This window comes from Xyrauchen texanus, chromosome 33, assembly GCF_025860055.1.
Source record: "Xyrauchen texanus isolate HMW12.3.18 chromosome 33, RBS_HiC_50CHRs, whole genome shotgun sequence".
Taxonomy (NCBI): Eukaryota; Metazoa; Chordata; class Actinopteri; order Cypriniformes; family Catostomidae; genus Xyrauchen; species Xyrauchen texanus.
Genome location: NC_068308.1, coordinates 29,729,592 through 30,261,837, shown reverse-complemented (window position 1 = coordinate 30,261,837; position 532,246 = coordinate 29,729,592). Strand labels below are relative to the sequence as shown.

The following is a 532,246-nucleotide window of genomic DNA, read 5'->3' as shown; positions in this document are numbered from 1 at the left end:
TACATTTATTGAAAATAAAAAGCTTTTATATTTATTTGAATTGAAATCTTTATATATCATTCAAAACTATTATATATATATATATATATATATATAGGCTACTATTGATTACAAAATGAATCAAGGCTATAAAGATGAATATTTTCCCTAAGTTTATTTTCTTAGTTAGTAAAAAAGTGTTTTTTGGCAATGTAATAAACTACTTTGTAAATATATATGGGATAAAAGGAAACCTAGAATTAGTCTTAAAATTCTTAAGTTGTCAAAAAGGCTTGGAGGACTAGAATTCCTAAATTTAAGAATTTATTATAAAGCTGCCCAAATTCAACCTATATTTATTTGGATGATAGAAAATCTAAAGTGAAATGGAGGAAGCTGGAAATTTATCAAATGGGGGAACCTATTAGTATATCCCTGTTCCTTCCCAAACAAAGCAGCACATTTAAATCATACAATAGCTAATATTTGTATTAATAGTACTTAAAGAATTTGGTTAGAAAAAAATAGTAAAATTGAGAAAGATATAGTTAATTTACAAGAAGATCCTGATTTCATGCCAAATAGATTAGATAATATATTTAAGTTTTGGGCAGATAGAGGTCTGAAAAGATATCACCAACTGTTCACTGATAAAGGAATGATACCTTTTCAAACCTAGCAATATTATGAGCTTCCAAATTCATTTTTTATTATTATTTACAGGTAAGAAGATATTTATTAACAGAAGTTAAACTAAAAGAAATAAAAAAGGAAATGCATCCATTAAAACTATATAATTGATACATACAACTAATCCAATAAAAATGTTCAAAATAACATTGTGTTTTTGTATTATTATTATTTATCTTTCTTGATGTACAATTGGTACATTGTCTTTATTATAAAACAAGCAATAACTGAAAGCATAAAAAAGGCTACTATTGATTAAATTAAAAGTGCACTTGGAATACTGTTTGCAAAAAATTGGTATGCAATAATAAGACATATTTGTTATTTTTAAAAAGATGTATTGTGTGTACTGCTTGTTGCTTATATTATTATAACTTCAAGTAAAATACTGTATGTTCATCTCGAGTCCATGAAAGATACAAGGGGTTTGGGGGCTGTAATGGGTTAAAAGGGAATGGAGGAGGCGACAATATAAATAATAATTTCATGATTAACTTAAAGCAAAAGTCATACAACACAAATACATACAGGGCAGCTGCCTGTAGCTCTCTTTCTCTCCCGAACTGCCACCTTTATCCCTCTCCTCAGCTTGATTAGCCTGAGTAGGGGCCGGGTGTGCGTCATCGCGGCCCGGCCCCGCCCTCCTCCTTGCCACAGTTGCATTCACCCCTTTCCATAGCAATCTTGAGCTTTTAATATTTAAAAACTTTTTTTTGCAGGTATCATATTAATCCATTTTACAGGCTTATAGATTGAAAATATAAACATACTATATTAGGCAAATATATTTGTTGCTATGGCTAAAGAGGGTAAATTAAAAGCAATTCAATTTGAAATAAAATGCAACACTCTATCTGCTGAAAAACTACATTTAGATTCTCAAATAAATAATTTTTAATGAAGAGTCGATTTTGTGAATTTTAAGATTTTACTTGTAAAGTGTGCTTTATTTATTTATTTATTTATTTATTTTTTATTTTTTTTTTTTTAAATATATTTCCAAAGTAAAGTGTGCTTTAAGAGAAAGAGGGGAGTGACTTGATGGCATCAGAGATGTCATTTTACTCACAGTTGATTGGTTCCGCATCTAGGGTTGCCACCCATCCTGTAAAATAGGGGATCATCCCGTATTGATTCAATACAGGATGTGATTTGTCCCGTAATTAAACTGGTCAGATGGCGTCTTGGTGAAATCGTTCCACATCAGCAATTTAACATTAATATAAGTTGGAAAAGTTGCCTATGGTGGGTAAGGGACCTTTTGAAAGCCCACACATTGTGCTAAAACATGCTAATACTGTGGAGAGTGTGGTAAGGGACCGTCTGAAAAGTCAACAAATAGTGGTAAAACTGTGGATTTTTCCCTATATAAATATTCAATAAGATCACACAATGTATGAATACAATCTTAAAGACAAGTACAGGTGAAAAAATAAAACAAATACAATAAATACAAATTATAAAAATAATTTAAGAATATGTATAAACCATCCAAAATATATTCATAAATAAGATAAAGAAGACAAATAATTTAAAACATAAAAATATATTTTTTACATATAAATTATGTATTTTGTTTTATAAATCATGGGTAAGGAAAGTTCTAATTTTAGCATATAAGAAAGGATATACCATTTTTTTTAATAACGCTTAATAACTCAACGCATTTATTGGTAATATTTTTTTTTTCATATTATATTGCCCATTTAAGTGTCCCTTATTTTAAAACTTCGACTGTTAACGATCTGCAATCGGACTACTACTAAGGAGCAGGTTAGCCGTGTAACGTAAGTTACTATAGCGATGAACACCGCTAAAAGCTGACCAACTTTCATGATACCTAAAACCTTGGGTTGAGTCAAACTAAACTAAAACTTACCTGGCTAGTCACCCAAAACGGCTTTGTTGTACAGGCCTCTGGTAGGTCTCTAAATATAGCATCCAAGAACACCATTCCACCAATGTGCATTCACCACTGAAACAGTGTTCACATGTAAAGTAACGCAATACAAAACTGCTATCGGACACTGAAAGACCCCATGAAATCAGAATGAAAGTTTTTGCTGCTTTCAGTCCATATATATTAGCTTTAAGGTCATCTATAAGCTAGTGTACTTCTAAGCTGTAGAGTCAGTTCAACCATCTGCAGCTCTCACATAGTAGGGTAATTGCTTTCGAAGGGAGTGGGGCATAGGGATGGTTACTTCTGAATGGGACGCATCAACACGGGAGCTAGACTTGAGGAAATTTGCTGGGTTTATTTAATTTTTTTGTGCAGCCAGAGGTTTTTTGGAATGTAAAGCTCGAGTAAGTGTTCATTATGCTTGGTATATTGTGATTAAAAACAAAGATAAAGTATATTTTACTCGCTTGTTTCTTATTCATCTGCATTGGACTACTTCTCCAGCCTCGTCGTAAGCGAATACCATGATGTGCTGTGTGCGTTTGTGAGCTGGTTATGGACTAATGTTGTCAGTTAGATCATCGTTCGGCTCTCAAATCTTTGGAAAAGCTGACCGTATTGAGATCGCTTCTCAAGTTTCCCTGATAGCAGCTCTGGCATGAGCAGCTTGGTGGAAAGGGATATGCGTGTTTGTGGCTATAAACTAAAGCCTATTGGCTATTTTTAAACATGGGATGAGTCGTTCCACATGTCCCACCCCCACTTCCTGTTTCAATAGGAAATTTAAAAAAAAAAAATAATAATTTAACTGCACTCGTCAAGGCACTTCACATGTCAATCTCTATTAATTCACAACATACAGATGGAACATGCATCCACAGAACACTGTGGTTAAAGTATCTCACCTTGTATCAGATTTTAAAGTTCTGCATCCACATGATAGTCAGCTGCTGTGAAGCACACCCATTAACAGCCTTCTCCAAATGGGGAAATTAGCCACAGAAAGGCTGTAATTGCACCGTGCACTCATAAATTATGCAGCGTTCAGTCAGAGAAGCCTAATATTTTCTTATGCCTTTCTATTAGTAAATTTTTTGTTTCACCCTACGAAAACCTGTGACATTTTCTGTTTAGTTGCTATTTAGAGTGAGGCATTTGAAAATCTTTTTAGAAAGAAAAGCTGCTGGGGCGGGTGGGGGGAGAAAACCGGCTCACTCTCAGGTTATACAAACAGCATTCTTGCAGACTTTCAAATGCACACAGCACCTTGTTCCACACGTAACCACACGTAAGCAGCACACATCCAATTCATATCACTCAGTTTTAGTCACGCTGATCATTACTAAATCTTTCTTAGGTTCAATGTTCTCTCTCTCTCTCTCACACACACACACATTCACGAACTGAGAAACAGGCCTTCATTTTTGTCAGTTGCAAAGTACATAAATTATTTCCATTGGCTTAGCAGAAAAAGCAAATGTTAGCGTAAGCAGATCACACCCATATTTTTCATTATTTGCCTCTGATTTTTCATAGGCTACGCCTTTGTAAATGCACTGACAGGTGGCCAGGTCTAGATTACAGTAGAACTAGTGAATCCTTCAATGCTAAATGAATACATTTAAAATGATTAAAAAAAATAATTTGAGGCTCCGACTGAAACGTTTTATTTTGCATTTAGTAGTCATTTCAAAAGTGAGTGGGTCACTGGCAGTTGAGAGATAAAAATGAACAACTAACCGCCGTTGACCTAAATTTCTTCTTTGTCAAAAAAAGGCAAAGACCAAGGCAAAGGGCATTTTGACTTCTCATTTGGGTTTCTGTTTTCGCTTTCATTTTGTTCAATGGGTCTTAAAGATGCTTTTTTGACTCTTCCACTACAACCTCTTTGCATTGAAATTGTTCTGATATGTCTTTCGGAGATCATGCTAAAATATACAGTGCACATTTCTCAAATACATTCACAGTTTCAACTGAAGTTCACTCCCAGTCGGTCAAGATTTCTCAAGTCTTGTCTGAAAGCATTTACGTCAATGATAGGATTACACACTTCTGACACAAACTTGTGCGTTAATGCAAGTGTTACCGTAGAGATATTTGCTATATGGTCTAGTAATCATAAATAACTTAGGGTTAAGATTCATTAGTTGCTTAAAGAAATAGTGTTCAATACAAGCGAATCTTAATCGACAAGATTCCTGTCACAAAAAATTATTTCGGCCTGTACCTGCTTTACTTAAAAGAAGAAGCAAAAATCTAGGTAATAGTGAAGTGCTTACAATGGAGGGGAACAGAGCCAATTTGGAGGCTTTAAAGGCAGAAATAAGAAGCACATTTTATAAAAGCACTTGAAGTTGTAGAGTTGTTTAAATTGTCGTTTTTATGGCAGCAAAGTTGTAAAACTGGATATAACTTATACAAAAAAGATTAGTAAGTGATTTTATCACAGTACAATAGTTTACCCGCATATGGTTTACATCTTGTGGTTATACTTCAACGTTTACGGATTGGCTCCATTTGCTTCCATTGTAAGCGCCTCAATGTAACCCAGAGTTTTGCTTATATTAAAGGAGGAACGAGTCTAAATCATTTTTGTGGTAATCAACATTATGACACAGTTAAGACATGCAGATATGATTCTCGAAGCATTTTTGAAATTAGCATTTATTTTGAACAAGGTCCTTTCCAAATTACAAGTCTTTATTTGTCATTTCACAAAATATTTACAACAGAAAATCTTCCCTCCATTTTACCCCCAGTCTTTTAGTTAGTTTCGTAAAGCTCATTGGTCAAAGTTTCTTTTACATAACTTGATCTAAAAACAAAAAAATCCATTCCCTGTTTCAAAAGTCATTTTATAACTGCTAGCAGTTTTATTATTTTTCTACGAGTGCTCATAAACTCTTTTCCACATGCACTCAGGAACAAACAGGAACCCAAAGGCTCTGTTGCTTAGAGCCGGAAGTGGCATGTAACACAAGGAAGAACAATTACAGCATTAACAGCAAATGCAGAGGCATCAAGTGCATGGTGACCCTCTGAAAACAGGCCATTCTGTCTTCGAATGACACGTTAACGCTAAAGCCACTGTTGAGTCAGATATAATGAGAGGCCATGGATAAGCAAAAGAATGCAAAACCAATACATCCTGCGTTAAACATACAGGATGTAAAGGGGAGCATTTCTGTGGCTTTGAAGGGCGTGAGAGAGAGACAGCACCATCTGGATGGGGACGAGACTTAATGTTGTGGTTGGGGATGCATTCACGAACTGGTCAAGGCCTGTTACTTTGGAAGCCTATGAAGCACCAGAGGACCATGAACATGATCAGTAGGGAAGTTCAAGCAAAACAAACAATAGCAACAATGACAATGCTGTGCTGTTTGATTTTCCTACCATGTCTGTTAAAACCTTAAACATCTCAGCTAACATGTGTTTGTGCCATTTGTGATGAATTAAAATACCACAGACTCCAATTTAAACAAAAGAACACTGAAATATGGAAGGTTGGGGAAACTATACAGAGATTTCGCCCATGTTGCACATGGGTGTTCTAATTAATGATAACCATGTGATGTTAATAAAACTTTGTGGGCTACAATTCTCTCAAAAGTAAATTGCCCTAAGTGACTATATGTTTCATTAAGAGCTGAGTTAATCGTTTTACTGCTGACTTTCATTGTTTCACCGAATGAGTCAAGAGTAATTGCGAAAATCTGACTTTTTGCAAAGAAAGTGCAACATTTCTGATGATTCAACAAATGACAGCATCCTCCATTTTTCTGAATCTTGCAAATAGTGAGTGTTATTTTTAAGAAGAGCAACTTGCATTCATGGTACATAATCACAACACTGATTAGTGCCTAAATAATGTGCAAAGCTATGCTTGACTGTGATATTAACTTTTACTGCTTTCAGACTTCAGCAGTTCATTCTAAACGATTGATAAGATCTGTGTACAAAATGCCCCTCATGCAACTCTAAAGGAATGGATCACCCAAAAATGAAAATTCTGTCATTATTTACTCAATCTAATGTTGCTTAAAACACATGTACAGAGTGAACTTCTGTAGACCTATTTTACTATGAGAGTCACTATTCACTTTTATTGTATAGCTAAAAGCCATGTGAAGATTTTTCAAATGTTCTCTTTGTGTTCCACTGAAGAAAGAAAGCCATAAGTGTTTGGAGTGATACGAGTAGGAAAATTATGGCTTTTCACTTTTGTGTGAACGATTCCTTTAAGATATCTCTCAGCGGAAAAATAAGCCCCATCTTGGTGACTGGCAGCAGCCACTGGAGCAGAGGTTAACTGGTGACATAATGCTTGGTGGAAGACTGGCCGTACAGGCTGTAGAAGTCAGAGTGCCTGTGCGACTGCGAGGCATCGATCCAGTCGCGCATGGACAGGCTCTGGAGAGGCTGGGACATGGCAGGGGTGGAGGGCAAAGGGGCATGCGAGTACTCCTGCGAGCTCACTGGCCAGGGGAAGGAACTGGAGCGAGGGTAGGGTGGATGTCCACGGTGGTTGGACACGGAGGGCACCCCTGAGCAGTAACAGTTATCAACGGTGCACATCAGGATCTTCCGTGCTCCGTACTGGGACAGCTGAGAGGCACTGCTGTTTGGGTAATGGGAGTGAGGGAACACAGAGGTGGAGTGTGGTAAGGGTTGAGAGCCAGATGCTGAGCTGCTGCTTCCTACGTGCTGGGCAGAGCTGCATGGCCCCAGAGCTTGCTGGGAGGACTGGCCCTCAACCGGGGCAGAGCCCTGAGTGAGACTCAGGCAAGGTTGCTTAGCAGCCACAGGGCCTGATGAAGAGTCCATGAAGCTAGCCCCTGCTCGGCTGCTTCCGCTACCTTCAGGGAACGCCACAGAATGCCTGCGCTTCTCGCACAGGTATGCTGGGATACTCTGGAAAAAGTTTGCAGGAGCACTGAATGGAGCTGAAACGAGAAGGCATAAGAAAAGAACAAAAAGGGGAAAGCAAAAGAGTGTAAGAATGGTGAGATTAGGATAAAAAAAATTATTGTAGCAATGGTTTATTATTCAAAGATAAGGATGCAATTTCTGGGCCACTAGACTAGTAGTACCAAACAAATTTGCAATCGGTTTGTTTGAGCAGCCCAACATAACATAACATAACATGACTCAACCAACAGCATGAGTTCAACCGAACAATGGAAAATGGGGGAGTGTTTGAAAACTTGTTTGAAAAATCATTATTTTTGCAAATCTTTTTAGTGCTGCTAATGGTGCAGAAGTTACACACCTACCCATTCAAATATTGAAAGTTCAAAAAAGTGACAACAGAACAAGTTGTTTATAAAATTAATATTTGAATCCATGTTATTATTTCATAAATACCTTCTAGAATCTTGCAGAGGTTTTTCTCTCTTTTAGAGATTTCCGACAGGAAGAGTTTGGAGTTGAGGCTGCCCACTTTGTACGGTGACAATGTGCTACCCACATAAGACTGAGACCTATAATCCAAAACATTAACCACATATGCTGATGTTTACATGTGGGCAACAACAGGCCTGCAATGAGGACTAATGAAACAATGATATTGAATCAAATATGAAAACTCTGCGGTGGAGCACACTGCTGAACTCACCTGTCCATTAGTATTTTCACAGACTTTGTATTCTAAAAAGAAAGAAGCAAAGCCATGTATTAGTTACAATTCATTTCTAAATGGGAATACATTCCTAATTTCTAGCCTCATTCAGGCCAAAAACTGGCCATTTAGAAAGGAGGAACCATTCTGACCAACATTTTAAGCAACTAAACACAGTTTTTTTACATGCCATTTAGGGGTGGGTCAATCTGAAATAGATGATACTACATTAAAAGACTCAGTGGCAATACAGTGGCCGTCAAACATGTTATAGGTCTATGACAAATAATGCAAATTATTTTTGCGATTAAAATGCGAAATCTTTTAAAAATCTAGTTAAAAACACAAATGTCAAGTTTGTAGAAATGTTATCGGTGTCCATATTAAATTCTTTAAAAAACATTTATAGAATTATTTACAAAACAAAACACAAAAAAAGGATTTAATGATTTTACAAATGTCATTTGGTGTGACCATTAAGTAAAAGGTATTAATGGGGAAACAAATTAATACATGAAAGTCATACATGAAACATAATCATTCATCTTTTTAATATTTATTTATCAAGAACATTTTTTTTTTTTTTTTTGTCAGAGTTACTCCATATTACCTGAAATAGTTGTGCAATTTAATAAAAATGTCTCATTCTCTCGCTTTTTTTTTTAAGGTCATAAGGGTCTAGGGATGTTTTTGTCTCATGACTAGTGGTTGACCGTAATAGGTTTTTACATTTTTTATGACGATATCCAGAAAGCAGGGTGGCTGACAGGTCAATACATCACAATTTTTTTTAGTACATAAAATTCACACAAAATTTTAACTTTGTAAAAAATTATAAGAAAAAAATCTTTGAAATGGTAGATAGCAGTTTCTTGTAGTTCCTGTTCAGTCACCCAATTTTAGTAATATATTTGCACAATCACAAAGAATTGGTTAATGGAAGAAGGAAATAACAACACAGTGCACAGAGTAGTTCAGCAACCACGGTTGGCATGTGCACATTAGCCATACAATTTTTTCACAAAAGACCAAATCAAACTAGTTGTACATACACTTACAGCACACTTAATTAGGAACACCTGTGTGCCTTCTTATTTATGCAATATCTAATCAGCCAATCGTGTGGCAGCAGTGCAATGCATAAAATCATGCAGATCTGGGTCAGGTGCTTCACAATTTCGACCGTGGCATGATTGCTGGTGCCAGACGGGCTGGTTTGAGTATTTCTGTAACTGCTGATCTCCTGGGATTTTTACGCACAACAGCCTCTAGAGTTTACTCAGAATGGGGCCAAAAGCAAAAAATCCAGTGAGTGGCAGTTCTGTGGAAGGAAACGCCTTGTTGATGAGAGAGGTCAAAGGAGAAAGGCCAGACTGGTTCGAGCTGACAGAAAGACTATGGTAACTCCAGAGATAACCGCTCTGTACAACTGTAGAGAGCAGAATAGCATCTTAGAATGCATAACACATCGAACCTTGAGACAGATGAGCTACTACAGCATAAGACCATGTCAGGCAATTTATTAGGACCATAGTGTTCCTAAACAAATGCTTGGTGAGTGGTACAGTGCATATGACATTTATTTATAGCGCACGTGAAGCTCTTTTAATTTGAAGTTGATCTCACACGCACATTCAGATCCAGCGAGCAGCAATCTCTCTTTATAATCAGAATTTCAATGTCCATCCAAAAGTAATAAATCCTGATTATTTCACAGAGAAAACCAAGCAGAATCTAAAGTTTAACAAATAAACATTTAAAGCCACGAACCTGGCAAACTTTGACAAATCATGTGATTAGTTCTTCCACACAAGCACTCATAATAATCAACCCTGTAACTTTTAAACCCATTTTAGATATTTGATTTCCTGGCAGACTGATAAAAACCTGTGCACGCCAACTCCTGGAAGTTGTATTGCTGTTGGGCAATCTAATTGGAAAGTTTTTTGAAGAGCCTTTCAGTTATGTATGCAATATGCATCAAACAGTCAGTGAATGGACTGTGGTCAGTCCGAGGGCATGCCATCTAAGGCTGAGACTACCTCATTTCCAACAAATGCTACACAAAAACCAACAGAAACTGCTTGTGTGTAACATGGCAAGGATTTGATTGAGATTTTCAGTGGTAATGAGGAATAATGATGTTTATTAGAATGCCCAAAATGATAAAAATGACACAGCTTAACTGTCACACAATATGTTGAGTATTAGATAGAAACAGCCAACAGTTAAATGTCTCCAAAACACAATCACATAGCTTAGCTCGGGAATGAGTAACTGAATCTGATTCTACATCCGTAAATCTACACAATGAAACCCAACCTGAAAAAAAAAAAAGAAGATATTTCCTGGATTCCATAGAGGTGCAATGTGTGCCCAACATGACAAATGGATGCATATTCTACATGGGACCAAAAATAATCATTCTTTGGCATCTTTGTACACTATTACACTGTTATAGCTGGAAATAGATCCGAGTTCAACATAAGAGCCTGGCAGAAAAACACTCTTCAGCATCCTTGCCATGAAAGGAAGCAAAGGCACTTTAAAACGCTGCTAAATGTCACCATTTATAACAAACACAGACAATGTAGAAGTGAAAAAAGCAATAAAAATTCACCTTCATAAAACCGATGTCCTCTGCCTTATCAAAAATCATCTGGATGGAGCTGAGCAGCTTCTTGGCCTCTTGCTGTTTCTGATGAAGCTGGAGGGCCTGTGCTGAGTTATCCTGGCAGAACTTAGAATGGGCCTTATCCAGAACCTCCAGGGTCCTCCCCAGATCTTCCTCTAAGAGCTGCTGCATCTTCTGATACTGCAGCTGCACCTCCTCCTTCAGGTGTTGCACTTTGTCCTGAGGTTTGACACATCAGCACAAATTCATATATTATTGTTCAAGTCTTAACAGCACCTTAACTGCATCCGATTCTATTCAGAAGGTTGGGAAGAACCACTAAGGAAGCTGGATTTTTTTATGCCATGAAAACGAGGAACAACCTTTATCTCAAACCTGTACAGATGTATAATGTGGTCATTAATCACATTAATAGGACGAGTGGTCTAGATTAAAAAGTGTTTCAAAGTGTTTACTTTGAAAGCTTGCACAGAGAATGCAGTTCTTCTGCTATAAAATGATGTGTTTTAGCTGCCAATGTATAAAAAGGACACACTTACTTCCAAGAGACATTTGTCAGATTCCAGTTTGTAGAGTTGCTCCTCTATGTCTTGTACCCGGTCCTCAATCCGGTCCTGCTGTTTAATCAGCATTTGCTGAAAGATAAAAAGTTATGGTTATGGTTAGTTTAATACTGTTTTTCAATAGAAGAACTGGTTGAAAAAATGTGCATCAAAATGTCCAGCGCTTTTATGGCTGGGCAATATAGCTAAAATAATATTTAATATTTTTTTGGCCTTTTGACAATACATGTAATATATCGTTTATTGATATTCAACACTTTATTTCAGTATGTATGTATATTCATATGCTATGAAATGGATTAAGAGAGTATTTTTTTTTAATCAGTGGATCAACATTTAAATCAAATAGCCTGTACAATAGCCAAGTACATTTAAAAAGTGAAATGTAGGAAGGATAAAAAAGGAATGCTTTCCACACTGTTTTTCACAACATGCATAAAAGGACAGATCATATAGAATCATTTTAATTTAAATGCACCATTATAATAAAACTAGAGCAATATACAGGATCATTTGCCTACATTTACTAAAACATTTTAAAATAAGAAAAATGCCACATTTTGATTATTGACATGAACATTGAGTGATGATGCAAATTAATCATTGAATTAGTGCTTTGAATCGGTTAACTAAAAGGGACAGCCTTTTTATTGCTGAGCACTAAGTTCACATATAGATACAAATGACGATGTAGACTATTTACATTTATGCATTTGGCAGACGCTTTTATCCAAAGCGACTTACAGTGCACTTATTACAGGGACAATCCCCCCGGAACAACCTGGAGTTAAGTGCCTTGCTCAAGGACACAATGGTGGTGGCTGTGGGGTTCGAACCAACGACCTTCTGATTAACAGCCCTGTGCTTTAGCCACTAGTTCCAAAATATTCCTTTTTTTTCATCTTCATTATCAGACAGGTAATATTCATTTATTGTCTCTAAAATTTGAGTTGTTAAAATTTGTTTAGCAACTCCACTGAATGAGAGTTGTGAGCATTTACATACCCCCAATAACCAAACCCCACAGCCACTGACGTGCGGTCTGGGTAGGAAAACTAGGCACTGCCTACCCGGCCAAAATTCAAAAATAAAATGTTTATTAAATAATAAACTTGTATTTGTATTTTTACTTTTTATTCTTGTGATTTATATATGCAATATGTGTGTTATTCCAGTTGTTTAGACGTTATGATGACAAATGTAGCAGTTACGCATAATCAACTAAAAACAAATGGTAGAATAAGCAGTGCTTTTACAGTCCATTCATTGCAGACGACAAGCGGAAAACCCATGTTGCGCATGCGCACTTCGATCCTGTATTCTTTAACATGTACGGCAAAAAGCACAAATCTGCTGTGCCTTTTGACGTAAATATGTTATGCCCGTAATCATCTCCGTTACGTATCAGACATGGACCAATTAAAATCGAGATATTCCTGGGCATTTGCGTAGCTAACGTCATTACACCACAGCTAGCGTACATGCCTAATCCCCGCCAAATTCAAAATCAAAATGACAGCACCGGCCGTAATCACGGAATTAAGAAATTTTTCCAGGCTCGATTTTACACAATCGATATATTCCTTTTGTTAATTTTCAACCCTACAAAACTTTCAATTAGAAATTAAAGCAATTGTTTCTTGTCAAGAGTTTAATAACTGAAAAATACCTGGTTAAGTCATCTGAAAAGTGAAGTTACACCCTACCAAGTTGAGGGCAATGATTGGGGAAGTATTCCCTGGTGATCAAATGTATAAAACAAGACAAATGGCATCCTGAGTTTGAATTTGTTGGTCCTCATCTGATTTGAATCCAATGTAAATAAAAATTTTAAATTACAAATTACTTTTGTTTTCTTTTTTTTTATCCTATAACCTGGAACTGTTAGCTAATTCATTAATAGCTTTGCATTTGAGACAAACGTATCATTTAAAAGCTTGGATTTTGGACTTGCTGCTATTTAAGGTTTGGCGGTTTTAACATGAACCAGAAAAGTGCCTATATTACAGATGTATGCTGATTTGAATGACAAATAAATTACAATTTGCATAAATTGTATGGTGTTCATTTATATGAGTGTTTACATAATCCTGATGACTCACAGAGATGGTTTAATGTATTAAACCAAAATAAGGCTATAAAATGCATGTCGAACATTAAACAATAAAACACAAAATACAAACCCTAATCTCTGTATACATGGTGTAATATTTATGCTAGCAGCCAGACTGGGAGTACAGTGGTGGTTTCTGTGTGCTATGTATGTGTGCTTCTGAGCATCTCGTTTACAGACGCTTGTTACAGTGCTCATCTGTGACAGTTCCACTGTACAACTTGAAATGTGAACACAACAATCATGATGGGAATAGGTAATATTATAGAGATTGAATAGTCATGAGTCATAACGTTACAAAAGTCTCAACTCTTGAAATACAACAAGCATATTAATTTCACTCACAAACTAGCATTTTTAGCAGTGATTCTCAAATCACTCTGTGAGAATTATTTCAATGTAAATGTACCATGTTAGGATGTGTTTGGACTTGTTTTAATTCACAATGCTGTGCTATAAGTAACAATGTGCTATTTCCCACATTCTGTTTATGTTTCACGAATACGCGAAACAAATGCCCTCAAGTAACATACAGTACATGCAAGTTTTTGCCGCGTTTTCGTTTGTTGCCTCATGAAACAAACCAAATATGGGAAATGGCGAGTCGTTTTTACAGCAGATGACTAAAAAAAGGCCCCAAACAACTTAACAAGGTGCAGAGATGTTGAAATATTCTTCACAGAGTGACATGAGCTTGTCTTTCACTCACATAGAGATGTTGTGTTGTGCACATACACAATGTCTTTCCCTGCCTGAAGGAAAGAAGCTGCCGGCAGTCAGAGATTCTCAGCCACAAGCAAATAAACCCTAACAAATTATCGGCAAATATGTCAGCGCAATAATAATATTTAGATTTTTTCGGGTATCGGCCAATAATATACTGACGGCCGATATATTGCACATCCCTATTGGTGAAGCATAGTAACAGCAAGTGAAGATTGTGCATCGGCACTCTACTGCTTTTTCTGCAATGCCAGGATATTTTTAAATATACAATCATATGAAATTGCATTTCCAAAAAATACAAGTACTGTAAATGCAACGCATTTATTTTTCAATTAGTGCAATTCAGTATGTGCGTTTGTTTTTTTAGTTTTTTTTTCTAAATGTATGTGTCATTAAAATACTTCTATTTTCCTGGAACTAAAATATAATTTCCTGTCTTATTTTATTGCTAGAAAACAATGAAATAAGAAATTAACTGAATATTCTGATTAACTAGCTTATTCCAATTTCTTTTTAAAAGCTTTCCCAACATAAAGAATATGAGAACAATGCTTCTGACACAAAAAAGATAAGTGTCTGCTGTTGTGATGGCACAAAAGCAACTTTGCTAACTTCCTGTTCTTTCCCATTCTTTTCAATGAATGCAATTGTCAAGGCCCCAACAGAGAATGATTGGTGGCTGGAGAGGAATTTAAATTATTTTCCTTTTATATTCAAATGGGAAACAAAGCAAAAACACAATCAACAAACGTCTTGCGACGCCTGACAGAAGTTCATGAGTATCTAAGGAACAAACCAAATTAGTTTTAATTAAACAAACGCTTCATGAAAAAGGCAGCCACTAAAGAGAAGGTGGGGGTGCTGTCATGGCAACATAGCTCTTTTTTCATATCTGTATATTCAGATGGGAATATGAAGGAGGATCAAGGAGGAGGAGAATGAAAGACAGCAATAGAGGAGAGAAATGAGAAGGAACCAAGACTCATTTCACAGTGTCTTTCCCCATTTTGTCTTTGTCTAAGGAAGAGAGAAATCGCGTTGACCCTGCTAGTGTGTATTTTGGAGCAAAGCTCCATAATGAATGCAGGCTAGCTCACAGATAAAACTGCTTCCTGTTAAAAGAGGACAAACCTCAGCAAAACCAAGCCACTTATGCTCAAAAGCTTACAGGCTAAAAACAAGGGTTATGCATGCCAAAGTTGACTGAGGCCATGTCTAATTCAGTAGCATGACGTCAAATTTTAATAACCTCACTTGCTGGATAAAAGATTACACAAAACAGGTTTTCTTAGTATAAGCATTTTGAATCTTCCATTTTAGCTGCTCATACTAGTGAGTAGAGCTGGGTGGTATGCAGTATATTGAAAATATATCTAGAATTACAGTATGAAATGAAGCAACAATGTGAATATCACAATAATGTTAATGCGTTTTAATGCATAAGAGAATGTCATCAAATTTGTTTCAAAAGTCCTCCTTGTTTTGCGATTATGATAACGGTAAGACTAGGGTTGGGTATTGATGCAGATTTCCAGATTCAAGTTGGATTCACAAGCTCCTGATTCAATGCAACACTGATTTCGATTAGATTCCGATTTATTTAGGTATATTTCAGTTACAATTTCCATTTTGCATACATATGAAAGAAATTCTCAGTTAGCGGTCAAATAAATAGGGTACCTTCTAACTTGGTACATTATAAAAATATTGATTTTATAAATATTATGATTATTTGTTTTTTTCTCCCCTTTTTCTCCACAATTCGGAATGCCCAATTCCCAATGCGCTCAAAGTCCTCGTGGTGGCATAGTGACAAATCTCAGTTCCCTCCGCGTCTGAGGCCGCCAACCCACACATCTTATTACGTGGCTTGTTGAGCGCATTACCCCGGAGACATAGAGTGTGTGGAGGCTTCACGCTATCCAACAAGGAATCCATGCACAACTCACCATGCGCCCCACTGAGCGCGAACCATATTATAGCGACTTCGAGGAGGTTACCCCATTTGACTCTATCGTTTCTTGCAACCCGGTCAATTTGGTTGCTTAGGTCTCCCTGGCTGGAGTCACTCAGCACACCCTGGGATTCGAACTCGTGAACTCCAGGGGTGGTAGTCAGTGTCTTTAATCACTGAGCTTGTTTGATCTCATTTTTATCATATTTTATTTTTTTTCAATTATTATTCCATCAATAAATATGATTTCTTGAAATAACAAATAATAATTGCATATATCTTTTGTTACATGTTCAGTGTTTATATGCATCATTTGTACTATTTGCAAGTATTTACACTGACTTGAAGAACAATTGTTAAACTGGTACTGTCTCTTTATGAATAGCATCAGTTCAGTGAGCATCTCTCAGAAGTGTTTTGGTTGAGCGCAAATAAACGAGAATGGACAATTAACCGATTAACCGGCATTAACAATTTGTTCGACTAATACTATCGGTTAGAAATTAACTGAGAGGTTAAATAAAGAAATAACAGAGGTAATTTGATGGAATAATCACGTAGGACATGTTATGTACACATGAGGGTGCTGTTAACAAGTAAACAACTGTCTTACACTCAGTCTGATAGACAAGGAAATACGGAACTTGAGGCGCACTGTGGGACCATTTCATCCGGACATGTTCTGATGCAAATAGGAGTTTAGTAGTAGCACAAGTACAATGCGGTATCATTTAAAAAACAAACAATCTGCAAGCCTCGACATCTAAGAGCATATGTTTACAGCCCTAGTTGCACGGGAGACAGAAGTGTGATGCGCAGAGGGACGTCAGTGCTTTCGGAATGGGTTTCAGTCATCGCGCTTGCTGTCAACCAGCTGCGTAGCATACTCACCCCTGCCCATGTAAATATATGTAGATTTTCCTAAACAAAAACTATTAGCATTGCCCGGCAGCATAATTTGTGGGTAGACAGTTTTAATTCTTCAATTATACTGTTAAAGTTATTACCTTGTAGGTTAGTTTGATGTGCAAGCGATGCATTCAAAATTTGTTATGAAATATAAGAAGTAAATATAAGGTAAATATAATAACTATTGCTAAATATGCACATCTGTCATGTGAGCCTGTTTTGTTTCAGCCAGTATAGAGCTTTGTCATGCATGTTTGGTCACTTTGAGTTTGATTCATGGCTTATCGGTTAACCAGTTAATAACCGGTTAAAACTCACGGTTAATCAGTTATAAGAATTTGCCAAAATTTGCATCCCTACACTATACTATGAATGAAAAAAAAATGTTTACCAGCCAGCGCAAAGCACGTAATTCAGCGTAAATGAAGTTGATTTAATTGCTTCGTAGTTTGTTGTGCATAGAGTAAAAGATCGATTTTGAGATTTAAGAATCCGTATTGAGATTGTTTAAATGAAGATAAGAAAAATCGCCTACTTAAGACAAATATATTTTAATAGTGCCCATCATTTAAACCTAAATAGCCCAAATAATTTTAGAGTTGGTAAGATCGATTATTTTCTATTAATCAGTTTAAACTTTTCATTTCAATGAATTGACTGACACCTCTGATTCAATAATTCACATGCATCATCAATCAGAAACATTCATGGAACTTTTTTTTTATATATTAAAATGTTTTTAAAAATATATGTAGGTTAACATTGCCGTGTATTATATTGGTTCATACATATGAAATTATTAAATATACATTTTTCTTATAGTAATTTAGTAAGAAAAACACCCTTTTGAATATTAAGATATATATTTTTAGCTATATAGCCCGGCCCTTTAAGAGAGTTATGCTGTGGTATCATTTTGATTCATGTCAGCTACACAGAGTAAAAAAAAAACAAAGGGAGTCAATGTCAGTCTTCAGAATGCAGCAGTAGGACAAACACAAAACCCAGAGAGGGATGCGCTGCAAACTAATGATCTTCAATCACAACATCTGACAGATGCTTATAACAGCTGACTGTACCCTCTGTGCCAAATGAACTACATCAATCACTCTCGATGATAGGTGCGGCAAAACCTTTCCCTTTCAACAGATTTTGTTTGTTGAGTGTATGACAAATTGGATCCAAAATCACAAGGTACAGAGTTAACGGACAACATGTGAATTAAGTCTCTGCGCTTTTATTTTGTGTGTGCATCAACCGATTTTCTTGTGGTACAAGCAAACATCATTTTGATTATATTTGGCAGTGAATAATTTTTTTGTGAAGTCTCTTACAATACAGGCCTCACAAACCTTTCTACATTACAAAAAAACGACACATTTACATCATTTAAAAGCTATTTAGAGCTGTATTTAATCTATACTATAAAATATACTATATACACACACTCTATATATCAAATTGTATGAATTTAACCTATCGTTTTGCCTTAAAGACAATAACAGATAGCTCTCCCAAAAAGAACTATTATGTTAAACCTTGTGTTGTTTCAAACTATATGACTCTCTTCTATGGAACACAAAAGAAAAAAACAGAATGTTAGCCTCAGTCAACATTTAATTTCATTGCATCTTTTTCCATACAATGAAAGTGAATGGTGACTGAAGGCCTTTGCACACCAAACGCAAACATTTCTTGTCACAATTAACAATTTGGAATAGAAATAACTGATTCCTATAAAGCCGTTCACACCTGGAGCTTACATTCACGTGCCGACAAAGTGAAGTTTTCACTTTTTACGCTCAGCGATGTGTAGTGAGGATGTGCATTTCATTTTTATCAAATGCCTTCAAAACCGAAAAAAATAATCATATAGGTTCTCTTAACATGTAAATTATATTGCTGCATCACTGCATCGAAGCTCTGATGGGTTTTGTGTTTAGATGTTGTCAAGTTTAATTCGTCATTAACATTCAGGGTTTTGAGCAAGTAGATATACATGGAGATATCCAATTGATAACATTTGTTTGTCCATATGTGTGTGTATTACACAGCGATTTTAAACCTCAGACTGTGTATACATGATAATACTGTCAATTAGTTTGTCCAGCAACTGATTTGCAATAGTTTGTGAAAGTGTCTGGAATGTTTTCTTCCTCACTGAGGACTCGCTCACTTGTCTTTCGTATTGCTATGCAATGGTAGTTCTTCTGCTCATCCGTGATGGGCGAAGGTCAGACCAGCTGAAAGGTGCTTTGCTCCACCTACCATCGATTAGCGACACCTATTAGTGATGGGAAGATCAGATCATTTTACTGACTTGAATCTATGAGTCTCGTTCAGCAAAAGGAATTAATCTTTATTCAAGTCATTTCATTCATTTGAGTGGAATTAAATTAAAATGTTACAATTTCAATAGCCAACCCCCAACCCCCCCCCATTCTTTTGTTACGTGACAGCCATGTGTGCATAGCGTATACGTCTGTCACGTGAATAAAGAACGAACGACTCGGACCAAAACAGTTGAAAGGTGAACTAATAATTTTGTTGTTTCCTGTACAGCGCCTATGTGGTTTTCATGTAACAAATGAACGGAGGTTGTGCAACGAATCACTCTCTGAGACTACTCGTTCTTCTGAGTCATATAAAAGATTCGTTCAAAATTAACTAATCGTTCATGAACAACCAATCACTAACAAGTCGCTTTTAATTTAAAAAGGCCATTCATTGGAGATTCATTTCGCATTAGTGCATTGCCTCTGGTGTGCAAAGGCCTTGAGGCTGATATTCTGCATAACATCTTTTGATCTTGTTTCGAACAACATGAGGGTAATTAGATGACAGAATTTAATTTTTTTGGTGAACTATCCCTTTAATTTTAGTAATTACCTAAAATAAACTGGAAATCTACCAACGTGCAACACAACAGGCAACAATCAAACGTTTGCAGTTCATGAAAACACAGGCTCTAAAACCATTTACTCCTTTACAGATTAAACTGGTGTTTATCTACAACAATCATCAGGAACAGAAGAAAGGTCAAGATGCAGAAAACCGCACGGAGAAAGAAAATGCCTTTGAAGCTCTAGGATCTAAGACCACGGCCTAATTGTATTGACTGATGAGCTTGGGCTGCCGTCAGAAGCCTGGAGGGTGGAACCTAATACCTCATGGCAGCGGTGCTGGCTTGCCATCCAGTACATCTCTTAAGGGGGAATGGGGGTAGGGTGCTCAAAATCACTGTCATTTCAAACCAGCGTCCCTTCCACCAAGGTCAGTGTGAACAAGGCAATAGCAACCTTGCCCTGAGCTACAGCACCAGACAGAACCATTTTGCCTTGTAGCAGATGAACGTGGAAGGCTGAATAGTCCAATGTTTATCAAAGACAGTAAACTTAACTGCACCAAGTGAGAATGTAGATAAACACATAAGATTCAAATGAGGAAGCCTGAAATATGGAAATCCCAAAACTTCCCAAATAGGTAAGGTTTCGCTTTCAAATTGCAACACCACAGACAGGTTTATTTTAGTTTGAGGGGTCATTGCTAGCATATCTGCTCACAGAAATGGCATCAGTGATGTCAGAGAAAACTTATGCTGTATGATTTTATTTAATCAACATAAAAGGAAATGATGCTGCCAAAATCAACATGAATCAAATCAGTGGCACAAAAGGCTGCTCTATCCTTTAATACATGCTGTAAGGGGAAAATGTGCATTATAAGTAGCACATGGCCATGTACAGTTCAACCTTAATGGCATATTTTTGTTTGTTTGCTGATCTTTTAGATATTGGTAGTAAGTATCTGATAATAGCAGAGCAGTTAAAAGACCCACTCTGGCAGTGATACAGTGTGTTGCTCAGTTTTAGGTTTATGAATTTAATTTTCGAAAACATATAAGCATAAAGCATGATTTTTCTAAAGTATTGTGCCTTGGCAATTATCAATTTAGGTCATTTTGTTGCAGCGAGCCTAGGAAAATCCAGGGCTTGTTAGGGGTAAATTAAATCCAAATCTGTCCTTTTCCCTCATCTGTGCTACAGAAAATAAAACTCATCATTAAATTCTCCAGTCGCAGTCCTCCCCCTCCCAAAAATGCCACGCAAGGATGCACCTGTTCTGGGAAGATAAGCCCAGAGGAGAGCTTCAGTATTGTTTGCCGCTCTACCCAATTGTTTATCATTCAAATGGAAGTAAAAAGGGGGAAGGGAACAGTATAGTTAGCAAGTACATTGACGAAACTCGCCTTCCCGAAGACAAATGAGTCCAAAAGTGAAGCACAGGCTGGAAGTAAAAAATCAGACTTATAAAGAACACAGAACATTGTAGTTTGTGGGTGGAAACTGCGTGATAGAAGGAAAACAGATTTGTATCTGCTGAGATTGGACATCTCAGTGTGGCTGCTTACCCTGATATCGTTACGTCGGACTTCTATATCGCACACAGCGTGACCATGGTTGGTAGCACATCTGGAGAAGCAGCAGTACTGGCACACGGCCACATGCTCAGTTTCACAATGATACAGTCTGTACTCATCATGCTGTGGACAACTCCAGGCCCGAACGTCCTCGGCGTCCACCAATAAGTGTCCAGCATTGGAAGAAGGTTGTTGGAGATGGGTCTGAACGTGAGAATGGCAGCAGGGTGCATTACACCTAAGGCAAACCTTCTGAGCTTGAAGTGGAGGACCACGGCGACACAGGATGCAGTGCAAGACTGCTGGTGTCTTCTCAACGTTCAACGCGTTGAACTTTTCCACAATGTTGGACAGTTTGTGGTTCTTCTCCAGAGTTGGTTTTTGAGTGTAGGCATGGTTGCACTCTGGACAGCGAACTATCCCTGTATCTTTCGACCAGGCCTCATTTATACACATTCGGCAAAAGTTGTGTTTGCAAGGGAGCTGAACTGGCTCCGAGAAGACATTCAAACAAATAGGGCATACAAGCTCTTCCTCAAGACAGTTTTTCCAATTCTCTGCCATCTTTGAGGGTTTTGAGTTCACAACTTGCCTAAATCTTTAAAGTCAAGACACAAACCGGCCTTAAACCCCTCTCGAGGTGTTCTTCTTAGAAGTTCTTTTAAGTCAAGACTGTTCCTCTGTCAATCTCTGTGAAACTGTGGTGGGTGAAGTGTCAACCAAAAGGGCCTTCTTTTATCAGAAGTTCTAAGAAACCTTATTGTTGCGCCAATGAGAGCCAAGAGAGTATACTTTCATACAGCACACACTTTTTTGCTCAAGGCAACATCATTACACCACCCACTTCTTCATGTTCGTGGCAACTGTAGGCGTCTGGAGAAAGTTGTGTTCCTGTCAAAGCACGAAAGTGGACTTTTCTGTCGTGTGACTTTAGATACAACCCTCTAGTTTATATTCAGTATGTGTAGCGATGAACCCTGTGCCCAATATTTATCTATGACGACTATGAATATGCCAGACTACTGACACATCTGCTCGACCTGCCTGACAGCTCCTGGTTTACTAGATAACGACACGCTGATAGGCCCTTTTTCGAGAACAGCCTCGAGCAATAAACTGGCAAAACCTTGTGAAAGTAAATTATTATTCTCACCAGAAGATTTTTGTTATTTTATTTTTAATGTATGACAATGTTATAGTTATTCAGTGCGAGCGTCTTTTGAAATAGCACCACAATGACACGGATTTTATTCCCAAAGAGGATTATAATCGTTCTGAACGTACCACGTCTGTGAGCATTCAATATAGCTCATACGTGCATTACGCTTAAAATATGCGTGTTTTACATTTACGTTGGCAAAAACAGTAGCTATATATTTTAATTTTATACAAAATAACGATATAAACCTGAATATTCTTAAACATATGTGTAGACTACGGGCACACTACACTTCCCCCTCATGATAACAAAGGAACATACAGAAAACATACACTGGTATGTAACCAGTCAATATACTCCCAACTCTGGAGAGAACACTGGACTGCCAAGCGCCTTCACTTTGATCTCTTCAAAGCGTTCCAAAAAGGCGTTAGCGAAGGAAACAATGTAGCGCAGAATGAAACGGTCTGCTTTTCAGAATGTATCCTTAAACGCTACATTTAGAACACTTCGTCTCATTTCCCTATCGCGCGGGACCTGTCTCCATGTCCGAAAAAAAGGCGATGAAAAAAAAATGCCTTTAATGTCCTATTTCCGACACAGGTCCAAAAATATACCAACTGCCATTCATATTTTAAAGTGGAAACGGATCCGTTCTCGCTACTGATTTCTGTCATCTGCCATCTTGCGTGGCCTCTTTAAAAATGAAAAAGAAAACGTATCTGCTTGGCCCCGATTGAGCCTCGGTCGGTCGCGCTTTAGTGCTTAAAAGAAATCAAAAGTAGATTAAAGCCGTGCGTTTCTTCGCTGTTTCTGAATCCTATAGCAGGCGATTCCTGAGAACGTGTATCCATGGGTCGATCCACAACACGTACCGATCTCACCATGGTATTATTTATGTATTTTTCCCCCTCTGCTCTCTTCAAGGATTTGATGAGGGTTGGAATGCAGGAACAGAAATGAGAGTTTCAATACACAAGCAGAGCCTCACACTCGCTCCTCCCCTCCCAATGACCCCTCCGCCAATCATGTAACTTGTCACTGCATTGACATGCAAAAAGGAGGGGCTTGAGAGATAAGGGAGGGGCTTTGCTTAAAAGGGCACCGACAGCTTGAAATGCCAAGTTCTTCAGATCATAGTGAAATAGATACAGTGTGGACCACTGAAAGACTAATATTGAGACAGCATGTGATCATCGGTCTTTATTATTAACATGTATAATGTTATATGCAGTCATAATAACCGACATTACAAAATAATAATAATTATTAACATGTATAATGTTATATGCAGTCATATTAACCGACATTACAAAATAATAATAATAATAACAGAGCTGAACAAGCGGTTTTTAATACCACACATAAAAAAGTGCATTTTGCCAAAATTTTTTTTTAGAAATATCACCTGTCTCCGTGACAGCCCAGTGTTCTGTAAACCCTGCATAGAGTTAGGGGAGTGGCTTTCTGCCTGTCAATCATCTTGCACTACACATCGGAGTGGTGAACATGTCTTTTAAGGGCGGGGTTTTAAAGAGAGGGCGAGTGGTTAAAGAAAAGAGGGCTGTCTAATAAACTGGATAAATATGGGAAGGTTGGCAAAACAGCTGAAACCCTTAGAGCATCTTTAATTTTTCACTTTGTAATTTTTTCAAGTATGTCGTCTTAGACTTACACTGACATCTAGGGTCATGGATGCATAATTTAAACAATGGTTTTCAGTTATCAATGCTATGGTAGAAATTCACTATTCACATACAGCCACAATTAATTTTATTTAGGAGTGAACGTGTCCAATAATAGGGTGGTTACTGAGATTTGGCTGGTAGTGTGATCATAATATGGCAGCTGTAGTAAAATTCCATCAACAGGATTGTAACTTATGTAACGTATATCATTCCGCTCTTCATCATGAATCGTGTTGATGGAATTTTGCTTTAGGTGTGGGTCTCCTTTGTTTTCTATTGTATTATAAATATTATTATTATTGGATTCTGCACCCTAATACCTGGTATAGGCCTACTGGATGTGCGTGCCTATGGCAGCCCCCATAAGGGACCCTCACAATGTAGAATATAAAACTACTGATATGACTGGCGTCTTCATCTCATGTGAGTTCTCATGAATTTATATATATGTTTCAAAATTACTTTTAATTTCCTTTGGAGTGAAAACTTCTTTACTACGGAAAAACTAATGAGTGCACCTTTAAGGGCATCTTCTGGTTATAATAATAGCTAAAAGATCCACCAAGATTATTCTTGAGAGAGAATAATACATAATAACCACAGAAAATATCTATTTAAAAAAACAAAAAAACATAGCCAGTTCTAAATTAGTTCATGAAATAGATTTCAGAATCAGTTGGGTTGCCCTTTTAAGAAGAGCTTCGTCATCACCAAAAACATGATGATCAGTTCAGGGAACGTGTGAGGGGGATTACGGGGGATTTCTTACTTTACTCAATCTCTAATGACACGAAGTTGTTAAATTCGCTGACATAATCCAGTCCTTCCCACATAGAAAACTACTCAAATATCCGAAAGTTACGTACACAGAATGGAAAAACTAACTAAAAAGACACTCCAAATCTCTCATGAGTGGTTTCAAGTGGACGTTCACTTTCACCTCTTAAAATATGATCAAAAATCACAACGATTTGCATTTAATTGCTCTACATAACAAGAAAAGGAGCAGAAAGCTTGCCAAGATCCTTTAACAAATGTTGATGCAAGAAAAAAATGATGTGTCCTTAAAGCATCTAATATACAAAAAAGATGTGAAACCTGAACCTGCCTAGTCATATGACGCCTCATATTGATGGCTTTGTATTTAGATACCTGGTGTATACATATCTATATGTGTTACATACACCCAGATACTTTTCATCAGATACACCATACTAGTGTGTTAACATTAGCAGTTAAATTAGTTATACAAATTAACAATTTAGGTAAAAACATATGGAATTACTTTGTATTGTTACACATAATATTTGCTATAAAATGTAATTAATGCATGTATAACTGTGGACTGCAATGTAAAGTGTTGATAATTTATGTACATAATGTTAAATAGGTTCTATATATTCTTCTTTAACCTGAATTTAGCTGACTACACGGACACAATCATGATCTGTTCTAGAGTTTGTGGATTTAAAATGAGCCAATACTGAAACATTAACTACAATTTTGTATATTCTACAGTAATTATTTTACTAGTTGCAAACTCAAGGACAAGTAAATCATCTTAAACATTACTTTCTTGAAACAATGACATTTATTTAATAGCAAAAATATTTTGAACAATGGGCAAAAGCACTAAAAGAACTTAAACCCCAAGACCAAGTTTAGTCTTTGGCACACATGAAACAACATATATGGGAAAGTTTAACACTTCCAAAGCTAATTTAAAGATTTCTCAGAATAAATAACCATAAAATATAGAGAAATGAGAAAGAGAGCATGTGCCCATAATGCATCATCCAGTAGGTGGACTTTCTACTGCCTAAAATACAAAATATTAAAATGTGTCTTGCTGTTGCAGTATTATATGCCATGATTAATCACAGTAAAACTGAAAATGTAATATAAATGTATGGATGTGTGTGTTGAGAATGGGATAAAATGTAGAATATAAATTTAGCAATAAAAATATTTATTTGGAAAACTCTTGTATAAAACTATTTCAATAACTTTGAGAGGTCATTTTGTGTTGAAATGTAGAACTGGCAAAGGAATTAGTCACCTTCTTAAATCTCATCAGTCAAATGGACAACTTTGCCTCTTAAACACAAAAACTAAGAGTCATTAAATATTTGGTACAGAAATATGTTATTTTTACATGTTACACAGTCTGTATTTTTGGTCATGTGAAGCGGTAGCCTAATATGCATATTTTCTGACCAAAAATAATTAATATTCGTAGCAATGAGTGGTGGAACACATTTCATAAACAAAAGTAATTAAACAGATATTGCTGGCCACAAAACAACTTTTCAATTTAGCCAATTAAAAAAAACTATTGTAAGTCTTGATAATATAAAAGAAAACTCCACAAATACCCATGCACTACCATATCATGTATCCCTGGAATGCAACTGAACACTTACTGTAAACATGCCCTTTCTGAGAACACAGTGCGTTGCCCATTTCCCAAAGAGTAAAAACCAAACAAAAGGACAGAAAGGCAAGAGGCCTTTCATGTTGGGACATTTGATTAGTGTTGGCTTGACTTAGATAATCCACCAATCTAACTATACATTGAATCATCAGACCAGGAAGTTTTAGGGCAGTACTGGTCAATATGGTCCCAAAACACTTGATTGTTTAACTCTCCATTCATTTTTGGTCCCAAGTACATACTATATATAAATCCTCAACAGCTAGCAAAAATAGCAAAGTAAGGCAGGTTTCAATAAGATGTGGGACCATCAATTCTCTCTTAAGTGTGTCTTGCAGTATGTGGTGTCACCATTCTCTATTGTGGTTCAGTCTGTTGGCAGAATGCCTGGTTTTGAGGAATTTCCAGGCCTCATTCCTCCTCCCTCTTTCCCTGCCCACATAAAGAGTATTAGATAGCCTTGACATCAATGGGGTGGCCATCTTGGGCACCCTGCCTCAGGGCCTTGATGAATTGTAGTCTGCGCCCATGCAGACTGAAGCGAGACCAAGCCATCAGCTGCAGAAGGGCGCAGGTGATTGGCACAAACACCAGCAGGTAAAAGCAACCCTGACGCAGTGGCATGGGGACCGCAGGGGCTGATATTGGTTCAGTGGCCACTGAGTTCTTGTCGAAGATGTCATATCCTGGAAAATGAGAGCGGAAATAATGAGATTGGACCTTTCCCTTCAGTTAGCGTCAGATTATCCACAATTCATCGATATACTGTATACTGACTGGCTCTAATAAAGCTATTGACATGTCTAAACATGGAATATCCAAAGCAACTTCATTTGCAAGTCGCTTTGGATAAAAGCATCTGCTAAATCAGGGCTTTTCGGACTCTTGGTTAAACCCTGGAGTTAAATGATTAAATGTATATTAAAAAATCATTATTATTTATTCGAAGTACACAAACCTGTGTAGACACAAAGCAGCCAGGTTCCAATGAGAGGGGCAAAAGTCTGACCAGGCTTGGTTACCAAGGCAACCATGCCAAAGAGCAGAGCAGAAGCTGCTTGTTGTCGTCGGTTTAACACAAAGTCCTCATCCACCAGGTCAGTTATTACCAGGTTCAAAAGTTTACAAGTGCCCTCGGTGAACACGCGATTACTATGGAGAAAGGGGTTGGGACAGCACAATGGAATTAAGAACAATGAAAGGACGACACTGTTGAAAGATAATTTAAATCCATACTGAAAGCCTAAATCTTTATTTTAAAAAAAGACCCACATTAGGCTTTCAGTATGGATTTAAATGTGAGCGGTTTAAGTCCCTTGAGGTTCTTTGAGGTTCCCTTATCATTTTAGTAAACTTTTTTGCACAATAAAACAATCTATTTATAAAACAATCATTTTCCATGCTCATTCTGAGCCTCTGTCAGAAAAACAGGTTTTGGTGCTGCTTCTCCTTTAAGAATTGACAGTACACGCCCACTGTAATGATTGGCTCTCTGCTCTTGATTGATCTGCTCTCACTCCTAGCCATCTCACTGGTCACCACTACTGGGCAGGCTACTAATGTGATTAAAGGTAAAATTGTGTGATGTGTTGTTATGGTGGCAGTCAGATTCAAATGTCTACCACGATGTGACATCACAATGTAGAGGAAGTACAAAAGTCGTTTTGGTGGCTTGGTTTCAACAAATGCTCTTTTTGCAGTGAGGAAGACATTTGAAGTTCTGAAACTTACAGTAGGTTTCTATAGTACAATCACCTCTTGTATGTCAAAATATCAAGGAAAATTTGACATGATATGTTTCATGTCATGATCCTTTTAAGGCAAGTCATTTCATGAGGCTGCCATCTTGGCAATGCCATTGAATAGGGAAAGAATAAAATCTCCAAAAGTGTTAAAAATGTTTACGCTGCAATAACACATTTCTAATCAGCAATGCGTCTGACAAAAGCTTTGCTGCTTTAGCTCAAATCAAACCAAATTATTATTATTTTTTTCACTTTTTAGGGGCCGTTCAGACCTAACGCAGAAAACAAAACCTAGACAGTGCAACGAATAGAACACAATGCAGGTGTCTCTAGACATGTTTTTTAAAAGCTGAACATGGCACTCCTGCACGAGGCGCTGATACACCAAGCATTTACACCAAAACATTCAACATGCAAACCTTTTGGCTGGTCAAACGAATGCAAATTCTAGAGTAAATAAAACATATGTTCTCTCTATATAAAAGCAGATTGGCTCTTTTAATTGAAAGGTTGGACTTTCATTCATACAGCTGCCAAAATAAGATTTTGTTCAGATTTTTCTTCAAGTAGTTTATATGTATAATCAGATTCCTCCTCATACAGTCTTTTCACCCTACCGCTTTGCATTTTTCTTCCACTCAATTTCACAGTAACTATACTTAAGGGACACATGTGCTATGATTTCACAGCATATGTCCTTGGTTTTTTAGCATGAATGTAAGTCTTTAGTGGCAGGTCTTGACTCAACATGGCTTTGCCAGCAAACAAAAGCACACCTGCCCTTTTCAAACAAAGATTAATAACCAAAATGTTTACAACATATCCAGTACAAAGCAGAACACCTGTAGTCTGAAAGCAGAAGGGCTTGTATGTTGTTCATTTCTCACCTAGCAATAAAGATGCAGAGCAAGTACACCTGGTCAGCCCCGGCTAGTAGCAAGGCTATGCTAAGGCCAAGCTTCAGGAGGAAGAGCCAGCGTATAACCTGGTAGACACCCAGTCTTTGGCACAGTGTCAGGAAGTAGAGATTGTTCAGATGAGGGGCGATGTAAGAGAAGCCTGTTTGACAGAAAAAAACTGTTCCATTAGAAGAAAAAAAAAAAGAATACTGTCAACACATATATGGGAAACCTTCATTAGTTCCAATGTCTTATGAAACGTCAATTAAAACCTCCAGGTTTTCACAAGCAGGACTAAATAGCCAGCATTGTTGATCCACTGTGGTCATGTGAATGATTTCTTTATCTCTTTCTTTCAGTAGGAGTCTCTTACCCAGCAGGAAGGAACCGGTTGAGGCAGAGATACGGTCTGACAGGAGGTGCTCCAAAAACAGGGGAAAGAAATTGCTGTTAAAATGGCAGTGGAATACCTGCAAATGGTGGAGTAGAGGACAACATTTATAATCTGTTCTCTGATCAGATGGTTACAGACTTTAACTTTGTGTAAATTTGCCTTCTTATTTGATCACATTTACCTGTATAAGGTTCATTGAGACAAACCACATAAAGTTCTTGTGGCGTGACAGCTGCTTAAGATATTCCCCAAGAGTCACAGGCTTTTCAGGTGACGTAAAAGGAGCCTGATCAACACTCAGTCTAAAAGAAATCATACAATTATAAATTAACATTATAAAATGGATAGTTCTGGCTGTAAATTATAATCAGATAAGACACATTTGAAGCCGCTGTACAAGGGTAACTGCACAGTCTATACTCTGATGGATCTGTATGTTTGAAATATATATATATATATATGAGCAAACACGGCTCACAATCCAGATGCACTCTAAACTTTCCAAACAGCTTCAGGTGATGTAGATTGCAAAGTATGAGGGAATTATACAAAAATACCCAAAAAGTAAATACTGAAGCACTCTTGTTCGTGAGGTTACCCCATGTGACTTTACCCTCCCTAGCAACCGGGCCAATTTGTTTGCTTAGGAGACCTGACTGGAGTCACTCAGCACACCCTGGATTCAAAGTCGTGACTCCAGGGGTGGTAGTCAGTGTCAATACTCACTGAGGTCCCCCACTGTGCATTTCTTACCGTGAAGAAAATTGGCAACATGCAGCTTCATTAATAAGAGAGAGTTTTTTTTTTTGTGAGTTAAAGATGGATTAAAGTAAACAAAAAAGAAGGGGTAGTCTTTGTCCTCTGCAATACACTGCAACAAAATATGTTTTTGATTTGTTTTTGTTTTGGCTTGTTTTTCAATATATACATCCAGAACTCCTTTAAAACAACATACATTTACTTTAGCAGCTATACTGCAGAAGAAAATATAGTTATCTGAGAATGTTGAATTTAATATTAAAAATACAAATATTTAAAAATATAAAAAAATCCTATTTTGTATCTAAAATACATTTTTAGACAATTTTAAATGGAACACAAGACAAAAACACTTGATAACAACAGGATTTTTTGCAGTGAATTTTGTACTGAATTAAACATAATAAAAAGTATTTTTTCCCTTTTATTCAGTGAACGTCATTAGAGGTATTTTTAAAAGATGATTTTGTTGTTGCAATAAATCACCCGAATAGTCGAATAATTGTTCTAATAATCATTAGATTATCGATAGTCGATTATCAAAATAATTGTTAGTTGCAACCCTAATATATATTTATATACACAGTGCATTCAGAAAGTATTCAGACCCCTTCGTTTTTTTCACATCAATCTCCACTCAATACCCCGTAATGAAAAAGCAAAAACAAGACACTTGATAACTTTGCAAATATATATATACTGAAAAATAACTGAAAAATAACATTGACATAAGTATTCAGACCCTTTGCAATGACACCAGAAATTTAGCTCAGGTGCATCCCATTTCTCAGAATCATCTTTGAGATGTTTCTACACTTTGACTGGAGTCCACCTGTGGCAAATTCAACTGATTGGACATGATTTGGAAAGGCACACACCTGTCTATATAATGTCTCACAGCTGCATATCAGAGCAAAAACCAAGCCATGAGGAAAGGGAACTGCCTGCAGAGCTCAGAGACAGGATTGTGTTGATGCACAGATCTGGGGAAGGCTACAAAAAAAAAATGTCACCTGCATTGAAGGTTCACAAGAGCACAGTGGCCTCCATAATTCTTAAATGGAAGATGTTTGGAACAACCAGGACTCCTAGGGCTGGCCGTCCGGCCAAATTTAACAATTGGGGGAGAAAGGCCATGTTAAGAGAGGTGACAAAGAACCAAGTGGTCACTCTGGTTAAGCTACAGAGATCATGTGTGGAGATGGGAGAAGGACAGACAGATGCAGATGGACAACTATCACTGCAACGCTCCACTGATCTGGGCTTTATGGCAGAGTGGCCAGATGGAAACCTCTCTTCAGTGCAAACACATAAAAAAGCACCTAAAGAACTCTGACTGTGAGAAACAAGATTCTTTGGTCTATTGAAAAGAAGATTGAACTGTTTGGCCTCAATTCCAAGAGACATGTCTGGAGGAAACAAGGCACTGCTCATCACCTGCGCAATACCATCCCAACAGTGAAGTATGGTGATGGTAGTATCATGCTGTGGGGGTATTTTTCAGCAGCAGGGACTGGGGGACTGGTCAGGGTTGAAGGAAAGCAGCAAAATACAGAGATATCCTTAATGAAAATCTGGTCCAGAGTGCTCAGGACCTCAAACTGACCTTCCAACTGGACAATGACCCTAAGCACACAGCCAAGACAATGCAAGAGTGGCTTAGGGACAACTCTGTGAATGTCCTTGAGTGACCCAGCTAGATCCGGACTTGAACCCAATTGAACATCTCTGGAGAGACCTGAAAATGGCTGTCCACCAACAGACCCATCCAACCTGACAGAGCTTGAGAGGATCTGCAGAGAAGAATGGCAGAATATCCCCAAACCCAGGTGTTCAAAGCTTGTCGCATCATACCCAAAAAGACTTGAGGCTGTAATCGCTGCCAAAGGTGCTTCAACTAAGTACTGAGTTAAGGGTCTGAATACTAAATATAATGTCAATGTGATATTTCAGTTTTTCTTTTTAATAAATTTACAAAGTTATCAAAAATCAGTTTTTTGCTTTGTCATTATGGGGTATGGAGTGTAGATTGATGTGAAAAAAAGAAAGAATTGAAAGCATTTTATAATAAAGCTGCAACATAAAATGTGAAAAAAATGAAGGGGTCTGAATACTTTCTGAATGCACTTTAGGCAGGACAATTTAAGTGTTAATTTCTGCGATTAATAGTTGACTATTTCATGCATTGAAAAAAAATAAAACACAATTAAAGCAGTATGCTTCCTGTGGCTAAAATTGCCATATATACATTTCTAGGAGGCAAGCGTTCCACTTGCACATCCTACAACAGAATCTGATTGTGTAAAGCAGTGCACGCTTATTCAATATGCGCAACATATGGTTTGGACATAATAAACAAGGGAGCGTATTTACTGTACAGAGAATGGAAACTTCACCTGCAAGTGGTGAGCCAGGGGTGGGAGAGCTGCCTAATCTCTTCGGACCACCCGAAAACACTCAATCACTGCCATCTGAGCCTGTGCCAAAAGCGAAACTGCGTGAAAGAGACCCAGCGTGTGCGTGATATAGACTAAACGGCAGTAAATAAAAGATTAAGACATTAACCTTCAGCATTCAATATTTTTATATCCGAATGTAGTGTTTAATAATGCATTGGCAATGTACACTTAAGATTTTCTTGCCATAAAAGCTTAATATGAATTGAATGTACCCATTTGATCCTATTATTAAAAAAAGCCCACTGTAAAATGGAAAAAAAATATTGCCCAGCTTTTAATTACAGTGTCCACGATTTTATGCCAAATATACATATACTTGTATCAAAGATTTATACCTGTAAAAATGTGTCTTTAACTAAAAAACTTATTTAAATAATGAAAATAAATTATGAAAATAATATATCTTATAACGTATCTTATACATATATCATAAAAAGTATTTTTAGGTTCGATTTTTATCATTTTTAAGATACATACTGTATATATTATATCTTATATATATCTTAAAATGCATTTCTGTAGGTTATATTTGTATTCATTTTAATGTGTGACGGTTTAGGTAATATTAATGTTTAATTATATTTTGTTTAAAATGAGATGTTTTGTAAAATGACAGACTTGTCACCATTCACCAATTCATTGTATGGAAAAAAAGATGCAATTAAAGTGCCGGGTGACCAAGACTAGCATTCTGCCTAACCTCTCATTTTGTGTTCCATTGAAGCAAGCGAGTCATCCGGTATTGGAAAGATATGAGATTGGAATTTACCTTTTTTGGGTAAACTATTCCTTTAAGGAGCTGTGCTGGTAACACAAATATTGCATGTTCAAATAATGCAAATAAAAACTTGAGCAATGCAGTTAACCCTAGGTTGCTCAATGGGATGAAATGAGTGTATTATAAATTGCTTCTGGTGAAAAAAAAAAAAAAAACCTGCTAAATGACAAGTACTGGTAACTTTTAGCACTGATAACAAATGTGCAATGTTTTGCTTTAAACACATTGTTAAAACTCTTACTCGGTCAGTGCTTGGTCCTCATTCTTGTGTGGTTGAACTTCATTCTGAAACCGGTGGCGCAGAAGGCGTGAAACCACGGCAAATCCCAGCATTGAAAAAGCTGCTAGAGTCACACAGAAGAGCCTGAAGTAGTAAAAGTCTTCCTTGTTCCAGAAGGAGTAGGAGAGGAAAACAGACAGTGCACCCAGCGCACTGAACAGGGAACTGTGGAAATTGAGGCGTGTGCGATCGTGTGCTGACACGGCCAGGTCGGCCAGAAGGGCATTGTGGTTGAGGTCCACCACCGTGAGGAAGCCATCGTAAAGGCACAGGCAGAGGAGAAACTGCAGCCCAGGCCAGGTCCAGGCCACCCAGAAGGCCAGGAAAGAGATGGCAAAGAGAGGCCCGCTCTTCGAGAGTGCCTGCAGCCGTTTCACAACCACCTCAGGGGACGTGATCTGAGACCCAGACCTGAGCAGTCACAGAGAGAGAATCTTTAAAGTAATGGTTCACACAGAAATGAACATTTTGTCATCATTTACTCATGCTAATGTCGTTCCAAATCCATATGGCATACTTTTTTTCTGTGAAACATGAGAAGACAAGTTTCTCAGATTGCACTTGGTATAGCCGCTGTCAAGTTCCAAACATAACAAAAAGCACCATAAACATACACTATACAACTAGTACACTACATACCAAGTTATTTGAAACCATACGATAGCTTTGTGTGAGGAAGACCAAAATGTAATTTGTCTTCTCACTGAAATACCTCAAATCTCATTAACACTTCCGCATGCCATGTCACTTGACACTTCGCAGAGGATTAGAAATAAAACAGTCCAAAAAATGTTTAACAGATAATGGGCTCTGGCACAAGGCACACATTTGTATCTTAAAAAGAAATTGAGTGCAAGTCTTGAATGGCCCATCCAGCATTGAGTGTAGGTGTCTTGGTCAGTTTTTGGAGCTCAACAATTCCTGTTCCTATTCAATTTCAATGTATTAAAAAAAGCAGCATGAACATTCTGCCTAACTTCTCCATTTTGTTCCACGTAAGAAAGAAAATCATACCTGTTCGGAACAACATGAGTGTGAGTAAATTATGATATCAGGATGCACTGTACATTTCCAAATAGGGATGTCCTGATACCATTTTGTTTTCACAAGTAACAAGTATGAGTACTGATACTTTAGTACAATACCCGTTTTCAATTTTTTCTGAATTCCATTTCAACAGTTTATTTAAATTTTAACACCAAAAAGGTTTAAATAAACAAATTAATTAAAGTTTTAATCAAATGAAAGTATATGAATTCATTTTCAACATGATAATGTATTATTTTATCAAATTAAGTGATTTTATACAGAACCTCAAAAGCACAATATTAAATACAACATCCAAGTTATTTTTGTCAAATAAAGTCGTGCATAACAGAGCATCAAATATATGAGATGTTGTTTAAATATAATAAAATGACTATTGATTTATTATTATTATTATTAGTAGTAGTAGTAGTAGTATTACAGTGAATATTACATAACTATACACTGGTGATCTATTTCTGTTGTATTTATTTCCCTTTAAATTGAGCTTTTATTTTGCGGAGCTTTTAATTTGAAGTGTTTGTGTCGTTATGACCAAGGAGCCCTGACGTTATGATGGTAACTTCCCACTCCGGAAAAGCTGATCACTGCATGACTCAGTGATTAATAAACCACAAAAGGCTGTTTTTGAATTAAAGGTGCACATAGCAAATCCTGAGAAACACTGTTGATATATGAACACAACTGCCAAAACAAACACAACCCTCCCTTCAGGGCTCCTTTGGAAGCTCCACCCCCCACCAGCTCCAAACGCTCACCACTCTCCTGCTACTAAATCTAACATCACAACAACAGCATATATGGGTTTGAATGAAACATAGCTAAATTTATGTTACCCACCTATCGTGAAGAAAAAGAGTAACTTCTGCATCTGTCTTCAAGCAATTTACCTCTCGGAGGTCTCTCCACTGCTGAAAAGCCTCGCCAATGTTGATGTGGCTCCTAGCCCTCGACTTATCATAATCCTTCTTTTTTAGTTTATATTCATAAGACCTTTTTCTCTTGGTCTGTTTCTCAGCCATTTGTCCTCCTTGGAGTTTAGAAAGTTCACATCAGCCAGATTTGCCGTCACTCTTCTAACCCACCCCCCATCCTGTGCACATGCAAGAACCACCCCCTGTTAGTGATTGCCTGGAGTAGTGTTGTGTCCGATCCACTTAGTTTTTGTCCCAATAAATGTTTCAGCCCACCCACAGAACGGACAGCTAGCCTGAATGTGAGGAGATATTTGCAGAATTTGATAAAAGGTTTATTGGATTTGAATTACTGAGTGCACCTTAAAATAATAGTCTGCGTGTGCCTCACACTTAAAAGTTAATTAGCTCTCTGCCTGCTGTCATCTGCTACAGAGTGTGCGATACTCATGATGGTGTTTTCCATGCATGAGCCAAGGATCTCAAAAAAGGTATGAGCACTTTGTGTCTTTATGTCTGCATAATACCACTTCCATACATTCACAAGCACACACATTTGAAGCGCTGCACATGCAAACTATATATGTATCTCATTAAATCATGGCTTTTGCTGTTAATCACACTAAATTCATAACGTGATTTTAATTTATGCAATGAATGTTTACATGATGACATTCGTCTGTCAGATGGTATCGGTTTTTGGTATTGGAGCATTTTTACAAGCAAGACTACATGAGCATGGCATCAGACCCTATTACTATACCAGTATCAGTACATCCCTATCTCCACTTCATTTGATGTTATCTTTAAACAAAAACTTTAAAAGTTAATAATCTTACCGAGGAGAGCTCAGGAATGAGCGGTCACTCAACCAGCCAAACAGAGGGTCATTCAGGCTGTTCCATATCAGAAAAACAGTCTGTGAAGTGAGAAACATGGAAAAAGCTCAAACATGATTGGTTAAGAACTTAAGAAATGGAAAATGGCAGATTCTTTTATAATACAGTATCTAATTTTAAATGAACTTCGTATTATTTAGTGTGTCATACAGTACATATACACTGGTGGCCAAAAGTTTGGAATAATGTACAGATTTTTCTCTTATGTAACGAAATTGGTACTTTTATTCACCAAAGTGGCCACAATGTACAGTATAGTCAAGACATTAATAAAGTGAAAAATTAAACTACTTTACAGAGTACTCATCAAAAAATCCTCCATGTGCAGCAAGATTTTGCAGATCCTTGGCATTCTAGCTGTCAGTTTGTCCAGATACTCTGGTGACATTTCACCTCACACTTCCTGTAGCACTTACCATAGATGTGGCTGTCTTGTTGGGCACTTTTCACACACCTTACAGTCTAGCTGATCCACAAAAGCTCAATGGGTTAAATCCATAACATCTTTTCCAATTATCTGTTGTCCAATATTTGTGTTTCTTTGCCCACTCTAACCTTTTCTTTTTCTGTTTCAAAAGTGGCTTTTTCTTTGCCATTCTTCCCATAAGGCCTGCACCCCTGAGTCTTCTCTTTACTGTTGTAAATGAAACTGGTGTTGAGAAGGTAGAATTCAATGAAGCTGTCAGCTGAGGACATGTGAGACATCAATTTCTCAAATTAGAGACTCTGATGTACTTTTCCTCTTGTTTAGTTGTACATCTGGCCTTCCACATCTCTTTCTGTCCTTGTTAGAGCCAGTTGTCCTTTGTCTTTGAAGACTGTAGTGTACAACTTTTGTATGAAATCTTCAGTTTTTTGGCAATTTCAAGCATTGATTAGCCTTCATTCCTCAAAACAATTATTGACTGACGATTTTCTAGAGAAAGCAGTTTCTTTGTTTTTTTTGACATTTTTGACCTAATATTGACCTTAAGACATGCCAGTTTATTGCATACTGTGGCAACTCAAAAAACACAAAGACAACATTAAGCTTCATATAATGAACCAAATAGCTTTCAGTTGTGTTTGATATAATGGCAAGTGATTTTCTAGTGGCAAATTAGCAATTTATCATGATTACTCAAGGATAAGGAGTTTGAGTGATGGCTGCTGGAAATGGGGCCTGTCTAGATTTGATCAATTATTGAAATAATTTTTTTCAAATAGTGATGGTGCTGTTTTTTACATCAGGAATGTTCTGACTCAACTTTATGATCAGTTGAATGCCACTTTGGTGAATTAAAGTACCAATTTCCTTCCAAAACAGTAAAATCTGTACATTATTCCAAACTTTTTGCAGCCAGTGTGTGTGTGTGTGTACGTACACACACACACACACACACACACACACACAAGTTTGGGGAGTAACGAAATACAAGTAACAGGAATACGCATTTAAAATACAAAATATAAGTAACTGTATTCCACTAAAGTTACATTTATATCATTGGTCATTAGAATAGTTACATTCAAAAATTATTTTGATTACTGAAGAGATTACTTTGCAATTTATTGTCATTTGTTTAATTGAATATTTAGTCCTTTCAGATGGAAAACATTTAGACATACTGTATAAATGATGTGATCCAAAGTGCATTTGAACAGCGGTGAAACACTTTCTTATGATGTGTTAAATTCATACCAGCAGACAGAGAAGTAAGTTTAAAGGAAGTTTGGAGTACAAGAAATAGAAATAAACCTTGTGTAAATTGTCAGCTTTACGCTAAGCTAAAATGCTATTTTACATGCACATGTTACCAGCACGATCATATTTTTTATCAAGAAAATTCACGTTGGGTCATAAGTTCTTTTTTCTAGTAAGACTTTTGATATTAGGACAAAAATCGTATTCTTGATAATAATGTTTGTATTGATTTCCTGTAAAACAAGATCAATTAGATTGATCTTGTTTTAGAAACAACACTGCATATGATATTTGTGTTTATCAGAGAATTTATTTTTAACATGTGTGTTTTGTCTTACTGTACTGGCAGAGTTTTTAATAGTCAAAACAAGTGAAAAAATCTACCAGTGCTGAAGAAGTAATCCAAAGTATTTAGAATACGTTACTGAACTTGAGTAATCTAACAGAATACATTACAAATTAAATTTTACAGCATATATTCTGTAATCTGTAGTGGAATACATTTCAAAAGTAACCCTCCCAACTCTGTGTGTGTGTGTGTGTGTGTGTGTATATATATATATATATATATATATATATAAACATTACTGAATATAGCCTAATAGCAGTCAAAAGACACACTTGACTCAATATATTTCTCATGATCTTCAAACACCTGGATCTAACGGCTTAAACTTAAATGTCCAACAGTTAAGTTGCTTAAATGTTAAATTAATTTCTTGTTGGACCAGAGAGTAAAGGAAAAGTAGCTAACAAGCAGCCAGCATACTGTATATGGGTACTGATTTGATTAACGTTTTGGTCACTCCCATATTTCTATGTGAAAAACAGTACTAGTGTACTAGTGTCCAGCACTTAAAATTAAAATAATGACCAGCTTGTAATTTAAATGATGAATAATGACACTATTATTCTTGAATGTGGAAAACAGTAATATACAGGAGAATAAGGTGTGTCCAAACTTTTGTCTGGTACTTAAAGCAGAAGTATGTCATTTCTTCACCACTAGGGCCATCGAACAGAATTGTAAAAATAAACTTTGTTTTCAGAACAGCTGTCCAAATACGCCCCGTTAGACAAATAAAGAGATAGTCCCGCCATTGGTTAAGCCATTGGTTAAGTAACGTTGTTGGGGTGGGTCTAAGCGGGTCACTCAGAACAAACAGAGCAACTTTCATAAGCAACAGAAACAGTGTTTACCGGTTTTAAGTAAATTAACATATGAATGGCTTACAAATAGCTGTCTCTGCATATTAGGCTGGGATAGGAGAAAGTATTTTAACACCGAAAAATGTACATACTTCAGCTTTAAACTGAAAAAATGTCCTGCTTGTAATTTAAATTATGAATGTACCCACCTCTCCCACCCAGAACGACAACTTGTCGATCTTGTAAACAGACACAAAGGTCTCCACATAATAGAGTAAGAAGACATTGTGGAGAATGGAGATGAAGAGAGACAGGGAGCCGTAGAGTACGGCTGTAGAAACGCCCTGGCAGCGGCCCCATATCCTCCTTCCCATCCTTTGCTACTTCTCTCGCTTTCTTTCTGCCCACGCAGTGCGCTTTACCTCCTCCAGGCCAAGCAGGGTGGGGGTCATCGTTTTATCCACCCCTGCACATAGACACCAAAACAAAACAACTAAGCACTTGTAAAACTGAGTAACATTTTCAGTAAAAGTTTAGGCTGGATTATCTCTGTCGGCTGTTTTTAGTCTAGATATTGACATAAACTTAGAAGGGTAATTTGAAAATAGCCATGCCAATGAGAAAACTGAGCATTTGTACTGCAAGTGGCTTTGGCTTCCATTTGATGACCCAGCACTTTGCTTGATATTAATCTGGAAAAACAGGCTCTAGCCAGACATAATGCAAAAAAGAAAACTTCACTCAAAGCTATTTTTAACAAATAATAATGTGGAGAAAAGCTGGGGGAAAAAACAACATAGGAACATGCATAATCACAGCTTTTACAATGTTAGTCAAGCAAATCGTGGTTATTTGGCTTGAAATTATTCAATATATTTAATTTGTTTCAAAAACATGTCTCAGTCTGTCCCCAAGTCAAAAGATAAATTGAGAGTTATTTTGAACACAACAAACACCACTGTAAAGATTCTGGCCTCCGGTTTGTTTCCATGGAGAGTGTATGGGAACCAGGCAGCCTATTTTCCCTTTTCCATATTCGAAATAACAAAAACAGCCTGACCTTCTTTCCCCACTGTGGACAGTGCCAAGCAAGGGTGACATGAAAAGTCATGTGAGCAGTTCTTCAGAGGTTTCAGGTCACATTGTTATGCCTGTAAACCCTAAACCACTTCTAGCAGGAATAACACAATAAATTCCTTTGAGATTTGCAATTATGCATGAAAGTTATATTTTAATGACCTTGATGCTCTCGGGGGTCCGACGAGAGATGTAACCCGAGCAAAATCAGTGTTGGCTGAAGCCATGCATCTGCTATAAAATACTGAAGTTAACAAATAGTAGGGTGGAGCAGAATTTATTGTGCCAGAGTTTATGTGAATTTTCATGTGCACAGTAAATCCTTTATTTCTAACAGCTTTTCAGTTCCAGCATTTGACATCCTTGATACCTTTGAAAACATCACCAAAATCATCTTCCAGTTTCAAAACTAAAGCCTGGTGCATGATACTGGCTGCTGGTAGTATACTTTCAGCACATAATATACAAGCTCCCACAAGTTGAGCATGACTTGTTTGAAACCACTCAATACTGAAACACTGTAATTCTTATCTTATTAAAAATAACCTTCCCCCCAGCTCTTTAAGAGAACAATCGAGTACAGTTCTGAGCGGTTAAATGGCTTTAAACGCGAGTGAACTTTTTACTCACGGTGTGATTTTCATCTGATCTAAGCAGTGAAGCAAACAACTTCACTGGATCACATTGTACACATACAGTGATTCTCATCTAGAGAGGACAGATGGCTGCTTCCCAGATGATACGATTCAGCAATCTTTGATGCAACAAGAGATCCAGTGCAAAAGAGCAAAAGAACAACTTTTCTTGGCAGTGCCGAGTTGGTGACAGGTTGCTTACCTGTATCTATCCAGAGCAACAAGATGCATGGGAACTATTCACACATACAGACTCAAGTGTCTTTTATTGCACTGAACCATTAAACATCAAACATTGACACCCTTACTACACAGATGCTTCAACGCCTACATGTAAACCAGGAGGACACAGAGAGCTATTCACAGAATCTTCTTTGTCTCAGAATACATTTATTCAGTCAATACAGAGATGTTAAAGAAATGTTTCATGTTAGATACCTGTATCTAAGTTTTAATCAACAGACAGCATTTGTGGCATAAAGTTGATTACCACAAAATCATTTTGACTCAATGGAGGTCAATGGGGCCAGTCCATAAATGTTAAAAACACATTTCAAAACTACAGCCAAAAAACAAACATTATACGTGGTGTTACTATGATTTTAGTGTAATGAAGCTGTGTACCGGATTACAGGGTGTATCGGTGTTACATCATCATGACAACGAAGTTATAATATTGTGCATAACTTTACAAAGATAAGGTTAAAAAGCAATTGTATCACACTAAAATTATGTTAAAACATAATGTTTACATCTTGTGGCTATACTTTTGAAACTGTGTGTATTTTACGGTTTATGGACTAGCCCCAATCACTTACATTGTAAGTGTATTACTGTAACTGCAATGTTTGCTTGTTTTAAAATAAACAAGGGCGGTGTAGAAATTTATGTGGTAACAAACATTATGCCACAAATGCTGTCGATTGAGCTAAAAGGGATAGTTCACCCAAAAATGTATAATTTACTCACCCTAATACCATTCCAGATGTGTATGAATTTCTTTCTTCTGCAGAACACAAACAAAAGTTTTTAGAAGAAAATTTCAGCTCTGTAGGTCCATTAAACGCAAGTGAATGGTGACCAAAATGCTGAAGCTCCAAAAGCACATAAATGCAGCATAAAAGTTATCCTTAACTCCTCTGAAGCAACCCAATCGATTTTGTGTGAGAACAGACCAAAGTGTAAAAAAATGTTCACTGTACATCTTGCCATTGCTGTCTCTAGGCATGATCATGATTCAAGCTTGATTACATTTCCAAGTGCTTGAATCATGATCGCCAAAGAGACTGCAGATGTTAAGATTTATAGTGAAACTTGAGTTAAATTTTGATCTGTTCACACCCAAAAATCGATTGGATCGCTTCAGAAGTCATGGATTAAACCACTGGATTCTTATGGACTACTTTTATGCTACCTTAATGTGCTTTTTAGAGCTTCAAAGTTTTGGACCTCATTCAATTGTTTTGCATGGACCTACAGAGCTGAAACATTCTTCTAAAAATCTTCGTTTGTGTTGTGCATAAGAAAGTAAGTCATGCACATATTGGATGGCATTAAAGTAAATGGTGATAGAATTTTCATTTTTGGGTAAACTATCCCTTTAACTCGTATTGAACCCGAAATGTTCCTTTAATTTCAGCTGCCAAGATGGAGTGATCATTAAGGTATATTTACCCCTATACTTCTAACAATGATGAGAGCCTATGATCTGTAGTCACGGCAACACTATCTGATATCAGACCTCTGACACCTGTAACTGAATATTAAATACATCTGATGCATCCTGCTAACTCCGAATCAAAACACCGAGTCATTAAAAGCCATTAACGCTTTGATATTACACGTAATCTTTTTAAAACTCCGTGTCGGATTTTTTCGGCCAAAATTTATACATTTTTACATTTTCACTGCCGCGCCAATTCTGATAATGATCCAATGTTTCTGTATTATTGTCAGTGCAAGCCGGTTACATTAGCAGGTTTCCTCCTAGTAATTCACCGTACATAGTACTTGAATTTGACCTGAGAATCAGATTGTAGTTGAATGAAAATGTCCAATACCTGATCAAACTGAGTTTGAACAGCGATCTGACACTTTAAACCTTAAACGACCATATAAGCTACTAATCCTGGTCCTAGTTAGACTCGCTAGCAGGCTATCCGCTTTCATAATCAAGCAACGCGACGTGGACCAAGTCACAGCCCAGAGACCGACACATTTAACCAGCTGATATTAAAGCAAAAAACTCAATACAATCAGACGATCGTATGTTTAAAGATCTTTAGGATGTGAAACACCTACCATGAAGAGCTGATGGCCAGTCTACAGACACCTGATGATAAAGACAGACGCTGTAAATGTTTCTAGGTTTCACTGTTGTACCGAGACATGTCATGTGTTGGAAGAGGAAGCCCTTGACGTCATGAATCTTCCCTCTTCCTCCTCCGCCCCTCCCCCTCACTCTATCATCACTAATACACGTACACACACACACGCTTAAAAATGTGCACGAGGATGTCTTATGGCATGCTATACGTGGTCATAGTAGTGATTTGGGAGGCATATTATTACGATAAGTGGTGGCTGATATAGTATTTTAACATATATTATATAAATGGGGAAAACGCATGTAGCACTACTTCAAAGCTTGCCGGTTGATAGTTGGTAAGTTTTCTGCATCATGGACATATAAGCTGATGCTTGACAAAAGCTAGACTAATTCAATCAATTTACCTAAGAAGCGCCTTTTTATTGCTTTGTTCTTATTGGCATTAATTGGTTATTTAAGAAGAATATCCAACTGTATGTTTTAAAATAGGCTACCATCAATAGAAAAGCCATATGTGCCTTAACAAGACTATTATTATCTATATTTCTAAAATAAATCTGGATTTTTTTGTAATTAATTCTTAAAGGTGCACGCAGTAAATTCTGTTTTTTGTGTCATTTTGGTCTTACACTGACACCTAGCGGTTTGGATGCAGCAGCTATTAAAATAAATATTTTTTAAGTTTCAGTTGCCATTATAGAAATGTACTATTCACAGTCAGCTATGATTACTTTAATTAATTAATGAAAGTGTCAAATAACAGGATGGTTTTTGAGATTAAGTGAGTAGTATTCGGCTGGTCATGTGATTCTAACATGGCAGCCCCCATGTGCGGACCCTCTCCATGTAGAATAAAACCACTTTTATAAAGTTACTGATATGACTTAATTTTAATGTGAGTGCTCAGATTTCCTACTTATTCATGTCTTAAGGCGTTTAACTTTTTTAATGAAGAAAAAATTACTAAGTGCACCTTTAAAATATATCATCAACAAAAAAAATTATATAAAAATGGAAGTTATTTTTTTTGGGACCCATGCTTAATAAGACGATGCCTTGTTGTAATTGTAATTAAGGAGGCTCAGGGGTGCACAACACAACCAAATTAGCAAAGCAAATAAAAGCTGGAAGTGCAAAGTAATTAAGCCACTATGCAACGAAATTAACAGAAAATTAATATTTTAATTCACCCTGTACTATAGGCTAAGTATTTATATTGAATATTAACAGAAAAAGAATTATGAAACACACACACAAAATCATGAAACAACAAAATGGATAAGATAACTTACAAAAATACCAAAACATTGTTTTATTGTACAGAAATTTAAATTAATTAATTGCTTAAATACAACATACTGCATATAACACATGTGACAACTTGCCCCAACCTAACAGGAATGAAAGATTATATAACTCAGAACACAGTTCAACCTTTTGGTTGACATCTATCTTTCTAATAAAGTAGAACCTGGTCTTCATGTATCCTATTGGTGCTACTACTGTTAATCTGTTTAGCTATTACAACATTTTTGGAGGATAGAATAAAATAAATCCTTATTTATATTGAACCCAACATACATAACCATTGCTAATAAACCAAGCATTTATCCATTTTGACTTTTGACTCAAACATTCATAGCTAAAATACAGTTGATGTGACAACTTTCCATGTGAATATCGCCCGGTCTTCCATTCATTTAGCATTTTTGAGTATTAACCTCCAGGTGGCACCCAACACAAATAAAGCGACCTTGTCCGTGCAAAAAACGATTGCCAATTTAACTCCCTCGTCCTGCAGCTATATGTACTTGTCATGAATACGCAGGTGGATTGAAGACTTCAATTATCTATAAAGCTGTAAACGTGTCCATAAAGGAAATGTATAAAGCTAACAGCCAGTTAATAGGCTAACTCCGCTAAATGATTCCAACATGCCTTTGACATCGATGTAAACAGTGAATTATTTAAGAGACTAACTTATCTCGCTCTACATGGTTTTTGTTGCTTTGAGTTAGACTATGTCAAGATGCTCAACATCTCCATGCATCTCACGACATAAAGCGAAGGGGGCGTGTGCGCCTTATGAATATCAAATATAGAGGCGTTGCTTAGCTTCACCTGAGACCCTTCTGAAGGAATCGCATGTGCTTGCAGCGCAGTGCACAGTCGGATCTCTCGAGCAGAAACATCGGTACCAACACATCAGGAAATCCAGTGTAGCTGGTGATTCCTTTTTTCTGGAACAGTCAGGTAAGATTAGTGGAGAGTCTATGATATGTTTTAAACATTTTGCATGTGCTTTTTAATTACATATGCTATTGTTTCTCTTTGCGCATCATCTCTTGTAATGTAAGAGGAGCCAGCTGCTCTCAGCACGCAGGTGAAGGTGACTGGAATGAGTGCCAGAAGTGTCCTTTAAAAATACCGCAGTGGTTTGCAATCTGATGGTAGAGATCATACTGAGAGAAACGGAAAGGCTTTACTGATTATTATTATTATTATTGCATTCTGATCGTATAAGTAGTGCTGTGTATACTTAGCGAGGTATTTGTATTTGTGGCCAAAAATGTAGTTTATGAGGGATAATAGGCTAAATGTAAACTGGATAGCTTTTAAAGATGCCAGTAGTTGATGACATCTATCTATCTATCTATCTATCTATCTATCTATCTATCTATCTATCTATCTATCTATCTATCTATCTATCTATCTATCTATCTATCTATCTATCTATATGCAATGCGCTCTACAGAACTACACTTTTCACTTATATTAAGAAGCTTTTCTGTTTTTTAGTAATTGTTTTAAATGAGGCAAAGGCATAAAGTGGCATGACCCATAGGAAAGGAAAATCACAAATGAGATCTTTGGTATATCAGTTGTTTGTCCTAGACGATTATTGAGTTTCAGAAGAGACATCTCAGGGACACATTTGCCAAGATACCAAAGTCTGCAATCAAAAGTCAAATATTTCAATATTAGCTCAAACGCATTTCTCATAAATTCTTCCAAGACCAAATAATCTGGGCTATGCTACTCACATTACTCTTAGAGCTCAATATTCTTACCGTAGGTCTCATTTGTGTCCATATTCTTTATCTTAAGGGACTAATAGGAGAAACATCTGAGACAAAGTTGATGTAGGCCTATTAATAAAGCATTATTGAAATCTCTTAATATGTCTCCTGAGCAATGTAAGAGCAATTCCATAAGCAATAAAATGTTCCTTTAGGGAGAGCTGCTTGAAATCGGGGTGCATGCTGACATCCAAGATTTGTATGAACTTTATGATTTTTAACTCCAGGTCCAGTGATGAAGGTATAATCATTAGAAGTATTTAATGGTCACAAAGTTGTCAGTTGATGTATTTTTGCACAAAACCATAGGCAGGTGCTTGACATTTATTTACCAACCAAGTCACTAAACATCTTTTGAAACTGAAATAACAATGCCATTGTCTTTTGATTCAATTAACCCAAGTAAAGCAGATAATGTGCTTCTTAATGGTATCAAAGGAACATTAACTTTGTCTCTTAATCTTGTCTGTAATGCAATCTTCCACTGATTGTGGAGGATGATTTAATGAGAGGTTATGATTATGGCAATGTTCCAAGCTATTTCTGTTTGTTTTGCCAGTAAATTAGTTAAGTATAAGAAAAGCTCTCCTGGGAGCAAATGACTAACCATATAAGAAAATAGCTCAGGCATAATAGTCAATTAACATGAAACAAGACCATTCTATGAAGCCAAGAAGCATTGTCAGCACCTAGAAATTACCTTATAAGACATGAAATAGAATATAGAATGCACAACAAAGGTGATGTACGTGATTTAAGCCATTCTTGAACTTTCACGAGGCTGAGCAGTTGAATTAGACACGCCCCCTCTTTCCAAAACACCGCCCTCCAAAGATAGCATTGAGACAAAAAAATCTGAATATTAAACCTAAAATGAACCAAGATGGTATAGCTGCAGGACGGAGATCTCCAAAAGAGGGTGGAGGTACTCCAGAAGGGGCGAGGTTACTCCAAAAGTGGGTTACACCAACTCCGAAAGGGGGCGTCAATTCCACACATGGTTAGGGAAAGGGTTAGGTTAGGGGCTCCCTTATATCTTTGCTGGCAGTTTGGAGCTTCAACCCTTTTTGGATCTCTGCCTGGAGCTATATTCTTCTCGCTTTAACTACTACACTATGAGAACATGCTAAATGATTGACAGGCAGAAAGCACATCAAAATCTTCTGATTGGCTGATCAAAAAATGTGTCCATGGCCCATGGTCACTTTTTTGTTTGCTGTTTACGAAGTGTAGTGCTGTCAGAGACTGATGAGAATTTCTTTTTTTTCATGTTTAATAAATTAAAAAAAATAGCTTTCAGCACCTTCAAATACTGACAGTAAAAAATTTAATTTTGTGTATATAATTTTATTCTCAGTTTGCCATTAATGTTTCTGAACCACAGATCTGTCATGGCATCAAAATATGTGCTATGCAGGAAATTCATATGTTATAAATCATATATAATCATTATGCATGGTCTACCCGTAGTGCGGTGCAGTGGTAGTAGAATATGAGCTAGCAGTCCTAAGGTTCCAACCCAGAAAAGGGGGATTTATATAGAAAACTATTTGGATCCCTTATATAAAACTACATGTTCCCAAGAATTTCAGATCAGTGCAGGTTGCATTCATTCTTCCCATTACATCAAATCGAAAGCATTATTGCCTTTCTGCATATATCAGTCTAAATGAGAAACCTAGTTCACAGCCTTGTAGGGGAATACGTTGTAATGATTTCTGTGTGATGAAGTGCATGCCTGAAATTTTTTGATTTACAAGATTATAAGTATAGTTCTAAATTAAAAGAAATTGAAGGAATTTTTTGGAGGCAATAATCAGTATTTTTAAAGTGATACTTGAAATACTCATTACTCACAACTCTATTTTAGTGCAGCTGAACTAGATAAGTGCAGATGGAGAATTAATGAGATATGCCATAAAATCCCACATTCGGGGGATTGGAGGTATTTCTTTGCCATCTGTGGCAATGTCAATCTGGATTTATTGCATTTATTATGGTTTTCCTGACAGATAGCTGTATCTAAACTTTATTCTTTTCTTTATTCTTTCAGAATATATATATTTTTACATCTCTCTACATACATATAAACATGAATATTTCAGAAAAGGTGAAGAGCCATAAATATGACACTAATGTTATATGTGCACAACCGTGTAATGAACATGTATGCTCATGACACAAAATTCTGACCACTTTATTAGGAACACCTGTACACCTACTTATGTATGCGATTATACACTCACCTAAAGGATTATTAGGAACACCTGTTCAGTTTCTCATTAATGCAATTATCTAATCAACCAATCACATGGCAGTTGCTTCAATGCATTTAGGGGTGTGGTCCTGGTCAAGACAATCTCCTGAACTCCAAACTGAATGTCAGAATGGGAAAGAAAGGTGATTTAAGCAATTTTGAGCGTGGCATGGTTGTTGGTGCCAGACGGGCCGGTCTGAGTATTTCACAATCTGCTCAGTTACTGGGATTTTCACGCACAACCATTTCTAGGGTTTACAAAGAATGGTGTGAAAAGGGAAAAACATCCAGTATGCGGCAGTCCTGTGGGCGAAAATGCCTTGTTGATGCTAGAGGTCAGAGGAGAATGGGCCGACTGATTCAAGCTGATAGAAGAGCAACTTTGCCTGAAATAACCACTCGTTACAACCGAGGTATAAAGCAAAGCATTTGTGAAGCCACAACACGCACAACCTTGAGGCGGATGGGCTACAACAGCAGAAGACCCCACCGGGTACCACTCATCTCCACTACAAATAGGAAAAAGAGGCTACAATTTGCAAGAGCTCACCAAAATTGGACAGTTGAAGACTGGAAAAATGTTGTCTGGTCTGATGAGTCTAGATTTCTGTTGAGACATTCAGATGGTAGAGTCAGAATTTGGCGTAAACAGAATGAGAACATGGATCCATCATGCCTTGTTACCACTGTGCAGGCTGGCGGCGGTGGTGTAATGGTGTGGGGGATGTTTTCTTGGCACACTTTAGGCCCTTAGTGCCAATTGGGCATCGTTTAAATGCCACGGCCTACCTGAGCATTGTTTCTGACCATGTCCATCCCTTTATGGCCACCATGTACCCATCCTCTGATGGCTACTTCCAGCAGGATAATGCACCATGTCACAAAGCTCAAATTATTTCAAATTGTTTTCTTGAACATGACAATGAGTTCACTGTACTAAAATGGCCCCCACAGTCACCAGATCTCCCAATAGAGCATCTTTGGGATGTGGTGGAACGGGAGCTTCGTGCCCTGGATGTGCATCCCACAAATCTCCATCAACTGCAAGATGCTATCCTATCAATATGGGCCAACATTTCTAAAGAATGCTTTCAGCACCTTGTTGAATCAATGCCACATAGAATTAAGGCAGTTCTGAAGGCGAAAGGGGGTCAAACACAGTATTAGTATGGTGTTCCTAATAATCCTTTAGGTGAGTGTATGTGACAGCATGGCAATGCATACAATCATGCATACAATCTCAGATGTAGTTTGTTCAACCAAAATCACAATAGTAACCAGAAAAATGATTTGGGGCATAAAGCCTGTACACACATGCAGTGGCTTCTGGCGACAAAGGGACCTCATCTCATTCATTGTCAATGAGAGCTGGCGACTTCCAGGGACACGAGCGTAAGCGACCTCTGGCAACTAACTTTATTCAAATGAAAAGCGACCTTCTGGAGAGACAACCAAGAGTTGAGTGCAGGCAAGACAGATGAGTTTCTGTGAGCGATTTCACTGCTCTATATGATTCTTCTGTATTCACATACATATTAATGGATATAATAAACAATTATGCGTGGAAAAGAAATTGTCGGCAGTCTGTGTGAGTTTTATTCGTACATTGATAGTTTGTTTGTCTTACTAATTATATGATGCAATGAGCACTGCTGCAGTTCGTATAAAAACATTCTCCACAGTAGAATGTGCATTTTTAGGGACAAGGAAACTGATTTCTTGTCAAATTAGTATGAAATGAAATAGTAGTTTTACTAGCAAAATGCATCATCTGTGATGACATGGTCAGATGTGCAGTCCACCAGTAGAAATGGCCACTGGCAACTTCATAGTGCAGAGACTAGCGACATCAAGTGATAAAGTCGCTGCATGTTTGTACAGGGCTTCACACAGGACCTTTATGTATAAACAACAACGAAACACACAGGGGACTCTTATTTTGAAATGACGAAATAATGAAAAAATTATCGCCATAGATTTTTTTGCAGATAACCAATAGTTCCAAAAAGCAACTATCTGCACTGAATAATCGGCAAAACCAATATATCGGTCTACCTCTAGTAGTTCATAAGAAACGTTATTTGTCCCTTGAGGGCAAATATGATGCAACAGATTATAGTTTTTAGATGTAGCAACACAGCAAAGTGAATTCAAAGATCCTAAACTTATGTAGTTCTCACACATACGTATCACATACTGTGGTAGTTTTTTCTTTTTTCAGTACACTAAGCAGGCATACATATTTACGTTTGTGATGGTCAAGGTGACGTGTTGTTGGTCCATTCCACCCCAAGCATGGTACTCAATGAAGAGATGTGTTAGCAGTGATATGTTTATGTCATTTTCTGGAGTAGATGAAAGAAATGTAAGATATACTAACCCCACTAACCTAACTGTACAACAGATCAGTTTAAAACATTGCCTTGGATTGCAGAGATACTCTTCAAGCAATCTGATTCAAAAACTGAAATACTGTTCTTATCTGGTAACCTTAAGATTATTAAAAAACCTCTACTCACTTGCAAATGAATTTTCTCTTGCAATGCATTATTAAGGATTATTTGTTTTCAGCATCAGGCTCTGTTTTGCCAAATACATTTACTTTTACATTTATGCATTTGCCAGATAAGTTTAGCGAGGTATTCATTTAATCCATATTTGTGTTTACTGGGAATCAAACCCATTACATAACTTGCCATTTCTAGTGCAATGCTGTACCAGTTAAGTTATGGAAACATTTCTTTTTTAGCAGTTGAATGTGTTTGCCTGAAGCAGGCAGTTTCAAATCATTAATATACAGTATATTTTGATATCTAAATATAGTTTGATCACAGCATTTGATGCAGAAGACATGCATTGCCTTTGGACAGTCACTGCTGAGATTTTTTTTTAGTGCTACATATGCGTGTAATGTGTTTCTCATCAACCCATCTGCTCTTGATATGCTTCTTTGGAAGAAAAGACTTACTCATTTCTTCTTGCAAATGCAGTGGGAAACCTTTGACAGTGCAAGGATGAGTTAGCAGCAGCCCATGACTGCACTGCTGAAGGGAGAGCCTGCTGTAGTGAATCAGCATCAATTACACAACAGCATTATAATCAGCACAGTGGTCCTGGAAGAACTTGCCTGGATCCAAGGAGAACCTCAGTGTTTACCACATTCTGTTGATAATGGGGCACACGAAACAGCCTGACGTCATGCTCGTGGTGCTTGGATGTCTAATACCCTTCATTTGGAGTTTCCCGTTTGGCCCTGTCCTTGATCTGGATGTCACCCCCAGGACAACCGTACACGTCAATGGTAAGACTTTCATTATGTAACTCGATATCACATTGTCGTGTTACGTGGAGTGTACTTAGTATGTTTAAGTGTAAATTAGTTTTAATGTAAAAATAATTTCTTTTCTTTTTTTGTCTCAGTTTATTATGCCCAGACAGTTGTAAGACATTTGTAGGTTAATTTTCTAAACATTGCTTTGTTTGTTTGAGACCAGCCTAACATAGCAACATTGGCTCAACCAATGGTATGGGTTTTGTCCAACCAATAGATGATGGTTGGAGTGATCTTGAAATGTGTTTGAAAAAGGTCATTATTTTAGCAAAACCACACATTCTTTTTTTTTTTTTTAACCTTTATTTAACCAGGTTTGTCTCATTGAGATATAAAATCTCTTTTTCAAGAGAGACCTGGCCAAGATAGCAGAACAAATTCACACAATCACAAAACAAACACAAAAGAGGCAAAGACAACTCAAGTGCATTTCAATTAAATAAAAGTGCCATTAATTAAAACATTTGCACGTGTGGACACATAACACATTGTTCAAGCGTTTATCTATTTATTTACTGCCAATATCCAATAAAGGTAGAAGAGTGTAATTGTTAGGTGTTAGGAGTGTTTTGCGTTTGCATTCTAAATATCTTTGAAGCATGTTTCACTTTTTTGCCTTCAGTGTTGATGGCTTTGCAATTTCTCTGGATATTATTAGTGGCCTCTCTCACTTCCAGTTGGCCCAGTTCATGTGGTTCACACAGCAAATGGTGTGAGAGTAAAAAGTGAGGTCAGGTCACAGTCACTCCTGTGAGGGTAGCCGCGGCCCGCGGATGCTTGTGAAGGTAGTGAAAAACAAATCCAAGTGGTCATTACTTCCAGTTAGCAGTATCCTTGAAAGAAAATTTGGCTCATCAGTAGGGTACAATGGAGCTAAAGGCGCAATTTAAAGAAAATGTGTTTTTTTTTTGTGATCGCATCAATATTGAAAAAAAGTACTTTTTTTTTTATTGAGTATCGATGAAGCATCATAAATAAAATAACAAAGAGCTAATGCAACAAATCAGGACAAATCTAGAACAGGATTAATTACTTTCACACTGAAATTTCATTAGACACAACTAGAGCTACACATAACACATAAGATGCACATTAGTTACACATAAGTATTTTCTCAGCCTACATAATTTCAGCAGTACATCTTGCTACTTGCTATAGTTTACTTCCATGTTGTTTCTTAATCAAATAGCAATGTCATATGTAAATCAAGTCAATCACTGAAACAACAGGGCCTCTTTAATAGAAATAGCATGTACAGTATAATATATATGTGTACACGTGTATAGAATATTGATAATTCACCATAGTTTATTGTACACATATAATAATTTTAAAATCAATTGCAGCCTTGACAGGATGCCAATGAAGAGCAGCCAATACAGGGGTAATGTGCTACCTTTTTTTAGTCCCAGGTAAAAATCGAGCTGTGGCATTTGAACCATCTGTTAATGAGATAAAGCAGACTGAGCAGACCAGTATACAGAGAGTTACAATAATCCCGTGGATCACAGTTTCAAGGTCTTTACCTGAGAGACCTTTTTTTCCGTCCCCTTTTTTCTCCCCAATTTGGAATGCCCAATTCCCAATGCGCTCTGGGTCCTCGTGGTGGCATAGTGACTCACCTCAATCCGGGTGGCAGAGGACGAATCTCAGTTGCCTCTACATCTTAGAATGTCAATCCGCGCACATGGCTTGTTGAGCGCGAGACATAGCTTGTGTGGAGGCTTCACACAATTCTCCTCGGCATCCACGCACAACTTGCCACGTGCCCTACCAAGAGGATCAAATTATAGTGATCACGAGGAGGTTACCCCATATGACTCTACTCTCCCTAGCAACTGGGAAATTTTGGTTGCTTAGGAGACCTGGCTGGAGTCACTCATCATGCCCTGGATTTGATGCAATAGACCTCAATTGAACGAAACTTCCCTTAGTAACGGCACTAATCTGTTTGTCAAACAGTAATGATTTGTCAAATATGACCCCAAGATTTTTTTACATGCATATAGATATTGGAGCAGAGCAGACCTAACTGGGCTTTAATGACAGATGAAGTCCTGGCAGATCCTAAAATCAATCCTTCAGTTTTGCTTTCATTTAATTGCAAAAAATCTTTTGCCATCCAGCCTTTAATTTCCTCAAAACACATAAGAAGTGAATCAACAGTGCATCTGCTATCAGGCCTAACTGGTAAATAAAATTGTGAGTCACTGCGTAACAGTGATAGGAGACATTATATTATTCAAAATGGGGTGCAGGGGAAGCATATAGAGAGTGAACAATAATGTCCCAGAATAGAACCCTTGGGCACACCACAAGATAAGGGGGCTGTTGTAGAGGAAAAATTGCCTATATTTACAAAGAAAGTCCTCTCTCAGATAGGAGGCAAACCACTGCAGAACCAGACCCTGAAAACCCACCATACACAAAGTATTTTGTGATCAATCATTTCAAATGCTGTATTCAGATCCAATAAAATCAAAACAGCACTTGATCCTGAGTCAAGTGAGAGCAAAATGTTATTAGTTAACTCCAGAAGAGCAGATTCAGTACTATGTAAGGTTCTAAAACCAGACTGGTACTTATCAAAGATATTAAAAGAATTCAAGTATGAGTATAACTGTGAATAAACAACTTTCTCCAAAAGCTTTTAGATGAATGGCAACTTGGAGATAGGCCTGTAATTGGTATATACAGTGGGATCGAGGTGCATTTTTTTAAGCAGAGGCTGGACAATTGCATGTTTATAACTAGCTGAGACTACCCCATTTGCTAGAGATCTGTTAATAATCGCAGTCACATCAGAGCTCATTGTTTCAAAGACATCTTTGAAAAGACGAGCAGGCAGTATATCCATTTTACAACTTGAATTCTTTATCTTAGAAACTAAATCAACTAGGTGGGCTGAAGAGAATGGTTGAAGCAAGTTAGAGAGCCGAGTGGCTGGAATACCAGCAGAGGCCTTCATTTCTTGGACTTTCTAAATTTAAGAAACTTCTGACAGGTTTCAGTGGACACATCAGGACAGGCAACAGAAGCAGGGTGTAACACATAGTCAGAATTATTTGCATTCTCTGAGATTAATTTAGGAGAGGAAATTTGATTTGGCCATTTTCATGTATTTGTGGCAAGTCCTTGAAATGTCAAATGAAACCTGGAGTTTGTCTTTCTTCCACTTCCACTCAGCCTTTCTGCACTCTGAGAGTGCGGGTGTAGTCATTTAACCAAGGCTGGATGGAACCTTTGCCCTTAAGTTTCCTGGCCTTAACAGGTGCATCGAAATCTAATGCAGAAGAACATGATTTATTAAAAACTTCAACCAGCTCTTCAGTATCCAGACAAGTGAATAAAGATTCTGAGAAATGGGCCTGGTAATAGTCTGTAAATTATCTAGTAGTAGAGGAATGAATGCCCCAAGAGTAATTTGAGGACTTGAGTGGGTGGAGGACCTGAACTGACAGAATCAAATACAACAGAAGAGTAGTCAGAAATATCAACATCAGAAATCTTTAGATTGGTTACAGAAAAACCATAAGACAAAAGCACATCAAGTGTATGACCCAAGTTATGAGTTAGACCAGAGACAGATTTTAAATTTTTTTAAAAATCCTACACCAGAGGTTTGGATGGTCAACAAATGTGGATGTTAAAATAACTGAGAATCAGCAGTCTATCAATATGAGATACTATGTCAGAGAGAAAATAAGAACATTGACGGATGAAGTCCTTGTTATATTCTGGAGGTCTGTACACCGAACCACATAGCACAAGACCCCTGATGTTGATCTTTAATAATTGTACCTCAAAACTCGAGAACATGTCAGTTGGCAGAATTTTACATCTAAGATTTCTTTTCAATATTGGCAACGCCACCTCCATGTCCTTGGAGAACTGAAGAATTTGCAGTCCAGGAGAGAAGGTTCTCCGAGAGCAATGAAGTCACCTGGGCTGAGCCAAGTCTCCGTCAAAAATAAAAAGTCAAAAGAATGCAACATAAAAAATAATTTTAGAACAAAGGATTTAATCGATAGCGACCTAGGGTCTCTAATGACCATATACACCTTTGGTACTTAAGCCATATGTAAAGCAGTTCAATGGAAAGGAGGAGGCGAGAACCGGCCTGGCGATATAAACAATATTTTAATGATTAACTTAAACAAAAGACAAACAAACACACATGACAGACATGTCTGTAAACGATCTCTCTCTTGTCGCACCACCGTCCGCAATCGGCCCTTATCGGTCTCGGAGGCTTAATTAGCCTGATAAGGGACCGGGTGTGTATAATCACGACCCGGCCCCGCCCTCCACCCTGTCACATTCCTCCCTCGTTCTCTCAGGCAGGGGAGCCCCCGGCATGACGTACACCCCCCCCCCTTTCCCTGGGGGAGGGTGTGCCCTAAGCCCTGTCTGCCAGCAGGTCATCCCCGTCTACCTGGATGAGGGAGGGGACAAGCGGAGGGAAACAGAAATATAAAAAATGGGGGGGTGGGGGGGGGGGTACTTCCTGTAACAGTGTAGTACCCCCAAAAAAACACTGTAAAATTTAAAAGAGAGGGAAAAGGCCAACGCGGATCGGTGGTGAGAGAGAGATGGAAAAAAAACACTTACTCGCCAGTTCTCCGATACGCCGCAGCTTGTTTCTCGGCCACTCCTCCACCCTCTAACGGACGACAGCCATGCCTCTCCGGGCGGATCGGAGGCAGTCCTCCCCCAATGGACCCATGTAATGGTGTATAATGAGGTCCCGGGTCACTAAGGACTCTAGGTATGTGTTTAAGGGTTAAGGTAACAATAGCAGGTTAACACTTTTGTCTTGTTTTATGCTTTTATAGTAGGTGAACAGTAGTAGCTGTTATTGATGAATTATTTCTTCAGTTAAATTATTTCTTCAGAAAGCCCCAGACTTCTTTACAGTCTAATGTTCTCTTGGAGTGTATTTTCCCTCAGGCTGCACTGATGAAGATAAATGTCTATAGGGAGATTATGTCTTTGTATTCAGAAGGGAATCTGCTTAATTTCAGGCAAGTGCCCTCAATGCTTGTGTAAATGTTAAATTATTTGGTAATGTAGCATAACATCATTTATATTCTAAATTTACAAATTTACAAAGTGAACATAGTGACATTTCAAAAATGATTTGTTAAGTTTTGATACATATCACTTCGCCCATGTACAGTTTAAACAAAATGTTTGACCTTGGATTTTACCAAAACCTTGAATAAACGTGTGTAATTTCTGCACGACTAGTGTCACCAAGTGAAATTCTAAAATGAAGATTGTTTTCAAATGGGTATTCAGAACGCTCAAATGCCGAACAAGCAATGCCACCCCAAATTCACAGAATCAGTTAAGGCCATGTCCACATTAATACGTTTTCGTTTGAAAACAAATCTTTTTCTCTATGTTTTGGCCTCCTGCCCACACTGAGACAGCGTGTTTGAGAGCAAAAACAGAGCTTTTCGAAAACGTTCTCCCTGATCAGGATGCTCAAAGCAACAGAGCAATGTTTTATCACAGTCTTTATACTTTTTGGGAAATCAGCATAGAAATAGCTCAGTTATAGCTCTCACATTAAACTATAGGAGAATGTACTTTAACAGTAAAATGACACACTTCAGCTTTGAGATGTTGATGCTGCATAGACAGATACATTTGTGCAGTAGATCTCGTTCATGTAATTTCTTCTCCATCCTTTTATTTTCTCCATGCCCTGGTTAAGTCCTTGACCTATATTTGGACTCTCTTGGGAAAAGAGAGAGAGATATAGAAGATATATTCTCTCATATAGAAGGAGAGAGAGAAAAAGAGAGAGCATACAGATGTGCATGCAGGAGAATTCATGCTCTGTTAAATCTCTTTAAACATCACATTTTGCCTCACAATCTGGCTATTTGGATAAAATGTTATACCCAAAAGATCTCAAGTTATTTTAATGGAGGGTGTAACAAAAGGTGCTAATTTGTCGTGGTTTGCTTTGTGAGTGAGTAAATGGAGTGCTTTGGTACCTTCAGGTCAAATGGTTCATGGTTGTCTGATTTTTGTGTGCTTAGCAGCAGACTTGAAGTAATGCTGCAGTTAAATATGTATACATGTGTAATTCGTCTGGGGGAGTAAAAGGGGAAAAGTGCATCTGGAGTCTTTAGAGAGAAGATTTTTCTCTCTTTTTTGATGTTGTTATGTGTCTTTCTGGGAATGTCTAATTGTGTTGAAGAAGTAATATGATGCAAGATGGAATATCAAAAATGTTATAATTTTATTGCTGTTGTTGGGTTACAAATCTCTAATGTGCTTTCACATAATCTTATTTATGTGATGAAGAAGCTCAAGGTAACAGTTCTCTGCTGTTGTAGTGAGATAGCTTTGCTTGTTTGTAACAGCATCAGAAAATCATTGAAATCTGTAATGAATATTTTTTTCCTGGTTCCCTCAGAAAAAAAACAATCTTAAACCAGCCTAAAGTGGTTTGCTGCTCAGCTTGTTTAGGCCATCTGAAAAGTGTGTTTTGTTTTTTTTGCAGGGTAAGGTTATCCTAGAAATTGTCCTCTTTTGGTGCTCTATAACATTATAATCTCTATAACATTATTATTTTTTTTATATCCTTTAAAAATGTAAAAACCATCTATCACAAAGAGTTGAAAAGGTCATGAAAGATATTTGGTCAAAATGTATAGAAACCCTGGCTTTTCTGCTGAACAACAGATAGAAAACCTCACAGACTGAGAGCATTGTAATGTGCATCGTGTACAAAGTCAGAATGCTTCTGAGGCCAGGTAAACAAAAGCTGCAGAAAATAGCTAGATCTATATTTGCTGTTTGGACAGCTAGGAAAACAATGAGAAGCCACTTAAAATGCACATCTAACGTTTCTAAATTCTGTGTTGTTTGTTTTAGACACACTTTTAGAGTGCTAGCTCTCCTCTTTGACTTGTAAAGGGTAGGCTTCTTAATCCTTAACCAAAGAAACCAATCTTCTAATGGTTGGGGGTTTATCAACATGGGGGTGGTTGTTGTCTTGGTGACAGGATTTGAGCAGTGGCATCTACTTCCTTCTTTTTAGGACTAAAACATAAATAAATACATATGTAACGGTTGCTTAAATTGCTTTCTGTTAACAAATTATATCTTACAAAATGTGAAAATGATCGTATGATGAAGTGTTTGAGATTGATTCTATTGATCACTTTGTTTTGGTAGGGAGCTACTTGATTTTAGATTTTCCCACACATGCTTACTCAACCTTGAGGCCATTTTAAAAACTGGTTGGCACAAATGGCATATTTCCCTGATGAGTATTCAAAACTTTTGATTCTTTTCCATTTTGTGTATTGTAACATATTGAAGTACAGTATGGATGGTGGTTCACATAGGAGAGCGTTGATCATTGACCATCTTCATTATGCTATTTGGGCAAGTCTCTGACACCCTTGACACTTTTAGGGCAGAAAAAGAATCAGTACAAATATAGATGCAAGCAGCAATTATGAGGCCAAGCACACCAAAGGCAAACATTTAGATTGCATTTAGAATTCTGGTGATGATTTTAAGCAGATTGGTGAAAAAAGACATTTGTTTTATTACATTATAGTGTTATACAAATGCTTATATCTTTTGACAAATATGTGGCACTGTCATCAAATTGATATGGTATTGTAAGGGGCTTGGTCACAATGCCATATATAAAGATTCATGTCAATACACCAAGGCGTTCATTATATCAAACACAACTGGATGCTAAATCCAAATGGTTCATTGGTTTTGAAATTAAGCTTGACATTGTGTTTGTTTTTGAGTTGCCACAGTATACAATAGACTTGCATGTCTTTAGGTCAATATTAGGTCAAAAATGGCAAAAAAGAAACAGCTTTCTCTAGAAACCCATCAGTCAATCATTGTTTTGAGGAGTGAAGGCTATACAATGCTTGAAATTGCCAAAGGTTGTACACTACAGTCTTCAAAGACAAAGGACAACTGGCACTAACAAGGACAGAAAGCGATGTGGAAGGCCAGATGTACAACTAAACAAGAGGAAAAGTACATCAGAGACTCTAGTTTGAGAAATAGATGTCTCACATGTCCTCAGCTGACAGCTTCATTGAATTCTACCTTCTCAACACCAGTTTCATGTACAACAGTAAAGAGAAGACTCTGGGGTGCAGGCCTTATGGGAAGAATTGCAAAGAAAAAGCCACTTTTGAAACAGAAATCAAAAAGAAATGTTAGATTGGGCAAAGAAACACAGATATTGGACAACAGATAATTGGAAAAGAGTGTTATGGATCTTAACCCCATTGAGCATTTGTGGGATCAGCTAGACTGTAAGGTGCGTGAGAAGTGCCTGACAAGACAGCCACATCTATGGCAAGTGCAACAGGAAGCGTGGGGTGAAATATCACCAGAGTATCTGGACAAACTGACAGCTAGAATGCCAAGGATCTGCAAAGCTGACATTGCTGCATGTGGAGGATTTTTTTGATGAGAACACTTTGAAGTAGTTTAAGAAGTTCTGAAATGTAAAAGAAATTGTAATAGTAATATTTCACATTATTAATGTCCTGACTATACATTGTGATCAGTTGAATGCCACTTCTTTCCATAAGAGCAAAATCTGTACATTGTTCCAAACTTTTTGCCGCCAGTGCATGTCTCTTGATGATACATGCAAAAACTCATACAAATCGGACTAACGGTCTAGGAGTTCAAAAAAGGAGGTTATCAATGAAATTCTAAATTGCAGGAAGTATTGCCTGACATTTTAAGTATCAAATTCAGTGTCAACGTACACTGCATGAGCCAAGGATGCTAACAACACAAGTCTCATGACAATAGGCCAAATTAATCTAAAATTATAAGCATTTTTTTGTATCTTTTGAACACTAGGTGGCACTTTCCCCAAATTTTTTGAGTACCTCCAATACATGCCCCCAATGACTCATAACAAATTTCGTAATGATACACCAATGCGTTTGTAATATACAGCAATTCAAGACAAAATTCAAAATGAGTGATGCCCAATATGGCCGACATATGAAAAGTGGGTGTTATTCGAAGTAGTATGCCCCAAGGAATCTAAAAATAACAGTTTCATGATTTAAGGGCAAACTATTTAAAAGTCATAAGCAAAAATAGCAATTTTTCATATTTTCTGACCACTAGGTGGCACTGTGCCAAAACTGTGCCGGTATCCTCAGGTCAAGCTTGTGATGACTTTCACCAAGTTTTATGTCAATACAATAAAGCGTCAAAAGCCTCACATCCATTTTGGCTTGCTTGCCGTCTAATTCGTTGATACATTTTACTAAAACGTTTGGTGTATCATCATGAATTCCTAACAATTGTATTTTTTGAGTGTCTCTAGGTGATATGTGCAAAATGTTGTGCAAATCAGACATACAGCCTAGGAGTTAGAAATAGTAAAAAATGGCAGGTGGAAATTGAAACCATGGTATGCATTCAACTCGGCATGAGCAAATGAATATATATATTTTTTTGTATTCTTAGCCTTATGGCCCAAAGCTTATGAGCTCAAACAAAAGTGCAAATTTGAACTGTTTGTAGTGCTAGAGGGTATGAGTTAGAGATCCTAAATTCAGTTCAGTTATAGTTTAGAGTGTCCTCTATCAAGGTTCCAAATTTCATAACTTTCCTATGTACGGTTCTATTGGCTTCCATAGACTTCAACAGTGGATGAAGAAGAAGGAAAAGAAGACTAACAATTACACCTTCGGTGCTTGGCCCCAAAATACTGTATAATTTCAGCACCTTTGGTGTTTGTACCCCTTAATGATGCATTCCAGAGCTTTGTAGACATACATTTTTTAAATCCAAAGACTAGATATAGGCATTGCACTAACTGAAAAGCCACATGGGTCATTTTTAATAATGGTACAGTATATTTTTTAGGACTCTAAAAAATAAACATTTTGACATCATTGTTTTTATGTGAGTAAATAAAGGAACATTTCTAGTTATACAATTATTTGTACTTTAGACCTGTTATGTATACCCTGTCTTGTTTTCACCTGCCCTTGTTAATTTGTCATTTGCTTCTGTTAATCACCTTGTCATCTAGTTTGTGTTCTGGTTGTTCATTGGCCCCTTTGTCCCACATTCTTGTATTTAAACCCTGTCTGTTTGTTCAGTCTCTGTCAGTCGTTGTTTGGTATGGTTGTATGTTGTTATGTTGTCAGCCTGGTATGTCTCCCCTGCCCGTGTTTTTCTAGTTTTGTGTTTGTTTCCCCATTGAGGGTTTTTCCTTTCTGTTGGTTTTTTTAAATAAAGTTTAACTGCATTTGGATCCGCACCTCCTCGTCTGCCTGATTCATAACAAGACCTTTGTTTTATTATGCTTCTGGTGTAATAGGTGCAAATTTTCTCCAATTGTTCGACTCACATCATTGGCATATAATCCAACAAGTGGTGCTGAAGTCAACCTATTTAGGTAATATATCTACCCTTCTCTGTGTTAAAATAAAATAATGATGCCAACACTTTTCTAAGGTTATTTCTTTGGCCTGTAGTTTTGCTCCAAAATCATATCGGAAATTTCCCATTTTGATCTCCTTCTACAAAATAATGGATAATTCAGTAAATATTGATCATCTATGTTTATCTTTCTCCAATAAAAATTGGGTTGATTTGACATGGAACAATATATTACAATAGAATGTATAATAATGTAAAGTGTATAATAATGCCTCTAATAGTGTTGGTTGATGATATACATTTGATGCATTATCAATGTAGTACAATGTGGAGAGATTGGTAGTGAATGGAATAAAAATGGATTGTAATTCTATCGAGTTTGACCGTGATTGTGTAATGTTGATCACGTCTGCAGCTCACTGCTCTCTCTCAGTGTCAGTATTTATTTAGTAAGCTTGTGCCCCCTAGCAAACAGGACTCTGATTGGACACATAACCACCCAGTCTGCACGCCCGATTTTGTTTGGACCAGGGTTGGAGTGAGTCAACAGTCAAGTCACACGCACACACTCCTAAACACAGTTATATTTTCATAGTCACATATGTATACTCTCAAATCAGAAGATTGAACTCTTATTGCAAGTTCACACAGATACACACACATATCCTTCACACACAATTTGCATAATACTTCATTTGCACGAAGGCCACGGTTGGTTGTGTGGTTGAAACTTGGTTCCAGTCTTAATTCTAGAGAAAGTAAACAAACACATATCTCTCACACAACACACACTCTGTCACACAACATGAGGCCTTGGGCGCTGTGTTGACTCTGCTCATGGATTTGTTAGTCCAATGTGAGGCTGTTTTTATTTATGGGTACTGGAAAGCAGTTGGTACACTTAGTCCTGTAAGAAATGACTGCTCTTCACATAAACAGCCCAAATTTCTGCTTGTTTGACATTCTGCCTTCCCTTAAGTCCTATGATTATTTATGCAAATCAATGTGAAATGCTGTTTGCAATCACTTTAACCTTCATAATCTGACGTAATGATATATCTGAGGTAAACATGATAGAGTATTCAATAGGAAATGATGTACAGTGGGATTTTATCCATCTGTAATTGATCTGATCGTAAACAGTGGGCGTTGCATACCAGAATTGAACCAGGTGGTTGAGGGAAAGGGGTTGAAAAATAAGAGTCCTCGTTGACATAGACTGAAAAGGAGTCATTTTGGAGGCAAAGCAAGTTATTACATTTTTATTAAAGATTGCAAAAACAAACATTCTTCAATTTGAAATTAAAAGGTGCACAAAATGAATTGTGTATAATAAGACCAGGAACATACGATAAGAAAGTAAACTTTTATTGCATGTTGACTTGAACAACAATCGGTGGGATGGCTGTGTGTGTTGCTGTGTGTGTATACATGGTCCAAGGACACACTATGTGTGCCTTGGGCTCAAAGGCTTTTGTGTGATCTGTCAGTTTAACGTCATCACTGCACTCATCATGTTGTGTGTGTGTGTGTGTGTTATATCACAGTCGTTATCTTTTTTTTTCGATCTACCCAATGAGACACAACGATTAACTACAAACACAGGATGTCGTCACTTAGCCTGAGGCCTTGAATCGTGTTTGCATAACGTAATATATTCTTTCCTGTTATGAGTAATATTTAGATTAACCTCTGGCCCTCCCATGCACACAGCAACCCTTAGGTCTGTGCCGAGCTTTTCTTTGATTGACAGTTGAGATCATGATATTGACATTTGGGTTTAGACCACTGATATATACATTATTTAGAACTGAATCACTGATGCCCAATCCGGAAGCCACCGGAAGTTTCGAACGCCCATCTTGGTGTGTCCAAACTGTCATAGAGTCTCAATGTCTGACAGCTGATAAAGCCGCCGTTTCACCATCTCCGATCTCCAGATACAACAGTTACTTTTTCGCCCTCTTATTTTATTTATTTTTATTTTTTCTCTCAAATTCCCATTCACTCTAAGTCCTCATGGTGGCATAGTGACTCGCCTCAATCCAGGTGGCGGAGGACGTATCTCAGTTTCCTCCGTGTCTAAGACCGTCAATCCGCACATCTTATCATGTGGCTTGTTTAGCGTGTTACCGTGGAGACGTAGCGTGTGTGGAAGCCCACACTATTCTCCACAGCATCCACGCACAACTCATCACGCGCCCCACAGAGAGTGAGAACCACACATTATAGCGACCACGAGGAGGTTACCCCATGTGACTCTACCCTCCCTAGGGCCAATTTGGTTGCTTAGAAGACCTGGCTGGAGTCACTCAGCACGCCCTGGATTCGAACTTGCGACTCCAGGGGTAGTAGTCTGCGTCAATACTCGCTGAGCTACCCAGGCCCCCCGCATTTTGCCCTTATGTGACAATCAAAATTGATGTTTAATTAGCTTGTTCTGGATTATAATTGTTACGAGGGAGACGATATAATTGATTGTGATGTCAGAGCATTCACCTGTCCCGTTGTGCAGTTTATCAGTGCAGCACAACTATCATACCATCCTTTCCCTTGGAGGGTTCTTAAAATAGTCAGACTTTTAAGTCACATTCTCTCTCTGACATTTTTTTTGCACTTATTTACATTTTTTGCCCACTTACACTGTGATTTTCTTTGCTCACTTTTCCAAGTTCTCCACTTGTGCTTCCAAATTTTGCAGGTAGAGTTTCATGCAAAACAGGGCAGGGTTTTAAGTTCCCATTGGTCCACTATTTCTACTCTAATAAAGCCAATCAATCAAAGTGGGGAGTTGACATCACTACAGTGCAACTCTTGCTGTGTCTCGTTCGGAAGGATGCATCCTCCGGATATAGCATTTGTCGGCCGCATTCGTCATCGAGGCTGTCTCGTATTTTTTTTTATAGTTTTTTTTATTGGGAATGCAAAATAGGTTAACAATTGTATACATGTAAGTGCATATACTTAAAAGCAATTGACAATAGATAAAAATAAGAAAAAGGAAGACAAAAATTAAAAAAATTAAACGAGATAGCCTCGATGACGTATGCGGGCACAGCCTTCTAAACGAGACACAGCGTCTGGCTTACTGCTCAAACGTGAACAGGTGAAGATCGTTAAGACGGCGGAGAAAATGTCACTGTGGTTAATTTGAAAGTAAAAGCCCCGATTACAGCACTTAGCTGAAAAAGAATAGTTAAAACCAGCCTAAACCAGTCACCCAGGCTGATCAGTTGCTGGTTTTAGATGGGTTTTGAAGGGTGTTTGTTGTTCATGCCAAAATGTGTTGAGTGGGGATTCGGTGGGGGGGTTTAGGGCGTTCGTTGTTCATGCCCAAAAGGGTTTTCAAGCAGGGGGATCACTGAACTAGTTCGCGCAACCTTAAAACCCAGGGCCCCCTGGTAGTCAAGTGCCCCTGGGCACTGGCCCCATTGGCCCAGACGGTAATCCATCCCCGTTTCACCGTACTTTGCATCTCCCTCGTGATCCGTCACCATTCATTGTGTCTCCCTCTCGATGCTTCACCTTTCATTGCATCTCCCTCGCTATCCGTCAGCTTTCTTTGTGTCTCCCTCTCGACTTGTCACCTTTCTCTGCGTCTCCCTCTCTGTTTTGTATGGTTAACAGCTATTAGTGTACAGTCAAACTTATTTGACATGACATGGCATTTAGTCTCTATAGGCTAAATCTATTTCAAACTCGTCTCAGTCATCATCATATCCACCTCCCAAAAAGTACCAGAAAGTACCATTATATTACTGTGGTTTCTTGGGCATGTTACCATTCTTTGAAGTGCCATGTAAATGCACTCAAATAGAATATGGTATCAAGTATGTTATATATCACAGTGCCATGGTATTAGCGACCGATGCCATCACTGTTGGTGTACTGCTACAGTACTTTTTGTAATGATTGTTGCGTCCAGCTTTTTCTAGTTGTCATTTCATGATTTACTGTTACTTTAAGTAACCACTGTAATTCCAACTTCTGTATTTTATATGTAGCCTGTGCAGAGTTTTTTGATTTTTAAAGAAAATAGGGTGCTTCCCTATGCAAAAATCACTGCTAAGCTGTTGTTAGTGTGTTCCAGTGGTTGCTAGGGCATTACTATATGGCTGCTAGGGTATGTTGGGTGGTTGATTGATCATTGCTAGGTGGCTGCCTGGGTTTTGATAGGTGGTTAGTAAGCAGTGCTGGGTGTAATCCATCCATCCATCCATCCATCGTCAACCGCTTATCCTGTGTACAGGGTCGCGGGGGGCTGGAGCCTATCCCAGCTAACATTGGGCAAAAGGTGGGGGACACCCTGGACAGGTCACCAGTCCATCGCAGGGGGTGTAATCCAGATACAAAATAATTAGTTACTCTAATCTAACTGATCACAACTACATACTAGCTAAAAAGGATGTTTATCGATAAAATATTATACAATTATACAAGATATATGATATTAGGTTAAATGAGCTTACTAGTGTTATCTACCTCCCTGATGAAGAAGACGAGTGGAAAAAAAAGGTGCATCCAGAGGGGGGGATGTTTTGCCTGGTAGGAGAAGGGCATTTGAAGGGTACCATGGTTGATTTGTGGCCTAATACTGCCAAGTCTCATCAGTAAAGACCGCCCATCTCTCAGTATGGGGGAGGACATCGCAGCGTGTATGTAGTGTGTTGTTGATGGGAAATACAAAACTGCAACTATTTTAATCTGTTTTAGTCTGCATTTATGCTTGTCCTTCATTTAAGGGAGCAGAACACCCACATAATTTAATGCTGTATGAATATTTCAGAGAGGATGGCAAAGTCACTCTATCACTGCAAGTATTAATAGGAAGTATTCAAACATGGAAAGCTTAGGAAAAACAGTATTACTATAAGACCACTATGGCTCTGTATACTTCTGGTATTAAAGCTATAGTGAGTAATTTTTAGAATGCGAAATGTTTGCTTTTTTTAATAAAACTTAATATGCAGAGACAAATATTAGCAAGTCATTTGTTGGTTAATTTCCCAAAAATGTATAAACACTGTGGCCCTGTGGTGCATTCAAAACATTGTTTCTTTAAGCATCCCCACCAGCCAGACTAAGCAACTTTGGCTCAACCAATGGTGTGAGTTTGGGGCAGGACTGTCTGTTTACCCAACCATTAGCAGACAGAGGGAGTGTTCAGAAAAAACCTGTTTGAAATCACTAATTATTTTTACAATTCCATGTCATGATTATAGTAGCGCAGAAAGTACACACTTCTGCTTTAATTATTCTCTCACATGCTTCTTTTCTTATTTCAGTCTTCACACTCTGGCCATTTATTCTATTTCATGGTCATGTTTTATTTTAAAATACATACACACACTGAATCAAACACTTAGTCATTTAATTTGCACAGGTTATGATTAATCTCTTTATTTATTCAACTGAGTTAAAAGATTTTCTATATCAGAAAAAAGAATGGAACTATCTGGTATGAGTATGTATTTATATTGTTGACACAATTTGCCCATATTTGTCCCTGTTTTTCTAACTGGGTCTCTCTCTCTCTCTCTCTCTCTCTCTCTCTCTCTCTCTCTCTCTGTTTGTTGGCAGGCCTATTGGGCTGTAATCGTTTCCAGGGGACGGCAGTGAACTCCAGCACTCTGTTGTTGGAAGATGGTCCAGGGTTACTGTATGTAGGGGCCAGAGAAGCAATTTACGCACTGGACACATCTAATATCTCTGCCACCAATAACACTCTTTCTGTGAGTTTTAAACTTGCCTAAAATAAATTTAAATGCATATCATTCCTCTGTTGCAGCTTGGCTGATAATATTTGTACTACCTGATGTTTATATCTGTATAACAGCTGGAATGGGCAGCATCTGCTGAACAGAAGAGACAGTGCCTGAGCAAAGGGAAGAACAATCAGGTATTGCCATTCTTGCTGTATCCTCACCTAAATCTTTGGAACCATTAAAGGGATAGTTCACCCAAATGTTAATTTCTCTCACCTTTTACTCACCCTCATGCCATCCCAAATGTGTACGACTTCCTTTCTTCTGCAGAAAATAAACAACGATTTTTAGATGAATATTTCAGCTCTGTTGGTTATCACAATGCAAATGAATGGGTGCCAAAAAATGTAAGCTCCTAAAAGCACATAAAGGAAGCATGAAAGTAATACGTATGACTGGTTAAATCTGTCTTCAGAAGAAACAGATCAATATTTAAGAATGTTTTACCATAAATTCTCCTCCCTGCCAGTAGGTGGCGATATGAACAAAAAAAAAATGCAAATCACCAAAAACAATGAATTTGAAAGTGAAAGTGAAAGTGGAGATTTATGTCTATCTGTTTCTCACACACACATATCAAATCACTTTTGAAGATATGGATTTAACCATTGGAGTTATATGGATTACTTTTATGCTGCCTTTTATGTGACTTTGCAGCTTAAAAAATTTGACACCACAAAAATATCTTTGTTTGTGTTCTGCAGAGGAAAGAAAGTCATACACATCTGGGATGGCAAGAATGAGTAAATGATGAGATCATTTTCATTTTTGGGTGAACTATCTCTTTAATAAATGCCAGCAGTAAATGAATATCTACTAAAACCTCTGGGATATTTAGAGCAGGTTATTTAGTGTGGTGAGCAACAAAGTATTTAAAGTCAACATGAAACTAAATTGAATCTATTTAGTTTATTCACCCTATTGGCTTCATACATGTTCTTGGCCTTATTGTGCATGAATCATCTGTGCATTTTGATCCAAATAAATAAGGTTTGTCTTTGTAATCTTTTATCTAAATTGTTTGTTTGTTTTAAACACAAATCCCTTATACTATTTTGACCCCTCCTGTCCAATCACATGGCTTAATTATTTTATTTAACAACCAATTTTCATGATCTAATAAATTCCCAGTGGAGAAAATGAAGTCCCACCCTACATTTCAATATCCTGTTTCAATCTGAAAAGTTTTTCCATCACATTTTTGGAAGTTAAATGAGATGCAATCAGTGTTTCAGTGGTTGAAAATGACATGAAGTCAGGATAGTGCTTTGCTTTCTTGGTCTGTATGCACACATGCATTTTAATTTGTAATAAAATTACAGTATAGTCTCTAATTTCGGTTTCAAAATCCTTTCTTTTTTTTTTCCACAGACGGAATGTTACAATCACGTGCGGTTCTTGGACAGATATAACGACACTCACCTGTACACGTGTGGGACTCATGCCTTCAGACCACGCTGTGCTTACATAGTGAGGCATTAACTTATCTCATTCTCTCTCCATCATAATGCAAAAGAATTGTGATCATGAGGGTTTATTCATAGTTGTGATCATGGCTTATTATCATAAAAGCATGGTGCTTAATATCTCTTTGTCTTTGTCAGGATGTGGCACGCTTCACCTTTGTGCGTTATGAGGAGGGAAAAGAGAAATGTCCCTATGATCCTACAAAGGGCTTTACTGGATTTATAATTGGTAACTAACACAAGGGTTAACAGATTGATATGCAATCTCTTTTGTCAACTAACCAGCTAGGCATCCTGAATTTTATGTATAAAATATTTAATTGTAGGTGTTTTTTTTCTGTGTGTGTTTTTGTATACTTTCTCCTATCATAGTTAAATATGCAGAGACAATGATATGTAAGCCATTGGATGGTTGATTTAACAAGTGTTAATAATTTAGCACTGTGGTGTTATTAAAACATTGCTCAGTTTGTTTGAGTATCCCAACTAGCCTGACATAGCAACATTAGCTCAATCAATGCAGTGAGTTTGGGGTGGGATTATATGTTTGGCCAACAAATGGCAAATGGGGGAGTGTTCGGGAAACCTGTTTGAAAGCAATCATTATTTCATTTGGTGATGCTAATGGCACAGAAGAGGCACACTTCGGCTTTAAATGAATACATAGTTATTTTACAACTTGCATTGCTTACAACTTACAATTTGTCTTTACAGATAATGAGATGTACTCTGCTTCCCAGTATGAGTTTCATAGTACCCCTGATATTCGACGCAACTTTCCCTTCCCCAACTTAAAGACGGACGATTCTCCAGCAAGATGGCTGCTTGGTTAGTACAGCTATCTTTTTCAAAATAACAGGCAAAAATGTGACTGGTGCTTGCCCTGATGCTAGGGTGTTGTTTTTGGTTCCAGAGCATTTATTAAGGAAATGCTACGGTGTTTTGAGTTGTTTTTATAGTGTTGCAATGCAACTTCCAGGGTGTTCTAAATGGTTGCTGCTAGGTGGCCAAAAGAGCCCACCCCTAAATCTCTATGATATTATGATATGATATTATTTGTCTTCAATAAAAAGAAATAAATATGATTAGAAGGAACAGAACATCCCAAAAGCCACAATTGTTTAATCAATAAATACTTTACTTTTAACATACTCAAAGACACAATAATATCTGTGAGGCTCATAATTGGTCCATTGTGGTGTGGGCAGCACTAATGCTGATGTTCTCTCCTGCAGAGGCAGATTTTGTCGGCTCAGCATTTCTGAGAGAGAGCATCAACAGCTCTATAGGGGATGATGACAAGCTCTACTTCTTCTTCACGGAGAGGAACATAGAACCGACTGCTTACTCCAGCCAGACCAAAGTGGCCAGGGTGGCCCGCGTGTGTAAGGTAGGAACCCGGTGACAGGAGTTTATGATGTGGAAGCTTTAACAAATCACTCACATGAGCTAACATAATTTCACTTATAATATAATTAACAAGCTGAATCTCAGGATTTCCCCCCAATATATTTTGCATAAAGAAATTAAAGCCCATTTTAGGATCATTATGATGCTCTGTGATTATATTAATGACTATTAAACACATTTCCCAAATTATACACCGATCAGCCACAACAATAAAACCACCTGCCTAATATTGTGTAAATCCCCCTTGTGCCACCAAAAATAGCCTTCGGAGATGATATTCTTCTCACCACAATTGTACAGAGTGGTTATCTGAGTTACCGTAGACTTTGTCTGTTCGAACCAGTCTTGATATTCTCTGCTGACTTCTCTCATCAACAAGGCATTTCCGTCCACAGAACTGCAGCTCACTGGATGTTTTTTGTTTCTGGCACCATTCTGAGTAAATTCTAGAGACTTTTGTGTGTGAAAATCCCAGGAGATTATCAGTTACATAAATACTCAAACCAGCCTGTCTGGCACCAACAATCATGCCACGCTCCAAATCACTGAGATCACATTATTTTCCCCATTCTGATGGTTGATGTGAACATTAATTTAAGCTCCTGACCCTTATATGCATGAATGTAAGCACTGCACTGATGCCACAAGATTGGCTGAATAGATAATCACATTGTTGGTGCCAGATGGGCTGGTTTGAGTATTTCTAACTGCTGAACTCCTGGAATTTGTTTTTAATTTTTTTAAATGAGCATAAAAAAAATCTAATCTAATACTGTATCTCGCTTTTCCTTTACTTTGCTGTAGTAACACTTCTATTATAGCTTTTGTTCAGTAGTAGTTGACTTTTGAATCTTAGTATTGTGTTAATATTTTTTGGCTCTTGTACGATAAATTGCTTGTGATTGTTTTGGATAAAATTGTCTGCTAAAAGATTAAAAGTAAATTCATAAATTAAAGACAATGCAACAAATAATACCATGATGTATTAATATATGTCAATTTAAATGATATATATTTTTCTTTGGATTACGCTAATAAGAATAGTGAGGAGCGCTAGATTGTCAAGAGAATAATCTTGGCCTATACCTTAGTCTTAATATAATATAACTCGAAATCGAATTCAGTTTCTTTTTGCAAAATACACACACACACACACACACACACACACACACACACACACACTACCAGTCAAAAGTTTGGGGTCACTTGACTGAAATGTTTCTCATGATCTTAAAATCTCAAGTCAAATGCTTAAATGTTTGAAATTAGTTTTGTAGACAAAAATTTTATTGTGCCAACATATTAATTTATTTCATTATAAAACTAAAATTTAAGAAGAAAAAAAGTTTTGGAAATTGATGATTTGGATCAAATAATAAAGAAAAGCAGTGTGTGCCCAACATAGATGGAAACTCCTTCAATACTGTTTAAAAAGCATCTCAGGGTGATACCTCAAGAAGTTCCTTGAGAAAATATCGAGTTCATGTCTGCAAATTCTAGGCAAAGTGTTACTACTTTGAAGATGCTAAAATATAACACAGTTTTGATTTATTTGGGATTTTTCTAGTCACAACATAATTCCCATATTTCCATTTCTATTATTCCATAGTTGTGATGACTTTACTATTATTCTAAAATGTGCAGAAGAAAAAAAAAAATTATAATAAAAAGAATGAGTAAGTGACCCTAAACTTTTGAACAGAAGTGTATATTTTTTCTTTTGATTTTATGGTGAAATGTGTCCTGGACATGTTCTTGACCGGTTTTGTGAGATTTATCCAATAGCAGTCTATCAAAACTGACTGAAAATAATATAATTCAAATTAGTTCAAATTATTCAGAGCTCTGTGAACTTGTGACTTCCAGCCTGCCCTCATTGCACCATGTCCCTGGAGATTCTGTGGTTTGGCACTGTTGCAAAAACAGAAAAAGCAGATAAAATCCAACTTCCCAAACTCTCTCTCTCTTTCTTTTTCCCACACATACTCTCCCACCTGCATTATTTCATTAAGCGTCGTCATTGTGCCCAGATAACGTTTTTTCCTCACGGTTATATCTTCATTACTGCATGCTTGCATTCACTCTTCAGCTGAGATTTCTCAGCTCTGGGAAGCAGGTCAGGTCCCCTACTGGTTGACTTACTGAGTTACGAGAGAGACAGAGTAGTCCAAAGTAGGCCACACTACACACACATCCATACACCCAAGCACACACATGCATGTTGCATTCACATAAAGCTCTTGTGCACATACAGTACACAAGCCTAATAGAAGCATAAAAAATACCATAATTTTATTGCTGTTTAGGTGGTGCTTATATGGTTGCACCATTACTACTTTTAGTAATGAGATATTTTACTACAGAATGCACAGTTGTGCAAATGAGTATACATAGTATGAGTATAATCTGATACTTGGATCATACTGTACAACAGCATGGCTGATATTTTTGTCATGGAGAAACTGTACTTCTCTTCCCCTTCCTACTTTCATGCTCAGTGTTGTTCTTTATTCACCTTGAATGAATGTGAACTGACACCACATTTAGCCTGAAGGTCCACAGGTTCCTTGTAGAACCTGATGGAATCTGTTGCTGAGCAGAACACTGTTAGCACATTTAGGACAGATCTCAGTACCTACAACTGTGTCATTTCAAGCTGAATATTTAATTCAGGGGAGTTTAACATACAAACACTCTGTGCTTTTGAATATGAACTACTCTCAAGGGTATATGTGAATTGTGCATAATTTCTTTGGGTGAGTTGAGGCAGACTGTGTGTTGAAATCTCTGGCGGGTTGAACTAAGGGGCCGTTCAGACTGAAGGCGTACTTGAGCTAAAAAGGCTAGACATTGCGAAAGTTTGGTGTAATCGGATTACAATGTAATTAGTTACTGTAATAGAATTGTAATAGTAATACACTCTAATATATTTATTGTAATAAAAAAGTTGTTACGCATTACAATTTAAAGTCTTGTAATCAGATTACAGTTATTTGTAATTATCAGTACATTATTTGGTTTACACATTACAAAAAATAATGATGTATGCAGAATACATTTAAAATACAAATGATGTTCATATGTACATCTGTTAGTTTGTGTTTCTGTGATAGCTGAAGGGACAGCAATAATTAACAAGGAGAAAATGTAGACATTATTTTGAATTCGTTGAGCAGAAAACAAAACTTTTCTGTGAAAATTGTTTTAGAAAATACATTTTGAGTGAAGTTATTTGTAATGTGATTACTTTTTCATGGAATAATCAGTAATCTGATCACAATTTTAAAGTAATTAGTAATTTTAGTAAAGTTGACGTTCTTTTTTACTTGACTGTCTAAAAAATGTGGCGCTCCTGCGGGAGATGCTGAAAAACCTGAAAAACATCAAAAATGCTTGTTTTGCACATGTTTACAAAGGAAAACAGCTCAAATGGCAGTGTAAATGGCTCCTAAGACAGAAAAATGCATTCAGGCCTCAGAGAGGCGATTTATTTCAATAATAGTCAACATTAATATTAAATGAGTAAAATGTTGATGGGCTTTCGAGCTGAAAGGGGGTGTGTCCTTTCTGTCCTTGGGGATTTGGTGGAGGTCAGAGAGCAAAGAGAGAGTGGAAAATACTGACTGAAATCACCAGTTTTAATCTGATTGGCTGTCTTTACGCAACTTCCGTTAGTTCACCTTCTCAAAGTGTGAACATTCCCAATCCATGCGCATTATCATGCATGTGCCTTCTGTTGACAGTACTAAAAGAATATCACAAAGCATTTGTCAAACATATTTGGATTTACTTGCAGTCAAAAGAGTATACTTTGAAAGGCCGAGCGCTCGACCGTGTGCGAGACAACCCGGAAAGCAGAAAAACAAAGTACACATGAGCCTTAAATCCCCAATGATGAGACTCCCACAATAGGAAAATAATAATTGACTTGACCTGCATCACACTGACTTAAAATTTGCATGCGTAATGCATATCTACATAATTATAATCAGACATTTTAAACTATTATGTCACATCCCATTATAATGATATAACTTTCATTATTTGTTGAGATTTTTACAGCTGCCTTAGTGTGATTCATGCTCTTTAGAATAAAGCTTTCAAAGAACTCCAGACTAGTCGTAATACATTATGTTTCCTTGTTCTTGTGACTTTATTGATTTAGAAAAGTAGTCATGCATTTGTATGTAATTTGCAGTGCATGTCATTACATTTTGTCCATCTCTTTCTCATTTACAGGGGGACATTGGGGGTCAAAGGACTCTACAGCGGAAGTGGACGTCCTTTCTCAAGGCCAGGTTGGTGTGTTCCATTCCTGATTATGAGCTTTACTTCAACGTCCTGCGCAGCGTTTATGTTGTCGAGGCGGCCAACATACACGACAGCCTCTTTTATGGCGTGTTTGCAGTTGAGTGGTAAGGAATTTCACTGAAGTAACACATTTGCTGGTAATACCTTATAGTAAGGTTGCATTTATTACCATTCGTTAAAGGAATATTCTGGGTTCACAATTGACAGCATTTGTGGCATTATGTTGATTACCAATACAAATCATTTTGACTTGTCTCTCCTTTTCTCTAAAAAAGCAAAAATCAGGGGCCTGGGTAGCTCAGTGAGTACTGACGCTGACTACCAACCCTGGAGTCACGAGTTCAAATCCAGGGTGTGCTGAGTGACTCCAGCCAGGTCTCCTAAGCAAATAAGTTGTGTGTGGATCGCGGAAAGTAGCACGAGCCTCCACATGTGGAGTCTCCGCAGTGTCATGCAAAACGAACCACGTGATAAGATGTTTCCTCAGACAGCCAGAGTAAGTACAGCGAGTTAATCCACTCTGGAGCTACATGAGAAACACCAAATGGCTTACTCACTCCAATGTTTTTATTAAGGACAGTGCTTGATTGGGACACGTAAATACTTTGCGGCCATCCGTAGTATTTATTCTCAGTTTGGCCGGAAACATCAGTGCAAAAGCGATCTTCCGTTGATGCAAGAGTTTCTTACATTCTTTGAATCAATCGCATTTCTCTCTTGTCGAATTCGCAAAGTCCGGGAACAAGAAAATATTGTGATTCTTCCAAGAAATCTTACCTCGCCTCGTGCAACACAAGATCGGGCTTTATCGGATGATCTCAGAAATTTGGCCAGAATTGATCGGGGCCTGTACCCCTCAGCAGATCTGCAAGCAGGGACTCTGTGAGCTTGCTCGATTTCCAGCTTATGGCCTGTTCTGACTCTGTCGAGCAGACTCGGGAAGAGCTTGTCAAGGAATTTCATCATATCTCTGCCTTCTTAATGCTCAGGAATTCCAACAATCCATATTATTATGTTATTTCGTTGGCTCCTGTTTTTTCTAAATGTTTTCCACGTCTATTTTGGTTGCGAGTGGATTAGCAGATAATTCCCTTTCCGATGACTCTAGAGATCCATTTCTCAACATCTGCCACTCTTGTAACCAAATCAGAGAATTTTGTTTTCATCACCGTAATCAATCGACGTTTTGCAGCGAGATCCTCCAAGTCAGCAACAACCTTGATCAGCATCACCCACATGGTGGACAGTTGACACAGCATGTAAGTGTTTTTAATGTCTCCAGAGCCCGAGGAGTTTGACTTCTTTGCCATATTTACGTCAAAGAACAAATATGTACCTGGGTGTATCGAATCTCACCGGATTATAACATGAAAATAATTGTTATTTTTTATTGTTTACACATCTTCTCCTTGCACCCTCTGAAACTGAGTATTTTAACGTTTACGGACTGGCCCCATTCACTTAATTTCGAAGTGCTTACTGTAACCCAGATTTTTCCATTATTTAAAAAAAACAAAGGAGGGATGAGTTGAAATTTATTTTCATGGTTATCAACTTTATGCCACAAATGCTGTCGATTGACCTTAACTTGTATTAAACCCAGAATATTCCTATATATAATGTATACATATAATGTAATACTACATTAGTCAACATGAAGTATCAATGAGCAATATTTTTACGGTGCTTGTTAAACTTGGTTAATGTTAATTTCAACATATAATATTTTTTTTTTTATTAAAAGTTGTGTATGTTAACAATAGGACCATTATGTAGTATTAGATAGGGAAATCTATAAATTGTAAAAGGAATACATTAAGTGTCACTAACTTCTGAGGCCCTAACATAGTTTCAGGAATGTAGAGAATCTTTCTCATTAATGTATCCAGTTGTATCAGGGTCATTGTTGGCCAGGTATCAGAGGGTATGACAGAGGTGTTCTGTGCAACTGTCTCATTAAATGTGATGTGAACAGAAGTAACATTAATCTGCTAGCATGTGACTGTGTGTTATCTTCGTTCTCAGAGCTTGTTTGACTAAATTCTTTTTTTGGAGAGCATGAGAGAGACAATCACTAATTATTTCCAATGTGTTTACCTTCCTTTAACATTGACACTCACAACAGAACACAGGGAACATTTGACAGAATAGTTGGAGAACAAATTCTCCCGTCAGACCAATGTCCAGGTAGTAAAGAGGAAAGGGAACTCAGTAGCAACCCCTTAATCACCAAAAAGGGAGTATTAACATCAGTATTTCATTTTTAGGCTTTCCAGTGTTGTCCTTCAGGTAACAAAAATAGCATCCTTAAACTTATAAGATTCAGGGTCTGTATGCTTTACAAGCTCAGAGAAATTTTTGTTGAGATTTCTCTATTAGGATACAGGTTCGGGACTTTCATCTAAGACAACTGGTTTTGCTATAAGGCCCAGGTTTACAGTACCAAAGTTGTTTCTCATACAATGTCCTTAAATCAAACATTGAAATCTATTGACATTACTATGAACTACTTCAGCACATCAGTATGCTAAATGATTCACATGTCATTGGCTGAATAGAAAAATGTATAGTTTTTAAATGCATAAACAACTGGCTTAATTGTGGAACAATGCAAATGTAGATTTATTAATTGTTTTATATTTTAATTTTAATTATTTGTTAATTTTGGGCTAAATATTGTATTAGAACTAGGCATATGAAGTGACAGATAAATTGGTGCCAAAATACTGTTTAACTGGAATAACTGCCTTTGATGTCAACAAGAGAAAATATGGAAAAGCATTTTTTCTTCCCTTTTAAAATGTGATCTGCCTATTTATTTTGCTGCCCTAACTAGTTACGATTAAAGGGTTAGATGCATTTTATTATATGCATTTTGCGTTGTGTTTTTCCCTACTGCAATCCTATCAGAACAAACCCATCCCTTGAGAACTACTGATCTAAGATAATCAAGTTTATCAAGAGTTATTCTTGAAGATTTCACTTCAAATGTTATAATTAATCTGTTCTCAATATCTATTTGTCTGTAATGGCATTTAACCTTTAAATTTTGATTATACTGCTTTAAAGTTTAAGTTGATGACACTTTTTAGTAAATAATTCACAAAATTTGACCAATAGCATGTAGTTTTGATCTTTCAACAATGTTTACAATTCCAGTTACAGTTGTACAAGTCAGTCCACTGTCGGACATGTTTGGAAAGCTTTTGGGAGGCTATTTCCAGTCATGACAGTGCATCTCCGATCTGATTGAATGGGGAAAGAATCTCCAAAACAGTTGTTCAAGATTATGATCAAACAACATATATAAAAATGAGCAGTAAAATCTGGTATCATACATTAGGCTTCTTTACCTCAGATACTTTACCTTATGCTAAAAAGCAAAATTTTCCCAGCTTTTATAGCTAATGCGCATGCGTGTTTTCAAGTTTATTGGCAGGCGATGTCTCTATTTAAAATTGGATTGGCTCTTTTACCTGTAAAGTGGGACTTCCTTTCTACATATGCTCACCGTTGACTGCTGTTGGGCATTCCAATTTCTCCCATTCATTTTAATAGAAGTGGCACGTCTCTGCTAAATAGTCTCTGACTCAGGATAGCAACATCACTGTGTTTATTTAAAGGACAATTTTTAAAGGAATGTTCCAGGTTAAAATTTCAATTTTTAAAAACAAACAAAAATTCTGTTTACATCTGATTACTGTGATAAAAATAATTGCATGACTAGCCTTCTCCATGCAAAGTTATGGTATATTAATATATTTTAACCATTTTTCAACTCATCTCATGACCATGCAAAGTCAATAAACCTATGATACATTCTAAGCTCCAAGAAAATACTTTTTCCATCCACAGGAACTACATTGAAAATGAATAACTAAAAATTCCGTAATGTATTTTTGAACGGAAGACTGAAAGATTTAGGCATGACATTTCTGCTTGCAGCCTTGCGGAATGTCTTGCCCAATAGACTTCTATTGTAAATGCATTAATGTAAATGTGATTTTGTTTACTTTTACAAATTGAGTCAATTTCTGTGGTAATTGACAGCATGTCACAGATGCCATTGATACAATTGTACTGAATCCCTCTCTTTCTCACTGTCAGGAGAAATGTTAAAATGTCTGCAGTGTGTCAGTACTCCCTCAGAGATGTCCAGACAGCTTTTGATGGGCCTTACATGGAGCTACAGGACTCTAAATGGAGGGAATACACTGGAAAAGTTCCGGATCCAAGGCCTGGCTCGGTAAGGTCATTAAGATGCCTCTGCTCCAAATCAAAGTTGTATTAAATAGCTCTTTGTTGTTGTTGTAGCTGCATATTCAGCCAACCTGGGGACCTGTAGATACCATATAATCCAGGAATCTTAATAGTTTTCCATCAGGGCCCTGGCTTGGAGTTTGGGACTTATATTGCAGTCTTGCATCTGTTCTATTTTCACTCTTCTGATGAATGTTATATAACAGTCTCCTTGTTTCTTTTCAGTGTATAACCGATCAGCATCGTGCTCTGCTTATAAATTCCTCCCGGGATCTCCCTGACAACATACTGAATTTTGCTCGAAGACACCCTCTAATGGCAAGGCAGATCCAGCCGGTTGGAGGACGGCCACTCTTGCTCCAGAGAAGTGCAGACTACACCAAGATTGCTGTACTACAAGTTGTGGGGTTGGATGGACTCGTCTATGACATGCTCTTCATTGGAACAGGTACTTTAGAGTTACTACACCTCAAGTTCATGTACAAGTAGCAAGTGGCTGCATCAATGTAGATCACTTTCTTACAATGCTTGTTTTCAGATGAGGGCTGGTTACACAGGGCTGTAAAGATCAGAGACCATGTGCACATCATTGAGGAACTTCAGCTGTTTGAGGATAAACAACCAATCAATAACATGGCAATATCACAAAAACAGGTAACCCGTTAAAAGCAGTCATCATTTACTTGCCTACGTGTTGTTCCAAAGCGGCATGCCTTTCTTTCTTCCTTGGAACATGAATGGAGATGACTTGAAGAGGACTTTTATGGTGCATTTTTGTCATTTTTTACATTTGTTATCATTTTACACAAAATAGTGCCAGTGTGAACATTCTTCAAAATGTCTTATTTTGTGTTCCTTGGAAGAAAGGAAGGTTTGGAATGATATTATGGTGAGTAAATGATGAAAGAATTTGACTAAATCTTTAAGATTTGCTCTTTCAACAGAACAGTATCTATGTGAGTGCCCCCTCTGGACTGGCTCAAGTACCTTTGTCATCCTGCGAGCGCTACACCTCCTGTTATGACTGTGTGTTTGCACAAGATCCACTTTGTGGCTGGGATGGAAGAGTGTGTGCTGAGATATCATCCTACTCTAACAGGTAAAAGAAGACATAGGGTGTTTATTTTCACAGAAACTTTCATACATGTACTGTGTTTTACACGGGACCAAAATGAAATGAAGATTTCACCCAAAAATTTTATTTCTCTCACCATTTACTTTTATGTCGTCTCAAACTCGTATGACTTTCTTTCTTCCGTGGAACACAAACAAGGATATTTTAACGGAGATATGATGTCTGTTTGTCCATAAAATGCAAGTGAATGGTGACCAAAATGGCTTCAAAATGGACAAAGGTATCATAAAAGTAATCCATAAAACTCCAGATTTAATCCATGTCTTCTGAAGCGATCCAGTCGGTTTTGGGTAAGAACAGACCAAAATGTAACTTTCTTTTCTCTATAAATCTTGACATCAGCAGTCTCACTGGTGATCATGATTTCATGCTCGATTACACTTCTAGAGCTCTCCGCATGCATCAAGCACGAGGAAGTGTAATCGAGCTTGAAATCAGGATTTTGCCTAGAGCATACAATGGCAAGATGTACAGTGAAAAAGAAGTTACATTTAGTTCTGTTCTCACCCAAAACCTAATGGATCACATGCCTTTTTCCCTTTTGTAACTTGAAAATTTGGTCACCATTCGCTTGCATTGTATGGACAAACAGACATCATATCATCATCAAAATATACTTTTTATGAAACTGTATTTTGCATTTATTTTAATTAGAAATATATATATATTTTTTAAATTAATTTTGTTTGAAAACAGTCCAGGTCATTCTCTTATGAAACTAGATCAAAATATAATTTTGTTTTGTATATGATTTTGTTCTTCTTTTTTTTTTTTGGTCTTGTTTTGTATTTGGAGAAATATTCACCACATATGTGTCACTGCATGCAGTTTTAAAGAGAAAAAAAATCTTAAGACATCCTAAATTTTCCTCTGATGTACATTTTTCCTCTGATGTACAAGGAAAACGTTATTTGTTGTACATCACTTACATCGGCAAGGGTCATACTATGGGTTTTACAATTACTTTTAAACAATGTTGTTTCAGTTCCTAATAAAATTCCTGACCAATTTTTACATGCCATTGGAACTTTGCAAGTGTTACTTTTGGACCCTGTGTGTTATACATTTACAATATGTTTTGCATGCTTAGTCTAAGCAAGTCAATAAATATAACTGTGATATGTGCTTCTTTTAGGTCCAGTCTTGTCCAGGACATACAGATGGGTAGCAGAGGCTGTACAAACATTACAAGTGATGGTGTGTTTCATGTGAATTGTTTGTGAGCAACCTCATCAGGAGATAGTTCACCCAAAAATGGAAATTCTGTCATAATTTATTCACTCTTACGCTGCTCCAAACCCATACGAGTTTATATATTCTGTAGAACACAAAAGGAGATGTTAGGCAGAATGTTAGCCTCAGTCACCATTCACTTTCATTGCATCTATTTTTCCATATAATTACGGAAGCTAAAATTCTGCCTAACATCTCCTTTTGTGTTCAAAAAAAATGAAAGACATATATATGGGATTGGAACTACATTAGGTTGAGTAAATGATGACAGAATTAAAAATTTTGGTGAAATATCCCTTTAAGAGTAGAATAATAATATATCTAATATCTTGCCAGGTTTTGTCACGCACCGCACACGTGCGGTGATGGCTGGAGATGATGTGCTTTTGCAGTGTGAGATTCGCTCCAACCTGGCCTCCCCTCATTGGACACTGAACGGTCAGCAGCTTCAGGGATATGGTGTGGAGTTCGGCTACCGCACTGGCAATGACGGTCTCCTAATCATTGGGGCTCAGAACCAGCAGAGCGGACACTACCGCTGTTACGCAGTGGAAAACGGTGTTTGGGTTCCTGTCCGCAGCTATATTGTGAGAGTGCAACCCGTACCGCCTCCAGCAACGCATCTGTTAGCAAGCCCAACGGCTCTACCTGAGAGTTTCTTCACCACTGAAACTGTACAAACTCCAAACCCTTCCAGAGGTCCTGTTGAGCAGCTCCTGTCCCCTCCACCTGCCCCGTTACCCTCTGGAACAGAGTTCCAGACCTATAAACACATGGAGGCCATGTATATCTCTCTGGTAGCTGTTCTTGGTGGGCTTTGTCTAGTTCTATCAGTGGTCTTGCTTTATGTGAGCTTCTGTGCACGGAGCACTCCTAACACCAGGAAGTACTCTCAACAGGGTATTTCAGTAACAACGGCAACTGGACGAAAAAGGAGCTCGCACTTTGAGCTTAAAACAATCTCAAGCCATTGCAATGGCCGAACAGAGGGGCGGAGCAGAGGCGCGTCAAGGGTTGGCGAGTTTCTACAGATTGTTTCAGGAGACACCCAGTCCACACCCAGTAAGGAGCCTCCACCTGCACCGCCACTGCCAATGCCTCCGCCCCTCCCATCATCAGAATATGCCAACGGACTGTCGGCTACGTTACCCAGTGTGCTGAGAAAGATGAACGGGAACAGCTACGTGCTCCTGCAGCAGACAGACTCAGAGATGACGTCGCCACTTTACCACTCATTTACAGAGGAGCTCAATAAGATCCTGGAGAAAAGGAAGCATACACAGCTGGACATGGAACCAGATGAGAGCTCAGTGTAGCTCCAGGTTACATGATTACTATATCACCCCCTTGTGGTGGGAAGCTTAACTTTTGTATAAGAAACACCCTTCCACCACAATGATGGTTTGTTGATTTGTGATGTTTTTTGTAGGATCTGTATATACAACATAAGCTTCCTTGGGTTGATGCCTCATGATCTTTTTCCTGTGAATTGTTCAAACGTGTGAGTTTCTCGAACAAATTGTTTTCTGGCCTACTGAGAAATTGAGGTTCAGACTCCTGGCAGACTTCAAGTAGCTAAGGACTTTTTGTTATGGACCTCGGAGCATTAAAAAGGCAAGTTGGAGCTTTGTCCATTGAATCAAGAACACTGAAAGACTTATGGTTGAAATCTTTAGTTTTACAGAAGGAAATTGTACAGAGAATTAAGACTGTCCAAAGACTACTTAGGCAAAACAATTCATATTTGTACACTAAAAAGGTGATATTGTTCAAATGCAGATATGTTTACAGATCATTTTTTTGTTGTTGCCTAAACGCACCTAAATAACAATAATTTCAAAGGGATAGCTCACCCAAAAATGTATTTTATGTCATAATTTACTCACCCTCATATTGTTTCTTTATGACTTTCTTCTGTGTAACACATAAGTACCAAATATTTGGGGGGGGGGGGTTTGGGTAGCTCAGCGAGTATTGACCCTGACTAGCACACTTGGAGTCACAAGTTCGAATCCAGGGCATGCTGAGTGACTCCAGTCAGGTCTCCTAGGGAGGGTAGAGTCAAATGGGGTAACCTCCTCGTGGTCGCTATAATGTGGTTCTCGCTCTCAGTGGGGTGCGTGGGGAGTTGTGTTTGGATACCACGGAGAATAGCGTGGGCCTTCACATGCGCTATGTCTCCGCGGTAACGCGCTCAACAAGCCACGTGATAAGATGCACGGATTGACGTTCTCAGACGCGGAGTCAACTGAGATTCGTCACCCGCCACCCAGATTGAGACTATGAGTCACCTATGCCACCACGAGGACTTGGAGATCATTGGGAATTCCAAATTGGGGAGAAAAAAAGAAGAATTTGGATCAACATGAGGGTAAATAAAGGAAGAATTTTCATTTATTTTTGGGTGAAATATTCCATCATTAAAGCGATAGTGATAGCAGCTCATCAAACTATTACTGATCAGAACGTTTCTAAAACAGATTTTATATAATGTTTGTAGATATACAATAAATGGTTTAAAGCCTTTTGGAAACAGCCATAAAGGCACACAATTTTGGGCTTTGATAGTAACACAATTTTACTCAAACCTTTTTTAAAGTGTACGATTGCAAATGGATCAAATTTGACCACACGCATTTTGTTGACATCTACAGCTATAAATGCGAAGCAATCATTTTCCTGCTACTCTGCTGTACAACTCCAGATGGGTTTCAATGTGCCAAAAGATGACAAATAGCCTTACAATAGTGGAATCACCCTTGCCTGATACTGTAAATGCATTCAAATTAAGGAAAAGATGTCTGCAGAGGAAAGTGCAATCAATAAATGCTAGGATCATTCCAAATTTTACATTTTAATGCAATCAGACAATTAATTTCCAATTCATTCACTTACTGCATGACAATGTGCCTGGTTAGTAAAGTATATTTCAGATTCACAAATTGCTTTGAAAACTGCAGACATGTATATAATTATATAAAGTTTTGTTTTTTGTATTATGTGTAATCTGACTGGTTTTGCTCTGGTTTGTAAACAGTGTTAATAAGCAGTGATGATGCCATGCACCAAGTTTTGAGTCAGCTCTTGCCTGTCTCTCCCTAGTGGCTTTCCAAGCTCATGCTGCTCTATTTGTCACTGTTGCTGACAGGAACAGCAGTGCTTAGCAAGAACTCCAACAAGATGTGGAGATAACTGTGGAGGGCTATGTCTAATAGAGTCTATTTCACTGTAACCATGTTTAGAGTTAGGGTTAGATTTAGGGTTAAGGTTAGGTTTAGGGTTTCTGACTCCAAATAAACAGTGTGTGAACATTGCATGCAGCTCTTGCCAGACTTTAGGTAACCGGGATGTTACCTTCTAGACACGACCACTGTGAAGTCTTTTCTTAAAACATCAGTAAGCGTAGGGAGAGACATATGAGCTGCTTGTTTTGGCCAGTGAGTTGTGAAACTCAGCTGCTGTCAGACTGACATACTGTGTCTGAGTTTGTCTCTTGTTCACCATGTCTCTCACAATTCTTTACAGAAAGTCATGTTATTTTGCATCCATGCACTCATACCATTGTCAACATTTAATTGTTAATTCCCCCATACATCTGTGATTGTATTTGTTCCCTGCTATCCTTCCTTTAAAACAAGATGGCGACCATGGCTGTCAGGTAATTACTGTGACTTGTCCAAACTCTCGTCTGATCTTCTAAACATTTATCATCAGTCTCCCTTTATCTTGATACAGTGACCCCAAATTGTATTTGTACACTAAAAGGGATAGTTCACCAAAAAATGAAAATTCTCTCATCATTTGCATACCCTCACGCCATCCCAGATGTGTATGGTTTTCTTTCATCTGCAGTACACAAAGATATTTAGAAGAATATTTCAGCTCTGTAGGTCCATTTGGTGCAAGTGAGTGGGGTCCAAAAAGCACATAAAGGCAGTATGTAAGAAATCCATACGACTCTAATGAAGCAATATGATGCAGTAGGTGTGGGTGAGAAACAGATCAATATTTAAGTATTCTTTACTATAAATTCTCCTCACTGCCCAGTAGGTGGCGATATACATGAAGAATGTGAATCACCAAAAAGAAAAGAAATACAAAGTGAACGTTGGGATTGATCATAAAAAAAGCCTTAAAATTGAACTGTATCTCACCCACATTGATCATATCACTTCTGAAGATATAGATTTAACGACTGGGGTCTAATGGATTATTTAATATTATTTTTGGACCTTAAAATTTTGGTATCCTTTCAAGGGCATTGTATGAAATATTCTTATTAAAATGTTGTGTTCAGCAGAAGAAAGTTATACACATCTGGGATGGCATGAGGGTGAGTAAATGATGAGAGAATTTTCATTTTTGGGTGAACTATCCCTTTCAGTCTACGGATGGGATCTTAATGGTTCCATTAACCATTCTTTTAGAACTTTTGAGAAAGAAGTATTTGGAAATAAAAACTGCTATTCTTATTAGATTTAGTCCCCTCAACAGCCAGCCTGGTACCAAATGATAAGATCATTTTATATTTCACATAACAGATTTTTGCAAAAATTTACAGACTTTTTTGACAGATTTTAAATATTTTACTAATTGTTTTACAGTACCACTAATTACAACAAAATTGAAAATGTGTATCTTTAATTACACACGGTCCTATCAACAACAGTACAGTAATTATTCCAAGTCTCACGAGCCATATACACATAACACGGTAACATTTCTTGGTTCATTTTGAGTCGGACATGACAAAATGAATGACTTGTGGTTCATGTTCGGGAGGTAGCATTGAAGGTTTTGCAGTGTAGATTCAAAAGAACTAGCCCTTAAGAGACAATAATTTAGGAATCTTGATACACTGGTCACGCTGTAGATTTAAAAGTAGATGAGCCATCCATTCTGGAATCGGACTATATAGGCCGTACTAAATGTTTTGCGGACGTGCCAAGAAGGTAACAATCTGGTTGACGAAATTCTCGCATGCAATATTCACACACTGTTTAATGTGTCTATTTGGAGTCCCACTGTAACCTTACACTTACCCCTAACCCAATCCTTAACCTTAGTAACAGCTAGATTTTGCGAGACTTCGGCAGCTGGGCATTTATTTTAAAGAAAGATGGCACAAGCTCATATACTGAAGCTCGCCTAATGTGCACTTTTATTCATGAACTGTGATTCACATTTATTTAAATATTAGCATTGTTGCGGTTACTGTATTTGTGTAATCTTAGAAATGTTTGCATTTAATATTTTCCCAAAGTTTTATGCTTATTTGTCAGTATATAGGCTAAATAGTGTTTGAATATTTTAGAGTTTTTGTACTTACAAAACAATATTGGTTTACATCCCATTAAAATATGTGTTATTGTCATTACATTTTCTGTATCTTGTGAACCACAAAGTTAAGAATTATTTTGCATGGGGCCTGGGAAGCTCAGAAAGTATTGATGCTGAATACAACACCTGGAGTTGCAAGTTCGAATCCAGGGCGTGCTGAGTGACTCCAGTCAGGTCCCCTAAGCAACCAAATTGGCCCGGTTGCTAAGGAGGGAAGAGTCACATGGGGTAACCTCCTTGTGCTCGTGATTAGTGGTTCTCGATCTCAATGAGCCACGTGATAAGATGCGCAGATTGACTGTCTCAGAAACGGAGGCAACTGAGACTTGTCCTCCGCCACCCGGATTGAGGTGAGTAACCGCGCCACCACGAGGACCTAGTAAATTGCGGGATTTGGGGAGAAAATAAAATATTTATTTTGCATGAAAATCTTAAGCCTAAAATATTATTTTTTCACAGTAGGCAATTTTTAACCAGAAATCTGTATCAGGTCTGTTTGTATGTCCCTTATGTATCTGTTACTTAGCAACACAGCTCTTAATTTAGAACTTTCTTTAATCCACATAATAGGTCAAGCTAGTTTTCACTGGGGAGACAAGATGTGATCAGAGCACTAGTCTCAACTCGTTATATTAAATGGGACATATTAATAAAAATACTTCTCTCTTGTGCACTGATTCATGAGAACACGGCTTACATTGATCAGATGCTCAGCCTCGGGTTATCTGGCTAGGTTACTACCGTGCAATCATTCATCTCTGTGGAAATTATTTTTTTTAATTGTTGCAACAAGCAACAGCCACTACAAAACCGATGCATTATGTTGAATATCTCCAATTGTGATTATTGGTAATATCCATATTCGGCTAACAAAGAGAATGTGCTGCTTTTGAAAACTGTTGATAATGATTATATCCAACATATTCTAATGTGCTCTACACCCAAACTGATCAAGACCTATGGCACACTTTGTCTATTGCCTTATTCCAGAAATGTGTGGGAGTAAGCGAAGCATTTCTCATTTGTCTGTAAGGTTTGTGTCGGTGTCACTATAAATAAATTGCACATACACTAATGCTTGATTTTTTAATTTTTTTCCAGCTGCTGCAATCAAAAGAGCAGGGCATAACCAACAAAGATATTGAGGGAGCCTCGTACGCCCTAATTTTTAGATTAGTGGTTGGCCCACACAGGTTTTTCAGTGGCTGAATATGTGGTTAAAATCGTGCAATAGACTACTCGATTACTTGTTCTTCTTGACCCAAGATTTCTGTTCTATATATCAGCTGTAAGTTGTTACCATTGAAATGGGACTGGCAAAATAATTAAATATATAGATTTTTGAGATACGTTTACTTACTTCTGCCAAAGTGCTTAAATCTGTCAAGATAGTATTGTATTTCCCTCTGTATTACCAGTTAGTCACAAGTTAGCAATTGGTTAGAAGACTTTGGCTAATAAATGTAACAACGAGAAAGAACTGAATAAAAGCATCTATAGTAGCTTCAGTTCAGAACTTTATTTCCAAAACGAAAAAGTTATTTTTCAATCGATAGCAATCTTACAAGCAATTACTGCCAACAGAATTGTCAAAAACCCATTAAATAAGCATAATTTCATCAAGATATGAGTAACTTATCTTAATTCATTGAACAGAAGTCTCATCTTAAAGGTTTAGTTCAGCTAAAAAGTCAAATTCTGTCATCTCCTTTTGTTTTCCACAGCAAAGAGTCAAATGGGGTTGGAACAACCTGAGAGTTAGTTAATGATGACAGAATTTCCATTTTGGGGTGAACTATCCCTTTAAAAGTGCAGCTCGGGATCCCTGTTGTAAATACTTAAATCATCGAAGTATGAACAAATGTATGCTGATTTTGGTGCTGTGCCAGAGGATGTTCACACTATTACAGCTCATCCAAAATGTCAGGATTTAAATACATTGTTCCTATTTTGATTGGGGGCCAACTGGATCTATACTGGGGGGTCGATTTGTAAAAGGGTGCCACTGGCCCTGGATACTAGGGCTGTCTGTGTGGAAGGGTTTACGAATGCGGATAATGTCCAGTCCTGACTGGTCGGACAGCTTAGTAATAAGTTCAGTAATCTGCTGTGATGTTCTGTTGGTGACGGTTTCCTCCTTCACATTGCCGTTCACTGCATAGATCAAATGGAAACAGTGAGTGCACAGGTATTTTCATCTGAAACATCACAGTTGTTAAATTTCATATTCATGTATTTCACAAATGGACAAAAAATGTAAATAGTACACTTTATCAGAAACAACACTATGGTGTGCATGTACGCCTGCTGATAATGTACTATAGTAAATGTTCTTTTAGATAGTGAAATATTTGGAAATGTCACACTTACAATATTCAGCTACTATTTTTGGAATTCTGCAGGACTGAGGCGAGATGTAAACCACAGTCCCTGGGTTCTTCTTGGCAAAGTCCACCACACCTTCCTCAATGAAATCCCTGATGGAACATATATCATTAGAATTCAGTGCTTTACATGCTTTATTTTGAAAAAATATTGTGATTTGAACTAAGATTATGATTTGTCTATTTTGTGATAAAGTCTCAGCCCACTAATAATCATCATTAGTTTTTGAAACAGTCAACTTGTATATTAGGGCTGCTCTAATCAGGACTTTAACATCCTATTCCGAGCTCCAATTTTCATCTAATCGTCTGATGCTGTTCATTTAACTTTTTATCACACATAACCAGTTCTGACACTGCTAACTGAATTTCTACATTGGTGGTACCATAGTTATTGCCTAGTTTTTGCTGTCAAAAATACTGTTGGTTGGTTGAATAATTAAAACACAAAATATTCAAATTTACTCTTTACTCTAGGCCTTAAAAATAAGTAGGATTATACAAACTATTCTCTACTCTGTATAAGATCGTCCAAAAGAACGAGGCTTAATGTCAAACTGAGGTTGAACTGATAACCCATTTGTGTAATTTAAAAAAAAAATGAAGATTTTGGTTAGTTTGTCACCATTTAATTTCATTATTTTGATTAATTATTTAAAAATATTTTGTTTAACAATTATATTATCTTAACCCTTTATATAGATTTATTATATGTACATTCCTTCCTTTTCATTTTGGATGTTGGTAATATTAGTTCTGCTTTAACTTGTTGCCGCTGGGAGTGTAGTAAGGGCAAGACACTCTCTCCTGAGGTAAACAAATGACTGGAGAATGGAGGAAGAACGCATGTTTCTATGCTCTACAGGTGCTACTGTCAATGCTGTTTTCTCAGCAATCATTTAATAAAATAATTTAAAATCAGCAACGTTATGCGGCAATAAACTGAAGTCTGCTGACTACTTGAATGTACTGAATGACCAGGTTATCCCATCAATGGATTTTTTCTTCCCTGATGGCACGGACATATTCCAGGACGACAATACCAAGATTAATCAGGTTCAAATTGCGAAAGAGTGGTTCAGGGAGCGTGAGGAATCATTTTCACACATTAATTGGCCACCACAGAGTTCTGACCTTAACCCCACTGAAAGTCATTGTGATGTGCTGGAGAAGACTTTGAGATGTTCCACTTTTTCACCATCAATACAAGATCTCAGACAAACATTTATGCAGCTCTAGATGGAAATAAATGTTGTGATGTGGCATAAGGTTGTCGAAACAATCCCATGGAGAACGTACGCTATAAATCAAAGATAAAAGCGGTCCAGCAAAATATTAGAGTATGCAACTTTTTTTTTGGCCATGCAGTGTGTGTGTGTATATAATATATATATATATATATATATATATATATATATATATATATTAGTGCAGTAAGTGGGTAAAAATGTATAATTGCAATTAATCACAATATTTTTCATAGTAAATCATGATTAATCACATTTTGAATGAGCTGTAATTTCTCTATGTATACTACTTTTCCTGTCAAAATGCATTTAGTTCCTTCTTAGAAGGAATAATCCTGTTAAATAATCTCTGATCTTAATACACAAGTAAAAGCCACTCTTTTATTAATGTGCTGATATTGAAAACAGTGAAACCTTACTTTTGGGAATGTAGGCAACTTGGTAAGGAAAAACCATCAGAATGTGCTTTTGCATTTTAAATTTCACCATAGCATGCTTTCATAAAATTCTTTGAATGTTTTTGTGCTGTTGTTCTCATTCGTGTGGACACATACTGTACAGATGCACATCTCAATTAAAATCTTGTCAACATATATTTAAACATTAGTAGCTGTTTACATCTTTTGCATAAAACGCTGCATTTGCTTCATGTCAGTGTCTATGTTACCTGAACATTTAAAGTAGCAGTTTTTGTTCCGTTTTTTTTTAGCTTTTTTTCCTCTTTCGGCCGAAAACTGAAATTAGCATTTTTGGCCAAAACTTTTCCAAGGCCGGAATTCCAGCGCATCCCTACTATTTGCTTTGCTACAACAATCGTGAAGCCATATTTACATGATTTACCACTTTGAACTTCACATGAAAAGTGCTTGTAGAGAATATTTTGTTTTGTTTTTAGCAATGGCACTGTCTACTATCTATCTGTCTACCATCAAAAAATTTCAAACATAAATTTTCTAAATGTTAGTTAATAACATGATGTTGTCGGAACAAAAAAGGCTGAAGTCAACTGCAACAGCAGTGTAGCACCTGGACAGTTTAGAAAGTGCACACTTCACGCCATGAGCAGGAAGTGCAGCAGCAGTTGAGTATCCGTGAGCAATGGAGGAGGAAAAACTAATACATCTTGCCCATTTTCAGCGAGGGCAAGCGTTTGGACAAACTTTGGAATTTATCATTTCCAGGGGAAGAATGAGCTTGACAAGACTGATGTAATATGCTTTGTAAAGCGAAGGTGAATTATGTTGGGAACACTACAAACATGAGAACTCGTAACGAACGCTATCATCCAAAGACGAAAGAAGCAGAACAAAAAAATCCAGTAGTAAACTTTCCGGTCAGCCAACACACTCTGCACCAATTTTCTAAACTTCCAGCCAACTCTGAACGGGCGAAGAAAATAACTCAGTCAATAGCGTATTTCATTTCAAAAGATCTGCACCTCTACAGTGTCATTAATGAAGGCTTTCGGTACACGATCCACACAATTGAGCTTAGGTATAGCATACCATCCCATCGGCTTTTTACTGAGAAAGGAATACCTCAGCTATACCAAGAGACAAAGATTTGATTCAGTGGGATTTTTAATAGGAGACCTATTAAACTGTCTACTGCAGTCAAATAGGAAAATTAACAAAACAGAAATCTATGGGGCCTGGGTAGCTCAGCGAGTAAAGACGCTGACTACCACCCCTGGAATCGAGATTTGAATCCAGGGCATGCCAAGTGACTGCAGCCATGTCTCCTAAGCAACCAAATTTGCCTAGGGAGGGTAGAGTCACATGGGGTAACCTCCTCGTGGTCACTATAATGTGTGGTTCTTGCTCTCGGTGGGGTGAGTGGTGAGTTGTGCGTGGATGCTGCAAAGAATCGTCCACACACGCTAGGTCTCTGGGGTAACATGCTCAACAAGTCACGTGATAAGATGCACGGATTGATGGTCTCAGATGCAGAGGCAACTGAGATTCGTCCTCCACCACCCAGATTGAGGTGAGTCACTACGTCACCACGAGGACTTAAGAGCACAATGAGAAAAGGGGAGAAAAAACAAAACAGCATTCTAGAATCAAATCTATGCATATATCGAATCAAAATGTTATTTTGAATCGAATCGTGACCCCAAGAATCAAATCGTGAGATTTCAAACGATTGCCATACCTACTATCTACGTAATGATACTTCATCGGAATTATCTTGAACGGGATGCCAGGGAAATGCTGATGCTTAACTCTAGCAGGGTCGTGACCTATCGGAGTTTCATTTTACCAAAAAATTACGGTTAAGAGGTCCTTTCTCCATCACTTCTCCATCATAGACATGGGTTCACTGGTGTCTGTTTGTGGCACGTGTTGTGTCAATGACCCCAGACACATTGCAACGTTCCACCCTATACAACCAGTGTTAAATGTTAGAATCTAATGTGAAAATTGGTAAACGTGTTATTCGCAATAAAGAACAATTAACACATTAAATTGTTTAAATAAATCACATTCCCTAACACATTCATTTAGACAGCATATATACACTAGAGGAAGACGATATATAATGGTTTTACCGATTAAACTTGCATTGTTTTATTTGTTTTAACATCATTTAGCATATTACATATTAATAGCAATATATTCAGGGGTAATTTGTGCCATATAATACGCCATGCTATTATTCACGTTTAACAGAGATGAAAACATACCTGACTCCTAAAGAACCCTGTCCTTTCTTGGAGAAGATCAGAGATATTCGCTTCAGCTGACACACGTAACGACCCACTCCATTGTGAAGAACACTCTGTAAGAAACGACTCGGTGTTCCTCGAGCAGTCATCTCCACCTCGTCGGACACTACATTCAATTTAACTTACGCTTGTATTACTGTTAGTTTTGGTTACAGTAATATCTGGCACTTTTTAATGTTTAGATTTAGAGGACAACTGTCAGAAGGTGCGTGTGTAATGTCAGGTGCGGTAGAAATGGTCGTCCGGGTAGAAACTGAGGCCGAGCATCATAATTATTTAAATATATTATTGAATTAACACGATGTTTCCCAGGATTGAAAGACGGCGAATTTGTCGATGAACTTTTAAAATTATTTATGAATACATTTTAAAAGGTTTGAAGCCACACACTCAAATTCTCTGTGTCCCCCTGAAACACAACGACAAGAGTTTGGTGTTTCATACGGAAGTATTTTTGAGTGTGGACATGATGGGGTTCAGTGGGACATGCAGACACATGTTAACAGTTTGGCGCGCTTCAGTTTAGTAAGTGTATTTATGTTTGCGATATGTAATGTCTGCTATTTATAGTATATAAATAGATTTCTGCATCTTTCCATATTTTCTGCCACAGTTTATGTTATTGTCATTAATTTTGTGCATTTGCATTATGATTGAGTAAAACGTTAGGGGTCACGCATGGAATTACAGTTCGCTAATTTGGTGACACTTTATAATTGCCTTAATTCATTTGCGAAAATCATAGAATATTTTACAGATAAATAGTTACATATATGAAAATATACAGTGGGGCCCAAAAGTCCACAAAGACAATATGGCCCCCTTTTTCTTAAGCTGGAAATACGTTTTAGGATTTGTAAAAAATGAAAGCAAATTTGTGACTTTGACCTTTTTACAGAAGGTCAGATTTTTACTTCGTTTGAAATACACAAGATGTTCTTTGGAACATTCTCAAATCATGCCACGTAAATATTTTTCTCTTAATTGTTATACTGATATTTAATCTGTAGTGAAGAAATTGTGTTAAATTAGAAACAAAACAGACTTTGGACCCCACTGATATTACTAACTACACTGCCTGGTCAAAAAAAAGTTGCTGTTTTGATTTAAATAAGCAGATACTTAAGAGCCTCTGATTGGATCATTATTTCAGTGATTAATATGTTTCAGCTGGCAACAATACTTTTAACCCTAACTGATGCAGTGTGTAGCTGCTCATTTCTTAAACAACCATATCGGAGGCGTATCCCGTGATCGTGGAAAAGATGTTACTGTGTTTCAGAAAGGGCAAATTATTGGCCTGCATCAAGCAAAAAAAAAGGAGATTGCTGAAATAACTGGAATTTGGTTAAAAACTCCCAATGCATTAACCTGGAAGGATAGTGGTGAACCGTCAGCTTCGCAGAAGAGATGTGGTTGAAAATAAATCTGATCGTGATCAGAGATCACTAAAAAGCTTGAATTCACATCATAAAAAATCGACAGTAGATCTCATGGCTATGTTTAATAGTGAAAGTAAGAGCATTTCCACATGCACAATGTGACGAGAATTTACAGGATTGGGACTAAACAGCTGTGTGGCCACAAGAAAGTCAGTAGTTAGTGAGGCTAATCGGGGGAAAAAACAACTTTAATTTGCTAGGGAGCATAAAGATTGAACTATGTTGCAATGAAAAAGTGAATGTGGTCTGATGAGTCCAGATTTACTCCATTCCAAAGCAATGGTTGAGTCAGGGTAAGGAGGGAAGCACATGAAACGATGCACCCTTCATGCATATTACCCACTGTACAATCCTCTGGTATGGAATGATATTCCGGACATTATTCAAAAGGAATTGCAAATTGTATTTGCAATTGCGTTTTCAATTTGTGGACACATAAAATGTGACAATCCAAACGCAATTGCAAATCGCGCATTACCGTTTGCATTTTCGTTTAAGCGAACGCACAGTGACTGCCAGATTTCAAATGGAAAAGCAAAGTCCGTTTGCAACTGTGTTTCCCATATCTTACGAGTTTTGGCCCTGTCATATTTAAATAGCAATTTCAATTACCACGTCTGCTTTTTCACTTTCTCAGCGTCGCGTATGTAGCCAGCCAAAACTCAAATGGAATACTAATTCCTTAGTATTTCCATTGATGCCTTACACGAAACCTGTCAATCAGGGTCAAGGGTGGGATTATGCTATGGGGCGTGTTTGTCTTGGGAAGTGACATCACTCACAGTCTATCAGGATCAATAATTAGCACTGCACTTTATTCATCTATAATCTCACACTGGACTGTCAACATATTCTCCTCAATATACTACTTCATATATATATATATATATATATATATATATATTTCATATATATATATTTCATATACTCCTACTTATTGTATTGTATATTGTGTGTATTGTTTACTGTACATTGTATATAATTATTGTGTTGTGTAAGTATGTGTACATTTGATTTGTAAATTATGTTGTTTACTGTAATTGGTATATGTCTCGTCACTGTCATGACTGCTATGTTGCTCGGAACTGCACACAAGACTTTCACCTACTGTTGCACTTGTGTACATGGTAGTGTGACAATAAAGTGATTTGATTTGATTTGATTTGATAAACCGGCGTCTGTTCAGGGCGTCACCTCTTGACCGTCGACTATGAGTGACGTCACTTCCCAAGACAAACACGCCCCATAGCATAATCCCACCCTTGACCCTGATTGACAGGTTTCTGTGTAAGGCATCGAAATGGAAATACTAAGGGAATTAGTATTCCATTTGAGTATTAGAAAATCAGTTATTTTGAATTCTTATAATAAAGGTGGCTTAAATTTCATTGATTTTGATTCTCTTAACAATACCTTAAAAATTAATTGGCTTAAGCGTTTCCTTCACAATCAATCTTCTATTTGGAGTATAATCCCAAGATATATTTTTTCTCAATTAGGAGGTATACATTTTCTTTTAATGTGCAATTATTCAATTAGTAAACTTCCTGTCAAACTTTCCAATTATCATCAGCAGATGCTTATGGCTTGGAAACTTATTTACAAGCATAATTTCTAGCCACACAAATTTTTAATTTGGAACAACTGTAATATTCTTCATAAGAGGAAATCTTTATTTCTTGAAAACTGGTTCAATAATGGGGTGATATTAGTAAACCAGCTATTTGATAGTGAAGGTAATTTATTTAATTATTCGATTTTGTTTCAGGATACCAATTCCCAGTATCTATTAAAGAATTTAATATAGTTTTCAAGGCCATCTCTTTGGAAATCTGTATGCTGTTTAGAAACAATAATAGTGCTACAGTGACTTCTGTTTCTCCCCTAGCCCTGAATCTACTGTGGTTGGTTCTATTTGTTTTTCAATACATAAATCCAATTATAAAATTAGGTCATTATTTTTGGACCCTGTTACTTCAATTCCTTCCTCCATTTCTTATTGGAATACCCTTTTGATGATATTAAATGGTCATATGTTTGGTCACTTCCTCAGAAATTCTTTCTAACTAATAAAGTTAAAGAAATATCCTATAAAATTATTCATAGATTTTATCCAGTTAAATACTTTTTAAAGAAATTTAGAAATGATATTGATACTTCCTGCTCTTTTTGTGAAGCCTCCTCTGAAACTGTTGATCATTTGTTTTGGGAATGTCTTTTTACTCGGTCTTTCTGGAACAATATTGATGCTCTGATTGTCCAAAAGGTTTTATGTAACTTTTCTTTATCATATAGACACATTCTTTTTGGATTTTATGTTAAAGACAAGAATCTAATTAATGCATGTTTTTGTATAAACATTCTTTTATATATTGGAAAGTTTCATATCCATAAATGTAAATATATGAAAAGTAAACCCCACTTTAGCTTTTTCAAAGAAGAATTGAAGATGTATTTAAATACAATTTCAACTTCTGTTAACAAGAAAGCAATGAAAACATCCAGAATTAGTGCCATGTTTAATATTCTCTCTTAATGTTTTTTTCTTTTGTGCCCTCTTCTTCTTCTTTTTTTTTCTTTCTTCTCTTACTCTCTTTTCTTTTTAGACTATTGTTGAATATATTTACATTTCTTTCACATTTCCTCTCTTAATGTATTCTGAACCATAATTTCTCTTTTGTTTTGAAAGATTGTTTATATTTCTTGTATGTATTGTCTTGTTCTGTTTGTTAATATTGCAATAAAAAAAAAATTAAAAAAAATAGTATTCCATTTGAGTTTTGGCTGGCTACATACGCACGCTGAGAAAGTGAAAAAGCAGGCGTGGTAATTGAAATTGCTATTTAAATATTACAGGGCCAAAACTCGTAAGATATGGGAAACACAGTTGCAAAGCGGACTTTGCTTTTCCATTTAAAATCTGGCAGTCACTGTGCGTTAAGCTTAAGCGAAAATGCAAACGGTAATGCGCGATTTGCAATTGCGTTTGGATTATGTCACATTTTATGCGTCCACAAATTGAAAACGCAATTGCAAATACAATTTGCAATTCCTTTTGAATAATGTCCGGAATATCATTCCATACTCTGGAGGCAGTGTTATGATCTTGGGTTGATTCAACTGGTCAGGTCTAGGCTCAGCAATGTTATGCGGCAATAAAGTGAATTCAGCGGAGTACTTGAATGTACTGAATGACCAGGTTATCCTGTCAATGGATGTTTTCTTCCCTAACAGCATGGGGCATATTTCAGGACTACAATGCCATGATTAATCGAGCTCAAATTGTGAAAGAGTGATTCAGGGAGCATGAGAAATAATTTTCACACATGAATTTGCCACCACAGAGTTCTGGCCTTAACCCCATTGAAAGTATTTTGGATGTGCTGGAGAAGACTTAACGGAGTGGTTCGACTCTCCCATAATAAATACAAGATCTCGGCCAAACATTTATCCAACTCTGGATGGAAATAAATGTTGTGACGTTGCATAAGGTTGTCGAATCAATGCCACGACGAATGCGCAACGTAATCAAAGCTAAAGGTAGTCCAACGAAATATTAATATTAGAGAATATGACATTTTTTTGTGGCCAGGCAGTGTATTTGAAGGCACACTAACAAATGATTAGTTATGCATTATCTAATGTAACATTCATTTATGATGGGTATTATGAAGTGTAATGAAGCATTTGTTTTTTAGATCAATTTAAAGTACATTTGTTTTTGCTCTGTATAACTGCATATTGTTGCCTAATTCTTTCAAGAAGGTGTAGCTGCAGGCCGGAAATCTTCAAATTGGGGCGTAACCTCAAAAAGAGATCAGGGTTAATTCGGGGATTGTACCAACTCCAAAAGGTGGCATTATGTTTAGGGAAAGGTTTAGGGGCTCCCTATATCTTTGCTGGTGGTTTGGAGCTCTGCCTGCAGCTACATCCTTCTCAATTATTTTACTGTGATGAAAAGTTCTGTCATTTATATGTTGCTGGTCTGATGTCCTGAATTAACAGCAAATGTGGAGGAGTGGGTTTCTCAGGGGGACCGCCTGTCTCTCAAAAGGGGCAGGGCACTGTAGTCCATGTAAACACTCTCAGCTTCCTCCATGGCGATATCTCTCTGTCTTCCAGCCATGCCTTCACCCAACACGGCAGTATTCGTTCAGAGCACAAACTTGGTATAGCTTTGAAAGCAAATTAAGGCCAACAGTTGCCTTACATTTCTGCAGAACTTTAAGAAAAGATGCAAAGTCTTCAATAGATTTCCCGCTCCACCCCCTCACGGTGACTGACATCAAACAGTATCTTCGTTCTAAAGAAATCCCTTTTCATGACGGATACAGCTGCTTACATGCTCCTAGTATCTTTCTGGGACTGGCTCCTGAGGGATCTGGAAGAGAAAATTACTCGCTGTACATTGATAAAACCACTGGACAGTTTCTGTGCAAGGAGACTTTAGTGGAGGGGAGCTGGGAAGACCTGCAGGATTGCATTGAGGTGATGTTGAATGAGGGTCAGGCTTACATCAGCCCTAATGTCCTGTTGGGATTTCCAGAGAGTCTGGAGGAGCAAGAGGAGAGAGAGATGGAGCTGAGGGAGGTGCAGCGGATCTGGAGTAGCTCCATGCCTTTTTCTGATCTCCAGGAAGAGGAGGCACAGCTTGTTAAAACCATGTTCCAGATTGGGAAACTAACCAATGCCACACTGAAGAAGTTTGGGGTCAGGTTCTTTAAGCCCACCAAGAGTTTGGTGTTTCCTTGGTTTAGTGGGCGTGACTTAAGTCTCCGGGGTGTTAAACTGCTTTCTGCTGCCCTGAATGATGACAGGCGGGTTGTCTATAACGAAGCCACAGTTCCAAAAGTATCAAACTACCACAATCTCTTTGGCCTCCCTCTGATTGGATGGAAGGATGTTGAGGTAGTGCTAACAGGGCGTGAGTTAGACAGCATGGCGGTAAATCAGGCCACTGGCCTCCCATCTTTAGCATTGCCACGGGGTGTCAGCTGTCTACCCCCAGTACTCCTCCCGTATCTGGAGCAGTTCAAGAAAGTGACATTGTGGTTGGGGGGAGATATGCGCTCCTGGGAAGCCTCAAAAATCTTCTCTAGGAAACTTGGACTTAAGCGCTGCTCTCTGGTCAGGCCAGGAGAGTTTCACCCGTGCCCAAGTGAGGCACTGTCCCAGGGCAGGAACCTAGCACGCATCATCAAGGCTTCCATTCCTGCTGCCCACAAGTCCATCGTGTCCTTCAAGCAGCTCAGGGAGGATGTGTATGGAGAGCTTGCAAATGTGGTGCAGGTGGCTGGAATACAATGGTCTAGATTCCCAGAGCTTAATCGAATTCTTAAAGGTCATCGCAAAGGGGAGCTGACTGTTTTCACAGGTACAGCCAACATGAGATAGCGTAATTGTATTTAGCTACAAATATGTTGCTCAGTTGTTTCTGACGATTAATGTTACTAAAGGATGTACATAAATATGATAAAAACAATACTTAAATATTGAATAAATAATATAAATACATTTTATTTTTTATTTATTCTGATGTGTTTTTAAATATGCAGGTCCCACGGGCAGCGGAAAGACCACCTTCATCAGTGAGTGTGCCCTAGATCTGTGCATGCAGGGTGTCAACACATTATGGGGCAGCTTTGAGATCAACAATGTGCGCTTGGCCAAAATTATGCTGACCCAGTTTGCCAAGCAAAGGCTGGAGGAGAACCTGGACCAATATGACATGTGGGCTGACAAGTTTGAGGACCTGCCTTTGTACTTTATGACCTTCCATGGACAGCAGAACATCAAGTAAATAAAAAATGTCATCCTTTATATTAAATTGAATACATTTTTTGTTGTGGATATTGATGTTAACATTGTTCATGTGATAGTAATGTGAAGTGTACATCAACTATAATAAAAATAAATCAAATCAATATTAAAAGGATAGTCCACCCAAAAATGAAAATTCTCTCATCATTTACTCACCCCCATGCCATCCCAGATGTATATGACTTAATTTCTTCTGCTGAACACAAAAAAAAGATTTGTAGAAGAATATCTCTGTAGGTCCACACAATGCAAGTGAATGGTGGCCAGAACTTCAAAGCTCCAAAAAGCATATAAAGGCAGCATAAAATTAATCTTCAGAAGCGATATGATAGGTGTGGGTGTGAAACAGATCAATATTTAAGTCCTTTTTACTATAAATCTCCACTTTCACTTTCTTATTCTTCTTTTGTTTTTGACAATTCACATTCTTTGTGCATATCGCCACCTACTGGGCAAGGAGGAGGATTTATAGTAAAAAGGAATTAAATATTGATCTGTTTCTCACCCACACCTATCATATAGCTTCTGAAGATATAGACTTAACCACTGGAAGCGTATTAATTATTTTTATGCTGCCTTTATATGCCTTTTGGAGCTCCAAATTTCTGGCCACCCTTCACTTACATTGTATGGACCTACAGAGCTGAGATATTCTCCAAAAAATCTTAGTTTGTGTTCAGCAGAAGAAAGTAAGTCTTTCATTGTATGGCATGAGAGTGAGTAAATGGTGAGAGAATTTAAATTTTTGGGTGAACTATCTTTTTAAACACTTGATTGATCACTCAGCAACACTATGTAGTTAGTTAGTTTTCATTAATTTATGAGGTTCCAATGTACAGTTAGTGTGTTGCAAATTTTGTGGCTCGCGATGTTTTTGCCATTGTGTGTAGGTCTTTTTTTAAATGATTAAACATTGTCATCAATGTAGAGGGCATCATGAAGTGCCTTTTTCCATTCACAGGACTGTTTTGGATACCATGCAGCATGCTGTTTACCTGTATGATATCAGTCATGTGATCATTGACAACTTGCAGTTTATGATGGGTCAGGAGAACCTGTCTTTGGACAAGTAAGGCAACAATATATATATATTTAATCAACCAATGCAAATGTTTCTGATCGTGATTCTTTTAGTTGAGAGTATACAACAATAATTAATAAAAATGTCTGCATGGATATGTTTCGACCTGTTCTGAAGTATATAGGAAAATACGATTATTTTACGGATATTATTAAAAATGACATCATGGTGATGGGGGCATGGCAGAGCGACATCTGAGGAGAGCAAGTGCGAGAGAGTGAGTGCGTTGGCACCTGAGGGAAATCACTCTCCACTCTCACTGCAAACACAAAACAGCTGTTAGAGGTGAATTTCCACAGGTGTCATCCCTTACCGCACTTACTCTCTCGGCCTCGTTCTCCACAGACGTCATTCGGCCACGCCCCATCACCACAGACATTTATTCTTTTATTTACTCAGATTTGCTGTACAAGACCATATAATTGGAGTCTTCAGGAACTTTGCCACAAATAGCAGCTGTCACGTGACCTTAATTATCCACCCTCGGAAAGAGGAGGATGATAAAGAGCTGCAGACAGCATCTATCTTTGGTACAGCGAAGGTTGGTAGATAAACATGATTATTTTTCTTTAGTTGGGCTTTAAACATGACATACAGATTTTCATATGTACATGGTTGTTGTTTTTTTTAATATATGTATTAAATATTTCTAAGAAAATGTATCGCTTTTCCTCATACCAGGCCAGTCAGGAGGCAGATAACGTGCTCATCCTTCAGGAGAAGAAATTGGTGACGTGTCCAGGCCGTAGATCCCTACAGGTAGCTAAGAATCGCTTTGATGGGGATGTCGGCATCTTTCCCTTAGAGTTTAATAAAGCCTCGCTTACATTCTCGGCTCCTGTGAAGGGAAAGCAGAAGCTCCGTCAGGTCAAAGTGGATAAGAATAACAGCGGAGAGGAAATAAAGGAGACTGAACCCAAGGAAATAAAGGAGACTGAACCTAAAGAAAAAAGTAATAAAGCTCTCAAGCCTGCCAAAGTGAAGACATCAAGGACAGTTAAGGGGTCAGCAGCAGGAAAGGAAGCTGCAGATGGAGAAGGAAATAATCAGTAGTGTAGAGAATATAGATGTATTGAGAGATCAAGTGAAGCTTATGTGAGACTTCTAGTTGTCTTAGTGGTCAAATCATAGAAGCTACATATCAATCTGTAAATGTGTAATACATGAAAATGTATGTTGCTGCTGCATGTTTGCTATTGAGTTGGCAAATATCAATGGCTTGAGTTCAATGTGTCTGTTGTCATGTGTCATTGTGTAAAGGAGTGAATGAAACTGAATGCTTGTTAGTAATTTAGATCTCCCTGAAAAAGCGATAACAGGTTGTCTTATTCAAAAAAAATTTGTACTCGTTCTTACACAACAAATTATTTTTGTTTTCAAAATGATATTCCTGATCAGTTATAAAAACCATTTTGATGGTTTGAAGCACTTAAAATCTGATATAGGACCCCAGTACGGTACGCATTTGTAGAAATCCTGCCATTTCATCAATATAAAAAAAAAACATTCTGGATAATGTTCAAAATGTAATGTGATCTCTGTCTTTTATAATGGTCATTGTTAGGAGAAAAGTGTCAAGTGCAAATAAGCAAGCTATGTATTGTAAAGGAGACTGAAAATGTTTTAATAAAAGTGTTTTATAGTATTGGTGGGTTCTGTTCGTGTATGAGTGATTTGATTTCTTGCAGATTAATTTATTTTCGGTTTTCAAATTATTTAAAATGTATTTTAAATAATAAAATGTATTTTTCCAGTTTATTCTTGCTTTTATAATTTGTATTTCCTTCAGCAGTAGAAACAGTTGTTTATTATGAAGTTTATTACTTTTTGCGCCAATCAGAAGAAAATAGTTTGTTTAAAAAGTAGGAAGTATTGACCCTTTGACTATTCGTATAATTTCCTTTAGAAGCCACATTAACTTTGAGGATCAAATCAATGCTCCGTGAATTAATTTGCATGGCTTTAACAACCGGTAATCTCTCGAACTCAGGGCCGGACCTAGGGTTTTGGGGGCCCTAAACAAAAATAGTGTATGGGGCCCTACAGGTTTCTAGAAAATTCTAGTTAATTTAGAAAAAATATACGGAATGAAACATACTACGTTTCATTGATACAGTTGTGTGTTTTGTTGATTAGAGTAATTGATGGGCAAAAAATAAAATAAATGGGGGTGGTGGGTGGGGCAACGAACCAATAAAAAAATGTTTAGGTTGTTTATTGGGTCGGGCCGGCCCTGCTCGAACTCTTAAGAATCAGCTATTAAACTGCAATATGCGTAACAATGGCCAAAAGTTGTCCAACCAAAATGTTGCTCATTTAGTATCAGAGCCTCATCGCAGAAAAGATTTGACGGCGAATATGCAAATATTGCAGTTTGCGCCCCAGGACGTGTGAACATTAGCTGTGTCTCGTTTCGAAGTCTGTGTGCTAGGAAGGATGCGTCCTTTGAAGACTGCAGTTCGATTTTGCAGTTCGAGTGTCCTCCTTTATGTAAGCCTCGTTTAAACGAGTCGTAGGACAAACGGAAGGTAACATGGTTGCTATGACAGCACGCCCCTCTTTAACAAGCGCGGAGGCCTCTGCCATACCCCCAAACTTTGCTATCCATGCCATTCGTCACCTTTTTGTCACCTCTGAAACATGGCTTGTACTATTATTTTTCCACGCTGGAAAACGATAAAAGGATTTTCCGTTCTTAAGCTTTATGCCACTTCTATCGTGAGAACGACTATCGCAGTTTATAACACAGCAGGTAGACGGCACCTTGAACACTGCGTTCTTCCCTCCATGCAATCAAGTCTGGCGCCTTCTGTTTGTGCCACGGATTCCCAAAATGCTTTGCGTTCACCACTGGTAATACGTCACGATGACATCACATTAGCAATCTCTATAGGGCCAAAATTGTCATATAAAAGCAGTTACATGGTGCATTACATTGCTTAATTAACATGGTTAAAGGTAGGCTATAGTTCACCCAAAAATACAAATTCTCTCAGCATTTACTCACCCTCATGCCATCCCAGATATGTGTGTGACTTTCTTTCATCTGCGTAACACAAATAAATATTGTTTTAAGAATATTTCAGCTCTTTAGGTCCACAAAATGCAAATTAACTTTGACTTTGAAGCTCTGAAAAGCACATCTTCTGAAGCAATCCAATCGGTTTTGGGAAAGAACAGATCAAAATATAACTTTCTTTTCTCTATAAATCTTGGCATCTGCAGTCTCCTTGGCAATCATGATTTCAAGCTCGATTACACTTCCTAGTGCCATCTAGCGCTCTCTGCATGCGTCAAGCACTAGGAAGTGTAATCGAGCTTGAAATATTGATCGTGCCTATAGGCTACAATGGCAGTACATATAAAATAAACATTTTGGTTTGTTCTCAACCAAAATCGATTGGATCACTTCAGAAGACATGGATTAAACCACTGGAGTCTTGTGGGTTAATTTTTTGCTGCCTTAATGTGCTTTTTGGAGATTTAAAGTGTTGGACCACACTCACTTGCATTGTATGGACCTACTGAGCTGTCTGTCCCAAATTCTGTGTTCTACAGAAGAAAGAAAGCCATACACATCTGGGATGGCATGAGGGTGAAAATTTACATTTTTGGGTTAACTATTCCTTTAATTAAGTTTAGAAAATGAAGACTGCTACTTAGGCTTAAAAATGTATCTAAAATAATCATGAGGAGAGGTGCTCATTGCCACATGGGGTTACTTTCAAACCATCAAAGCCAGTTGATAGCAAACGAGCAAGACGCTCAATCTCCAATAAAGAGTGTTTATTTCATAGGCAGCAAAAGATTAAAAAGGTCAGCGTGTACTGGCAGACAATGTTTCCAATATTCACACTTACAGTATTTTCAGAAAAGTTGCTGGGCAAAGTAATTGATTGTACTCAAATGGTGATGCACTTAGTGAAAAAATTCTAGCCTGAACTGGAGCCTTATTAAAACAAGGTTTTCATGAATGTTTATTTTTGCCTTTTACACAGCACAAGAGCTGTTATAGCCAGTAGTGTGCCACTAGGGGGAGGACTCTCCAGCTCAACCTCACTTGAAATGGCAAAGTACGCCTCCCACAGCAGTTGTGTCCAGGTAAGGATTTCTGGTGTTGGTTTTATTTTTCACACACGTTTAAAACAACCTTGGTCTGTTAGGGAGGGCCAGAGAAAATAACTTGCAACAGCAGCAATAAAGAGCTCTCTAGGTGCAGAAACAAGAACTCCATACTTATTTGTTCATCTGTAATATACTGCCTGTTTTATAAGAGTCTAAAAGACATTAACGCCTTTTTGTTATTATTTCAGAAAGATATGTATATTGATTACTAGTCCCATGTCTATAAAAGTAAAACAACAGTAACAAGTAAAACACAGAAACAGGCTTATCCTACAGTTTTTATTGCATAATATTTTTTTTCCTGAAGTCTACTTATAATATTCATAAAAAAAATTCTCAAAAGACCAAGGAAAACATGATTCTTCTTGAAATGGCCCATTTGATATAATAATTTATATCCATGCACAGATCAGGGGATCAGGTAGCAAAAGCAGTGGCCTGTCAGAAGGCTAAGCACACTCATGCTGCTGTGCCCTGTGGCATCATGGACCAGTTTGTGTCTGTTTGGAGGAAAGAGGGCAATGCATTGGTCATTGATTGCAGGTAGATGTCTTTTGTATATCCTTGTATGATGTGGCAATTAGGGCTTTATTTGTTCCCTTGTCTCTAAAGAAATAATCTTAACAGATAAAATGTATCAACAAAATAAACCCTTGTGTTGTGTTGTGTTAGTTTGTGCCAACAGCTTTTGCATTTCCAGTCAAAAATTACCGGCCCACTAAGATTGTTAATAAATCTTTCATATTGCATACATTATCCCAAAATATTGCATTAGATCTTTTTGTCAACGTATTTTTTTTTTTTTTGTTTGAGAAATTATGATTATTTGAAAGTATATTTAAAATATATTTTTAATGGATAGAAGGATTAATTGAACTGATCTTATACCGGGCTAGTGGGAGGCCCTCCCTGCATAAAAAATAGTAATAATTATGTAATAAATCTATAACCACTTGTTTGATCTAAACAATATTCATTTTAGAATTATTCAGCTTAGAATCTGGAATTTACAATGCATATATCTGATACTACTAATTCTTAAATAACTATGTAATAACTGTTTTGTTCTCATAATTTATATTTACAATTATATTCAAAGTTTGTACAAACATAAAAAAAAGAATTAAACTATTATTTATATTGAAAAGCCGGTCCTCGCCTCCTCCTTTCCGGATTTCGGCACCAGTGTAAAGAAGTCAATGGAAAGGAGGAGGTGAGAACTGGCTTTTCAATATAAATAATAGTTTAATATAAAACTTAAACAGAAGACACAAACACACATGATGGACATGTCCGTAAACTATCTCTCTCTCCCGCACAATCCTCCGCAGTGGGCGTTTATCCCTCTTGGAGGCTTGATTAGCCTGATAAGTGACCGGGAGTGTAGAATCACGACCCGGCCCCGCCCTCCACCCTGCCACACAGTGATTGTATCGGCACACATTTCACTTCTACTGGTCAACATTGATTTTGAAAAAATCAATTAATTTATTGAAACACGAAAAAATTTAACCAAAAATATAACACTTAGAACAGAATGTAAACAAAATAACAAACTGGTCAAAACAATCATACCAAATCCAAACATTTTACTCTCTCCTTCTTCCGCCAGACCATTTTGCAGTGACTTAAACATAACAATAAAGATAATAATATTGAAAAAATAAACCATGATCTCTATAAAATGTAACACAAATCAACAGCGATTGTCAAGGACATGATTTGATGTTCTGTACTTTCAGAATTTGGACATGAACTTTATTACCACCTGCTGGTGAAATCTCCAAACTGCAAATGCAGGAACTGAATTTAGACTTTGCGCTGAGATGAGAGGTGGTAATGAAATGTCTTAGCCTAACAACCAAATTCTTAGGAAAATAGCAAATTGCATGTTGCATCACTTAATTTACATACAATACACCCAATTTGCATGACTCCACCCACAGTAGCGCCTTTTTGCACTTTGTGCTGACATGAAAATTGCATTTAGAGCTTTACACACTCACAAAAATAGTGTAACAAAGTGAAATAAAACCAATAAAATGTAAAACTGAATTCCAAATGGATTCAGTAAAAAAAAAATATCTTGAACACAACATAAGGGTTAATCAAAACTATTTATTTAAGTGTATTACTTATATGTCCCTTTTAGATCGTTGGAAGCCACTGCTGTCCCCTTGGCAGACCCTGGACTTGTAATGCTGTTCACTAATTCCAATGTTCATTCACTCACAGGCAGCGAGTATCCCACCAGATGAAAACTGAGGAGGCAGCAGCCATTTTGGGCAAAAGTAATTTAAGGGATGCTACATTACAAGATCTGGAGGGTAAGAGAAAAATACATTTTCAGGAGGCACCATAATTTGTCTTTTTTTCATAAAAGTATGCTGAATTCATAGCTGCCAAAGATCGACTGGACAGTGTGACGTACCGACACGCACATCACATGATCGAGGAGATTAAACACACCGCACAAGCTGCGGAGGCACTCAAGAAAAGGAATTATAAAGAGTTTGGAAAACTGATGGTTGAAAGCCACAATTCTCTTATATCAGAGGCAAGATTGATCAAAGTAGACAATTTAAACGGATCCCAAAATGTTTTTGAAGTGGTTTTCAGTGACTGAAATGTTGTTTGCTTAACATGTTTGTTTGCTAGGTGGGGTTACTTGCTGGTTAAATGACCTTAAATGATGTGTTCTTTGATTAGGATTAATATTGTTTATCATTGGGATAATTACGAGGTCAGTTGTCCAGAACTGGATGAACTGGTGTCAGCAGCACTGGAGGTGGATGAAGTGTTTGGGAGAAGAATGACAGTGGGAGGGTTCAGTGGATGCACAGTTACTTTGTTCAGGCTCATGCCACAAAGAGAGCAATGGAGCACATAAAGGTTTGTACAAGTTTATGAACTTCTGTGTTTTTTTATTTTGATATTTCATCCAAAGAAACCGTCTGAATAGATGACAATGTTTGTTACAGATGGTAGTATTCTGAAACAATTTATTACAACTCATTACATGCTCTTGACTGCCATTATTATAATTTAAGAATTTATCTATCAGGTATTAGTCTATCAGGTATTTTTGTCTCCCTAATCAGAATAAATGATCTCTAGTCAGTGCCCCCAAAAAATGGTGCTTATAAGATTTGTTCAAACATATGCCTAGCATCCTTATCCAAAATAGTTAGTGATTTCAATAAAGATTATTTATGTACTCTGAAAATAATCATGTGTTGGATTTGCTTAAAATATACATACAATATGTAGCATTTTTGCGTCACACTTTTTAAGTAAATTCAGTTTATGGTCGTTTTATCTCAGCATAACTAGAAAACCTTTGTTAGATATACACAGATGTATCCGTTCATTCAAATGTATTTACTTACAAAGAAATGTCACTGGAATAAGATTTAACAACAAATAGCACGTTTTAAGTCAACATATATATTATTGTTTCTACCTAATTGAAAAAAAAAAACCGTGACAAAAAGACACTCCTGTTTATTGTATTTAAGTGTCAGTAGGATTTTTATACACTAATACTAACTGCAGTTTGGCCTCTGAGTAAAACAAATGTTCTCATTGCATTTTACTAATTGACACCGTTCCAACAATATATATAACACATGGCTATCTCATCTTTTTTATGTTTTTTCCAACTCTGAATATAATTGTAAATATAAATGAGAACAAAACAGTTCTAAATGGTCAGCAAATTAAAAGGCATTTTTAATAATTGGTTGGATCAGATATATGCATTGTAAAGTCCAGTTTTTATAGCTTTAAAACAACACCCTTTTTTTTTCTTTTGGATCAAGCAAGTGCAGAGTTGGGAGGGTTACTTTTGAAATGTATTCCACTACAGATTACAGAATACATGCTGTAAAATAACTTTGTAATGTATTCTGTTAGGTATCTTAAGTTCAGTAACGTATTCTAAATACTTTGGATTACTTCTTCAGCACTGGTAGATTTTTTTCACTTGTTTTGACTATTAAAAACTCTGCCAGTTCAGTAAGACAAAACACACATGTTAAAAATACATTCTCTGAAAAACATAAATATCATATGCAGTGTTGTTTCTAAAACAAGATAAATCAAATTGATCTTGTTTTAAGGATTTTTAGATATTTTTACAGGAAAACAATAAAAAAAAAAATATTAGCATTAATACGCCCTAATATCAAAGGTCTTACTAGAAAAAAGAAATTATGATCCAATGTGAATTTTATTGATAAAAAAATATGATCATGCCTGGTAACATGTGCATGTAAAATAGCATTTTAGCTTAGCGTAAAGATTTATTTATATTTCTTCTGCTCCAAGCTTCCTTTAAACTAACTTCTCTGTCTGCTCGTATGACTGTAACACATCATAAGAAAGTGTCTCACCGCTGTTCAAACGCACTTTGGATCGCATCATTTATATGTATACATTTTTTCCATCTGAAAGGACTAAATATTAAATTAAACAAATGACTATAAAATGCAAAGTAATCTCTTCAGTAATCAAAATACTTTTTGAAAGTAACTGTATTTGAATTACCGATGTTCTAGTTACTAATTTAAATGGTAACTGTAGTGGAATACAGTTACTTATATTTTGTATTTTAAATATGTAATCCCGTTACATGTATTCTGTTACCCCCCAACACTGAGTAAGTGCTTATTAATTTATTACATAATTATTATTATTTATTTATTTTTCTGCAGGGAGTGCCCCCACTAGCATGGTATAAGCTCAGTTCAATGAATCCTTCTATCAATAAATTATATATTTAAATATGTTTAAAAAAAAGAAGTCATAATTACTAAATAAGTTGATAAAAAGGTCTAATGAAATATCTGGATAATTTACGCAAGTATCTTGGTGGGCCGGTCATTTCTGAACGGGAACACAAGGGTTAAGGATGTGTGGCATGTTTGGAGCCCTAAACTGGGCCTGGAGTATCCTTTAAGTTTTACATTGCACGGTCGTGTCTGTACTAAAGATTTGTACTATTATTTCCACTTAATTTGTCATTTATATTTTTGATCATCAACTTATTTGTACTTGAAGGGCGGAGTATTTATATACATACTTCAAAAATGCTTAAGCAGCATTTTGTGATGTGTTGTCAGTTATAAACAGATTGTGGGTTATTTGGCCCAAACAGGTTTGTGCGCCCTCCGCCGCCTGCATACTGAACTTTCCCGGAAGGCGCTTGTTCAGGGAGGAGCCAGAGCGCAAATCAGCAGTGAGTGCAGCAGGAAACACTCCACTGATAATCCTCAAACACTCTGTCCAAACACGGACCTCGAAGGTGAGGTTAACATCATTCGAGTCTGCTCTACATTACCACCCGGTGTGGTTTACTTCTTCAGCCCAGAATAATCTAGTAAACCCGCTTGAATCGTGGACAGTATCGCTGGAACATCGGGCCGCGGTGAATCAGGTGAGTGCTGCCCGGGCCCGTCGACTGCTGCCCGGCCACAGGTGTTTCCACTCACCGACTATATGGTTGTGTCCCAAAACCTAGGGAAACTGCATAGATTGCGATCGTCCGAGCGTTTCTTATAATGTCTAGAAATGCTGTCTAGATTGGCAGCTCACTAGGTTTTAACAACCAATAATTAAAATGTACAGCTCTGTATTTACTTATCATGTGTTGCATACATCGTTTTAATTCACTTTAATCGCTCGTAAAATCTCGTCTTGAGTTTTATCCAGCGAGTTAATAAATAACATGATTTACTCTAAAAGGAAATCAGCACCAAGTCTTGACCTTATTCTCTACCGCTGACCTTAGTAACATGAAGCTACACCTCTTTTGAATGGGAGAAGAATGTTTAGTCACCGGTTACTTTGATATGACCGGCTGTAAACCAGATATCTCTTCCATACAGTTACTGTCAATGGCTGAGTATAAACTCATGTGTTTCTATGACATTGACCTCAGTTACCGGTTTATTACACATATAAAGTTGTCCCAGTGTGTCCAGATGCAGACTTGATGAGGAACTATCTAAATATTCTAATATGAATATACAATATATAGTATGCTATTATACAGTAATATTGTCATATAGTGTACCATTATATAGCCTATAGTGTATAACATAGTTATATAGTGTACAATTATAGAGCTATATAGTGTGCTATTATATAGTATATTGTCATGTAGTGTACCATTATATAGTGATATAATGTGCTATTATATAGTGTATTGTCATATAGTGTATCATTATATAGTCTATTGTGTATAACATAGTTATATATTGTACAATTATATAGTTATATAGTGTGCTATTATACAGTGTATTGTCATATAGTGTACCATTATATAGCTATATAGTGTATTGTCATATAGTGTACCATTATATATTCTATAGTGTATAAGATAGTTATATAGTGTTTAATTATATAATTATATAGTGTGCTATTATACAGTGTATTGTCCTATAGTGTACCAGTATATAGTCTATAGTGTATAACATAGTTATATAGTGTACAATTATATAGTTATATAGTGTGCTATTATACAGTATATTGATATATTGTTTACCATTTTATAGTCTATAGTGCATAGCATAGTTATATAGTGTACAATTATATAGTTATATGGTGTGCTATTATACAGTATATTGATATATTGTTTACCATTTTATAGTCTATAGTGCATAACATAGTTATATAGTGTACAATTTTATAGTTGTATAGTGTGCTATTATACAGTATATTGTCATATAGTGTACCATTAAATAGTCTATAGTGTATAACATAGTTATATATTATACAATTATATAGTTATATAGTGTGTTATTATGTAGGATATAGTTTATAGTGTACTATTACATGCTAGTATCAATACTTGTATAGTTAAAAACAGAGACCGTGGAATTTCCTCTGGATTTGAGTGTAAAGTTTAAGTATCTTTGGCATGGGTTAGGAAATAAATATAGTACTATGTTGCAAACAGTTAGTGTACTACTATATATTAGTATCAACACTGTTATATTGTTTAGAGCAAAGACTTTGTTTTTTCCTCTGGATTTGAGTGAAAATTGGAAGTAGCCTATCTTTGGCATGGATTGGGAAATTGGGTTGTTCTTGGCATAGATTGGTAAATGGCTGTCCCACTGGTTTTACAGGTTGAGAATCGAGAGTGATGAAGCCCTCACTTCTTAGCTTCTCATGTTCCTTCACAGTTTACACATGGCCATGTATCTTCTGTCATCTTTTGCTTAGTTAATGTAAGCAGAGGGACTTAAGCGGAGTAATTTACATTCATGGTTAATGCAAGGATTAAGCGTATTGTTACAGACTAAAATTTACAATTGTGCTTTAGACAATAGAGTCATTTGGACTGTAATTAATCTTGGGTAATTTCTTTCAGAGGCCGGTCTGTAATATATGGCTAGATTAAGCTTTACCTTTAAGGGGAACACATGTAGCATAATCTTTGAGATGTAACATGTTTAAAATTGTATTAATTTACCTGACAGACTAGGTTGTTGTGTCAAGCATGGTTTCAAACCCATCTGATGACTTCACCTGAAATAAAAGTCTAAGAATGATGTTCGATTTTGGTGTTTTGTTTAAACAATAAAGTGAAAGTCAGGCACAGGAAATGCAAAAGGGATGCAATCCAAAATTGTACTTTGGTTAACTTTGTTCTTGTGTCTTCTAAAACTGGAATGAAAGACAAATGCCTGTTTGATTCAATGCCAATGCAACTATGCATCTAGACAGTCCAGGCTGTCCTAATGAGGACACAATGTTACCAGATCTGAAATGTTCCTGCTCATTGGCATGGCCGTCATTTCATATTTAATGAAATAGTATCTGCTATCCAGGGAACTTGAACCAGTTATGATCAGTTAATGAAGAGCTGCGGATTGACAGTGATTGTTTACAAAGATGTCTGTGGTTGTGGCGGTGCTTTTCCTTGGTATTTTACCTTTAACTGGACTTGATACTCAAGCAACGGACTTCCCATATTATCTGCAACTCAGTTATCAGTCTTGTATAACAGTGTGAGGCGTTTGAGTGTAATGTGGGTTATATGTCATTTCATGGTCCTTATTAGAGAAGACAGGATGGGCCTGAGTCTTGGGACTGACATACTGTGTTAGACCACACCCCATAGCCATAGACAATATCTTATTTTTGTGTTTGCAGAGAGAGGAAGAGAGGGTAAACAAAGGCTTCTCACTTCCATAGCAACAAATGGTTGATGGTGTGTAGTAGGAATTATTGCAGATCAGGTTTACAACAATGAACAGTATGACTAAAGGAAGTTCATTTAACACTTCCTCATCCTCTCCAGCTGTTCTTTTTTTAAAGCACTATGAACATTTGTCCGCTGGATGTCTGACTCGGATGGAGTCTTTTTTTTTTTTTTTGTCCAGACAGAAGGAAATTCATCATCTAGTGTTGGTCATAAGTTAGGTTTCTTATAATGGACTATGATATATTGAGCTTCTACAATATCTGTAATGTATTTTATGACAGTATTGGCTTGTGGTTGATCGAAATGGGTTTTTCAGTGGCTGATGCTGATATCAACTGGAGATTGGAGCAGTTGATGGTGATTGGTGATATATATACTGTATATACAGTATATAAGGGCTCTACTAGTGTTGTCACGGTACCAAAATTTCAGTAGTCGGTACCAATACCATTGAAATTTCATGGTACTCGATACCATTTTCGGTACCAAATCAAAACACTAAAACAGGTTACTAAACAACACTCTTTTATTAACAAAGTTAACAAAACATTAGCAGCAGAACTAAGAACAGTAATATGCCATTGAGCAAAACTTTAATTTAAATATATTATTTTTGAATTATAACAAAATTCTACAATGTATGCTTAAAGTATTTTTGAACACTTATATAGATTTGCTTCAACTTTTGCAACTTTAAGTTTTTACCAAGTACTAAATGAAATAAATAAGCATACAATAGAATGAATAAAAAACTATTTCCAAACTAATGTGCAAAGTGCTTTCATATTAATAAAGTTGCATATTGCCATTTTTCTTCACAATAAAAAATGCACAGTGACAAATATTATGATTAAATAAGTCGCAAGCCATCGCATTCTAATCTAGCTGCATTGAGCATCCGCGCTCGAGGGATGAGCGTCCCCGAGGCAGAGTCTCTCTCAGCCGGGTGCAGTTTCAAGCTCTCCCACTTAGATCGGGACATTCGCGCAACTCATAGAAGAGGCCCCGACCACACAGAGAAATGCCAGTTTCTGAGTTTATAGTTATTAAAATGATCTGCTTCTGTATTATTTGAACTTTAATATAGCTATAACGCGTTAAATATAACTGCATTTAAGATGTAACGCCGGGATGTTTCCTTTAAAGAGTTCCGGCTCTGCTTATTCCACAACGAGACTGCTTCTGAATTTACTTATTTTATAATTCCCTAATACTTTGGGATGTACATAAAATGAAGCTGTGAAAGTTTAGAGTGCATCTGGACTGTGATCTGTGTAATTCTTCCTCTCCTCCGTCAGGTGTGAACTGCAGTGCTGCTCTCGCGCATCATCATTACAGTGTAATATGATTTCATTTTACGTTAAATGAGATCAAATGACTATTCAACAACGAAGATTTTTCTCGTCAATTTTGTATTTTCGACGATGTCGATAATGTCTACTAATCGTTTCAGCCCTAATGCAAATGATAATATGCTTTTAAACTCACCTGCTTTATTTGCTTGAATAAATCCGGGTGTCTGTCTTTCAGGTGCTTTATTAAGTTTGATGGCACTGCTGGCAAACATTTGGCTTATTAGATAATCGCATGAATAAGTAGGTTTATAGGTGTTGCTAATAAAGTGGTTGGTTATATAACCGTTCAGTTCAGTTTTTAAAATCAATTAATGTATAATTATAAACCATAAACTCTTGGCTATAAAAAAGTTGAACAATTCTACAAAAAATAAGGTGCATGGAAAGCATCTTGACCTTTTGTAAAAACTTGCACCAAATGCTTATTTTGAAGGCTACAACATAAACACATGTGAAAAAAATTAAAGAGTCTGAATATTTTCTGAATGCAATGTAGGTATAGGAAACAAACATGCAACATTGAACTTTTGACTTAAAACCTTATAGTTATGAAATACAGCTCTTGTATTTGTGACCACAAGCCCCATTCTCCCCTGAGATATATATATATATAATATGATATAGACAATTTAAATCTAGTATTTGAGATGTACACGTACAGTATATGCTGAAATGTAAAAATAAAACAAAAAACCATCTGCTCAATTCACTAATGTTTAAAAACAGATATTATGCATCATTCATTGAGGAAGCTGTTGGTAGATTTTTGAAACTGACACAAGTAGGAAAAGAAAAGAAGATAACTTCTGTTAATCAGCCAAATGCTGCTTATCTCAAAATGGCCATAGATAGGCCAGGTTGACAAATCAGATGACATTTTGGTCTTATATCACTAATATCAGCTTCCACATAAGTATCAGTATTTATTTTTAAATGAAGATTAAAGCCCACAGACTCTGTGTCCTAAAATAGGACATTGCCAACAGTGCATTATCTCGTGCAGTTTCGTCATCTTGCGGTGGTTAAACTGGTTTTCATTATGTTTGCATGGTGTTTCCTCTCTTAATCAGGGTGTAGCTGATGTTTATTGTAGAGTTTGACCAGTTTGTACTTGACTGACTTTAACATAACCTCAAATTTAATTTAATGAATTATTTTTCTTTAGCTTTTACCAGTATCTAAAAATGAAATATGCAATTCCATGACTTACTGACATGACATATTTGAAAGAGTTGTCTGAAACCAAGTTGTGCATCTGAGCGAGAACATCTGTGGTGAGAGTTCACTGACAGTTCTACTCTCATGTCAGGGCAGGTTCTCCAATCTTGTCTTCTCCTCTGATCTTTGTTTCCTGTTGGATGCTATGCTGAGAATGTAGTGATGTGTTCCACTGGGACAGTTCACTATTAATCTAAGACTCCTAATTTGTATGTTATGAGAAGTATTATACAGGGTTACAAAGGTCATTGGAACCCAGGAAATATCAGGGAATTTTAAAGTTGACGGACTGCTCCTGTCTGTACATTTAACTCCGTGTTTCTCAACTAGTTTTGCTTCAGGATAGATTTTACATTGGAAATCAAGTGATGACCCTCCATAGTAAAAACGTAACCTGTATTTAATGTATCCTGGGTCGCATTTCCTTTTGTGTTTCTTAGTTTTGTTCATGGTTTTCAAGTACAAGGAAATGAATCAAGTGACTATTTCTGTTGTTGATGTTAACAACAAAAGCAACAGGAAGTTTTCTCTCCCCCCTTTTAAAAATGTAAGAGCATATTTACTTATATGAACCCTTTATTATCCTGTTTGTTTCCTAATTTCAAACATAATTCAAACAGAACATACATATTACACAGGAGGAAAGGCTCCTCATTACCATGGTTAGGTCAGTGTAGCTAGTCTTAAATAATAGGAATAATAATAACAACTATAATACAACTGCCAATGTTGATATAAAATGAGGTTTAATAGATTCTACCTTTAGATTATTTCATATGAAACTATAACATTTTGTCAAAATATTATTTTATACTTAAAATACTTACTCATGTAAAACCATTAAACAATTTTGTAAAAGTGATGATGCATAATAAAAAAAAAAATGTGCATAGCACACTGTTGCTCTTTTCTACATCAGTGCTGTTTGGCATGTCAGGGCTGTTTGAGAGGTTCGACTTGACTTCCTCCGTAATGCTTTAAACTAGAAAAGGCTCACTAGAATTGAAATTGGTCACATCAGTTTTGAGGTCTGTGCTCCGCAATATCAAGGGAAGTCCGGTTATTGCACGTGTTACAGAGAGAAGAGCAGATCATGATCGTAAGCTGGTTCCGTTATAGTCGTGCAAAAGTGCAGATGAGAAGCCTTTAGCTGATTGCGAGATTATCATTAAATCTGCCTTGGCATTCTTAAAAAGTCTATCACTTGTCCGGCCGTCGAAATATCTTCAATGGGAGAACCATGTCATTGTTCTTTCCCTGCTGTCTGAGAGCCAGTCTGAATAGACCTGCGACCCACCAGTTGAGAAACACTGCTTTAACACACACACACACACACACATGTTGGTCTACCTATCATTATGAGGACTTTCCATAGACATAATGACTTTTATACTGTATAAACTATAGATTCTATCCTCTAAACCTAACACAACCCCTAAACCTAACCCTCACAGAAAACCTTCTGCATTTTTACATTTTCAATAAAACATTGTTTAGTATGATTTTTAAGCGATTTGAATTATGGGGACACTACAAATGTCCTCATAAATCACATTTATAGCATAATAACCTTGTAATTACCAGTTTGTAACTTACAAAATTGTCCTCGTAAATCACAAAAACACGCACACACACACAAACTCACTTATATCAGACCCCTCGCCTCGCTTCTCTCTGTCATTTTCTCCTCTGCAAGTGTGTGTGTGGTGCAATTTGACGAGTCTGTGGAAACAGGCAGTCGAGGAGGAAAGGAGATGCGAACGCAGGTGAGATTCTCCGTCCGGCTGCATTTTTTTCTCAATTCCGTAGATAAGAAAATGTACATGGTATGATAACCGTTGGTTTTAATACCGTGGTATACCGTGAAACGAATCGGTTACTAACGTAACCTCGGTTCTCTCTAGATGAGGGAACGAGTATTGCGTAAGCTAGCTTACGCTACGGGAAAGATTCATCTTTTCTGAGATATTGAAGCCAAAAAATTATCCTTAATTTTGTATCCATTGTCAACGCAGTGCGGCAGCTGCAGACCTTGAGCGGGCTAGCTAGCGAGCTCATTGGTTGCTCTGCGGCAACTGCTGCAGCCTATAGACGAGCTTGGGCGAACTCGCATCCAATGAGAGGCGTCCGCGCTCACTGCATCAAAGCCCGCCAAAAGGGCATGACTAGACTGCATATAAGCGTAGTTCAGTAGGCTGGAACCCTGGTTTTCATTGAATGAAGCGAAAAATCGCTCGGTGGCGCGAAGCACGGCTGGATTACGCAATACTCGTTCCCTTATCTAGAGAGAACCGAGGTTACGTTAGTAACTGATTCGTTCTCTTCACGAGAGGTTCTCTCGTATTGCGTAAGCTAGCTTACGCTACGGGAACCCTTTGTCAACGCCGTCGCGCCAAGCATCCACTGCATGAGCCCCAGGGAATTAAGGGGACCCGGGGAGCCCTTGTGAGTGGGGAATTAATATTTGGCCGGCAAGAGTGCGGGCCAGTGTGTGTGTAGTACATAAGCACATAGACAGAGCGGCGGTGCCGGTCTGTGTGGACTGTGTCCCATTAATGCAGCTCACCAGGGGAGCTGTAGCGTATTAAACCGCTAGCAGTTTAGCCTGCAGAGCGGGTACTTCCAGATTGTAAAATCTGACAAAGGTGGAGGGGGAAGCCCAGCCCGCTGCCACACATATGTCGTGAATGGAAATCCCGCTGCACCATGCCCACGAGGAGGCCATGCCTCTAGTGGAGTGAGCCTTAATGCCTAGCGGGCATGGTAGGTCTTTTGACGCGTACGCGGCAGCAATAGCGTCCACTATACATCTGGACAGTGTCTGTTTCGAGGCGGCGAGACCTTTGGTGCGCCCTCCGAACGAAACGAAAAGCTGCTCGGAGCTTCTGAAAGATGCGGAGCGCGCAGTATACAATCTCAGTGCTCTGACTGGGCAAAGGAGATTGGCGTCGCGTTCGCTATCAGATGCTGGTAGCGCCGACAAGGAAATGATCTGTGCTCTGAAAGGAGTACCGACCACCTTGGGGACGTAGCCGTGTCTAGGCTTTAAAATGACCTTGGAGTCACTTGGTCCAAACTCAAGACACGCAGCGTTGACAGATAGCGCGTGACGGTCTCCCACCCGTTTAACTGATGATAGGGCAGTTAGAAAAACGGTTTTAAGTGAGAGGTGTTTCACATCCACGGATTGAAGCGGTTCGAAAGGGGGGCTTTCATAGCTTCGAGAACTATAGAAAGGTCCCAGATAGGAACCGATGGGGGGCGCGGAGGGTTCATCCTTCTAGCTCCCCTGAGGAAGCGGATGACCAGCTCGTTTTTACCCTGTGACTGGCCGTGCAGGGGTTCAGCGAACGCCGCGACGGCCGCCACGTACACTTTGAGCGTGGATGGGGATCTGCCCTTATCCAGCAGCTCTTGTAAAAACACGAGCAGTGGCGACACCCCACATGTCCATGGGTCCAGGTCTCTGTCGGTGCACCATTTTGAAAACACAGACCATTTTGACGCATAGAGTCTTCACGTGGAGGGGGCTCTAGCGTGTATGATGGTTTTTATTACTCCTCCTGGCAAAGCGACGGGTAGTCGTTGATCACCCACGCGTGTAGCGCCCAGCGCTCTGGGTGGGGATGCCAGATCGTTCCGCGAGCTTGCGAGAGGAGATCTGCTCTCACTGGGATGGGCCACGCGCTGTCAGTGACAGCTGCGTAAGCTCCGGGAACCATGTTTGATTCTCCCAGCGGGGCTATGAGGAGCACCGAGTGGCGCGTTTCCCTGATCCTCTGCATTACCTGTGGCAATAGCGAGACGGGAGGGAAGGCGTAAAGCGGGCGGTTGGGCCAGTCCTGGGCCAGCGCGTCCTCGCTTTTCGAGAAAAATATTGGGCAGTGAGAGTTCTCTTCTGACGCAAAGAGGTCTATCTCTGCTCTGCCGAATATGCGCCATAACGTCTGGACTGTTTGAGCGTGCAGGGACCATTCCCCTGGGGGAATGTTGTCTCTGGACAGTCTGTCTGGGCCGTCGTTCAGGTGGCCTGGCACGTGCGTCGTCCTCAGCGAGCGCAGGTGGCGCTGGGACCAACTCAGTATGCGTTTCGTCAGATGGAAGAGGTTCCTGGATCTGACACCGCCCTGACGGTTTAGATAGGATACCACAGACCTGTTGTCCGAGTGGACCAGGACGTGGTGACCCTGAATGATCGGGAGGAAGCGCACGAGCGCGTACTCGACCGCTATCATTTCCAGGAGCTTTTCCTGAACTGACCATAGGCCAAAAACCGGAGAGCCCTCGCAGACCGCGCCCCAACCCGTGTTGGACGCGTCTGTCGAGATGACTTTTCGGCGAGATACAGCTCCCATCATCACTCCCCGCTGATACCACTCGGCCACTGTCCAGGGCTGCAGAGCTGAAATACAGGTCTGAGTCACTCTGATTGGCTGGCGGCCTGTGGCCCAAGCCCGGCGAGACGCGCGGGTGTTTAGCCAATGCTGAAGCGGGCGCATGCGCAGTAAACCCAGTTGAAGTACTGCTGCGGCTGAGGCCATGTAGCCTAGCACTCTCTGAAACTTCTTCAGAGGTGTGAGGCTGTTCATCTGAAATGACGCGGCTAGTCGCTGCACACGGCCGCGCGCTGTGTAGATAAGCGAGCCGTCATTGCCACTGAGTCTAGTTCTATTCCAAGGAAGGAAATTGTCTGACTGGGCTGTAGTGAGCTCTTGGTCCAATTGACTGCAAGGCCCAAACTGTTCAGATGACTGAGGAGAACTGTCCTGTGAGACAGAAGCTCCGTATGTGATTGTGCCAAAATCAGCCAATCGTCCAAATAGTTCAGAATTCGCAAACCCTGACTCCGCAGGGGTGCGAGCGCCGCGTCCATGCACTTCGTGAAAGTACGGGGTGCTAAGGACAGGCCGAACGGAAGGACGGTGTATTGATAAACCTGGCCGTCGAAGGCGAACCTCAAGAATGGCCTGTGACGGGGATTTATCTGAATCTGAAAGTATGCATCTTTCAGATCGAGAGAAATAAACCAGTCCCCCTGGCGCACATGCGCAAGGAGTTTGCTGGTTGTAAGCATTTTGAACGGTCTTTTTGCAAGGGCTTTGTTCAAAACCCTGAGATCTAATATTGGTCTGAGGCCGCCGTCTTTCTTGGGGACAAGAAAATAACGGCTGTAAAACCCCGACTCAGCTCAGGGAGGCGGCACTCTCTCTATGGCCCTTTTGCACAGAAGGTTTGCTATTTCTGAACGAAGCATGCACGCTGCTTCCGTGTTCACAGTAGTTTCGAGCCGCGCTCTGAAGCGAGGAGGACGGCAATCGAACTGTAGCAAATAGCCCTGTTTTATTGTGCTTAACACCCATTCGGATATCCCTGGAATATCTTCCCACGCTTTGAAGCGTAATGTTAGAGGGTGAGTGGCCAAATCGCTCTGATTGCCGCACACAGCGCGCTGAACAGAATGTGTGAGCGCGCTTACTGTGCTTATGCTGGACTGCTCGCAGACAGCATGGACAGGCTGTTCTGTGAGTGACTTCCGATTGAGGTGAATGGGGAAAGAGTCACGTCTGTTAAGTGATACGCAAGCATAGTCACGGGCACGGGACTTACATACAGAGAAGTGTTTGCTGGCCGTGTGACAGAGCGGGCAGAGAATGGGCGCGCGCACGTATTCGTGAGCGCATTTATTGACTCTAACACTCGAGTGGTTCGTAACCGCTTTTGAGTGTGCTCTGATGGGGACACGGAACGTGTAATGCTTGTGTGTAGAGGTGAACACTGGATTGTGGGCACATTTTCTACACATAAGGCTGGTCGTGTGACAGAGCGGCCAGAGAATGGGCGCGCGCACGGATTCGTGGGTGCGTTTATTAACCCTAACACTCGAGCGGTTCATAACCGCTTTATGTGAGTGTGCCGTGATAGGGCCACGGGATGTGTAATGCTTGTGTGTAGGGGTGAACACTGGGTTGTGGGCACATTTTCTACACATAAGACATGTTTGCTCTCTGGTATGGACACGGGATGTGTAATGCTTGTGTGTAGAGGTGAACACTGGGTTGTGGGCACATTTTCTACACATATGGCATGCTTGCTCTTTACCAGATGTATTTGGGTCGCCGTGAAAACGGCGTTTGAGCGCAGGCAAGCGAGCGTTAACACCGGCTTGTTGGCTGCTGAATCTACCACTGTAGTAGCCTGAAGGAAGGGGACTGACAGGGGGCGAAGCTTTGACGGTGGTCCGGCCGCAGCGGGACTGATCCGTCGTTTTGTCAACAAAGCTAGGAGGACTTCGGTTGTTCAGGTTTCAGCGCAATTGTAGTCCGAGGCCCGCGGGGGGGCGGCGGTCTGCGGCGGCTGTCTGAGCGCGATCGAGGGCGGCCGCCCTGTCGACGCTGAGAAGTCTGGCTTTGTTGAGCTGGGCGCTGTGAAGAGGCTCGTGCAGGAGGCTCACGTGGGCGGCCTGCAGAGGAGCTAGCGCGACGAGGCAGAAAGAGATTCATGGCTTGTGTGGCTTTTTGGACCTCTGAAAACCGGTCAATGATACCACTCACCGCGGAGCCGAAGAGACCGGATGGAGGGAGCGGTGCGTTGAGGAACGTAGAGCGCTCTGCTTCTCCCATGTCGGCTAGCGTTAGCCACAGATGTCTCTCGGTCACAGTCAGCGCGGCCATGCACTTCCCTATAGCTTGGGCTGCAGCTTTGGTAGCGCGGAGGGGTCCGTAGCACTCCGTATGTCTGCAACCGCCTCTGGATGCCTGCTTTCCTCATCCCACTCCCGCAGAAGGTCCGCTTGGAGGATCTGTAGGACGGCCATAGAGTGCAGAGCAGATGTAGCTTGGCCGGCGGCGGAATAGGCGCGGCCAACACAGGCGGAAGTTGTTCTGCAGGCCTTAGACGGGAGCACTGGTTTAGACCGCCATCTCGCGGAGGGCGGGCAAAGGTGTGCTGCTACTGCATCCTCGACCGGAGGGATGGAAGCGTAGCCCTTCTCAGTGGCGCCGTCCACCGAAGCAAGAGAGGTGGAGACGTGGGATCGGACCCTGGCCGAGAAAGGCGTGTTCCATGATTTGGAAAGCTCGGCGTGGAGTTCCGGCAGGAAGGGAGCGGCCCGAGTAGCGGGTGCTGCGCGGCGGCGGCTCTGTAGAAAGCAGCCGTCAAGTCTGTTGAGTGCCTGCTCAAGGGGCGGTGACCACTCAAGCCCGAGGCGGTCGACGGCCTGTGTGAGGAGGCGTGTTAGTTCCCCTTCGACTCCGACGCGGGTCCTGCTGGATTCCTGGGCCGAGGAGGAGGCGTGTGAGCCTGACCACTCCTCGCTGTCCGAAGCCATGATGGAACAGCCCTTATCCTTCGCTTCTTCGTCCGAGATGGCAGCAGAACAACTGCGCGTCCCGGGTGGGCGGGGAGGGTGAAGGCGATGCTCGAGGGATGGGCTCCGGCGAGGCAATCGCTTCTACCACTGTTTCCGGCAGCCTTTGAGAGCGGCGCTTTTTTCTGCGCGGCTGAACGGAAGGCGGCGCGGCGGCTTCGGTCCTGAGCGCTTCGAGTCGAGCCCGCAGGGTCGACATCGGCAGGTCCTCGCAGAGATCGCATCCGCCTTCGGCGAGGGCGAGCTCTGCATGCCCCAGTCCCAGGCAGAGAGCGCAGATGATGTGGCGGTCTCCGGTGCTGAGAGGAGCGCGGCATGAGGCGCAAGTGGAGCGAGGCATCTTAAAAAAGACGCTCGTACTCTTTTGCGAAGTTCTTTAAGAACTAGCTTGCTTTTAAAAAGGATACGTCGCCGGATGGTGTAGCTCGCAGGACGGCTGAAGGTGGCGAAGACGGCAGGCTTCTTCGAGCGCTGTCCACGCTTGCTTGATGCCCCTCGAACGGCGACGCGGCTTCCGGTTCAGTGATGCGAAGAGCTTCGCTGAAGAGATGAAAATCAGGGTTCCAGCCTACGAACTACGCTTATATGCACTCTAGTCACGCCCTTTTTGGCAGGCTTTGATGCATTGAGCGCGCGGACGCCTCTCATTGGATGCGAGTTCGCCCAAGCTCATCTATAGGCTGCAGCAGTTGCCGCAGAGCAACCAATGAGCTCGCTAGCTAGCCCGCTCAAGGTCTGCAGCTGCCGCACTGCGTTGACAATAGATACAAAATTAAGGATAATTTTTTGGCTTCAATATCTCAGAAAAGATGAATCTTTCCCGTAGCGTAAGCTAGCTTACGCAATACGAGAGAACCTCTCGTAAGAGAACCGGTATACCATAGTTTTTTGAGTCATAATGATAATTGAGTCACATAGTTTGCCAAGCTTCATTCCAAAAAATGCCTCTAGAGCTACAATTGAATCAATACTCGGCTCCCTCTGTTTGCTAATATTCTGGATCATTCTACGTATATTCAACTGCAGTGAATCTGTCATCTGTATGGTTGAACTAATTATGGTGGTGGTATGTTGTGTCCCTTAGCACAACATACTGTTTCTTCTTAATGTCTTTATACTCTCAGCACAGGCCTCCCACCTCTAATCTAGAGCCTCTACTCCCACATAAATGCCCTCCAACGCACCTCTATAATTCCTCCAGCAGAATTCAAAACAAACGAGCGTTTATGTTTTCTACTTCTAATTAACCCAGGATTGCCCAGTGTCCTTGGATGTGTGATGTATTGATCTTTAAGAGCAAATTCACTACAGTTGCTTTCAGACAGTGTCACGGAAGAGTCCCAATGATCGATATAGTGCTAAGAGATTTGTTTCAGACTATCTAGCCTCTTTAGTTCTGAAAGAACAGTGCCTTTTCTTCATCGTTCTCTCTATTCCAGCTTTCCCTCTGAAAGTTTTCCCTCATAAAGCCAAGCTTATTCTTAAGAGGAAGACCTCCCATTTTACTATTGTCCCTTAAGCTAAACTTGATAGACTTTCCTTTTTTTTCTTCCTGGCTGGTTCCTTCAGGGTCCTGCAATCCCTGCTTTCTGGTCCCAAAAATAAGGAATTGGATCTCATGCCCTTCTGTGGAAACATTTGAAGCCACATTGAAGCTTGATGATGACTAAATGTTCTTGGCAAATAATGGCAATAATCATGGAAATTTGTGACTGAGCTGAGCAGGGTAACTGACTGAAGGATGTGTTTGGAAAAGATTGATGAAAAATGCCCCTCGTCCTGTTGATAGTGCCGATGAGTGCTGCTGATCAACCTTTTAATTGATTTTCAGCATTCTAATAGTATTTACCTTTGCACAACTTGATGCATCATTTCTAGGGTGTTCTGTGTAGTTGCTAGGGTGTTGCTTTGTGGTTGGTTGTTTACTGGTGAAAGTAGATCTGGCATGACTTTACGTACAGAATTCACAAGGTACATGGATTAAAATAACACGGATGATAAATTGTACAGTAAATTAGATATTAAAAATAACCAACTCATCGGCACGTGGGCCTTCATCAGAATTGTTTACTGGAAAAGTTAAAAGAGCCCACCGCCAAATCTTCCCCAAGTAAAACATTCTGATCCCTAGAGATATGGGTCAGGTCGCTACTTCATTGTAAATCTATGAGTTTGTTTTGCCAGTAGTCTTTACCGATACCAGTGAAATTTCAAGTTTCAATTTCGATACCACAGCAAAAATATGCTAATATTATAATGTGCTATTGAACACACAAGTTTAGTTATTTTTAATTATTTAATAATATTCTAATAATTTCAATTTTATTATTATTATTATTTTCCAGAACTTTTCAGAATATTTTTAAAAGTTTTATTTAATTTCATCGTCAAAATGGTGTTTGAAGTTAAAATATAACTTTTCAACATGTCATAGGTTTTTTTTCTCCAAACTTTTATTCAACTGCTGCTTTTGATATTTTGATTAATTATTATTATTATTACAGTGAATATTACATTTTACTATACATTTGTAAAATAAACAGGAATCTAGCTTTTATTATTAATCGTGCTTTTATTATGATGTGTGTTGCCGGAAGCTTCACTTTTCCGGATAAACTTTTAGGTCATGTGTGAAATCTCATCTTGTTACACTGGCCTTTGAGTCTGACAAATGAAATGTAAGACACAATTTTGGAGTGTTTGTATTTTAGATTACTGGTGTATGTGTATGTGGTAATTTTGAAATGTTATTATGTTTAAAATGTTGTTACTGTGAAGCACTTTGGTCAACTCTGTTGTTTTAAATGCTATATAAATAAAGCTGAGCTGAGATTAAATTGTGATTTAATTATATAAATGTATAGTTTACATGTGATGTGTGGCTCACAGTAGATCAGCTCTGTCATCTATTACAACATGTCGTGAATGATTCTCGAATGTCTGTGGAGTTTCCAGTGTTTGAGCGGTCAGATTTATATATTCATTTAAATACGTAGCTCATCCACACTAAGATTGCAGCCTTTAGCGGTTTAATAAATCACACTTGGACATGTCACAATTGATTAATTGTCCATTTCGGTGTACAAGGATTAACAAAGCATGTGTTCAAAATAAGCCTGTGAGCATTTTAAAGCAGTCATGCATCTGTCATACTGCACGCTGGTACCGGATAGAGTCGGTGCTCGGTACTACCGATACTGCAGAAACACTGGTATCATTATATCTTTTTTAATTAGTATCGACATGGTACCGAAGTACCGGTACTTTTGACAACACTAGTTGCAGATGGAGCAAAAAAGCCAACATGACGTTTCTTTTTGCACCCACAACAAATGCTAAATGTTTTGCATTTCCCATGTGAGAGAAATTGCCTTCCATTTAGACATTGTGTATTGTTAGGGCTGTTATTCTGAGTGGTAGCACCCCTCTTCTCTCTCTTTCTCTCTCTCCACCTGAATGAGGCTCTTTCTGCATTGGCTTCCCAGTGCAACAGGTGTTTGCTCAGATGAGAGGATGGACTGTGTGATAGCACTCAGCCCTGTGCTGTGTGAGAACAAAAGGTGCTTCAGTCAGGACTACAGAGATCTCAAAAACTCCCTGTGGGGGCTGGGCAGAGAGAGAGAGAAATTAGGGGGTGGAGAGGAGGTGTAGTTTCAGTCAACACTCCGTAACCCCTTCCCTGGAATTCATGGCCCAACCATTGTTTTCTATCAGAATACACATGTAACCCTGGGCAAGGTCTGTTTGCTTCCGTTTGTCCCTGTTATTCGCTTTGTCCATTTATTTTGTCATCATAACTATTGATACTTGCTATTTGTTGCTCGCTGATACAGATAATGTACCTGTATTTTAGTAATGCTGAAAGACAACAATCAAACTCACACACACAGGAAGAAAAAGCTAACGTATTGAGCGCACTCTTGCTATGTTCTCACTCTTAAGTAGTGTTGGGACATCCATAGCTAAAATTGTTTTGAAACATCCAAACAAACCAATCGTTGTTGCACCAACCGAACAAACTATTTCACTACAATGAATCGAACCCGCGAGAGAGGAAAGTGTACACCACACATCTGTGGTATTCGTTTTTAGTGTCGGAGCATTTAAACAAGTAATAGTGCATGAGCTTGGTATCGGACCTGTATTGGTATAAGTGCATCCCTAATTAATAAGTCCAATGTTTTCACAATGTTTGTTTGGAATGCCTCTAATCCTGTCTTTCTCCTCTTGTTAGGTGGCTGAGCAAGGTCCCTGCTCGTCCAGAGAGGATGAAGAGGTTCCGGCGTCATGGGAATGAGTCTCAGAAGGACAAACACAAACAGGATCTCTATCAGTTTAACAAGGTGATCAAGGCCATTTCTTCTATGAACAATATATTTAGCTGTTACATGTAACTACCTTCATCTGAATCGAACTGATTTTGTGCTATTCTAGGTAGAGATGCACCGATTGCAATTTTCTTGGCCGATTTCGATTTCCGATGTTTTTGCAAGTGTGACCTGCCGATACCAATTTTTTCCGATTTTCATTCTAAGAACTATTATTGACTACATATACAAACAAAATCTACCTTTCTTCAATGCTATATATTATTTTCATAATAAAATAAATTATTAAACATTACAATTTCCCCCAAACTGCACTAAGTTACAGGATCTTCTCTCACTTAAACAACTCTCAAAATAAAGTGCTCTGTGACTAGAAAGAGGTAGAAATTACAATTAACTGCAAATAAGTTGCTTTATATAACAGATGTCATTTTCCACTTTTTATAAATGGACCTTTTTCTCTTTATTACTCGTCTAACAAAACAATTCCAAAGATCTGAAAAACTGAAGTGTCCAATACGCTCAACTTACGTTAGATGTACAAATATCAGTTGTAAAACTGAGCACTGCTTCGGGAATGGCTTGTACCCATATCTGTCAACACTCCCGTTTTTCCCGGGAGTCTCCCGTTTTGTTATTTCTCCCAAAAAAACTCCTGTAATTTGTATGGCCCAAACCACGTTATATGAATAATCACATCATTATATTATTCCCAAGGTGGTCCAGTTGCCAGATCTGGAATGAAACGCATCCTACTCACACAATCGACACATCATACAAATTACAAATCATTTATGACCACAATCTGGCAACCTACAACCCATTTGTGCTGTTGATAATCTGCACAGGCAGTAGACGCGGGATGTTAAATCAAGCATCACTGGTAGATGGGAGAGGAAGACTCAGCTGGTGCTCTGGTGAAAAAAAAATTATACATGTACATTTAACAACAGCTGGATGGAAGAATTGAATTTCATATCCTGAAACCATACCGACAATGCCCACGCCTTTTGCAATGTGTGTCGCACTGATTTTAATATCGGACACGGTGGGAAAAATTACGTTACTCAGTACATTAAATCACAAAGGCACAATTTGTATAGTATTTAGCCTGCCTCTGCCATCCAGCACCCCACTTCACCTCTCCCGGATTTGTGTACCCAAATGTTGACAGATAACAGGCTGCGTGCGTGTGTGACATGACACGAGATTAAACAACTCAGGCAACGCAACGCCATTTTCAGCTGGGTGATGGTGTTATAAATATGGTTTAATTAGGTTTGTTGATCCGAAAGTTATTGTGGTGGTTTCCCCAGGGTTTACTTTGGCCTTACAATTATTACACATTTCGAACTTTAGGTATTCTTCACTCACAGTGAAGATCTTCCACGCCAATGACATGTTTACATGCGGCTGTGACGTTATTGCCTGCGCCGCTGGCAACAAAACGGACCGGCTTGGAATCGGAAAGACGTGAGGCTGACCGGCCGGTCACCAGTCCGGGCCGAGCATGCGGAAAATCGGCAAAATCCGGTCCCTGGCCAGTCGATCGGTGCATCTCTAATTCTAGGGACTAATACTGATGTTACAAGGCTATAAAATGTATATAATTTCACATGTTATTATTTAGAAAAACAAATGGAGTAATTTGGCTTTCAATAAAATGCACATTCTCATGTTCAGAGATTTTAAAACACATATAGACATACTGGTCTGCTAAGTTTCCCCATTTCCATTTTTTTCCACTACAAAAGCAGATACTCTTCCGTTTGTAGGCTGGACTCCACCTTACTAGATACTGGAACAAAACCTGTGTATATCTGGTATTAATATCTCACATACTTTTCTCTCCTCTCTGCTTTAGACTGTAGAACATGGCTTCCCCCATCAGCCCAGTGCTTTGGGATTCAGCCCCAGCCTGGAGCTCCTGGCTATCGGTACCAGATCAGGAGCCATCAAACTGTATCCACCTACAAACAGAACACATTTCCACACTTTATTTGATCTGTTGAAGTGTGTAGTGTTGCAAACATCTCGAACAATTCTACTCGCATTCCATTCCCCTTTCTCTGAATCCCGAGGGCAAAGTGAGTAAGCTGTGATATTTTGATGATGTACATGGAATTCCGGTATCTGATCTCATGTTATTTCTAGTGGAGAAAGCAAACACACCTATCATACAGGTACTCTGGAAGGTGGAAGAGTTTATATAAGTGTGTACAGTAACACTGAGAATGCATGTTCACTTAAACAATGTTCCCATTCTGTAGTGTAGGTCCCTGTTAGTCATTTACATGAGGAAATGGAAATTAATAATCCGGAATGTGGCCCATGTTATTTGCCTATAATGTTATATTATTCATTATTAAAGGCTCTCTAGAATGCTGAAGTCTAACTGGTCAATTGGGGCATGATGCTCGCAGTCAACTGTAAACCCACTCCTGTGTGAAGTAATATCAGGTGAATTACCCCAGAATCACCAGGTTGTTTCAAAGTCCTGTGTTGTTTGAGTGGCTGTGTGTACTTCCTTATCCATTTATCAGGTATGGAACTCCAGGTGTGGAGTTTATGGGCCTTCATGATGAGAATGCAGCAGTTACACAGGTGCACTTCCTGCCAAATCAGGTATGCCTTTGAAATTTATTCCCACTCACCTTTTGATCTCACCTGTATAGTTTTTTTATTTCATTTCCAAAATCTTTGGAATATGGTTTCGGAGAAGCATCATTGGTTTTGGGTGAGGTCAACATATTCAAATTAGGGGTGGGTGGTTTGCCCAAAATCATGGTCCGCGGTATAAGTGGTATATCAAAATCTTTACCGGTTGACATATTTCTACCATTGCATGGTATGCACGGTCACACTGCCCTGCCCTTAATGAAATTGTGGTTTTGATGAATGTCCTTTAGTAAGCGTGGGAAAAACTATAGTTTTCGATGTAGCTTCATCTGAACGATCCCGATATTGATCCTTAAATCCCAGATCGATGCGAGTAAATCACTGACATATATGATCAGTTTTTTTGCTATGCGACTAAAATGCCTGATTAGAGTTGTATATATCGGTGAAGAAGTTTAGCACCGAGATCTATTCACTGCGTGCTGAGAGTAAAAGTTTGGTATGACTCATTCCCTGTAATGTGTGAGCAAATTTAGTTGAATAATGTATCTTTTAATTTACTGTATGTTCTACAGTCAGTTTTTGACCAGTTGTGCGCTCAACAGAAACATTTCTCTCTCTGAACTTCCGATATTTTAGCACTTAGTCTTCATATCATTGTAAATACATGTAACAAAATGTATAAATGCAGTATAATGTACTTTCAAGCCATAATATTTATTGATTCAATGCATGGAATTTATACATTTTAAAAAGCTTAAATGTGATACAAATTATGAAATATTAATGATACATAACATCTGTATCAATACCCAGACCTATGTTTGTTTTAGTTTTTTGTTGTTAACATTTTGTTTACTAAAAACAAAATACAAATCATACATACACCAATCATCAAAAATATTTAAAGAAGAAGCATTTCAGTACTAAATGTTTTAATGAAGAGCACATATAGAGAATATGACTATAATGAGCCTTATTTTCCCCACAATTTTGCCAACAAGCCCCTTTTACCAAAATACCCAGCAATATCCTTGAGTTTAATTGTTTAAACTTTAAACATTTCCTGAATAACCCAACATCAATAACTCACCTTTCATTAGGCTGTACATGGGAATATAAAATTAATTCCTCAAAATTATTGTCTTTTCTTTTAGTGTATTCTGATTTTGGCCTGTGGTTTTTGCAGGTGGAGTTTGTGACTTTGCTGGATGACAACAGTCTGCACATGTGGACACTTCGGGCCCATAGCGGCGTGTCTGAGCTGCATGAGATAGGACATTTTACTCTCACTGGTCCACCTGGGTGAGTCGGAAACACACCTATAGACTCACCTTAATCTGATATTTATTAAATATGTCTTGAATCTAATAGAAACAAACACACCACCCAAAGTATTAGGCATGAGCACTGACTCACTCAGACATGACTGAAACTCGCTGCTGATCTCTTTAAATATGTGTAGCTGACCTTCATGAATCAAAATAGCTGTTTGCAACCTACAGTATGATGTCATATCCTATTAGCTCATGAATGACTATGCTATTGGGATTCAAAAATGTTTTGTAATACTTTATTTTAAACCTCTGTAGCTATATAATGCAATATAACACCATGTTCAATCTATGATAAATGTTAGGGTTAGGAGACAAACATTTAGATTAACTCTGTCGAGATAAGCAACATGACATTCTATTTTTGTTGTGTCATTCTGGGTAGCCCCTCATGATACATTTTTAATCATAGAAAGCCTTTAGTTATACCTTCAAAGAGTAAGATGCACCCTTAGATATTCAACGCCCCATTTAAATGCATTATACTCTTTAAAAGTGTAACCATGAATATGTAAGCGTTATAAATAATACTACTAATAATAAGCCATAGTAGGAAATCATTCAGTGTTCATCCTGTTTCTAATCTAAGGGTTACTGGTATAAAAAGCTAACACATAATGTTGCCTCTTGTGATTTCAATTCACTGGCAGTGCCCCTCCCAGCATAACGCGGGTCACAGCCGTCTTGGCGCACTCCTCGGGTGAGCTGCTGCTGCTGGGCACAGAGGGAGGGCATGTGTTTGTGGTGGAGGTGCCAGGCTTCAGAGAGCTGGAAGAGAACAACATCGGCGTGGAGGACGTACAGAGCAAGTGAGGCATCACAGTGCTTACACTTATAAATGCATGCAAAACCAACAACTGCTGTAACATGTTCTTGCAAGCTGCAAGGCACATTCTTTCATTAATATGGGGTATTCATGGCAATAAATAACACAAAGATGGAAATGCAATGAAAGGTTTAGTGTGAATGTATTATTGTAAAGCAATTATTTTTTATGCTGGCTTTGTATGTTTAAAGGTGAAGTTTATCATTTTTTGGATTTTAAGATACATTTTAGTACCTACTTTACTAGTTTAAAAAGCAGAGACAACTAACTAGAGTAAACCATTCCTAGATTTCCCCCAAAAATGTAAACACTGTGGCGCTATGAAAATATTGCCCCGTTTGTTCAAGGATCCCAACAAGCCTGGCATGGTAACTATAGCCACGTTTCCACTATCGGGCCATATGAGGACATGCTAGTGCTCATCGTGCCTTTCTCTGGGCCAATGGCGTTTGGCTTGCCGATTATCCTTGGGCCTAACAAGGCCAACCGAGGATTGAGGCAGGATCAGTGTCAAAGGCAGAGTAAAAACAGTAAAAATCTGTTAAAATGCACAATTGACCCAATCGATGGAGTGTAGATTGATATAAAAAAAAAGTATAAGCATAAAAAGCATAAGGCTGCAACATAACAAAATGTGAAAAAATTAAGGGGTTTTTGAATACACTGTATCTTGCTAGCTAGCTCATTTTTACATTTACATCGATTTTGGTCTTGCGGCTCGAGGTCTGAGGATATTGGCCCTGGCTGGCCAGTTGATAGCCCTGGCTCGTACTGGCCCGATAGTGAAAAAGCAGCTATTGGCTCAACCAGTGGTGTGACTTTGGGGCAAGGCTGTCTGTTTTGTTATCCATGTTAGACAGGGAATTTTCTGGAGACCTTTTTAAAACACTAATTATTTGAGCAATTCTGTTCAGAGTGAATATTTTTGCATTCTACCTTAAAATGCAGTAGTGTGTGAGAAACTAATTAAAGATCTTACCCTACATTTTCCACAAAATGTAGTTAAAGGAGTATTCTGGGTTCAGTACAAGTTAAGCTGAGTCGGCAGAATTTGTCGCATAATATTATTTACAACAAAATATTTTTTTACTTTCTTTAAAAAAAAGCAAACATCTGGTGAGGCACTTACAATGGAAGTGAATGGGGCCAGTATGTAAAATTAAATGGCTCACTGTTTCAAAAGTATAGCCACAAAACATAAACAATATGCACGTTAACATGATTTTATTGTGATAAAATTGCTTACCTTGTCTTTGTCAAATTAAAGGCAATTTTACGATATAATGTCAACAATCCTAAAACCCTAAAATGACTGCAAAAATTCAGATAAAAAATGTACAGCTCAAAAATACATTTTAACAGAAAAATATGTAAGTGCTTTTATAAAATTATAAGCTCCAGTTTTCTACCTTGAAACCCTCCAAAATTGCCCCCATTCACTAACATTGTATGTGCCTCACCATAACTTTGATTTTTGAAAAAATTATTTTTGTGGTAATCAACATTATGCCACAAATGCCGTTGAATGAGCTTAACCTGTAGATGTTTGGTTTCTTTACATATGAAGGCTGTCTCTGAAGGGATGAACTTAAATAAAAAAAAATATATATATATATTTTTATCAGTGCACTGGTAAACAACCCTCAGTTCTAATTAAATTTTTGCCTATTTACACATGGCTGACATTCTTCAAATAGTTTCTTATGGAACACTATCACATGTCTGAGACGGCTTTTCCTCCACATTCCACACAGAGTTCCAGAGGAGTACGTTGGCCGCAGGAATCTGGAGTGTGTGGAGGCCCTGCAGGAGAACCCGCTAAACCCACGGCAGGTGCTGATTGGCTATAGTCGAGGCCTCATGGTTCTGTGGGATCTGGAACGCCGGCGTCCTATCCAACAATTCCTGGGCACACAGGTACCAAAAAATTGCTTATTTGGTTGTCATTTGAGCACTGTACATGAGATCTCATTATAAGCAGACGTCTTGTTTATGTTGGTTCAAAGATGAGGCCTATAATTGTCTCCTTATTGTTTTCCCTGCAGCAACTGGAGAGTGTTTGTTGGATGGAGGATGGAGGGAACATTCTCAGTTCCCATAGTGACGGCAGCTACTGCCACTGGACAGTGACCGGGGAGGATCCTCAAACAGAGCCTGAGAAACAAGAGATGCCGTATGGTGAGACCCATTATTGGAATGCCTTTGAATTTTAATTTGGACTAAGTCTTGTTTTGTTTTGAAGCCTACATGGGCAGCTACCTTTTTAAAGCAGCATCCTAACCATCATGAAACCTCACAAGAAACTGATTTGGAACATCTACATAGGCAGCAACTCTGTGCAAAACACATATAGCACATATAGACTATTGCATTTTTTTTCCTCCCCTTTTCTCCCCAATTTGGAATGAGAGTGCATCAGTAATTGGACAAAGTCCTCGTGGTGGCGTAGTGACTCGCCTCAATCCGGGTGGCGGATGATGAATCTCAGTTGCCTCCGCGTTTGAGATGTCAATCGTGTTACCGCGGAGACTTAGTGTGTAGCGTGTGGAAGCTTCACGCTATTCTCAACGGCATCCACGCACAACTCACCACGCACCCCACCCAGAGCGAGAACCACATTATAGCGACCACGAGGAGGTTACCCCATGTGACTCTACCCTCCCTCGCAACCGTGTCAATTTGGTTGCTTAGGAGACCTAGCTGGAGTCACTCAGCACGCCCTGGATTCGAACTTGCGACTCCAGGGGTGGTAGTCAGCGTATTTACTTGCTACACAGGCCCCCCTTACATATTATATATATACTGTATTAAGAGCAATCAATTATAAGAATTCTGTGTTAACATGAATAAACACAAACTAGGCCATTTTTAATAAGATTAAAACATTTTATCAAAACTTTAATATATTTATAATAGTTTCTCGATTCATATGCCATCGTAGACTATTTGCTTTCGTGCTCGTCAGGATAGCCTGTTCTACAAAGAATACATGCGATGCTGTCTTAAATAAATGGCAGAAACAAGGTGTCTTAGAAGGCATCATTACATTATTGCCTACTGCTTTGAACAGCCTTTACATCTGTCCAATTATGCCTTTAAATGCTGTCTATTTAGTCTAGTCTTTGGAACAGAGCTACTGTTTTTTACTTCTAAAATATAGACTAACTGAACTGCCTGTCATTACTTCCTCAAATGAATCATTTCTCTTTACAGGCACCTTCCCCTGTAAGGCCATATCCAAAATTATACAGCTGTCGACAAGACAAGGGTGAGTCTTTTGTATTCTTTTATTAGACATTACTGTGTGTTTTCAAGGTCTCCTTAACTGATGCTGAGACAGGTGTATTTGCTTGAGGTGTCATTAACCCAGAGTGCTTCACTATGACTCCTATTGTCTGGTTAATATTTAAACCTTCCACTCAGCCTTGAAATCCTCCATACAGTATTTTTTAACGGCTAAATTTATCACACTGCCCCCTTGTTTTCCATTTCTTCATTGTTCTGCTTGTGTTCTCACACAATATATACTCACACTCACACTCATGTGATTTGTAAGTTGCTAATTTGGAATGTTCTGTAAAAGCCAATGGGAAGTTTATTTGTCATTTAGTAGACACTCTCTTATCCAAAGTGAAGTGCAGTAAGAAAGTCCCCCTGGAACAACATACGTTTTAGTGGATAAGTCAAGGGCACAACAGTAGGTGGCCAATAACTCTTTCTGGGCTTTTAACCTACAACCTTTAGGGTACTTTACAAGATCTTTAACCACTAAGCCACCACCACCACACGTAATTCTGCCAAATCGGTCTTTTGTTAAAAAGTTGTTCAAATATTGTGTTTTCTGTCCTTTCAGTCCCCCATTCCTCATCTTCAGCGGAGGAATGCCAAGGGCCAGTTACGGGGACAGACATTGCATCTCCGTCATCCACAGCAAAACCCACGAGGCACTAGACTTCACCTCACGCATTATCGACTTCTTCGTCATTTGCGAGGGAGAGGAACACAATGGTAGAGAGAGCCTGTGAGACTGAGGGTGGCAGGGGGGGTTTAAGCCTGGCCACTTCATGCGTTTTTACTGATCGGATTGCTGTCCGATCCTGAAAAGACCATGTATAAATCCCCTCTGAGACACATTTGAGACAGATAGCAATCATTCAAAAGTGGTTTCCTCTAATGAGCTTTGTAAATGCATGTGTTGCAGGTGACCCCAGCGCGCTTGTGGTTTTGGTGGAGGAGGAGCTGGTGGTGGTGGATCTGCAGACTGAAGGTTGGCCCGTCATCCAGACTCCCTACTTGGTGCCGTTACACTGTTCAGCTATCACATGCTCTCACCATGTCTCCTCTATCCCACTCAAACTGTGGGAGAGAGTGCAGGTGGCCGGAGCCCTGCAAAACACACACTACTCTAAGAAGGTACACCACTACATGCACACATACAAACCACAGACCAGACAGAGAATACTCGCATAATACTTTGAACTTGTTTGCTTCAAAGCACTCCCACAAGTGTGTCAAGTGTTGTCTTGGTGGTTTTTGTTTTGCGGCACCATGGACAACTTTAACCTTTAACTTTTATGCTACTGAGCCATTCAGTTCTCATCTTTCTCTGTCTGCCTTTTTGTAGCCTTGGCCTATAAATGGAGGGCAGAATCTTGGTCCAGACCCTCCCCAGAGAGACCTGCTGCTGACAGGGTGAGTGGACCAGTGTGATCTAATGCTGTCAAAATTCACTGACACCTTCAATTCTGCTTTCCTTGTAAAATTTCACTCTGTAAAGTGTGTAAAATTCATAATAATGAACATCATTTCAAATGTGTAAAAATGTGTTTATTGAATACAGTAAGGATTTTTCGATGTCATGGAAACCATATGATTAACAAGGAAAATGTTCTGTTAAAGGAATATTTTGTACAAAATGAAAATCATGTCATTCTAAACCGGTAAACTTTCATCAGTGGAAGACAAAGGAGAAATTTTGTTGAATAATCGTGCTGTTCTTTTCCAGACAACAAAAGCATACAGTGACCAGAGGCTGTCAAGATGTATTAAAGTGTTCATACCAGCAGACTTTGTCTTCTGAAGCCATAAAAAACTGTGTGAGAGAAACAGAAAATAATTTTTCGAGCTGTGGTAGAGGTCAAGATTTTAAGTTACAAGCGGACACTCTTATCCAGAACAACTTCACATGACCCTCTGTTCAAATTTGACACATCACAAGAGCTATTAATCGATTACAATTTTAAATTAAATTGATTGTATGGTATTTCGATTCATTAATAGCAATTAATTGTAAATTCAATTGCAAATCCCCAAATCCAGGTGTGCAAAGCTTGTCGCATCATACCCAAAATTAATTGTGGCTGTAATCGCTGCCAAAGGTGTTTCAAATAAGTACTGAGTTAAGGGTCTGAATACATATGTCAGCGTGATTGTTACGTTTAAAAATCAAAAATAGTTATCAAAATTATGTTTTTTGCTTTGTGATTATGGGGTATGGAGTGTAGATTGATGTGAAAAAATAAAGCAATTTAGCATAAGGCTGCAACATAAATTTTTTTTGAAAAAATAAAGGGATCTGAATACTTTCTGAATGCACTTTATTTTATTTGGAACTTGGCACATATTGGTTAGTAAGAAAAGAGCAGCGTGAACATATTTCTAACATTTCCTTTTGTACAACTTTTATTCAAGACACAAAGGTCCATAGAGACAACACCTTACAGATATATATAAATAACATGAGAGTTGAGTAAATAATGATAGAATATTTGGGTAAACTGTACCTTTAAGGTGTTGCAATGCCCCAGAATTGTTATGTATGCCTTAAATTCCTCAAGTTCACTGGAAAAAGACTGAGGAACTGACTGTGGAATAAATTTATCCTTTTCAATCCCTTTCCATTTTTAAACATTTTTGTACCCCTCTTCCTCTTTACAGGCATGAAGATGGCACAGTGCGTTTCTGGGATGCCTCAGGGGTCTGTCTTTACCCCATGTACAAGCTCAGCACAGCTGGAGTCTTCCACACTGATGCTGATCCAAACGATAACATGAACCAGGGCAGTGAGGGAGAGTGGCCTCCATTCCGCAAGGTTTGACTTATCTAAAATCTCTGCGACTCACTGTACTAGATAACATTATTCGAATTGTCCAGTTCACGATGCAATTTTTTAAAATATTTTTCCGAAATGAGTCAACGTTTCATTCAGTGTGTTGTGATTGGGAAGTTACTTGTTACAGGTTTTATAGCTTTGATTTTCATTTCATTACTTGTGAATATTAGGTTGGCTGCTTTGACCCATATAGTGACGACCCTCGACTCGGTATTCAGAAGATCCACTTGTGTAAATACAACGGATATCTGACAGTGGCTGGAACAGCAGGACAAGTGAGTTTTCATATGGACACGACAATCGCAAACACCGTTTGCATGCACAATTAAAATATATTCTTTACTGGTTATGATACAGAAATGGAACCCTTGTTCAGTTTGTGCAAGTTATGTTTATGTGAAAATATTGATTATTGCTCAATTTTACTTTATTCTTATTTGCTTTTTTCCAACCTGAAAATGTCATATATTTTCCAGTGCATCCAGCTGTCATGGAAACTATCCTCCATGGAAACGTCCTTTTTAGCTTGACTGATTTAATTGCTCATTAACAGTTCACTACACAGCATGTCCTCATCTGCCCATTAGGAAATGAGTTGTGCTCTGGTAAAGAGCTTCTCTTCAGCATCAATAGCTCTCATTTTGTTCTTTACTGAACTACATGAGAGGTTTCAGTACTGTTATGCAAATAAACTTGGTGTATAATGTAAAGTTTTTGCCATGATTTTACATTTTAAATGTAAAAATTATAATTTTTTTGTTTTGTAATTTATTCGTTGTGGATCACTTAGTGTGATATGCTCATTGACAAAAGGATTGCCAACATTATTTCAAAGGTTGCACAGTTTTGCACATATCAATACAATTGATGGTGTGTAAAACACCCTTGTCAATAGTGTCAATTGTGTCCAAAGTCTTTGCTAAGAAATATTTTTTACAGTCTGACATAAAAGACAGTTGATGTCACATTCTTTGCATTTTAGTAGAGCTGTCAGAATTAACGTTAATTTTACTTAATCGATATTAATGCATTTACTGTTTTTACTGCATGAAACAAAATAAACCCTTGTTGGAGGGGAACTGAAGGAACTGACGCACAATTTACAACACACACACACACACACACACACACACAAAACAGTGCTTCTTGTCAGTGATAAAATGATGGAAAAAGAAGCTCTTATTTATCTCTCCTTACCTCTATTTGATGTACAAAACAAGCCTAGATGGGACTTGTGATAGAAATTAAGTATTTTTCAGACTATGTAAGGCACATTTTAATTACCACAGAAGCACGTAAAGTCTTAACTATCACCAAAACGCAGAATGATACGTTTTTGTCTGCAAGTGCTTTTCATGTGGAGTTCAAAGCAGCGATTGACACTGGTATTGATTCCCTGACGTGAATCATGATTCTTAAATGAATGATGTAGTAAAGCGGATAGCCACTGTCTATTGTCAGATTCATATTTTGGAGGATTAGAATCTAAGAGGTTTAATGCCCATTATAATGAAAATGCAACCTATGTGAGGACTAGTTTTTTAATTAGACAACCTCCCACTTAGACTTTGGGAAACATACCCAAAAATGAAAATCCTGTCTTCAGTTACTCACAGAAGGAAATGGCAATAAGTTAGCCTCAGTCACCATTTACTTTCATTGCAACAAAAGTGAATGGTGACCGAGGCTGTCATTCTGCCTAACATCTCCTTTTGTTTTTCATGGAAAAGTCATACAGGTTTGGAACAATATGAGGACAAGTTAATTCTAAACTTTTCAGTGAACTATCCCTTTAAATGTGTATGAAATGAAGCGTCTTGTCTCTCTCTCTCTTCCTCCCACTCAGATTCTAGTTTTGGAACTGAACGATGAGGCTGCTGAGCAGATGGTTGAAGCTACAGTGGTGGACCTGCTGCAGGGTCAGGAGGGTTTTCGTTGGAAGGGTCAAGCACGTCTAGACGTGCGGGAAGAGCCAGTGCTTTTCCCTCCAGGCTTCCAGCCCTTTGCCCTGGTGCAGTGCCAGCCGCCCGCTGTGGTCACGGCAATCGCTCTGCACTCAGAGTGGAAACTGGTGACTTTTGGTACCAGCCATGGATTTGGTCTCTACGACTACCAACAGAGGAAAAACATTATGGTGAAGTAAGAAAAAATACAACATTTTAAAAAGTGTGCAGTTTGTAAGTGAAACAAAAACAAGCAGACTGGTAAATAGATAGTGTACCTGTATGTCTTCTGAACATATTAGGTTAGCCTTGTTTAAACTGGTTACTCATTAAAGAATATGAATATGTTCCGTGTTCGAACTGGTCAACTTAAAAAAGCCTTATTTAAAGAATGTTCCTTTAAATAAGGGAAGTCTTTATAATAGCTACAATGTTGGTCACCATGGTGTATTTTTATCATGATAAATTCTGTAGTGAAAAAACAGCTCTTAGTCTGGTTCACTAAATTATCCTTATCCTATATAACACTGGGCTAGGCTTTTCATTCAAAACCTGTATTACATTAATATTTTAGAGTTAACCATACAATTTTCTTTAATCAAGAAGGCTAACATTCCATTGTCCATTTGCAGGTGCACCCTAAACCCCAGTGACCAGATGGCCATGGAGGGGCCGCTATCTCGTGTCAAGTCCATAAAAAAATCCCTGCGACAGTCCTTCCGCAGGATTCGTCGCAGTCGGGTCTCCATGCGGAAACACCACACTAACAATGCAGCCAAGGTGCGTATCATCTCCCTTTTTTCCCCTCAAATTTTTCATTAGTCTGTTATCACACTGTCCGCCTTAAACACGAGATAAGGCATCATGTAGGTTTGATCAGCATTACATACTTCAGTGTTGCTAGAACTGCAGTGATGGTTTAATAAGTGGATACTGTGAATGTTTCTGTAGCTGCAAGAGATCAATGCGAGGCTGGAGGCCGAGGCTCTGCAAGAGATGGAACTGGCTCCCGTACAGAGAAAGATTGAAGCCCGTTCCTCTGACGACTCCTTCACAGGCCTCGTCAGAACATTGTACTTTGCGGACACGTTCGTCAGTGATAGTGAGTAGCACGGTGTTCCTAATTGCATCGATATGATTATCGATCTATATCGGCATTATACCAGTTTCATGCACTAACCTACAAACTCATCAACATCACTTATCAATGTTCATTTTTGTTTGATACAAGTGCCTTGTCTTACCTGCAATGCGGAGTTTCTTGTCCAGTGTGTGTCTGGCTTCAGTAAATGTTATATCCACCCTCTTGTGGTGTTCAGCAAGTCTTTTATGCCAGACTACATTAAATGGAAGGCCAACTAACAGTGAATTTTAAAAGCATTTTGAAAATAACGTGCCGATCAATAATCGATGTATAGATTTTTTTTATGACATTCCTAGTGAATATACATTTATTTACTTTTCATATGCACTAAAATGATCTCATTATCTCTTAAATTATCTCTTGATTTTACTCTTGTTTGCAAGCCACAGTGATGTCTGAATTGTGAGCGAATAGTTCTTTTGAATCAATCAATAGGTCAAAACAGCTCACAACTTCATTAGTGAATCACTCTGAATCAATATGATTTTTAAAATTCCAGTAATCACAAATGACTGGAAAAGACATGGAATTTCATTGGTCAAAAAGGATGGGAAACCTGTGGATAATAGACAGCACATAATTGCCTAGCAGAAGACCTCTATCATCATCATCTCATCTTCTTGGTTTCTCAGGTTCTCACAGTACGCCCTCACTGTGGGCAGGGACCAATGGCGGAGCCGTTTTTGCATACGTGATCCGGGTCCCCACAGTGGAACGGAGGATGGAGGATGCTGTGATGGCTCATCCAGGTGAAAAGAAAATTTAATATAAATGAAATTATAATATAATATATATATATATAGTTCAAGCTTAAACCACATTCAAACCCCTTATAAAATAGATGAAATACCCTTGTCACTTGCAGTGTTGGATGTATTTGATTACAAAGTATTTCATTACTGTAATCTAATTACGTTTTAGTCAATAAAAGTAATGCAATTGAACATTTTAAATTCTTGTAATCAGATTACAGTTATAGACTCAATTAAAGTAATTACTGTTAAGTACATTACTTGCGCTAAAGTGATATGTCTAATAGATTTAAAATATGAATTCATATGAACTGTCTGTTAGTGTTTCTGTCACAGCTGAAGGGTGTGTGACAATGAATGAGGAAATGTAGACATTTTTAATATGAAAAACAAAAAATAATTTAGAACTTAAAAGTAAAAATCATAAGTAATGTGGTTACTGATTACTTCATATTTAGTAATCTGATTACATTTTAGATAAGTAATTTGTTGTGCATTACTTATTTTGAGTAACTTAACCACTTGTGACCGGACAAAAATTTTATTCTATATTAATGCACCAAGTTGCTCTCTCTTGTTGACAACTGTAAACCACCTACATTATTTTTGCAGTTGTTAACAGCCTACAGTTAGTCTTATTAACTATATTTGACAGAAGTTGTTTTGTGTGTGTGTGTGTGTGTGTGTGTGTGTGTGTGTGTAATTTTTATCATTCATAAAGTCTGATTATATTTTTGCTGCTGTTGTATGCAAGCAATAAACCACCTTAAAGGAATAGTTCACCCAAAAAGGAACATTCTGTCATGATTGACTCCCCTTTAAGCCATCCCAGATGTGTATGACTTTCCTCCTTCAGCAAAACCGAAATGAAGAATTTTATGAGCACATTTCAGCTCTTTTTGTACATGTAATGCAAGTGAATGGTACCATTATACTGCTGGCTATTTGACAGTCCAAAAGACATATTTAGGCAGCATAAAAGTAATCCACATGACTCCAGTCGATCAATTAATGTCTTCTGAATCAAACCGATAGGTTTTTTTTTCACAAACCTATCCATTTGCTTCATAAGCAGGTTTCCCAAGCATCCTGGAAAACCTGGAATTTTGCAGTGCATTTTTCCAGTCATGGTAAAGTCATGGAAAATTCAAAAAATACCTAAATATCCTGGAAAAATAATGATTTGTCCTGGAAAATATTAATATAACCATTTGACTGTGTTGCTAGCAAGGTTTCCATTACAAGCACAAAAATATGGTAATGATCTTACTCGGAATAGGAGTCAAATACACAAATTTGTATAGTTTTTTTCACTGTTGGCGGCAGCACATTTTGAAACAACATCAGTGGTTAAGGGCGCTTTCACCCTCATGATTGATTACAGCAGCAGCCAATCGTGAGCTTGGCAATCGGGGTGCAACCGAGGCAGATCTCTTGATTGGTTACAGTTACGACCAATCGCGTGCTTTGCTTCAGCAGCACATGCAAAGAAGCGGCATTCTTGAAACTTCTCATTCAAAATAGGGACTTATTTTATTTTTTCGATCCGATACCAAGTACTTTTAGGCCAGTATCGTTGATATCGATACCAATACCGATACCTCTAATAAATTAAATTTTTACGAATTCTTTGGATAAAATTAATAGCTTAAATTACCACGGTTATGGGGGTTTAGGTACTCCGCTTCACCAAACAACACCCTTTTAACCATGGTAAATGTTAATAAGCCAGTGTTTCTGGTGGTCTATTCTCTATTTAATACCCATACATCCACTCAAAGCCCTACACATACAGCATTCGGATTCTTATTCAGACAGATCTGCTATAAAGTTGTGCCTCTCTGTCCACAGCTAAAGAAATACAGCTGATGCATCGTGCTCCAGTCGTTGGTTTAGTGGTTTTGGATGGGAAGGGTGCCCCTCTTCCTGAACCCCTGGAGGTGGCCCATGATCTGGCTCGCAGTCCTGAAATGCATGGTTCCCACCATTTATTGGTTGTGTCAGAGGAGCAGTTTAAGGTGAGGATTTGCACCGCACAACATAATGACTATTTGCACCTCTACCCCATCATGGATTTACATATGTCTTACTGTATTTATGTGTGTACAGCTTTTTACACTGCCTAAAGTGAGCAGTAAGTCAAAGCTGAAGCTGACAGCAGTCGATGGCTCTCGTGTGCGCCGGGTGGGTGTGGCTTGGTTTGGAAGTCGGACTGATGAGCAGTTGGAGAGCAGTCTGGTGATGCTGACCAATCAGGGTGAGCTACACGCCATCTCTCTGCCCTCAATCAAAATGCTGGTGCACCATCCTTGCATACGTAGAGAGGACGTCAGTGGAATTGCATCCTGTGTCTTCACCAAATATGGACAAGGTAAGAAACTCTCTTTTACTCTCTCTACTCTTTCCTGATGCTCTTTAAAGGTGAAGTGTGACATTTCTGTGCCAATAGCATCAGCAAATGGAATTGCAAGAAACGTGACTGTTTCCTGAACACTCCCCCTGTCTTCCATTTGTCAAACTAAAACTTTGTCTTTAGGTTTCTACCTGATCTCTCCATCTGAGTTTGAGCGGTTCTCACTCTCTACCCGCTGGGTAGTGGAACCACGCTGTCTGGTTGAGGCTCCACTTCAACTGAGGTCCAAGAGCCCATCAAGTCCCATCCACAGGGACCAACCAGACGGATTGTCCACAGAACACAGGTGTGTGTAGTTGTCAATAACCGCTTTTCCACTATCGGGCCAGTGCGAGCCAGGGCTATCAGGCCAGCTGGGGCCAATAGCATCAGACCTCGAGTTGCGAGATTAAAATCGATCTGCGTTCCCACCATCAGGCCAATATCCCCGCAGCATTGCTCTGAAACCTACCCTTAATACTCCGCTCTGGTCCCAACGTTACACACCCTGCCCAATTCACAAGCAAGAGTGGCTTTCAAGATGAGGCATCATGTTATTTAGAATATCAAGTTTATATAGTTTGTAAACATTGGCTAGCTAAGATTAGCTGATAAGTTAGCGTTGACAACTCACCAACTATAACTGCCAAGGTGTCCCGAGTGGTCTCTTCACTAACAGCAGGTCGATGTCCCAGCACACCATCCATGATCTCGAACCATGAAAAGTTATTTCTTTGGACAGCCCTTTGTCCATTGTGTGTTTTAACGGATTTGTACTGTCCACGCATTTTTTAAACTTTTCTGAACATGTACCGTTATGCGCTGGATACACAACCTAGCTAGTTTGGCGAAACTCCGCCTTTGACATTGACCCCACCTCAATCCCCAGTTGGCCTTGTTTGGCCAAGGGTAATCGGTGGGCCAAAGGCCACTGGCCCAGAGAAAGCCCCAAGGGGGCACGGTGAAGCCCCAGAAGTGATAGTGGGAGCGCAACTGGCCCTGGCACGCACCAGCATTCCCTAATTTGGCCCAACAGTGAAAACGCAGCAAATGAAGAGCTATTGCTTACAGTATTACAGTATGTGCAAAAGTCTTAGGCACATAAGATGTTTCACAAAAACATTTGGTTATTTATATCTTCATCTTTAGTGTGTCAAAAGTAAATAAAAAATGTTAGACTCCCAAACATTCCTTTTGCAAATAAAATAGAAGAACAGAATTCCCTGCAACAGATGGCATGGCCCTTTCAGAGCCCCCCACTGAACATCGAGTCTGGGATTAAATGAAGAAACAGAAGTAATTGAGACAGCCTTAATAGATAGAAGAATTATGGTGAATTCTCCAAGAAGCTTGGAACATCCTATCTGCCAGCAACCGAGAAAAACTGTGTCCAGGTGTACCTAGGAGAATTGGGGCTGTTTTAAAGGCAAAGGTGTTCACATCAATTATTGATTTAGCTTTTTGACATTATGACATATATTGAAAAAAAATGTATGGCATTATTTTTGAAGGCATCCTCCTTACTATGCAATATTTTTCAGAAGTGCCTAAATCTTTTACGCAGTACTATATATTTAGAATTCAGAATGAATTCCCCATTTACTGTTGTTGGGAATTGACACAAGTTTGTTTTTACTGAGTGCGTGTGTGTGTGTGTGTGTGTGTGTGTGTGTGTGTGTGTGTGTGTGCTGTCTTTGCAGGAATTTCAAAAGAGAGAGTGAAGGATATGGTGAGATTCAATGTGGTTTTCTAAGTGTCTGTGTTTTTGTGCAAGCTAAACATCAATACTAAAACATGCATGTGGTCAATGCTTCACTGAATGCTTTACCATATAATAGAACAACAAGAGCTCAGTCTGTGCTTAAGAACACAATCTGTAATTGATGAAATGTGCAACATCAATCTCTACAAACTCAGAGGCTAAAAGTAATGTTTGGATTTTTTTGAGGTATCACATGGTATAATGTAGAAATTGTGTCATTTCAAGTTACGTACAACCAGGAATTAGGATCTTATCAATTGCTTTTAAGGCAAATCTATATTATATGGCATTAAATAATTGCTATTATTCTAGGTCATTTGTTTTGCATACACTTTGCACTTTGCAGCAATTGCAGTTTGTATTTTAAGCTCCTCTTTAATGCGTTTGCAAGTTTGCGCCAGACTGATCAATGTGCTTGTGTGTTCCAGACAATTCTGCTAGACAAGTAATGGAGCATGCTTTGCTCAACGATGAGAGTGAGTACATGAGGAATAAGACATAGAATAAAAGACTTGATGTCTCATAAAGATTCAGAAGTTAAGCAATTTTGTTGAACAAGCAGCTCAGAGCATATGTCAGATCAGTTTGCTCTTTTGTATTGTGCTTGCTGTGTATGTTTTCTGACATGAAAATGTGCAAAAATTGGCTTGTTTCCAGTAATCCTGGCCTGTTCTGTGCAGTGATGTGTGCATGATGTGTAACTTCCACTTGCCTGCACAATAATATTCTTGTATATTAATATCATTGTAAAAGTTGAAAGAATTTGTTTTCTGAAACAGAATATTTTGTTTATGAAATCAGATACTGAATTTTGGTGAGGGTTGTGTTTGCTGGACTATAGCTGTCCACTAGTTTATCAGTATTTATAAAGTTTTAAGTGATTTGAGTAAAAGACATTTGAGTATTTGTTTAAATAACATCTTGCTTTTAAACAGGAGTGCTTCAGGAGATCCAAAAGTCCCTAGAAGGAGATCCAATGTAATTAAATTTATTTAAGATAATTTTACTTTTTTAAATATTTATAAATGCTGGTTTACAATTATTAATCTGACATTTGTTTGTTTAAAGGCCGTTCCTAGAGAACAATCTGAAGACTAAGCCAAAATCAGGCAATGTGCTGAGCAATGGAGGCAAGTTTATTCTTTGATTTATCCATAAATAAAAAAGTTACATTTAGAATGTTTTAATTAGACAACATTTTTTAAACAAATTTAATTATTGCAGCACATTACAATAATTTAAAGGGATAGTATACCCAAAAATGAAAATTCATTCATTGTTTACTCACCCATGTGTTGTTATAATCCCATATGACTTTCTTTTTCTTAACAAAAAGGGAGAAAAAAATGTGTGCCCAGTGATGTCAGACAATGGCAGTTTATGGTGACAAATAGGGTTGCAGCGGTATACAGGTTTCACGGTATACCACGGTTTGAAAATTGACGGTTATCATATCATGTACATTTGCTTATCTACGGTATTGAGAAAAAAAACTCAACCGGACAGAGAATCTCACCTGCGCATCTCTTTTCCTCATCGTCTGCCTGTCAGATGCATCAGCTTGCGCCCCACACACACAAACACATGCAGCGGAGAAAATGTCAGAGAGAAGCGAGGTGAGGGGTCTGATATAAGTGAGTGTGTGTGTGTAAGTTAAATCAGTGTTTCTCAACTGGTGGTTCACAGGTCTATTCAGACTGGATATCAGGGAAAGAACAATGCCATGGTTCTCCCATTGAAGATATTTCAGCGGCCGCACAAGTGATTGCCTATGTAGGACTGCCGAGACAGATTTAATGATAATCTCGCAATCAGCTAAAGGCTTCTCATCTGCACTTTCGCACGAGTGTAACGGAATCAGCTCACGATCATGATCTGCTCTTCTCTCTGGCGTGTGCGTGCAATAACCAGGCTTCACTTGACCGCATACCTCAAAACTGATGTGACCAATTTCAATTCTAGTGAGACTTTTCTAGTTTAAAGCGTTACGGAGGAAGTCAAGTCAAACTTCTCGAACAGCCCTGACATGCCAAACAGCACTGATGTGGAAAAGAGCAACAGTGTGCTATGCACATTTTTTTTTTATATTATGCATCATCACCTTTACAAAATTGTTTCACAATTTACATGAGTAAAAGTAACTCTTATATTTTGACAAAATGTTATAGTTTCATATGAAATAATCTAAAGGTAGAATCTATTAAACCTCATTTTATATCAACATTGGCAGTTGTAGATAAAGTTTCAAGATGTGTTTCAGCTAGTATTTATTTTTTCATAAATAATACAATTTGTTATTATTACTATTATTTAAGACTAGCTACACTGACCTAACCATGGTAATGAGGAGCCTTTCCTCCTGTGTAATATGTATTTTCAGGTTGAACTATGTTTGAAATTAAGAAACAAACAGGATAATAAAGGGTTCATATAAGTAAATATGCTCTTCAATTTTTAAAAGGGGGAGAGAAAACTTCCTGTTGCTTTTGTTGTTAACATCAACAACAGAAATAGTCACTTGATGAATGTCTTTGAACTTAAAAACCATGAACAAAACTATGAAACATAATAGGAAATGCGACCCAGGGTACATTAAATACAGGTTATGTTTTTACTCTGGAGGGTCATCACTTGATGTCCAATGTAAAATCTGTCCTGAAGCAAAACCAGTTGAGAAACATTGAGTTAAATGTACAGACAGGAGCAGTCTGGCTGCTCTGTCACGCACATACAGTATATGTTAATTATTAATAATTAATAATTATAGGCCATTACTTTAAAAGCTCACACAGCTGATGTTATTTTCATTTAGTAGTTAATTTAACATGCTATGCTAACATGTAAACTAACATGCTTTAGTTATATAATATGTTATAGTTACATGCTATTTTTTATAATTTTTTTAATTCTGTTTTAACTTTCTTATTTATTCTATTTATTTTATTTTCAAAAGGTAGACTTGTTTTACACATACTTAAATAAAAAAAAGTGGTTTCAAGTTTCAATTATAATTAAGTGTTTGCTCATCCAAAAATAAAAAACATTCTGTTTTCATTCCTTTAAAGGTCATTGTAACTGATAATAATTGTGTAATACCGTGAAACTGATATTTTCTGAGATGGTTATCATACCATGAAAAACTCGTACTGTTGCAACCCTATTTACCAAGTCTTCAAGCTTCAAAAGGACATAAAAGTATCATTCAGAAGTCTAATAAATTATGGTATGTGACTCATGTCTTGTTTTGAAGGAATTCAATAAGATTTGGTGAGAAAAAAATACTAAATCTAACCTATTATTAAGCGAAACTCCTGACCGACGGTTGATCTCCAGTGCACGTTCATGAGTCTGCACTCGAGCTTTAAAGCTCTTTGCACAAGAGCAACAGTTGTTACGCAGCAAACTTAGAATGTTGGTGATGTAGTTGCTAAAGCACAGGGCTGTTAATCAGAAGGTCACTGGTTCGATCCCCACGGCCACCACCATTGTGCCCTGAGCAAGGCACTTAACTCCAGGTTGCTCTGGGGGGATTGTCCCTGTAATAATTGCACTGTAAGTCGCTTTGGATAGAAGCATCTGCCAAATGCATAAATGTAAATGTAAGATGAGGCATTCGCTTCAACAGGTCCACCAGCAATATAAACAACAGAAAATGCAACATACAGTAGTTTACATACGACTTAGTCAAATACATTTAAACTCACAATTCCTGACGTTTAAATGTAGAATACTTCATTGTCTTAGGTCAGCCAGGTCAGGTTTGTTGGCCTCCTTGCTCGTACATGCTTTTTCAGTTCTGGCCACAGATGTTATATCAGATTGGGCTTTGTGATGGCCACTCCAATACCTTGACTTTGTTGTCCTTAAGCCATTTTGCCACAACTTTGGAGGTATTCTTGGGGTTATTGTCCATTTGGAAGACACATTTGCACTGAGCTTGAACTTCCTGGCTGATATCTTGAGATGTTTCTTCAAAATATCCACTTAATTTTCCTTCCTCATGATGCCATCTATTTTGTGAAGTGCAAAAGTCCCTCCTGCAGCAAAGCACCTCCACAAGATGATGCTTCCACCCTTAATCTTCACAGTTAGGATGGTGTTCTTTGGCTTGCAAGCCTCACCCTTTTTCCTCCAAACATAACGATGGTCATTATGGCCAAACAGTTACATTTTTGTTTCATCAGTCCAGAGGACATTTCTCCAAAAAGGAATTTCAACCACAGATGTTGATAGAATTCCACAGTGTACCTTTAAAAGCTACTATTATCTTCTAATCCTTGTCTTTACATTGAGCATAATATTCATTGCACTTGTTTTTTTTTTTACTCCATTGTGTCCACAGATTGAGCCTTTTTTCCCAGTGCCTGAATGAATCTGGATCCGTTCTTCATTCCAGAGTTGCTGTTGGTCTGATCACTACTGCTAGTACCACTACTGCTAAAAGCCTTGCCTTGGTGAGAGGAACCTCCCAATCTGAGCTTCTGCACCCGGGGGGACGTGATCGAGTGAGGGACCACCACCTGTGCCTGCTAAGACCAATCACTGTGTCTCTTACTCAATCCATTATATGCTGACCAATCACCGTTCTCACCACCAGCGTCCACCTCGCAGACCACTGTTTGCATTTGCACCCTTTCAAACTGAGCAAAAGCAGTGGACAAGACATGGAGGATGAGGACATTTTTTAAAACTTTTAACTTAATTTTAAATGCATGATTTTCTTTTATACCAGATTAAGGACTTCAGAGTCTGCATAAATGTGTATAATATGTGGGAAAAGATGTCAATGGCTGACAATTTAGGGTAGGACGACAAGGCAACATTAGGATTTGCACAAAGTTGCTGTTGAACCATAGATGAAACATCCTACCGAGTATTCCACAAGACATAGTGTTGCCTTTTCCTCCGTCCTCACCAATGAGATCAGTGGGTAGATAAAAGTTCTTATAGGTACTTTGACACTACTGTGTAGTACATATGCTGTAGCTTCTAGGGTGTACAGCTTTCTGAGGGGCTAGGTTTTTAATTTTGTTTTTGTTTTTTCATGTAAAAAATTTTGTTCTGCCTATTATGAATGATGTAATTTAGGAATGTAATTTTTAAGAGATTGTAGTCAAAATGTTTTAATATATGTGTATATGAAAATCTGTACTTGTTTTTACAGTGGGTTCATTTTAAACTGGCCGGGGTTGTATTTTCTAATCTAATGAAAAATGGGGGGTAGGAATAGAATATATTTTTGTAGAGACATGATTATGTATGAGAAGAACACTAATTGTTATCGTTTGTAACTTCACACTACGGTCTAAGTAAAAAAAATAATTTCACACCAACTGTTTGTACTGCTTTCATCATTTCATCTTCTTTTTTTCCATTCAAGCTGTAGTTGAGAAATGACACAGTATAAGTACATGATTAGGAACAATCTCTAGCACTTATTTACTTGATTTATTTAGATGATTATTTGGCTTTGTATTTTAAAATATAAAGAAACAGTCTTCAAACGAATTCAGTTTGTTTTAATGCAGAATATAGCCTAAAATTCATAAACATCATAAAAAGCCATCTTAAAGTTGTATTGAGTTTGTGTCCACGCTTCAGCTAAAGGAACTCCGTTTGTGCAGTTTAATCCACTGTAAATAAACAAGATTATAATGAGATTAATAAAGTTTCAAGACAAATGTTTTATGTTGGCTTGACAAATCCTTGTCTGAAAGTTTAAATGTTTAAAAGCTTAGGGATAGATGGACAGAAAAGAAAGAGATAGATCGATAGTGGACCTCTACAAGTCTGGTTCATCCTTGGGAGCGATTTCCAAATGCCTGAAGGTACCATGTGCATCAGTACAAACAATAGTATGCAAGTATAAACACCATTGTACCATGCAGGTATCATACCGCTCAGGAAGGAAACGCAGTCAATCCCAGAACAACAGCAAAGAACCTTGTGAAGATGCTGGAGGAAACAGGTATACAAGTATCTATATCCACAGTAAAACGAGTCCTATATCAACATAACGTGAAAGGCTGCTCAGCAAGGAAGAAGCCACTGCTCCAAATCCGCCACAAAAAAAGTTAGACTTCAGTTTGCACATGGGGACAAAGATCATACTATTTGGAGAAATGTCCTCTGGTCTGATGATACAAAATTTGAACTCTTTGGTCATAATGACCATTGTTGTTTGGAGGAAAAAGGGTGAGTCTTGCAAGCCAAAGAACACCATCCCAACAGCATCGGGTGGCAGCATCATGTTGTGGGGGTGCTTTGCTGCAGGAGGGACTGGGGCACTTCACAAAATAGATGGCATGATGAGGCCAGGACAAATGGGTCTTCCAAATGGACAATGACCCCAAAGTTGTGGCAATATGGCTTAAGGACACCAAAGTCTGGGGGTTCCGAGCTTTATGTGTTACTTAATGGGTACTCAAATTTCATTTTGCCACTGACTCTGTATTTTAGGCAATGGGGCGGTCATTAATATAGGGGATAATACATAATCAGTTATGTATTAGCCAGTTTTATGATCAGTATACAGGTCATTCTTAGGGGATGGAAGTCAGCTGGAGTGCCCTCATTTCAAGAGTGGTTCACAGAGATGGGCAGGGTAGCGGCATTTGAAGAAATGTCATATAGAAGGTTAGGCAACCTGGAGTTATTTCATAAAAAATGGGGCAGCTATTTATCCTTTTTAGAAGGCTCTCAGGGAGGGACAGTGGAGAGATATATAGTTTTAAATATGTGTGATTATTTTATATATATAATATTTATTTATTTATTTATTAAAAAATGTTCCGTGTATACTCAGGCTTTGACCACAGGTATATTTGTTTAGGGTCAGAGTAGGGTTGGGAATTGGGAGGGGGAAAGGTAAATAATGGGGTTTAAGGGGGATAATGGTTGACTTTGTGCATGTATATTTTGCTTTGTTATGTGTTATGTTTGATAATCAACCAATAAAAATGTTAATCTGATAAGACATTTGGGCCACAGTTGAGCACCACAGTCTCTTACAGTCCTCTACAGTTGTTTAAGGGTTAAGGGCCTTGCTCAAGGGCCCTCCAGCACCACCAAGATGCCACTGTTGGGCCCTTGAGCAAGGCCCTTAACCCTATCTGCTCCAGGGGCGCCGTGTCATGGCTGACCCTGCACTCTGACCCCAGCTTAGCTGGGATATGTGAAAACTAATAAATTTCACTGTATATATGCAAAAAACTGTGTGTATAATGTGTGACCACAATAAAGGATTCTTCTTCTTCTTTCAGATGTTAATTTCAACCTCTATTCTGCAAACTATTGTAGAGAACACAAACGCCTATGAAGCCCAGCACCAGGACGAGGAGCCGTGGTGAGATATATCAGTGGAGGATTTGAACTCATACCTGGCGATTGTGGTTCGCATGGGTCTGACAAATTTACGCTCAGCGGTTTCCTCATGGGGGGGCTGCGGTATGCGCTTCACTGCACAAGTGATATCTTAAAAGAATTTTCAAGCCATCTTAAATGCTCATCACCTCAGTGATCCCAAAGTGGACGTTGAGAACGACAAGTAAAGGGGAACGGCAGCCTACGACCCAGTGCATAAAATCAGAATGTTGTACCAGGAATTAAGAGATAAGTGCAAGAACCTGTATCATTCATCCCAGAATCTCGCTGTCGGAGAGAGAATTGTGGCATTAAAGATCAGGAAGGGCTGCAAACCAACTACACTGGGGTATACATTGTTTGCATTGACTAACTTACACTATGCCTATATGTAGAATTTCTTTGTGTCCAAAGGTAAATCGCCTGTAGCTCAGAGCAAGGGACTGGGTGTTTGAATTGGTGGATGATAAGTTGTTGGGGATGGGCTACAGTCTGTTTGTCCACAGTTTTTACACCAGCTCTGAACTCTTCAGAGACCTCCTACAAAAGAATATCTGGGCTTGTGGCCCTATTTTGGTCAAAAGAATGAGCTTTCCAAGAACTACTGTGAACAGACTGCCAAGAGATGCTCCCAATGGCAGTATGCGTTGGTTTCGGTATAACAAGCAGTTTTTTATGGAGTGGAAATATTCAGAGAAATTTCATATGTGCTCCACCTTCCATAAACCCTATGGATGTGAGATGATTAAGAAGAAAGTAAAGGGACCGGACAGCCACAAGTAAGCTGTGGAAATCCCTATTCCATATGCTGTGGCAGATTATGGAAGGTTGGTGGAATTTAGGCTATTTACATATTGCACCAGAGTATTCACTCTTTAGTATGTTGTTTGCTTCTTTCAATTTTAAAATGTATCCATTTTTATTTCCATCTAGGCACATGGAGGCAACAGATGTGGCAGATTATTTTGCATTACACCTGTCTACAAGAATCCAAGAAGTGGTATTATTCTTTTATCACTTGTTGGACATTTATGAATGCCTTTTCGTCTTTTTTTAAGTCGCTTTGGATAAAAGCATCTGCCAAATGAATAAATGTAAAAAATGTAAATGTTTATCCTCCTCCAACCGATGCTCAAGTTGAAGAACAAAAAGCCCCTGACCTAGAAGCCAGTCCGGGAGAGGCTTGTTCTTGAACTTGCACGCAGTGGTTCGTCAAAAGATGCTCCTACTATGAGTGGTGGTGGTGGCGTAGTGGGCTAAAGCACTATACTGTTAAGCAGAAGGTTGTCGGTTTGATCCCCACAGCCACCACCATTGTGACCTTGAGCAAGGCACTTCACTCCAGGTTGCTCCGGGGAGACTGTCCCTGTAATAAGGCAAGGCAAGGCAAGTTTATTTATATAGCACATTTCATACACAATGGTAATTCAAAGTGCTTTACATAGAAGAGATTAAAATAAGAATAAAAAAATAAGAATAATTGAAACAGTTTAGAATATAAAATAAAATACAATACAAACAGTTGGACACGCAGTGGCACAGTGCTCATTCAGTAAATGCACAGCTAAACAGATGTGTTTTGAGTCTGGATTTGAATGTGACTAATGTAGGAGCACATCTGATCTCTTCTGGAAGCTGGTTCCAGCTGCGGCTGGCATAATAGCTAAAAGCAGACTCTCCTTACTTAGAGTGAACCCTTGGTATTTCTAGCTGATGTGATCCTAATGATCTGAGTGATCTGTTGGGTTTATATTCAGTGAGCATATCTGCAATATATTGAGGTCCTAGCCCATTGAGTGATTTATATACCAGTAATAATACTTTAAAATCAATCCTAAATGTAACTGGGAGCCAGTGTAAAGACCTGAGGACTGGTGTGATATGTTCATATTTTCTAGTTCTGCCCAGAATCCTGGCAGCAGCGTTCTGTATGAGCTGCAACTGTCCTATGGTCTTTTTGGGAAGGCCAGCGAGGAGCCAATTACAATAATCCACCCTGCTGGTGATGAAATAAGGGCTCTGTAAGTCGCTTTGGATAAAAGTGTCTGCCAAATGCATAAATGTAAATGTAAATGTACTATTGCTAAACAAAGACCAAGTAAAAAATCTCCCAACAGCACAACTAGTAGGTGACAGTTGAAGAAAGAGAAGCCGCTGACTGAGACATCATTCCGGGAAAAACAAGTTCGTCAACTGCAGCTTCTCCTGTTGCTTCACACTGGACAAAGTACAGTACTACCAATCAGAAGTACAGGCTTTGCCATCGGGAAACTCTCGTCATGAGTCAGATGTGTGACGTACCATTGTGCTTTCTGCCCAAGTGTGATGGTATCAACATTTGGCATAAGCAAAATCTTTAATTTAGTACTGTAATTTAAATTTGCACTCATTGATTGAAGAGCATTTTTCTTGTAATTGCGTTGTCGCCCTTTTCTAATAAAATTACTAATAAAGTTATACAGGTGCTTGCTGGAACAGTACAATACAGTGAAGGGATTCTCTCCTTATACTTTTTGATTGGTGAACAACTTTGCAGCAACATTTTTCTGATATTTTTATGGCTGCTTATAATGGGGTTGTAGCTTATAAACATTTGAAAATAAATTACCCCAGTTGGACAGATCAGTTGTCATACATATTCAACCGGGAGTTTTACTCATCTATTATTGAAAGACTCTTTGTTCCCTAATCGCAGTAGCTCAACTGTTTGGCTGATACTGGATACTTTTAAAGAATACTGAAGAATAGCTGTTTACACCATAATATCTTGCAGCTTAGCCATTGGAATAAAGAAAAGTTCATAATATTTGCAATGACTAGTAGCTTTCATATTTGAGATTCGAGTGTAAAAAACACCATAGACTATATTTTACATTGCTAACAGGAATGTCAAAGTGAATGGTAACATTCTGCCTAACATCTCCTTTTGTGCTACACTGATCAAATTCATATGGGTTTTGAACAACACGAGGGTGAGTAAATGTTAATTTTTTAGTGACCTGTAAAGACAGTATTTAATAAGACAGTATCCTTTAAAACACTATTTAGACCAACAACATAAAAGAAATGTCACTTAAATATGCTAGAAAATACTAACTTAATATTCTGTTTTCACCACACAGATCATCTTAATACATAGATTGTAAAGTTTTGGAAGACATTTCTTTGGGTTCTCAGAGGCACACTGGTGGAATTTCTTTGTACTTATGTGAGCATTTGCCACTGTCTCTATCCTCTCTCACGTATCAACACCTTTTGTCACCCCTACTGTGAAGCCTCTCACATTTCCACCATGGGTTCAGCAGCTGCCGATATGAATGGGTCCATAACTATATAGTGTGACATCAAATATAAATTATTCACAAGAGCCCTTGAATGTTGTGCATACTTGTCTGTGTGATTGTGTTTGTGTCAGAGAGACTGTGTATGTATTTGGGTCCAGACGCAGTTTCAATCCACAGAGTGTGTCAGTGATACCAGCGGTTTGGGACTAGCAGAAGTACTTACCAGACCCCCACAATGCCTACTAGGTACCTGAGAAGACAGGTGAGTCATCCAGTATTATTCTGATGTAAGCTTGCAGTGTTTGGGGATGTATTGTGTTTGTACTGATTGTTTAAGGTCAATAAATATCCTCTTCGGATTACATGTTAGTTAAAGGAATATTTTTTTGAAAAAGAAATGGCTGTAGAATTGTTATGGTTCTCACATGGCATTTAATTGCTTGAATGTATATTTTTAAACCTCCGTTTAAAAAGGGCAAATTCTAAGCTGGTGATTCTGTTACAAGTGTAACAATGGTTGATCGTTCTTTATCTAAAGTCCCATCTCTGATCCAATCGGCATTATTTAGAGTGATGAGCTAAATACCTGAAACCCAGTACTAATGATGACCATTAGGCCAGGTGTACCTTGCACTTTAGTTGAAAGACGTGGTATAATGTGATCTTGAACCCCTGGTAGTTTAGGTCCCCAGTGTGCATCAGTTTCACTGACCAGCACAAAGGTTAAAACATTTAGTGAAAGCTTTGCAAAGAAATTATCAGTCAATAGATTCTAAGCATTTTATTATTTGTTTGAGAAACTGCTATCTGTTTGGTTATAATATTTAGATTTCAATATCTTCCTGATGCATCTTTTTATGACTTTTATCTTTGCCTTTTTTTTAATAATTAGGTCATTAAAGAAATGTCTTGACATTTGAACAAAAAAGCCAGCAAGTTAACCTGTAAGGCCAGTGTGACCCATAATTATGCCTCCAACCAAATCACCTAGTAAGGCTAGAGGAGGGAAGAACAAAGTGGACAAACAAGAACCAATTCCTCCCAAAAAAGGAGGCAAGAATGCATCCCAAGGTAATAGTAATGGGAAGTACAAAAAGGATGAGGAGAGGAAAACTGGGAAGAAAGACCAAATCGAGGATCCAGAAAATGAAGAAATGCAGTCCTCTAGGCAAATAGCCAAAGAGAGGAAGCAGAATGGTAAAATCTTACCTGCAAAGGTGACAAGCAATGGTGTTAAAGTTAAAATTAGAGCTGGGAAAGGTGTCAAATCAAAACCTGACCAGAAAAAAAATGCAGGCAAATCTCCTGCAAAAGGTGCAAGAAGGAAAGTTAGTAAAGTAGTGGACACGGAAGAGGATGAATCAGAAAGTGAGAGAGCAGAGAGCTCACAACCAGAGAGTGAAGAAGATGGTTCAAATAACAATAAGGAGGGGTCAGATTGTGTGGAGAAGACTGATGAGACTGATGTGAGCATAGTAAGTGGTGAAGAAGAGCTGTCAGACACAGACAAGAAAACAGAAGGGGAGGAAGAAATAGAAGAAAAAGAAGAAAAGGAAAGTGAAAGAGAGGACTGTATCGATGGACCCTCTGAAAGTATAGTTAAAGAAGCACCAGAGGAGGAACCTGCTAGCAGTGTGGAAGAAGTATACTCTAAGGAGTTGCTGAGCGATACTGGGCAAGAAAGCACACAGGGAGAGATTGGTAGTTCGTCTATGAAGCCAGGACTTCTAAACCTGACTGCCCACTTTCAAGGCCAGAAAAAGAAGTTGAAATCCAAGGTAATACAAAAGAAGGCACCCTCTAAAAAAGAGCAACCTAAAGAACGGACTGTGGCTTCAGAAGTCCTAATTAAGGGAATGACTCGTTCCAAAGGTGACGCCACTAAAAGTAAGTCTCAAATTCTACAGTTGGCAAGCAATAAAAAGGACATTAAAAAGGCAGAGGAGGTAGATCAACAGGAAGATCAGGCAAAAGCCCTAACACAAGGCCCAAAAGGATTGTTGAACAGACAGTCTCGGAAGCTATTTACAATGAAAGGCAAAGGAAAAGACGATAAAAAGAAAAACGCCAAAGAGGAACCACCAAAAGACAGTGAACATGAATTATCCGATGAAGAGCAAACAGAGAAAACAGTAGAGGACGCAACAGAGCCCAAAGAGGCAATGCCTTCAAAGTCAACAAACCGTTTAATGGCACAGAAAAGAGGCATGACAACTTTGCGACGTGTCTCAGGTTGGATTCAGAAGAATATGCCAAAGGGCATCTATGTTAGAAGAAAATTGTCAACAGTCACCCAAGCAATTGGGATTACAAAATGGCTCCCTGCTTTGGTATTGAAGAAGAAGAGTGGCACCACAAAGTCAAAAAAGAGTCTTCTCAGGCACAAGATGGTTATGAAAATGGCAAGTAGCGGTGGAATATCAAAGAAAAAGGTATCAAACTCAGATGATTCCAAGACAGAAGAGACGTCTATTCTCCAGGATACCACAGCTGACAACCAGGTTGATTCATCTGATGAGCCACAAGACTTGGAGGAAAAGGCCAACTCAGGAGATGCCAAATATGCTATTGTGTTCCCCAGGATGAACCAAAGTGGCAAAGTAAAGGAAGCCACTGGTACATTGACTAGCACCACCACAGACAATGGTGCTACCACAGAGCGTAAGCCACCAAAGCCTGGTGCCCGTTTGGTTCTTCCAGTAAAGCCAGACCTCAGTCTTCTAAAGTCTATCAAGAAATACGCACAAGAAAGTGATAAAAGTGGTAACCCAAACACACGAGTGACCGAGAGGCAGCCAGAGGTCAAAGCCGACAACAAAGAGCTAACATTAGGCATCAAAGACGGTACAAGTGTCCTGCAAGCGGCCAAGGGAAAACTTGGGGGATCACAAATAAATATCAACAAGCTGTCTATTTCCAAGCCTTTGCTTAATGGTGGTGTGGGTACAGTACAGAGCAGAGAATTAGAAAGGAAAGAGAGGAACGTAGGGAACACATCAACAGAAGCTGAGACATGGAGGGATGGTGTGAAGCAACCTTCTTATGAGGAGGATGCAGACCGAGAGGTGGCAGAATTGATGGGTGATGGTCTTTTGCCCTCAGCTATGGAGCTACACTGGGCTCAGAATCACCAGATGTGTGGTGATCCTCAAGATTGGATGCGCCCAGAGAACCTCCTGTCCCATCAAACGGTGGAGAAGCTCACTAAATGGACAGTGTATCAGGATGAAGAACATGCCCACACCATTCCAGTCCATAATGGCAGAGGCCCATGGGAATCCGAAGATCCGACCCAAAACATGTTAGAGGGGAGACTTAACAGCACACAGGTATGATACTTAAGTGCATTCAATTATTCCACCTGCAAAATAATTACAAAATAACTTTTTTGTGGTCTACTTTCATGTTGACCTACTATTGACCCTCTTGTCCAAACAAATTTCTGTAAAGGGATGGTTCACCCAAAAATTTTAATAAACACAAAACATTATGTTTGGCATAATGTTATCCTCAATCACCATTTACTTTCACTGTCTGAAAAAAAGATGCAGTGACACTAAATGAGGATTGAGGCTAACATTCTACCTAACATCTCCTCTGAGTTACACAGAAGGAAGAAAGTTGTGCAGGTTTGGAACAACATCAGGGTGAGTAGATGAAGACATCCATATTTTGGTGAACCATCCATATAAAGCTCTTTAAAATCTCACAATCAGTACTGACAAGGTTGACATTGCTATATGCTTAATTCTGTAATTATATTACTCATTAACCTCTAACCAACTGCTTGCACTGGGTAGCCTTCATTAGGGATGCGATGATAGTTAATCATTGATAGCGACACGAAGACAACCAAAATCTTTATTGTTTGATTCTGAGCAGGAAAAGTGGTGGGTCTGTGGACTAGAAAGAGTGTGAGCGTTATCCCAATGTCTGCACACTGAGTTATAATTTTCTCCTTACTCTCTCTGTCAGGTACTGATGCCAGGAAGCGGCCAGGCTGTGGAGGTGGATGAGGTGGAAGATTTGGCACAGCTGGAGTGAGTCATTACAGTATCACTTTATATACACTTCATCATGTAGTAAATAAATCACACCTGCTTAAGAGGCTGTTTTACTGTGTCGACCAGCTTGTCTCCCAGCCTGACCAGCTGACAGATGCTCAAACCCCTCTAAAACTAGCCAAAAGACCAGCTTAACCAGCCAGGCAATGCTAAGAGACCAGCCAACCACCTTAGACTGGTTTAAGCTGGTTTGTGCCTGGACATGCCAAGTTGTTTTAATTGATTCATACTAATGAAACGTCAATGTATTTCCAGAGAGGTGTGTGAGAGCTCTGTTCTGCTGAATCTTAGGAAGCGGTTTCATCGAGACTCCATTTATGTATGTATTGACTTGTCTTGAAAATGGCATATACAGTGAGGAAAATAAGTATTTGAACACCCTGCTATTTTGCAAGTTCTCCCACTTGGAAATCATGGAGGGGTCTGAAATTGTCATCGTAGGTGTATGTCCACTGTGAGAGACATAATCTAAAAACAAAAATCCAGAAATCACAATGTATGATTTTTTAACTATTTATTTGTATGATACAGCTGCAAATAAGTATTTGAACACCTGTCTATCAGCTAGAATTCTGACCCTCAAAGACCTGTTAGTCTGCCTTTAAAATGTCCACCTCCACTCCATTTATTATCCTAAATTAGATGCACCTGTTTGAGGTCGTTAGCTGCATAAAGACACCTGTCCACCCCATACAATCAGTAAGAATCCAACTACTAACATGGCCAAGACCAAAGAGCTGTCCAAAGACACTAGAGACAAAATTGTACACCTCCACAAGGCTGGAAAGGGCTACGGGAAATTGCCAAGCAGCTTGGTGAAAAAAGGTCCACTGTTGGAGCAATCATTAGAAAATGGAAGAAGCTAAACATGACTGTCAATCTCCCTCGGACTGGGGCTCCATGCAAGATCTCACCTCGTGGGGACTCAATGATCCTAAGAAAGGTGAGAAATCAGCCCAGAACTACACGGGAGCAGCTGGTCAATGACCTGAAAAGAGCTGGGACCACCGTTTCCAAGGTTACTGTTGGTAATACACTAAGACGTCATGGTTTGAAATCATGCATGGCACGGAAGGTTCCCCTCCTTAAACCAGCACATGTCAAGGCCCGTCTTAAGTTTGCCAATGACCATTTGGATGATCCAGAGGAGTCATGGGAGAAAGTCATGTGGTCAGATGAGACCAAAACAGAACTTTTTGGTCATAATTCCACTAACCGTGTTTGGAGGAAGAAGAATGATGAGTACCATCCCAAGAACACCATCCCTACTGTGAAGCATGGGGGTGGTAGCATCATGCTTTGGGGGTGTTTTTCTGCACATGGGACAGGGCTGACTGCACTGTATTAAGGAGAGGATGACCGGGGCCATGTCTTGCGAGATTTTGGGGAACAACCTCCTTCCCTCAGTTAGAGCATTGAAGATGGGTCGAGGCTGGGTCTTCCAACATGACAATGACCCGAAGCACACAGCCAGGATAACCAAGGAGTGGCTCTGTAAGAAGCATATCAAGGTTCTGGCGTGGCCTAGCCAGTCTCCAGACCTAAACACAATAGAGAATCTTTGGAGGGAGCTCAAACTCCGTGTTTCTCAGCGACAGCCCAGAAACCTGACTGATCTAGAGAAGATCTGTGTGGAGGAGTGGGCCAAAATCCCTCCTGCAGTGTGTGCAAACCTGGTGAAAAACTACAGGAAACGTTTGACCTCTGTAATTGCAAACAAAGGCTACTGTACCAAATATTAACATTGATTTTCTCAGGTGTTCAAATACTTATTTGCAGCTGTATCATACAAATAAATAGTTAAAAAATCATACATTGTGATTTCTGGATTTTTTTTTTTAGATTATGTCTCTCACAGTGGACATGCACCTACGATGACAATTTCAGACCCCTCCATGATTTCTAAGTGGGAGAACTTGCAAAATAGCAGGGTGTTCAAATACTTATTTTCCTCACTGTATGAACTCACCCAGATGTATTCTTTAAATGGCTATGCTCTCCTCCTAAAAGTCATAACCTTACTATGTGACTTTTTTACTTTATTTAAACCAACAGACGTATATTGGCAATATGCTCTTGTCCATTAACCCCTTCAAGCCTCTCAGTATCTACACTGAAGAGCTGAGACAGCAGTACCAGGGTAAAGATAAGCACCATAATCCACCGTGAGTGCTTTCACTTTGAAGACAAGCTCAAGCTGTATGTTTGGTTAAAGATGATCTTTTTTGCCATATTAGCTGTGGGAAAAGTATGTGTTTATTGCATGCTGGTCTAAGAGTTTATCAGCAGTACTGATGGACTCATTTGTGCCACCTCTGCAGTCACATTTATGCTATGGCAGATGCTGCATTTTGCCAATCTCAGAGTACAACCCAGGAGCACTGCATCATCATAAAGTGAGGAGAATTAAGAGTATGATATATACATACACATATAAAGTAAATGCGCATACATATGCATATACATGTACACATGCATACACACGCACACACACAGGCATATACACTCACCTAAAGGATTATTAGGAACACCTGTTCAATTTCTCATTAATGCAATTATCTAATCAACCAATCACATGGCAGTTGCTTCAATGCATTTAGGGGTGTGGTCCTGGTCAAGACAATCTCCTGAACTCCAAACTGAATGTCAGAATGGGAAAGAAAGGTGATTTAAGCAATTTTGAGCGTGGCATGGTTGTTGGTGCCAGACGGGCCGGTCTGAGTATTTCACAATCTGCTCAGTTACTGGGATTTTCACGCACAACCATTTCTAGGGTTTACAAAGAATGGTGTGAAAAGGGAAAAACATCCAGTATCGCGGCAGTCCTGTGGGCTGAAAATGCCTTGTTGATGCTAGAGGTCAGAGGAGAATGGGCCGACTGATTCAAGCTGATAGAAGAGCAACTTTGCCTGAAATAACCACTCGTTACAACCGAGGTATGCAGCAAAGCATTTGTGAAGCCACAACATGCACAACCTTGAGGCGGATGGGCTACAACAGCAGAAGACCCCACCAGGTACCACTCATCTCCACTACAAATAGGAAAATGAGGCTACAATTTGCAAGAGCTCACCAAAATTGGACAGTTGAAGACTGGAAAAATGTTGCCTGGTCTGATGAGTCTCGATTTCTGTTGAGACATTCAGATGGTAGAGACAAAATTTGGTGTAAACAGAATGAGAACATGGATCCATCATGCCTTGTTACCACTGTGCAGGCTGGTGGTGGTGGTGTAATGGTGTGGGGGATGTTTTCTTGGCACACTTTAGGCCCCTTAGTGCCAATTGGGCATCGTTTAAATGCCACGGCCTACCTGAGCATTGTTTCTGACCATGTCCATCCCTTTATGGCCACCATGTACCCATCCTCTGATGGCTACTTCCAGCAGGATAATGCACCATGTCACAAAGCTCGAATCATTTCAAATTGGTTTCTTGAACATGACAATGAGTTCACTGTACTAAAATGGCCCCCACAGTCATCAGATCTCAACCCAATTGAGCATTTTGGGATGTGGTGGAACGGGAGCTTCGTGCCCTGGATGTGCAGCCCACAAATCTCCATCAACTGCAAGATGCTATCCTATCAATATGGGCCAACATTTCTAAAGAATGCTTTCAGCGCCTTGTTGAATCAATGCCACGTAGAATTAAGGCAGTTATGAAGGCGAAAGGGAGTCAAACACAGTATTAGTATGGTGTTCCTAATAATCCTTTAGGTGAGTGTATGTATATATATATATATATATATATATATATATATATATATATATATATATATATATACACACACACAGGTGGCCAAAAGTTTGGAATAATGTACAGATTTTGCTTTTTCTGAAGGAATTGTTACTTTAATTCACCAAAGTGACATTCAACCGATCACAAAGTATAGTCAGGACATTACTGAAATAAACTATAGCACCATCACTACTTGAAAAAAGTCATTTTTGATCAAATCTAGACAGGCACCATTTCCAGCAACCATCACCCATACACCTTATCCTTGAGTAATCGTGCTAAATTGCTAATTTGGTAAAAGAAAATCACTTGCCATTATATCAAACACAACTGAAAGCTTGTTTTTGAGTTGCCACAGTACTAGACTGGCATGTCTTAAGGTTAACATTAGGTAAAAAATGGCAAAAAAAAAAACCCCAGCTTTCTCTAGAAACTTGTCAGTCAATCATTGTTTTGAGGAATGAAGGCTGAACAATGCTTGAAATTGCCAAAAAAGATTTTTGGACATTTATATGAAGATTTCAAAGACAAAGGACAACTGGCTCTAACAAGGACAGAAAAAGATGTGGAAGGCCAGATGTGCAACTAAACAAGAGGATAAGTACATCAGAGTCTCTAGTTTGAGAAATAGACGCCTCACATGTCCTCAACTGACAGCTTCATTGAATTCAACCTTCTCAACACCAGTTTCATTTACAACAGTAAAGAGAAGACACAGGGGTGCAGGCCTTATGGGAAGAATGGCAAAGAAAAAGCCACTTTTGAAATAGAAAAAGAAAAAGAAAAGGTTAGAGTGGACAAAGAAACACAGATATTGGACAACAGATAATTGGAAAAGAGTGTTATGAATCTTAACCCCATTGAGCTTTTGTGGGATCAGCTAGACTGTAAGGTACGTGAAAAGTGCCCAACAAGACGGGAAGTGTGAGGTGAAATGTCACCTGAGTATCTGGACAAACTGACAGCTAGAATGGCAAGGATCTGCAAAGCTGTCATTGCTGCACATGGAGGATTTTTTATGAGAACTATTTGAAGTGAAAATTTTTCTCAAATTGTAGTAGTAATTTTCATGTTATTTATGTCCTGACTGTACGTTGTGATCAGTTGAATGGCACAATGGTGAATAAAAGTACAAATTTCTTTCCATATGAGCAATATCTGTACTTTTTTCCAAACTTCTGGCGTATACTATATATACTTTGTATACACAAATAATTTGGCCTGTATTATGGATGTGAATGAATATGAATTATGTTCCATTATTTGCAAGTGGGCAGAGTGGATCGGGCAAGACAGAGGCTGCCAAGCTCATTGTCCACTACCTGAGTTCCATGTATCAGGGCAGAAACGATAAATTACGCCAGGTAAAGCAATATATCAATCCATATAGTGTATTGTTAAAGCTATGTTCCGGGTTTAATACAAGTTAAACTCAATTGACGGCATTTGTTTATTTAAAAACAAATGGACAAAAAACGCTGTTACAGTAAGAAAATTACAATGGAGGTGAATGGGACCAGTAATGTTAATATGATTTTATTGCGATAAATTCAGGGATTTACAGTCATTACAACATTTACTAGATTACAGTGTTTAGCAACATCGCCATGACAACAAAATTATAATATTGGGTATAACTTTACATTTAGAATGCAATTTTATCTTTGAGCTTAACTTGTATTGAACCTTCTTTTAAGTTTTTTGTGCAATTTTAAGATAGAATCACATAACTCCTGAGATTTCACTCTCATTAGCCAATGGAGGTTTTGCCAATTCTTGAGAGCTTTGGAAATGCCAAGACTATACTTAACAACAACTCTAGCCGATTTGGAAAGTATCTACACATCCATATACGCCAGTAAGTGTATTGCATGTTGTGGCTCTGATTAAAAGGGGCTTGGCCATTAAATGACCACACTACTATATGATCTCAATTAATCACCTTACTTTTTTTCAGTGGTGTTGTAGTTGGGACATCTTTGTCAAAGTATCTCCTTGAAAAGTCACGAGTTGTATTTCAGGTATATAGTTTATTCATTAGCTGTGATTTGTGGCACCTTACATATTAATTGAGTTCATGATAATCAACAGAAGATCGTTTGTCCTTAGTCAAAATGTATTTATGCTCTAAGTGACATCAAACTGTAAATACTGATGAGTAACTGCATGCAGAGTAAATAAAGCTTTGTCCATTTAGGCCAAGGAAGAGAGAAACTACCATGTGTTTTATGAACTCCTGGATGGAATGAATGAGTGGGACAAGCAAGATCTTTACCTGCAAGGAGCTGAGACCTACTTCTATCTCAACCAGGTAAGAGAAGAGCCCTGGTTTATGTAACCCACTGGTTTATGATGCTTGTTCCTGCTCTAATATGTCTGATATTCCTGATTTAAATGTTTTGTTAAGGGCAGGGCTTGTGAGCTACAAGGGAAGCATGAGAAGCAAGATTTCTTGCTCTTGATCCACTGCTTGGAGACGATTGGTTTACATGCAGATCAACTTGCAACCATTTGGGCCATTCTGTCATCCATTCTGCAGTTGGGCAACATTTGCTTCAGTTCTTATGAGGTGTGCGTGCCTGAATCACTCCAAAGGGGGATAATGAGGAATCAACAGAAAATCAAAAATAGACCCTTTTTACTTCATACAAATTCCTGAATATTTAATCAGTGCATGTTTTTTTAAAGAAATTACGTATTAAAAATTCTTCATAGTCCTTCATCAAAATCTAATAACTTTTGCTTCTCCTCTGACATGTCCTCTTATTTTTCAACTCCTCCCCTCCAATGAGTTTTCCACATGTCACAATCAACTGCGAAAGGTCCTGCCCAACGTTTTTTCTTGTGTAATATCCTGTGTAAAATCACTTGCAAATCACTTGTCACATTGCAAAAGTAAAAAATAGACAGCGAACACCGTTTCAATTTGTAGTCTATATTGTTCTATATTCAAAGGGCTGTGTGTGTCTCCTCCCTGTGTGATGTCTTATATCTCCTCCCAAAATTAGAGTGAATCGTTTGAGATGGCCCGTATTTTCAGTGAAGCCGAAGCTCGGAGAGTGGGAAACCTCTTGCAAGTGTCAGCTGAGGCATTACAGATTGTCATCACTCATCGGGTTACAGTGAGCATCAATACGCACTCTCACACTCTAAAATTCACATTTGTGAAATTCCCATGGCCTCTGATTTAATGAGAAGGATAAAGCTGCAGACAGAGCTCCAAAAAGGGGTGGGAGCTCCAAAACGCCAGCAAAGAGGATCCCCTAACCTAACCCTTTTCCTAACCGTGAGTGGATGTGAACCCTGCCCGCTTCTGGAGTAACCCGCCCTCTTTTGGAGATTCCGCCCCCATTTGAAGATCTCCAGCCTGCAGCTATACCTACTTGAATTTAATTGAACAGAGGTATCTCCTACTCATCTGTTTGCACAGGAAACATCTTATGATAGGATCTACTGCCCTCTATCTGTGGAAAGTGCCATTGAATCCAGGTTAGATGCTGTAATTATATTGTTAAGGATGTTATTAAATAATATTATTACGTCACCTTTTATAATGATTTTTCAGTGATATAGCTGAGGAAAGGGCGTAGATTTGTCTTGAACATTACACATTTCCATTGATCATGATTATTTATTTTGGCGGGGGGTCAACGTCCCTGAGCCAATGCACAGATTTTTTTAGAATACTGACACACTGCTCTTGCTTCAGAGATGCCATTGCCAAGACGCTGTACTCTGTGCTGTTTGATTGGATGCTTGAACGCATCAATGAGTGGTTGATCCCCACCGAGATGGACAGCACTGTTGGCGTCGTGGACATATATGGCTTTGAGGTATTCGTCCTCTCATAATTAACCTAAAGGAATATTCTGGATTTATTATGAGTTAAGCTCAATTGACAGCATTTGTGGCATAATATTGATTACCAAAATGAATAATTTAGACTCCTCCCTCCTTTTCTTTAAAAAAGCAAATATCAAGGTCACAGCCAGGCACTTAAACTAGAAGTGAATAGGGCCAATTTTTGGAGGGTTTAAAGGCAAAAATGTGAAGCTTGTAATTTTATAAAAGCACTTGCTGTAATTCTGTTAAAATTAATGATTTATTTGAGCTGTAGAGTACAGTCATCTTAGGGTTTTATGGTTTGTTGACATTATATCGTCATGGTAACAAAGTTGTAAAATTGGCTATATCTTTACACAGAAAATTGTTTGAGTCTTGTGGCTAAACCTTTCAAACAGTGAGTATTTCAATGTTTATGGATTGGTCCCATTCACTTTCATTGTAAGTGCCTCACTATAACCCAGATTTAGATTTTTTTTTTTAAGAAAAGGAGGTGCAGGGGAAGTCACGTGACGCCATGCAAGGTTCAGACGTGTGAACGGTGAGCTCTTCGCACTTTGCTAGTTTTAATACTTTTTATGTCATAAAACGGTGAGATTCAACACACCCTGATCCTTAACTGTTCTAGGAAGACAATATGTCAAAGAATTCAAAATCCTCGGGCTCTGGAGAGATTAAAAGACACTTACGTGCTCAAGATGACGCCCCTGAGCCACAGGCCACAAGCCAGGGAGACTATTTGGCCGGAGGGAAATTTGTAGAGAATTGTTGCAAATGCATCAATGCTGACGAAGGTCATTGCTGACTTAGAGGATCTTGCTGTAATACGTCGATCGATCATTGCCATGGAGACAAAAATCCCTGAGGTGATTACAAGGGGGGGGGGATGTCGAGAAACGGATCAATTATCTGGAGTCTTCGGCGAGGTAACTAGCTGGTAATCCGCTAGAGACCAAGGTGGATTTGGAGCGCGTCTGGGAGAAGTTGGAGGACTTGAAGAATCGTAAATGGTGGAATAACGTCCGAATTGTTGGGTTTTTCTGTGGACAAAGAAGGTTGGGATATGGTGAAATTTCTGGATGGGCTCTTCCAGAGTCTGCACAACATAACAGGCCATAAGCTGATAATCGAGCGAGCTCACAGGGTTCCGGCTCGGCGATCCGTAAAGGAAGACAAGCCCCGATCAATTCTGTCCAAATTTCTGAGATCATCTGATAAAGATCTTGTGTTACGTCAGGCGAGGAGTAAAGGAAGGCTTTCTTGGAAGAACCACAGCATTTTCTTGTTCCCAGACTATGCTAATTCGACGCGAGAAACGTGATCGATTGAAAGAATGCAAGAAACTCTTACATCAATGGTAGGTCGCTTTTACACTAATGTTCCTGGCCATATTTAGAATAGATGCTAAGGATGGCCGCAAAATTTTTACATGTCCCCAGCAAGCGATGTCCTTCATAAGGTCAATGGACTGAGTAAGTTATTTTGTGGTACTCGCATTGCTGAGGTAGCTGAGCGACTTTTTTGTTTCTTTTTGTGCTGTTCTGCCTAGCGGCTGGAGTTTGTTTTGTGTTGTGGCACTCCTTCGGGACATAGTTGTTGATGAATCTGCACGTTCTTTGTGCTTATTCCTCCTATTGGTTGGAGTTTGTTTTGTGGAGTATTTCTTGCAGGACATTGGAGTGACTGGGTCATTTGTTGCCCTCATGTAACAGTTGAATGACCCAGCTCACTGAACATGTGTTTGACTGCCCGAGGAATCTAAACAGCCTTTTTTTTTTTGCTGGTTCCACCAGTGGCTGGGGCTTGTTTTATGGAGGAACACACCTTCGGGACAGTTATGTGAATTAATCTACATGTTCTTTGTGTTTATTCTGCCTATTGGCTGGAGTTTGTTTTATAGATTATCTTCTGTTGGGTAATTCTGTCTCACAAAATTTGTACAGAAGCACCAGACTTGAGCAATACGACTGCAAAATTGTCGTGGGGACTCTCGTGGGCGTACATGGACTGTTTGAGTTTAGAGGGATAGATGCCAGTTGGTGCTGTCGTGTGCAGGTTAATGCGTAAGTTTTTCTTTTTTCTGTTTGTTTGGTTCTGGGGAAGTTTGGGGTTTGATTGTTACACTAATGTTGGAATTTGGTCTTTATAATTCAATTTTTGACACACAATCCATATTTTTATGTCACAATGTCAATTGTTAATATGAGTGGATTGTCTCTCTCCACGTGGAATGTGAATAAGTTGGGGCACCCCATAAAAAGAAGGAAGGTTATTTCTCTTCTTAAACGTAAGAAATATGATATAGTGTTTCTTCAAGAAATGCATCTTTCCCTGCAGGAAGCTAAAAAATTTGGGAAGATATGGGGTGGACATGTTTTCTTTAGTGCTGGTTCAATTAAAAGCAGGGGAGTCATTACACTGACAAGAAAGCGTCTACAATTGAAATGTCTCAAAATGATTCAAGATAAATTAATAAGAGTCATAGTTTTAGCAGAAATTCTGAGGCAAAGGTTGATTTTGGCTAATATTTACGCACCTAATGCTAATGATCAGGGCTTTTTTATAGATCTTGATGGAGTGTTGCAAGCTGCTGCCTCCCCTCATGATATAATATTGGGAGGAGACTTTAATCTATTGATGGACTCAGTCTTTTATCAAAGTGAAGCAAAAGTATGTAAGCCCCCTAGAGCAACATTGACGCTTCACAGGATGTGTAAAAATCTTGGTCTTGCAGATATTTGGAGACTGTTGAACCCATCTGGCAGGGATTAACATAAAATGTTTTCATCAGTCTATAAGATTTATTCTAGAATGAATATATATATATATATATATATATATATATATATATATATATATATACAGTGAGGAAAATAAGTATTTGAACACCCTGCTATTTCGCAAGTTCTCCCATTTAGAAATCATGGAGGGGTCTGAAATTGTCATCGTAGGTGCATGTCCACTGTGAGAGACATAATAAAAAAAAATCCAGAAATCACAATGTATGATTTTTTAACTATTTATTTGTATGATACAGCTGCAAATAAGTATTTGAACACCTGAGAAAATCAATGTTAATATTTGGTACAGTAGCCTTTGTTTGCAATTACAGAGGTCAAACGTTTCCTGTAGTTTTTCACCAGGTTTGCACACACTGCAGGAGGGATTTTGGCCCACTCCTCCACACAAATCTTCTCTAGATCAGTCAGGTTTCTGGGCTGTCACTGAGAAACACGGAGTTTGAGCTCCCTCCAAAGATTCTCTATTGGGTTTAGGTCTGGAGACTGGCTAGGCCACGCCAGAACCTTGATATGCTTCTTACAGAGCCACTCCTTGGTTATCCTGGCTGTGTGCTTCGGGTCATTGTCATGTTGGAAGACCCAGCCTCGACCCATCTTCAATGCTCTAACTGAGGGAAGGAGGTTGTTCCCCAAAATCTTGCAATACATGGCCCCGGTCATCCTCTCCTTAATACAGTGCAGTCAGCCCTGTCCCATGTGCAGAAAAACACCCCCAAAGCATGATGCTACCACCCCCATGCTTCACAGTAGGGATGGTGTTCTTGGGATGGTACTCATCATTCTTCTTCCTCCAAACACGGTTAGTGGAATTATGACCAAAAAGTTCTGTTTTGGTCTCATCTGACCACATGACTTTCTCCCATGACTCCTCTGGATCATCCAAATGGTCATTGGCAAACTTAAGACGGGCCTTGACATGTGCTGGTTTAAGCAGGGGAACCTTCCGTGCCATGCATGATTTCAAACCATGACGTCTTAGTGTATTACCAACAGTAACCTTGGAAACGGTGGTCCAGCTCTTTTCAGGTCATTGACCAGCTCCTCCCGTGTAGTTCTGGGCTGATTTCTCACCTTTCTTAGGATCATTGAGACCCCACGAGGTGAGATCTTGCATGGAGCCCCAGTCCGAGGGAGATTGACAGTCATGTTTAGCTTCTTCCATTTTCTAATGATTGCTCCAACAGTGGACCTTTTTTCACCAAGCTGCTTGGCAATTTCCCCGTAGCCCTTTCCAGCCTCGTGGAGGTGTACAATTTTGTCTCTAGTGTCTTTGGACAGCTCTTTGGTCTTGGCCATGTTAGTAGTTGGATTCTTACTGATTGTATGGGGTGGACAGGTGTCTTAATGCAGCTAACGACCTCAAACAGGTGCATCTAATTTAGGATAATAAATGGAGTGGAGGTGGACATTTTAAAGGCAGACTAACAGGTCTTTGAGGGTCAGAATTCTAGCTGATAGACAGGTGTTCAAATACTTATTTGCAGCTGTATCATACACATAAATAGTTAAAAAATCATACATTGTGATTTCTGGATTTTTTTTTAGATTATGTCTCTCACAGTGGACATGCACCTACGATGACAATTTCAGACCCCTCCATGATTTCTAAGTGGGAGAACTTGCAAAATAGCAGGGTGTTCAAATACTTATTTTCCTCACTGTATATGTATATATATATATATATATATATATATATATATATATATATATATATATATATATTATATCTAAGTCCGTCATTTCGTCTGTTGTTGATTGCTCAATTGGAAACATCTTTGTCTCAGATCACACCTTGGTGAGTTTAGAGGTGTTGCAACATATGGAGAAAAATAAATCATATAGTTGGTACTTTAATGTATCCTGTTACAAAATCCTGAATTCCAACAAATGTTAAAGGTTGAAATCAGTGTTTATATGGAGACCAACTGGTCCTCAGGATCCTCTGTGGGCGTGGCTTGGGAGGCACTTAAGGCGGTTCTTAGGGTTCAGATCATACTGCATGCCTCATTCACCAAAAAATCCAAAGCACGAGAACTTGTGGAGTTGGAAGAGACAAGTTTAGGGAGTAACGGAATACATGTAACAGGATTACATATTTAAAATACAAAATATAAGTAACTGTATTACACTACAGTTAAGATTTGAATCATTGGTCATTAGAATACAGTTACATTCAAAAAGTATTTTGATTACTGAAGAGATTACATTGCATTTTATTGTCAGTTGTTTCCTTTAATATTTAGTCCTTTTAGATGGAAAATATTTATACATATAAATGATGCGATCCAAAGTGTGTTTGAACAGCGGTGAAACACTTTCTTATGATATGTTACATTCATACGATCAAAAAGAGAAATAAGTTTGAAGTAAGTTTGGAGCAGAAGAAATAGAAATAAACCTTGTGTAAATTGTCAGCATTACACTAAGCTAAAATGCTATATCTAGCCATTTTACATGCACATGTTACCAGGCATGATAATATTTTTTTATTAAAGGTGGGTGCACACTGTACAATTTTGTCCACGATTCTGCCTGAATATGAATATTTGTTTGTGGTAGCTCACCTTCATTCTCAACATCTGTACTTTTCTGTATTTGTGATCAAGATGTCTTATAAGCCTAATTGACAAAATCCATCTTTCTTGTAAATGTTAGCCTATGATCGTGATGGAGTGGTATTGGAGGAATGGAAATGCTGATCTCCTGACTTTCATAGAGAAAAAACAAATACTCCTCCACGATGGGCAAATTTAGCCTTTTCTCAATTCCGCAAAACTCCCGTAACATGAGTCACGTTCACTGATCGGGACGATTGAGAACACAGTCGGCTACAATGTATATCGTGCAGTCTGACATAATGTCACACAGTGTGCCATGGCGATATCAATGCATTCATATCGTACAGTCTGAAAAGCAACAATACGTTACTGACCTTGAGCAATCTAATGGAATATTTTACAAATTACATTTTACAGCATGTATTCTGTAATCTGTATTGGAATACATTACAGAATACAAGCAGTAACCCTCCTAACCCTGGGAAGGGAATATTACAAGTGCCGAGGCAGAGCTGAAGCACCGAATGTCATCTTATGGCCTTGGAGAATTGACCCGATTGAAATACAAACTTTTGGCTAGATATATAAAGCAGAGTCTTTTTCTACCATTCCCTCAGTGAAATCTGCCTGTGGTAAAATATTTACCTTGGCCATTGATATTAATAATGCTTTTAAAGAATTCTATCTGGATATCTATAGTTCCACGTCTCCGTCTACTGATGAAGATATTAGAAATTTCGTGGAACAATTAAAACTCCCTAAACTGACGACTGAGCAAATAATTCTCTTGATTCTGAGATAATCTTGGAGGAACTTGGCAAGGTAATTAAAGGCCTTGCCCACAGGCAAGGCTACCATGGCCAGATAGCTTTGCCGCTGAATTTTTTAGATCTTATGCTACAGAACTGGCTCCACTTTTGTTAGAAGTTTACACGGAATCATTAAAGAATGGAAAGCTTCCGCCAGCCATGACACAAGCCCAGATTAGTCTGATTCTTAAAAAGGACAAAGATCTAAGCGAGTGTAAGAGTTACCATACCACAAATATTGGCTAAACTATTAAGCTATGACATCTCTTATACATATAATCAGCTGGGGTTTATTCAGGGCCATAGCTCTTCTGATAACATTAGGCATTTCATCAATATCATGTGGTCAGTGGCGAATGATCAGACTCCGGTCACTGACATCTTGACGCCGAAAAGGCGTTTGATATGGTAGAATGGGATTCTCTTTTTAAGATTTTGGAAATATGTGGGTTCGGGAATACGTTTATTGGATGGATTAAGTTATTTTATAGACACCCAGTAGCGGCGGTACAAACAAATGGATGCATTTCAGATTATTTTACTCCGGATATTACTCTGTCTTGCCCTGGAACCATTAGCAGCCCCGATAAGAAAGGAAGATGATTTTCCAGAGGTGGTGATGGGAGATATAGCTACATAAGCTTTTGCTTTACGCAGATTATATTTTATTATTCGTCTCCGACCCTACTAGATATGTGGGTTGCCTCCACAGAATTATTAATACATTCACTGCCCAAACCCGATCCTTCAGCTCGTCCTCTCTCACTACCCTCGACGGTGGAGTGGCCAAGGGTTATGCCACGATACACCAGGAGGATAAGGATCGTGGCACACCTTTCCCCGCTGAGCTGCACCACCTGGCAGAGTTGCTCCCTTCCCGAGCCTGTAAGACTACGTCGTCTCTGGCGACCAAAGCATACAGTGCTGCCCTGCATGCCACGGCCCTCTTACAGGTCCATCAGGCCAAGGCTCTAAAAGAGCTGCACGAGGGTAGTTCTGATCTCAATGTGCTGCAAGAACTGTACTCGGTGACCGATCTTACCCTTCGTGCGACGAAGGTCACGGCGCACGCACTCAGGCATACTTTGTTCACTTTCATGGTACAGGAGCTGGTTGGCCATAACCATCCGACTCGGCTATGCGATTCAATTTGCTGGTTCCACGGTGTTCACTTCACGGCGGTGAAGGGCGAGAATGTTGCTGTCCTACATGTGGAGATTGCGGTCCTTCTGCAGCCTGTGCCTCCAGCCGAGGAGAGGCAAGGGTTTTACAGCCCTTCATCATTCCAAAGAAGGGCGGTGGATTGCTGCCAATCCTGGACCTGCGAGTTCTGAACCGAGCCTTGCACAGATTCCCGTTCAAGATGCTGACGCAGAAACGTTTTGATGTGCATCAATGTGGTCCTGTCCTGTCCAGGAACCACCAGTGGTATGCCCGTAACACACGGCGCCCCAGGCCGAGTTGGAGGCGTCTGTCATAACCACGATATGCCTGGACACTTGCTGTCCTAGGGCTGAAGAAAATGCAGAGAAAAGTGATGCTCTGAACCAGGGAGACCTTGCTCTTTTCCCAGTTGACCCGAAGCCCTAAATGGCTGAGGTTTGTGAGCACCAGGTCCCTGTGTGCACACAGTAACTCTCGAGAGTTTAGGCTCTTGTCGCATGTCGCAACTCTCCTGTCACCTCCTCCTCTGGAGTCAGCGGCAACTCAGGGCGCTGCGATCCACTCACATCCCCGGCAACCTCAACGCCACAGCAGACACACTGTTGCGGCAGATGATGCTCAGGGGAGAGTGGAGACTCCATCCCCAGGTGGTCCAGCTGATTCAGAGTCGATTCGGCAATGCACAGGTAGTCCCTCCCTTGGCACAGTCACGCTGGCACACAGCTGGCCCCGGGGGCTGCGCAAATACGCGTTCCCCCCAGTGAGCCTACTTGCAGGGAGGACGAGGAATAAGTCACCCTTGTGGCACCCTATTGGACAACCCAGACTTGGTTCTCGGACCTCATGCTTCTCGTGACAGCACCTCCCTGGCAAATTCCCCTGAGGAAGATCCTTCTCTCTCAAGGATGGGACACCATCTGGCACCCACGCCCAGACCTCTGGAACCTCCACGTCTGGTCCCTGGATGGAATGCGGAAGACCTAAGTGGTCTACCGCCCACAGTGGTTAACATGATCACTCAAGCCAGGGCTCCTTCCACAAGGCAGCTGTATTCCCTGAAGTGGCGTGTATTCGCTAAGTGGTGTTCTTCCTGTAACGAAGACCCCCAGAGATGCGCAGTCGGGTCAGTGCTTTCCTTCCTAAAATAGAAGCTGAAGATGTACGTAGCTGCTATAGCAGCGCACCACTATGCAGTTCAAGGTAAGTCCCTTGGCAAGCACGACCTGGATAAGGCAATCGCGGCACACCTTTCCCTGCTGAGTGGCGCCTGGCACTCCCTTCCCGAGCCTGTAAGACTACGTCGTCTCTGGCGACCAAAGCATACAGTGCTGCCGGTCAGGTCTCTTCCGCCCTGCATGCCACGGCCCTCCTACAGGTCCATCAGGCCAAGGCTCTAAAAGAGCTGCACGAGGGTAGTTCTGATCTGAAGGTGTACGTAGGTGTTATAGCAGGGCACCACTATGCAGTTCAAGGTAAGTCCCTTGCCAAGCATGACCTGATCATCAGGTTCCTGAGAGGCACCAGGAGGCTGAACCCTCCTAGGCTGCACCTCTTTCCCTCATGGGACCTCTCCATGGTCCTGCTGGGCCTTCGGAGAGCCCCGTTTGAGCCCCTAGAGTCAGTCAAGTTAAAGCCTGTCTCATTAAAGACCACCCTCCTAATCACGCTCACTTCCATCAAAAGATTTGGGGACCTACAAGCGTTCTCTGTCAGTGAAATGTGCCTGGAGTTCGGTCCGGAAAACTCTCACATGAGCCCAAGGTACCCACGACCCCTTTTAGGGATCAGTTGGTGAGCCTTCAAACGCTGCCCCTGGAGGAGGGTGCGTGCTTTGCGCATCTACTTGGATCGCACGCAGAGCTTTATATGCTCTGAGCAGCTCTTTGTCTGCCTTGGTGGACAGCAGAAATGGAACGCTGTCTCCAAACAGAGGCTTGCTCACTGGATCGTGGACGCCATTGCATTAGCCTACCAGACCCAGGCCATGCCAGCCTCCTTGCAGGATTGAGCAAACTCTACAAGGAGTGTGGCATCCTCATGGGCACTTGCCAATGGCACCTCTCTAGCAGACATCTGCAGAGCAGTGGGCTGGGCAACACCCAATACCTTTGCGAGTTTCTAGAATCTTGGTTGAGCCGGTTTCGTCCCGTGTTCTTTCAGGTAAGAACAGGTACGTTTCGTAATGCGGGGCAGCTGGCCGGTTGTACATCTTGAGTATAGTGCCTATCCCCTCCAGGAGGTGAAGTTGTACGCTCTCTTCATGGAGTTCATGGACCGTGAACCCTGGATGTCTTTCCTCCTAGCCCTCTCGCTCACAAATTGAGAGGAGGAATTCGTAGTCGGACCCAGTACTTGTGCCCAGTACTGGGCTCCACAGGTGTCGGTTACCCTGGTAACCTCCTGTGAAGTATCTTCCGTGGCACAGTCTCCCTTCGGTAGACCCCTGTCTCCCGAGAGCTCTGCCTCGGTCGCCGTGTTTTTAGAGCTCCTCCCCTACGAAAGACAGGACCTACCGCTGCACTGCTTGCATGTGTTGCCTTGAGCCCTTGTGACATATTTGCCACATGTTTATGAACGTAATACTCAGTGGAAAGAAAACTTAGAGAGAAAATACCATGGCTGGCGCGACCAGCTCCCATACTAGATATGTCTCTCCACATGCCGAAGTGTCCTTGGGGAAGACACTGAACCCCAAGTTGCTCCCAATGACATGCTAGCGCCTTGTATGGCAGCTCTGCTGTCATTGGTGTATGAATGTGTGTGAGTGATTGGGTAATTGGGACACAGTGTAAAGCACTTTGGTTAGGTTTTTGGCTAAGTTTAAAAAAGGCACTTTATAAGTGCAGACCATTTACCATTTAGAAGGATGGGGATCTGGGATTTTTTGATGGGAAATGGGGCAGTTATTTGGCGTTTTTGGGGGACTCTCAGGGAGGGCTGTGGAGAGAAAAATATAGTTTAAATGTGCGTGTGTATATTTATATGTGACCACAGGGATGTTCATTGAGGGTCAGGGTGGGGTTGGTGATTGGGGAGGGGTAATAGTGGGGGTTAAATGTTGATTCAGTGTATATATGTTTTCTTTTTCTTTGTTATATGTATGAATCAATAAAAAATGTTAATCAGAAAAAATAAAAGTACAGAGCAAAAGGAAAAAAAGAAAGAAAAGATGGTGCAAGTGAAAATGATTTTTTGCGGTCAATATTATGCAACAAATGCTGTTGTTTGAGCTTAACTTGTATTGAACCCGGAATATTCCTTTAAAGTGCAAATTTTACTGTGATTGTTTTTTTTACTCAAGAACATTGAATTGTCACCTGCCTTCATTAAGAATATGGTAAACCTCTTATTAAATATGAAAGTGTACAACTGTCTCTGTTACAGGACCTGAGTGTGAACAGTTTTGAGCAGCTGTGCATAAACTTTGCCAACGAGAAGCTGCAACAGTTTGTGAACAAAGCCGTGGTGTCACAAGAGCAGGTCAGTGTGTCCATAGCATTCATAAAGCCCTTTAAAGGAATATCTTGACTTCAATAACTTCCATTTTAAGTGCAATTGTATATGTCCCTGTGAACAAGATGTCATTAATATTGTTGATTAATTCTCCTGAAAGAGAAAGACTGTACATTTTAAATGAGTATATCTGATAGAAGTTTATTTTGTCAACGCATATGAGTACTTCGATAACTGCAAAGCTTATTCACATAGACTGAAAAGCCACAAAACTTGATTTCATGGGGTCTTTAAAGCTTGTTTTCTCCTTCCATCCTTCTTGTTTTTATTTTCTGTGCTTCTTTCTGTATTTTTGTGATTTGTTTTCCTTTGTCATAGCTGAAAGTTTTGGTGGCTGTGTTTGTGTTAGGAAGAATACAGCGCAGAACAGATTCAGTGGTATCCAATAGCCCTGAAAGACGCTCTTGGATGTCTGGATCTCATCTCAGCACGACCGTATGGAATTCTTCGCATCCTGGATGACCAGACCTGCTTGCCTCAAGTAACCACATATTACAGTTTCAAGCCATAGAACTTAATCAAAAGGAAGCAGAATTACCTTGATCTTTTAAGATAATTGTACTATGAAAACACACTAGCCTTTAGTACCCAAATTGACCTCAGTTCAACTGCAAAAAGGGCTCATTCATAAATCCTCAGATTTCCGACTTCAGAAACATTAACATATAGGGAAGATCAAGGCTTGTGACAATGTTTACACCAGTTTATATTTCTCTGGGTCGGTTTATTGTTGAAAGTCAATTTCTGTCCAACCACATACCTTAAAGATTTGGTTACAGAAAAGCTGTGGATCATTTCCATCGTTGATGGAATATAAAGACCGAAAATAAGATAAGATATCTTGGAAATAAGATATATATAATAAGATATAAGATATAGAAATAAGTTCACTGAATACACATTAACCTTTTGTGACAACTTCATTTCTATGTTTTTGGCACAAAAAATTATAAATGGACCCCTTGAAAAAAAGAAATACCTTTTGAGGTTTATGTGACTCAACAGTCAAAACAGCCCTGAATACTGAATTTAGAAATGTTCTTCTACTTAAAGGGATAGTTCATCCAAAAATGTAATTCTCTCTTAATTTACTCACCCTCATGTGATCCCAGATGTGTATGACTTTCTTTCTTATGCTGAACACAATATTTTTTGATAAAAAGCATAAAAGTAATCCATATAACTCCAATGGTTCAATTCATATCTTCAGAAGTGATGTGATACGTTTTTGTGAGAAACAGATCGATATTAAATCCTTTTTTTAACTGTAAATCTCCACTTTAACTTTAATAAATGTAAGAATTTATAGTAAAAAAGGACTTTTTGATCCATTTCTCACCCACACATATCATATCTCTTCTGAAGATATGTATTTAACAACTGGAGTTGTATGGATTACTTTTATGCTGCCTTTATGTGCTTTTTGGGACTTCAAAGTTCTGGCCAGCATTCACTTTCATTATATGGACCTACAGAGCTGAGATATTGTGTGTTGAGTGTTTAGCAGAAGAAAGAAAGTCATACACATCTGGGATGGTATGAGGGTGAGTAAATGCCTACAAATGAGGCATTTTTATTTTTGGGGTGAACTATCACTTAATTGTCTCAAATGCGATGTTTAAATAACATAAAACTTGAGTTTCAACCAAATTGATCCATTGTTGTTTCAAATGCAAATGATTCTTTTCTATGATGCATTTATTGGCCGTCTTTGTCCACACTTCTCTTTTCTTTGGCTCTCTCTCCTTCTTTCTCTGATTCAGGCTACGGATCACACATTCTTGCAGAAATGTCACTATCACCATGGTAACAGCCCCTACTACACCAAGCCCAAAATTCCTCTCCCAGTGTTCACCATATATCACTATGCTGGGGCTGTCACATACCAGGCAAGTTGCTAAGCCTCATCTGAGTATATACAAAATTACTTATTCATGCCCACAACTTCAATTACCTGCCATGTCATTATTTTGAAAGGTTTTGAACAAAAAGGTTTTTGAAATGATCTGAATCTTGCATTTATATTCATTCATTTAGCATATACTTTCACCCAAAGTTTCATACAAGTGTTAGGAAGAATATTAGCCTCAGTCACTTTCATTGTATGGGAAAAAAAGATGCAAGGAAATTGAATTTTAATTTTTGGGCTAACTATCCTTTTAAGACAAAACAAAATCATTTGAGAATCCTCAGCATTTTTATGGCTAAAATATTTTCTCTCATCAGGTGCATAACTTTCTAAATAAAAATCACGACCAGTTTCGACCCGAAGTATTGGAGCTTTTTGCTCGCAGCAGGTTACAGGTAAACAAATCTCAACTTTGCGCTGTGTGTATGGAAGCTTCACCATGTCATCAGTGATTTCTGATCTCTCAAGATAGCAAAGAAACATAATGTGTCCAGTATTATATATTCATGAGACTGTCTACACACCAAACACAACGAAAGATTTGCTAACGACAGATATCATTTATGCAAGCTTTAATCTCATACATTTTTAAAGGACCAATGTTTGGTAACACATACTGTAGCTGTTACAGGTAATAGGAGTGTGTTTGCTGTCTGTTTAGATGGTGTCAGGTATATTCCGAAAGGTTCAGGAGCGTTACATTCAGCAGAAAGAGCTGGGAAGAGCAAGAGGCCACCGCAACCAGATGTCAACAGTAGCTGCTCACTTTCAACAGTCACTTACAGAACTTACCACCCGTTTGGAGAGGTCAGCAAATGTGACATTCTTTTATTCTACCATATTCTGTATTAACATACCACTGTGAAGTCACTGCCATTCGGATATATAGTGATGTTTACTGAATGTGGAAAAATGTTGTTGCATGTTTGTTCTCTGTTTTGTTCTCCAGATGTAAAACTACATTTATACGATGCTTTAAGCCAAACTATTTTAAGGTAACCTCCCCAGATGGCACACGTACATCACCCAGACAACTGTTTGATGTGTGTTTTTCATCTGGAAGATGTCATTTTTAGTGTTTGCATGTTTATGATTTAGAATCTGTAAATCTGCTCTTTTTAAGATGTTTATCAGATGTTTGTACACAAAAATTTGAATGCAATGCTTTCCAGATGAAATGCGCTTAAACAGACATCTTAAAAATGTACATGTACTCTCTAGGTCATACAATAAATTTGTAAACACCTTTTCGGTTCTGTTTATGACTTGGTGTGCTATTAGCATGCACAGATGTTTATGTGGACTTCATGTTTTGTTTTTTGTGGTTTCAGTTTCCAGGAATATTTGATGTCGACTACATAACCACACAGCTGAGGCATGGAGGGATACTGGAGACCATTCACATACGAAAAGAGGGATTTCCTATTCGCATCCCCTTCAGTCTGTTCATGGAGAGGTGTGCTATTACTTCTGTAAATGATCAAACCTACCTCGCCTGTCCTATAAAAAAAATGGAGAGGAGGGACCCAAGCCAAACCAATGTCTATATATCTTCATTGTTACTCACAAGTCAGCACCTCACATTTCTCATTCACAACGACTTGTTACGGAGCAATAATTTATGTATTCTCATAAATGATAAATGTATTCCACATTATGTATTCTACTTAAATTATATATTATAAATAAGCATAACACTATAATGTACTTAAAAGTAATTAAATTAGATTAAAGTCTACAAGTAACTGTAATCTGATTACAATAATTAAAACATTTAATGGATTACACTGCTTTTTGACTAAAAAGTAATTAGATTACATTGACCCATTTCAACTACATTTTCAGCCACTGTCTCCCTAATTTCAGATATGGTGTGTTACTAGCCCAGAAAACTACAAACCTCTCTTGTAAAGAGCAGGTGGTTACTTTACTGGACACTATTGGAGCGGAAGTTGGCCAGTACCAGCTAGGACTCACAAAGGTACAGTAACATAGAGGAACTTAATTGGCTTATTTTCTTATTTTCAACTCTCTTGTAAATGCACATCACAACACATCACAAACATTATATATAAACACACAGGTGTTTCTGAAAGAGGCTCTCTACCAGAGGGTAGAGGAAAAATGGAGTAGTACCCAAACATGGGCGGCAGTCACCATCCAAAGGAACATTCGTGGCTTTATTTGCAGACGCAATTTCCGTTTCTTTAAACAGAAGGCCATTGTCATCCAGTCCCATATCAGGGGCCACCAGGCCAGGTATGTGCAGAGCTGTCATATTTGATAGGCTTTAAAGGAATATTTCACCTAAAAATGAAAATTATCTCACTATTTAATCACCCTCATGCCATCCCAGATGTGTATGACTTTCTCTCTTTTCCTGAACACAAGCTAATTGAATGGGTGTAAAACAAAAATAAGCTCCAAAAAGCACATACAACCATCATAAACATGATTCATTTATGCCTTCTAAAGTGAAAAGCTAGGTGTGTAAGAAAAATATATAAAACTTTTTTTACTAAAAATGTTCACTTCCGGCCAGCTCGTTGATGACGGTGGAGTTCAAAATGCCTTTTGCATGATGTATGTGTGCAAGCATCCTCTGCATAGATATTCATATGTAGATATCTCATTAGCAGCTGTTTCTATGGACCGTGATACTGTTTCCACACAAAAGCAGTTTATGCAGCGGTCTGGGCATGAAGCTTGGTCTGAGGCATCTCCTCCATTCACTTGCATTCAAGCCGATTCAAACTGTGAAACTGCTCTCCTTGTTAACAGTTTCAAGATGGCACTGCAGTTGACATATCTAAACCAGCCAAATGAGGCATCTATGTATGCATTTCTATGCTTCTCTGTTGTAAACCAGTTGCTCTCAACAAGGGGGCCGGGACCCACTAGGGGGCCTCAGCACACTTCCAAGGGGGCCTCAAGATGACTTAAAATGAATTTTAAATATTAAGAAATATTAAAGTAATTAATATAGTCCTACTTAATTAAGATGCTAAAAAATACTTTAAGAGGTATGCCTACAAATTATAATCAGACTCTTGCTGAAACTTCTAGAATAAAAAATTATCCATGATTAATTATTTTAACCAGACATGTCTAGTTTCAGGTGAGGAGGCCTTCAAATTTTGTCTTGGACAGTGGGGGGCCTTGGAGTCAAAAAGGTTGAGAACCACTGCCAACATGCTTATGTCACACGAGAGGTAGCGTGATCTCGAAAAAAATTAGTTTTCAATATTGATCTATTTCTTACACCTAGCGTTTTGCTTCAGAAGACATTAATTAATCCACTTGAGTCATATGGATTACTTTTATGATGGCTTTATGTGCTTATTTGTAGCTTAAAAATGTGTGGCATTTATTCAATTGCATTTTATAGACCCTCTTTTGGATCTTCATTTGTGTTCAGTTGAAGAAAGACATACACATCTGTGATGTCATGAGTAAATTATGAGAAAAGTTTAATTTTGTGTGAACTCCCCTTTAAGGGAAGTATCCATGAATGGGCTAATATGGATTTGAATGTGAAGGAATGGTCCCCTCTCTCTGTTACAGGAAGTACTACAAGAGACTGAAGCAATCATTCACTCAGTTCTGGGCAACTATTATGATCACGCGGAACACCATCAAAAGACGTCATTGGAGGGTAGGAGTCCTTATCTCTATATGTCTATTCCTCTCCCCGTGTGTCTATATGGCTTCTACGTGACTTAATGTGCACATATACTAACACATGGATATGACATCACTAAGTCCCAGCCCCTCTTGTCCCATCTCATTATTTAGTATTATATTAATCATACAGTGGGCCCAAAAAGTATTTGGACATTTATGTCATTGCATTAAAAAACAAAATATCTAATCAGGTGGCATCGGCAAACAAATTATGTTATATTTTTAAATTGGGCTTAAGTGTCCAAACAGTTTTTAGGGACTCTGTATATTAATTCATGCTTCCGGACTTCCTGCCATACACTATTACGTGTAAGGTCAGAGTGTGAACTTGCATGATAAACCATGAATCTTTGAATATGTTAACCACTTTGGATGGACTTTGGACCGTTTGTGTACTGAGAAGGTGAAATTCTATTTATTGCTCTTAAATGGCACTCTTAGAATCGTATTGCATGATAAGAACCTCTATAGAAAACAATGCAGTATCAAGCCGTGCCATTGAATTTAACTTTTTCTTTTTTTTGCCATTTAAGTTTTTATTGAAAATAAAAGTATTAACAGTTATTTTTCTGGATCTTTTATTCCAAATTAAGGTTCTTTCTACACATAAATTAGTTTTGTCTTACATTCCTTGACTACGTACATGTGGTTTAATGCCTTGTAAATGTAAAAATATAGTTTTCTGTGATGTGTTCTGCTCAACAAGATTAGGCTATCTGGCAGGCAAACACAGATGAGGTTTTGTTGAAATTGTGAGAATGTTATTGGGGTGCATCAGTTAGTATGGGTTGAAAATAAAAAACTAATCTCTTGATATACTGTGTTTATGAAATCTTTGCTGTCTTGGGGTGACATTATAACTGTTTAACTCTTGTGCATCAATTTAAAAAGGTTACTCAGAGGTCCTTAGAGGACAAAAATGTCTGTTTCAAAAAACTGCCATAATATTATTATTTATTAATATTATTTTTCACTTTCAATGAGTACGTTTTTTTTTTTAACCAACATCAGTCCTGATCATAACTTGCAAATATTCATTCAATTTCAGGATTTTATCCCTTTAAATGCCAGTTTGTTTATATAATGCCACTGTTGTTTTTTTTTACACAAAAACACACTCTGACACCAATACCAACACACAAACACACATTTTTAGCAGCATCATTTATTCAATTGGCCTTCAGTGCTCTATAATACAGCAAACAGAAGTTTGTAAAAAAAAAAAAAGCATGTATTTGCTCCATAGACCAAACATGAGAAAAATGGTGCCATCTCGTGGAAAATAGTAGAAATAGAGGGATTTTGTGTACACAGTGCATTATAGATGTATTATAGTAACTGAGGTTAAAATATCAAAACTCCCCAAAAAATATACACCTTTGACTTAATGTTTGCCGATGGCATTAACACAGCCAAAACAATTGAAAAAACAAAAATGAAAAAGACAAAAATGTCCCGAAGGTCGCACAAGAGAAAAACTGATACACTATTTTCAATTGTTCCAACATTTAATTAAATGACAAATCTATTCCTTTCTTTCTGTTGCTTAAAAAAAAAGTGTAATTCGTGGTCAAAGGTTAGTAAAAAAAATATTAGTAGGCCAAGTACAAATCTGAACTACTAACAGATGGCCATCAGAAAAATAAATTTGTATTATTGATCGTATTATCATTATAACAACTATTATTAGCATGGTTATTAATAGACTATAATTCACATAGCATGTTTTGCCTCTCTAGTGTGTCATGGACTGTTTTAACAGTGTGTACAAATGTAGAAAATTTTACAATTTACATTTACAATAGGTGAGGTGAACTCCACCCACATTCTTTCCTGCCCTTTCATCTTTGATCCCACCTTGATTGTCTCACTCTCTCTCTATTTCTCATATTCACACAATCACCCACCTTTACACACCTATCAACATTTCTCTTCTGCTTGGATTCCAAACTCATTGTTTTTTATGAGAACAACATTAATTTCGGTTGCTGTTAAGAACACTTTCCATGGAAACTGCTACATTTTTTTAATATCGTCATAGGTAGGTAGTGTTTAATATTTATCCATATAACACATGACAAATAGCAAAAAGAATAGATTCATTATATATAGTATTCAGAGTAAGTAGATTGCCAAGAGATGACTTCAGTAAATTAGAAGTTGTATATTTGATCTACTGTAATAGGTTGGATAAAGCTTTTAATAAATTATTTTATTCGATCTAAAATGTTCTTCCTCTACTAGTAAAAAGTTTAGACACACCTATTCATTGTTTATTTTTTCCTAATTTTTAGTATAATATGTTATGAAAACCATGAACTAACATCAATGATGTATGGGAAATATATAGGGATCACCAACTTCATGAGGGAAAAATCATCCACCTGCGATAATTTTTAAGGAGTTATCTTGTATACTGGGACCTGTTGGCTGCTTTTTCCTCACTATCCGGTCCAATGTATATTTGTTTTCAGGGATTTACAAATAAAACTTTAGATCAAAAGATTTTAAGACCATAAAAGCAAAGGATTATTCAAGTGTGTCCAGACATTTGACAGTTAATTTATATAATTTTTAAATGATCCACTAAGTTACATAACCTGCTGCTTTTGGTTTCCTTATGACCTGTCCTCGTTTTATGAAGTTTGGACTATGTCCATTTGAGCTGTCATGCACTGTGCTGTCATATCACTTTGTGGTATTTTTTACGAGTTGTTTTAAATGTTGAGACTGGTTTGAAATGTGATGCTGGACTTAAACTGCATTGAATGGGTTAAACAGCTTTATTTAGTCATTTATTTGTGTGTTTGTTAGTTTTTGACTCTCCAAGAGAAGTAAAAATGTTAAAGATAAAAGGTACGGGTAACACCCCAGAACACTCCCAGGTTTCTTTCTACAATATTTGGAAATCAGTGTAAGGCCTCTGTCTTCTATGCACTAATGGCAATGGTGTAATACAAAACAGAAAAGTGAGTAAAGTCAAACACAATGATAAGATAAAAGATTAGGGATGGATTTGGAAACTCATATTTCATCTAATTCTTATGTTTGGGGAGGAGCGAGTAGAGGGAGGTCTTTCTGGGATATAAAAGCAGCCCAGCAGCTAAGAATAGGTCTGTTTACGTTTTGTTTAATGCCGTGAACAGGTAAAAGAATAACTGATTGGGAGAGTCATACAAAATAAATGTTTAATTGTTGACTCAGTAGAGGATATGTGAATGAACAAAGGGCATTACTGTTAAATAAATTCAATGTTAAACTTTTTTATGATTTTAGATTTTGTTTGCATTTTGATTTTATCAGGAACATTCGGATAAAAGCAGAGTAAAGCACGTTGCAAAACCTACATCGACCTCTTCAGAGATGGTGAGACGCACTGATTCCTATTACTCTATCTTTTTATTGTATATTTTTTGTTCTTATTGTTGCTTTTTGTTTATCTTTTTGTATTTTGTTCTGTTCATCTGTTTGTTTTTATAATTTTTTTGTTTTGTGTTTAGGTTTTTATGTGTGTGGTTTTTTTTTGTTGTTTTTTGTATTTTATTTATTTTTTGTACTTTTTGTTTTGGTTTTGTGTTTTTGTTTCTCTATTTTATTTTTTGTTTTTATTTTAAATAATTTTTTGTGTTTTGTTTTGTTCTTTTTTGTTTTGTTTTTGGTTTTGTGTTTTTTTTTTTCTTCTGTTTTGTTTTTTGTTTTTATTTATTTTTTGTGTTTTGTTTTGTCTTTTTTGTTTTGGTTTGTGCTATGTTCTCCAAGTCATAATGCACATGATCTTTATCTTTTAACTCTTTCTTTAACTAACTTCAGAGAATATTAAAAATATTTAAAAAATATTATATCTCTCCTAAAGGATGTGGGACTATTGGAGATCCCAGCAGAACTGTCAGCCAGATTACGCAATGCAGCAGGTGAGTGCATTGCCACCTGACAGCACAATTTCCCATCGCATGATTAAATACAAGCAATATTTGTATGCTACTCTCTGTTCATCTGCATTTTCATGTGATGCCTTTAAGGGCGCCCTCAAGGATCAGGGATAACAGAAGTAGGTCTGTCACAAGTAAAAGCGGAACACAACCTGTCACTGCCCCTAAATATTGACAGTCATCCTTTCTCTCAATATGCCAACACAGTCTTAAAGGTATGATGTTAATAAATTGATATGCTGTTAATTATAAAGCTTTTTTTCTCCTTGGAACTTTGTAGAAAAATAATAATAACAAATATTATTAGTATTTATAATATTATTATGTATTTATCGTTGTAAAAACTTTGTTCTAGTTCTCTGGACATTTGCTTCATATACAATTTCTGAATTTAATCCATTTAATTTGAGTTCTGATACATCACAGTTATCTGTTTTTTGCTATAGGATGGATGGTGCCAACCGCAGGGCTACCCACTACAGAAGCCCCTGACTTCTCTTGACCCTGAGGATGCCCGTGCTGCTCTTGAAATCTACAAATTGGTCAGTGAGATATTGGATTTATTCACTTTTTGGTTCAATTTGATGTTTTTATTAAATCAGTAACCCATTTGAACCCATTTAGTAGCCTAAGTACACTACATGGCCAAAAGTATTTGGAACCCCCTTCTAATGAATGCGTTTGACTCTTCCAGTAATTCCATTAAAGACACATTTTTTCTGTCACGTCAATACAATATTTTGTACTACAAAAAATCAACACGAATATTTTAACCTTTTGTAATTCATTGTATATTAGTATTAACTGGAAATTAGGTATGGAATGTTGAAATTGTACTCTTCCTTGCCTTCCTTCTACTTTAGATCATGCGTTTCACCGGAGACTCAGATCTGACAGGATGGCAAGAGCAGATGTTAGGGAACTACATTGTGGAGAAGAGCCAGACTCGGCCCAGCATCAGAGATGAGATTCTAGCCCAGTTGGTCTACCACACTTGGGACAGGGAGAGAGAGGAGAGTGCAGTGCGGGGCTGGTTGCTTCTGGCCTGCTGTCTGAGTGCCTTCACACCCTCTCCTGCCCTGGAGAAACCCCTACTAAAGTACATCTACTGTTATAATTTTACAAAACCAAAAGTGTTGATTAAAGTAGAGATGAACTCAATTACGAGTTGGACTGATATAATATTGCCATTGATTGTAACTAGGGTTCTAAATCAATTAAAACAAATTAAATAAAATTAATGACGTATTGTGTGGATTAATCAAATTAATCGCATATATCAATATTAACTGAGAAAGGCCCCCAAATTAAGATAATTTAGTATATAATAATTAATCATTATTAACATTATATATAATAAATATTATAATTCAGATCATTCGAATACATCATATTCATAGGTCGTGGCAGCAGACAATAATTTCTACCCAACAAAAAAGTCAAAATACTATTTATTTTATTTCCAAATCATTGAACATAACACTATTATTGGCCTTCCAGTACAATTGGCCTTCTCTTCTGCAGAACTAAAAAAGTGTGTTTACGTTTGTCAGGTATGTGTCAGATCGAGGTCCAGGGGAGTACCGCTCTCTGTGCCAGCACAAGCTGCTTACATCCCTCCAGCTGCCCTCACCTGCCTGTAGGAGGTATCCTCCTACTCAGCTGGAGTGGACAGCCAATCAAAGAAAAGGAAAGATGGTGGTGGAGGTCCACACATTCAATGGTAAGGATAGTAATTTTCTTGTGTTAATGAGCACTGTCTGGAAGCAGGATAAAGTGCCACTGTAAAACGATCGCATTTGTGATGTAATTTCAAGGGAAAAAATTATAGCACGGATGTCAATTAAAAATGATTTTACTTTATTCATGTTGAATATTTATTTTTCAGAGGAGAGGTTAACTGTGGAAGTGGAGTCCTGGACGACAGGGGAGCAACTGGCCTCCTGGCTACTTAGCCACAGGTAACCAAGAGGATAAACTGCATATATATATATATATATATATGTTATTGTGGTAATTAGTAAATATATGACCTTTCAAATCTATATTAAAAGGATAGTCCACCCAAAAAGTATCTAATAATTTACTCCCTCATGCCATCCTATATGTGTATGACTTTCTTTCTTCTGCTGAACACAAACAAAGATTTGTAGAAGAATGTCTCCGCTCTGCGGGTCCATACAATGCAAATGAATGGTGCCCAGATCTTTGAAGGCCAAAAAAAGCATATAAAGGCAGCATTAAATTCATACGTACTGTACGACTCCAGTGGTTAAATCTTCAGAAGCAATATGATAGGAATGAGTGAGAAACAGATACATTTTTAAGTCATGTTTTACTTTAAATATCCACACACCTATCACTTCAGAAGACATGGATTGAACCACTGGAGTAAAATGGATTACTTTTATGCTTCCTTTATGTGCTTTTGGACTTTACATTTCTGACCACTATGACATTGTATGGACCTACAGAGCTGAGATATTCTTCTAAAAATCTTTGTTTGTGTTCAGCAGAAGAAAGAAATTCATACACATCTGGGATGTCACGAGGGTGAGTAAATAAGAGAATTTTCATTTTTGGGTGAACTGCGTCAGCCTTTAAATGTCCATATATTTATCGGTTTAGTAAGTAGCCATGCAGTAAGCATGTACAGTCAGCCAGTCAATACTGCCAAAAAGCCCTTCAGGGTAATATGTGACCCTGATAACCCTTTTGGGGTTTATTTTACGACAGTCACCGTCTGACTGTACATTATCCGTTACAGAGTGTCTCTGAGAATTTTAGAATACTTTGCAAAGCCATACTTGTTTGTGTCAGGAGTCTGACTGAAGCTACAAGAGGCTGGTCTGTGTCTCTGCTGGCTGGGGAAGGCTGGACCGATCTGGCTGGCTGTGACTTTGTCATGGATCTCTTGGCTGGAGTGGAGGCTGATGTGCCAATGGGTCACCCACCTGCACAACCTGATTACCTCTTCAGTGACATGGGGGACAGGTATGCCTCTTTCATTCTCTGTGCTGACAGTTCAATCAAAGGAAGTGTACTGTTCCTGTAATTAATTATCAGTTTTCTCTTGTTCTCTTATGTCAGGATGATGAGCACAGACCTGGATGACTTTATACCACCTGCTCCCTCTATGCAGGCCCCTGGGCTCCCCTCCTTTGAGACATCTCCATGGGACACCTACGAACCAACTTCCACATCTCAGGGTGAGTGCCCAGCCATTACCAAGAGCTGCTAGAAACAGACAGTAAATACTGAGTCATTGTTGTCTGGCATTGCTTTGCAGAGGGACGAACAAAGAAATGAAAAATAATGAAAGCTACAGGCTGAGGGTTGGGACTGACTCTCCCTGCAGTGTAAATAAAAATGCCTAACTCATTCTGATTTTATAAAGGACATTCCTCCAACAATCTTTCTTTTAGGATCTCGAGGGCAGCGGATGGATTCTTACGTTGATGACCTCTTTGACCCTGTGTTAGATCAGGGTCCTCCGGTCAGTATTGTCCAGTTTCTTAGTCACTATTAAACCCATCAATAATATTAGGGGTGGGTAAATATATAGATTTTACGATGCACCACGGTCCGCATTCTCGAGATCGATATTTTACTCTATGTGCAGCCCTCTACAATAAGAAGAATTTAACTTACATTCGCCCTCTGCGTCTAAAATGTATATATTTGGGAACTAGTTAGTAAATGTTCATATTTCACTCACCAGTGATTGTGTAGTATAATAATGGAGTATCCTTTCACTGCGTGTTGAGAGTAAAAGTTGTTCTGTGTAATGCATGTCCAAAGACGAGATCCACGTGCCATTTTTCATTGAAAAACACCTCTTTTAATTCACTTTCTGTTCTTTACAGTCAGTTGTTTATCAAAAACTAAAAACAAACAAACATTTAATTCTAATCATGCATAGCACAGATGACATAAAGTAATTCGAGTCTCTCTTGTCCATATGCGCTCATTTACAGGTGCTCTATACAGAAATGCCGGTTTTCTTAAAGAGACAGTGCCATTTTTAACACTTTTTATACAAATCAATGAAAATACTTGTACAAATTATGCAATTAAACAATATACAAATAACAAAATATAATATATGCAATATAATATCATCATATTTATTGATTGAAAACATGGATTTGATCATTTTTAAACAGCTAAAATGTGACCAAAATTATGAAAAACGAATAAAATATAATTAGTAAAATTAGTATTTTATTATATTTACCTAGTTAAAAAATGCCTTGTATAATTAACAGCATTAGCCGGGAGAAAGTTTGTTTCATATGTAAGCAAAAGGGAAATAAAATATATCCACATAAATCGGATATCAAATCGATTCAAGACCTTGTTAATCAGAATCAAATCTGGAAATCTGTATCAATACACAGCCCTTATTAATATAATATTAGGACCTTGCCAACTGCATCTCTTTACAAATAATTTACAACTATTGTTATTTTGTTGACATTTGTCTATCAAATCTAGATACATAAATATGTATTGTTTTTAAATTCAGATTCATGTCTCCCACCTGAGCACCAGAGCTCTACATGTGAGAGCACATATGCTAACTGCTAGGCCACATCTCTAACACATGTACACTGTTACATGGCTCTCTGAAATACTTTAATCTAACTGACAATCGTGGCATTCTGTGGTAAAATATTTTTTATAATATTAATGACCACTAAACTGTATAATTGAAAGGTGCTAACAGCTGAAACTCTTCACTTAATTTAACCTTACATTTAAGGCATACTTCACACAAAAATTTAAATTCTAAGATTGCCAAGATTGCATAGCATTGGTACTTAATTGTGAGGTTTACATGTATTGTCACATGTATTAAGGGCTGGCTTGAGGTGTCATTTTCTGCATTTGTATTGATATAGTTGCTTTATGTTGCTAGGACTTTGAACGAATGGCCATGCTGAATCGTAGAATGAGAGGAGGAGGAGGGATGATGCCCAGCATGTACACTGGAGGAGGTAATCTTGTGTCTTGCGCTTATTCTTGTGTCTTGCGCTTATCTGTTTGATTAGACAACTGGGTTTTTAATAGCCAATGATAATACAAAGGCAATAAAGCTGATATATACAATAAAATTTAATGATTTCAGATAAAATATACACAACATTTCTGAATTTAAATAAACTCCTATCTTACACAATATTTACTCCAAATTCACTAAATATCTTTCTTAAATACAGAAAACGTGTGCTGTTCATTGACAGTGCTGTCGATATTGTTTGGAAATGACACTAGGCGGAATGACCACTTCTGTTAATTGGCCGATATATCAGCCTATCATTATTAGTGTGCAATTTCATATTTGATATTTTGGTTCATTTGAAATACATTCACTGTGCACTTTAATAGGAACACTATGGTCCTAATAAATTGCCCGACGTGGTCTTTCTGGACATTCTGAGATGCTATTCTGCTAACTATAATTGTATAGATCGGTTATCTGAGTTACTTTAGCCTTTCTGTCATCTCAAACTAGTCTGGCCATTCTCCGTTGACCTCTCTCATCAACAAGGCTTTTCCATCCACAGAACTGCCACTCACTGGATGTTTTTTGTTTTTGTTGGCCCCATTCTGAGTAAATTCTAGAGACTGTTGAGTGTGAAAATCCCAGAAGATCAGCAGTTACAGAAATACTCAAACCAGCCCGTCTGGCATCAACAATCATGCCACGGTCGAAAATTTTTTCCCCATTCTGATGGTTGATGTGAACATTAACTGAAGCTCCTGATCAATATCTGCTGATTTTATGCATTGCACTGCTTCCACACGATTGGCTGATTAGATAATCTCATTAATATTTAGGAGTACAGGTGTTCCTTATAAAGTGCTCAGTGAGGGTTTGTTGGAATTGACAGCTAATATATCTGAAATACAACTGTAATTCCAAAATATATGTGTTATTTATACCCCTTATTCCACTTAAATTAGGAATGCCAATGAATCCTGCCATGGCTGGCTATGCTGGCACACCGATGATGCCAAATATGATGCCCGCTACTGCATCCATGTCCATGATGCAACCCATGCAACACATGCAACACATGCAACCCATGCAACCCATGCAACGTAAGCATCCCTGCCCATATTACCTATTCTCAATGCTTCTCTTGTAGTTAAATCTATTAAAAGAGTAACCCTTCCTACTTTTGTCTTGGACATAGCTATGATGATGCCAATGTCTATGCCAGCTGCCCCACCACCCATGCCTGTGACCACACCAGCTGTCAACACAGACCAAATGGCTGCTCAGCAGCAGGCATTTATCAATCAACAGGCTTTGCTCCTGGTGAGTCAACCAACAGTTGGCTATGATATTATTGGTTAATATTAGTACTATTTCAAGACCCGCCCACATGGCCTTGATTATGTCAGCAGAAAAGTGGTTTTAGAGGTGGAAAAGTCCAATGCGTTTTAATGAGAGAGTATATTATTCTTATTCTTTTGAATGGCATTGATAAATCATGCACATTACGTGACATTTGCTTTAAAGGAAAGAGTAAAGTTTCATTTTATGTTGTCTTTAAAAAGTTCTTAAATCACAAAATACTGCACAAAATATGTATGTTCACATTTCACACAAAGAACTATATAGAAGTAGATATACTGTTCAAAATGAATTTAGACTCTTTCTGGACGTCAAACATGTCCAATTGTGGCTTAGAGTACATGTCCACTGTATATAACATTAAAATGGTTTCAAGTTGAAATATCGTTCTTTCTATGCAGGCCCAGCAGATGACCATGCAGGCAATGACAATGTCCCAGAAACAGCAGCAGGAAGAGTTAAACAAACGTCAGAAAGAGTCTCAGAGACAGTCTTCAAGGCAATGGCAGCGCTCTCCTCCACGTGCACGCTCGCCCTCACCCAGGCGCTCGCCCTCACCGAAACCTAAACCTAAACCTAAACCTATAGCAAAACCCAGCCATCCCCCAAAAGAGAGAACCAGACCTCAAAGCCCCAAAAATATTCCCGAGACCCCTCCAAAGCCCCGCAGCCCTGAGGTAGAGCATCTGGACGTCCCATAGCTACATTCCTTCCTAGAGTTGCTCCAAAAGAGCATTTTGACACATTCAGACTAATTCTCACATTTCTTATCCATTTTTGCAATTACTTTTAACCAACTGGTCTCAAGGTGATTTTTAATGGATGTATGTAGTGCATCAAAGTTTACACTGGTGTCCTAGCAAAGTAAACACAATTAGTTTATCACATTACCTATGGGCATGATTCATAAAGTTTGACAATTGAATTATTTTATTCTTCACAGCCTGAGAATGATGTGGATATTAAGGCCCCAGAAGTTCAAGGGTCCTTTAGAGAAAAGAGAGATTTTTTTCAAAAGATTGGTAAGTAAACAATGTCGAATTAGAATCCTTAAGATTATTAAAATAATTCATAAAATTGCATAAAAGTTTTCACAAAATGTATGCACCTCAGGTACATCAGAGGCACGCACAAAGACTGCACCAAAGGTTGCTAAGCCACTGATCTACGCCTCTCCACCAGTGTCTGAACATAAATCACCTCCTCCAATCAAGACTGAAGGTCAGAAGCTTTTTTATTCTGCTTTTTATTATGGAAGCTATAGAAAAAAGTTTTTATCTTTAAAGGAATAGTTCACCCCACAATGGAAATTCTGTAATGGTTCACTCAAACTTGTGTTGTCCCAAACCTGTATGACTTTCGTTGAACACCAAAGTAGATGTTTGTAAACTTAGACTAGCAGCCATTTACTTTCATTGGATATTTTTTTTCCATATAAAAGTGAATGGTGACTGAGACTAACATACTGCCTAACATCTTCCATGGAAGAAATAATATCATACTGGTTTGGAACAACATCAGGATGAATAAATTGACATAATATTCATTTTTGGGTAACTATCCCTTTAATTCATTGTTTATGTTTTTCTTTTTTTTTTAACCATCATATAGTCAACTTAAAAATGATAATGTATAAACAAAGGCATTAACTTTCTTTTGTTTTTGGTTTTATCCAGTGAAATCCCTCCCAGAACCTCCTAAAATCACAGAAACCGAACCAGAATCTCCGAAACCCACATCTCCTAAACCAGAACCTACTAGTAACATTAGAGAAATTATCAAGTGGTATCAGAGCCGGCCCTCTCCAGAACCTAAAGCCTTCAAACCAGTCAAGTGAGCCTAAAACAGCTGACCTGATATTAAAGTCAACATGAAATCAAAATTGACCATATTTACTTTTTTTAATGGAGTCACGAAATATCATTTTTTATATAGTTTTATTATCTTCCCTGAAGTACACTGATAGTGTTAAAGTTGTTTTGGCATTTAAACAGTCATAATTTAGTAATATATGATCATTTTGCACCTTGTATCTGGCCCTCTCTGAAACGCTTCACTTCTTTTCCTGCTCCCGCGAAAACAATCGAAAGAAGGTCTGACCGCAAAATTAGGGAACACTTTTTTTTAGCTATCCTAGCTAACATGATTTTTGTGTGGGTCTTACCTTTAAATGCTTCTTTAAATTATGTATCGGGTCCTTGGAAAAACGTGATCGCGTCCAAGTGTTTTAACTGCCCCATCCTTCAATAACAGTTCTTTGGCAAAGCTTGAATCGTATTATGACTGGTATGATATGAGCCAAACATAATCCACTCTAAAATACATGCACAAACAACTAAGAATAGCGCAGATGGGCGAAAGAACACGAGGCAGCAGCTGAATGACAGACAGCTTCTCTTCAGAGTTGTAACTTGACACTGCATCTTGAGATATGTATCAAGTGGTCAAAGAAGTCTGTCTGTGCATGCTTATGTGAAAAACATTTTAATCCAACAGTTGAATCCTGTGTAAATCCACTTTGGATGAATCTCCCATGGCAGGCCCATCTCTCTTCACCTGTGTGACTGACTTAGAACCACTGGGCGTGGCCAAGGGTGCAACGGAAAAATAGGCGTTACATATGCAGATATATTTGGTCCTTGTGACGTCACAAGTTACACTAATTCCAAACTAGACGTTTTTTAAGCTTGGTTTAAATAAATGCTCTTTTTCTATTAAGGAGGAATTTTAAGTTCTGAAATTTACAGTATGTTTTTATAGTACAATGACCTCTTATATGTCAAAAGATCAAGGAAAATTTGATTCTTCATGTCATGACCCCTTTAACACATTCATGGTCATTATTTTTTTCATTATTGTGATCGATTCATTATTAGTGCATGCATTGTTAGAATGTTATAACTAACTCTTTTCAGCTGTCACCAAGCCCTCTTTTTATCACTCCTCCCCTCCAACCACATGTCATATAGATGCTGCTTATCGTGATCCATCGCATGTTTATTTCGGAAATACTTCATATTATAAAAAAAAAAATATCAAAAATATGTCACATTGTGGAAATAAAATGGGTTGAAAACGCAATTTCATGTTGACTTAATCCAAACTCTGACATTAGTAAATGCTTGTACAATATTCTGCTGCTTTGAACTTATAATTTGGCATGATTCCCAGACTTTAAAGAGGTGGAATATTGCTGATTATTGGTAATAATGTGAACTTTGATCTTCGTAGGGTTCCGGCCAAGCACTTTGTAAAGAAAAATGATCCAAAAGAAGAAGCACTGGCCATTCTCAAAGCTCAAGGACCTGTTTCTCAGCAGAAGGTAAATGATATTGGCTTAGTTGACAAGCCATAATGTAGTGGTCATATAATTTCAAATGACTTTCTTTCTTACGTGAAACATAAATGCTGGCAAAAAAAATAGGGACAGGCAGCCTCAGTCACCATTCACTTTAATTGCATCACTTTCAATTTGAGATTACTGGGGTCTTTTAATCAGAAGAAACATCTCAGAAACACGAGACTTAAGCAAAAACTGCATTTGATCTAATTTATGCCTTGAAGAATCTATTGAAAGATTTTTGTTTCCCATGTTCTTTAACTGTTCTTTCTGCCCCAGAAACAAAGGGATGTTATGCCTCCTCCACCCCCTCCACCCCCTGAGTCCTCCACCCGTGGCCCTCGCACCATCTCCAACAATATGAAACAAAAGCAGCTCTCATTAGCTGATCTCTTTGGCTCACAGCGATCACAGGCTCCGCCTCCACATCAAGACCACTCCCCCTCTCCACCATCTAGCATCCCTGACCCTCCACCAATGGCTGCACCCGGAATAAGTAAGTGCTCCACATTCTGAGAGCTCATGAATAGGTCAGGTATATTATATATGGATCATTCCTATTTTGCAGGAGATTTTCATGTTCTAATGTATTGGATGAAATGTTAAAACTACAGTAGTCACATACTTTTTATTCTTATTTCATGTTCTTAATTTGTTTTAAAAAAAATCTTTTTTCTCTATAATTTTTTGTAAAGTACTTACATTTACATTTATGCATTTGGCAGACGCTTTTATCCAAAGGGACTTACAGTGCAATTATTACAGGGACAATCCCCCTGGAACAACCTGGAGTTAAGTGCCTTGCTCAAGGACACAATGGTGGTGGCCGTGGGGTTAGAACCAGTGACAATCTGATTAACAGCCCTGTGCTTTAGCCACTACGCCACCACCACTCCATACCTACTTAAAATTGCCATTGTGTATGAAATGTGCTATATAAACAAACTTGCCTTACCTTACAGTATTTAAAGATTTCATATCAGTTAAAGTTAATTTTTTACAATACAAAAATTAAGTAAACTTGAACTTTGAATTCTGTGATATTTTGCGGTATTAGTCAGTTTGTCTCAGGGAATAAAAATGAAATGTTTTTAATTTCGGTTTGTTTTGAGCAGAAACAGTATTTTTCCATACTGGTTCCAGCGTTACGCAGCCTCCTTTCCAATTAGTAACCGGTTGGAATGAAATTAAAGGATGGTTAATAAGGTTGCACATTTTTTGGGCAACAGGAAGCTGTGTAATTTTGAAAATTTACTGTAATAAACCATTTAGACTTTGATTCATGAAAACATTATCAGAACAAATTAACCAGTTACTAACCAGTTACCAACATTTAAAAATGTCTTTTCACTCTGGAACTTTTGAAAGGGACTTCATTTTCGTTCCTTGGAACGTTTTCAGTCCCTGGTTTGTCTCACTCTAAAATGTCTCTGTTTGATAAAATTACAGAAATAGTATCAATTTCAATATGATATTATCTGAATAACTTCATAGACTCTTTTTGAATTACAACACTGAATGAATTACAACACAAACATATTATTATTATTATTATTTTGACGTTACAGAGTTGAAAAGGTACTGCAAAACAGGAAATATCCATATCCAAATTTGAGGCAAGCTGTGCAACATTGCATCTAAAACTTAAATGTTGCAAAACTCAATGTGAAGTTGTTCCATTTGCTGTATAATCATCAACACTGATCTGACTTTCAAACCCTCTATGTGTCTCTAAAGATCAGTTTAGCAGAATGGCAGAGGAGGAGAGTGTTCGCTCCCAGATGCATCGATTCTCAGCCAGTGTGCACTTTTCCTACTCAAGTATGCCTGGCAAACTCTTCCTGCGCAAGGAGGTAAGAACTTTACATGATTGATGACTCAGTCCAGTTATCATGACCCCTTCTGTACTGGTTAAATCTCTCTGTATTTGTGTTCTCTTGTGCCCAGGTTTTCTATCCCAGAGAAAAATTCAACCACCCATACATCCTTAATTTACTCTGTGAGCAGGTCAGTAGAAAACTTTGTTGCTTGTTTGGCTTCCACTGGGTTTGGGATGCTGGTGTGCTGTTGTCCCCACCAGGCTTCTTAAAGGAATAATTCACCAACAAATGAAAATTCGAATTGTTTACTCACTTTCATGCCATCCCAGATGTGTATGATATTCTTTCTTCTGCCGAACACAAACAAAGATTATCTCAGCTTTGTAGGTCCTTTCAATGCAAGTTAATGGTGGCCAGACCTTTTGAAAGTCCAAAAATGTTAAAAAAAGCCAGCATAAAAGTAACCATATGACTCCACATGTCTTCTGAAGCGATGCAACAGCTTTGGGTGAGAAACAGATCAATATTTAAGTTATGTTTTTATTATAAATCTCCATTCACTTGCATTGTATGGACCTACGGAGCTGAGATAATCTTCTAAAAATCTTCGTTTTTGTTCTGCAGAAGAAAGACAGTCAAAAAAATCTGGGATGGCATGAGGGTGAGTATATGATTAGAGAATTAAAATTTTTGGGTGAACTATCCCTTTAACCAGCTTCACCAGGAAGACCATGATGGTTGACTTGTATTGTTTAATGATGATCAGCAAGGCTATGCTGGTCCACCAGCTAGAACAGCACTAACCAGCATTAACCATCGGGACCAGCGTGGAAATTGCTGGTCTAAGATGGTCTTTTTAGCCAGATCCTGGGGACCAAAAAAACCCTTTCTCATATCATGAGAAGATATAAATTTTTGTTCTATACCCACATTTTTTGTAATTTACAAACACATAATCTACTCTCCTTGTAAACCACAGATAATGAGGGACACTTACTCTGATTCCTGTCTGAGGATTTCACGTGAAGAAAGGCGAAAAATGAAAGACCTGTTGGGTATGATGGAAGTTCCACAATTAGAAACAATTTACCAAAGTCAAATAATAATTCAGATAAACTATGATGGATAATTCACTGGGTTTCTCATCTCAGTTGACATCTTTCTCACCAGCGAGTTTTCACATTGGAGCCAGCATCAGCTCTCTAGAAGATGATGCAATGAAGAAAAGAATCGTCATGGCAGCAAGGGACAACTGGTCCAACTACTTTGCACGTCTCTTTAATGTGAAGGTAAAATAGTTGGTTTTTCCTACATAATGCACACAAACACAAACACACATACACTCCCCTTTCCCACCAATTATTTTCACTAAAATTGGCTCAGCGCTTAAAAATAAGTTCTCTCGAAACTACGAGTAAGGCGCATAAAGGTTTTGTAGTAACATAGTTATGTAATAATTTGGCTCTTAAATCAGTGGGAACCCAGACTAGTTCTGAAAGAGGTTTTCAGATCCCTTGCCCAGCTCTGGCAAGAGTATCAGCACAATTGAGTAAGGGTAACAGATATTTTCTGTGCTTGCAGGTGGGAAATGGAGGAGACGCTCAGATTCTGGGTGTGTCTCATAGAGGAATCAGACTGCTGAAGGTGGCCAGAGCATCAGGCATAAATCCCAAACACCTGAAACTGCTCCACAGCTACAGGTGGGAATATATTTTAGGACATAGAAGTTAAATGCGCCTATTCATCAGTGCTTTATTTATACAATTGTATCATGTTGCAGTTACAGAATGTATAATGATCTGCTTTTTTGTTAAGCTATGCACAGGTGTTGTCAGTGCATGCACAAAGGGCTGGAAAGGTGGTGATCTCTTTGAGTAATGAGGAGTTAGAACTTCACTCACCACAGTCTCTACAGATCGCTGCTGTCATTAATCTCTTCCTCATGGAACTGATCAAGGTGTTCATTTCACCCAGTTATTTTATTCTACACTTACTGTGAGGTCTATAAACTAGTTAACACAATGCATCTTCATCATCAGGATTTTATTGTCTTGTATGTTTTTCTTGTGTGCTTTGTTCCCCTTTTTTGTACCAGAAGATTTCTTTGTATTTGACACAAGTGCCTAATGTAAATATATACTGGTCTTTTGCAGGACTCAGACTATGTGATAGCTGTGAAAAGTTATGTAACTGATGACAGGAGCTTGCTGAGCTTCCAAAGAGGTGATGTCATCAAACTGCTGCAGATGGATGGACTTAAGGATGGTGAGAATGGAACCTGGGAAATCCACTTTAGATTGGGGATCTACTTAAACTTTTCTTTGAAAGCTGCTGTGTGTACTGTATTTGTTGTGCCACTAGTGGTACCAATTATAATTGCAAAAATAACTAGGTACATTTTTTAAAGAAAATTTTAGTAATGCATGTCCATATAAAACTCGCCACCACAAGGTTGGAGTCTAAACCAAGTCAAAAAAGCCCACCCCCATTTCTCTGTGATAATCTGGGTAAAATAAATGGCCAGTGACCCCATGTGTTCAGAATCTAAACACTGTCAATGTAAGCATTTGGGATTTTGTCCCATTTTTTTATTTTTTGGCTACTGTTGGAACAAATTGATAGTACTGCCCCAAACTCATTCTATTGGTTGAGCCAGAAGTTGATATGTCGGACCTCTAAACCAAACCGCCTTCAATTTGTCTGTTTAGCTAACATGCAGGTTCAAGTATTTTTGGCATTTACAGAGCCTAGGGCTGTCGTGATTTCTTAGGACGTTTATTTCATTGATATCTGTCATGTAGTAGAAACATCTTATGTTTGGTCTTCCAAAAAATTGCCTACCACAGCTTTAAGCAAAAACAAGTGTGAAATGTTGTTTATTGAATTTCACTAATGTAGAAGATTGAGTAGTAAGGCATTAGCCCTAAAAGGTATTTACTGGTGTCATCTCTGTAGGATGGATGTTTGGTTCCACTGGAGGTCGCTCCGGACTCTTCCCAGTGGATGTCACTCAGCCCTGTGCCCCACCAGACTACCACAGCAGCAACCTGGAACGACAGCTTGAAAGGAGAAAGAGTATGAGACTTCCTGGCACCTCTCCCAATATCCCTGCTGTCCGCTCGGTGCCAGCCAGCAAAGAGCACAATGTGGAGGTGATGTCCATCCAGAGGTCTGAATCAGACCATCAGCAGTATCCCATGACTGAGTTTGCCAAGAAATTCTTCACAGATGCCATTGGCAGGTAAGGATCTTTGGAAGTTTCCGTAGGAAATTAAACTTAGAAAATGGAATTTACATGGTGATCATTTGCTGTTAAGTTGCAATTTTGCTTGATTTATTAAAATGTTTAGGCCTATATTACTGTAGGTCTGGATTTGAACCTTGGCCCTCTTGCACAGTAAACGCTGTACCACTAAAACAACATTTAAATAATAAACAACTAAGTTGTTAAGTTTTATTTTTTTTGGACTGCCATTGTGCCCCCTCAAAAAATAAAATGCCCATTTTTTGCAGCTTACTTTCATAATGCCCCTGTCCATCACATAACCATATTTTACATCTTAAAGGAATATTCCAAGTCCAAGTTAAACTCAGTCGACAGCATTTGTGGCATATAGTTGATTAAAACAAAAAATAATTGCGACTCATAACAAATCTATGTTGCATGGAGGCATTTACATTAGAAGTGAATGGGGCCAATTTTTGGAGGGTTTAAAGGCAGAAATGTGAAGTTTGTAATTTTATAAAATAACTTAAATTAATTCTCTGTTAAGAATCTTCTGTATTATTTGAGCTGTAAAGTTAAATTTTTGAAAAAAAATCAATTTTTACAGGCATTTTATATTGTTAAGGTTTTTTGACATTACATATCTACAACCCCCAATTCCGAAAAAGCTGGAACAGTATGAAAAATTCTAATAAAAACAAAAAGGAGTGATATGTAAATTATATTCACCCTTTGCTATATTCAAAGCTCTACAACTACAAATGATATGATGTTTTACCTTGTGAATTTCATTTTTTATTTTTTTAACAGTAATTGTAAATCAGATGATTGCAACACACTCCAAAAATGTTGGGACGGTCGAGTGTTTACCACTGTGAAACATCACCATTTATTCTAATAACATTTATTAAGCATTTGGGCACTGAAGACACAAGATTGTTAAGTTAAAAAAAGTGGAATTTTCCCCCATTCATCCATTATGTAGATCTTTAGCTGCACAATTGTATGGGGTCTTTGTTGCCTTATTGTGCGCTTCATAATGCACCACACATTCTCAAATGGAGATGGTCAGGACTGCAGGCAGGCCAATCTAGCACCCACACTCTCTGCTTATTTGACCAGTATGTGGTTTGATGTTGTCCTGCTGGAAATGCCGGTACCCCCCTGGAAAAGACGGTGCTGGATGGCAGTATAAGCTGCTCCAAATTTGTTTCCATATCTGTCTGCATTAATGGTGCCCTCACAGATGTGAGAGTTAGCCATGCCATGGGCACTGACACACCCCTGGCCTATACAGACCCTGGCTTTTGGACCTGACACTGATAACAGCTTGGATGGTCCTTTTACTCTTGAGTTTTTTAAAAACAATGTCTGAAATGTGGACTCAGCGGACCAAAAAAACACAGTTCCACTGTTCTACTTTCCATCTAAGATGAGACTGAGACCGGATAAGTCGGCAGCGCTTCGGGACAGTGTTGATATATGGATTCTGCTTTACATAGTAAAGTCTTAACTTGCATCAGTGGATTTTTTTTATGACACTGATGTCTTAAAGTGCATTCAGAAGTGGTTTTCATCTTGCCCTTTACACACCGAGATTTGACCAGATTCCTTGAATTTTTTTAATATATTGTGCACTGTAGAGGGTGAAATGCCCCAAATCCTTCCAATTTGTCTTTGAGGAACATTGTTCTCAAAGTGCTGGATTATTTGCTGAAGCATCTGTTGGCAAATTGACAACTCTCAAATGATCCTTGCTCTTGAGAGACTAGGATGTTTTTGGAGGCTCCTTGTATACTGTGACACGATTGTCTCACCTGTTTAACATCTCCTGTTCCACATCGCCTTGTTATTTAGGGGCGGCTGTGGCTCAGTTGGTAGAACAGGTTGGCCACTAATCGCAGGGTTGGTGGCACGGCCCACACGACTACACATGCCGGTGTCCTTGGGCAAGACACTGAACCCCAGGCTGCTCCCAATGGCAGGCTAGCACCTTATATAGCAGCTCTGCCGCCATTGGTGTATGAATGTGTGTGTGAATGGGTGAATGAGACGCAGTGTAAAGTGCTTTGAATACCGTTAAGGCTTAAAAAGGCACTATATAAGTGCAGACCATTTACCATTATTTTAACTCGTCATATTGTTATTAGACTTAAATTGCCCCTGTCTCAACGTTTTTGGAGTGTGTTGCAATCATCTGATTTGAAATTACTGTACATAAAAAAAAACTATGAAATTCACAAGGTAAAACATCATATAATGTTTAGTTGTACTTTTTTTCAATATAGCAAATGGTGAAAATAATGTACAAATCACTATGTTTTATTAGCATTTTTCATACTGTCCCAACTTTTTTGGAATTGAGGTTGTACAAGTCATGGCAATAAGGTTGTAAAATTAGCTATAAGAAAAGTTAGGAAGCGATTCTGCCACACTAAAATCATGTTAACATGCATATTGTTTATGTTAAGTGGCTATACTTTTAAATTAGTCATTGATTGGGCCCATTCACTTCCATTGTAAGTGGAACCCAGATCTTTGCTTTTTTTTAAGAAAAGGAGGGCAAGTCAAAATAAACATTTTTGTTAATCAATATTATGCCATAAATGCTGTTGATTGAGCTTAACTTGTATTAACCCAGAATATTCCTTTACAATGCGTCACGTCAACTCAGACCACAACTGGTGTGATTGGTCCATTTTTTTATCCAAATACCATCCCCCAGGATGACAAAAAAGATCTGAGGTTGTGTTGCATTTTCTTCAGGATTATTTTAAAATCATATCACTTTGTATTTGAACTCGGGAGTATTGTTTTAATCGAAAATATATTTTTTTATTTTATATTCCGCTTATGTTTCATGAAGTTACAAGTGAAAACGTAACAAAACTACACACCTGTTTACAACTAATAAACTCTACAAGCTTTTTTCTTGGGGCTTTTACTCGATATCTATTTTGTATGTGAGTGACACAATATTTGTTGTATTCTACTCGAGAACTTTTCGATCTGTAAGATGTATTGACCAAATATTTGACAGTATGGTTTACAGTAAATAATCTTTTTTATTTGTTATGAAAAGGGAACACTTCAATTTGTCAGACAATTAAAAAGCACCTGTTAAGGGTTAGTTATTTTGCCCATATGCATTGTAAAGTCCAGCTTCCTAGCATTAAAATGACACCCATATTGTATTGGTCAAGTGAGTAGATTAAAGTAGGTCAAGTTATTAATTAATTTGCGGGATTTTTGTTTTTTTTGTCAGTGCTGAGTATCAAAGTATGCCAAAATATTTATTATTATTTGAGTAACTAAGAGCAAGCGTACAGCATATGCCAGATTTATTTTCTCTCTGCAAGGCAGGCAGCATGCATAGTAAATATTATGTACCTAAATCTCAACATATGCTATAATAATTTAATAAATACATTTAAATCTTGGAATTAATTTTTTTAAATGTATAAAATGTATAATTATTTTGGAAACGGAGACATTTTCTCTCAATACTTCAGCATTTTGGCAGTGTGCTCGCAGAACAATACAGACACACCAATGCAGAACTATAAATGTAAAGCCTACAGCATACAGTAGGTTTGACGAGGAAGTATAAACTGACCTTTACAGTACATTCCAAAATGCAATGAATTTTTATCTCTGTCTTTCTCATTTTCACAGACCAAATATGAAAGACCATCCTAATGGTGAGAATGAGATGGTGGAATACACTCCGGTATGCATGAAGCTCTTAGTAATAACATTGTTGTTGTGGTTTTAATAGTTTGTTAAATGTGTTTGTTTATTGTATTTACCTTTATTAGAATCCCCTTCAAGAATCCCTTATCCTTTTCTCAGATAAAGAGCTTAATCTTCTGGGTGCTCAGAATTTCATGGGTAAGTAAACTAATGTACCCCAACATAAACCGGTTGTGCAGTGGGTCAAGCTACAAGTTAATCATAATTTAAGTAATTAATACTGTCAACTGCAGTCAGGTTAAGTTAGTAGCATCGATACTTTGTTTAGCTATATCTACCATCACGGTGGTACATGCGTACACTACAACAACATACATGAAAGCATGTCTTTTTGCAAAAAGTATTTTACACACCTGTGTATTGTGTTCTTCGTGTAGTTTTGATGCAGTTTATGTTAGATCAGCCTCTGAAGAAAAATCAGACAGAGGGCGACTGTGTTAGACACATTCTACAGGTGAGGTTTCCTTTTAAATCTACACAATTTCCATTTGAGAGGTATTGTGTGTTTTTCCATCAGTAACATAACTTGTTTGGTTTAGCTTGGAAAAGAGAAAGAGTTCCTCAGAGATGAGATCTACTGCCAAGTCGTCAAGCAGACCACCAAAAACCCAGTCAAGTGAGTTTCTGAATATGTAAGAGGGAGAACAGGCTCCTTTCCGCATCTGTATATGTATTTTAAGACCCCAGAAGACTGTATATTTTTATTGTGTTTAACTGCTAAAGGTTAATTTAGTCAACATTTAGGCGTATACTAGCATATAGAATGTCACAAATCTTTATTGTTCATGTATGCAAGTAAGTGCTTTGTACGTATAAATCAGGGGTGATGTCTACTCTTATGATTCCCATATTCATTTTATGATTCTCTTGATTTGTGTTTGGTGTTTTACTAGGGAGAACTGTACCCGTGGTTGGCGTTTGCTGACTCTAATAACTGGATTCTTCCCCTGTTCTAACACTCTCCTTTCATATTTCACCCGCCACCTGGAGACCATCATCCGGGATGCCAACCACCCTTTCCAGGGTACAGTATTGACCTCCAACAGCTTACAGAGTATTCATAGTGCAAATTGGCTAAAATTACCCTATACATCAGGTGTTCGATATGAGCCAAATTTAGAACAAATTCGATTTTTGCACTAGAACCTACTGAGAAAGTACATAAAGGAATAGCTCTGTTTTGTTCATAGTGTAAATGTGTGTGTCTCTTTGTGTGGATTTGTGTTTAGATCTGGCAAATGTGTGTGAAAAGAATCTCAGACTATCACTAAATTTTGGAGGACGCAGGCATATCCCCTCCCATTCAGAGATGGATGCAATCTTGGTGAGTGGAAAGGAAATTGATTATAATAAGAATTGAAAGAAATCATCATATGATCAAATTTAAAATACATTCTTTATGCCAACTCATCAATATACATAGTTGAATCTATTTAGTTTAAAAGTATGTATTCTAAAAAATGCAAGAATTCAAACAAGAGGTCAACCATCTGTCTTGTCATGGAAGTCGTTGCATTTTCAAATTACACAAGAATCAGCGAGAATGGTGAACACATTACAAAACATTTCACTATTGACAAATCCCTGACGACTCTGCCTGGACTCCAAATTACGTTTCACAACAGAGTACATGCGAGAAGTGATACGAGATCCGAAAACAAATTAATGATCATATGTTATGCATTTCAGAATATGATGTGTATGCTTTTAATCACCTAAAGGAATCATGTATTTTATTGGTTACAATATGAATAAGTGCCTCCTACTGAAAAATCTACCTATTTGCTTACCTGGAGTTTCTCTCCCAACTCTTCTCTTTCTCCACCCGGTTGTGGTACAGTTCAGAGGAAACATCAAATATGCACTGGTGCTCCAGCCAATGTTCCACTAATTTTTCCTCCATTTCTTCCAGCCTTGCTAGTTGATGTTCTGTTGCAGGTACATCAAGACTCCCACTGAAACTTCCCATGCCCCATTTCTTGCTCTCTCATTGGCTGTAGGTCAACGCTGCAGTTGTATTCAGTCAAAACACATTTCACATTGCACGATTTGGAATCGCAGACAGGTCCAGATATTTAACATTATAGATATCTCGCTGACATCAGCGACACGTCGGCGCTTCTCTCAGATCGCATCTTTGATAATTCATACATTGCGTTCGTCACTCACGGGAGTGAGCTCTGATTTGCCTAGGAGTTCGGGCTTTTGTAGGCAATCTCCACAAAACTGTTGGTGAGTGAAAATCGGGACTAAAATCGTGTAGTGTTAACTCAGCATAAGGTATTGGAAAAGGCTGATAACTGATTAATCGGCCTATTGTTTTTAAAATCTATATATAGAATCTTAAAAAACATGACGGCCACATACATGGAGGCTACAAGACTCCAAAATGAAAAGAAATCGGAGATGTAGTTTATTGTTTAATCCTAGAATAATTAGAAAAAGATTTGGTGCATAAAGTAGGATATTTAACTACATTAACAAGCTCAAAACACACAGGGACTCTTATTTTAAAATGTTTGAGACTTGGCTCCATTATAATACTCTGTATTTAAAGCACGTAAGTATTCACAGCCTTTGCCATGACACTCAAAGTTGAGCTCAGGTGCATCCTGTTTCCACTGGTCATCCTTGAGATGTTTCTACAACTTGATTGGAGTCCACCTGTGGTAAATTCAGTTGATTGGACATGATTTGGAAAGGCACACACCTGTTTATATAAGGTCCCACAGTTAACAGTGCATGTCAGAGCACAAACCAAGCCATGAAGGCCAAGGAATTGTCTGTAGACCTACTGAGACAGGATTGTATCAAGGCACAGATCTGGGGAAGGGTACAGAAACATTTCTGCAGCATTGAAGGTCCCAATGAGCACAGTGGCCTCCATCATCCATAAATGGAAGAAGTTTGGAATCACCAGGACTCTTCCTAGAGCTGGCCACCCGGCCAAACTGAGCGATCGGGGGAGAAGAGCCTTAGTCAGGGAGGTGACCAAGAACCTGATGGTCACTCTGACAGAGCTCCAGCGTTTCTCTGTTGAGAGAGGAGAACCTTCCAGAAGAACAACCATCTCTGCAGCACTCCACCAATCAGGCCTGTATGGTAGAGTGGCCAGATGGAAGCCACGTTATGTCTGGGGGAAACCAGGCACTGCTCATCAACTGGCCAATACCATCCCTACAGTGAAGCATGGTGGTGGCAGCATCATGCTGTGGGGATGTTTTTCAGCGGCAGGAACTGGGAGACTAGTCAGGATCGAGGGAAAGATGAATGCAGCAATGTACAGAGACATCCTTGATGAAAACCTGCTCCAGACCTCAGGCTGGGGCGAAGGTTCATCTTCCAACAGGACAATGACCCTACGCACACAGCCAAGATAACAAAGTAGTGGCTACGGGACAGCACTGTGAATGTCCTTGAGTGGCCCAGCCAGAGCCCAGACATGAACCCGATTGAACATCTCTGGAGAGATCTGAAAATGGCTGTGCACCGATGCTCCCCATCCAACCTGATGGAGCTTGAGAGGTCCTGCAATGAAGAATGGGAGGAACTGCCCAAAAATAGATGTGCCAAACTTGTAGCATCATGCTCAAAAAGACTTGAGGCTGTAATTGGTGCCAAAAGTGCTTCAACAAAGTATTGAGTAAAGGCTGTGAATACTTATGTACATGTGATATTTCACCAGATTTCACCAGATAATAATTAAAAATTACTGAGTGCACCTTTAAAGCACTTGGTTATCTAATCAAAATAACAAAATAGTGAGGATAAAAATAGGGATGAATATTGTCAATTTCAAATCCCCACGAGGTGTCAGAGATTGTTTTTATTTAACCTCTAGAGGCTGTTCTTATATTGTACAACCAAGCCGTTTAAACTGTAGAATTCTCCAGTGCACAGAGGAATATGGAGCAATAGAAATAATAATAAAAAACTATCTGTATAGATTTTTGGAGATAACCGATAGTTCCAAAAAGCAACTATCAGCACAGATTAATCTGTAAAACCAATACATCTGTCTACCTCTAATTCATGTGCATTCAGTTTGATTTGATTGTGGAAAAATTTGTATTTCAAGTATTAATAACATTAATTTTCTAATTTACATTAAATATATCCATCGGTTTAAAGACAGAATGTCTTGTTGAGCAGATGAGGTAAAAGCATGTAAAACTGTTTATCTTTGTTGTGATTTCTGATTGGTGTGTAGGCTGGGAGAAACTCTCGTCGACTTCCCATCATGTTGCCAGGTGGAACTGAATTTACCTGCAAGATTCGCAGCTTTAGCGTGAGTGTGGGACACTTTTTATTTACTGTATAATTTTTTACATTTTATTATCACCAAAATTATTTTTTAGAATTGATGATGTGTTATTGAATAAATGTCAAGTTTTTGTTTCCGTGTGTGTGTGTGTGTGTGTGTGTGTGTGTGTGTGTGTGTGTGTTTATATAGGTTGCATTTGAGGTGGAAACAGATATTTGTTCAGAGATGGGTATCATGAATCCAGTAGAGGTGAAGGAATTTTCTATCCATGCCACTAAAAAAGGCGGTAAGAAGCCCATTGTCCCTCTTATAAACACAGACACATGCACTCATATATACAGTACTTACATAAATTCAAAATAAGCATTTATAATGTACATTAAAATGACCTACTTTTTTTAGAAAATATGGTGCGGCCCATTCACTCTGATGAGTATCTGTTCGACTTCTTGTTGGATGATGGCTCGATCTCCCTCTCCTTTCATCGAGTTATCTGGAAACAACCCCTGCACTTCAACAATGATCTTTACATAGAGTTCCACTACCAGCTGGTATAAAAACTTCACGTTTCAGTTTGGAATCCATTTTTATGTGAAATATTAAATTAATATTCCCTTTAACACAATTTATCTGTGTTACAATAATGCATGTCCAAAATAAAAGAATATATGCAATGTTTATAATACAGAATATTCCTTAGCACTGATTTCGTTTTTAGTTGTTTTCCAATTCAGCTTATGTATGTGTTTCAGCTGATGGCTAATTATCTGGAAGGGAAGATGCTGCTGCCTTCCAACAGTCCCACAATTTACCAGCAGGTGGCAGAGTTGACCGTTCTTCAGCACCTCGCCCTCGGGCTGACCCAACCACCCTCAAAGTAAATTTAAATCACTCCAGTACTGTGATTTTGTATCCCCCCCAAAATATTGTATGATATTGTTGACTGAAATTTGACTTATAGTTCACCCAATGTGGGATAGTTAAACCAAAAATGAAAATTCTCTCATAATTTACTCTCCCTCATGCCATCCAAGATGTGTATGACTTACTTTCTTATGCAGAACACAATTTAAGCTTTTAAAAAAATATCTCTTTAGTTTAGTTCTGTAGGTCTATATAATGCAAGTCAATAGTGACCAGAACTTTGAAGCTCCAAAAAACATAAAAATACTCTTTAAATCCATATCTTTAGAATTTTCTTTAGAAGTGATATATTTGGTGTGGGTGAGAAACAGATCGATATTTAAGTATTTTTACTTATCAATCTCTACATTTACATTCTTCTTTTGTTTTTGGCAATTAGCATTCTTTGTGTATATCGCCACCTGCTGGGCAGGGAGGAGAACGTATAGTAAAAAAGACTTAAATATTGATCCGTTTCTCACCCACACCTATCATATCGTTTCTGAAAATATGGCTTTAACCTCTGGAGTCGTATGGATTACTTTTACTTTTACCTTTTGCTGCATGTATGTGACTTTTGCATCTTCAAAGTTCTTGCCACCATTCACTTGCATTGTATGGACCTACAGAGCTGAAATATTCTTCTACAAATCTTTGTTTGTGTTCAGCAGAAAAAAAAAAGTTTTTAGGGTGAACTATCCCTTTAAAAAAATACAATCTCATCCTTATTCATAAAATATTGTTAATCATTACGTTATTTTGATACTCATTGGTAATCCATGTTTTTATAACACCAGCCCTGAGGTAAAACAGTACCTTCCCCGGGTGGATCAGGTCAGTGCCAATGACGAGAGACTTCTTGCGAGCATACGGGCACAGTTTTCTGCCATCGGCCCCCAAAACCATCTTGATGCCAAAGCTGGCTTTCTGAGTGAGTAAACAAATCTGTGTAAATTCTCTCAATTGCATTTTTGGACTTCTGGGTGTTTACACACATACCAGCTACTGATTTTACATCCTTTTCTCTCTCTCTCTCTCTCTCTCTCTCTGAACTTCTCTCCATATTTTCTAAACATACTCTTTTTTTTTTTTTTTTTTTATTACATTTTTGTTATTTAACAGAAATTGTTATTTCGCTGCCACTATTTGGAATGAATATATTCACTGCTCAGAAAGTAAGCCATCGCATCTGCCCCTCTCCCTCCTTGATCGCTGTCAACCATGAAGTTATTTTGGTCCTGGATCCTAAAACACAGGTACAGCAACCTTGGCCTGACACCTAAGACAATATAGTGATATTCAGTGTGGTTATAGGCTTAAATTCATTTCAGTGTTTTAGCATTTTATCATATGATGTTTTAACCATCATTATGTGGTGTTGTAAGTGATCAACGACCACAACACTAAACTTTTACAAACTGCTATTACAGAACATATGCTTGAAAATGGCTCTGGAAGATGTGCAGTCCTTGCGCTCAATCCGCCCCAAAAAAGACAAGCTGCCAACAGTCGAGGTGAACTTTGGCAACCCAACCAGTCTCAAGACTGTCAGCTTCAGTCTAAAGCAGGTACTTATTTACACGCAGGTCTTGAATATTCACATGCAGAATTCTCAAGCAAAATTTTATTTTAATCAATGACATTTTTGATAGAGGTTGCTTATATTTATTTGGTTCGCTTTTCTCACCCAGGCAAAGCAGTTTTGCCATACCGTTGCTGTTATTATGGAGGAGGTGGTAAAACCCACTGCCTACAGCAACTTATCAAGTCGGACTGGAACCCCTAATTAAACAATCTACATATGCAACTTAATATTATCACATTATTCAATCATCAATTCAGATGCTCCAAAAATGTTTCCTACCATACAACGTGATCAATTTTGTATTTTGATCAAATTTTTGAAAAGTTTACATATGATCAATTCTAATGATTTAAAAATGTTTTAATTTTAAAATATGTGTATGATTTATTGTCATAATGAATGTATGCCGTCCAATGGGGATGATTTCTATTCTATTTATAAAGTATACCTGCTTTTGAAAATGTTCTGTATATGTGTTATTGTCATGTTTAATTATTTGCCCTCAAATAATAATAATAATAAAAAAACATGAATGACTATGATGTTAAACTATTTAAACTTTATAAATTGTACAATCTATCCTTCTGTGTATTTAGTCATTGTGTTTAAAAATAGCTTATTGTAAATGCATTGAAATATGGGGCTAGAAAAACGGTACAAGAAACGAAAACTGGAACAAAGTCCCTTTCAGTCGTTTTGGATGAAAACGCTATTTTTTAATGCTAGTAACTGGTTCCCTGACAACTCAGTTCACTCGACGTTATGTAGTAACGTAATCCATATGTCTATATGACTCCAGTGGTTAAATCCATATCTTCAGAAACAATATAATAGGTATGGTTGAGAAACAGATTTTTTACTATCATTCTCCACTTTCACATTCTTTTGTTTTTGGCGATCAGCATTCTTTGTGCATATCGCCACCTACTGGGCAGGGGGGAGAATTTATAGTAAAAAAGGACTTAAATATTGATCCGTTTCTCACCCACACCTATCATATCGCTTCTGAAGATATAGATTTAACCACTGGAGTTGGATGCATGAGAGTGAGTAAATTGTGAGAGAATTTGCATTTGTATTCGCATCCCTTTAAAAAAATACTGTCTCATCCTTATTCATAAAGCATTGTTGATCATTTAGTTATTTTGATACTCATTGGTAATCCAGGTCAGTGGCAATGACGAAAGACTTCTTGCCACAATACGGGCACAGTTTTCTGCCATTGGCCCCCATAGCCATCTTCAGAGGCGTTTCCAGCATTGAAGGACATCCGGGGCTTAGCCCAGACAATTTTATTTTCACACTAGCAAATCTGTAGTCCAAAGCTGGTGAGAGGGTATTCTTTGAGTTTTGCTCTTGCTGGGCCTGTTTCTACAGTTCCTAAATCTTCCACTCTAGTTATATCCTCGACTAACTCATCCTCTCTCCTCCCTGAATCATCTGTGATGCAAAAGAACAGATACAGCACATAACTTATTGCAAAACAGCTTCAAACAACTAATTCATCAAGTGCTACATATGTCAAATTATAGACCAATACCACTGAAGAAAATGTATTTGGAAGAGCAGATCAGTGGGATTGCCCTAAGATCTATCATGATTCTTGAATTTTCATGTACATTAACATAAAGTCATCACAAAAGAGTTATATTATAGTGAGTAAAGTGAGGTAAAAAAATATTGAATATAAATAATTTATATTTTTTGACATAAATAGTCAAAATGATGTATAAGATCCTAAGTTAAAGCAATACATGAATGACTTTAGTCTAAGTTCATTGACACACTATGGCATCGAACTGTATATAATTCTCATCATCTCTATGAGAATAATTCATCTGTCAAAATCCTTTCATTAGGATCATTGGGATAAACAATGTTTCACTTTTAACTTTCTCTAAAGTAAAGTGACTTATTAATTGTTACCAGTTTCCATGCCTGATTCTGGCACAGCTGCTGCTCCTCAGTCTGTTGCTCATCTTTGCTACACTCTACAAAACCATTTAATCAAATCAAAGTGTATATTTACTACAAACTAATATCACAAAACCAGTCACACATACATTTTATGCTAATGCTTATTGGTTATCCTTAGCGAAAACAACACCTGATAAACAAGAAAAGTAAACTCTGAACAGGACTCGAACCGCGGTCTCCGGCGTGAGAAGCAAATGCGCTAACGAGGAGCTACCAAAAGTGCATTAACCTGTTATGGCAGTCGGTAGTCTATCTCTTGAGGTTTAGCCTACTGTGGGTGAAAGCCAGCTAGATGATGATCTTTAGACTTTAAGGACAAAAACAAATGTGAATTCTTACCCACTGACTTCTTTAGGAAAAATCCCCAAAGCCTCATTTGCTTCATTTTTGCTGTCTTTCCTGCTAATTGCCGTTAACTAGCCACTAAGTAACATTAGTTGATGTCAAGGACTGTTCAAGCTCCTCCTCTACCTGCTGCATATTCAACAGAGAGGAAGAAACGGAGTCGCCCATAGGCTACCGACAGCAAAGGAACTTATTCTATAGGCTAGATTATGCCTATGTTTATTTTTACAGGCTGTATGCAGTATGTGCAAAGCCAAAGCACAATGAAATAAGGCAACTTATGATTTCGGGGTTTACATAGGCTTTTGTCTGGTTTCATATTTGTCAGTCAACTTTTCAAAATACATTCAGGGCTACACTCAAAACATTCGGGGCTAAAGCCCCGGCAAAATCGGCTGCCGCCGCCTCTGGCCACCTTGATGTCAAAGCTCATATTGCCCCATATTACGCAATGTCTCATTCCCTTCGTCTCAGGGAACCGAGGTTACAAACAGTATCTCACAAAAGTGAGTACACCCCTCACATTTTTGTCAATATTTTATTATATCTTTTCATGTGACAACACAGAAGAAATGACACTTTGCTGCAATGTAAAGTAGTGAGTGTACAGCTTGTATAACAGTGTAAATTTGCTGTCCACTCAAAATAACTCAACACACAGACATTCATGTCTAAACCGCTGGCAACAAAAGTGAGTACACCCCTAAGTGAAAATGTCCAAATTGGGACCAAAATGTCAATATTTTTTGTGGCCACCATTATTTTCCAGCGCTGCTTTAACCCTCTTGGGCATGGAATTCACCAGAGCTTCACAGGTTGCCACTGTGGTCACTTCAAGTGACTCACTTGCCAGATAAATTAAAGATCTAATAAAAACGTTCATGATAAATTGTCCCACGGGCAGCAGTTTGCCCTTGTCTGCAATTGAGGGTGCTCTAAGGTTCGTTTGGGGGTTTTGAACTTATGAGAAAAATAAGGTCTGTGGTAAACGTTATTTGACGATGCGTGGACGTTTTGTCCTACACATAAATTACACACTTTAATACCTCAAACGTGAATTTTTAAGCTGCTGTTAGATTTTTTTTCAAAGAAGTATGTAATTCAATACGGCTTAAAAATCTTAATAGTGATACCACGGTACTTTGATATACTTCTGATTGCCTGGTCAAATTTTTTTTCGCTGTTTACACAGTATTAGTGCTGTCACAGAGGCTGGTGATATATCTCAGGACACTTGATTCAGTGATATCTTTCAGGGAGAAGGAACCTTTTCTGCTCACCATTCCCCCCCCCCCCCCCAAATGTATCAATTTGCATTTAATAATGTAAATCACACATACGCCGAACACTTGGAACGCTTCAGCAAAGACCCGCCTTTAGGTCAGACATCTGCAAGCCGATTAACCGCCTCCTCGTACTGACCAATTAGAAAGGTACAAATGAAATAAACCCCACCCTTTTCACAGAACTGTCCAATCAGATTACACTACATCTATCCTGCACGAAAACAACCCGCCCTTCAAATCACTAACATGGCCGTCACCAGGGAGTGAGTCCAAGTATTTTGAGGCGAATATTATTGTTTTTTCTTAAACATTCTTGATGATTGACAGTGAAACTGCTGGAGGTTGATATTGCAAATCTATAACGTAAGTTAACGTTGGGTTGTTGTGTTTTTGGTGTCCGCTTTCACGTAACCAATACGACATCTTAACCCTTAGACCACCTCTGTTAAACCCAACCAGCTGTTTACGTAGATTATTATAAATGTTGTAATGATGTTTAGACATTATTGGTTGTAAATGTAACATATTATTCCAATACTTCGACATACAGCAGGGTTTTATCAATCGCTTGAATGTCTCTGCATGGTCAACACGGAAACGGGAGCTGTCTTGTACGTTATTTAAGATAAATCTAATCATAATAGGGAAATCTGTGGTATAGCACTTTATTATGACAATACTGGCTCTTACTTTCAATCTAAAATTGCTCTAACCAATGACTTGTCAGGTAAAAACCTCTCTGTTGTCGTCTCAAATTTCATATTTTCTGAAGAGAAATGACCTATTTTGGTTTTAAAGTTTAAAACGTTTGTATATGAATCCTTTATTGCTTTACTCCTTTAAAGTCCTTTATACAATCTTATAGTCTTATAACATGTTGTGTGGCATCACCACTCACCGTTTTTCTTATACAGTCACCTTTATAAATCAGTTCAGCCCATCTCCCCTCTTTATATGTGCTGTTTCTAGAATTATGAGATTAAATGTAAATTATTTTGTTATTCTTTTTGGCAATGTTGGTTAATTACATAAAGAGGGGGTTAGCTTTCAGGAGAGTTGATTATGTCTAGCTGTCTCTAAAGAATAATCCAAACTCATTCAGTGATTTGTTTGTCAAAAATAGCTCACTTCCAAGAAAGCCAAAAAGATTAAATGGTTGCTGTACATTTTCTATATTGTTTGTGTTGTCCAAAAGCTGTTTTTGTTTACTCATTTTAGACTTGCAACTTACTACATTTAGACTAACAATTTATCCTGTTTAATTTGAGTCTGTCATTACCTGTTTGTTATGACAACATGAGCGTTTGGAAAGTTTGCTATGACCATGTTTACATACAGAAGAATATTCCTATATTTACTGGAAATGAGACCGCAAGCATATGCCTGCAGGAATTGGAATTATTTTGCATGTAAACATGTGCATGTCCTATTCAACTTTAATTTGAATGGGGTGTAATTAATGAATTCTGAGTGCTAACCCTGTATGCAGTTGTAAAAAGTCAAGCAATAGAACAAACACATTTGTGGTCTGAAGATTTGGTCAGATTTTCTTTTCTTTTTTTGCAATCTTGTGTGCTTTTAGTGGTGTGAATCAGAATTAAGAGGCTTAACACTTATATTTTGTTCCGGTCAAAACAGACCATTTTAACCCCCCCCCCCCCTTTTTCCCCCTAAAAACTGTAGTTTATTTCTTTCTATGACTTTGTTCATGCAGGGGATCTGAACACACTTTTTTTTTTAGATCATTTTCATAAAATTGGTATTATTTCACTTTGTTATACCTGTGGTGTTCCCGGTGTAAAGTGACCAGCCATTGGAAATGAATAGATTACACCACAAAATACAGAAATATTAAGTGTTTAGAAAGCATCCCTATCCTTTAGATGAGCACATATGTGGGTGTGTTTGCACACACAAAATCCTCGGACATGTGCACACACACACACACACACACACACACACACACACACACACACACACACACAATGTGTGTTGAACCCCTTTTGTGCATCGACTTTCCATGTACAATCTTTGAGGAATATTTCAAGATCTACCTATCATATTATGTTGTGTTTGGACTTGTTTGAATCAGGATAGTCTGCTGTAAGTGACATGTCATTGTCTATGTTATATGTATGTTTGAGGAAGTAATAAGGAAAAAGGTGACAAAAAGACTCCTGTTTGTTATGTTTACATGTGTCAGAGGGAATTTTATACTCTAATACTCCAGTTTGACCTCTTGAGTAAAACAAATTTGCTTATTGCATTTTGCTAATTGAGACCTTTCCAACAATATGTAATGCATGGCTATCTCATCTTATTTTATGTTTTTACCTACTACACATTTGAATATTATGAGAACAAAACTGTTCTAATTTGTCAGCAAATTAAAAAGAATTGATTGGATCAGCTATATGCGTTGTACATTCCTGATTCTAAGCTTTAAAATGACACAAATTTTGTTTGGATCAAGCAAGTGATTAATCATTTATTACATTATTATTATTTTTCTCTGCAGGGATTGCCACCCACTAGACTGGTATAAGATCAGTTAACTTAATCCTATCTATTAAATGTTTTTTATATATATATATATATATATATGTAAAAAAAATAATCTTAATTTCTAAAAAAAGAAGTTGGCTAAAACATCTAAACCAATATCTTGGGATAATATATGCAATATGATTTATTAACAGTCTTAGTGGGCCGGTCATGTTTGACCAGGAACACAAATGTGTCGGCACAAACTAACACAACACAAGGGTTAAATGAGTGTGCAAAAATGTAATGGCCAGAACAAGCAAGACTTCAAGTTGAGAATAGCGGGAAAAGAATGTGCTTGACAAATCTTGGTTTGCTCAGAATATTAAGATTATCATGTATTGATGAATATTCCAATAGTAGTAGAACATGTAAACCTCATTTTTGGAATAAAAACATAACCACAAGAACATAGAACTTACTCAGAAAATTATGTATATGTAAACTTGATATGTTTTCTTTTAATTATTGTTTATTGTTTCTTTTAATTATTGGTTTCTCCCCAGTCAGATCCCTTTGAATGTAAGAGAAGCCCCACCCTCCCACTGACTTCAGCTCCCTGGACATCATCAGCTACAGCACTGACTGCCTCATCTAAGACTGGCAGTGCCCGAAGGTGCAGCGACTTGGGGCTGGGGGCCACAGTTGCCTTCCTCTGCCAGCAGGACTGGGATTGGGACAAGCGTTGACCGTGACATCCAGCTCTGTGCATCTCAACAGAGTATGGTGTGAGACCGTGGTTGCCATGGAACTACAGGATAAGAAACAGGTAAGTTGTTTAGATGCTTTTATCTTAAAGCTGAAAGTGTTTTCTAGTCTTGGAGCACTGGCACTGTGTTCAGCAATGGGTCAATATATGCAGGCTACACTTTAAACCTATGTACAATTACTTCTGAATTAGCTATTATTACATGGCTCTGTGGAAAACTTGATTCCAATTGGTCAATTGTGGCATTCTGTGGTAAAATATTTCTGTGTAATGTCCTCTAAATTGAATAATTGATTGTTGTCCCAGGAAAACAAGGACTAGTGTCTGCAGTCTCTTTCTTCTCACATAATAAAATAATTTATGTCCATTTGTTTATTTTTCTGGTAAAAACCTATATACAGTGTCAAGAAAAAGTATGTGAAACATTTGGAATTACCTGCATTTATGTGTAATTTTGTCTTAAAATCTGGTTTGATTATCATTTAAGTTACAATAATAATGACACAAATTATTGTATTGTTCTTGTACATATTGAATTCATCATTCAAACATTCAGTATAGGTTGGGGAAAGTATGAAAACTCCTTGGCTAATGATGTCAACAGAAGCTAATTAGAGCCAAGAGTTGGCACACCTGGCATCCAATTTATGAAACTAGAGTGGGGGTATGGTTTAGAGCTACTTTGACTTTTATAAATTTTGAGTTTGCTACTCACAAGAAGCATCTGCTAATGTGGACCATGCTTGGCAAAAAATAAATCTCAGAAGACCTTCGATCAAGAATGGTTGTTTTGCATAAAGCTGGAAAGTGTTACGAAGTTATCTTGAAGAGCTAAGATATTCATCTGTACACAGTTAGACAAACTGTCTATAAATGGGGACAATTTAGTACTGTGGCTACTCTCAATGGAAGTGGCCGCCCAGCCAAGATGACTCAAAGGGCACACCACTGAAGGCTCAGTGACGTAAAAAAGAACCCTAGAGTGACAGCTAAAGATTTGAAGGAAGCATTGGAACTGGTTAACATCTCTGTTCATGAGTCCACTATATGGAAAACAATAAACAGGCATGGTGCCCATGCTGGACACCACAAAGGAAGACACTGCTTTCCAAAAAAAACATTGCAACATGCCTGAAATTTGCCAAAGACCACCTTGACACTCCACAACGCTACTGGAAAAATGTTTGTGGACGGATGAAACTTAAATTGTTTGTGAAAACAGGCAGCACTACATATGGCATAAAAAGAGGGCAGGATACAAACATGAAAACATCATCCCAATGGTGAAGTACAGTGGAGGGAGCATCATGATTTGGGGCTGCTTTGCTGCTTCGGGGCCTGGACCGCTTGCTATCGTCGAGGGAAAAATTTATTCCCAAGTATATCAAGATAATCTACAGGATAATGTCAGGGTGGCTGTGTGGCAGCTAAAGCTCAGTAGATTTTGGGTGATGCAGCAGGACAATTACCCTGAACATCAAGTAAATCAACTACAGAATGGCTTAAAGAAAATCCACCTTTTGGAGTGGCCCAGTCAGAGCCCAGACCTTAAACCAAAAAAGATGCTGTGCAATGACCTCAAGAGAGCCGTTCACACCAGACATCCTAAGAATATGTCTGAGCGGAAGCAGTTCTGTAAGAAAGAATGGTCCAAAAAAATCATAAAAATGAATTCCAAAGGGTTCACAAACTTATTCTTGCTACTGTTATAAGCAGGGTAATGTTTTGTCAGCCTAGTCATTATTGCAAATAAACCCCTTAAGGAAGATACCAGACCACTCCGCTTCCTGTTGGTGTACTGAACAGTAGGCCTATTGCTTATTTTACAATAATGAATGACTGACTGAACATTATTTTGTACACTACTTTCTGTATAAACTTCACGCCTTCAGCCACCAATGACAACGTATCAGACACACTCATGTAGTATTAAATAGCCTGTGCTTACAGTTGTGTTGCTAAAAGGCAGCTTGAACTCTTGACTCATTAATGCTGGGTTTTGTAGACCACGCTGAAGTTTTGACCATACCAGAGTACTTTCACTTATGTTTTATTTCCTACCTTAGGTATTCTCCATACAGAAGGTTTTTTAAAAAAAGATAGAAGTGACTCTATACATGACAGAAAATTATTTTGCAATAAAATACAAGGACATGAAATAATTGCTTAGCATTTATAACTTAACACATTTACAGTGGCATTTCATTCTTATCATCTGGTCATGTTAATGGGTATTTTTGCTGACATGTGGTGTAATAATTAACAGTTCAACTTGAACCACACCGGACTCATTTGCATGGTTGAGAAACCCATATTGCCTTTTACTCTTGACTTTGGACATGAAGACAGGCTGATATGTTGCAGTGAATTTCTGTGTTGTAATTCATAATGTGCCAATTCACCACATTAGTATAGAATTACATTGACAATGGAATTTTTTGCCCCTAGCTTGTGAAAGCAGGGGGTTATTTTCATGTCAAAGCAGCATGGTAAAATACATTTGTCATTAGTCACATACATTTTTTTGATTAGATTTTTTCATATACACTCACTGAATACTTTATTAGGAAAACCAGTATACGTATTCATGCAATTTAACTAATCAGCCAATCGGGTGGCATCAGTGCAGTGTATAAAGTCATGCAAATATGTGTCAGGAGCTTCAGTTAATGTTCACATCAACCATCAGAGTGGGTAAAAAATTTGATCTCTGTGATTTCAACAGTGGCATGATTGATGGTGCCAGACGGGCTGGTTTGAGTATTTCTGTAACTGCTGACCTCCTGGATGTTCACGGTCAACAGTCTCTAGAGTTTACTCAGAATGGTTCCAAAAACATCCAGTGAGCGGCAGTAACAAAAAACTCACACAAAGAAATTCTATGTCTTCTGAAGTGATACAATCACTTAAAATAATGACAGAATTTTATTTTTGGGTGAACTATTCCTTTAACAACATCATGAATCCATAGCACCAATCGGTATATTGAGTAGTAACCACAACATTTAGGTGAAAGAAGCAATTTTATTGTTGCCCACAGCAGGCAAATTCACAAAAGAAAATCAAATTGCAATATTCAAGTTTTTACAGTTTTTGGCTTGGAAACTTGGGCTGGATTGTGTTACACAGTTGTTTAGTTCAATGCAACGATGAATCGGCCACCGATCGTTATCGTCCAATATTCACATCCTATTATAGTGGAGTGGCTAAGTGCTTATGTTTAACAGAATCGTTCAGTTTATGATACAAGCGTGAAAATTGGCATGAGCAGTCTCCATGGGTCACTTGACAAGAAAATTGTCCGAGCCACTTGAAATTTCAAGATGGCGGCCATTTTTCAAGCTGGCCGACACCTTAGTGGAGCAGTTAAGTGATATAGTGGTTTATTTGGTGATACAAGCATGAAAATTGGCATGAGCAGTCTCTGATGGGCACATTCATTGACTCTTTCATTAAGGGGGCTTTCACACTAGCACTTTTGGTGCGCACCCCGGTTCGAATGACGTCAAAGTTCGGTTCGTTTGGATGATGTGAACGCTGTCTTCCGAACTCGGGTGCGCACCCGCGAACCGTACTCGGGTCCGCTTAAAAAGGTGGTCTGGGGTACGGTTCATGTGAACTCCAGTACGGTTCGCTGCTGATATACACGCAATCGAACCAAACCGCGGAAGTGAACCGCTATTGATGACGTATAATGTGGTCGTCAGTCTCACACGCGTCTATGAGGTGCCCCTAGGGACATTATTCAGAATTACCATGCACATACATGTACTTTTCCTCTCACATACACATATGAAACCAAATTCATTCACATACTATAGTGAAATGCTCACACACATACAAGTGAAATGCTTTTACAAACACAACTGAAACGCTCTCATACATACAACTGAAAATATTACGCTCACACACACAACTGAAATGCTCACACACACGCAACTGAAATGCTCTCACACACGCAACTGAAACGCACTCACACACACAACTGAAACGCTCACACACACACAACTGAAATGCTCTCACACACACAACTGAAATGCTCTCACACACACAACTGAAATGCTCTCACACACGCAACTGAAACGCACTCACACACACAACTGAAATGCTCTCACACACACAACTGAAATGCTCTCACACACGCAACTGAAACGCTCACACACACACAACTGAAATGCTCTCACACACACAACTGAAAAGCATTTCAGTATGTTGTATGCAAGCATTTCAGTATGTTGTATGAAAGCATTTCAGTATGTTGTATGCAAGCATTTCAGTTGTGTGTGTGAGAGCATTTCAGTTGTGTGTGGGAGAGCATTTCAGTTGAAACGGAAGCACATTTCAGTTGAAACGGAAGGTGGTTAAAGTACCCACTCCACTCCAGTTGGTGGCAGTAGTGTATGGCGTTTAATTTTGGACAAAACAGCGCAAGCGCAAAAACACAGCGCGCAAGTGAATTTCAACAGTGTGAGCACCATGACACAGCTCGCGACGTAAAATTTAAACCTGCAGAACTTGCAAATCACAAACTCGAGCACAAAAATATGATTGTGCACACAAATTAACAAGTCCCACACACGCGCGAGTTCTTTTCTGCACACGCACGAGTTCTTTTCCTATGGGAAGCCAAACAAAGCAAAAGTGGGACGAGACAGCGGGGGTTTACAGAGCTCGCGCCGCAGCTGACATGTCATCTGCGCGGTTCAATGGTCCGAGCCAGCGGCCAGTTCGATCAGCGCAGCGCGGACGTGTTTCCTAGCGACACCCAATGGGCAGCGGCGCGAACAATCCTCAACAGCGCTGCGCTGACCAATTTAAACAGCGCAGTGCAAACCATACATGCAAATTAATGTACAATAAAGAAACCCCTCCTTCCTTACAAAAAATTGGTTCTCTGCTGAAATTTAGCAGTTTTTCCCTACAGAAGACAAAGAAGAAGAAAGACAACATGAAAATGCATACATTTCTTATGTTTATTATCTTTAATAGTGTTAGTAAAGAGCAGGGACGGACTGACAATCTGTGCGTTCGGGAAAAGTCCAGAACGGCCGTCCAACCGAGGGCCGTCCGTCGGCACAAAAAAAAGTATAATAAAGCAATATGAACAGCCAACAGTAGGGACACTAATACGATCACTTATATGCAGCGTGTAAAAAAATAAAAAACTGAGGAAGAAGAGTCGGCCTACTAGCCAGTTTGTGATTCGATCCCCGCCGCAGTCAGATTTGTAATGGAAGCAGGTCAGTTTAGAAAAATGTACAGTTTTGTACATGAGCTGCAGCCAGGACCGAAATTAACCCTTTCGCGACGCACGATCTCACACACACACACACACACACACACACACACACACACACACACACACACTATTGTGATTAGAGCGGTCAGTGCACCGTGATTAGCTGCTAATATTAAATGTGCTTTGCGCGTTGGCTGGCACTGAGCCAGAGACGGACGCGCTCAGCGCTGTCATATCACAACTTAGTTTTCAGTGTTTTCAACCACATAATGTTTCTTTTTAGGTTTTAGGTTTCAGACATATAATTTCATTTCAGCATACGTAGGTACTAAACAAACAATACAATACATTTAGAGAGACATAGAGTTTGTAAAATACACACTGATGTCTATGGAAACGGCAATAATATTCCTTTCCATAATAATTAGACACGTTTTATTCATATCAATCAGATACACATTGTGAAAGTAATTTTAAAGTTTACTCTATTCTTCTCCCAGTTCACCGGTCACTTACTTTCATGTATTTTGGGAGAAGTGGATGAATTAGCGTGTTGTAGCCTAAATCCAACAGATCCGATTCTCTGAACTGTGGCACTATGGCGGCGCCCATCGCTCACAGCTCAACTAACGCGATCGTTATAAAGGTGTTTAGACAACAAAACTCACCCACTTGCATTTATTTGACAGTCTGAATATCAGATATTTCATGCTAACATGCTAACAAATGTGTGAATATTTTTAATAAAAAGGAAAAACGGCATAAAGCATATCATCATTCATTCAGTGCTGTTGTGGCTGCGGTGTGTCACGTGACAAGCAATGACGCGTCACCATGGAAACCATAAAGTAAATAACGGTCTAAATAACAGTCAGTCAGAATATTTTACATGTTTTACTAGTGTCTGTTGCGCGGCTAGTGGCGAATGGCCGGATGATGGGCCTATTTGGGAGAAAGTCCAGGGCTGTTTTTTAGCCCCAGTCCGTCCCTGGTAAAGAGTAGTGTTGTGCGTCGATACCCTACTTTGAAGAACTGCACATATGTATAGAGGCTACGGAAAGAGCTGTACAAAGCAGAAACTTCAATGACTTTCAATATCGTAGTCGTCTTGAGGAGCACGCCAACCTTCTGCTAAGGTCATTCTAAAACATTATACAGATATATATATATATATCACAACACTACTCTTTACTAACACTATTAAAGATAATAAACATAAGAAATGTATGCATTTCATCTTGTCTTTCTTCTTCTTTGTCTTCTGTAGGGAAAAACTGCTAAACTTCAGCAGAGAACCAATTTTTTGTAAGGAAGGAGGGGTTTCTTTATTGTAGGGCCTACATTTATTTGCATGTATGGTTTGCGCTGCGCTGTTTAAATTGGTCAGCGCAGCGCTGTTGAGGATTATTCGCGCCGCGCTGCCCATTGGGTGTCGCTAGGAAACACGTCCGCGCTGCGCTGATCGAACTGGCCGCGTGCTCGGACCATTGAACCGCGCAGATGACATGTCAGCATGGCGCGAGCTCTGTAAACCCCCGCTGTCTCGTCCCACTTTTGCTTTGTTTGGCTTCCCATAGGAAAAGAACTCGTGCGTGTGCAGAAAAGAACTTCGGCGTGTGTGGGACTTGTTAATTTGTGTGCACAATCATATTTTTGTGCTCGAGTTTGTGATTTGCAAGTTCTGCAGGTTTAAATTTTAAATGCGAAGCTGTGTCATGGTGCTCACACTGTTGAAATTCACTTGCGCGCTGTGTTTTTGCGCTTGCGCTGTTTTGTCCAAAATTAAACGCCATACACTACTGCCACCAACTGGAGTGGAGTGGGTACGTTAACCACCTTCCGTTTCAACTGAAATGTGCTTCGTTTCAACTGAAATGCTCTCACACACACAACTGAAATGCTCTCACACACAACTGAACGCTCTCACACACAACTGAAATGCTCTCACACACACAACTGAAATGCTTGCATACAACATACTGAAATGCTTGCATACAACATACTGAAATGCTTTCATACAACATACTGAAATGCTTGCATACAACATACTGAAATGCTTTTCAGTTGTGTGTGTGAGAGTGTAATCATTTTAGTTGTGTGTGTGAGAGCATTTCAGTTGCGTGTGTGAGTGCGTTTCAGTTGCGTGTGTGAGAGCATTTCAGTTGCGTGTGTGAGTGCGTTTCAGTTGCGTGTGTGAGAGCATTTCAGTTGCGTGTGTGAGAGCATTTCAGTTGTGTGTGTGTGAGCATTTCAGTTGTGTGTGTGTGAGCATTTCAGTTGCGTGTGTGAGTGCGTTTCAGTTGCGTGTGTGAGAGCATTTCAGTTGCGTGTGTGAGAGCATTTCAGTTGCGTGTGTGAGAGCATTTCAGCTGCGTGTGTGAGAGCATTTCAGCTGCGTGTGTGTGAGCATTTCAGTTGCGTGTGAGAGCATTTCAGTTGCGTGTGTGAGAGCATTTCAGTTGCGTGTGTGAGAGCATTTCAGTTGCGTGTGTGAGAGCATTTCAGTTGCGTGTGTGAGAGCATTTCAGTTGCGTGTGTGAGAGCATTTCAGTTGCGTGTGTGTGAGCATTTCAGTTGCGTGTGTGAGAGCATTTCAGTTGCGTGTGTGAGAGCATTTCAGTTGCGTGTGTGAGAGCATTTCAGTTGCGTGTGTGAGAGCATTTCAGTTGAGTGTGTGAGAGCATTTCAGTTGAGTGTGTGAGAGCATTTCAGTTGTGTGTGTGTGAGCATTTCAGTTGCGTGTGTGTGAGCATTTCAGTTGTGTGTGTGAGCGTAATATTTTCAGTTGTATGTATGAGAGCGTTTCAGTTGTGTTTGTAAAAGCATTTCACTTGTATGTGTGTGAGCATTTCACTATAGTATGTGAATGAATTTGGTTTCATATGTGTATGTGAGAGGAAAAGTACATGTATGTGCATGGTAATTCTGAATAATGTCCCTAGGGGCACCTCATACGCGTCACTCACTTTCAAAATTAGTGGAAAGGGTTTACTTTCGTGCGTGCGTGTGTGTGTATACACTTACCTTGACGAAAAGCGGGATTGACGCACACGCACTGCAAGCAGAGAGATGATTTCTGCTTGCCTTCGCAAAAATTGTCTTCGGCGGACAGCCCGCTGTCTTTTGAACGATTTCAGTATTTTTGCGGCAGACAGACGCAAAGTGTGTTTCTGTATCTTGATGTTGAAAACAAAACCAAAGGTTAAAAAAAAAGAAGAACAAATGTGAACCGAGCAAGTCTATTCATTGAATTTTGACGCGTTTTCATTTCGCGGTTATCAAGCAACACGATTACGCACCAGCTGCAGCTTGATGACGCAAGCGTACCGCGGTTCGGATACAAATATATAATGTGAACACAGTCCATCGGGGGCAGGGGAGCAATCGAACCAAGTGTGAAAGCCCCCTAAGTTTCATCGTCATTGCTTCTCGTAAGGGGGACATTGCACTCTCATCTTCACATATAAAGCACAAAGCTTTCGAGGGCTGGGATCCTCTTGGCCTCTTGACATGGATATCTTTGGTATCTTCAGTGTCTTTAGCAGCAGTAGATGCTCTCTTTTGGGCCCTTTCCAGCTTTGTGTTATTGAACATAAGTTTACAGCTTGAATGATATGTTGCTCTGTTTCTTGTCAATGTGTTTTCTCATCTTCATCTTGATCACCTTCATCTAGTCGGGTTGGACTAAGTAAGATAGGCAGAGCATTGATCTTATGAAATAATGGAACATTTCTTAGAATGGTATCATAAACAGTACGATCGTGCTCTCTGTTGAATAAACTCGGATGAATGAGTTTTTCCTTGGTGTCCTGCTGACAAATGAAACATCTGTCCCAGTTAGTTTTCTCAACTGTTATGATGGCTTCTGCCATGTCTGCAGCAAATGTATAGGCAGAGGCCGAGGGTTTATCCTTTTACCACCTTTTACCAAGCACTTTGATGTATGGGATACAACTAAGTTCATGCCTTAACCCTATACACTTAGTCCGATCATTCATCCAATGCATTTATATCCTGTGCGATCTGTACACCATCCGGTTAACTAAAACCCCATTAACCTTGGCTTGGCTCTCCCGCGCTGGCACAACCTGTCATTTCAGGTGCGGCTATCTAACTGTTTTGTGGTAGATTAGACAGCATTTGGGATACTAACTTTACAATTAGCTGACATTGAAACCCACTCTGAGTTTAACAGCAGTGATATATCACCAGTGTGCCCTGGTAGTGCAGATATTCACTCTTGTCTAATCTATCTATAATCAACAAATCAACACAACTGTATTTTGATGCGTTAAAAGTTGTTCTTTAGAATAAACTAAAACATATAAAATAAAATGACACCAAATCGTCCTTAATGAAAAAAAAAACAATACATTTCTATCGGAAAATTGATCTTATGAGGATCCGGGTATCGGCCATCTTGAAAAATGGCCGCCATCTTGAAATTTCAAGTGGCTCTGACAATTTTCTTGTCAAGTGACCCATGGAGACTGCTCATGCCAATTTTCACGCTTGTATCATAAACTGAACGATTATATCACTTAGCCGCTCCACTATTATTCAATCTGTGATCTGTAATTTTTTTAAACAGTTTTTGCTGACAAAAACAAAGCAAAGTGATTTTACTGGGAAGAGGAAAATTCAGTTTACAGTGACCATGTGCAGAAAGCTAATATATAGCCAGTTATGACAGAGAACTTGATAAAAGGTGAAATTATCAGGATCAGTATCTGCCAATCAGGTGACAAGTTGATCAGTGGTTTGTATCGGCTGTAGAAATCCTGATCAGAGCACCCGTATAAGGCTCAATAATATTATGAGGTTTTAACATTTTCTTAATTTTTTTAGAAAATGGAGTAATACTTTTCCATGCAAAGGTCAGCGCCACAATGCAAGGGTGCTGTGGGTGGTAGCCTGGGTGTTGCTAAGGTTTTTTTTTGATATTTATGAAATAGATAAATACCTTTAGTGTGAACAGCCTCTAATGATGTGGAATGAGTTACATGCCAATATTTAATACTTAATGTTAGAACTTTGTTCAAAGTATGATCATAAGAGACTCTTGCCTTAGGAAGCATCACTAATTAATTGTGAGGTTTGTGTATAGAACCTTTAGTGAGTTTCAATGTGGATGTGAGGTTTAGGACAGTTCAGTGAGGATGACCTTGTCCTGCTCCGCCTCATTAGTGCTAGGATCGTAAACTGCTGTGGTAGCTGTTATGGATGAATGCCTGGAAGGGGCAGTGAGGGCATGCCATGCTTTTGCTTATGTCAGGGCTCCGTTTTCACTCTATGTCCTTTCATCCCTGAATCCCTTACTTCATACTCTTTCTCTTAATAGCTCCCCATGCCTGTTACCTGCCCACCCCTGTCTTGCTATTTATTATAATTTTACACCCTTTTATTCTTTTCAGGTTGCATGTTGCAGCTGCCTCTTCAAACCTATCAGGCTAATTAAAGCTAGAATTCACAAAATCTCCTTTCTTTTCCAGTTCAATCTCTTTTAGTTTAAGTGGCATCAGGAGATCTCCTCTCGGTTTACAGACTGTTACCATTTGAAAAGTGTTTTTCATCCTCCTCTCTATGGACAATTACTTTGATTTATTTGAGATCTGCTTAGGGTGCTTCCCAGCCACCCTGCTGTACTCTGACAGCTAAAAAAGCTTTACAATGCACAGAGACTGTCTGTCCAGACTGTGCGACTGGTGCTGAAACAACAGCATACATTATTCCATAGCCGCCCCACACACACACACACCAGTCACACATAGAGCTGCTTTCTGAACAGTCTGTCAGCCGCAGAGGGACAAGGTGCTGCCATGATCCTGAAAAATTGGACCTGGTTCTGGAAGGATAAAGTAAGTGGATCTGTGCACACTTATTGTAACAAACTCCTGAGTTGATTGTGATTTGTTTGTTCTGGGGTAGCACTAGGGAAACTGGTATCTGGGGTTTCGTCCATTAGTGCTATATCATAAAGCAAAGCTATGTACAAGTGTAAATAATACATTCGTACTTTGATAAATGACTCTGCTGGCTGGTACATCATTGTGATATTCACTATAGGTGATGAAGGTCTTGAGTTTGAAGTCCGTGAAACTCTGTTTTCACGTACTTTAAAAGTTTGGTTCCAGTCAGACTAAATGTAATCTTTTTAAAATGTCATGCAAAATGTTTCGCCTGACTGAAATTGTACCACTCTAATTTTTGCGAAATCGAACTAACAGACCTAGATAATGACTGTAGCTCGACTTCATCCAGCATGTATACATGTTAGTTGGACCATAACTGGATTTTGTTTTGTGTACATGCTCCAAAAATCAGGTGTATTCAATGTGTATTCAACCTGCTGTAGGGTTGCCAACTGTCCCGTATTAGTGTATTTGTATTTTGGCCGAAATGAAGATTTCCAGTATTGAAGCACTCAAAATGCTTAAGCATCCCGTATTCGTGTGACACAAATTTGGCAGCCCTAATTCAACACTCTCTCAGCTGATTTCCTTCCTTCAACTATTTAATTACACATTGTGTCATCACGACAAATGAATGATTTTGATTACGCTCATATGTTCAAATAATTTGTTGATCATGTACTTGTGTTTTTATGCCTTGCACACTTAAATATTTATGTTTTCTGAGGTGTTTTGAACACGATTGGTTTGCTAATTCTGTAGAATTATCAGATCACCAATGTAACATTATTTAGCTGATATAGATGAGATTTTGAAAATTGCTTAGTTTTGAGGCATTAGTTAGAATAAACCAAGGCAAGTACAAATCTGAACTACTTGTCTGATAGCGCCTGCAGGAAAAAAAATCCTCATTCAGTATGTTTACATGAGCAGTTATAATTGAGCTACAGGTTTTTTTTTTTGCATTGTCAAGCTACAGTCTTCATCTGTCTGTCCAAGTATACATGACACAATGAGTTATCGAATATTTGAAGGCAGGACGTAAATTAAGGAAGTGTTCAATGTACGTTGAATGTCTTTTGGAGCACGAGTACAACGTAGAGGCCAGTTGTGGTCCGATTAATTTGTATACATGCTGGACAAAGCTGAGCTACAATCGCATTATTTAGGTCTGCAATTCTGTAGTTATCAAGCAAGAATTTCAAGAATATCGCTATTTATACAACAGTTAGCTCCTTGAATCTGATTGGATGAGAGGTATTCCAAAAGTGCTTATAGATTAGACAATCAGCACTGGGTGCTTTACTAACTACGCTTCCATCCAAGGATTTTTTGCGAAAAAGTTTTAACGTATCAAAATAAAGCTGATGGAAACGCACATTATCGCTAAAATGTCACAAATGTCGACATAATATTTTTTCGTTTAACTCAAGCACATAAACTCTGTCGATACAAGAAATGTCCTGAAAAAATTGTTTGGAAACCCTTTTTGTCGATAAAATTGGCATTAACGCATACATGTAGTGTCACATGACAGAGTTTGCCACAGTCGTTAGCCTGTGTTAATCATGACAACAGTATTGAAAACCAATTTATTGTATGTGATAATGGATTGATCTTTGTCATATAGAGCCGATCTGCAAATGTGACACTTCCAGGAGTGCCAACACCAATATCTGAACAAATGAATGGCCACTGTTTGCGATTAATTTAATCGCAGTATCCATACATTTATTTATTAAAGTTGCTTTTCCACACCATTCAAAATAATAGACTGCAGTCACGGAATTAGCCCACAGTACAAAAACATATAATTTCTGTGCATAAAGAGGTTTTAAATTAAGAATAATTACACAATACTAGGTGAAAAGCTTTTTTTATTGTTATTTTGTTTTTGGAACACTTGCGGCACAATTCTATTTAATTTAGAATACTTTTGACTATAAACTATCAGAACAATTTTTCCAATGCTGAGTTGACTTTCAGAAAATTAGCTTTTGAAAATATTATAAATCACATTTACTGCTTCAGAAAATATAAATTAGCATTTTGAAGCTAAAATACATTTTAGATGATAATCAAGTTCAGTTGGTCATTACAAGTTGCTTGAGAAATATGCGGGACTTAATGCAGTTGTGATGGCGATGCTTTTGTTTAGACGATTGTTAAAAATATTGAATATCAGGTATGTATCATATGTAAACCCTGATATTACACCGCATCATGTTATTTTCTTTAATAGCTGTGCACACCGCATATACACATTGATTGATGGTACTTATACGGAGACAGAAAGTTTCCTCCACTACTTGGTGCAGGCTGCCAGCTTGAACAGGGCCACGACGATCCGCTTTCGGGACGGAACTGGTGCCTGCGATAGGTGCAACATCAGGACCAATATTACAGTCCTATCAGAAGGACAACTGTTCCCTTTTGATTGCAATTCCTCTTCTGATTGCTTTTATTTGTGAAATTGATAGTAAGCTGGCTAATTTTAATGAATTGTCTCAATACTCTCCCCATTTTACCAAAACTTCAGAGGAAAAAAATTAGGGACATCTGGGAGGCGAATTAGCGATAAATACACATTTCTGAATGGAAACTGCTTCAGGGCAGATTTTCTTATGCGCGAAACCAAAACTTATGTGACAAAGTGTTTTTTTTAGGCATGACGTCATCACGCTCACCCTTTTTATTGATAAAAAGCCATTTGAAGGCGGCAAATATCGCAATTTAATTTTTTGCATTTTCACTTTGTCAATAAGAAAATAGTGCAAAAGATGGATGGAAACTAGGCTAGTGTGTGCGTTTGCTTTTATTACTACACAATAGCTGAGAAATGAAGTTAAATTAACAGCTTCGGCATTACTGACCATCAGAGCTGAGAGTTGAGACAGATGGAGGTACTGGTAATGAAATATGACGTTACTACAGCGTGCACGTTTTTGATTGTTGAGCCCCATTGCCTCTAAAACATTCTGAAAAGAGAATGCCATCCAGAAAACATTCTGGGCTACAGCCCCTCCAACCCAGCTTGGAGTCTGCTGTCCAGGAAGCAACATTTAGCTTTTGCATGGGAAGACTTAAATCTGTTGTTGTGTGCGATTGTAATCCTGAGTACCGTGAACAGGTGAGAGTGCCTTCCTATTGTTTACAGTTGATGGTTTAGCTTAATTGTGTGATGCATTTTTTCAAGGTCTTTAGTGGCCCCCATAATGGACCTGTGAGTTTATCTGCATGCATCCGAATGCAAGGTGATGATAAATCCTTGCTTGTTGATGTGTGAGAGATGCTTGGTGAGTGGAGGCTTCCGCAAGGATTTAGTGCAGGCACTCGGTTTCTGGCTGTGGGAAAGCATTATGTTTATTTATAGCAGTGGGATCCTGATATTCTACTACAGGACCCCAGCTGACCCACAGATCCATAAATAATTATAGGATAGCCAAATGAGTAATAGTGGAGGGAGAGCCTTACATTTTTTTTTCAACCATATTAGGCCTTTTTGAGCAATGTTGTTGAGCTAGCTAGCTAAGCTTGAATTGCAGTGTCTGTGTGCGTTCCCTCAGCACTTTTGGTAAAGAGAGTCAGGATTGGTGTATAAAGTTATCTATAAAAAGTTGGGATAGTGACTTGATTTACCTCATGATTTTCTGTATTTACATTTATAATTTAGGGAATAGTCCCTCAGATTGTAAAACCAAAAATGGGGTTTACAGAAATGCACTTGCAATGGAAGGAATTCTGTTTGCTGGCAAGAGGAAAATTCAGTTTACAGTGACCATGTGCAGAAAGCTTATATATAGCCAGTTATGACAGTGTGATTTATGGCAAAATCATACGAGCAAAAGTGCTGTATGTCAATCACGGCTGTGATTGCCTGCGTCTGCTGTTGCTAGTTCGAAAGATGCACCCAATCCTCTATCACCAATTCGAAAAATAGACTTTAGAAAGTGGGCTGTTAGTTAGTTAGTTAGTTAGTTGTGCGTGTGCGTGCGTGCATTCAATGAGAAAACGGCACCATTTAATGCAAACCATTTTTTTTTCCAGCATTTCACTTGTTTTGGATTCGTCCCCCGTGTTTGTTTTTCTCCATGTTTGTTGGTTTCAATTTGGACGTGACGTAAATGTTCATGAAGCACTGTTTACATGGAACAAACTCCAACCAAGATGGTAAAACATTAAATTATTTTTAATTGGTTTGGTTTGGTTTGGTTTGGTTTGGTTTTGCTGTAGGAGGAGGAGGCGACTCCACTGGGACTGTCCACAGCTCAGGCTCTGTGCACCCTACGGAACCAGCTGTCCAATTTACTGGGACAACACCAGAAATTCGGCCAGCGCAGATTCACCATACGGGTTTGTCTAGATTCATTGCCTTTTAGTTTATTAGCACCAGTTTATGGAATATTAATATAACTTATTGGAAAATGTTTTTTCTTTTTCTTTCTGGTATACAGGAACTATGGGCTAAGAGCTTCCTACACCATGACAACCGGCACTCATGTTTCCATTGGCCGGGAGCTGTTCTCACACTTGTGGTGGTGGTTGGACTTTTGTGTTGTCATGGCAGCCAGCCGAAGGGCAGGTGTGTACAGCTACTGCGGCATTCACATTGTGTCGATTGCTATAATTGTGAGTTTCTGAATTGTGAGTTGGCAGCATCGTCAACAATTAAAGATAAATAGGTATCTCAACACATAGTTCTGTTTGATATGCCACTTTATTATAGCATGTGTCTGCTTTATGTGCTTTTGTAAACTTTTAGGAACAAAGAAAGGTGTTTTTATGTAGTTATACAATATTTTGTTATCATAACCAACAAAGATGCACATTTTGACATTATAAGAGTTGCCATTGAAACATCAGTCTGAGGATGTGACCAGTTCCAAATAGAATCTCCTAGTTATTAATTCATAATTATAGAAATTCCGACATTATGTGAACTCAGTATTGGTACAAATTGTTTTGATTTTACATTTGAAATTTAAAGTGCATAATAGTGTTGTCACAAAACCAAAATTGCTGTAGCCAATACCATTGAAATGTCACGATTCTCAATACCAATTTCGATACCACTGCAAAAATAGCTAATATTATAAATAAAAAGATAAATATGAATCCAAATATTAATATATAAAATTAAAACAATTGAGAAATAAAGGGCATTTTCACATCTGGCTTGTATGGAGCATCTATTTTGGAACCAAGCATGTTTTCTCCCTTAGTTCGGTTCGTTTTGGCATATATGAACACGGCAGTCACACTCGAATCCACATCAAAACAATTGATCCGATTGCAAATGAACCCTAGAGAATTACATTCTCTTGTGGTGAGAATGTAATCTGACCCAACTGACCAATAAACCAAACAATAACCCTATAAAAACCATGGACATACTTAATGAATCTTTGGAGAAGACATCTGTAGGTCAGCACTTAATCAAATCGTGTGTTTAGCCTTTTGGTGACTATATTGGATATATTTGCATGTTTAAAGTAGGAGCTGTTTTATAATTCCTGAGGTAATTTTAGCACAATCACTTCTCTCGGATAGTGGCAGAACACAGTTAGGCATCAGCAACTTTTTGACAGATAAAAAAAATTTTTTTTGCCTTTGCTTCACTTTGCTGTTTGTGTGTGTGTACGCACGTGTGAGAGCGAGCTCTGTGACTGTGAGAAAACAATCTTTGAAAAAATGCAAAACCAACTAATGATGGCTAAAAATAACCATGACCTAAATTTTACAACTTGTATCATCCGTGTGTCTGATAAAGTGTATTTGTTGCACAACCTCTGACTGGAATGCGCATTCTGTACCCTGCTGTGACGTTTTTCATAAGCGTGACATAACACTCAAACATTTGTAACGGTTGACAATTTTTACAGGTATATCATATTAAAACTGTATATCAATGGATGCGCTAAATTCCAGAAAAGCGCACAAACATTCTGACCAGTAAGGGGAAAGTCTGCTTACATGTGACTTTTATTGACACACTTTTGGTCCATTTTGAAATGTTGCCTTGTGAAACCAAACCAAGAAGAAAATGTAACATTGTAACAATTTTAGCCCCTGTTTTGAAACAAATCGAATGAGCTACAGGTCTGAAAATGCCCTTAAAGGCAACATCCCAATTAAGTAAAAACTGCTTCAAGTTTTTAATTTATTAAAGTTAATAGTCATAATATTAGTCATAATAGACAGCGGCAGATACTGTAAGGTCTAATGCACAGATCCCATATTTTGACACGTGTTTGCATTCACGTAAGACCTGTTTATATTAATACCTTGCCGGACGGGCATTTTGACCATGAAGCCCATTTGACTGTTCATGGAAGCAGCCACATTACCACATGTAAGTGCATATACCTATGTGAACATTTGAAAGTGGGTCCTGACAATCACACTAGGTCTGGATTGAGTACTTTGTACTACTGGTACTGTAGCAGAACTGATATTGTTACACTTTTTTTTTATTTCAATATTGACTTTGTACCAAAGTACCGTTACTTTTGACATCCTTGGTGCATGAAACATCATTACATATTTCCACATCAAACCTTAGCTATTGAGCTATGAATCCTGGCCCAGCCCCCATGTGTTATATAAACTTTTCATATTTTGTCTCAGTCAGGGCATAGAGCTGGTGAACGCGGGTGCACTTTTCCTCCTGCTGCTGTCAAACCTCTTCCTCATTGGGCGGCAGCAGAGGCTACGGACGAGTGAGATGGTGCGGAGGCTCAAATCCATCATCTCGCAGCTAAATGGTGAGCATGCGTCAGGAAGTGACTCAGAGGTTGTGAACTGAAGGATGTAGATCATCTGTTCATTTCTTTGAAATTTTCATGTAATGCTAAATACACTTTGATATGAGAATTTTACATTCCTTTAAGCTGAAGAATGTAACTTTATCTGTGTTAAAATATTTCTCCTATCCCAGCATAATATGCAGAGACAACTATGAGTAAGCTATTCATGGATTAATTTTATCAAACTGTAAACATTGTGTCTCTGCCTCTATAAAAATTTCTGTTTGTTTGGAGTGACCAGCTTAGACCCCACCCAACAATGTTACTCAACCAATGGCATGAGTTCGAGGCGGAATATCTGACCTGACCTGACCTGCATTGTTCATTCAATTGCATTCTATAAATATGCCTGTATGCAGGTGGCAGAAGACAGAATAACAGGCTAAATAGAAATTGAATAGAATTGAAATCCTCCAAAAATACTCAGAGGTTGCTCGGTACATATTCCTTTTTTTTTTCTTTTTTTGTCCTTTGCCGATTACGTGCCTGATAAATGTGGAAGTGTGACTTATATATGAACTATAGTGTAAAGAAATAAGAGCTATGGAGGGGAGGATTTTTAAGTTAATTAAAACTTAAACGTCAGTATGTTGTTCACTCAACTATCATATGGCTTCGGACAGCATCATCCACCCTTCACTTTCATTGTATGAAAAAGAGCAGTGTGTTCCACAAAAGAAAGTCAGAGGGGTTTTGAATGACATAAGGGAAGATGATGACAGCATTTTATTTGAGTGAACTATATCTTTTAAAGTACATCTTACCTAAAATTCAGTTATTATTTAGTTATTAACTATCACATTTGCTCATGTGTTGAAAGATTATTTGGAGAGAAGTGCAGGACATCCAGTCAGATGGGCCCCCTCATTGTACCCGGATCTCTACACTCCCACCTCCCCTTCATGGTCACTGCACTGGACATACAGAGATGAGCAACTGGTCAATCTACCTGTTAGTCTGCTGGTGGAGGGTGATGTCATTGCTCTTAGACCAGGCCAGGAAGCCTTTGCATCTCTCAGAGGAATCAAGGTAATTTAATTGAATTGCATTTTGAGTTAAATAATTTTTCTTTGATTCATTGTGTAGATTTATTTACACAATGGCATCTTGCATTAAACAAATATTGAAGCTCCTATAAGATGCTACACTAAGTGGCTATACCAAAAGCATATGGATGCCTGAAAATCACACCTACAGGTGATTGTTCAACATTTGATTTCAAAACCATGGGCAATAATAGGGATGTGGTCAAATTCCTTCCATTGCTGCTATAACAGCTTCCACTTTTCTGGGAAGGCTTTCCACTTGATGTTGGAATATGATTGCTGGGATCTGCTCCCATTCAGACACAAGAGGATCAGTGAGGTCAGGCATTGATGTTGGACGATGGAGCTGGCTTGCAGTTGTCAATCCAATTCATCCCAAAGGTGTCCGTGCGGTTCAGGGTTGGGCTTTGTGCAGGCCAGTCAATTTCTTACACCTCGGACTCCTCAGTAAAGCAGTTCTAGACTTTGCTTTATGCACAGGGGCATTGTCATGTTAGAACAGAGAAAGTATGCCCTATTTCAATGATTCACAACCGAGGGTATGCAAAAAGAATTGGATTTTTCTTTGTTTAACCTATAAAACAAAATGTATGACTAAATTATAAATAATAGGAATTAGGGCTGGGGGAAAAATAGATTTCCTGATTAATCGCTATCTTCATTTGAACAATCTCGTTATCTATTCTTAATATCCGATGATCGATCTTTTAATATGCGAAGTTCAGCACTAAGATCCTTTCACTGGGTATTGAGAGTAAAAGTTTGGTTTGACTCCTTCCATTTAATGCGTGTTCATTAATTAAATCCATGTAGTCCATTTGTCATTGATAATGCCTCTTTTAATATCCTTTCTGTTCAATCAGATTTTGATCAGAACAACAAAAAATAAACATTTAATTTGAATAGAGGAGCCGCACAACTCAGGAACTCATTAATATGCGCTCTGCCTGTAGTCTTAAAGAGACTTAGCACTCCATTTTAGCACTTGTTCTACATATTAAAATACCTGTAAATAGTTATATGTAAACAATAAAAATATAGGCCTATCATTAATCTTAATATATATTTATACTGTCTACCAAAATAATGATCAAGTTTACAAAAGTTACTCCTGTAGAGTTAACAGCATTAGTCTGTCCTAATTGCAAGTTCCATGGCTTATATGGCCTGGTTATGTTTAATTTTGATGACAAATAAACATAACCAGCAACTTCCTCTTCTCTTTTTGTACATTAGGGATATTACAATATTAATTATAATGTTAAATGATGTTTGGCCTTTGGTACACATTTTTTGGTTTTGTGTCTATGAGCCTTTCTGATGGTGCTGTGAGGGTACTTATGGCAAAAAAAAGTTTGGGAAACATCGCCGTATTCTACTGATTATTTTCTTTTTTATTTAAGCTCAACGTATTCTTTGGTTTTGAAGCAAACTCTTAAGCGGTACAGTCGAACGCTAGCATTTCAAAGTATACTTAATTTGACTTTGCGTGCATACACAGGAGGTTGGAGCATGTGTGCTACAACTAATATGAGTTGCTGGACTATTTATCTTAAAGGCAAAGTTGGCCCACGATGACCTTTGATTTGGCCGGTCTTGTTGTATATTTATAAAAAAGAAAATAATTCCTGCAAGTTCCATGTCCGTAAAGCGTGAAATTCCTGCACACGTTTAGTCACTTTACAGTGCAGCTGCGAATTAGTAAACCAATAGATACAGATGAACAAACATATTAATAAACTTGTTTTTGTATCAAACTGTAATTCCATAATCTGTGCAAGTAAATCCACTCCGTCTCTCACTTACCCTGTCGTGCAGCTGTCAGCAGTGTCAGAGGTGTAAGAATGCACAGTGAGGAAGTGCATTGTCACATAGTTACTGAACTTAAGATGTTACAGATGTATAAACCTTTTTAAACCTGTTAATTCGACTTGCAAATGGTGTTATACCTCCATCTCCAAAAGCGAGCAATTCAATAAAAATTTTTTAATATATATTCGTATATATCATTCCTGTTTATAGTCAACAAAGCTGTTTAATATTGCAAGTGCGTGACGTTGGAACAATCTATAGTTTTGCTGCCATTCTAATCTTCATGCTCCCTAATTTGTCATAATGCAGCTAATTTACAAGAAAAAATATTTGTGGAATGTACCAGCAGGATGATGAAGAGATGCTTAAACACCAGTTACAACTCTCATCTCCATCTCTAGTTCCATCCAGGGTTGGAAATGAACTGGGGCTCTGGGCAAAAAAAATCCCAGACAATCTGATATAGTTCCAAATACATACAATGCAATCTTCATCCAAATTTTCGCTGAATATTGTTTGTTTTGTGACATCCGTTGTGAAGATGTTACAGAGTCAGTGGCGGATGCTCGCACCATAAATGCTCACCGATGGTCACTCCGCTTCTCATGCTCTTCATCAGTTCGGGGTTGTGCTCCCAAGCTAAAATGATCAAATTCTACAATGTAGTTAATAGTAATATTAACAAACATAACATCTGCATGTGTTTAACACCCTTGATGTTAAATAAAAATTTATGATAGGCCTACAATAATATTTTAACAGAACATTATCCACTTGAAGTGTATGAATCATATCTCTGATTAATGTTCTTTTTTTTATTATTTGTTATTACATTGGCATGCAGGAGTTGCTAAGTTTTTTTACAAGCTCATCATTCCAAATCTTGAGAAATGCTGTCATCTCCTCCTCTGTGTCATGCATTAATTTTGTAATCTGTTTATTTAATAGCCAAAATATTTGGAAATATGTGAATGAGAAAAAAAGTTTTGCTTCAGTAACGATGTTTATTATACAATTTAGAGATCATGCAATTTTGTAACTATTAAAACATGACATTTTAAAATTGAATGAATTGTTTAAATTAAAATATTTGTCAGAGGATGACAGATTCATTTTATAAGGTTAGGAAAAAATGACCTTTTGTAAAGGTAAAAAATGCCCCCATATGATCGGTGTCCCCCATCATTTTCAGAAATGAATTTGAGGCCCTGAGTTTTTTTAATGCAACGTTTACTTTTGACGCACGGCCCTCAATCAAGTTTGATTTTTGGCCCTTCATTGGAAAAAGTTTGGACACCTCTGGTTTAGAAACATAAAGATGTTTTTATACAAATGCAGGTATCTCATGACCTCCTCACACACGTGCTCTTGATGTGTACATCCATTCTAGTGCTTCTTCATGAAAGCAATGGCTCAATTGTGAATTGTGCCACCTTGTGGACCCACTAATTAGTGCAAATAATTCCTGACGCATGCGCATACAGTTCAGAGTACTCATGGCTGCACACGTTCAGTGTTGAGCACTCTGCTGATTATGAAATTTGCGTTACGCGTCCTGTATGCAGATGCCTAGCATTCATGTCTGATCGAAGTATGCTTAAGGATTGCATGTTAAGGAAGGCTGTATATTTCATTTTATGCACCTGTTAGTAATTGGTGTAGCTTACATAGACAAACATGTTAATTAGAAGGGGGTTCCACATAGTTTTTATAATTGGTGCTGAAAGTTTCTTGGGAGAACACTCACTGTTTATTAATGAGTGTTTCTCTTGGTTTCTGCGGCACTCTGAATCTGTTTCTCTCAATCACTGTATCTTCTGTTACTAGGACGATGAACACATTGTGCTAGAACCAGGAGACCTTTTTCCACCCTTCTCCCCTACCCCATCCCCACGCGGGAATGAAAGGAGGGGCCCCCACAGTCCTCAACAGTACCGCCTCTTCAGGGTGGTGCGCACACCTATACTCGACAGTGTCAGGTTAATACATCCATATATTTGAAAGAACTTGTCTTCAATGCTGATATTAGATTGAAATGTTAGATTATTTTTAGAGTGTGGTCATACAAAGTAGCTCTTTTTTTTTTTCATTTCATCATGTTTCTGTTGTCATACTTGAACATTGTTGACAAACTTTTGTGTTGTCACAATATCTGATATGATGTCCTCTTCTTTCTGGCCAACAGGAACAGTCTTGACCTGGCTCTCTCTCGCCCAATCACAGCTCTTGATAATGAACGGTTCACAGTGCAGTCCATTATTTCCAAATTTGCCTGCCCTGCTGTTTTTGTATGACAAACCTCAAAACACTTTCATACGTTTTTAAAATCAAGCCTGTTTCACACATCTGGCAGGTTATACGCATAGTGACAGGTACACAAACACCACTTTCTTTTCAGTAAATCTGACTGAATCCAGACGACCAGTTTGGGTTCTATATAAATTAATTACCATTTGGATGTAAAAAGGGTCCCCCTACTCAAGTAAAATAGATTTCATGATGAGTAAGTTTGTAATAGTTTGCAATGTCCATCCTCATAGCATTTTATAATTAATGGCCATTTATCTTTGTTTTCTGTATAGTGCCACAGTTCTTTAACACAGCAGAATGTACGTTCAACATGTACGCTCGGACACAAGATGTGTGAAAAAGGCCTAGTGGTCATAATAATGAAGGATTAGTGTGGACTTGTTATTTCATAGCAAATTGACCCTTCACTAAGCCCCGCCTTAAAAGTGTTTCTGACCAATCCTATCTTATCAACTGTTGCTGGCCTCCATTTCTCTGACAAGCATTTAATTTTTTTCCTAAGAGAGTCTATGGAAGTAATGTGTGTTTGAGTAGTTTTAAGCTGAATTTTATTGAAATTATTTTTAAAAATGAAATCGTTGCTGCCGGGTCACTTCAAATAGTGACTCAAGGTACCTAAAGAGGATACACACTGTTTTAAAAATAATTCTCAAGAACAGCATGCTATGGATTAAACTGTCAGCCCTCATTCTCAAATGAACATGTATAACATCAGCAAGGACACCTACAAGGACAACAAAGGTTAGCGGAACTTGGCGAAGGGTCAATTGTAGAGTGATGTACATAGTTGTTTCTTATGGTCAGAAATGTGTCTATTTGCTTATAATGATCAATGGTGAACTGATTCTAGGTGGCCTTTTTGTCCATTAACACGATTCGTTACTTCTGTGACACTCCCGGTCTCACCCCTGGACCCTTCAACTTCCTTCAGTTGCAGGTAATGGGCTTCTAATGGCTAATCACATGTCAACAAGTTATTTTTAAAGGAAAAGGTACTTTTTATTCAAAACTGCTTTCACAGTTTAATTTTTGAACAGTGTGGCAGTGTAAGGGCAAGTAAGGATGCTTATATATTCATTGTTCTGACATCTGACAAAGGTTTTGAAGATCAGATTATAATATATACTACAATATATGCTCCAATAAATGCTTTTTTTTTTAGAATAAAGAGGAAGGTTTGGGTTCTGAAAGTTACAGTATGTTTTCATAGTAAATCAAGCTATTTTATCTCAAGAGGTCAAGGAAAATTGTATTCCTTATGTAATGACCCCTTTAATTCCTGTCCTCTTTCTCTCACTCTCTCCCTGATGAGTAGATGATGGGTGTATTGCCTATTTTACCTCTACTATTTCCTGTCATGTGGGTTCTGGTTAATGCGTATGGAGAGGCACGCGTGTTTGCTGAGTCCAGCCGGAACTCTCCCACTGGCCTGGTAAGATGCACATTACACCACACTGAACACACACACATATTCATTCACTTGCCTGTTTGGGTTTATGTTCCTTTTTGGTATTTATTAACAGTTCAGTCATGACAACCCTCGGAAAGATTAAGCATGTTAATGTGGGTATGACATGTTGATAGGATATTGGCCTTTGCTGACTAGATCTGCTACACTGCTGAAGAGCAAGTACGGAGACTTGCTATTGCTAGAACAGAAACCGACATACTGAGTTAAGCATTTGGACCTGCTGCTGCTGCACAATTAGACATAAATACAAAACCCATGTAGCAGATCTTGACATGTGGAGGTGGATGGTTTCAGAGAAAACCCACACAGCATGCTGCACTGAAACCGGCTAACATGTAAATTGAGCAAATGTAAATGTTACAGCAAAGAGAGAGTACACAAGTTGATTGGCTACATGATCACGCGTCAAAGGACCTATGGGCTTACGCCATGTGAGCCGATTGGTTTGAAATATCACATAATTGGCTAACAGACAAGTTTAAAGAACCTATCAGCTTGTGTCATTCGTTTCATGCCTGAACTTGGTAATTTCTCACACATTTATTTGCTTTGTAAATTGGGACATACCCTAGACTCCTATTGTTAAAAGCTTATTAAAATTTTGACTAAGCCAAACCTGAAACCTACCCCTAAAAAACAAAAATGTTATTTGTTGAAAATAAAATATATATCATTTTATTTATGATTTGTATAATTTTTTTGCAATATCCTAAATGTCCCCAAAGAGATGTTCATCTTGGTGACAATTTTGTCCCTAAAACGCACAAAGTACATGTATGTGCACAAAAAATACTATATGACTTCCTGAATCCCACACTGCTGGATATTCTGGATAAAATTTAACTATGACAGCACCCTGTACACCATGTCTGTTAACTTTGATTTTCAGCCGGAACACTGCATGAGGATGCAAACCTCATTGTCCCAGCCTAAACTAGTAGTAGGGAGGTTTAGGGAAGGGCTGAGGAGTCGAGGTAAAGTGAGTTAAAGAGAGATATTTGACCAGACGGGCTGACCGTCTCCTCCTGAGGGTTTTTAATCAGACTTTTCTCTCGTCCCAGCTTGCTAAGTTCTCTGAGGACACTCTAAGCAGCTACACGGAAGTGGTGTCCTCCCAGGTATAACCTCTGTATTCCTCCTCCCCCTCTCCCAACCGTTCACCACACGCTTCTTGTGATCCTTCTCCCCTGCTCTGGATTCCCACAACCCCCACAATCTTTTTTTCCACCTTTTTGTTCTCCATTTTTTTTAGCCATTACCACTTGTCTTCAGAAGGATCACTACAAAATAACTTGTTATAATTTGCTTCACCACATTTTATTTATTCTTTAATAATTTGTTTTAATCACACCCACATTATGCAATTCATCTTCCCATTTTGTTCAATCAAGTTAGCAAAATCAGGCAAGACTCCCGCAGTCCTTTTTATTGATTTGCACCTTTTTCGCTTCTTGTGTTGCCGGTTAGTTTGGCACCACCCCTCGCTGATCTTTGACCCCACACGGCCTTTGCCTGCCCATCTTCTGCCTGCCTGAGGTTTGCATGATAGAGTATATGCTGTCTCTAAAGTGGTGGTGATTGTCTGGACTACATATTTCAAATTTTATAATCACATTATCCAAGTTAATGTGTGTTTGGGAAAACTTTTGCATGATCAAGGCTTTTTTTCCTTCAAAATCTATAACATTTTGTAAGATTTTGTCTGCATGGCCAGAAAGACATTGGTTATATGTTCAGGCTGAAACTATTGAAATTTCCTGTGTGTTTGGCTGTTCAATCTCATATTTTAAAGACTTTGTAATAATGAAAAGGAAGCTGCCATGCACCTTTTTGAGAGTGCAGTTAAAGTTTGTGTTTGTGTCTGTGTATGTGTGTTTGTTGAGGATGAGAGTATTTAAAGTCAGCATGAAATGGCATTCAAAAAAATGTTTGCCTCCATAATGTAATGGACTTCCAAGTGAAACAGTACAGTTAACTGTGGACTTAATTTTATCCAGCAGCAATTGATTGGATTGTAAGTGGTGTTTTGTACATATATGATGGTGGTTGGAGGGGTTGAAAAATATACTCCACGTCCCCATATAAATCTAATCCCATCCGAATACAGCTAATTACCAGAGCTTCTCAGTCGTTTTAATCCCATGCGAATCTGTCATGTCAGTAATTTTCCCTGACTTTTTATGGACTTCGCGTTCTCGCTCCAGTAAAAATGACAGTGTGTTTTACCTACTATAAAACGGCCTGTAAAAATAACCCCTGGTAATATTAATCCAGTGTGAATTGACGAGTTAATAAAAAGCCTGTATATCTGCACTCTTAGCACTTGTACCCTTTAATGCTGTTTCTTAAGTTCTCAGAGTGTTTGAACTGGATGTTGGTCAAGAGAAGAGCAAGTTATTACATTTTGATGAAACATTGCAAAGAATACTTTTTAATAACATGCCACAATAAATTGTTTGCAATAAGACCAAGAATGTGTCAAGTTAAATGGGTCAATATTTAATTTCATTGTTGACTTTATATCAGCATTTGCAACCCATTTTAAATGGCCTAGGTGACTTCAATGGATTAAGAAAATAGTTTTAGAGGTGGAGCATGTTATTACATTTTTGGTGAGAAACATCTTGCAATTTGTTACTTCACACGAAAACTTGCGTTATTTTCAGAGCTTCAAAACACTTTGAATGTGATGAACAAGACTCATTGACCACGTAAATGACACTTTTAGGGACACTTTAGGTCCTTTTTTTTTAAGCTCATAAATGGGCACTCTCACTGACATTGTATTGAAAAAAAATCTCCTTTTGTGTTCTGCATATGAAAGAAACAACATGAGTAAATTGTAACAGAATTTTTGTTTTTGGGTGGACTATCCCTAAAGACTAAGAATGTATAATAAGGTCAAATTTGATTTCAGGTTGACTTTAAAAACTGTGTTCAAAGGTGTCTCTGCAATTAACCATTTTTAGGTTTTGCTCTACATTGCTGGTCTCCTTTTAGCTGCTGTCTCACGCTTTCATTTGTGTGCTTCTGCCATTCAGTTTGTTTCCTATGAACTTCTGTTTCTCTCCCTTTTGCTGCTGCAAGATGCATTCAGCTCCACAAAATACCTATAAATCTCTGAATGCATTCAATTAGGACAAACCCGAGACTGTACACTCTAATGCAGACTCTCTCCTGTCTTACTATCCTAGGCTTTATCTTCCAGAGTTTCTCTTTATGTCTATGTGTGTGTGTGTGTGTGTGTGTGTGTGTGTGTGTGTGTGTGTGTGTGTATTTATCACTTTGTGGGGACCAAATGTCCCCATAAGGATAGTAAAACCCAAAATGTTTGACCTTGTGGGGACATTACAGCATATAAATCATACTAAATTATGTTTTTTGAAAATGTAAAAATGCAGAAAGTTTTCTGTGAGGGTTAGGTTTAGGGGTAGGGTTAGGTTTAGGGGATAGAATATAAAGTTTGTACAGTATAAAAACCATTATGTCTATGGAAAGTCCCCATAAAACAGTGTGTGTGTGTGTGTGTGTGTGTGTGTGTGTGTGTGTGTGTGTGTGTGTGTGTGTGTGTGTGTGTGTGTGTGTGTGTGTGTGACCACCATAGTCCGATTTCAGGTTTTATATATCCTGACACTTTTGCAGAGCCAGTCGATACCCAGGGCTGCTGATACATGGATTTCTATCAGGGCAGAAACTGTTATTTATACCGGTGTGTGTGTTTAGGAAATGCTATGCTGTGTGTGGAGACACCTGGTCAATGTGTTGAAAGGACAGTCCCAGACCCTCTGTTATACCTCCAGTCTGCTGCATTCATTGGGCTCAGTCACTGTGAGTACCGCCCCATAACTTTGCTGTTTTAAAAATGTATTAACATTCACTTAGTAATTAATTCTAATTAAAGGAATTTTCTTGGTTCTTTTTAACCTAATTATTTATGTACCGCATCTGTGCTATGTTGTCAATCGCCTTGGACAATAATTGAATTCCCTCAGCATCTATTAAAATACAGCAAAATGTGTTCACAGTAAATACACTTTAATATCTTTGGAAAACCCAGTCCACACTAGGATAACAGAAAGGAGCATCGAAGGGAACCGACAGGCATTATGTTGGTTATGCACAATCAGTTCTTCCACCTTAGAAAAATAGTACCAAACATTAGTAACAAACATTGTTTTTATACCGAACAATTCATGAAAGTGTTTAAAAGCAGAAATTACTAAGCTTAGTAATTTCTGCTTTAAAGCCTTTAAAACACTTGCCTACTAAGCCACAAGACAAAATGACTGTCTGTGGTAATCAACTGCACAAAGTTGAAAATAACCCACAAAATTCTTTACTTAAAAACGTTAAGCTTTATGAGCTAATCTGATAATGAAGTAACTTGCTTGTGTTTACCTGATCCTCTCATAGGTGCTGTGCTGTGTGGATAAGCAGGGCATTCTTTCCTGGCCCAACCCCAGTCCTGAGACCGTACTGTTCTTCAGTGGACGAGTAGAACCTCCTCATGACAGCCAAGAAGACCTCAGAGATGACTTGTCAGTAAACTCCCTCTGCCGGACAGAGGGCGACGAGGAACGAGATGAGGTTATTGAAAACACAGCTGTTGAAAGCTAGACTGAACCATCATAAACCATGGCTGCACCAGTATAAATTATTTTAGCCGTTGTTTTCTATCCCTTCAGTCTGTGTATGCGTGTGTGTTTTCTGTGTCTAGCCTCAGGAAGGCGAGGCTCTGCTGTGTTTACCTGCATTTGAACCCTCACTCCATATAGCTGAGCAGGAGCCAAGTGAGACATCACTTGACACCGCCCGTTCTTCAGACACACAACACCCACGGCGAGGGCCTCAAACCACCCGCGCCAAACACCCGTCTGGCTCCAATGTCAGCTTCAGCCATGACACAGAAGGTGGAGTAGATGACATTGTGCAGGTAGGACTACACCTGTATGTTATTATGGGAGCTAGATTACCTATAGCAACAACCTAGCAACACCCTAGCATTCCCCAAGAGCCAATTTCAGTCATTATTCACTGATAATCAAAAACCATTTAAATAATTATATATACAGTGAATAATGATTTAAATTTAAATCTTCATCACACAAAGCTACCATATGTATTCAGAAGACTTTGAATATAGCACATGGGTCATATGGACTACCTTTTATGATGATTTTTTTACAGCGCTTTTTGGAACTCAAAGGGATAGTTCACCCAAAAATGAAAATTCTCTCATTTTTTTACTCACCCTCATGCCATCTCAGATGTGAATGACTTAATTTCTGCTGCTGAACCCAAAAAATTATTTTAAGAAGAATCTATCAGCTCTGTAGGTCCATACAATGCAAGTGAATGGTGACCAGAACTTTGAAGGTAAAAAAAAAGCACATAATGGCTGCAAAAAAGTAATCCATATGACTCCAGTGGTTAAATCCATATCTTCAAACGTGATCTGACTGGTGTGGGTGAGAAACTTAAGTCCTTTTTTACAAAAAATTCTCCTCCCTGATCAGTTGGTGGCAATATGCATGAAGAATGTGAATCGCCAAAAACGCAAGAAGAGGAATGTTGTAGTGAAAGTGGAGATTTATTTGGATATTGATCTGTTTTCACCTACACCTTTCACCTCACCTACACATCGCTCCTGAATATATGGATTTAACCTCTGGTGTTGTATGGATTACATTTATTCTGCAGTTATGTGCTTTTTTGACCTTCAAAGTTCTGGTCACCATTCACTTTCATTGTATGGACCTACAGAGCGGAGATATTTTTTCTAAAAAATTTGTGTTCAGCAGAAGAAAGTCATCTGGAATGTCATGAGGGTGAGTAAATGATGATAGAAGTTTCCTTTTTGAGTAAACTTTACCTAGAGAAAGCTGTCCGTTAGAATTGCAATTTATTTAAATGACAGTTGAGATCTTGTTAATGTGTTTTTGTGTGTGTCTATTCCCAGCCATGCAGTCTAGTTGATGATCTGTGTGAAGCAGAAGATTTTGTGTGTGACTATCATCTGGAGATGTTGAGCCTGTCCCAGGATCAGCAAAACCCTGTCAGCATCCAATTTGATGACTCTGGCTGGCAGAATCATCTGCCCTCTCTGAAGCCTCTCGGCCTGAACATCCTGCTCAACCTCTGCAATGCCACAGTCACCCAGCAGCTCTGCAGATTCTCTGACCACCTTTCCAATCTGGCACTGCAGGAATGCCACGGGGCCGTTCTGCCTGTACACGTTCCCTGGGGCCTTTGCGAGCTCTCTCGCCTTATAGGTGTGACTGAGAGAAGCATTTTAATAAACATATGTTGCCAGGAAATGCTTTTAAAGGAATATGTCAACAAAATTCAAATTTGTATTATTATTTACTCACCCTCATGTCAGATCTGTATGCTGATACTTTTTCTGTGCAAACACAAAAGGTGAATTTTTAAGAAACTTAACATGGATCTATTCCATGCAAACAAAAAATTTTAACCGACTGATATCAGTTCAGAAGAATCTGGGCTGTCAGTAAAGGCTCAAACTTTCAACGTACAGAGAGTCATGTGACAAAACAATATGGCGCCTACCACAACAGATTTTGTCTTTGGGAGAAACTCCAACAAAACTACATTACATCTAGGAAGAAACCTAATTACTTTTACCAGTTTGAGTCAAAAGATTAGATTCTCTAGTTTTATTCGATATGCTATTTTTTTTTATTTGAGTGATTTATTGTGAAACGGTACGCCGTTAAACACAATGGCCACTATAGTAGACAATGGCACTGTTTTTCATTAGAAATCACTTCACATCATTTTTACACTGAGAAAATAAATGTTTTATAAAGTTCATGTTCATATAAAGGCTTTATATGGAGTTAGGATGAAAATAAGTTGCATTTCAAACAGTTCTGAGAGCAGTGCAGACATACAACACACTGGAGGTTAGGTCATTCAGTAAATAGGGAGCAAGGGAGCATCCTGTAGATTTCCACTGCATCCAGGGCTGGACTGGTAATCTGGCATACCGGGCATTTTCCCAGTGGGCCGATGCACTTTGGGGCCAATCAGGGGAGGACTGACCATCGAGAGAACAGAGCGGGCCAGTGGGTCGGCAGTGAAATGGTCTGAATGGGCCGCGATTAAGCTCAAATGAGCCGCCGCATTATGCAGAATGGGCCACAAAACGGTGCCGCGATATGCAGAAAAGGACAGTGAACAACCCAACCCCCGATATGCAGAAAAGGACAGTGAACAAATGCTTCAGCACTGGCTATCACTTGTTTGTTTGACAGTGCAAAGAGAGAACATTGAGATTTTGTTGTCAAAGTAGAAAAAACACTGTAACAAAATTAAAATCGTCAAATAATTAGGTTTTTTTTTTTTTTTTGCTTTTCCCACTACCATATTGTTCCAAAGCAGCTTTACAAAAAATCTGCTGTAATGTCTTTAACATCTTAAAAACATAAATAACCAGAGAACCTGAGTATCTCAGCAAGCAAAGACGCTGACTACCAACCCTGGAATCATGAGTTCGAATCCAGGGAGTGCCGAGTGACTCCAGCCAGACTACCAAAACAACCAATTGGATGCCGTGGTGAATAGCATAAGCCATCCTAATTGGTCTCTAATGCATAGAACGTAAAGTATTCAGGTTTACTGAAGTCCTTTAAGAACTGTGCAGAAAAACAGGTTGTCCTTGATATCAAATAGAGCTGTTTATCATTGTAGTATCTTCACATCCTTTAATTAGACCTTTCTTTTAGTTTACCAGATTGTTCTTTACTATTGTGTTATCTGTCAGGTTTTACTCCAGGAGCAAGGGAACTGTTTAAGCATGAAAATCATCTGAGTCTGTACCAGCTCCCTTCCGGAGAGAAGGCCAAAGAATCTGCTCCACGACGCCTCCATCACTTCACCAAACGCCAGCCGCCCATCAATCACCTCATCAGCCTGTTCGTCAGGGACAGCACTACCAGTATGACCTATTTTTTTATCTAGCTCACTTCCTGTTTGTCCTTAGTGGTTTAAAACCTTTGACCTGTACACTCTCCTCAGATAATGTGCAGATGCTCTCCCATGGCTCGGCCGACCTCATCCTGGAAGCCTGCACCGATTTCTGGGATGGGGCAGACATCTATCCGCTGTCTGGATCTGACAGGTCAGGGACACGAATTAAGAGTCTAATTCTTGAAACTCAGTTTTCTTTTATAGCAGAGTGGAGAAATGTCCTTTTTGTACTGAAGTACTACTGTTACCAGTAAGGCTGGGCAATATAGCAACAAAAGAAAAAGTAGTATATTATACATAATTATTATTTGTAAATATTATATTTTAATGTAATATATTCAACATATAAGATATTTCATATAATTAAATATTTGACTATATTCAATATACGTATATATCTCAATATTTATGTATTTGCTCTGAAATACAAGGAAAGTGAACCATCATTTCTGCCATTGTTGCCAAGTAGATTCAAAATGTTTACAGTGATAAGTAAAACAGCCCTTGTTACCTGCAGATGTCTCTGATAATGTCATATGAGATGACTAAAACTTTGGTTCTTCTGTCCCTATAGGAAAAAGGTTCTAGATTTCTACCAACGTGCCTGTCTGGCAGGATATTGTTCTGCATTTGCCTATAAGCCTATGCAGGTGGCATTGTCCAGCCAGCTCAATGGCAAGTGTGTGGAGTTGGCTCCGGGCCCAACGCTCTTCTCAGGGGTGGAGCTCCCTAACACGATTCCCATCAAGCACGGCAGCCGCAGGAACAGCTGGAGCTCTGATGGTGAGAGACACAAGACAGCCTGTATTGCCAATAAACATGCCCTTTGACTTGCTTGTAGCCTCAAAGTTCAAATAAAAAGAAAGCAGCATTTCCTAACATTAGGTCAAAGTACTGGATTGAAAAGTTATCTTAAAATGTTTTGTGTGTGTGTATGTGTGTGTGTGTGTGTGTCAGAGGGTATTGGAGAAGGTTTGGATAAGGAGGACTGTGTTCAGGCTCTGAGTGGGCAGATCTTCATGGGGATGGTGTCGTCCCAGTTCCAGGCCCGACTGGACACAGTGCGGCTCATTGAGAACCTGGTGGTAGCCTGCATCCGCTTTGTATACTTCTCCATGGAGGACGAGCTACGCAGCAAAGTAAGACACTGGCTCATGCAATATAGGAGTGCAAGATGTTATTTAGGGTGTTGTATTTTTTCATCTGTTAATGTTGTCTGTGTGTAGGTGTTTGCAGAGAAGATGGGTTTAGAGACAGGCTGGAACTGTCACATCTCTCTGACCCCAAACGGAGATAGTCACTGTGATGGTGCTCCCTCAAGCCCTAGCCAGGCAGGATCTCTACATGATGACCTTCTGCAGGGTAAGTGTGTGCTTCTATGCAGGAAGACAGAAATGTACATTTCACATCACTTTGGATCACTTGGATTCTAACTTATTAGGGATGAACCGATGTATAGGCTGCCGATATTTATCGGCCAAATATTGACAAAAATTAAAACCATTTACATATCGTTAATAAGAATGAGCATAAGCACTCTGTGAATTCAAATGCACAATCCAGAAATAATAATAGCTACAATATGCAGAAGGGTACATTTATGGAACGTTTATAGAAACGTTTATAGAAATTTTTTCATTATATACAATGTATGTATGTTTGTATGTATGTATATGTGTATATATTTATATTTATTTATAATTATTTCATCATTATGTATTAAATTATTTATTTGAGGGGCTTTCTCCGCAAATATTTGTATATGCAATTAATTGCAATGAATTCGATAAATTACATCGGCACACCATGTAATCGATTAAATAAAATTTCAATTGACAGTCCTAATTAATAAATATATATTATTTAAATATAACTATTTATAATTATTTTATCATTATATTATGAATTATTTTTATTTGAGGGGCTTTCTCAGCAAATATTTATAAACTTAGCAAAAAAAGAAACTCAAGACACTGTATTTTAAAGATCATTTTGTAAAAATCCAAATAACAGATCTTTTTTGTAAAGGGTTTAAACAATGTTTTCCATGCTTGTTCAATGAACCATAAACAGTTAATGCACCTGTGGAATGGTCATTAAGACACTAACAGTTTACAGACGGTAGGCAATTAAGGTACAGTTATTAAAACTTAGGACAATAAAGAGACCTTTCTACTGACTCTGAAAGAGACCAAAAGAAAGATGCACAGGGTCCCTGCTCATCCGCATGAACGTGTCTTGGGCATGCTGCATGGAGGCATGAGGACTGCAGATGTGGCCATTGCCAATAAATTGCAATGTCCGTACTGTGAGACGCCTAAGAGAGCGCTACAGGGAGAGGGGAAGGACAGCTGATCGTCCTCGCAGTGGCAGACCACATGTAACAACACCTGCACAGTATCGGTTCATCCGAATATCACACCTGCGGTACAGGTACAGGAAGGCAACAACTGCCCAAGTTACACCAGGAATGCACGATCCCTCCATCAGTGCTCAGACTGCTGGCTATAGGCTGAGAGAGGCTGGACTAAGGGCTTGTAGGCCTGTTGTAAGGTCCTTGCCAGACATCACCTGCAACATCGTAGCCTATGGGCACAAACCCACCTTCTCTGGACCAGACAGGACTGGCAAAAAGTGCTCTTCACTGACAAGTCACAGTTTGTGTTACAAGGGGTGATGGTCAGACTTGCGTTTATCGTCAAAGAAATGATCGTTACACTGAGGCCTGTACTCTGGAGCAGGATCGATTTGGAGGTGGAGGGTCCGTCATGGTCTTGGGCGGTGTGTCACAGCATCATTGGACTGAGCTTGTTGTCATTGTAGGCAATCACACCACTGTGCGTTACAGGGAAGACATCCTCCTCCCTCATGTGGTGCTCATCCTGACATGACCCTCCAGCATGACAATGCCACCAGCCATACTGCTCGTTCTGTGCATGATTTCCTGCAAGACAGGAATGTCAGTGTTCTGCCATGGCCAACAAAGTGCCTGGATCTCAATCCCATTGAGCACGTCTGCGACCTGTTGGAACGGAGGGTGAGGGCTAGGGTCATTCCCCCCAGAAATGTCTGGGAACTTGCAAGTGCCTTGTGGAAGAGTGGGGTAACCTCTCACAGCAAGAACTGGCAAATCTGAAGCAGTCCATGAGGAGGAGATGTGCTGCAGTACTTAATGCAGCTGGTGGACACACCAGATACTGACTGTTACTTTTGACCCCACCCTTTGTTCAGGGACACATTATTCCATTTCTGTTAGTCACATGTCTATGAAACTTGTTCAGTTAATGTCTTAGTTGTTGAATCTTTTTATGTTCATACAAATATTAACACCTGTTAAGTTTGCTGAAAATAAAAGCAGTTGAAAGTGAGAGGACGTTTCTTTTTTTGCTGAGTTTATATGCGATAAATTACGATAGAATTCGGCACAAGTAATTAATTCTATAAACAATTTTAAGCGATTGACAGCCCGAAAAATAGCCTGTTTTTTTTTTTTCCTATAATCATGTTAATGGAAATGTGTAGGTTTGTAGGAATATTTAGGTTGCCTGGGACGATAGTAATTTAGATAGTTTAGCCGGGATTATACATAAAATATTTAACTGCAGAATGCTGCAGTTGACCAATTAGAATCAAGTATTCCAGAGAGCCACAATGTAATCTAGCTATAATATAATAATTTTAGATTCTCGTGATGATGCAGAAGGCCCTCTACTGCCAGAGGATCAATCAGATCTTGCCAGCTTCCAGCCTACTGACAGTGATGTGCCCAGTTTCCTAGAAGACTGCAACAGAGTAAGACATCTGCACAAGCCTGCTCTATGACATCATTAATAATAATGATATGTGTTTTGCTGAAAGACTTTTCAGTGCTGTTATCTCTCTGTTGTTCTGTAGGCCAAACTGCCTCGTGGTATCCACCAAGTTCGTCCTCATTTAAAGAACATAGACAATGTGCCTCTACTGGTTCCCCTGTTCACAGACTGCACCCCTGAAAGTGAGTCCGTTCACATAATGCCTCAAGACAGGCAACATTTATATTTGAATTGAGACTTTTCATTATGAGAATGTAATAAAAAGTATCTATTTGTGAAGATTCCACTTGCTTAAAAGCTTAAATATAATATATATGTGTGTGTGTGTGTGTGTGTGTGTGTATATATATATATATATATTACAATTTTGAAGCTCCAAAAGGTCATAAAATGGTGCCAGATGGGCTGGTTTGAGTGTTTTTGAGTATAACTGTATAACAGTTCTGTGGACTGAAATGCTGTGTTGATGAGAGAGATCAACAGAGAATGGCCAGACTGGTTCGAACTGACAAAGTCTATGGTAACTCAGATAACCGCTCTGTACAGTTATCGTGAGAAGAATAGTTTGCTCCGTTTTGGCGGCATGAGAGGACCTACACAATATTAGGCAGGTGATATTAATGTTGTGGCTCATCGGTGAATGTGTGTGTATAGAGATAGAGTATGTAATGTAAATAAACACTGAGCCCTCTGGTTGTGCATGTGTCTTACAGCAATGTGTGAAATGATGAAGATCATGCAGGAGAACAGAGAAGTGACATGCTGTTTAGGGAGCTCTGCAAATTTCCGCAACAGCTGCCTGTTCCTGCAGAGTGACATCAGGTTGGCAGCACATGCATAATTGTCATGCCACTGCACACAATCTGCTAAGGCAACACAATACAAACATCATTAAAGGGATACTTCTCCCATAAAATAATTAGTAATAAAGTAATTCTCTCATCATTTACTTAACCTCATGCCATCCCAGATGTCTATGACTTTCTTTCTTCTGCTGAACACAAAGATTTTTAGAAGAATATTTTAGCTCTGTAGGTCGATACAATGAAATTGAAAGGTCCATGTAACGCTTTTCGATGGGAAGGAGGACAGGAAACGGGTCTTCACCACAAGGTAAGCTTTTTTAATTCTCTTTGGTTCTCACAGTATTATTATCGCACACAATACAAATGTCAAACACTGGGTTTGCTTGTCGTCTCTCTCCTCGACTGGAGGCTCTGTGTCTGCTTTTATGCCGCTCTCCTCGTGCTCACTGGAATCAGAGACAGGTGTTAGGCATAATTTAGCTCAGGTGTAAGCGCCCTTACTGCTTTTCTCTCCCGGACGGACGCTTGACCACGCCCCCGCTGCCACAGTCCAAAATTGTAAAGCTCCAAAAGGTTGTAAAAGCAGCATAAAAGTAATATGACCCCAGTCTTTATCTTCAGTAGTGATATGATAGGTGTGGGTGAGAAACAATCAACATTTGAGTCCTTTTTACTGTAAATTAGCACTTTTACTTTCTTCTTCTTAGTTTTTGGTGATTTGCATTATTTGTGTATATCGCCACCTACTGGACAGGGAGGAGAATGTATATTAAAAAAGGACTTAAATATTGATCTGTTTCCTTTGGAGTCTTATGAATTACTTTTATGCTGCCTTTGTGCAATTTAGGGGTTCAAAATGTTGGTACCCATTAGAGGTCGACCGATATTGTTTTTTTCAGGCCGATGCCGATCTTTTGAAATCCGGGTCGTACTTGTAGACTTAAATTAAAAATGTATAATGTAAAAACATATTTTATAAATAATGTATAACAAATATATTAAATAAACAAAGCAGGTGTTACGAACTGCTCCGAGACACGAAGGCTGAGATCCAAATGCAGCTTTAATTTAGGGGCAATCCAGACACGTAATCCAATATTCAGAGCATCCAAGAGAAGCACAGGCATGGATGGGTATCGTTAAGGTTTTAATGGTATTACTACTCTTACCGATACTGCTTATCGATCCGGTACTTTAACTGTATTCTTAACGGTTCTTTTTGTTATATATATTACACAAAGATAAACGTTATATAGGCACAGTGATTTAATTTCAGGAAGGTCTACTAACATTACTGTTCAGGTGTGGTCTAAAAAGAAATCTAATAAAGTAATCAATTGTAAAATAACACTGCATAGTTTATCATAGATAGATTAATGCAGATTAATGCTCATTAATGCAGAAGTTATTCATTCAAGAGCTGTAAGTGATTTTCTCTTTGCCTTTTGTTGTTTGATTCGCAGTAATGGCTCAATCGTCTGCATGTTGATTATTAGACAGCTTCCCCTTTAAGACCGAGTCTAATAGGCTCCTGATGCAGCATATTTTCTCCCCAACTATTTCCATAACTATGTCCATTTAAGACATAAACTGTGTTTAAGTGAATCTCCAAGCCGGTCGTTTTGACATATTTTTGTGTATAGTTGATCGTTTAGACGCATGAAACCCAATGTAGCCTATACTTCGCTTGTTTCTTTGTGGTGTGTTTCGGAGCGCGCGCCGCCTTGGGAACGGTATCTCTTGCGCTCTTTTTATTATTAAACGCGTCCCGCAATTTAGCTAGACTGCATTTTACAACAATCACCGATCGTGCTGATTCTGAAGTTAAGTTTGAGTTTTAGGGAGAAATGTCAGTGCACCGCTGTGAAGGGAAGGAAGTTGTGCTAGACAGAATGCGGCTTATGTATAAATATTCTTTTTATAATCTTTGGAAGGCGAAATCTAAAATAAAATCAGACTAATATCACAGATCTAAACCAGGCTACGTTTGAATGTTTCGTTCTGTCACTCGTTATGCAGGGCTCGTGTTGTGCTCGCTGTGGCACCGCATGAGCGAGATAAATGTATTTTCTTAATTTCTCCAGTACCGACAGCAGAACCGATAACGTCCGAGCTTACCAAAGCCAGTCCTTCAATAGCCTATACTGCGTTGGTGTCTTTTTTATTACTTATTTCTCTGCATTGAGTGACAACCCTCTCAAATATAAGACACACAAACAGAACAAATACAAGTCTCAGATTCACTGTCTGTAATTGCAAAATTCTTGCTTGCTTATTGTGACATGATAGCAACCCTTCTGCTGTGATAATGCAACTTCAAATATGCTATCAATATCCAAAGTAGCCGAACGTCATGTCGCCTATCGCGTTTGTCGCGTTTGTTCTTGAAGTTGGCAGTAACATATCAAAAGTTTTTAATTAAATATAAAGAAGTTATACAAATTTAATCCTTACTGTTTTCTCCAAGGAACTTAGCTCCTTCCTTAGGCACTGGATGTGGTCTGCTCACTGTGCTGGATAATGACTCTAGGGGCAGCGTGTTTCGAATAAGTGTTCCACAACAACACTAGGCTGCCCACAGATGTGCCTGCCTAATAATCGGCTTGATATACTTGGATATTGACCGATGCCGATTATGTTAAAAAATGCCAAAAATCGGCCGATTACATTCTAGTACCCATTCACTTGCATTGTGAGGACCTATAGAGCTGAAATATTCTTCTAAATATCTTAATTTGTGTTCTGCAGAAGAAAGAAAATCATACACATATGGGATGGCATGAGGGTGAGAAAATTTTAGAATTTTTGGGTGAACTATCCCTTTAACGCTGTATACTGTAATTAATTAGATATGGCCTATAATCTCATGGGTCGTAATGGTGTAATCTTTCAAATTAAAATTTTTAAAGGTACAACTTTTGTTTGCTGAAATCCCATTAAATCCACATGTATTATCAGAAATGATCTAATGCTTCGATATATCTACTGTATGAAAATTTTCCCGTAGAAATATTCTGTATCAAACTCTATATCGATCTGCAGTTCCTTAAGTGTGTGTGTGTGTGTGTGTGTGTGTGTGTGTGTGTGTTACAGTATCTCTCTGGATCCTCTGTACCCATCGCGGTGCTCGTGGGAGACTTTTGGGTACGCTGCAGGCTGTGGACTGAATAGAGACTGTGATGAACTCTCTCCACTGGGGCTCAGTGCTCACCTCAATAGTCTCGCCTGCTCGCTGTCCTTCCATCAGGGGGAGAGTGTCAGCGTGGTCAAACTCATAGAGCAGGTATGATCAGCTCATATTTTCACACATTCTCCCAAAGGCTTTGGTGAAAGAGTACAATTGGTTAAATGGTAAAACAAAGAGTACAATTGGTTAAATGTTAAAACAAAAATGACATTTTTGCTGCTTTGCTAGACAGATATTGTGAGGAATAGGCAGAGTGGAATTTGATCATGACATGTTGCAGGCCAGACTCTATCCTTCAGCACCCACATGAGCAACACTGCTCAATATGCCTGGAGCATGTGCGCTAATTACTGCACCACAGCTCCAACAAAAAAGATGAATTATGTACAGGAATGAAATTCTAATTAAGAATGCAAGTCCGAGCATGTTCTACCCACTATTCCCCTCCCATAATTGTCATTCTCACAATTATGTAATTTCTGCACCACTTTTACACCTAACTCTCTAAATTGCTAAATTGGCGCCAAGAATCGGCTGCTTGCATGTGAACCGACTGAGACATGTAAATGAGCAGACGCAGTTCATTTTGTTGTTACGTGCCATCATGTAATTACAGTAATAGACCGTGTGCAACAGACTGCGTGCAACAGTGTAATTTAAGACGCAAACATGGGAAGTGAGCCGGCACGCTGGTCAAGTTCCGACAGTGAGGCTTTCGGACCACACTGCTAAGCATGCATCTAGTGAATCTCCGCTCTCTTCCTAACTATTACTTCTCCTCATCTGCAAAAAAAGCACTTTGCAGATCTGCTGCCTTGTGCTTCATGGAAACCTGGCTGAGTGAAGCCATTCCAGACAGCGCATTGCATCTGCCTGGCTTCCAGCTGTTCATAGCGGATTGCACCACATAGTAAATGGGGAAAACGAGAGGTTGAGGAACGTGTTTTTACATCAATGAATGTTGGTGTACAGATGTAACAATGTTGAAGTTGTTCTGTCCTAATTTAGAGGCACTCTGCATAAACTGTTAGCCTTTCTACTTGCCACAGGCGTTTTCCTCGTGTCTTCTTGTGTGTTTATATTAATCCACACACGTGTGTGTGTGTGTGTGTGTGTGTGAGTGTGTATTTATCACTTTGTGGGGACCAAATGTCCCCATAAGGATAGTAAAACCTGAAATTTTTGACCTTGTGGGGACATTTTGTCGGTCCCCATGAGGAAAACAGCTTATAAATCATACTAAATTATGTTTTTTGAAAATGTAAAAATGCAGAAAGTTTTCTGTGAGGGTTAGGTTTAGGGGTAGGGTTAGGTTTAGGGGATAGAATATAAAGTTTGTACAGTATAAAAACCATTATGTCTATGGAAAGTCCCCATAAAACATGGAAACAGAACTGTGTGTGTGTGTGTGTGTGTGTGTGTGTGTGTGTGTGTGTGTGTGTGTGTGTGTGTGTGTGTGTGTGTGTGTGTGTGTGTGTGTGTGTGTGTGTGTGAGAGAGAGAGAGAGAGAGCGAGCAGCAACAGCTAGCTGATCATATCCCAGACACGGAGCAACAACACCCGGACTCCCTTATTATTATTCTTGGAGATTTTAACAAGGCAAATCTCACACATGAACTGCCAAAATACAGATAGCACATTACATGCCCCACCAGAGATCGAAATACACTGGATCATTGCTACACAACAATAAAGGATGCATATCACTTTGTCCCAGACTTTACCAACTACAAGACACCGTCCCCCAACACTGTTGGGAATCAACAACTGGCTAATGACCTGCATTTTACTGTAGATTTGAAAAGCCCAGTCACATACCCCACAGCATCTCCGACCTTCACAGCACACAAACATTACACCACCTGCCACCCTACTCCCCTCTCCTGCTACTCAACATTCACTTAAGATCTGTGAAGAGGAGGTGTGCCTGGTCTTCTGCAAACGGAAGGCAAGAAAAGCACAGGGCCCAGATGGTTTTTCACCCACTTGTCTAAAATCCTATGCTGACCAGCTAGCCCCCATCTTCACACAGATCTTCAACAGATTACTGGAGCAGTGTGACATTTCCTGCTGATTGAAATGCTCCACAATCATCCCTGTCCCAAAGAAACCAAAGATCAACTGACTTAATAACTACAGATCCGTCGCTCTGAAATCTGTGGTCGTGAAGTCATTTGAGAGGCTGGTGTTGTCCCACCTGAAGGAAATCACTGAACCCTTTCTGGATCCCCTTAAATTTGCTTATAGAGCAAACATCATCTGTGGATGATGCAGTCAATATGGGACAACATCACATACTTCAAAATCTAGACAGACCAGGGATGCTGGGAATACTATTTGTTGACTTCAGTTTGGCTATTAACACTATAAACCCTGCTCTCCTATGGACTAAATTAACCCAGTTCTCTGTTCCCGGCTCTGTCAGTGGATCACCAGCTTTCTGACAGACAAGTAGCAGATAATGAGAATGGGGAAATTCATCTCCAGCATATGTACAATCAGCACTGGTGCCGATTGGGATATGTGTTCTCCCCACTATTCAAGGACCCCTCTGTGTCTGTCTGGTGTGGTCAAAACAGCCTGGAGCTGAACATGCTTAAAACAGTGGAGATGAACACCCCAACATTAACCCCGCTCACCATTCTGAACAGCACTGTGGCAGCCGTGGAGTCCTTCAGGTTCCTGGGCACTACCATTTCACAGGACTTGAAGTGGGAGACCCACATTGACTCCCTTTGTACTTCATTTGCCAGTTGAGGAAGTTCAACCTGCCAGAGGTGCTGCTGATACATTTCTACTTTGCATTCATTGAGTCTGTCCTCTGCATGTCTATAACTGTCTGGTTTGGATCAGCTACCAAATCAGGCATCAAGAGTTTATTTTATTTTTTTAACAATTACATTTTTATGTTATTTACTATATTAAATTGTGTGATGTATCAGTCTATCGGCCACCCTGCTCTCTGGATATCGGAATCGGCCATTAAAAAACCCATATCAGTCGACCACTGCACTTCACATTTGTTGCTGTTAATGTATCTGCAGGCAAGACACACTACCTATGGCATTCGCAAGTGCTTCCTCTTCCTACTGCAGTGTCAACTGACCCTGGTTATTATTCAGGTAAGAACAAATTCACTTTACACTGGTGTCAAACAGAAACTTTCATCTGCATGTTATGTACAGGATATGAAGTTTAATCGCTTAAGCTCATGAAAAGGTACAGAAGTCATAGGTGATTCTGTGCTGTTTTTGATTTGTACTGTTGTTATAGTGTGGCTTCTTGGTGTTTTAGTTCATGGCCTGCCTTATTCAACTGCCCCCTCCCATGAACATCTCAGATATTCTGTGGCTGTCCTGCTTCTGTTACCCACTGCTAAGGTAAGAGAGATGAAATTCAAACAAAAACACCCAGATATTGCATTGGAGGGGGTCACTGGTAAAATCAGGTCACTGCCCTGTATCCTCGATCTTTATAAATAAATATTTGGTGTTTACAGTGTGTCCTTCCTGGGTAAACCTCCTGATAGCTCTGTGATGACAGTCGCTACTGGAAAGAATCTCAGCTCCATACCACGCAAGGTCAGTGACCACACAATGCATCCCTGCAGTGCAAACTATTTAAGCACACTCGACAGAATGCACATGTGCATTCTTGTTATTTTTGACTCCCTCTTACAGACTCAGCAGTACTTCCTGGGTTGGTTCCTGTTGAAGTTTGGTCTAACTGTGTTGGCCTACTTAGTCGGCTTTGGGTTTTCTCTACAGGAAGTGTGTAGAGTAGCTAACCTCACAGAAACTGAAAACAACAGCACCATCACCTGCTCCCATATATTCACTTCTAGGTACACACATGAACATAAATAGATCATTTTCTGTGTTACATGTTTAGATTGATTTGATTTGAATTGATTGTGAGTGCTAATCAATGATTAATATGTGCAGCTCCCAGGATGCCCTTCAGTGGTTTGGTGAATTGTCCAATGGGCTGCTTCTGATTCAGAAGGTCATGGCAGGTTTCTTGGCTTTGCACACAGGTGACTAAACATACTCCACTGCCTTAAAGGAATATACTGGGTTAAATACAAGTTAAGCTAATTCGACAGCATTTGTGGCATAATGTTGATTAACACAAAAAATAATTTTGACTTGCCCCTCTAAAAAAAGCAAACATCAAGGTTACAGTGTGGCAATTACAATGAAAGTGAATGGGTCCAATTTTTTGAGTGTTTAAAGACAGAAATGTGACGCTTATAATTTTATAAAATCACACATTGATTCTTCTGTTAAAACTTGTGTATTATTTGAGCTGTAAAGTTGTTTAAATCATCATTTTGTAGTCATTTTAGGGTTAGCTGACATTACATCATGACTGACATATGTCATGGCAACAAAGTTGTAAAATTGTCTATAACTTCACACAGAAAAGTTTGTAAGCATTTTATCACACTAAAACATGTTAACACACATTGTTTATGTCTTGTGGCTATACTTTTGAAACTGTGTAGTTTATCATGTACAGATTGGCCCCATTCACTTCCATTGTAAGCGCATGACTGTTACCTAGAGTTTTGTTTTTTTACTTGTATTGAACCTGAAATATTCCTTAAGGACATTTTAATTTTTACTCTGTCATCTACACTGATCCAGATAAACCTTTCAGTGTTTATATGGACATTTAAATTCTGATTAATATCAGATTTGGGCATATTACGGTGTTAAAAATGTTTGTTCAAACTCGTATGACTTCCTTTCTGTGAAACACGAAAAGTGCATTTTTGAGGAATATTCTGGGCCACTATTTTTCATATAAGGTAAGTGAAAGGGGACTGGGGATGTTAAGGTCTTAAATGACCACCATAAATGTATCATAAAAGCAGTCCATATGACTTGTGCATTATATTCAAGGGGCCCTATTTTAAGCACAATTAAATGTCTTAACTCATAAGTGCAACCATGAAGTGTGGGTATTTTCGTGTAAGCTTGTGCTTAGTCAATGGCGGTTCTTCTCCGGCACTGTCTCTGTCCTATTATACAGTAATTCCCTGTCAAGAGCCAGCGATATAAACAAAGACAGCACATTCATAAGAAGTTGATGGTGTAAATGGGTGGATTTTCATTATTTTGTGCATCCTTGTTAAATGGGACATGTTCCTTTTTATACGCATGGAAAATGTGGTTCAGGATATGGATGGAGGCTCCGTTAAATTATAGAGAATTATAATAAATTATAAATTATTTTCATCTACTGACACACAAATCATGGATAGTATTAACAGTGATGGTATCGACAAGGTCTTCACTTCTACTGGTCAACATTGATTTTGAAAAATGTAATTCATTATTGAAACCAAAGAAGCCAAAAACATTTCTAAATTCAAATTGCACTTTAAACTAATTAAAATAACGAAGTGGTCAAAACAATCATACCAAATCCAAACATTTTACTCTCTTCTTCCACTGGCCCCTTTTGCATTGACTTAAACATAACAATAATAATAATAATAACTGAAAAAAAATAAACCATGACCTCTTTAATATGTTACACAAATCAAATTGTTTTGGTCCAACACACGGCTTCAACTGCGATCGTCAAGGACATGATTTGATGTTCTGTACTTTCTGATTTAGTAACTTATTTATAACTGCAAATGCAGGAACTAAATTTGGACTTTGTGCTGAGTTAAGAAGTGGTATTGAAACATCTCAGCACAATGACCAAACTCTTAGGAAAATATCAAATTACGCTTTGCGACACTTCATTTACATACAATACACCCAGAGTTTGCGCGCCTCCACCCACAGTGGCGCAAAAACTCCCACCCTTAGAATTAGCGCTCACGAAAATGGGATAAGATGTTGCGTAGGGTCGTAGTGCGTTGCTCTCTCAATAAAAATAGAGCCCTATGTCTTCTAAAGCCATATGATAGCTTTAATAAATATTACACAAAGGCTTAACCAGTATATGGACCTTAATTGTTAAATGATGTGCATGTACATGTGATCAGTGAGGAAAAAATGTGATCAGTTGCAGTCATGTTTCTTATTCTTTCCCTTTCCCTCAGTGGTCATCTCTCTGAGCTATGTACACCGTTCCCAGTCCTTGTGGAAAAAGAACCCATTCAGTAACACATGGTGGTGCCTCACAGTACCTGTGGTGTGAGTGTTTAACATGTAGAAAATGCTTACACAGATTACACACCAGCAATTACACAAGCTGTGCAAGAGTAATGTCTGCACAAAAGGCTTGCCGTTTTTAAAAACTACATTCACTTGCTTAAAGATCACTCAAAAGCAATCGGCCAATGGTTTTCTCTTCTCTATTTCCCTCACAGATTGTTGGGGCAGGTAGTGCAAGCGGTGGTAGATTATTATTTATGGCAGGACAGGAGCACAAAGGTGGTCTTTACACTAGCTCACATTCCGTTGGAGGTCTGGCTGTTGGTGTCTCTGTCAATTGTATTTGTGGTGCTAATCAACGAAGCAGTAAAACTGAATGAAATCAGGTAAGAGGCTACATTGGAAGTTTGAACATGATTATAGTGTAAAGGGTACAACTATGTTTAAACTTCAGTCTAAGCACAATATACATGTCTTCCATGTGTTTAAAATCAACATGTATATGTGTTTAAAGCTGTTTGCAAACATTGTACTTCTGTAATCGGACATGTTTCTGAGTGAAACAGGATAATTAATGAGAAAATAATGCAAAATAAAAAATTTAAAAAACTTTCATTAAATGAGTATACTGGGTTCAAAACAAGTTAAGTTCAATCAACAGCATTTGTGCCATCATTTAGATTTTGTTACAAATCTGGGTACTTTTGGGGCACTTACAGTACAATAAAAGTGAATGTGGCCAATCCGTAAATGTTAAAATACAGTTTCAAATGTATAGCCACAAGACGTGAACAATATGAATGTTAACTTGATTTTAGTATGATAAAATTGCTAGCTAACCTTTCCTGTGTAAAATTATATCCAGCTTTGATGCCATTATGATGTAACACCATAAACCCTGTAATACTGCAAAAACAAATGATGATTTAAACAGCTTTACAGTTCAAATAATAAACAAGTTTTAAAGAAGAATTAATGTAAGTGCTTTTATACAATTTTAAGCTTCATGCTTCAGCCTTATAAATCCTCTGTAAATTGGCCCCAAATACCACAAATACTGTCTAAATTTAATTTGTACTGAACCTGGTGTAGTCCTTTAGGAAAGTAAATGGGTTAAATTCTGATTTCATGTTGACATTAACCCCACAATAAACCTTTTGTGTTTATCTCCTAAAACAAAAGGATGTGAACATTTCTTAACCGTACATGATCCTAAATACAGCTTTTGGAGTATAAACAAGTAATACATTGTTTAATCAAAGGGCAAATAACTGCTGTAATTGCAGGGTACGAGTGCGTTACCAGAAGAGGCAAAAGCTTCAGTTTGAGACCAAGCTGGGAATGAACTCTCCCTTCTGAGCTGCGTCTATCCAGAGACTGCATGTCATGTTCATTTCCATGGTGGAGAAGTTGAATCTAGAATCATTTGGATTCCTCTGAGCTAAGCTCTTCCTGCCACACCTCCGATGGGTTTAACCCTATTTCTGCCAAAAAGGCCACTTAGGGCTGCGATTTCAGTCAGCAAAATCCTGAAATCTCTTTGATTTATGCTTTACTCAAAGTAAAGATTTGATCTTTGTTGTTTGAGGGATGTTTACCTGCATGCTGCTTTGGTAATTTATTAGAGGGATTTTTTTTTTTTCTGAGGACATTCCTTTATCCTCTTCAAAACTTCATAACTGTAGTGCATGATATAGCTTTTATATGCCAAAACATACAACGGAGGGCTAAATTAGCATGATTTATTTTTCCTCTTTTTTTATTTTATAATAACATTTTATTAGCAGTCGCGAAATGGAGATTTTATTGATTTACTTTCCGTTCGGTCAAGTGTATAAAGTAGACAAGATAATTGATTGCTCACAAATTGGGCTTTTACTGTATTTTTTTTGCTGTATTCATATTTTGTTCTGTGTAACATCCTGCTGAGAGGTTGCATACTTTTAATTTACCATCTACCACATGAAGAGCTTGTTGGAGCCTGTTTTTAACAGGTTATAATGTGAATGTCACTTACCTCATACTCAAGAGAATACAGGGGAAATATTTTGTGTGCTTTTATTTTGTGGTTTTTACCCTTTAAGAGTGTACGAGTACGCTAATTAGTTTTTTCCCGCAGAATATATATCAGCCAGAACAACTTGGCTGAGAATTATAGCCTCCACTAACAAATGGAGTCCGTGTGAGACTGTGTGAATCCTTTATTTACAGACTGAATGGTGTCAGAATTCCTAATGTCAGTCATATTTATTTTCCTCATACAAATCAATGTCAGAGGCCTATCAGTAAACCCAAACTCAGCCTGATATAAATTATTTATAAATAGCTGGAATCTTTTGGACAGTTTTGATCTTAGTTGTGATTTCTATTTTCTTACCTCAATTAGGTTTTTACTAGATATTGAAAACTCTGAGCCCTTAAAGGTATAGTTCACCCAAAATAGATAATTCTCTCATCATTTACTCATCCTTATGCCGTTCAAACTCGTATGACTTTGTTTTTTTTTTAATAAAAGATTTAAGGTGTTTTTGTCCATACAATGCAAGTCAATGGGGTTTTAAACTTTAGAGATGGCATGATTTATAGTGAAAAGGGAGTACGATTGTGGATCATATAACTTCAGAAGACATGGATTAAACCACTGAAGTCTTTTTGCTGCCTCTGTTTTATTGTTTGTTTTTGTTTTTTTAAGCTTGAAATTGTTGGACCCCATTGACTTGTATTGTATGGATGAAAACACCTCATCTTTGTTTGTGTTCCACAGCAGAAGAAAAAAGTAAATGAGTTGAAGACTGCATAAAATTTAGTAAATTATGAGAGATTTTTGAGTGAACTAAGAATTAAAACGAAGCAATAGTAAAAATAAATAAACAAATCCAGCTAAAGATTGTTCTGACTCTAATTGTTCTCGCAATTTACATTTGCAAGCAGGTGTTTGAGAATTTTTCTAATTCTGAAACTGTACGCTGGATGGGGTCTGGTTTATTTTATTGTTTTTTCTTTTTTACATTTTTGTTGTTTCTCTATCCAGAATGTTCAGTGTTTACTGGTAAAGAGGGATTTTAAACTTTTTATTCAGTTCTACCTCTAGCTGATTGCCTAATAATTCTACTAAATGTCATGATTTGAATAGGTTTAACTGTTTTAATTAATCCAGTTGGGCTGCAGCTATGGAATGTAAGGGGCTCATTCACCGTGTTACCAGATGTCCTGATTCAAGATCACACTGCAGATGTATTTTCTGACAGTGATCAGCTAATCTCCAAATTACCAGCACTTCTTCTTTCACAATACTAGTGCAAGTACTCTTGGAAGGAACATAGAGCCTATTTGCACCTTAACCCCCTTTGACTATCCAATAAAAAAAAAAAAAGAGTAAGAAAATTGCTGCCAAACCCTGAATGAGTGGCAGATTTTTAAAACTGATGTTGGCAGGCATCTCCTTTTCATTGTAGTGGGTATTTTTGAGGAGCCGGCCTTTCCCATGTATGATATGAGTCACAATCTATCCCTTTTTCTACTTTATGTACCGAAAGATGTCTTAACCTATTCTTTCTCTGCCTTTTTGTTCCTGTGTCATTACATACTGTAACAGCATCTAGTTTGTTGATATTTATTTTGAAAAAATTATTACGGCACAAGTCTGTACATCTTAACAGCCTTTTCTATAATGCTGTCTACATCCAGAGATTGTCATAGGCACTGAATGTTCATCCGTGTATATAATTACATATACATTATTGCATTTAATCTGTTTTCAGTGTTCCCTATTTAATTTTTTCACAGTTCTACTTTACTGCTCATTCAACTTGAAGGCAGTTCTTATGACGTGTTTAGAGGCTACACTGGCCTATTAATATAGCTGTGGTTACCACTGCTGTGTAAGTAAACTGTTGCACTTGTGTATATGGTTGAGTGACAATAAAGTGAGTTGATTTGAAACTGCTCTAATTCAGACATATCAATGCAATCAAATGGTAGTCCATAGAGGGAGTTCTGCTATTGTTTTTTTATTATTATTATTTATTAACTTTTTTAATTGGTGCTGAATTAGTGGCAGAACAACATTTACAATTAAGAAAATTGTAAAATGACATATCAACATAATAGAGGGAGAACTTTGCTTTTAACTAGCACTGATCTATTGCACAAATTACAATAAAAGGAACATGTTAATGAGGTATATGAAGTTGAGAGCATCGTTTTTGTACAGTGAGCCTTTTTTATGATTTTCTCTCTACATTCATATTTCCTGATGTGTTTGCATGATGAAGACCACAGGAACGCAATGTGTGTACATGTTTCTTGAATTGTTTAATCATCTATTGAATACGTTAACTCAGTCATGCATGGATTAAAAGTGTGCTGATGCTTTTCTGTCAGTCAAAAAAAGGCTGTAACCACATCTTTTAAACCAGGCATGTGAATCTGGCCTGTTTTTGGCTATGTTGAATATGAACCTGTACTGATTGACTAAATATACAAATATTTGCTATTTATGGATGTTCTTAAGATTTTTAAATGTTGTACAGTTTGTATTTTTTTAAGATGTATTCATCATTGCTTTCCTTCCCCTTGGTTATTTGTGAACCAATAATGTTATGTTAATAAACATGTCCATTTCAAAACAGAGACATGCTGTCAAGTGTCTTCTGTTATGAGGAACATTCTTTCTGCCAACCCCTGCATTTTTTAATTTCCTCTAGGTGAGGTGAAAAGAGACAGAGGTAAACGGATACACCAAATTGTATCGGATATGTAACAAAGGTCCAGTGGCACAACTTGTCCCATGTTAGGGGTAAGCTGTGCCATGTAAACTATTGGGGAATAAGTGAACAATTAACTTTGAAATAAAAATGTGAACTTTAAATGAGTTGTGTATAGGGGGAGGAATTATCCCATCCCAAAGCCTTATTTGCTGCATTATTATTTACATTTTCTTTGATATCTAGGAAAACATTAAACATTCTATACACCGTTCAGCCACAACATAACCACCTGCCTAATATTGTGTAGGTCCCCCTTGTGCTGCCAAAACGACGCCAACCCGCATCTCGGAATAGAATTCAATGAATATATTCTTCTCACCACAAATGTACAGAGTAGTTATCAGAGTTACCATAGACTTTGTCAGTTCAAACCAGTCTGGCCATTCTCTGTTGACCTCTACATGACAGGCTGGTTTGAGTATTTCTGTAACTGCTGATCTCCTGGGATTTTCACACTCAACAGTCTCTAGAATTTACTCAGAATGGTGCCAAAAACAAAAACCATCCAGTGAGCAGCAGTTCTGTGGATGGAAAGGTCTTGTTGATGAGAGAGGTCAACAGAGAATGGCCAGACTGGTTCGAACTGACAAAGTCTACGGTAACTCTGATAACTACTCTGTACATTTGTGGTGAGAAGAATGTCATCTCAGAATGCTATTGTGAGAGGCAGGTTGATGCTGTTGGCAGCACGAGGTGGACCTACACAAAATTAGGCAGGTGGTTTTAATGTGGTTTTAATGCAGTTAAAGGTGAATGGCCTACTCATTTCAGGATGTTTGCTATCAACTGAAAAGATAAGAAAGTGTCTATTACATATGGTAATATAAATCGCACAATTTGACCCCACATTAAGGGTAAGATGACCTTTGGGGAATAAATTAACTATTTATTCGATTTAATTAAATATTTAAAAAAAATCCAAAGGGAAATGAAATGCTAATGCAAATGTCTTCCCTGCTGCTAATAATAATAATAATAATAATTCTAAATTCGGTCTTGTTCACCACTGTCTCTCACCTTCTTTAATTTCTCTACTAGTTTGAAACTTTGTATTACAGCACTTCTCATATTACTACCTCCTTAGTATGAACCGCTTCTATTGTATTCCTCATTTGTAAGCTGCTTTGGATAAAAGCGTCTGCTCAATGAATAATTGCAAATATGGAAATGCTTGTCAAACGTCAAGCTGAATTGTGCTCTCATTGACCAGCAGGGGGCGTAGTTAGCAATAAAGGTCAAGTTTCACATTGTGCGTTTCTAAGAAATGCAGCATCAGAGGTGCTGATTGGATCTAGTGGTTGATATGCGGGATGGTGGCCACTCATTGTTGAGACGTTAACTGTGCGTACTGCGTGGAGCAGCTGCACGCTGACTGCTGTCAAGAGGATCATTTGAAGGACTCGCTTCGTGGGTGCGTTCGCATTTAATTACAATTTTAGAAGTTAATATGTTGTATCGCCTGTTTTGTGTATTGTCTTGTCCTGGTTCATGTGCATGAGGCGTCTGGGAAATATGTAATGGGAAAAAGTTTAACGATAGATGCATAGTCTGTTACGAATGAAAAATCCACCGGAACAAACCTACGCCAGTGTGTGGCTGTTACGGTTTTTTTTTTATATACCACACCCTCTTTGACATCCATCACGCGCCACAGACTCTGCAATTGAACGCGCATTATTAGATTCACGTGCTGCTGATGTTGCGCAACATGTCGTGTTTTAAATGCTTTGATCTGATAATAATATAATGAAATATGTTTACATTTCCCCATTATGTCTTAATATTGTAGATAAATGTGGAGAAAGAAGTCATATTATTAGTTTTGTCCACAAGTGTATATAATTGATACTTTTGGATTGTGGCGATTGCTACCATTTAGCAATGGATTTGATGAATTAAGTGATGTTTTGTGGTATTCGTTGGTTTTTCTCACTCCAAAACATCCCATTCTGTCTGATAAACAGAAATCCGTATTAAAATGTCGTGTACTAAATTAACATTGACACCCTCATGTTATTAAACTTTCATTCCCTCACTTAGCTATGGATAATGTTATCTATTTACGTCTATTCTTAAAGGTGCACTCAAGTCAATTTTTTTTCCTCATTAAAAAAAAGTTTAACTCCTAAAGTTAGTTAAACTTTTGCAATATATGTAGGAAATCATGAGCACTCATTAAAATGAAGACTCCAGGCAAATCAGTAAAGAGGGTCCATGGGGGCTGCCATGTTTGAATCACATGACCAGCCGAATACTTCTCGCTTAATCTCATAATTTGACACTTTCACTCATTGTTAAAAGTAAGTATGACTGACTGCGAATACCACATTTGTTCAATGGCATCTGAAACTGAAATCTAGTGATTTCAAAATGATGCTGCATCCAAGCCGCTAGGTGTCCGTGTAAGTGCACCTTTAAAGGAATATTCTGGGTTCAATACAAGTTAAGCTCAAACAACAGCATTCGTGGGACAATGTTGAGTACTACAAAAATTTATTTTGACACGTCTCCCATTTAAAAAAATTAAATAAAATCTAGGTTACAATGAAAGTGAGTGGTGCCAATCCGTAATCATTAATATACTTACTGTTTCAAAAGTATTGCCACAAAATGTAAACTATACATATTTTAGTGTGATGAAATCACTTGCTAAACTTTTCTGTATAAAGTTATATCATGATGATGTAATGGCAACTCTAAAACAACTTTAAAGCTCAAATAAAACAAGTTTAAACAGAAGAATTAATGCAAGTGCTTTTATAAAATTATAAGCTTCAAATTTCTACCTTTTTTTTTTTTTTTTTTTTTTTAAACCATTCCAAAAATTGTCTCCATTCACTTCCATTGTAACAAAGTTTTTTTTTTTTTTGTCTCAGGAAAAGGGTCGACGAATTTGTGGAAATCAACATTATGCCACAAATGCTGTCAATTGAGCTCAACTTGTATTGAACCTGGAATATTCCTTTTCAGCATTTTTATCATTTAAAATTGTGAGCTTATTGTCTGAGCTTGACCAAAGCATAAAAAATAAACCTAGCACATGCTTTTATAAAAGTGCTTTCGTAAATGACAACACAAGCACATTAATTAGAGTTAAAAATGTACTGCATTACAGAATGACTCAAAACAACTTACAGCTACATTTGTGAGCAGAGGACTTGCCAGCAGAAGTAGAATATCCGCACCGTACACAAACATTTGCAACATTATGTTCACATGCCGTTAAGATGAATTTGTGCATTTGCCGAAACCACAGTGAGTTTTGCCAAAAGACTATGGTGAAATAGAGATATAAAATCTGGTTTGGGCCTCCTTGTAGTTACACCAAGACATCAAGGAGCTCTTTTCATGCAGTATGGACCATACATTCAGCCAGTAATTAATCCTATTTCACTTTTTTGCCTGTTCCTCTTACTAAAGAAAGGCATAACGGGTGGTTTTAGGGTCCAAGATGGACATGGATGTCCCTAAACCACGTGTGTTCCTGAACTACAACCCAACTGCCCTGTTTTCACAGTGAGAATCGATCTGCATGGTGTGGCTCCTGTTTTGTGCGAGTGACTGCAAGATGAAGTACAGCAGCTTTATGCATCAATGGCAATAAAATCAGCTGAAGTTCGTTTTTATCCTTCAGCTGGTACAGTTGTTGCAGAAATACTTCATGCAAATGGATAATTTGTTTTGAAGTTTCATTGTGTCAGGGAGATTTAAATTTTGTCATCATGCTGTTGTTGCAACAACTTTGTCCAGTCCTCAGTCAACTGCTTTGCTGTGTGCTTGAACTTTAAAATCCAATTTAATAATACAGAGACTGAATTGTTTGTAGTGCCGTGTTTGAGATTATATATATATATCCCTGAAAGGTACAGGCTTTGCTGTTCTACTCTCAATTATTGAGATTTTATGTCTCAATATGGCCCTGTAGTTTGTGGAGTGTTCATTGATGTTCTTAAAGGAGTAGTTCACACAAAATTATAAAACATTTTTCACCCTTATGTCATCTCAAACTGGTATGACTTTCCTCCTGCGTTACACAAACGAAGATATTTTTTATTTACAAATGTAATCCATAAGACTCAAGTGGTTTAATGGCATGTATTTATTTATTTTTCATACCACTTGAGTGCAAGTCACGCCCTTATTGAATGCTAGTGGCAGGCTTATCTTACCGTTGGTCGGCATCTGATCCATTCACGATCTTTCTGGAGACTGAACCATTCACAGGTGACTGCGTGATTGAGATGACCATCTCATGCTATCTCATGGTTTAATACTTCTGAATGATCCAACTGGTTTTGGGTGAGAGCAGACCAATGTGTAACTCCTTTTTCGCTGTATCTTGCTTTGCAGTCTCTTGGCACGATCATGATTCCAAGCTTAATTGCACTTCCTAGTGCTTGACGCATGTACAGAGCGCTGGATTGCGCCAGGAATCGAAATCAAATTTAAAATCATGATCGCCAAGGGAGACTTCTGATGTCAAGATTTATAGGGGAAAAAGGAGTTGTTTTTTTGTTCGAAATCCACTGGACTCTTATGGATTACCTTGTTATGTCCTTTTTAGAGCTTGAAATTTGGTCAACATTCACTTGCATTGTTTAAATATCTTTGTGTTCCGCAGAAGTAGGAAAGTCATACCAGTTTGAGATGACATAAGGTTGAGTATATGAGGAAAAATGTATCTAACTATTATTATTCCTTTTATAGCCTACTATTTCTTTAATTTACCCATTAGCTTCATTGGGGAAACAATAATTAAACAATCCAATGAGCTTTTTTCCTCATGAACTTGCCAAGCAATTTTTTTTATAAATATTTCTGCATATTTCCTTGCGAGAGCCTACATTTAGAATATTTTTGATTTTGTGGTTGAAATGCAACCAGTAGAACGCAATCTATCAAAGATCCATCTTTGCATTTGTCATCAGCCTTTCTTTGTTGCTGCATGGCACTGCTATGAAGGCCCATGTATAGTCGTACATGGTGCGGACTGAAGTTCTGATATTGGTTTGTTCATGTCAATAAAATACACATCTGATGCTGAATCTCTAGGTGGGGTGTACCAATTGGTGTGACCCAAGTGATGGCCGCAGTGCGAGACGGCCCGTGGGAGAGCCTGAGCTCGGGGAAGAAAGTAGCCTTGGCTGCAGGCCTCACCGTAGGGGCTACAGTGGGGTACCTTGTTTACTATCACATTCGAAGCAGCAGTGGTAAGCGATGCAAACTATTATGCTTGATTTTTATTTTATAATTTTTGTGTATATTGTTGGACTGTAGCTGAGGCAAAAGAAATATTCATATATTGAAGGTTAACAAGAACGTTTTGAACTATATCTTGAACACCATGAAAGATTATTATTATTATTAATATTTTTCATTCCAACATTTGACTCTGTAGTGCAACGCAAAAGTAAAGAGGAGTCCAGAATATCTATTCCACTTGACGTGTACCGCTCTATTGCAAGATATCAGAGTGCCTTTCTAGACATAGTGAGTGTTTGTTCTGTCATTTGGTTCTAATGACCTGATCTAGAATTTTCTCTACTCCATGGTTTTTATTGTTGATTATGGGACAAATAAATAAAATTATCTTTATTTGCGACAATATGGGATATGATTGGTTGTTATTTGTTAACACCGTTAGTTCTGTCACTCCTCTGTTTTTGCAGGTGAATCAGAAGTCTGGCGCCCAAATAAATGTGTTGCCGAATACTGAAGAGCAGAGCTTGGTGAATTTCCTCATCCAGGGTTCACCCGAGCAAATTCTTGTGGCACAATGTACTTTGGAGAAACTGTCCACCGACTGTGAAGTCATCACCGATGTCATTGAAGTGCCCCAGACGGCATTTGGACGAATTATAGGTAGTGCTGTTGTTTATTTTAAGTGTGCAAGTGATAGTTTTTTGCAAATTGTTTTGAACTCATTTTATGCCATTTGGGCTCATTATTGCATATAATTTATGAAATCTTGTTTGTACCAGGCCGTGGTGGCGAGAACTTGAAGTTCATAAACAGAGTCTCTGGGGCCAGGGTGAACTGTCCCAGAGATCGTGGACGTGGCTTAGAGGAGAAGGGCAAGATCACAATTACTGGAACACGCAAGGAAGTTCAAAGTGCAAAGGTGTGATGTTCTGATAAACATGGTCTGACTTGAGATTAATGAAATCAATATAACATAGACAACGGTTTCCTAACTTCCTGATCAAATGAGGAAGACTTAATTTGATTCTGTGTAGAAATTATGTCATTAAGCTATCCGATTTGTCACAGATGGTGGTGAGAATGTATGGTTATGTCTTTCCTCACAGGAGATGATCACGGAGAAGGCCATAGAGAATGAAACCGTACGAAAGAGGATAAGTCAGTCCTCTGCTCTGCGTCAGAAGAGGAAACCACCAGAAGTGGAGCAATTTAACAAAGCTACAGGACTAGAGAATGAATTATTAAAACTTAATGGCAAAGATTTTCTTTCACCACTGACTGAGCTACATCAAGAGGGACTTGTTATGGTGAATGACTTTGCAGACAATTCTACAGCTGAAACTTCCCTCAGATCAGAGGAGATTCTTTCTCCATTGTCACCTTTGGAGATCTCAAAATTTGAAAGTAAGAATCAGATTAATTCACCAAACCCATCTATGCAAAGCCAATCTTCATCCAAACTCTTATGACGTTTTTGCAAATATTAACCAAAAAGGCTGTTAAGCTCCAAAATGGAGACAAAATGGCAACATAAAAGTATTCATATTACTCATGCACTCTATTCCAAGTCATCTAAAGACACATGATAGCTTCGTGTGATGAACAGCCTAAAATGTATGTCATTATTCACTGAAAATCATCACTACTGCCATAGCTCTCAAATAACATTCATGCTCCAATTCATTCATGTGGCATGCAGGAACCAATTGCATTACTGATATCAAAGCTGGCATGACATGTCCTTTGATGCCAAGTTTCAATATGTATGTTTGCACACTGTAAAAAAAAAAATGTAGTTGTGTAAACTTAAAGGCAAACAGCTGCAAAGCATTTGAGTTTACACAACTTCAGGCAAATTAGTTGTACCAATTTAATAATTAAAGTTGGAATATAAATTCAAACTCAATGTAATAAATTCAGTAAACTCAAAAATATCAGTGATTATTAAGTTAAATAAACTTGCATTTTAAATATAACTCTCCATTATTTCCAATATTCTTAAAAATAATATAAAATATATTCTTTATCAAGCAGATCTACATTTCTTCATAATCATGTGTTATCATGTGTTAGCCCCACCAAGATATCCAATATTTGGTCCAACTTGTGGCGTAAAAAGTACTTAACTTTTAGATAAGTCAGCTTAATAACTAAAGAAGCGTAATCAAAGCAAACATTGATTGTGACTAAACAAAACACAACCGTTTACAGCAAAGCATCATTAAAAACATGCATAGAGCTAAAAAAAAACGGATTATTTACATGTCCTCATAAATCGGCACGTTTTGACCAAACACATTTAAATAAATTCAAGCGCAAGGGATTGTGGGTATTGCCTTCAGTAACATTGCTTCTCCAGTTGGCATGCTCAGTAGCAGATGCAACAATATAAAGTTTATAATGCTGAGCCTTACAAAGGTTCCCATAAATTTTTTATTTTTAGTGCAAATGAGGTTTGAGAGTGACAGTGGAGGGTAGGATGTTCAATAAGTGAAAACGACTGAAAAGGGATTAATGGAAAGGAGGCGGCTTGAGAATATAAATACTATTTTAATAAGAAACTTAACCAAAAAGACAAACACACATAGATGTCAGACGGCGGCTGACTTTTATGGTGCTTTTTTTTAATCTTGACAGTCCCTGGACACTCTATACTTTCATTGTATGGAAAAGAGCATTGTGAAAAATCTTAAATTTTACCTTTTGTGTTCCATTAAAGAAAGTAATGTAAGAAATGTATGATGAGAACTTTAATTTCTTTGGTGAACTATACCTTTTAAGATCATTGTTTGAAATGGACACCAGAATCCATTCTGAAAACTGCATAAGATCAGATCATGAATCAGACCATCTGTTTTGTCTTGCAAGTTCCTAGTCCAGACCTGAGCTTCCAGCCTGACGAGCATCTGGAGGTGTATGTGTCTGCTTCTGAGAATCCTCAGCACTTTTGGATCCAGATCCTGGGAGTACGATCTCTACAGCTGGATAAACTGACTGCTGAAATGAGTCGTTTCTACAACAGCGACACCTCGCAAGTACGTTTGACCTTGTCATAGTCTTTTAGAAGCACATCAAGAATATATAGAGAATTTGGTTATTACATTTTCTGTATTGCCTACCCCAGGAGCACAGAGTGGAGACCATTATTGTTGGAGACATAGTGGCTGCTCCTTACAGGCACCATGGCACATGGAACCGTGCTCGAGTGTTAGGAATTCTGGATTCTAGACTGGTGGATTTGTATTACGTGGACTTCGGAGACAATGGGGAGCTTCCACGAGAACACTTACGAAGCATGAGGTTTATTTTATATGAGCGTACTTAGCTCTTCGTTATTGCATTGCCCCATCTTTGAATAAGCACAGTGGTGTACTGATGCCATTCTATTTTGTGATGTTTAGAAGTGACTTCCTGAGCTTACCCTTCCAAGCCATTGAGTGCAGCTTAGCAGGGGTCTGTCCTGCAGGTAAAGAGTGATGTTCAGGTGTTAAGTCCTAAAATATATGGAAAGGTGCCAACGACACAAGAAAATACAGATGTAATGGTTTTTTTCAGGAGAGGTTTGGTCTGAGGCAGCCCTGGATGACTTTGAACGCATGACGTACTGTGCTGAATGGAAACCTTTGCTGGCCAAACTGTACAGCTATTCTCATTCTGAGATCTCATCCTGGCCCAGTGTGAAACTCTATGACAACAGCCAGGGAAAGGTCAGAGGTTAACATTAGTGGTCGAACGATGTAGCGCCAAGGCCGATAAATTGGCCGATAGCGGAAAAATCAGCATCCGCCGATTTGTTTCTTGAGTGCACTGAGAATCGCCTGCTTGCATGTGAAGTGACTGAGACATGTAAACGACCAGTCATTATCCGTTTTATGTGCCATCGTTACTACAATAATAGACTGATGTGCAACACCGTCTCATTTAAATGGTCCGCATATCAGAGCCACGGTTAAAGTGCACTCCAGGGCTCCAGACTGCGACCAAAAATTATTTATTGTGATAATAATTTAAAATCTAGTCACCACTGGCAACAGTCAGGTTGTGTGCTTGAGTTATTGAATATATTTTTAGAACGCTCACCAGTTTGTCTTGTGCCGTTTTTCACCCGTTCTGTTTCTGATGAGCGCACTGCATGGAACAACAAACCTAGCTCGAGAGAGTCATAAACGAATGACTCTTGAACCGGATCTTTTTCTTGAATTACCCAAAAAGAACTGCGGGTTTGAACTCAGGAGATCAGGTTAATCAGATTCACTTTCTGACCGACTCATCCGTCAGTGAGCTCACAACTGGGAGTGCAGACATTTCAAAATAAGAGTTCCATGTGTATTTCAGGCTTCTTTATAAAAAAAAAATTCTTCTGGTTATTATTGATTGGGATTGCAGTAGCACAATAAACTGCATCTGGGATTTCATTCAATTTGCACTCTTGTAGTCTCCGTCTGGGCCATCCGGTAACAGTAAAAGAAGACACAGGCAATATTTTTAAATTATTACAATTGTTTTTTTTATAGATATACACTTAGTACAATCGAGGGACATACAATTGCTATTACGACTATTACACAAGGTGCAAACATTAATTGATGCTCAAGAAGACAATACACTACTGTATGCATACTGTTTGTAAATATACTGTTTATTAAACCTTCGATGAATGGGTTATCAGCTGACTTCCTTTTCTTCGGCTTTCTATCTAGTTTCAGCAAACTAAATCTAGAAAATCTGTGATTTGGTAACTAAAAAAAACCATTTGGCTCCTTAATGTTTTAACTGTCTTGTCTAATGATAAAAAGGCAAATATCAATAAAATTATAAACAAAATATACCATCTGCAGATGCATATATTTTGTTGAAACAGGTGTAATTCACAAACCTGATGAATCCAGCGTTTTCTTCCCGTCGAGCGCTTCTCTAATCTTCCTGAAGTTTGTATTCTATCAAAACTATTCTATCCAGAATCAAAACTTCCTCCTGATTCACAAATCATGACGGTCAGTCTGTGACAATCCAAGCAGGCGATCCAGGCCATTTAAACTGTCAGGAGATTACTGCTCGTGCAAGTTTAAAGTTAAAGCGCTTCACGTGTGCTGTGAGTAAATGTCTTATTCACTATGCACTGTATGATCAATTGGTTTGATTCTGTATTTTTTTGACAATGCAATTGCTAACATGAACATGCCATCTATGGTTGCTGGACTACTGTGTGTACTGTTATTTCCATCCTAATATATTAACAATTTCTTCAAATGACTAAAATTTTATGACTAAACAGAAATCAGAAGAAACTACAATCTACAATTTTAAAATACAATATTTTTTTAGATTATTTTTTACAAAGTTAAATTTTTGTGTGAAATTGAGTTAATATATAAATAGTTCATTTATTTTGTAGTAATTTTAGGTTTGTTATTTACTATATTACTATATTGTGTAATGTGTATCGGCCTGCCAGCCACCCTGCACTCTGGATATCGGCATCGGCCATTAAAAAAAAATTAATTTTGAAGAAATTTTAGCTCAATATGAACCTGCAAGCTTTTCAGATTTGAATATTATAACTTGATCTCACATGACCGGTGTTGTCTATTTAACCCAACAAAATTATATTTTGTTGTATTTCTTGAGTTTTCATTAACTTTAGTTCATTTTTTGATTTTGTCTCCTGACTCTGTCTTAGGCTGTGGATCTGGGTAAGGAGTTGATTCGTCTTGGTCATGCCATGAGCTGTGAGGATGAAGGGATCGGGCTTAGGGGAGAATGGGATGAGTCCAGATCACTGCAGAAGATGCTGGTAAGGGAACAAATGGTCAGTTTTACAGTTTATTTTAGGTGAAAGCAGCACTAAGAGAGCCTCTGTTTGGAAATTCACAGGATGACATGACGGGAGCATCCTCAGAACTCAGTATGTCCTGCATCAGTTTGTCAGGTATGTTTTTCAAGGTGGATCCTGAGCCCTTTGGAAGAACGTGAGTTAATGTCCATGGACAATGACTCCATGTCCACTTACCATCTGGCAGTATTTTATTTATTTGCAACAATTGGATACGTGTTTTGGCTGTTCAGAGAACTAGCAACTAAACAAATTTGAGACCGATAAGCCAAAAGTATTTTTGCTGCCTGCCTGAACGAAGCTTATTAGTTCAGCAATTTTTTTTTTTTTTTTTTTATACATATTTATAACTGTTTAAGCTTGTCTTTAAAGGGAAAGTTCACCCAAAATCCCCACTCATCCTCATGCTATCCCAGATGTATATGACTGACTGACTGACTTCATCAGAACACAAAGATGATTTTAGAAGAATATTTCAGCTCTGTAGACTCCTGTGGTTTAATAAAAAAAAAAAAACATATATATATATATATAAAGGTCTGGTCACCATTCACTTGCATTGTATGGACCTACAGAGCTGAAATATTCTTCTAAAAGAGTTAATGTGCCACCAGAATTTGCTTGTGTTCCACAACATATTTCAGTTCAACAGTGTATAACCAGTCCCTGGATGGCATGTGTTAAGGTTCAACAAATACATGGCTAAGAAAGCAGTTGGAATGGCCATCCTGTCTCACCAGCTTTTCAGAGGTGGAGCGTGCTGACGTGGACCAGAGCCCTTGTTTTGGACTCCTGTCTTCCACTTCTCAGATCCACTCTACTCCATCTCAGAACCTCAGTGAGCTGGTCAGCAACATACTCGAGTCTTCCTCAATGCTAGACCTTCCGAATCAGTCAGTTTCTGACAACACAGTCCAATCCAACAACTTAACACCAGTGTCACCATTACCTATGATGTCAGTTCAGGAAATCACATCTTCGTTTTCATCTCCATCCTGTATGGAGGCTGTGACATCAGCCATGGATTCCTTCGATCTGAGTGATGACGTATTCGTAGGCTCTCATTGTAACAGCGAAAAGCATAAGGTAACGTCTAAAGGATCCATAGACACTGACTCATCCTCTAGTGTAGACAGCAGTTACAGTGAGAGTTTAGAAAGCAGCAACAGCAGTGATGGAATCAAAGGGGTGTGGTATTACATCACTTCCTCTAAGGACTCTTCGGAGGCGTCTTTAAGCACCACCATGCCTCAGTCGTCCACTGCGACATCCTCCTCTGTTACCGAATCTTGGGACGAGACCACTGCATCAACTCGCTCTGTAAATGAACTGAGCTCTCATTTATCAAGCAGTGTTGAAGATGGTGAAATGGCTTTGGTAGAAGTGATCACCTTGAGTGAACGTTGCAGCAGTGAAATTGACTTAATTTGCAATAGTTTTGAAGAGCACGAAAGTGTGTCCTCTATGGAAGAAAAATTGGATGTGAAACCAAACCCGCTAGACAGTGATGTTAGATGTCAGATGTTCTCACCCGCTGTGAATGATGAAACGCAGCATAGTGAAGCTGAAAATGCAACTGGAGGAAGTGGACAAGTTCTTCAGAAACCAAATATTGTTGATTTTACAAGTGAAACCGGCAACAGTGGTGATTATGACAAATCAACAAGAGGTGCAGTGTGTGTATATATAACTTGAGTGAGGCACACTGGAGCACTGTGGTGGTTGATACCTATGATGGCAGTTGTGTGGAAATTTAAGGTTGATAAACTCTAAGGGATGCTTTTTTGGGAAGTCCACCTTGATGCACTGAATGTATTGCAATGAATATGTCCCACATGCATGTGACATACAGAACCAGGGTGGTTTTATTTACAATGCACATGGGTTTTGGCTTCAATGGGAGAGTTGTTTGTTTTTTATGTGTGGTGCTTGCACGACAAATCTCTAACTCTAAAGGCGAAGGTGTGTTTCGGTTTTGTACTTCAGAGCATTTCGAAAACGCTTTCCATTACCATATACTTCGTATACTGATTACTTTCCGAAACGCAGAAAGGTTTCTATCGAAAACAGATTAGTTTGGTGTGTACCTTGATACACCGTTTGTGCTACAGACATGAATAATGCCTCAAATTGGGCAACAAATTGTCAAATCATCAAAATCAAAGTGTGCTATTACTTTTTTACATGATTTGTCTTCCCAGAAAATAAAACTGCAAAAAGAAAAATGCTATCCATCTTTTTCCTGATGCTTTGAGCGAAGTATGGGCGTTACTTCCATTAGGTGGTGTAAACACAGTTGTCATTACGTCATACATCCATTCATTCTTTCGCTGCGGTGTTGGTAATTCATTCATACATCTAGATGTGGGAGCACAGCATGATGGAACTTAATTGGGACAATATACAGTATGGATGCCCGTTCCTCGATTTAAAGAAGTGACAGTAGTATGTACAGCCTCAAACCGCACATATTGTCCATGAGAACTGTAAGGACATTGTTACGTCTTCCAACCTAAACAACTTTAACAAAGCACAATACAATACTCATTAAGACCTTGTTTACACCTGGTATTAAGATGTGTCTCGAGTGATCCGATCACATGTGGCCAGGCAAACCAGATGGATGCATCACAATGGTGTTCAAACCTCAAATGTGAGGTCCCATGTGTTTTTTAACTACCTCTGTGGTTTTGCACCCCATTGCACAGTGTATAATACTGCCCACTTGTCATCAGATTATCCGAATCACAACTTTAATACCAGCTGTACATTACAGGGTCTGTAATGACTGCAGCCTAAGCTAGCGAATGTTATAGGACTTTTTCGGCAGAAGTCGCTCCCACATCCGTTTCCCCAGTAAGACCCACAGGAAAAATGTGGATAGATACACGTTGAAGCAGGGACCTGAGCCTAGGGCCCATAAGCAACCATCCAGAATACCCTAGTAATCAGAACACCCTAAAAGCTTCACAGCAACCCTCTAAAAACTTCTGAATGTCTTATGACAACACTTTGACAACAACATGCTAGCATTGTGGCAGCAAAATTGCATGGGCAAGTACCACTCATCTACTGTAGTTGCAGTATGTATTCTTGTTTTGTGTCATTTTTATCTGTGATTTAACCAGTATAACTTTTTTCTTTTTTTCAATTGGTTAGAAGTTGCCTCAATTTCTGGAAGTGTGGATGATACTCTTGATGAGGAATTCAACTGACAACAGACCAAATACATGTATCCCTTTTTATTGGTGAGTTTTAATGATAGCAAGCGTCAGTATAATCTCATAATTTTCTGGATGCTGATGTACATAATCTTGCTTGATGACTAGATGATTGAGCTAAAGATGTCACTTTGCATCCTTCTGTCCCCTACAGAGACCAATCGTTACCTTCATTTCGCATTCAACACATGCCTCCTGTCTCTGAGAAAGAGCCTTACTTGACTACACCACCTGCTTGGACTGCCTATATTTACTGCTTAAATAAGGACTGCTTTCCTCAGTTTGTCTTGCTTTTAAGTTTTCAGCCTGTGTGTCTTGAGGACTTGAGTTTTTTGTACCATTTACACTTGCGTTCTCATTGCCTTCATATCATTTCCTATACCAAAAAGGTTATGTCAGCCCTTTTGTTTTCTTGAAGCATGTGAAGAGTTGATTGACCGTTGAAAAGCAGTGCTCAGGGAACTCATGATTGAGTTTGTTAGAAACCTCAGTGTTATTGCAGTGTAGCACTAAAGGTACTGTGGTTTTTGTTTGAGTGATAAGATTGTTCTGTTGTTCTTTCTGTACTGTTTGTGCTTTTTGTTTCTCTTTTTCTGTCAAATTTTGGTGTGAATGTTGTTTTATTACATTGTATGCTATAGAATATACATCTACAATAAGATGCAGATTATTATTCCGCATATGTATTATAATTATTTTTTTTTGCGCGAGTTGAGTGTACTAATTTAGATTGTTGGAATTAAATGAGTTTATTTTAATATTTTCTGTTTGAAAATAATAGGTCTGTTGATGCTATAATAAATGCTATTGATTAAGAAAATGGACTGAAAGCAGTTGGAAATGAAAATAGAAATGTATACCATTACATTTAAAGAGAGCCTAGACTAAGCAATACAAATTCGAGTATCATGCATACAAATAGTTCTAATTCAATATTTAATTCCTAATCTATAAATTAATAAGACCTATCTCATACAGTTTATAGATGGGCTCCAAGATAACGGGTTAAAATCTTTTAGAGAATTGACTTCATGTACATGACATGCTTTTGTTCTTTTTATGTTTGTGAATAATATTGTATACATATATTTTTTTAGAAGGGTAGTTGGGTTTAATCAAAGTTTATGTTGCAAAGTTGAGACTGCACATAAATGCATGATTAAAGAAACTGGTAATTATTTTCTCTTTATACAAATATTTAGTGGTTCGGCTCTGTATCAAATTAGTTGCCAGATTTCAATTACAGTTTTTTTTTTTTTTTTTTTTTTCTCATAACCAGTTTGTAACATTTTAATTATAAATATTTTTAAATCTAATGTAACTTTTTTTTTAAGTTTAACCCATTTTATTTTATGCTCATGGGATCCTTCGCAGTAATATTAATAGTTCTACACACTTCAAACAACCAACTCACTCATAGACATCAACCCCACCTGCTTAGCTCTCCACACATCATAACATTTATGACCTCATCCATCATTTCATCCCCTTATGTTCTATTAACGTAGACATATTTTATAGTCAATAAACCTGCTATGGCAACACAAAGTCTGTATTTATCTAATCTGTAATCACTCGCCCTTATTAAAAACGTTCCCTATTACCTAATATGGTAGAGAAGTACCGCACCGGGGACCCTGATAAGCGGAAACCCACGTCAATCATTTCAGTCTAACGCGCGTGCGCACTTAAACCATAACAATTGTTGATAATCAACTGGAGTTCTTTTTTTGCTTTGGAGTGAAATTATTTAAAGCCAAGACCTTTCCCTCCGGGGGGGTCTCGGATCCCATCGGAACAAACATAAGACACAGATTTGCATGAAGGGTTAATGGAAAATCCAAGGGATATGGTAAGAAATAGTTGTTTTGTGACCGCTTCCTTGATTTAGCGCAGTTAGCGGCTAGCAGTGTTAGCCGTCCTCTTTGTTTTGGTTGTCAGAACCAGATCCTGGCGAGCAGGTAAACTATATAATTTATCTAATTGAAATCACACAAAAAACTGTTTGTGCTATATTACAGCTCACTTAAACTAGCTGTCCCACGAAATAGGTTAAATACAACTGTATATGTGTGTGTTCTGTGGAGCTTAAATATCCCCGCGGGGCCATGTATGTATGCATGTATGTATATTTGTTCATGTCTCAAAACACGGATAGCTGCCTACCTAGACAACATTTTGGGAAACAATAATTCTGTTAAGGTGGGCAGCTCACTAGGTTTAGAGACACGACCTATGTGAGTATTTGTGTTTTGGTAGTATGCGTTATTTACCTTATGATGTGACATAAAAAAATCACTTCATAGTGCGATGTTACAATGTATATACACGTATAAGTAAGAAATAAAAATGGAATGTGTGCAGATGAAGAAAAGGTCTAAAATGGTTAATTCTGAAATCAGGTCACGGTGGTTTCAACAAATCCCTGCCTGATGCAACGTTGAAAAATAGAAATATGAAGTGCTTGAAAACATAGTAATGCATTTGTCAAATTGCAGTGATCCCTCATTCAGGGTATCTCTGTTTGGTATCTTTTCAAAATCTTCTTTGGGATAATGGAGTCTGGTGATATTAACACTCTCAACATGATATTTGCTCTTTTGTGACCCCTGAGAACCTTTAGTTTTGTTCTTCTGTTTGTGTCTGCTTCCTTACTCCCAGCTCAATTAAAGGTTGATGAAGTAGTGTACAGATTATGGTTATCACTTTCTGGAAAATGAATCAGGTTTTATACTAGCTGTATTCAGTCAAATGCAATAAGTTATTAAAATGTTATTGGTGTGTATGTTGAGCTGAAAGTGAGCGTTAATGCCTGCCTTGCCTCTCCAGTTTCTTTCATTCTTATGTTGTGTTGGAGTAAAATTCTTAGACTGTTCACTTGTGGTACCTGAAAACACACCAAAAAATGATTGACATTTTATTGGTTTTATTTCACTTTGTTACACGCAGTGTTCCTGGTCAAAAATGACCAGCCATTGGAAATGAATTATTCGACTACAGAAATTGTAAGTGTTTAGGGGCATCTTAATCCTTTAGATGAGTACATATGTGGATGTGTGTTTGCACAAGCAAAGTCCTTCCTTGGACGTGTGTGTGTGTGTGTGTGTGTATGTATGATGTATATATAATTATATTTGTGCATCGTCTTTCGATGTACACTCTTTTAGGAATATCTTGAGGTCTACTTATGTTGTGTTGGGGCTCGTTTGAATGAGGATAGTCTGCTGTAAGTTACGATATGTCATGGTCTGTTTTATTTATATGTTTCAGGACGTAATAAGGAAACATTTGACAAAAAGACACTTCTGTTTACTGTATCTATTTGTGTCAGTAGGAATTTTATACACTAATACTGCAGTTTGGCCTCTGAGTGAAACAAACTTGCTCATTGCATTTTACTAATTGACACCGTTCCAGGATATATAACACATGGCTATCTCATCTTTATGTTTTTACCAACTCTGAATATAATTGTTGTGATAACAAATGTTCAAATTATGAGAACAATTTAATTTGTCAACCAATTAAAAAGCATTTTTTTAAGAATTAGTAGGATCAGCTGTATGCATTGTAAAGTCCATATTCTAAGCTTTAAAAGGACACCTATTTTATTTAGATAAGGCAAGTGGTTATTAATTTATTACATAATTATTTTTAACGTTTTCTGCATGGAGTGCCCCCCACTGGTGTGGTATGAACTAAGTTCAATGAATCCTATCAATACAAATTTCTATATATTTTTTTTTAAATATGTAAAAAAAAAAACTAATAATTACTAAAAAAATAAGGTGATATAAGTGATAATGCAATATCTTGTAATAATATATGCAATAGAACAAACAACTCAAGGGTCAATTTGATCTTTAATCCTTTTGTCCGTTTCCTTTTTCTTTGCTCCTTATTTTTTCACGTAGGCTGAGCACACTCCCCGCTCAGACCGTAAGAGGAGAGATTCGTTCGGTATGTTTGACGGGTATGACAGCTGCAGTGAAGACAGCAGTAGTAGTTCCAGCTCAGAGGACAGTGAGGATGAGGTCGCCAGCATCCCCGCCAGTCTGCCCATTATCAAAAACAATGGCCAGGTGTACACCTATCCTGATGGAAAAGCAGGAATGGGTTAGTAATTTGCAAATACAGTATATTCTTTCCCCATTTACCCTCTACCTAACACAAGCATCTTTGTGGTCTTTTTTTTTTTTCTTCTGGCAAGTCTGTTCAGTTGTGTGACTATGTGATTGATGGTTGTGTTCCTTTCTTTCATTCAGCAACCTGTGAGATGTGTGGTATGGTTGGTGTACGAGATGCTTTCTACTCTAAAACAAAGAGATTCTGTAGTGTGTCCTGCTCCAGAAGCTATTCCTCCAATTCTAAAAAGGCCAGTATATTGGCAAGACTTCAGGTAACTACTCATGGATGTCAAAAGCTCTCTCTTTTTCTTTTTTTTATAAAAACACTATCTATTCTACCTGTTTGTTTTTTTAGGATTCATTCTCACATCTTATACTTATGTTGTTCAAAACGTGTCAGTTTTTCTTTTTTCCTTGGAAGAATGTTAGGGACTGACAGCCTCAGTAGCTATTCACTTGCATTGTTTTGAAAAAAAAAAAAAAAGATGCAATGAAAGTGAACGGTGACTGAGTGTTTTGAAACTACATTAAGGTGAGTAAATAATAAAAGATGAAAAGGAAATTGTCATTTTTGGTTGAACTATCCCTTTTTTAATCTAACCATATTAGGTCGATTTACCTTGTCAGTTGCATATGCCTTCAGATTATGATTGCTCCGATACCAAAATTTTGGCTTTGGTGCAATACCAGCCTTAGTACCTCGGTATCGATACTAAATCAAAACCTAGGTAACAAAAAAATAGCCTTAGATTACTGAAAATTTCACAGAATAGGACTTCATTAAAAGAACTGCATAAAGATTTGAAGTGACAAATTCTGTATTTACCATTTACATTTTTTCTGGATTATTTTGTTTTATGTGAGTTTGTTTTAATAAAAAAAAAAATCAAAATATTGTCTAAACAAATGAATACATAATACTTGAATAAAATGAAAACATGAAAATAAAATGAGAAAATTGGTCACAAAATACTGCACAACAGAGCTTCACAGTATAAATTAAAACAAAAATCTGATAACCTGCCTGCTTCAGTACACTTGCTTTTGTGATATTGCTTAAATAATAATATTGTAATTATAGTATATATATCATTATTTTTATATTTATATTATTGTAATTAGTAGTATTATTGCTACTACATTGAATATTACATGTTCTATTCAGTAGTACTATTTTTCTGTTACAATGTCTTTTAATTTCACGCATTTAGTTAAACAGAGCTTTTATTTTGACGAAACTTTGAGTGCTTCTTGTGTGTTTTTGATGCTAGTTTTTAATAACCTCCACATTCCAAATTATGAAAAATACTGAAATACTCGCAAGCTAAAATCTCACTGGAGAAAGAATTCATGTAAGTGCTCACAGCTGCTCAAACACTAAACAGCAGCACTTCTCGTTCATTCTAAAGTGTGCAGCGCATTCAAACTGTATATTATTTCATTAAATAAAATTTTCTGCTGTTCCGTGATCACACGTGACCATATCGAGATTTTAATTTGATTGTCAAATTGTCATTGTTTTCATCTCAAAAATGTCACATCCCATAAAAGTTTCCGAAATTAGCAACAAAAAGATATCGTACCGTTTTTAGTATTGTGATATTTCCTTAGTAACGGTATACAGCGCCACCCTGCTTAAGATGTGGATTTTATTTTAAATATTGTATGTATTTTGCTTGTGTCCAACAAGGGTAAACCACCAACGAAAAAGGCAAAGGTCTTACAGAAACAGCCATTAATGGCAAAGTTGGCAGCTTATGCTCAGTATCAAGCAAATCAACAGAACCAAGCTAAATCAAAATCAGGTAAATGTCTGCCCTACTACATCCAGTGTGTGAGTACTTAATTGTCTGACTCATTGATTAAAACCTATCATCACAAAAAGTATTAATGGGAATTATTGCCATCGTAATACAACTGATTTTGCTATTTCTGTTTGGTACAGTGCAGTGTCAGTTGATTATTATAGATTTGTTCAAATATCCTTCAAAGAAGACCACTTTCTGTAACCTATGTGCTATTAATTGTTAATTGCTTAAGAGGCATTTGTTCTTTTTCTTATCCAGTTGTTCCTGTTGAAGGCTTTGACTGGGGCCAGTACATCTGTAGCAATAATCTGATTGGGGCACCAGTCAGCTGTTTTAAACATGTAAGTACATGAGCAGAGATTAGTAGAAAAAATATTATTATCAAACATGTGTTTTTTAGCGTATGTTTGTTATAAATATTTGTTTGTATGTGCATGTTCATTTATATGTCAAAATAAACATGATGACGACTCTCCAGGTGCCCATGGGTATGTGCTGGGGTGACATGACTGAGGGGGTGAGGGTGGAGGTCCTCAATTCTGACACAAACCTCTCCACAAAAGTTTACTGGGTAGCAGGAATTGTCAAACTGGCAGGTAATGTTGTAATTCAGTGACTACCAGCATTTGTTTCTGATAAAGCTCTTGGTTGTATTGTGATTTTTGAGAAAGTAACTGTGGTAAATATATTTTACTTTAATCACTTCTCAGGTTTTAAAGGTCTTCTGCGCTATGAGGGTTTTGATAATGACTCGAGCAGAGACTTCTGGTGTAATCTGTGCATCCCAGAAATCCATCCTGTTGGATGGTGTGCCTCCAGTGGAAAACCACTGGTGCCTCCTAAATGTATGTGAAACATTAAGCATTTCGATAGCACTTTATAATAAGGATACATAAATAATCATGAATTAATACCTGAATTAATACTTGAGCATGAATTAATGATGAGTTAAAGCATAGACTAATGAAGAGTTAATCTTATATAAAACTGGAGTCATATGGATTCATACATGAATAACGGTCACCTTATTACATGTTAGTACATGTTTGATGGTTAATGCATTAATTGACATTCGATAGTAAACTCCCAAAATGTTCCATCAAATTATTTTTCAATTTATATGTTAAATCAAACCTGTTTAAGAAAGAATATGCTGTATTTCAAACTTTTTTTGTTTAATTTTGTAAAAAATTTGCTCTAAGTCCTCGTGGTGGCGTAGTGACCCTCCTCAATCCAGGTGGCAGAGGATGAATCTCGGTTGCTTCTGTGTCCGAGATCGTCAACCCGCGCATCTTATCACGCGGCTCGTTGAACACGTTACCACGGAGATATTGTGCATGTGGAGGCCCACACCATCTATTGTGGCATCTATGCACAACTCGCTACGCACCCCACCGAGAGCAAACCACATTATAGCGATCACGAGGAGGTTACCCCATGTGACTCCCTAGCAACCAGGCCAATTTGGTTACTTGGGAGACCTGGCTAGAGTCATTCAGCATGCCCTGGGATTCAAACTCGTGAACTCCAGGGGTGGAAGCCAGCGTCTTTACCACTGAGCTATATGCTGCATATTATTTATTCTATACATCTATTTGATGTAACATTTTGGGAGTTTACTTTCAAATGTTAAATAATGCATTAACTATCAAACATGCGCTAACATGTAATTAAGGTGGTTGTTATTAATGCAGTCTTAGTTAAGGTTAGCTCTCGTATTAGCTCTTGATTAGTCCATGCCTTATCTTATCATTAATTCATTCTGAAGTAACTATTAATTCATGATTATTCATGTACCCTTATTGTAAAGTGTTACCAGTATTTCAAAGCTGCAGAATTAGCTGATAGCTTGTCTGTTAAAGCATGCTTTTGCAAAATGAGAGTAATCATTCTTTATTCCTTGTTTTTTCTCCCTCACTTTTTCCTCATAGCCATCCAGCATAAGTATTCTAACTGGAAAGCATTTATTGTGAAACGACTCACTGGAGCCAAAACTCTTCCACCGGATTTTGCCACAAGGGTAATCCCAGCAGTCATCTTGACTCTGTCCTCCAGTGATGTTGCTCTGGAAAAACCTGTAGAGCAAGATCTCCTCGTTACGCAGAACAAATGTTACAGGAAATAGTTCCTCAAAGAAAAAAAAAAAGAGTAAAATGGACACAGGTGCCAGACTGCCTTAAAGGGGTCATGTCATGAGGAAAAATATGTTTCTTAATATATTTTGACAAAGAAGAGGTAATTGTACCATAAAAACATACTTTAAGTTTTAGAACTCAGAACTGCTCTCCAGTCCAAAAAATAGCATTTAATGTTTCCACTCTGCAATTACGATTCATTTTGAAATCAGCCATATCGTGACATCAGAATGTTGTGTTCATTTGAAAATGCCCATCTCGACAACAGAAGTAATCCTTGCAGTGAATTGACAGAGAGGGTATGGCTGAGATACTCCAGCTGAAAGAGGTACTATTGTTGCTGTAGTTTACTGTACTGTAACCAACAAAAAAATGGAGATGTCAAGTAAGGTCCCCAGATGTTGTTTTGTTCCTGGTTGTAGAAAATCTGCATCTCTGCATAGCCTTCTGAAGTACCCCAACATTATGATTGAGTGTCTTAAATTAATTTAAACTAAGTTCCTGAAGTACTTTATAATCGTCAATGTGTGATTACAGTTTTGTTGAGCACATATCTGTTGTGGTTTCTTTTGAGAACCAATATGTTTTGGGGTGCAAAAGAAACTTGTATTGAAAGATGAAGCAGTGCCAACTATATTGGACACGTCAATAATGCCGGTGTGTAATACATTTCTGTTTCTTCGATACTTCAGTAATTGTATAGTCAGCCGTTTTTATTGCAAAATAAACCACGATCAGGACTCTAACGTGGAGCATGTTGTGCTTACACAAATACTTAAATAAATAAATAATTGTTCACGAAATATTGATTTGAGAGAAGAGCGTGTAGCACAATGAAAGACAATGGTGAAGTATACGCTAGTAAGGTTGCCAGCTGTCTTAACTGACTTATTTTAACCAGGACGTCTTGTGTTGTATTAATTCATTATTTTATCTCCAAATCATGTATGCCTAATAATATAAGTATTCAGGAGCAACAGTGTGCTGACCTTGTTCAGTTTTCGATTGTTATTTCAGTTGAACAACTGTAGTAGTTGGATTGCGTGCTTTACATAAATTGGGACATACAGCTATTAATAATTGCGTGGACTGAGGGCTTGTAGTGAGTTTTTTTTTTAATCAGTTTTATGTTTTTATTCCTTCTTTCTGAAGAAAGAAAAAAAAAAACATTTCCACACGTGTTAAAGCGGGGGTTATTTGCTCTGCCAAAATGTTAGCCAAACACAATTGTGTATATTGAAGTCTTAAAAGGAAGTAACAGAGAAACGGAGCATTTTAGACAGAGTGTCTGTCTAAAGTGTCATGTAATACTACATTATATACTATATTTTTGTGCAAAAATATTAAATAACATAAGTGAACCTCAAGAAAAAATACATCACATGACCCCTTTAATATAGCAAAGATTCAAAATCCCTTCAACATTTTTGATATAATGTAGTGAAGCAGACCTAAATAAAATTGACAAGAGCCTCCATATAGCGGAATTCATCTGTGTTTAAAAATTTTTAAATTTAAGTTTAAATTTTAAACTAAAGGTGCAGGAGAGCATGCAGTACCCGTTTAAGAAACTGATGCGTGTAGAAGTGGTGGATAAGACTCACCTGTGCCGGACTCGTGTGGCCCTGGTAGAACAGGTGATCGGCGGACGTCTACACCTGGTCTATGAGGAGAGCCAGGATGGTACTGATGACTTCTGGTGTCACATGTTCAGCCCTCTCATCCACTCCATTGGCTGGTCACGAAGCATCGGACATCGTTTCAAAAGATCTGGTCAGTGATGGAGTCCGAATGCTCTTAGATATGCAGCTACCTTCTCAAGGACTATTAAAGTCTATGAAGGATATTTTGTCAGCATTTACTCACCGTGATGTTGATCCAAACCTTTCTTCCATTGGAATGTAAAAGGACATGTTTTAGAGACGTATAGCCATAGTCACCAGTTACTTTCTTTGTACGGAAAAATATGCAATGAAAGATGAATGGTGACTGATGCTGTGAGTTCCTAACATTTTACATCTCCTTTTGTGTTTCACAAAAGAAAGTATGTCACGAGGGTGAGTAAATGATGAGCGAGTTTTTGGGTGAACTATCGCCCGAAGTAAATATAATATTTGATGACCTTGATGGATCTAAACTGTACTAATGTTGCCCTCTGCAGATCTGATGAAGAAAATAGATGGTCAGATGGATGCTCCCTCACAGTTGTTTGTTAAGGTATTCTTGGATTTTGTTTTCTATCATGTTTACGTTCACCTGTTCCTACCTGTTCACGTGTCTTCTTTAAACCCGCAGGTTAAAGATGTGGACCAAACTGGGGAATGGTTTAAAGACGGAATGAAGTTAGAGGCAATAGACCCTCTCAATCTCTCTGCTATATGTGTTGCTACTGTAAGAAAGGTACATTTTATTTCCTTTACGGCTAATTTTCTCTTATTTTAAATGGTAAGATACAAAAGTACTTTAACCATTTTTTGCAAAGGAAGATAATTTTGTTTCATTGTCTGCTTAGATCCTATGGACAAATGCAACATTAGACAAAGAAATTTAATAATGTATAATAAATGCTATTTAACACTTAGAATAGGTGAATAGGTGTTCTTATCTGAAATATATCTTTATTTTGCATTTATAGGTATTTGTGAACAGACAAAAATAATACCTTAAAGGTGCTATATTTAAGATTGACAACAAGCATTTGAAATGGGTACTGCAGTCCAAATTCAAAATATTGGAGAGGTGTCTGCTCCGCCCCAGACTCTAAGCTCATGCGGGTTGCCAGAATGTTGACGTGCAAATTAGCCAACACGGCATCCATTTTAAAGGATTTCAAAGGCATCTCCAATATTTATCCTTGTTTTACTACGCCTCTGGTGTAATGGTGATTTATAAAGATGGCGAGGCTTTTTGGGTCAGGTGGAATCTGTTATCTCTGATCCAGTTTGTTTGCTGGCTTCCATGGGTGCAGCGCACAGTGTTGTTTGCCTGCAAACTTGTACAAACCTGGCAACCCGGCAGTGTTGAAATACTGTTGGTGAGTGGGCAGTGGATGGGATCACACAGGTCAAAACATAAACCGAAATTCCGGCCCTGAATGGAAAATTGAAAGTAGAATATACTGGCTGTAGTATTGTAATCGAAGAAGTCAGTATTTCAACTTGGCATGAGTCATAATTCTCTAATAACATATTATGGTCATTTTATGATTTAGTACAGGAAAAATATTACATATAGCACCTTTTTAAAAGTCATGAAATGGAGGGGGCACACGTTTCTTTTTTTTTAACCTGGAGTTGATAAGGTTTTATCTGTTAACAGGTATTGGCAGACGGGTATCTCATGATCGGGATTGATGGTTCTGAGGCTGCTGATGGGTCAGACTGGTTCTGCTACCACTCCACCTCTCCTTCCATCTTCCCTGTCGGCTTCTGTGAAATCAACAACATTGAGCTCACACCCCCCAGAGGTGCTTTTAATCTCTCTTTCATCAGTTTGATGTGATCTGATCTGATAGTCTCACTCATTGAAATTGGTAATTGGCTAATGAATGTGAAACTGCACAGGGTACACCAAACTCCCTTTCAAATGGTTTGACTACCTCAGAGAAACGGGCTCAATTGCAGCCCCTGTGAAGCTCTTTAACAAAGTAAGTTTTCATTTTACAATTTATTTTGTTGTTGTCTTGAATAACATATGACCAATATAGTATGTGGACAATAAAACACCACACCCATAAGTGCTTGTTGAACATTTAATTGCAAACCCTTGGTCTTCCCGTTGCTGCTATAAAAGTTTCCACTCTTCTGGGAAAGATTTCCAATAGATGTTGGAACTTGAGTGAAGGGATTTGCTCCCAATCAGACAAGAGCATCAGTGAAGTCAGGCACTGATATTGGGTGATTGGGCTTGCAGTCGCCATTCCAATTCATCCCAAAAGTTTTCAGCGGGATTCAGACCTGGGTTATTTGCAGGCCAGCCAATTTTTTCCACAACAGAACTTAAACAATTTTACTGGTGGCATCTTATGAATGTGCTACTTTGATAGTCACTGAGCTCTTTGGTATGCCCTAGTCTACTAAAAAATGTTTAAGGAGAAAATTGTCTGTATGCTTGATTTTATGCTCTGGTTAGTGATGCGTGTAGCTGAGATAGCCAAACATGTTAATTAGAAGGGAGTATCCACATACTTTTGGTTATTTAGTGTATCTGGATGTTAACATATCGCAATGCTCCCTTAACATCCTGTTAAACCTCTGCTCTCAGGACGTGCCGAATCACGGCTTCCGTAAAGGGATGAAGATAGAGGCAGTGGACCTGATGGAGCCTCGACTGGTGTGTGTCGCCACGGTGACCAGGATCGTCCACAGACTCCTGCGTATTCACTTTGATGGCTGGGAGGATGAGTACGATCAGTGGGTGGACTGTGAGTCTCCAGATCTCTACCCAGTAGGATGGTGTCAGCTGACTGGCTATCAGCTGCAGCCACCCGCTGCACAGAGTGAGTGAAAATTCCAGAATGGTTTCTAGAAAGTTTGCATCATTTCCAAACAACACTACATTCACTCTGGCAGGATTGTTATTTTTGTAGAGCAATTGCTTCTATACTTTTGCAGCATTTCATTTGTGTCACTGAATTCCACTTATAATAGTAGTTGAAGTTTCTTGCACCAAAAAGATTTGTGATTTAGTTTTACATGACCATTTTCACCAATTACCAAGGGTTGCTGTATTTTTAAGTCTTCAAAAAATTTTAAATTGGCTAATAGTATGATATCCACCACATAACGACACGTACATGTCCATACTGTCATTCATCAGTTCAGGTCAAGCAGGCATAAATACTAGGCATTCATATGTTAAAGGATAAAGACTTTCTTCTGCAGAACACAAAGCTAAAGAATATATGATGTGTTTTTGTCCATACAATGTAAGTCAATGGAGTCCAAAGCTTAAAAGCTCCAAAAGGGGAAAAAAAGGTAGAATGAAAGTAATCCATACAACTAGAGTAGTTTAATCCATGTCTTGTGAAGCAATACCATAGGTTTTGGGTGAGAAACAGACAAAAATTGAAGTCCTTATTCACTGTAAATCTTGACATTTGCAGTCTCCATAAATGAAGCTTGTTCACACACTTTACACTTGACGCATGCTCAGAGCATTGTACACAATCCATACACTGTGTTGCCAGGTCTGCTGTTTTTACATTCAGTTGTGTAATTTTGATAGAGTCACAGGTTGAGTTTTACTTTTAAAATGTACTGCGGTCATCAAAAGTTGATGATGAACACAAGAAAATGAAAATGCATTGACGTACAATGATACCGGGATTGAATATCTGGCAACCGCATCCAGCGTCAAAGCATCACCATCTTAAACCCTACACTGTGTTCCAGTTGTTCTGTATGTCATGATTTATAGTGAGTAGAACTTGAAATTGTATGTGTTTCTCACCCAAAGCGATTTTATCACTACAGTAGACATGGATTAAACCACTCAAGTCATATGGATTACTTCTATGCTACTTTTATGTCCTTTTTGGAGCTTTTTAGACCCCCCCCCCATCAAAAGTTTGGGGTGGCATAAGGTTGAGTAAATGAGAATTTTCATTTTTGGGTGAACAATCCCTTTCATATGGGTGGTTATATGCTAATGGTTATGACCTCCATGACAATTTCTGAATGGCTCATGTTCACTACTTAGTTTCCTTCAATCTTCTGGTTGGATTGGTAAGTGAGCCTTGTGGTGAACGTTAAAATGTCTCTTCATGGTACACTGACTTTTCACATTTCAAAATAGCAAGGAAATCTATTATTTTCCTTGATTTATGTTTTTTTTGTATTATTTATATAATGTTTAATTGATTATGAATTGTTATTCATTGAATAACAAATTGTCCCTTTTTTCATTAGCAACAAGAGAAGCACCACCAAATGTCTCTAAACAGAAAAAGAAGACTGCACAGTATAAAGGACAAAAGAAAAGTGAGTCCAGTCTCATCCAATTTGTCCATCTTTCTCTCTCTCTCCACTCACCAAACACTGATTTTTGGGTGCACAACTGGTCTAGGAGCCCTGTCCTCTGTTTTTTCTCTGGCTTGGATCTGGTCTGGTTCTGCTTTGTAGTCGGTGGCAGTTGTCATGGTTCAGTGGGGGTCACAAATAATTGCAGACAACTGTAGCTATCATAATCATACCCAGGTGAGACAGTTGGCATAGAGTGGTATGCTCCCTCAGGGTGAGAGAATCTGAGCAAATGTTTGGGAGACGTCAGAATTGCAGTCATGATGTTGTTCACTTTGGGGTTCCACAATGCCTTTACTGAGGGCTTCAGTTTCAATCTGTTAACTAGAAATCAAATGAAGGTTCAGCTCTGAGTAGTGGGAGGATCCTCGTAGTGGTGAGGAGTGGAGCTCGGTAGCCTTGAGTAACTCAGTAACTTCGGTAACCACAGTCTGGCTTGGTGTTTAGAGAGGAAGATTCCAGTTGGGAGGAGGCCGATCGGTATGGGTGGGCCTCTGAGGAGGAGGAGCTTCTCGGGTGATGAAGAGCAGACTTCACCCCATTACCTGTCCCACTTCTCTGGGTCCAGGCGACCTCCCACCTCAGGTGCAGAGCATGATCGCGCTCTCAACTCAGGTAACTCAGTTCTCCATCACTCAGGGAGAGGGTGCCACTGAGAATATTCCTGTGGAACATTTCAAGTTGACCGGTGTAGAGAGAGAACGTGCAGAGTTGCACATCAGCAGGTGTTTGAATAATTTGTGCAGTATATATCGTTAACAAAAGTTGCATGATAAGGGATGTTTTGTGTAACTGTTTGTGGGAAATTGTTACTCTTTTATTTCCTCTCTTGTGTGTGTGTGGTCTGTCCACACCAAATCTGAATTAATTGTTTAGGATGGTGTGAATTTAGCTTGTGTAATTATAACAAATCAAATTTGGGATGGCGATTCATTTTCTCACCCTCGTGTCATTTAAACCCAACTTTGGCACACAAAAGGAGAATTTTATTTGATCCCCTTTTCTCCCCAATTTGGCATGCCTGATTCCCACTACTTACTAGGTCCTTGTGGTTGTGCGTTTACTCACTTCAATCCGGGTGGTGGAGGACAAGTCTCAGTTGACTCCACTTCTGAGACAGTCAATCCGTGCATCTTATCACGTGGCTCTTTGTGCATGACACCGCGGAGACTCGCAGCATGTGGAGGCTCATGCTACTCTCCACAATCCACACGAAAACTATTGACAGCGAGAACCTGTAATCGTGACCACGAGGAGGTTACCCCATGTGACTCTACCCTCCCTAGCAATTGGGCCAGTTTGGTTGATTAGATCCGGCTGGGGTCGCTCAGCATGCCCTGGATTCGAACTCAAGACCCCAGGGGAGGTAGCGTCAATACTTGCTGAGCTACCCAGGAAAAAAGAAAGAAAAGGCAGGATAAAAGTGGTCAATACAATGTGTGTGTGCTATATTCCAAGTCTTCTGAATCCATATGGTAGCTTTTTGTGAGGAAAAGACATTAAAGTAGTTTTTGACTGATAGTCTCCCCTCTGCCAAAGCTCTGAAATGGACTACAAAAATGGGATGGTGGCATTGATGTCAAACACTATTGTTTCTCATGTGTGACTGGTGACTAGGGATGTCAAATTTCAGACATTTTACAATCGATTGTCGAGGAAATTAATGATCAATTAATAACGTTAAAACCGCAAAACGCACATGGAGGACTACAAATAATATGCACAAGGAGCCTTGTGTTTAAATATAATTAAAATGTACTTAAAAAATGCAAGTATTGGTATTTTCCTTTTAAAATAATCATAGTTTAGTGTTTTTTTAAATAGGGCAGTCAATTGATTAAAAATGTAATAAAATGTAATACATGGTATGCTGATGAATCGCATATATAAGTATTTATGGAGAAAGATCCTCAAATAACTATAATTTAATATATAATGATGAAATATTTAAAATATATATATATATGAGTTAGGATTTACGCTCCACTTGTTTGAACGCAAGATTGCGCTCTTATTTTGTCCTGTCTGCTGTTAGTGAGTGTGGATTATTGTTCTCTGTACAATAGCATCACAATGCCAGCTGAATTTTCTCTTACTGTCCCCTGGAAAAAACACATGGAACTTCAAGCTTGAATTGCTCCAATGTCCAGGGACATGATTAATTTTGTAATTTTTTTTTAAAGTGTTATTTTTATATAATTATTCGCACTTAATTAACGCTTTAAATCGAAAGCCTTAGCCTAAATGTATTAAAATTATGTTTAGCATTAATTTGTGAATTGTGTAATTACTGTTAATAAATTACTGTTAATAATAACTTGTATTAAGTACATATTTGAGTTCATTAAAACTTCACATTGTGGAATATTTCAGACCTTTTTGGATTTTTTTTATTTTTATTTGAAATTAAGTCAAATCATAACACGCTGTGTGTAAACTGTACATAACACACCATTTTTCTGGTGATGGTGACATGTCTGCTGAATATGCCTTTTGTGTTTTTTGTAGGTTGCAACAAGCAGACCAGTGGATTTTCTGTACTTGTTGTCATGTTGTATTTGAAAACACTCATGGTGTATGCAGAAAACAATGTTCATTTGTAGACAACAATCCAACACTGATTACATTGAGCCTGATTTAACTTCATCTGTGCGCCGTCTTCTGTGATGCCGACAAGACGTGACATGCGGCGTATGAATGTATAGACAGTCTTATCAATGTCTGCTGGCATGATTACTAAACACATTTGTTCTGAAATAAATGACCGAAAATAAGCTTAATCGGTCAAATTATTAACAATAATTTATCTAATAATCATTAACATCCCTACTTATGACCAACTGTCATTGAAGAAGTGCATCTAATGGCGCCATATTTGATTTGGGAGCCACAGCCGAGGTTAAGAATATCAGAGATGAAATAATTTAATTTCGGAATGGTTGTCGCACAAAGGTATCGTATAGCGCACAAATCTTGAAGACCACTTTTATTATATTTTAATGGAGCTTTTTGTGTCATTTGTGCCAGCAACTCTTCTTTTGTGTTCTATGAATACAGTCAAACTGGCATGGAGCGACATAAGGGTGAGAAAGTGATGACAGAACTTTTTATTTTTGGGTGAACTATTTCTTGAAGAATAAAACGGGTTCATTTGTAAATCTAATAAAATGTTCACTGAAACCTTGCGCATCACTGCTCTGTTCATTTCAGACGTATTATTTGCAACAACATGCTTCTGCTTTTTTTTTATTTAGTTTTTTATTTTTATATAAAGTAATTCAGTTGTGGTGTTCATCAGTTTATTTTTCTATCTTCTGTGTTACATTTTATGGATTATTCTCTTGTCTCTTCTTGTTTCCCAGAGGCCTCACTGCAGTTAAAGGAGGAGTCTCCAGAGATCGACGAGTTCACCTTCTCGCAGGGCATCTCAGACCAGGAGAGCAATGGCTCAGGCAATTACTATATCCGACAGGAGCCATGAGCATCATCAGCCATCGCAGAGGCTCACCTCACTGCCAACAGCACTGGAAAAAAAAACATTCTGAGCAATGCACACGAGGCCTGGGAGAACACGGTGACTTCCCCTCCACACCAGGTCTCTCTCTTTTGTTTCCTTTTCAGGTTAAAAAAAGCAGAAGACTTTTCAGACCGAGATGCGTGTGTTAAAGGGGATTTTCTATGGAATGACGATACTGTTGTTTGTCCTCACTTTATGCCCAATGGACTTTTTCCTCCTCAGTGTTCATTGTACTTGAAGTTTTCTTCGCTTTTTTTTTCTTCTTCTTCTTTATTTCCCCTTTTGGTGAAATACATTTTCCTTTTTTGTAAGATTTCAGTACCGTGTGTGTTTCTTGCGCTGTTTTGGATGGGTGTGCATTTGATAAGAGTAGTAAAACAAATCTATATTGAGACAGTATATTCATATATGTATGACATTCATATTAAACACACACGTATAGAAATATTTAAACATTATAAATATAGTAGTGGAATGAGGGATGATGGTATTGAAATCTAACCTTACTGGTATGAAGAGTAGACTAATGGAAAACACTCACAATTTGCACTACAGGGATAAAAAAATAAAAAAAGTATGTATTGGCTGGTAAAATTATCTTAACTTGTAGCTTTGTTGTATTATTCGATTAGCAAACATTTTATAGAAATGGGATGTGCTCAAGTCAAGTTAAAGATTATGATATGCACAAAAAAGAAAGACGCCAATGTTTGTTTATCTCATACTCAAGAGCCATTTTTATATGGGACGATTTAAGTATTTCCTGAGCCACAGAATAAAACATAAGCAATCATTGCTAACTGAACACTACCTTTCTGTCATCTTTGATGTGACAGCGCAGCTGAGAATTCTTCTAGTAGTATAATGTAAAACTTGAGTCTATGAACAAAACAGCAGCAGTTTGTTTGTTTGTTTGCTTGTTTACCAGCGTCTCTGCAGTGACCGTCGAGGTCGAGAGGAATTCTGCATCCCATGTATTTCACTTAAATCACAGCATTCATTCCGGAATAAAAACAAAACATTTTACTACCTCTATACGCAAGACATTATTAAATACACACATGTTGAGGATTAATGTGTAATTAAGTTGTTAAATTGGTTCGGGGCCTCACAAAGTTTGCAATAGGTAGTTTTCATGCTCCATTTGAAAGGATATATTCATTATATTTTATGCAAAAGACAAATATCCACACTTGGACACATGGTTTATTTCACTTCAGAAGTCTACACATCATTTATATTTGTATCATAGCATGTTATTGGCAGAGTCCTTGAAATGAAGAAGAAGAATGTTATGCAATAAAATATCTATGTGGATTTATGATGTCTTACTTTAGAAAAACTCCCTCATAAACTCATAAAAATATATATATAGGCTAGATACATTCTATGGACTTAAATCAGATATTCATACAATATATTGCGAAACTGTGACAAATTTCTAAGAGCTAGACTTGAGCTTTCCCTGTTACAGAACATTTTGAGTGTATATAACCTTTATAACATCATATAGAATGCAACTGATATTACATTTACATAGTGGTTTATCTTCGTAGAATTATAAGCTCTATTCAATACCAGTAAGGTTGTTGGTGAACTCTCAGGAAACATATTTCATTGACTTCTGCTTTATTTGAAGGTTCGCAGCTAACAGCTTCTAAGATCATTTGATTAGATTTATGATGCTACACTTTTTGTTTGTTTCCAAGATTCAAAGCTCCTGACAAATGTGACCATGTTTTTTTCTCCTCTGCTTTCCATCAGCTATCTTAATGCTGACTAAACTTTTGTAAATGGTCACCCCAATGTTAGAGTTAGGTCCATTTTAAATTATGGTTCTTTTTTATTTTTTGTAAATTGCTTTTGATTTTTTTATAGGGGTTTAACAAATGTTTGTACTCAATCAGATTAAATTAGGGGTTTTTTAAGTTGATTTTTTTCACGTGTAGTTCGTTTTCAAAATGTAAGACACTGTCATGTATTTAATTTGTACATTTCAAACTGGGACTTTGTTGTAGCTACATTTACATCATCTGCAGCATCGATATACATCAATTCTGTTATGTTGGTACATTTGGTTTCTGTTCTTTTTATGTAGGAATGTTACATTTATTTCCAATGTCATTTCCCTCATAATCGCCAAGCATAGCATCAGGATTTAGGTACACACTGGTTCTACTCATGCATATCCGCCATATTTGCGTTTCCTTTTTATAAGACCAAAATCACTTAATAATTTACGATTATTAAAATATGACTGTTGAGGCAAATTTAGCTGCTACCCTCAAATTAATGAACACTTAACACACAACCTCACCTTAAAGCAAACTCTCTAGTCAGCAAAATTGATGCCTTATCCTCTTATGTTTTGTCTACATAAAAGAAATTGATTTAAAAATAGAGAAGCAGAATACAAAATATTAAAAATAAACCTATGTTGTCCAGTAGAGTGATGATTTTCAATGCATGCAGCAAATGTGAGAATCTTATGAGGACCAGTGTCATTCTGGTCTTGATACTAACACGGGTTTTTGTGACGTTCCCCCTGTCCTCAGTAATCACATCATGGTGCTATATATATATATTTGATAACTCATTCATTAGGTCTATTAAAGCAGAATTAAGCCTGTAATCATTAGTTGGAGAGTTGGTGATTACTACTTCAAATCTGTATTTTGGATACAAGTAGCCGAATCATTTGTTATAATAATAAAAGAAAAAACTAAAAAAGAACTAACTTTGACCCTCATAGGAATAACGGTGAGGGTTTGTAACTTTTTTGATAGGGTCTGTATTTGGTCTTGCTTTATTTCTAATGATGATGATGATGATGTGTGCTGTGATTATATAGGGTTTGATAGCTTATATGTATATAGTTCAACTGTAGGGGGAAAACTTTTGTTGTTTGAATTTTGTTAATTTGTTTACAAGCATTTCAAACTGTTTCCGCATGGCTGTGAAAATGTATTTGTTGAATTTGAAAACAAAAATCTTTTTACACTGAATTAAAAGGGATACTAACAGTTTATCTGTTGAAGTTTTCCCCTTCTTCTGACAATGAGGTTAATGTGTACCAAGTGTTGTTCAAAACATGTGCTCAGACAAATTTCCAAAAGTTACTAGATTGCCTTTTCCTTGTGTATTTCACAAACATGCGAGATAAAAATGACTTTATTTCTGTTTTAACAAAGAATATGTGCACAATGACCCGATCTAAAATTCAACAAATATGAAGAAAAAAAATACATAATTTAAAGCCTTAGATTTGTTATTTACTAGGAAAATGTGACATTATAATTTTCCCCAAGCAAGTGGGGAATTAAAATTACTTTACAGAGTGTAGAACAAAGACTCGAGTTCATTATAGGGATAGTTCACCCAATATCCCTCATCATTTACCCTCATGCCGTCCTAGATGTTTGACTTTCTTCTGCAGAACACAAATTAAGATTTTTAGAAGAAGATTTCAGCTCTGTAGTCCATACAATACAAGTGAATGTTGACCAAAACTTTGAATCTCCAAAAACCACATAAAGGCAGCATAATCTATAGGACTCCAGTGGTTTAATCCATGTCTTAATCAAATTGAGTTTGGGTGAGAACAGACCAAAACGTAACTCCTTTTTCACTGTACATCTTGCTATTGCAGTCTCTAGAAACAATCATGATTTCAAGTTCGATTACAGTTCTCGGTGATTTACATATGTGCAGATCACTAGATGGCGCTAACGCAAAAGAGACTGCTTACGATTTATTGTGCAAATGGAGTTATTTTGGTCTGATTTCATCCAAAGTTGATTCGATAGCTTCAGAAGACATGGATTAAACCACTGGAGTCTTATGGGTAATTTGTGGATTATTTATGCTGTCTTTGTGCTTTTTGGATCTTCAAAGTTTTGGTCACAATTCACTTGCATTATATGGACCTACAGTGCTGAAATATTCTTCAAAAATCTTTGTGTTCTGCAGAAGAAAGTCATAAACATCTGGGATGGCATGTGGGTGGGAATTTTTATATTAGGGTGAACTATCCCTTTAAAGAAGCAGGAACGTTTTAATATTTGTATTACAACTTAACCAACTAAAAAGACAAATGGAGTAAAGAGAAATTTCAAGAACAAAACTACTGTGCATGATTTACAAGTAATGTTTTGCCACAAACATTTCATGCTTAAACATCCAGTTCTTACTCTATTTAAAATTAACGTGTTGTTCAAAAACTAAAAAAAAGAATTTTAAATAACATCTTTTTTTATTTTGAAGGTTCTTTACAGTCAACATTCAAATAATAGTAATTCAGTCAAAAATGATAACCTCATTCACAGTGGTTAATGTGTCCCAGACCATTTTTTTATAAAGCTCACACTTACAACATTAGAAGGCTGTAGCTTCTACACCTTATATTGATTGATTTATAAAAAATGTAAATTAAAATGGACTGCAACACTAAAGTTACTTGGAAACTCAAACTTTAAGACCATATCTGAAAGAAATACAACTTCCACTTTATACTTCATACAGACCATCATTATTAAGCAAAGAAAGAAAATATATAGATAAGAGATTCAGAGTCTTTAAAAAATATATTCCACATTATACAGTAATTTTTAAGGGATAGTTCGGCCAAAAATAAAACACATCATCATTTACTCACCCTCATGTTCCAAACCTGCATGACTTTCTTCTGTGGAGAACTGACTGCCTCTTAAATTGTAATTGAAAGAGCAGCGCAATTTCTCATGTGGGTTTGGAACAACATGACTAGATGACAGAATTTTCATTTTTGCATGAGCTAACCCTTTAAATCGTATGAAGTTTTATACCAGTGGTATAGAGGTAAATGAAGTCGACAAAAGTTGCTAAACAAAAATGTGAAACAAATTACTTCATTATAAAATCAACAGATTCAGAAATCACAGGGGCAAAACAACACTGGTTTAAAAAGAATACGCACGTGAAAGAGGTTTCTAATGTGTGCAAGTGTACAAGCGAAGAGGAAAAATGGATAGCGAGGACGGACAAGAAGAAAGGAGGCATGATGTAAAGGAGAAGCACAAGAGAAGAATTTCAGTGGGGAGAGGAAGCAAAGAAAAAAAACACGATCAAAAGAACTAAAGGAGACCAGAAGAATGAGAAAGGGGGGCACAAAAAAAAAAGATTCAGAGGTTGCTGAAGAGCTCATTTCTTTTGCTCCAGTCCATTGCTGGAGCTCTTTTGTTGGAGCGTTTCTTATGAGCTTGTTCCTTGGCCTGCTGCAGGGACATGTTCAGAGATAATCCGGGATCTTCATTTGAAGGTATCCTTTTTTGTTTCTCCTGCAATAGATAAACATACCATCATTGTCACTATCCAAATTATCCAAGCTGATGCAACATTCTTGTCTCCAAATGAATACTACGTGTGTGAGAGACAAACCTCTGGAGGTGGAGTACTGGTTGGAACTGCAGAAGCAGATGTGTTGGAAGTGGTGCTAGAGTTTGAGAGACTCATTGATACTTCGGGCTTTTCCTCCTGCGCTGCACTTCCATTCACCTGCAACAAAACATTGACATCAACATTAACCTGCTAATTTAGGCTGCAATGCACATACGCCAACCACAAATAAATGCACTACCAAATCTAACCACTAGATGGACCCTCAACTATGTTCAATGCAAATACATTACGTAAGTGGAGACAAATAGATTATTAAAAGAGTTACAGCAGCATTGAGTTCAATACAACACAGCACTCGGATTCCACAGAACAGTAACTTAATGTTAGAAAAAACAAAAGTTCCTTCTCTGTTAGTAATAAGCTTTAAAGGGGACCTATTATGCAAAATTCACTTTTACATGGTGTTTGTACATAAATGGGAGTCGGCAGGGTGTACGCAACCACCCTACAAATGTTAAAAGTCCACCCACTCCTCTTATATTTCTATTCATCAAAAACAGTGTGTCAAAATTAATGTTTTTCGTTTCTGCTCTAAAGTGACATCACGTTAGAGAAGGCCTCGCTCACGACTGGTGACAGACTCCACCCCATTATCATAGATCCTCCCCTGAGAGATCTACACACAGTTCGCCATATCTTTTCTTGGCTGGAGCAGATACAGTGTGAAGAATAATGTCTCAGCTTCATAAGCGTGTCATAAGTGTTCTGTTTTTGGCTGTAAATGTGAACATAAGAGTCTTTATGTACTCCCGGCATCAGAACCACTGAAGACGGAGTGGACAAGTTTCGTTTTTGAAGGAAATGTTCCCCAACATTTGTGTATATTTGTGCAAATCATTTGACTCTGGACTGCTTTGGGAATGAGTGTCAATATTAAGCAAGATTTTCAAAAAAGTGTGATTCTCAAGCATGGATCAGTACCAACTGTTTGTGTTCCAGCTTTATATACTGAAGTATCGCACTTTATATTATGTGAATGTTTGCAAATCGCCTTTCTGAATGTGCTTGTTAGCTGATTCCACGGCTAATGCAGCTAAAGTTACCATTATCTCTGATTGTATTCACAGAGACCAGAGCTATGTCGGGGGCGGGGAGCAGCAGCTCATTTGCATTTAAAGTAGCATACATGAAAACAGTGCATTTTGATTCCACTCAAAAAGAGGCATTTACAACATGGTATATAATAAGTGATCCGTGGGGTATTTTAATCTGAAACTTCAGACACATTATGGGGACACCTGAGACTTTATTACATCTTATAAAAAAGGGCATAATAGGTCTCCTTTAAAGCATTATTAAAGGTGCTGTTGGTTTATTGTCATATTCAGATTCATAACAGTTGTCAGCTGAGGGTGCTATTTTGCTACTATTGTGTTTGGTAACCATGAGAAGACACACTGCTGCTCTACTGTTCAATGACGATCTCTACGCTATTTGCAGGGCGGGTATTTGGATAGTGGGGCGTGTCTAATCCAACAGCTGTCTCAGAAGTTTCAGAATGGCTAAAATCACTTGCAGCACCTTTAATGCCACGTCAACACTAATCCATTTAAGTTTTCTAATGTCATCATCTCCAAAACTATGCGGTAATAGAGAGCGTTTCTGAAATGATCAGTTTTGAGTTGAGAACAATGCCGTTCTACTGTGGATGAGAGGCATAAACATAGCGAAACAAATGTGTTTTCAAATGAAAATGTATGTGTGGACGTGGCCTAGTTGTTCTAGAATCTAGATCAACATGTGTAATGTCAACAAACCCTAAAATGACTGTAAATATGATTTCAATATCTTTAAAGCTCAAATAATGCATGAGTTATAACAGAAGAATTAATGTGCCAAAAAGAGCCCAAAGTTGAAGAAACACCCATATACAGTATATTTACAAAATATTAAAGTCTCCCCAAAATATGCTGAAGTCTCCCAATGTTTCACAGCCCTCCTATTTCGAAACAAAAGTAATGATGACAAGTCGAGGATTTACAGGACTCAAACTGTGCAGTGTCTTTCCTCAATGTCTGAACCCTACAGCTAAACAAGAGCCAAGAATTTTCTCAAGGTCTAAACCTAGTACCACTGGCATTTCTCAAATATTCTACTTCTCTGGGTTTTCATGGCTCTGATAAAGATACAGAGGCTTCTGTTTATGTGAAGAGAAAAAACAACATCTCCGCCACACCATGAGATGTTTTTTTATCTGCTGAAAGATGCCTCCATTAACTGGGAGGAAGCAGTGATTATCTGCCCCAGGTCATATTTCTGTCTCACCGCTAGTCTAATCTAACAGTGGGAAACTGACAGAGAAGAGCTGGTTGAGAGAAACCAGAACAGCATATTAAAGAGCACCTATTATGGTTTTTCAAATATTACCTTTCATGTAGTGTGTTATATAGCTGTTTGTGAATGTAAAAAAAAAATCAATAAAAAAGAAACAACAAATGGAGTTATTGACTCCCAAAATGAAGAACCGATTCTGAACACCTGAAACGAGTCGTTGGTAATTCCAGACTTACTTCCTGTACAAACCTACATAATTTGGTAACAAAAAACCCGCCTCTGGTCTTCATTGGCTGCTCATAAACTGCTTTGACCCGCCCTCAAACACTACACTAAGTGGAAGACCAATCACAACAGACGGGGACATCTGACCAATCAGAGCAGAGTAGACTCTCTGAAAGGAGGAGTTTAGAATGAATCCTTTAGAATGGATAATTCAACGAGTCATTTTTGACACTGGGAATAAAAGTAATGCTGCGTTTTAAATTAGTAAATTAAAGTGTTTTTTGACCTTGGATGCATGTCAATCGATTGTATGAGACCTTTAAAACAAATTAGGCACGTTTAAAAACCATAATAGGTGCCCTTTAAAATTGGCCCCAAACCAATCTGGTTTTCAGACTCTAGATAAGCAAGATTCAGAAGAGGGCAAATCTGTAATCCCATCAGTGACACACTCAAAGACATTAGTAGCCTGTTGTTGGCCAATGAAATGTGATTGTATAAATTTAAGTGCAAATAAAACAATTCCACTTCATTCAGCACACACACGTGAAGTGCTCCAAATGTAACTTACCTGATCATCTGCATCACGGCTGACAACAGGTTCTGGGAGTGGACCTGAGAGACAGAGAGAGAGAGAGAGAGACCACAATCAGAGCAATGTCTTTGAATTTTGAAGAGACATTTAAAAAGGCTTTTTGTGATCAGGTGTACTGGTAAGTGATGTACTAATAATCAGACAATATTTGGCTATTTTGAGATATACAGTTTAATGACATTGGATATCATGTCAGCTATAAAAAAAAAAAAAAAAAAAAGAAACCCCAATACTGATCTCATTGCAAGTCCAAATGCAGCTGTGAACTTCAGAAAAAAGAAACATAATAATTAGTAGGGATTCACCGATATTAACAAAAACCTGTAGGCCGATACCGATGTTGAGCCACTTACTCTCACCGTATTTTGTCATCAGATCAATGCTTTGATTAGGAACCATGTTTTTACATTTTACAAAGAGGTACAAACTCTATTTTATTGTCCATAATATGGATTACATCTGTTGAACACAAGACACATTTTTAAGAGAACCACAATGAAAGATAAATAGAAGATTAAAAAAAAAAGAAATACAGTATAAATAGGGGAAATATAAGAGGGCAAAATGTTTTATTTTGCACTTCATATTATATTCATACTATGCATTTGACATGCTTTATCTGAATTGGTAGGACTTTTTGGGTAGGCATTTATTTACTGTATATTACACAGAAAAAAATATTATAAATTTAATACAGTGCAATATATGTACATAATTATAAAGCCAATTTTTTCATTTTGGCATTTTCATGCATATGACCTATATTTATCAATATTCAAGTCCTTTTTTACTGCAAAGCTCCACTTTCAGTTTCACTTACAGATGTAAATGTGAAATTAACAGGCGCCACATGCTCATCAGAAGAAAGAAAGTCATACACATCTGGGATGGCATGAGGGTGAATAAATACATTTTAAAATTTTTGGGTGAACCATCCATTTAATTGGCAGATAAATATATGTGGCCGATACATCGGTGAATCACTAATAATTAGTCTTTACAATACTATGCCTTAGTCACATTTAAACCTAATTTAGTAAATTCCAGGAATATTCCAGGTTAAACACAGCTTAAACTCTGTTTGGGTACAAGCCACATTTACATTGACAGAAAAAACTAACAGAATCAAAAATTATGTTGACAGAAATGCACTCACAATGCAGGTCTATGGGACAACCACACTACAGTTAATATTTTTTGTTGATTCCACTTTGAGTTTTTCCATTTAATAGTAGTTTACTTTGAGAGTTCTTCTTAAGCGGTAAAATTTTTGTTTAGAGAATGGGAAACCCACAATGGTGTGTTCTTGCACCTTCAGCTAAAAGCACTTCCTCAATCATCTGAACATGAAATGCTTTGCATGACAACCACAGATGATGGCATAAGTAAAGTTATTTTATGGAAAAAGGTTAATTTGTCATTAACTTGACATTTTTCTGGGGTTAATGATCCATTACAGCTCAGAGGTTGATAAAACAACTGATAAAAAGGCAAAGATAAGGAAAACAAGACAACTATTAACCAGGGCAGGCTGTTTTTCTGCTTAATGTCAGATTTGGCCAAGCAGAAAAGGCTAACCTATTATCCAAACTGTTGTACCCAGACACTCCCATTGTAGAAAGCTTTGATTATAATGGGAGTGATTTAGTCGACAGGTGAAGCAGCTGTTTTTGCACAGACTTATCCTTTAGTTGTCACTCTTACAAATTGGTTTGCTTCAGCAAGTTCTACAGTATATAAAAAAAAGAAAATAATTGAATGCAATGAAGTTCCTTTCATTTGTAAACCAATTAACTCACTAGATTATCACCAAACAGGCATTATTACTTGGTTATATAATATATAAAACATTTTTAGGTTGAATTTCCAGACAAAACAACTACATTGTGATATATACTTTATTAGGATATAAGATGTTGTTCATACCACCCACCTCTACCTATTAACTTAAAGGGATAGTTCACCCAAAAATTAAAATTCTCATATCATTTACTCATCCTCATGCCATCCCAGATGTATATGACTTTTTTGCAGAACACAAAGATTTTAAGAGGAAAATTTCAGCTCTGCAGGTCATCACAATGCAAGTGAATGGTGGCTAGAACTTTTAAGCACCAAAAAGCACACAAAGGCAGCATAAAAGTAATCCATACGACTCCAGTGTTTAAATCAATGTCTTTAGAAGCAAAAAGATAGGTGTGGGTGAGAAACAGATCAATATTTCAAAGTCCTTTTTTACTATCAAACTCCACTTTCACATTCTTCTTTTGTTTTTGGCAATTCGTATTCTTCATGCATTTCGTCACCTACTGGGCAGTGAGGAGAATTTATAGTAAAATATCATATCGCTTCTGAAAATATAGATTTAACCACTAGAGTCTTATGGATTACTTTTATGCTGCCTTTGTGCTTTTTGTAACTTTAAAGTTCTGGGCACCATTCACTTGCATTGTAAGGACCTTCCAAAATATTCTTCTAAAAATCTTCATTTGTCTGGGATGGGATGAGAGTGTGTAAATGAGAGAATTTTCATTTTTGGGTGAACTATCCCTTTAAGTGCCACTGGCCAAAGGGCAAAAGAACAGAACCACAACACAGCAGCTGGACATAAAAAACAGGAAACGGGCAAAAAAGCCTGTTTAGAATTTAATGAGAATTGGGAAACATGGCTGTTGTGAGTAAAATAATGATGTTTGTGGGTGCAACTGTCAACATCTTTTCAATGAAACTTGGAGAATGTTCAAAGTCCCTTCTGTGAGTACATAGTAACATTGTAGTTTTGGCAAGGTCTCTGAACAGATTTGAAAACAAAACAAGTCAATGACAATTCACTGTTGCTCTATTCGCATCGATTACACGATGTAATACCGAATTAAAAAAGTGATTACATTATTTTCTTTTCTTAGCCATTTTTGTAATCAGTTCCCCTGTAGTTTACACAGGTGCTCTAGCATAGGAACCACAGGTGCATTTGGTCACATTAACAATAGACATGTTTCACAAAGTTTAACAACCCTTGATGGGTGTCCAAATACTTTGTCTTAATTTAGACCAATATATACATATATAGTTTTACGATTTGAAATCTAAGAAACTAATTTTTATTTTAATGATTTCCTTAGTGTGTTTGGGCTATTATTCTTTTAAAACAGAAACTACTTGGGTTGATATGTTGTTATATTATGCTATGACATTCAAGTATTTTTAAAAGTCCAAATATTTGCGGTCACCATTTACAGAATAATTTTGTTATTCCATATTATATCGTAACAGGGTGGCTGGACTGTAAACATGAGCAGTTTGCCTGTCTGACATTTTAAGTTTGGAGTGTTCGACTCATTTCTCACACTGTTGCCATGGCCCTTATCACTGGCAGTGCGCTCTTGACTTTAATCCTCTCATGTACAGACAGTGTCACAGTAGGCCTCAAGTTAATCTTTAACCAGCAGTCTGTTGCTATGTGAGTGTGAGGGGGGTATAATCAGGTATAAATGTTTGACAAAGTGAACAAAATTGTTCTTTATCTGCAAAACCATTGTAGAGAACAGACTTTCACCACTATCACACTTTGCACATGATAAAAATCACACTTCCTTGCTGCAGTGAGTTCAGGTAATAGTTAAATGTTAGGCAGAATGTTAGCCCAGTCACTATTCACTTTCAACTGATCTTTTTTCAATACACTGAAAGTGAAAACATTGTGTTAAACTGTTTAGAACAACATTATGGTGAGTAAATAATGACAGAACTTTTGTTTTTGGGTGATCTATCTCTTTAAATGGTTGGTACTGGTACCTGTGAGATGTTTCTCAGTGGGCAGGACCTGACAGCTGGCAAAGAAGGCATCTGCTTCAGGATCCACCACCAGTAGTGTGGTCTCCTCACCTCCTGCTTTAATGGTTGCCACCACATCTGAATGCTGCATCCCGTGCACAGCAACACCATTCACCTGTAGAGGGAACAGAACATGTATTCATATGGTTAGTGCTACTGAAAGAGAGACACTGAGGTGGTGATAGGGAAGGGTTCTGGGAACATGGCAGGAATGCAGGAAGTCTCCATTCATTCTGACATGTCTGGATATCTACACGAACAATAGTGTCTCTGGATCATTCAAAGCATGTGGCTGAGTTGGTGAGCACCTGTGGTTCTTTAGTATTCTTCAGTGAGGGGACGTTTCTCTGAATAATATTTCAGGAGTGTACTAATCTGTGCTGAGGTATAAGAGTATCTCTTTCATCTTTCCTTTATACTACTAACTAACAAGTTATTATATAATGTTTTTAATAGAATTTTAATAAGATTTAATAACAATGTGGAATAAACATAAAAATAACAAATCAGCAATTGCAAGTTATTTGACATATTTTAATTAATTTCTATTTACACACCTCACTTTTATTAAATGAAGACAATTATATTAATATCAAAAGAAATTACAGTTGTAAATGTAAATCAAATTACATTAAATTAGGATTAAAACATAATTTAATGTATTTGTACCCATTACTTCTTTAGTGCTACACTAGTTCTCTTTTAATTTAGTTCTACTTAATTTGTGTGATTTTGCACCATTCACAATGAACACAAAGCTGCAAACATTTCAATTTAAATTAGAATACACTATAGGGGAGATCAGGCCTAGTTGTCACACAGAAAAGTTGTCACAAGGGCTATTTCTCAGTACAGATAAGATTTGGAATGAAAAGTCCAATTACACAAACATGCGTTTTCTCTAGAATTTTTGTACGTTGGTTTCAAAGTTTAAATTAGAATATTTTTTTAAAAGAAAATTTTCACTATTGTCATATTCTTGTTTTAGGGTATACAAGCAAACATAAACCACACATTAAGACAACATTATGAAAGCAAATATTTACCATAAAGGTTTAAATGTGTTTTTAAAATATTTTTCTTTTAGAGGCAGGTTGTCCCTTTTGTTTTAATTGTAAGAAATTCATAATTTATTGATTACAATATTTGATGAACAAAATCGTTTTTGATATGTGAGCTTTTAAATTTTTTTTTTGTTTAATGAAGTATTTTATGCGTTATAATTATAAATGTAATGTAAAAATGTAGCTGAAAAGCCTATAATAGACTGTTAAATGTAGGATTAGATTTAAAAGTGAGGGGCAAATTTGTCTTTTTGGTTGAGATTGGGGGGTGGGGTCATTTCCCCAACCATTCAAGTTCATACGAAACCCATCACCACTGCCTTAAATGGCAGGCTCCTTTGTGACAACTTTAGTGGAACAACATCCCCCACTACTGGGGCAAGTGGACAAAAAAGGTCAACTTGTGTTCGGTGAAATTTACCTTTTTTTCTTGGGCTGTAAAGATGAAAATGTTCACAAAAAAAAAACCCTATCCTGAGAAATATTCAGTGGAGTAAAAAGAGTATAACTAATCCCAGTCTCCACTAGTATAAAGCAGTATACTATCAAGATGAAGCAAATCTCCTTTATCTGACAATCTGCTTATTAGAGCTGGACCACATTTAGTTCTCAGAGAGGAGACACCTGGGAAAGAACTGAGGTTTTGTTGGGCTGTCAGAGAGAGCCAGAGGCTAAGGAATCTGCGTGGGAGAGTCATGGCATGAGGGGGCTCTTAGGAATGCTGATCCCACTCTTTCGTTCTGCAGGCAATTAAAACACAGCGGACAAACAACAGCCCCCTTATGCGTCCCTTAAACACTGCCCTATCTCACACACACACACACACACACACACACACACACACACACACACACACACACACACACACACACACACACACACACACACACACACACACACACACACACAGGCCACACTCTTAGAACAAAGGAAGCAAAAAGAGAATTCTTAGCGAGTGTTATATTGCACTTGTCAGAGTAAATACGCATAGCATGATATGTTTTCATTTTCATGTTCAGGTAGAGTCATGTGATACCATGTGATCTCAACCTCATGCTTGACATTTAATTGTCTGAGGACTCTCAGGAATCTGAGAAACATGAATGAAACAAACAACAGAGCTCTAAGTGTATGAAAACTGAGCATTCAAGCACAGCCGCTGACTGAAGCCAATATTCAAAGAAAAGGTTAAGTGGCATTCTGAAGACATGACATGGAGACATGTCTTTACAGCGAAAATCTACTCTGTGAGGCGGGTGAAGACCAGACTTTCACTAGAGAGACACGATCATTGTTTAAAGGGAAAGTTCACCCAAAAATGAAAATGTTGTCATCGTGTAAAATACAATCCTGCAACATCTGGACAGACCAGGGACATATGCAATTAAAATCCTTTTTGTGGATTTCAGTTCGGCTTTCAACACAATCATCCCAGTTATTCTCTGGACTAAACTACACCAGCTCTCTGTTCCCATGTCTATCTGTCAGTAATTTACCAGCTCTCTGACATACAGGCAGCAGCTTGCAAGAGAGGGGAAATTAACTTCCAGCACATGTACGATCATCACTGGTGCCCCCCAGGTATGTGTGCTCTCCCCACTACACTTCTCTCTACAATGACAGCATCACAAAGGACCCCTCTGTCAAGCTCCTGAAGTTTGCAGACGACTCCACTGTTATCAGCCTCATCCAAGATGACAATGAGTCCGTATACAGAAGGGAGGTTAAACAGCTGGCTGTCTGGTGCAGTCAAAACAACCTTGAGCCGAACACACTCAAAACGGTGGAGATGATTGTGGACTTTAGGAGGAACACCCCAACACTAACCCCCCCTCACCCTTCTAAAACAGCACTGTGGCAGCAGTGGAGTCATTCAGGTTTGTGGGCACTACCATCTCACAGGACCTGAAGTGGGAGATCCACATTGACTCCATTGTGAAAAAGTCCCAGTAGAGGTTGTTCTTCCTTCACCAGTTGAGGAAGTTCAACCTGCCACAGGCACTGCTGATACAGTTCTACTCAGCAGTCATTGAGTCTGTCCTCTGCACTTCAGTAACTGTCTGGTTTGGTGCAGCTTCGAAATCAGCTATCAGAAGACTACAAAGGGTCTGCTAAGAGGATTATTGGTTGCCCCCTGCCCTCCCTTTAAGAACTGTACACTTCCAGAGTGAGGAAATAGGCTGGAAAAAAAAATCACTCTGAACCCCAGACACCCAGCCATTACCTTTTTGAACTGTTGCCTTCTGGCCAACGCTACAGAGCACTGAGCACCAGAACAGTCAGGCACTGGAAAAGTTTTCCCCTCAGGCTATGCATCTCACGAACAGTTAAAACTGCCTCATTGAGCAATAATTATGTGCAATACACAGTTTAGTCTTTTTATATTTATCCAACACATCCAACCTCTTCTGCCATTACATTCCCTTGCACTGTATATAACAGAATTGTATTTAGATTTGCACTATGTATGTATAATACACACACACACACACACACACACACACACACAAATTTAGGGTCACTTATTCTTTATTTATTTTTTTACATTTTAGAATAATAGTTAAGTCATCACAACTATGGAACAATAGAAATGGAAATAGGGGAATTATGTTGTGACTAAGAAAAAAATAAAAACATTTTATATATATTTTAGCATCTTCAATGTGGCCAGACTTTGCCTAGAATTTGCAGACATTTACACAACATGTTTTCAACCAACGTCTTGAGGTGGCACCCTGGGATGCTTTTTAAACAGTATTGAAGGAGTTTCCATCCATGTTGGGCACTTAATGGCTGCTTTTCTTAATTATTTGGTCCAAGTCATCCATTTCAAAAACTTTTTTCTTTTAATAAAATTGTAGTTTTGTAATTAAATTAATATTTTGGGACAATTATATTTTTGTCTACACAACTAATTTAAAACATTTAAGCATATGACTTCAGATCAAAAGGTTTTTAAGATCATGAGATACATTTCAGGCAAGTGACCCCCATATTTAAAATATTAGTCTTTCTTTACTGTGAAACGAAATATACACAGCTCCTTTAAGACCAGCACCACTGTCATGTCATCACAGAGTATGGGAAATACTGACAGTGTTGCAAGACAACAAACTTGAGTTGTTTAAATGTAGTTAAGATCGATGCAGTGGGAGAGGTATGGCGAATATGAAATGTTTGTGTACTCTACTGTTAATGTGGCGTTTCTTACCCTATAAGGAAAAGGAAAAACACTTCAAGCTGTGAAACGGTCCTTATTATCGTTCATGGCGGCAGCTGCTCAGTCTCCACTGGAGCATAGGTATCTCAGTAATAACGCAAGTTACAAGATGTGGTGTAATTCAAATTTAATCTATTAAATATCTCCTCATTAATCTACATAAATAATAGTATCACTTGTAGAGTCCACAAACATGAACTCTTTCTCCATTTTCCTTTCATCTCTTTCCCTCATGAGAACGCTCATGTTTCCAGCAACAAGTGAAAAATGAACTATTAATACAATCAGCCAACTAAATGATAAGGCAGGGAAGCAATTCATAAATAATTTATACAATATTCAGATACCATAATATAATTTATTAAATAAAATGCAAAAATAAAACAGGAATAATAAATATTAAATGAAAAAAATTACAATAAATCAATAATCAAAATGTCACATTATGTTCATTTTGTTAGCCTACACTTGATTTAAAGTGTTTTTTTTTTTTTTTAATAAGCCTTTTAAACTTTTTTTTTGTCAGCAAAACTAGGCAACGTGATATTACTGGGAAGAAGAAAATTCAATTAATAGTGACAGTGTGAAGAAAGTTTATTGTAGAGTGGAGGAGGGCGGGGCCAGGCGGAATGACGGATGTCTGGACCCCAATCAGCCTGATGAGGCGAGCGAGGGATAAAGCTGACTGGAGGTGACCAGGCAGCTGCCCTGTAATTGTAATTCTCTCTCTCTATAGTTCCCTACAGGTTTAGCTGACATTCAGTTTGCAGGTGTGTATGTGTATGTTCCTATTAGTGGGGGAAATGTTTGTCTTGCTTCCTCGAAGCCCAAGGGCTCTTGATTTAGCTCTTTACCCCTGTTTCTGTTCTGCATGGTTTAATCTCTCTCTCTCTCTCTCTCTCTCTCTCTCTCTCTCTCTCTCTCTCTCTCTCTCTCTCTCTCTCGGTTGCTTTTATTCCTCACTCGCCTCATCAGGCTGATTGGGGTCCAGGTGTCCGTCATTCTGCCTGGCCCCACCCTCCTCTGCACTACACTTATATTTAGCCAATTATGACAGAGAACTTGATCAAATCTGACATGATCGGAATAAGGATCGGTATCGGCTGATCAGGTGAAGATCGGTATCAACTGTTAAAAATCCTGATCGGAGCATCCCTAGTAATAATCAAACATAATCTCCAAGAATGACTCTCTCTTAAATAGTGTTATTTAATTTCGATGAATCAGTTTGCTGACAACAACTTGCAGACATTTCAATGAACCATTAATACAAATCAAAATCTTTCTGTAATCAAAATAATAAGTTAAATACAGCACTGTTCATCACTTTTTTATAGATCAAGTTCAAGGTGTTTTCTTGTTTTATTTGGTTACATTTAGAGTTCATTTATGTTCCAGCTTGTTTAAGTTTCACCATAATTGACATCTTAATTGTTTTTATGGTCAGATAAATACTGTTTTGATTGCAAAGAAATATATAATCTAATGCCCCTTAATGGGATAGTTCACCCAAAAATGAACATTCATCATTTACTCACCCTCATGCCATTCCAGATGAGTATGACTTTCTCTCTTCTGCTAAACACGAATAAAGATTTTTAGAAGAATATGTCAGCTCTGTAGGTCCATACAATGCAAGTGAATGGTGATCAGGCCTTTAAAGCTCCAAAAGGAGATAAAGTCAACAAAAAAGCAGTCCATATGACTCCAGTGATCCAGTTGGTTTTAGGTGAGAACAGTTCAAATATAACTGTTTTCACTGTACATCTTGCCATTGCAATCTTTAGGCCCGATCATGATTTTAAGCTTGATAACACTTCCTATTGCTGAATGCATGCGCAGAGCTACTGAAGTTTAATCAAGCATGAAATCATTATCACCAAGAAGAATGCTGTCAAGATGTACATTTTGGTCTGTTCCCACCCAAAACCAAATCACATCAGAAGAAATGTATTAAACCACTGGTGTCTGATGGATTATGTTAATGCTGACTTTATCTCCTTTTTGGAGCTTCAAAGGCCTGATCACCATTCACTTCCATTGTATGGACATACAGAGCTGAAACATGCTTCTAAAAATCTTTATTTTTGTTAGGTCATAAGAGGGCTGCCCCCTAAGAGTCGAACCAAATGTTTGTCGATGAGAAGCAGATCAGTTGGTAGCAGAAGAAAAAAAAACTCCACAGGAAGTGGAGAATTCACGCAGTCAGTAGACGGACAGACATGATCATTTACAAGGCTGATCCATGCAGTAATTAATTTTGTCAGGCAGGAAATCCAAAGTGTGGGATCATTTCGAGAGGGTAAAGGATGACCCCAAGAAGGTGAAATGCAAACTCTGCTGGCAAACGTTCGCCTATCATTCATCAACATCACACATGGCTTATCATTTGAGGCATGCAAGTAGCCTAACGTTAGCCACTTAGTATGGCTGCTCTCTCTAATGTTAGATAACCTAGATAAATATTACGCTTATCCAAGTGTTCATGGAGAGTGGGGAAGCTAAATTAATACCTTGATTATTGCATGTTTAACTTGTTAGGGTCATGAATTGCAAAATCAAACTTACCATGATATCTTGAGTTCATAGCACTATAAAAACATACCGTAAATTTCAGAACCGAAAAACTTTTAGTCCAAAAAAAGGCTTTATTGAAACCAAGGGGCCAAAATGACTTGTTCTCTACTTCCTCCTCACCAATACGTCATAGTGATGTATTACATCAGCACAGGCCAGCCTCTGCATAAACAGATCAATGCCTACTTTATCGTCGACACTGCTTAGGCCCGCCCTAAGCAGTGTCTTGCCATTAGAGTAGAGCAGTGAGATTATTTTTGGAGCAACAGGAGGTGTCACGATGGCCAGGAAGATGTCAAGACGTTGTGGGAAACTAGATTTCTTGCATTTGCTTCGCAAGGATCCCAACATTAAGAAAGAGTGGCTGACGTTTATTTTAATGAAGTCCCGGATCGCTTCATTTTACCGATGATTCGGTCACAAACAAGACACAGTTCGAAGCAGGCTTTGCAGAGAGACTTAAATTAAAAGTTGATGCAGTGCCAACTCAGTTGGAGCCGACAGTGATGTCGTAACAAACAAGTGTGAGTGTCCATGTTAATTGTTTTCCTTCGTATGTTACAGACTGTTAGATGTGTGCTGAGTATTTGATTTGATATGCTCGTGTATTAGTTTTAATGCACAGGGATCACCAAGCAGCATATATTTTATTGTTCTTTTGGCATAATGGCACAACTGCCACAGATGCACCTAAAGAGCATTGATATCAATATAATTAGACAATCTCTTTCCTTTTTAATGAAAACATGACACATTGTAATGAACAACGTATGCATTTGTCATAACACTGAATGTATGATGAAAGATGATTATATGATGAACAACAGTGCAACAAACACCGGTGAATGTATCCTGTATACGTTTGCATGTTGCACATTAAGTGTATACTTTCACAGTTATAAATGTGATAGCACCATGTATTTGCACTTTATTTGGTACTGTAATGCGTTACTCAGCATTTGTAAAACTCAGAAATGTTTCACCGCTGGAAAACGTCCTAACTATGCAACAACTGTTGTGTCGTGTCTTGGTTTAATCAACAATAAAATTAATACCATTATACAAATAGACAAGTCAATTACAGTAATTACTTAACATGCCATCACAGACTGCAGTATCAGTGGCGTTTGTGGAGGGGTTAATTTTCTTTAAATTCGGGATCAGTCTCCGGCTCAAACATGTATGGATGAATTCCTCCGGTTGTCATTTTTTTTTAACTAGGGCTGCAACTAATGATTATTTTGATAATCGATTAATCTAGAGATTATTAGAATGATTATTCAGCAATTATTGCATCATTAGCTTATATATTATTCTGCTTGTGTCCCGACTTAAAAGGTTGTATTAAAATTGCTTACTAATAATAAAGAGGAAAAAGCATCTTTTAAAAATACCTCTAAATGACATTCACTGAATTAAAGGGGGAAAAAATACTTTATAAATATAATTCTGTAAAGAAATTCAATGCAAAAAAAGCCTATTGCTATCAAGTGTTTTTGACTTCTTACGGATTTCTTAAATATTTTTAAAACGGAAAACAATATACATTTAGCTGAGAAGCAACATATAAAATGTATTTAGACTATAATTAAGATAATTCTATTAAAGAAACAGTAAGTGTATTTTGTATAGAAGTGTATTTTTTACTTGGTTATACTTCTGTGAGTGCAATAAAGACAAAATATACATATTCAAGATCTATTCACTAAAAGCAAGTATAAATATCTTATATGATGCATCTCAGGTGAATGCATTTTTTTTTTTTTTAAAGGATTTTTAGAGATTTAAAAATATTTGTAATTTTAATATTATATTCAACATTCGCATTTCAGAGTTTGTAGTTATTTGCATGATCTGCTTCCATATTATTTGAACTTTAATAAAGCTATAACGCATTAAATATAACTGCATTTAAGATGTACCATTGGGGTGTTTCCTTTAAAGATGCTCGACACGCAAGTTTTGCTTCAATGGAGCGGCAGCTCCAGCTCCACATATTCCGCTTCTGTATTTACTTACTTTGTATTTTTGCATTATAATTCCCTCATACTTTGCGATCTACATCACCTGAAACTGTTTGGAAAGTTTAGAGTGCATCTGGACTGTGATCGGTGTTAATTCTACCTCTCATCAGTCAGGTGCGAGCTGCAGTGCTGCTGTCATAATTACAGTTTAAAGTGATCTCATGTTACATTAAATTAGATCAAACGACTATTCGACAACGAAAATATCAAAAAATTTTTTACTGTCGACGTTGTCGATAACGGTCGACTAATCGTTTCGGCCCTATTTTTAACCATACGAAGTTTTCAAAATAACATCACACGCGCGTAATGGCGGAGGCGTTTACAATTATGCACATGCAACGATGTTACCCAATCACAGCAGTGGGCATTTACACTGAAGTCTTCAAGAACGCATGCCCCAAAAAAGGTGTGTTTGAATCGGAGGCACAAAATCTGGATAGAAAATGGCTAATTATTCATAAATGACTACTTTTAAATTATTATTTTTTTTTATTCACACTAAAATTATAAGTGGACTTCAAAGAGCATTATAAAAAAAAAAAATCCAATTCATGACACCTTTAATGTGCATTTCTCTCTATAAATTAACAAAATGTCCAGACAGTTCCCTTGCCGAATTTCCGGCACATTTAGAATCAATTCCGCTTTTGCCGTCGTCGCTACAGCTCGCTTTGAGTGTGTGCTTGTATGATTTATATTTTAAAGGCTCGTTATTATGGTTTAGTATTTCTCTGTAATGTTGAACAGTGTTAGCAATGTTACTTATAAGACTCTTTCTCAGCCCTGGAACTCAGCCCATTTTCTGATACCCCCAAAAATATATGTATTTAGGTAATTCAATTAATATCGTAAACATGCGACAACTAGTCGATTAATGGCTTAAACTAACGAATACTAGTCGACTAGGAAGATCTTTGGTCAAGTGCAGCCCTAGGTCATACACAGAGATGCCATGATGTTTTTTTTTTTGTGAACTAACCCTTTATGTAGCTTCAAAATAGATAGATATTCTTAATAACATGCTTTAGCAAACTAATTTTATAAGAGTACTGTAGCTTGACTGTAGTTTAACTCCTTAATTTATACTTATGCAGAACTACAATTATGTATAATAGTTAACTACCTGTAGGTTGAAAATCTAGTTTCAAAGTAGCTTTACAAGCAATAGTCGCAGTAAACCAGTCCATGGAACTTTGCACATGATTCCAGTGTGTATCAAAATGAATCTCTGTACAAGTAGTTACTCACATCTGTCTTTTGTTTCCCCTCTCTCACTTGGCCTGTATGTTTTCGGTCTGACAGTCTGTTTCTCTCAGTTTCACTTCCTTCATTCTCCTGTTCATACTGGCCTTACTTAAACTTTCTTTGGGATCTGGGCTGGGGGGGTTGATAAATAAGAATGCCCAAGGAGAGGTCAGAGCCATTCTCTAATCCCTGCACTCCCACTCCTTCACTCATATCTAATGAGATTACTGCTGTGGAAACGCAGCCCATACATATACTATTAAACACTCGGTACTAGTACACAGGTTGGTTAAGATGTAAAAGTGTGTACTGTAAATGGCTAACTAAACGGAGCAAGAACGCTTATAAAACAAATGATTCAGAGTCTAAAAAAACTGATTGGATGAGCCACATTTAGGCCATGGTCAAATGAGATCTATATTATTAAAATATTTGAGATTCTTCAAAAACTCTTCTTTTGGGGGTTTGGGTAGCTCAGGGAGTATTGACGCCGACTACCACCCCTGGAGTCGCAAGTTCAAATACAGGTTGTGCTGAGTGACTGCAGCCTGGTCTCCTAAGCAACCAAATTGGCCCAGTTGCTAGGAAGGGTAGTCACATGGAGGTTACCTCCTTGTGGTAGCTATGTGTGGTTCTCACTCTCGGTGGGGTGCGTGGCGAGTTGTGCGTGGATGCCGTGGAAAATAGAGTGGGCTTCCACACGAGCAACATCTCAGCAGTAATTTGCTCAACAAGCCTCGTGATAAAATGCGTGGATTGATGGTCTCAGACGCGGAGGGAACAGATTCAACCACCACCCCGATTGAGGCAAATCACTACACCACCAAGAAAACTTAGAGCACATTGAGAATTGGGCATTCCAAATTAGGAAGAAAAGGGGAGAAAATAAAAACTCTTCTGTTCCATGAGACAAATAAAATAGAATACAGGTGTCTGACAACATAAGACATTTATTTTTTTTGGTGAATTATTTCTTTAAGGGCTATTGTTATGTAAAAAAAATTATAATTTGCTGTAACCTAGCCTGTTGTGGCTTACTGTGTCATTAGAAACTGGTCAAGGAGAGTCATTGTCAGATAAAATGCACTGGAATGTGAGGGAGAGTATCTGAAGACATCAGTGAACTGCAGGCTTGAACCGATCACGTTCCTGATTGCATAAACAGTTGTGTATTTTATGAAGATATATTGTACCTGCACTATTTTATCTTGAGGTCGAAGTCCAGATTGGTCTGCTGGGGAGTTCTCATCCACCGCCCTTATGTATTGGCCGGGTTTAGACTTTTCTGTGTGCAGGTTAAAGCCGTATCCAGTGGCACCCTTCTTCATGTGACAAAGACGTGGACGCAACTCGGACATTGATTCCTACACAGAGACAATAAACAGTGAATAAATGGAGGTAGATACATGGATACTTCCTAAATGCACAAAACAAGTATAAATAAAAGACAAGAACATTTCATGATATCAGTCATATATCAAAGGCTTACATCATGATGGGCATATCATGGTTTTAAAGTAATGATTCAGATGGTAGAGCGTGTTACTAACAACAGAAAGGTAGTGTGTTCAATTCCCACAGAATACATGAACTGACAAATTGTGCACCGTGAATGCAATTTAATTTGGTTTGGATAAAGCGTTTGCCATTTATATAAATGCAAATGTAAAATAAACATGGTTCAAAGAACTCAAACTTTCACCACACACACACACACACACACACACACACACACACACACACACACCAAAACAAATTCCACTTTACAGTGCACAAGAAAGTAAAATAAAATCATAATGTGCAGAATAAAAGACCATCGGAAGCAATGTCACCCTGCCTAATCGATACACAACACATTTCAGAAGCAAAAGATATCAGACCAAAATAACATTGAGCAACAATTTCTACATAAAACCACATTAATAAAAAGAGATATAGTTAAAAAGATAGAAATAACATATATACCATTTTAAAGTGTCAAAGACTCTGGATGGAACACTGAAAACTAGAAGTAATGAAACGGACCAGTCATCTGTGTACTTCCCTCTTCAGCAAACCAGCTCGTAATATATGGCTGAAATTGTACAAACAGATAAGACAAGCGCCACAATTACATCTGTACGCATGCACATATTGATCCATGGATGAGTCAAAGTAAAGGTAGCATACATGAGCTCACAAAGTATTAAAACAAACATGTTAAAGTTTACTAGATGAGTGGTGATTGCCCGGACAAAGCAAACATTTTGGTCTGGTTGCTAGGGCGTTTCTGGGCCAAGTCAAAAAGAACCTACCCCCAACTCTCTAGAATATCCTTGTTATTGTACAATATAAAAAATAAAATGACATTAATATCAAATACATACACGCATTGAGCACTTTTATGAAAACTATGGTCTTAATAAAGTGCCTGACGTGGTTCCGTATTCAGATTTAAGATGGTCAACAAGACACGCATAAGGCTAAACACTTCACACGCAATTTACAATAATGGTGGCAATATTCAAACAAATCACAGAGTAAAAACATGAGCTTTGAATTATTGCTACATGACATTTTGTCACATCACAGTGCATGCTGGGAATCTGAATATGTGAGAGCGATGAGTGTAGTTCTCCAGACTTCTATTTTTTATTTCAGCTGAATATTTTTTCTAAGTTCAATAACTAAGTTCTGCCAACAAAACTTGGATAATTGAGTCATCGTAACAAGATCAATCCAGGGCAGTTATTACAACTCTACATTTTAATTTATGGTAACTAAAAAGCAATATAATTGCTTTACAACGCATGTGTCTAGAACAAACATCTTATATGCGGTTTTATGAACAATATGTATGCATTTTGATATTAAAATATACAACAACAAAAAAAAGGCCACAAAAAAATATATATATATGGAAAATATCTAAAATATTTAAAATATATTTCCAAACAAAAATATAAAAAAGAAAATGCCAAAATATATATTAGTCAAATAAATAAATTAAATAATTAACTAGATTTAAATCCATCAATAATAATAATAATTCATTACATTGATATAGATTCTAGACACTCAAAAGCGCTCTACATAGTATAGGGGGAATCTCCTCAACCACCACCAGTGTGCAGCATCCAACTGGATGATGCAATGGCAGCCATAGTGCGCCAGAACACACACCAGCTGTTGGTGCAGAGGAGAGTACAGCAATGAAGCCAATTCATATATAAATCACAATATATTTTCTGATATACAATGTAGGGCCATTTTTGCATATTTTAAATAAAAATAAACATATATTTTAATATACCAAATCATATAAAAATAATAAAAAAATTTTTTAAAGTTTAAAATGTTTTTGTTTTTTTTAAAATCAAAAATTATATACCTGAAAAAATACATTTAAAAAAAATACTTTCATAACAATATTCAAAAATCACAATACGTATATTTTCTGGCCATTTTTGTCTGTGTATATTTTCAAATATATATAAAAAACATCTATGTATTTGCTTATAACACTCTAAACACTGATAATACTAAAGTCAGTACAAAGTGTACTAACTACATACATCACGGGAGTGCTGCTCTTCTAGGAAACTGGATATCAATGTGGAGTGAATGGATCAGGACCAGGTTACTGCATACGCTCCGCACAATTAACAATTCCCACTCAACAGAAAACGCAAGAGTGTCTAGCTTGACTAGGGGGCTAACCACAGTTCAGAGTTAGGGCTAACAATATCTAAGATATCATCATTGTGATTTCTTGATTCATTGTGCATGTGTGCCTGACTATAGCTACTATTGAAAGAAAGAACTCTTCTCACAGGTGACTATGCAAAGCAAGGGAAAGACTCTAGGTTATCTCTGTTTAGCATAGGCTTAGCCAGCATAGACCACATGGCATGTGTTAAGCTAAGAGTTTAATCCCTCCTGCCTGAATACACAGATACACCTGAAGAGTTGTGCCATAGTACAGGGCTGGTTATCAGAAGGTAGTTGGTCCGATCCCAGCAAAGCAAGCCATGATGAGCTATGACCATTGTGTGCTAAATCAAGTCACTTTACCACAGGTTGCTCCAAAGGGATTGTCCTTGTAACAAGTGTATTGCAAGTTGCTTTAGATAAAAGCATCTGCTAAAAAAAGACTTATGACTCACTATGGAGTGTTCGTGAAACTTGCCCTGTTTATGGAAATATGTATATGGAATTTCTGGGCCAATACCAGTTACCGATAATTCACACAGCTCATTGTGGATGATACCGATCACCGACAATTTAACTTTTTGCATTTTAACCCTCTAAACTGTATCTGCTAGCTAATTATAAACTACCCACTTGAAACAAAATAGGTGGAATCTTGGAAACTCTTAACTGCTGCTATTAAAGTTTTGGCAGATGTAGTGTGAACCAAATGTTTTACTGGATCTCTCAAAAACAATCACTGCAGTATGTTCTTACAGGATATATCACTACGGTAGCGCATACATAGATCTTGGTTCAGAATGATTTATTCCACTAATGTTCAAACTACGGTTTATCTAATCCAAGTTTAGATTATATAAAAAAATTAAAAAATCATTTTAGACACTTGGCAGGAAATACATGTAGTTAAACACAAGTTATGGTCTTAAAGGAGCTGTAACAGTTATTTTAACAGTTATAGAAAAAGGCCGCAACAGTGACCGCCCACTTTTTCAGCCGACTGGGTTCCGGAAGTATTTTCCCCCATTCATTTTTCATAGACTTTTAATAAAATCCTTCATAAGAGAGTTGTGAGCCATGAACCAAACCAACCAGCTATGAGGGGAGTCACAACATCACAAACTTTGTTTTGAGTAGAGGTGGGGTAAAAATCGTTTCAGCGACGCATTGAGATTCATACACAAACGATTCTGAATTGATTCTCAAAAGAATCAGAATCGATTCGGAGTTCAGTTTAAAATCACGGCAGAGCAGTGGTGCTCGCCAAAGACAAATGTAGAAACAAAAAGGCGAGTTAAGTGTGCTGAGATTTAATTATATAAACGTTTAGTTTACATGTGCTGCGTGGTCCACAGTAGATTAGTGCTCTGCTCTACCATCTGATACATGTCGTGAATGATTCTCAATGTCTGTGGAGTTTCCAGTGTTTGAGCGGTCAGATTTATGGATTCATTTGTAAGACGCAGCTCATCCACACCAAGATTGCAGCCTTTAGCGGTTTAATAAATCACACTAGGACATGTCACGATTGATTAATTGTCCATTTCAGTGTACAAGGATTAACAAAGCATGCGTTCAAAAGTAAGCCTGTGAGCATTTTAAAGCAGTTGTGTGTCAGTCATACTGTGCACTGGTACTGGATAGAGTTGGTACTCGATATGACCAGTACTGCAGAAACTCTGGTACAGTTACATCTTTTTTATTTTAGTATCGACTTGGTACCGAAGTAGTGGTACTTTTGACAACATTTCTAAAAGGTAATTTAGTTGTTTACCATGAATTCCGCTATCAAACACTATTTATAATCAATGATGTTGAGATGCAGACGGATGGCTTATACGGAAGCATATACCATCAATGAACAACCTCTTAGCTCACGGTGTGAGCTAACTATTCTTAAAGGTTTAGAAGTTATCGTTGAAAATCAGTTAATCTACGGGATAAATAATGGGATTTTTTTCTTCCAAAACCAGACGTTGCGCTCCATTTCGACAAGCTGCTTTCTAAAACCCCACACTCCAAATATACCAAATTAGCTTTTTTGACACCAACATGAGCAGAAACGGTTGTCAAAAACAACAGCAGCAAAATAGCATGCTCAATTGACAATGGTTATGAGATACGTGGCATAAAAATGGTATCAATATTTCATGGCAACTACAGTACTATGAGAACGTGCAAAATGATTGACAGGCAGAAAGCATCACTGTCTGTGGTTCGCAGACAGCTTTTAGAGTCTAGAGCTGTCACACAGAGACTGGATCGGTTCACTTGATCTCCCTTTAAAAGTCTTATTTTATTCCACTAGATGGCAGCAAGAACTATTAAAAATAATTTTGCCTCCATTGCCTTCCATCACAAAATGCAGATCTGAAATGTAGGTAGCGCTCTAATGCATTTTAGCCCTCAGAAAGATGCTCGTCCGTAGACATGGTCTAATTTTCGGTTCATGCACCATCTCCATTGTTTCATCGAAAATCTCTGCCTCTGAGTGGACTAGAAGCTCAATCTAGGTGTCACAAGAAATGTGAGATTATCCCCTTTGCGATAATATAGAGTAGACCATTAATCAATAATATATTTTTACGATGATTTCTTTAGCATGATATTTTGTTCTGTACATCTTAGATATACCACTGGATTATTCACTCAAGAAAACTCAAAAGACAAGTAAAAAAGGCTCATTTCTTAAAGTAAAAGCAGATATAAAGTTTTTGGCTACTTGGGGCTTACAGCTGCATTGATCAGCACATAAGAGACGTTTGTATTTGAAGTCTCAGTAATCATATTCCACTTTGTGATTATGTAAAGTCACATTCCTGAAAATGAGAGCTTCGTTTGATGTATGACTTGTGCATTTAAGTGCTATGCGAAATAAATATTAATGTGAATATAAAGGTCCATCACATGACCTCTAGGTGGCCCTTATTTCCAACACAGAATTTGAGAGCCCTTATTATGTTATTTTATGTAACAAATTCAAAATGTATGGTATTCTATGAAAACTTTAGTTTCCAAACTTTCATATGATACCCATATGGCTGACTTATGTATCTGGGGACTTCAACGTTTCAAGTGTAAACTGGTTTCACAATAAAATGGATAACAAAACAGTGCGCAGTGATATATTTAAATTGCCAAAGGTTAGCGGACATCCGGCCCCTAATATTACTTGGTCAACAACAAAAAGTCAACACCAAAAGGTTTAAACTGTTGTCATCCATGTTTCTTATTTACAGCCACAAGATGCCCAAGATGTTACTGTGATTATCAACATCACAATTTTTGAAGTTGTTTCTGTATTCCATACACACTTGGAATGATAATTTATTGAATTCACTTCTAAATTTTATAAAAAAATATGTTGTTCCAAACCCTTATGTCATTCTTTCTTTCATGGTACACAAAAAGAGATGTTAGGCAGTGTGGAAGTCTCTTATGTTAATCTTTTTTCCATACAATGACACTGAATGGTGACTGTGACAGTAATTCTGTCCAACATCTCCATTTGGGACGTCATATAGGTTTGGAACAACATGAAGCTGAGTAACTGATCACAGAATTTGATTTTTCTTTTGTGAACAAACCCTTTAAATGTGGCTGTCAATCCCAAAACTTTGCAGTGTATGTGGCCTATGCGTACAGTTCACTTGGCCATTATGACATACTTACTCCACCCCTTTTGGGCAGTATGCAAGCTCATCATGTCATTTCCCCAAACAGTTCACCGCCACAATAGGAAGAAACTCCACAACCAAAAACAGCAAACAAAAATTCTGTCTCGGAGCAAATTTTTACATGTGCAAAAATAAACTTGGTCGTCAGTCCACACTAAAAGGATGCAAACATGTATGCATGAATAGAGTTGCTCTCATATTATAAACATTCAGGAAATTGTTTTCTGAAACATGATGGGGATTAGCTGAAACATCAACCTGCTTGTCACGAGCAGTGTGAAAATGGCTTTACCTAATGCCTCTAAACCCGACGCCAGGCCTCAGCAAATCCTCTACCAGCCCTATAAAGATACTACAGTTCAATAATACAAAGGTTAATGACTTTATAGTTCACTTTGGTTACTCATAATCCTTGGTTTGCTCAGCTTCTGGAGGCTTGGGGGTAGGGTTGGTGAATTATGAACTGATGACTAAAACAGTAATTATCTCAAACCAACCTGTGTTTTCCAAGTAAACAAGGAAATCATGTGGTTAACTCATATTGGTTAGGCAATGGTAATCCAAATAGTTTTATGATGCAGTGCTGCAATTACAGGCAACACATGAGTTGATTGAATTTTGATTCAGGGAGTCAATTCCAAAACAATTCACTGGTGAATCGATTTTCATAGCTTGGAGCTATAAAACAAAATACATCTTTAGGTCTATTCTGAGGCTTTGGATACAACATGTGCACTTTCTAAACTCAGACAATAATTAACCTATAGAGATTTAAAAACTGCCAACCAACAGTAAAATGATACCAAGAGCACAAGGGACAATGCAGTGAGGTGAGATTTCTACTCATTTACATTAATGCTTGTGTCATCTGAAAATGCAACAAGACCAGAGCAGGAAAACAGCGACCTTGTAACGAAGGAAGTGGTTTACTCAAATGTGTGTGCATCCCTCCCTCATAGTTACGCATTCAACTTCATGGTTTACTTTTTGAAATGTACCATTTTGGTGGTGATCTCATTGGCTACATTTACATGTAGACAATACTCTTATTGAGGGAAATCAGCAAATATATCTCTTTAAAAACAGCTTTGCAAAAGTAAAATTAGTCAGTCAGTTTGGGAGTCTTTTTGAACAATGTATTAAAAGAAACACTTCGTAAGAGTAATTTTCAACTACACTGGATACTCTGTTTTGATTAAATAAAAAGAATCGGTTCATAAGCGTCGTGTGTGTGAATCAAAATACTCGTGATGGATGTGGTTGTGTTTTCCCAGCAAGCACAAACTAATTTCAAAAGAGGTGTTTCCTTCCCATTATTTTGCAGCATATGGTCTTTTCATCTCCCCAACATTCAATTCAGACTGCAAACGGACACTCACAACTTGAGAAAATGTGTTTTGTTTTTTAATGTGGGGCTGTAGATGGGGGAGCCCCACTGCTGAAAAACCGTGCTCCTTGCATGGAGCTGCCGCTTTACATGAAGCCGGAAAGAAAGTGCAGCTTCTTTTTTGCGGCATTTTCGAACCTGTGCTTGTGTGGAACATGATCCGTCTGCTTTACTGGCACAGGAGCACGTTGGTCAGTGGATGAAATGCGATTAAAGCGTTTACATGCGGTATAAAACTATTAAAATAAGAGTACTCATATATCTTACTGCAATTATCATTACTCCGTTTATAAGCACAATCGCAATATACTGTTTAATCTCAGTATTGCCTTAAATTGCATTATGAGGGTGAATGTAAATGTAGCCAGTTATCACCACTTTCACCAGTCTGTAACATTATAGTTTTAAGTGTATAATAAAACAGTGTATTGGTAAAAGGAAGTAGGACACATCCAACTTTCATTTTCCAATTAGTATTTGGCAAAAACGTGTATTCATAATAAAAAAAAAAATAAAATAAAACCATATCGGTTTCTCTGCTCCAAACATAAAAGCTCCCATGACAATGTATTTAATTATCTTCATCATATGCTACTTATTAGAAAAGGATGAAAGGAAAGAGGCCCATATTGTTCAAAGTGTACACACCCTTTCTACCCTCCCACACACACACCTGAATATCTCAGGAATTACTATACACAAAAGGTCTCAATGAGTCACACCACGTCTAAACAGCATCAAGAAAATGACTCAGATGTTGTTTTGGGGTAATCACCATTATGCCAAAATGTGGTCAACTGAGCTGAACTTGTATTGAACCCAAAACTACCCTCAAGTTTAAAGCCCAGCCACCAAATCCATAAATAATCAGACTTATGTCTTTGGCTGAAGCATCGCATCTCACACTGCTTTTTGAATTACATAATCAAAGCGTTATGTTTTTAATATAGTTTCTTAAGTTAAAAATAGTTCAAATTCTCAAAATGCTTCATTCTTTTCCATTTCATTGTGATCCGTGTAAATGTTTTAAATGCAAGGACATGTCTTTATGTGAACCCCCCCTCTAAGAAATAGCTCTGATCGAGGTAAGGACTTTAACACTGATTAGCTGAATAGTCATTCAGGCAACCAATAGACTAGTTAATTTTGAAAATATGAACTTCTGCACACCCCTAGTTTTCATAAATCTAATCTGCCCCTTTACCAACATTTATGATTCTGTAATTGTTAAGCATACAGCGGGCAAGATGTTTGTGTATAATCTGCTCCGAAAATTTTATTCAGCGAGTAAACAGCACCCCGTTGGGCAATGCCATCAAGAACAAAGCTTAGTCTGGGTTAAACTGCCAGCTGATCCAAGGACATTCCCTCAGTGGAATTTTACTTGTGAATGATCACAGACAGGAAGGATGGGATGCAGGATGGCGAGGGAAAAATGATACAGAGAGGCCATTCATGGCTGACTGGGACTTCAAAATTACTGCAGAGAAATGAGATTATAATCCATATCGTTCCGGAGACTCTAAATAACTATTATTCAGCAGAGGCCTTCTCTAGGTTGCCAGGGTTATGATGATGAAACTTATTTCTGGTTTATGCACATATTCCAAAAAGGGAGTAATAAACACTGTGCACCATTCTGTAAGGGTGTAACTCAAATAAATGTGTGTAGATAGGAGGGGGAAAACAGAGCTACACAAGTTGTTTGCGGTTTATGATAAACACATTTTTGTTCCATCTATTGTTGAATTATTAGTCAAAAATAGATTATACCATAGATTATATATTAATACTAAGATAAACATGCCGTCTAAAAGAGAAAGGAATTTGGATTTGCATTTATCTTTTTCTAATCAAACACAAAGCCGTTGAAGTACGTTGTAAAAGTTTTATTTTTCTGCAGCATGAAATGCTAAAATAATGTAGTGTACAAAACTTTCAACAATGTAATTCATGCATACACACCTCACATTAAGCAATTATAAACCCAAAATAACCTTTTTGTGCAAAACAGTTTCTTTTTTCTATAAATATTTGTGAATAGAACCTTTTTGGCATAAAGTGTTCTTTGGAGCGGAGTAAAGACAAAGATTATTTAGCAGAGATGGGCAATTTCTATTAAAATGAAGAAATTGGAATGCTCAACCAAGGAGATGTGCACCCCACAGTCAACTGATGTAGAAAGGAAGTCCCACCTTACAGTTAAAAGAGCCAACGAGCGGACGAGTAAACAGAGTTTTTAATTATTTTGATGTCATAAACCGGTGAGATTCGACACATCCTGCTACATATCTGTTCTTTGAAGTCAACATGCCAAAGTCAAAATCCTCAGGCTCTGGAGATATTAAAAGACATGTGAAGTTACGTGCTCAAGCTGAAACCTCTGATGGGCCTGCGGACCAAGGACTCTGTTTGGATGGTGCGGTGGGAGAAATCCATCTTCAACTTTCCATCATGTCTGAAATGCTGACGAAAGTTGCCAACTTAGAGGATCTTGCTGTAATACGTCGATCAATTACTGCGATGGAAAATAAATTCTCTCGAGTTGGTTACAAGATTGTCGGACGTCGAGGAAATTATAGAATATCTGGAGTCATCAGAGAGGGAATTAGCTGCTAATCCACTCATGGAGTTGGAAGAGATACTTAAAGTACAGAGACAGAACTGAAGTGCCGAATGTCGTCTGATTGCCCTCAATTGAAATACAGATATAATACTACTTGTATACTAATACTACTGGAAGGTGGAGTTTTGGCTACTCAAGGCAAGACAGTACAATTTGAGTCAGGGGCAAAGCAGGGAGGATTTTGGCTAGATATATAAAGCAGAGAGAGTCTTTTTCTACTATTCCCTCATTGAAATTTGCTGGTGGTGAAATTTTTACCTCAGCCATTGATATTAATAATGCTTTTAATGTGACTCCAGCCAGGTCTCCTGAGCAACCAAATTGGCCTGATTGCTAGGGAGGGTAAAGTCACATGGGGTAACCTCCTCATGGTCGCTATAATGTGGTTCTTTCTCGGTGGGGCACATGGCGAGTTGTGTGTGTGGATGGCGTGAAGCCTACACATGTGCCATGTCCCACGGTAATACGCTAAACAAGCCACGTGACAAGATGCACTGATTGATGATCTCATATGCGGAGACAACAGAGATTCATTCTCTGCCACCCAGATAGAGACGAGTCACTACGCCACCACGAGAACTTCAAAGAAAAATTTGAAAGAGCACAACTATCTTCAACAAGTCAAACGATTTGAGGTAGCATTCATGTTCGTAGCACAAATGGTGCAAGATGACTTTTATACTTGGGGTTAAGGAGTTTGTTCAAATCCCTAACCCTTTGAATGAGCAACAGCAATAGTGATAATTCAGCAATCACCTCTAAAAATATTTAACTGAAACAATGATTACCTTTGATCTTCTGTAACTTGACCCTGACGTGAAACAGGTCAAATTAGTGTCGGTTTTATGTTTTGTTATGCTCATGGTCTGTTCCATAGGTGAGGATAAGACAACCTCAATCCTACTCTGTGGGCTCCTTTCTCTCTAAAGTGATGTCCGCACCCAAACAAAGAGTAATTCTCCACAATAACCCCTTCAGTGCTTAAGGATCTCCAAGACAAGCAGGGATTGGTAATTGATTGGGGTCAGCTATTTTTTGATGGCTTTTGTCCTGAGCTCAAACAAGATCAAACTTAAGTAGTCCATGAACTACATCTGGCACATTGTTTTATTTACATTGGAACTGATAGGTGATTGAAATACACAGAAGTGCCTCCAATAACATAAATTTACTTTTGACATTTCTTTCCTAATTATTTACAGTGCTCAATGAATAAAAGCTTAGAACAGGATATCCTTTAAAATGCAGGGTAAATATATCTCATGAAACAGTCAAATGTTGCCCAGTTGTAAACAGCCTTTTACATTCTTCTTGCAAATAACCTGTAGACCTTGTACTGCATTACATAAAAATGTTGGATCACTTTAGAGCCATACATTTGTACATTTGACCTACACACTTTGAAGGATTGTGTAATCTTTACATCTCAGCAGGGAAAAGGTGTCAAGAAATTTCAGATATGGCACTTGAAATTACATGCATCTGTGATCAATAAGATTTTAGTTCCAGGCAAAGCCATTGTTGGAAAAAATTTTAATAATAAACTGGCAAATAAAGGGAAAGTTCACCCAAACATTACATACAATACATTTTTTATTTACCCACACTTGTGTTGTTCCAAACCTGTATGACTTGCTTCCATGGAAAACAAAAGATTTTATGCAGAATGAGTGTAACAGCCTCAGTCCCCATTCACTTTCATTGCATGGGAAAGAGCAGGGTCAACATTCCTCAATTTCTCATCTCATGTTCCATTGAATAAAGAATTTGGAGTGACATGGGGTCAGTTAATGACTTAAACTTCATTTTTGGGAGAACTAACCCTTTAACAATACAGCCTAATAGTTCTCTTTCACGGATCATTTACTGTATACGAGTTAAGTATCGGGCATTTACTTGCACTGATGCAACAACTCAAATGACAGACATAAAATGGCTCAAATAACATAAAGACAGGTATTGTCACACAAAAAGCTCCAGACACTGGAAAACATCTCTGTCTGTCTTACAGGTAAAATTAAAGCAATGTGAAAACCAGCGGGAACTGTGACATTACCACAATCAATTCTAGTTTTAAAACATGGAAATGCACATACACAAGTGTCTTTGTAGTCAAACGGTTTACAATACCAATTATATACACACATCATTAAGTTTTTTGGGTTTTTTTTTTTGGCATTATGACGACACCTTCTTGCCATCCCAGATGTGTATTACTTCTGCATAACACAAATTAAGTATTTTTTTTTCTTCATCTCAAGCATTGTGTGGACCAACAGAGCGGAGATATTCTTCTAAAAATGTGTGTTCTGCAGAAAAAAATAAAGTAATGTACATCTGGGATTGCATGATGGTGAGTAAATGAGAACATTTACATTTTGGGATTGTTTTCAGTTTATCACAACTCTAAATTGCCCTAAAATAGGCCTAATTTTTCTATAGGCTATGCAAAACATGATTTCTTGTTTGTTTCTTTCGATTTAAAAAAAAAAAAAAAAAGACATTATAAGGACACTTTCTTGACAGGTTTCGTGAGAGAATGGGGAGAATCACCCGCATTATTAACATTTTGTTTTGGGTCCCGAGACACCCGTCAACAAGCGTAAAAAATAACGCACGTGTTCAGATTAACTTTCTAACCCATTAAGTTCATCGTTGATGCTCAAAAATAAACTTTTTGAGTGACGAATAAATAATATTTTTGTACCAACCTTGGAGCTCACGCTCAGTCTCTCCAAACTTATGTTTCCGTTTGTCTCCGGGACGGGGGTTGATTCCCGTGGCGCCCCGTAATTCACCTCATCTTCGTGGTCCGATCCAGCGCTGCTCGGTATCGGTATCCCATCAGTCACATACTCCTTCTTGCACTTCAAGTTATGCTTCTGAAGCAGTGTTGTGGTCTCTGCATCTACCACGATGAGTTCGAGTTTTCCCGTGACTTCTCGTATGCGGGACACCACCTGTTGATGCTTCGCGTCCTCAACACTCTCCCCGTTCACGAACGCCAGTCTGTCACCGGCCAGCAGACCCGCGGAGGCGGCCGGGGAGTCGGGCTCTACATGCCGTATGAACTGACCGAGCTTGCCCTTTTCGCCGTGGAGATGGAAACCGTATCCGCTGTCCCCTTTATCTAAAACGCACAGCCTTGGCCTGAGGTTGCTGGACATTTCGTATTACTTTCAGAGTTTCGCAGATACACAAAAACGAAGAGAAAGTAGGACCCAGTCGCTAAAAAAAAAAAATAGATAGGCTACGAGTAGACCTTAAACACTCCGTGCCCCCAGCACGTCTTCCCTATGTTACGACTCTGTAACAAGTCCAATCGCAGTTTTCTTTTAAGTGAATCCAGTCAGGGCTTCGCGGGCCCTCTTGCGTGTCAAACGCTCGATGATTGGAACTTTCACCTGTCAGTCACTTTAACGTGATGTAAAAAGGGGGCGGGGTGTTCATGTGACTGACATATGAATGGGACAATCATTAACCACGTTTGAGTGAACGTCATTTTATTCTAATTTTATGAGTCCAACTCATGAGTCCATGCATTGAAAATCAAAAACCGAGATTAAAACATAAGATAACATATGTTAGAACTATCTAACTTGATTTGTAATTGCTTTTAGAAGTTATGGTATCAAGTCTCAAGTCATGAACATAATGTTTGTCTTAAAATATTTGTAGTTCCATGACATAAGGCCAACTAAATGATTGCATATGATTTCCTTATATGCTTCTGTAGTTTAAACAACAGTAGTTATTTGAATCATTATGCAACATCTTCCTTTATTAACTGACATATCATCTGATCCATTAGAAAATACCTGCTGTGATGAGAAATATCTTTTCAGCCCTAATTAATTTCTCCATTCAGGAAACATCTCATTCTATAATATGATTTAGCATGTTTGAATTGAGTCAGAGATCTTGGTGGGTGTTTAGAATTTTCTGATGTAAAAAAATAATAATAATAATTTGGATTACTTATGTAAACTGGGACAGATAATGGACAATGTTGCGTTGTCTCATTGTAATCATTTGAAAAACAACCTCAACTTTTGCTTTCTTCACTCATAGACTGTGCAGTACAAAGATGAAGACATGCCTCATCCAAGTAAGGAGAAACACACCCAAGATATTATTACTGCATAATCCTGAATGTGATTCAAGCTTTTTATTTATTTATCCCCATTTCTCCCAATTTGGAATGCCCAATTCCCACTACATAGTAGGTCCTTGTGATGGCGCGGTTACTCACCTCAGTCTGGGTGGTGGAGGACAAGTCTCAGTTGCCTCCACTTCTGAGACCATCAATCTGCGCATCTTATTATGTGGCTCGTCATGCATGACAGCGTGGAGACTCACAGCATGTGGAGACTCATGTTACTCTCCGCAATCCATGCACAATTTACTATGTGCCCCATTGACAGCGAGAACCACTAATCACAACCACGAGGAGGTTACCCCATGTGACTCTACCCACCTTAGCAACTGGGCCAATTTGATTGCTTAGCAGACCTGTCTGGAGTCACTCAGCACACCCTGGATTCGAACTCACGACTCAAGGGGTGGTAGTCAGCATCAATACTTGCTGAGCTACGCAGGCCCTTAGAGTTAATCTTTTTAAATGTCAAACTTCAATACACTTCCTATATAAAGAAAATCTTTGTAGCGATGACTAGGCTGTCTACAATATGATGTTCTTTTGATGAAACTACAACTTTGGCTCGAGCCCAATGTATTTACCACATTAGTAAATGGCTCACAATTGGTTAAGCAAGGAAGTGCATGCATGTTTGGACAATTAGGCAAGATTACTTCATCTGAGCAATAACATTTGATTTATCCTCAAGTTTGTCTACTTCATCAAAAGTGATCTACTTAAGCATCAACAATACATCACAAGAAAAAAAAATCAATATCACTCAAAAGTTGATTTTTTTTTTCCCCCATAATGGCTGTAGGCTGTTTCTACAACACATACGGAAGAGTGGTGCTATTACAACACAAATGTATTGTGACAGACTCTATACATCTTGTTGCAGAACAGCCAACTTTTGTAACACAGATATGACTTTAGGTGCATACAGCATTTTAAGTGTTCTGATGTCCCTGATGCCACATCTCCCTGTTTCTTTAGTTGAAGATTTCACTGATTTATTATGTATACCCATTTAGTGGCTCTTTTACAAAACTGCACCCATGTAGGCATAACATCCTTTGCTACTTAAAGGAATAGTTCTACTAAAATAAAAATTATTTTAGTATTTATTCATACTCATGCCATCCCAGATGTGTATGACTTTCTTCTGCTGAACACAAACAAACCTTATTAGAAGAATATCTCTGCTCTGTAGGTCCATATAATGCAAGTGAATGGTGACCAAAACTGTCAAGCTCCAAAAAGCACATAATGGCAGTGTACAAGTAACCCTTACAACTACAGTGGTTTAATCCATGTCTTCTGAAGTGATCTAATCTAAACAGACCAAAATATAACTTTTTTTTTCAATATAAATCTTGACATCGGCCGTCTCCATGGCGATCGTGATTTTTAGCTCTATTACACTCACTAGCGCTATCAAGCACTAGGAAGTGTAATTGAGCTTGAAATCATGATAGTGCCTAGAGACTGCAATGGCAAGATGTACAGTGAAAAAATTGTACATTTTGTTCTCACTCAAAACAATTAGATTCCTTCAGAAGACATGGATTAAATCATGGGAGTCCTATGCTGCCTTTGTGCTTCTTGCATCTTTACATTTTTGGTCAACATTCACTTGCATTATAAGGACCTGCACAGTGGAGAAATTCTTCTAAATAATCTTTGTGTTCTGCATAAGAAAGTAAGTCATACACATCTCCGATGGCATGAAGGTGAGTAAATGATGAGAGTTTTAATTTTTGGGTAAACTATCCCTTTAAAATGGAATGTGTTTCACATTTTGTGGTCACAGCAAAATTCAGATGAATGTATTTGTGTAACGTTTGACTGCTACTATAATACAACCACAAACACGAATATCAGATAACAGCACTTGAGTTATTATTATTTTAATCTTATTTCTTGTTGCATGAAAGCTAAATGACAAAAAACACTGCCAGTCTGTTAAAATTAGTTCATGCACTTTCAATGCAGTCAGAATTATGAAGCTCTTATTGATGGTTGGTATTCTTTTAATCTATTCATAGGAACAGTATGTATTGTTTGCTTATTTTGTAGCTGGATCTTAGTGATATGAAATTCATGACAGAGCAAATTCCTTCAGTACAAGTGATAAATTGCAATAATAGTCATAACACTGCTTCAGACATATAACAGGTAAAAGACAAATAACTGTGTTATTGCTATAGTTGTGTTAATCACACTTTAACTTTATGATGATTGGTTGTTCAACCATCTATGACATCATTTAGGTGCAATGTGAGAAAGAATGCTCCAGGAAACAAGTTAAAGGGAGAGTTCACCCAAAAATCTTCACTCACCCTTATAATGCCCGAAATCAGTATGACTTACTTTCTTCCCGTGAACACAAGGAGAAATTTTAAAGAATGATGACACTTATCATTTTTTCCATACAATGAAAGTGAATTGTGACTGAGAAGACAAAAATCATATGGGTTTGGAACAACATAAGCGTGAGTGAAAATAATGACAATTAAAATTTTTGGGAGAACTATCCCTTGAATGATCACACATCATTAAATAAAGCAGTCTGATTTACTGCTTAGAACAGAAAGCTTGTTTGATAATTTGTTCAACTTTTCTTTTACTGTAGAAAATTGCAGTCCATTTAAGTTAGACTTGATGCTTTTAATGCCAAACTTGGCTCCAGAAATGAGGGAATAACAGAATGGCCCCTACCAATCACCACTGAATGTCCGGGCTCAGTATGTGAGAGGGGGGCTTTGTGTGGCTCTTGTACTGAGTGTGGAGACATTGCTGAACATGTGGGGAATCTTGGCCATCCAACCAGTCCTGGTAGAGGCGCTGGACCTCTGGGTTGGATTCAGGCAAATGGACAGGCAAGCTGCTGTAGGACGCTTCCATTTGCTGAACAAGAGCCCGGTCAGGTCTGCCTCCCTCTCCCTCAGCTTGTCCTCGCCCACTTAAACAGCCTTGATGGTCAAGAGAAAAAGAGAAGGAAATTAGGTCATTTTAAAGATGAAATGCAAAACTGATGGTTTTCAAACAAGTGGTAAACAGTTGGAACAACCTACCAATCATTATTTATACTTTATTTATAGTCGTCTCTGCTTATTAAGATAGAACAGGAGAACGTACCTTAAATGTAATATTCCAGGTTCAATACAAGTTAAGCTCAATTGACAGTATTTGTGGTATAATGTTGATTACCACAAACAATAATTTCAACTCGTCCCTCCTTTTCTTTAAAAAAAACAATAATTGAGGTTACAGTGAGGCACTTACAATAGAATTTAATGGGACCCATTTTTAGAGCATTTAAAGGCAGAAATGACCACTTAAATTGATTCTTATGTTAAAACTTGTGTATTATTTTAGCTATAAAGTTGTTTATATCATGGATTACAGGGTTTAAAGCATTGTCATGGCAACGAAGTTGTAAAATTAGAGAACACTTTACACATTTTTTTTGAGTGTAGCAAACCCCCCTCACAATCCACTCTGACCAACAGAAAGGGGACTTGTTTTTGGTTCAGCCATATGCTTGAGGCAACATTTAAATAAATGTCCGAATTGAATACTCTGGCCACTCTTCTCCAAATCATGTGCAAATGTGAGATAACGGGTGTGACTTAACTTCTGGGACTTCCCGTTCAATAGAAAACCAGGGAGGGGCTCTTTCAGGTGGATGTGGCCAATGAGCCAAATGTCTGAGACCGAATGCATAATAATAAAACCAAATCTTGGGTAAGCCTAGCCCAACTTTGTCAATCCGTCTATATATTTTGTTGAAATGTAGCCTGGGACGTTTACCATTCCAAATGAAGGACTTCGCTATGCTATCAGATTGCTTTAAATAAGAGAGGGGGACATCTATAGGGAAAAACAGTGAGTATTTTAATGTTTACGGGTTGGCCCCATTCATCTCAATTCTAAGTACGTCACTGTAACCAGACTTTTTCTTTTTTAAGAAAAGGAGGGACAAGTACCTTTTATAAATATTTTTGTGATAATTAACCTTTTGCAACATGCTGTTGATTGAGCTTAACTTGTATTGAACCAGAAATATTCCTTTAAAATCAACATAATTCCCTAAAGTGGCATGTACAATCCATTCATGGCACTACAAGTAATTTTATAAATTGTATCAAGAATATTCTAATTTAATTCAATAATAAGCCAGTTATTGAGAGAGAAAAGACAGAGTAATTTTTAAATGTAATAATTAAAATATATAAATAAAAAAATATTGTGGGTAAAAAATATTGATTTTCCAATGTATCTCTATCTTCAATTGAAAGATCTCGATATCGATTCTTAAATCCCAAGATCGACCTTTTACTGTATGCGCAACCCTCCACTACAATAAGAGGAAATTAACTTGCATTTGCAACCAAATTTCAAGCCATGCGACTAAAATTTATATATATTTGGCAACTGGCTAGTAGATGTTTATTTCACTCACCAGTAATTAAGTAGTATAGTGGTGAAGTATTCAGCAGCGAGATCCTTTCACTGCATGTTAAGAGTAAAATTTGTTGCGAAGTAGTGCGTGTCCAAAGACAAGATTTGTTATTTTTTTATTCTAATCATGCATGGCACAGATGATATAAAGTCATTAGTGTCTTTTGTTAACGTGCTAATTTACAGACGCAATTTACAGAAATTCCAGTTTTGTTAAAGAGACAGTACCGGTTTTAGCATGTGTTCAACAAATCAATGTAAATACTTGTAAATAATACAAAATTATGCAATTAAACAATAAACATGTCACAAAAAATTATATTTTAAATATAATGTCTTATTTATTGATTGAATACATGGATTTGTTCATTTTAAAAAGCCAAAATGGGAACAAAATGATGAAAACTAATAAAATGTAGTTAGTTTAATAAATTTTTTCATAATTTACCTAGTAAGAAGGTGCCCCGTATTATTAAGAGCTGGGAGAGAATTTCTTACATATTAAGGGACATTATGACAGAAATACACCTATGAACTGATATCGAATTAGATAAAAACTGAACCGAATAAAGAGCTTGTGAATCTGAATCAAATCTAAAAATCTGTATCAATACCCAGCCCTAATGATTCATTGATAGACAGTTCTTCAACAGTTATTTAACAAAACGTATTTTTTTAATAACTGACAGCACATATTAAGATATGAACCGACATAAACTACACGCAATATAATATTTGCTTTGAATGCTTGCTTATGTTGTCGTGCTCCTCATTAGATGAACGCATCTGCTAAACAAACTGAAAAGCAAAATTATTTTACATTTCACTGATCATAAAGTGCCATTTTGCAAGCTGATTTCATACCTCCAGGGCAGGAAAGCACCTCCACTAGCTGGTAGGGCACTTTGCCTTTCCTCATTCTGTGCACTAGAGTCTGAATATTCCGGAAGCCATAGACCGCAGCAAACTGAAGGAGGGTCTCTCCATCATGCTCTAGCGCCACCTCCTGGAAGTCTCGATTCCTAACGGGAGTAAAAACAAGAATTTGCACCAGAACACAATTTTAGGATTACTATAATAATTCAATAAATAGGATTAGTAATAATTCAAATCTGCAACCTTTTTGTTTAATTAAGGAATATTTTATTATCCAATCATAGCATGTCACCTGAGTGTCTTGTACACAATCTCTTGGACGTCTAGACCAAAGAGCTCTTTGGCTGCATGTTTGAAAATGTGTTCCAGGAAACCTTCAGATCCACGACCTTTATGCCTGATCATGCCTGAGTCACTGCTCTCACCAAATCTATCACATGAGCACATAAATAAATTGTAGGATTCTAATCCACCCTTATTTCCTTCTTTAAATTGTATTTTAGGGCCTCTTATTCAATAGTTTAAGAGTTAGTTGTAAAAAACAATCTACCGTTTACATGATTGCTTTGTTATAACAGGTGAACTGCAGAGCCACAGGAATGTTTCTTCTTGCATAATAGATTACATTCCTCTGTTTACCACAGTGTAATGGTTCTGATTAAACTTACATGTGATCCAAAGGAGCAGAGTCCACTTCCTCTGCGGTAACTTTGCTTTGTTCCATCAAGTGGAGAATCTCTCCTAAACCAAAACAATCCTTTAGTGTAATTTCAAGAGTGCAAAGATCACCAAAACACACTCCACATGACAATATAAAACAAATCTGAATTGTTTTGGTCTAAACCTGTGACCCGGTTAAAAATGTTGGTAACATTTTACAATAAGATTCAATTTGTAAACATAAGTTAACATGAACTAACAATGAACAATTTTATTTTTATTAACTAACATTAACAAAGATGTATAAATGCTGTGAAAAATATATTATTAATTGTTCATGATACCTAATGCATTAACTAATGTTAACCAATGGAACATTATTGTAAAGTGTTACCGAAAGATACTTTTAATTTTACAGTTTTTTCTCAAAGCTTTACCTGATGTAAGTACACAGTCTACATCTCTGGTCTCTAAAACACTGTTGTAGAATTCCTCTCTCACAGCTTCCAGCTTCTTATCAAAGCAGGGAGCCAACATCACATGGAAAACCTGATCCGGGGTCAGCTTCTACAGAGACATTTACATTTACATTTATGCATTTGGCAGATGCTTTTATCCAACGCGTCTTACAGTGCACTTATTACAGGGACAATCTCTCCGGAGCAACTTGGAGTTAAGTGCCTTGCTCAAGGACACAATGGTAGTGGCTGTGGGGTTCGAACCAGTGACCTTCTGATTAACAGTTATGTGCTTTAGCCCACTATGCCACCACCACTCACCAGAGACACAACTCAAAAGTCAACAATCACTGGTGATGATAAAGACAGCCTTTTTAAACACTGAAAATGGCCTACAGGTATCCACCCCTCACCTGTTGTTTTGCAAAAAATTCTTTGACCAAGGAGCCCATGATCTGTTGAGGTGACCTGGCTGTGCAGATGTGTGGCGTGACCAAGCTGCCAAGAACACGCTCTGCATAGCGGATCCATCCTGCACACAAAAAAATAAACTCACCCCACGCTTCCTGTAGCACTTGCCATAGATGTGGCTGTCTTGTCGGGCACTTTTCACACACCTTACAGTCTAGCTGTTCCCACAAATGCTCAATGGGGTTAAGATTCATAACACTCTTTTCCAATTAACTGTTGTCCAATATCTGTGTTTCTTTGCCCACTCTAACATTTCTTTTTATTTCTGTTTCAAAAGTGGCTTTTTCTTTGCAATTCTTCCCATAAGGCCTGCACCCCAGAGTCTTCTCTTTACTGTTGTACATGAAACTGGTGTTGAGCAGTTAGAATTCAATGAAGCTGTCAGTTGAGGACATGTGAGACATCAATTTCTCAAACTAGTGACTCTGATGTACTTATCCTCTTGTTTAGTTGTACATCTGGTCTTCCACATCTCTTTCTGTCCTTGTTAGAGCCAGTTGTCCTTTGTCTTTGAAGACTGTAGTGTACACCTTTGTATGAAATCTTCAGTTTTTTGGCCATTTCAAGCATTGTATAGCCTTCATTCCTCAAAACAATGATTGACTGACAAGTTACTAGAGAAAGCTTTTAGTTTTTTTTGCTAATATTGACCTTAAGACATGCCAGTCTATTGCATAATGTGGCAACTCAAAAACAAACACAAAGACAATGTTAAGTTTCATTTAACAAACCAAATAGCTTTCAGCTGTCTTTGATATAATGGCAAGTGATTTTCTAGTACCAAATTAGCAAATTAGCATGATTACTCAAGAATAATGTGTTGGAGTGATTGTGCTGATTTTTACATCAGTAATGTCCTGACTATACTTTGTGATCAGTTGAATGCCACTTTGGTGAATTAACGTAACAATTTCCTCCCGAAACAGCTAAATCTGTCCATTATTCCAAACTTTTGGCTGCCAGTGTACACACATATATACATATATATATATATATATATATATATATATATATATATATATATATATATATATATATATATATATATATATATACACACACACACACATACATATACATACACACACACACACACTGTATTTACTGGAAACCAAAAGGTTGTGGGTTCAAATCCAACAAATTGTGTTCCATTATCACCACTGTGCCCTTAAAGAGATAGTTTACCCAAAAATGAAAATTCTCTCATCATTTTCTCACTTGCATGCCATCTCAGATGTGTATGATTTTCTTTCTTCTCTGAACAACACAAGCAAAGACTTGAAGAATATCTCAGCTCTGTAGATCCATACAATTCAAGTGAATGGTGACAAAACTTTGAAGGTCCCAAAAGCTGATAAAGGCTATAAATTATTCTGCCTGCCCAGTAGGTGGCGATATGCACAAATAGTAAAAAATAGTAAATAGTAAAAAATGACTTAAAAATGTATCTGTTTCTTACCAATACCTATCATATATCGCTTCTGAAGATATGGATTTAACCACTGGAGTCGTGTTGATTACTTTTATGCTGCCTTTATGTGCTTTTTGGACCTTCAAAGTTCTGGCCACCATTCACTTGCATTGTATGGACCTACAGAGCTGAGATATTCTTTTAAAAATCTTTGTGTTCAGCAGAAGAAAGAAAGTCATACATATCTGGGGGTGAGTAAAAGAGTATTTTCATTTTTGGGTGAACTATCCCTTTAAGCAGCTGGACAACCTCAGGTTGCTCTTAAGGCATTACTATTGTACTTAATGTACTGTAAAGTCACTTTGGATAAACGCATCAGCTTAGTTAGTGGGTTAGGTAATAATTATCTGTCATTAAAAGAAAATCATGCTTGCTTTGTTCAGAGGGAAAAAGAGGCAGAAAAAAAGAGTGAAAAGGAAAGTGGTGAAAAGTGCAGGAACTGTGTGTATGGTTGCCTACACTCATCTGTCACACAGCTGCAGAATGCTATGGCTATCTATCAAAGTCCCACCCATTCACAGCCACTACAACTGCACCCCACATTTGGCTCCTATCTGCATTAAAAGACAAAATGTTTTAAAAACAAAAAAGGCATGAGGTTCAGAGTAGATGAAAATGAAAGCAGAAGAAAAATGATCAAACTGCCACCTCCTTATAAAATAAAAAACACTGTTTCTAACGGTTTTCAACAGGTAGAGCATTGCAATAGCAATGCCAATGGTCACATGTTTGTGTCCCAGAGAAATTAATTAAATGCTAATCTTAACTGTACTGAAAGTTGCTGTCTACCAAATGCATTACATTTAAATGTTTGGGCTATTCATATTGCAGGATGGATGCCACTTGGCTGCCTCTTCTTCTAACACTGCACAACCATCTGCAACCTTTTAAAACATTTCAAATTTGATGTAAAAAGGCAATATTTAGTAAAGTATATCTACATGCTGCCATTTTGATACCGTAGTGGATGCACTAGTGCTTTCTGGGAGGATGGGACCTTGCAATGCATGCTAAAAGATGAGCTTCAGTGGTTATCAGAATGTTCTTACCTGGACATGAGGAAGTGAACATCGGCATGGCGTTGGCATCATGATGTTTACGACGGTAACGCTGAATGAATTCTTTCTGGCTTTCCAAAATACTAAAACTAGCAGCTATCGTAGTATCAAAGACATAATGAACCCCTAAAGATAAAGATGAAAGAGACTTTTAAACCAATGCAAAATATATACTGTCTTCATTAGGGATGCACCAATCGGCTGCTGATATTTATCTGCCACTTATTGGCCAAATTAAAACAATCGGTATATCGATAATAAGCATGAAAACGCAGATATGGAAAAACGATGGTTAATTTATAATTAATTAGTAACACACATTGTAAAAATACTGTGAATTCAAATGCACAATACAAAAATAATAAAAGCCACAATATGTAGAAGGGTTGGCACTCCTACAAACATGTAATATTTCATTTTTGTTCTGTCTTATTCTCATGTTCATGCGAAATAAATAAATGGATGTGACAGTTGTGAAAGCGACACTTACCAATAGGCTACATGATGAGGGAAAACATACAAAAGGCTTTGAAACCAGCAGACTTTGACTTCTGAGATATTGTTATGATATCCATTAATGTTACATGATTGATTGAATTAAGATTGAAATTGCAATATGGCCTTGTGCGATTACTAAACCTTAAAAGGCTGCATTTTAAACTGCAAAAACAGAAGTGCAAAAATGATGTAGAAATACAAAATAACCTGTTTTCATATTAATTCATATTCATCATGCTATCATATTAAAAAAAAAAAATTATTTTCTTTTTATCTTGTATGCATCTTTCACTGTGTCTCTTTTTCCATCTCTTGTTCAATGGAAATAATTTATTGTTCAAACAGAGAAAAAGCATTTGAACCCCTTTATATATTTAAACATTCCTAAGTAAAACAGTGACCTGATGTAAAAAAAAGTTTCTAAATACCGGTATCAGGCTATAATTTGTTTTTTAAATCGGTATCGTTATCAGCCAAAAAATATCATACCATGCATCTCTAGTCTTCATGATATAAGGTCAAATATTTAGGTGGATTATCAGCTTTGTGAAAAAAAAAAATAAACACACAAATCATTAAAGGGACAGTTTAGCTTAAAAGGAAAATACTGTCATCATTTTATCACCCTCATGTAATTTCACACCCATATGACTAACTTTCTTCCATGGAATGCAAAAGGAGATGTTAGGCAGAAAGTTAACCCCAGTCACCTTTCATTCAAACATTACAAATTCTTGTGTTGCATGGAAGAAAACAAAGTTATACAGGTTTGGAATGACAAAGACTTTTCAGTTTTGGGTGAACTGTCCCTTTCAGTGACAATAATGATTTCAAGTCAAACCTGCCATGCAGACTTACCCACACTCTTCAGGAAGCCACATAGTTTCTGTGAAGCCGCAGAAACATCCAGCTGAAATTTAACGGCAAAAAAGGGCAGAGACTGGGGACACACGGACACCACCAGAACTTTGTGCTTTGAAGTGTCACACTTCTACCAAACAAAGCAAAAGATGAAAATGTGAATTTTCTCCAAAGTCTGATTTGAAATTCTGGGCAATATTTTCAAGTCGTCTGTACCTTATTAAGGGCAAGCACATGGTTGATTTCATCTAGATTCTGTTGAGAGATTTTCTGGATTTCGTCCTCCGATATGCAGCCTTCACAGGACAGACACGTGCTCAGCAACACCTGCTGAACTGAGGTAGAGTCTCTTACCTGAGGAAAAAAGGGATATCAGATTACCCGCATCAGCATGTTCAAAATAAATGAATGTTTGTTTTTCCTCATTCCCCAAATTAAACAAATAAAACAACTGACGCAAAACGCAGCTTATCAGATTGTGACTCAATGATCGGGGCTCTGCTGAATTAAACTGTGACGCAAGAAAAAAAAATGAAAAATACCTCTCCACTGACAACACCTTTCTCTTGCAGTGAGTTTATCCCTTCATCACTCTGCTTCTTGTTGCACTAAAGAGTTGGAATGGAGGCAAAATAAGCAACAATTAGTCAGAGTTTCCAACCTTTATAGATCCTGGGTCCCCCCATCCAAACTTTTCCTTGTTGATGAGAGATGTCAGCAGAGATTGGCCAGACTGCTTCGAGCTGACAGAAAGCCTATGGTAACTCAGATAACTGCTCTGTACAATTGTGGTGAGAAGAATATCATCTCAGAATGCTATTCTGTGATGCAGGTTGGCGCTGTTTTGGCGGCACGTGGGGGACCTACACAATATTAGGCATGTGGTTTTAATGTTATGGCTCATCGTTGTATACACACATATACATATACATATATATATATATATATATATATATATATATATATATATAAATACATACATATAGGGTTGGGAGTGTTACTTTTGAATACAGAATACATGCTGTAAAATGTAATTTGTAACTTTTTTTGACAGTAAAAGAAAAGCTGCCAGTACAGTAAGACAAAATAAACAAGTTAAAATTACGTTCTCTGAAGAAGAAAAAAAATATCTGATGCAGTGTTGTTTCTAAAATAAGATAAATCAAATTGATCTTGTTTTAAGGATTTTTAGATATTTTTACAGAAAAACAATAAAAACATTCTCATCAAGAATAAGATTTTTATTCCAGGTTCAATACAAGTAAAGCTCAATTAACAGCAATCGTGGCATAACGTTGATTACCCAAAAAAAATATTTCGACTCGTCCGTCCTTTTCTGTTAAAAATAAAAAATTGTGGTAACAGTGAGGCACTTACAACAGATGTGAATGGGGCCAAATTTCAGAGGGTTTAATTTTATAAAAGCACTTACATTAATTCTCCTGTTAAAATGTGTGTATTATAGGAGCAGCAAAGTTGATTAATACAACATTTTTACAGTAATTTTAGGGTTTGTAAGCGGTTTTATCACACTTAAATCATGTTAACATGCATTTTGTCTACATCTTAAAATTTTCAAACAGTGAGTATTTAACATTTATGGATTGGCCCCATTCACTTCCATTGTAAGAGCATCACTGTACCTCGGGAGGGACAAGTCTAAATAATTTTTGTGGTAATCAACATTATGCCACAAATGCTGTACTTGTTGAAGCAGGAATATTCCTTGAAGACATTATAATATATAAAAACAACTAAAAACTTATATAAAACGTTTAAGATACATTTTTGAATTACCTTTTATAACCAACAGCCCTTCATTGTAAGTTAAAGGGCTATAACACACCAAAAAAAAAAACATGTGCAGCTACAAAAGATGTATACACATCAACATTAAATTAATATGACATTAATATATTACCTGTTCAGTGCAATTCTCACACTTTTTCTTTTTTCGTCCGATAATGACTTCAGACATTGTATAAGCAACTCCTGAAAATCAAGTTCAGAACAATAAATTATTCCATGTTCAATAAGAGATCATAAAACTGTCTGTACTTGGTATTCACACTCATATCAGATAGCATTCTGGCCTGGGTGTTATTCTTGCCTATGAAGCCAAAAACATGCGTTTACAATAAAGAGGAGGGTTACAATGAAGCCCATTATTACCCTAAACATTCACATAATGACCAATTTCACGGAAATTGTGATCATTTCAGGTTCCCAGAACACGCTGCATTCAATTTCACCTGATTATTGCTTTGAGGAACTTTCATGCATTTGTACAGAATTACAGGTGAAGCCACTGGATTACATGTATTTTTCTCAGCATGTAATCAGATGATAAATCAATTACAGAGGCGCAGAACAGATTTCAGGAGTCATAAATCGTGGAGAAAGGAAAAAAGGAGCGAAGCCTTCACTTTCCTTAGATAACCCGTGACACATACTGAAGAACCTGCCCAAGATATTTCAATGACGAGTGGTCGAGTAAAAAAAAAAAAATCATAAATATATGAAATACATAAATAGGCCACTAAACTCACATACAAAATCACATTAAGTCCTTGTTGTTTAGGGGGAAACCCAACAGACGCAGCAGTGAGTCTTGATAGCAGGAACTTCGCTATTGAACGCATGAAAGCGACAACTGGTCACCAGAAAAAAGCGCAGAGATGATCGCCCTGCGGTGATATAACAATGGTGTGCACCGAGTCATCCGTTTCGCAACTCTCACTCATCCAAACTGGCTGGAGACGAATCGCTGCTCGGCTTGACTTCATTGTCCTTGCGTGGACCCGGCACGCATGCGTGAATCAGCACCTCCGGTTTCAACTCCTCTGGACCGAGTAAACAGTGCGGTCCTTTCTGAAATTAATCATTTGCAGCTTGATTTTGGCATAGCGATACTATACTACATAACAAGTATGGACTGCTTTGGCGTAAAGGACCAAACTAATAGTCAATGAAGACTTCCTGTAATGTACAGTTTAGACATTAAAACATCCTGTTTATAGGTGTTGACTGGTTATAATAACGATGCACACACTTTCAGCAATGATGTTCACGCAAAAATGGAAATTCACTCATCATTTACCCTCATGCCATCCCAAATGTGTATGACTTTCTTAAGTGGAATATCTCAGCTGTGTTGGTCCATAGAATGCAAGTGAATGGTGATCAAAACTTTGAAGCTCAAAAAAGCACATAAATGTAGCATAAATGCATTCCATATGACTCCAGTTGTTTAATCTATAGGTGCATCCCAAACCACACATCTCTTCACTATTTTACATCATTTTGAAGTACATGGTAAATGGTCTGCACTTATATAGCGCCTTTTTAACCTCCAAGTGCTTTACACTGCATCTCATTCACCAATTCACACACATTCACACACCAATGGCGGCAGAGCTGTCATGCAAGGTTCAGTGTCTTGCACAAGGACACTTCGAACCGCTAACCCTGCGATTAGTGTCCGACCTGCTCTACCACCTGAGCCACAGCCGACCCGAAGTAGGCCTAGTCTTTACACAGAAAATGCAACAAAAATAAATTTACTATGAGTACCTGGATGATGCACTTTTTCAACCATCAATACGGAGTGTGGAATGTTGGACACGGTGCACTCGGCGCACATGGATTGCTGTACATAGCGGAAGGGGTGGAGTTACAAAACTAAAATTGAAAATAATGGAGAATATGACAACTAGCGAAACTTCTGTGAAAAGATAGGACCTTACATAATTTTGTTAAACGATTTAACATCATACCATGCTGTGTGAATATGTATATTATTGAGATATAATTGTTGAACTGAGGGTGTATAGCATGCTAAAGGTAGCGGCAACACAACGCTTGGGATTGAAACATCAGTTCAGTCACCTGTTAAATGGTGAAAGCTTCCGTGTTGTAAAAACTGTTAAGTGTTCCATTTGGGACTTTGAAAATACATACACTACATGGCTGAGTGCATAGTATATTTTGTTAGTCCGTAATGTATAGTGTGTCATTTGGGATACAGCTCATGTCTTCTTAAGCAATGTAATTGATGGGTGAGAACAGACCAAAATATAACTTATTTTTTTACTGTACATCTTGCCATTGCAGTCTCTATGCACAAACATGATTTCAAGCTTGATTACACTTCCTAGTGTTTGACGCACACACAGAGTGCTTGATGGCGCAAGGAAGTGTAATCGAGTAGGAAATCATGATTGCTGATATCAAGATTAATAGTGAAAATGGAGTTAATGTATACTTTGGTCTGTTCTCACCCAAACCCAATTGGACCACTTCAGAAGACATGGATTAAATCACGAGTCAAATGGATTACTTTAATGTTGTCTTTATGTGCTTATTGTAGCTTCAAAATGTTGGTCACCATTGACTTGAATTGTGTGGACCTACAAAGCTGAAACATTCTTCTAAAAATGAAATGTCATGAAAATGAAGAGAAGAAGAAGCTAGAGATATCCCAGATAGCAAGAACCTTTGGGCCAAATGTGGAAGTTAGCCGTCACATCTGGCATAGGTCTGGCATGGCTAAACACATGTGGGCCAAACTTTCACTACATATGTTTTACCAAAGCTTTAGTATTGGAGGAAATTATCTCTTGGGTCACAACTGACATAGAGGTATATAGCCCAGATAACAACACATTGCTGAGAGCCATGTGTGTACTGGCCATTTTTATTTATTTATTAGCTTAGGACCAAAAGTGTTGTGTGTAGATGATGTGTGTAGGGTTTTCAGGTTATAAAAAGTGTCTGATATGTGACTAACTCTATTAATTCTTTCTAACTCTATTTTCTTCCTAACAGTATGCTCACATCATGCATTAGACAATTCTAACCACTCCCAATGTTACTATCAATATCAACACACTTCTGTAGTGTTTAACATGTCATTTTTACTTCAAATAAGAAGTAGATTTCAAATAAAGATTGTGATTTAATTTTGTGGTTTATGTTTGATTTATTGTGCAGTAAATTAAATTATTGAGAAGGCTTGGTGTTCTTCTTGTTAGATTCTGGGAGAATACTGGCATTTAGTCTATCAGCCATATATGGGCCACATAACGGCTGTCAGGCCTTAACAGAACACAGCCAAACAATAATTACATATGAGGCCCATGTATGGGCCACACAAGCTTTACTACCGGTAATTTGGCTTTCTATTGGTGGAGTTATGGCACTGTTCAGTTGACACTGTTGGTTCAGTTCTGGCCAAAGAAATCTGTACCAGAGTTGGGCCGTCACTGGGCCGTCACTTTCTGTGCTGGGCCACATTTCAGCTGTTTATTTGGGCCAAGGCTTTGCCAAAGGAAATTTGCTGACTGGGATGCTAGGCTACTAGATTAATTGGTTAGTTTGTGAGCTAACTGGAGAAAACAGTTCAGAGAAATCTTTAATTTCACCATTTATATCTTTGTTTAAATAATATATGTCACATACTATTTAAAAGTTATTCTTTCTTATATTAACACACATATGACAAAAAAAAAAACATGCAATGATTGCTTAGGATTTTAATAGTTCTTTTTCCCAATAGAATCGATTCATGATCCAAGTGGGCGTTACATGGAGTGGGTGTGCCATGTAGTAGATGTTACTTGTCGTCTTTTCAGACAGAACATTTGAAATAAGTGGCATAGCGATGTCTTATAGGGGGCATTTACCAGCCTGAAAACCCAAATTTGTAATTGGGCTGCATAAAAATTTCAATTGATCTTTTATGAAAAATATGATTGTTTTAATCTATTAATTACAAAAGTTGGAAATTGAGATCAAAAGGACTTCTGCAATTTCTAGAAAAGGATTCATTAAAATCCTTTAATCAGAAACGACTGCGATTGGTCCATCTTTGCCAGCGGTGAGAAAAGTAACTTGTACCACGTGACCACAAGATTATTCACTATACTTTTGCAGTGATCTGAATGACAACGTGTACACTAAAAAGTTTAATATTGACATCACTGGAATGTATGCATCATCATAACTGACCAATCAGAAAACCCGTCTGGGCCACTGCACAGACACTCCAGTTTCACTCTAACAGCAATTCTACAACGCATTATTTCTATGGCATTTTAAAACCATGGGTTGATTGTACAGTCTTCATGTAATAATGTACTTGCTTTCCTTTTATACATGTTTTATTTAGTGTTTACGTTCCCTTTGAACTAATAATGGATTTCATCAAAAGACTGCCCAAGGTTGACCACTTATATTAAGATGAATGGGAGAAATTAGGCTGGCCAATATAGCGGATGTAGAAAAGGAAGACCCACAGATAGGTAAAGCCTACCAATCACCTTTTAGATAACATCTTTTCGCCAACAGATTTTGCTGTATTGGAAGTTATTATATAATCACAACTTTACACCACATAGAACCCCCATTTGGAATATCAGATTTGTTTTATCCAGACATAAGTCTCTATGCATTATTGATTGGCTCGAAAAGGGTATTTGGTCTGTAGTTCACTTAATGGATGAGGATGGGAGTCTTTGGGAATTTTCAAAGATTATTGTACTAAATACAACTTTTATTTTGAACGCAAAAAAATTGAGTGTATTATAAATGCCATACCAAAAAGTTTTATTTGCTTAGTACAAAAAAACTTTAGTTCACATGCCAGATGGCTCATGTGAACTCCCATCCCTTCTCTTTGATGGTAACGACCTTATGACAATGCTTCCCAACAAACATAATCGTTCTTCCTTTATTTCTAAATTGTATCCTACACTTTTATACAGTAATGATATTCTACAAGTTTATGATAAACCAACTGCACAAAAACTGTGAATCCAGTATATTAATTTTCCAGTGGCTCCTAAAGTAAAGGAAACTCATTGTAAAATATTTAATGGTATATATATCCTTCAAGTGAATTTTTAATACTTCGATTTAACTTTGCCCACAACATTTGTGTCAACATTTTTGTCAAACTGACATAGAGACAACTGATCATCTTTTCTTTTATTGTATGTACTCAAATATTTTCTGGGAAGATATGTCTTATTGGTTGGAAAAAAAGGTCCAGTCACTGCCTACTTTTTCTAAAAACCATGTTATATTCGGAATGTTATTGGATGACAAAAAAAGTAGCATTTTTCATTAACGTAATGTTGATTCGGGGTAAATTCTTTATCCATAAATGTAAATGTATTAAGACAAAACCTTATTTCTCTGTATTTAGAAGTGATTTTCTTTGTAGCTATTTTTCATCAATAAAATGAATGAAGAGTAAACAGGACTGCAAACTTGTTAGGATGATAAGAGACTTTGGTTTACTGGAAGATGAATGAAAAGAAGCCTCTTTGTACATTTTTTTTTTTTTTCAATTTATTTGTGTGCCTTGTTTTACTGTTGTTGTTTTTACACTTAAAAATGCCATTATAAATTTATATTTTGTTTATTTCAATAATAAAAAATAAAAAAAAAATAATAAAAAATAAAAAGAACTTTTAGATAAGGACCACGCCTGTCAATCGACTCCAGAACGCGCATGCGCATTAGCTAGACCAGTCGAGAAAATAGCGTCTTAGAGTGATCGGAGGTAAAGAAGCACAATATTTTACACCATTGTTGTCAGATTTTACTGCTGATGTGAAATGTGTTCTTTGATCGTAATCTTGACCAACCGTTTTGGTGATATCGGTCTTTCCAAGCAAAGAGAAGCTGTAGTTTCCAAAGATGGCCGCCGAGTGGACTGACGTGCCTTGAAAAGCCCTTTGGTTTCAGGAGGTGTCATAATGTAGAGGGCGGGATCTTTTTAATATTATTGTGCAATAGGTCCAATCAGAACTGAACCGGCTGAGCGGAAATCGGCATCATTCGAAGGCTGGTTGTGAGCGTTCCAAATGGCATTTTTGCGCCCTTGAAGGGCACTTCGCGAAGGGAACTCCACTCGAAAAGTCGACCCCAACAAAAGCAAGAAAGTCATTTTTTTCACAAAGGTCCCTTTCAGAAGATTTTAGGGAAGGTTACATTTGTAACTGTAATGCCATATTCCATCAAGAGCTTAATCTTTTTGTAGTGAGTAGGACATAGGGGTGATCACTTTCGATTGGACTTTACCCTATGTTTTGAAAGAGCTACATATTTTATTTCCTTAAATTGCTTTCTTGTAATTTGCCGTTGCTATCGTGCATCATTTACATCGGATGTACTGCATTTCTTCGTCTGAAAGGGAAAAAGCGACGTATTAAGGCAAGTGGTAGGATGTTGATTGATGTGCTTCTGTAATTTCATTAATGAGGGTGTTGTCCCTGTGCTATTTGCAATCTATAAGAAACTGATCAGGTTTATTACGCTTATGGTTTAGTTTACTCCTCATTTATAAACACATTCTTGTGTTAAGTCTTTAAAGGCAAGCTTTTCTATGTTGCAGCCACTTTTCTGTGAGCTTTTTTATTTCCACTTATATACATGAATAGTTCACAGCTTAAACTTTAACAACACCTTGTAGTTTGACTGAACTAAACATTATTGTGTTCATAAAACATATAAAAAATTCCCCCACAGATGGGGTATATGTTTGTGGAGAAACACACGCATGATGTCCTCCATTTGAAGAGGTCTCCTGGCATTAGATCTTGGTCCGTCCTTGTTGGTATGGGTTGGGTTTATCAATTTCAAGCATATATACAAAATGTCTTGTTCCTGAACACTACATATATATTTAAAAAATAAATAAATAAATAAATAAAAATTAATTAAACTTATAAAAATGTCCGTTCTTCCTCTTTTAATGTACAGGAATTGCTTCGGTTGGACTAGCTGCAGCCTATTACAGCTCTGGTGAGAAATGTTTTCCTGTATGTGGAATTACCCTGGAAGTTGATTAAACAATCGGAAATGGGACAGGATGTGTTGCATTATTTACAAGGGATTTTTTTAAACCTGCATCACTAATTTTTGTTCTTTCATCCTTTTACTGTAGATGGTGTGTTATGGAAGATGTTCTATGTGACGGGGTGTTTATTTGTAGCTCTACAGAATATGGAAGAATGGGAGGTGGGGAGATGCTTTACATACACACTACTACATCCTTCATAATTTGTTTAAGCAAATTTGTTCTGCTGTCTGGACTAACGGGCTGTGCTTCCCTTTGTCTTTAGGAGGCAGTATTTGATAAATCTAAGGGAGAGATTGAACTGAAGACTTTTAGTCTGTATACCATGATACTGACTTTCTGGAGAAGAGGGCATGAGAGAGGTGAGCTTTGTGTATTTCTATCATGATTTGCATTTTGCAGTACATGTCAAATTACTAGATGCAAATGAAAACATATAATCTTTCTCCTGGTCAGTGTTGATAGATCTGCGGCACTTGCGAGATGTGAGTGTTCAGGAGGAGAGGGTGAGGTATCTGGGAAAGGGTTACCTGTTGGTGCTCCGCCTGGCAACTGGCTTCTCTCATCCACTCACACAGAGCGCCACGCTGGGGTCACGTTGGTACGTTCATTCACAATCCTACTGTCATGTAAAACTAATGACATTAATATCTTCATTAAAAACATAAACAATAAATACATGATTTTTTTAAACTATACATACACTAAAGGACGTAGATTTGGCTTGCATACACCAACACAAGAATGTAACCAAATATTCAAGATTGGACTGACCTAAGTTGAATAATCTGTTAGTAAAAGACCCATATTGATCCAGAACTAATATAAATAATGTTGAATCAAACACGTCCCCTTCAATTAATAATTTGCCGATTGGTCAATATATTGCCTACGCCTATATATATATATATATATATACACAATACAATTGAATGAAAGCAAATTGCTGAAATGAACTCTTACACAATATTTACCAAAAAATTAAACAAACATTGTTTTCATTATCAATAATGAAGACAAGGCTGTCAGTAGCGTTTGTAACTGACACAATGGGGTGATAACACTTCTTTTATTCGGCGAAGCGGATGCAGTTATCAGCTGATGCGGATAATCTAAACTTTATCTAATTATCGCTTGCTTAACCCTTAAATGCGTACCTCGGGTCTTTAGTGAGTAATACATTTTTTTGGAGTTGTGCCCACACCTCTTTAGTATTTTAGTATCTAACACCCACAAAAAAAAAAAAAATATTGCTGATATTTTTGTTTTTTATTTGTCTACTAAATATGTCCAACAGTGTATGTACATGCATCACAGGATGTTTTCTGTGTTTTCAAGGAATTCTTGAAAAGCCCCACCACAGACTAATTTCCACATCTAAAGTTTAATAGAATTCCTTGGTTGAAAGGATGGTGATGGAAATACAATTTTAACGTCAATAACGACTCCTTTGTTTTGCTAAGGATACTTTCACAGCTAACCTTTTATGCCTCCTAAATACACACAATGTTTTCACATTTTTTGCATTATTTGGTCAAATTACAGTTTGATTGAAAATGATGCCCAATGAAATAATGAGATTGAAATTCTGCTTACAAGAAATATTTACATTTGAATTTTCATTCTTTTTTCCAACATCACTTCTCATATTTAATCTCAAGAATCTTCAGTGACAATTTTGTTGACGTTTAAAAAAAATACACTAACCTTTTTTTTAATTATTTATTTAATATCATTATCAAAGCTTAAATGTAATAATTTTAATTTGACTAAAACAGTAAAACAAAAAGCTTTTGGTATTTTATTATTCTTCATATGTCAGGTCAGGGTAAGTTGCCACATTTCTATCAGGGCAGGTTTTTACATTTGTTTTAACCCTTTAATGCATACCTCAAGTCTTTAGTGACCCAGGACCTCATTCCACCCCCTGTACCTCAATCAATTTTTTGAGATATGCCCACACCTATTTAGTATTACTCAAGCTTTCTTGACATGTGTGTACACCAACATAATATACATGCTACAGTGATTGACAATTTATATTTGACGAAGAAGCAAAATGGAAATAAACTACAGCAAGTGTAACACATGAACAGTATGATATGGCTATTGTCATTTGAGTGTACTGCTGAAATTGTGTAAGTTGTGTGTATATTTAGACTCAAGAAGAGCCTGAGAAAATACTTGTGTAGCTTATGTGTTATTCAATATGTTTGACAGCCACTGCCAGTTGTGTGGAAGTAATGAATCATTTTCTATATTTGTCCTGATTTGTTGCATTACCTCTTTGATATTAATCTATTATTTTCTAATTATCTTGAAAATATTTTGAAAATTTGACACTATATGGGCATTTTTGTTGATCCATTTGTCCGAATGAGTGCTTTGGTTAAATTCCCATGCATTTAAGAGTTAATCGCCCTAGCCAATATCAAAAGCAACTTGCAGTGCATACATGGTATACTTTTCATGTTTTCCCTGGGTATCGAACCCATGCTCTAGCGGACATTAAGTGTTGGTCTTTTTTTTTTGTTATCTTGTCAGTGATGTAGAGGCTATAGCTGCTCTTCTGAAATGCTTCTTGGGTCTTGAGGAGTTACAGCAGCGTTTGGCAGAAGACGATTATCCTGATGAAGATGACATTGAAGATTTAGGTTTGGGTGATAGCAGTGAATCAAAAGATGAGGGTGATCTTTAAAACCCTCTGGAGATCTCGGTTATCATGAAAATGGTGGAAAACACTGTATCACGCCTTAAATGAATGGACCAACACTCCATCATTACAAACAACCCAATGACAATCTGAAAGCTTCATCCTTTGTTACATTGTATTTTCAAATCCATTTCAAAAGAGGCTTTAGAAAAGATTTTTCTGTATATATTGCTCCATGGATGCATGACTGATTTAGTCATTATAAATGCATGAAGAACTCTCATTCCATTGGTCAATGAGCAGGTGGTCATGTGCTCTGAACCTCTATGCATGCTCATGCAAATTACATTGTGTCTTTATTCACTGCTTCAGTACAACTGCAAACTGCATTCAGTGAAAAGAGGTATTTATTTAACACTGCTTGAAGGAACAACTCTTGGATGTTTTATCATTTTGAATTTCATTATGTAAATGTTTTGAGCCTAAAGACAGAAATGGAACAAAATATATGGCAGCTGCTAAATCGCTTGTTTTAAACATTGATTTTGTCACTTTTTTTTATATTCACATGAGATTACGGTTATAGTTCTGTTACAGAATTGTCTTTGGTTTTTAAGAAAAATAAAATGATTTTTATTGACAACCTTGGTTGAATCAATGATCAATCGTGCAGATGCTAATATGTGATATGTGTACACTGGTATATTCAATGTGAATTTATATTTAGGTATAAACAAGCACAAAAAGTGCAGCTTGTCTTATTTGCATGATCAAGAAATCACTAGGTACAAATTTACAACCCTAAACGGCACATCTTGAGAACATGACAAAAATATATGTTAGTAATATGTTTTTATTTGGACTAGAACAATAAATACTTGAAAAATTACACCAAAAGAAAAACAAATCATTACAATAATAGAAAACTAACCATCTAGCTTTGCTCTAATCACAACAATGAAGAAATCACACAGTTCGTCACTGACTTTAGAATTAGTCTCAGAAACGTGTAGTGATTTGCTAGCTAAAAGGAGACTTTCTTCTCTCTTGACAGAAAGAGAAAGCCAGTAATCAAGTCATTGACAAAAAACTGCTCGTACGTCCAGAATTTCACTCCTACTACAAGATGCAGGATAAAACGTAATGGGGGTTTGCACCCTTAACTGAGCTTGTGTTTAAAGATGACCTGGATACAACAAAAATTTCTAAACAAACCAACATTAATAGGAAAGAGGTCCTTGAAAGAATTCCATCTTTTTAAGTAGCAATGCTCCATGGATTAGTCACTAACATCTAACAAACCATCCACACATGTCAATTTACTAGCTCTCTTAAATGATTACTTTCTTGCCAGGAATGTTGGAATATTTTCCCCTTTTAAATACACACCATATATTGCAGCATAATTTTAGGTATTCAGCAGCAACATCAAGAGAACCAGCAAATATCATTCACAATAAGAAAAAAAAATGCTACATAAACCAAGTAAACATAAGCAAAAAAAGGTGAGCTATCAGTAGTACTGCCGACAGTTGGTAAACCGCAATCTCAGCTATGTGTGTAACTAGATTCTCAATGACCATTATATAAATTTTAATACAGTGAGGCCTTCACACTTACAGTCTGCATCATCAGTTTGGCCGCTATGGATGCCGACAGACCCTTTAGTAGACTTAAAAGTTAGACAGTGTCAGTAAAAGGAGGACCGATCCCTACATCTGGGCACTACTTAGGGGAATTGGCACTTAAAGGGATAGTTCACCCTTAAAATGAAAATTGTCATCATTTACTCACCCTCATTTTGTTCCAAACCTGCATGTCAATCTTTAGTGGAACAGAAGAGGAGATATTAAGCAGAATGTTAAGGACTTGCACCCTCAGTCATCCTTCACTTTCACTATATCTTTTCCCAAACAATCAAATTAAATGTTGTGTGAGTCTGTCAGTTCAGCCTAACATCTCCTTTTGTGTTCTATAGAAAAAAGAAAATCACACAGGTGATTTTGAGGGTTAGTAAATCATGGAAGAATTAACATTTTTGGCTGAACTATCCCTTTAAGCTCACATGCAAATGTATCTCTATGATAAAAATCAGTGAGGGCATTTTAGATTTCACAGTAATGAATGCTCATTTATAGACAAAAATGAACAGGAAACATCTTGATGAAATCTTAACCAATAAAGAGAGAAAATACTTTAAGTATTAGGTAAACAAACAACTAAGAAAAAGGAAGTCGTCTAGGGAATGTGGTGGGATTCAAAAATATCACAGACATGCACACATAGTCTGGGACACAGAGTTTTGGTAACTTGTTGGTCAGGTGAAAGCATGTAAGACAAAGAGAAGGATGCAAAGAGAACAGGTATATTTGCAGGGAAGGTTCAACCCTCTCTGGGGCTGACTCTGGGCTCGGCCAGTGAGCTGTGAATGATGCCCGAGATGGATTCCACACCTTCTCCTTCCAGGAAGGTTCGATGGTCTCCCTCAATCACATGAACGGACACATTCCCATCACACACCTGAAGACATAACAACATGCGATTTTTAAGAATATGGCATAAAACCCTATAATGCATTAACCTCCTGAGACCAGAGTGTGACTAATGTGTGCATTTTCCATACCTTTTTTAAAAATGTAACTAGTAGCACATAATAAACATGCAAAAAATATATATTCTACAAGAAATAGCTTTCCTAAAAATGTATGGCAACATATGTGGACAGCGGGACTAAAGTTGTGAGATTTGAAATACCAAGCTACAGAAAGTCAGATTATTTTACTATGTTTTTAAATTGTTTACTATGTTTCCAGGACTGTTGGTTATTCATGTTGTGACATTACAGATATTACATCAGAAAAGTAATGTCAAGCATCATCCAATCACTGCCAACTATGTTAAAATAAAATTATACATTATAAACACGTTGTCCCATGTGAGCCAAACATGTTGAGTTGTCCAAACATTATCAGCAGCCTGAAACAACTTTTGGTCAGATTTTAGGAGTGAATGCATTTACATTAGCTGCATAGGAAAGCTATAGGATGCTCCCTCGCCCCCATTTAGTGAAAGACCTAACCTCCAGTGTGCTGTCTGTCTGCACTGGTCTCACAACAGTTTGAAATTAATCTTAATTTTAACCTAACTCCATATAAAGCCTCTAAACACAAAATGGTTCAGCTTTTGGATGAACTCACTGATTCTCAATGTGATAATGCACTGTAAATATAGAAATTTCTAACGAAAAAATGCGATAAACTACACATTTGTGAAGATTGTGTTTAGCAGCATGGCGTTTCGCGATAAATCACTTAAATTTTAAAACTGGCATATCGGATGAAACTAGAGACTTTTGACTCAAACAGGTGTCAATGTAAACTTAATTGGGTTCTTTACCAGATTTGTTGACGATTCTCCCAAAGAGAATCTCTGCTGTGGTCAGCGCCATGTTGTTTTGTCACATGACATAAAAGTTTTAACCCTTTACTGACAACCCAGAGTCTTCTGAACTGAGATCAGTTGGTTTAAATTAATTTAAATTATGCGTTGCGTATAGCAAAGCTAAAATAAAAGTTACAGTAACAAAAATGTAGGTTCTTTCTGAATTAGGCCTGTTTGATTATGTCAGACATGTAACAGGTCTATGAATACACATCCTCACAGGTTTAACACTTCTAAAGCGAGAGAAGTGTGGCATATGAAAATGAAAACTACCATCAGACATACAATATGCCTCTTTAAAGCTTAAATTATGAAGCCACATGCAGTCAATAACAATATTTATCATAATTTTCCATGTTCACAATTAATAACAGCCGATTTCGATGTAAATTGTTTTTTTACTGCTGTCAAAATAAATGCAAAGACAGAATTTTAGCAGTACCACATTATTTTTATAATTAGCCTATGTGCTGTGATGGTGGAGACGAGGTCCCATTTTTCCCATTGGACGTTCCATGGGTTTTGTTGATCATCATTAGATCATATTTGACCTCAGATCTGTCACAGTAATTCCACTTTGGAAATTCAAAACAGCCATTTGCGATCGGAGTTTGTGTGATTTCTTTGGGTAAAGTTCAAATCCACCAACAGCCAATTGACTTGATAAAGAGACCTGTGAAATGTCATGATTTGTCAAATCAAGTTTTTCCTGCTCCAACGATCCTGGGGGAAATTTAAAGCAGCCCAAGTCTCCAATAATATGTATGAAATGTGGTGTTTCAACAACATTTCTTGGGCATTTTTTAGGCCTATTGAATGCAGCTCTTTTCTGGGAGTTGCGGAGTGATGCGTTTGTTTGTAAACAGTAACTTCATCTATAGGTCAGAAACAGGTAGTTCTGTTACCAAAGTCACACCATTTGTTAAGTCAATGTAAATATACTATTTGTGAAATCGTTTACACATTTCGGGGTAATCAACCTTCAAATGGCTCACTTATAGTTATCTCTAGACATTAAAATGGAATATGAGAAAGTTTTTCAACACTGACAAGATACACAGATCACTGTTAAAGTTCAATGAAGCAAATGGACAAAGAACACATCCTCTCAGCATAATCTCACATCTCAAATTCAAAAGTCATTCCCAATGTGATTACCGTAACAAATGTTTTCTGTAAACAGACCAGGATTGGACCTAACTTACATTACAATGACCACCACAATACAGAATCTGTCCAACCTTTGCTTTTTATTCAGTAACTAGGTCTGCTTGAAGTTGAGTTACAGAACACGTTTGGTCCGTAAACGTACCTCATGCAATTTGTAGTCAGATCCTAAGCCATCGCCATATTCACTGCTGGCCTTGGCTCGAAGCAAGGTAACATTGCCGTGATACTTGGAAGTTGGAATGTAATGGTCGGCAGCCTTGAGTTTGTAGTAGAATGTAGAAGCAGCAAAGTGGAGCAAATCCCGACTGACGTTCTTATGGCTGGATGTGATGAGATCCACAGCCTTATTTACACGAGCCTCCAAATCTGACAGAGGCAATAATGTCTCCAACAGCTGTGTGAAAAAGGAAGTGTATGGAAGTAGCATTAGCTTTAGCATTGAATAATGTTTTTATACTATAATAATTAATTATAATTATTATTACTACTATAATTATTATACTAACATTAACATTAATATACATACAATGTATTTATTGTGCATCTACATGTTGTTCTGCAAAATTCTTGGTAACACTTTATTTTGATGGTCCCAAGTAGATATTTAACTGACTATAAGAGACTTATCAACTGGCTTTCTATAGTAAACAGTGTTTCAACAAACATTCAGTAGACTTTTAGTAGCCTGTATATAGATCTTTATTAATTACCTTTTAATGAACTTATGTTCTCAGCAATAATGCAAGTAGGTAATTAATAGAAATATATATGCAGACTACTGAATGTTTGTTGAAACACTGTTTAATAGCTATAGCAAGTCAGTCGATAAGCTGTTATTTTGCTGCTGTTATACAGGCTATTGATAGTCTACTGAATGTTTGTTGAAACACTGTTTACTAGCTATAGCAAGTCAGTCGATAAGCTGTTATTTTGCTGCTGTTATACAGGCTATTGATAGTCTACTGAATGTTTGTTGAAACACTGTTTACTAGCTATAGAAAGCCAGTCACAAGTCACTTATAGTCAGTTAAATATCTACTTGGGACCATCAAAATAAAGTTTTACCAAATTCTCACAAGATTTTCTGCTACTGAGGTTGAGGTATGGGTAAGGTTTAGATTAGGCTTAGGTTTAGGGTTAAGGTTAACAGTATAAATATGTAAATAAATGTAGGTACATTAAATTCAAGTACAATGCAACAACATGTATGTACAAATTAAGTATTTTGTAGCATAATATTTTAGTACATAGCAGTTAAAGATTCCTAATATAAATTGTGTCTGTGAATGTTTACTTTTGTAATTCAATGTACAAAGCAAATCTCTCAGTTTGTAAAAACAAGTATAATTGTACTTTTGTTAAAGCACTTTTTATATATTATATCATTTTCTATTCTACCATACAAAAATTTCTTAAGTTGTCTAAACTGTCATTTTACAGGGTTTACCACTTTTATATGGTCATGACAGGAGTGAATTGGAAATGACAACATAAATAAGTGATTCTGTCAAACTAGTCTCATGTTAACACATACATGTATAATAACATTTGTGGCTATATTTTTTATTTTTTAATGTGAATTTTGCTGTTTATCCCAGTCCTATATACTTTCATTGCAAGTGCATTGCTATAAACAGTTTTTTTGCTTGTTTTTACAATGGACAAAAGAGTAACAATTTTGTAGTATGCCATAAAATGCCATAGATGCTGTTGTTGAAGCTTAAGTTGTATTTAACACTGAACATTCCTTTAAGTGTGAAGCACAATGTCAGATTGTGATAAGATACACAATTTTTGCTTGTGTACCTTGTTGTACTCGATGCCTGTGAACTGTTGGATAAAAGCACACAGAGCTTCTGTCTCCGCCTCGGACTCTTTCCCAGGGGTCAGTTTGGCCCTGTAGCTCTGTTAGACAGAGAAAATAACATGATGACTATGTGGCAATTTAAGACATTGTATTATTTTGATGTTTTCTGAGACCTTTTATTGTACCTGTGTATATGCCGCCACATAAGAATGTGAGCCGTCGAACAAGAAGAGATATTCCACAGGGCATTTGGCTGTCTGCAGCTGCGAGCACATCTCAAAAGCCACACATGCTCCGAACGAGTAGCCAGCGATGCGATACGGCCCCTCTGGCTGCACCTGCATCAAGCACTGCACATAGTATGCAGCAAGACTCTGAATACTGTCCAATGGGGCAGCTACAGATAAAAACACACAAAAGAAGAAAATATATTACAGGGCTGAACCTAAAAATGGCAAATTGTATAAAGTTTCTGTTCTGTTTCAATTTAATTACTGGCTTTAGATTAGAAAAATAAAATAATTAAAAACAATTATTTCTTTTGTATAAAATTAAATACAATTAAAATACCATTACAATTTGTTTGTTGTGCACTTAAAAACATCCACGAAAAAAAAAAGAAAAGGTTATTTTGTTTGCTGTACTTTCTCTGTGTACTTTTACACGATTGTGATTCCGTGATCACAGGGCTTGTGTTTGTACCTTTGGTGCACTGTAGGCCATAGCATGGCAGGTTAAGCTTGCCGGTGAGAGTGTGGAAGGCGGCGATGGAGCCCTCTATGGGGTGGATGAGGAACAAGGGCCTCTCAGCACTCTGGACATCATTCAGCGGGGTCACCGTGGGGCCATCTGGGTTCACCAGCATCCGGCTCAAATCTGACTCCAGCAGAGCCTGAGTACCAGAACGCTTTGCAAGAGCAGCTCGTGATTCTAGAAGATCATTATAAGGAGCATTATAAGACTGATGAATCATCTCTCTTCTATTTTCTTACTTACATTCACACACAAAATGCCAGAATCAAGTATTCCAGAGAGTAATCAAATCTAGCATATATCATTGCATGTAAAATTTATTTAAACTTTCTGTATGAATAATTATCCTAGTGGACACATTAGTCGTAAACACTCACTCTCTGTCCCTCCTGATTGGCTGGAGAGTTCCCTTAACTTGTTAATGGTAAGCTGTCTGATTTCCCTCATTGCCATGACAATATCGTAATCCCTCTCCAGTGTCTGCCTGACCTCCACACCCATCAGTGAGTCGAGACCCAGATCAGCCAATGAGGCGTCAGCATTTAGACTGTTTACATCACGAACACCTGAGCAGAAGAGGTGACATCTTTGAAAGCATGAAAAAATACATTATAAATGGCCTCAAACTTGCATGGATTGGAGTTTTATTTATGCATTTTTTTATGCAAGTCAAATAGCGAGGCAGAAAAACAGAGGACTAATTTGGGAAATTGGGTTGTGTTAGCAGCCAGACAATCAACGCTGTACAGTTCTCAGAATGTGCCACATTTAATACACTTATTACAGGAAAATTAGATATAAAGTCTACAGTATAAATAAGATACTCAATTTAAACCATATGTCTTAGAATAAATAGACAAATTGTAAGACAAATGGTAATGACGTTTCATTCCCATTACCTAGAATATGAGCCACGGCCTCCACCAGGTCTCTCTGTCCACTTCCTTCTCCTTTAGCAACCACCACTCTTTCTGCCAGCACAAAGCTGGACATCACAGGCCTCTGTTGGCACAAAAACCTATCCAGAACCTCCAAACAGGAAGTCATTCGCTGGGGCAACGTGCCACCAATCACTGCATCATTGCCACCCATGGTCTCCAAAACGATGCCCACATCACCAATGGCGCCCCACTGCACGGCCAGGCCCGGCAGGTTGTTGTGGCGACGCTGCTCACACACCCGCTCCATTGCAGAGTTGGCAAAGCCGTAGTTGCTTTGGCCAGCGTTACCACGGCCACAACTGACCGAGGAGAAAACCACAAACTGCTGAAGCTGTGGGCACTTCTGCCTAGTCACACTATAAGGGAAAAAGTTTTTTTTAAACATTTTAATAATGTAATCTAATTGCATATCACCATTTACTGAGTAAAGCCCCCAACAGTACTGTGGCAGAATTGAACAGACATTAGCCAGAGGCATGATTAAAGGAATGTTCCGGGATTAATATCAATGAACAGCATTTGTGGCATTATGTTGACAACTACAAAATAATTTCAACTCATCCCTCATTTAAAAAAAAAATAATAATATATAAACACACAATAAAGTGATTAAAGCCAGTCAAAAAAAAAAATGTTAAAATGCACAGTTTTCTCATGTATGAAAAGCATAGCCAAAATCATGGATTTATTTGCAGTACAGCATTTACCAGATTACAAGGTTTGTCTATGTTACATCGTCATTATAACAAAGTTGTAATACTGGATATAAATTCACATAGATAAGGTTAGAAAGTGATTTTAAAATCACACAAAAATCATGTCAACATGTATAATGTTTACATCTTGTGGTTATACTTTTACACTTTTTTAAATAACACTATACACTATATAACACTAATAGTGTTAAATTGACAGCACTCAAGAGTGGCAATAGTGAACAGCAAGTAAAAACAATATTCCATCTGTTTCACAGCATTAAGCCCTCCCTACCTGTCAAGATGGATAGTTCCATCATATTTGGGTTTATTGACATCAATGAACTGCTGTGGAGTGAGATTCTCCAGCATGCCATCTTTAAGGACCTAGATGAGCAGATAAACAGAGATATAAATTACATGATAATCCTTTCATCGACTGCCATCGAAAGTCAATTGAAAGCAATGATTGAACATTACCATGGCAAGGTGGAAGATGCCACCGACTGGACCCAACCTGCAGGCCTCAGTGATGAGACGTTCCGTCCCTTCCAGTGTGCTGACATCACTAGTAGACACAAGGACCTGGATACCCATGGCCTGCCACTCCCGAACACGCTTTGCCTGATAACCTAGCAAACACGTCAATACATATAAGTACTTGACCAACATAAACAAGACCATGTAAGTCAATGCAAAGGTAACACTCTCAAACGCTTATCAAAATGAAATCCTTCAGCATATTTACCGTCGCGAATGCCAGATCGTGACGTGAGCACAAGTTTGCGAACACCTCTCTCAGTGAGCCAATGGGCCAGCTCCAACCCGAAACCACCTAGACCTCCAGTGATAATGTATGATAGAGTGGCAGGGCAGAAGGTACGACAGATAGCGGGAAGAGAAAGAGGAGCAACTGTAGAAACTGCACTGCTCTTCTCCTCTGAACGTACCTGAGAAGTAGGAGACAAAAACAGAGATCAAATATATCAGCTTTGAAGGTCCATACAATGCAAGTCAACAGATTCCAAAACCTTAAAGCCGAAAAAGAACATAAAGTCAGCATAAAAGTAATCCATATGGCTCAAGTGGTTAAATACATGCCTCCAGTAGCGATATGATGTGTGTGGGTGAGAAACCAATCAATATAGTTGTTTTTTTTCCTATAAATTCTCCTTCTTGCCCAGTAGGTGGCGATATGCACAAAGAATGTGAATTCTCCCAAATCTATCATATCGCTTCTGAAGATATGGATTACTTTTATGCTGCCTTTATGTACTTTTTGAATTTCAAAGTACCGATACAGCAGAGATATTCTTCTAAAAATCTTAAAGTCATACACATCTGGGATGGTATGAAGGTGAGTATATGAAGAGAGAATATTCATTTTTGGGTGAACTATTCCTTTAACAAGCCTCATCTGTCCTTAATATTAAGCCTTAGCAAGCACCACTTATTATTGCAATATCTAATTTCTGAGGCAGCCTCAAGATCTTTAACCAGAGGACTTACCTGCAGCAGGACTTTGCCGATGTGTTTGCCCTGAGCCATGTAGCGAAAGGCATCCTCCACCTGGTTCCTCTCAAAGACGGTGGTATTTAATGGCTGCACTACACCACTGTCAATTCCCTTCTTCAGCAGCTCTGATACCTCCTCCCATTCCCTGTTTCCCTCCTCAAATAAAGCATCCAGAAGGATGCCATGGAAGGCCACGTTCTTCAGGAAAAGAGCCATACCTGAAAAGAAAGAGTGTTACTAGAATTCTATGGTTGACACTCGCTAAATGACTGTTTTTTTTTTTTTAATGGCTTTTCTTTGAGATTTTATGAATTTAAAGTGAAAGTACAGTATGTCAGTTGTGGATTGACTTAACAATGGATATAGATCTAAGATGCACCTAGTGGCGTGTTGTTGGAAAGGTCATATTTGCCGATCTCCAGGAAACGACCATGCCTGGCCAAACAGCGCAAGCTCGCCTGCAGTTTCTCTTCAGCAAGTGAGTTGAGTACTAAATCAACTCCTGAGAACAAATAGTCACAAGAGCAGTGGTTTAATGCTGCAGTACACAGTGCATAAGGAGCAATATCATCAAATACAATGTTGCTGCATGATAAGAGTCATTATAATGTTGTCAGTTTACCTTTGCCTTGAGTGTGTAGCAGTACATGCTGTTCGAAGGAGGCATCTCTAGAATTAGCGAAAGATTCTGCTGTGAGCTGGTGGAATCTCTCCTGCAGATACGCCCTTTTCTCTCCAGAACCTGTCAATCAAAATGAGATGCACATCAGGGATTAGTAATTTAGAAGGCATTTGCCACTACCACTGTTTTTATATATATATATATATATATGTGTGTGTGTGTGTATGTATGTATGTATGTATGTATGTGTGTATGTGTGTATGTGTGTGTGTGTGTGTGTGTGTGTGTGTGTGTGTACTGCATATGGTCTGGTGGATATATTTGTTAAAATACTTTCTCCTAGCCCAGCTTAATATGCAGAGACAACGATTAGTAAACTATTTGAAGGCTGGTTTCCCTGAAAACTGAAAAACACAGTAGCTGTTATTTTCCACATTGTTCTCTTTGGGCATCCAAACCAGCCCAATGAATTAACCAATAGAGTGAGTTTAGGCTGGGAATATCTACTTGTCAACCAATGGAAGACGTGGGCCAGAAATGACACACTTCAGCTTTAAACATTTGAGTAAAACAAATTGTGACACTCACCAACAGTCGTAAAGACTCTGCAGCGCATGTTAAGTGCAATAGCAATAGCAGCCTGTCCGACCCCCCCAGAGCCAGAGTGGACCAGCACACTCTCTCCAGGCCTCAGACGTCCTCGCACCACCAGGGAGTAATATGCTGTGGCATACACCACTGGAACGGAGGCAGCCTGCTCCAGAGTCCTAAACATAACCACAGCTTTAATAAGTGTTGAAAGTACAGAGAAAGATGCCCCTTTGATTCAGAGTGCAAGGGTTATTTTAGACCAAACACTATGCAACAAATATAACAGAATTCAGGTGTCTCGAGACGCACTTTTAAAAGTTTCCGTTCTTTTTAAACCTGTCACAGCTTCTAAAAAAATGGCACACTCCTGTGCAAGACACAAAAAAAAAGAAACAATGAGACCAGTGTTGGGTAAGTTACTCAAAATAGGTAATCCACTACAAATGACTAATTACTTTTCTCAAAATTTTATAAGATTAATTGTTACTTCATCTAAAAATGAATCACATTACTAATGATTTTACTTTTAAGTTACTTTCAACAAATTTTCCTAGAAACGCACATTAAAAATATGAATTCATATTTTAAATGTTTTATACATATTAATTTAATGCAAGCACTTAACTTAAAAGTAATTAATTGAAAAGTCAGTAACTGTAATCTGATTACAAGCATTTACAATGTAATGTGTTACACTACTTTTACTTCAAAGTAATTCAATTACAGTTTCTAACTACTTTGTAACTGGATACACCCAACACTGAGTGAAATATAGCACAACGAGCAAAGACTTCCGTCTAGCATGTTCACATACAATGGTAAAAGAGCAGAGGTGTTAGGGTCTCACCAGCTAGAGGGAACATCCCAAAGGAAGCGTTTGTCTGCATCCACACAGGTGGCCAGGCCTTTAGCTGGCAGCAAACCCATCACTCGTTGCCCACTGGGGTCTCGTCCTGAAAACTCCATTCCCAGCATGCACTGCTGCAATGCTATATCTCCTGCACAAGCAAAATAACACAATAAAACACAGTAGACTTTCAAGTAGTTATATATATATATATATATATATATATATATATATATATATATATATATATATATATATATATATATATAAAAAAACAAGATGTGTGAAATAAAAAAAACAAACACCTATTAGCCATCCACTACTCTAGAGGCAAACCAATGTGAAATATCTCACTTATATTAGAAGCAGCCATAGAAGCAGCCTTTATTTTGTCACACATTATACATTTTTGCAAATATACAGTGAAATAATTTTTTTTTTGCATATACCAGCTAAGCTGGGGTCAGAGCTATTGGAAATGGGGTTGGGGTACGAACCAGGGATTGCATCCGGAGGCAGTTTTCCGGTGGCCAGCATGATGTCTCTGAAGTTGAGGGAGGCGTAGTAAACGCGGCAGAGCTGTACATTTGGGCTGGAAGGGACAAAATGACGTAGCGGTGAAGCGATCCAGCGCAATGACGAGAGATCACCACGAGTCAGGACATTCACATATGCCTGCTCTGTCAACTCCTCACTTAGATCTATGCATGAACACACAGAATAAAGAAGGATCAAAACACACTCAAAAGACTCAATTCAATCAGTTACAATAAAAGGGCCATTCACACTGGCAGGTGGTATTATGGAGAGGGACATTCTCATTCTATAAAGCTTTTGATCATACAAAAATCTGCTAAGTAAAAAAGAAGTGAAATATTTTTGGTCCATTTTCCAGGAAGATATATTTTAAGTGTATATCTGCTTTTCAATGTTAAGAAGTACTCTATAGACAGCATCACAGCTAACACACATGGACTAAAAGCTACAAAACAAAAACATTTTGATTTCATGGGTCTTGAGGCCAACATAAACACATTGAAAAGCATTATGAAACTCTTGTTACATTAATTCCTCACCATCTTTGTACATCAGCTGATATATCGTCATAGAGAAATTACATTTAAAGGATAATAAGATAATATATTTTTTCACCTTGTGTGAGTAATTGGTGTCTGAATGCGCCCCACAGTCCATCACGGTACACGTTCATGGTCAAATCCCTCTGTAGCACATCCCGCATGTCCTTATGTGTAGCAACAAGGGAGGGGGCTGCTTCATTCTTACTTAGATTAGAAACAAATGCACACCTAGTGGGGACAAAAAAAACAAAACAAAAAAAAGACATATAGATCAATATCACAATCTGTTTACTGTGGGCTTTCAAAAGCCCAGTCAATATGTGAGAACTGCATAACTGTAACTGATATCAACAATCTGATGGCATTACAGTAGTATGGAACACAAAGTGCATTAATGGGTCTTTCAGACTAAATTCACAGTAAGTGGACTGACCGTATACGGTTGCCTCCAGGCTCCTGTCTGAGGCAGTTCACCATTCCCACCACTCCATTATGACCCTGGGTGGCCATGAGCCAGACTGGACAATCAGAGGACTCAGCCAAAGTGCTCTGATGTAAGAAAGAGAGAGTTTTGGTTGTATACATGTGGATTCATTTCATTCAGATCTTTAACGAGCCAGTTGTCAATCTCAAGATGTACACCCAAAATTCTTATTTCATTGATGCCGTTTTAATCATGTAATGTTTCTAACATGAAACACAAAAGGAGAAGTTCAACACTTGGTGTTGCATTTGAATATACTATAGGGTAGTGCTGTCAGTCGATTAAAATGTTTAAATTGCGAATAAATCACGAAATGTTGCGTAGCTAATCGTAATTAATTGTGGATTTTAAAAGTGCTGAAATATGACTCTAAATATACTCCTTTTCCTATCAAAATCCATTTATTTCCTTCTTAGGAAAGAAAACAAAACAATATGTAACAATATAATGTTTTATTAACATTTTCCAAACAAAGCCTTCCACAGTATAAAGACAGAAATGCAAATGCTAAAATAGCATACATTCAAGTATCATTAAATGTTTCCCAAAGTCTAAGTAGGAGTTTGACTAATTGGAAAAACTAGTCCCCATATAGGTTGCATATTTATTGTAGTGGGCATTAAATATCTAAAACTCTCACACTCCACTATATTAATCTGCCAGTAGACTGTGGCTATCTGCTTTGTTACAGCAATTGTAACAGTACAAGTCGCGTTCAAGATTCGCGTCGGGCATCAGTGCGAGCATCAAGCACCACTTTGAACTCCACATGAAAATTTTTAAAATTCTCATTCTGCATTTTGGTGATAGTGAAAATGAGCCTTATTTAAGCTAAAAAATACTTGATTTCTGTCAAGTTCCATTTAGGCTTGTTTTGTACAAAAAGAATTGCGTTAAGAGCTCCTTTTCCAATCACTTTATCTCTGACACTTAATCACTGCTGTGTGTGCATCAGTGTAATGAGTCCAGGTGGACATATGGCAAAGGTTTCGCCCTTCCAACTTGTGTTTATGCTGTATTAATGATAAATGCCTTAAATCACAATTAAGAAAAATTAACGCATTAAACTTTTTATATGAATCGCTTGTGTAATTTTGACAGCTCTACTTGTGGGATTTATAAAATACTGCAGAGAAGATGATTTTTTAGAGAATAATGGCATTCATTTTAAATTGTTCCTCACACAAAGCTATTGCATGGCTCCACCAGATTTACTTTTGGAGCACAACAGCCTCCATCCCGATTCACTTTCATTGTTTAAAAAAAGAGCAGCGTGAACATTCAGGTTTGATAAATAACAGAATTTTTGTGTGAACTATTTCTTTAATTACAATCCCAATGCTTAAAAAAAGAAGAAAAAAAGATAGTAAATTAGTTTGCATTGCTGTATACAATATGTAATTTATTTAGATGATTAGGACTCACCTTTAGAGTCTCAACCCATTTATAGTCAGTGGGGTCAACAGAAATGGTAATGGGTTGTTTCTGAGGGGTCTGTCTGCGGCAAAGGAACAAGGCTGACCCATAGTAGGATTTCCTAAGCATGACCACTTGCAGAGAGGCCTGCTGGAAGAGCTTCTCCCATGCAGTCTGAAATCAAAACACAGACTTTTAAATTAAGAGAACAATACAGAGGACAGTCAGAAGAAACAAGATAAAAGAATAGACAAAACAATGTCAAGTTATTTAATGTTATTATTTAAATAAAGTGTTGATACTCAAATGTCACTTTTATCTATGTTGTGGATCTGATCAACTTGGCAATATACATTGTATTATGTTTCTCCATCACAAAACACTTGTACACACCTGAGTCAACAAACTATCCCTGTTGTTTTGAGATGTAAGGAAGGCTATGGTCTCCCCCAGAGTGTCTTCTTTTAGTAGGGTGTGGAGCAACACAAATCCACCCTCCCTTGTAGCTGAAGTCAGGTTCTCTATCAGCAATGCAGGGTTGGTCACCGATCCTACAGCACAGTTACACACAACTAGGTCAGCCCCAGTCAGAGTGCCTGTTGCTGGGCCCTCCAGAGGGTTCCACTGAGCAGATGAGATGCCCTGTTCCTCCAGGGAGCTCTGGTGAGCAGCAAGCTGATCAGTGGAGACGTCTGAGGCTGTGTAGTCCAGACGCAGCATTGGCTGGATATTGAGGAGACCAACAGCCCGGGAGAATACACGGCCATCACCAGAAAGAGCCTACAGAAGGATGAGTAAATGGTAAAAACATCCTCTATTCATCATCATCAGTCAGTGCCTCTATAAAACATTGACCACTATCTTTTCACTGTCATTAATTATGAAGGTGTTTTTCTTATTACCTTATTACCTACACCGTGATCTAAACATTTTATATTTATGACGAAACGCACCCGAGACTACACAAGCATATCTGACGCAGGTGTAAATTGACGGGTCTGCTTGGAAACACTGGGTCCGTCCATTCATGTGGACGTCAAATTGTTGCAAACCAGGTACACCCCTTCATGGCAATGGTATTCCCTAATGGCCGTGGCCTCTTTCAGCAGGATTATGCGCCCAACCAAACTGCACACATTGTTGGATTACCTTTTGATTTTTAACAAATAAATATATGGTCTGCACACTCTAATTGACACAGTGCAGTTTTATTTTCCACCCAAAACAGACCCAGATACCCTGCTTACGTCCTTCCAAACATTGTTGCTGCCATATTTCTTTTTTCATCTTTTCTTTCGTTTTTCTGACAAGCTGATCATGATCCTCCATTCTTGGATAAACCTTGTGATCAGTGCAATTTCTCATGTGAATTTATGTGAGAAAACATTGTTTTGCTGTTGGTCAGCGTTGCCTCTTGGTAACATTTAGTTTGGGCACCTCGTCTGCATTTAGTTTGGGCACCTCGTCTGCATTCAGTTGTGTAGTATGAGTGCTGCTAAGATAAGAATATGACAGATAACAACAAATCTTGTGTAATGTGAACAGTACTGCAATTTATATATTATAATAGTACTTTTATTTGATGTCTCAAAAAGCTGAAAAAAGCTGCAATAACCACTTGAACCTTAAAGAAAAGGAGTCTTTTTCTTAATAATCTGCTCAGGTTATTTACATTATCATTCTAAACAAACATTTTACTGTACCTCCAGAACTTTGAGTTTCCCAGGGGTGCTGTTCTCCAGGGTTGTGTCCAAGCAGTGGCGTAATGCCTGAGAGTCCAGCAACCCATTGAGTAGAGGGTCCTGCAGCAGACATTCTCTCTCCTTCTGCACTGTCTGCTCCAGCTCAGAGCGCAGGTTTCCATTTAGCTCCAGCCCGCACAGCACTGACAGCAGCCGCAACAGGCCTTTCTCTGTCTCTGCTCCAATCAGTAGACCCTCTGCTGCACCTTCTAGCCCAGGGATAGAGATCTTCACTCCCTGTTTGGCCAGCTTCCTCTGAAGACGCATTATTAGACCTGTGCAAACAAAACAGGAAGAATAAGTACATTGAGTTTTCTTTCTTAGTCACAGGGAGGTACAGTACACAGGCTCATACTGCATATAGGATATATTTTGGATTCAGGATGATGTCACTAAAGGTTACTCAATTACACATGTTCAACATGCAAATCAACATATTTTCAGCATGCCAGTAATATGTTCATACAAAAAATCCATACCTTTGCAATGCCTCAGTTGGTCACCCAGTTTCTCATTGGTTCTCAGGCAATCTGACTCCACATATGGAACATACGCAAACTCCTCCAAAGTGGGTGGGGTCTGAAGCTGTTGGCGACGAGGTGCTACAGTAGCATGTAGACCGCAGATCTGAACTCCTCCAGCTGTGATGTTGTCCAGGCAACGGTTAACATGGACGTTAATGGCTGAAGAGAATGTTAGCAAACAAAGGAATTTTGGTCAGAAACTTAAATTAGTCAGGTTATATCAGACTTTCACAGGGGTTGAGTCCAATACCTTTCTGGTCATCAGCATAGTCTTTCACGCTCTCATTGTGGAGTTTGGGGTCCACACACACAGAGCGGATGCGGGTGGGGAGTCTCAAGCTACGTCCAGGCAGCCCCACCACAATCATCTGCAGCATTGTATCTAAAAACGTCACCCAGTTACCCGTCCAGTGAAGCTTTCCACAGTCACCTGTGAAAACCAGAATAGAAACTTTCTTCAAGAGCTTAGGATTGGCCAAAAAGTGTCATTTGACCATCACAATTAAAGTCTTAGATGCATTAGATGGAAATTACCAGCATTGTTTGATTCCAAGATGCCCTTGAAGGTCTTGCCATAGTCGTATCCACGCAGACGCAGCTCTTTATATATGTCTCCAGCTTTCAAAAGCAATTTTGGATCTTCCTGCTCTGCAGCCACTGGCTTAGCCAGCTCAGCATGGAAGGCGTTGAGTGCGGCATCCTCCAAGACATTAACCTTACCTTTGACCACCAAGGGTATCGTAGGGGTAAAGAGCAATAATGAATCTTAAATATAATGTCTTGCCAACTCACAAAACAGCAAAGATATATTTTAAAGTCAACATGAAACCAATGACCCCATTTACTTTAATAATACAAGTTTCTGGTCTTATTGTGCAGGATTCATCAACTAAAAAGATTTTCCTTTTCTGCTAACATCGGCCATGTGTGCTACAGCACAACGTTAACCCAAAGCCACTTGAAAATGACTATTAAGCATTTTTAGCAAAGTCAAATTCAGGTCTGTGTTCATTATGGTATGGAATGTCCACTTTTCATTAAATATACTGTTTCACCCAGAAATATTTCAAATTACAGAAGTAAAATGGGCTCCAAATGCTGTTTCATGTTGACTTTTAAGCAAACAATGTGAAAACTCACCACTGACAGCCAGATTTCCATTCTCAGACACCTCAAAACGGTTAGTGGCGGGCATGAGCCGCACCTCCAATTGGACAGATCCTTTGATATAGTTCACACAAAAATAATCCAGTTAGCACCAAGTCACATGGACTAGCTGCCTTCTAGTTCTTTTGGTTTATTATCAAATTTACTCAAAATATTTATCGACAGAATGTACACAAATCAAATCTCTTACCTGTCTTGGGTAGGATGGTGGCTCTGTGGATGGTGATGTCCTCAAATGTAACAGGCGTGTGTTCCATGACAGTACCCAGGGATCTCATAAGAGTCCTCCAGGCTAGAACAAGGTATCCTGTGGCTGGATACAGAACTCGTCCATCAATGCAATGACCAATCATGTAGTAATCAGGAGACTCTGGATTCATGTCTGTACAAAACAAAGCCAGGTGTTTAAAATAAAGCATGACAAGATGGCAAAGGTTAGAGAGTAAAAAATAGAGAGAATATTTGCAACTTAAAATCTCTGAACTTTAATAATTGCAATTCAGCTGGAGATAAATGTAATTTACTAATAAAGATCTACCCACCAATATTGTACACAGTGGCTGAGGTGGATCCCCCTGAGCCAGCAGGGAAATCTTCCACCTTGGGGACATTCCAGATCTGGGAGTGATCCCAACGAATGTGAGGAGAGATGAGGGGGGTCCCTGCTGGAACAGGGTATTCCACAGATGGATATAATTTATTACTGTCCACATTAATTCTGCAAGGGTAAAAGAGGGCGTGTTAGTGATCATGAATATTTGAAATGCTGGCATTTAAAAAATTAAAGATGAACAAACCAACCCATTCATGAAGATCTTGCCCACGTGTGAGAGGAAGAACTCCAGATTGTTGGCATGTCCTCTCTTCATCAGGGGGAGAATAGAGGAAGTTGGTTTTAGGCTACGCTTCAGGATGGCCTGTAGGTGGATCAATGGTATGTTCATAATAAAAATTGACCTAAATTCTAATCTTCAAGGTATGTTTACTGATTGGAATAGGATGTTGACATGCTTCTTTTCTACTGTTTGCTGTAAAATATACTGGATTAGTGTCAAAGTCAGTACATGCAATACGTCTATGGGAAAGTAATGCACTTTTACCTGCAGCAAGGCATGTGGGGCGATTTCTACCACCACAGCATTGTCTGGAACATGGCTGAGACCCTCCTGGAAGAGCACAGGGCAGACCAGATTATTGACATGGTATTCGGCAGAAGAGTAGAGTGATAGTGGGCTGTCCCATTCTGTCTGAGGGATTGACGTGCTGATCCAACGTGCCGAGCGAGGCCTTGGGTTCTTAATTACCTGTGAGAACACAAACAGAGATCAGGAATTATCTGTGGTGTGAGACAAGCAGCAGCATACTGTGGCAGTTTTTAATATAGTCTTGTTTGTCCTGGTAACTGGTTTTCTGACAGGGTGAATCTCATGATCAAAAACCAAAAGAAAATTAATAGAATTGTTTTTGTTTTAAGAACATAAGGGCTATTTTGGGACCATTAAGAAGTTATTTTTCATGATTTTAATGAAGCAGATTTCCTTTCCAAATCTCATTATCATTACACCAAAATAACTTATTCTCATTACTGTAATGCAAAATAAATCAATTAAATAAAAGTGTTATGTTTATATTGTAAAGCATTTATACATCACGGTAGTATTGGTTGTACTCCCTTTAGTTTATACCAACTTAAATCTAAATTTATTAACACTGATTTAAAAGTAGATCATACTACAGTCACAGTAATTTTAACTGTGATACAGTAAAATAATTTCTTTATTATAATAAATGCAATGAAAGTAATGAAAATCAAACAAGAATCCCCACTGAGAACATTAGGAATGTCTAAAAACTAAAAGTAAAAGTAAAGAGTTCTGAGAATTTTGGCAGTAATAAGAGTTTTGGAGGAAATGTGACAAAAAAAAATTAATAAAATAAAATAAACATTTGTAAGGTGTCTTCAACCATAAAGGTGGCATTAGGCCACATCTAAAATAATTTGATTTCATTTAAAACTTGAAATTTCCAAAAGTATGCTGAAATGAAGAGAAGAAATGTAGAGGAAAATGCTGTTCTAGTGTGGATGAGAGGCGTAAATGAGGCAAAAACGTACAAGTGTGGACGTGACCTAAATCACCTTTGCCCACCCCCGCAAACAAGTTTCATTAATCAGCAAGTAGGCATTTCAAAAGGGGTCTTTGACCAAAAACCTAATGACCACCAGAGGGCACTAGGAGAGAGGAAATCTCTAAAACTACTCACTTTCTGCAGTGCGGTCAGCAGGGCAGGAGCAATGCCAGCCATATAATATGAGTGGAAAGCCACACCGGCACTGCGCACTTCTTTGGCAAACACACCGCTCTCTTTTAGATGGGAGACAAACTTGCTGACAGACTCCTGCATAACCAAACACTTTCTATTATGAATACTTTCATTATTCAGAAAAAAACTAAATCGGAATAGGTGGTGCTCAATTTCTATGGAGAGAAAACAAAAAGAAATAGAGCCATAGAGCATGTACCTGAGGGCCAGAGATGGTGACAGTGTGCTCTGCATTATGACAAGCAGGAACAACACCCTGTGGGCACTGAGCTTTGCATTCTTCCCACGTTAGGCCTGGGAAGTGTACAAAGAGGACGGAAAGTTTAGTAAAAGAGTAGTGTAAAATTATGGGCACCTTCAGCCCTGTGGACTGAAAAATAAATGCATTTAAAACACACTTTAAACACTAACTGCAATAAAACCTTTTCTTAATCAGAATTTTTGTCTTGTTTTTGCAGTAAAAACATCAAACCTTAAAAAAGAAGATATATCTACAAACAAAATGATATACATGCTGTGTGTTACAATGTCATCATTGTGTGTGTATGCATGTTTTGCACTCAGCATGTTGTATAATCTCACCCCTTAATTTCTGTGTGTGTTTGTTCTGTATTGTGGCTGATGTATAGATTGTTTTTGAGAAATAAAAAAAAAAAATTGTTCTGTTATTTAGTCTTTCCAATTCATTTCATATAGTTGGTCAATTTTGACCGCAAACAGTAAACAGTGTCGCTTTTTATTTTACGACCACTTAGACTTATCGAATCAAGTACAATTTTTGTGTGTGTTCATATGGCGAGTGGGGTTAAAATCCACAAGTCTTGTACCACTCAAATAAAGGAAACCATTTTTATTACATCAGAAAAAATTATTTCAGTCAAAAATGACCAAACACAAAGGTTAAAATGTATCTTTTAGTTTAAAGGAAGTTTAGTATTTTCTTTTATCTTGTTTTCCAGTAAAAATATATGATTTAGATGATGATGATTTATTTGCAAAGCTACTAGTTACAGAACTAGTTTATTTCATTGGTCCAGTACTAACAATGCCCAAGCATGCTCTTCACGGACACTTTAGTCTTCTTACAGGACAAAACACCCCTAAATTACAGCATCCACTAGTGAACAAAAGACACATTCTCAAGGAAGGGAAGCTCTCCGTTTTATATCTGATTAACAAACACTGCAGGAATGCCTCCAGGGGGCAGGTTGGTCTCTTTAATACAGCCTGTGAATACATCAGCTGCCACACTTACCCACTGCAGCCATGCCTCCAGGGGGCAGGTTGGCCTCTTTAATACAGCGTCCTCTCCAATAAGCAGCTAGAATGGCTTCACTGTGACTCAGGGAGCCATCGGCGTATCCGCATGCTAATTCTCCCACAGAGTGTCCTACAATCCCATCTGGCTGTAGACCCATCTTCTTTAGCATGTCAATCTGGGCAACCTGGATAATTCACAGTAATGCATTCAGGTTGGTAAACCATGGTCATGCATGAGCCGAGCCAACACAACTAGCAAGTATGAAACCAGCAGACTAGTGCTAGTGCATATTCAAACTTGCAGGCTTAACGTCAATTTTGCCAAACTGCATTGTATCGAGCCATGACCAATCGAAGCGTGGCAAGTTTGTATATGCAGAAACCAGAATGAGATTTGAGAGCTATGACAGACGGCAAGATAATCAGTTCATAACTTAAATTCAGCCCGTTATTCACACAAAGCTGTCGTATTAGTTCAGAAAACTTGTAATTTAGCGCACACATTGTGCGGTTTAATTTAATGCAACTTTTAATGATACTATATGGAAAAGGGAACCTGGGACATTCTGCTAAATCTCTTTTGAGTTCCATGGATAAAGAAAGTGGGTTTGGAACTATATTATGAGAGTAAATGATGACAGACTTTTCATTTTTGGGTGAACTATTCCTTTAAGAGTCTTGCGCACTGAGCAACTGTTGAAATTATGACTTATTGTGGCACTCTATTGCAACATTTGGCCAGCCGACACCAGTGACAAAGTTCGACAGGGATTATTTCATTTATTGAGAAATTCTGCCAATGTCAGTCCTGCTCCAGTCACTCTGGCACTGTACATAGGGTCTCTCTCTAGATTTAGGGAGACTGACCTGGATGGCTGCAAGACCAACAAATGCATGGACTGTGTCTTCAAAAGTGCTTTCATCAGAGTCCATGAGCAGGCGGGACACACAAAGCCCAATAGACTTCAGAGCCACGTCCGAACGCTGAATTGACTCCCGGAACTCAGGCAGCTGCATCAGAGTACGGCCCATACCTGCCCACTGTGTACCCATACCTGGTAGAAGACAGAGAGAAAGAAAAGCCAACATAGGTCAGCGGATCACAGAACATACTTGAAAATACAGCCAATGTGATAGCATGTAAAGTTTAAATGGGTTTTTTTATGGTACTTGATTATTTTTGCTACTTTTTCCATGCGGTCCATTTATAATGTTAATACGTGTTTTTTTCTTTTTTTTTTCTCAATTTTCCAATCTCTCTGGCCCTTAAAAATAAACAGTGGCTGAGCACAGAATGGCAAACTACTATAATACTCTTACTCTATCTTTTTACGGCAGAAATAGTAAGAATTGTATGGTAGTATGACATTCAAGACTCAGATGGTCTGGATTTTGATGCTATAGCTGAACAAATTCTTGAACTCAAATGGATACTTTGACAATTTTCAATCCGGTTTCCGATCGCATCACAGCACCGAGACAGCGCTCATAAAGATAATAAACGATATTTGCTTAAATACTGATACAGGCAAATTATCAGTACTGGTACTACTAGACCTCAGTGCTGCATTTGACACTGTCGATCACAACATACTTCTTGACAGGCTGGAAAACTGGGTGGGGCTTTCTGGGATGGTCCTAAAATGGTTCAAGTCATACTTAGAATGGAGAGGTTATTATGGAAGTATAGGAGACCATAAGTCTGAATGGACGTCCATGACATGCAGAGTCCCTCAAGGCTCAATTCTTGCGCCACTCCTGTTCAACCTGTATATGCTCCCAATGAGCCAAATAATGAGAAAGAACCAAATTGCTTACCACAGCTACTGTATGCAGACGACACACAGATCTACTTAGCCCTATCTCCTAACGATTACAGCCCCATTGACTCCCTGTACCAATGCATTGATGAAGTAAACAGTTGGATGTGCCAAAATAGCTGCATGGTTTGCAGTCATTGATGTGTGTATTAACACATCTGACGTCAGAAAGTTGCAAAAGCTCAGAATAAGTCTAACGTTTCTTTTTGGAGTTTAGTTTTGGCTTTTAAAATTTACAGTATGTTGTATAGTAATAGTACATCAAGTGCTTTTATCTCAGAAGTCCAAGAAAGATTTGATTCCTTATTGTATGACCCTCTTTAAAACATTTACAATCACAAATACAAGGCCTCTCACCTGAGCAAATGTACCAGAGGGGTCTGGGTGTGGGTTGGGCCTGCTGAACCTCTGTAACATCTCCCTGGGCTCCAATCAGTGCATAGCCCCTGTACGGCATGCCTGCTGTTGGAACTCCAGACACCTCATTCAACAGAGACAGGAAGCTTGGGTTCTCCTTATGTTCTTGGGCTCTTTTGAGGATGTAAGTGACTGCTTCCTCAGTGCGCCCAGAGACCTGCAGGAGTTTGGGGATCAGAGGTGGGATTGTCTGATCTAGTGCTTTTGGACCATGTGGACGCAGTATCACATGGACATTTGAGCCCCCGAAGCCAAATGAGTTGATGCCTACGATGCCACCACGGACAGGAATGGGCTCAGTCACCACATGAACCCGGCCATCTATCAGAGCGGGAATGTCAGGGTTTGGATCATGGAAGTGGATGTTGGGAGCCCAGATGCCATGTTCCAGAGACAAAACCACCTGCAAAGAATTCAATTTTAGTTACATCAGTGATTTAACTGACTAAATTCACCTTTGGATAGGATATAGATTTTGGATAGTAGAATGTGTTCACAATTTCTGTCAAACAAATACAGTCTTAACCAAGGGTTAAATTGTCACTTTCAAGTTGGTGGAACCCTAAGAGCAGGGTTGGGGGTGTTACACATTTCTTCCCACAGGTTGAACTGGTTGAACTCCTTGAAGCGGAGCATAGTGGAGTGTGTGTACATTTAAAAAAAGTGAAGCTCTAGGGAAATATACCGGAAAAGATTACGATGCAACAAAGATCAGACTATTTGTTTTCTTTTTGTTCCACCCCAATTTAACCCATGGTCTTAACCTTATCCTTCACCATTAACTACCCCTAAAATCAGAGGGAACTGATGATAAGTGAAGGGTTAAGTGTGCTGTTGAAGCCCTAATCCTAACCCTAAAATCTGGTTGGTTGATAAGAATGTTGTTCCTTACTTGACATAAGGCTTTGAATTACTTGGAACGGCAAATTATCAATACATCAATTACATTAATTGCTAAAACTGCTACATTAATGGTTGGCAAAAAAAAAAAGAAAGATACCTTGGCAAGAGCTGCCAGTCCAGAGGCGGGCTCTGGGTGTCCCATGTTAGATTTGGTTGAGCCAATCAGAAGGGGATCCCTCTGTGATTGACAGAATACACTGACAATGCCATTCACTTCCTGAGGATCTCCAACCTGTGAACATAAAGCGTTTTTTTCATTATTCACTTAACAGCAGATTTTGGTCTTATTCTGAATATTTATGTATCATGTAAACATATTAACCCCATTGCCATAACCAAATTAAGCCAATATTAGAATTTCTAGAAATTACAGTTGGCATTGGCTCATAGTAATCTGAATTGTTTATATAAATTCCTTATTCGGAATATCCATAATTGTTAATACATGTAAAAAAAATTGCATTTGAGTGTTTATTGTAAATCAGGTCATAATTAGTTTTTTTATTTTTATTTTTTTGCAATAATAAAATCAACAAATCCATTGCCATTTTTTATTTTGACTGACCTTAGTACCAGTGCCGTGGGCCTCAATGTACTCCACCTGCTCTGGTGAGATGTTGGCATCCTGGTAAAGGGAACGGACAAGGCGCTGCTGCATCTCACCTGATGGGAACGTTACACCTGGGGGAAAGAGAAGTCAGATCACATTCCACAATCTGTAAAGATATATAGGTAGCAATTATGACCTCACAAGCAGTTGAATCCTTAAGACGCCATTCTGGAACACATGTGAGCAGGAGCATGGACAATTCAGTCCTCTATATAACATGGGTCCAATATCATTTTGTACTTATGCCAAAGAATTTAAAAAGCCTGTCTCCCTTCAGTAAGCAAAGTGTTATGTTTAAAAACATTGGAGAGTGAAGTGTGACTGGGGAAGAGGGCAGCATGTGTTTTACTGTAGATTTGGAGAGTCCAGTCACACACCCAATCTGACCTTCTCTTTACACAAACATCAACACCTCCTGCAACTCAACCTGCACTTAGGATCTGTGACCAGGATGTGTGTTTTCCAGAAACAGAAGGCAAAAAAAATAAATCAGGCTCCGACAGAGTTTCACTCGTCTGTTTAAAAGCCTGTGCTGACCAGCTGACCCCCATTTTCACACAGATCTTCAACGGATCACTAGAGCAGTATGAAGTTCCCTGCTGCTTCAAATGCTCCACCATCATCCCCAAGATCAAATGACTACAGACCCTTTGCTCTGACGTCTGTGGTCATGAAGTCATTTGAGAGACTTGTGTTAGCCCACCCGAAGAACATCACTGGACCCTTTCTGGACCTCATTCAAGGAGAATGCAGTAAACATGGGATTGAATCATATCCTGCAATATCTGGACAGACCAGAGACATATGCAAGGATCCTTTTTGTGGAGAAACGACTGCATCGCCAAGAACCCCTCTGTCAAGCTCCTGAAGTTTGTATACAACACTATAGTCATCGGCTTCATTCAAGAAGCCGATGAGTCTGCATACCAATGGGAGGTTGAACAGCTGACTGTCTGGTGCAGCCAAAACAACCTGGAGATGAGCATGCTCAAAACAGTGGAGATGATTGTGGAATTCTGGAGAAACACCCCAGGATTATTTTTATTCTTTATTCTATTTTGTATTATTTCTGTCATGCTGCTGTATTGTTTGTGCACTGGAAGCTTCTGTCACCAAGTCAAATTCCTTGTATGTGTAAGCATACTTGGCAATAAAGCTCATTCTGATTTTGATTCTGATCTACAACACATGTAATGTGTCAATGTAAATAATGCCATGCTTCAGAGAGCCTAACCTGAGCAGATAAATGAGGTTTAAAATGAGCTGACATTGCTCAAACAGGGGGATTTGATGTTTGTGAGAGGAAAGCGTGTTTGTTGGATGCACCTTGCTCTTTGTAGCCATCAGTGTTATTGCCTGCGTTGAGAACAGTAGCATATATTCTTTTAGCCATTGACTTCTTGGTCAAGAGAACAGCAACACAAGCCTCTGAGCGACAGTATCCATTTCCTGTAAAGTAAAACAAGATACAAATGATAAGCATATGTTAAAACCTTTAAAAGTTGTGCAAATCAGGATCAACAGGCAACGTTCAGAATAGTATGAATTTCTGTAGTATATAGTATGTATACTATGTGCAATGTCCACATGTAGACGACTTGACCTTGCATTTACAGTGTGACAAGAGTTGGGACATTTTTTAGATACAAAATTGGATAAAAATTGTTTCAACAAAACCTTTATTTCTAAAATGATGCAAATAACTGGACACCACTCACTAAATTAAACATACAATGTAATGAGGTCATGTGACAACAATGTAGCCAGTTAGATTACTTCAGAATTGCAATCCGGTACGGATTTCAAATGATGTGACTAAAATTGCATTCAGTATTGTAATCTCTTGGATTACATTTTTAGGTAATCTAATCTGATTATTTTTGGATTACCTCTGACCTAACTCTTTTTTTTTATTTGATGTCAAATGCACTGAAGTAGGACAATCTATACTATTTTGATATAATGTGGCTTAAATGCATGTCCAGAACCAGTAATTTAATGGTCACTGGACATAATGTGTGCTATACTATACATTGGCAGTGTTTAGTAATTTAAATAATTATTTGCCATGAAAAGGCATAATGTATATCAGTGGTAGGCTGATTTAGAATGAATAAATTTAGATGATTTTGGGGTTGATAAATTATGAACATTTTACTGCCGTTTCCTTATTAAAAAGGAAATGTAATCCATCAAAAAGTATTTTAATATGTAATTTAGTCTAATTACAAGAGATTTATTTTTGTAATATGATTACATAATCCAGACTACATTTAATACAATAATACCCAGCACTAAATGTAGCATACTACTGCTTAAAAGGTTTAGCGTTGCATACGTGTCAGAAATTTACTTTTATATAGAGGCAGTAATTGCCCACTGGATTTGATTTTCAGGGGCATTCTCTACTTTTATGAGGGCATTTTTTATTCTTAACATTAATTCAATTTCAAATGCAACAATTTAATGAATTAATTTACATTTATTTGCCCTTTATTTAACCAGGAAATAATACTCACTGAGATTAAGAATCTCTTTTACAGAAGTGTCCTGGCCAGGACTTTACATAGTCCTTCATTTAAAAAATAATTAGACTGAGAATATATTACCTCTTACCAATCATATTAAAATCAACATCAACTCATTTTTTAGGTCATAATATGTGCAACTAGGCCCAGAATAGATTAAAAACATAATCAGAGGTTACCGATAAAAAAAAAAAAAAGCTTCTTTTTTTTTGCCCTCAAATTTTGAATGTCACTTCTTGTGGCATCTTTGCCCTGAGCCCCTTTTAATTTCTCACCCTGTGTTGCATACTGTTTAATATTGTTGCTGTATTCCAAACATTGTTAAAGACTTAAGAATTTAGAAGGCCATATTGTAGTCATGCCAATGAGTAACATTTATAGACATGGATTCCTTTGAAACCTTGTAGAGAAAAACTTGTAGAAATTACAGTGATTCTGTATATACACGTCATCACACCTGAGGCATCAAATGATTTGCAGGTTCCTTCAGGACTGAGCATGCCCAGTTTCATGAACTGCACTGAGGTGTTGGGCTTGAGCAGCAGGTTGACTCCACCCACAAGTGCTGCATCACATTGGCCATGGCGAATAGCATTGAAGGCATTTTCCAGAGCCAACAGACTAGAAGAACATGCTGTGTCAATGGCTGTGCTGGGACCTTATGAAAACACATACAGAGTAGTGAATATTTGGTAAACATCAAATACAATTAGTTAAAGGCTGACTTCTTTAACTAGTTGTATTAAAGAATAGTTAGTTATTCTTTAATACAACTATTAAAGTAAGTGATGTCATAATGTAAAATTTCAACTGGTTGCCTTGGTCTAAAAGGTATGAGTCAACTATCTGCATCATGATTGTATAAATAGTCACAAAGTAAAATCACCTTACATCACACTGTTTCAACAAAATTACCACACAATAATTCCAAACAAGAGTAAACAAGATGACGCAACTCTGCTCAAAAAGGTCACAACGTTTGCATACCATTGAAATCAAAGTAGTAAGACAAGCGGTTGGAAAACATGGCGCGCTGGCAGCCAGTCATGCTGTAGCCCAGCAGCTCCTCTGGGTCTTTACTGAAGGCTTCTCCTGCCTCTGAGCCACTAACACCAATGTAGACACCAGTCTTACTGCCACGCATGGACACCGGATTTATGCCTGCAAGGAAGAATCAACATGTTACTCATCAACATGCAGCAAATAAATCATTGAAAATAATGAGTTTCTAAGACAAAATATAATCCCTATGTCTACTAAACATTAAGACATTGCTTATGTTCTTTAGCACTAGAGAATAATTCTACTTTCCTTTTATATCATATAACAAATCATGCTTGACAATAACAAATATATTTGTACATATGGCAGACGCTTTTATCCAACAGCACATTCACAAGGTGTAGATTATATTCACATATGTTTCCTTGGAATCAAATCCATGGCCTTGGCATTGCAAGCACAATGCGTTACCAGTTAAGCTACACTCAAAATAAAATAAAGTTTCTAGTAAAAATAGAGTTTTCCCAATTTCAGACTTTTTGTGTTCTAGTAAAAATATATGTCTAGTAAATCCCTAAATCAAGATATTTACTAGATATAAAAAGCTAATTTTTTTCATAGAATCTATCTTTCTATCAATAAAACACAGGTATATATATATATATAATTTTTCTTACACCATTGGCAAATAATATTTGTTTAAGCATCTACAGGTGAAACTCGAAAAATTAGAATATCGTGCAAAAGTTCATTAATTTCACTAATTCAACTTAAAAGGTGAAACTAATATATTATATAGACTCATTACAAGAAAAGTAAGATATTTCAAGCCTTTATTTGATATAATTTTGATGATTATGGCTTACAGCTTATGAAAACCCCAAATTCAGAATCTCAGAAAATTAGAATATTGTGAAAAGGTTCAGTATTGTAGGCTCAAAGTGTCACACTCTAATCAGCTAAACACCTGCAAAGGGTTCCTCGAGCCTTTAAATGGTCTCTCAGTCTGGTTCAGTTGAATTCACAATCATGGGGAAGACTGCTGACCTGACAGTTGTGCAGAAAACCATCATTGACACCCTCCACAAGGAGGGAAAGCCTCAAAAGGTAATTGCAAAAGAAGTTGGATGTTCTCAAAGTGCTGTATCAAAGCACATTAATAGAAAGTTAAGTGGAAGGGAAAAGTGTGGAAGAAAAAGGTGCACAAGCAGCAGGGATGACCGTAGCCTGGAGAGGATTGTCAGGAAAAGGCCATTCAAATGTGTGGGGAGCTTCACAAGGAGTGGACTGAGGCTGGAGTTACTGCATCAAGAGCCACCACACACAGACGGGTCCTGGACATGGGCTTCAAATGTCAAACGTCTTACCTGGGCTAAAGAAAAAAAGAACTGGTCTGTTGCTCAGTGGTCCAAAGTCGCTCTTTTCTGATGAGAGCAAATTTTGCATCTCATTTGGAAACCAAGGTCCCAGAGTCTGGAGGAAGAATGGAGAGGCACACAATCCAAGATGCTTGAAGTCCAGTGTGAAGTTTCCACAGTCTGTGTTGGTTTGGGGAGCCATGTCATCGGCTGGTGTTGGTCCACTGTGCTTTATTAAGTCCAGAGTCAACGCAGCCGTCTACCGGGACATTTTAGAGCACTTCATGCTTCCTTCAGCAGACAAGCTTTATGGAGATGCTGACTTCATTTTCCAGCAGGACGTGGCACCTGCCCACACTACCAAAACCTGGTTCAATGACCATGGTATTACTGTGCTTGATTGGCCAGCAAACTCGCCTGACCTGAACCCCATAGAGAATCTATGGGGCGTTGCCAAGAGAAAGATGAGAGACATGAGACCAAACAATGCAGAAGAGCTGAAGGCCGCTATTGAAGCATCTTGGTCTTCCATAAAACCTCAGCAGTGCCACAGGCTGATAGCATCCATGCCACGCCGAATTGAGGCAGTAATTAATGCAAAAGGGGCCCAAACCAAGTACTGAGTACATATGCATGATTATACTTTTCAGAGGGCCGACATTTCTGTATTTAAAATCCTTTTTTTTATTGATTTCATGTAATATTCTAATTTTCTGAGATTCTGAATTTGGGGTTTTCATAAGCTGTAAGCCATAATCATCAAAATTATATCAAATAAAGGCTTGAAATATCTTACTTTGCTTGTAATGAGTCTATATAATATATTAGTTTCACCTTTTAAGTTGAATTACTGAAATTAATGAACTTCTGCACGATATTCTAATTTTTCGAGTTTCACCTGTATCTATCTATCTATCAAATACAGGTAGATATAATATACCAAAACAATTTCAGCATTGGCAAATTTTTTTTTTGTTTTTTTTTTGCACATATTTAACAAAATTTTGTGAAATTCACACACACAAAAATTATTTCACAAGTATTTGCACAGTCTAAGTAAATCTTTAAGTAAAATCTACTTAACTTTATGACATAATATTGATTAAAGTGGGTGAGTAAATATAATAACTTTTAGAAATATGATATACATGGTGCTTTAATAAACATATGTTAAATAAGATATTTATTTAAATTTAACGGTCACGTTTCGAATTTTCCTTACAAACATGTTTGATCATATACCACATGATATATAGCAACCTCCTACAGAAAAACTTAAATGCATGCCATGTAGTCTATGAGACATCACCCTGCAATCCTACAATTAGAACATGAATCAAAGCACGAAGACATATAATACTTGGTACACAAAAAACCATGACGGTACCGATCAACATACTGTCAGTAATTTTGAGTAGAAAATGAACAAGGCTGTACAAAACAAGAAGTTACCAAATGTAACAACGAAATTAACAAAAAATGATGTTAATAAACTTGCAAACTGTGAAACCATGCAAGCCCATTAACTATTTAAGCCCAGTGCATGCTGGGAACACCAGCTTTCGAAAAGTTACGGAAAACTTTTATTTTATTTACCAGTGAAATTCACTCAAATTAGCAAATAAATATGACAAGGTTTTCTATTTTAAATTTAATAACAATTATGAGCTAGAGTATACATTTTTACATGTTTGAATGTAGAATTTACTTTATATTTCAAGTTCATGCTGAAACTAACATATTCAATGTAGTACTTCATCTTTTCTGCTGTATCTACTACACCACAAAATAGTTTTTTCACAGTGTTTATGGTTAAAACAAGAAAAATATATTTGCTAATGGGGTAAGAAAAATAAACTTAAATCAAGATATTTTTTATTTGAAAACAAATATTATTCTCTAAGACATATTTGCTTTAATAAAATCTTTAGATTAAAAAAAATAAAAAAAATAGGAAAAATAGGCAACCACATTTAGCCGTTTTCTTTTTTAGCTGATAATTACCTCCATCAACGATGGCCTCGTACGAAATCTCCAGCATAAGCCTTAGCTGTGGGTCCATGGTGTTGGCCTGTTTGGGATGCACACCAAAGAAGGCAGCATCAAATCTGTCGATTTCCTTTAGTTTTCCATTTCTTCGTGGAAGGCCATACAGACCTAGAGTTTTAAAAAAAGATTTGCTGCTTGGTTAAAAGGGCCTTTGAATGGGGAGAGGGGGAATCAAAAGCACTCTCAACTCAATGCTCGAAGCCTGCTGATGGTTAATCTGCAAGTATTAGTTTTGTGCCAACAGAGAGAAGAGAGACAGGCCCTTCATAAGCCAGTCCCCAAAGCCAGACAGGCAGGGCAACCACAGAGCAGTAGCTAGGTAGGCATGGAGACCAGCATATGGAAGACATTACAAAAAAAAAAAATGCAGACCCACCATTAAATAAGAGAAAATTATGCAAATTAAGTAAATGTTTCAAAATGTTAAAAAGAATATTCCAGGTTCAATACAAGTTAAGCTCAATTTACAGCATTTGTGGCATAATGTTGATTACCACAAAAAATTATTTTGAATCATCCCTCCTTTTCTTGAAAACAGTGAGGCACTTACAATGGAAGTGAATGGGGCCAATTTTGGAGGGTTTAAAAAAGGCAGAAATGTGTAGCACCTCCAAATGGACGGCTTGGTCGAACGGTTTAATCAAACCCTGAAAAACATGATTCGGAAGTTTGTGCACGAAGATGCCCGGGATTGGTATAAGGCTTGAACCCCTATTATTTGCAGTTTGAGAGGTCCCACAAGCCTCCTCATGGTTCTGCCCAATAATTTTTTTTTAAAGGCGTAAGCCTTGTGGTGTCTTAGATGTTGTAAGGGAAAAGTGGGAGGAGGGACCTTCAAACAGCAAAAATGAAATTGATTGAAGTTGAACGAACAGGGGTGGAGCATGGCAAATTTACGAGACCTTAAAACCATGGAAGGAGGCAGTCCCTGTTTCTTTGGTGACTGTGGTTCTGGAGAGGGAGGAGCTCGGGCCGGAGGTGAATCTAAAAGCCAATCGAGGCACCCAGATCACTTGTTGTAGACCACCTGTCAACGTCGCAAGTCACGGACGTGGCCCGGTTGCAAAGAAAATTCTCAGACGTGTTCTTGACCCTTCCCGGTTGTACATACCTCATAGAACTCCATATCTAAACCTACCCAGGGGTAGTGGTACGCAGTCATACCTACTGATTACCCGAACACAAAAAAAGGTGATTCGGGAAGAAATAAAGGCCTTGCTCAATATGGCGGTAATAGAAGTATCCCACAGTGACTGGGCAAGCCCGGAGGTGTTGGTTCCGAAGAGCGATGGCTCGGTCCGGTTCTGTGTGGATTATAGACAGGTCAACGCGGTGTCTAAATTTGATGCGTATCCAATGCCTCATATTGACAAACTGTCGATCAGTTGGGCGCAGCTCATTTTTATTTGACACTGGATTTGACAAAGGAATATTGGCAGATCCCCTTAACACCATTATCCCATGAGAAAACGGCCTTCTCCACACAGTTTGGCTTACACCAATTCGTGACCCTTCCGTTCAGTTTGTTTGGGGCCCCGGCTTAGCTTTAGAGCCTAATGGATGGAGTCCTCAGACCACACACTGCGTACGCCACTGGATGACATCATTACATACAGTAATAATTGGCAGCAGCACATGCAGAATTTGAGGGTGGTTCTAAGGTCGCTGCGGCAGGCGAGACTCATGGCAAACCCCAAGAAGTGTGCAATTGTACGGGTGGAGGTACGGTATCTGGGGTCAAGGGCAGTTGCGTCCCCGAACTGACAATACCGCAGCAATTGCAGCCTGCCCAAGTCCCAAGACCAAAAAGGAGGTGAGATAGTTCATGAGGCTGGCTACTATAAAAGGTTTGTGCCTAATTATTTGGACGTCACCAGCTCACTGACTGATCTCACCAAAAAGGGAGCACAAGACCCGGTCCAGTGGATGGAGCCGTGCCAACAGGCTTTTATGCCAGTCAAAGCTGCGATTTGTGGTGGGCTATTGTTACATGCTCCTGATTTCACTCTCCTTTTTGTTTTACAGACCGACACATCGGACAGAGTTCGGAGCGGTGTTGTGATGGGGAGGCGCGCCCGGTGCTGTACATCAGTCGGAAGCTTTCAGCGAGAGAGGCGAGGTACAGCACATCGTGTGGGTATGTGGTAGTGGGGGCATGGTCGAATGCTGGCTTGTGAATGGAGAGTGAGATCATGAGATGAGAACAGAAAGGATCACCACCTGTAAATTATTGTCTCCAACAGCTGTTTGTCATTGCAGTGAGAGAGGAGATGGAGTTAAAAGCGAGCCAAACCATAGGTGAGGGAGAGAAAGCCCCAAACACACCCTCTGAGCCCGTGTGGCATGAGTGTTTTTGTTCTGATTAGCATACCATTTTGAGTTGAAGATTCCTCCTTTCCCACCACAAGAACCCAATTAATTTACAGAGGGGAAGTCAAAATTTATAAATATTATTCCACAAATGCTGTCGATTGATCTTAACTTGTATTGAACACAGAATATTCCTTAAAGTAAAAAAATCCAATAGGTTTTAGTTTGCTGGTCAGTTCCAGGTGGAATTAGGGGAAGGGACATTCTCTTTCTAGAAAGCATTTGATGGGACAAAATTCTGTGTAGAGCAAGAGGAGTCAATATATTTGGTCCATTATACCTAAATAGTAAGACCTATGAATATCTGCTAAATGTTTATTGTAAAAGTTTAAAAATATTGAGGCTTCAAAGCTAAAAGTCACAATCATATTAGTACTTTATTTCAACTGATTAAAAGCAATTTGCTAAACTGATTTGAATGAAGACATTTTAATATTAGCATACCTGGTTTCCACCGCCTGTCATCTTCTGTGACCATGTCCACTCCATTAAAAAGGTTCTGCCAAAATTCTTCCAAATTGTTAGACTCAGGAAGGCGGCCTGAAATTCCGGCAATAACAATGTCCTCCATGTCTGGCTCTGTTCTTTTATTCTATGGAAGAATGTCAGAAAATGAAATAAGCGGTCAGTCAGTGAACAACAAAAAAGTGTTAATGCGACTGAGTGTGATTAATTTGAAACTAACAGTCTGTGTCTTGGGGTCACAGAGTTGATGCAATATTAGGAATGGGTGGGACAGCATTCGCAAGGAGGCGTGGCCAGAAGGGCCATACATTATTGTTCCTCATTTTAGGGTCAGAGCACTCACACTATTGCCTGCCAGAGAACCAGCATTAAAGCGACAGCATGGATGGGATTCCTGTTCACACAATACAATGAAGAACCAACCGGTCACAAGTACAAAGTGTCCCTCTGTTCCATTTAACTTGGAAAAAAGGGAGGGTGCAACAGTCATAATATATTTTTCTATAATGGTGCGAAAAATCTCAGGAGAGTAGTATGTAAACCAGTAAACACGCATTACATAACAGCTAGTTCATTAAAACCTTTCACAACATGATTGAGTTATTAAATGGCTCTCTGGAATACTTGGTCCTGATTGGGTAACCACTGCATTTGTATGTGTAACATTTTTTTATATAATTTTTTGTTTAATGAATGAATAACTGTATAACTGTCCGTTGTCCCAGGAAATTAATTATCTAACTGCTATTTTTATGTCTCCTGTAGCACTGTAGAGGTCTCTTCATCTTAAATCAATATGGCTGAGATTCAATGGGGCGACCCTACAACCCCAATTCCCAAAAAGTTGGGACAGTATGAAAAATGCTAATAAAAATAAAAAGGAATGATTTGAAAATTATATTTCACCCTTTGCTATTTTGAAAGCACTACAAATACACATAATATGAGATTTTACCTTGTGAATGTAAATGTATTTGAATTTCAAATCAGTTGATTGCAACACGCTCCAAAAAAGATGAGATATGGGTCAATTTAAGGCTAATAACAATTTGACGAGTTGAAATAACAAGGCAATGTGAAACAGATGTTAAATGGGTGAGACAATTGTGTCATAGTACACTATACTGTATAAGGAGCCTCCAAAAACAGCCTAGTCCTTCAACAGCAAGGATCATTCAATAATCCAGCACTTTGAGAAGTGTTCCCAAAAGACATATTGGAAGGATTTGGGGCATTTCACCTTCTAAAAAGCACAATATAGTTAAAAGACTCAAGAATCTGATCAAATCTCAGTGCGTAAAAGGCAAGACAAAAACCACTTCTGAATGCACGTGATCTCTGATCCCTCAGACGTCTCTGTCTTAAAAAAACATCATTCATCTGTATTGAATATCATGAACATGGGCTTGGGATGACTTAAGTAAACATTTGTTAGTCAGCACCACTTGACGTTGCATCCACAGATTCAATTTAAGACTTTACTATGCAATGTAGAAGCCCTATATCAACACTGTCCAGAAGCGCTGCTGATTTCGCTGGTCTCTGTCTCATCTTAGATGAAAAGTAGAACGGTATTTTTTTGGTCCACAGAATCCACATTTCAAAAAGTTTTTGAAAAACACAGCAGTCATGTTATCCGGGTCAAAGAGGAAAATTTCCATCAAGCTGTTATCTTTTTCGGAATTGGGGTTGTATTTGGGTAGTAGGGCTATTATGTCCATTTATATACCTACAGTATTTATTAGGCAAGTAGCCATATAAAAAACAGGATAATGCACAGTTAGCAGCTTTATTCCAGAATTTATTTTGCAATTATGACCATGTTACTGTACATTCAGGTCACTAAAATCCATGGTGCCCAACAACATTTTTGTAGGGGCCCCCTCTCCCCCAGGCCCAATGAGTAGGCTATAGCATAGAGGACTTTAATGGACTCATTGTCACAGGATCCACGCCTTACTTGGTGAACAGTAGCACTAAAAGTAGGGCAGATTAAATTATGCATCATAAATATAAATAAACATAATTAGGGTCATCAAAATAAAGGACAATTATAAGGCAAGCCTATGCTAATACAATATATTTTATCAGATGGCTAAAACACCCAAATATTAAGTTCATAGCTTGATCCTTTTACTGTACCTAATGATTCATGTGAGGGCCCATTTGTCTGACGGTAGTTAGTTGGACTTGAGCCATAAAGTGTATGTTAAAGTAACATTGAGAGAACTGGGAATGTTACATTCAGAGTAAAAGGAAACTTCCCAGAGTTACATAATAAGGATAAACAAATTTGGACAGATAAGTCTAAGGGTGGGAATTAGTGATCTTGGTTACCATAGTGACAACCAGATATCCTTGACAGGTAGGTGCTCACATGCAACAGCTTGTCTGTGAACGTGCATGTGTGTGAGTCATCTAAAGAACTGTCACGGTGTTGTTTTATGCATTAGTAAAACATAGACCAATGCAGACTAACAATACAGACCAGATTCTAGTTGAATCTCTCAAGGCAACTGTTGATTGGTGTGTCCTTCTCGAAAAAGAGACCGCAAACATACTGAATAAATGTACTGAACATACTCAAGTACTCAGAACTCTGTAAAGTAGCCACCTGGATAGACACCTTTTAAGTGAATCCTACAACAATGTATTGGTTAAGATTACAATAATAATAGAAGCATATTACTATTCTAACATCTTAACACTCAGACCACAACTCTATGCTTGGCAAAAAGGATATTGATAAAGTCAGTAAACAGATTTCTAAGGGGACTGAGTGTAATCTACCTGACCCAGTTCCAATTCAGCCAAAGGGTTACTGATGTAGTTGACCGCATGCCTCATTACAGCTCCGATTAACAAGCTCACATTGTACAGTGTTGTCATCGAATGATGACAGTATTACAACCTTGAAAACATCGGGCACACTCACGCTTTGCTTAGACCAAAACTAAACCATAATCAAGATACTGATAGGGCAGTTTCTAGAGCCTAATCGGTTAGCATGCTAAATATTTAGCATGTTAACCAATGCTTTTGCGTGCTCATTTATCATGTCTCTTTGGCATTGTTGGGATGTGTCAACTGAGTGGTGCAAAAGATTGAGTATGACACCTCAAAAGTTTATAAATTGTACATCTGTTGACCTTCTGTTGAGTCTTCATGTTGAGCTTACTACAATGTACAATGCAAAATTCCTGCTTTAATTCAAAACTACTAGTTGTGTCGATTTATTTGTATTTTTAAAGCACTTTTCAAAACACATTGTTTCAAAGCAGCTCGCTTCAAAACAAAAATGATGCTTTAATGTCTTAAAGTCTTAATTGTGCGGTTTAAATGAATAACACGATTGAAATACATGCCTTAAAAAATACTGTCTTTAGGCCCAAAGTAAGCAAGCCAGGCAATAAGTGAGGCAATAAGCTCAAAATTCAATAAGATGTTAGTTTATGGAGAAAAATAACCTTAGGAGAAACCAGACTCTGCTGGGGGAGCCAGTTCCCCTTTGGCTGTAAGCTATAACAATATTTTCTCAGCAATGTCTCTTGGTGTCAGCCAGACTTGTGCAATGGTTATAGCTCTGGACTACAATTCCAAAGATTGTGAGTTTGAGTCCAAATAAAGTTTTTATTGTAATTTATTAAATTGTACTTTCTCATTTGAATTTCACTTTGGATAAAAGCATCTTCTAAATGAATAAAAATGAAAACATACTATAAATAAATCAAATAAATTGATCAATTGTCACACATTATACATACATTTCTGCATATACATGGTGAAATTATTTATTTTTCACATATCCTAGCTAAGCTGGGGTCAGAGTTCAGGGTCAGCCATGATACGGCGCCCCTGGAGCAGATAGGTTCAAGGGCCTTGCTCAAGGGCCCAACAGAGGTGTCTCAAAATCCACTATGACCAGCAGAAAGGGGACTTATTAATACATAATTTTGGGTTCAGCCATATGCTCGAGGCAACATTTAAAAAAATGTCTGGACACTTTTGCGCATACCAAGTGCAAATGCAAGATAACGGGGTGTAACTTAACTTCCCGGTTAGTTTGATAGCAAGGCTTTGCATTGGTGATATAGGGACAAGAACTTCCCATTCAATACAAAACCAGGGAGGGTCTCACTCAGGTGGAAGCAAACAATGAGCCAAATGTCTGAGACCGAATGCATAATAATAAAACTACATTTTGAGTAGGCCTAGCCCACTTTGTCAATCGGCCTATGCAACGTACTGAAATGTAATCTAGGACATTTACCATTCCAAATGAAGGACTTCGCTATGCTATCAAATTACTTGAAATAAGAGAGGGGGGCATCTATAGGGAGAGACTGTAGCAGGTAGTTGAATTTTAGAATACAATTAATTTTAATACCATAACCCTTCCCAATTACAGACAAAAGTAATGAAGCCTCGTTCCCTCATTTCTCCAACCAAATCGACTCCCGGGCTTGTGGCCTGCTGCTGAGAGGCATCAGTTTGAGAACGTAAGCGCCTTTTAATGTCTTCAGAGACCGAGAAGTTTGAATTCTTTGACATATTGTCCACATTGTATCGGATCTCTCTGGTTTATGTCATTAAAAGGTATTAAAACTAGCAAAGTGCGTAGAGCTTGCCATTCACACATCCGAACCTGGCATAGCATTACCGACCGGTCAACAATTTTGTATTCTTAATTTTGAACATCTCTTTTTTTCATCACTCAGACTTGTTGATTGTGTGGTGCAGTGATTAAAGCTCAGGACTTTGGTTCGAAACTCGCTTCAACTGATCTTAATATAGTGTCCCTTTTGTACCGGAGCTCGTTGCATCGTGCTAAGTGAATGCCAACAGGGCTTGGCCCTAATCATTGGTGCTTGGGGCTATATTTAGTTTAATTTTTTTAAACCTTGGTTTTTGTACTATAGCAGTTTCCTTCAGCATCAAAGCACATGCTTGTATTCTACTAAAAAGAGAGAAGCCTAATTTTTCAGGCAACAGGAAGAGGTATAATACTGTAAATTTACTGTAATAAACCCTTCCCAGATAACACATGTACATCCCCAAGATGTCGGTTTAAGATATTTTCATCTGGAAAGCATCACAATCTAGTTAACATCTGCTAAACTTCTTAATAAGATCAGATTTACAAACATTCTAAATCATAAACGTATCTGCTGAATATCTTATTGACATCCGAGACAGTTATTGATATAGGCCTTATGGATGAATTGCAGATGAGCAGACAAAGTAAAAATATGTCTTCCAGATGTAACAACAGACATCAAATATATTTTTGGGTGATTTATGTTTACTATCAGGGTTTGGACATTTAGGAACAAAATTAACCGGTTACCACATTTAAAAGTAATGTTTTCACTTCCATACAATTGAGTGACTTCGGTTTTGGTTACGTTCTGCAACAAATTTAGTTAATTTTCGATTCACGATATTAGTCTGTGAGTCTAAGTGCTGCTTTTCATAAAATTAATTGAAAGAAAACAAAAAGTTTCTAGGGAATGTCCAGGCTGCAAGCCCACTCTGACTTGCCAAGGATAAAAAAGGGAGTGCAAGTCCTGCAATACAAATTAGATTAGGCCCACCCAAACTGTTATTAATGCATCTCCAATCTGACAGGCCTCAGTGACAAATTGCACAGGTTATATGCCAATCCTCTCATGCAGGGTGGCAAATTCAGCATTCATACAAGGGCAGCTTTTTTTTTTTTTTTTTTACATCTCAGCTGGTTACATTTATGGATGCGTATGTGCTTTCTTCTCTGTGTAAGCATATGGATAATCTATGGACACTATATATGAGTGAACAGCATTTAAATCAACAAAGCAGTTTATTGCATAAAACTGCCTCTCTAAATGAATATGAGCTAAAACGTGGTGCAATCTACACGTAATGAACACTGAGAAAAAAGAAACAAAACAAAAAAAAAATAGCGTGACCCCGGCATCACAATCTTCATCCTTTACAGTCTATCTACTCGATCTGCAGCCTCCATGCAAACGTTTGTGTTTTCACGTCTGTTGTTTTACTTTATTTGTGATATTTATGTTCAGCGCGTTAAAGATTTACTACATCAATAAATGCCAATCTGGTTAAACTAGCCATCACTAACACTGTGAATATACGTGTTTGCTTACCTGGATGTTGGTATAATTTAACGCATATTGTCGCCGCAGATCCTTTAGGATAGTGTTGACCTAGGCTATCCCTCTTAATTTTGCCGGCTCCCGATATGAATGGAGAGTAACAGTGATTCCCCCCTCAGCCAAGCCCTAAAACATTACTCTCGCCCTTCCTTGTCCCTGCGTCTGATTCATTTAAATGTCTGACATCCTCGACGGCCACGCCACATGGGCTGACAGTTTGGCTCTAGAGTGCAGTCCAATGAGAGAAGAGGCTGGGCTGGAGACGCAGCCAGTGATGGGCTGATTTTCTACCGCCGTCGCAGTTCCGTACAGAGAAAAAACGCGTCTGAACAGCCTGGGTTACCAGAGTTCATCAATGGCGATCGAATGCACAGCAATATGAAATGTTGCTTTATGGATCAGATCTGATAAGTTCAAGGCGACACGGGGTCGTTAGTCTGATATTGGGTAAAGTTTGTATGCAACACTAGGAGGATACTGAATCAACAGTATCGACACTATTTATATTATAGGGTGACTTAAGGTACTTTGATATATTGTGGTTTGTGAACCAAAAGACAGACTACTCATTGTAATTAACACTCAGTCTGAAAAAATATTGATGAGTGCATTGTTTGTGTAACACGTTACAATAAGGTTATATTTGTTGACATTAGAGTTAATGCATTAAGGATCATGCTCTAACAATGAACAATATTTTTAACAGCATTTATGCTTTTAAAAGCATAAATTTTATGAAGTTCCAGAACTGCTAAAATCACTTACAGCACCTTTAATGGTATTATTATTTTTTTTTATTATTAGTATATATTGAAATTAACCAACATTAAAGGGATAGTTCACACAAAAATTAACGTTCTTTCATTTACTCACCCTCATGCCATGCCAGATGTGTATAACTTTATTTTTTCTGCTGAACACATATGAAGCTTTTTGAAAAGAATATCTCAGGTCCATACAATGCAAGTGAATAGTGGTCAGAACATACAAAAAGCACATAAAGGCAGCATAAAAGTAATTTCTATATATACTTACATTTTCTATTAACTTTTCATTTTTATTCTATTTGTTTTTATTATTATCTCTGTCTTCTTGGTCTATTGTTTGTGCACTGGAAGCTTCTGTCACCAAGACCAATTCCTTATATGTGTAAGCATACTTGGCAATAAAGCTCATTTTGATTCTGTTGTTTTTTTATGAAAAAACAAACAAAAATTTTATTATTTTCCATATACTAAATGCTATGGGGAAAGTTTTTGGGGAATTATCACAGTCTGGGATATGTCAATGATTAGCAACAACTCACACTCTGATTTTCAGATTTCTTTAAACCAATATCAGTCCTGATCATAACTACCAAATATTCATTCATTTTCAGGGTTTAAACCTTTAAAAGCCAGTTTGTTTACATAATGCCACTGTTATTTTTACACACCAACACACTACACAATTTTAGCTGCACCATTTATTCAGTTTGCCTGCAGTGCTTTAAAATACAGCACAGAAAATAGGAAAAAAGCATGTATTTGCTCCATAGTGTAACTATTTTGTGTACACAATGTATTTATTATAGGAATTGAGGTTGAAATATCAAATTTCCCCCAAAATACACACTTTGGCAAAATGTATGCCATTGGCATTAACAGGTGGTGATATGCACAAAAAATGCAAATCCTCAAAAACAAAAGTAGAAGAATGTGGAAGTGGAGATTTATAGTAAATATTGATCTCCTTCTCACCCACACCTATCATATCGCTTCTGAAGATGTGGATTTAACCACTGGTGTCTTCATTTTATGCTGCCTTTATATGCTTTTTGGAGCTTCCAAGTTCTGGCCACCATTCACTTGCATTGTATGGCTCAAACAGAGCTGAGATAGTCTTCTAAAATCTTTGTGGTCAGCAGAAGAATTAAAGGTATACACATCTGGGATGTCATGAGGGTAAATTATGAGATAATTTTCATTTTGAGATGAACTATCCCTTTAATAAGAGGTAAAAGTATTGTTCATGTTAACTAACACTATCTTATTGTAGGAGAACTACTGGTTTGATACAGAAGTAATAAAATGTGACAGTAGCACACAGATGGTGTTGTTTTCAGTTTGTACCGGGTGTCTTGTGGTGGCGCTACTGAGCCCATGAGAGACACGTGAGAGACTGCACAATGAATTTTTGACGGTTGCCAGTAAAGAAAAATGCACCAATCAGTGACCGAAGGAGTGTAAGACAAGCCAGTAAGAATGAATGCAAGGGTGTTGCTAGGAGATAGGGTGATGTGAGGACAATGCTGTGGGAGGAGTTAATTCTACACCTGCAGAGGCTGTGATGTAATCATGAGTGGTTGGCCTGTGTAGAGGTTTCTGTCGTTCAAACTGTCAGAGAAATGAAAATTCATTATGGTTTTTTATTCCTCAGTTCATTTTCAAAAAGCTTGGAGGGTTATCTTTTCTATTGAGATGTAACTATATCCCTGGGAAATTACCAATTAAACTATCCAAATTTTACCAGCAAGTGTTATTAGCTTGGAAAATTGGTTTCCATCACAATTTTTCTCCACACAAAATGCTTCTCTGGAACAATTGTCTCATTACCTCTAGGAAAAAATCTTTATTTTTACACAAATGGTTTGAAAAAAATATATACTTTGTCATGGATTTGTTTGATGAAAATGGAAATGTTTTGTCTTATGAAGCTTTTATGTTTACCTACAATTTCCCCATTCCATTTAAAGAGTTCCAGCAAGTTGTAAAAGCTATTCCAGATGGGTTGAAACATTTGATGAAAAGTCACCTTACTTTTGGAAGTAACGAAAGGAAACTTCCTGAGTTAATAGTTGATGGTATCAAACTATTTTCTCATTCTTGTAATAATAAAAATATCAGATTAATTTTTCAATCCAATCATAAAATCTCTCCTAGAGGGAAATTTTTTTGGAATGCACAAATTGTTGAGATTCATTGGAAAGAGGCATGGTTAAATCCATCTATATTTTGTATGCTGAATAAAGTTAAAGAGGTACACTTTAAAATACTTCATAAAATCTACCCGTGTAAAGCTTTGTTATCCAAATTCATGGACACTGACAACAAATGTTCTTTTTGTAATGTAAATGAGGAAGACTTGGCTCATTTGTTTTATAAATGTGATTTATATCAAAAATCTTGGTCTGATGTTAGTCATTTTCTTTTTGCCCCAAGAAAAGTGAATTATAAATTATCTCTAAAAGATGTTATATGTTCTTACACAAACAGAAGCAAATTGTATGAATATGTGGTGAATTTCTACATTTTGCATGGTAAATATTATATCCATAAACAAAAATTTGCAATATGCATACCTAAATGTATTCTTGATAGAGATTGAATCATTTAGGAAGTCATTAAAATGAATTAAAAATAAAAAGAATGAAATGTTGCTAAACTTTATGGAGGAATTCTTTAAATTGTAATTAATGCCCCCAATATGTTTACCAAATTCTATGAACATTGAACTTGTCAAAAGGAAAAAGGAAGAAATATTTAGTTTTTTTTTTTCTTTTTTTTTCTCTCTTGTTGTTGTTCCTTTTTGTTTTGTTTAAATTGTTTCAGAACATGTGATATTTGTCATGTGAAGCATTCTTGGTGTATGCTGAATTCTGTCATTTGAATTATTTGTCAATAAAAAAAACAAAAAAAAACAAAGGTTTCTGTCGTTCAAAGATATGCGATTCACATTGGTATGAGAAAGTACAGAAAAATGTACTTAATACAGAATGTAAGGTATCATTTATAATAAAATTCATAATCAAAAGAAAAGAAAAATCATAATCATGTTTCTCTTAAACGTTCTTTTAAATTCTTGAATTCCCCCCCTCCCCTCATCCTCTGACTCATTATAAAAGACTGCTTTTTTATTTATATGCTGGTCATATCATACAGTACATTTTTAGATTGTTTACAAAAATTGTTACAAAAAATTAAAAAGGCATGATGCAAAGAAAGCAAATTACAAAAATACAGCTCTTCAAATAGCAAACTCCTTTAAACAGGATGTCCCAAAATGATCATGATGTCTTTATTCAGTCTTTAATGTTGTAATTTCGAATCCTGGCCAGATTTCCAGCTGGACGTGTCTTTTTTACAGGTACAAATGTTGTGTGACTTTGTTTCTTCTTCTCCTGTAGTAATGCTTTGGTGCCCTCCACACTGACCAGTGAAGGAGGCTGACAAATAATTTCTTGCTTTCCTCTGTTTGCTACAGCCAATGTACCTATGAGTAGAATAATACAGTTGATAAAAAGGGTTTAAATACTAATTTGTTAATTGAATCCCCTGTGGCAAAGAAGCTAAAAGTTCTGGCTGGTAATCATTAGGTTGCTGGTTCGAAGCCAGAAAGAAGTGAGCTAAGAGCCATAATCCTTGTGCCCTTGAGTGTGCATTTAACCACTGGTTGCTCTAGGGGAACTGCCCCCAAAATGGGTCCTTTAAGATTTTGGGTTAAAACTTTAATAATTTATCTTTGATAGTAACTCACAAAACTTAACCTCAATGTGTTAAACATGATTTTGACAAAGGTGGACAAGTAAAACTAGTCGCTTTCTACATGTGATTGATCTAAATTAATGAAATGTTGTCTGGGTAAATATCAATCGATAGAATGCCTTGGACAAAGTGATGTGCTATGAGGAAACACTGATATTGAGCTTATGGTTGCATGATCTCTTGAGTTGCCTGAGCTCATAGTGTATTGCAGGGTATATTGGGCTGATTCCTAGACACACAGACAGAGAGCCAAGGCATCAGTCAGCATTCCCTGCAGCAACCTATTTCTGTGCAGATGTTCTCAAATGATGCAAAAGTCTGTTAAGGGTGCAGCAAGGTGAATTTCAACTTTGGTAGAACTTCAGACAAAGCAACTGGACTGGTTTACATTTATTGAAGACATCTGAATTCATCAGATGTTGGTAAAGCTGATGTGCCACAGCCTTCCGCAAGGAGTTCAATGAAAGTAAGTTACTGGAAATACAGATAATCTCTAGAAGAAAAATTATAAATTTTTAAAATGAAATTAGATAATACACGTAGACTGTCATAAACAGGCTTTGTTTTAAGCCAGTATTTTTTGTCAAGACATCATATGTATGACAACGTCCATAAAAGAGAGGGAAGTAAAACTGGTCTGACAAGTAAAACAAATCAACATTATGGCAATAGATTGGGCAACTTTCATTTGGCCTTGAGTCCAATCATGCAGCTCTGTCGTGATTCCCCCAATTCATAAAGCAATTCTGGTCCTTTGCCTTAATATTTTATGTGATGAAATTTCACATGGTCAACAGTACAGTACGACATGTTGCAGTTACACTATTTATTCATAGAAATTGCAACGTCTCACTCTCCACTAATATTTTCACAAATTATAGAAATATAAATTATAGACTTAATTCTACTAGACCAATTCTGGGACTTTATTTCCAATAAATTAAAAAGTTGAAAAAAAGTGACTCACTCAATCCTTTTTTTTTGCTCACCTTTGTCCTCACTGTCACTTGGAGAAAACACTGAGGAGCTCAAACCTCGATCCAACATCTGCCACACCTCCTTAAGAGACTCATCTGTGCCCACAGATGACACCAAATTGTGGGGTGACCCAGGCATTTGTTGTGGGGCTTCAGATTGGTTCCGTTCTGAAGGTGTGTTTTCTTTACTGCCCAGAAACTTGAGGAAGGAACAGAGAGGATATGATCAAAGATTGCATAAACAGTCACTGTGTACTTTATTAGGAACACCTGTACACTTTCAAGCAATTATCTAATCAGCCAATCATGTGTCAGCAGTGCAATGCATACAATCATGCAGATATGGGTCAGGAGCTTCAGTTAATGTTCACATCAACCATCAATAAGGGGGAAAACATTTTATCTCAATGATTTAGACCATCGCATGATTGTTGGTGCCATACTGGCTGGTTTGAGTATTTCTGTAACTGCTGATCTCCTGGGATTTTCACACATAACAGTCTCTAAAATTTATGGTGGTGCCGGACGAAAATGCCTTGTTGATGAGAGAGGTCATCGGAGAATGGCAGACTGGTTCGAGCTGACAGAAAGCTTACGGTAACTCAGATAACCACTCATAGCATCTCAAAATGCACAACATTTCAAACCTTCAAGCAGATGGGCTACAACAGCAGAAGACCACGTCGGGCACTTTATTAGGACCACAGTGTTCCTAATAAAGTGCTCAGTAAGTGTATGTGGGCTAAATTTAGGTGGTGAAGATAAAACATCATAGTACCTGAACTCTGACTGGTGGCTCCCAGGGGTTGGTTGTTCCGTGTCTGTCTGATCTCTCACTCTCAGAGAATTGGGGACGAACAATAATAGCCGTTTTCTTATTTTGATCTCTCTGTGCATATTGAAGCTCCTAAGAGTGAGATTGAAACAAATGTACCTAAATTTCATGCTTATGTGATCACAATTGACTGTTTATCTTCTTATTGAATCTAAAAAGGAGAGTTCATTGGCCTTTGCCACTCTCCAGTGGCCTTGATGAGAATATCATTGCATCAAAACTGTGTAAAAATCAGCTGATCTGTTTGGTCAAACAGATTACTATGCATGTTCTTTCTGTAAATCAATACAGTGAGTGTGCTTGAACAAAGTATTCTGTTTAAGTCACCTGAGTAGTTAGCTGGTACTGTAGCTGTTCCAGGGTAGATAAGCGGCGCTGTGGCTGGACTACATTCTCTGATTGAGAAGGGTCTTTTACCACCAGGCTGTGCTCTGGTTCATTACTTGGTTGTAAGTATGATTTTCGAAACTGAGAAAAACAACAACATTGAATTAATGTAACCACAACAGAAAGCTTAAAGGTGTACTCAGTAATTTTTTTAATATGCTGTTGGTCATATTGCAATTTTGCTGACTCCTAGGGGCTTGGATGCATGTATATTCAGTCATTTCACTTTAAGTGAAAATATCCAATAACAGGGTGATCACTAAGAGTCAGTGAGTTGTATTTGGCTGGTCATGTGATTCTAACATGGCAGCCCCCATGTGGGGACCCCCTCCATGTAGAATAAAACAGCTTTTATAAGGTTACTGATATGACTGACTGGAGTCTTCATCTCATGTGAGTGGTCATGACTTTATACATGTTTCAAAAATGCAATTCAGTTCTTTAGAAGTAAACCTTTTTAAATAAGGATCAAACTACTGATTGCAACTTTAAATGTCAACATGACAGTATACGCTACCCATTTTATTACTATAATGTGACCAATTTAGGAGTGAAACAGGATGACATAAGATTCTGCTAGACAAAACATGAAATTAAAGTATTTATGTTTGACAATGTTGGCTGTAAATGCACAGTAGATATTAACCTGGGAATGTAAGTAGTAATAATATTTGGATGATAAAAGTCCATGAGTTCTAACTTCTCATAATGTGAACAGATTTGAAGCAGACAAAATAAACAAAGCATGGAGAATTTCTGGGAAAAATAAGCATTAGGCTATCTATTGAGAAGCAAACCATGGCTTTTTAAATTCTCTGCTGCAAACACGGATCAACCCATTGTGGTGGGGCATCAGCATAACAATGAATGGAGAATTACCAAAGTTAACCCCATCTGCCCTTTCACAAAATGATAGAAGAGGGATCTTTCTATCCCTTATTCCTTCAATTTTTCTTTAAAAAATATAAGAATCTAACATTCCATCTACACTGAAATCACTTCACAGGAGAATACTACTGAAACCAATTAGTATCCTTCAAAACCAATACCAACCCCCCAGTCCTGCCTCTGTCAGCTGAGCCCGGAGCCTGTTGCCCATTTCAATGAGCTGTCGTTTGTCCTGACTGAGACTGGAGATCAAGCGTGCAGCCTGTTTGAGCTTTGACTGGAGCAGAGAAACATCACCCACAGCGCCCCCTCTCACGGAACTCTGTAACAGGTTCTCCACTTGAAGCTGCTGCTTCACCATCCCACTCTTGAATATCAGACACACATTGTCATCAGAGATTATTTTTTAGGAAACCATAAAACACACCATAAAGAGATGATTTGTGTTATAGCAGAGGCACAGGAACAATTTGAAAAGTGTGTGGGGACATATTATAAACCATCTCAGCTTGGTCGGTCTGTGTGTCTATCTATACACACACACACACACACACACTTTATTATTATCATTTTCTTCACATTTTAGAATAATAGGAAATTCATCAAAACTATGGAATAACAGAAATGGAACTATGGGAATAATGTTCCAAATCCAAAATAAATCTAAACTTTGTTATATATTAGCATCTTCAAAGTAGCCGCACTTTTCCTAGAATTTGCAGAAATGTATTCTTGGCATTTTCTCAACAACTTCTTGAGGTATCACCCTGGGTATCACCATTTATTGGCTTCTTTTCATTATTATTCAGTCCAAGTCAACCATTTCAAAAACTTAAAAAAAATATATATAATTTAAATACAATTTTTGATTTTAATGAAATAAATTAATATCTTGGCACAATTATATTTTTGTCTAAAAAAAATAATTTTAAACATGTAAGCATATGACTTCAGATCAAAAGGTTTTTAAGATCATTAAACAGTCAAGTTACCTCAAACTTTTGAATGGAAGTGTATATATACACACGTATATTAGGTGACATACCATTTCGCCCAGTAGATTTAACTGATATTCTGAAAAACAGGTAAGTGTGTAGCAGCCAAAGTAGGATTACCACTTACAGCTTACGCATTCCTTCAGTCTACTGGTGATGCAAACAGTTGGCAGAGGCTTCCGCAGTCTAAAAGTAGTTGTTCTACAATTATTTCTTCGGAAAGCAAAAAGTGGGCAGGACATGTCCCCCCTTTTATAATTGTTGCTATGCCCCTGTTTTATAGAACAAATAAACTACTGCAGCATATTTTTGGAGCACGATGCAATTACACATACTATTCAACTACATATTGGATCACAGCATGAAGTTGCACTGAAGTGTTGCATATAATATTGTACCTGGTTAAGAACAATTGGCTCTCTTCTGCTTGCAAGGTCAATCTTCAGTGCTGACACCTGACCCAAAATAAATTATAGCAAGTAACATGTAAAACTAAATTTATTACTTGAAGTTCTACTTAATACAGTAAAACTTGCCTGGTTACCAAGGGCAACAGTCTCCAGGTTATGTAGCAAACTCCCTTTTTGGTACTCCTCTGCCTCCTGTCTCACTTCATTCAACTCCAGCTGAGTGGCTGTTAGTGTTTGCTTCATCCTCGCCTCTTCAGCTGCTGCTGCCCTCTTCAGGTTGGCCATCTCCAGACGTAATCCCTCATTTTCTATGTGTTTTAAGTGACACTGGAGGAAAGAGAAATAATTCAGTCAACTTAGCTGATAATTTATAATAAAACACTACAGAAGAATAAAGAGTACATTGCAGGGCCACATTCAGCAGCAACAGCACACAGGTAAAGCTGAAGACAGAGCTGCCAATGTAGAGCTAAACAGGCTCTTCTCTAGTTTTAAGCACAGAATTATTTACATCTAAATAAGCATTACATAACTTTACACCCAGCTGAATATTGGATGTCTGGGGTACTAAAATCACTACCTGTTGGTTGAGCTGTTCCACAGCAGACTCCAAATGAGCCAGCCTAACTTCCTGTTTCTTTAGAGCAGCAGCACTGGCTACTTTATCCACTCGTAGCCCACCTGCAAACAAAAGCTTTTTAGAACATGGTGTTTCTACCAAGATCTCTCCCCATCTTCTTTTGTCTTCTTTGCTTTCCTTATCCTGTTATTTAGGACTCAAGTTCCTAAACATCCAGAGACTGCTTCAGCTTTTTAGAAGCACATAAATAACAATTTGAGCCAAAATCACCAAACAATTACAGCATTTAAAAACTAGAATCAGTGTGCTTAAAGGCTAAGCTTATATTTTTGGGTCACCTATGGTCTCATTGAGTGATCTGATGTGGTTCTGAAGGTAAGCATTGTCAGGGGAAACCGGGAAAGCAAGGGCAGGGGTGTTGACGGTATTGGTGGTCTTCAACGCCTCCTCCAACCGCTCCTCAAGATGACGACAATTGGCCTTAAGAGCCATCATCTCTTTCTCCAAATCCTGACTGTACTCCGTAGTCCCTGAAAAACACAATCAGTGTCATACATTAGGACTACGGATGGAAATTGTGAGGAATTAAAAAATTGTGGGCCCATATTCACAAAGATTTTTATCTTACCACTAGGAGTTCCTAGCTAGAAGTTTTTGCATACAACCTATTCACAAAACTGCTAAAAGCAAGTTTTAGTAAGGAAATCTGAAAATAAGAGCAAGGCAGAGTTGGCCTCGTTGCTATGGATGATGTCACGTTACAGAGTGGTGGTGGCGTAGTGGGCTAAAGCACATAACTGTTAATCAGAGGGTTGCTGGTTCGATCCCCACAGCCACCACCATTGTGTCCTTGAGCAAGGCACTTAACTCAAGGTTGCTCCAGGGGGATTGTCCCTGTAATAAGTGCACTGTAAGTCGCTTTGGTTAAAAGCGTCTGCCAAATGCATAAATGTAAATGTTTTATTAGTGCACCCTTTTAAATCACCCACAGGGAAACGCTATTTGTCAGCTAAGACAGACAACAAATGTTATTATATATATAATATATATATATATATATATATATATATATATATATATATACATACACACACACACATATACAGGTGAAACTCGAAAAATTAGAATATCGTGCAGAAGTTCATTAATTTCAGTAATTCAACTTAAAAGGTGAAACTAATATATTATATAGACTCATTACAAGCAAAGTAAGATATTTCAAGCCTTTATTTGATATAATTTTTATGATTATGGCTTACAGCTTATGAAAACCCCAAATTCAGAATCTCAGAAAATTAGAATATTACATGAAATCAATAAAAAAAAGGATTTTAAATACAGAAATGTCGGCCCTCTGAAAAGTATAATCATGCATATGTACTCAGTACTTGGTTTGGGCCCCTTTTGCATTAATTACTGCCTCAATTCGGCGTGGCATGGATGCTATCAGCCTGTGGCACTGCTGAGGTGTTATGGAAGACCAAGATGCTTCAATAGCGGCCTTCAGCTCTTCTGCATTGTTTGGTCTCATGTCTCTCATCTTTCTCTTGGCAATGCCCCATAGATTCTCTATGGGGTTCAGGTCAGGCGAGTTTGCTGGCCAATCAAGCACAGTAATACCATGGTCATTGAACCAGGTTTTGGTACTTTTGGCAGTGTGGGCAGGTGCCAAGTCCTGCTGGAAAATGAAGTCAGCATCTCCATAAAGCTTGTCTGCTGAAGGAAGCATTAAGCTCTAAAATGTCCCGGTAGATGGCTGCGTTGACTCTGGACTTAATAAAGCACAGTGGACCAACACCAGCCGATGACATGGCTCCCCAAACCAACACAGACTGTGGAAACTTCACACTGGACTTCAAGCATCTTGGATTGTGTGCCTCTCCATTCTTCCTCCAGACTCTGGGACCTTGGTTTCCAAATGAGATGCAAAATTTGCTCTCATCAGAAAAGAGGACTTTGGACCACTGAGCAACAGACCAGTTCTTTTTTTCTTTAGCCCAGGTAAGACGCTTCTGACGTTGTTTGTTGTTCAGGAGCGGCTTGACAAGAGTAATACGACATTTGAAGCCTCTGTCCACTCTTTGTGAAGCTCCCCCACACATTTGAATGGCCTTTTCCTGACAATCCTCTCCAGGCTACGGTCATCCCTGCTGCTTGTGCACCTTTTTCTTCCACACTTTTCCCTTCCACTTAACTTTCTATTAATGTGCTTTGATACAGCAATTTGAGAACATCCAACTTCTTTTGCAATTACCTTTTGAGGCTTTCCCTCCTTGTGGAGGGTGTCAATGATGGTTTTCTGCACAACTGTCAGGTCAGCAGTCTTCCCCATGATTGTGAATTCAACTGAACCAGACTGAGAGACCATTTAAAGGCTCAGGAACCCTTTGCAGGTGTTTAGCTGATTAGAGTGTGACACTTTGAGCCTACAATACTGAACCTTTTCACAATATTCAAATTTTCTGAGATTCTGAATTTGGGGTTTTCATAAGCTGTTAGCCATAATCATCAAAATTATATCAAATAAAGGCTTGAAATATCTTACTTTGCTTGTAATGAGTTTATATAATATATTAGTTTCACCTTTTAAGTTGAATTACTGAAATTAATGAACTTTTGCACGATATTCAAATCGAGTTTCACCTGTATACTTATACACACACACACACACACACCAGTGTGTGTGTGTGTGTGTGTGTGTGTGTGTGAGCGTGTATTTATCACTTTGTGGGGACCAAATGTCCCCATAAGGATAGTAAAACCCGAAATTTTTGACCTTGTGGGGACATTTTGTCGGTCCCCATGAGGAAAACAGCTTATAAATCATACTAAATGATGTTTTTTGAAAATGTAAAAATGCAGAAAGTTTTCTGTGAGGGTTAGGTTTAGGGGTAGGGTTAGGTTTAGGGGATAGAATATAAAGTTTGTACAGTATAAAAACCATTATGTCTATGGAAAGTCCCCATAAAACATGGAAACACAACATGTGTGTGTGTGTGTGTGTGTGTGTGTGTGTGTATATATATATATATATATATATATGTTTTTTATTATTATTTTTTCAGCAAACTTAACATATTTGTATGAACATAAAAAGATTCAACAACTAAGACATAAACTGAAATGGAATAATGAACAAAGGGGGCATCAAAATCAAAAGTAACAGTCAGTATCTGGTATGGCCACCAGCTGAATTAAGTACTGCTGTGGACATTATATATAGTGGGTGTTAATAAGGTGGCTCCAAAAAAAAAATCCTGTTTTGTTCCCAGTTACGTCACCTGTACCTGAGTAAAACTTTGCGTTGATACGACAAAGGGATCAAAAGTTATAGTATTACAAAAATAATTTATCCTAGTGCCCAAAAATATCTCCAAGTGTCCAATAGTCTCTCAAAACAAATAAAACATAATTGTACATAAGAACTAATTACACATGCAAACACAACAATGTCTAAAGTTTTGCATTGCATCTAGATATTATTTTAGTAATGAGAATTCACAGAATGGGTTTCATTCTGTTGCATTTGATATATCAGTGAATCTGTGTCATGTACTTGACACCATCTCCTGGTGGCCATATGTAATTAGTGTGATTGATCACATGACTTTCTTCCCAAATATAGAGGACTATCACCACTGGTTGGAGCAATCTAAATCCAATGCAAAATATTTTATCGTTCCATGGTGCTACTACAGTTCCGATGACATCATCTGATCCAGGAAAGCTAACGTGTTTCTTGCTAGATAGCAAGATGCCAGATAATGTGTGCACATTGTGCGGGTTATCTAATAATCCATGCATCCTGTTACTTTGTGTGTGGATTTGTTTAAAAGATAATCGCCTCCTCTAAGTAATGGTATGTGATATCTTTCTGATAAGTTATAAGCAAAAACTATGAAAAATATGAGCAACATCTCTTCACATAACAACATGTCAAAGACCTATACTTCGCTAATACTCACTATATTTTTGTTTGTGAGTAAAACAAATTCAGGTCATTATGCCTACATGCATTGTAAAGTAGAGCTCTAAGATGACTATTTTGTGTTGGTTAAGACTGTAGTTATTAACATTTTGATGATTATTTAATTTTCTCACTGCCAGCGTGCCCTTCTGAGTTTAAAGGGTTAATGTCCTTACAGAAATGCTATGGTTTGTTCCAGGCCCCTTGTACTAAGGACAATTCAGAACAGGTGTGAGCTACTGTTTGTGGTTTGTTTTGGATCAATTAGACTCTTAAGGGAAAAGATGTATATAACCATGACATATATATTTTCTCAAAGACCCATAGTTTAAAGGCATGTCCCAGGTTAATACAACCCAAGATCTATCAATGTCATTGAGAAAGGATTTTATTCGTTTAAATCCTGAATATTCCTTCAAGTGTCCTTTTTGCTCAGTGTGTCTGCTGGTACCTGCAGTGCTGGATTCTGGATCAGTGGTCTGAATCTGACCTGGAGGCATCTGTTTGCTCAGGATCTCCATCTCCTTCCTCATCTCAGCCACCACGGCTCTAAGACTGCTGTTCTGCTGCTGGAGTCTATTGATTTCCTCTGAAGGGAAACTGCTTCTGTCCGAAGCCTGTTTGAAAGGGTCTCTTTGTGTTAGTCATGTAATACAGTTTTACAGAGAAAGATGTGAAATAATGTAATTTGTTAAAGTGAAAAATATGAGCCAACTAGCTACCACTAGTTGGAGGCAGGAGTCTATTGCACAATGACAAACTTTGACACCTGAAGTTTCAGTCAGTCAAAAAGCTGTTCCCTATTTGTTTTTTTTTGGCAGCCTCCATGACCTAAATTCTTTATTTGAAGTATTCCCTGAGTTTTTAAGTGATGCTAATATATGAATAAATATTTGGGAATAATTAAAAACGTTTTTTATTTATTTAATCATCACCAGATCATGTACTGTAAGTTTTGTTATAAAGATTATAATTTTTTACTCAATTTAGTTTGGCAATGGCATTTGGTATTTCTTTCACAAGAACCTCCAATTGGGAAAGCATGTGTTAAAGGACTGAAGAGACACACCACAAAAATAACAAAGCATGTACAGTATTACTTCACAGTCAGACCTGGGTCACAGAGCAAAATGCCAACTGGCAACTTGACATGCTGATATGCAAGACAAGTTATGCTGTGCTAAATTTATGGATACATGGTGCAGTGGGTTATAACCTTTGCCATACTGTCTGAACATACTGTCCAGGCATATTGTGAACTTTCAAAGTAACCTTTGTTAGTGGCCAAGCATCTCTTGACGATATGCTATTTTAAGTCTCTTAAATGTTTCTTGATAAATGACCCATCTAACAGCTGATATAAGCAGGGGCAGATATGAACATCCAAAGCACTGCGTAATCTTGCTTCAGAATAGCTGTAATAGCATTTGAATGGAAGTGCATGTCATTAATGTCCGTTGATAACATGAACATTTCTTCAGTTTTATATTAACTATAAAGTAGGGCACACTTTACCCTGAGCGACTTTAGGCAGACAGTTAGTGACAATCCTGCAGGGGGCCACTCATTGTCAAATAATTTGGCTTCATACACTGTGTTTGTTGAGCAGTGTGAGTTATATTCCCCAACCAAGACACTTTGGCATGAAAATCAGAGAACTTTTGGATCTCTAAAGAGGCACTCAGTTGCATCCGTGTTAATGTTGCGAGGACATCTGGCGGGGTAGATACAGCATAACACAAAAACAGAAGTTCTCACTTACTAATGTCATTGTAAAATGCGCTGTTCGCTGTCAGCCATGATTATTTATGCATGAAAGCATCCAATGAAAGGGTATAATTGAGATAAAGCAATGTTCACCTGGTCATATTATCTCAACAGTGTGCCGTTCATAAATGTGTGCCCAGCACCATATGTAGATTAAGACTGATAGGACTAGAATCTTCATCTCATGTGACTGCACATCTGTGATTCTGAATGGCACTGGCTTTCTTTACGGTATTGAATATCAGTCTGAATGGTGTAACAGAGAAAGCTATATGTGGTCTAACCAGAATTCCAGTTGGTGCTGGTTTGGTTCCACACAGTGCCTTATCTCGCTCTACTGTGACACATTTCAGGAGTGTCACCGTCTCCTGCAACTCTCTTTCCTTCTCTCTCAACTCAGCAGTTACCTGAGGACATATAACCAGATATTAAAAGCATGTCAACATTACATCCTCATAAAATAACTTTCTTACATGGGAATAGATAACTGACTACATGACATAGGTCAATATATGATATTTGCCAGGTCTAAAGTACAGATCATTTTAATGTCAGCCATGAAATCCATTTCATTTTGCTTCACAATTTAAGTTTAGATCTCACCTGATGATTCTAACACTAGGTCAGTATTTGACTGTTTCCGCTCACCTGGTCTCTGGCCATTGTGAGGCTCTGGATAAGCTCCTCACTTCTCAGGTAGTGTTCAGAACGCACCTCCTCACATCGCTGCTCCCAGTCTAACTCTAGCTGAACTCTCTTCTGCTCCAGTGCCTGCTCTCTCTGCAGCCCACTCGCTACCTGATGCTTATACCTGACAGCAAAACAACTCACCTGTAGGATTGCTTTAGGATTTTTTTTAAGTTGACTATTTATTTAGCAAATGTAGTAATCCCTCAACTTCAGGGCAAAAACTCATACTTATACGTAATTCTCATATCACTGTAATCATACTACTCATATAACAGGGTTCCCACCCCTATAAACCAATACATTTCCAGTCATTCCTGATTACTGAAGGACAAATAAAAAATTAATTTAATGGAAATTTAATAACCAATTTTCAATTGTATGACAGGTATCAATACTTTGAATTAACATACATACACACATATATATATATATATATGTACACACACACACACACACACACATATACATATACATATATATATATAATATATAATATATACACACATACACATGGCGAATTTGGTTGCTTAGGAGACCTGGCAGGAGTCACTCAGCACACCCTGAACTTGAACTTGCAACAACAGGGGTGGTAGTCAGCACAAATATTCACTGAGCAACCCAGGCCCCGGAATTAATATATTTAAATTGTGACATTTAAGTGAACAAATGTCTTTTTGTTCACTTAAAAAAAAAGTTTGTTCTTTTGAAAAAAAAATTAGGTTCAAATATGGCACAAATCTTGCAAATTAAATATTTTGAGCATAACTAGAAAAATATATTTAAATATTGACTAAAGAAAGTTCCATGAATTTGATTAACTTCCATGAATTTTCCAGGCTTGGAAATAAAATGTCTAAAATCTACTGATCTATCCAGGTTTTCTGTGACTGTGGGAACCCTGTGTTAAAGGGATAGTTCACCTAAAAATATAAATTCTCTCATCATTTACTCACTCTCAAGCCATCACAGACGTGCATGACTTTCTTTCTAATGCTAAACATATTTTTATAATATAATAAATATAATATTTTATTTTTAGAAGAATATCTCAGCTCTGTAAGTCCTCACAATAAAAGCTTTTCACAATAACATTTTGAAGCTCCAAAATGTACATAAAAGGCAGCAAAGTGATCCATAAGACTCTAGTTGTTAAATCCATGTCTTTTGAAGCGATATGATAAATGTGGGTGGGAAACCACTGGAGTCTTTTGGATGAATTTTATGCTGCTTTTCTTTTCTTTTGGAGCTTCAAATATTTGGTACCCATTCACTTTCATTGTAAATACCTACAGAGCTGAAATATATTTCTTCTAAAAATCTTCATTTGTGTTTAACAGAAGAAATTAAGTCACACACGTCTGGGATGGCATGAGGGTGAAAAAATTATGAGAGAGTTTCCATTTATGGGTGAACTATCCCTTGAAACAGTATAAATCTTGTGTCTTATTTATAGGGATAACGTTATGGTGAATAAAGGTAAAGTATTTTAGACTATCTGATAATTTCTCATTGGCAATATACACTCACCTAAAGGATTATTAGGAACACCATACTAATACTGTGTTTGACCCCCTTTCGCCTTCAGAACTGCCTTAATTCTACGTGGCATTGATTCAACAAGGTGCTGAAAGCATTCTTTAGAAATGTTGGCCCATATTGATAGGATAGCATCTTGCAGTTGATGGAGATTTGTGGGATGCACATCCAGGGCACGAAGCTCCCGTTCCACCACATCCCAAAGATGCTCTATTGGGTTGAGATCTGGTGACTGTGGGGGCCATTTTAGTACAGTGAACTCATTGTCATGTTCAAGAAACCAATTTGAAATGATTCGAGCTTTGTGACATGGTACATTATCCTGCTGGAAGTAGCCATCAGAGGATGGGTACATGGTGGCCATAAAGGGCTGGACAAGATCAGAAACAATGCTCAGGTAGGCCGTGGTATTTAAATGATGCCCAATTGGCACTAAGGGGCCTAAAGTGTGCCAAGAAAACATCCCCCACACCATTACACCACCACCACCAGCCTGCACAGTGGTAACAAGGCATGATGGATCCATGTTCTCATTCTGTTTACGCCAAATTCTGACTCTACCATCTGAATGTCTCAACAGAAATCGAGACTCATCAGACCAGGCAACCTTTTTCCAGTCTTCAACTGTCCAATTTTGGTGAGCTCTTGCAAATTGTAGCCACTTTTTCCTATTTGTAGTGGAGATGAGTGGTACCCGGTGGGGTCTTCTGCTGTTGTAGCCTATCCGCCTCAAGGTTGTGCGTGTTGTGGCTTCACAGATGCTTTGCTGCATACCTCGGTTGTAACGAGTGGTTATTTCAGGCAAAGTTGCTCTTCTATCAGCTTGAATCAGTCGGCCCATTCTCCTCTGACCTCTAGCATCAACAAGGCATTTTCGCACACAGGACTGCCGCATACTGGATGTTTTTCCCTTTTCACATCATTCAAACCCTAGAAATGGTTGTGCGTGAAAATCCCAGTAACTGAGCAGATTGTGAAATACTCAGACCGGCCCGTCTGGCACCAACAACCATGCCACGCTCAAAATTGCTTAAATCACCTTTCTTTCCCATTCTGACATTCAGTTTGGAGTTCAGGAGATTGTCTTGACCAGGACCACACCCCTAAATGCATTGAAGCAACTGCCATGTGATTGTTTGATTAGATAATTGCATTAATGAGAAATTTAACAGGTGTTCCTAATAATCCTTTAGGTGAGTGTATATGAATAATTATGAGTAAAATATGATCCAAGTGTTGACAACAATGTCATTCCATACTAGTTTAAAAGTGTCCAATCTTAGCAACTGCTGCCATCTGCCATTTCTCTGACAAGTGTTTGCTTTTTTCCAATCACAGTCTCTGGGAGAAATGTGTGTTTGAGTAGTTTTTAGTTGAATTTGATAAAAATTATCTGAAAATTAAAAAAAAAAAGGAGAGGATACATACAGTGCTTTTTATTTTTTCTTCTTTTGTAGGATCTTTAAATAAATCTTGAAAAGAGCATGCTATGGATTAAAATGTATCAGCCTTCATTACCAAATGAACAGCAAGGACACGTACACTTGCTCCAAGTTAATTTAAAGCTAATAATTTAACGTTAATTAATTTATACTTTATATTGCTTCAGCTCTTAGTAAAGACGATAGTAAATAAAGAGTTCACAGCACCATTGTGAGTGTATTATGAGACATTGTAAGCAGTTATGTTCACTTACACTAATGTTATCAGGTGTGTAATCACCATCAAATGAAGCTTTTCACTTTTCAAGTGACTGTAATAATCTATTGCCTCAATTCTGATTTACAGTCTCCACAGTTTTCACTCAAATTACCGATACTGTGTAATTTAACAATTTCTTTTACAAAACCTTAAGATCATTATGCTTTAAAATGTCACTCTTCATTCCAGCCCATGTAAGAATATTATCAATTCAGATTAAGATAATATTTTGACCAAAAATGGCACCATTCACATCAATCTGATAGGGGGAGGGGGTTAGCGAAGGGTCAATTATTTATCTAGTGAACTCTCACCTCTCTATATCCTCTTTACACCTTTGCAACTCTACTTTCACTTTGGCATCTCTATCCCCTACAGAAAGCAGCTCGGTATCCTTGGCAACCATTTCTTTGGAGACCTGAGTGATGTAAGTATCCCAGCCAGATCGAGTGGTTTCCAGCTGCATTCTGAGCCTTTAAAACAAGTAAGAGATTGAAATCTATTGCACATCTTATTACAAGTGTGAGATCAAATACAAGTTAAGGTTCTCTATTTGGTAAACAGAAGAGATTCTTGACCCAAGCATCTCAAATCATTCATTAAAAAAAAAAAACACAAAAAAATCTAACCTTTAATTGAAGTAAAACAATTGAAACAAGGGAAATATCTCATTGTTAAATAAATATTTCTCTCCAAAATGCATTGGCCATAATTATTGGCACCCTTTTATTCAATACTTTTTGCAGCCTCCCTTGGCCAAGATAACAGGTCTTCTTGGAGAACACCTGGCAAGTGATCTGAGACATTCCTCCATACTGAATTTCTACAGATCCTTCAAATTCAGAGTTCCATATTGGTGGAATCTCCTCTTCAGTTCACCCCACAAATTGTCTATGGGGTTCAGGTCAGGGGACTTGGATGGCCTTGATTTTGTGGTCAGTTAACCATTATTGTGTTGATTTTGATGTTTGTTTTGGATCATTGTCCTGCTGGAAGATCCAACCAGGGCCTATTGTAAGCTTTCTGGCAGAGGCAGCCAGGTTTTGATTTTTTATTTGTTGGTATTTGAGAGTCCATGATGCCATGTCCAGGACCTCTGGCAGAAAAACAGCCCTACAACATTAAAGACTGTGGGCACTGGGTACTTATCTCTGTGTGCGTCAAACCCATCTCTGGTGTTTGCTGCCAAAAACTATTTTTTTCTTCTTCATCTGACCATAGAACCTGGTCCCATTTGAAGTTCCAGTAGTGTCTGGCAAACTGAAGATTCTTGAGTTTGTTGTTGGATGGGAGCAGAGGTCTTTTCTTGAAACCCTCCCAAACAACTTGTGGTGATGTAGGTGATTTAAAATATATATCTTTTTTATTTTTTTTTTTTACTTTCTGACCCCGAGACCCAACAAATTTCTGCAATTCTCCAGCTGTGATCCTTGGAGATTCTTTGGCCACTTGAACCATCCTCCTCACTCTGCGTGGAGACAACGAAGTCTTAAGAACTCCAGTTGATTGGAACTTGCCCTGATGGTGGACAATTTTCAATGCTTTGGCTGTTTTCTTATAGCCACTTCCCATTATGTGAAGCTCAACAACCTTTCAGAACTATATTCTTTAGTCTAACTCACTGTGATAGACGATTAAGGGAATTTGGCTTGTGTGTTACTTCATATTTATACCCCTCTGAAACAGGAAGTCATGGCTGAACAATTTCATGTTCCTTATCACCCAGGTGCACTAAAATTGTTTAAATATGAATGGGAATATACTTCAGATATATTTTACTAATAAGAATTTCTAGGGGTGCCAATAATTGTGGCCAACATGATTTTGAGGAAAATATTTATTTAACAATGAGATGTTTCCCCTTTTTATTACTTCAATTAAAGGTTAGAGTTTTTTGAATTAAAGATCACAAATTTTTTTCAGTCTTTTTTGGTCAAATTTACCAATATTTTTTCCACCACTGAATAATCCTTGTGTGCTGAAAGCCATAATCATGGACACCCACACATGTACTCTCAATGCATTTACACTAATTTAATCATCGGCAGGAGACACTGGCAATGCAATGCCTCCCACATATACAGTTGGCCTTCTGGACCATTTACAATTGACTGTTTCTGAGTTAAGACTCCAAACCACAGTGGTGGAACACAATATGGCCAAAGGTATGTGCTCTCCCCCTTGTAATTAATGGGTTTGGTTATTCCAGTAATTCCATTGAAGGTAAATCTCAATGCTATAGCATAAAATGACATTCTAGAGAATTGTGAATGGTTTACAAAGCCCAGACCTGAACCCACTGAACACCTTTGAGATTAACTGGAACACTTTGTGAGCCATACTCCATTGCCCAGCATCAGTGCCTGATTTCACTGAAACATTTGTTCCAACATTTAGTGGAGGGCATTCACAGATGAGTGGAAACTGGTTTTGAAATTTTCAGCAAGCACATATGAGTTTGGTCTTTGGGTGTCCACCTACTTTTGGCCATGTACTGTATTTCTTGGTATGTAAAAATGAACCACATAACATTACTGTGAATGGCAGTTTTGGTATATCAATTTCTTACTCCTGTATCTGCTGGTCTTTATTGTGGAGGTCATCTGCATGGCTCCTTTCTCTCCTCTCCTGCTCCAAGATCAGCCTGTCCAGTTGGACCTGCAGCTCTGAGGTCCTGCCCCTCTCTTCCTGGAGCTCTCTGTTGTGAGCCTCTCTCATAAGGCCCAGTGCATCCTCTTTCTCCTGAGACCTGCGTTCCAGCTCTGCGTGCCTGCAGCCAACAGCAGTGCATATCAGCACATATCACATTTCAAAACAGCACAGTAAAACATGCCGGCCTACCCAAAGGAATCTGATTTATACATATTAATCTAACAAGGAAGAGTTCATGACATGACAGTTTGTCGAGTTGTCATTAGACTATTCAATAAAGTCTTATTTACTTGAACAAGTCCTGTACCTTTATGTCAGATACCTTTTTTTTTAATTACTCAATCTGCATTTGTCACCAACTAGAAAAGAGGACAGATGTTCAGGACACAGGTTATGTTATGACAAGTGATGGAGCATCTCAGATTCTAAATGCAGAAAACTTACTTCCTGTTGTAGGCTTTCTGCTCTTTTTTATAATTGCTCTCCATTTGCTGTAGTTTGTCCTTAAGCTCTTTTATCCTGGAAAACAGTAATAATGATCTTACTCACTGAAAATTGCATTCAAACAGAAATTACCATTGTCTTTTCAGTGGAAGAGAGGCAATTGTAACAGGGGGTGGGTATGGGTGGTTGTATCACACTAAATTTCTTCAATCATATACAAGTGATGACACCTCTTCAGCAAATGCTTAATAAATTCCTCTCTTAAAAAAAAAAGTGTGACCATTTCACACCGTCACTGGCAGCTACCATACAAGTTTATCTTGACTGTGAGGTCAAGGGCAATTTTAATACTTTAATACTTATTCGCCTCCGCTACTAACTGAAAGACTGAATCTTTTAAAATATGTAATAAAAATTATATTCTTGACTCTTTAGCTGATAAATGTATTTTAGTAAACATCATTTTACTTAAAGAATTATAAAGTAGGTCCCAATTAGACAGTTGCTTTAACATAATATTCCTGCCAGCTAGAAGATTTGAGATAAAGTGAGAAAAAATCATTTTAAGTGTATTATTTTCCAAGCATTTCAATTGTAATTGGAACACTCCAACTTTTTGTATTAAAATTCAAAATTATAATCAAGTCTTTCTCAATCTAAATATTTTACTGGTACAGTCAGTGTTGGCACACGTATATGTTTATTATTCCAAAAGATGTCCGTCAGGTTTGTACTAGTCTAGGAGTTGTGAAGAAAAAAAAAAAAGAAAAAAAATATATATTATCAGTTTACCTGGAGTCTTTCATTGCAGAGGTGTTCTTTAGATCCCAATCTCTGCGCTGGATCTCTTTTTGTGCCTGCTGGTAAAGTTCCTCAGATGCCTGCAGGGCTTCAATGGCCTGGTTGTGAGCTTTGGTGTGGACCTCCAGCTCTTTGCTCAAAAGCTTTTCCTGCACAGTTCAATGATACAATTAAACTCAGATACATTCATGTAGAGGGTCACTCATACCACAGATCCAGTATTAGGGGTCATGACCTCTGATGGCAAAACATTGGGATTTTTTGAGGTTTGAAGGGATATGCATCTTACTTTGAGCTCATGGGAGAGAACAACGCTGTTCATCTCATCATGCTTCAGATTGAATTCATGCTCCCGTTTTCTCATCTCACTGTCAAAATCTGCCATCATTTCCTGTTGTGGAATTGTGTGTAGATTCAAATTAAATCATATATACATTCACCTTATTAGCAACACTATGGTCCTAATAAAGATGATGTGGTCTTCTGCTGTTGTAGCCCATCTGCTACAGTTTCGCCATGTTATACATTCTGAGATGCTATTCTGCTAACTACAATAGTACAGAGTGGTTATCTGAGTTACCGTGGACTTTCTGTCAGCTTGAACCAGTCTGGCCAATCGCTGTTGACCTCTCTCATCAACGAGGCGTTTCCGTCTGCAGAACTGCCACTCACTGGATGTTCTTTCTTTTTGGCACCATTCTGAGTAAACTCAAGAGACGATTGTGCATGAAAATCCCAGGGGATCAGTAGTTACAGAAATACTCAAACCAGCCTGATTCATGCCATGATTGAGATCAAATTTTTCCCCCATTCTGATGGTTGATGTGAAAATTAACTGAAGCTCATGACCTGTACCTGCTTGATTTTATGAATTGCACTGTTGCCACAAGATTGGCTGATTAGATAATCACATGAATATGTAGGTGTACAGGTGTTCCTAATAAAGTGCTCAGTGAGTGTATATTGTAAATTGATCTACTTTCAACTAAGAATGCCGTATCACCTCACCTTTATCATTTAAGTCATAAATTGTATTTTTGCAAGTCAAATGCGCACATTAAATTTTTGGCTGTAGTTCATCACTCCTTTGTTTTACAGGCATAATTGAGGTCTCTTTTAAAAGTGGACACTTGAAAGTTTGTTGTACAAAAGTCAGAATTAATAAAGTCATGAAGAAAATGTATGTTAAAGTGATCAGCAATTTATTTCCACAACATATTTTATGAAATAATACTGACTTTGTTGATGCATTGAAACAAAATGGAGCTAAAGGCACTACTCAAATGACAATGTTCAGTGACATTATCTGTGATCCCATGGCCTTATCATTTTACTTCAAAGAAGGAGGTGATGACTGCTTAAGTGATTTAGTTTTACACAGATCAACAACTAAGAACTCCTGCCAGCTGGAATACTTTCAGGTCAATAGGTTCCCTTTAAATAACATACAATATCCTGGCATTAATCCAAGGCCATCCATTCTGTGGATTTATTTGTAATCACATGAAATCCCATAAATCTGAATATGCTTAAGCGTTTTCCAGACTGCTTCAGTGTTTGTAACTTTAACTTTGGCTCAGGTGGTAGAGCGGGTCAGCTGCTAATCGCAGGGTTGGCGATTCGATTCCCTGCCCTCCTGACTCCACATGCCGAAGTGTTCTTGGGCAAGACACTGAACCCCAAGTTGCTCCCAATGGCAGGCTAGCACCTTGCATGGCAGCTCTGCCGCCATTAGTGTGTGAATGTGTGTGTGAATTGGTGATTGGGACACAGTGTAAAGTGCTTTGGTATCCTCTAAGGTTAAAAAAAGCGCTATATAAGTGCAGACTATTTAAAGGGTAATTTCCTTACAGAAAGCTATGCTATGGCTTTAGATGAATATACACTCGCTGAGCACTTTATTCTGAACACCTGTACTCCTGCTTATTAATGTGATTATTTAATCAGCAAATTGTGTGGCAGCAGTGCAATGCAGAATCGGGTCAGGAGCTTTAGTTACTGTTCCCGTCAACCTGCTTTGTCATGTTCCCATCAGTGATATCTACCGTGACATGATTGTTGGTGCCAGATGGGCTGGTTTGAGTATTTCTGTAACTGCCGATCTCCTGGGATTTTCACACACTACAGTCTCTAGAATTTACTCAGAATGGTGCCAAAAACAAAAAACATCCAGTGAGAGGCAGTTCTGAGGAACGAAACCCATTGTTGATGAGAGAGGTCAACAGAGAATAGTCAGACAGTTTCGAGCTGACAGAAAGTCTATGGTAACTCCGATAACCACTCTGTACAATTATAGTGAGCAGAAAAGCATCTCAGAATGCACAACATGTCAAACCTTGATGCTGATGTGCTACAACAGCAGAAGACCACGATGGGCACTTTATTAGGACTACAGTGTTACTGTGTATATATGTATATATATATACTGAGTGTATATATGTATATATAAGTATAACAAATTTTATGGACAAATTTTGTGGTGCTTTTTTTGTTCTTTTTGGAACTTAGCAGTTTAAATCATCAAATTTAGAATTTTGGGTGAACTTCTTTTAAGCAATAGAAGTCCAGTTGTTTATGAAACTGTTGTCGGTGACTGACATACCTGTTTCTGCAGGGCCAGCTCTCCATCGGATTCCCGAATCCGTCGCTGGAGATTGCGTCTCAATGTTTCGTTCTCCTCCCTGAGCTTTTGGATCTCACTTTCCATCACGCTACAAAGCAAGAACAAAACATCATCAAAATGCCACACAGGACTACACAGAATTTGGAAAAATAATATAAATTACTAAATATGGATGAGCCTGAGATTACCATGTCATAATAAGGCTGTACGATTATGATAAAAATCATAATTGTTGATTATTTTGTAATTGCAATGCCATATTTTTTATGCAGGCCACACATCCAAAACAAGCAGAAAATTGTGTTTGTTTATTACTTTATAGTGAACTTCACATTGGCCCTCTTAGCAGCATTAAAAACAAAACAGTTTTTTAAATGTTGAATAAATCGTACACAAAAAGCGATGCTCAACCACAAAAAAATAAAAACATGTTTTAAATAGATATTTTGTTGCAATTGGGATAGACCTAAATGAAATGCTTTAATTATAACTTTCACAATTAGTTATCTGTGTCAGCTGTATTTGTAATCTTGATTTGTTTTATTTTTTTATTATTCATTGTGCAGCCCTTGGTCATACCTCTGCATCTTTTCCAGTTTGAGTCGGTGATCAACTCCTCTCTTCTGATATTGCATTTCTATGTCCTCCTTCGCCTTTCTCTCCTCCTCCAGGGCATCCTGGAGTTTTGCCATCTCAATCCTCAGCTCACTGACCTCTTCTCGCCTGGCGCTGTCCTCAGTCTGAGCATGGGCTGCCAAGGCATCATACCGCTCAAGCTCTCTGTCCCTCTCCTCCAGCACACATAGATTGTACTTGAAGTCATCCCGCAAACAGAGAAAACGCTCTCTCTGGGCAGATAGCTCTGTTGTTGCCTCTTGCAAAGCAGTTTCTAGTTGTCGGATCTGCAAAGTCTGAAGTTCTTTCCATTCTTTTTCTTTACAGGCCAGTAGGGCCTCCAGGTCCACAGCCTCCTGCATGATTATGTCGAACAACAGGGTACAGCAAGACCTTGCATCCTGTTAAGTGAGCCTATGGGCACAGGATGTGATACAGAAGATGTGTAGAAAAATGCTAAATAAAAACCCAAGCATTAGTTAAAAACTGCCATGATACTACCATGTTTATGTTATAGTTTGTTTGTTTTTTTGGACATGTCCCATGGTACGACCATGGTTTGATAGTACCTTGGAGGACCATGTAAATACATGAATTTTAGTACCATGGTATATATCAGAGTACATGGTATCTCCATCTGATACAATCACTGAACCATAGTACCAGAACCATTCTACATGGGGGGCTTAAGTGTGCTGAATAAACTGCTTTTGTGAGGAAAAGGCTAATCTTCAACATGCTTTACACTAAACAATTATTTTGGGATTAAATATGTGTGGAGTTTACTACGATAAAATTGCTGTTTTATAAGAGAAGTTAGGGACATTTTTTCGACAGGGAGGTGTCGGTTTACGGCTCGTCCCATTCGTTTGTATTGTGTCCGCAAACTGTCGTAAAACGCTAGTTGAGAGTAACGCGCTCCTCTATGGTAAAATGTAGAGGTTATCTCAGTAAATAATAGATGTCTGATAGTACCACCACAGTACTTTTCTAAGGGTAGTTAAACAAAAAAAATATAAAGAATACGAAGCAAAAATAAGTCTGACGAGTTTAAGGCTATGGTTCCAAATAGGGAGAGATATCTGACAATGACATGCACTCTGAATTCAATGATACACAGTTTGAGTTATATCCTTTTCAACCAGAATAATGTAACTAACGTAAAATTAGCACAGAGTAAACGTGTAGCTGACGGATGAACATAAAACATTGACCTGTCACAGTGGTTGCGCTATATTTTTTAGCTATATCTCATATGAAAACAACAAGCAGAGACCAAAGTCACAAAGGCAAAGCTTCTTTTTATATAATCAAGACTTGATTATAAAGTGACAGAATGAGCAACATTTTAGTCAAGAAAATAGTTATATAAGTTACCTTTGTGTGTGTCAGCTCATGAATGAAAACATGTATGGAGAGCCATGTGTTTTCTTCGGCTAGCGAGCATAACAATGCAAATATTCATTTATTTGATATTTTCTTAAACAAAACCGACTTCTGAACTGTGTAAATGGCAACACATACGACGGGGACGCTGTTATTTAGTATATCAAAATTAGATCGCACTAAGAATTTTGGGACATGTTTGCTAAAAGTGTAGCTCCACGCCAGCGTCACTATGACTGTTTCCATGGGAACAGACAGCGTCGGCGGGAACATCCGCTTCTATAGTGTTAGCTTCACTGGATGAGTAATAACGTTTATCTGGAAATAAACCCAGTATTTCCCCTTTTATGCTAATGAAAATGTCATTTGTTTGCTTTAAAAAAAGATGGAATAATGAGTTCACTTCTTATTATGTTCTGTTACTGGCATGGCTAATAATAGCCTTTATCTGACTAACACACAGCAGGCTATCATAAAGTTATTAAAAGGTTTCGAGAGTTTGAGCATAAATACGATAAAGGATAGGTAATAAAGATAGGAGACCTCAGACCACATAAGTCAGAAAATAAATACTCTAAATTCTATAGTGTATTTATTTATTTGCTAGCTATTTCTTTTCTGCAAGCATTTTGTTGAGATTAGGCTATTATATATATATATATATATATATATATATATATATATATATATATATATATATATTTGGATCATATCATTTATATGAATAAAGGTTTTCCATAATTTCCAACTGAAACTAAATATTCTGATATTACATGAAACAAATTACAATAAAATACAAAATAATCTCTTCAGTAATCAAAATACTTTTTGAATGTAACTATTCTAATGACCAATTGTTTAACTTGTAAATGTAGTGGAATACAGTTACTTATATTTTGTAATTTATATAATCTGAATTTATAAATATATCCAAATATGGGCAGTGGTGGCTCAGCGGTTAAGGCATTGGGTACTGACCAGAAGGTCAGGGGTTCAAGCCCCAGCAACACCAAGACACCATTGTTGGGCCCTTGAACCTATCTGCTCCAGGAGTGCTGTATCATCTCTGACCCCAGCTTAGCTGGGATATGTGAAAAATAAATAATAGCACCATGTATATGCAGAAATGTATGTATAATGTGTGACAATTGATCAATTTATTTTATATATATTTGTAAATCCTGAATATATAAATACAAATCTGAATTATAGCTTTATGTTCAGGCATAATGATAGACAGATGTTCTTAAATAAAAAGTGTAATTAAAAGTAGATCCTATGTCTAAATAATTCAGTAGCTACATGATGTACAATGATGATCCAAATTAATTATCCAGGCCAATTGGAGTACTTATAAATTGAAGGCTGCTGGCCACAACATAAAGTTGTTAAGAGATCTAACACATTTCCATTTGCAGCTGGCAATCCATTAAGAATGCTCATGGATGAAATCATGATATTTATATGGTCTTCAAGTTGTCTCGAGGTTCTCAACATGCACTGATTTAGCTTTCCTTGTGAAAAGTGATAAAGGAAAAAAAAATATTCTATAAATTAGAGTAGAATTGACTGATTGTGACAAAGGACCCATGGCCAAACCCTGGCCAGCATGAAATTGATGATGAAGAAGAATATATATATATATATATATATATATATATATATATATATATATATATAAATACCTTGTTATATGTAGAAAATAAGATGGCTGATTATGACAATCATGGTGTAAATGTAACAAATAATTATATTAAGCTTGTTAACTATTTTAGTCAGAGACAGAAAATTAGAGCTTATCAATACGCCTGGTCAAAAAGGGATTTTTATAAAAATAGATTCAGACTTCACAATTATTTCTTCTGATTTATATTTATATATTCAGGAGTAGCAACTAAATATTTTTATATATATTTATATATTCAGATTTACAACTGTATATTCAGATTTATATTTATATATTCATGAGTAGCAACTATATATTCAGGATTAACAACCATATATTCAGACTTACATCTATATGTATTGAGGATTTAACTATATATTCAGATTTATATTTATATAGTCAGATTTGCAACTATATATTCATGATATTCAATTATATATATATATATTCAAAATTACAACTGTATATTCAGGACTATATTAAGAACTATTCAGATTTGCAACTATATATTCAGGATTTACAATATATAGTTGTAAATCTGAATATATAAATCTGGATATTTAGTTGTAAATCCTGAATATATAATTGTAAATCTAAATATAGTTGCAAATCCTGAATATATATATATATATATATATATATATATATATATATATATATCCATATATATCCTGAATACAATATATATATATATATATACAACTAAATATCCAGATTTATATATTCAGATTTACAACTATATATTTTGATTGATATATTCAGACTTATGACTATATATTCAGATTTATTTATAAACGAAATTACAGCTATTCGCACTTACAAGTATATATTCTCATTTACAATATATTCAGGATTTACAACTATTCAGATTTTGTAAAATAATTTATCATAATATGTACAGTACATATCGATATATAAAAGCTAATATCCAACATCATTTTTTCTGATTGCTACAATGTAAATCTGAACAGACACTATATATATATATATATATATATATATATATATATATATATATATATATATATATATATCAGAATGAGCTTTACTGCCAAGTATGCTTACACATACAAGGAATTTGTTTTGGTGACAAGCTTCCAGCGCACAAACAATTCAAAAACAAGACAGATAAAGATAATAATATTAATAATTATAATAACAATATTTATAATAATAATAATAAATAGAATAAAAATAAAAAGTTAATAGAAAATACAAGTATATACAGAAATACACAGTAAGACATAAATACACATACATATTATATATATAAATTACAATTTTATCACAAAATACATAAATACAAACTATTAAAAGTGTTGCCCAAGCCTATGACACGCTTCTGTACATAGGGTAACTCCCTGTCAAAATTACAATATGAGGTGTTGCGCAACTAAGCCATTGGTTGATCTTTTACCAAACGTGACATCATTGTTTTGCCGGTTGCAACAATGTACAACTGAACAGACGCCAAATGAAACAGGAAACCTGACTCACGTGGTTTCTACCTGCCTGCAGTCACGTTCTAGTTTTATGTGTAGAATATAAATGCCGCTTTTCCTCTCATTTCTCCATACGAATGTAGCACATTAGGTCTTTTATCAAAGAATATAGATGCTGCAACTCACTCAAGTAAAAATATAATTTCCATTTCCTCAGCTAATCTTGACTTGACCCTTTCTATATTTATAATAGCCGATCAGTATATAATTGTGATGCAAGCCTACAGCCGTCAATAGAAATTATATTACAGCAGCCTAAACCTTGTTTTCAGTTGTAAACAGATGAGAATGTAGAATTTCAAGGACGTGTCATCATCCTGTTTCGCAACGACTCAGTTTCATATATGGACGTTAAAAACATTGAACACTGATATTTGCTACAATGTTATTATATGAAAAGTAAAATTGCCATAAAATGCTTTTGTGCAGTACCCAGCTAAGCCAATATCCAACCAGAAGGAAAGATCCATAAATCCTCTTTAAATCCCTAGAGCACATGGGTTGTATGGGGAGAGAGAGAGGAGAGAGAGAAAAACGCACGTAGTGCCATCTACATAGCCGCATCATTGTCTGCACGTCAGCGTGATTCAAGTGATTCATCGGTGACAGAAAAGGCTCCTGTCAGATCAGACACTACATTCAGATGAGCACCAGTGAAGCTCCAGATCCCATTCAAGTGCTTCTGTAAAGATGTTTGCTGCGCGATCGTGATTATCCTGGTCCCAGAAGAGCATCATCAAAGGAAAACCTTATTAACTAAACATCATTAAGGTAGGCTATGTATTTGAGTATTGATGTCTTAAAAAAATTGTCAACTTGTGTCGGAGATGATGATTGGGTGATTTTGTGTAAGATATGAATGAGTGCGGTTGATGCTGAATCCGCCTTTGGTGTTGACAACAATTAACAGGTTCTGGTACTGAAAAGCGCGAGAATAAATACAATGCTAATTTCCCCCCAATATCATAGCAGTATCATACGCTGTATCGAATATACACATCTCCAACAGGTCAAGCCTCATATCGATACAACGTCACATATGTGCGATTAGTCTTATTTTTACAGCAGGCAGTCTAATAATAATCGAGTAGCTGTTTGTTTTTGTTTTTTCATATACTCAAGACTTGTAGGGTACTTGTACTCATGCGAAGTGTCAGTGCTTTTTGTATTATTAGTGGAGAAGAGAGAGCATGAAAGTCACGTTTAGCACGTAGACCATAGAGCGTCGATGCGTCAGATCCCCTTCATTCAAATGTTTAGATACAGAACTGCAAATAAAAATAAGTAGAACGAAATAAAATGCTTCAATATTTGATCCACATCTTTTACCTATATTACGCTCAAAATTCAAAGGATATGAAAATTGCCTATTGTAGAGCTTCCTTAATTTTCTTCTTAGCATCCATAATTATTTCATCCACAAACAAATAAATACAAAGCCAAGTGCTTACATGTTCGAATACCCTGTCCCCTTTGTAAATGAAAACAATATGCGGTTTAAATATACGAGAATCCTTATATAGTGAGCCTACAAGCTTAGCCTAAAATAGAATATCCTAGTACGCAGGTGCCCCACAGGCATTGTATGGGCGGAACACTTGCGAGGAGACAAGAGGCGTTTTTTAATGGATGTCTATGGAGGAGATCCTTCATTACGCTAAATAAACTGCTTTTGTGAGTAAACAGATCGTCATTTAAAGAACTGACGCCTGTCCGCTAATCTTCGACATGTTTAACACTAAACAATCCTTTTGGAATTGGTGTGGAGTTTACTACGAGAAACGCGGACACATTTTCGACAGATAGCTGTCAGTTTACGGCTCTCGTAATTCGTTATTAGGGTATCCGCAAACTGTGACTTACTGTCGTAACACGCTAGTTGACAGTCACTCTTTTCCCTATGGTAAAACGCAGAGGTTGACGTCACAGTAAATCGCATCGCAGTACTTTTCTAAGGGTAGTTAAACAACAAAAATATAAAGAATACAAAACATAAAATGAGTGGATTGATATAAAATATTCGATTGACCAATTAAAATAAGCACGTGCCACTAATTAGTATGCACAAGAAGTGTCAATAATTATGAAGTGGGATTTCTGAATTGAATCATCACAGTAAATTATTCCTTCTAATTTTTTAATCTCATCTACACATACTGCATGCAAATCTATAAAAGTGAGGATAAACCAAATCAAGTTACTCTGTATTCTTTCCACCATATGTGAGTTGATTGTGTTCATTGCAATCAGTGCCACATTAAGGTCTTAATTTAGGATAGAGATTCTTGGCTTGGGCTCTGTAGGGCTTAAAGGGGGAGGTGTTCCCTCAACTCCTGCCCCCTGACACCTCATAGAGAAAATACTATGTAAGAGGTTCTGTGCAGTTTTGAAGAATCTGTTTTCAGAGGCCTTGAGTAAGGTAGGTTGCATATATATTGGCTGCATGGTTGACTACTTAACTAATGCAATTTTCCTACATCATGTCTTGCATTTAGCCATTTAGAAGTTTCTTTTTATCCACATACATCTGCTTGTAGGCTATCACACCAATTGCATTTGATACTATTGATATGATCTGAAGATGTGTTTAATTTCCAGTTGTTCAAATCATGGGCTACTGAAGTATTTTAGAGCTAATTTATTAACATATTGTTTTTTAATCTACCATATGTTTATACTGTTGACATTTGTTTGAACTTGCGATTTTTATGTTTCTCATTTGGAAGTCACTTGTGATAAAAGCGTCTGCTAAATTACAAATTTTAGATCACATTTTGATTGAATCCACATTGACTCTAAAGAGGTTCGGTGTCCAGAAGCTTTTTGTAAATTAGTGTTATCCTTTGACTAAATGAGCATTCACTGCAAAGCATTGACCAGTCTCTTCAGTCTAATGAGTCATGAAGCTTTTTTTACCCCTTTAACAAGGTCAATTTTAGAAGGTTGATTGTTTGCATTCTTTCCTTGCTTTCATAGTGTGTGCGCTGAATCCCACATCGCATTTTCATTTAGAGTAATGAAAAGTGAAAATATCTTTGTGTTTGAATCAAGTTGCTATTTTGCTAACTATACTATTAAATGAAGTTTAAAAGACCCTGTGAAATAAAAATTAAAGTTTTGCTGCTTTTTGTCCATATCTATTAGCTATAAGGTCATCTATATGCTAGTGCACTTCTAAATGTTGACACAATTTGTTTTCAGAAGATATAAACATTTTAAATCTGCAGTCTCTTCAGACTAAAAAAATCTTATTCAATCAATTCTAGAATGAGAACACACCCTCCCCTTACAGCTGTTCAGCACGTCTGGCTGTGTACTAACTTGCATGCCTTCGCAGGGCTCTTTGAAGGGAGCACAATCCATGCTGCAGAGTCATTCCAAACAGTATTCCCAATAAGAATAGTTTAATGTGTTCTGATTGGCCGTTATCACCTTCAGCCATCTGAAGCTCTCTAAGTGTGAAGGGTAATTTTCTTCAAAGGGAGTAGGGCATAGTGATGATTACTTCTGAATGGGACACACCAACATGGGAGATGGACGCGAGGAAAGTTGCTGGAGTTTAAAAAAAATTTGTGCAGCCGGAGGTTTCTTGGGATGTAGAGCTTTATATGTACTTAATTCTTTATGCTTGTGTATTGTGGTTCAAAACAATAATGTATTCTCTTTTACTCGCTTGTTTCTTTTTTTTTATCTGCATTGGACTCACACAACGGCTCCAGCCTCGTCAGTAGCAAATATCACAATATGCTGTATGCGTTTGTGGGCTGGTTATTTATTAATGTTGTCAGTTAGCCAGTATTGAGATCACTTCTCAAGTTTCCCTGGTAAGCAGCCCTGACATGAGACCATGGTGGAAAGGGGTATGTGTGTTTATGACCTATTGGCCATTTTAAAAATGGGATGTCTATGCATCAATTGCATGTTCTGACAACTCCCATGTGAACGTTGAGAAATCTAAAAGGGCATGGCAGTTCATACATTGCGCAGTATTTTTGAGGCAACATAATTACTACTCTCTGGTTTGAAATTAAAACCACTGGTGCTTTAAAAGTCATAACTTGTGATAATTGTAGTAGGTAATCCATTTAACACATTGTACCCAGAATTTAATACTGCAAGAATTTAAGACATGTTGCTCTTTAAAGGAAAATGAATGAGAGAGGGTGTCAAGGAGAAAACCAGCTGTATGTGTAAATTCACTAGTGAATTAAAATCTGTTTACAGTTCTGTTGATTTAATAGATTATGGCAAATCCAATTAAAATTAGTTTTTACCTCTGCTGTAGAATCAAAAAGCTTGGTTTACTCAAACGCAGGCTAATTAACTCCTCCATAGGTTGTTCCAAACCCATATGACTGACTCATTGAACAGAAAAAGGAGATGTTAGGCACTGTTAGAACTGACAGCCTTAGTCACCATTTACTTTCAATGTTTGGAAAACAGATAAAAGTGAATGATGAACTAGGCTAACCTTCTGCTTTTTTCTTCTCTCTTTTGTACAGTTTTGTGAGACCTGACCTGTACGAATCATCATGGGTGGAGCGGTAGTGGACACTGGCAACAGTGGGGTCAAGGCACCTGATGGAGGATGGGGTTGGGCTGTCCTTTTTGGCTGCTTTGTCATTACTGGCTTTTCCTATGCCTTCCCCAAAGCAGTCAGTGTCTTCTTCAAAGAGCTCATCAGGGAGTTTGGAGTGGGCTACAGTGACACCGCTTGGATCTCCTCCATTCTTCTAGCAATGCTTTATGGCTCAGGTAGAGATTTCTACTGGCAGGCTGCAGGGCCAAGATACAAAGGTGGCCAAAAATATTGGCACACTTGGTATATGAGCAAAGAATGCTGTGAAAAAAGAAAAAAATATGCTTTGTTTAGCCTTTTGATCTTTCATAAAAAAATTTTTTAAAAATCGAACCTTTTAATTGAAGTAAAACAATCGAAACAAGGGGAAATATCTCCCTTATTAAAGAAATATTTTTCTCAAACATGTTGGCCATAATTATCGGCACCCTTTCATTTAATACATTTTGCAACCTACCTTTACCAAGATACCAGCTCTTAGGCTTCTCTTATAATGACTAATGAGGTTTGAGAACACCTGGCAAGTGATCTGAGACGTTCCTCCATACATAATCTCAATAGAACCTACAAATTCAGAGGCCCATGTTGGTGGACTATCCTCTTCAGTTCACCCCACAAATTTTCTATGGGGTTCAAGTAAGGTGACTGGGATGGCCTTGATTTTGTGGACCATTAACCATTTTTGTGTTGATTTTGATGTTTGTTTTGGATCATTGTCCTGCTGGAAGATCCAACCAGGGCCTATTGTAAGTTTTCTGGCAGAGGCAGCCAGGTTTAGATTTGTTTTTTTTAATCCGTTGGCATTTGAGAGTCCATGATGCCATGCATCCAAACAAGATGTCCAGGACCTCTGGCAGAATAACAGCCCCACAACATTAAAATTCCAGCACCATATTTAACCATGGGCATTGGGTACTTGCATCTGTGTGCGCAAAACTCATCTCTGGTGTTTGCTGCCAAAAACCTAATTTTTTGCTATTGTCCAGCAGTGATTCTTTGAGATTCTTTGGCCAAGTTGACATGAACCATCCTCCTCACTGTGTGTGGAGACAATATAGACACACGTCCTTTTCCATACCGATTCTTAAGATCTCCAGTTGATTGGAACTTTTAAATTATTGCCCTGATGGTGGAACTGGGCATTATCAATGCTTAAGCTATTTTCTTATAGCCATTTTGTAATCCTCAACAGCCTTTTGCCGTACATCAGAACAATATTCTTTGGTCTAACCCAGAGGTTCTCAATCTTTTGGAACTAAAGCACCCCCAAGCATGTGGCACTCCCCCCAATTTGCAACCGATCCAATTTGCCAACGAATGTACCTGACTTTGTCTGAAAGAAGCAAGATGTTGGCATCTCTCCCTTGCAACGATGCGTTCAACAAATTCTACCTGTTGAAAATGTCTACAAGGTATGACATCTAGGGATGCACCGAAATGAAAATTCTGGGCCGAAACCGAAAATCCAGGATGCACTTGGCTGAAAACCGAAATTTTTACCTATTTAAAAAAAAAAAAATGTTGTGTATAATTGTATTAATTTGATACTTTTTCATTAATTTCATGAATTTAATTAATCTGAAATGGAAAAAATATAAACCAATAAAATAAATCACACTTTTATTGAAAGTAGCACACCAAAATTGGACAAATATATTAAAACTATATTAAATATTATTCTTCTTTCAGTTCTGTAAAAATCTAATTTTACAGATTTTATTAACAATTATCCAAATAATGTATAGTTTTAGAAAACTATTATATGCACAACAACAGTCAAGTAATGAACTTAGCATCTTTCAAAAAGTTTAAATATGCAACAGTAATTTTTATTCAAACAAAAAGGCAGAACACAGAATGGCAGAGGACCTCTATTCCACTGATCTATATATAACTATAATATATATATATTAGATCAGTGCTCTATTCTGTTTATGTAAACGTATGTACACTTTAAGTGAACATTATTGTGCAAAACAGCAGTAATTGAACTAAATCCAACCTCAACTGTAAACGACAGATGTATCCTCAAGTGAAGAACAAGTGTAATGTAATTGCTATACACATCATATTGGACCGCTTTCTATTTAACTACAAGTGACAGGTTTCTCTTCAAGAACAAAAGTTGCTAAACTTTCTGACAGTCTCTCCTGTCAGAAAGCTCATCAAGAACATGAGATGCTGCACTGAACAGTCTCTCTCTCTCTGTGCTGGTGCTTGGGCAGATAAATACCTGTGCGCAATCCGCGCAAGCAAAGGAAAGCGGTCTTTGTTTATGCGCCCGTAGTCAAGGGGATTGTCGCTTCTGGCGTAGTTCAGCTACACGTCTCAAGTTGTGGTGTAGCTGCGCTAGTTGTGACATTTTCCTGTAGAATCACTTGCTGTATTCTGTATATATATATATCTTGAAAGTTCTGCTGAATAAACACTGCAGATCGCAAATTTGATGTCCTTATCAGAAACTTTGAAGAATTTCCACACCGCTGACATGATCGGCCTTTGTTTGGTAGCGCCGTTGTGGAATTATCTAACAGCTGTGATAAGGGCTACATCGATCCAGATTGAAATCTGAGCTCTGAGGGGCGGGGCGAGGAGGTATATATTTTCGGCCTTTTTTCTCTTTCGGCCGAAACCCGAAAGTGCCATTTTCGGCCGAAAATTTTCGGCGGCCGAAATTTCGGTGCATCCCTAATGACAACTGTGCTAACCACAAGGGGTCGTCCAGTTACCGTGCAAGGTCGTACTTTATTTACATCAACAAGAAACGTCTTCGCTGAATGCAATTCATAGAGACTATAAAACCCAACCTCTGGAGAGCCAGCAAACCTCGGTGTGAAATAGGAGCTGCTCATGTTCGGCTCCCATTTCCTGACAAAGTAAAACAAGCATGCATTTAATGGCCATGCTTTTATGAAATTGACTATTTGCACTGCCTGCTTTAAAACTGACTCCAGAGACTCAGGCATTTGCTTTGATGCGAGAGATTTGCAATGAATCATGAAGTGGGTCCACTTGGCTAAAGGGGCTAAATGCTGGACCTGAGTGACAAGACCGCTAACCCTCCCAGTCATTGAATGGACCCCGTCTGTCCATATCCCAACACATTTATTCCATGACATACCTGCATCCTTTATATACCCATCCAGGACTTCAAATAATGCCTCTCCAGTTGTGCGCTAGAAGAGACCGACAGAAAAGAATGTCCTCAATAGTGTGTGTGTGTGTGTGTGTCTGACATTGGTAAGCAACTGTGCTAGCCCTGCAACATCCGGAGTCTCATCAAGCTGCAGGGCATAGTCATAGTACTGGCTTTGCATGGTATTAGCTAGCAATTGCTCCTTAACTTCGCTTGCCATGTCAGATATGTGGCGGCTAATATTATCGTTAGAAAGGGGGATGTCACCAATCTTTTGTGCGAAATTCTCTCCAGACTTGACAGATATCTTTGGCAGCAGGTAAGATTAGCCCCACGGCAATTGTGAGGTTTTACTACATCTTGCAACAAGTTGCTAAATTAGGATGATGCTTCTAGACAGCTGTTAGACACTGGTGTATGTTTGCTAATGTTGCGTTTCTGCTGTGCAAGGCAAGATAACTTTAATTTGAATAAATCTAAGGGTTTGTCTTTGTGTTGGGTGTTTGGTTTCTAAATGTCGCTTCAACTTGCATTGCTTCATGCTATCATTTGCCAGCAAATCTGTGCATATGACACACTGGGACAGTGGTTCAGCATCTGTCCCGGCCACTGTAAAGCCAAACTGAAGATGGCTAATGTCATACTTTTGTGTTTGACACTTCTTAGGGTTTGGTGCTGACATGCATCTTTTTGCAAGTGTGACTAACTGATCCATACCAGTTAATCACACTTTTGCAAGTGTGATTAACTGATCCATTCTTACCAATATGAAATCCATTCGGCTGACATTCTGAGTCTGACTGAAATGTGTCTGCACTGACAGCTAGATAAAAGGCAGGCTAAGCTCTGCCTCTCCCCATCAAAAAGAAAATGCAGAGGGAGAGGGAACGCAGGTTTTTATTTATGTACATTCTACTTGAAAAGCAATAAAATACACTGAGTACCCAAATGATGCCCTGTAACTTTTCTTGAATACAATTTGTGCCCCCCGTGTTGAGAACCACTGGTCTAACCCTATGTGATTTAAGGGAATTTGGACTGTGTCCTACCTCATATTTATACCCTTGTGAAACAGGAAGTCATGGCTGAACTATGTCATGTGCCTAGTCACCCAGGTGCACTTAAACGTGTAAAATATGAATTGGAATATACTTCAGATATATTTTACTCAAGAATATCTAGGGGTGCCAATAATTGTGGCCAACATAATTTGGAGAAAAATATTTATTTAATAATGAGATATTTCCCTCTTTCAATTGTTTTACTCTAATTCAAGTCAAGAGATTCTTTTTTTTTTTCACAGCTTTTGCTCATATTTACCAAAGTTGCCAATATTTTTGGCCACCACTGTATTACTTGATGCCATTTTGAAGACCATGCTGTGTATAAGAAGTTGACTTAAATGTATCTGGCTGTGGAAAAGTAACAAGAAAGCAAAAGAGCTGCCATCCTATGTAAATGTCCAGTTAATGTGTCCGGGTTATCTGTAAAGCCAGCTCATGTTATGTGCTATTTTTACCCCTATGTATTCTAAATGCTAACAGCAGTTTGCTTGTTGTAGGCCCAATATGTAGCATCTTGGTGAACCGGTTTGGGTGTCGCCCTGTGATGATGGTGGGTGGCCTTTTTGCCTCCTTGGGTATGATCTTGGCATCGTTCGCAACCAACATATTTCAAATCTATCTCAGCACAGGGGTCATAACAGGTGAGCATTGTAAAATAATATTTTATAGGTGAAAATATTGAGTCCACAGCGTTACAAATGTGCTTGCCTAGTAACCAAGAAATAGTGCAGAATATTACATTTTTATTTTAGTAAAAATCCAAGATGCTTTTTACAACATTCTCCTGTAATGACGTGATAAAATGGATCATTAAGTTTTAAACAACTTCAAGTCCATGCAAGCTGTCACTTAAGTGTATGTGCTGTCATTAAAGCAAAAGGGGAAATTAATGTAAAAATTCACATTTTTATTTAAATTGTTATGCTGATAATATTTGTATTGTGGACTGTAAACGTAAAAAATGTTGACATATTAACGGTCTTACAGTATATAATGTTCTGCAGGTTTGGGTCTTGCCTTGAACTTTCAACCATCACTCATCATGCTGAACAGATACTTCAGTGAGAAAAGGCCCTTGGCCAATGGTCTCGCTGCAGCTGGAAGTCCCGTGGCTCTGTGCTGTTTGTCTCCTCTTGGCCAGGTTCTTCAGTACAAGTTTGGATGGCGAGGAGGCTTCCTTATCCTTGGAGGCTTGCTGCTAAACTGCTGTGCCTGTGGGGCTCTTATGAGGCCCTTGATGGCTCCAAAAAAGAATGAGGTGGATGAAAAAGAGAAGGAAACAAAACCAAAACCCAAGCTGCTTGATTTCAGCGTCTTCAAAGATCGTGGCTTTGTGATTTACACGGTTGCTGCAGCCATTATGGTGCTAGGTCTTTTTGTGCCTCCTGTGTTTGTGGTAAGCTACGCCAAGGAATTGGGCAATGAGGACACAAAGTCTTCCTTGCTGCTCACCATACTGGGGTTCATCGATATCTTTGCCAGGCCCACATGTGGTATCATCGCTGGGCTCAAGTGGGTGCGTCCACGATGTGTCTACCTCTTCAGTTTCGCTATGCTCTTCAATGGCATCACCGATCTTGTTGGCTCCCTGGCAAAAGACTACTCCTCTCTTGTGGTGTTCTGCATCTTCTTTGGTATCTCCTACGGCATGGTTGGAGCCTTACAGTTTGAAGTGTTGATGACCATTGTGGGAACCGAGAAGTTCTCCAGTGCTATCGGCTTGGTGCTTTTGGTTGAAGCCTTTGCTGTATTGGTCGGACCACCTGGAGCAGGTCAGTTTTTCTTTTAGATGGGCTTTAGGGATAGGAACGAATTGGGTAGTGGGGAGTAAGATTTCGGCACAACACTGGAGGTATATTTTTCCAATAAATTTTTTCCCATAGGGATATCATTAAATCCAGTTCAGAGGTGAATTGTAACATTACAAACTTTTGAATTGATGTGTGTGTGTGTGTGTGTGTGTGTGTGTGTGTGTGTGTGTGTGTGTGTGTGTGTGTGTGTGTGTGTATGTATATATATATATATATATATATATATATATATATATATATACACACACACATACACATACAGGTGAAACTCGAAAAATTAGAATATCGTGCAAAAGTTCATTAATTTCAGTAATTCAACTTAAAAGGTGAAACTAATATATTATATAGACTCATTACAAGCAAAGTAAGATATTTCAAGCCTTTATTTGATATAATATTTATGATTATGGCTTACAGCTTATGAAAACCCCAAATTCAGAAAATTAGAATATTACATGAAATCAATAAAAAAAAAAAAGGATTTTAAATACAGAAATGTCGGCCCTCTGAAAAGTATAATCATGCATATGTACTCTGTACTTGGTTTGGGCCCCTTTTGCATTAATTACTGCCTCAATGCGGCGTGGCATGGATGCTATCAGCCTGTGGCACTGCTGAGGTTTTATGGAAGACCAAGATGCTTCAATAGCGGCCTTCAGCTCTTCTGCATTGTTTGGTCTCATGTCTCTCATCTTTCTCTTGGCAATGCCCCATAGATTCTCTATGGGGTTCAGGTCAGGCGAGTTTGCTGGCCAAACAAGCACAGTAATACCATGGTCATTGAACCAGGTTTTGGTACTTTTGGCAGTGTGGGCAGGTGCCAAGTCCTGCTGGAAAATGAAGTCAGCATCTCCATAAAGCTTGTCTGCTGAAGGAAGCATGAAGTGCTCTAAAATGTCCCGGTAGACGGCTGCGTTGACTCTGGGCTTAATAAAGCACAGTGGACCAACACCAGCTGATGACATGGCTCCCCAAACCAACACAGACTGTGGAAACTTCACACTGGACTTCAAGCATCTTGGATTGTGTGCCTCTCCATTCTTCCTCCAGACTCTGGGACCTTGGTTTCCAAATGAGATGCAAAATTTGCTCTCATCAGAAAAGAGGACTTTGGACCACTGAGCAACAGACCAGTTCTTTTTTTCTTTAGCCCAGGTAAGACGCTTCTGACGTTGTTTGTTGTTCAGGAGCGGCTTGACAAGAGTAATACGACATTTGAAGCCTCGGTCCACTCTTTGTGAAGCTCCCCACACATTTGAATGGCCTTTTCCTGACAATCCTCTCCAGGCTACGGTCATCCCTGCTGCTTGTGCACCTTTTTCTTCCACACTTTTCCCTTCCACTTAACTTTCTATTAATGTGCTTTGATACAGCACTTTGAGAACATCCAACTTCTTTTGCAATTACCTTTTGAGGCTTTCCCTCCTTGTGGAGGGTGTCAATGATGGTTTTCTGCACAACTGTCAGGTCAGCAGTCTTCCCCATGATTGTGAATTCAACTGAACCAGACTGAGAGACCATTTAAAGGCTCAGGAACCCTTTGCAGGTGTTTTGGATTAATTAGCTGATTAGAGTGTGACACTTTGAGCCTACAATACTGAACCTTTTCACAATATTCTAATTTTCTGAGATTCTGAATTTGGGGTTTTCATAAGCTGTAAGCCATAATCATCATATATAATATTTTTTCTTTTTTTCTTTTTGAAAATTAAAAAAAAAGACAAGGTTACAAGATCTTGGGATTGTAGTTCATCCATCAGATGCAATAACTACAATCCCATGAAGCATTGCGAATGATGCGTTCAAATTAAAAATGATGGAAAAATATCAATAACTTTCAATCAAGTTTTAGAAGAATGGAAACAGTTTATTGCAAAAGTTTCATATTCAAATATACCTTGGTTTGACAGTGTAGGGAAACCGACTTTACCACAATAGACCTTATTCACAGTAATGCTATATTTGATTTGACACGCGAAAATGTGGCTGTGAGGGATAGACTTGCAGTCTCTTCAATAGCACAATTGTATGAAGCTCCTAGATCACATGTCATTTTCCACAGCTCTTGTTTTCTGAAGGTTTTTGTCATCTAACATTTCTTGTAAAGCAGTTTTTTCCATGTTTCGGCAGCAGAAATATCCAAAACACTTTGAAACAACTGTAAAAAAAAATTACTGAAGAGACTAAGTCTAACCCTCACAGCCTTTTAGTTCAATCCAGTCAAGAATCAAAGATGGTGTTCCTGTGGACTACCACCCCTGGAGTTGAGAGTTCACTCAGGTCTCCTAAGCAATCAAATTGTCCCGGTTTCTGGGGAGGGTAGAGTCGCATGGGATAACCTCCTTGTGGTCGCAAATAGTAGTTCTTGCTTTTAATGGGTACGTGACAAGATGTGCGTGGATCGCGGAGAGTAGCATGAGCCTCCACATGCTGAGAGTCTCCGGTGTCATGCACAACGAGCCATGTGATAACATGCGCTGATTGACTGAGGCAACTGACACTTGTCCTCCGCCACCCAGATTGAGGTGAGTAACTGCGCTACTATGAGGACCTACTAAGTAGTAGGAATTGGGGAGAAAAGGGGATAAAAAAAAAGATGGTATTACTGTGAATAATGTCCATTCTCTGATTTGGTGGATCTTTTTCTTCAGGAACATGGGTAGTGTAGTTATTCACCACAAATTCTTCTATTAAACGCAATTTATTAAAAAGTTTTATGATGCAGACATGGCTTATACCATTGATTTAACAACCTTGAAACTCGTGGAAGGTCAGTCTTTTAAATGTTATTTTTTAAAAATCATTCCCCTATGGAATAAATTTGCAAGATTTTTACTTCCCGAACCAGACTGTTGCAGATTACATAACAAAGAAAACGCCACATTCTCAAATGGTCAAGGAATGCACGCATACACACACGTGGTTTCCATAATTAGAGGCTCTTTTGTTACCTTTAAACTACTGTGTGTGTGTTCATGTGTGCATATCTATATTATACATACACACACACTGTAGTAGGGGTGTAGGTGGCACTTCACATAACTTGCAGTATGTGAGCCCTTTTTTTTAAAAAAATTTTTTAAGGGTAACAAAGACCCTCTATGGAAACTATGCGGTTCATTTTTAGGAGTTCCTTATTAGAGGTTTTCCATTTCTTCATTCCCCCCTCCCCCAAAGACCCAGTGCAAATTGTTTGTTATTATGGTCCCAACACTGACAACTGGTAAATGGTCTGCACTTATATAGCGCTATTTAACCTTAGAGGTTACCAAAGCGCTTTACACTGTTTCCCAATCACCCATTCACACACACACTCATACACCAACTGCAGCTCCTAGGTCATAAATGTTTTCTTTGAGCCTTGAATGACCTCTGAAATGTTAGCCACAACAATTGTCCTCTCCACACAGGAGTTGATATCACTTAAGTTTCTGTGTTCAATTTCACAGGCCGGCTTCTGGATGCCACAAAGAACTACATGTACGTCTTCCTGCTAGCAGGCTGTGAGGTCGTCATCTCGGCACTTGTGCTCGCCATCTGTAACTTCCTCTTCATCAATAAGAAGCCCCAAGAGCCTGACCCTCCAGCCAAGATGGAGATGGCCATTACTGAGGCGGAGATGGAGGAGCTCAACAAAACGCAACTAGAGGAGAAAGTCAACGGAGGTGGTACTGGTGAGATTGGGAAGGAGCAAGTCGAGCAGAGCATTCAGGAAATAGCTACAGAGTCTGAGAACACTAAGGTTAAAGAGCCTGATGGCATTGAAGTGGACACAATAGAGCTTGAGAACGTTTCCAAAAAAGTGACGGAAACAAATGGTGTTGTAGTAGAACCCGAATCCTCTTTGTGAAGATCGACTGTAGAACCAAAAGTATGGCAAAACAACCCTAGTAGGACTCCTGAACGTGCCCGGTCTATGGAAGCCGAGATTGATTTGTTTGTTTGATGTTGTGGTGTATGCTTTTCTGTATCGCGCTTTGAGTGTGTCTCACATCTGGTTATAGAGGACCGATTTTCAACCTGCTCTACAGTTCAGATAGAACACATGCACCTGAAGTGATTTGGGCCTTTCACTGCCTTGCTTGCTAACAACAGATGACAGGAGATGGTCTCATACATTCAGTCTTCTTTAAAAAGGTTCTTCTGACAATAACAAAGATTTGTTAAGGGTGTAAGAATACGGATATTTATTCTGAGCATTTTAAATATGCAAGAGAACTTTGTTTTTAACCTTTTATTCCAGTTGTACTGCATTTTTGGCCAGTATACACTCTACATCAGAGCAGTGCACCAGCATTATAGTGAAGATTACCAGCTTGCTGCTTTGTGGCATAAAGTATTTGCTAATGTGGATTGTTTATAGTACCGTTATAATTTACTGTATTGTTTTTAAACTGGTACTAAGAGCGCACTAGTTTAAGAATAATTAGGTTTTTTTTAAGGTTGTATCAATGTTCTGTGTTTCAGACAAATCCTAACGGACTTGACCAACCCATATGCTAAGAACAAATGAACAGTTGAGCAGGTTTGTAAGAAACACGGTCTTGAGTTATAGTCTCTTTAAATTGAACACTTGAACATGTTCTTGCAGAATGTACAGAATTCAGATATGCTTCGAAGTACTTTTGTGTAGTGTTTCAAAGAATATTATTGTCATAGAGCACCGCTCTGTTACATATTTTTATAGTGTATTTTGCTATTTCATTTGAAATTTTTGCAGTGTTTTTAGTAGACGTGCTGATGTCAGTTGGCAGCTACACCACTTTAACTGTACATTTATTTATCTAAATTTAAAATGTCGGTGTGTTCAGTTCAACTGAACCAATATGAAGGGGAGGACCATTTACATGTGATATGTCAGTTATTTTTAGTTCATTCAACACATAATTCAAATGTATTGATTTAAGACATTTCAGACCTTTTTGGAAACCAAATAGTACTATAAAAACAATATGGGACCTATTAAACCTTTTTACCTCTATTTTTTTTTTTATGTATTTCACTAGCAATTTGTAAGTAGGGACCCTCTAATTGTTTTCTTTTTTTTTTTTTTTTTTGTACTAAAGCTAGAGATTTTTGGTTGTGCCTTTAAGTCTGATTTGTAGCCATTCTCAATTTGTTGTGAATCAATCTAAAAATAAATGCATACCTCTCTCCAATGGACCTTTCTCTCTTAAATGGTTAATTTAAATTTATTTGAAGAGCACATTTGAATACTTCACTGCATTTAAACAGAACATCATTGCTAGAATAGCTAAGGAAGTGTAACATTTAAAAAAAATTAGGCAAAGGCTACACCTGCACAAAAATAAAACATTCTTGAATAAAACTTTTTCCTTATTAAAATTTTGTTTTCCTGTGAAGACTTGAGAATGTTTTTCTTTTTATAAATTGAACATTTATAGGTAGATACCTTCTAACAAACTTGTAACAAATTTCTGTGAATACAGCCTCTAACTCTGTGTTTAACTCTTCATATTAATGCATCAAAGACATGTGTCGATTTGTTTTTTGGAGTAATCCGTGGGTTTATTTAGACTTGCTGTATAAAGTTTAATTGATCCCACTTTTTGCACCCTAAGACAATCTACACACTAACGCGGGCAAGCCAAATCCTATTAGCACAGGATTTGTGCAGTATTTTCAGTTGTGTATCGGATCTTAAACATTTTAAACAGTGGCTCATCAGAGACATGGTAAGGAAAACTAGCGTAGCAGTGGTCAATCCTGCTCCATCACACCAGTCTTTAATATTCAAGTGTATGGAATAAAATGACTCAAATATGTGTAGTTTTATCCAGTAGGAAAAAGTATTTGACGCTTATATGGTCTCTGAAAATCCAGGAAATTACCTGAAAACATTTTCCTTTTATTTCTGGAGCAATTTCAAAGCGCAACAACAAAACAATGTTTTCAGGAAAAAGTGGTCAAACCCCTTAATCTCTCAACTGATCATTGAAAATGCGCTTCTTTCAAACATTTCAGGATATGTTAAATTCAGTACACGACACAAAATACCCCAGTTACGTTTTTCACTACATCTAATAAATGATTTTACCTATTTATACACAACTTTCATTTAAAGTATCTGCCTTTCATTATGCTATTAATCTCAACATTTCACTGTCATCTGTTCTCAATTATTTTAAAGCAGTTGATTATCAGTTTAACATACTGATCTTAATGGTTAAAAAATGTATAATTTGTTATATCGATACATTATAACTAGTTTAATTGTTTGGTGTTTTTAAAGTGTGAACATCTAAATAAAAATTTCAAAAACTATTAAAACCAAATATTATGATTTTCCTCAATTCTACAAACAATACCCCATAATGACAATGTGAAAGAAGTTTGTTTGAAATCTTTGCAAATGTATAAAAAAAAAAATAATCACATATACATAAGTATTCACAGCCTTTGCCATGATACTCACAATTGAGCTCAGGTGCATCCTGTTTCCACAACTTGATTGGAATCCACCTGTGGTAAATTCAGTTGATTGGACATGATTTGGAAAGGCACACACCTGTCTACATAAGGTCCCACAGTTAACAGTGCATGTCAGAGCACAAACCAAGCCATGAAGGCCAAGGAATTGTCTGTAGACCTCTGAGACAGGATTGTATCGAGGAACAGATCTGGGGAAGGGTACTGAAACATTTCTGCAGCATTGAAGGTCCCAATGAGTACAGTGGCCTCCATCATCCGTAAATGGAAGTTTGGAACCACCAGGACTCTTCCTAGAACTGGCCGCCTGGCCAAACTGAGCGATCAGAGGAGAAGGGCCTTAGTCAGGGAGGTGACCAAGAACCTGATGGTAACTCTGACAGAGCTCCAGCGTTTCTCTGTGGAGAGAGGAGAACCTTCCAGAAGAACAACCATCTCTGCAGCACTCCACCAATCAGGCCTGTATGGCAGAGTGGCCAGACGGAAACCACTCCTCAGTAAAAGGCACATGACAGCCCGCCTGGAGTTTGCCAAAAGGCACCTGAAGAACTCAAAAATTCTCTGGTCTGATGACGCAAAGATTGGGCTGAATGGCAAGTGTCATTTCTGGAGAAAACCAGGCACTGCTCATCACCTGGCCAATACCATCCCTACAGTGAAGCATGGTGGTGGCAACATCATGCTGTGGGGATGTTTTTCAGTGGTAGGAACTGGGAGATTAGTCAGGATCAAGAGAAAGATGAATGCAGCAATGTACAGAGACATCCTTGACGAAAACCTGCTCCAGAGCGCTCTGGACCTCAGACTGGGGCGAAGGTTCATCTTCCAACAGGACAACGACCCTAAGCACACAGCCAAGATAACAAAGGGGTGGTTACGGGACAACTCCGTGAATGTCCTTGAGTGGCCCAGCCAGAGCCCAGACATGAACCCGATTGAACATCTCTGGAGAGATCTGAAAATGGCTGTGCACCGACGCTCCCCATCCAACCTGATGGAGCTTGAGAGGTCCTGCAAAGAAGAATAGGTGGTCCAAGCTTGTAGCATCATAGACAAAAAGACTTGAGGCTGTAATGTAATTGGTGCCAAAAGTGCTTTAACAAAGTATTGAGCAAAGGCTGTGAATACTTGTGATATTTTTTTTAAGATTTCAAACAAACTTTCACATTGTCATTATGGGGGTATTATTTGTAGAATTTTGAGGAAAATAATGAATTTAATCAATTTTGGAATAAGCCTGTAACATAGAATGTGGAAAAAGTGAAGCGCTGTGAATACTTTCCAGATGCACTCTATCTGTGAGATCAGTTTTGGAAATATACCACTTGTGAAAATAATGCCAAAGAAGTAAAAAAAAAATATTATAAATAACGGTTTCATTGAATCTCACACCTAGCCATTTTTTTTTTACTAACTGTCTTTGATGGCTGGCAGTGGGCTTTCTTTCTGGCATTGACTGCTGTCCCATGACTGGTGGTTGCCAACCTTATGTTCCCTGCTGAGCTTATCATGTTGGTCAACATAGAGGCCAGGCTTTGTGCTGTGGATAAGATGTCGCCTAATGGCATCTGATTAAAAAATAAAGAAATACAGTTAACAAATCACCTTGATAGGACATGCATCACCCAGACAACTACTTCATGTATGTATCTTCCTCTGGAGGACTAATTTTAAAATGTAGGCTCTGCAATGCATCTATAAGACATTTCCTCTCAAATATCAATTAGATTCTGCAGATGTCCATGACATGTTTGTGATTCAAACGTTTGTAAACCTGATCTTCTAATATGTTTAACAGAATAATGTGATGCTTTTCAGATGAAATTATCTTTGAGATGTGTACGTGTATGTGTGTGTGTATTATCTGGAGAAGAGCTGCATTGCAACCAGAAATGGTTAATATGCGTTGTAAGGCGTGGTGATGGAGTGACAAACGTCATAACCCCTGACATAAAATGTTGAAACCATGAAACAATAATGTTCCACCATAAGTGCTGCTGCGCTGTGATATGGTGAACGGGCATTTGGCCTGAAAGCGGCTACAATAAAGTGTATTAATGTATACTGCATTGCTTCACAGCTCTCATATTTTTATATAGCAGTATACTACTATACAGTATACAGTAATACACTTTATATGGCAAAACATGTAAAAAATAATAAATACATAAATTTTATAAGAAAAAAGGAATAAATGTCTTGATAAAACAAATATAATTCGTTTTTAATGAAAGACATTTATTCCTTTATTTTCTTATTAAATATTTTTTTACATGTTTTGTCCTCCATATCAAATAACAAGAAAAAGGATTTATAGCTATTTTTTACAGAAAAATAATAATATATCTATTTTGAGTAAGATTTGTGTACAGTAAATGCAAGTTAAGTTTAATAGTAAGTGGAACTAGTGTGGATTAAGTGCTCGCGGAACAGATCTGCTCTGATCAATTCCGCTATCCGTTTCCCCCCATTATATCGAAGGTTTACTAGAGTAAAGATCTATCATGGATATTCTTGATATGATTGTGCCTGGTAACAGGTGCATGCAAAATGGCATTTAAGCTTGGCGTAAAGCTATATGTTCACCTGACAAATTACACAAGGCATATTTCTATTTTGGCTGCTCGCATGAATGTAACCTCTTAGGAAAGTGCTTCACCACTGCTTAAACGCTCCTCGGATCAAATAATTTATACGGATAAATGTTTTCTAACGGAATAGACAAAAGGTAACAAAATGACAAGTAATATCACCAATAATCACAATACTTCTTGAAAGTAACTATTCTGATTACCATTACTAGTAAAATGTTACTAATATTTTGTATTTTAAATCCATAATCCTGTTACATGTATTCCGTTACTCCTCAAACATGTCTATATGTTCTTATGCACAGCCAATTTCAAATTACAATAAAATGTATCCCTTCACACACTTTTGCAAATGACAGCAGTAAAATAACAATAATGCCAGCACAAGCAAATACAAGTAAAGCATTTATTTACATAGTTTAAAATACACAAATACGGCAGTATTACAAATTCTTACAGGACTGACAAATTGGCATGGCTTCCACAAGTGTGTGTGTGGAGCCCAAAACAGCTGTGGTCTTAAAAGAGAGGGATAAGATGAAAAACTTTACTCAGAAGTCACTAAAGTCCCCTCTAAAGATGACATGGGAACAGTAAAGTGATGACCAGATCAGCTTTGGAGGTGCAGAAGCCACATCAGTGCTGGAATATTCCTGAAATTACTTCTGAACTTTAAAGTAAGACTTCTTTGATTTGTTTTCACTCTTTCAACCTTTGCAAAAACAATCTATATATCCATCAAAATACTTATCACTTCCAAAATACCATCAGAGCTCACACAATCCCACTGCATCCATATACTTCCAAGTGGAGTACACAAAATCTTTTCAAAAGACGTGTCATGTAGCAGATCTTAACATGGTCTTGATTAAGCAGTCAAACCAGCATACTAAGAGTCAAAGTTCAAGTTCAGAGTGCATGAAACTCCCGATGTCTTGCACTTCATTTTAGTGGCTTTATAAAAACAATCTAGTTACACGTTTCAGACTCAAACCATCTGTGGCCATTTCATAGTCTAAGGAGTTGTATAGAAACATTTACACAAATATTTACAGTTATTTCACAGCTTAGAAATGGAAGACACACAATAATGTGGAGCCAGTATTGTACAGTTAAAGAGATTAATATAGCAGACAAACTGGCAAGGCTTACAGGTTCCCCACAGAGTCCGTTTGCTATAAGTGATATATGTGGAGATATTGGCCTCTTTGTGGTCCATCCACTTTACACCACCTGGGGAAACGAATCTGTCTGTAAACTCACCAGTTATAGAGGGCTATTAAAATGAATAGTAAAAAATAAATACACAGAGTAAATACAAATTTAAAAGTTAACCAATAATTTTAACAGAGTTGTCTGTTTGGCAGGTTAAAATAGAATAGAAAACGGTATTACAAAAGAAACAAAAAGACCCATTTAAACCACATAGATAGATGATACATTAGCCTCAATCAAGAGGAGCCTGAACCAGACAAATTTGTGCAGCACTGATGTACAGAGTGGGGCTGTGAAGATGCATTTGTTAACGGTGGTGTGGCTGGCTGATCCAGTCTCTGATTGGCTAACCCACTGGAGTGATTTCGCAACAGGCCTTTGCTCTTTTGTCCATAAAAACATTTAAAGAGTGAGATAGAAATTGAGAATGTGAGAGAGAAAGAGCCTTTAAGCAGAGGTCAGGTTGGTTCTACACCATTTTGGCTTGGTCAACAGAAGGGAGACTGACTGCCCTATCTATTAGCGGATGGTGAAGAGCGGTCAATCAGCCATGTGTAGTTGGGTTGTCCATCATGCTCCATATTGCAAAGTGGAGGCTGCTGGGACATGGAAATAATCTATAAAGAGAGGGAGGAAAACAAATAGGACAATAATTACCACAAGCAAAAACAGTCTTTAGTTTCTTTAAAGCCTTTTACACTTGCAAAACAGTGCATTTAATTGTTTCAAATGTTAAAATATTTTCTTGGGTGTTCAGCAGAGGAAAGTAACAAACTACAACTACTCTCGTTATAGTACTAGAGTACATTTGTATACTTCTAAACAGAAACGTACATCTTGGCAGCACGACGGAAGCCCACAGGGCACAGCAGCATGCAAGAGATAAAGCAACACAGAGCACAAAATGTATGTAATCCATTTATAAGCATAACCTCTGCTTACAGGTGTAGGTGAGAAACAGATCAATATTTAAGTCTTCTTTTTTTTTTACTATAAATTCTCCTTCCTGTCCAGTAGGTGGTAATATGCACAAAGAATGTGAATCACCAAAAACAAGAATTTGCAAGTGTAAGTGGAGATTTATAGTAAAAATAAATACTTAAATATTGATCCATTTCTCATACACATTTATCATATTGCTTCTGAAGATATGATTTAACCACTAGAGTCATATGGATTACTTTTATGCTGCCTTTATATGCTTTTTGGACCTTCAAAGTTCTGGCCACCATTCACTTATATTGCATAAATCTACAGAATTTAGATATTTTGTGTCCAGCAAAGGAAAGTAAGTTTGGGATGGCGTGAGGGTGATTAAATGATTCGAATTTTCATTTTTGGGTGAACTATCCCTTTTTAGGTGACTGTATTAATACTGCCAACAAGTCATTACTCCAGTCTACTAAGAATACAAATGTAATGCATCCTAGGTGAACAGAAGCATTGATTTCTTTCAAAAACAAAAATGTGTGTTCTTAAACTTGTACATAGCAGTGTGTGTATACACACGCCACAGTTAGTTCCGGTCCTCAAATCTGATTGGAGTAGAGACGTTCCTTGAGCACTGATGGTGTGACAGCATCAGCACTCGGACGGTTCACGGTGTTTATCACTCCGCTTGTGTTTGTGCTGTTCTAAACTAAAGTGTAAGCGTAGTGCATGCATGTTAGGAGTTACTGTCTTTATTTTTGAAATTACACGTTAGCCAGCAGGTGGTGGGAAAAGATAATTTTTGCGTGTAATATGAGCCAGTTGGTGACGTAAAGTAAATCCGTTAGTTATTGTTTAAATAGAACAGCGATCCGTGAGTTTCCACATTAGATACATACCGTTTAAAATAGCGGAGAACTTCAGTGTTTCTATAGTGAATGACATTTGCGCACCGGCTACCCCGAAATAGAGAATACCACCCCGCTTGGACGTCTATATTCCACTGAGAAAGCTGTAAGCATCTCTGATTGGGTGTTGCAACAGGTGATCGCGCACACACACTTGCTCTCTCTCTCTCTCAAACACACACATCCATCCATCCTTGTTTATCCAATGATGGCACCAGCCATGATACTATTTCTGAAGTAAACATATTGAATTACTAATGGAGGCTTGGGCGCATCATTTGTTTTGAACCAGGTTGCGTAATATAGTTCCATGCACAAATGCGTTTTTATGACTGTACTCAGTTTTTCAATTTTTTTTTAAATGTACTTGTTCATTGAACTGTTGTATACAAGCAATATCACACTCACAATTGTGCTATATGGCCCCACATCAGCACTGCTGTAATTACCTATGATATATATATATATATAAAAAACAAACAAACAAAAATAATTAACTTGTAATTGGTTGAGTAGCTTTTCAGTAAACTTTTTTTAAAAACATTCTCCCCTTTTATCCCCAATCCGCTCAAAGTCCTCATGGTGGCGCAGTGACTCGCCTCAATCCGGGTGGTGGAGGATGAATCTCAGTTGCCTCCGCGTCTGAGACAGTCAATCAAGGCATCTCATCACGTGGCTTGAGCGCGTTATCGCGGAGATGTAGCATACATGGAGGCTCGCGCAATTCTCCGCAGCATCCATGCACAACTCACCACACACCCCACCGGGAACCACACATTATAGCAACCACTAGGAGGTTACACCATGTTACTCTACCCTCCCTACCAAACGAGCCATTTTGGTTGCTTAGCAAACCTGGCTGGAGTCACTCAGCACACCCTGGCTTCAAACTCATGACTCCAGGGGTGGTAGTCAGCGTCAATGCTCACCGAGCTACCCAGCAATCTCCTTATATACACTTAGTCATTATATCTCAGTACTTCTTTAACTCAAGTAAATTATTTCTTCAGTAGCAATATTTTTACTCAAGAAAAGATTTTAGTAGTCTTTCCACCACTTGTTTAAAAACAGTCATTAGAGTACTTCCATTAGGTGAGACCAGAGGTGCAGTAATTAAAAAACATCACCTTCAAAAGACAGTTTACACATTTGAGCAGATTGGTGAATCTCACAAAGAGATGTCCAGGTCACATTCCAGATGAGCAAATTATCTTTCTTTATTAAAAATCAGCATCAATTAAATTAAGTACAAGAAACACTACTAGCATGATGTCCACTTAAAATTGGACATACATTTTTTGTTCATCTGCATTTCAGTAATGAAAATTTGTGTAATGTATTTTCTTGGTGTAATTGTCATGAAAATGTCACAAAACTTTGTAAGTAGTCTTCATTATTTATCTTTATGCAAAATGAATTTCTTAATCCTTTCCCCTTTTGATTTTGTGGTGAAATACCTGGATATTTCTAGACAGTTTGTGTGACATTCATTCGGCTTGAAGAGAGCGAATGGTAAAAAGCAGACAACATGAGCCAATCAAACTCACCTGGTGCGGTTGCCCTCACAAGGACGTGATAAGCAACTACTTGCCGTGGTGATCGAAGGGAATGCTATTCTGAGGTGAAAAGAGAGAACATTACAGTGATTGACCCCCACAACAATGACATTTTACTCAAACCAACACCTGATCATAATATGCCTACTGTCTGTCATATTGAGAGAATATACACTGTAGAGTTGACTTTTCTGAGGAATACAAATTGTAAGTAGAGAGCTTCCGAGAAAATTATTTTCAATGACCTACTAAGCAGATTCAATTTTAAGCTTGATGCAACATGTCTGAAAGGTTAGAGATCATATGAGCCTCAAAATATTACAAAATGTGAGTATAACATCTTTCAGATATTTATATTTGTGGAAGATGATAAAAATATCACATTCAGACACAGCCAGACACGAGACTGACTGATTTTGTAATAATGTTTATTAAGGACTTGACTACTCTGTTATGGTACACTGCATATGCTTAATGTTGTGGCAGGCAGGGTCTATACCTGTGATGTGGACATGCGGGAAGTGTCTTGCCGTCCCGTAAGGTCAGAAGATGACACGTTCACTGGGGCACCACGATGAAGCCTCATGCTGACCTTCCGTTCACGCTCCATACCAGTGACCGGTCTGGGTGAGGATGTGTTTGCTGTGAGATACAGATATGACTCCTTATAACAGTGTCAAATATATGCCAGCTTTCATTCAATGTTTGGAAAACTGCAGAGTAATGCTACAGATGGTACAGAGCTTGCTTACCTGTGTGAGAGGTGGGAGTCAGGGGAGTGGGCTGTGCGCTGTCCTGCGTGGGGCGGGGTCTGCCTGAGGCTGCTGGGATGCCTCGGGTGGCAGGATTCCTGCTGTGCCTCATCCGTTCATCCCGCTCTCTCCTCTCACGCTCTGCCTCCTCTGCTGTACGGTTTGTGCCCTGAGAGGGGGAAAATGTCATGTTAACATTTCACTTCAACATTTCTAACACATCAGAAAACCAAGACTTTCACAATGAACTGCCTTTGCAGCTTAGTTTACACATAATACTTCCTTCACAGTACTTTTGAACATGGGAGGACATTTTAAGACTGTACAATTAACATTTCAAAAGATAAAAGGAAAATTCAATTCTCATTGGATAACTCCTTTAAAGAAAAATGGACAATACTTTATCATGCAAATTATCTTTAGTGATGGGGAACATTTTTATATATAACAAGCACTACAACAATTAATCTAGTTTTGGTAAATTTGACACTATTCTAAATAAGACCCATTGCATTTGCAAAGAATATTTGCCATGTTTACAAAAAACTAAAAGGCACAATAAGGTAAAACAGGCTGATTTAATGTACGATGTCACAAAAAGCTCAAACTCTAAAGAACCAAATCTTAGTTACATGTCTTCAATAATGCAAATAAACTTGAAACCTGTAAACCCTTTTAATTTATGAAATAACAACCTTACTCAAAATAATGTCATTGGAAAATGCCATGATCATGGCAATTCCTTAAGAAAATTGTCCTAATGGAGCCAAAACCATATTATTGCAACCCATGTAAACACTGTATGAAATGCAATACATCACTGCAATCAAGAAAAACAATTATCAGAATGAAATGAATGAAGACCCTCCAGAATTGCATCTATTAATATGTACTTACAAACTTGAGCATGTTCCAGTCAAACACGTAGTCGTAGGAAAAGCCCTGTCTGTGAAACAGATTCCTAAAGAGCTGCCTCAAGTACGAATAGTCCGGCTTGTCATCGAATCGCAGTGACCGACAGAAGTTGAGGTATGTGGCAAATTCAGCTGTAGGGCAGATGACAAACACCCACATAACAAACCAAGTCTGATTGCCTCAATTCAGCTGCTTTTCAAATACAAAGTCTGATTTTCTAAAAATCGTACATACATGGATAGCCCTTGCAGAGAACTTCAATAGGCGTAGACATTTTCTTCTCGCTGATACGCTCATATTTCTGTCTCTTGGTGGCGGCCTTTAGTCCCTGCCAGGGCAGCGATCCCAAGTTGAAGTACATCAGCACATAGCCAAGAGACTCCAGGTCATCACGCCGAGACTGTTCTGTAGAGACAGACACACAATTATAGTTTACATGGAGCATGAAAAGAAAATGTGAGCCGAATACTACAGTTACAATTCATGAGTGAGCCGAATACTACGTTACAATTCATGAATAAGCATTCACGTCACAGCAAACACATGTGCACAAATTAAACTCTTCCCTGGGAAATGCTAAAAATATACACACATCCATTCTAGCATGAGCACGCATTCATGTCATACTGTCAGAATATAATGCAAAGGATTTCTCCTGGGAAATACGTACAATTATTTGTAATAACAGCTGGAATAGCTGTTGAATAAATGTTGCGACAAATCTGGGTTACATAAATATACTGCAGGTAAAAAATTAATTATGAAATAAAAACAGAGCTAATAAGGATTAGCCTACTGACATGATTGTGTTTGGGTGTTCTTACCAATGCCAAGGTGCGTGTTGATGGATGCATAGCGTGCAGTGCCCGTCAGGTTCTTGTTCTCACGATAGGGAATGTGCTGGTGGGTCCGTGCGTCACGATATTTCTTGGCCAGACCGAAGTCAATGATGTAGACCAGATTGCCTTTCTTTCCCAAGCCCATCAGAAAGTTATCAGGCTTCACATCTCTGTGAATGAAGTTCTTGGAGTGGATATACTCTATGCGGCTTATCTGTAGAGTGCAGAGTTTGCAAAAGTCAATTTTAAAGGGGAATGCAATTCTGATGCAAAATAAGGAGTCATAATAAAACAATTTTTTTCAAGAAACATATTTATCACAAACATTACATTGCACTTCATCTTTTTCTGGAGACTGATTTTGTTTTTGGCAGGCTTGTAAAAGCATGACATTGACTTGTTTTACCCTGTCTCTTACTATTGACATCACAGGTCATGCACAAGCTTGAAGCAAAAGCACCAAGCAGAGCAAGCAACCGAAAGGATGCTGCTCGCACACTCACTCACGTGAGGTTGGAAATAACCTAAACAATCTTTGACACACAGCAAGACGATAAAGTCCCATTCTCACAGTTACATTTATGCCAGCGACATCGTCGCTAGTCCCTGAACTGTGATATCGCTAATGGCCATTCCTACTTGTCACTCTACCATTATTAGATTTTTTTTTATTAACATGTGGTTAGACATAGTACAGTGAAATCACTCACAGTAACTTAAAATATAGTTTACCCAAAAATGAAAATTCTCTCATTATTTACTCACCCTCATGCCATCCCAAATGTTTATGACTTCAACAAAACCCATTTGAAGAAAAATATCTCAGCTCAGTATGTCCTTATAATGGAAGTGGATGGTAACATGATTTTTGATGCTCTAAAAAGCACAGACAATCAGCATTAATGTCATCCATATGAGTGGTTAAAATAATGTCATAAGCGATACAAATGCTTTTGGTGCGAAAAAGATAAATATTTAAGTACTTTTTAACCAAAATAATCGCTTCCATTAAGCAGCGATATGCGCGTTCTTGAGTGTGCTGAGGTCACACGGTCTTGTGTGATGTATTGGAGTTGGCATGTTCACGTGAGAAGCAACGCATGCATGACACACCCGGAAGAGCAGCGCTGTTTACATCTGAGTAGGAGGAACGTAGTACAGACCGAACACCGTAAACAAACTGAAGCAAATTTAAAACAAAGATGTCAGAGGATTTTGATTTAAGAGGAGATACAAGTTTTGCAGGTTGCAAGTTGCACAGCCATATTTATTTGAATCAGAGTACTCAGACCAGGAGCACAGGGAGATGGAGGCTGTACAAGCCAAAGAGACAGAGAGCTCAGGAGACATGGTGGTGCACATACAGGCAATGCCAAAATAGGTAGAGAGCATCTGCTGCAATGAATGGAACGTTGCCATTCCATCGCTGGAAAGACCACGTAACCTCAGCCCTCTTGTGAACGTGCATTCTGCTGCTTAACGAAAATGATTATTTATAGTTAAAAAGTACACCAAAATATTTATAAGACATTCATTTAACCAAGGAGTCGTATGGATGATGTTAATGCTGATTTTCTGTGCTTTATGTAGCATCAAAAATCATGTTACCATCCACTTCCATTATAAGGACCAACTGAGCTGAGATAGTTTTCTTCAAATGTGTTGTGTTGAAGTCATAAACATTTGGGATGGAAATAGGGCAAGTAAATGAGAGAATTAAAATATTTGGGTGAACTATCCCCTTTAACTTCATCTTGTCTGCACTCGACACCAGAGGTACAGATGACGTGATCTCCACTGATTTCACTCTCACTGGTAGTCAAAGGTAATATCACTCATCATTTGCACCAAGTTAAACTTTTCTCAACTTTGTTGTGTTGCTTGCCACACCCACATCTTGTTGCCAGCAGTTGCTACTAGTGTCACTAGAAGTCCCCCAACTCTCAATAAAACTTAAGACACCTCTGTCCTACACTTTCACGTGCATATTTTTTGCATTTAACAGTAATCTAATAATAAACAGGAACTCTTGATATTGCAGTAGTGTTATTTAATGGTTATTTAAACAATATTATGGCAATGTGGTAAAAAAAACATTGAATTAATTTGCAATTCATAATTTATGATACATCAATCTGGAATGATGCCTGGCACTTGAGTAGATTAGATTCCTTTTGTAGACTAATTAAACAAAACCATTAAAAAAATCTCAATGTTTTTAGAAAATGTCTCAGCAAACGATCGTACAGAAATGGCTGTTTGGAGCAGCTTTTCTGCATGCCTGTGTCTCATCTTAACGGACTGAACAATGTAACCAGAATTAAATGTCAGCCTTAAAGTAGGTGGAGTTTCAGGTCATTGCCTATGACATGGACCAATGGTAACAAGAAGGTGTTTAGCAGCTTGTAGGCTACAATGTTTTCCTGAAAGTTTGCACTAGCAAGCGGTTATAAACCACCGAAACGAACCAGATTTTGTTTGAAATGACGCCACACCAGTTAATTCTTTGATATCATATTATGTATATCGAGGTCTTTAGTGAGCTCTCATCAGAGGTACATTTCAGCCTTTTCCTGTCACTGTGCAAGTCTAAAGGAAAATAATGTTTTTGGGCCACTTCACATATGTACAGACTTCACTCCTGCAAACAATCTGTAACTAATGAAACCATCAGTTAATCCCCATAAAAATAAAAGTTTTTATTATTCCTTTATGGGTGTAATATTGCGGTTTAAATGATCATCACAAACAAAATACATCAAAATTTGTACTTTTAAAATGTGATTTTCTTTAGATCATACCATTTGATCAGCCAACAGCAGGACAGTCTTCAGGCTGAACTTTCTGGAGCAGAAATTGAAGAGATCCTCCAGGCTGGGACCCAGCAGCTCCATCACCATCACATTATAATCTCCTTCTGCACCGCACCACTTTATGGTAGGGATGCCAACTGGGAAAAACATACAAAAACACCACTCTCACATGCATGTTCTAAATCCACAAAATAAATATTTATTGATTACAATGATTTAATAATCCCCTGGATCCTTGATTTACAGATGAAACTCTGTTCTCATTACCTCCACCCTGCATCATCTTGTAAATCTTGCTCTCGATGTGGAGCTGTGGGTGCTTGGTCTTCACACATTCTAGTTTGATGGCAACTTCCTCTCCAACTGAAATGTCTGTGCCTGGGGCAGAATGAGAAAAAGAGAAGGAACAGACCCATTAGAATGGTGAATGAGGTCAGAATATAGCCTGGATCTCCAACAAACTGACATGACTGTAGATCAATAATGAATAGGCCTTTATACATGGCGCATATAGGCTAAAAGTTATTTTGGGGCCACAGAACAGTTACCTAAAAATGACAATTTACAAACAGGTATGAGTTTCCTATGTGGAACATAATGAAAAGAGAGATATATATATAAAAACAAACAAAGTACATAATAAAAGTAGTTGGTACGGATCCCATATATATTTACACATGTTCTGAAGACATAAAATAGCTTGTAGACTACTATTAAATGGCAATTTATTTTATTTTTTAAGTCTGACAGTTCCAGTCCAAATTATGAAAAAAAAAAAATAAAGGCACTCGACATTTTTACAAAATATGAAAGTCATTCACATGGGTTTGGAACAAGGATAAGTAAATAAAACAATTCATTAATGGATGAAAGATTTATTTAACAGAAATGTAACAGTGGAACTGTGCATGACTGCAGTAAAACTGGCACCAGAAGGTCAATAAATGCTGGTACAGCAAAAAATATATTTCCATTACTTGATCTTTCCTAACAAGTCACGAAACAAACGTGCAGATTGGGCACAAGCTACTACCATGTCTGTCTGAACAGAAACAGAAACTCAAGGACCTTTTCGGCCGAGATATTTCCATAAACATTACAAGAGGAGATTCCCTTCAGCTGCAAGCAAAGAAACTTAGTGCAAAAAAGTCAGCACCCTTTGATTACATTTAGATCAAAAGAGAAACACGCTTCCAATACTGCATAGGCAGGGAGAGACTTCGACCTGTGCCCCATTTCAACAATGTAAATGAATAGTTCTGCTCTGGCTTCACATCAGTTTTACACCCCGATAAAGAAAAACAAATAACACTCTAGTGTTACATAAGAGTGCCAAAAAAAAAAAAGAAAAAATAGTGCTCCATATAGAGTCAACTATTGAAGAGGCAATGTTGTGGATAAACATGAACAACTAGTTTTAAATAAATTAAAAAAAAGTAAATGTGCTTGAACAATGAAATTAACATAGATGTCAGTGATTGATGAGGTCTTTAATGCAAACTACAGCATGAAAGTTAAATGAGATCTCCATTTTATGTGCCGAAAGAAACAAGGTGTTACTTGTTGGTTGGCCACCCTATAACACTTATCACACTTCACATCATAAAGCCTAACCCTATACCTTCAAAAATACTAGGGATGCACCGAAATGTAAATTCTGGGCCGAAACCGAAAATACAGGATGCACTTGGTCGAAAACCGACACCGAAATTTACTTTTTTTTTTACCTATTTTTTTTTTGGGTATAATTGTTTTAATATTATACTTTTATGAATCTGAATTGAAAAACTACAAACCAATCAAATAAATCACACTTTTATTGAAAGTAACACACCAAAATTGGACAAAAAATATAGTAAAGGTGTCAAGACATGGGTTTTTTTATTGTATTATTATGTTCCCTTAGGTGCAATTATAGTATTAATATATTTTTTTTAAGAAAAACATTTAAAATCTAGTGATTTATGACCTTTTCCCACCCTGTTTCTCATCCTCTGATTCAAACAGTCTGTTTTGGGGGCGTTTTCCATTTAAGACTTCAGTGTTAACGCCCACTGTTATGATTGGCTAACGTCAGTGCCTATGTATCAATTATTGACGCCTCCAGCCAGAACAATATGCAAGTAAACTAAGTAAAAACACTGTGATTATTCATAATGAATGAAATTGCACTTTAAAAAGTAGTTTAAAGTTTAAAATAGATTACTTACAGTTTGCGTCATCGTTGTTCCCAGAATAGTCGGCACGGACTTATCTTTGAGCAACAGTTTTCTGGCAAAGCCAGCATCATATTGAGATTTGTTCTCAAAACAGTCATCCTTAAAATGTACAGAACAAACGCTTAAGTTAACACTGCCGTGACTGGGACGTCCGCAAAAAATAAACTGCATCCATTTTTCCCTGACGTCTGGATCTTTCGGCAGCTTATTCAGAGGTTTTGTTTGACCACAGCCAGGAACAGCACATCTGTGTGGCATCGTAATTTTCCTGTGCACAAGTAGGCTCTGTCAGAGCTCGCTGTCCATCGACTGAACACTTGTGAGGCGACGGCGATACTGAAATGAGCGTAGTTGTCTTGCGCTTAAAGCGTAGTTATCTTGTGCTGGAGGCGGTCATATGCAAACGCTGGTACGTCACTTCTAACCGTCACGTCACTTCTAACCATGAATCCAGAACGAGCTGTATTTTGAGCTTGATTAAATAAATGATTCGTTTAGAATGGGGAGGACGTCTTAAAATATTAAACTTGCGGGACGTTTTAATGATACAAAGACCTCTTATATACCAAAAGATCAAGGCAAATTTGGTTTCTCATGTCATGACCCCTTTAAAACATTATTAAATATTATTCATTCAGTTCTGTAAAAATCTAATTTTACAGACTTTATTAACAATTATCCAAATAATGTAAAGTTTTAGAAAACTATTATATGCACAACAACAGTCAAGTAATGAACTTAGCATCTTTCAAAAAGTTTAAATATGCAACAGTAATTTTTATTCAAACAAAAAGGCAGAACACAGAATGGCAGAGGACCTCTATTCCACTGATCTATATATATATATCTATATCTATATCTATATATATATATATATATATATATATATATATATATATAGATCAGTGCTCTATTCTGTTTATGTAAACGTATGCACACTTTAAGTGAACATTATTGTGCAAAACAGCAGTAATTGAACTAAATCCAACCTCAACAGTAAACGACAGATGTATCCTCAAGTGAAGAACAAGTGTAATGTAATTGCTATACACATCAATTTGGACCGCTTTCTATTTAAGTACAAGCGACAGGTTTCTCTTCAAGAACAAAAGTTGCTAAAATATCTGACAGTCTCTCCTGTCTGAAAGCTCATCAAGAACATGAGATGCTGCACTGAACAGTCTCTCACTCTCTGTGCTGGTGCTTGGGCAGATAAATACCTGTGCGCAATCCGCGCAAGCAAAGGAAAGCGGTCTTTGTTTATGCGACCGTAGTCAAGGGGATTGTCGCTTCTGGCAATGGTTCAGCTAGATACGTCAAGTTGTGTTGTAGCTGCGCTAGTTGTGGCACTGCTGTGGATAGGGGCGCTTTCCTGTAGAATCTCTTGCTGTACTCTGTGTATATATATCTTGAAAGTTCTGCTGAACAAACACTGCAGATCGCAAATTTGATGTCCTTATCAGAAACTTTGAAGAATTTCCACACCGCTGACATGATCGGCCTTTGTTTGGTAGCGCCGTGATAAGGGCTAGATCGACCCAGAGTGAAATCTGAGCACTGAGGGGCGGGGCGAGGAGGTATATATTTTCGGCCTTTTTTCCGTTTCGGCGGCCGAAATTTGGGTGCATCTCTAAAAAATACTGTGGTTATGTAAAGAACTACAGGTGGACCGATAGTGGATTTTATAGATAATGATAACTAAGTTGCTGCCGACAACCAATTATTCGACCAATACTTTTTAAAATGGATACTTAAATGAAAAAATTACATTTAAAATGTAAAAGTGTAATGTAAACTTTATTACCAAAAAAAAAAATAAAAAAAAAAAAAAAAGGTACTGACTGAACCATGAAAATGTATTGTACTTTTTTTTTAAATAAAATAATTATATAAATATTAATATATATTAACTAATATTAGAATTTTAAAGTCAGCTGATTTTTAAATTGACACCGTTTCCTTAGTCCACAAGAGGGTGCAATAAATACAAACAATTCTGCACAGTTATATTATTGCATAGAATATTCCTATCTTGGCTGTAAAAAAAAAATAAAAATAAGCATTTCATTTTCAACTAATATGCATAAAATAAATACAAAGTTTTAGATGGTCCATATTCTCAAATTTTAAGTCAAAAGTTTTAATAGACAGTTCATATGGTGTTACACTTGCACTGATTCCTACTACTCCAGACTCAAGCTTCATAATAACAGCAAAATACCAGTGTTTTTTTTTTTTTTAATTCCGTACAGTTGTATTTAGAGTAGCAATATTCAGATAGCAGTGGTATTCGTCTGAACTTGGTGGTGAATCGGCTCAGACTATGAGCCAAGGCCAGGGGCTGTTCAAAGACAGAACACAACAGACTGGAACCGAACACGAGGATCTCGATACACACATTTTCAAGTTGAATATCTTTCATGACAAAGAATTTAAATTATTGCTTAATCTGAGAAACACTTAAGAGATGCAAGACGCAATGGCCAAAGACCTCCACCTACTGTAAGGGGCTGTTCACACAGAACGCTTTTTGCAAGCATACATTTATTTCTCTATGTAATCGCGTGCTAGAGGAACGTCTTTGTTTCCCTTTGTTTTTGTTTATTCAGCATCTCGAGCAGGAGCGCTGTTTTTTAGACACCTGCTTTTTGTTAAATTTTATTTGTTGCACGGTGTCTAGCCTTTTTTATGGCAAGAATGTGATCGATCTGAAGTCATCGTATTACAGTGAAGATAATTTTTTTTTTTATTGAAATCAGATGCGTTTCTGATTTTATAAGTTTCTCTCGAATGCATGAAGATATGAATTTGCTTTCTCATGTCACTAGCTTTAAATATGCAACTTAGCTGGCTAACAAATGCATAAATGTGACCAGCTGGATATTAACTAATGCAAATAGATGGCAACAATCTGACATTTAAACATTTGGGTAGGACTTGCGTGTATTTTTGTCACATTGTTCTAACTGCTTGAGGTTAGCTTTTGTCGGCAAACATACTGCTGTTCTCTAATGTAGCATTTGGTCAACAAATGAATTACTTTATAATGATGTGTACATATATACATTTTTGTTGTTGACATTTTAAATCTGCATCTGAAGTGTTCCAATCCATGCAGATTGTTGTCTCATGTGTAAAAACAAACACCACAAGGCATCAGTGAAGTGATAGTTTTTATTTTGCCTCTAGAGGCAGCTCTCATACTGTAGAACGACAGCTGTCCCTTCCCAGCCACTCCAGCACCTGACGCAACAGGGGAAAAACTACCGATGTGGATTTTTGTTGATAACCAATAGATCCAGAAATCTGTTATCATGCAGCTTAATCAGCAAAACCGATATATCGGTCGACATCTATAAAGAACGATGGATTGGCACCAGCATTTTCATCCGTGATTCACATGCCTCAGGTCCCCCATGACACCAAGTGATGCAAGCATGGGAGTGGTCTTTTTTTTTAGGAAAGAGGGAAGTAATGCATATAAAATTACTGTCAGAGGATTTGTAAGTGGTGTATACTTCTCAGGCTGACTGGTAGAAGGTCAGCCCAGTTTGTGGTTGGTCCGATCCCAGTTGCCTCTAATGACTAGGTGGCGGATGATTAGTCAATTTGAGCGCATGACTGTGTGTGAAATAAATTTAAGAAGATCTTCAATCTGTAAGTAACACTTCAAACAATTTCTGTAGGATTAGAAAACAATTATGCTCCCATGTGAAAGAGTGGGAGTGGTTATGAAACAGAAGTAACTAAGCAGCTGCAATTTACAATCTCACCACACCCAGCAAGCCCTGTTCACAAATACTATCACACATGAGACTATCCCATCTCAGCTAGAAAGCTCCAGGATAAAGGGCTCTCCACAGTTAAACGATATGATGGTGATCAAAGGCCTCTAGTAAACGATGCAAACAGTGCTTAATTAACAAAATAGAGCAAACTGATTGGATTTACGTTCACATTTATGCATTTGTCAGACACTTTTACCAAAGCGACTTACAGAGCCCTTATTATGGGGACAATCCCCCCAGAGCAACCTGGATTTAAGTGCTTTGCTCAAGGACACAATGGTGGTGGCTGTGGGGATCGAACCGATAACCTTCTGCTTAACGATTTAGTGCTTTAGCCCACTACACCACCACCACTCCAGACGATTTGAGCCTGTTAAGTTGCAATTCTGATCTCCTTTAAAATTCTTGACAGGTTTCAAACTAAAGAACGAGGGAAGTTAAAGGAATATTTCGGTTTCAATATAAGTTTAGCTCAATCGACAATTTCTAACAATGCTGATTATTACAAAAATAATTTGGACTCGTTTTACACAGAAAAGGTTAGTAACTGGTGTTATCACACTAAAATTGTTAATGTATTGCAGCTATTAGGGTTGGGCGATATTACTATATTTATCATTGTGATGGTATGAAGCATCAATCGATAGAGATTTTGCTATATCGTGTATATCGCAATATGTAAATCCATGTGCTTATGTGCAATAAGTGGGACGGGCTTCACATGAGACAGAATTTAAGAAACATGGACAGGGCTTTTATTGCATTTAATTAAATTTCTCGGTCGTTCAGCACTTCATAAGTATTTAATATGCTTATCATCTGACATGCTGATCTGTTTTTATGTGCGTGCACCATCTCTGAAAATTATTTAAGAGGAAGTATTTGGAAGTATTTAAATCACTTACTGGATTATCTAAAAACAGGCAGTACAATATGGTTAATATATTAACATTTGTATTGATTTTTAAAAAACGATGTACTATTTATTGTGATATATATCATTATCATGATGTAAAATTACTTGTATTGTGATACAAGATTTTAGTCATATTGCCCACCCCAAATGGCTATACTTTTGAAACGGTGAGTATTTTAATGTTTACGTATTGGACAGCACATTCACTTCTATTGCGAGAGCCTCACTGTAACCCACATTTTTTGCTTTTGAAGGACAAGTCAACATTTTTGTGGTAATCAACATTATTATATCAACATAAAATTATATTGACCCATTTCAGTGATGTCACTTTTTCCTCATAGCCACCATATTTGTGACTATCAACGGGAGGAAACAATGGCAGTGAATGGAAAAAATAAAATAAAACAATATCAAGAAATCTCAAAAAATGCTTTTGACCCATGCCAAGTCCCAGGAAAGATGTATACAGGTCTTAAATCAGCACAAATATTGCCATATGTGACCTTCATGAACATTTAAACATATTTTATCCACGATTTATCTCCATACGCTGGCGAGTCTGTTGTGTGACCGGCGAGTGTACACGCCTACCAGTAAATCACCATAAACAGCTCTCATTCATAAGTTACAAATGTTGTTGTTGTTTTCTACTCTGATTTGGTCACAATACTACAAAACGTTTGTGACTATCCTATCTGTATGAATGTAAGAGCTGATTTTAACTCATGAAGAATTCACAGAAAGCAACAGAGACATATTAGTGTGTAACAGTGCGTTCACACAAGAGGCGGTGAGAGAGTCAAATCGACCGGAAGTCATTTATTTTCAATGACAGCCAGCGTCTCTGCGGTGCGGCGAGTCTTGGGCGGTGTGGCCGTCAGATGAAAGTTTAAGTGCAGTCAACATTATGGTAATGAGCTGTGATGCGGTTCGCGGCAACCTATTGGAATATAGAACTGCTTCACACCAGAAGCAGCGAGAGCGTCAAAATTCACTTAATTTTATTCTTTACTTTTTACACAAAGATTTTTAGTAGAATATCTCCACTCTGTAGGTCCTTTCAATGCTGTGGTGTCTAATGGTGGCCAGACCTTTGAAGCACCAAAAATCACAAAGGCATCATAAAAGTAATACATACATCTGCAGTGGTTAAATCTAGGTCTTCTGAAGCAATGCATTCACTTTGGGTGAGAAAAAGATCAATATTTCAATACTTTTTTCCTATAAATCGCCACATTCACTTTCAGAATGTGAAAGTCTTTTTACTTGTATATTGATCAGTTTCTCACCCACACTATACCAAACCACCCATTATATATTACTTCTAAAGACAGGAGTCTTTTATGCAGCCTGTTTGTGACGTTTGGAACTTGAAAGGTCTGGGTCACCATTCACTTGCATTGTATAGCCCTACAGAGCACTACATCTTCTAAAAATCTTCGTTTGTGTTCTGCAGAAGAAAGTCATACACATCTAGGATGGCATGAGGGTGAGCAAATGATGAGAATTTTCCTTTTTGGGTGAACTCTCCATTTAACGACAATAGAATTAGAGATGAACTTTGCAGTGCTTTATATCAAATCACAGGCTTGAGTCAAGATATAATATTAAGACAGTTAAGCTTACTGACAGTAGCTCGTGAATGTAGAATCTGAGCCAATTCAAAAGACCATTATTAAATTGATAAGCCCATTTCAACAGATGGAAATCCTGCTAAGAGAATAAAACCTTATATCATGACTTTGTTTGGTGCTCTGGCCCTGTACTGTAATATGTAACAATGGCTCTCTATTGTTAGCAGTGCAATCTGTATATATCAGCCCTATATTCAAATGATCACCAACAAACACCCGCTGTGTGATACTGCCGTTTTCTTTGGAGTTGCAACTATGCAAGCCATCATGCACCATGTAAAAGTTCTGTTTTCTGACAGTTGCACCAAAGCAGTAATCAAAGAAAGCCCTTTTTTCACGTGACTGTCTGAATCAAACAGGGACCTGTATTTAAACACACAGGACTCTGGATGGAAGATGTTGACTTAAAGCCATTATGATCCTTATAGTGGATTCCAAAAGCTTCAAATAGGCCTTGTTGGTATGACCTTAGTAAGCAATTAAGCTGAATCAACAAGACGGCTCTGGACTTTTGGGTGGTTCATGCTTTCAGTGAAACCTGTATGGACAGGTAAGATTCATTCATAATTTCACACAAAGACGAACCTGTTTGGAAACTCATGCTGACGTCAAAACGGATTCAGTGGACTTAAGCTACAATTTACAGCAATTACAGTGCTGTCGTAACTCAGTCAAAAATCTCAATATTATGTCAAATGTATGTACACATTGTGTGTTCACATTATGACATCCTGGAGAGTTTTAAGACCGGAACAGAACACCACCATTATGTGAGCTTGTTCCACCCTCGAGGAAAACTTCTTCACCAAAGAAGTTCAACAGAACACTTTAAGTCTGAAATAGATATGAATGGTTGTAAATTGTAGTGTGCATTTCTGGAAAAATACTACTGACACTTACAGTTGACAGATACGTGAAATAATACAGCATCTTAACGGTGTGATTTTGTTGACAGCTTTATAGCAAGAGTGTATATAAGTGTTTAAGTAGATATTTACCCAGATAAATGTCCCCAAATGATCCACTTCCAATTTTTCTGCCCAGTCTGTATCGGTTCCCAACTCGTAGCTCCATCGCCGTGTTCCGAACGGGTCACTCGATTCTATCCAAATTAATTCCTATTAAAACCGACGCGTTTTGTACTTTAAATTCGCCTCACCTTCAACAATGTACACTTTATTTAACTGCTACAAACCTTTATATCTTTACGCGACCCCAACCCCTCCGAATCCCTGAGGAGAATTCGGATTATTCCGACGGAGTTCACTTTTCACCATTCCTTTTCTAATGAAGACAACTCTAAAATATCGCAATAGTGTGCTCAGGCGAAAGCTCAGACTCTGTAGTTTATGCTCTTGTCGGTTTGATCATCATTTTATCCGCGAATAAAGAAGATGGAGATGGATTTTAGCAGCCGACCCCGGTCGCAGTCGCAAGACACGGAACTGTCACAGGCCTTGTATCTCCTGTGGCGAACGCGAACAGTGCGCTGTGACGTCACTTCCCCATGGCAACGCCTCGCTCGCCTCAGTCACGTGGGAGAAACGTTGGACGAGTTTCATTAGGTTATTTCAGCAACAGTTCAGTTTATTACATGTGGACATTTTACGTTTGTCTTAAATATATGATATTTAGTGTATTCGTGAGTACATAAAACGAATATGTATTAAATAACAGTATAATAAATATAAATTTGACATTTTCTTGAAACTGCTTAGATTTCCCACGCAAATTGTATTCTATTTTAAATGTTATATTAAAATTAGTATTTTATTATAATTATAATTTTTATTTTGCACTTCGTCATGCCAGTAAGTCGTCGCCCATCTTTTTTGCCCCGAGTGAAAACATTAGTTTTTCATTGATTGTCCATTGCCCGGGATAGACCCTATTTTGGTCGTTGAAACATTATATAGTAATCATGGCAGTGGGCCAGTAGTGGTAGAGTAACAACTTCTACCCTCACAAGTGTTTGTAAGGTTCTGGACACGCCCACCCCCTTGCTGATAAGTCGATGGTATTTTGACTGGCCACGCACGATCCAATTGGGTCACGTGGATGTAATGTTTTCAAGAGATTGCGTAACAGTCCCTGCACGTGTTTTTCAATGAACACCTCAGAAACTCAACGAGCTGTTTAAGAAATCCTGTTTAATGCCCTTTAAATTCAACAAACGATCTGAATGAAAAACATTTGCCTATACAGTCATTTCTAAATAATAATAATATTTGGGTTTCGATCTCTCCATGATGTCTCTCTTATGTTTTAAAAATAACTGCAAATTATTACATTGACATGTCAAAACATGAACAACCTTATATCAGGCCTCCAATATGACACGGGGAAAGTACTGTGCAACATTTAAAAACGTTACATAGAGTTTGATCTCCAACTAATAAAGAACCAAAGATGCCACATGAAAACATGGACACCAACAACAAAGCTGCTACGCAGTTCCTCTATAGTGATGGCGCACAGAAGAGCGTATGTATGGAGTAAAAAACGCTTTGCTTCGGAGGACATCTAGTGGTCATGCAGAAAACTGCAGAAACCAACTGAGCAGGAGAAACCTGCAACAAAGCTGGTCCATTTGTGCCACTTTGAATAGGCCTGATGAGAAAGGATATACCTGCAAGTGCGTTTGAGATATAAAATATGAAAGTACATGTACAGTAAAAGTTGTAATACTTAAAATATAACATTTTATATTTCCTTAGTATAACAACAACTACAAGTCCCATATCAAGCCGAATCAGGTGACTGGAGCGAAAATGCACCAAACATGGAGAACTGTGCACAGTGGGGAACTGCACGTTTCTGAGTATAAATAACATGGATTTGAACTCTGATTAGCCTATATTTTAAAATAACAATCAGCTGACATATTGCACCACATTGAAAATACATACCATAGGTCTGTCATTTTTAATGCAAATGTAAATATAACAAGATAACACAAAAGATCATTGAACAACCATTCTCTTGCAGTAACCCAGGCAAAACAAAACAGCAAATGTGGCTAAATTACAGAGGAGGTCAGATGTTGACTGCAGATGCTTTAAATGTGTGTTTTCCAGTGACTGAATGCCTCAGAGCATTGTTCCTTTCTGTGTGTTAAAACTCTCCCACTCTATAGCATGCTCACACAGTCTTTTTGAATGACTCATATTTATTCAAACATGTTACTGCAGCTTTGACTGGATATACAAGCATTCTTGACCAGGGCCATTTCTGAGCATATGGGGGCCCTCAGAATGTGGAATATGTTGATTACACAAAATGCAAAATGCAAAAAGAAATAAATAATAATAATACAAATTGAACTATAAACTAAAAATAACAATACAAATGAATAACTATAAATATTAATTAATTGTTATAAAAAGAATATTACTAATTATTAAGAATATTAAAGAACATTGCGGGGCCCCTGGTGAATTGGGGCACCTAAAGAGTTGATATTACTGCTTATCTAGAAACAGCCTTGTTCTTGACTATTAAGATTAGTAAATACATACTTTATCATTTAAAATCTTTATAATCTTCAGTTCAATACATTTCAATATGTTGTCATTAGAGTATAGTAGTTCTAAGTTGGCCATAGTATTTAGTTTTATAGTTGGGTTTTTTGGGCAATCTTAAAGGTGAAATGTTTAATTTCTGCCTCAACAAATGGAATTACCAAAATAATGATGTTTTCATACAATTTGCCAGAACATTTCCCCCATCTTCAATTGGTCAGAGAGAAAAAATAAACAAGACAGTCCTGTCCCAAACTCATGCCATTGCTGTGTTGGGCTGGTCAGGATGCTCAAACAATCGAAGCAATGTTTTTTGAGGGGAGGTGATTGTGTTCTTAAAATGCTAATCTTGCTATTTAAAAGATTCCCTGGAGATCTCAGCATAACATTTGTCAAATGGTCTAGAAACAAGGGACACAATTTCTTGCTTTTATCTGGCACAGTGTTCTGTCATGTGCTACTATTTCTCACTTTTGCTTACTCTTTTCACCTCACCAAAACCTTGTGTACTTCCCTCTATCAAATTGGCCTAATCTGGCCTCTTTTCTGTAAACATTTTTCTCTTCCTCATTTGTTGATTTTAATTCATCCCTCCCTCTTGGATGCGTCCATGCTCCTCCCTCAGTTCTACTCCCTTCCTGCACTTTTTCCCCAGCTCCTCATGGCATGCTGAGTTTGGTAGAACAGGAGAGGGATAAGTCTTAAAAACACTGACAGGCACTAACACACTCTGAGAGAAAGAGCAGTGTGACACGGACAACACAAGCATCCAAAGTGCAATAACAAAGAGCTGATCTGAGCACCACATTCCCTGTGGACCTTCAGGTTTGAATCTGCTAAAATAAAGGTAAGAGACATCACTTGCACTTTTGAATATGGGTTTACAATAGAGGTTTGGGATTTTGGATGCTGTTCTTTGCAAGACAAGTCACATGGTTTACACACTATGGCAAGTGCAACAGTGTTTAAAACTTTTTCAAGATGCCAAGGAAACCTAATCATGGTGTGCAGCCATATACCTAGCAACAAAAGCTAGCTTGGCCTGAATTTTTGATTTTTTTTTTTAAAAAATTGTCTGTGTCTTACTTACAGTGCATTATATAAGTAATTGTGTAATTTAACAAAAGAGCATGAATACCATATAGTTTTTCCAATGTGTTCTTGGTTAGTCGGCTATTGACAAATGCTTAGTGGATACTTAAGAGCTGAATAAGAACACTTTGGTGTTCTTCAATTAGACCTATGTTTTAAGGGATGACAGCAATTGCAAGATTGTTAGGTTAAACACACTTGGAAATGTGCACATATAGACTCTAACAGCAGGTGCAGGGGGAAAAATAGCTGGGCTGAATCTTATCTAATAAAATAATACTAGGTTCCATGTGGTTTTAATATTACAATGTTATGAATACTACTTCATTCTGCAAGTGATTGCTCTCATCCTAAGGACTAGGCTATCTATTAAATAATGGGTATTGTATTATTCTGGTGAATTTCAAGGTTACAAAACTAATCAGAATTTAGATTTTTGGTTATGCATGGAAAGATTAGCACTGCCACTGGATGCAGAAACAGAATCTAGGACAGGAATTCTTGAGGCATGCCATCACAAAGCCAAATTCACATTGCCTCATCTCTGGAATTGGTTCATGCACTGGGAGAGACTAACTTTTACACTATAAAGAGCAGCACACTTTCCAAACAACATAATTTAAGTTGTGTAATGCATAAAGAGTTTTCTTGCATAATTTGTATAGTTGGCACATCCTAAAATATAAATGACAGTTAAGCCATTTAGAGTAAATATTAAATCAGAATTTAACCTATATGTTCTTAAAACACATTTCCTGTCATATTGAGAATAATTCATCAGTGTATGCTGTACCAAAGGAAAAAAGTCTTAAAGGAAAATGCAATAATTTGCTCCACCATTGAAACATATCTTAAGGCAATCTTATTTTTCAAACACACCCCTCCAACTTCCTGTCATATTTAGTACACTTTTTTTTACAATCCAATTTAATCAAGTCCCCTTCTACATTTTGTTTTAAACTAAATATCCTGGAAATATGTCAAAAATGGGTTGTGATTGCCAGTTTGTTGACCATTTTTCTCACAAAGCCTGTCATCAGTAAAGGTCAAGGGTGAAACAGACCTCAGTGTTACATACCACGTGGACTTTAAATGGACCGCACACACTGTTTCTGCTTTGATGTCAGGGCCAACACTGAATCCAGCTGTGTTTACTATTTCCAGCCAAAGGTAAAATAATTTTTATTTAATATAATTTTCAATACCCCAGGGAAATTACAGTTAGGGAAAATACGTCCTTTTAGACAATAGGAAATGTCAGGACCACCAAACTCTACATAACACTTTATTTTCAATTAAATGAATTATATGGAGCCTGGGATCTGATGGTGTGTTTTTCTTTCTTTCTTTGCATACACAGTTGGAACCCAAGACTGAAGCATATGCTTTTACAGCAATGTCACAATAAGGACATATAAACCAGTAGGTCAAGGTCCAAATATAGGCTGCTGGTCTGTTTTGATAGGATTTTGGACAGCAGGGAGAAACAATGTTAAATGCAAATAATAAAATGAAAACCAACTATATAATTTTTTCTTAGTTTTTTTTTTTTAAAGATAATAAAATAAAAAGACTTGTCAACTTACAAAAGGGAGGAGAATGCACACCCGATTCTTTTGGTTGTTGACGTCAACTGCAGTATGAACATTTAGACACTATGGATTTTGGTGCACATTTATCCATCACTTTATGAAGCAGATGCCAACATGGCAGGTTGCTTCACTCCCCCTTATCCTCAAAAATGTTAAAAACAACTATGAAAATTAATAATAAATACAATTTTGGTGCCGTATTTGCTCACATCTACAACGTTAAAGCTGGGTCCTGCAGAAAAAACACTTGATAACATTTAAATGCTATTTTTTCTCTCATAAATGTTTTTTATTTCTAAACTCTCAAATTTTACCCCATTAAGACATGATCTAAACGCCATGACCGAAACATCAAAAGCTGCAATCTTTACTTGGTACATACCCTTCCCCTACAAGAGAAGGGGACAGACTTGTTGGTAAAGGTACATGATGTTACTCAATACTTTATTGCAAATTGACAGAATTGTTAAAGTTCACCCCCAGCAATTATCTCAAAGACAGGAGAGGGGTTCTACCATTCAGTGGGACTGGGAGGGTTAAAATGGGTGTTACAATTTAAGAAAAAGTGTTTGCTCATTTTCTCTCAACCTCCTTGAGACCAGCTGTGTCTAAAGCTTGCCTTTTCTAATAAAACTAGCATCTGAATGTACTCGAGGAACTAATTCTAAGTTCAGGAAGCACAACACATGGTTGCTATGTATATCTAATAAATAAATAGCCATCATGTATGGCTATTTATTTTCTCTGTATAAAATAGATGTACTTGGCCGTGTCATTAAAGTTCACTTCCATTCCCTGAGGTTCATTCAACTTCCTCTGAAGAATGTGTAATGCAAAAATGCCTCAAAGATTTGGCAGGATTTTAGTGTGAGAATATCAACAGGTCAGTCCAAGGATGTAGAGAAGAAAGGGAAATGTGGTATAAGATTGAAATATAGGGAGTCTGGAGCTATCTAAGCATATCAAATGCATATGGGGCCTTCAACAGTGCATGACTAGTGACAGATGTATTCAGAAGTCTATGGTCAAATGTCTTGTCACTGGGGTGCGTTTGGTCACACAGCCAAAACCAAATCTTTGAGGCAGTAGCCAGAAAGATCTTTTTAACACAGTGATGAAAAAAGCAGTTTTACACAAGCTAAACTGTTTATCTTCACTGACCTTATGCAGGAGAATTTAGAAAACCATTTCAGTGCACCTGGTGAGCCTCAATTCAAATATGATCCAGAACCAGACACCAAAGCAAAGGGACAAAAAATTGGCTGAACATTAATTCTCACTGGATTCAGTAGGATCATTGGCCACTGACCACACACTTGTGTTTTTCACTAAGAAAATCCATTTGCCAAACCTACCAAAGCCTCACCTCATAGAGCCGACATGCTACTGCATGCTTGCTGAATTGTTGGGATGGCAAAAGTGCAGATTTGGAAATAGTTATTATGTCTTTAGTGACCCTGGACCTCATTTAACCCCCTGTACCTCATCCATTTTTTTGGAGTTTTGCCCACACAACTTTTGTATTCCTCAACCTTTCTCTTCTGAATAGTGTAACCAAAAAAAAGAATAAATAAATAAAAGGAAAAAATTACAAAAATGTATATACATACATTTAGAACTGCTTGATTACCAAAAGTGTAAAGGGTAAATAAAGACCCAAAATATGCAACTACCTCACTTTTTTGTGCTTCCATAAATCATATTTTTATGACTATTTAATATCTTTATATGTTTGCGATCACATTATATATATTTATTTGTTTATAACAAATGATTATAAGTTAAATAAGTTCTATATTCATACAAATAACTACTATATCAAATTGATTTTCTGTGTGACAATGGTGAATTATCAGTGTTTCATATGCTTGTACACATACATATTATTATAATTGCTATTTCTTACTAAAGGTGGCAGTGATGTTTTAGTAATTTACTTGATTTACATTTGACATTGCTATTTGATGAAGAAGCAAAATGAAAATAAACTATAGCAAGTTTAACACATGAACAGTATGATGTGACTATTGTCAAGTTGGGTGAAATTATATAGATTGTGCATCTATTTAGACTAAAAAATAACTCTGAAAATACATCTGTGTACATTATGTGTTATGTGTATCTTAATATGCCATTGACAGCCAGTTGCGTCTCTGGAATTTCAGTGTGTAATTAATCCTGTAATGTATCCTGTTCTATATTTGTTGCATCATCAAAATGTTTTGAAACACTGACTCTATCTGGGCATTTTGAAGATTCAGTTGTGAAAGATATATGTGCAGAGTCACTAAAGACCCAAATATGTTTGGCAAAACACCCATTTAAGGGTTAAACTAGTGATTTTATTATTTATTTTGCATGAAATGCATACCATAAGTTTCAAAGTGAAAAGATTAGATTTTTCTTATAAGCTTATAGTAATTGCATGACCTTTGATAAAAGTAAATGATTGATCATTTTAATAGTAATAGTTAATTTATTGTTCATAAATGCTGTTTATTTTATGGTAATAATTATGCATTTTAAATATAATTTTAAATAGCTTAAATTTCCCATTTTATCTTTATAATTTTTCACCTTCAGTTTAATAGATGTATTGGCACTGGTATTGGCATCAAAATCTGCAATATTGGTCTAAGTATTACTTGGAATCAGACAGAAAAGAAAATAAGTGGTTGCGCCCTTCCCTAACTAGCGGTACTAAACAGAACTGTTTGTTTGAGCAGATGTCACAACATTGGCTCAACCAATGGCGTGAGCATTGCTGTGATTTTTGCATTTCTTTTTGGCCCAGAAATTACCCACTTCATCTTGAAGTTGAAATCAAGAAGGCAGATTTTAGCTGGACACCTATGGCTGCATGTTGTCCATTAGCTTGCAAATAGCTCATATAGCAGAGGTATTAAGAGTTAAAGATATATTTTAGTTTTGGTACAATGAAGCTTTAATGGCCAAATCTGGTTACAGTGTATGACTGAACACAGCAGCCAAATGTTTATATATTTCACTCTTATCTCTCAATTCAGAGGTTAAACACTATTTAGAGGGTTCACAGGCTCTTAAATGTTCAGGAAAGTAGCAGTTGGACGTTTATGATTTGGATCATGGTTTTCCCTGGAGAGGAGGGCAGCAAAAACACTCTCAGCTTATGGAATGAGTGTTTTAAAAAAGGTCAGCGCAGATGTTTATCAAGCCAGAAAGACTGGGCCTGATCTAAAGGAGCACTCAATGATGTGCTGTACATGTAAACATAACCTCAAGACCCCAACATCCGCAGGAAGGACAGGGATTCTTAAGCTAGGATATCAGATGTGGGACTGTAAACATGGCCAAGCATTAAAATGAGGATAATCAAAGAGAAATCAGAAAAGGTAGAAGGGAAGAAATGTAAAGCAGGCCATTTTGAAACTCTGCAAACAGACTAGACAGATTTACAATCACACAGTGTTGGGGAGTAAATGACTCAAAATTGTGATCCTACTAATTTAACAAACTTTTTCAGTAGTGTGACAGTAGCTCAGCTGTCTTCAAAATAGTGTAGCTTTTCCAGTAAAAAGCAACACAGCCTGACAGCCTAGTGAACTAAAGCAATTTTAAAAATACTCTCCTCTCTCTCTCAGAAGTATTCTTTGTAGTGAATCGGGTCAGATTGTTCATAAAGACAATAGTTGCATTCACACATACAGCCTTTTCTAGAAAATTACCAACAATCTCCAGTTTAGACGTCATGTGTGAACACGACCCTTTTGAAAATACTGGCAAATTTTGCTTTGGCAATTTTCCTTAATGCAAAGTTGTATCATTTCCTATACATTTCCTTATTGATGGTACTGTACTGTATGTGTGAACAGCACATTTGGTACATTTACCAGTAAAGTCAACCCAACAATTTTCCTGTAATTTACCTAGTTGCATGTGTAAACGAGGCTAATGATTCACTGATTCGAGTCCCTGGACAGAACTTTATCTCTACATATTTAATAATGCTGCTGTTCATTACGGTTTTTGACTCAGTTATATAAATTAGGGTCTATTACTCTTCTTTATTAAGTCTTATTTTGTATAACTACATCTGTTTAAGTTTAATACTGACACAGTAATTGAGATCAATGTTCATTCATTCAAAACACTAAAAAATGATTTTGTGGTGAAGTAAATAAATTACAGAAAAGATAAATTACTTTTTACATTGAATAAGTTGAAGCGTGAACGTGAAAATATTAAGTAAATTCTAAATTCAAACGTAAAAATAAATCCTCTAAATTATAAGTAAAAATTAGTTATGATTGTTTGTTATTTTTTACAATGTGTCATCATGTATTAATCCTCAAGTAGATAACCTTTTCATATTTATTGGCTAATTTGAGTACATTTCACTGTTACAGAAAATAAGTCAATTTTACTAAACTTCAAAGCTGGTGTTCCCAGCATGCACTAGGATTGAATAATTAATGAGCTTGCATGGTTTAACTGTATATTTTCACCATTTGTATTGTTTCTTTTGTTGTGTAACATTTTGATAACTTCTTATTTTTTTGTCTTAAGTTAATTTTCTACTCAAAATCATGATCAATACAAATGATCTGTTTATAGTCACCATCAAGGTGTTTTGTGCACAAGGGGTGAAGTCTGTTTGTGCACTGTGCAGCTTTATATCTTGATTCTGTCACCAGTAATGCAGAGTGATGTTGTCTCAAATAGACTAAAATAAGTCACCCAATGGGAGGCTGTAATGTAGTACAAGAATAAAAATGGGTTCTTCAAGGGAAATTCAAAAGGTGACATATTCTAATATCTTGAATATTTTCAAGTTTTACCAAGTTAATATAAGTATATCATATTTGTAAGTAAAAGCTACTGAATGTACTAACTGTGTAAGTTAAATTTACTCACTTTAATTAATATTATGTCAAAAAGTTAAGTAGATTTTACTACTAGTTTTATACCACTATTTACTTACAAAAACTGTGTAAGTAAATCTTACTAGTCATTTTTTTTTAGTGTACTTGAGTAGCTTGTTGCTTGTCAAGCTCCAGTTTCTAAGTAGCCTCCACCACACTGCACATGCAGCACAATAATGGAGTGGGAGACGGTCAGATGATACACAGGTGAACACATCACAAGCTTACAAGGGATTAGAAGTGCTCAACCTAAAACTGCTTTGAACTTAAGGATTATTTTAGTGATTTGATCTCTTAGCATGGACGTTTTACACATACACACAGATCTGGAGACTTCATATGATTTTATAAAACAGTGGGATGCATCACTGCGATGCATGTTATGTTGACGTGTTATTTGTAAACTACCCAGGCCATACATGGTAGTAAATTATGGATTTGTTGATGATCATATGATTACATTCCTTGTGGACAAACTGTTTTTTTGCAGAAGAATGCTTATAGTGTTCATGGTGTTGACCAGTGCTCAAATGCAGTGTAGGTGTGTGGGGGGTGGTAACCCCCAATAATCAAAACAAGTAAGTACAACTCCCCAAATATTTATACCATGATCAGTTGAAACATGTGTAAATGCTTCATGCTGCAACCCCCCAATGTTCAAGCCAAATCTACACCCTTGGCTAAGTGGTTTGGATTGCTGTTAAAAAAAAGAAAAAAGTTCATTCCCAAGTTCACATTCTCAAGCACAAATTCTTTACAATATTCTCGAGTTTCTGCAGCATGCACATCGAGATGTTTTTCTAAAAGCATTCTTTAAATGCTCAGTATGAGCTTTGACACAACACTTAAAAAAATTATTGGGGTAAGTGTCTTCTTCGTGACCTTGATGCAAACAATATTGCTTGTGAGACACATAGGAATGACAATTAGGACAGAGATTGTGATATATAGGCCTGCAATAATGTAATTGTTAGTGCAGTTAAGCTGCTTTTTAAGATCCTCACCAATCGTTAAATGGTTAATAAGCAAATAAAGAAGGGGTGTTTTACCAACAGACATAAGAAGGATGGAGATAAAAATGTCTTGCTTCACTAGAGATCATTTTTCCTCATGGCTGGTCATTGCATGTGTTCCTGCCTCATGGTTTATACAGATATTTTTAGAATTTGGTCAGAAGAGAGAGAGAGAGAGAGAGAGAGAGAGAGAGAGAGAGAGAGAGAGAGAGAGAGAGAGAGAGAGAGAGAGAGAGAGAGGGAGGGAGAACAATTTTGTTTCATCGAAACATCAAGTCTGATCGGCATAAAAACATTGGACAACACATTCCAAGACATCTAGTCATTGGTTTCATAACTTGTTCATAACTCAGGCCATGTTTTATGACATCTAATGAGGCCTGAAAACACATGAGATAGTATATAAATGTCTTTAAACATATGTAACATATGACCTAGCTTGTGCTTAAGAAAAATAAATCTATGAACAAATCATTATGAGAGTTTGCACACTATTGTTGTAATATGTAACATTATTATTTTCTGTTATCCTCTTCATTTGAAAGTGTTGATGTTCAATATTCTTTATTCAAACGAATCACCTTCAACCCAAATGATTTCATGGCTCCTGTCTCAGATGCAGGTGGTGAGTCTGGCTCTGCTGATGCTGGTGTTTGCCAAATGGGCCGAGCCGTACTTAACCCAATACCCAGATACGGAGCAGGACAAATATGAGCCCAGAGACTATCAAAGATCCACAGAATACAACAGAGACAGCAGGTACCTAATCGATCTATATGTCTGTCTGTCTGTCTGTCTGCCTGCCTGTCTGTCTGTCTGTCTGTCGGTCGGTCGGTCGGTCGGCCGGTCTTTCTGTCTATCTGGTGATTTTAGTGGCATTATTATTTCCTCCTGCACTGTGGATCTAGTAGAACTGAGTGCAGGCGATGCTGTGACCCTGCAGAGGAGCCCCCACAGTATGCCAGCCCACACCCACATTACCAGGTTGTACCACAGATAAACATCACTATCCTGAAAGGTACAAACTCCACAGTATTTACGATAAGATTACAGCTGGAATGTTCAGCTTTGAGTTTTTTTTTCTTTTAAGTTTAATATGAAGGTAATTTTGTTCCATTTTACAAATAACTTGACATAGTGCTACAAATGCTTACAGAACAACTTACATAACCTTTATTACTCTGTTGGCTCACTTTGACTGTATCCAATTGTTTGGATCAATGTCAGTATAGTGGAAGCTCTTAGTTGAATAGCTCACTGCCTGTGAATGATATAGGCCAGTTCTGGGTAATCACAGGCTGTTTCTGTGGGCAGGAAAACATTTACCATAAAGTACAAAAAAAAACACAGAGATGGGCTTTATGGCCAATCTGTTATAAACAGCAGAAGAGATATGGTTGTCAGACTGGCGCCATCTTCTACCTAACTCTTAACAATCTTAGTGCCTAACAGCAATTATAAATAAAAAACAAAACCATTATATATAATTTTAGCTTCATTATTTTTAATTATTTGATGTCTAATAAACACACTTGCAAGCTTGACCAGAACATCTGGAACTCAACACAAGCATATACTGTGTATATGTATATATATATATAAATATATTTAAAAGCAAGTTTATTCGTTTATTTAATTTCTCTACTAAAAATGTCCAACAGTTTTTTACATGCGTCACATGACTTTAGCTTTTTTTTATTTCTAAAAATCTTGAAAATTCCCACCACAGAGTAATTTCCACATCTCAAATTCCATATTAACAGAATTTCTTGGAAATGCTGGTGATGGAAATACATTTTTAAAGTTTTTGAAATAAAACAGCAGACTCCTTTTTGCTTAGGAAATTTCATAGCTAACATTTTATGCATCCTAAATACAATTAAATATATATTTATTATTATTATTATTATTATTTGTTAAAATTACAGTTTGATTGGAAATGATGCACAATGAAAAAAATTCTGCTTACAAGATATATTTACCTTTTCTTTCTTTTCTTCCATCATCACTATTCATATTTAATCTCAAGCAAGCTCTTTAGTGACAATTTTGTTGACATAAAAAAAAAGAAACCTCTAAACTTTGTTTGTATTTACTATCAAAATTTAAAACATGCAATCATTTACATTTTTATAATGGATTTTTCATGGAAAGTCTGCATTTGGGATAGGGCTAAAACAGTAAACTCTATAAATAAGCAGGATTTGGGTATTTTTATTTTTCATATGTCAGTCCAGGGTAAGTTGGCTCATTTTTAACATGGGCAGGATGTCACATTTGGTTTAACCCTTTAATGCATACCTCGGGTCTTCAGTGACCCGGGACTGCTAGAAATGCTCAATGGCTTTGACGTACTGTATGTGGCTATGCAGAAATTGACTTTCACGGAGTTAACATTTCTGACAGCTAGTCCCAGTCTCCTCTGTGATATACTGTATCAGAAAAAAATGCACAAGTCCCATTAATAAAGGCAGTCAAAACTTTAAACTGAACTAAAATTGTCTACTATTAATGTGCTGCTACATTCCTTCCCTTACAGGGGAGAAAGGAGACACTGGTGAGAGAGGACCCTATGGGAAATTAGGCAAATCAGGACAAACTGGTCCCAGAGGGCCCCATGGCACGAAGGGAACCAAGGGCAGCATTGGTGCCCCAGGGGAACCCTGTAAGTCCTACTATGCTGCTTTCTCAGTGGGACGCAAGAAGGCACTGCACAGTAACGACTACTACCAGACCATGATCTTCGATACCGAGTTTGTCAATCTTTATGGTCACTTTAACATGTTCACAGGCAAGTTCTTCTGCTATGTTTCGGGCATCTATTTCTTCAACTTGAACATTCACACCTGGAACCAGAAGGAGACGTACCTGCATGTGATGAAGAATGAGCAGGAGATGGCCATTCTGTATGCCCAGCCTAGCGACCGCTCCATCATGCAGAGTCAAAGCCTTATGCTGGCGCTGGAGAGAGATGACCAGGTGTGGGTTCGGCTCTTTAAGGGCGAGAGAGAGAATGCTATTTTCAGTGATGACTTTGACACTTACATCACATTTAATGGTCACCTCATCAAGGGAAATTCAGAAGGCTGATCGAAGCACCAACTATAGACAACAAACATGCAACATTTCCATACCAGTGGTGCTACAAAAAAACAAAGTGATTGTACAAAAATTATAATAATTATTAAGATATAGGAATAATTTAAATACAATTATGTTTTAGCTCAATCTTGAGATCTGTTTGAAAGGATGCAGAAAAAGGAGATTGAAATATAGTCATATAAGATAAAAAAAACATTGAATTATGTCAAATATTATGTTTAATAACAAATATTTCAAAACTGCAGTCTGTAAATTGAGACAGATACTTTGACACAGGCCATGCTTCAGATATAACTAGAGAATTTCTAATCAGTAAAGATACACCTTGATGGTGCATCTAAATATATGTACTGTATTTGTATCAATGAATGCATCTAGTGTTAGAATACAGTTGAGACTTCATAGTCCTATTGGTGCATAAGTGACAATACTGTGGATTTCATAACAATGACAGATATAAATACATTGAAACAGTAGCAAATATTTAACATGGTATACATTGCTGCATTATATCACTGTAAAATACTTTTAGTAAAAAAGCTTATTATTTTAGAAATCTCTTGAATGAACTGTAATGTCACAGGTCACTGAGGTCAAGAGTACATTTGTAAAAGAGGACTGACAGAGGCTTTGGCAGAAATCACATTTATGATTATTTTAGCAGTTGTAAATGTTCTTTCTCTGGCCATTATCATTAAAGGCAACTGACTCTTATACCAGTCTTATAGTACCCACTCTGGCTTTCGCCAAGCACTGCAATGTATAAATGAAGAACAAAGGCAAGTACTTATACAGTACATTAAAAGAAAATGAAATGCTTTGTAACTTTGAGTGCATGTCTGCTAAATGTGTCATAATTTCCACTGACCTGTTTGGCCACAAACACTTGATCTAGAGGAATGTTCTGGACTCAGGACACTGCAGTTGTTCTATGGCTGTCACCCATCCTCTCACAGTTCACAGACAGCAAATATTAGACCTAATTACACATTTCAGTTTTTTTGTTGTTATTTCGACCAAAAGAGTCCTCTATTATTTAAATTATGTTTTTAAATGGCCAGAGTACTACAAACGTGCTGAAAGCTTTATTATATTCTGTGATCAATACAAGTTATGCTTAATCGACAGCGTTTGTGCATAATGTTGACTACCACAAAATCATTTCGACACATCCCTCCTTTTTTCTTATTTTTATTTTTTTTAAAAGAGAGCAAAAACCGAGGTTACAGTGAAGCACTCAGAATGGAAGTGAATAAGGCCAATTGCTGGAGGGTTTAAAAGGCAGAAATGTGAAGCCTATCGTCTAAACTGACTTTTCCATTACATTTCTATCATTCATCATCATGCAAGTTAGATGAAAATGTCTGATTGGTAAAATGGATAATATGACACAATGAAATATGTTATATATGTGAGCCCAGCTGTGACCAGCTAAACACAATTTTAGTTTTCATTGGCCTCAATTCTGCTTGTTTAAATCTCCTATAGTTGGTGACCTCATTAGTTTGCAACTCTAAGCAATAACTACTCTTGGCCTGTCTGAAGAAACAATTCATCGCCCTCTTGTGGTTACATTTTTGTCTTCAATTTTTCTACATATCCTATTACACTAACCCTGGATTAAAGAAACATATCAATAAAAAAGGTCCCATATCTTCTCATCTCTAGTGCTCACAGCCCTGGAAATTTTTTACTTGTAATCTTTTACTGCTGATGGGTCTTCATTAATTACGTTTGATAATGTCTCAGAAACAACATTATGAGTAAATAAGCATCAGGTATATTTTCGATTGTTGCCCATAGCTGGATTTATTTGGCCATTCAAAACTAATAGAATTAATTTAAGATAATGATCTGAATACGGTACAGAAAAACGAGTCAGCACTCACCCAAGAAAGACCCAATAAAGATCAATTTAAATCCAAGTTTCAATCTAACAAATAATGGGACTATTTTGTCTACAAAACTACAGTCATCAGATCCTGTTCTCAACGCAGCTATAAAATGCATTGACAAGCAATGGATTCAAACTTTGTCCTGTCCATTAAAGAGCACGGGGTAAATGCTGCTGATGTGTGCTGCACTTGTGATGGGTCTTTGACTGGATGGGCCATTAGATGATGGTAGATGGGGAGGGGGATGTTTACTCAGCAGGCACACTATTTCTGCACACTCAACTGAACAGCTCCACTACCTAGCACTTTAAAAGCATTTTAAGGTGTCATCCGAGAGTGCTTTTCTTTTAAGCCAGTTAAGCTTACACTTTCTCAGTGTCATAAGCTACATGCTACAGTGAATGATCTGCCTTATGTATGTCTCTATTAATGAAATTATGTCCATTATTACTATTATTGGAACACCTACAGTAATAGTGGTCATTTTTACTTCATACCTTTTAATTACTTGCTTTAAAGGGATAGTTCACTCAAAATGGAAAATTCATTCATTTTTTTCTCCCCCCCAGATGTGTACAACTTTCATAAAAAGCTCTGTAGGTCCATACAATGCAAGTCAATGGTGGACAGAAGGTCCACAAAGCAGATAAAAGTAGCATAAAATTAATCCAAGTTTCCATTGTTTAAATCCATATATTCAAAAGCGATATGATTGGTGAAAAAAAGATAAATATAAAATTGGTATATATATTTTTGTTTTACTATAAATTCTTCTCCTTGCCCAGTAGGTAGTGATATGCACAAAGGTTGTGAATCACCAAAAACAAAAGAAGAAGAATGTGGAAGTGAAAGTGGAGATTTATAGTAAAAAGGACTTAAATATTTATATTTTTCCTAACCCTATCATATCGCTTTTGATAATATAGATTTAACCACTGGAGTCTTACAGATTACTTTTATGCTACTTTTATCTGCTTTTTGGACCTTCAGATTTCTGGCCACCATTCACGGCATTGAAAGGAACAACAGAGCGGATATATTCTTCTAAAACTTCGTTTGTGTTCTGCAGAAGAAAGAAAGTCATCTGGAATGGCATGAGGTTGACTGAATAATGACAGAATTTTCATCTCTTTAAGACCCCATAAAACCAAAATGGGGGTTTTGTGGCCTTCACTCCATTCCTATTAACATGGGTATGTAGTAGTTCTAAAAGTTGACAAATTAACTTAACTTATTATTAACTATTTTCTTAACCAAAAAAAAAAACCTATTTTAAAAAAAAATCTTCCAGGAAATTGGACAACAAATGGGCGTATCCACATTTTTGTCCAATAACATGCTCTCTAGAATCAGAAAGTTCCTCCCCCTTAATCCATTTGCCTCCAACCTGTTCAATAGAACAATTTGTTCACAAACTGGACATTACTAATTTACAGTGAGCCCACTTTCCACCAGTTAGGAAAATATTTACATTATATGAGATTATTGAATATGAAGAACCTTCTGTGCAGTGCGAAGTCTCCATGCATGTTAAATTGAACCATACATCCCAACAAAGAACCATTTAAGAACCTTTATTTTTAAGAGTATAAGCTTGTCAAGACATTTTTACATTTACATTTAGTCATTTAGCAGATGCTTTTATCCAAAGCGACTTACAAATGGGGAACATAGCATGCATTTGTCATACAAAGTTCAACAACATCAGTGTTGTACTGCCAAGCTCTCAAGGTGGCTGGAGTACTATAGGTGCTAGTGCAGAAGAAACACTGTGTACAGTAAGGGCAAGTTAAGTTCATTAGTAAGTACAATTAGTGTGGATTGGTTAAGTGCTCACAGAACAGATATATTTTCAGCTGGTTCTTGAATGTTGAGATGGTATCAGCAGATAGAGTGAAGGTTGGAAACTCATTCTACCACAGTGGAACAGAGAAATTTAATAATCGTAAACTAGACTTTGAGCCTCTTTTTGATGGGACCACCAGGCACCGCTCGTTCATACCAGTGAGCGGTCTTGTTTACTCCAAATTTTTACTCCATTATTGCACTGGAGGAAAGAGAAAAAGACAACTAGGAGTGACAGAGATTAGACAAAAGAGGTGTATGAAAAGAAAGAGAGTGTAAGATGTAAGAGAGAGAGAGGGGGGAGAGAAATGAAAGAAAAAAAGGAGTGGCAGAAGACAGGAAAAGAGAAAGATGTAATAATGTAGAAGAAGAAGAGTATTGGTGGTCAGACAAGAAAGATAAAGTGTGTGTAAGATGTATAGGTAGACATGGAGAGAAGAGAGCTGGTGATAGAGCGGGATTAGTCATCAGATGTTGAGCAGTGATAGTGGTGAGCCAATGCTCATCCAGTGCGACGGTGAGCAGATTTATGTTTGGCTCCTGGTCTTGGCTCTGAACTAGCCTCTCAAATTAGATTTGAGAGTCCTGGAGCTCTGCCACAAAACCTTTAGCATGAATGAGCAGCAAATATTTCATAATGAAGAAAAAAGAAATTACATGATTTTTTCTTCCCCTTTTTCGGATTTTACCTTTTTGCCACCTTGATGAAAATATGTACAATGATTTATAAAGCTTTTATCAGCATGCCAAGACCACAGCAGGATAAATAAGCCATAAAAATGGATTACGAAGCTCCCGGTAATTAACACAAGCTCAGAGGAAAACTCAGAGCCAAGCAAAATCCAGAACCAGAAGAGAATTGACCAGGAGAAGAAGTGTGGTTTGGCTGGAGCGAGTCTTAGATACATCAACCAGATATCAGTGGCTCAAACAGAGACTCTAAATCCACTGTGCATTTGAGGACATGCCTTATCTTCATGTCTTGCCAGGACCTCATTGTAAAAAAATGTATTATGCAGTTGGACTAGATATAAAAATATCTGAATAAATAATTCCAGCAAACTGCAAGTACTGTTTACTGATTCTAATTCTAAGATCTTGCAAGTAAGCAAGTAGCCTTTCAAAAGATGCTTTAATCCAAAATGAACAGTACACTTATTCAGGGACAATCCCTGTTAACGGTATAGTTCAACCAAAAATTAAAATTCTGTCATCATTTACTCCCCCGCATGTCATTTCAAACTACGTGTTTTTCTTCTGTGGAACACAATACATATGAGACTCAAACAGCGTCTCTGGCATGGGAGGCATGTCCTCAAAGAGGCTAAAGGCAACAGCTCCAAGCGTTAGTCGCTAGTGCACCTCTTGAGGTCAGGAGAGTGAGGTTTATATACATTGCACAGCCATCTATCAGCTGACTCTCATTATACTATTCCCTGAAATTGCTATGCAATTGCAAGTGTGTTCTGGGTGGTTGCTATGGTGTTGCTAAGTGGTTGCCAAGGTGTTTTGGGCAGTCGCTTACTGGCATAAGTCATAAAATCTATGATAATTCTGGCCCCTACACTGAAAAAATGTTAACCTAAAAATGTGGTAACATTTAAATGAATACTCAAGTCAAATATTATTCAACATCACTGAATCAATCAATTAGGTTACACCAAAAAAAAAACAACAACAACTAATGTTAAGGGGTTTGATCAGGTAGATATAGCTCCTTAAAGGAATATTCCGGGTCCAATACAAGTTAAGCTGATGAGTAAAGTACTATTTACTTACATTGAAAATACATAAATTTTTATTAATACATATATTTCTCCCAATTTGGAATGCCCAATTCCCAATGCGCTTTTTAAGTCCTCGTGGTCGCGTAGTGATTCGCCTCAATCCGGGTGGCAGAGGACGAATCCCAGCTGCCTCCACGTTTGAGACCGTCAACCTGCGCATCTTATCATGTGGCTTGCTGAGTGCATTGGGCAACAAACCCCATTATAGCATCCACGATGAGGTTACCCCATGTGACTCTACCCTCCCTAGCAACCGGGCCAATTTGGTTGCTTAGGAGACCTGGATGGAGTCACTCAGCACTCCCTGGGATTCAAACTAGCGAACTCCAGGGGTAGTAGCCAGCGTCTTTAGCACTGAGATACCCAGGCTCCCGAAAATACATGAATTTAACTACATCTGTAGTTACAGTACACTGTTAACCATACCTCTAACCCTAACTCTACCCCAACCATTGCTCTAAACCCTAACCATACTCCTAAACTTACTCGTACCTCAAACTCAGTAGCAACAACTGTAAATCTTCTAAGCGTTTTGCAGAACAACATCTAACTATACAATAATTACATTGTATTGTGTGTACTTTAATGTTAGTACATAGCAGTTAAAGACACCTAATATGAAGTGGAACCAGTCAAGCTAATTCGACAGCATTTCCATCATGATGTTTATTACAACAAAAAATAATTTCGACTTGTACCTTCTGTTCATTAAAAAAAAGGTTACAGTGAGGCATTTACAATGGATGTGAATGGGGCCAATGTTTTGAAGGTTTAAAGGCAGAAATGTGAAGCTTATAATTTTATAAAAGCACATACATTAATTCTTCTGTCAAAACTTGTGCATTATTTGAGCTGAAGATGGTTTAAGTCGTTATTTGTAAAGAAATTTTGCAAATGATTATCACACTAAAATCATGTTCACATGCATATTGTTCACATCTATACTTTTGAAACAGTGTGTATTTTAAAGTTAACGGATTGGCAACATTCACTTCCATTGTAAGTGCCTCACTTTAACTCAGATTTGATCTTTTTTTCTTTAAAGAAAAGTTGTCACAAATGCTGTCGATTGAGCTTAACTTGTATTGAACCCAGAATATTCCTTTAGGGTAGCCGGCAATTGGTTGTCATCTTTTAAAGTGTAGATATGTCTCGGTCGAAGGGAAATTTTTTTCCCACCCATTCTATTGTCTGCCAAAAGAAAATAGCAAGTCTGATATCTTTGAAAAGGTTCAGGATGAGTTATGCACTGAAATGTAATACTTAAGTATAGTAACTAAGTTACTACAAGTTCAGTCATAAATAATGACTGCGATTCTGCTTGTTTAAATCAAAACCCCTGAAAATATCATTAAAAAGGATCCTCATATGTAGACCACGATCAGAGGTCTGGGAACTCAAGCACTGGTAGTTCTACAGAAAGACTCTATTTTCAATAATTTATAAAAAAAAATCTAACTTAAGGTTAAGTTCTGTTATTTCATATTTGTATTTTGTCTTCCTCAAAATGAAAACCTAAACTATGTTTGGAATGCTTTGGTGATTTAAATACACTTGATCCAAACTTTCACAGAGAATATATGACCCATTGGATCTACTCTGATGCAAGTTGTTTGCTCACTCACAACGGTTTGTATTTTTTACATTTGTGCTGTATTCTGTGTATTTGTTCAGTGTATGCAATGTTGTGTTTGATGATTTCCCTCCAGTCGTCTGCAATCCCCGACCCCCTCTCCACTGTTTTGCACGTTCTTCTCTCATCTTCAGCCCTCACGCTCTCTCTGACACGGGGGTCTGCTTTTCTGTTACTCCCATGCCCTCCTGACGATCTGCCTGACAGCCCGTGCTGTCTGTAAGAGACCTCTTTTGCCTCTGCACTTCATTTTCAACCTTGTTCTATGAAACTCTCCATCTCTCTCAGGGGTTGGGTGGGGGATGGGTCACAGAGAAAAATAAGAGAGCTAAAAGCTTAGTGCAAAAGTTAGCAAAATGGCCCGGCTCTACCCTTTTTCCATCACTCTCTAGCTATATAACAGCCATTACCCCTCCCAAGCTTCTCTTGGAGACAAGCTAAGCACTTTTCAGAGGAGAGAGGACAATTTGTGCTTGCTGTAGCAGCTCACCTGTCTACAGCTAGTCCTTGAAATCCTTCACTGGTGTGCTACCATCTGTTTTCAGAGGCTGCTGAGTGCCATCAATTGCCAATTTACTCAGAGTAAATGCAACTGAGAAGATTCAAGCAGCCGTTGCAGGTCTGCCGCCCACCATGCTGCGCTAAATGTCACAATCCTGATAAAGTTTCAATGGAGAGAACAATAATAGGAAAAGTATCAAATGTGACCAGCTCTCTTTAGGGAGTGATCAAACTTATTTCATGCATTAATTAAAATCAGTGTTTGGATGATAATGAGTCTGTAGTGGATTTCATTATGAGTCTAATACCATCTCCCTCTTTTGTGTCACTCACAAAAAAATTTAATAAACATCTTAATAATCTTAAGGGTGCCTAAAATGATGCTAACCATTTTTCTAACTTCTGTCAGACTTAGCCACTGCATTAGACTCCAAAAACATGATGTCAAATGACTGAGCGCTTCAAAGTCTTCTGATTGGCCAAACAATAGTGTCCCATGGCTATAGTCCTTTTGTGCTGTTAACACATCATAGGTCTGACAGGTGTGAATTTAAGAGCAACTATAGCAGGGACAATTTATGTATCCTTTTCCTATATATATAAAGGATATATATAAATATATATAAAGATACCCCAAATAGATGCTAAATGAAATGTCAACAAATATTTATTGACTTAATTAATGATTACATTTATGTTATGCACTGCATATTGGGTTGGTTGGAACAGGTTGTGAGGATGTTTGGCACAAAAGAAAAACCCTATAATTTTAAGACAGAAGCGACACAGAAAAATAAATGATAGCTTATTTTGGTAACACTTTACAATAAGGTTCCATTTGTTAACATTACTTAAAATTAATTTTAAATGAACAATACTTATTAAGCATTTATTATCCTTAGTTAATGTTAATTTCAACATAAAAGTTGTATTTGTTAACATTAGTTAATGCACTATGAATTAACATGAACTAACAATGAACGACTGTATTTTCATTAACTAACATTAACAAAGATGAATAAATTACGTACAAAAATTAAGTTAATTGTTAGTTCATGATAGCTAATGGATAAACTAATTTTGTTAACAAATGGACCTTGTTAAGTGTTACCCTTATTTTAAACCAGGAAAACAGATATCAGCACATGGTAGTCTTATTTATTCAAGAGTAGATTACATGATTAATAAGATTATATAAATATAATTATGATTAATATATAATTAATGTATGGATTATAGTTTTTTTATTTGTTTTTGAATTTATATGAATAATTTTTACTTATATAAACTTTTATAAATGTAAAAATGTAAATCTCATAAAGTATAGAAACTAATCGTTTCATTGGCATGGGTTGACCATGTGCATATGGAATAATAATAATAATAATAATAATAATAACAACAATAATTTTTGTTTTCACATAGATAAAATAAATAGCTGTCTTCACCTTAACAGATTTTAACATTTGCAATTATAGTTAATTGTGTTTCCATATTAGTTTGTATTAGGTACTTAATTGTTAATGTTGTACTACGTGTTTGTTCCAGGTAAGAAAAAGTAAATTGTTTTTCCTTTAAATAAAGTTTTTTTTTTCTCAACCCATTAGCAAACAAATTTATCTTGTAATAAGCTTATACATTATTACATTTTGTTAGATTTCTCTGAAAACAAGACAAAATATATTTTTTGACATTTAGATTTTCAAGTAATATTTCAGACAAAAATACTAAGAATATTTATTTTTTTAATCTCTGTGTACTATTTAGTAGCAATAGTAAGTAGTGAATCATGCATGGGTACATTGCTGTGACATAAACTAAACACTAAGGGCTATTTAAAAAAAGGGACAAGCCCTTCAATATGTTCCACACAATGTTCTGTCTCAACAAGAAATACATCAACACTGAAAAGAAAACTGTGCTCATTAAGCAATTTAATTGGTTCTTTAAGTGGAAAGTGACAATATATCTGTCTAAATAAACAATAATATTTTCTTTTCTAGTAGGAAATGATATTATAGAAAATGCTCTAAAATACGGGGTTCAAAAGTGCATAGCTGTATGTCTGTGTTGCTCCAAAAAAAGCCAGAGGATGGCACACTTGCCTGTGTAAGTCATTGAACTTGCTGGTATCTGACTTAAAACTGCTCTGAGAAGACAAGCCAGTGTCATCATGCCTTTGATCTTTCTACTATTCCACATTCCAGAGAGCTCCATACTCACTATTGTCCTCAGACTTTACATAACGACTGAGATGGTCTATTTCAATAAACGGACATGAAGTGAAATGCATTTAAGACCACTGGCTTCATGAACATTCACACACACACACACACACACACACACACACACACACACACACACACAGTTGTGTTTCCATGTTTTATGGGGACTTTCCATAGATATAATGGTTTTTATACTGTACAAACTTTATATTCTATCCCCTAAACCTAACCCTACCCCTAAACCTAAACCTCACAGAAAACTTTCTGCATTTTTACATTTTCAAAAAACATCATTTAGTATGATTTATAAGCTGTTTTCCTCATGGGGACCGACAAAATGTCCCCACAAGGTCAAAAATTTCGGGTTTTACTATCCTTATGGGGACATTTGGTCCCCACAAAGTGATAAATACACGCTCACACACACACACACACACACACACACACACACACACACACACACACACACACACACACACACACACACACACACACACACACACACACACACATGTTGTGTTTCCATGTTTTATGGGGACTTTCCATAGACATAATGGTTTTATACTGTACAAACTTTATATTCTATCCCCTAAACCTAACCCTACCCCTAAACCTAACCCTCACAGAAAACTTTCTGCATTTTTACATTTTCAAAAAACATCATTTAGTATGATTTATAAGCTGTTTTCCTCATGGGGACCGACAAAATGTCCCCACAAGGTCAAAAATTTCGGGTTTTACTATCCTTATGGGGACATTTGGTCCCCACAAAGTGATAAATACACGCTCACACATACACACACACACACACACACACACACACACACACACACACACACACACACACACACACACACACACACACACACACACACACACACACACACACACACATGTTGTGTTTCCATGTTTTATGGGGACTTTCCATAGACATAATGGTTTTTATACTGTACAAACTTTATATTCTATCCCCTAAACCTAACCCTACCCCTAAACCTAACCCTCACAGAAAACTTTCTGCATTTTTACATTTTCAAAAACATAATTTAGTATGATTTATAAGCTGTTTTCCTCATGGGGACCGACAAAATGTCCCCACTAGGTCAAAAATTTCGGGTTTTACTATCCTTATGGGGACATTTGGTCCCCACAAAGTGATAAATACACGCTCACACACACACACACACACACACACACACACACACACACACACGCACACACACACATGTTGTGTTTCCATGTTTTATGGGGACTTTCCATAGACATAATGGTTTTTATACTGTACAAACTTTATATTCTATCCCCTAAACTTAACCCTACCCCTAAACCTAACCCTCACAGAAAACTTTCTGCATTTTGACATTTTCAAAAAACATAATTTAATATGATTTATAAGCTTTTTTCCTCATGGGGACCGACAAAATGTCCCCACAAGGTCAAAAATTTTGGGTTTTACTATCCTTATGGGGACATTTGGTCCCCACAAAGTGATAAATACACGCTCACACACACACACACTCAATATCAAAAACAGTAATGTCTTACTGCTGGTGAATCATGTCAGAATCAAACCCCTGATGAAGATAGATGAGAATGTATTTGATTCCAGACTGTATGTGGTTCATAGTAGCAACTCTGCCAATCTGAGGAGTTTCAATAAACACTCTAATAGTGAGCTGGAACATACCTCTCTCAGAAAAACCATGCTCAGACTCACACAGGCTTTTTGTCTTCAGGTTTGGCTAAAGCCTCCTTTGGGTAAGCAAGCCAAGGAAAACGGAAATGCCACCAGATGCATATTCTGTGTCTGAGGGCCACAAGCAATATAAATATAAATGTATTAGCATATGCCAATATATAATAAATAATCCACCTCTGAAGCCTTCTGGCAACATGCATTTTTAATTTAGACTGTACCTAAATGCCCTGCTGCATTTTAAAACACATCTCATGGGATAAATTTTTATATTGGGTTATTAGACATTAATGACTGAACACCTGCTTGTCTTTCCTCAGCATAGGACGAGAAAAATGTGTGAGGTGTGTGCAGTTTTATCTCCTTTTGCTCCTGTGCATCACATAAAAACACCTAATAATTAAAATAGTCAACGTCCCTGCCCTTAAAGGGACAGTTCATCCAAACATTTTTAATTCTGTCATTTATCATTTACTCTCCTTTAAATGGAACCAAACAGGTATGATTTTCTTGCTTCGATCAGACGAACAGCTGTTAAGCTCTAACACTGACTAAAAGCTCCATAAAAGTATTCCTTAAAAAGTCTTATAAAGCCATATGATGAAAAAGCTGAAATTTAAATCCTTATTCACTGATAAACCTCCCCTCTGCCACAGCTCTCAAATCTCATTCAAGTTTGTGTATATTCAAATACATGTATGCACATTAAAACATGTAATGCAATTTTGACGTCAGTGATGCAAAATATCATTGGTCCTCAACAGTCATAATGGAGTGATAAATAGTTACAGCGGGGAAGAAGATTTTCAGTGAACAATTTCTTATATTGCAGCCTGTTCCCCTTCTGGCACTCATTTGACATTGTGTAGAATGTAGTGACACAAGGGGTCTTTCTTGAGAGCCTCGCGTACCTCTGAACTTGAGAAAAGGCCAATGAGAAATTGGCAGCCAGAATCTGCATGTCCCGCCCCCAGACATACGGGTATAAAGGGAAGTGGGCGTACGTCTGTCAGTCAGGTTTTTTCTTTGGAGCCAAGCGGTTGTGCAGCAGCAAGCTGAGTTTCACTACTGTTCCACTCACCTCTATCAGAGCATTGATTTTGGATCTACTGCGCATTAGCAGCTGCTTTCTCGCTCTCTGCACACCGTGCAATCCACGGCCCTGGGCACTTGGACATCGCTTCAGTAAAAGAGCGTATAATTCTAAAAGAGAAGTATCTTTCCCCTCTAAAAGAGAGTATTTTCATTCACAAAAGAGCAATACACAGCAGGCGTTGAACGTCCTTTTCAGGACGCGTCTTTTTAAAGATATCTTTTCGCCTCTGTGTAGTTCCTGGATGCGGCTGTTTTCTCTCCGCTCCTCATGGTCATAAGCGCTGCTTCGCGTGTCTGGGTTGCGATCACACGGAGGCAGCACTTATGAATAGTTGATGTTCTCATTGCGAGAACATAGCCATGGCAACGTTGCGATCGTGGCTTTCTCCCTTCCGAGGGAAACCCACTTATGCCGCCCCTTCCGCACCTTCTTCCTACGGGATTGCTAATGACTCGTCTGTGCTGCCACCTTCGGGTCTGTTCGCCCAGTCTGAGGCTGACGCACGGATGTCCCCCTACAGCAGGTGTCCAGACACGTCGTGGTCACCACAGATGCCTCTCAACTGGGTTAGGGTGCCATGAGAAACGCACATGCAGCCGCTGGCTCCTGGACAGGGCCCCATCAACATCAACTGCCTAGAGTTTCTGGCAGTATTCCTCGCGGAGGTTTCTACCACTGATTCAGGGCAAGCACGTCTTGATCCATTCAGACAGCACTGCGATGGTAGCATACATAAATCGGCAAGGCGGCATGCGCTTTTGTCATATTTCACAACTCGCCCGCCATCTCCTCCTTTGGAGTCAGCAGCGACTCAGGTCACTGCACGCAATTCATATCCTGGGCAACCTCAACACGACAGTGGACGCGATGTCGCGACAGGTCTCGCTCATCGGAGAGTGGAGGTTCCACACCCAGGGGGTCCAGCTGATTTGGGGCCGGTTCGGCATGGAACATTTTGATCTCTTTGCCTCCCAAGACAACTCCCACTGCCTGCTCTGGTACTCTCTAACAAAGGCCCCTCTTGGGATTAACGCGCTGGCACACAGCTAGCTTCGATACAACGTCGAGTGAGTGACAGAAGGGGAATGTCATGGTTACTGTTGTAACCTCCGTTCCCTGATGGATGGAACGAGACGTTGTGTCCCCCTTGCCATGACACTAGACCTACCACTGTAAACGGCCGTACCTTAATCTCGGCTCCTGACTGACAGATGCATACCCTTTATACACGAATGTCTGGGGGCGGAACATGCAAATTATGTCTGCCAGTTTCTCATTGGCCTTTTCGTATGCGAGGCTCTCAAGAAAGACCCCTTGTGTCACTACATTCGACACGACGTCTTGTTCCCTCCATCAGGGAATGGACGTTACAACAGTAACCATGACGTTTCTCACACAAAGTTATCTTATGACTTCCGGAGACTTGGAATATAGAACACAAGTCGCACAGACTTCTGTTATAGTACGATTATGGTATTTTTGTACGTTTTGAAGCTTGACAGCACCTGGTCACCATTCACTTTCATTGTATGGAAAAGAGCATTATGAACATCCTGCCTCTATTAGTGTTTCATGCAAGAATTAATATAAATTAATATGATTAATATCAAAGCCCCTGTCAAAGTGTTTTCTTTCCGAGAGGTTTTCCATTTGTTTGTTGAAATCTTTTACATGTATAGGTGGTCAGGATGGAAAGCTCTATTTATTTACTCTACCCACTGAATTTTGCATTTTAGGTAATCAGGTTTATTTGTAATGCTAATTTGTTTGTTGAGTGAAACCTGAATGCATTGCTGATGCTCACAGCTTCCCAGTGGAGATGTTATAAAATGAACCTACAAGCAGTGAATAAAATCTCAAAGCAATTTTTGTATCTCTGCCGGCAGGACAAGGAGGGTAAAAGTCAGTGAGAAAGACAGAAAGAGAGAGAGAGACAAAGTAAAGGAGGAATATGAAAAAAAAAAATAGACAGGGAGTAAATAAAAAGGCATTCACTCCCTGAGTGTATACTGAAGTGACCTTTGACCCAAATGGCTAAACTATAGAGTCTCTCCCATTCCTTCCCTTAAGATAAAACAGAGATACACTCACTCTTCTCAGCACAAATAAACATTAACAGCTGCTCCTCGGAGGGCACTTCAACAGAGAGCAAAGTTTTTCAGCAGTGGAAATAATTACATTTGGCAAAGGAAAGAATTCCTCTGGTGTTCTCAATCAGATTGTAACATTCCACAGCACTGCTGCTGAAGTCAACAAATATTTACATAAAAAACCCATTAGAGGTCCCCGCTGTCTCTTGACGAGATCTCTCCAAGGTGCATTTGGCCAGTTTTTCTCCCTGCATGATTCCCTTTTAATTGCAGGCGATTAGAGTCCAGGGACTTTTTGAAAAGTGGGGTTGACTGTCCTGTGACTGAAGGACCATTAAAACTTTATTGGACGCTTTTGCTCTATGGTCATGCCCATGTGCAGAGGGATGCCTAGTACACAACAGGGAAGTGCCTCCCTTTTTAATGCACCTTTTATGGGTGTTCAAACAGTAGAACAGGTTCTTGTAATGTGCTGCCCACCCAGATGCCAACGCTTTGTCCTGTCCCACTGGCCCCTCCCCACGTTACATACTTCATTAATTGGTCCACTTAAGACTTACAGTGTTGGTGCTCATATCCGTTCCTCTTGCTCGTTGGGGCGGCAGGCGTGAAAAGTGGCCCCCTCGTCTCAGATTTGGAGGCTCATCCGCCCTTCTTTTTCTCTGTCCCGCAGCAGATGCTGCTGTTCTGCCTTACTGGAGAAAGCTTCCAGCTTAATTAACACTAAATAATGAAGTGGATAAACACAGCGGGTGAGCACATGCGCTCAGCACTCAATTCTGTGCTGTTGCTCTGCATACAGCCTGACGCCCACTCTCTACAGGAAGATATCAATGACTGTACCAGTCCAATGAGTCACCAACCTGAAACCATACAACCCATTTAATTAACGAGAGAGCAACTGAGTCAGCGTGTTGAGTGGATTACTCAAGCCCCTTTTTTTCATAGACTGTACGTCAGCTGGTTTCTGAAACTCCTGGCCGATGGCCGATGGCCGATATTGATATCCGTTGTGTTTGGGTGCAGGAAAATGCACTTAATGAATATCATTGTTTTATATTCAGTCTAGGTCACAATATATTACATCAGCAACTGGATGTCAATATGTGTTCATTTTTTTTGGTGTTTGTCATTTGGAGCAAGTGAATAAACTAGATTTTATGTGTGATTGTGTATATGGCCTAAATGAGCTTTATTGCCAAGTATGCTTACACATACAAGGAATTTGTCTTGGTGACCGAAGCTTCCAGTGCACAAACAATACAGCAAGAATATATAGAAATAACACAAACATTATAACACACACACACACACACACACACACACACACACACACACACACACACACACACACACACACACACACACACACACACACACAATCTGGCAGCCAAAAGTTTGGAATAGTGTCCAGATTTTGCTGTTTCAGGAGGAAATTGTTACTTGAATTCACGTTCAATACTTTAATAAACGGCACCATCACTATTTGAAAAAAGTAATTTTTCAACCATCACTCCAACACCTTATCCTTGAGTAATCATGCTAAATAGCTAATTTGGTACTAGAAAATCACTTGTCATTATATCAAAGACAGCTGAAAGCTATTTGGTTCGTTAAATGAAACTTACCATTGTCTTTGTGTTTGTTTTTGAGTTGCCACAGTATGCAATAGACTGACATGTCTTAAGGTCAATATTAGGTCAAAAATAGCAACAACAATAAAAAAAAAAAACTTTTTCTACAAACATGTCAGTCAATCATTGTTTGGAGGAATGAAGGCTGCACAATGTTTGAAATTGCCAAAAAACCTGAAGATTTCATACAGAGGTGTACACTACAGTCTTCAAAGACAAAGGACAACTGACTCTAACAAGTACAGAAAGAGATGTGGAAGGCCAGATGTACAACTAAACAAGAGGATAAGTAAACCAGAGTCTCTATTTTGAGAAATAGACACCTCACATGTCCTCAGCTGACAGCTTCTTTGAATTCTACCTGCTCAACACCAGTTTCATTTACAACAGTAAATAGACTCAGGGGTGCAGGCCTTATGGGAAGAATTGCAAAGAAAAGCCACTTTTGAAATAAAAAAACAAAAAGAAAAGGTTAGAGTGGACAAAGAAACACAGACATTGGACAACAGATAATTGGAACAGAGTGTTATGGATCTTAAACCCATTGAGCTTTTGTGGGATCAGCTAGACTGTAAGGTATCTGGACAAACTGACAGCTAGTATGCCAAGGATCTGCAAAGCAGTCTTTGCTGCACATGGAGAATTTTCTGTATGAGAACTCTTTGTACATTAAAGTAGTTTAAGGAGTTCTTCTTCTTAACTTTTTTCAAATTATAATAGTAATTTTTCTCTACATTGTGATCAGTTGAATGCCACTTTGGTGAATAAACGTACCAATTTCTTTCCATAAGAGCAAAACCTCTACATTATTCCAAACTTTTGGCTGCTAGTGTGTGTGTGTGTGTATGTGTGAGCGTGTATTTATCACTTTGTGGGGACCAAATGTCCCCATAAGGATAGTAAAACCCGAAATGTTTGACCTTGTGGGGACATTTTGTCGGTCCCCATGAGGAAAACAGCTTATAAATCATACTAAATTATGTTTTTTGAAAATGTAAAAATGCAGAAAGTTTTCTGTGAGGGTTAGGTTTAGGGGTAGGGTTAGGTTTAGGGGATAGAATATAAAGTTTGTACAGTATAAAAACCATTATGTCTATGGAAAGTCCCCATAAAACATGGAAACACAACATGTGTGTGTGTGTGTGTGTGTGTGTGTGTGTGTATATATATATATATATATAATTTAAATTGTGAACTAGTAATGTATACATCATGGTAGTATTTACTGCACTGCTTTTGATTAATGTTGATTTAAAAATAAAAATTGTATCACACATATTTTGTAAAAACAAATTTTCTTCATTTTTTATAATGAGTATACATCAAGAAGCACTATTGAGAATAACAGTAATTACTAATAAAACATCCAGAAATATTATGCTAATGAGAATTTGAAATATGTGAATCATTTTGTAGAAAATTATGGCTTAATTTTCTGTAAAACAGCAGTTATTATTTTTTCTCTTGATTTTGAGGTGATATGTGATCTGGACATGTTTGTGCGAAATACACCTGTACATGTGATCCAATATACCCCACAGCTGCCACCTTATACTCTGTCAGACAACAAAAGCCCATTTAGAGACAATGAATATATCCTCTGGTTCTGAGGTCTCTAATTTCTCATGTATAAATGACTCTGTGCCACAACAAGGGAATACGGGAACAAAGGTTTGAAAAATAGGGGAGGGGGTCTATCAGTGTCTTCTTCATCTCTCTGTGATGTCATGTGGTGGGCCCACAAAACACCCTGACAGACACTTCATCACCCCACATTAATAAATAATAAAAATAAAACCCTAAATATGAGGTGCTTTCATATGTCTGGTGCAAAAAGGTGATTATGTACTAATGTTCCTCATCACTGTGCTTTTGTTGTTCCCCTTTTCAGCAGAATAAATAATGAGAAAGACTCACTGTGATGCCATGAAAAACACAGTCCATCAGGAGCTGTATAATCGGAGAGTTCATTATCAGAACCCACTGATGTGGACTAAGACGTGTGGTGTCTCCACTTTGCTGGGATGGACACTCTGACAAATACACTAAAATGACACATTGATTTTCAGTGAATAAAGACTTAAATTTCAATCTGTTCTTCTCACACCACTATTGTATGGCTTTAAAACAATTGTAATATAGTGCATGGGTGATTTGGAAAAATACTATTGTTTTTATATTCGACATGAGGCTGAATAAATGATGATACATTTTTTTTATTTTTTATTGTGCTATTCTTTCAACATTGCTCCAGCAAAGCAGAATCAGTTTTTTATTTATTATTCTTTTTTGGGGAGATTTTTAATTTGTTTTTAAGAACAACATTAAAATGCTTTATTTAATATATTTTTTATAACAAAAAGTAAATGGAAAATAACCTAACAATGTTGGCCAGCAAAGTTTTTCTAGATTCAAAGGGGGGCGTGACCAAAAAAAGATACCCAATGCTCTATACAGTGGTAAACACACTACACTCTGCTTTATAACATAATAAAATGCAACCAAATCAAATACACCACTCGTAGGCCACGTTGACACTAATATCTTTTCAATTGAAAACGCATTGATTTTGAACAATTCAAACAAATCAATTCAATCAGATCAGCTAATCCTGACATTTTTAATTACCACAGAGAGTCAGCACCTCGATTAAACATCTCAACCGATGGACAATGCCTTGTTTACAGTACATCATCGCCATTGCCATATAGGCATTAGGATCCATATAGTCCACAAAGTGAGCACCCCTTGCTGGCCTCACACATAACATCAACTTCACTGTTTCTTAGCTTCAGAACCAATCGAGAGCTGCAGAGTGATGAATAAATACTGGACAAATATTAACATCTTCATGCACTTTCAGTAAAAAACTCCAATAATAAAGCTAGAGCACTGGGCTGCTCGTCACCATAGTTACAATATTCCAGCACAATTACAGTTCCCCCTGTGTCTCTCCCTCTGTTTTATGTGATCTCTTTAAACAGCAGTAAGAAAGAGAAAAGCCCTCTGCAGACCTTTGGGCTTTTGAAAAAGAGAAAATCGAATGGAAGAATGAGAGAGAGAGAGAACAAAAAGGTAAAGATAGAGAGAATTAGAGAATTATACATTACATATTCTTTTTTGCAATCCCTTTTATACAGCGAACATCTAAATGAACACAATTAATGTCTTATAGTCTTTTCATCATTCAATTTAGATTGTGTTAAACATGACTGGTTCTTCATGGCCTGGCTAATGATGTTACTCTACAGTCATGCCGATGAAGTATTCGAGTTGAGAGGGGGAGCAGAACTGAGAGAGTGAAAGGGAAAAACAATGTTTGTGTGTGTGTGTGTGTGTGTGTGTGAGAGAGAGAGAGAGAGAGAGAGAGAGAGAGAGAGAGAGAGAGAAAAGGCAATACAGAGACGATAACAATAACGGATCAAAACCAGCCTGGCATTATTATGATTGTGGGCTTCCATTTTAAACAGGCAAAGCCAGCTGTAGTGGGATTGAATGTGACGGAGACATATTGGCTGCCCTATACAGGACTATTCCTCACAGCCAGAAGTAAACACAGCTAATACTCACCGGTCTTGAAAACGAAAAAGACAAATCAGTTCTGCTTAAAAACAGTTACACAAAACACAGAAGCTGACCTCTCAAATCAACTGCGTACGGGTTTGTGTACACAAGCATATGTTTATATCTCTCATGCACTGGACTTCTGAAATAAGGAACCAAAATAGGTTCTCTATGCATTTTTTTGATTATTTTTCCAGTGTAAATGAATGTTCAAGTAAAATTTGATGTTTAAACAATTACTGGGTTAAAGGCTTATGGAACTCAATTTACTTTACATTATCAACACACAACCAAGTGAGTAAAGACGTTGACTACCACCCCTAGAGTCATGAGTTCGAATCCAGGGAGTGCCTATGCAACCAAACTGGCCTGGTTGCTAGGGAGGGTAGAGTCACATGGGGTAACCTCCTCATGGTCGTTATAATGTGGATCTCGCTCTCGGTAGGGCATGTGGTGAGTTGTGCGTGGATGCCACAGAGAATAGCGTGGGCCTCCACATGTGCTATATATAATGCGCTAGAAAAGCCACATTATAAGATGTGATAATTGAAGATCTCAGACATGGAGGCAACTGAGATTCGTTCTCCACCACCCGGATTGAGTTACTGCACCGCCATGAGGACTTAGAGCGCATTGTGAATTGTGCATTCCAAATTGGGGAGAAAAGGGTAGAAAAAATTATTATAATTTATACTAAAGGGAAATATACTGCCCTCCCTCTGTGATTGTTTTTTTTTATTATAATTTTTTTTTAATGGAGATTGACAGTAAGCTAAACTCCATTCAAAGAAAGAGACATTACAATTCTAAATAACCACTTAAATCATGCTAGCTCAATCAAAATAACTCAGGTAAGCATTAAATAACCAAAAATGTCAACACTTAAGATGTATAATATAAGAATATAACTACTTACAGCCATTGCTTTCTTAAACTTCACAAGCAAAGGATTGTTGAGCCCAGTATGTTTCTGATGCAACATGTGACTGTAACTAAATTAACTTCCTATTTCACTTTTTTAACCTCTCTGCAATAAGTGTCCATAAGGTGGCGCTCATAACAAGTAAATTAAACAATAATGAAGTCTGTAAAATAAAAGGCAAAACATTCCTCACCTGATGTCTGTAGACGTCACTATAACTGTTAATGAATTTTCAGTCCTCTTTAAGAACAATGATTTCTGAAATGGTCTTAACAACTTCTTGTTACTTCTTGTGAGGTGGTCTTAACCTCCATTTTCCTCACACTTCTATCAGCACTGGGAAAAGTGTCAGTGACCACTGCCATAAGCCACTCATTGTGAGACACTTGACTGTCCTTCAATAGAACAATGTCTCCAGCTTGGATATTGTGTAACAGTCCATTACACCTGCTTTGCAGGATGGGAATATACTCTCGCATCTAGCGAGTCCAGAACTCAGTTGCTAGAACTTGCACACGTTTCCACTGACTTTTGAAAATATATTTGTCAGTGAAATTTCCAGAAGGAGCAAGTGAACCTGTCCTCAGCATGAGTAACATGGCAGGGTTTAAGAGAAATGGTGCCTCAGAGGAGACTGGAACCAATGATCTTGCATTGATTATTGCTGACACTTCAGCCATGAATGTGCACATAACTTCATGTGTTAGTTGGATGGATTTATCATACGTTCCTAAGCACCACCCATGTGGAAGGCATGAGACAGGTTGCATTTCCATTCACAGCCTTGTTTGCTCAAGTTTCTCTGAACTGTGGGGTCTTTTGTGAACTTTAACTCCCGACAGGCTCCCACAAAATTTGATCCTCAATCAGATCTGAGCTGTTTTCCTGGTCCTCTTATTGCAAAGAAGCGACTTAAGGCATTAATAGAGCTTGATGCATCACTTCAGTATGCACTGCTCTAGTGCTCATACATGTAAAAAGGATTGCCCAATGTTTACAAAGAGCTGAGCCTCCTCTGGTACGATGGCTTATGACAGTCCATGGGCCAAACACATCCAGACCAACATATGTGAAAGGAGGGGGCATGTCTAGGCGTTCACATGGAATATCCTCCCAGGTGGAATATCTTCCCCTTAGCTTATGAAATAGAACTGATTATGTTTTTGCCATTAACAACCCACAGGCCTGTTGCTCTCATGGCTCCTTCAGTGAACTGATGATATTGGTGCTTCACCTCTTGGTGGTAGTGCCTTACTAATAATTTTGTGACATGACTGTGCTTTGATAAGAAGAGGGGATTTTTTTCCTTCTTGGCTTAATGGAAAATTTTCTAAGCATCCGCCAACTCTCAGCAGACAATCATGAATCAGTGGACAGAGTTTCCAAAGTGAACAGTTTTTTAAAATGTTTCTCTTTTCTGCTAGGGTCAAATCACTTTATCAAATCACTTTATTGTCACACGACCATATGCGCAAGTGCAACAATGGGCGAAAGTCTTGTGTGCAGTTCCGAGCAACATAGCAGTCATGACAGTGACGAGACATATACCAATTTACAATAAACAACATATTTACACAACAAAATTTACATATCTAATGTACACATAATTACACAACACAATCATAATATACTGTACAATGTACAGTAAACAATACACACAATACAGAATACACATACTATAGAATACACATACAATAAAAAAAAGTATATAAAGTGTATAAAAAATATACTGTAGGTTGTATATTAAAGAGAATATAATTTATGACAGTCCAGTGTAAGATTAATAATGTGCAGTGCTGATGTATATTGATCGTGAGAGATCAAGTGTTCAAAAGTCTGATTGCTTGGGGGAAGAAGCTGTCATGTTGTCGGCTGGTGATGCTCCTGTTGCTGCGGTAGTGCCTGCCTGATGGTAGCAGTGAGAGCAGCCCATGGCTCGGGTGGTTGGAGTCTCTTATGATCCTCAGAGCTTTTTTCACACTCAAAGATCAGTTGGGTTTTGGTATGTTGGTATGATATGCCATTGTTCTTGAACTGTGCTTTGCCAGATTCTTTGTACTGTTATGAACATACACAAAGAAAAGATCACTCTGAGATAGGCTACTGCACCTATGGCTTTATTCGATGCATCTGAGAAGAGACATAACTCTGAATGTTTTGCATTGGACAAGGAGTGTGGAACCATCCTATGATGTTTACTGGTGCTACTAGGCCAAGAGGGTCAAAATGGCTTTGGCTTCGATTGGCAAAGAGAAAAGCTTGTCATCCATATAAAAGTGGTGTTTCACAAACTGCTGCGTGTCTGACCCATGCTCATGCTCACCTTCTTGTGCAGCATGTCTCAGACCATAGATAGCAATTGCTGAGGAAGGACTATTACCAAGAAGTACACTCGCATCGATGATCTCTTTAGACATGTCATTGTCTCTGTGCCACAAGAACCTGAGGTAGTTCCTATTATCCTTTCCCACAACAAAACCGTAGAACATCTGCTGAATGTCTGCGGTTACTGGTATTGGCTCTTTTCAAACGCATATGAGCACTCTGTGGAGGGAATTATTCAAATTTGGCCCTGTGAGAAGAATGTTGTTCAAAGAGATGCCACAGTACTCAGCACTAGAAACTAAGACCACCCTTATTTGGTCTTGCTTTCAAGGATGGTATATTCTGAAGATTGGCAGGTATCAGGATTATTCATTCTCTTCGAGTTGAGTTGAGGTGCCAGTTCTGCTTGCTTGTTCTCAAACTTCCATGAACCCTAGAAAATGTTCTTTCATCTGAGGTCTTTTGTCAAAGTTGCGCTTTACAGAAATTGAAAATTGATTGTTTGGGAGGCGTGGTCTAGGTGATTTGAAGGGGAAAGGAGCAACCCAGGAGTTTGATTTGTCTTTGTGAAACTCCATGATTTCTAGAAAAGTTTGATCTTCAATTGAGAGAGCGCACTGCTGTGATTCTTGGTCCTCTCAAACACTGTTTGACCCATACTATCAGCAGCTTTGTTAACAGACACTGTTCTGCATGCAATAATGAATAATTATCATAGATGATTATCAATTATTAAAATCAATAGAACACTGATTAGAATCAATGTTATATTTTGAATCCCTTAAATCAACAATCATCAAAGCTAATTGTAAATTATCAAAATCAATAGAATATTAATAAGGATTAATATTGTCTGGGCACCACCCTGGAATCAGGGACTAATAACCAGACAGTATAACAGTCTCAATATTAGATTGTTCTCTTAGGTAAATGAACGTCCGGAGAGCATCAATATTAAAAAGAGAACAACGAAGGCTTGAATCCGAGCACTGGCATCCCCTGCCAGCCATATAACAACGTTTATTGATGAATTGATCAATTAATAATCAATACAATGCAGTCAATAAACTTCAGACTTACAACTACAAACTAAACAGTGACATGATTAGATATGGTAACCAAAATAAGCCTATAACACATGAGGAAGGTTTGTGTGTGTGTGTGTGTGTGTGTGTGTGTGTAGTGTGAGTGACGCGCACAAAATAGTTGACGTGACTCTCGTGGAGAGTACGTCATGCGAGATTTCCAGCCAGAGAATATGGCAGCGTTTACTGCGTGTCTCTGCTTGTACGATAATTTGGGGACAAAGCTGACCTTTATCACCAAGTTATCTACTAGCCAAATGTTTGTGAGGGGTCGCGTATGCGTGTGCGGTTAGTATGAAAGAGGGAGAGAATAAAGTGGTGGTGCCGAAGCCAGTTTTGCGATCGTGGGAGAGAAGGCAGCTGTTAGTTTATCACTCAGAGACTCCGAGATGCGGCGAACGGCTCGTAACCCATCCTGCGGTCTTTGATCCTTTAAAGGATAAACTCAGTGTACTGTCCGCGATGGCGTAAATACACAACAGTCCAACGTGGTTGGATTATAACATGGCAAAATCTCATTCGTTATAACAGATCATTACATTAATACCTTGAATATTATTAGCAACAATGAGCGGACTCGGCAGTCCGTAAACTGTACAAACGATAATCTTGATACAAAAGAATAACACACTAACACATTCTATCTCTGCCCAGATGTTAACCTCTAGCTTGGATCACGTGAGGACAAATGTAGAATGTGTGTTCATCCGTCCTTTAACTCCGACTCGGTTCCTCGAGGGTCGAGTGATGACGGTTGTGTAAACTCCGTTTCCTCACTTTGTCGGAGGGCGGTACGGCTACTGATTCTCGGCGGGCTGGCGGAGAAATCAGCGACGTCGACTTGGTTGAAGAGGGAAGAGAAATCTACTTTGTACTTCAAAAAAGTCTAAGCTAAAGAACGATTGCTCTGATTGTCCAGGATTGCATACATTTTACTTGAGTGCTCTCGCTGTCCTTTTCTAGAGTCCTTTTAAACAGACATATTTTTAAACAGGAGCGAGCTGACTGACCTGGACCACATATCTCCGAACAGTAAGAAGATATGGTGGCTGTGCTATTGATGTTTCCTTCATTTTCTGTCTCTGCTTTTTCAGCTTTTAAGATCCATGGAGAAGGACTGGGATGTACAGCTGTGATGTGCAAGTCACTTACACACTCTTTGCATTTCAGTTCCAGTTTACAGTCTCTGGTTATGTGAGAGGTGGAAGCACAACACCTACAGCAAATATTGTTCTCCTTAAGGAGCATCTTCCTTGATGGGCTTTGCTCTGAATCCTCTGCATTTTGGCAAGGGATGAGGCTTGTTATGAATTGGGCAATATTTTGATATGTGAGCCTATGTTGGTGCAATTACATTTGTCTTTAAAGCTGTGTGTCTGTGTGAGGTTTTATCATATCAGGAGGTTGGAGTGTGAGCAGCAGACAGCATAAAGCTTGGGTCATTCCATGTCCAAGCTTCACAACAGACAAATTGTGTGAAGAAGGAAAATGGAGGAAAGTGCATGTTGCATTCCTCTTTGTATCTGAAACTGATAGAATCTCACTTTTCCTGCAGACTTTGTGGAAGTTTGCCTACGATGGGGTTTATGCCACATGCAGTGTCAAGGTAATCTAATCCTGGTAAGTATCCATCCTCTTTAGTAGACATTAACTCTATGAGAAGGTCTCCAAGTTCTCTGAGTTTAACATTGTCTTTGTTGGATACACGGGGGAAGTTACAGGTGAAACTTGAAAAATTAGAATATCGTGCAAAAGTTCATTAATTGCAGTAATTCAACTTAAAAGGTGAAACTAATATATTATATAGACTCATTACAAGCAAAGTAAGATATTTCAAGCCTTTATTTGATATAATTTTGATGATTATGGCTTACAGCTTATGAAAACCCCAAATTCAGAATCTCAGAAAATTAGAATATTGTGAAAAGGTTCAGTATTGTAGGCTCAAAGTGTCACACTCTAATCAGCTAAACACCTGCAAAGGGTTCCTGAGCCTTTAAATGGTCTCTCAGTCTGGTTCAGTTGAATTCACAATCATGGGGGAGACTGCTGACCTGACAGTTGTGCAGAAAACCATCATTGACACCCTCCACAAGGAGGGAAAGCCTCAAAAGGTAATTGCAAAAGAAGTTGGATGTTCTCTAATTGCTGTATCAAAGCACATTAATAGAAAGTTAAGTGGAAGGGAAAATTGTGGAAGAAAAAGGTGCACAAGCAGCAGGGATGACCGTAGCCTGGAGAGGATTGTCAGGAAAAGGCCATTCAAATGTGTGGGGGAGCTTCACAAAGAGTGGACCGAGGCTTCAAATGTCGTATTACTCTTGTCAAGCCGCTCCTGAACAACAAACAACGTCAGAAGCGTCTTACCTGGGCTAAAGAAAAAAAGAACTGGTCTGTTGCTCAGTGGTCCAAAGTCCTCTTTTCTGATGAGAGCAAATTTTGCATCTCATTTGGAAACCAAGGTCCCAGAGTCTGGAGGAAGAATGGAGAGGCACACAATCCAAGATGCTTGAAGTCCAGTGTGAAGTTTCCACAGTCTGTGTTGGTTTGGGGAGCCATGTCATCGGCTGGTGTTGGTCCACTGTGCTTTATTAAGTCCAAAGTCAACGCAGCCGTCTACCGGGACATTTTAGAGCACTTCATGCTTCCTTCAGCAGACAAGCTTTATGGAGATGCTGACTTCATTTTCCAGCAGGAATTGGCACCTGCCCACACTGCCAAAAGTACCAAAACCTGGTTCAATGACCATGGTATTACTGTGCTTGATTGGCCAGCAAACTCGCCTGACCTGAACCCCATAGAGAATCTATGGGGCATTGCCAAGAGAAAGATGAGAGACATGAGACCAAACAATGCAGAAGAGCTGAAGGCCGCTATTGAAGCATCTTGGTCTTCCATAACACCTCATTGAAGCATCTTGGTCTTCCATAACACCTCTTTTCTGGACCAAAGTCCAGAAAAGAGGACTTTGGACCACTGAGCAACAGACCAGTTCTTTTTTCTTTAGCCCAGGTAAGACGCTTCTGACGTTGTTTGTTGTTCAGGAGCGGCTTGACAAGAGTAATACGACATTTGAAGCCTCGGTCCACTCTTTGTGAAGCTCCCCCACACATTTGAATGGCCTTTTCCTGACAATCCTCTCCAGGCTACGGTCATCCCTGCTGCTTGTGCACCTTTTTCTTCCACAATTTTCCCTTCCACTTAACTTTCTATTAATGTGCTTTGATACAGCAATTAGAGAACATCCAACTTCTTTTGCAATTACCTTTTGAGGCTTTCCCTCCTTGTGGAGGGTGTCAATGATGGTTTTCTGCACAACTGTCAGGTCAGCAGTCTCCCCCATGATTGTGAATTCAACTGAACCAGACTGAGAGACCATTTAAAGGCTCAGGAACCCTTTGCAGGTGTTTAGCTGATTAGAGTGTGACACTTTGAGCCTACAATACTGAACCTTTTCACAATATTCTAAATTTCTGAGATTCTGAATTTGGGGTTTTCATAAGCTGTAAGCCATAATCATCAAAATTATATCAAATAAAGGCTTGAAATATCTTACTTTGCTTGTAATGAGTTTATATAATATATTAGTTTCACCTTTTAAGTTGAATTACTGAAATTAATGAACTTTTGCACGATATTCTAATTTTTCGAGTTTCACCTGTATGTTCCATCTTAAAGTAGCCTTTGACCTTTTATAAACTCTTGTCACCAAAATATAGCAACAGCAGCAAAAGCAGCAACTACAATACATGAGAATGCGCAAAATCATTGACAGGCAGAAAGCGTCAGAAACCGAGGCCCGTGGATACATTTTTGTTTGCTGTTTACAGAGTCTAGAGCTATCACAGAGATGAGATTCTACAGTACTGATGTATATTCTATCTATGAGATGTATTCTGTGAGATATGTCAGGACACTTCTTTCAGTGATATCTTTCAGGGAGCAGGAACAATTTTTGCATACCTTTCCATGACAAAATCACTTACAGCACCTTTATCTGCTGAAGTTATTGACTTTTCAAATGTATTCAATGTGTTACTGCTAGCTTTAGCATGTTAGCCAAACTCAGTTTAACACGTGTATCTCAAACAACTGACATATACCCACAGCGTGGGGTGATGGTAAATCATTACAAGTGCTGTCTTCACTTAAGTTTTGCTAGTTGCACCTTCTTTTTGTTGCATTTTCAGTTAGCATATTACCTGCACTACTTACTCTACAAAATGATGTAGAATAGCATGTTTGGGAGGCACCTATAGTTTATAACCCTAACTGTAATGGTTTGCATTTACCAAGCAACATAGCATCTTGTGGGTTTATAGTCATTTTAGAATGGCTTTGAATATAGCTTGTGCAATGGCCTTGCTTTAGTCAGAACTATTAGTTTTGTAAACATTATTTGATCTCATATTTCTTCTGAATGTTTGGAGGAGGCACTGCCTACTGTACCTCCATGGTGAAAACGGCCTTTGATTTATGTCCAGATGCAATGGTAGTGTCAGAGGAGACACTTTTGCTTCGTTCAGCCCATTTCTCATTAAGCGGACTGAATGTATCTTAGGGGGAGAATTCACATGAAGGTTAAATTGAAATGAAAGCAGGCAATATTACCCACTACCCCACACAAAAAATACATAGTCTGTATTTTTCTGCTCTCTGCTAAAAGCTGGCAGTAGATCAGCAGTGTTGCTGTGCTGTGTTTGCATCGGGATTTGGAGACCTGTAGACAGAGCACACACGGGGAACAACCGTGTGTTTGCTCTTGTGTCTGGAAATCTTTTTGTGTGCCTGTGTGTAATGCTGGACAGTGCAGTTGTGATGGCAGATTAGTGAAGTGTGAGCCCAGAGGTGGGCAGACAACAGCTGACCTGCGTTTAATGAGATCCACTAGCAATAGAGCAAGCGCTGAGAGTGTGTATCTGTGTTTGTGCTTGTTTGTTTGATGACTGAATGCTCCCTCTTGCTCCCATCGAGTCCTAAGTAAATATTTACTCTCGTTTGAGTCCGTAATCTTAGCCTTGTGTCTGAGTCAAGTCTACCCCCCACCTCACCCCCTCCACACTCTCTCCTGATACATTCCCTCCATTCCTATGTTTCCACTTTGATATTTCTTAATTTCTGTGATTTTGCTTGGCTAGGCCTCACTGCTGTTTCAGGTAAAAGTGAGATGATACAATGTGATTTTATTCTTAGATTCAACACCATGATGAGAACATGGACTTGAACAATTTAACTGGTCATATTAAAGGTTTATGGCACCAAACTTAATTTTGCGACTGATTAGACCAGTGGTTTTCAAAAAATCCAGTACTACCTCTGATCAAATTAGACCACCCAGTACAACATAGATCACACCTTTCAAAAGCCATGACTCATGACCAATGTGGCCAGTATGGACCTGGGCCCAGTTAAGAAAATCCTAAATGACAGTACACTTACAAATATATCTAAGGGGGTTCTTGTATCTCCTTGTTACATATTTTATATTGTTGGTTGGCTATATTATTGTTATATTATTAGGTTAAAGAGAAATGAAAATGGCAATGTCTAAAAGCTTAGAAGATAAAAGATAGTTTATCAAATAAAACCCTAACCTTAAGTCTTTTAATTTTTTTATTATATTTTAGTATTTTTTATTTTTATTTTCAGAGTGTGTAATATTTGCGAGTGAACCACTAGATTTGACCATTTGACAATATCTTGCATATTGATAATTTTGTAAACGTGATTCACGATTGGTCACTTGCTCAGTCAGTCTTTTCTAATCCTGATTTTCGCAGGATCACAATGGAAATAGAAACCATAACTTTGTCCACAAGCTAGAATCGGTAGAGAACAGCAAGGTTCAGCCATGTTAACTGTTCGGCCCGGTGGTGAAAAAGCACCTTTTGGTTTGTCGGAAGCCTTTGCAGGTCATGTGACTGTTTGAGGAATTAAGTGCACCAATAGCATCAGGATGCATTCTTGATGGCTGGAACGGTCTGTCAGATAGGGAGGGGCGTCGTAAGATACTACTGCTCAATTTAAAATGAGAAATGGGTGAACATCTTGTCTGCTGGGTCTCAGTATATCCCTGACTTGTGACAAACACCACATTACAGCATCGAAAAAGACCCTTTTAAATAGGAGGGATTTATTTTGTGGAATGAATTACAAGTATAATTAAAGCTTTAATCTCATTTTTCCCCTTTAACAAAACAATTTTGTACGAACCCAGAGAAGCAATCCAAAATTAATTTACCGCACCAGTGATTAGTATTAATGCTTTGCCATTTTTTCCGTCTTCCATCGCTTGCCTCTCTCTTGCGCCGCACTCAGATGAAAGGATATGGACTGTTGTTACATGTGATATTCATGTGTAATTAACACAAGTCTAGCAGAACACATGGGGCAAGCGGGGATGTACTCTTATTAGCTTTTACCTTGGGAACAGCAGCTTTTGTCTCCAGTTGGCAGGCTTAGTGTCTGAAACTTTGCTTGTCAAGCCTGTCATTGGATGATCATGAATGGATGATTTCTATATAGGCGAAAGGTGACAGTGGGTTTTACTTGTGGGATGCAGAATTCCATGTAGAGCTGTTTTTACTGGTTTTATAGCAGGAAGGGATGAAGAAATGTCTAGATGTGTTCTGTCCCTTGGGTCTTTATGCTGCTATATGGTTGAAGTGTTGTACCATGATAAAACTTACATTTGTAGAGGTGTGTGTGAGCTCAAGTATGAATGGATTTTTTAATGAACTTTTTTCAGATACTTCTAAAATTCCTTATAGAAAATAAAAATAGACAATTGTTGACATACAGTAAGAGTTCAGAGCTATAAAGCGAATGTGGACAGAATAGCTCAAATAATTTGGTCATGGGAGAATTTGACAAGAACAGGAATTTTTTAGTTTTGATTGCAGATTTTAATATCTTCGCAAAACTGAGTACTGGAGTCTTTTTCTCAGAAGCAGAAGCCCTAAGTAAAAGTCTTCATCTGCTCTCAATTTAAAGAGATAGTTCACCCAAAACTGAAAATTCTCTCATAATTTACTCACCCTCATGCCATCCCAGATGTGTATGTTTTTCTTTCTTCTGCTGAACACAAAAAATATTTTTGGAATGATATCTCTGCTCTGTAGGTCCATACGATGATACTTTGAAGGTCCAAAAATCATATAAAGGCATATAAAATTATTCCATATGACACCAGTGGTTAAATCCATATCTTTAGAAATGATATGATAGGTGTGTGTGAGAATCAGATCAATAAGTCCTTTTTTACTTTAAATTCTCCTTCCAGCCCAGTAGGTGGCAATATGCACAAATAATGTGAATCGCCAAAACAAAAGAAGAATGTGAAAGTGGAGATTTATAGTAAAAAATGACTTAAATATTGATCTGTTTCTCACCCACACCTATCGTATCGCTTTTCAAAATATGGATTTAACCACTGAAGTCAAATGGATTACTGTTGTAATGCTGCCTTATATGCTTTTTAGATTTTCAAAGTTCTGCCCACCATTCACTTTGTATGGACCTACAAATTGGAGATATTCTTCAAAAAAATCTTCGTTTGTGCTCATCAGATGAAAGAAAGTCATACACATCTGGGATCGCATGAGGGTGAGTAAATGATGAGAGAATTTTAATTTTTTGCATGAACTATCCTTTTAATATCACTGCAATCTGAGAAAGAGTAAAGCTATTATGGAGATCTTATTAAAATGTTTCTCTACTTTGCATTTCTATTTCAAACAGGTAGAGACCCGCTTCATTCTTTGATTACAAATCAATAAATTGGCATACAAAAGAGACAAAGAGACAAAAATAAAAGCTGTGTGCCTATTTCTTTTGTCCTTCTAGGACAATCTTCTTATTTGTTTTCTATTTTTTCTAGCAGATCCTCTGGTGACATCAAGAAGAGGTGTGAAGTCCTCTTTGATTGGACGAGACCTTCCATAGCCTGTGTAATGAGGGAATGACAAAGTACTGCACCATGAGATCAATGTTGGAGGTGGAAAGCGGTTAGTTAGCTTAGGTATGTAAACATCTTTGCGCTGTTTTGTAGGGTGCAAAAGGGGATGGATGGTGTGTTTACTTTGTGTAGGTAAATGATCGTTGTGGAGATGGACACAAGCACTTTATCTTGTGGCCCTTGGGGAACAAAAGACAAATTGGTCTAAACTCCCATCATCCCTTTAACTCTCAATTCTACACACTGACAGTGACGCATATGGAGGAGCTTCGACAAAGACTCGAGTCAAATATATTTTGGTGACAAGAGTTTATAAAAGGTCAAAGGCTACTTTAAGATGGAACATATGCTCAGACAGTCCATGTTTAATATTGGATATGCTGCATTTATGGACCGTTCAGTAGCAAATATTTGAAAAAGGAGAGAAGGGAGATGCTGATCTGTGTTGATAGACAAACTTCACAGTTTGAACTTTAATCAAGGTGATTCTCTTTTTAGATTTGGACAGAATATATCTACTAAATAGAATAACATGTACAAAGAACCAGGGTTAGTAGATGGGGGTCTGTGTACATATAGACTTTACTAATTTGTCTTTATATTTCAAGAAATTCCTATATGTATAGTTAATTTGTTAAAGCGCATTGAAAACAATATTTATATCATCTGAAGTTGATTAAAACCACAATTAAATAAATATCTATCTATCTATGTCAGACAATGAAGTGGTGCAATTAATCCAGGACATGCTAAAGGATTTAAAGCTAGTTCATAGAGAAACCTGGTCAACATTAGTTTAACCCATTCAACATTATGCAACAATGTTATATAAAGTATGTTCAGTGTACATGCAATGTACACAGAGAATGTTTAAGCCAGATGCCATATACAACTTCAGAGATTTGAGTCTCTGTTATTGAAGAAAGAAATATTTATTATAACCATATTAATCATGATAGTAATAATAATAATCATAATAATATAATGATTCATTAATAAACAATACTGGTTGTCTGAAGCACATTGGATGCATACAGAAAGAAAACTGAAATTTAGAGAGTACAGAGCCAGGACAGCAGAAGTTTAGTCATCTCATTTTAAATAGAATACTTTATAATGGTTTCTTTTTTCTTTGCTTTTTTTCCCCTTTTATTCGTATGTACTTGGAACAACTTCAAAATTCAAAGAAAGACAAACAAAATTAAAAAACAAACAAACAAACCAAACAAAAGCGAATAATTAAATTAGATTTGTTGCTGCGTTGAGCTTGCGTTGCACATGAAGAGAAACTTTTTCTAATATAATACATTTTATATTGAGATGACAGATGAAGTAGCTTTTGTATATTTTTAGTAGAAAACAAAGGGGCTAGAAGCACACATACATACTCTCTCACACACACTCTCTCTTTAAATGGAAGTAACTATCACTGAGACATCTAACTCAACTTCCATTCAAACGTTTGTGCTTCGGGGATCTGGCAATGACAATGAGGGAAATCAGGTTGGCAGAAGTTAATTTTTTTTCTTTTTAGTGTGATAAATTGGGTTGGGATAAGCATTTGCCAGGATAAGTTTGTCATTTCCATTGGCATGGTTGTATTTGAATGAAGTTCAAGGGAACTGAAGCTGTGCAGACAATAGGTCAACTGCATAGCTGGTTTTAAACCTTCCCTAATATCTGGAGCAAATTACCAGAATTGTTTGGAAGGATGTTTTGGACGAGGGAAGAAGTGGCAGATGCATGCGTTTCTTGAGTTTCAGAGAAGAGACTATAAGCAGACTACATTTTGCATGGGTTCTCTGCTTTGGGTTGAGGAAGACGGTGAATGGCTTTGGTGCTCAGGTAAATGGGATTTGCGTGGTTTGATAGGAACAGAGAGCATAGGGAAGACAACAAGCCAAAGAATACATAGCGAAAGCTGATATATACCTCACAGCAGGGTTGAAAAAGGACATGTAAACAAGTAATGTCGCATACGGACTAAAGGAAAGAAATAAACCCAGAGGTCTCGGATCTCTGTAGAATTGACATCTTTTTGTTAGGTTGTTCAGTCACAGTCTCTTCCAGAGCAGAATCCATGCTCGGTTTATAGTGTCCCTGAAACAACGCATCTTGGCCACAAAAGCTCCCATTCACCACGGCTAATGCATCGCTAACCAATGGCGAACGGATGCCTCCAATCTCAAGAAAATGGTTGTCTTTGATGATCCTTTAGGTAACAAAGTAGTACAGTCGCTGAGATAGGTGTCACCAGCTTTGTAGAAAATAACGTTTTGCTCTGAGAGGAGAAATGCAGCACAGAGGAGTAAGATCACTATCTATGGAAGGGAACACATCGGTTCTGTCATGTAACACCTGAGTCCAAGGAAGCACATGATTTTGCAAAGCTTGGGAATGCTGTCTGTAGAGATGGATTGTTTATATGTTTACTAAATGTACGATTCTTCTCACTGAGCCAAAACACACTGTAAAAAGTGAAAACGTGCAGTTGGTAATTTATGGAGCTACTTCTACTTGATCTCACCCATATAAATTACTTTCATATGTAGTCAGGTTGATTCAGTCATATTAAAGGTGTAGTTTACACAAAATTCATTTACTCACCTTTATGTTGTTCCAAGCCAGTATGAATTACTTACTTGAACACAAAAGATGATAGGCAGAATGTTAGCCTCAGTCACCATTCACTTTCATTGTATAGAAAAAAAGTGTAATTGTTGACTGCAGAAGACACAATCTCCTTTTTTTGTTCCACTGAATAAAGACATAAGGGTTTGGAACAACATTAGGATGAGTAAATGATGACATTTGAGATGTTACCGCATGAAGCACATTTTTAGGTTACCAAACAAAACATTTTACAGTGTATTGTTTTCCCAGGAAATCAACCATATTTCACATTAATAACATATTCCCATTTTTTTTTTTTTTTTTACATATATTATAGAATGACACCTCTTGACAGGAGACTTCTGAATGTGGGTCCAATTGCTCACCATTTGCATCAAGGAAAATAAAAAAATGTGAAAAATCTTTTCGATAGAAATCAAAGAGCATAATTCCGATCTGGTTAGAACATGTCATCCGTAAACCATTATCAGACTCATCCGATAATTTTATGTCTCTCTGTCAGTGTCCTATAGGGTCAGGATAATGACCATCGGCTAACTGGAGTGCTCCTGTCATAAAAGAGAGGTGTCTGCTGGACTGTGTCTCCATCAGGTCCATCTTCAGAACAAAGACTTGTTTTACCATGTTCACACATTTACAAAGTACTGCTTATAAAACAAAGACATGTACGTAAAAGTTTGAATTACATTCAATAGCTGAACCAAAGATACAGACAAATGGAAACAACACCACACAAGTGAAAATCTCCCAGTACTTGCATAAATTGCTGCCAAAAAATAAACCTGGACCACCAATGAAAATGAAAAGATACAATCCTCTTGAAAGGTCGCAAATTCACAAATAGATATATCCATATATAAATGTTTTTCATACTGGTAATACAATAATACAACATTAGTAAATGGCTACAATCGACGTTTGACCAGGCTGAGCAGCATGTAATTAGTACAACGTTGAAATATATAATGATGTCACTGAAATGGAGCTCGGTAGAAGTATAAAGGTAACAGATCTTTACTGAAACTTTGCTCACAAACCCCATGACCAAACCGCCGCTCGTTTCACGTTGTTTTCCACCTTGCAGCGGGCGGGAACCCATTTCCAAGATGGATAGCGAAACTCCTGTGACAATACCGAGCAGACAGCTCCAATTTTCTTAATTTGTAGCCCCTGACACCACATACAAAAGTGTTTACTACACAGCACGGCCACCTCCACAACACTACAATGAAATGCTTTTTGGTAGCTCTGGGCTCTTGGGCTGCTGCGCCCAGCGAGACTCTATAAAGCCCCTCTCAGCCCATAACTGCCTCAAACTCCCCACCTCCCCCCCAAACTCACATCCTCACACACAAGAACACACACACATCCTTGTAAAATCTGCACCTGTGTTTCACCTCATTGGGCCACTTTATATTGTGCTACAAACAACAGAGGGATGACAGCGTCGATGGGTCTTGAGAACTACTGGTGGCCCCCTTTCCTACTTTGAGACTATCTATTGTCAACTGGGATTTGTTGGTATATTTACATTGTCTTTGCTTGTCCCATTCAATATGACACTTATATAACTTGATAAAAGACCTTCACAACATTGCAACCTGATGTTGTTGAGTTATGTCATTGTTCATAACATCTCTGTAAAGTGGATCTTCTGATGGAAATTTGGAGTCCCATGCAAGTTCATATGCCTTTATTTAACATCTAGACAGGATGGTTAGAAAAAGGATATCTCACCACCCATACATTAGCGATTAAAGGCCATTGACATTTTCCCTAGGAAGCAATGCAGCTCAATAGGAAGTTGAACCCATAAAATCCTGCAAATGGAAGACCCATCCATGCCGTACTGAAGGGCTTTGGATGAAAAGGGGCCACATGAAATCGTGTCTATTGGGCCCTCAGCCTCTCCGCCCACCCTCCTTGGCCCACCCATCCTCTAGACGCAGGCAGGACAAGGAGGTCTACATTGGGAGGGGGGTAGGGGGTGTGAAGCAACAACAGGTACACCCCCCACCCCCCCCTCCTACAGCGCTAATTCATCACTCTGTTGCTATTGAGTTTTTTTATTTTCTTCATTTCTCTTTTATAACATATTTATACATACATATATATCGCTATATAGATATATACACTCATCTTTTCGTCTTTTTGAAACCATAAACTTAAAAAAGTTTAGAAAAATAAAAAGTTTTATGATGACCTCTGCTCTTCTCCGAAAGGCTGTCCCAGGTGAAAGCTAACCCAACTTCCCATCCACAGCTTGGCTGTGTCAGTCTCGCATCCCCACAGAGATATATAATGCCTTTTCCTGACAGCCCCGGTGCAAGGATTTCCTCTTCTTTTTGTATGTTTTTTTTTCATTGACTCTTTTCATCCTTTATCATTTTTTATCCTTTTTAGCTGATGTCCATCTCTTCTCATTTGTCTTCTTTCTTTATATTTACTATAAACACAAAAGGAATAATAAAAACATGAGTCAATCTGCATTATAAGATATAAAGCCTCATGCAGATTGTATTTGGCATGCACACAGAGTGGGGTAAAAAAGTCTGAGGACGCTAGTGAAAATGCCTCTATTTTGCATTTTTTTTTTTTTTTTTTATCACAAATTATATTATCAGCAAAACAACTTGAGTGAAATGTTGAACTAAAAATTATACAGAATTGTAATGTCCCTATTTTGCTTAATCTGGCATGGAACAATTTGTGTAAAACTTGATCCATGTTATTCCAGCATGATTTAAGAATGTTCCAAAGGGCATCGTGTGTGCTTCAATTGAAGCTAATAAACCTGATCTTTAGTACAAAGAAGTTAACCTAGGAACAGAACAGAAGATTTTACATTATAACGTTTCTTTGTTATACAGTACATTACCATTTTCAATTCCTTATCTTAGACTTTTGGACCCCACTATATTAACTATAAGAAACTAATTATGCCATAAACATGCAAATCATGTAGCAAGAAAAAACCTATTCTGATTACATTATCTTCCATGCACCACCAGCTCAATATCAGAAACAATCCTTGGGTGTAACACTAAACACACATTGTGGAATTATCTCCCAAATCCTGGATTAGAGTAACTGAAGTGAAAATACGGCTCAGCGGGGAGAGCTTCTGCAAAATTTTCTGCATAATGAGACGACCGGATTGATCAGAGGCTTGGTGGTTGCCATGTCGAGTACAAGGCTGAAAAGATGTCCACCGGACAGGAAAGGCAAAGGAGAAAGGGAGGGAAAGAGAGGAGGAGATCCGGGTATCCTGGGGGCTTTCGTCTCGACAGAAGCTCTCTAATTCAGGGAGATGTGGTGCCGTGTGGAGGAGCCTCAGAAGAGCGAGCGGGCTGACTTTAATTTTAACATGACTTTGTAGTTCTTTGCCCAGCCCTGGAGGAGCACACAGATGTGCTTTGGCATACTGATCATGCCCAATGATGGGCTTCTGTTCTCTGCTTGGGGCGTATTATTTCTTGAACAGACATGGGAGGCTCCTTGAGTTTTTGCTTGACAAACACGAACAGAAATAGACTGAGGGAGACGTGATAGAGCTGCAGCGGAGAAACTTCTGGTGGTCAGCCCTGCCGATGAAAGCCAAACATTTTTGCAAACATGATACATACTAAGCCCCTTATTCAACATATACATCTTGTCAACTGCACAGTAAAGAGCCTCTTTGTAAGAGTAGTAACTTATGACAAAACTGACAGCATGTGAAAACTTTGTATTTTGATAAATAAATAATAAAAAAGAAAACAATGAATATGAGAATTAAAATTATAAATATTACTGAATAGTGATTGACAGATATATCTGCCAGGCTGATAACAATGTCAGCTTGACTGATATCTTGCACTTATTGCATTTTCAAATATTTCTGTAAATTTAGATAAAAAACAATGTAAAATAAATGTTAATTTACTTTTTGCAATTTTGTACATGCTTTATATGTATGGATGTCAAATTATTATAATTTCTTTTTTTTTTTTTACATGAAATGCCAATTAATTAAAAATAAAATAAAAATGTAATCTAATTAATCATAAATGAATATTTGCAGGGAAAGGCTTGTTAATTGCACAATTCTTTTTTATGTGTTATTTTTTATATATTGAATCACACTGAATTACACACTTTTATTAAATGGACATTCATGTGTATCAACAGTAGAAAAACTAAAAAAGTAAACAGATTATAATTTTTTGTTTATTTAGACACAAAATGTTTTTTATGTATTTTATATTTTTATCTTATGTACATAGCTTTAAGTACTGAATTTTTAGAGTCCAAAAACAAATAGATATATGAGAGCAGAATGGAGTACCAGTCGGGTTTTACCAGATGATGCGATCTGGAAATTCCTAACACAATGTACATGAAATGGACAGCAAGTACACATTTAATACTATGGATTATACATATAAAAGATGTTTGCAATATGGGCTCACATACAGTATATTTATATATATATTATTATGTACAAAGAGTACCTTTTTTGCTTATTTTGTTTTAAAAACATTTTCTAAAAATCCATACAGAAGAAAATGGCACAATGAAACAACACATCGAATAGACACAATTTTAAATGACTCTATAAAATGCAGAAAGTTAATGAGGTAAGAGAAGATATACAGCAGATGTAATATTAAACTGTGTTATTGCCCAGTTAAGGTCTATTATTGACATAATTCT

The 532,246-nt window shown here is 37.9% G+C and overlaps 19 protein-coding genes and 1 pseudogene across 27 annotated transcripts in view; 11 read left to right on the top strand and 9 right to left on the bottom strand.

Moving 5' to 3' along the window:
* Positions 1–5,223: 5,223 nt before the first annotated feature.
* trim8b (tripartite motif containing 8b) lies at positions 5,224–23,609 on the bottom strand. The gene is made up of 6 exons (XM_052103349.1): positions 21,504–23,609; positions 11,367–11,462; positions 10,813–11,046; positions 8,190–8,221; positions 7,940–8,055; positions 5,224–7,518 (listed from the first exon to the last, which is right to left on the bottom strand). The coding sequence occupies exons 1-6, from the start codon at positions 22,074–22,076 to the stop codon at positions 6,881–6,883; spliced, it is 1,689 nt and encodes a 562-aa protein (XP_051959309.1). The 5' UTR covers positions 22,077–23,609; the 3' UTR covers positions 5,224–6,880.
* Positions 23,610–25,939: 2,330 nt separating this feature from the next.
* LOC127626868 (transmembrane protein 180-like) lies at positions 25,940–43,927 on the bottom strand. Its single transcript, XM_052102962.1, has 9 exons — positions 43,814–43,927; positions 40,010–40,266; positions 36,908–36,987; positions 34,069–34,518; positions 30,013–30,133; positions 29,811–29,907; positions 29,426–29,597; positions 27,752–27,945; positions 25,940–27,479 (listed from the first exon to the last, which is right to left on the bottom strand). Exons 2-9 carry the CDS (start codon positions 40,172–40,174, stop codon positions 27,244–27,246), a joined length of 1,515 nt encoding a protein of 504 aa, XP_051958922.1. The 5' UTR covers positions 40,175–40,266; positions 43,814–43,927; the 3' UTR covers positions 25,940–27,243.
* A 2,051-nt stretch (positions 43,928–45,978) lies between these two features.
* Positions 45,979–89,165, top strand: sema4gb (sema domain, immunoglobulin domain (Ig), transmembrane domain (TM) and short cytoplasmic domain, (semaphorin) 4Gb). The gene is made up of 15 exons (XM_052102438.1): positions 45,979–46,094; positions 52,169–52,479; positions 68,515–68,666; positions 68,771–68,833; positions 70,071–70,169; positions 70,304–70,394; positions 70,880–70,993; positions 71,401–71,555; positions 75,815–75,990; positions 79,994–80,132; positions 80,372–80,594; positions 80,685–80,800; positions 81,091–81,245; positions 82,417–82,478; positions 82,851–89,165. Exons 2-15 carry the CDS (start codon positions 52,350–52,352, stop codon positions 83,828–83,830), a joined length of 2,655 nt encoding a protein of 884 aa, XP_051958398.1. The 5' UTR covers positions 45,979–46,094; positions 52,169–52,349; the 3' UTR covers positions 83,831–89,165.
* A 185-nt stretch (positions 89,166–89,350) lies between these two features.
* Positions 89,351–94,443, bottom strand: LOC127626560 (39S ribosomal protein L43, mitochondrial-like). The gene is made up of 3 exons (XM_052102440.1): positions 94,172–94,443; positions 90,225–90,331; positions 89,351–90,008 (listed from the first exon to the last, which is right to left on the bottom strand). The coding sequence occupies exons 1-3, from the start codon at positions 94,300–94,302 to the stop codon at positions 89,800–89,802; spliced, it is 447 nt and encodes a 148-aa protein (XP_051958400.1). The 5' UTR covers positions 94,303–94,443; the 3' UTR covers positions 89,351–89,799.
* A 243-nt stretch (positions 94,444–94,686) lies between these two features.
* On the top strand, positions 94,687–104,186 carry LOC127626558 (twinkle mtDNA helicase-like). Its single transcript, XM_052102439.1, has 6 exons — positions 94,687–94,738; positions 99,661–101,029; positions 101,211–101,451; positions 102,437–102,544; positions 102,956–103,097; positions 103,238–104,186. The coding sequence occupies exons 1-6, from the start codon at positions 94,700–94,702 to the stop codon at positions 103,607–103,609; spliced, it is 2,271 nt and encodes a 756-aa protein (XP_051958399.1). The 5' UTR covers positions 94,687–94,699; the 3' UTR covers positions 103,610–104,186.
* A 2,339-nt stretch (positions 104,187–106,525) lies between these two features.
* Positions 106,526–109,591, top strand: LOC127626698 (galactokinase-like; annotated as a pseudogene).
* Positions 109,592–111,907: 2,316 nt separating this feature from the next.
* LOC127626556 (LLGL scribble cell polarity complex component 2-like) lies at positions 111,908–153,262 on the top strand. Of its 2 annotated transcripts, XM_052102436.1 has the most exons (26): positions 111,908–112,118; positions 129,070–129,178; positions 131,028–131,125; positions 131,707–131,788; positions 132,972–133,087; positions 133,767–133,925; positions 135,697–135,859; positions 135,988–136,120; positions 137,156–137,210; positions 137,796–137,950; positions 138,144–138,355; positions 138,567–138,634; positions 139,880–140,033; positions 140,225–140,329; positions 141,901–142,193; positions 142,630–142,777; positions 142,949–143,099; positions 143,774–143,890; positions 145,745–145,911; positions 146,003–146,264; positions 146,430–146,592; positions 147,986–148,014; positions 148,476–148,523; positions 148,983–149,025; positions 149,116–149,177; positions 152,390–153,262. In XM_052102436.1, exons 2-26 carry the CDS (start codon positions 129,104–129,106, stop codon positions 152,392–152,394), a joined length of 3,063 nt encoding a protein of 1,020 aa, XP_051958396.1. In that variant the 5' UTR covers positions 111,908–112,118; positions 129,070–129,103; the 3' UTR covers positions 152,395–153,262. The 2 variants fall into 2 exon arrangements, with proteins under 2 accessions (XP_051958396.1, XP_051958397.1); XM_052102437.1 differs by lacking the exon at positions 148,476–148,523.
* A 7,830-nt stretch (positions 153,263–161,092) lies between these two features.
* Positions 161,093–216,493, top strand: LOC127626697 (unconventional myosin-XV-like). Its single transcript, XM_052102672.1, has 64 exons — positions 161,093–162,022; positions 162,669–162,733; positions 163,013–163,076; positions 164,813–164,922; positions 165,079–165,153; positions 167,768–167,861; positions 168,252–168,355; positions 168,455–168,518; positions 168,695–168,808; positions 168,905–169,066; positions 169,506–169,619; positions 169,928–169,986; positions 170,207–170,330; positions 181,057–181,152; positions 181,535–181,666; positions 182,949–183,074; positions 183,412–183,489; positions 183,756–183,901; positions 184,044–184,089; positions 184,426–184,550; positions 184,961–185,075; positions 185,178–185,353; positions 186,659–186,749; positions 190,082–190,144; positions 190,632–190,689; positions 190,798–190,922; positions 191,154–191,249; positions 191,571–191,806; positions 192,261–192,430; positions 192,596–192,668; positions 193,528–193,701; positions 193,798–193,916; positions 194,133–194,203; positions 195,629–195,707; positions 196,678–196,815; positions 196,911–197,035; positions 197,476–197,751; positions 198,018–198,096; positions 198,188–198,295; positions 198,751–198,907; positions 200,306–200,396; positions 200,694–200,910; positions 202,152–202,267; positions 202,362–202,421; positions 203,214–203,289; positions 203,405–203,523; positions 203,816–203,934; positions 204,050–204,191; positions 204,388–204,499; positions 205,190–205,475; positions 209,136–209,190; positions 209,279–209,351; positions 209,591–209,667; positions 209,753–209,829; positions 210,107–210,237; positions 210,443–210,537; positions 213,424–213,501; positions 213,667–213,763; positions 213,880–214,028; positions 214,230–214,354; positions 215,178–215,311; positions 215,503–215,636; positions 215,811–215,948; positions 216,072–216,493. The coding sequence occupies exons 1-64, from the start codon at positions 161,093–161,095 to the stop codon at positions 216,168–216,170; spliced, it is 8,157 nt and encodes a 2,718-aa protein (XP_051958632.1). The 3' UTR covers positions 216,171–216,493.
* Positions 216,494–219,798: 3,305 nt separating this feature from the next.
* LOC127626833 (transmembrane protein 94-like) lies at positions 219,799–273,964 on the top strand. Its single transcript, XM_052102909.1, has 32 exons — positions 219,799–219,936; positions 222,628–222,886; positions 238,211–238,330; positions 238,432–238,559; positions 240,605–240,741; positions 241,604–241,812; positions 245,469–245,620; positions 245,827–245,929; positions 246,802–246,888; positions 247,267–247,383; positions 248,484–248,540; positions 251,146–251,250; positions 251,836–252,009; positions 252,140–252,355; positions 253,382–253,694; positions 255,209–255,382; positions 255,463–255,565; positions 255,989–256,197; positions 256,372–256,553; positions 256,641–256,776; positions 259,097–259,206; positions 259,309–259,408; positions 259,940–260,048; positions 263,126–263,315; positions 266,264–266,341; positions 266,514–266,599; positions 266,719–266,800; positions 266,900–267,063; positions 267,164–267,255; positions 269,284–269,377; positions 269,554–269,724; positions 270,625–273,964. The coding sequence occupies exons 2-32, from the start codon at positions 222,863–222,865 to the stop codon at positions 270,695–270,697; spliced, it is 4,095 nt and encodes a 1,364-aa protein (XP_051958869.1). The 5' UTR covers positions 219,799–219,936; positions 222,628–222,862; the 3' UTR covers positions 270,698–273,964.
* Positions 273,965–275,486: 1,522 nt separating this feature from the next.
* LOC127626898 (tudor and KH domain-containing protein-like) lies at positions 275,487–289,888 on the top strand. Of its 2 annotated transcripts, XM_052103013.1 has the most exons (16): positions 275,487–275,518; positions 277,528–277,623; positions 279,160–279,317; positions 279,506–279,597; positions 279,777–279,969; positions 280,089–280,228; positions 280,416–280,713; positions 282,178–282,344; positions 282,434–282,609; positions 282,711–282,775; positions 282,865–283,016; positions 284,990–285,103; positions 285,184–285,238; positions 285,828–286,811; positions 288,302–288,390; positions 288,518–289,888. In XM_052103013.1, exons 2-15 carry the CDS (start codon positions 277,559–277,561, stop codon positions 288,355–288,357), a joined length of 2,715 nt encoding a protein of 904 aa, XP_051958973.1. In that variant the 5' UTR covers positions 275,487–275,518; positions 277,528–277,558; the 3' UTR covers positions 288,358–288,390; positions 288,518–289,888. The 2 variants fall into 2 exon arrangements, with proteins under 2 accessions (XP_051958973.1, XP_051958972.1); XM_052103012.1 differs by lacking the exon at positions 285,828–286,811 and having other exon boundaries at positions 288,518–289,577.
* Positions 289,889–290,052: 164 nt separating this feature from the next.
* On the top strand, positions 290,053–309,007 carry LOC127626754 (MBT domain-containing protein 1-like). Of its 2 annotated transcripts, XM_052102769.1 has the most exons (17): positions 290,053–290,215; positions 292,278–292,479; positions 292,629–292,762; positions 294,181–294,295; positions 294,557–294,639; positions 294,777–294,894; positions 295,009–295,143; positions 296,230–296,318; positions 297,972–298,206; positions 298,595–298,650; positions 298,729–298,833; positions 299,752–299,899; positions 299,997–300,079; positions 300,697–300,931; positions 302,343–302,414; positions 302,901–303,068; positions 305,816–309,007. In XM_052102769.1, exons 1-17 carry the CDS (start codon positions 290,195–290,197, stop codon positions 305,932–305,934), a joined length of 2,118 nt encoding a protein of 705 aa, XP_051958729.1. In that variant the 5' UTR covers positions 290,053–290,194; the 3' UTR covers positions 305,935–309,007. The 2 variants fall into 2 exon arrangements, with proteins under 2 accessions (XP_051958729.1, XP_051958730.1); XM_052102770.1 differs by lacking the exon at positions 302,901–303,068.
* A 151-nt stretch (positions 309,008–309,158) lies between these two features.
* LOC127626755 (Na(+)/H(+) exchange regulatory cofactor NHE-RF1-like) lies at positions 309,159–343,227 on the bottom strand. Its single transcript, XM_052102771.1, has 6 exons — positions 342,559–343,227; positions 329,661–329,831; positions 318,296–318,449; positions 314,477–314,520; positions 311,386–311,502; positions 309,159–311,285 (listed from the first exon to the last, which is right to left on the bottom strand). Exons 1-6 carry the CDS (start codon positions 343,012–343,014, stop codon positions 311,130–311,132), a joined length of 1,098 nt encoding a protein of 365 aa, XP_051958731.1. The 5' UTR covers positions 343,015–343,227; the 3' UTR covers positions 309,159–311,129.
* Positions 343,228–344,698: 1,471 nt separating this feature from the next.
* LOC127627164 (nuclear prelamin A recognition factor) lies at positions 344,699–357,603 on the bottom strand. 2 transcript variants are annotated; one of them, XM_052103431.1, is made up of 12 exons: positions 357,355–357,603; positions 356,727–356,797; positions 355,348–355,413; positions 355,022–355,159; positions 354,803–354,935; positions 353,438–353,572; positions 350,860–350,978; positions 350,426–350,555; positions 349,997–350,069; positions 349,621–349,758; positions 349,317–349,474; positions 344,699–346,960 (listed from the first exon to the last, which is right to left on the bottom strand). In XM_052103431.1, the coding sequence occupies exons 2-12, from the start codon at positions 356,781–356,783 to the stop codon at positions 346,710–346,712; spliced, it is 1,398 nt and encodes a 465-aa protein (XP_051959391.1). In that variant the 5' UTR covers positions 356,784–356,797; positions 357,355–357,603; the 3' UTR covers positions 344,699–346,709. The 2 variants fall into 2 exon arrangements, with proteins under 2 accessions (XP_051959391.1, XP_051959392.1); XM_052103432.1 differs by having other exon boundaries at positions 357,359–357,603.
* A 5,046-nt stretch (positions 357,604–362,649) lies between these two features.
* LOC127627053 (cytochrome b-245 chaperone 1 homolog) lies at positions 362,650–366,957 on the top strand. Its single transcript, XM_052103268.1, has 7 exons — positions 362,650–363,025; positions 363,341–363,428; positions 363,575–363,616; positions 363,759–363,832; positions 363,937–364,033; positions 364,128–364,272; positions 366,216–366,957. The coding sequence occupies exons 2-7, from the start codon at positions 363,341–363,343 to the stop codon at positions 366,367–366,369; spliced, it is 600 nt and encodes a 199-aa protein (XP_051959228.1). The 5' UTR covers positions 362,650–363,025; the 3' UTR covers positions 366,370–366,957.
* Positions 366,958–367,168: 211 nt separating this feature from the next.
* Positions 367,169–408,581, bottom strand: LOC127626440 (fatty acid synthase-like). Its single transcript, XM_052102212.1, has 42 exons — positions 408,369–408,581; positions 402,202–402,349; positions 399,343–399,495; positions 395,966–396,139; positions 395,436–395,636; positions 393,777–393,899; positions 392,406–392,521; positions 391,938–392,072; positions 390,878–391,340; positions 389,568–389,755; positions 388,696–388,885; positions 387,640–387,734; positions 387,381–387,515; positions 386,219–386,422; positions 385,920–386,035; positions 385,661–385,836; positions 385,309–385,500; positions 385,092–385,172; positions 384,486–384,671; positions 384,202–384,381; positions 383,907–384,110; positions 383,389–383,702; positions 382,079–382,465; positions 381,695–381,859; positions 380,219–380,334; positions 379,859–380,013; positions 379,204–379,407; positions 378,707–378,857; positions 377,857–378,035; positions 377,269–377,388; positions 377,026–377,148; positions 376,641–376,864; positions 375,880–376,081; positions 375,612–375,763; positions 375,427–375,518; positions 374,395–374,792; positions 373,873–374,061; positions 373,445–373,672; positions 372,928–373,139; positions 372,742–372,840; positions 371,078–371,329; positions 367,169–368,844 (listed from the first exon to the last, which is right to left on the bottom strand). Exons 2-42 carry the CDS (start codon positions 402,326–402,328, stop codon positions 368,707–368,709), a joined length of 7,539 nt encoding a protein of 2,512 aa, XP_051958172.1. The 5' UTR covers positions 402,329–402,349; positions 408,369–408,581; the 3' UTR covers positions 367,169–368,706.
* A 3,689-nt stretch (positions 408,582–412,270) lies between these two features.
* Positions 412,271–440,840, bottom strand: ccdc57 (coiled-coil domain containing 57). Its single transcript, XM_052102219.1, has 20 exons — positions 440,774–440,840; positions 434,733–435,182; positions 434,133–434,241; positions 431,820–431,921; positions 431,522–431,679; positions 430,730–430,804; positions 430,203–430,403; positions 427,948–428,106; positions 424,355–424,517; positions 423,991–424,113; positions 422,391–422,556; positions 418,311–418,502; positions 417,973–418,073; positions 417,519–417,719; positions 417,381–417,437; positions 416,153–416,354; positions 415,040–415,188; positions 414,656–414,784; positions 413,890–414,076; positions 412,271–412,628 (listed from the first exon to the last, which is right to left on the bottom strand). The coding sequence occupies exons 2-20, from the start codon at positions 435,128–435,130 to the stop codon at positions 412,438–412,440; spliced, it is 3,063 nt and encodes a 1,020-aa protein (XP_051958179.1). The 5' UTR covers positions 435,131–435,182; positions 440,774–440,840; the 3' UTR covers positions 412,271–412,437.
* Positions 439,237–455,196, top strand: LOC127626441 (monocarboxylate transporter 4-like). The gene is made up of 5 exons (XM_052102213.1): positions 439,237–440,093; positions 443,825–444,077; positions 448,599–448,742; positions 449,106–449,873; positions 453,362–455,196. Exons 2-5 carry the CDS (start codon positions 443,855–443,857, stop codon positions 453,760–453,762), a joined length of 1,536 nt encoding a protein of 511 aa, XP_051958173.1. The 5' UTR covers positions 439,237–440,093; positions 443,825–443,854; the 3' UTR covers positions 453,763–455,196.
* A 4,155-nt stretch (positions 455,197–459,351) lies between these two features.
* LOC127626442 (casein kinase I-like) lies at positions 459,352–478,912 on the bottom strand. Of its 2 annotated transcripts, none has more exons than XM_052102216.1 (10): positions 478,440–478,912; positions 469,149–469,259; positions 468,870–469,018; positions 466,054–466,282; positions 465,464–465,634; positions 465,212–465,360; positions 464,315–464,483; positions 464,062–464,204; positions 463,554–463,622; positions 459,352–460,785 (listed from the first exon to the last, which is right to left on the bottom strand). In XM_052102216.1, the coding sequence occupies exons 1-9, from the start codon at positions 478,513–478,515 to the stop codon at positions 463,590–463,592; spliced, it is 1,230 nt and encodes a 409-aa protein (XP_051958176.1). In that variant the 5' UTR covers positions 478,516–478,912; the 3' UTR covers positions 459,352–460,785; positions 463,554–463,589. The 2 variants fall into 2 exon arrangements, with proteins under 2 accessions (XP_051958176.1, XP_051958175.1); XM_052102215.1 differs by having other exon boundaries at positions 463,554–463,617.
* A 2,707-nt stretch (positions 478,913–481,619) lies between these two features.
* On the top strand, positions 481,620–493,376 carry c1qtnf1 (C1q and TNF related 1). Of its 2 annotated transcripts, none has more exons than XM_052102218.1 (4): positions 481,620–481,809; positions 490,177–490,319; positions 490,472–490,578; positions 492,100–493,376. In XM_052102218.1, the coding sequence occupies exons 2-4, from the start codon at positions 490,177–490,179 to the stop codon at positions 492,648–492,650; spliced, it is 801 nt and encodes a 266-aa protein (XP_051958178.1). In that variant the 5' UTR covers positions 481,620–481,809; the 3' UTR covers positions 492,651–493,376. The 2 variants fall into 2 exon arrangements, with proteins under 2 accessions (XP_051958178.1, XP_051958177.1); XM_052102217.1 differs by having other exon boundaries at positions 490,469–490,578.
* A 32,093-nt stretch (positions 493,377–525,469) lies between these two features.
* The window catches only part of LOC127626747 (RNA binding protein fox-1 homolog 3-like), a 649,289-nt gene continuing 642,512 nt past the window's right edge, over positions 525,470–532,246 (bottom strand). For all 3 annotated transcript variants that reach the window (XM_052102758.1, XM_052102757.1, XM_052102759.1), the window contains one exon: positions 525,470–529,997. In XM_052102758.1, the coding sequence (XP_051958718.1) occupies positions 529,995–529,997 (3 nt within the window). In that variant the 3' untranslated portion in view covers positions 525,470–529,994. The remainder of the gene's footprint in view (positions 529,998–532,246) is intronic.

Excerpts from the sequence above, each read along its gene's own strand:
- trim8b (XM_052103349.1), bottom strand. The coding sequence starts at position 22,076 with ATGGCAGAGAATTGGAAAAACTGTCTTGAGGAAGAGCTTGTATGCCCT. Across the intron at positions 11,463-21,503 it reads TCCGACGTAACGATATCAGG|CAAATGCTGATTAAACAGCA; the intron begins GTAAGCAGCCAC and ends TTTATCTTTCAG. Across the intron at positions 8,222-10,812 it reads AGGACATCGGTTTTATGAAG|AATACAAAGTCTGTGAAAAT; the intron begins GTGAATTTTTAT and ends CTTTCTTTTTAG.
- LOC127626868 (XM_052102962.1), bottom strand. The coding sequence starts at position 40,174 with ATGGGAAGGAGGATATGGGGCCGCTGCCAGGGCGTTTCTACAGCCGTA. Across the intron at positions 30,134-34,068 it reads GAGGACCAAGCACTGACCGA|ACTGAGTGTTGATCAGGCTC; the intron begins GTAAGAGTTTTA and ends GATTTCTTTTAG. Across the intron at positions 29,598-29,810 it reads AACCGGTTCCTTCCTGCTGG|GCTTCTCTTACATCGCCCCT; the intron begins GTAAGAGACTCC and ends TCTGTCAAACAG.
- sema4gb (XM_052102438.1), top strand. The coding sequence starts at position 52,350 with ATGGGGCACACGAAACAGCCTGACGTCATGCTCGTGGTGCTTGGATGT. Across the intron at positions 52,480-68,514 it reads GACAACCGTACACGTCAATG|GCCTATTGGGCTGTAATCGT; the intron begins GTAAGACTTTCA and ends GTTTGTTGGCAG. Across the intron at positions 71,556-75,814 it reads GGGTGGCCCGCGTGTGTAAG|GGGGACATTGGGGGTCAAAG; the intron begins GTAGGAACCCGG and ends TCTCATTTACAG.
- LOC127626560 (XM_052102440.1), bottom strand. The coding sequence starts at position 94,302 with ATGACTGCTCGAGGAACACCGAGTCGTTTCTTACAGAGTGTTCTTCAC. Across the intron at positions 90,332-94,171 it reads CAGGGTTCTTTAGGAGTCAG|GGATTTCATTGAGGAAGGTG; the intron begins GTATGTTTTCAT and ends ATGTTCCATCAG. Across the intron at positions 90,009-90,224 it reads AAAAATAGTAGCTGAATATT|TGAACGGCAATGTGAAGGAG; the intron begins GTAAGTGTGACA and ends TGATCTATGCAG.
- LOC127626558 (XM_052102439.1), top strand. The coding sequence starts at position 94,700 with ATGCAGACACATGTTAACAGTTTGGCGCGCTTCAGTTTA. Across the intron at positions 94,739-99,660 it reads GTTTGGCGCGCTTCAGTTTA|CAAATGTGGAGGAGTGGGTT; the intron begins GTAAGTGTATTT and ends CTGAATTAACAG. Across the intron at positions 103,098-103,237 it reads CTATCTTTGGTACAGCGAAG|GCCAGTCAGGAGGCAGATAA; the intron begins GTTGGTAGATAA and ends TCCTCATACCAG.
- LOC127626556 (XM_052102436.1), top strand. The coding sequence starts at position 129,104 with ATGAAGAGGTTCCGGCGTCATGGGAATGAGTCTCAGAAGGACAAACAC. Across the intron at positions 135,860-135,987 it reads AACAATTCCTGGGCACACAG|CAACTGGAGAGTGTTTGTTG; the intron begins GTACCAAAAAAT and ends TTTTCCCTGCAG. Across the intron at positions 148,524-148,982 it reads TGCTTTGCTCAACGATGAGA|GAGTGCTTCAGGAGATCCAA; the intron begins GTGAGTACATGA and ends GCTTTTAAACAG.
- LOC127626697 (XM_052102672.1), top strand. The coding sequence starts at position 161,093 with ATGGCAAGTAGCGGTGGAATATCAAAGAAAAAGGTATCAAACTCAGAT. Across the intron at positions 168,809-168,904 it reads CCTACTTCTATCTCAACCAG|GGCAGGGCTTGTGAGCTACA; the intron begins GTAAGAGAAGAG and ends TGTTTTGTTAAG. Across the intron at positions 202,268-202,361 it reads AACTCTTCCTGCGCAAGGAG|GTTTTCTATCCCAGAGAAAA; the intron begins GTAAGAACTTTA and ends TCTTGTGCCCAG.
- LOC127626833 (XM_052102909.1), top strand. The coding sequence starts at position 222,863 with ATGGAACTACAGGATAAGAAACAG. Across the intron at positions 252,356-253,381 it reads GAGTAGATGACATTGTGCAG|CCATGCAGTCTAGTTGATGA; the intron begins GTAGGACTACAC and ends GTCTATTCCCAG. Across the intron at positions 260,049-263,125 it reads TTCCTGCAGAGTGACATCAG|TATCTCTCTGGATCCTCTGT; the intron begins GTTGGCAGCACA and ends TGTGTGTTACAG.
- LOC127626898 (XM_052103013.1), top strand. The coding sequence starts at position 277,559 with ATGGACATGGATGTCCCTAAACCACGTGTGTTCCTGAACTACAACCCA. Across the intron at positions 285,239-285,827 it reads GTCCTGCATCAGTTTGTCAG|GTTCAACAAATACATGGCTA; the intron begins GTATGTTTTTCA and ends GCATGTGTTAAG. Across the intron at positions 286,812-288,301 it reads TTATGACAAATCAACAAGAG|AAGTTGCCTCAATTTCTGGA; the intron begins GTGCAGTGTGTG and ends TCAATTGGTTAG.
- LOC127626754 (XM_052102769.1), top strand. The coding sequence starts at position 290,195 with ATGGAAAATCCAAGGGATATG. Across the intron at positions 294,640-294,776 it reads CAGTCAGCTGTTTTAAACAT|GTGCCCATGGGTATGTGCTG; the intron begins GTAAGTACATGA and ends ACGACTCTCCAG. Across the intron at positions 300,080-300,696 it reads CTGTGAAGCTCTTTAACAAA|GACGTGCCGAATCACGGCTT; the intron begins GTAAGTTTTCAT and ends CTCTGCTCTCAG.
- LOC127626755 (XM_052102771.1), bottom strand. The coding sequence starts at position 343,014 with ATGTCCAGCAACCTCAGGCCAAGGCTGTGCGTTTTAGATAAAGGGGAC. Across the intron at positions 329,832-342,558 it reads GACTGAGCGTGAGCTCCAAG|GAATCAATGTCCGAGTTGCG; the intron begins GTTGGTACAAAA and ends GTCTCTGTGTAG. Across the intron at positions 311,286-311,385 it reads CCAGTACTCCACCTCCAGAG|GAGAAACAAAAAAGGATACC; the intron begins GTTTGTCTCTCA and ends TATCTATTGCAG.
- LOC127627164 (XM_052103431.1), bottom strand. The coding sequence starts at position 356,783 with ATGTCTGAAGTCATTATCGGACGAAAAAAGAAAAAGTGTGAGAATTGC. Across the intron at positions 355,414-356,726 it reads GTGAGAATTGCACTGAACAG|TGCAACAAGAAGCAGAGTGA; the intron begins GTAATATATTAA and ends CCAACTCTTTAG. Across the intron at positions 354,936-355,021 it reads ATGTGCTTGCCCTTAATAAG|AAGTGTGACACTTCAAAGCA; the intron begins GTACAGACGACT and ends TTTGTTTGGTAG.
- LOC127627053 (XM_052103268.1), top strand. The coding sequence starts at position 363,341 with ATGGGGTATATGTTTGTGGAGAAACACACGCATGATGTCCTCCATTTG. Across the intron at positions 363,429-363,574 it reads ATCTTGGTCCGTCCTTGTTG|GAATTGCTTCGGTTGGACTA; the intron begins GTATGGGTTGGG and ends TTTAATGTACAG. Across the intron at positions 363,833-363,936 it reads AGAATATGGAAGAATGGGAG|GAGGCAGTATTTGATAAATC; the intron begins GTGGGGAGATGC and ends CTTTGTCTTTAG.
- LOC127626440 (XM_052102212.1), bottom strand. The coding sequence starts at position 402,328 with ATGGAGGACATTGTTATTGCCGGAATTTCAGGCCGCCTTCCTGAGTCT. Across the intron at positions 385,837-385,919 it reads GGCAAGATCTTCATGAATGG|AATTAATGTGGACAGTAATA; the intron begins GTTGGTTTGTTC and ends TTACCCTTGCAG. Across the intron at positions 374,062-374,394 it reads GGCCGTGGCTCATATTCTAG|GTGTTCGTGATGTAAACAGT; the intron begins GTAATGGGAATG and ends TCTTCTGCTCAG.
- ccdc57 (XM_052102219.1), bottom strand. The coding sequence starts at position 435,130 with ATGCAGGAGGCTGTGGACCTGGAGGCCCTACTGGCCTGTAAAGAAAAA. Across the intron at positions 430,805-431,521 it reads TCTGCAATGAAAGACTCCAG|GATAAAAGAGCTTAAGGACA; the intron begins GTAAACTGATAA and ends ACTGTTTTCCAG. Across the intron at positions 422,557-423,990 it reads CAGCACCAACTGGAATTCTG|GCTTCGGACAGAAGCAGTTT; the intron begins GTTAGACCACAT and ends CCTTTCAAACAG.
- LOC127626441 (XM_052102213.1), top strand. The coding sequence starts at position 443,855 with ATGGGTGGAGCGGTAGTGGACACTGGCAACAGTGGGGTCAAGGCACCT. Across the intron at positions 444,078-448,598 it reads AGCAATGCTTTATGGCTCAG|GCCCAATATGTAGCATCTTG; the intron begins GTAGAGATTTCT and ends TGCTTGTTGTAG. Across the intron at positions 448,743-449,105 it reads CAGCACAGGGGTCATAACAG|GTTTGGGTCTTGCCTTGAAC; the intron begins GTGAGCATTGTA and ends AATGTTCTGCAG.
- LOC127626442 (XM_052102215.1), bottom strand. The coding sequence starts at position 478,515 with ATGGAGCTACGAGTTGGGAACCGATACAGACTGGGCAGAAAAATTGGA. Across the intron at positions 469,260-478,439 it reads ATTTGGGGACATTTATCTGG|GCACAGACATTTCAGTTGGA; the intron begins GTAAATATCTAC and ends ATTCTGCCCCAG. Across the intron at positions 464,205-464,314 it reads GACTCCCACCTCTCACACAG|CAAACACATCCTCACCCAGA; the intron begins GTAAGCAAGCTC and ends TGTATCTCACAG.
- c1qtnf1 (XM_052102217.1), top strand. The coding sequence starts at position 490,177 with ATGCAGGTGGTGAGTCTGGCTCTGCTGATGCTGGTGTTTGCCAAATGG. Across the intron at positions 490,320-490,468 it reads GAATACAACAGAGACAGCAG|TAGAACTGAGTGCAGGCGAT; the intron begins GTACCTAATCGA and ends CTGTGGATCTAG. Across the intron at positions 490,579-492,099 it reads AAACATCACTATCCTGAAAG|GGGAGAAAGGAGACACTGGT; the intron begins GTACAAACTCCA and ends CTTCCCTTACAG.